General features: G+C 50.0%; 18 protein-coding genes, 3 long non-coding RNA genes and 1 other non-coding gene across 35 annotated transcripts; 10 read left to right on the top strand and 12 right to left on the bottom strand.

Moving 5' to 3' along the window:
* Positions 1 to 10,523: 10,523 nt before the first annotated feature.
* On the bottom strand, positions 10,524 to 17,716 carry MDH2 (malate dehydrogenase 2). Its single transcript, XM_069873823.1, has 9 exons — positions 17,587 to 17,716; positions 15,975 to 16,143; positions 15,115 to 15,198; positions 14,383 to 14,492; positions 13,749 to 13,874; positions 13,003 to 13,080; positions 12,534 to 12,633; positions 11,936 to 12,087; positions 10,524 to 10,826 (listed from the first exon to the last, which is right to left on the bottom strand). Exons 1-9 carry the CDS (start codon positions 17,641 to 17,643, stop codon positions 10,695 to 10,697), a joined length of 1,008 nt encoding a protein of 335 aa, XP_069729924.1. The 5' UTR covers positions 17,644 to 17,716; the 3' UTR covers positions 10,524 to 10,694.
* Positions 17,717 to 17,868: 152 nt separating this feature from the next.
* On the top strand, positions 17,869 to 27,270 carry STYXL1 (serine/threonine/tyrosine interacting like 1). Its single transcript, XM_069874190.1, has 8 exons — positions 17,869 to 17,989; positions 18,648 to 18,709; positions 19,181 to 19,307; positions 20,760 to 20,905; positions 22,394 to 22,539; positions 23,602 to 23,696; positions 24,685 to 24,794; positions 26,927 to 27,270. The coding sequence occupies exons 1-8, from the start codon at positions 17,887 to 17,889 to the stop codon at positions 27,056 to 27,058; spliced, it is 921 nt and encodes a 306-aa protein (XP_069730291.1). The 5' UTR covers positions 17,869 to 17,886; the 3' UTR covers positions 27,059 to 27,270.
* A 172-nt stretch (positions 27,271 to 27,442) lies between these two features.
* On the top strand, positions 27,443 to 33,867 carry TMEM120A (transmembrane protein 120A). The gene is made up of 12 exons (XM_069874189.1): positions 27,443 to 27,546; positions 28,364 to 28,482; positions 28,978 to 29,094; positions 29,502 to 29,561; positions 30,203 to 30,298; positions 30,570 to 30,659; positions 31,006 to 31,071; positions 31,384 to 31,445; positions 31,591 to 31,683; positions 32,349 to 32,413; positions 33,003 to 33,071; positions 33,157 to 33,867. The coding sequence occupies exons 1-12, from the start codon at positions 27,481 to 27,483 to the stop codon at positions 33,268 to 33,270; spliced, it is 1,017 nt and encodes a 338-aa protein (XP_069730290.1). The 5' UTR covers positions 27,443 to 27,480; the 3' UTR covers positions 33,271 to 33,867.
* Positions 33,868 to 34,213: 346 nt separating this feature from the next.
* POR (cytochrome p450 oxidoreductase) lies at positions 34,214 to 59,988 on the bottom strand. 2 transcript variants are annotated; one of them, XM_069874187.1, is made up of 17 exons: positions 59,916 to 59,988; positions 58,477 to 58,612; positions 49,854 to 50,046; positions 43,577 to 43,625; positions 42,656 to 42,784; positions 41,937 to 42,086; positions 41,205 to 41,329; positions 40,266 to 40,355; positions 39,865 to 39,963; positions 39,128 to 39,244; positions 38,524 to 38,642; positions 37,253 to 37,434; positions 36,951 to 37,100; positions 36,127 to 36,394; positions 35,600 to 35,745; positions 35,305 to 35,390; positions 34,214 to 35,118 (listed from the first exon to the last, which is right to left on the bottom strand). In XM_069874187.1, the coding sequence occupies exons 3-17, from the start codon at positions 50,030 to 50,032 to the stop codon at positions 34,974 to 34,976; spliced, it is 2,034 nt and encodes a 677-aa protein (XP_069730288.1). In that variant the 5' UTR covers positions 50,033 to 50,046; positions 58,477 to 58,612; positions 59,916 to 59,988; the 3' UTR covers positions 34,214 to 34,973. The 2 variants fall into 2 exon arrangements, with proteins under 2 accessions (XP_069730288.1, XP_069730289.1); XM_069874188.1 differs by lacking the exon at positions 58,477 to 58,612 and having other exon boundaries at positions 59,916 to 59,982.
* Positions 59,989 to 61,492: 1,504 nt separating this feature from the next.
* On the bottom strand, positions 61,493 to 66,651 carry RHBDD2 (rhomboid domain containing 2). 2 transcript variants are annotated; one of them, XR_011338939.1, is made up of 5 exons: positions 66,495 to 66,651; positions 65,524 to 65,925; positions 65,006 to 65,156; positions 62,174 to 63,291; positions 61,493 to 61,661 (listed from the first exon to the last, which is right to left on the bottom strand). XR_011338939.1 is itself a non-coding variant. In XM_069874157.1 (4 exons), the coding sequence occupies exons 1-4, from the start codon at positions 66,628 to 66,630 to the stop codon at positions 62,859 to 62,861; spliced, it is 1,122 nt and encodes a 373-aa protein (XP_069730258.1). In that variant the 5' UTR covers positions 66,631 to 66,651; the 3' UTR covers positions 61,677 to 62,858. The 2 variants fall into 2 exon arrangements, 1 of the variants encoding a protein (XP_069730258.1); XM_069874157.1 differs by lacking the exon at positions 61,493 to 61,661 and having other exon boundaries at positions 61,677 to 63,291.
* Positions 66,652 to 66,965: 314 nt separating this feature from the next.
* Positions 66,966 to 83,096, top strand: TAF15 (TATA-box binding protein associated factor 15). The gene is made up of 16 exons (XM_069874156.1): positions 66,966 to 67,056; positions 69,994 to 70,030; positions 70,523 to 70,571; positions 70,767 to 70,857; positions 70,935 to 71,052; positions 71,797 to 72,080; positions 72,909 to 73,023; positions 78,382 to 78,416; positions 78,996 to 79,028; positions 79,609 to 79,718; positions 80,249 to 80,378; positions 80,766 to 80,855; positions 81,972 to 82,056; positions 82,156 to 82,241; positions 82,340 to 82,442; positions 82,738 to 83,096. The coding sequence occupies exons 1-16, from the start codon at positions 67,047 to 67,049 to the stop codon at positions 82,775 to 82,777; spliced, it is 1,416 nt and encodes a 471-aa protein (XP_069730257.1). The 5' UTR covers positions 66,966 to 67,046; the 3' UTR covers positions 82,778 to 83,096.
* Positions 83,097 to 88,215: 5,119 nt separating this feature from the next.
* MMP28 (matrix metallopeptidase 28) lies at positions 88,216 to 100,572 on the top strand. Of its 2 annotated transcripts, none has more exons than XM_069873906.1 (8): positions 88,216 to 88,294; positions 92,785 to 92,864; positions 93,478 to 93,641; positions 95,326 to 95,547; positions 96,148 to 96,393; positions 96,837 to 96,986; positions 97,499 to 97,666; positions 98,654 to 100,572. In XM_069873906.1, exons 3-8 carry the CDS (start codon positions 93,542 to 93,544, stop codon positions 99,046 to 99,048), a joined length of 1,281 nt encoding a protein of 426 aa, XP_069730007.1. In that variant the 5' UTR covers positions 88,216 to 88,294; positions 92,785 to 92,864; positions 93,478 to 93,541; the 3' UTR covers positions 99,049 to 100,572. The 2 variants fall into 2 exon arrangements, with proteins under 2 accessions (XP_069730007.1, XP_069730006.1); XM_069873905.1 differs by lacking the exon at positions 88,216 to 88,294 and adding an exon at positions 88,568 to 88,654.
* A 1,082-nt stretch (positions 100,573 to 101,654) lies between these two features.
* GAS2L2 (growth arrest specific 2 like 2) lies at positions 101,655 to 106,069 on the top strand. Its single transcript, XM_069874385.1, has 7 exons — positions 101,655 to 101,660; positions 102,136 to 102,505; positions 102,623 to 102,861; positions 102,974 to 103,081; positions 103,542 to 103,638; positions 103,916 to 104,144; positions 104,307 to 106,069. The coding sequence occupies exons 1-7, from the start codon at positions 101,655 to 101,657 to the stop codon at positions 105,490 to 105,492; spliced, it is 2,235 nt and encodes a 744-aa protein (XP_069730486.1). The 3' UTR covers positions 105,493 to 106,069.
* Positions 106,070 to 106,412: 343 nt separating this feature from the next.
* On the bottom strand, positions 106,413 to 114,030 carry RASL10B (RAS like family 10 member B). The gene is made up of 4 exons (XM_069874035.1): positions 113,707 to 114,030; positions 111,287 to 111,619; positions 109,711 to 109,835; positions 106,413 to 109,331 (listed from the first exon to the last, which is right to left on the bottom strand). Exons 2-4 carry the CDS (start codon positions 111,500 to 111,502, stop codon positions 109,061 to 109,063), a joined length of 612 nt encoding a protein of 203 aa, XP_069730136.1. The 5' UTR covers positions 111,503 to 111,619; positions 113,707 to 114,030; the 3' UTR covers positions 106,413 to 109,060.
* A 1,740-nt stretch (positions 114,031 to 115,770) lies between these two features.
* On the bottom strand, positions 115,771 to 187,093 carry AP2B1 (adaptor related protein complex 2 subunit beta 1). 2 transcript variants are annotated; one of them, XM_069874137.1, is made up of 22 exons: positions 187,065 to 187,093; positions 183,227 to 183,284; positions 181,292 to 181,397; positions 179,906 to 180,041; positions 178,764 to 179,009; positions 169,895 to 170,085; positions 167,558 to 167,779; positions 166,535 to 166,655; positions 164,249 to 164,344; positions 160,913 to 161,028; positions 159,662 to 159,827; positions 159,048 to 159,146; positions 155,809 to 156,068; positions 152,377 to 152,569; positions 142,347 to 142,388; positions 140,329 to 140,475; positions 138,917 to 139,062; positions 136,293 to 136,422; positions 127,952 to 128,036; positions 127,166 to 127,252; positions 119,179 to 119,333; positions 115,771 to 118,065 (listed from the first exon to the last, which is right to left on the bottom strand). In XM_069874137.1, exons 2-22 carry the CDS (start codon positions 183,261 to 183,263, stop codon positions 117,991 to 117,993), a joined length of 2,856 nt encoding a protein of 951 aa, XP_069730238.1. In that variant the 5' UTR covers positions 183,264 to 183,284; positions 187,065 to 187,093; the 3' UTR covers positions 115,771 to 117,990. The 2 variants fall into 2 exon arrangements, with proteins under 2 accessions (XP_069730238.1, XP_069730239.1); XM_069874138.1 differs by lacking the exon at positions 142,347 to 142,388 and having other exon boundaries at positions 187,065 to 187,092.
* On the bottom strand, positions 119,344 to 123,378 carry LOC138729699 (uncharacterized). The gene is made up of 3 exons (XR_011338936.1): positions 122,288 to 123,378; positions 120,719 to 120,762; positions 119,344 to 119,859 (listed from the first exon to the last, which is right to left on the bottom strand). It is a non-coding gene; the product is annotated as an uncharacterized lncRNA (long non-coding RNA).
* Positions 187,094 to 187,352: 259 nt separating the features above from the next.
* PEX12 (peroxisomal biogenesis factor 12) lies at positions 187,353 to 190,106 on the top strand. The gene is made up of 3 exons (XM_069874034.1): positions 187,353 to 187,507; positions 187,742 to 188,283; positions 188,891 to 190,106. Exons 1-3 carry the CDS (start codon positions 187,382 to 187,384, stop codon positions 189,288 to 189,290), a joined length of 1,068 nt encoding a protein of 355 aa, XP_069730135.1. The 5' UTR covers positions 187,353 to 187,381; the 3' UTR covers positions 189,291 to 190,106.
* Positions 190,107 to 190,617: 511 nt separating this feature from the next.
* Positions 190,618 to 192,640, bottom strand: LOC138729641 (uncharacterized). Of its 2 annotated transcripts, none has more exons than XR_011338922.1 (3): positions 192,320 to 192,640; positions 191,972 to 192,221; positions 190,618 to 191,099 (listed from the first exon to the last, which is right to left on the bottom strand). It is a non-coding gene; the product is annotated as an uncharacterized lncRNA (long non-coding RNA). The 2 variants fall into 2 exon arrangements; XR_011338923.1 differs by lacking the exon at positions 190,618 to 191,099 and adding an exon at positions 191,460 to 191,768.
* LOC138729843 (Z30 small nucleolar RNA) lies at positions 191,622 to 191,719 on the bottom strand. The gene has a single exon (XR_011338964.1). It is a non-coding gene; the product is annotated as a Z30 small nucleolar RNA (small nucleolar RNA).
* Positions 192,641 to 193,688: 1,048 nt separating the features above from the next.
* UNC45B (unc-45 myosin chaperone B) lies at positions 193,689 to 205,107 on the bottom strand. The gene is made up of 20 exons (XM_069874073.1): positions 205,088 to 205,107; positions 204,783 to 204,952; positions 204,352 to 204,388; positions 203,858 to 204,033; positions 203,384 to 203,473; positions 202,746 to 202,913; positions 202,195 to 202,363; positions 201,735 to 201,905; positions 200,737 to 200,908; positions 200,095 to 200,395; positions 199,601 to 199,695; positions 198,798 to 198,939; positions 198,219 to 198,359; positions 197,908 to 198,035; positions 197,382 to 197,448; positions 196,620 to 196,733; positions 196,394 to 196,509; positions 195,920 to 196,037; positions 195,653 to 195,808; positions 193,689 to 194,742 (listed from the first exon to the last, which is right to left on the bottom strand). Exons 2-20 carry the CDS (start codon positions 204,942 to 204,944, stop codon positions 194,476 to 194,478), a joined length of 2,790 nt encoding a protein of 929 aa, XP_069730174.1. The 5' UTR covers positions 204,945 to 204,952; positions 205,088 to 205,107; the 3' UTR covers positions 193,689 to 194,475.
* A 1,280-nt stretch (positions 205,108 to 206,387) lies between these two features.
* RAD51D (RAD51 paralog D) lies at positions 206,388 to 213,096 on the top strand. 5 transcript variants are annotated; one of them, XM_069874080.1, is made up of 12 exons: positions 206,388 to 206,441; positions 206,830 to 206,939; positions 207,918 to 207,979; positions 208,134 to 208,252; positions 208,536 to 208,617; positions 208,731 to 208,865; positions 209,281 to 209,376; positions 209,563 to 209,653; positions 209,932 to 210,002; positions 211,026 to 211,193; positions 211,859 to 211,991; positions 212,125 to 213,096. In XM_069874080.1, the coding sequence occupies exons 2-11, from the start codon at positions 206,858 to 206,860 to the stop codon at positions 211,940 to 211,942; spliced, it is 990 nt and encodes a 329-aa protein (XP_069730181.1). In that variant the 5' UTR covers positions 206,388 to 206,441; positions 206,830 to 206,857; the 3' UTR covers positions 211,943 to 211,991; positions 212,125 to 213,096. The 5 variants fall into 5 exon arrangements, with proteins under 5 accessions (XP_069730181.1, XP_069730182.1, XP_069730183.1 ...); XM_069874081.1 differs by having other exon boundaries at positions 212,128 to 213,096; XM_069874082.1 differs by having other exon boundaries at positions 212,188 to 213,096.
* RFFL (ring finger and FYVE like domain containing E3 ubiquitin protein ligase) lies at positions 211,866 to 237,966 on the top strand. 5 transcript variants are annotated; one of them, XM_069874076.1, is made up of 8 exons: positions 217,664 to 217,703; positions 219,583 to 219,681; positions 228,225 to 228,415; positions 231,813 to 232,217; positions 234,085 to 234,168; positions 234,540 to 234,747; positions 235,232 to 235,255; positions 235,978 to 237,966. In XM_069874076.1, the coding sequence occupies exons 3-8, from the start codon at positions 228,230 to 228,232 to the stop codon at positions 236,157 to 236,159; spliced, it is 1,089 nt and encodes a 362-aa protein (XP_069730177.1). In that variant the 5' UTR covers positions 217,664 to 217,703; positions 219,583 to 219,681; positions 228,225 to 228,229; the 3' UTR covers positions 236,160 to 237,966. The 5 variants fall into 5 exon arrangements, with proteins under 5 accessions (XP_069730178.1, XP_069730179.1, XP_069730176.1 ...); XM_069874077.1 differs by lacking the exons at positions 217,664 to 217,703; positions 219,583 to 219,681 and adding an exon at positions 211,866 to 211,991; XM_069874078.1 differs by lacking the exons at positions 217,664 to 217,703; positions 219,583 to 219,681 and adding an exon at positions 214,312 to 214,333.
* Positions 237,967 to 238,828: 862 nt separating this feature from the next.
* On the bottom strand, positions 238,829 to 252,004 carry LIG3 (DNA ligase 3). The gene is made up of 20 exons (XM_069874072.1): positions 251,997 to 252,004; positions 251,416 to 251,828; positions 250,806 to 250,943; positions 250,468 to 250,665; positions 249,870 to 250,021; positions 248,795 to 248,961; positions 248,055 to 248,132; positions 247,773 to 247,941; positions 246,990 to 247,145; positions 246,447 to 246,578; positions 245,617 to 245,696; positions 245,107 to 245,194; positions 244,060 to 244,137; positions 243,652 to 243,775; positions 243,146 to 243,288; positions 242,264 to 242,338; positions 241,596 to 241,742; positions 240,567 to 240,741; positions 240,042 to 240,133; positions 238,829 to 239,260 (listed from the first exon to the last, which is right to left on the bottom strand). Exons 2-20 carry the CDS (start codon positions 251,822 to 251,824, stop codon positions 239,027 to 239,029), a joined length of 2,835 nt encoding a protein of 944 aa, XP_069730173.1. The 5' UTR covers positions 251,825 to 251,828; positions 251,997 to 252,004; the 3' UTR covers positions 238,829 to 239,026.
* A 210,906-nt stretch (positions 252,005 to 462,910) lies between these two features.
* On the top strand, positions 462,911 to 468,810 carry LOC138729550 (uncharacterized). The gene is made up of 4 exons (XR_011338906.1): positions 462,911 to 463,929; positions 464,274 to 464,404; positions 467,395 to 467,514; positions 468,396 to 468,810. It is a non-coding gene; the product is annotated as an uncharacterized lncRNA (long non-coding RNA).
* Positions 468,811 to 496,645: 27,835 nt separating this feature from the next.
* TMEM132E (transmembrane protein 132E) lies at positions 496,646 to 522,515 on the bottom strand. The gene is made up of 9 exons (XM_069874071.1): positions 522,367 to 522,515; positions 508,540 to 509,437; positions 507,362 to 507,502; positions 503,663 to 503,855; positions 503,275 to 503,418; positions 499,268 to 499,473; positions 498,406 to 498,685; positions 498,133 to 498,324; positions 496,646 to 497,699 (listed from the first exon to the last, which is right to left on the bottom strand). The coding sequence occupies exons 1-9, from the start codon at positions 522,437 to 522,439 to the stop codon at positions 496,671 to 496,673; spliced, it is 3,156 nt and encodes a 1,051-aa protein (XP_069730172.1). The 5' UTR covers positions 522,440 to 522,515; the 3' UTR covers positions 496,646 to 496,670.
* A 20,563-nt stretch (positions 522,516 to 543,078) lies between these two features.
* CCL13 (C-C motif chemokine ligand 13) lies at positions 543,079 to 544,381 on the top strand. The gene is made up of 3 exons (XM_069874181.1): positions 543,079 to 543,196; positions 543,630 to 543,747; positions 544,140 to 544,381. Exons 1-3 carry the CDS (start codon positions 543,124 to 543,126, stop codon positions 544,237 to 544,239), a joined length of 291 nt encoding a protein of 96 aa, XP_069730282.1. The 5' UTR covers positions 543,079 to 543,123; the 3' UTR covers positions 544,240 to 544,381.
* On the bottom strand, positions 544,378 to 548,470 carry LOC138729800 (PHD finger protein 7-like). The gene is given in 12 exon segments (XM_069874353.1): positions 544,378 to 544,428; positions 544,895 to 544,966; positions 545,482 to 545,539; positions 545,981 to 546,152; positions 546,318 to 546,442; positions 546,686 to 546,799; positions 546,910 to 547,020; positions 547,146 to 547,304; positions 547,387 to 547,511; positions 547,811 to 547,912; positions 548,033 to 548,124; positions 548,317 to 548,470. Coding segments are annotated over 12 exon segments (1,320 nt in total). The 5' UTR covers positions 548,456 to 548,470.
* Between the last annotated feature and the right edge of the window lie 11,745 nt (positions 548,471 to 560,215).

Here is a 560,215-nt window from a genome sequence, read left to right on the forward strand (position 1 = left end):
GGCTCGGGAAAGGAGAGAGGGAAGGATGCTCTCCACAGCCTCCGCTTGTTTCTCCCCAGAGGGAATTAATTTCAACCTAAGCCCGGCAGTGGATAAATTCATTGCTGAGGAGCCTTGGGAGCGTGTGTGACACACACACGGGCAGGTAAACGGAGGAGCACCTGAGAGAAACCGGCAGCAGGACAGGTACCTGTTGGGTATGGGCTGTGTGGTGAGGAAGGCGTGCAGATCCCGCCAGGAATCGCTCCCATCTCCATAGAAAGGATGAGGTTGGAGATATTCCCCCTCGCACCCAGGGCTGGGCAGCAGAGCTGGCCTGGGGATGGACACTGTGCCGTGTCCCAGTGTCCCCTCAGCCGTGAGCGATGCCCGTGGCGAGAGCTGACACCAGCCGCCCTGCCTCAGCCACGGCGCAGCGGAGACAAAGGAGAAAACCCACCCGCAGCCCCTCTGGCTGCCAGCAGCAACGATGGGACATGGGAAAAAGCCGTGAGTGGGAAACAGAGCCAGTCTAGCCTCCCTGGGGACAATGGGGACAAGGCAGTGGTGCAGAAGGAGCCTTTGTCCCCCAGACTGGATCCCTGTCCCCAGAGGTGTCCTGCACAGGGACACAGGGTGTCCATCACCACCACAGTCCCCTTCAATCAACACCACGCAGGGGCCTCTCAGCTCTGCAGCTCATGCCAGCACCCAACCCTGCGCTAAACCCACCAGCGAAGGCAGCGCAGCCCTGCCCCAGAGGCTTCCCACCAGCCTCAGTGACCCCCCGATAATTAAGATGATGGTTAAATATTTCATTATCTGCAGTAATTACCCACAAATCCTCAAGCACTGGCAGCTGCTGCCCAACCGCCTCACCAGGAGGGAGAGGAGGTGCCTTGGGATGAGTGCCATTCCGTGTCCCCATGGACTTCTAAAGGCGGCTGGGGACAGACGGTGCCAACCGTCCCCATCACCCACATCCCTTAGTGCCACCCAGGAGGGCCCAAAGCCCACGGCACCACTGGCCAGATCTGCTGAGGAAAGTCTCGAGTCAATTCCTCTTTTCCCATTTTTCTGAGCCATTCATCCACGTGTTTTGGGATCCTGATCTTCCCCGCTGTGCTCCACGTGCCACCACAGGGACTGGGGAGATCAAAACAGCTTTGCAGTTTACAGGCGCTTTCTGCTGCTGGGATTAGAGCTTTTGGAAATGTTCAGAGCTGCCTCATCCCCATCCTTCATCTCCATCCTCTATCCTCCTCCCTATTCACCATCCCCAACCTCCATCCTCCACTCTATTCTTCGTCCTCCTCATCCACATCCTCCATCTCCATCCTGATCCTTATTTTTCATCTCCAACCTCCATCTTCGTCCCTATTCCCCATTCTCCCCCTCCTCCTCCTCATTCTTCATCCTCCTCATCCATCATCCATCTTCAGCCCTACACTCCATCCTCCTCATCATCCATCTCACCCCTGTCCCACCCCAGGCCTTACCCCCACACAGGGACGAGCGCCCTCTCCGGCTCCCTCGCTCCCCTCTTAGCCCTGCAGAATGGCGCTCAGGGTGGAGGACCAGCCTCGCCATCCTGCTGGGTGCTGGTTTCCAGCTCAGCCCCCTCCCTGTGGGCTGGGACCCCTGGGCACCAGGTGGGGTGGCCCTGGGACGCGGCTGTCCCCATGTACCAGCCCCAGGGGTGTCGTAGTATCATGGAATGGTTTGGTTTGGAAGGGACCTCAAAGCCCATCCAGTCCCACCCCTGCCATGGGCAGGGACACCTCCCACTGGATCAGGGGCTCCAAGCCCCATCCAACCTGGCCTTAAACCCCTCCAGGGATGGGGCAGCCACCCCTGCTCTGGGCAGCTGGGCCAGGGCCTCCCCACCCTCATTGCCAAGAATTTCTCCCTGATGTCCAGTCTACATCTCCCCCTCTCCAATTTCAAGCCAGCCTTGAAGAGAAGCTTAGAGGGGAAGAAGAACACAAGGAAAACGAGCAAACAGTTACTCCACCAAACTGCTTCTGCCTTTTTGTTTTCCAGCCCAGACACAAACCCTTTCCTACGACCCAGCTCGTGCGGCGGGTGCCGGGGGTGCCCGCAGCGCCCTGGGCGCGGGGCTGTGCCAGAGGCAGCCGCCGCAGGGCCTGCCGCGCCGTACTGCGGATGGAGCCGCTTTCCCGGAGGGAGCGGGGCTGGCAGCGCCTGGATGCTCTCCCGGCATCTCCCCCTCGACAGAAAAAGGCAGCAGCGGTGTCTGGGCATCCTCCCCCCAGCCTCGGCGCTAATTAAAGCCGCCTCCGGCCAGCGCTCAATTAATTCTCACCACATCCAGCTGCACCAGCCAGGGCGCCGGCGAGCATCCATGTGCCGGGGAAGCGGGCACGGGATGCGGGCAGCAAGCCCGGCACGGTGGCTCCTGAACCACTCGTGCACTGAGCGTGCCAGAGCTCAGCCCCAGCAGCAGGGGACAACGCAGACGCAGGCAGGGACCCCGCGGATCCCCCACCCGGGGTCCCACCAGGGCACACCAACACCCACCCAGACCAGAACCCTAAAGCAGTCTCAGCCCCGGCCTCGGCTGCTCCCGGCCTGCGCCACGGGAACCGCTGGGACGGAGGATATTTTGACCACACAAAACATGCCGGAACATCGCAGCCAGGCTGTTCCGAACACCGGGGCAGAACCAGCGAGGAGAAGCCAAGGGCTGCTGCCGTTAATTGGGCTGACCTTCTCCGGAGCCGCCTTCCACCACCCCCGAGTGCCAAAAACCATGAGTCAGACCTCTGAGGAGCAGGAAAAAAAGGCAAAATTGGCTTTTAGAGCTCAGCCGGTTTGGGGCCCCTTAGCGCTGCCTCCAGTGCTGACCCAGCAGGGATCCTGGGAAGGGGCAGCGGGAAGGGGTTGGATACACCCATCCCAGCCCCTCCATCCCCATTTTCCCTACCCCAGGCCCAGAGCATCCCTTACTCAAGCTGTGTGACCAAACATGATGTCCTGCAGAGTTTAAAGGAATTAACAGAGGATACGGGGCTGGGGGGCAGGAGCTGGGTGAGGGCTGGATGCAGCTCATGTGAACCCACCTCTGGGCAGAGGCAGACAGAGAGATTTTTAATAGATGAGGAGGCTGGTGGAGAAGCTAAACAGTTGCTAAGCAACCGGGATCCTTCCCAGCCTGGGGATGCAGGGATGGGGGAGCGGGAGGGGGGCAGCAGTGTCCCCCGCTGGACGGGCACCGCAGGGGGGTGCGGGCAGCAGAGATCCATCACCTGCTCCAGGGAAAAGGGACGGATGGAGGATGAGGAGCCAGGCTGCGCTCGGGTCCCCAAAACACCGTGGTCGAAGCCCCCCCCAGCCCGAACCCCTTGGGCTGCTGGGGAAACCGAGCCAGCCCCACTCCCAGCTGATTGGGGGGGTCACACGGTGACCCCGAGCAGCCCCGGGGGGGCCCTAGAGCCCCCCCATTCCCGAGCCAGAGAGGAGTGAGAGGAGCAGAAATGTCCAAGCGACAGCAGCAACCTTCCCACGCTGAGCAGAAAGGACGCAGGCGATGGGGACCCCCACGGCCATTTGTGGCCACCAACAGTGGCTCTGCGGTAGCCCCGGGCCCGCAGGCAGCCCCACGGGCAGGGCTGGGGCACTTACTGCCCTGTCAGACTTTCCCTGTCCTGGGGGGCTTAAATAACAGCATCTCTGGGCAAGGATAGAGGGGGGCAACCGGCAGCCCCCGGGTTTGCCATCCCTGGGGCCACTTCTTGGCTGGGCGAGGAGCCGGGGGAGGCACAGGCCACCAACACTTATGGGGGGGGGGAATATAATAACAATAAAAGCAATTATTGAGCACACGGAGGGATGTTGGTGACAACGGGGTCACCTTCCCCCACGGGGACACGATCCCAGCCGGTGTCCCCGGTGCTGTGGGTCCGGGGGGTCACGGCCGGCGCTGGGGACCCCCCCTCCACGGCTGCTGTGCGGTTGTGTAACGGGAGGAGCTATTCCGGGGTTTGAGCACATTATATAAGCCACGGGCCACCTGGCCGGGAAAACGGGAGCTGGGAGGAGGAGGAGGAGGAGGAAATGCTGAGGGATCGGGGACCCTCCCTGCCAGAAAACCCCAACAGCCGGGGCTGAGCCCCCCCGCACCGGGACCCCTTGGCCTGGGGGAACACCACTGCCCTGGCACCAGCACAAACCCGGCCAAGCAGGAGCCCCCGCGCTCCCTGCACGTGGGGCCAGGATGAACCCCTGGGGAGCAGGGAGGAAGGAGGGATGCAGGGATGGAGCAAGCGGGTTGCGAGGGGAAGCGAGGAGGATGCGGGGGCGAGGCAGGTGGCGTGCAGAGGGGATGCGAGGGGGAAGCAGATGAAATACGGGGAGGAAGCGGAGGGGAAGCAAAGGGGAAGGAGGGGGTGGCATCACACGAGGCCACGCTGGCCACGCAGCGAGGATGCTGTGTGTTTGGACACAAGCACCACGCGCTCCTGCCCCCAGAGTCCCTGTGGGGGTGTCCCCGTGCTCCTGCCAGAGCCGAACCCCCACTCCAGGGACAGCAGCCGGGGCACAAGTGCCTGCACCCCATAGACCACGCTCAGCCTCTGCCACCAGCCCAGGACCCCCTGAGCCGCTGCGGCCCACGGCGATGCCCCCACAGCAGCAGGAGCACAGGCGAGCCAGGAAACACCCACAGTCAGAATTCTCCCCTGCTCCAGAGGGGATCAATGAACCCCCATGCCTGAAACCCCCCGTGGCACAGCCTGGCCATCCCCAGGGCCAAATCCCCCGCATGTGGGAAGGGGAAAACGGCCCCAGAAGCCAAGGCAGCCCCTCCCCCCTGCTCAACACGCACAGGATCTGAAATCCCACCGGCTCAACCCGGAGCTGCGGGACCCCTTCCCAGCACGGCGAGGGGCTTCGGGGCCAGGATCTCAGTCCCGTACCCACCTGCACCCACCTGGCACCAGCATGTGGGATTCACTGACTCCCATCCCCTCCAGCCCCGCAGTGAGAGACAAAACCCCACGGCCAGGGGGTCATTGACCACCCCCATCCCATCCCATCCCATCCCATCCCATCCCATCCCATCCCATCCCATCCCATCCCATCCCATCCCATCATTGCCCCACAGCACAGGGGAGAGCGCTGAGCATCCCCCCAGCCCCCACCCCCCGGCACCCGCAGCGCCCAGCACATCCACGTCCCCAGAAGCAACCCCTGTACCCCAAAAAGTATCTCACCTGCAGGCTCCTCGCCCCCCAAGACCCCCAGACCCCGGCGGCGCCCCCACCCCCTCAGCCCCGCCCCCTCATCCCTTTGGGGACCCCAATTTCGTGCCCCCCGGAGCCCCACAGCCCCTTCTCAGCCCCCCGCCCTGGGCACTGGGGATCCAGGAGCACCACAAGCCCCTCAGCTACACCCCCCGGAGGGCTCCTCACCCCCCCCGGCCCCCGGGGAGCGCCCCCTGCTCCTGTCCCCGCCGCCCCGGAGGGCTCCCGGTACTCGCCCCCCCCGTCCCTCGGGGGTCCAGGAGCGCCACAGCCCCGTCACCCCCATCGCAGGCGGGTTCTCAGCCCCCTGCCCCCAGGCGGCCCCGCGGCCCCCGCACCCCCCCGGGGTCCCGGCCCCTCGCAGCCCCCGCCGCTCACCTCCCGGCGCCGCCGACCCGCGGGCCCGGCCCCTCCCGGCGCCGCGCGGCCCCTCCTGAAGTGCTGGACAGCTCCGCACCGACCGCCGCGCGCTGCACAGCGCCCCCTGCCGGGCGGAGGCCGCGCCGCACAGCGCCCCCGCATCCGGGACCGGCAGCACCCCGCACCGCCCCCCCCGGGACCCCGCAGCGCCCCCCAGCCGGGACGCCCCCACACGGCACCCGCAGCATCCCACGCACACAAACAGCACCCCAGATCTCGCCTAGAATCAAGCCCCGCCAGGTTCCCAGCCCCCCTGAGCACCCCACAGCCCCTCCAGCATCCTGCAGCCCCCCGGGTCCTGCAGAGCCGCCTCCCCCCAGCATCTCCGCGCCCCTCCCAGGGTCCCACAGAGCCCCCTGCTCCTCCACAGGGACCCTGCGTGCCCCCCTGTCCCCCCAGCACCTTGTAGCTCTCCCCAGTGACGCCCACCTTCCTCCCCCAGCTCCCCAAAGCCACCTGCAGGACCCCAAAGCTTCACCGTGGGCTGCAGCTGCAACACTGAGCATCCTGAGCGGCTCACGGCTGGGGGGGCGACTGCCAGACACCCCCTGAGCTGCACCCACCCTGCGCCCCGTATCATCCTGTGCTGTAACCCACCCATCCTGTGCTATAACCAACCCATCCTGTGCCCCATCCCGCCCCTGGGAGCTGCAGGGCAGCCCAGCACCGATCCGGCACCAGCACCAACACAGCCAGAACCGGGGCTGGAGCAGGAGGGGGAACCGCAACAGCCACCCCGGAGAGAAAAACGGAGAGGAGCTGCGAGAGAAATCTGCCACAGAGGCTGGGGGGGCAGCCGGGGAGGCAGGAGGGGATGAGCTGGAGGAGAACAAAGGCAGAGAGGGAAGCAGTGTGGGGAGAGGGGGGAAATAATGACTTGAAAGAAGGAGGATTTGGGATGGGGAAAGAAAAAAAAAAACCGTGATAAATAATTAAAGGAGATCAAACGAGGCAGGCAGCAGAACAGGCCTAATTGCAAGGATTCTCACTGAGGTTCGACATCTCCGCAGCCGCCTCCAGACGCAGAAGAAAGGGCGGCCGGGAGCAGCTCTGCCACGTGGGGAGCGCAGCGCAGGCGAGAGCCCCTGATCAAAGCCTGGTGCTGAGCTTCTTGATGCTCAGCAAACCCACTTGATGGGGAGGAGGCGAAACACCAGCAAATAGGGGGGGGCAACGCAAAGGCAGGTAGAGCACCATCATCCTGCGAGAGCCCAGGGGCCATGGGGCGTCTGAGCAGCCCCACACACACCAGGGGGACCTTGGTCCAGTCGATCATGGCCCAGAGGCTCGTGGCTCTCATCAGTCTGGATTTAGCCCCACTTAGTGCTTGAGGGATTACTGAGCCTTCTCCTACTGCCCCAGGGCTCCCAAAGCCTCCCAAGCCCCCCGCGGGGTGTTTTTCCCCCTGCATTCCCCCACCACTCTTTGAAGCCCTGGGAAGCACTTTGCACGCTCAGAGCATCACAGCAAGGAGCCCCCGTGTCCTGGCACCTGCTTCCCTCTGATCCTTCAGGAGCTGCTGTTGCTGCCTTGATACCTCCCAACTTGGACAAGAAACAAGTACGGGAGGACAAAATGAGCCTGAAGGGACCTTGGGGCAGTTGGTCACCACCAGCACCAGCCTTTGCTGTGACAAACCCAAAGGGCAGGAGGGGCAGAGCCCCTCTGCTCAGCCCCTCTCCCCAGGACCAGCTCCCACCGCCACGTCCCGGGGAGCCGCGGGTGCCAGGCGCGGGCAGAGCGGTGGCAGCGCTCAGTTCGAGGCGCTGACCTCTGCGAGGGCAATCGCATCCCCGCCCCGGCAGGAGTCCCTGTGTATTAATTGCGCTGCGTTCCTCGCCATCTGCTACCAGCGCCAGGGAAAGAGCAGTCCCTCCGCTCTCCTTTATTAATGGGTTTCCCTGTAAATGCAAACAAGCCCTCGCGACGCGCTCCAGCTCTGTTTTGAGGCACCTGCGAGGGAGGCGAGAGCACTGTGCCTGCAGAACAAAGCACAAAGCCTCCAAACGGGGATCTCCTATCACCAAAACACCAGTGAGGGTCCCCGGGCTCGTGGCCCCGCGGGTCTACCTGCCCTGCCCAGAGGCTGCTGCTGCAGCTCCCATCGCGCGGAGCCCTCCTGGGCAAGATGGGGCTTGGGGTGGCAGGTCTGTGCCCCCACCCTGAAGCACCAGGCCTTAAACAGAGCCAGGAAGGAAAAAAGCATTTTACCAGGAATGAAGGACACATGGCTGCCTGCCTGTACCCCCCTCCCACCTGAAGCCCCCAATGACACCGAAGCCAACCACAAGGAAAGACCCAAGCTGTAACATTCCCTATTTGCTTTTCTCCTTGTTTTCTCCTCTCTGCCTGTCACCGCGTTGCCCCAGCAGCAGGGGAGCGGCTGGCAGGATGGAGTGACCTGACATCCAGCCATCTGGAGCACCGTTATTTATTGCTCTTCACACACAGCTCCTCTGCCCTCTCACACCTGGGCTCCAGCGTGGAGCTGAGCAGGCGGCACAAACCATGCTACAACAAACGGTATCAGATGCCCAAAGACCATGGAGACAGAAGTCTGCTCAGCAAGCCGGGTGAAACCCAAGAGCTGTGAACAGGGCAGGCTTTCACCTCCCCTCAGACCCAGTCACAGCAGCCTGGTTACTCTCCAGGTAAGGATCGAAGGCTGCCGGCACCGGAGCTGGCGCCGTGACTCAGCAAGGCGGCCACGCCGCAGCAGCCTGCGGGACAGAGGATGAAGGTCGCGTGTCTCATTATAGACACAGTGACAGGAAAAGTCTTCCAGGGCAAAGCATCGGCTTATCAAGGTGCACCCAGCTAATTCCGGCTTCTCTGGAGAGAGAGAGAGACGCCCCGGCTCCTGTCCTCCTCTAGGAATCTGTTCAGAGGGAAGGGAAGGGGTGGGTTGTCTAGCACTCACCTCTGCAAACCATCTTCAGACTTCATAGCTATGACATCATCCGCCACAACCGCGTTCGGCCAGGGAGACAGCGCCTCTGGCCAACTGGAAGACACCTGCAGGAGTTCATTTCTCACCTACATCCCACATCATCCTGGTCCTTCACCACGGAGAGCCATGAGGCAGCCATCTCATTTCTGTACTCAAAATGAGAGCAGGTTTTCAGGCACAGGGAACAGCTGCAACTCCAAGCACGAGGCACAGGACTGGGGGAAACAAACCCAAACAGTGCCAAAGGGGAACGGACACTGTTATCATTAAGGAGAGGTGAAGAGGACCCCAAAGAATCTACAAGTCAGCAGGTGCTAGGAAATAATTCTTTCCCACCTCAGCTCCACGTACTCACCCTGTCCGAATCTCCCTGGCAGTGTAAGCAGAGCTTTCTGCTCATCCTGGAGCTCCCCAGACTGCACTGGATTTGGACTGCTGACACAAGAGTGAACCACCTGAGCCACACTAACGAGCCCCAGGTTCTAAAGATCTCCAGTCCCCAGAGATTTGCTCTGGCTTCTGTATTTAAAATAGTGGGACTGGAACAAGGGAGCGTTACTTCCCTCCTGTTATAAGGGATGGCTTTCCCCACAGCTGGGCAGCTTCGTGCTGTGGTGTCCTGGGCACACGTGCTGGGGAGCAGAGCGCAGCTCTGGCAGGACACACACTCTGGTGTTAAATACACCTCTGCTGCTCATTTTGGGGTACGAACTGCAGGGGCCTCATCGCAGGGGCTGCCACACACCTCCCCCTTCTCATTTGGGACACACTAGCCAAGCACCAGGCCTGGGCAGTCGCTCCTCCTCCCCTGTCCCCTCCAACACCATCCTTAATTCTCCAGTCTTTAATTCTATTAATGCTGCCTAATAATTACTTTCTTCCAAGCCTGCTGAGTAATGACTGCCAACGCTTCCATTCCATTCCTATTTCTGTCAGGGAACCAAGCTTCCCCACGCTGGGTTTTGCAGAGCAGTGACAAGAACTGCACCTGCTGTCCCTGCAGCCAACACAGGGCAGGGGAAGAGCCAAGCACGTTACTCTCAAGGTATCTTCAACTGTGTCACAATTTTGTGATCCGGTTCAGAGTGACAAACTATTTAAAGCACAAAACCCCAGTTCAGGTAGCTCAGGAGAGAGTTAGAATGCAACAAGCAGGAGAACAAAGGCAGTGACCAAACAGCATCTCCTGCTGTTGGGCATCTTCCCTAAGAGCAGCTTCCACACCAGGTTCTCTTGCCCCAATCAACACCCGCCTCAGATCCCCCGAGGCGCTGGGCTCCGGCATTCCCTTCATCTCGGCAAAGCCTGCTCAGCTTCGAAATCAACCTATGTGGATCAGAGGGATTCAAAGGGTAGGGTAAGCAGCCCACAGAGCATGGGTAAGAGAAATTAATAGCTTCCTTCATTAGGGCTCACCTTCAAAGAAGGCAGCAACAGAACTCGTCACCACCATTCCCTGCAGACGTTTATTTCTATATTCACACAAGGATGAATGTAAAAGCAATTTATGTAGGTGCTAAATCAAGGCTTTTGTTCCTAACTCGGAAGAAGTCACTCTCAGCATTTTAATTACTTTCTTGGAGCAGGACTGACGCTACAGACACCACGCTTCTACTGATTCTTCTAAAACCAACTTACGTAAGAGATTACGGCAGCACAAGATAGCACATAGAGGCAATGCCACCCCGCGAAAACCCGCTGCTTGGATCCCTTCACTCTTATCTCTTTCACAAACCTCTTCATCCCACCTGATCTTATTTGATCGTGCCTGGATTCCCAGCTGCTGCACCCAAGCCAAAACCCAAGCAGCAGCAGAACCGAGCAATCATTTCACCCACTCTAAGAGACCATGTCCCCCCCCAAACCGATCACCTCTCTGAGACCTTCCAAAGAGGAGCAGCTCCAGAGGGTACGCTGAAAAAATGAGGCCGTTTTATTGATGATTAGACTGCACTGGCAACAATCATTAAGCTGATACAGACTGACTTCAACCAAAGCACAAGCTTGGACTCAGAAGTCATAAAGTGACATGATGCCTTAATAAATTAAGGAAGTTGTCATTCCTCTCCATCATCAACTCTTCACTTGAAGTTCTTTGCAAATTCCTCTCCTTTCTTAATGGAAGCCTTCAGCTCAGCCATGGCCTCGGCCACCATCTTCTCTTCAAAAGGAGAAATCTTGCCAATACCTAGGTTCTTCTCAATTCCATTTTTCTGAGGGAAAGAGGATTTAAGGATTAGCCATTCATCGAATGACCTAGGGAGTAACTTCACAGCTCTGATGAAGTATTATCCAGCTGAGACGGAGACCCAGCCCAGGACCTCTTGTCATCTTTAGTCCGCCAACCCCATGCTTCGTGGCAAGGCTCAGGAGCCTCTCATTATCCATATTGATTTCTACAGCCTTCACAAACTTCCCCCTCCCCATCTATGCTGAGGTGAGAAGCTTGAAGCCAGACCCTCAGCTCCTTCAAGAGCAGACTGATACCAACTGCTCCTTCATGCCTTTCTCCATCTCCAAACCCAGCGTCTGGCAAGAGAATCTCTCTCCTTAGTGCACGCTCTCCACTTGCCACTGGCTCACAGTTTGAAACTGCTTCACAGTCACTCTTTGGTTTTGGAGATCTCATGCCTATGTCCAAACCCTTTCCTCTCAACATCCCTTAGGTTCTGTTTCCCCACCAGCCAGCACATGAGGCAGCATACACCATCCTTTGCATCCCAGCGTCCAAGGCAGCGCTGCAGCATCTTTGTCTTTCACTCCACCCCCAGGGCAAGTGACAAAATGAACACTTCCTTCAGAGCTCAGTAGAGGCCCTGCAAGCAATCTGTTAATCCTAATCCGTGTTGTAGCTCCCTATGTGCCTCAATTTGAGGGATTTGCTTGCAGCAGATCAAGCTGGAGACAGGATTGCTGATGCTGGCTGATTATGTGAAAGCCCTTTGCTAACAGGCACTGACTCAAGGCAAGCGTGACCTCTTATGACCAGTCTGAGTCCCTGGTCACTCAGCAGCCGGCAGTCTGAGATGAGATAAAGGCCGCAGCCTCCCTGTTGAGCAGGTGGTACCTGCCCAAGTATCACATCCCAATATTCAGGGCTTCTAACAGGTACATGCAGCTGTTAACAGTGACACCCAGCAGTACTCAACTGAAATCTCCAAGTAAATTATAGAATCATAGATTCACTAGGTTGGAAAAGACTAAAGCTGTAGCTGCTGTTTGTATCATTTAAAGCACAGAATCACTAGGTTGGAAAAGACCCCCAGGACCATCGGGTCCAACCATTCCTATCAACCACTAAACCATGCCCCTCAAAACATACTCCCAGTAGCAGAGGTGTAGAGAAGTATGGGCTCTCCGTCTCTTCCGATCGAACAAAGGCGCATTCAATAACCCCTTCCTTTCCATTCATAGCATCCACCAGAGAGAACACAAACCGGGCACCAGCATAGGCCATGGACAAAGTGGCAGATCCTGTAGAAAATAAAATCACTTTTAGATCACATCACACTGACATTTGATATTTTCTTCAGCATCAAAGGCTTCCATATCAATCGATACGTTTCCAGAGCTGCAGTGATACCAACTTCAGCCTTAACAGCCACTTGAATAAAGCAGCAGCTTTTGCCTGGCTATGTGCTATTTAGCTGACCAGATGTACAGGAAGAAACAACTTCATTTGACAGAGAATGTTCTTATTAAAGCCATACATGGCATGGGACCAGATAATGTTTAATCTTACCTACGTACCAAACTGCTTCTAGTACCACGGTTCAGGCAGTCGCTGACATGGCAGAGCAACTACATTTGCAATCAGCAGTTCCTAATTCTGCACCACAGTCGTAAGATTAAACAGAAGAGGACTGCATCCGTTCAGCTGGCCAACAAGAATTACATGGAAGCTGTAGTCAAGAACCAACCTGCTCCTGCTTTAGCTTTGACAACTTCAGTGCCAGCTTCTTGAATTCTCCCTGTAAGCTTTTCCAGCTGATCTTGGGGGAAGTCCACTTTTGGCGTGCACTAGACAGGAAAGAAGAAGCGACTATCAAATGCCAGGATCCCTCCAGATCCAGCACAAGGCCACCCACGCAATGCTTTTTGTACCACTGTAGTTGTTACCAGCAGTTCTCAATGGGGAAAACCAGTTGCCCCAGCTCACAAATGGCACAACAAACTGACCAGCTCAAAGGACAAACTGACCAGATGCAAGTATTCACCAAGGCTGCTGGTTACTGCATAGACGGCAGAGACACACAGCCATGCCTCGCTCGATCGAGGGTAAACCACAGCTAAACAGCAGAACCAGGACTCTGACACACACCAGCTTGAAAGTACCGATGAGGAACACCACACACTGTAAAGCCGCACACCACAGTAACTACAACTCACCTGAGAAATCAGAGGGATGATCGTCTTCCCAGCATGGCCACCAATAACTGGTACACTAACTCGAGCTGGATCTAATCCCTAAGGGAAACAAGGAACTTCACAGCTTCTGAAGCACATAGACAAGAAAAACATCTAAAACCACCACACTTCATTTTCTGCCCTGGGTACTTGGACACATCTCTAATCCAGTGCTATGCAAGGTATGAGTTTCAGAGGCAGCAACACTCCAGGGACAAAGCTGGATCTGTAGCACCGAACTCCAGGCTGCTCCAATAACTTCAGACCCACAGGACATTACTCCGGCAAGCTGAGATATACAGCAGCACAAGGAGGGACTCTGCCAGGGCTATTAAGAGCAGCAACCCATTACAGCTCCTGGTACTTTGCATGATATCCTGTAACACACAGCACAGGCAGTAACTTGCACACACGCTATAGTTCAATCCCCTCCTCTGGTTGCACCGGCATGGGTGAAAATGCCAACAGAATTAAGGCGAGCGCGTCAGTCACTCACAGGGGACCAGCTATGAAAGGAAAGGTCAGTGTCTCTAGAACCACATCTTGTAAGAAACCCTATCCCCAGGCTCCTCTAGAGAATGGAAACAGGGAATCATTGCCTTTCCCTCTTAGCTCCACAGAAATCTGAGCTCTTTTGGCTTTCTGCAGTGATTTTAAAAGCATTTTTGACAGTCCTAATGAACAGAGTGCACCGTTATCCCTCCCCAGCACCCGTCACTATGACCTACCTTCAGTTCAGCCACAAAGGTATTGGCTCTGACGATGTCCAGCGTTGTAACACCAAAGATCCTGTTGGGATTATACACACCATGCTTCTTGAAGACCTCTGAAGTTATTGGGATGGTTGAATTGACCTATAAACAGGAACAGGCAAGCATTCATTAAAACCAGTGTAATAATGAAGCCAACACATGAGCTGAACAGGCCAGTGAACAACTCAGGTGTATGTCCAACCTGAAGTCAACTGCAGCCAATTATTTTAATTCCTAAATTGAATAGCAATTCAGAGTCAGGCTGGAATAAAAATCTTCTATTATAAATAACCATTAAGACAATAAATGTTTACATTCACATTACAAAGGCTCCTCCCTTAGGGAGCCAAGATTCTCCTCCAGCTGATGCTCCAGCACGTGCTATAACTGCAGGCACATGATGTTGAGATGTTAAGCACATTTATATCCCAGTTTCTTCTGACTTAAATACAGCTCAATAAAAATGGCTGAGTAGAACCAGGCTCTTAGTTCTTTTCTGCAAACACCCTGCAGATCTTAAAGATACTGACCAAAACTAACAGGAACTCAGATTAGGATTCTCGGTCTGCACCGTCTCTCTACATTTTCAATGTCTCCAGACAATGCTTACTGGGTTAGAGATGATACAGATCATGGCTTCAGGACAGTGCTTCGCACAGGCGGATGTCAAAGTAGCAACAATACTGGCGTTGGTGTTGAAGAGGTCATCACGGGTCATACCTAAAACACACCCAGTACAACACTTTAAGTTACCCATAGTCTACTCATTCACAGGCAAACAGCTCAATCAAAAATCATCCTGCTCTGGATAGAGAGATATCAACTTCAGCTCCTGGTTCCTTCTATCATGAGAAAACTCTCCAGTAATGAACTGGCTCCAAAGGCAGCTTTTCTTGCTAAGAAAAGATTCCTGCTCAGCCCCACTGTCAGAACGTGTTTCTCCTAGGAATGGTACGACCACATTGATCCAGTCCAATGACACCCAAGAGCAGAACAACTGCTCCTGAGGTGAATTCTCTTCTCCCTGACAGCACCTCCACAGCTACAGCTGAAAACACTGAAGTACTGAACATGGGAGCTTCAGGACTGTTTGCACAAGAATGCTTTGCCCCTCACCCCTGCACAGAACTCCAGGAGTCATTCCTGCCTGTTTTACACGGGACAATCCACAACAGAGGCTCAATGAGGTGCTGATAGCCAACCAGCTCTAGGTCAGTCATTCCTAGATCCCTCGCCTCCCAAGCCAGCTATGCCATAAGGCACCAGAAACAGCTCTGTGTGAACAACAGTCCTGCAGAGACACACCTCAACAAACCCCAAAGTTTTTCAACACAGAACGTACCCGGTTTTCTGGGGACTCCCGCAGGAATCACGACAACATCACAGCCCTTGAGACATTCTGGCAGCTGCTCAGGTCCCAGGAAGCCTGAAATGGAAGACATTTGGGCATTAAGTTTTTGCCAGTTATTAAATATCTGACACTGAAGTATGAAATTATGCCTAGAGGAACCCAATTCCTTTGTTTAACTTAGCCTTTGATTCAGACTTATGCTGAAAGGCAAAGGCATACAGCTGTGGATGGACCCTATTTGATATTTTTTTCTCGTTTCAAAACTTAGAGAATGAGAGTGGCAGGAACCTGATGTTCATCAGTTTCAAAAACCCTCAGCTCCTCCTTGTCACTCCTTACTCCCCAAAATCCCAGCTTGGCACTAAAGTCAATGCCTCCAGGGAATCCCGCAGAGACACTTGCAAGTAAAATGTAACTTTTCAGCAATCTTCAAATAAAATGCAAATCAGCAGGTTAATTTTCCATGATTCATCAGAACCTGGCAGCTGTCCTTTCATAAAAGCAGCACACAGAATAAATCTGGACTCCTAGAGAGCATAGAGTCTATTTGTAGTCAAACTTTTAAACTCAACACTCAGGCTTTTCTCCAACATGATTTTACTCTTCCTGACAGTTATTAGGAATTCCCCTTCCACACTGCAACCCTGCCCATTCTTAACTCCACACGTATCAATCTAATTAGCTAAACCTCAATTAGTCATGCGCTGCTTGAGAAAGAGCTACTTAAATTGATCCTAGGCTTCCAGATCGTGTGAAACTCCCCTTCTCCAACACAGCAACAGGCATCTCCAAGCATCAGACACCCAGAGGGCCCCTCTAGCACATGGATTGTTCACAGCAGCTCGCGGTACCTTTAACATTCGCTCGTGTCTCAATGTGGCTGAGGTCGGCCGCAACACCAGGAGTGTGAGCGATATCGTAGAGGCTGAGCCTGCTCACCAGAGGGCTGTTCTTCAGAAGAAGGGAGAGGGGCTGGCCGATGCCCCCTGAGGCGCCCAGCACCGCGACCTTGGCATTGTGCTTGGGAGAAAACATGGCAAAAACATGTCAGAGGTGTTTCAGTAGTTACTGCAGCAGCGACCTTGGGGGTTTCACCACGCTTTCTTTACTTTTAGTTCTATTTCTCAATTTCCTTATCAAGTACAATGCAAACTCAATTGCCTAAGCTCAGGGAAAGCAATCACCACCGTAGACTCCCAAAGATCCCTGAGGTTTTGTGATAGGACAAGTTAGAGGAAAACATTCTTCTGCGATCTGAGGCTCAAAAGGGAAGTTGAGGCAAAGGAACTAAAAGGATCATCCTCCTTCAGATGGAAATGTCTGCCTGAGACTGATACCTGCTACCCTGGGAATCTAGGTCTGACCAACAGCAATCTGGTATATGGTTTCTCTAGTTTGCATCGTATCAAACACACATGCCTGAGCTCCTCTTTGTGGGGGAAGTGTTGCTCAATGAGAGGAAAGCTGCTTTAAACATCCAGAGCACTCTTGCAAGGCAACACTGCCAAGTGACGGAGAACCAGGGGGCTACTGCAAAGATGGAAAGTGGTAATGCAATTATTGCTGATAAGGACGTTCTCTATTGCTGTCTTAACAGATAAAGCTGTAAAAGCTCCAAGTCCCTGCCTAAACAGCTTAGTAATTAAGTTATGACAAGAAATAACCTACCCAGAAGCATGATTATCTATAAGCTCTGCTCAGTTTTCCTGCTACTGCAGCAGATGTAATTTAGCACACAGCTCTCCGCAGGGAAACAAAGTCGAATGTTACTCCCTGCTATCCCTCGCACTGATGGCTGAGCTGATATCATGAGGTCAAAATCTCATTGCTAATAAGCACAACTCCTATCAAAATAATTATGCAACCCTCTCTTGTAAAGCCTATCTTCACAGCTGAGATAACCACTTTGTCACAGACCACTGGGAACTTCCCGTTGGAGAGCGGTGCTCGGTCTCTTGCTGCCCACGCTGCAGCAGGACCAGCCTCTCCCGGCACCATCACCCACACCGGGTGTCAGCAGGGGGGAACGCTGGCAGCCCCAGCCGCAACTCTGAGCTCATTCTGGAGGCAGGGGCATATTTCAGCAGAGAAAAGCAGAAGCAAACAGCTCCACGCACCCGTTACAATTGGGAAGAGAAGCTCACCCTGAACAAACCAAGCAGAACTCTTGGCTGAGGGGGTGACCAAGCAGAGACAGCTCACCACCCCAGCCCCCCCGCGCCCCACAGCCGCCGAGCTGTGCCCCTCATCCTCCCCACAGCCTCCTCCCCACCAAATCCTCACAGGCCCACGGTCCCTTCACATCACACGACCCCCATGCCTCTGCAGAGCCCTCCCCAGACCAACAGGCCCCGCAGGCCCCCAACCTCCACGAGGCCCCCTGCAGGCCTCGCTGCCCCCCCAGGCCCCCAACCTCCACGAGGCCCCCTGCAGGCCTCGCTGCCCCCCCAGGCCCCTCGGTACCGCGGCGGAGGTGGCGAGGCCGCGGCTGAGCGCGGGCCGGGCGAGGCGGGACAGCATGGCGAGAGCCGCAGCTCCGGTGACTCCAACGACCTCCAGGCGCCGCGCCCCCTGCGCCCGCAGCTCTCGCGAGACTTCCCTCCCCCCGCCTCCGCCCCCTCAAATCTCGCGGGGCTTCCCGCCACACCCGGCACCCGCCAAGCCTCGCGAGATTTCGCGCCGCTCCCGTCCCTCCAAGTCTCGCGCGATCTGGGTGACGTCACCCCTAGCGACCGCCGGCGTCCCTGGCAACCGCGCGGCGGGATGGCGGGTGTGCGGCTCTGCGGGCCGCGCCGCCTCTACAACCTCCTCAACCAGCAGCGGCGGCTCCCGCGGCTGGCGGAGCCCGGCTACCTGTGCCTGCTGGGTGAGCGGCCCGGGCAGCCCGAGGCGGGGCCAGGCTGCCCAGAGCAGGGGTGGCTGCCGCATCCCTGGAGGGGTTCAAGGCCAGGCTGGATGGAGCTTGAAGCCCCTGATCCAGTGGGAGGTGTCCCTGCCCATGGCAGGGGTGGGACTGGATGGGCCTTGAGGTCCCTCCTGACCCAAACCATTCCTTGATTCTATGATTCTACAATGTTGATACCCCCAGAAGATTGTCTGATGTTGCAGTGTTATTAAATGCTTTGCTGAGGGAGCCAGCCCCCTGGGGAACGGAGCTGGGGTGTCTCCGGAGCCCTTGTCCACACCTCTGGGGCAGCACGGAGGCAGAGGTGCTGGGCACAGAGCAGGCCCAGTGAGCAGGTGCCAGGCTACACCTCAGGGCAGAGCAGAACAGAGCATTGGCGCTGTGAGCACTGCGGTAACACACCCGGGTTGGGGCTAAAGCTGCCAGCATCACTCGGTTTTACGTATGGACTCACATCACTATCAGTGTTCATGACATCCGCTTCAGAAAGTCTTAGCTTCTGAGAAACCAAATCTCTTTATCTGGTTGATGTTGGTGCCTGAATTCCCATTGCCTGCTTTAGGAACAGAATTCCATCTTGAAAGCATCAAATAAGCCCACTGTCTTGGTTGTTTTTCAGACACCCGTACTCAGCGTGAATATGACGAGAGCCACATTATTACAGCACGCAGGATCAAACAGGTGGGGGGAGATTACTGTTTGTGTGAACCATCCCTGGATTTAGCAATTAGCAGTAAGCCGAAATTGGCTTAAAACCCACGGTATTTGTTCCAGCCTCCTCCCTGCCCGTTCCAGCCATGTTCCATTTCTGCCACTGGAGGGGTGTATTCTGTCACAGAGCAAAGGTGGATTCGGTAGCCCAAGGGACTGGCGCAGCAGCTGTGCATCAGGAAGGATATTGCACAAGAACGAGCAGATTGTAGCCTTGCCTTGCAAAGGGCAGCACTGGCATCCGTCCTGCTGCGGCCGATGAGGCAATCTGGCGGTGTTTGCGTAATTTCTTGATTCTGACTGGGTCTGTTAGAGTCACATACAGACGTAGCCCCAAACTCAGCATAGCAACAGAACCGTAACTTGCAAGATGTCTGTAGTGTCAATGCCACAAAAGTGTGAAGCTCTGCTCCTGATTAAATTAATCTGTGATTTTGGTAGAGTCCTTCTGGGGATTATCTGATACCGGATTCCGAGGAGCTGAGGTGTGTCAGGTACTGCGTTGTGTACGACTGCAAGACCAGCTCCCTGGATTGCTGTGACTGTGAGGAAGAGGAGAGAGAAAAAGGTACCTGTGACCTACATCAGTCTAGACCTCACTGCTAGATATCTTCCCATTCCTCATTTAATTTTAGGAGCTCTTCCAATGAGAAGAGATGCAAATTTACCCATTTTTATTTGAAAAAATAACATCCACGCTCTGCCTCTGGGTTTTCTCTGTGTCGCACATCATAGTATCATGGAATGGTTTGGGTTGGAAGGGACCTCAAACTCCATCCAGTTCCAACCTTCTGCTGTGGGCAAGGACACCTCCCACTGGATCAGGAACTCAAAGCCTCATCCAGCCTGGCCTTGAACACCCCTGAGGATGGGCAGCCATGACTTCTCTGGGCAATCTGGGCCACTGCCTCCCCACCTTCACAGGGAAACACTTCTTCCCAATATGTTCTTAAGCTTCAAAAATCTAGATGTTATTCCAAGGCTTCCCGGTAGGACTGATCCTCCCAAAGTTCCTCCTTGCATACGAGGAATGGATTCTGTTTTTTTCACATTTCACTGAGTTTTGGCTTTTTCAACGAGGCTTCAGAGGCTGCAAACGCTGATGTGAGTTCCGTATGTTCGCCGAATGACTATTTCCTCCTTTGAGGGTTTCAAAAGACTTCCACATAGTCACATTTAAGAAGACTTGGCTTGAATGGGAGTGTTGACTTGATGGGGTTCATGGAGAAATGTGAGGAGCTGGAAACTTTTCCATGTCATTGCTCAGTCTCCCTTGAACCATGGAAATGTTTGGCTTTCACATATCCTTTGACAAGGATGCTGTGTGCAGAACCACTTCTGTCTGTTTGTTTGGCTCCTGTTCCCTCTATAAAGGAGTTCTAGCAAAGATTTACATAATTTTTTAAAGAAAAAAGTCTGGGCGTGTAAGGGGAATAAACACAGGAAGCACATTCAGAGCGGTGGGTGGTGAGGTATTGGCAAGGGAGGGCGTGAGGAATCAGAAGCGTGTTTCTGTGGTGCTGATCCATCTGTAATGCAGACATAGCTAGAGGTGAGCAGGATGGATCCCTCAGGAGAAGGGGAGGGGGAAGCTGTGTCAAATAATTTGCTTTACTGAGGGGAGTGTTTAAAATACGGGTGAAGAATTTATTCAGCATACCTGCCCCTTTGCCTAAAACAGACTAAAAGAAAGGGTCTCCATAAAAACAAGGTTATTAGGTATAAATTAATACTCCCCTATTGTGGGGACTTATTAAAAGCATTTCCCAAAGAATAATGGGGAGGGGAAAAACCCTTCATCTAGACCTAAAAAAAGAAACTGGGACAAAGGATCAGGACAAAAGGTGAAAAGCAACTTCAACTGCAGCAGCAGTTAGAGAACAAGTCTAGCCTTTAACAAGGCTTTCTGTCAGATAAAATAAAAAGGAGTTCGTGCTGGCATTGGCGAGACAGAGGTAACTTCAGTGCTGATGGAGGCACTCCAAACGCATCCTGGCAAACGACTTTTTGATCTCATTAGATGCTGGGGAAGGAACTGCTGTCCGATATGCCAGAAGCCTCGAGCAGTTCACCCGCCATCCTGTGCTCGTCCTGACGGGAGGATACAAGCGTTTTTCAGCTTGCTATCATTTCCTGAGGACTCAGAAGATCTTGTGGATGCCTCAGGTGAGAAAAGACTAATTTGCAAGTAGAAGACATTAGCATTCATATTCAGCTGATGATAGGTAATGAATTCAAGTTAAGCAGTGTTGTAAACCTGACATCAGAGTAACTTCAAACAAAGGAATTAAATGTAATTGGAGTTATTGTGCTTGCCCTGAGTCTCACCACTAATTCTGTTACAGCCACGCTTTGCTTTCTTCCCTCTTCTATTGAGTGAGAGAAAGATCGTGGAAATTGCTCATGGAAACAACCTGGAAAGGTTTCTCTGATAACCCCGAAACTGGAGAGTACAGATAACTGAACAAACAGTGGCAAACGATGACAAGCCGCAGGTTCCCCTCTCACATGTGGTTATCTGGGATGGTGCAAAGTAAAGGCTTTCTGACGGAAGTACCGTTCCTATCAAGCTCTGTGCTCCATGTCTGCAAAGGTTTCCATCGGGAAGGACCACAGAGCAAGTGCTGCTGCACTGTTTCAACAGGCCCAGAAAGTAAATAGCCACACACTGGAACGCTGTTATCCTAACTGTTTGGTTTTACCTACAAACACTGATCTGTTTAGCTTATAAAAAACAACTTCCCTTTTTTCACATTTAGGACTGGACTTGAAGCAGGGCAGATTCAGAGGGCACTGGGCAGCAGAGAGTATCTCATTGCACCATGTCTTTTGTTCTTGTTGTTCCTATTCACTTCTGGGTCACATTTGCTCAGGGACGTGGTTTTAGTGGCAGATAGGAATGTCTGAACTCGATGATCCAAGAGGTCTTTTCCTACCTGGTGATTCTATGATTCTATGAAACAGCCCATGGCATGGTGCTAACCGTGATGCTACAGAGCAGGAGAGAAAACTAGTTCCTTCTCTGCTGCTTTGTGAAGGGTAGCAAACTGCTGAGCTTCCCCATCCAACTCCATGGATCCAGAGTGCCTCCTGGCCTCTCAATTCAAGCTGTTGTTCTCTGTGGCATTAAATTGTGAGGCTACTGGTTTGTTCTGCTGCAGCATTTGCTGACTGTCGGTGAGGGGTGTAGAAGCACTGTCGGTTACATGTGTATTTTTGTCCTCAGTCTTCCTGCTGCACACACCAGACACAGCTGTGGACTCATGCTGTGCCATTCCCAGGCACCTGCAGCTCCAGAGGTGGCAGATGGTTTTGTTTTGTCTCACGAACAGGAACTGGGGAGGACATCAAATGAACCTGTTGTGCTGCAGTCCCTCCCGACAATGTAAAGAATACATACTGCCTCCTGTTTAGTTAGGATTTGTGTCAAGTAATGCCACAATGACAGCAATGCTGCCAATTATTCTCAGTAAATCTAGCAAAGACTCCAATACAGACAGGCCAGGTGATTGAATGAATTCTTGCTCTAGAATGCGTCATGGGCTGTTGACTAAATGTGTGTTCAGTGCTTCGCATGACTTCGGTTTAAGAGTGTACCAAGCTAATAGGAGCAAATGCGTTCTCTAAATGGAGCCTCTGGTTTCTCTCCGGCAGGAGCTAGACAACTTCCAGCCATACCCTGTGGAAATACTGCCTGCAAAGTTATACATGGGGAATTTCAAGCAGGCCTGTGACCAACAAATTCAGAAAGATCTGAAGATCAAAGCACAAGTCAACATCTCCGAACAGCCTGCAATGCTGTAAGTGAAACAATTCAAGGTTTACCTTCACCAGTGTCTGTGCCTGTGAAAAAAGTGAGGTGGCATGGCAGCAGAGACTGTGGACTTACAAGGAAACCTCTGCTGTTCACTGCAAATTCAAGGGCTACTTCATCTCATTTTACCAGTCTCTGCTCCAGAGTTAGCACAGCAGCAATGCTGTCCTGCAGCCCTTGACCATGGCGTGGGTGGACTGGGTGAGGGGAGGACTGGGAGGCCCTTAGCATTTCAAGTCTATCACACACCACCATCCTCTGGGAAGCACCTACAGCTCTGAGTAGCTCTCAGAGCAAAATCTTACACGTGCATCAGGGTAAAAGCAAAATCATCAACGTTTCACATTGTTGGTCTTCCTTCCAAGCATCTGTCCACGACCACTCAGCTCAGTCAGTGGGCTGTGCTGGATATACCATTTCACACAGGGAAAAGCGAGTGGCATTCCTCCCGGTGGTAACAAAAACCAAAGAAGTAACAAATCCTGTTACCTACCCCAGCGTCTGCCTACCAGCAGACTCTTCTCAGGCCTTTGGCTCCATAGGAAAACACTGAAACATCTCCACACCATAGGGAATCTTGCAATGCCCTCTGCATGAGGTGCTTCCATGTTGCAGACATTCCTAAACGATGTTTTGCGCCACTCGTTTTCTGAGTTGAGTTGTCCAAGCCCATGGAAGGAGGAGAACGCTGTCACAGAAAGCCAAATGAGGTGAACTGGGGTGTGTGTTCACATTCTGCCAACAAGTGTGCCATGAAGCACTCCTGCTTGCAGTTCATGTTTTCATTTAGCTCCCAGATAAAGGAAGCTGTAGGTTGTTAAGACATCAATGCCAATACCATGTGGAATGGAAGATCAGTAATTAAACTGGTTCTCTATTACAAGCATCTTGGTGTCTTACCATAACAAATCCCTTATCATAATGTTAATGATGATGATGAAAAACTCACATGTGTAACAGCAAACAAAATTATCAGCTTGCCTCCAGCAAACATGTTTTTTCAAAGCTGCTCCTCTGGTCTGTGTCATACCATGTGCTCTTCTTCCAGTTTTACAGAAAAAGGCAAACTCCTCCATGTATCTGTCCCAGATTCACTTGAAGCAGACCTTTTTTCTTCCTTTGCCACGATTTGTGATTTCATAGGTGAGTTGTTCCTGGTCTGGAATTCCTGAGACCTTGCTCGCTCTAGGGCAGTAGGTGGGAGTGACTGCAATGCACTCAAACAGGAAGCTCAAACAGGAGGGTCGTAATCTTTCAGGATCAGTATACTCCCAAGCAAGCCCACACCCCAATGGATACCAGACTAACTAACTAACTGACTGCCTTACTAACTATCCTGATGGACAGGGAGGAGATTTTACAGGGCAGCTGACTCTGATGTTCCTACTGCCTTTAAAGAAACACCCAACTCTGAGAATAGTGAGTTTTCCACTCAGTCTGAGAAGGCTTTGCTCTAGGATGTCTATCAGGGCTTCATAGGATTCCCTGCTATTCCTTTCTTCTTCAGTATGACCCTCTGACTCTTACCAGCACAAATCTTCAACCAGCAGAGCTTTATTCAATTGAGAATGTGACGCGCACTGGAGAAGTTACCACATGATGCTGCCGATTGTTGTGATCTTCAGTGCAGATGTGCCGTAGAGCTAAGAGAGGCTCTCAGGTTGGATGGTGTAAACCTGTCCTCAGCTGCCTACATCAGAGAGGGCAAGAAGAACCCCCCTCTGCAGCTCAGTGCCTGCAGCAGCACAGCAAACACAGCTCCTGCAGCTCCATCCTGCAGTGGCATCCAGCTGCGTCTTGATCTTTTATCACACTTAGTAGCTGATGCAATGCTGACCAACAGGTCATGGAAGGCACTTTTCTTCAGGTATCTGATGCAAAGGTGACACTGATGTGTAATGAGGCTTTGACTGGTCATTGTTGTTTGGTTCTGGTCTTCAAAGCCACGTTTTAACTCAGTGAGTTTTTAAGAAAGGCAAATGTTTATAGGAATGGGAGCTGGCAATGCCCATCTGCTGCTGTCAGGGTTCATGAGGGTTCCCATCGCTCAGGCCGCTGGCCTGTCAGCTGCCACTGAATTAGAGCTTGATTTCCCAGATTGCTAATTTGTGACTGGCGTTTCTTTCCTCAGACGCTCAGCTGGATAGTGGAGCGGTGCTGGTGTTCTCCAGCCTGGGGATAAGCCGGAGCAGCACAGCGACCATGGCCTATCTTATGCATTCCTGTCAGTTTTCCCTGAAGGTACAGCACTGTCAGATCTCCTGCAGACTCTGCCTGAATCTGCAGTTTATTTCTGTTTCTGTAGTAATGAGAAAGGCATTAGCTGTGCTTCCCTGCACACTGCCCTCCTGATAATGTAACATATTCAGTTATAGCAGACTGTGTCTTTGTACCATGAAGGAGGTGCCTCAGGTGCGACTTTAGATCTGTGACTCCTTACACCAGCACTTCTGACATTCTTGCATTTCCTTACTCAACCACAGGGCTGTAAAATAAAGCTGCGTTTACAGAACTTGGTATTTCTGCTCCCTTAGATCAGAAAAAGAGAGTATCTGGAAGCTACTTAATACTACAGGGTTACTGGGAAATTCAGCACCTAGTGTTCGCAGGGCTGTGATTCACCACTGGGCTCAACAGCACTGGCTTCTTCCAAACCCCTTCTGTTTCTCCAGAAGCAATCCTGTCCCACAGGTGGTACTGTAGGCAGATCTGGAATGGGATAACACTAGCACTGGGGAGGATGTACAGGCTAAATGGCCAGAACACGCTGTTCCAGAGGTCTAAATGATGTAAGAAAAATAACAAGTGACATCAGAGAATGACCCATGTGATGACAGAGAATGTCCAACAGCCTGACAGCCTCTTCTGAGGTGCCTGGCCCTTGGCTTCTTTGCATCTCATGGTGCCTGCTTAGCATGGAGTAGGCTGGTTCCCAGCGTCTCTTTAAAATCTTATCCTTGTTTGGAAAGTGTTTCTTCCTCTAGGAGCTTGAAAGGATTGATCCAGGCTCCACTGGAACTGGGCCTGTATCTAATCATTTAATTGATTTTGTGCAAACACTTGTAACCTAAAAGGAAATCTCTGACCATCACTACGTGCCAGCAGGTAATTTCAGGTGGAGCGAGCCAGCGGAGCTGCAGGCGCTGCTTCATCTCTGCTACTCATGCTGAGTGGGATTGCTCTGGCACACTGATAACCATGCCCTTGCACACTAAATTGCTGGAGGTGCTTGCAACAGCAGTGCAAAAGTCAAAGGCTGATCCTTGCAGTTTCTCTCAGTCAGTATCAGTAGGTCGGTCTCAGCATTTTCTGAAGTGACCAAGAAAGGAAGAAGGAAAGGTTGGCAGGGCGGTGGCACTTGCCCTCTGTTTGCTTTCCTGGGGGACTGCTCTGGCAGACAAGCTTGTTTCTTGCGGACAACAGCAGCGCAACAGATTCCTGTGTGATCCTTCACCCAGTGTAGGCAAAGATGTGGGCATTGCAAAAGAAAGGCAGATCCGGGGTGACATGACCCCCCTTATTCTATGAGTAGTAGATATGTGAGTAGATCTGTTGAGCTCAGGGGAGATACAGACATCCACACGGCAAACCCAGGGGAGTAAATACTGGAAGATTGGGCTCGGAGCCTGTGGAATCACTGGGATTAGGAAAGCAAACCAATGGAGCACTTTCTGCTAACCTTTGGTCTCATTACACTTAAGCAACCCTCGGAGCGCAGGGGGCAGTCTGTTGTAAAAGCAGGGAGAAGAGCACTGCTGGAAACCCCAGGAGTAAAGTACAGTAACACTGATGGATCCACCCTGTGTGTAGCAGAGTTCCTTGCTGATTAGTTGCAACTAACAAATAATTAAGCTGGCTGTAATTAATGCAGTGGGATAACTAGAGTGTCATAACTGCTCTGCCACATCAGGTCACACCAATACAGAAACACGATAACCTTTGCTGCTTATCTGTGAACAGCTGGTATTTCACTGCCTTGATTATCATCCAGGGAAGAAGCAGCTTTTTAGTGCACGACACCTATGGTCGCTTTTCTCTGTTGGTGTGAAATAACATAAGCCAGGCAGTGAGAGCAGCCCGAGCTGTCCCCGTGTCCAAGGAGCAGAGCAGGAAGGTGAGAGGCTGCTCTGAAGTTCACGCTTGCATCCAGCCTGGCCCAGCTTTGGCAGCGGAGTCTGAGCTGCAGGTTCATGGAATGGTTGGACTTGATGATCCGGTGGGTCTCTTCCAACCTGGTTATTCTATGATTCTATGATTCTTACTGTCCAACGCGGGGAGCAGATACAAAGATGCGTGTTCCATAGCTGCTTTGTATGGATATGCCAGATTCAGTTTGAATTCCCAACACTTCTTTGCTTTCCTTCTCTTTACAGAGAGCTTGGGACTACGTTCTGGAATGCAAAACCAACATGAGACCACACCGGGGCTTTGTGGAGCAGCTCTCAGCCTGGGAGACCCTAATCCTAGGAGCCGTAATCACCGACATCTCTGAACCTAATTACTGATGGCTGGTGCAGAGAGCACCCAGCAGGGAGAGGTGCATCCCTCTGCGAGCCTCTCTTTCAGCAGAAAGCTCCTGGAACTCGGAAAACAGATCTTGATGTGCTGGAAAGCCTTTCCTCTTCAGCTCCGTGTTATCTGGGGACAGGATCCAGAGCCATGAGGGGCCCTCAGCTGTGATTCCATGATTCCAACCCCGTTATCCCAGGGCCCAACGCTGGATGGGGGCGGGGGGTCTCGGGGAGGGGGCGGGGCCTGTACGGGCCCGTACGGGCCCGTACAGGCCCCGCCCCCTCCCCGAGACCACGCCCCATTTCCGCTTAGGCCACGCCCATTTCCGCTTAGGCCACGCCCCCCATTTCTCCTTAGGTCACGCCCCCTTTCCCTTAGGCCACGCCCCCCGGAAGCGCGCGCGCTCGCGGCCGCCATGGCGGCTCTGGGCGAGTGCTTGAAGGAGTGGGGCGAGCTGCAGGACGGCTACCAGCGCATCCAGGTACGGGCCCCGGTCCTCTGCCGCGGGGTGGGGGTGGGGGGGGAGCTATCGGGGCTCGGTTACCGAAGGGGCAGCTCGAGATCGTGGGGATAAAACGTTAGGTTTAAAGCCGGGAGGTGCCTACCGAGGGGTCCAGCCCCAGGCTTGGTGGGGCTGGAGGCCCCTGAGGGAAGGGAGGCTGGTTTCCAGCTGACCCGCACGAGGAGCGGCCTTGAGCCAGCCCTGCGTGCTCCTTCCTTTCTAAATAGAGCGGGGAATGGCATCCAGCCTTGCCCAGGTGCGGCTGCCTTACCCGACACAGGGACCTGGGCCTCGCCCGCTGCCCTTGCTCGCAGCAGGACTCCCTCCAGCTTCCCCGGAGCTCGGGATGGAGCCCCAGAGCGCAGAGCGAGCCACTCGTCCCGTCCCAGCAGCTCCCTGGCGGCTGCAGCCCTTGCCCCAGCAGCAGTTTCCCGAGCGTTTCCCATCCCTGCGCTGCAGTCGATGGTTTCTCAGCCGTGGGAGCATCCTCAGAGGGAGATGGTGCTGCCAGCTGGACTTTCACGCTTCCCCGTGCGAGGGCACAACCAGGCTGAGCCCACACAGACCTCCCTTGGGATGGGGGTGGACATCCCAGTGGCTGCTTCTGCCTCTGCGGGAACCGGGACGGCTGCAGGCTATCCCCAGACACACCTGGCCTTCTGCCTGTGTTTTCCACACCCCTGTGCAGGTGAAGCTGGAGACCATTCTAGCAGCTGCATCGACAGATGCGCCCGTGCGGCTCCTGGGCCAGGGCCGGCTGGGCGGCCTGTGACACACACTGCTCTCTCCTTCCCAGGATAATCACAAGCTGTACAAGCAGAAACTCGAGGAGCTGACCAAGCTCCAGGATGGGATCTCCAGCTCCATCGCACGGCAGAAGAAGCAGCTGAAGGAGCTGTCCTTGTCCCTCAAAAAGTGAGTTGGTGTCCTGCGACAGCACAGGGTGAGAGAGGAGAGCACGAATGGGGCCGTAGAGCTCATCTCCCAGCTCTGCCTTCAATGCAAATGTTACCAAGGCCTCATGGCAGCAAAGTGCTGCGGAGGGCTGGGCTCACCCACCTCACCTTCCTTCTCCTCTCCTTGATTTGAGCTTATTTGCAGTTCAGAGCCTGCAAGGAATTTGCAGGCAGCTTGAGCTGCCCTGCTCCCGCACAAAGCTCTCCGTCCTTCCCGGAGGGCGAGGAGACCCCTCTGGCCTCCCCTCACTCTCATTCCTGCTTTCTTTCTCGAGCAACATCCCAGCCAGATGCAGAGGAGCTCACCCTGCAGATGGAGTCATGGACTTGCTTCCAGCTCATCCTCCCTGTCCTTGTGGTGTCCTTGTCTGAGATGGTCACGTTTGGAGTGCCAGCACGTGCCGGTTGTGTTCCAGAAGCTGTCCTGATGCCAGGATCTCTGTTTCCTCCCCAGATGCAAAGCCCATGCGAGTCCCGAACAGGAATCGTTCATCAAAGAAACCCAGAGCCTGATAAAAGAGAGGCAGAATGTTTTCTTTGAGATGGAGGCCTACCTGCCAAAGAAGAATGGGTAAGCAGCCCCTTGTTGCTGGGTGAAACACCGACTCCTCCCTCTCCTCCCTTCAAAGCACAAACCCGCTGTCCCCCACTCCCCGCCCTGCCCCGTCGGGCTCTGGGGGACGCGGAGCCCCTCCAGCGCTGCCCCTGTCCCCCTTTGCTCCCCGGCCTGCGTGGGGCCTTCGCCTGCCCTGGGGCTGTGGCTGCGTGCAGGGGGAGACCTGGCGAGGGGGGAGCCTGTTCCCGTGCCCTTGGGAGGAGACGCCAGAGCACTTGTGCCAGTCACGCTGCCTGGCAGCTCCGAGTGGAAAACAGCTGGGGGCTCGTTCCCAGCCTGCGGTGCCAGGGGAGGGGAAGGTTGGCCTCACCCCCGTGGCGGCACTGCCAGCTCCCGTCCTAACGGCTCTGCTCTCTCCCCAGGTTGTATCTGAGTCTGGTGCTCGGGAATGTGAATGTCACGCTGCTCAGCAAGCAGGCCAAGTACGGCCCTCACGTTGCTACAGCCGCGCACCTCGCCTGGCATGGGATCCCCTTGGCCCCAGGACACAGCAGCTCCTCCCGGGCTGCGCTGCCACACGTGCAGACACGTGGCTGCTTGGCCCGCCTGGAGCAGATTCCCTTCCTTTCCTGGAATCAGCCGAGTCCTCAGCTCCCCCTTTTGCTCCTGCCTGCGGGACCATTACCCTGGCAAGCTGAACAGGCTCCTGGCCCAAAGCTGTGTGGGGTTTCCTCTGCGTCAGGGACTCGTGGGGGAGGCAGGGTCAGGCCTGTGCAGCCACGGGCGAGCCCCCTCCCCGTCCCCTGGGACAATGCAGACGGCCTGGCTTGGCCTGCGAGAGCTGGGATGCCAAGCCAGAGGTGCCCAGCCAGCATGTCCCCTCTCTCCATTCCCCAGGCCTCATCTTGAAGAGCAGAGCCACCTGCTGGGCTGGCGTGGTTGGGGGTGACTTGGAGTTGTCTCACCTGTGTGAAAGCAGCCAGGTGTGCTCTTAGGCCATGGCTTGTTCTTGAGCGTCCCGCAGGGTCCCAACAGAGCATAGTTTTGTCCAGCCAGGTGGGATGGGAGGGCAGAGACTTCCGCCAGCCACCCTGCTCCAAACCTGTCCTTGTCTTTGCTGCAGGTTTGCGTATAAAGATGAGTATGAGAAGTTCAAGCTCTACCTCACCATCATCTTGCTCATCGTGTCCTTCTCCTGTCGGTTCCTCCTCAACTCCAGGTGAGTCTGGCTTGGATGCCGAGCAGAGATCTCCTCTTAGGGCCCCTGCGTCCTCCTGTCCCATCCTGAAAGGTCCAGAGCTGAACAGGAGATGCTGATAAAGGCTGTGGCCGCTGCCCTGCATGGGGAGTGGTTTTGGTGGCTGCTGCAGCCTTGCCGTGGCCGTGGTGGGTGGTAGAGAAGCGGGGGGTAGGCATCATCCTGCAGCGATGGCTGCGTTGGTGCCCGTGTCCCTGCTGCTGCCTTTACACCCGGCTGTGTTTGACACCAGGGTGACAGATGCCGTCTTTAACTTCCTCCTGGTGTGGTACTACTGCACCCTCACCATCCGAGAGAGCATCTTGATCAACAACGGATCCAAGTGAGTTGTGTGGGGAGGGGTGTGTGCAGTGAACTCATCCTTCTCTGCACGGCAGGGGAGTTGGTGCAGCTTCGTGCTCCCCAGGGGAGCAGCTCCCTCCTACTCAGGGTGTGTGGCTGGGGATGAGCTGGGGGGCAGTGGGAACTCCCCATGCGGAGGTGGGAGGGAAGGTGGAGCAGTGGTTAGAAGGGCCCCAGCCCTGGGTCCTGCTCCACGCGCAGCCGTGTCGTAACCAGCCCTGCTCCTTGCTTTGCCATGGGAGCTGGTGGGTGGCTGTGTTGGGTGGGTGCTGCTCTCCTGCTCTGTGTCAAGACCTGACAATCCCTGCTCTGCGTCTGCCTTCCAGAATCAAAGGCTGGTGGGTTTTCCATCACTATGTCTCCACCTTCCTCTCAGGTGTCATGCTGACGTGGTGAGTCTGCATCCCCTTGGCTCTTGGTTAGAGACCCCAGCCAGCTCCAAGGGGCCCTCCCTGCCCTCACCCATGGCCTCACCTCACTCCCTAACAGTCAGTGCTACGCGTCTCTCTCCTGGCCCAAGCACCCCAAACAAAAGCAGCAGGCAGTGTCCCTGGGGTGGGCAGCGCCGTCCCCTGCGTTACAGGCCTGGGGAGGGCTCCAGTCCCTGCTGTGGTGGGAGCAGGGACGAGACAGCCGTGGGGCCAGCAGGGCTGGCTGCATCCCCTCATGGCCCCGTGCCCCCAGCCAGCATCGTCTCTCCGCAGGCCAGACGGGCTCATGTACCAGATGTTCAGGAACCAATTCCTCTCCTTCTCCATGTACCAGAGTAAGCGCTGCCGCACGTGCCGGGGCAGGGGCTGGGGTGCTGAGCGTGCCTGCCTGGCTCTGCTGCGCCTGGAGAGCCGGCTGTAGCTGCTCACGGCTCTGCTCACCTGGTATTTTCCTCAGCCTCTTTCCACCCCTCCTTGCAGGCTTTGTGCAGTTTCTGCAGTACCACTATCAGAGCGGCTGCCTGTACCGGCTCCGAGCGCTGGGCGAGAGACACAACATGGATCTGACCGTGGGTAAGTCTGACTCCTCCCTCTCTGGTCATCCCAGTCGAGCTGGACGTGCTGTGGCCTCTGCTGTGGGGCCCGTCCCTGCTTGCAGCCTCCTCCCAGCACCAGACCAGTGCTCAGCGAGCTGGTGCCTCTGTTCAGGGTGGTGGGTTCAAGGTTGGCTTGACTGCAGTTTATCTGTGGCAGAAAGGGTAAAAGCTACAAATGAAGCCAAAGCTCTGAGATCTCCCACAGGGTCGCAGCATCCCCTAGGCTGGATGCCCCCATCCTCCTGCTCCTCTGGGGCCACCAGCCCTTGGTAGCTCCCTCGGGGTGCAAAGTAGCAACAGATGTGGCTCCCAGCACCCAAGCTTTCCCCAGGAAGCTCCTTCAGCTGTGAAACATCCCCCCAGCACCCCACGTCCTTGTGGGCTGCCACCTCCCCAGCCTCTGCCACACCGAGCACTCGCAAGGGCAGCTCCTCGGGAGGCCACGTTAGCTTCGCACGGGCCGTCCCTGCCCTGGTCCTCCCTGCGAGTGCAGGCGCCCGCGGCCAAGCAGCCTCAGCCTGGCAGGACCCTCTCAGCCAGGCACGGGGTGGCCACTGGATCTCCATGGCCTCGGGGCCGGGATCCATCCTCCCCGCTGCAGCCGCGTCCCCAGGTCCCTGTGCAAACCTTCATCCTTTGCAGAGGGCTTCCAGTCCTGGATGTGGAGAGGCCTCACGTTCCTGCTTCCCTTCCTCTTCTTTGGGCAGGTGAGTGCGTGCGGATCGGATCAGCGTGGGGGCTCCAGGAGGCCAGGGCACAGGCGGGAGCGCATCATGCCGTATTCCAGCAGCGCTTGGCACCCTGGGCATCGCGCAGGTCCCTGCAGCTGCACGATACGGATGCCAGGGGCAGGGAAATGCTTTGAGCAGTGCTGAACCTTTTCTGCTCCTCCAAACCAGCCACCACCTCCCTGGCTCAGCGTGGTGGGAGGACCTGGGGTTGCTGGTAGCTCTGCCAGGTGCCCCGGGGAGGTGCAGAGTGCAGTGAAGTGCTGGCTTCAAGCACCCTTCCAAACCCCTTCTGAGCTGCAGCTCCAAGCTGCTGCTAAGGTTCAGTTCCTCCTTGGTCCGAGCATTTAGGCTGGTGGCCAAAAGCTGCTCTGAGGCCTCCTGGTGGCTGTTGGGCTCCAGGCGGTGGAACATCCCCCTGGAGCTCCTCTGGCCCTGCGCCTCGCTGGGGTTTTGCCACAAGCTGGGGCAGGGCTGGCCTCACGTGAGGTTTGTGAGGAGCTGGAGAAACAGCACAGCTTGGAACCTTTGAAAGCAGGAGCTCCCCTAAACCTCCTCTTTTCCATAGTTCTGGCAGCTCTACAACGCCGTCACCCTCTTCCGCATGATCCAGCACCCTGAGTGCAAGGAGTGGCAGGTAAGGGGGTCCCAGGTGGCTGCCCCGGGGCAGAGGAGGCCCAGGCAGGGCCCTCCTGCTGACTCGCCCCCTGTGGCTCCCGCAGGTCCTCATGTGCGGCCTCCCCTTCTTCATCCTCTTCCTGGGGAACTTCTTCACCACCCTCCGTGTCGTCCACCAGAAGTTTCAGAACAAGAAGACAGACACGAAGCGGAATTGAAGGGGCGCAGCATGGGGGCCAGGACAGTTTCTCCCCACTGGCTCCATCCCCTCGATGCCATCCGGACTCTGGCGTCTCACCTCGTTCCTTGGAAGCCTGGGTGTGGGACAGCTCAGGGCCTGCTCAGAATGAGCCAGGTGCTGGATCCATGCTCAAGTCACTCACCTGGAGTCCAGAGGGCCCCGCGGCTCCCGTCCCGCCAGCCTCCCTGCCCCGGTGAGCCTGGTGCCTGGGACAGCTGCTCCCCATCCCTCTGCCCTCACCGTGTTCCCTGGACAGTTCTGGGCAGAGCCCGGATTCCCACCGTGCTGCTGGCTGCCTCTGCGCAGCTCCTGGGGTGCTCTGGGCCCACCTTCTCTCCACATTTCCCGGGTGGTTGGGGTAAAGGGGCCCTCGCACCTCAACAGCAGAGCAATCGCTGCCCCGGCCGCATCGTGCTGAGGGGACGGAGCTGTGGCCCGGGGGGCATGGCAGCAGCACAGCCGGTACCTGGCTCTGCCGGAGCTGTGCAAGCAGCGCCCGGGCCTGGCGTCTGGAGCAGGGGAACATGACAATAAAGGGAAGGAGCTGCCTTGGGTCTCCTGGGCAGCCTCAGAACAGCTCTGTGCTCTGGCTCACCTGCTGGGGGCAGGGGAGGGGGGAGAAGCCCCAGGATGCAGTGGGGCCAGGACGCTGCGAGCTGCTCCCCAGGCTGAGGGCAGCTTTGGCTGCCCGGGGGCGCAGCGGGACCTCGCGGGGAAGGGAATCCTGAGGCTGCTGTTAGAAATGCTGAAGTGTTGGGAAGCAAAGTGCGCTCCTCAGCCCCGAGCCACTCCCACTGCCACCCCCTGCCCTGCCAGGGCTCAGCTCCAGCAGCCGTCCTTTCTCCTGCCTCTTCCCACGTGGAGGGAGGGCAGGAAGCACACAACAGAAAGTGGTTTTATTCCAAGGGCAAATGTATTTAAATAATTTACAGCCATTGGACAGCCTGAAAGCTTTTTTTCCATGATTAAATCACAAAGATGTTAAAATAAAAACAGTATTTAAAAAATGACAGCACGAGGGAGGGGCTGGGCTGCAGGAGGGAGCAGGGCCCCTGCAGACCCAGCACCCCAGGACCGTGTCTCTTCCCGAGGAGAGGAGCCGCTCCCTCCCTGCTGTGTGCAGGAGGGCAGCGGGGACAGGAGTGGGGGTGCCTGTGGGTGCCAGGGGCACGGGGCAGCTCTGGGCGCAGAGAGCCGGCTGCCAGCCCCACAGCCGCGATGGCCAGAGGGAAGCAAGGACAGATCGTTAGCCCACGCCTGCCCTCGCACCAAACCTGCCATCCCCAGGCTGCCTGTGCCACAGCCCAGGGTGGGATCCAGCCCTGGGGGATAAGGCAATGCCACGAGTTCAGGGAAGGACGCCAGAGTTCCCCTGGCCCCTCTGTCCCTTGTGCCCCACAGCAGCTGCAAACGCTGGTGCCATGACGTGCTCCCTGGGGTGCTGGGGGCACCACAGCTCCTGGGCTAATACCTCCCTGCCCCTCTCAACCCCTTCTGCCCCACCGGTTACAGACAACGTCAGGGCTGCTGTGCCCAGGAGGGGTTGGGAGTGACACTGGGGCAGCCGTGGGCTGGGGACGATGCTGTCACCCACAGCAGCAGTTGGCGAGCAGGCACTTTCACCTCCCAGGGGCCCACACCTGAGGACCTGTTCTCTCCCCGGCCCCACCAGCCCCACTCTTAGCTCCAGACGTCCAGAGAGTAGCGGCCCTTCGTCATCAATTTCTTTACATAGTCCACGGCCTGGGGCTGGCTCATGTTCCCGAACTCGGCCACGATCTCGTAGAAGGTGTTCTGCACATCCCGGGCCATGTTGCGAGCATCGCTGGAGTAAGGGGAGGGGAGCAAGGTGGTTACGTGTCAGAGCCTGGTGGTCCTGAACACTCACACTGATGGTTTGCTCACCCTCCCTCCCAGAGCTTGAAACGCGCAAGTGGGTAACCTGAGTCACGGTCATTTTCCCAAGAATAGGAACACATTCCCAAAGTCCCTTCTCTGCCTGTGGACTTACCCGCACACGTAGATATGAGCATTCCCCTCGTTAATCAGCTTCCAGACATTTTCCTTGTTCTTCTTCAGCAGGTGCTGAACATAAACCTGGCAGAAGCAAGGTGGGGGTGAGGCGAAAGGGGCAGAGCCCCCACGTAGCCAAGGAGGGGAACCAAGCGGCGGAGGAGCTGGGTGCTCCTAGGACTGCCAGGCCCCAGGCTGGAGTCCCCAGCCCTTGGCACCTTTTCTTCCCCCAGCGGCACAGCTGGGAGCAATGCTGGGCAGCACGAGGAAGCAGCTGGGGACTGGAGTGGTACCTTCTCAGCCTGGTCCCTCGAGAAGGCGACGTTGAGCTGGGTGAGGACTCCCTCCTGCCGGAAGCGGGCCAGCTCCTCGCGGTACAGGTAATCCTCACGCTCATGGCGACAGCCGTAGTAAAGCACCGTCTCGCCCACCTCTTTGCCTGCAGCCACACGACACCCATCAGCCAGACCCCTGCTGCCCCAGCCCCCCAAACCCGGCCCTCCCCACCAACCCAGGGGACACAGCAGTGTCACCACCTCTGTCTGTAAAAGGGGAAGCACGAGACACTGATCCCCAGGAACGAGTCTGACTGACCCAGCTGCAGTATTTGGAGACGTGGTGGCAGAGGTCAGAGAAGGCTCAGGTCTATCTGCCCCCTCAAACATCCTCTGCAGCCAAGAAAGGAGGACAGAGCATCCTCGCGCTGGACAAAAACACTTGGCTGCTGTTCACCCTGCTCTGCCACCTCCGCTTGGTGCAGCGACGTGAAGCAGCAAAAGGCCCCAGCAAGCATCACCTGCAGAAGCTCCCATGCCCTCACCTTGCTGCTTCAGCCACACGCGCTCCTGGATGAAGCCAATGAAGGGGGCTATGCCGGTGCCCGGGCCGATCATGATGACAGGCGTGCTGGGTTTGAAGGGCAGGCGGAACTGTGACTTCCTGACGTACATGGGCACCAGGGAGTTGCTCCCATTCTCGTTAGGCACCTTGTTCTTGAGCCAGTTGGTGGCCACCCCTTTGTTCAGGCGCCCCGTCTTGGTCTCGTACTCCACCGTCACAGCACAGATGTGGATGGCGTTGGGGTGAACCTGCAGGGAAGGGATGTCAGCGCCCAACAGAGAGGGAGCCCAGCAACCCCACAGCTCGGTCCCTCGTGCTTAGGGATGGGGAGAAGTTTAAACATGTTAATGCTGGGATAGCTGCTCCCTCCCTGGCAGGCCAGCCCTCCCAAACATGCGCCATATGGGACTTCAGTCTTGTGCTCAACTTGCTGTGTCCTGCTGTGCTGCCGTCAGTATTGCCAGCAACCCCAGGGCTTCAGGCACAAAGTAAAGAGTGAATCTTGACCAACCCCTAAAACGCCACCTTGCTTCCAGGCCCTGAAAGCAAGGCCTATGGGTGAAAAGAAGCAGGGTTGCAGGGGGGGTGGTGGCACCAGGGCACAGCTCACTGCAGTGTGGGACCCTCCGCAAGCTGGGATAACCCCTTGTCTCAAGCAGGGCGATAACTAAGCTGTCACCTGCACAGAAAGTGTCACCAGGGCAAGCCCCTGTGTCCATCTCAGCTGAGGGGAACCGTGGCACAGCAGAGCTGCAGCAGAAGTGGCCTCTCAGCAGCTGCAGTCCCTGCTGGAAGCACACTCACCTTGGAGGAGGAGGCGATGGAGTAGTAGCGGGCCTGCAGGCGGGGCAGGAGCTCACACAAGTGGTCGATGGGCGGGCGCAGCGAGGGCATGTCCTGCAGGATGGCCAGGATGTTCCTCCGGGCCTCCACCACCCAGCTGAGGTAGAGAGCCTGTGGGCAAGTAGGGCACACAGGTGAGGACTTCCCCATGCAGCTGGCAAACCTTCCCTCAGCTCTCTGCATATGGTGCCTGGATCCCTTGTGGGGATCCCCCAGCACCCAGTTCAACCCAGCAGCTCTGTTGGGAAGGCCACAACTCCCACCTTCCCCTCAGCAGCAGACGATGCCATTTTGCGGAGGCGCTCCTGCTCGCCAGCGTCTGTGGCGTACTGGGCCAGCTCATAGAGGACGTTGGTGCGGGGCGGGTTGGTGATGTCCAGGTAGTAGGTCAGGGCTGTGCGGTAGGACGTGGGGCAGGGGAAGGGATGTTTCTTATTTGATTCCTCTGGACGACAATAGAGGAACAGGAAAAAAAAATTAACAATCAGCAACAGAGATTTTGTACCAGCAGGTACATGCAGCGTATGAGAGCTGGAGACAGAGCTGAGCTTCAGGGACGAGAGCAGCCCATTGGCCAGAGCCCCCATCCCAACTGAAGCAGCTCCTGTCAAGGGCAGCTCCCTCTCCAGGCCACTATGACTCCCAGGAGCCTATTCTGTGTTTCACAGGTGACAGCTTATCAGCAACGTCCCCCCATGCTTCCCAGTGGCACTCTGCCCAGAGATATCCATGCACAGAGACACCCGGCAAACTCTCAGGCCACACGTACCCACACCTCCCTCAGGTCTGACCTGCCGACTGCCCTCAGCCTCCACCAGGCAGGGACAGCTGCATTCACAGCCCCCTTGGGAGGGTGAGCACTGGGAGCCGAGGACAGAGCTATTCGAGAGCACTGAGGGACAGGAATGGTAGTGTGAGGCCAGAGACCCTGGGACACCGCACCGGGGTCTGCCAGCTCCAGCAGTGCAGCAAAGCCTCCTGAAACCAGAAGCCAGCTCTTGGGCTCCTGGGCCAGCACCTCTGGCACCTCAGGCTGGGCTGCACCACTTGAGGACAGAGACAGCAGCTGCTGTCTCCCTCCTGCCAGAGGCCGGCTCTGCCAGCAACACTGACCCGGAACAGCTCTTTGTGTCAGCGTACGTGCTCCCTCCTGAGAGCTCAGCCCTTGGGCCTGCGCCTCCTCCAAGGACTGAACAACAGCATCTCAGAGGCAACAGCCCCTGTGGAGCTCGGGGCTGCTGCGGCACAGGGATGTTCTGGCAGGCTCATGCTCCATAATTAGGAGCGTGTGGTTACATAATCTGTTGTTGAATGGGCATACCAAGTGCATCTCTCAACTGACCCACTTCAGCTGGCTCTCAGCAAGCGGGCTCTGTGCCATGCTGCTAAAACGGCACGGCCTTCGCAGCGGCCCCAGGCACTCTGCTCTCTTGGAGGTGCCCTGTGGCACCTGAAGGTGACCAGCTTCTGCTCTGGTGGAAGGACAGAGGGCACAGCTGAAGAACTGTTGACGTTCAGGGTGATCCATACTCACCGTCCAGATTGTTTAAAGACATGATCGTGTCCAGGTCTGTGCCCAGGATCTCACCAATCTGATTGACCAGAGAGGAATCGTTGGCTGGGTACACGGCCACATGGTCCCCAGACTCATACCTGGCAGCAGAGCAGGAGAGCAGATGGAACACCAGCACCAACTCCTGGGTCCACCCCAGGCCTGAGCTGCTCAGCTAGAAGACAAGTGGGCTGGTGCCAGGGGAAGTGGACAACACTGAGATCTGAGTTGCTATGAAGCACCTGCACAACCAGGAACCCTGCAGAGCTAGCAGTCTCAGCAGAAAGGGCCTCTGTGGAATGATGGTTTTAACAATCAGGTCATTTACAAGGGACCTCCAGCCAGGACAGGTACGGAGGGACCCGGAGCAGCCAGCTGGCACGGCCAGGCACAGCACAGGAGCTGGGAGACAGCGCTGACGTGGGGTACCTGATACGTGGTACAGAAACCCAGGGGGCAGGGTTAAGTAATGAGACAAGGTTCCCCTCTGGAGTGCTGGGTTAGGCCAGTGCCATATCTGTGTTCTTTGTTCCTGGAGCAGCCTGCTCCTGCCCAAAGAGAGGAACAGCCTCCCAAAGGAAAATACCTGATTTTGGAACTGGAGATATCCAGCTCCAGGTGCATAAGGTGTCGCTCCCCACCCTCGTTCAGCTTGCGGTTCTCGGTAACCCGGGCCAGGAAGGGGTTCTTGGCATCAAACGGTCTGGAAGGAAAGACAAAGAACCCCCTGGGTTACCCTCAGGAAGGCTCACAGAGCTGTTCGTACGCAGGCACATTCCCTCTGCCTCCAGACCACACTCCTGTGATTGCAGCACAGGGCTGTCCTGGTCCATGTTTCAAAGCACACCACACCGAAACCAAATCACGATCCTGCTGCTGCCCACACTGGCACAGAAAACATATCATTTTCCTTCTGAGCACAGCCCAGTAGTTCCATTAAGAACAAGTGATGCAAAAGCAGATTGGAGGCTGTGTCCTGTCTCAAAGGGATATTTCAGGTTGGAATTAATTTACACAGTTGGTCTCCCCACAACAATGCTGCGAGCTACTCTGGGCAAGGAAAAGCTCTGGGTGACCTCAGGACAGATGCTGCAAATGTACCAGGCAAACGGCACAGCAATCGTCCCACCACTAATGATTCGTTAATTGGGGTATCTGAGTCCCAGTGGAGATCTGAGCCCATTTCTCTCGGGCAGAGACCTGCCACAAGGCTGCACTGCAGAAACAACCCTGCCCACGTAGCGGGTGTTGTTAGAAACACCAAGGACCCATCAGTCAAAGCACAGCCTACATACACCCCGCTCAGGGAGGTTTGGCACTTACGGCTTCTGGTTCTCGTAGCTCTTGAGTCGTCCCATCTCTCCGGTGTAGACTTTGTTCATGTTCACATCTGTGTGCACCACCAGCTCATACTGGCGGATGCTGGTGAGGAGAGAGGAGAGAAAAGAGAAAAATGTCAAACTGGAAATCACAAGGAACAGCTGGGGCCACTGCCTGCTTTGCTGGATTCACTGCAGTTCAAAACCAAACATAACTTCCACCCCCTCGCCCCTCTAGAGACATGAGGGATCATGCAGACCACACAAAAGGCCCAAACCAAGAGGAAACACCAGTTTCACTGGGAGCATCACAAGCCAGAAAAGCTATCTGCAAAGGAAACAAACCCCCGCAGTCAGCGCTGGCCAGTCCCTCCAGCACCCAGAAGAATCTGCTCCCATGCCCACCTGGACTCTTCTCCTGTAGCCTCCACCCCGAAGTGCTCACACACCGCTGGCCAGAACTGCTCTCTCCAGGTGATGAAGTCTTCTTCCAGACTAGTCAAGGTAAGAGAGAAATTCAATAACCCTGCCCAACAAGGAGCAAAGACATTCCCAGAGAAGCCATTTGAGATCTCTATGGACTTCCTCCCTTCACTGTGGGAAAAGGTATTTGCTCTTAGACGCAGGCAGTGTTGGTACCTCCCCAAGCCCACAGATCACCAGGAAAGCACCTTCAAAGCACTGAGTGAAAGGAGGGGACTGCTGTCGTGCCAGCAAGCTCTCCCTTCAATAGGTCTGTTACTCAGTCTCACTCTTTAACCAGCTTTGCTCCCCCTTGCCCATTCCTGGCATAAGGTCACCTTCCTAAAGGCAAATTCTACAGTTCTTATTTTCCTAGGCTCAGAGCGTCCCTCACATGGCACATCCCTCTCATCAGATCTTGCAGTCCCTACAGGCAAAGCCACCACAGGTTGATGTGACACCCAGGCAAAGCCGCTACCAGCAGGGTGCTCAGGTGAGCACAGAAAAAAAGCATTGTCCAAGTTGAAAAATTGCTGCCTTCCAACATAAAACAAACAGTTCACAAGGAGTCAGTTTGTCTTCTCCCCAGGGATGAGCGAGCCCATCCAGGCAGGGTTAGCAATGGAGCCTGCAGCAGGGCAGAGGCTGCAAAACCTCCCCAAGTACAAAACTACAGTCATTTAAAGCTGGTGTGGAATTCCGCTAGGCACAGGATCCCCTAGGATGCTCTAAGTTATAGGGATCTGCTTGTGGGAGAGAGGACAGACACAAAGACACATCCTACGGAGTTCACTTCTGTCTCTGTAGCAGAGCCAACTCTGCTAAGGCCCCTTCCACGATGCTTTAGCCAGCATGGATCAACCTTCAAGCCAAGCTACTCACTTGCCATCGTCATCTCCGAGCCCAAGTTCAAAGATGCGTTGGGCACCAAGCTCTTCCAGTCTCTTGTCCACGTACTTTCCCATGGCATTGAAGTGCTCGTAAGTCTTGTTCCCCAGCCCAAACACCTGGAAGGGAACACTGATTAGGTGTGGAGAAGCAAGGGATGCATTCTTCCCGTTTGACCAGCAGCTCTGGCCAGTAGCACCCAGCAAAGGATGTGGAAGAAAAGGCACAGCAGACAGACAACAAGGCCTCTCCCCGTTCCCCATCAGCTATTTGTGGGCCTTCCGAGTAAGAACCCACCACTGGAGAGCATTTGGTCAGCAGGCATCACCACCTCCCTGGAGCCCAGTCTCAGGAATGTCCTGTCTGTGCTGTCTCCTCAAAGGACCAGCAAGAGCTTGGACTGCCTGTAGAACAATTGCTCACCCTTGCCTCTCACAAACCACACAGCAAATGTTTGCTCACTGCTTTATATAGAGCAGCTCAACATCTCCTGCAGTGGATTTTCTCATTTGCAATTACTCTGCCTAAGGAATCTGGCCAGGGTTTACGTGAAGCGGCTGCATCTCAGCCAATTACTCAGCACAGGAAAAGAGCTACACACTCCTCCAAGTGATTTAATTTGCAGGAGAATATCTGGTGTGCCTTTCCCCAAGCCATGTGCAGTCACGGTGGAGACCTTGGACTTTCCTGCCCAGCTGCACCATAAAATTGAACTGAGCCACTTACCGCAAAGCGGAGACCCGAGAGGTCAGTGTCCGCCTCCTGCAGCCAGTCGTAGAAGTCTTGGGCATTGTCCGTGGGATCACCCTCACCGTAAGTGGCCATGCAGAACACTGCTAAGGACTTGTCGATCTCAGAGAGGCGGCTCAGGTCCGACTACAACCAAAGGAAAGAGCAAACCCTCAAGGATCCCACAACGCGGTTATCAGGCAAGCCTGTTCCTACAGCGTAGATACCTCTGGTGTGCAGAGCAGCACCACGTAATGTCAAATGGCTGATTACAGAAGGGCTTGGAAAAGGCCAAACCTACCCAAAATGTCAGGGGAAGTAAAGCAAACCACCCTCACAAGCCTGCAAAGGGACCAGGATCATTGTTCACACTGGAGAGCAAGACAGTGTCAGTGCCTCTGTGCCAGACTGCAGCAGTATGGGTTTCAAACCGGCTACACAAGGAATACGGAGCAAGTTTCATGCTGCCAATAGATGACTCTCGGCTCCCAAACACTCCAGCCTACCTTCCTCTTTCAGTCATGCTGCAGTGTTCACCCCAAACCCAGAGACTGGCAAGGACCAAGTGCAGCTCTGTACCTCAGGCCAATCCACTTTCCTTTTCTCCCCTAAATGACACTACTAAAAGCGCCACTGTCCTTGGCTAGGTCCTTCCTGGTTGTTAGGGGACACTACAAGGACATTGTCTATTCCAAGGCTGTTCCTGGCTAAATTACCAAGTCATACTCCTCTGGATCCGCTGCCATGCCCCGGAGTCCATAGCGATGAGCATCTTTGGAGAGGCGATTGGCAAACTCCTCTGCTGTGCCCGTCTGAGAACCATAGAAAACCACGATGTTTCGCCCCTGGGAAGAGAGAGAAATCCCTATTAAATGGCGATTACTCATTTGGAATGAACGGAGGAGGCACATCTTGTCACAGACAGAGGAAATGCCTGGGGTCAGGAATGCTGGACTGCAACCTAAAGGCACTTGGAGTCCTCACTTGTTCAGGACTCTATGCCGGGTCTGCAGCAGAGAACAACGCTAAGCCGTTAATGAGCACAGGACTCCTGTCCATCTCAGAGGGGCAACTCAGGTCAGACTAATACCCAAGGCAAAGAACAAACCCTTACGATTTATCCTGAGTGTGAAGGCTGCAGTGTGACTCCTGGAAACAGGAAACTCCCTGGATGAGAAAGCAGACCGGCCTATGTTTTGGGAAAGTGCCCAAGCACCAGAGCTCCTGCTCTGCTGCAAGCCAGCCACTCTGAAGTAAAACAGAAAACATATCCAGCCCTTGCTTCTTCCTCTCGCATCCAGTCCAGTACAGTCAAAAAGCTGCCAGTTTTAGGTACAATTGCCATTACAGAGTGAGCCAGACTGGAATCAACTACACAGATGAACATCTGCCAGCCAATGACTTTAAAGCCTCTGCCATTTCCCTTCTGACTTTAATCCATATTACACTTCTTTTTGCCTCAATTTTTTTTTTTTTCTCCAAGAACAACTCTCGGGCACAGACTGAGTGTGCTGTTCCTGCCCACACTGCCTTCCTCTGGACGCTCTCTGCAGCAGATGGGTCTGTATCAAGGCAGCATCCAGCAGAAATGGGAAGGCTATGTGCTCCCCTCCCCTGCCTTCCCAGCACAAGCTTACCGTCTTCTTCATCTTCTCAATGAAGCTGCTGTCTCTCACCGGAGCTGCTCTGAAAGACAGAAGGAACCTCCTTTCAGGTGGGCACATTCATTCATTAAGGTCAGGAATAAGCAAGTGGGGAAAATGTGGCCTTCAAACCACAGGAGATCTCAGGGGCTGTCCAAAAGCAGTGAGAGTCCCCATTAGCCACTCCCAATTACTGTGTCCCAGGATGTCCACTGCTCAGCTGCAGGGCTTCTTCCCTGCAAGCAGCCATGGATCAGGGACACTCAGAGCACAGGGGAATAGCTGACACCCGGCCTTACCTCCATCCATAAATTCTCCCACAGAAAAAGCCCAGGCACCATCCCTAGGTGTTGGGAAACCCTCAACTCTACCACCTGCTCTGAGGGGTTTCACAGCTGAGCAAGTAACAAGTATCTCATAGAGCTACAATGTAAGAGTAGGCCTTCAGATAAATCTCAGGGGCCAAGCCATGGTGGGAGAGAAGGCAATGGAGATATTCCTATTTCTTCCCACCGCAGTGGACTGGCAGGGCATGGGACCTGAGCCATGACCCCCAGGACAACTTCCCCAAGCCTGAAGTCAGACAGGGCTAAAACTCAGCTGTTCCAACCTCAAAGAGTATGCTAGACCTCAGTCCCAGAGCCAGAGAGCCCTGCAGAGCTGAGACACTGCTGCTCAGATCCCACCAGCAAGGGGACCACTGCCCACTGAGGTCCCACAGGGCTCCCTTCCACACTGGGCTTTCCATCCCCAGCACGGATCAACAGCACAGAGCATGTTTGCATTACTGCATGGAGGTGGCTTTCTTTAGCTCAGAAGGACAAACCACAGCAGCACTGGAGATGCTGAGACAGGGATCCACTCCACTACGGCAAGCAGCCAGAAGAGCTCTGCTATCCTAAGCACTGCCGCAGGCTTTCAGTGTCAGAGGGTGAAAGCTGCCCAGCCCTGGAGGCCCGTGAGCAGAGGTGGCTCTGGCTACAGCCAGATTAGATGCTGGGGTCTTTTCAAGGCAGGAGGACAAGTGCCAGCAGCTCACCCACTGCCTGCCCCACTGGAGCTCCGGCAGCGGGTTGGAGGAACGTGGGACCCGTTCCTATTTCTCTTTCACAATGGAGGAATGCAAGGCTCGGTCTCCTGTGGGAAGAGAGAAGCCTCCAGGCAAAAAACAAATGGTTTTGGCTGTGGCCCATGTGAGAATGTGCAGAGCTCACTAACAGTTTCCTAAACTCTGCAGCCCAGAGGGAGGGATCTCTTTGGATGTGCTGAGACATTTGCAGAGCACACACTCACAGAGCAGCAGGCTGGGGGGCATTCAGTAAAGCCTGCAAACACCCCTTTCTACCTAAAGGTATCTAGCAGCTCCGTAACCAGGCCAACAGCTCCCAGCACCAACACAGCCCTGCACAGCATGCACTGAAAACAAGTGAGCCATACCCAAAAGAGCCCCCCGAGGCAGCTGTGCTCCCAGGACAGAGTTTCTTCACGCCCTGCACTTCACTCTCTCAGCAGTTAACAGCCTCCCTGCATCATCACAAGTCCCCTGGTAGGAACAGAGATATCCCAAGCATCTCTGAGCGCAGCTCAAACGCTGCCCATGCCACTGCCACGACTGGGGCTCAGCAGAGCTGCCCCCAGCCTGCTCACAGAGCTCAGCTCTCGCTTTGCTTTTGGCTCCCTGATGAACAAACCTCTTTGGTTTGCTGCCCTCTGCAAATGAGATCCAATTAAAATAGCTGTTGGGTCAACTGCTGAACAAAACATTTTTAAAGAAGTTTAAAAAAAGGGGTTAGATCCTTTCAGCTAGCTCCCTTTGGAAAAGAAAAGGGTGCAGCACATGGAGCTCGTCCATTTTCAAAGGAGGCAACTCTGCTCTGAAGTGCTGTGGTGGAGCATAGTCTGTGGCTCAGACACAGCAGAAATAATGAGTCTAGCTTTTGAGAAAAGGCTGCACAACCCCCTAAAATTGCTTCATCAGGGTGGCTTGAAAATCTGAGCTGCAAAAATGCACTGACGCTGAAGACCAAAATGACAACTCATTTCCACCGCTCAGCCAGGAAAACTCCGAAGAGAAAGTGTATTTTCAGCAAAAACCACTCTTACAGCTTAGACGGCTCAGGTTAGAGACTAAGGGAGTCCAAAGAAGTGATAGGTGGTCAAAAGGGGATTAACTCCATTGTAAGAGAGAGTCTATAGCTTGTACAGACTGCCTGCCCTTGGTGAGAGCCCACAGCGCAAAAGACTCCCAGGGCACTCCATTACTTAGATTTCAGGAGGGAAAAAGGAGAAGGGAGGAAGACAGCTCAGCAAGGACATCAATGTCTCCATCTCAGCCGAACTCCCCTCCTTCAGAAAGCTCCCCCACTGTGGCTGTTCTCCCAACAGCACATGCACCTCCAGAAATGTGAATGCAGCCTGGATGCCGCACAGAAACCGAGCACTGACACCAGGGTCTCCTCAGGAGCTGCCTGCCTTTGAGCAGAGCCTCTCCCCTTCCTCCTCCTCCTGCCCCAGCAGGGAGAGGCACCCCACCCGGCTCCACCCGGCCTTGGGGCGGCGGGAGCGACCCTCTAAGTCCCAGTGATCCCACCTGCCCCTTGGGCAGAGCAACTCACCTCGCCACGGCCACTTCTTCGCGCGGGGCCGAGTAGATGCAGCCCATGGTCGGGCAGGGCAGAGGCAGACAAAGAGTCACAGGGCAGCCGTGCCTGTCTGCGAGGGGAGGTGTGGGGGACGGAGCTAACTTAGCTCTGGAGCAACGCAAACACAGGCCTTTCCATTCTGCTCCTCCTGGGCACTAAAGCCAAGCGTCAGCCTTTTGTTAAGGAGGAGAGAGCCGGCACAAAAGGTCCCAGCACGGGTCATAGCAGGAGTGGTGCTGCCCGCTTGGATCCTCGTGCCAGGGCTCTGGAAGTTACTGAGTGGATCCACACAGTCCTGAGAAATTGCAACATCTGGCAGCAGTGGCAGAAAGGAATTAGGAGTGGAGAATGAAACCTCCCAGGATCCTCCGCAGACCACGTCCCTCTCCCATCCGTGTGGAGCAAAGGGATGGGACACAAAACCCTCCCCCAGCCTTGTTACCGTGGAAACTGTTTATATCACAGCTGCTTTTATAGATATTCTGCTTTTTTATAAAAAAAAAGTCAACACTGTAGCTGAATGAAACGATTCCAGACAGTTCGTGAGCAGCGCGGCGCGTAACTATGGCAGTGCCATTACGGAGGCAGCTCAAAGGAGTTTGTTCTCTTCAGGAGCCTATTAAATTAAATTAGAGATGGTTTCTCCCTCTGTTTAACACAAGGAGCAAAGAAAGCTGATCAGGCTGAGAAGTAGGAGCAATTCCTGCCACAGGAAGCCCTACAAGCAACAGAGAACGGATTTCTCTATAGCTGCAGAACAGAGATAAGCCAATTTCTGCCCCAAACAATGTTAAAGCTGGGGGAGAAGGGAGGGGGTGACACCCAGCGTACCAATCGATGTCTCGCCTGCCTCTCTGCAGGGCGCCAGCCTGCACGACTCCGAAGCAGGGACACCAGAAAGGAAAGCAATCTGCGATTGAGAAACAAGGAGGGGAAGCACAGCCAAAGAATAAAAACGGATTCATGCATTCCCCAGCAATGCCACTGTGAGGAAGCAGAGCGGCTGTGGCTGCGTGGCGATTGCAAGCTGCTCTCCCTAACAACATCTGCAAAGCAGGCTGCACGGAAGGCTGCTCTGGTGGTTTCAATTAAGTCTGAAAATGGTCAAAACACAAGCAGTCCTCACTTGGCAGCATCCCAGCCTGTCCCACACATGTCTTATTCAGCCAGCCTCTGCTCCTTCTCCAGGGGCTTTGGGCAGGAGCACAAGTCTGCTGGGCTAGGAGGGTATGGGATCAGCCAGTGCCTGAGCTGTAGCTGAGCCCTGGGTGCTTGCTTCGCTAGGGCAAGATCACAACCCTTCCCTGGCCACACCAGCTGCTAGAGCCACACAGAGTGAGCCCAGCCCAGATGCCACCCTGAACCACACATCTGTTCTGCCACAAGGGCATTAAGGTGTTGCACAGTGTGTTCAGGTTGGAGACCCTGCCTGCACTCTCCCATGCTGCAAACAAACCCAGAAAACCAGCAGCCACTGTGAAGTGTACAAATCACCATTCAGCACTTTCACCCTCCAGTCACCCGAGGCTGAAGCTGAAGTTGGGGGCTAGAGTGACACAACAGAAACATCACCTGATACTAAAGCAGTTCAGGACTGTCCGGTGACTCAAGACAGAGCTGCAGGGAATGTGCTGCAGAAAAGCAACCCCTCTTAAGGTCAAGGCTCTCTACTTCAGCCAGAGAGAGCCCCACCAAAGGCTCTCTGCCTCCACGGGTCCAGGACAGCTTCCTCACCTGCAGACAAGCTGGCCTCTGTGTGCCCACGGAGCCGCTGCCCAACCAGCCACAGTCAGCAGCTGACAGCGTGACCCTGTATTGTGCAGATTTGCCTGTTTATTGTAAAGGAAACTCCACCCCACACTCAAGGATGGGAGCACGGAAGGAAAGATGAGGCTGCACAAGTTTGTTTTCCTCGCTCATTTCCCTCCCAGGAAAGTACCATAAAATGATGCTGCAGAAGTTGCAGAAGCTGTTGCCTCCATCCCAGAGGGTGGACATGCCACCAGCCACAGCCTCACTTATGGGTCCAGGATGCCCTCAGATCAGCTTGTGACAATGACCGCAGCAGGGCTGCGGCAGGCAATGTCAGGATCAGGTTTAATGCACGAGGAAAAGCTCCTTCCAAGCCTCTGCTTGCTCTTTACCTGCCTTGCAGTCGCATTTCCAAAGCACAGTTGTGTCAGACAAGGTCTGGAGCATCCTCACCTCTTCCGCTATCAGTAGCAGAAGCAGCTGCTCCTCGCAGCTCTGGGATGGAGCGTTTGCACAGCGGCCCTGCCAGCCAGCTCCCACGGAGAGGGAGAAGGCAGCACGGACCCCACACAGGCAGCACAGGCCAAAGACCCGTGAGTCAGCCCAGCGCCACAACCCCAGCCAGTCTTGGGTGGAAGCCCACATGCTGAGGTCCTGCAGCAGGCAAGGGGAAACGCACACCCAGTGCGGGCCTGCAAGCCCCTCTGTCACAAGAGCCTCTGGGAGAGCAGCATGTTATAGGTGGTGGTGGAAACAGTCACAAGGACAGTGAGCACGGGAGCTCTCCCAGCTGATCTGCACCATGTCAGGATCTAATTTCAGATGGACAGGGCTGTTTCTCCAACCAGCTCAGCTCTCGGCACAACACAGCTGTCCTCCTTACAGTCTCCAGGGGCAACCAGACACAGCAATACACACAGCCCTCTCCTGCCGGCACGAGGGAAAGCACTGATCAATTCAACAAAGCATATTCCCAAGAGAAGGCCAAGCAGGCACAGACCAGGCTGCTACCAGCCTCACACGCAGCAGGAGCTCTGCCACAGCTCTGCACAGCCAGGGACACTTCTTCCTTTTAAACCCCTCTCACCCAGAAAATTCTTTCCATCCCCCGGCAACCCCAGTGCACGCAGCCTGCCTAAGGGTTTGCTCTGAGCTGTGCACTGCTCTTGCCATTCCCCACGGATTTCACAGCAGACTGGCATCCCAGGCTCTATCCATCTGCTCTTACCAACACTTCAGAAGGAAACAGAATGAATGAGCTCAAAAGCCCAGCAGAAAACTGATGCTAAATTTGGAATGTGACTGAGACAAGGAACTAAATGCACCCCGATCTGTACCAAGGCAGCTCTATCCTGGCCCTTGCAGAAAGCAGTGTTGAACAAGAATCCTCTCCCACTCCAAATCCAGTCTCCTGCTGTGGTGGTAACCTGGCATCAAAGCCAAGCGAATTCCTCAAGAGCTGCCAAGCAGCTTGTGCCCAGGAACTGCTCATCTCCCAGCTCCCCAGGACTATTTATTCTCTTCATAGCTAAGAGGAGATAAGATTTCTGATAGGAAACCTGCTGAAGAGAAATCCCTTCCAGATTTATCTAAACACTATTCTTATCAGAAAACATGAAGAACAGCCAAAGCAACCCTTAAGAGTTTTGAAGCACAGCCAGGGGCTTTTCTGCCTTGCTTGGGAAAGGAAGTTTCTGACTGGGCACCGTGGTCAGGCGAGGCAGAGCTGCAGCCTGGCTCCTTCACCAGGATTTCTGCATTGTGAGGTGAACATGGAGCTGAGAAGCAGCGTGAGGGGAGAGAAACACACTTCAGTACCAAATCCCCTCGCCTGGACCCAAGAAGCCCCACTCAGCCCACACCACCTGGTTACTTACACTGAAGGCATTTTGGGGAGGTCTGGGACTTCCTCCTTTTTCTTGCGGAAGAAGAACCAGTAGGTGAAAAGCCCGGTGATGAGCGAGATAAGAACCACATCTGTCATGCTGAAGAGAGAGTCCTGCTGCACTGCGCTGTCGGGAGGGGAGATATTCGGTTCCACGCCAGCATCCCCCATGATGGTGACAGGCACTGTAGGCAAGGAAAAACACACACCAGCAGTCACACAGAGCCACAGGAGACCAGGAAAACATTAAGGGCTATTCAGGGCACAGTTTTCCACTTTTGTTTAGTCCTAGGAACACAAGCAGCCCAAAAGCTCTTTGGAGAGAGGCTTTGCCCCACCATACTGTGAGTTCCTTTTGCGTCCCTAGGTATCTACCTCACTGTCTCACCCAGCTTTTTCATTCCTGTTACAGCCCTGCTGATCCAGCCCCTGCCAGTAACATCAGAACAGCCCCACATTCCAGCCAGGGAGCCCCATCTGGCTCTTCCTCACATCCCAGCACAACTCAGCGGGGACTCACGGCCATCCTTTACTGAAGCCCTTGCCCACCACAGAGCCCACAAGGTTTAAGTGGGAAGGTCCCGCTCTCTCAGTCACCCTACAGAGATGAGGTTTCCTCCCTCCTTTCCACAAGCCAACGTGATGCCCCACACCGACTGCTGTGCCCACAGATGCGGAGCAGGACTGTGGTGTGGTATTCCTGTGAGCACTCCCACATTGGGTCGTTACAACACAAACGATGAACATTCCTGATTTACTGTCCGCATCCACATGTGGATTGGATTTACTGTCCGCCTCTTCCTGGGCCTCTGACTTCCCAGTCCCCTCCACCCTCTTCCCCAGCTTAACTTCCATCTCCTTAAATCACTCCTTCTGACCTGCCAAGGAGAAAGTTAAGTGACCTGTGCCTCAACCCTGGCCATACCCAGCGTTTGCAGTAGCACGAGGACAAGCACCTGGCCCTCACATCCCCAACCAAGCCCTGTGACCCTTGTCCTCGCCCTGGGAGCCACCTGCTGCTTCCTCCCTCCCTCCCTCCCTCCGTCCCACTGCTCTGCCAAAGCTCTGAACTTCCCCGATCCTAGTCCCAATCGCAAGATTATCTTCCCAACACACGAGGATGCACTCTGTCCAAGCAAACATATAATTAACTCAAATCTTGATTTGTAAGGGCAAAGTGACTCTCTTCTTGTACTTGGGCATCCTGCCAGTCCAGGAGACCATGGACGTTTAACCTTGTACACAGAGAAGTGACTCAGGACCATGAGGTGCCACAGGAGAGAAGGGACGTCTCTTGCAGCTCAGCCACAGAACGAGAGCTAACCTGCCACAGCTGCAAGTGGATTCTCAGGTATTTTATAGCCCCAACAGCTCCCAGCCTCAAAAGAAGTTTAATTCAGCAGAGAACTTGGCAAGCTACCGTACTACAAAGGCCACAAAAACACAAGGGCGAAGCTCCCCATCAGATTCCCTAAGACGACACTAAGCAGGCAGTAGAACTGCAGACAAGCAAATTGCCGATTCCTCTCCACCAGGCAGGTCACCCTGATCTCTCTCGCAGACAGGCTTTCCATCGCTGCATCTCTGAGCCAAGCACGGGCTCGGTGTTATTTCTGTATGACGGTAGACTAAACTGAGAAGTTAAAGCCCCCACAACTGGAGTTTAGCTGCCAACAGTGCACAGCTCCCAGCAGGGTCCCTCTCCTTCTCCATATTGGGTTTCAGTGAATCAGTGAGGAGCAGGTCCACCAACTGACACCAAGGAAACACAAAAGGGGAAAAATACAGCTGGTTTATTGCCCTCACAAGCCCCTTCCCACGGCACATGAGGCCACGACAAATCTTTGCCCAGAGGAAGCCATAAAAACCCAAGGTTGATGGAGACTCCACTGAGCTGGTTCTGGGGAGGAGCTGCACCCCTTTCCCTGCTGAACACCAAATCCAGCACTTGCAGCAGCCAAGCCCTAGGAAAGACTTCCTGCTCAGAGCATCCCTTGCAACAAACCACATGTGGAGGAGAGTTTCAAGCTTGACACATCCTCAATGAGCAGGGTGGAACACATACGGGCTGCAAACACCTATCCCCATAGCAATTCCCTTCCCAGCACCAGGGAGTGCAGATGGGGATGTTTGTCAGCTGCCCTCACACAGGAATGAGCTCCTGGGCTGATCAGCCAGGCAAGGGCTACGTCTCCAGCCACAAGTCCTTGCTGCACCCAAAGCAGCAGCACTTCTGGCCTCCCAGAGCAGCAGGGACATCAGCAGCAGCAAGACATTTTGCTTTTTTAAGACTCCAGAAGTGATCTCTTCTCCCAAGCAGTGATGCCTTGGGAAGAGGCGTCCTCGGTAAGGACGCTCTAGGAATGCGGCACAGACAGACATGGGGGAGGAAGCCGTGCTATTTCCTGGCCTTCACCATGCTGAGCTCTCCAGCGCTTCAAAAGGGAACCCTCCAGCTGCAGCCAGACCACCCGCTCACTCCCCACACCCCAAGCACTATTTAACACACCTCACCCAGCACAAGAAGGTTCTTTTTCCTCTTTTTTGTTTTCAAGTCATAGCTCCAGTTTGTGGATCCTTGTTTACGCAGACAGTACGTGGTGGAATGCAATCAGTGCCAGGTGAGATCAGAGACACCTGCACCACACAGAGAAGTCACAACATTTTGAAAGGCTACAATCAGACAGCACTGTAACTCAGCACAGCTCTCCAGCTCCTGCACACAGCTTCTAAACCTGGGAACTGGCTTGCAATGCAGCAGTGTGCAATCATTCAAATCACCAGGGACACCCTCTACGCATCGCCGTGCTGCCAGACAGACACTCCCTGCTCATACTGAAAAATGAATCCGTGATGCTTACATCTCAAGCAAAGGACCAGACACGTTGTCAGTGCCAGGCATCTTCACATCCACCGTGATTCCCATATGGGGTAAAAGCGCAAATGTTACAGCATTAAAAATACTCAAATATAAGTAAAAATAGCATTACAACAGACAAGACTGAAAGAGTGGGTGCCCTAAAAGCCAAATGGTCAGCAACACAAAGAGATCTCTTCTCCCCCTTCTCTCACACACGGCCAATGGGGGCATCTGCTGCACCATCTCCAAACGATGCCTAAAGCAGGCGGGGGCCCTCAGCACCAACCAGCAGGCACAGCACCACAGCCATGAAACACAGCTGGGAGGGTCCCCACCTGCCAAACAGGGGACGTCTCTGCCAGCCACACTGTGGTATCGTCTAGTGACCAAAAAGCCTCACCTCTGAAGCCGAGTTGGTGCGAAGTTTGCTCCTTGAGTCTTTTTTGTTTATACAATGCTAGTGACAAGTTTCAAGTATCTCAGGACAATTAGGCTTCCCAGTCCCAGAGTAGAACTGCAGCCTGCAACTCTTGCTCCACAAACAAGTGACCAAGCCCCATGCCACTGCAATCACACAGCGACCCGCAGTGTCAGCCCTCCTCACGTGAGGTGGAAAGGAGAAGGAAGAGTGCTGACCACACACAGCCCTGGGGCTGCTCACTTTTCCCTGCTCCAAAAAGACAACCCAGGCTCCAGGCGATCACAGACTGTGGCATCAAGAACCCCAGGTTCAACTCCACACAGCAAACAGGGCTCCCCACGATGCCCGCACATCCACACAGCAATAAGTGCAAGTCCTGCTGTGCCCTAGGGAACCTGCCTGCCCTGGCACGGGGCAGCACAAGGGCTGCACCCCCATCTCCCATGCCCCCGCACTTATCAACACAGTCAAGTTTCCCCAATAGGAACCAGGCAGCAGCAGCGCCCTTTGGACACCCGCAGATAAACACAGGAGCTGCAGGCAGAAGCTCTTTTGTAATATGTGCATGCAAAAATCTGTGACAACTGAGTCACAGGAGCAACCAAGTGACAGACGCACACGATGCCAACAGTCACCGTCCACCTGACCCTCAGAGCAGAGCCAGGCTCCAAGGGGAACCCAGCTGGGCGCAGGCAGCTGAATCTCCCCAGCCGCAGCCAGGTCCCAGCTAACTGCCAGCACTGACACCAGGCTGAAGCCAAACCATGCCAGCAGGAACAAGCTCGCTACACATCTGGCAGCAACAACACCCATCACACTGCCAGCACAAGCTCTGGAGTGCCCAGCTCCTCCACGTCTCCTGTTCACATCCAGCAGGGACACTTAGCGAAGGACGGCTTTCTGGTTGCTTGTGAACAGGAACCCACACACATCACCACCACCACCTCTAACAGCAGCACACACCCACAGCCACTGGCTGTGTCAGGGCGGCTTTCTCAGTTCTGACACGAGCTGGGAAGGGGACACAGGGGCAGCGCTGGCAGCACTGACTCGGCAGAGCTCCTCACTTGCTCTCACAGCCACATGACTGCAACCCTCATGTCCCTGACTCAGCACACATGTTGCATTGGTGAAGAAAGCAGAAGCACAGCTGTCAGGATCCTCAGTGCTGGAAGCTCTGCACAGCTGGGAACGTCAGCATCACCGGCACAGACCAAAAGACAGTGTCAGGACTGAGGGGAGACAGTGTGGAAATGGGCAGCCAAAGACAATGGAAACTCCTCCTCGTTGTACAGCACTGACCTGCAGCCCAAGTGTTAGGAACAGAAGCAGACAGGACGACTGCAAATAGAAATTAATTTAAATCTCAACTAAAACATCTGGGAGGAAAAAAATGAAAACTACTCAGCAGCCCTCACAGGTCCCTATTCCCACAGGATCCGCAAAGCCTGTCAGGAGTGCGCAGACAGCAGCACCAAAAGGAATCTGCAGCAAGCCCCCAGTCCTCTGGAGGTCATGGCAGTGGAGAAAGAAGAAGCTTTCTTACAAACAGCAATGCACCCTTGTGACCAGCAAAGGGTCATCTTCTCCCCCCCACTAGACATACAAGTCAGACATTACTTCTGTGTGTCAGCAGAGGAGCCCCACAGACCTGAGCACAGGAGGAAGAGGAGGGTCGGCAGCAGAAAGAGCAGGGCTGCAGTAGAGGTGGCATTTCGGCCCAGACTCCTGTGCCTGATCTCTTCCGAATCCCACTGCAGTGACGTCTTTCCCGCGCGTCAGTGTGTGGCATTAGGCCAGAAGACCCTTGGGGCAAAACCAGACCTTCTCTTATTCCTCTGCGAGTGTGAATGCAACCAAAGAAGAAATTCTGTTTACATCAGCCTGTGCCAGTTACTGGCCTCAGCGAGTCTCAAATTAGCTCTTTTTCCCTTCTTTTTTAGTAAAAGCAGACCTGGCAAGAAAAGCGATCCTTTCCAAAAGAAAAGCAGATCATTGAAGCTGCTGCTCAGACCCCAGTTATTTAACATTGCCCTCAACAGCCCTTGGCTCAGCCCCTGCTCCATTGCTCTGCCACAGAGATTGTATTTCTCTCACTAAAAGCCTTTTCCTCTGGTCACACAAGCGCAGCTGCTCAGTCTGGTCTGCACAGGCTCCCTGCTCCCAGTGGGCTCATCCCACAGGGAAAATCCAGGGGGCTGTGCTGGGGAAGGAGGGCATGGTGAAAAACCTCTTGGCTTTCTTGCCCCATCAGCTCAGCTCGAACACCCATGCTGCTGCTCGCGGTGGAGCAGGGCGGCCGCTGCACACAGAGAGCCAGGGGCGCGTGCTCCTCCCTGCAATGGTGACGAGAGGTGCTCCCGGGCAGACCTGCACCAGCAAAAATGAGGTCTGGCTCCCACTGTATCCAGCACTTCTGCACCACTTCTTCCCATGCATTTAAAAGAAATCCCAGCATATCCCACAGCTTCCTAGTAACCACCAACAGCTCCGTAAAGAAGGCTGGGAAGCAGTCAAATCCCATAATACTGGGGAAGCGACTTTCCCTGGGCTGCTCAGTGCTTCCAGCGACTCGGACAAACCCAACTGAAACAAAGCGCTTGGCTGCAGCAGCACCACAAACAGGAGTGAGAAACACAAACCCACCTCAAAAAGCTGGTTTTTGGTGAAACAGAACAGATCACTCTCATTGTGCAAGGTCTCTGCTAACCAGACCTTGACACCTGGGCACAGACGTCAGCAAAACTTCTATTTTAGGCTTGGAACAGACGTGAATTGCACACCAGTCAGTGTGGAGCTTGAAATACTGCATATTTGAGCTATCACTGTCACACTTGGATTTTTCCTCTGGCCAATAGGTCTCATTCAAGGACAGCAGAGTAGCTGTGAAAGCAAGGAAGAGTACACAAAACAAGAGGAATGGTTTCACTGAGGCAGAAGGTAACTTTGCCCTATGGATACACCAAGGTGGGGCTTTGAGTAAGCCCAGTGAACCGAGCTGAAGGACTTAAAGCTTTATCCAACATAGAAATTAATTCAGACTTGCCAAGCTGCCTTAAAATAAAAAGCAACCCACAATTACTGGATTTGCACACATCCTTTCACCAGATAAAAGTCCAGATTTCAACCTTTAAATGCCTCACCAGCTCAGGCACCTGAACACTTTCCTCCACGTGGTTTAACATGAGACAGCACAGAAAAACAAGTATTCAGGATTACAGGATAAACAAAACCCGAGAGCAGCAGGTAAACGGAAGCAAAATCCAAGCAGCAACCTCCTCACGCATGTACTTTGCATGGTTCAGGTCCTGCTGAAGGTGCTTTTTAAGACTGAGAGGGGAATGTGGTATTTTTCAGCAGCCTCTTCTGCAAGCATTGAGCCCAATGCTGCCACGAGTGGAAGCTCAGTAGAAACCAGCCTCAACCAGTTTGGTAGCCACTGACTTTGACCTCTTCCACTGGAAAGAGTTTGGGCATCAAAGCACTCCCAATGCTGTTCTTGTTCAGAGGTTTACGTGGCAAGTAACAGCTGGAAGAGGCAAGTGGTTAAATACATCCTGCAAAGCTTTTAGAACTGTAAACAACTCCAATTGGAACAGTATCTTTGGGGATTTAAAGAAAATAAGCACCGTTTCTATGGAACGAGACGTTTTGTATTGATAAGGTAGCTTTCTTCTCAGGATGCAAGAGCTTTTCAGACACTGCATCCCTGTCTCCTGTATGGGAAGGAGGAGTTACTGCACAGTCCTTAGGGCACACGGTAACTCAGCAAGAGCCGTCCTGGCCCCAGACCTCCCTTCAACCCTGGCTGCCCCCTTAGAAGGGTGTGCAGTCACCCCATGAACCCGTCTGCTGCAGGCAAGGCAATCTGAGGAGGTTGTCACTTGTTGAACGCTGAGGAAACACAGAGACTGCCCAGCCCTCTGCAGCCACACACAACTGAGTGCACCAGCAGACCCCAGAACATCAACCCGGACCCACAGCAGGTATCCCTGTGCCAAAAAGGGATGCAAGGCAGGCAGAGGATAAGTGGGGTCACAGCTGATCCCGAGTTGTACAAACTCAGCTCTCCTACTCTGCACTCCCACCCCCCTGGCATGAACACAAACAGAAGACACTTGACACGGTGTTTTGTTCTCCCTTCCTAACATGAGTTGTCCCTCCATCCTCCAGCAGTTATGCATGCAGCCTTGTTACACAACCAGGGCTTGCACAATCCTTGCAGGCATCTTATCAACTTGCTCTCCCAAAGCCTGAAGTAAGCTAGAGCTAAGAAGTGCTACCAATGACCCATGAATGCCAGTCAATAGATGCATTTCACAAGCAGACATGCAACAAGATCCTGCACACCTGCCAGTGCCACAGACCTACCAGTTCTCCACGCTGGTTACCAAATCTTCCTGGCACATTTGACCTCCCACAGCCAGAGCCAGATTTTCCAGGGAGAAAAATACAATCCCACCTTTAACTCTGAGCCTTCCCATCTCCTATTCCATACAGCAACAACAGAAAGGAAAGCTAGTCAATAATTCTATGTTATTCCTTGTAAAGGAAAACTGGTGGCCCAGAAGCGGCTGATACCTAAGCAAGGATGCTACAATAATCTGCCACTGCAGGCTAAATTCAGCCACTCTTTGGCCTTGCAGCCCTAGAGAATTCACTGGAGATAAGAGTCCTCCTCTTCCACTCTTACTGGATTCTGTGGGTGATCAGTAGCACAATTGACTCAAATGTTTACTCGAGGAGAAGCAGCAAGAGATTACAAGTAGCCTGTAATTATTTGTTCTGCTAAATGAAATTTCAGACTCTATAAAACCAACCTTGGCAGAGCTAGCCCTGCCACTGCAGGGCAGGTGACTCACCCAACAATAGTGTGTATAAAGCAATCTCTCCTCTCGGATCAAATAATCACATTGGGAAAGCAACTTATGCAAGTTCTGCGAATTGTGTTGTAGAGGTAGGAGAGCCCACGTCAGGGAACAGGACAAAGTCCAGTGTCAACAGAGGTGACTGCCCGGTAACTTTCTTTTATACCAGAGGGAAGGGATTGGGAGGAGATGGCAGAAGTGCAGACCTGAGTAGTTTCCCTAGTCCTTCCAGACTGAGCAAACATGTTACCTTGTCTGCATCACAACAGCCAAAGGAGAGAGTAAAGATCAAATGAGATTTCAGTCCAGACATGGTTCCAGGTGCCACTTTTGCTGCAGGTGAGCTGGGCAAAGAACCCGTTGCTCCCAGCTCCCCGCCCGTCCAGTCTCGCTGCCAGCACACACCCCCAAACCCAGCTGCACCCACAGATGCTCCACAACCTGCAGTGCTCAAAGACAATGTTACCTTGTACCAACCGCTCTGCAAGCAAGCTCTGATGGGGCCTGTGAGCTCCAGCACGACAAGCAGTGAGCCACAGGGAAAGCCTCTCTCAGGACAAGACCAGGAGCTTCAGTCAGACAGCCTTGGCAAACTCCTCCAGCTGCCTAGGGAGAAACAAAGCAGAAGCTGTAGAAGGTACACACTTGCTCAACCTTGGGTCCCAGAAGGCACCACCCCAGAGATTACTGATTGAACAGGAGGCAACTGCAAAGTGATGACAAAGTGGGAGGTTTTATTCTATCACAATTAGAGCAGGACTAATGAGCCCACTGTGCGACACCGCCTCCTCCTTCCTGCCTGCAGCACATTATTCCACAAGTTTCCTTTGCGTGTGCACAACAGCCCATCAGGATTCCTCCAAGAGCTACAAACACTGTAGGAATGCGCGTTCCCTTCTGCCCAGTGAAAGGCTGCGTGTGGAAGGGCACCCAGCAGGCACAACTCTGCACTAACCACACCACCACAACCTGACCACAAAATGCAGAGCCCCAAGGAAGGATGCGTGTCCCCAGTAACAGTTTCATTCCCAGAATTTACAAACAGGGACTCAGAACTTCCTTATACCTTTACAGCTCCTCAATCTGATACATTTCTGCTGTTTAAAAAGAGCGGCAAGAGCACAAACCACTTGGCCGAAGCACACTCCAAGCTCGCCAGACATGCTTACTCCTCCAAACTTCTTAAGAACCAGTTCCACTTTCGTGACTAATTCCCAGCACCACAACCCAGTTTTCTTCGCCCCCTCCAGCCTTAACATTCCCAAATAGAGGGTTTCCCACCATTTCCTTCAACAAGCACATTTCCTAAGGGGAAAACTTCTCTCCAAAACAATTCCATCAGGGAAAGAAAGGGATCGACAGTCCGCAAAAGAGAAATAGGTGGAAGGGTAGCAAACCAGACAAGCGAGCAGCAGCAGTTGGATGCCAGGAATAGCTTTTTCTGCAGAAGCGCCAGAGAGGGAAGTTCACTGAAGGGTTTCACCCGGCGACAGGGCGAGCAGATGCGGCCCCGCAGCCGCTGCGGAGGCCGGGCGAGCAGACACTCCCGAGGCCCCCCGAGACCCCCCTCCTCAGCCCCACAGCGGCCAAGCACAAGGGGACACCCCCTCCCAAACACCCGGAGGCTGCGGCCTTCCCAGCCCCCACAGACAAGAGGGACCCCAGCCGCCTCCCCCCAGATAACAGGCGGACCCCCCACACCAGCCCCCCCAGACAGGGAGCGCCTCCTCACAGCCCCGCGTACCGGGGGAGCCGGCCCTCCCCCCGGCACGGAGCACCGGGCGCCTGAGCTTGCCCCCCGCCAGCCCCAGGGACCCTTAGATCCTACCCCCGCCCGGCCCCGGGGACCCTCGGATCCTGCCCCTCAGCCCCAGGACCCCGCGGCCGCCCCGGCCCCTCACGCACCGCCCGCCCCGCGCCGCTGCGGCCTCGCGGCCCCGGCGCAGCCGGCACGTAGCGCGGGCCGCACCACTCGGGCTCCAGGGTGAGGGGGGGAAAACGCTCCGCCCCCGCTGCCCGCCAATGGGCTGAGAGCGCGCTCGCTGGGGGGAACCCCCCCCCCGCGACCGCGCGGGTGGTGCGGCCCCGGCCCGGCAGCGCTTAAAGGGGCAGCGCGGAGGGGCGGGGTCACTGCGGCCCGGCGGAGCCCGGAGGGGAGGGTCCCGGAGTGCTGGGGAGCGTTTCCCGTAAGGGCCGTGCTGCCAACAGCCCGGAGTTACACAAGCAGCTCCCCATCCCTGGAGGCGATTCAAACAGCCCCGGCAGTGCCCGCAGGAGAGGTCTCGCAGCCCAGACCCCAAGGGGCTGGTGCTGCCGTCTCCCCTTCTTGTACCACGCAGGTCTTGCTCTAAGCGTTGCCAAGGCCCGGGGCAGCGCTGGCCCCGCGGGCCGCCCCCGCCAGGCCACGGCCCTGCCCCCGGCACCGTGTGGGCGCTCCCCGCAGAGTCATTAAACCCTCAGGAAGGAGCAAAGTCCACACCGAGAGCCAGCAGGGACCCCAGGGCCAGGAGGTGCACGAGAAGGGGTGTGAGGAGTGGGCTCCCACCCGAAGGCACAATTTCGGGGGCAGCAAAGCCTGCAGGGACACCCCCTTCACGACGGACCCAAGCAGAGGACGCCAGGGTACGGGGCTGCCTGCGTCAGCTCGGTGATCGATCCCGCACAAGCTCCCGGGGTGGATCCAACAGGGCAAATGGCCACAGGTCAGTGATGGCAGCACCCAGGACGCACCCAACATCAGTGCCTCCTGCCAGGCCTCCCCCGGCTGCAGGACCCCACTCACGCCCAGCCAGGAAGGTGATTTAGCTCAGACCTAGTTCTGCTTCCCCATGTACCCTCTGCTTTTCCCTTGCAGGTGTGGAAGTGCAGAGAAGAAGCTGGGCTCTCTCAGAGCAGCCATCCCATGGCAGGGCTGCTGCCCTGAGCACAGGCGAATGGTCAGGCTCCCAGCACAAAACAACACGTTCAGGGGCAGCCCGCTCCCCACGAACAGCCATCCCAGGCCAAACTGGGGCTTTACTGGCTTTTTTCCTTTTCTTTTCCTGCCCCCTTCGTTAGGAACTTCAATTTTCTGTCTCCCCTGCAAGGAAACACGCTGGTATTGCAGCATGAGATCAGTAAAAAGCTGCTGTGAGCTTCTGTAGGCAAATGCCAAAGCCCTGAGAGCTCAGGATTTTTTACTTCCCTGTCTTACTGAGGAGCTGAAAGGAGTAATTCCTCCTTTCAGCTTCCAGACACAACTGCAATTGTCTCACCTCGACCCTTTCTCTCTCTTCCAGCAATTTCCCTTCCCCAGGTGAGGAGTTCGGGGTTTGCCACCAGCCCTGGGGACCTGGGACTCGCTTGGACGAGGCTGGACGAGGCTTGGACGAGGCTTGCCTCTCTGCTGGAGAGGCAGAAGATCCTTGGCTGATTTATATGGCAGCATTTCACTGTGAAATGACTGCCCTTGGGGAAGGCAGGGAACAAACTTCACTCTAAAAAAACCTTTATCTTTGCAAGTGTCCATCTGCAGGCCACTGCCCACCATGCAGTACGTTGCAAGTGACAGGCAGGTGCTGTGGCAGCCGCGCAGCCAGACTCGAACAGCCCCGCGGTCCCCACTGCCGCGGCCAATGGCCACCGCCCCGAGGGGCACGCTCTGCTCCCCACCTGAAACCAAACCAGGAGATGCAGTTGTTTGCCTTTCAGACTGTGTTTCAAGTTTACAATTGGGAGGTAAACAACATTTGTAATTGCTGTGAGTCCCCAACAGCCTTCTGCACATTTCTAGAAAAAGAGCAGTTGATTCCAAGGTATACAGGCAAGGACCTCACAGGGAGGAAATTCAAGGCACTAATGAGAGTGGAGTATCCACATTTCAGTGTTATCTCTACATTTCATTCCTGGAATTAGAAACTTGCTTTCAAGTTCCAAGCAAGCACCTTATCCTGCTCTCACCCCACACTAAACACATAACAATGCAACTGCTATCAGCAGGCCAGGAAAACAGGACCATGAAGCCAAGATCAAGACTGTTCCACAGAGGAATGAAACAATCACGGAGGAGATGAAGTAGGCCACCAACTCCAGGCACCCCATCAGCTCCAGGCTGGTTTCCAGACAGCTGCATCCTCCTCCAGAATTCCCTACCCAGGGGTATTCCCTGCCTCAGAGCTGCTTACCTGTGTGCCTGAGGTCTAAGGCTTCCGCACCCACTCTGATCTTCCCCAAGCACACTCCAGCAAGGCCTCAGTGAACTGCGGCAGCCATCCCAGAAGCGCTGCTGGAGGAGCGAGCAGCTGTACAGCAACACCAGGCACCTTCAGACACTGCTGGAGGGGAAAGGAATAGCACAAAGGTGCTTTGGAGCTCCCGGCTGCCAACGTTGCCTGTGACCCTAGCTCACTGACAGCCCTTGGAAGAGCCCTGAGGCTGTCGTGGTTTCTCAGGACAGTTTAGGGATGCAGGACCATCTCCAAGAGCAGTCATGGCACATAGCACTTTTTCTTATGAGTGCAACAAAACACTCAGCTGATTTACAGACACAGAGACAGAAGGTTCCTTCTGGAAACGGCTCAGTAAAGCAGCTACACAGCTGGAAATACATCTTGAGTCCCACCAACTCAACCAAACTCCTCCATTACAGCCACAGGCACTGAGTGCTACATCTTGCTTTGCAGTCCCCACCCCCAGAAGTATCAAAAAGTATAAAAAATTGTAAAGGAAATGCCAGGGCACGTGGCAATAACCTTCATGGGAACTACCCACCCATTCCACCCCAGGTACAGCAGACGCTAGCAGCACACAGCTTTGTGAGCATCACACAACGTTCCTGCCACAGCACGAGTCCCCATGTCTCCTGGAGGATCAGTACAGCTGCACCCTGGAAATCTCAGCTGAAACAGGAGCCACCATGGCCACTGGATACCTTGACGCTTGCTGAACCCCAGCCACAGGCCCCACACCTGCGGGTGTTTGTGGAACATCCAGGCACGCATGCTGCGGGAGAGGGAACATGCCTGGCTGGCAGCACTGTCCTGGCGAGGCTCCAGCGTGGGCCTGCGTGTAACACTCTCCGAAGGCAGCTCTGGCTTGGCAGGAGGAAGGAGGGAGGCTGTGTCCTGCAGCATGGCCATGCTGAGGTCCCTCGTGTCCCAGAGTGTGGCCACGTCCCGGAACACAGCTGTGTTGAAACCCTTGGCTCTGGGCACCGGGGTGCTGCATTTGGAAAGCAGGAAGCACCGGAGGAAAAGAGCAGGCGTAGCTTTGGGTGGGGTAGGTGCCTGGCACAGGGCTAATCCTGGGCAGGAAGAAAAGAGAAGGTTACACCATGCTTAGAACTGGCATTGCCCAATTAGCCTGGAAGCGCCCTGGAGGCAGGTTTCCTCCTGACCCGTGCTCAGAAAGGTCACTGCAATGGTCAGAGATTCACTGACCAGGGCAGCTCTTCTTACAACACTTGAGTCTGTGTGGGTTCACTGACCTCCCAGGAGAGCAGCTCCCACTTCCAGCCCACACCAATTCCACGTCCACAAAACAAGCGCAGTTCTGGGCCCTGAGTCTCTTTGTGCAAGGAATATGCAAGCCAAACCACAATGTGCTTTAAGATTTGGGGTTTGTGGTTGCATTTTTTTGGTTTGCAGATACAAACGTGACCTCGAAGCCCTGGCCCTCCTAGAAATGTCTGCTCTGATGGCAAGGTGATGCCCAAAATCTTAGGAAAACTCAAAAAACTCAAAAAAACTCAAAAAACTCAAAAACTCAAAAAAACTCAAAAAACTCAAAAAATTATCAAGAGCTCCTACCTGGGAATAAGACTCAAACCCATAACAACTAAGCCCCAGAAGCACATACAGAATTCATGTCTAAGGCACGGAGACATGCAAATTTAGCCACAGAAATGGAAACATCCTGGAAACACCTTCCCACGCCCTGCTCGACAGTCAAACGTTCACGTTAATACCTTTGAGCCAGAGCAGTCTATTTATGTCATCACACCTAAAGAAACTGAGGTTAGACACAGAGCTTAGACGTTGCACACCGCAGCTATTAGCTGTGGCACTGGATCGATGCAGCAGGTTGGGGCGGATCCCTCCTCCCAAAAGCACAACTTACAGGAAAGAACAGAGTCAAAGCACAACCGCTGCTGATCTGCCCTGCAAGCACTCACACCTCTGAGTGCCCTCATGGATCCAGGCTGTGCTCCCACTGTAGGCAGGGGGTTGTTGTACGGCTTCCAGAGGCTGAGGGCAGATGTGAACCCTTGGGAATGCTTTTGTTTCAAAGAACGCCTCACAGCAAGCTGTGGGTTTTAACTGTATAGAATTTAACCTCTCCTAGGAAACCAACCTTCCTCTGTGAAACTGAAATGACATCTTAGAACAGGAAAATCTTTACCTACATTTCCAAGACCTTTAGAATACAAGTGAGTTCTCTTGGCTTGCAACATCCACAAATGTAGAACCATTCCTGAACGTCAGCCACAGGCCCCAGGGTTTCTTTCTGGTAACACAATCCTAGCTTGACACTGGAAACATGCATCAAAAGGGCTGCATTGAATTTTGTAACTGACATCTTCATTTTACAACACTCCGCTCACACAGAGATTTGGACAGGACTCACTTCTCGGCATTCCTGGGAGATGAGGTGTGGCAAAGATAAAGATCACACCCCAGTGAGCCATGAACAAATGCGCTAAGTCCTAAAGTTAGGGCAGAACAGCACAACTCAGCTCTCACAGCAGCCAGACTGCAACACCCTCGCACGTGCACACACTGCCCCTGCAGCAACGAGAGGGCTTTCACTGCAGTTCAGCTTTCTCTGAAAGACCAGGCTGAGCTCATGTGTGGTAACGTGTAAGTTGCAGCCACGTCAATCACGTAGCGTCAGTGGGTCAGCGCGTTCCCCTCCACATCCAGGGTATGAACACAAGCACAACACAGCTTTTAAAGGCTATTTAATGCTTCCACATTTCTCTAGAGCAGAAGCTCTTTCATAGGAACCCCTGTACTTACTTGCTGCTTTTGAAGGCTCTTCTTTCTGCTAGGGACCCTGGGACGTATCTCAGCCCTGGAATCCGCTTTAGCAGGCTGAAAGGGAACACCCGGTCCAGCTTAGAGCCCACTGACTCTGGAAAATCCAAGTGGAAACAGTAGCCAAAACCATCTGAATTCAGTAGCACATTAAGGACTGCAGACAAACACACTCGTTTCTAACGCAGATACACGTGATCCCCTCTGACCCCAAGCCGCTCTCCCTGGGGAATTCTCCCAGGGCCATCTCCACAGACCATGGTCCTCCCCGGCCCCACATTCTCCAAAGCCACAGGGGAAATGGAAGTGTGAGGTAAAAAACAAATGCAGAACTGGGTGTGATAAGGACCAGCAAGGCCAGGGAGAGCTTAATGCAGAGCGAATGCCCAGGAAAACACCATAAACCCAGTGTAATTCAGCAAGGAGAGCCACAGCACATCCTCCCCATCCTGAATCAGCGACCCTATTCCAGTTCAGGGCTCTGCACTCAGAAAGGATACAGGCTTCCCCAACTAGGAGCCCACACAGGTTACACAGGAGAGAGGAGTGGGGGATAAACCACGCTCCGCAGAGCATAAACCACGGCACCAGCACCACTGGGACTCTAACCCCAAAAACCAGAGTCCTCTTTATCCGTGAGCGTGTGGTGGAGACTCCCAACGTAGCAAAAGCTACTGGCATGAACCCTTTGGCATCTTCCACCTCTGATACCCTCGAGACAACGCTCCCAAGTAAGAGGTACAGGAGAGCGGAAAGGATGGCAAAGGCGATGGTGAGGAAGCAGTGCTTCACGGTACCAACGTTCCTCTCAAAGCTGCCAGCAAAGTACCAGATGATCACGGCACCGCAGACCAGGGATACCAGGTCTTCGTAGATAAAGATGTAGGTGACCAACCTGAGAACTGAGCACGCCAGCACATTACAACAGCAGCAGAAATGAAATGTTTTAACCGACTACAATGAGGTGCTTGAGCAGAGGGAGAGTGAGCTCACAAGACTAATCAATAGCTTTAACTTCTGTTCTAGTGTAGAAGAAAATGAACTTGAGGCCTTTAATACCAGGTGTGAATAACCCAATGGAGTTAAACCAAGGGCTATCTTGGGTATCACAGACACAGATTGACTCCTGCTGCTTCCTGGGAAGCTGCCTGGAAAAAAGCAGGAGCATCTGCAGTGAATTTCAGTCCCATTGTAAGAGAAGCCAAGAGACAGAAAAGCATCTCTTAACTATGATTCGGTTTGAAGATAAACACTCCTGAAACTGCCAGAGAGCTGATGTATCTCACAAGAAGTGCCTGGAGGAGCCCCGAGAAGTGCTCCTGGGTGCTTGGTAAGGACAGCGGCAGTCCTCCACCGCCCTCACATCAGCTCAGTCCCACAGCAGGAAAACGCAGCTGAGAGTGCAACTGCGTGCAACCCCGCCGCCCCGGGACACGGCGGCCGAGGGGGCCCAGGCGGCGGCCCCGCTCACCTTCCCCCGCGCGGAGGGCGCCGGGCCGCAGCGAGGCGGGGGGCGCTGCTCGCAGCACGGCGGGAGCGGAGGCGCCGAGCGACAGCAGCAGCGTCAGCGCCGCGGCGGCCGGCACAGAGCAGCCCCGCGCCGCCATGCTGCCCCGCGCTTCCGCTTCCGGCCCCACGAGCCCCCGCTTCCGGACACAGCACCTCCCGCTTCCGGCCGCCGCCGGAAGGCCTGGTTCGCGCAGGGAGCGGCCGGGGGGGGGGGGGCGCGGTTTGAATTCCCTCTCGGCACCATAAACGTGTCCCGCATTAATTAAACCAGTTTAGTTAATTTAGATTGATTTAAGATTTTAATCGATTCCTGGCCGCCCTGCACAGCCCAATGCGCTTGCGCGGTTATTAATTACGCTCATTTACCGATTTCTGCGGGGGACGCCACCCCCGCCCCCCTGTATCTTGGTTCGGCCCCGCCCCCCTGGCCCCGCCCCCCGCGCCCATTGGCCGCCGCGCCCCGCAGTCCGCGCCCCTGCGGGTGCCCGGGTCGCTCCGCGCCGCCGCCGCCGCCATGGCCTCGGGTAGGCACCGCGGGGCCGGCCCCGGCCCTTCCCCGCTTTCCCCTTTTCATTTCCCCCTTCCCCGTTTGCTCCTTTCCGCTTCTCTTCCCTTCCCTTTCCTTTTCCGCCCCTGCACCTCCCCCTCTCCTTCCATTTTCCCCCCACTTCGCTTCCCTTCTCCCCCCTTTCCCTCTCTGTTTCCTCTTCTTCCCATCCCTTTCCTCCCCCTTCCCCCGCTTCCATTCCTTTTTCCCTCTTTTACTTGCCCGCCCTTTGCCTTCCCTTTCCCCCCTTTCCTCCTTCTCCCCTTCCTTTCCCTCCTACCCCATCCCCTCCCCCTCCCTTTTCTCTCTCCGCCTTCCCTCGGCCTGTTTTCCCCTCCCCTCGCCCCTGTCCCCCCCGTCGCGGTCCCGGTCCCGCCCCCGGTGCCGCAGGGGGCCGGCTCCCCCCGGGTTCGTGCCGCCCCCTTTCCGCTCGCACCTCCCGGTTCAGCCCCCCCCGACCCCTGTGCCCCCTCCGTGGGATGCCAGCCCCCATTGTGGCCGATGGCTCCCGTTGTGGCCCCCGCTTTGGGCTGTGTGCCCCCTTCTCGGATCCAGGCCCTGTCCCTGGGGGTTGGGTGCCCCCCACCCCATGCGGGACTCGCCTTCCCCCCTCGCTCAGGTCACACCCCCGTGGGACCCACCTTTGTGTCCCAGTACCAGCCGCATCTGCCCCCCTCTAGGACCCCCGAGGGCCCCAGGCAGCTCTTCCCAGCAGAGCCCTGGGTTGGGTGTTGGGGGGGGCGGGCAGCCCAGCTTCCTCTGGGGCTTCTGCGGGTGCCTTGTGTTGCTGTGTCCCCTTTGAGGGGAAAATGCTTCATCCCGCAGCTCTGGCTGAGTGAAGCTGCCCTAGGCTGGAATCCCAGGGCTGGAAGTGCTTGCTGGAGGGAGCCCTGTTTGTCAGGGTTGTCTCACCTTACTGGTACAAGTGACGGAGTAAAAACAGAGCGAAGCCTGTTAAAGCTGTTCTTCAATGCAAGGGCAGCCCCTTGCTGTGAAGAGAAAACATGGCTGAGGCTGCTGTATAACGACTTCAGACCTTTATGTCTTCTGCTAAGGACTAAAGTTGGGCAGTAAACTAAACTAGAAACCCGTGTGTCCCAGGCCTCAGCTACTCACCTGTCAAGCTCTGTTCTCGCTCCACAGAGATGCTCAGATGTGAGGTGGTTTTTCTATTGAGAACGCTACAGGAGCACTGCTGCTGTCTGAGGTTGCTCGGGATGAGATCCTCAGCTTTCAGACGTTGGCAGCAGATATTTCTGTCTTGAGAGGAACGCACTTCGCAGGTAGCACAGGGCAGTTCATCCGCCGTGCCTGCTTGGCTCACAGGGAATCCTCCCGTGAGCTTGTCGGACATTCAGAACAAACGCCTGCGCACCCAGGAATTTCCAGACTAAACTCTTGGTTATTTCCAAAAATGCTTTGAGTCTGGTCCCCATTGGGCCCACCAAATACTCCGATCTGAGTCTGTAGGCTCAGCAGTCCAGTAGGGGATGTAGAAAAATAAAGGAAATTCCTTGGATTCTAGGTATTAATTTTTTACAAACTTCTTATCTGGTTGCTTTCAAACTTCTCCAGAATGTTGTGGTTTGGCAGAAGTTTGAATGGGAGAAGTTAAGGAGAATTAAATGTAGCTGTTCGGTTTTATAGCTAATTACAGCCTTGCTCAAGAAGACTTTCTCATGCAGCCATTTATATTCTTTGTTATAATTAGCAGCATTAGTGGCATATAAATTCTGTTGCAAAATCGTCATTGTAAAATGCCATTACCTGTTTATTAATAATCTTTATGGTCATTTAAATGGAAATAATGTAAGAAAATTACCTTCATCTCATTAAAAACAATAAATGTGTTTGAGCTATACTTTTTCAATGCTTTTCGTTATGAAAAGGCAATGGAATATTTGTGAGCAGAGGAAAAGGAGGAGAATGTTTTACATGTGATAGAACCTGAATTGAAATATTTCATCTCATCTTGGCTTTTGGGAAATGTTACCTTTGCATAATTTAAAATGTGATGCTTTTTTATTGCTTTGAGGAGGTACTTTACCATTAAAACTGCTGCTCAATGCGATGTTATTGCCTTTTGTTTAAGAACACGTGTAGGTACTGGCAGAGCTGGGCTTGGAGTAACTTGAGGTGCATTTGGATTGGGAAGTAGTTTTAATTGTTGGAAGTTTATGGCACTTGCCTGCATCTCATTCATTCTGTTTCAGCTTTTCAATAACTTCTAGGTGTAGAAGTTGAGGAGAGTGAGGGGGAAAGGCTGGAATTGTGGAGGAAACAGCAGCTTTTGGGAGTTTTTATTGGGCCACAGCATCCCAATATTTGTACAAGTTCTTGAAGTGGTTTGAAGGAACAGGGAGGTTGCGGGGCTGTTATCCAGGGCGACGTTAGGCAGGCAGAGGAGGGAAGAAGGTGGTAATGCTGTGGTTCCTCCATCTTCGATTCTACATCTCCAGCTTGTGTCTGGGTCTGTGCCCTCTCTGCTAGGCAGAGTTTCCCTGCGGCTCTAAAAAAGGATTCCCTAGGGCTGACCTACTTAGCTTTGCCTGATTAATTAAGCTGCTGCATTCTGTTCATTGATGAGGGCATTGTATTTGATAGCCATTAGAGGGGGTTGTGCACTCCCAAGTATTTGAGGAGGCGCCTCGAAAATGGAATTCCGATCCTTCAAAAGGCAAGTTTAACGTGGGTGTAGCTGTGCCGGGCCCTGGGCTTCTGTGCTCCTCATCTCCTGGCCTCAGCATTGTCTCCTGTTTTAATACAGAGGAAGCTGCCTGGTTCTGCAGGGAAAGGAGCTCTTATCCAGTGTTCTTGAACCTTTCTCCCTCTCCCCACATTTCTCCCTCTTATAGCAAGCAGAGGAAAACAATGTTAATTGAAGGTTCTCAACATGACTTACTTCTTTTTCTAGATTCTGGAAGTTACGGCCAGTCTGGGGGCCAGCAGAGGTACGTGCAGGGATTTCTGCTCTGAGCAATTAAATCTGCAAAGTAAAAGGCTGATTAGGATTCCCAGCTTGTTTCAATCTGTGAGCATGATACAGTGTTGGTACATTTTTGGAGTTACAGGTGCAGAAACCTTATGGTTCTTATAAAGAGGAAGACAATTAATATTCCTGAAGGGAAGACAATAAGCAGGTATAAATTGGCGTGACATTGTTTAATAGTAAGAGCTGATGAAATGTCATGGATATAGGGAAATGTTTTCACCTGAGTGAATTTACACTTGAAACAGAGCAGAAATTAAAAGAAGCTGTCCTGGCTTCTGATAGTCCACTACCATTCCTATATGGATGTGGTTCTCATATGCCTGCAGCTGCAGTACTTGTATTAAACACCAGTTTTTGAATTAAAAGGAACTTTAACACCAGAAATATCTCTGCTTTCCAACACAGGTGGAGGGCACAGTAAGCATTTACTAAGTGCATTTTTCTCTTACAGCTATTCGTCCTACGGCAACCAGGGCAGCCAAAATTACGGACAAGCACAGGTAAGGTGACAAAAATGTGGTTTTCAAAGCAGACGTTCCTTGAGTATAAGTAATTGTTCCTGGGTGATCATATCAGAGCCAGGAAAAAATTCATTCATAGTTGTGCTTAACGTTTGTAGTCGTGTCCAGCAAAGGAAAGCTGCAGTGACCTGCTGTGGAAGTTACACTTACCTGGGTACATTCTTTAAATTCCAGGGATATTCTGGTTATGGGCAGAGTGGAGACAATTCCTCCTATGGACAGAACTACGGAAGCTATCATGGGAGCTATGGACAAAATCAAACAGGTTTGACTAGCTCGTTATATTCATTGCCAGCAATTAACAAGTAAATATTTGCTAAATATTTCTTCCTTGGTTTCCAGGTTATGGACAAGATTCCCAGGGATATGATGATGAATCCAGTTATGAAAATCAGAATGAGAGTTCATACAACCAGCAGTCTTATGGCAGTCAGGGCCAGCAGAAAGGATCGTCTAGAGGGTAAGGCAGGTGCTGTTAACAGTAGCTGTTTAAAAGTGCTGTCTAGTGGTTGTAGTTCTTAACTAGAACTGTAACAGATTGCTTGCTATCATTGCTAAAAAAAGATAAACATCTGAAAATCCACATTCTTAAGACAGGCTTCGCGTGTGCACCCCAAGGTTACAGTTCGTGTTAGGCCTTTATTGAGGACCACACAACCTCTTTAAAATACTCGACTGTGTCCTAAACCTCATTCCTGTGTCTGAGGTCCAGGTATTTCTGTATTTTTTTGCAAGCTGATAAAACAATCTGGACTTAGGAAACCTGTACTTGTTTTCTGGTTTTGTAGTTACTGCTACAAAACATCTTAATATACACAAGCAAGGTCTTAATCTGACAGCAGTAAATGCTGCTGCTCAGTATCCTTTTCACATTCCCGAGGAAGGTGATCTTCGCAGTCTCTTGGTCACTGGGATTAGTTAAGTTAAGCCTAAGATCTAGGCTAGGCCTGGGAGGGAGCAGATTAGGTAGTGTTTACGTGGAGGGTGTCTTTGATGGTAAGACACAGTTTCATGCCTTGCTTTTATTGGAAGCCAGATATATCCCAACAGAGATGAAACAGAATATTTTCATATCCGTATGCCAGGAATGACTGGGAGGTGACTGTGACCAGGAAATTTTAGCAGTGTCATGAACTTTCAGCCGTTATTTTGCTCTCTGTTCTGTGAACATTTAGCTATTAATACAAATTCTGTTTATTTTAAGTGGAAGAGGCTCTTATGAACAAAAGTCAAACTATGGTCAGCACCAAAGCTCTTATGACCAGCAGTCAAGCTATGGACAAAACCAGGACTCTTATGACCAACAGTCAAGCTCATACGACCAGCAGTCGGGCTACGGCCACCAGGGATCATATGACCAGCAGTCGAGCTATGGCCACCAGAGCTCGTATGACCAAAAGTCAGGCTATAACCAGCACCAGAGCTCATATGGCCACTCCCAGCAGTCCTACCAGTCTCAGAAGGGAGGCTATAGCCACAACAGCCAAGGTAAAATTCACAGGTTGGATTCAATATTGGCTAACTGAATGGAGCAGAAACACTATGCGGTAGTTGAATTTCCTTCCACAGCTGATGTGATGCATAGTTGAAGCTCTGTTTCCACGTTGCTGTTCTTGGGGAGTGTTTTATTTGTTGGCTTTCAAAACGTTACACAGAGCCAAAAAATTGTTGGGGGCCCAAAACCGTTGCATCTGCATTTGTTGGAGGCAGCCTTGCAAATCCATGTCCCCAGGTCCTGCAATTTCAGATGGAATTTTCTTCTCAGCTATTTTGAACCATCTTCCTGCAGGAGGGTGACGTGTCTTGATCAGTGGTGAAGAGCTTTTGCACTTCACATCCAGCTTTACGCTGTGTAGGTGAATTCTGAGACAGGAGAAAATTAGAAGTTTGAGATCAACCCTTTTTTTTTGCAGTAGATTCATCCAGGCAGCACAACCCACACTCTTTATCCTTGTTCTGTCTTCTGTGATGCCTTTTGCCAACTGGGAAGTTAATGGGGAAGTAGAATGAGCAGTTTACTGTAGACAATAGGTGCTTAATGTTTGGAGGATGGAGTGTAATTCCATAATGAAGTACAGGGTGTTTATGTTCTGAGATACCTCATGACCCTGGAAGGCAAGGGAGAAAGCTGGAATGAAAACAGATTTTGCTCCATTACTTTGTAGCATAGATAATGTAGAAGGGGTTTCAGAGTGGATGATTTCCATTTAAATAGCAGACTTGAGGGGAAAGGAGTGACAGGGTGGGAATTTTCACTGCCGTGAAGTTAGCACTGCAATTTACTCATGTGTTGTTCTGTTTTACTCCTTCTTTCAGACGATCGTCGAGAAAAGAGTAGGTATGGAGAAGATAATAGAGGATATGGCGGGTCTCAGGGAGGAGGTAGAGGGGGATATGACATGGATGGAAGAGGTCGTATGTCTGGATACAGGTAAGTGTTGTCATCTCAGTGCCAGCAGTTTCTTGCTGTTGTTTCTTATTATTTAGCAGCTTTTAATTTTTGTTTGCTAGGTGCCTGTCCCTAATGTTCAGATTTAGATTTCCAGTAGAGGAAGGTTTCTAAAATAAAACCTTTTTGCACCACACAGAAATGCGTTTTGCCTAGGAAAAGCTTTAGGTTCAGATAGATCGAGACCAAGTGTTTGATTGTTGTGACACACAGTGGCATTTTATTTACATGAGTTACAATACAAGACCTGGCTGTGCCTGTCCTTTGAAATGAGGCATTCTAAAGCCTGTAAAAATTAATTTTCAGTTGCTAGAAAACAAACAGCCAGGGGTTCAGAAGGTTTTATAAAATCCTGAGCTGAGGGAGCTCAGGGAATTATTTTAGCTGTGCAGTGACAGATCATTACACTAATGTTGGCTGATTATCTTTCTGCTTCCTGAAGAATACAAGAGTAATTTAATAATGACATCACTTGTTCTTTACTGTTTTTTTTCAATTTTGAACTTCCATTAAAATACAGCTTCCATTATGGGTTTTAGCTGACAGTCTAAACAGGTTTATTTTAGGTAGATGTTAAATACTGATGGTACTGTCACCCCTTCTGCTGTTGCCCTGGGCCCTGTTTCTCAAGAAGATACAGGCACGTATTTTGTGCTTGCAGCTGATTTCATGCACAGGTCTGAGAGACTGGGGCCTTGGCTTTAAATCCTATTGAATCAGGGCAGATTACATCATTATTTCTTAATGAACTACCACAACTGGCTGCACGCTGTGCACCTCGAGGAGGTGGTTGGGGTGTGGAGTGCTCTGACACCAAGGGAGAGTGCAGAAGGTTCCCATGCCCAGCACCACTGGTCCTGTAATAGGCTGCACAGGTCTGGGTTATCGCTAGAGTTCCAGGTGAAGAGCTCTAATTGCATGGTGCTGTTTGTTAGAACTCATCCTTTTTAAATAAAATAATCCGACAGTGCATTAAGGCTTGGTGACTTTTAAAGCATTTCTTTTTAAACTCTATTTAAAATTTGCCTGTTCGCAAGCTCTGGCTCGCTGCTGTCCTGCACTTATGGTACAGCAGCTTTGGCTGCAATGTCCCTTCTCCTACAACGTTCTTGTGAGTTGCCCTGGCCTGGATGGAATCCCTGCGTGCAGGAGCTCGGAGCAGGCTGCAAGTGCAAAAAATTATTCCAGAATACTTGGGGCAAAATTGAATTAGCATTTGCAAATGTGGAGAGCAGCCTTTCTAGAAGTACTTCCAGGATCTACTGGTAGCGCTAAGGCATGAATTGTTATTCCGAAAAGTGGAATGACTTGAACCTCTGCTGTAATAAATGCTTTCATCACGCTTTTTCCTTTGTGCCTGCAAAGCCAGGCAGCACTGATGAGAAAATCTCTTTGGAGCAAATACTGTTCCATTTCCCTGGCTGATTGGAGGATGACAGAAAACAGTCCTTTTCTTATGTCAGATGTTCCCTTTTTAATCTTAGTAACTTCGGGTTACAAAATTATTCTTCAGCTTGTATTTTAGTGGCCTGGAATTATATCTTTAGGAATTTTAGTAGAACTTTTTCCCCCTTTCATTTTGAAGCTTGAAAAATTTATGATCTCAGTAATCTGTATTGCGGCTAAGAACTTTCTTTAAAATCTGCAGTAGAAGAGGCTCCTCTCTGAGCTCTTTTGGTTAGAAAGCAGGCACATCAGGTCTGGAGAATGCAGAATTTTGCTCTAAGTTATTCTTCCAAGTTTCCTTGTAAAGTAAATCAACTTTCTGTTAGAGCCCTCCTCGGAAAGGTAAGGAATTAATTGCTCATTGTGGTGGGGCTGAATTGATGTGGTTAAGCAGTCAGTGGGCAGTACAGCAGCGACACAAGGCAGGTTTGTTTTCTTTGGCCTTGGGAAAAGCCATTCAGGCAGTCAGCAGCTGTACCTGTGACAATGCCCTTCCTTTGGAGTCTGGATTAATGGGGTGAAGCTTTGCCTTTGGCAGCCTGTTTGTTGGTGGATCTACACAAGTGCAGGTCAGAAAAGGATTTACCTCTGGGTTAGGGTTTCTCCTGGGAATCCTTACTTTGCTTAGCGTAGATGGTTTGAGTTTGTTTTCCTCTTGTGCAGAGTTGATGTTGATGAAGGTAAACAAAAGTTGCCTCTGCACCTTAATTCCTGTATTAGCTGTTATGAGTGGAAATTTGCATATCGTGATGTAAAGAAACTATAACACAGTTTATAACTCAGTGCAAGCACTTTTACAGCAGTGCGGTGTGTATTCGGAATTAGTATTTTGGTTTGTAAAGTATAAGCTTGAGCTTAGCCGTATATAGACTGGAAAAACATGAACAGAGGCAATAAATATAGGCAGTAAAAAAAAAAACCAAGCCATCTGGCAGTGACTGTATTGATGCCCTGAGCATTCCTTTCTTGTTTGCAAAAATACGCTCTTGTAACTCCCACACGCTTGGTGAGACATAGCCGTGTGCTGGAGGCTGAAATTTGGTTCCTGAATTCTTAGTGCCCCATCTGCCAATATCTGATCACTTTAAGTATATTCCTTGTACCCATAGTGTTGAGGTCTCTGTGTAATTGTGCCTTTAATTTAAAGAGTTATTCCTGGCTGGGGTGGGCAATGCTCAGATGAACTCCATTTACGCTCACGTAGGTGATGTTTAAATACGTGCCTGAATACAGGGAGAAGAGAACATCTGGAGGTGTTTCCTTCATGGCAGTAAGTTTGTCACTATAAATGGTATGGCTGAATTTTAGCTTCCTGTGGGTGATTCAAACACCAAACTCCACCCAGTCACCCATCTCTTTGGTGTGTGTGCAAGGCCAGCAAAGCGATAGCCTGTAACACTGCAGTTACATTTTCTATGGATTCTGTGACAACAGTGTAGGAACCAGTTCAGTCGCTGAGATGGAGACTTGAATTCTGGGTCTCGGTGTGGGGTAAATCTTGGACCGTGGCATCAGCTGCCTGCAGCCAGTTTCTGTGTTTGGCTGCACTCGCTGCAGCGTATCCCCTCCCCGTGCCTCCTGGGGATCTTGGGGAGCTTTGACCAGCTGTGTCAGGAAGGTAACACACTGTAGCTTTATAAATCTCATGTGAAATGGTACTGAAAAGTGGAAGAAAGCATTAATCCATCACCAAAGGTGTCTGTTGCTGCACTGGTGCAGGTTTGGTTGAGCTGATCACGTCTGCCTAAGCAGAAGAGGACATGCTTGAAGCATACTTTGGGCAAAACAGTTTTATACAGACACTAATTAAAAAAAACAGATTAAAAAGTTTGTTTTGTACTTGTTAGTGGGGGTGCAGCATCGCAAAGTTGGAAATCGGGTATTTGACTATGACTTCACTTACATTTGCCATCTCTGCCATCCCTCAGAGTCATGGTGCGTGCACACTTTCACCCCAGCATCTTAGCAGAGTCCCCCCCTTCCTGTAAAATCCTGGCTGTGTTGTCGCAAACTCTTTTTCTGTATGTTTGTGAGTTGATGCTTTTTTTTCTCGTTTCTGTCTCTGCTGCTGTGTACTTTGAAATCAGATACCATGCATGTTGTGGGTAACACCATCCTGACAAATTGGGACCATAATCTGGGGTTCTAAATCTGATAGCATTTCCATGGTTGGTGTATTCCCTCTTGTTATTTCTGAGTTAGGATCCTAGAAAAGGAGGCATCTACTGGAAATTATGGTGTCAGAATGAGGGGGTTTTAGCTGAAGTGAATTGGAGGTAGCAAAAAGATCTTGAACAGTAAATTCTTTTATGATCACCATTGTGTTTTTATCATCAGCCAGCCTTGAATAAATACCAGTTCTGATGTTGCATGTAAAATTTACTCATTTTACCTCTTTAATTTGCAGAAGACATTAGTTAAGAGTAAAAGACACTGCAGTTTAGTATGTGGATGTTTTCTGTGGAGATGCGATTTAAAATCTGCAGCAACAATTTATTTTCAGAAAAGCCCCAGTAAAAGCACAGGTCCGTGCGCCAAACCTGTAATACTCATCCTGTCAGTGTCAGCCACCGTGCACAGAATGCCTCTAAGTCCAAGTTTGATGTATCTGTTGAAACCTTATTTCTGTTTTGCCACTCCTTATGGACAGTTTTCTCACACATGTGTTAAGGCAGCAGCGCCTCCCACTCATGATGCTGCGTTGCTGTAACAGAACTCAGGCTGCCAAAGAAGCTGCTCCTGAGCTGTGTCCCATTGCCTTTGGCCGGAGTGCTCGTGTCCCGTGCTTGGACCCCCGTGTGCTGGCAGGTGGATTGAGTTAAAACCCAGAGTGACTTCTGGCTTGAAGTGCACTGGTGCAGAGGCTGCTCATGCTGGCACGGCAGTTCACGAGCCCGGGCAGAGCCCTTGGCATCGGTCTCAGCTCATGCTTCTCTTGGCTGCTGAGGGGAAAGCTGCCGGGATCAGGTGGACCTGCCTCACCTTCAGGTGGCAGCTCTGTCCCCGGTGTGAAGGAGGGCGAGCGGGCAGCTGCACAAGACAGTCCAGTCTTTCTGACACTTGTTATTGACTTCTGTTGAGAAAAAATCCAGGGATTGTATTTTTCCTGAAGGTTTTGAATATTGATTGTTTTGTGCTTGTGACATGGATGCAATTAAAAATGCTGTTGTGAAAAATCCTACAGGCGCAGACATTCACACTGAAAATAGCGAGGGTTTATTTTCATGTACGTACTTGGAGGCATAACATCCTGTTTAAAATCCTCTCTAACCTTTGAAAATTGATGTGTGTAATCTCTTAACTTGGTCTACATTTTGTGCCACAGGTTTCAGAATGAATGAAATAAAACTTCACGGCCTCTGCTTTTGAAGCTCACATGCACACACTGCTCTGGTGCCCAGGGCTAGGAGATCAGTAGGTCCCCAGAGCCCGCTGATCTGTCCCCATACAGAAATGCATAACGATGGAGGTTAATTAACTTCAGCTCTTCTTACTTCTAGGAAAATACCAAAGTACTAATTATTCCAAAGTAGCAATTAGATCTACAATTAAAGCCCATTAACCTTCATGAAAATAATGTTTCTGTTGTAACCCCCAGTTTTAGTAGCAGTCATTTTGGCTCATGGGATGGGAGAAAGTATTGAAACAAAGACCTGTGTGTGGGTTGGTGTAAAATACTCCTTAGGGCTTCGCTTCTCCAGAGCAGCACCACGTGTGATAGTTCACGTGGGTGTAATATAACCTTTGCCCACAAGTGAGTAGTGATGATAGTGCAGAGTGCAGTAGCTGCCATGCAGTAACTCTCAGCTTTGATCAGTTGACTGTAGATTGAGCCTTGCGCTCAGCTCTTAGTGATGTAAGGAAGAAATCATTTCTTCAATTTTTCCTCTGCAGTGGTGGTGACCGTGGTGGCTTCAAAAATTACGGTGGTAAGTGCCGAGTATCAAAAAACTGTTTCAGTGGAAATTCTTTATAAATCTAAAAGCCACCAATACCCTGTTGCTATCTCCTAGAAACGTTTTGGTGAGGCTGGTGTGTTCATGAGTTTTAACAGCCAAACCGCTAGCAATAAACTGGATTTCTGCTTTGTCCAATTGCATGAAAGAATTTGTGGAGACGGTGACGTTCACCGGAATTTTTTCTTTTCTTTTTTAAATTTTTGTTACAAATGCTCCTTGGAAAGGTGCTAGAGGTAAAAAAAAAAAAGTGGTAAAGTGCTTGGTGACCTGGCAACCAGCATTTGCAAGGTAACACCAGCGTAGCATCAGTGCGGCAATGCCACGTGCTGCAAGTTAACGAACACCTAACGTCCTACAGACACCTTCTGTTGAACGTTCTAGTCTAAATGTCCTCTAAATCTCTGGTTAATGTTTTAGATCGTAGATGCATTACATACATACTGTAAGTGTTTTCTTGTCTTTAAAAGAGCAACTTGAAAATATTTCGCTAAAAATAGTCTTTGTCTTTTTTTTTTTTTAAAAAAAAAAAAAACCCACCACATTTCGTAGGTCAGAGGGATTATGGACCGCGATCAGATGCTGGTAAGAAAACCCAATGGGTGGGCATGGGTTGTAGCTTGGGTCATTGCTTTGAAAATCTGTCTGGAAAGGTGGATGTGGCTGCAATTCCTGTGGCTCAAAAGAAATGTAGCTGAAGCTTTTCTTCCTTGGAAGAACTGTATTTTATTAAAGTGCAGCTGACATTTTAGATGTCTTTTCACACAGACAGTAAGAATTTGCTGATGAATTCTGAATCTGCTTGAGCCAAGCAGCTGCTTTCCCTGCCAGAACGCTCCTGTTATCCCTGTGTTCTTTAGAACACACCCTGCATGGAGGGGCGTGGGTGTCCGAGCCGCACAGGCAAGCTGAGCGTGGGGCAGACAATGGCTCAGCTGCTGAGCATGCTCGGTCGCTGATGTACTGTGGCATCCGATGGTGCTGTCTGTGCATTTTTGAAGCTGATGGTATTAACTTCAAAATTATGCTCTCTGCTCATCTTTTATTTCATGCCAGATGCCTGGGATTTAAGGGCCTGCTACCAGGCAGTATCAGCCTGAGCTTAGAGTATTGCTTCTGCTGCTACCACAGAAATGCATGGTAACTGTCGCGGTTTTTTTCATAGATTCAGAGTCTGACAACTCTGATAACAACACTATCTTCGTGCAAGGACTTGGAGAGGATGTTTCAACAGATCAAGTTGCAGACTATTTCAAACAAATTGGTATTATAAAGGTATGTGAAAAGAGAAATCATTGGTAAAGGAGGAAGAGAGCTTACAGAGCTGATGAGTTGGAAATGCATGAGTGTCAATCCAGGCAGATGCTTGTGCTGACTCCCCAGCAGCTGTGGATAATATTTTTATCTGGATTCCCAGATGACAGCTCATTTGTAGGCTAGCAGCACGAGCAGCTTTTTTTCTAGTGACATTTAGATTGCTTTGTATCTTTTCTTTAGTCTTTCTAACCCTTAACACTGACACTCTATTCATTGCACTACCCTCACTCTGCTGCTGTGTTCTGTGGCTGTTTCTTCTCTTCCTGCAGTTCTAAATTAGGGCCTCCTGCACTTGACCTCAATTTTTGTGAAAACTAGGCTTGTCACTACCTCATGGAGAACAGCCCGTCAGTCTCCTTCAAGCAAACGCATCTGTTCTGCAGGCCAGCTTCCAGAGAATCCTAATGTCACTTAGCTGTTACAGTTGATGGTGTGAACTGGCTTTGCCAGTGTCTCTCCTATGCCAAGTGTACAACCTTTATTTTCAGACCAACAAAAAGACTGGCAAACCTATGATAAATCTTTATACGGATAAGGATACTGGCAAACCGAAAGGAGAAGCAACGGTATCTTTTGATGACCCTCCTTCTGCGAAAGCAGCAATTGACTGGTTTGATGGTGAGTGAGCGCATCTGTTCTTATTGCTGTTTATGGACGTAACGAGCAGTGGAAGAAACAAATCAATAACCTTATTGGGGAACCCACGCTACAGATTTTCCTCCCACTAAGATTTCTTGGTTTTACCTTTTCTTACATATTTAGTTAAACTGCAACTTAAGAGATCGCACTGGAATTGAGAGAGATACCTGCAGGTTTATGGAGAACCCATTGAGTAACTCAGTGTTTGCCATCTTGCATTTGGACCAGTGTTTTCAGACATGAGAGATTTCAGGCACAGGGATTCCGGAATAAATGTCTTTATGTGCAAATCACTTCTGTCCTGGGCTTGCTGCTGTGTTGTTGGGAGCTGTATTGATCTTTTTCTCACTTTCTGTCTTCCCCCAGGAAAAGAATTCAATGGCAATGTTATCAAAGTTACTTTTGCAACCAGAAGACCTGAATTCATGAGAGGAGGTGGAGGCGGCGGACGTCGAGGTGGGACTTAAATTTTTAGGATCTTTGGTTTTGCAGAGTTAAACGCCTTTTAACTGTTACTGGCTTATAAAAGGGAAGTTGACACTGAAACAGTGATTCGTCAAAATATCTGGGCCTTTGGGATTCTGCCATGGAAGGGAGTAACAAGGATTGAACCAAGTTAAGTGAACTGGAATCTGTAATCTCCTGCACAGCACAGAATTTGTGCTTGCCTCGAACTGGAAAGTGTACGGATCACGTCTCAGCATTGCTTTTAAAGAGAAGGTATAACATTGATGCTGAGGCTGTTCAGGTTCCACATCCATAGGTGTGAATTCTCAATGAGTGTTTGCTTATTACAGCAAAGCCTTGAGATGCTCTGAGGTGTCCAGATGGGATTAAGCAGGGAAAATTAGTCAACTGCTACTTGGCTTAGAGCAGCAGCTGGATGTCTGACTCCTTTAATTACATGGACGTTAATCTTCTAGATTTTCTGCATAATACAGCCTTGTCAGTAGTCCACTGGGTATTAATTACCATTTTACAGGAAGCAGGCTTGGTGCGGTAGCTCTTGACCGATTCCAGTTCTTAAATCAGGCAGATTTGTAGGCAATTCAAGCAGTTCGAGTTTCCTTTTATTGCTGAAAAAGAATGTATAAAGAGATACGTGGTGGAGCAAATCTTTCTGACCACCACATGCTGTCCTTGCTTCTTGTTTTTCCCCATCTACCTAAGCTATAAATCTCTCCATATGAACATGTGTATTCCAGCCTTGCAGAGACAGTAACTTCAGGACATATAATGCTGTTGAGATTTGGTGGTGGTGGAAGCTTCTGTTGCTATTTGCCCAAGCCTCCTTGCTCTTGTAGCTGGCAGTAAACCAGTAGGTGCTGAATTCTGTGCTGGTTCAATGTTTTTGTCGCTGGCTGTACCTGCTGCTTTCAGAGTTCCTTCCTCACATTGTTTCAGAGGCTTGCCTGTAGGGGTTATTTATATTGAATGCTTACTCTTTCTTCTGCCTGAAAAGTCTGTCTGTCACTTGGGTTCTGAAGCCAGTGACAGTCCTTGCTAAATATTTCTCGTGCATAGCTCATAGGCTCTTCCCCTCCTTTATTCTCATTATAATTTTGTCTACAGGTTCACGAGGTGGATATGGAAGAGGTGGGGGCTTCCAGGGTAGAAGTGGGGAACCCAAAAATGGTGATTGGGTTTGTCCTAACCCGTAAGTGTCATTTCAGTCGGACAGTGGTGTTTTGGTGATTTGTGTATACTCTCTTAAGTTTCTTGGCAGCTAAGTCTGGGGAATCCTTGTCTTTTCTAGGGGCTGCGGTAATATGAACTTTGCTCGCAGGAATTCCTGCAACCAGTGTGGTGAGCCCAGGCCAGAGGATTCGCGCCCGCCAGGAGGTGCGTAAAAACAACCATGTCTCTTTGGAAGAGTTGGAAGTATTGGCGACATCTTTTGGAAAGACCTGGCTGATGTGTTGGTTTGCGTTTTCCTCCAGATTTTCGTGGGAGAGGTGGCTACGGAGGAGAGAGAGGCTATCGAGGGCGCGGTGGCAGAGGCGGCGATCGGGGAGGTGGCTATGGTGGTAAAATGGGAGGAAGGTAAGTGGTTCCTTTTCCCTTGCTCAGTTGTGTAACTTAGACATTGTAGGATTGACAGGGGCTGTGGGGAAAGTGGTATTCACATGTGCACACACAACTGCACTGTGAGAATATGAAGTACAGATGGGAGCTTCCAGAGAAAAAAAGTCACTTTACCTGTTGAGTGTTTGGTGAGCATTTTTGGATAAGTCTTTCTCAACGTAGAACACAGAGAAGTCAGCGTAGAGAGGTTTGACTGAAGGGGCTATTTGTTATTTCCTTAAGGATTCCTTATGGCTTTTTACTTCCCTTTCAGAAATGATTTCAGAAATGATCAACGCAACAGACCCTACTGAAGACCACTGTGAATGTTTTGTTTGTCTTCTTGATGAGTTTGATGGTGAAATTGCCAGAGTTTTGCCTGCCGCTTCACCCATGGCCTCTCTCGGTAGTGGAATTGAGTGAAACTAGATTTTTATTTTGGTGGGAGGGACTGGGTTGGGTTTTTTTAAGCAAGACATTGAAATTTAATCTTGATTTCAACATTCTCCTCTCTTCTTCCCCCCATACCTTTTCAAGAGGCCCTAAGAAGGAAAAGGATGAACTGTAAAATATTGCCAAAATACGAAGTGTTTTGTAATACAACAATAAATGCTGATTGTTTTATTTGTGAAATCCTGCTGTTTCACAATTACTTCAGCTCCATGTGTTTCCTTACGTATTCCCTACCTTCCTGTGGTATGAACCAAGTAGTAAATAGGGTCTGGTTTGAAATAGTGCTATGGCTTTGGCCCCAGTTCTGCTGTTGGTGAGCCTGCTTGCTCTCCATGCCCTCTGTCCTAGGCTCACAGGCTTGTTCTCTGCTCCTTTCTTGCTTCCCTCGAGACTTCCGTGTGTTGCCTGTGTTTGCGCTGCGCATGCTTTGGTGCACCCTGCAGCCTTCTCAAGGAGCAGGCAGATGGCAGTGTGTTCCCCTGCCAAGGAGCGTGGTGCGTCCAGGCCGGGATAGCTCCAAAATCAAGGTGGGTGGCACCTAGGCAGGCGCTGTCTCACCGGTCTGCTCCCACAGTCTCCCTGGTGGGAATCACCTTTTGCCTCTTGGGGAAAGGAATGGGAGTTGAAAAAGCTGGTACTTGCAACAGTTCTGGCTCCCTTTAATGCTGACTCTGCTTCCAGGTCCACTTTCTTCCCCAGGCCGAGAGCACTTCTGTCCCCAAACAGTGTCTGCCTGGCTGGGTTACTCAGGAGAGCCACGGAACTGCTGGGGCTGTCACCCTGTCACAGTTTTTCCAGCCTGGCAGCGATGCTGATCCTCTGTTTTGTTTATGTTCTGTACTGCACAGGCCAAAGCACAACCTGTGTTCGTTGTGTGTTTTAGGACAGTGCAGGCATCTTAAGCAGCCACCTGGTCTTACAGAAAACTCGCAGCTCAGGGAAGGGTTATGCTGGTTTGATGGCACATGGTTTTAGTTGCTTTTGGTTTAGAGAGTTAAGTGACTTCAGAGGGGCGTGGGAAGTGATGGTTTGTAAAAGACTAAACCCAGATGACAGTTTCAACTTTCTTGTGGCCCTCCAACTGTTCCTAAGTCCTTTAGCACTGCGTATTTTCCAGCGACTGCCTGAAGTTCCGCAGGATGAGCTTTAATGAGATGAAAAGAAAAGTAAAAAAAAAAATAATCACTAGCTATTAGATCAGGGTTGAATGACTTTTAGCTCCTCCTGCCACGGTAATGTTTCCTGCAGACTGCTTGCCTTCTGGTTAAGCAGACGACTCTTTAGATGCAGGGCCTTGTGGTCATGCTGGGGCTGCCTTGAGGACATGCGCTTCTGCCTTTGACGCCCTGACAGGCTGCAGTTTCCGTCAGCTGGTGCTGTGGCTGCTGCTTCTGTTTCTGGGGACCTGTTTATAGAAATAGGCAAATAAACGGCTGTACTGATGGTCAGCACTGCTTGTGACACAGGGTGTCACAGGTACTGGGATTGCTGCTTTTATTTTGTTTAAACAGGTGAGGAAGGTGTCTGTGGGCAAGTCATCCTGTTCTTTTAACAGACCACCTACTTAATCAAAAAAGGCACATCTCGCGAATCCTGCTTTGAATTTGTCCTCGGGAGGGGCTCTGTCAGAAGTTGGTAGAACTTTGTATGGTAAAAGTGCAGACTAAGGAGGAGCAGGACTGCAGATCTGTCAGGAGGTGGAAACCCAAACAGGGCTGTCCTGGCAGAAGGCATTTGGGTTGTCTGAGAGGGAACAGCTATGCTCTGCTTCCTTCATCTCTTGTTTATGATCTGTCCTCCAATACGTGTTCTAAGCAGCAGGGTTTTAGTTCTGCAACTCAGTCCTGCATGGAATGCTGGTGGTTTATTTATAAAAACAGAGCCAGCACTTGCCAAGCTCAGCAGTGACTTTTTGGAGAAAAGCATAGCAGAGGGATGCCAGTGCAGAAGAGGCATGTGATGATTACAGGGCTGAAATGCAACCAGAATAGCTAAACAATTTAAGAGGCAGCCAAATAATTTCTGTGCTGGCTCTCTGCAGCCAAACCCACCTCACCCCAAGAAGCAATGTGACTTAATGAGTCGCTCAAATACCACAGTCTTAGAGAGAGATGGGAGCAGCTCGAGTCTTTGGGGTCTTGAGGCCAGGACTCTGCCTGCACTGCTTTGCCTAATCTAGAAATGATAATTCCTATTTCCAGGGTAACGAATCACAGAATCACAGAATAACCAGGTTGGAAGAGACCCACCGGATCACCGAGTCCAACCGTTCCTACCAAACACTAAACCATATCCCTCAGCACCTCGTCCACCCGTGCCTTAAACGCCTCCAGGGAAGGTGACTCAACCACCTCCCTGGGCAGCCTGTTCCAGAGCCCAATGACCCTTTCTGTAAAGAACTTTTTCCTAACGTCTAGCCTAAACCTCCCCTGGCGGAGCTTGAGGCCATAAGAGCTCGTGTGACATTGTCCCTGGTCAATGATGTTGCTAATGCTGCTGTAGCAATAGAACGGCTGTCGGAATGTACCCAAAACTGCACAGGGGCTGAAAAGTCCCCTTCTCATACTAAGATGATGACTCTCCTGGAACTCGGGGGACACCCTGATCCTAGAAGGTGGAGTGCATGGGTTTAGCTGTCCACTGAGCCCATAACAGTGCGATGCAGTCAAACTGCACTAGCAAATGCAGCCCGGCTTGTGCTGATGTGTTTGTAGGAGGGCTCCTGAGCTGAGTGCAGTCTCTCCTGACCTTGGTGGCTTCCCAGGAGCTCTGCAAAAGAGGTGAAGCCAAGAAAAGTACATATGGATTGTGCATTTTCTGTTTTTTCCTAAACACTGTCTGATAAGTGCCTGTTCCTGTGCTGTTGAAGACAGGATACCAGACTAGGCAGACCTGTTGTCTAACAGGACACCGTCAGAACTCACGGTGCACAAATGAAGCACCGGAGAAGACTCTTGTCTACACAGAAGAGCTTTACCCTTGGTGCAGCAAGAGCCAGGGGAAGGTAAGCTGCTTGGGCTTTGTAAAGAATGTGACTTTTGCAGGCTGGGGTTGCTGCCTAGGCCAGAGGGGGCAGGGGGAAAACTGGTTCTATAACTGTACTCATCTGGTGGGAACTGAAGGGTTTGTGGTTTTGTCATTGACTGATTTGGAACCAGTGAGCCGTCTGACTGCTCTCCAGGTCCTGCAGCTGGTGTTGAGCAGCAAACATCTGAAGAATGACTCTTCTCCCGAGGTGGGGTCTCGAGTGGATGGAATGGAACAGCTTGAATATGTTCTTAGTGCGTAGCCCTGGGGATTGGCAGGTCTTGAGCAGCACATCCATCCTGGGGAGAAGCTGCCAGGAAGGAATAATGGTGTTGCTATTTGCTTATCAGTTGTGGTAAACATTAAAAGTGGCTCTGAGAAATTTCATGTCACTAAAGCACAGTTTCATAACGTTGGTTCATGACCCCTCTTGGAGCTCACTTCTGCAGGCAGCAGGCAGGGATTCGCTGCTTCAGCTCTCTGCTCTGCAAGCCAGCAGCACCAATGGGTGCTCTACTCTGCACCCGTGTCGACAGACAAGCCCTGCGATTCCTGACTGCGTGTAACAGCATTTATTCCTCTCTGATGCTTTCAGGTCAGTAGGCGAATGTTGTTAAACTGGGAACCCTCTGGAGCCCCAAGTTCAAGCTGTGGAGGCATCTTAGGAAAGGCTTTAGAAATCAAGTGAGCTGATCACATTGAGACCTTCTGCGTTAAATTTGAGGGAGAGGGGATTTTGTCTGGAAATCCAAGAAATCCGGAAGGTTTCAGCAGCCAGAGCTTGGATGGATCCATTTATCGTGCTCTTCCACAAATGTTTTCCAGTAAATCTCAGCTATTTGCCTTAGGAGTCTCAGGTTTCAGTTTGGGGGTAGGGAGTTACAAAGGTTCAAACTCTACCTTTTGCCCCACTTCATGGTGAAAAAGCTGGCAATCTGTTCATCTTCCCACAAGACAGCTTCTCTCTTCCTGATACCATTCCGATTACAACAGCTGGATAAAGATGTTTATGCTCTGGGCCAAAAGCCTGCAGAGAACTGTGATTTGGCACCTCCAAGACTGGGCTGAATTCTTCTCCATCTATATGCCAGAAACCCTAAGGACTAACACAGCCGCCCTGGGAAATGCCAGGTCGGAAAGCTGGCCGCTCCGGGGCTGCAGGTGCCCTCCCAGCTGCTTCCCTGCATTGCGAAGTGCAGAGGAGGGAGTTTCCTGCTGCAACCCAGGCCAGCGCTTTCTTATCATCCACATTCTTAAGTGGAAGAGCAGATGGATCAGTTGCTTCCTCGATACGACCCAAACACGGATGCGTCTGCAGACAGAGCTGCTCTTGTTTTGAAGGGAAGCGTATTGACCTGCGCGAGGAGCGGCCGCCCTCGGTCTCTGGGGCCCGGGCGAGCGTTCCCCGACGCCGGCTCCGTGTGGCCAGTGCTCGCCCGTCGCCCAGCTCTTGCTGGCCCAGCCACCACCTTCTTCATTTCTCTGTATCTCTATTTGTTTCCCTGTGGCTCAGAGACTTCCTTATTTTGCCGTGTTATGTGGATCCCTTTCTCTCCTTCGAATACCACTTGCTTCTCTACGTGCCAATCCCTGTCCAGCTGAAAAACAACGTGCTACAGATCCTTGTGGATCTCTTCAAGCCGCACTCGACAGATGCTCCTGTAACTTCACACCTTGGCGTGACTGAAAAGCAAAGGAAGAGGCCCGTGTGCTCCAAAATGCGTGTGTGGCTGAAGCTGGCACGGAAACAAAGGCAGAGAGAAGTCCTTATTTTCCCCTAAACCAATGCTGAATGAAAACATCCTTTTTCTTAAGTCAAATTAAAACAAACCAGTCAAACAAAATACTGCAGGGAGTAAACAGAGCTGCTGCCTTGTCCCTGGGAGCCACGGGAGCGTCGGCCGAGTCCCGTTGCGGGAGAGCTGCGGAGCCGTGGGGCCTTGGGAGGTGAAATCTTGGCTGTTACCCACGAGTGACCCCGTCCCTCGCCCAGGAGGAACCTTAAGCACAAAGAGCACAAACCAACAGCCCTGCGTGGGGGTTTGTTTCGTAAAGTTTGAGGCGCGGGGTGGTTTTTACCTGACCCCGAGGAGGGGAGGCCTTGCTTGTCCAGCTCCTGGGGCTGGCGCTGGCCGCGGTCAGCGGGACCCCTGCTCCCACCTGCTCCGGGCCGCAGCCGAGCACAGGTTTAGAAAAACTGGACTCGCTTTCTCTTCTTTCCCTCAGCTTCGAATGGGGCAGAGCCCGAGCGTGGCGACCGCGGGCACCCCGCTCTGCGCCCACCCGGGGGGACGAGGGCTCCGTGGCCACTGCCGGCGCCGCTCCGGGATGGACGGGGCGAGGGATGAAGGGTAAGGGATGAGGGGAGAGGGGATGAGGGGTTGGGGATGAGGGGAGAGGGGATGAGGGGTTGGGGATGAAGAGTAAGGGATGAGGGAAAGGAGGATGAAGGGTAAGGGGTGGGGGGCTGGGTGTGAGGGGCTGGGGCGGAGGGGCAGCGGCGCTGCTCAGCGCAGCCAAGCGCCGCGGCTCGGCAGCGCCCGGCCCCCCGCCCAGCTCTCCCGCTGCCCTCGGTGCCCGGTTCCCGGTTCGCGGTTCCCGGGGCGGGGCCGGGCGGGGCCGCGATGGCCGCGCTGCGGGCGGCGCTGGCGCTGGCGCTGCTGGCGGGGACCGAGCCCCGAGCCGCCGCCCCGGGGCGCCGGGAGGCCGAGGTAGGAACCGAGGGACCGAGGGAGCGAGGGAGCGGGGCCGGCGGGGCGACAGCGGGGACCGAGCTGCCGGCGTGTGGCTGAGCGGAGGGGGCGCCCGGTCTGGGGGGGGGGGGGTGTTTGAGCTATAGGGGTCTGCGCCTGAGCCATAGGGGATGCCCAGTCCATAGGGGGATGTTTGAGCTATAGGGGATGCCAAATCTATAGGTGCGCAGTCTATAGGTGTGCATGTGCCTGAGCCACAGGGGATGCCCAATCTATAATCATAGAATCATAGAATAACCAGGTTGGAAGAGACCCACCGGATCATCGAGTCCATAAGTGTGTCTTTGAGCTATGGGGGTTGCACCCAAGCTGTAGGGGGGTGCCCAGTCTGTAGGAGTGTGTGTGCTTGGGCTATAGGGGGGCACCCAGCCTATAGGGGTGCATGTGCCCGAGCTCTAGGGGTGTGTGTGCCCACCTGCCCTTGTTGCCTCACGCCCAGGTGTGTGCCCGCGGTGCCCTCCTCCCGCGCTGTAGCTCCGCTGTGGATGCCGATGTGTGCACAGGGCAGCCACGGGTCTGCTGTGCTGGGGAGAAAAGCAGGTTAGAAATTTGAGAAAAAAGCAGGAATGGAAACGGAGAGTTGTGACGGTAACGGGGATGTGGCGGGCAGCCCCAAGGCACCCACGGTCCCTGAGCTGATTCACATCCCCTGAGTCACCCCAGTGTGAGCAGCCCCTGTTCTTCCCGGCTCCCCAAACAATCCCCACTTGTTACGGCCAATACCGGCTGCCGGGCTGGGCCGGTGGCGCGGGGAGCGGGCACGTCGCCTTCGCCCCAGTTCCCACCCTGATGGGGCCGCGCATCTTGCCTCCTTTCTCTCCCTAGATGAGCAACTGGTCTGCATGACCAAACTTGCTTGTCCGTTGCTGTGGTGGTTGCAGGGGAAGGTTTGCCCAGGCATGATGCTTCCCCCCATCTTCCCCAAGCGCGTTGGGTTGCGTTCAGAGGCTTCGGTGCTGCTGGAGCTGGGCACTGGTGTGAGGGAGCTGTGAGCTGGTTTCAAAGGCAAGGCTGGGCTGTAGTCGTTGCTGGTGAGTTATTCCTGTGTCTGACACACGAGCAAGCAGAGACAGCACCCAGCCCAGCACATTTCACAGCATTTGTTTCCTTTCGGGTGGTGCAGTGTTTACTGCTCCTGTCCCATCGCATCCCCGCTGTCTGGGCAGGCAGGGAGCTGCTCCGCGCCTGGGAGGTTTGGGTTTCTGAAGCAGGAGGGGTTCAGCCGGACCCGCTGTGGTCCCGGCCTCTGCCCCTGCTTCCCAGCTCTGCAAGATCCAGTGTGAAAGTTAAAGGAGCTTAAAAGATGTTGGGCGCTGTATTTCCCCAGCTCCACATTTCCAGTGGCGAGTAGATAAGTTGTTGCTAAAGCAGATTTTCCAGAAGAGTGGCTGGGAGAGGAGATTCCCTCAGGATCAGATTAGGCATAGCAGGGGAGCAACACAGCCAAGAGATGGGTTTGGGGTTTTGATCAGCCTCCATCGTTAGCACGCAGAATTAGCTGAGGTTTTGCTGCCTTTTCAGCAGGATGACAACTGAGCTCTGTGCTTGCTAATTGCCCTTCTTGTGTGTCTCTCTCTATATAATATTTATATAGATACTTATACAGACACTTAAACAAAAGAGGCACAAGGACTCTGGCTAAGGGTTTGCAGCTGCAGGTGGGAGTGCAGCTCGGGAGACTGAAAAGAAAAACGGTTTTCAATGTCTTGACCTCTCCCAAAGACAGCGCTCCAGGGGCAGTGACCCGTGCACAGCAGGGGCTGCCTCTCCTCCTGCATCCCTGCCGAAACGTGCTTGTCCCAGGGGTCAGCTCCCCTGGAGTCTGTGCTGTGGGGGAAACTGAGGCTGGAAAGCAGCAGCTGCACCTTCCCCCGTGTCTATCGTGGCAATGAACGGATGCGGGATGGAGCCTGGGACTGCTGGGCGCCAGGGCCAAGGACCCACCTGGGCTGGCTCACCATTTGCTGTCATCTCCTGCTTAAAAACAAAAAGACCTTTGAGGTGCAGCTTGCGGCTGGCATCCCAGAATGCCTGCCCCTTCAGCAGCGTGGGGTCGCTTCCCTCTACTGCTGGGGGATGGAGCCGAGGGATGGGGGTTGTGTCCAGGCAGGGCAGGAGGCACCACAGTCAACGGGATCTGAGGCTTCTCTGATCCTTAACTGGTGGAAAGATGCCAGAAGGTGAGTGTCTGGAGGGGAGGGCAGGCGGGACCAGAGCTGCTGTCTCTGCACTCCTGTCATCCCAGTTTCCAGGGAGGGAGTTCTGATTGTATTTGCTGTTGTCTGTCTTCCGCTTGGGATGCCTGCGGTCAAGGGCAAAGTGTTCCCTTGGCTTTACCTCTCAGCAGAGGTGATTTCCAGACTTGTGACCAGCTCCTCATCAGAGTTCTGTGATGGGACGAGTCCCTCTCTCTCCCCTAAGCCATCCTCCTGCTCCCCCTGCTCCAGCCCCAAAAGCTTCTCTGACTCCCAGGCAGCCAGACCTTTCCTCTTCTCCCTCCCCTGTGCAGAGGGGGAGCCGGGCATATTTCATATTAATGCTTAGCTTTTGGTTTCCTGCTGTTTTTCTCTTCCCATTGTCTGGAGAAGAGCATTTCGCTGTCTGGGGCAGGAGGGAGGTGTCTTTCCCAGCTCTGCCAGGCTCTGCCCTGCAGCCTCTGGAGAGGTTTAGTGGGCTGGGGCCAGCTCCAACCCAGCCTCACCTGAGCCCACCTGGTCCCGGGAGGGGTGCAGGGCACGGGCAGCGCTGGAGAGGATCTCAAGCACTGGTTTGGGCACAGGACACCGTGCCACGGGGCTCTTGGGTTCCCCTGCAGCCCTGAAAAGTCTCTGGTGCAGGGGACTCTGTGTGCTCTGCTGTCTGATAGGTGCCTCGCACAGTGGAGGGGAAGCTCGTGTAAATGACTGTTCAGGTGTGAGGAGGGTTGGGCATGAAGAGCGAAGGCAGAAGCCGTGGTGCAGCCTGGCCGTACCATATCCACAAACCGTCCCGCTCCCTGCCAGGCACCCGGCGAAGCGTGTCCTGCTGGTGTCCGGGACGGACGCTGCCGCCTCTGTGATCCCCACGGTGGGGACCGAGGCACCTGCCAGAGGTGGATGGTCAGGAGCAGCATCAAGGGCAAGTTAACACCACCCTCCTTCTCTCCCTGCCCTGAGACAAGCGGGCAGGGAAGGTGCTTGGGAAGCGCGTAGTTTTCCAGCAGCCAGGCTGACCCGGAGCAGGACATGGTGCTCCTGGTGCTCAGCCTTTCTCTCCTTCGGGATGCAGGAAAGGAAGCAGCCACTTTCACTCTTAATTCCTCATTAATTTGACTCCGCTTCTGTAGCACTAACAGGATGCTGTGTGGCTTTTTTTTCTCCTGCAGACATCCCTGGAGGCGGGGAGGGTGGGTGTGGAGCGTTCCTGCCACCCTGGCTCTCGGTGTCTCCACAAGCTGGGGCACAGGCTGGGCAGAGGGAAGCTGTTTATTTTCTTTAACCTGCAATGTGTGTGTTGGAGCAAATTCAGAGCGACAATCTCTGTCCATGTACATGGGCGATAAGAAGAAGAATGGTTTGGCAGAGCAGATTGCCCCCAGAGTCCTTCTCCTTTACCTCAGCACATCCTGCACGGGGCTGGCTGCAGCCTGACCCCTTCTCACCCCCTCCAACTCGTGTCCACAGCACTTTAGTCTTTATTTTCATCCTTGCCTTGATCCATCTGAGGAGATCAGAACGGGTTCGGTAGCCTCTGGCTGCAGACGACATGGCAGCAGGGGTTTTTGATCTGTTGATAGCAACGTTTCTTCCTACACCTCCATTGTGTTGTGGCCAAAAACCCCAAAGCCATAAAAAATGATGGGCTTAGTTAAGCTTTTCCCAAGTCCTGTAGTGCAAATATATGGACCAGGTTGGCTTGGCGCCCATGGGAGGTGCAGCTTCTTGGGGTGCTGAGATCTCAGGATGAAAATAACTGGGCATTTCTGCACAACCTGGCTTTGCTGTGATGTTTCCCGTCACAGCTCCTTCTTTCCCACCCCCTCCCAAGCCAACACGTGCGAATGCCTGCCCGTGCTCTGAGCTGCGCCTCTCCCTTGTCTCTCCTTGCAGCTGTTCCTGGAGAAATACGGATACATCAGCGAGCCAGGGGCCGGCACACACAGCCCCACTGAGTTCACGGAGGCGGTGAGGTATGAGCTTTTTATTTAAAACACTGCAGAAAAGTAGCAGCTCCAGCTGCTGGGGAGCTGTCGGTGTCTGGGGTCTTTCTGCAGCCAGGGGCTCTCTCTCATGGTTCAATTATAAAGCACAACTGGTGCTTTTTGGGAGTGCTGGTCCTTGCCCAGCTCCCGCAGTTGGATGCTGGCTGTTGGCAGCCTGTGCCTCGCTGAGCTGCTTTATTTGCCTTTTATGGCCCGGTGCTGCCCTTACAATAAGATCTGCAGTGAGGCCAAAGTTGGGGGTGTCTGGGAGATGTCAGGGGGCTGAGCTGACAGCCCCTGCTTGGACTTCTCTATGCAGATCACATTGGCTCTGGGAGCATCCCTGGCCTGATCCAGGGCAACAACTGGGGTTAAAAACTGGAAAAGGTGTTTTTTAGGCTCCCTTGTCTAGTTTTGCCCTTCTCAGAGATGGCTCACTGACCACATGTGGTTGCAGAGGCAAATCCTTGCTTTATCACCTGGATACATTCCTGGAGATGGGACATGAAGCTTGCTGGCTCAGGTCAAATGCCCAGCATGAACATAACTGAAATCCCCAGGGGTCCAGGTCCGGGTGCTGACATCTCCCTTACTTTTCCAGGGACTTTCAGTGGGTGACCCACCTCCCGCTCAGTGGGGTGCTGGATGCTCCCACACTCCATCAGATGGCTCTGCCGCGCTGTGGCACGGGCGATGGGGAGAGCCGCGCTGTGTGGGCACGCCGAGGACCTGCCGCCCCGCGCCGCCGGCGCGCCACGCAGCACGGTGAGCATCGACGCTGGCCATCCCAGTGGGGTGTGGGTTTCTGGGATGCTGGGAGTTCATCTCTTCCGTCCGGGCTCCTGGAGATGCTGCCATGTCTGGGAGGTGCAGCTCTGCCAGCACAGCATCCATCCCAGGAACCGCCTGAGCTCTGCACCACTTTATTTTTAAATGTCTTTATTTTCAGTTGTTCTGCATGGCTCGATGTCAGCAACAATTAGATACAGCTTCCACTCGTGGTGAAACTCAGTTCTCTGAGGTGGTTTTACTGCTGTCGAGGGAGCCTGGACAACTCCGAGGGAGCTCTTGGGTCCCTGTGGCCCCAGGCATAGCTGTGGTGGCACGATCTGGAGGGCAGGGGCTGGCATGCAGCGAGGCTCTACCGGGCTTTGAGGGTCCAGCGTGTGGCAGTCACCCAGCAACAGCCTCAAAACCTGCTGGTGCTGGGCTCCCTGGCTACGGCGAGTGGTTTCACCCACATTACGGGGTTTAACTCTGCTCCAGGCAACCTTCCTTCCTCCTTTTTATCCGGGATTGGGCCTCACAAGCTGTCTCATGGGCTTGTGGATGAGTAACTGGATTCCTAGAGAGCAAGAGGGCTGGGGCCAGCTGTGCTTAGGACATGGGAAAAATGAAGGCAAGATGAAGGGCGGGCTGCGTGCCATGTCAGGCTGCCTCTGCGTCTGGCAGGGCTGGAGATGGACACCCCCAGGAGACAGCCCCGCGGCCGCCTCCTGCCTCCAGCTTCCCTCCAGGCCCCGGTCCTGCCGGCAGCGCTGCGGGGAGAGGGGCTGCTGTGCCGGGGCAGGAGGGGGCAGAGCTGGGAAGGACGCGCAGCAGGAGCAGCCTGTGCTCTGCTGCTCATGGGCTCCCTTTTGGCGATCATGGACCATGGGTGGCAGGAGATGCCCTGAACCCAGGCAGGGACGGGCTCTGTGTGGCACCGGTTATTGCTGCAGTGGTCTGGTGCCAGCAGGTCCCTCATGGCAGCAGGAATGGGAGCAACGCCGGATCAGTGCCCACGCGGCTGGTGGCACTGGCCAGGAAGGCCGGCGGCTTTGTGCTAATTTGGCTGTTTATCCTGCTTGAAGCAGGAAGCTGCCGCAGCTGAGCCAGCAAGTGCTTTGTTATCCACCCCTCTCCCAGCAGGATCCTTGCCGGGCAGCTGCCGTGTCCATCATCCCACCAGCTGCAGGCAACACTCACACCCCGGTGCGTGGGCAAAAAACAACCCCGGTTGAGCTTCGTCTCCCAGCTGGGTTACCAGCCCAGATGGAGATTAGGTCCCAGCGCAGGAAGGTGTCTGGCACATCCACCTCTCTCTGCGCCTCAAAACTGTCACCCCTGAAAGGACCAGGTGTTCAAGGAAGCCATGGGCAGTAAGATCCGTGGTGATGGTAAAATGTTGCTTTTAAAACGAATGGTGAGCAGTAGTTTGTCCTCACTGGGATATTCCCAGGGCAGGCAACAACTTCTACAGGTAGAAGTGGTCAGGGTCACCTTAAAACCAGTAAAAAACATAGTCCAGTTCCCAGTGCAGGGTGCCGAGGCTGCTGGTGAGACAGCTGGGTTGACTTTCAGCTTTGGAAAGCCATGGCATTTCCCAGCACCTGGAAGCTTTCCTCCACCGAAGACCCCTGGGTGGAGGAGCAGCAGGGTCATCACGCTGTGCTGGCCTCTCTTGCAGGTGGGAGGTGGTACAAGCGGCACCTGACCTACCGTGTGGTGAACTGGCCGTCCTACCTGCCGCAGCGCGAGGTGCGCCTGGCCGTGAAAGCTGCCTTCGAGCTCTGGAGCAACGTGTCCTCGCTGGTGTTTTGGGAGGCACAGGACGGCCCTGCTGACATCCGCCTGACCTTCTTCCACGGGGACCACAACGATGGACTCAACAACGCCTTCGATGGGCCAGGTGCTGGTCGCTTCCCCCTTGTAAGCTTCTCTTTTACAACGTGGGCTGTTCCCCAGCAAGGAGGAGGGCTGTGGTGGCGATGGGCTGGGGGTGGTGGAGGTGAGGCTCTGCCCCACCAATCCCTCTAACAAAGAATTTAGGGTCCTCATTCTGCAGCTGGAGTCTGTCAGCAAGCGGTTGAGATGCTTCTGGGATTATGCTGATGGCCTTCAGGAACCCCTCCCCACCCTGACTGCATCCTCCAGCCCTGAGCTCATTCCTCCCAGATGAGCTTTCCTGCACAGCTATCAGACACTCTCAGGCTTTCTCTCTCCTTGAGCCTTTGCCCACTGGGTCACTGCGGTGGCTTCAGTCCCCCACCTGAGCCTGGGGCAAGAAACCAAACTCATAAACCAGAGAGCAGACAAACCCTGCTGCGCTCAGGAGCAAAGGCAGAACTGGTTTGGGTTGCACCCACTGGGGGTCATGGGAAGCTGCTGTTCTTTCTCCTCAAGAGCTGAAATTGCAGCATGTTTTAGCACAGCAGAACTGCACACAGCCCCCTCGGCTTGCAGCTGTCCTCTTCTGCCCTGCGGTCCCTGATGGCTCTTGTGTCCCCAGGAGGTGCCCTGGCTCATGCCTTCTTCCCCCGGCGCGGAGAAGCCCACTTCGACAGCGCTGAGCGCTGGTCCCTGCGCAGCGGCAAGGGGCGCAATCTCTTCATCGTGGTGGCACACGAGGTCGGTCACACGCTGGGGCTGGAGCACTCCTCCGTCAAGAGTGCCCTGATGTCTCCCTACTACAAGAAGCTCAGCAAGGATTTTGTCCTCAGCTGGGATGACATCTTGGCTGTCCAGAACTTGTATGGTGAGCCTGGCGTCCCTGAGCATCCCTTGGTTCCTCTGGGGCTGTTCCCTGGGATGGAGAGTAGGAAGCAAGGATGGGAGCAGTTCCCTGCAAGGGGACAGGACTACATGGAAGGTGCTCAGTGGGGACAGGCCCCATCCCTTTGTGACTGGGGAGGAAGATTGGGTAGGGCGTGTGGGATGGGTACCGGGTGTTCCAGGGCAGGGAAGCTCGGACTTACTGCCTGCTCATTTGCAAACAGGGAAAAGCTGGTGCATGTTTTTTTATGAGGTACCAAGGGGTCTTTGCCAGAGCCATGTAGAGGGGAACAGGAAGCAGACAGTGGGACAAGGAAGCCTTTGGAGCCCTGGGGTGGCTTCCCAACTCTGCGCTTTTGAAGTGCTTTGAGGAAAGCCATTTCCCTGCCTCTTCTCCACAACCAACTGCTCCCTGCTCCATCCCAGGGAAACCCTCCAAGGGCTTGGCTGTCCAGCTCCCAGGAAAGGTCTTCACGCACTTCCAGGACTGGAGCACAGACCTTTATGATGGGGACCAGCAGCAGAAGAGCCTCAGTGCCTATTACTGCCACTCATTCTTCGACACCATAACTGCAGGTGGGTGTTCCCCAGTGCAACCTTTTCCCAAAACACACACCCCTACCCCTTGCCCCAGCAGCAGCTCGTTCCTGCTCCAAGAAGTTCACTGGTGGGAAGGGTGGGTTTAGCTGGTCCACAGCCTTGTACATGTTCCTGGGGCTGGTGGCATCGCTGATGCACATCACTGCTGCAGCGCAGAGTGCATCTTGAGGATGCAGCGATGGCTCGGTGTGTTAGGAGGAGGGTAACTTCCTAAACAGGGGGCATGGCAAGGCTTATTTGCTGCAAGAGCTCAGCTGTGGAAAGTGAGCTTTTAGTGGGAGCTGTGGTCAGCTTTTATGCTCTCCAGGCTGGAGTGGAGGCAATTAATTGTGAAAACTGAGAGGGTGGCTGGAAAGGCAGGAGGGAGCATCCAAACCCGAGCAGCCCCAAAGCACTGCAGAGCTGCACTGGGGAAACAGGGAGCAGTGGCTGGGAGGTGGGATGAGGTTTCTTACCCAGGACCCCTCACCCCTCCCTCTGCCTCACAGATGCGGATCAGAACCTCTACATCTTCAAGGGCAGCCACTACTGGGTGGTGCCGGCAAGCGGTAACGCCAGTGACCCGCAGCCTCTGCAGACGCGCTGGCCTGGCCTCCCCGCTGGCATCGACGCCTGCACCTGGTCCCCGCTCAGTGGCAAGTTTTACTTCTTCAAAGGTAGGTGAGGCACAGGCGGGAAAGCTCCCCTCTGGGTGCTGCAGCTCCTGCCCGTGTTCCCTGTCCCCCAAGTGCAGAGCTGGAGCATCGCTGTCTTCCAGCTGTGCAAAATCCCACAGGAGCCCTGGGCTTGGCACCTGCCACAGATTGTCCCCACGGCATTGGCCATATCGCCCTGGCAAGCAGCACCACTCCCTCGTGCCTCAGTTTCCCCATAAACCCAGATCCATCAAGCCCTCTGGGGTCACAGGGAGAAAATGCTCCCCAAAGATGTGTGGCCACTGGGGAGCTGGGAAGAGCGCGGTGCTTTTGTGGTGCCCGTGGAACCCTGCGCTGTGCCCGGGACTGAGCTGCCCGGGGAAGCTGAAATGCCATTTGCAGGCTGCCCGGCGGTGCCCTGCGGACGGATGGGGAGAGGGAGGTCAAACCAGGCAGCCTGGATGTCAGGGTCAGCCCTAACTTTTAATGGAAACCGGTTGCTGTCTCATCAGAAAGGGGGCTTTGTTGCTGCAGCTGGGTGAGAGCCAAAAGCCCCTCTCCCTCCCCAGCCTCAGCCGCTCCCTGCCCTCCCCGGGGCTGGGTCAGGCCAGGGCTTGTGAGCAGAAAGGGGCTTTTGTCTGCCTGCTGTGTGGGGACAGGGCTCTGCGGGGATGGCTGAGCGCTTGGCCCCAATCCTGGTCTCAGTTGTCCCAGCCCTGGAGGGGTCTGGGTCCATCTGTCCTGTGCACTTTGCATGAACAGGAGGGAGGTTTGCAAGGAAGCAGCACAGGGAAGCAAGGTGGCCTTACTCTGTCCCTGGCCGTCCCTTTCCATGCCTTCTAGCTCCTGAGTTCCTGTGCCTCAGTTTCCCCAGGCCTGATCCATGGGGCAGCCCTGTGGTGGGGCCAGTTCTGTCACCAGTGGGATGGATGTCACGGTTGGTCACCTGCGGCTGCAAGGCTGGCCCTGTAGCTGAGCCCTCTAACCCCTCTCCCCTGCTCTTCCCAGGAGGCCGGTGCTGGCGCTACGCAGGCTCCACCTTGGAGGCAGGTTTCCCCCAGAAATGCAGCGCCCGCGGCCTCCCACGGCACCCCGACACCGCGCTCTACTTCCAGCAGCTCCGGCGCCTGGTCCTCTTCAAGGGACCCAAGTACTTTGTGGTGAGCGAGGAGACCCTCAGTGTGGAGCCCTACTACCCCCGCAGCCTGCGGGACTGGGAGGGCTTGCCCCCCGGCACGGCAGGCGCCCTCACCCACCGCGACGGCTTCGTCTACTTCTTTCGGGATGACCAGTACTGGCAATTCGACCGGGCAAAGCTGCAAGTGGTGGCCACCGGCAAGTGGGCCACCCAGCTGCCCTGGATGGGCTGCTGGGATGCAAACGCTGGTCAGGTTCTCTTCTAAGCTGAGCGCGCCAGGACGAACTGGGGTGGCTGAATCCCACCTCGCTCACCACTGCCGAGATCTGTCTTGATGTGACTCAGAATTCCTGTTGGGGACAGTTGTGCAGGGACCCACAGGCTGCGTGTGGGCGCCGCGGTTGGTGCAGCGACGCCCCAGACAGCGGGATGGGGCCGACAGCCCAGGCGGGGCTGCTGCATGCTTTGGGAGACAATGTGGGTTATTTTATTAAGAAGACCACAAAAAAATGGAAAAAGCCATCGAGACTGCAAACAGACCCATTTTGTTAACATTCAGGATATCGTTGTGCATTTTTTTTTTCAAAGCAGGACTAGGTCTGTTGATACTTCAGCTGCTATTCTGTGATCAGGCGGAGCAGCGCCTCACCCTGGCTCGGGCTGGGGCTTGGGTGGGCTTGAGTGAAAGACTGAAAATGTTTCCTGAATAAAGGGAAAAAAAAAGGGGTGTTTGGACAAAACCAGGGGCCCGTGTTGCAGTTTTCCCTGCTGTGCACACAGAGCCCCTGTGCGTGCTTTGCTGGGCTGGGGCCACATCCCAGCTCCCTGGTGAGGCACCTGCTGGGGCCACCAACACTGTGGGAATGTTGGGGAGAAAGCAGAGGGGTTTGGTGCAGAAACCTCTTTGGGGCGAAAGGGGCAAGGTGTGGCTGCTCTGCTGCCTATGTCACCGAGGGATGGTGCAGGAGCATTGCAGCTTGGCTTTCTGGTTGGCTGAGTGGGTTCTCTGGTGTCTGATAAGGGTTGTGCTCAGCTGGCAGCCTTTCTTGTCTACAAAGCATCTGTCCTTTGCTCTGTCTCTGCAAGTGATGGGATCAATGTATTTCTGAGACCTGCAGTTGGATCAACAGGGTTGAAAAATCACTGAGGGAGGAGGCGAAGAGAGGGTGAGCAGGACAGACATGTCCGTGCATGCAGGTTCACAGGGACAGCTCGGCTGCATATTCCTCATTCCTTTCCCAAAGCATGCTCCCCACCTTGAAACACTGCGGGCTCCTGGGCACTGAGTCACGGGTCACGTCTGCAAAGGTGGGGGAGCGCTGGACCCCCGAGGCTTGGATTCCTGCTGTGTGGGGGTGCTGCTTTGGGTGCCCTCCTGATGCCAGCAGCTTCGAGGACTCTTTCCGTCAGTGCATGTCCTCCTGTCACCCTCTCCCACCCTTGACTTTCCTCGCAGAGGAGGCAGGAGCCGGGCTTGGGCAGGGCTGGTGCTTCCTGAGGGCGTTTGGTGCTGTGAGATGCCAGCTGAGATGTGGGTTTAGCCTGTTGGGGAGACAACAGGAGCCGTTCTGTCCGTTTGTTGTGTTATTTCTGAGCAAGCCCTTCCTGCACAGACATGGACAAGGGACTTCATCAGCCCACAGCCTAAAATCTCAGGGGATTTTTGATGTTGCCAAAGAGGCAGGTCTGCGTCATTTTTGGTTTGAGTTGGATGATAATAAGGCTTGCAGGGAGTCCCAGGGGCTTGGAGACTTGACAGCAAATAAAGCAAACCTCTGGATATGCAGTGTTGGGATTTCTGCTTGTTTTCATGTCACACTTCTGGGGTTTGGGTTTTTGTTTGGTTTTTTTTTTTTTTTTTAAAGCCGATCTCCTGTTTGCTGAACGGACTGTGTTTGAGAAGTGTGTGCACCTTTGGATAGGAGTGGGTGTTGCTGAGTTTGGCCTCAGCTTTCATGCCTGCTGGATTGCACAGGTAGGATGAATCCCACTGAACGCTCGCTGACGGTGGTGATGCTGATGGTGAAAGTGAAACATTCTTCCCTGCTTCATCCCAAATTACTGAGGTTTCCTCCACACCTTGGGATGTGTTAATAGTTTGGGGTTTTTTTCCTAGCTGAAGGCTGCATTCATGTGATGGAGTCCCTCCAGGTCTCCACCTTCGCCCCAGCCCATCATGGTGCAGCAAGGCAGGTCCTCGCCTTCCACAGGACAGGGAGCACCCTGAAACCTTCCCTGCTGCTCCTGTTTGCTTTGCTTCATGTTGCAGTGTGCCAGGAGATGCTGCCGACTGAGGGACCTGGGGGGCCGTGAGCGATGTTGCTGGGCTTGGGGCTGAGTATGGTGTTGCTGGCAGAGATGGGGGTGATCGCACAGCATCCCTGGCCCCCTGCAGGTCTGGGGGTGGCCAGCAGGGATGGATTTGCACCCTGAGCCACGCAACCAGCCCCACTGGGTGCTGTGGCTGAAAACTCTGCATCACAAGGGTCCTTTTCTCCTGCTGGGCTCCCTGGCAGGGCATGCCAGGCGCAGACTCCTCCAGCCAGCCTGCCACGCATTCCCCAGCCCGGAGAATAGCTGGAATTCTTGCATTTCCTCCCCCAAAATGACACCGGCTGATCCAGCCGTGATTTGCAGTGAGCATCAGCAGCTGGCTCCAGAGAGAGGACGGGCTTCCCTGGCACAGCAAGAAGCCCCCCAACCTCACGAGAGACTCCTTTTCAGTCCCAAGAGGTAAGCACATCCCGGGTAGATTTGGGTTTTCTTTGAGCCTGTAAAATGGGAGTAAAACTGTGGCTGCCTTAGGGCTGTCAGTTCAAGGGTACCAAGCCCTGAAGTTGCACCTTGTAGGGCTGGGTCACCCCACCTGCGATGGAGGTGGGTGCAAGGAACGCAGGGAGGAGCAAATTACCCCTCTTTTTCGGTTGTGAGCAGCTTGGGATGCTGAAGAGTGGCTCTCTAACCTCCTCCTGCACCAGAGCCAGGGACCCCTGGGGCAGCTGGGGAAGAAGGAGCAGGGTTGCAGTGGAGGAGCAGGTGCTGAAGAGTTAACAGGGAGTGTTTGCAGCCTGTCCCTTGTCACCAAGGAGAAGGGAACAGCACTTGGGAAGGAAACAAAACACCCACTGCCCAGGAGGGTGATTTCCTTTCCCCACACTGCATTACAGCCCTTGGACCCCAAGAAGGGCTCCTGGCAGGGGGACGACAGTGTCACCATCCTGGGTGGCAGGAAGCAAGTGGCACTGGGTGAGTGTGGCTGCAGGGGACGTGAGCTGGGGACACAGCCTGAGGCAGCTCCTCATGTCCCAAACGCCCCTGTTCCCATCTCCCCTTTTGCTTTTTCTCCTCCCAGTCTTATGGCAGAATGTGGGGAACAGCGGGAGCTGCGGTGCGGAGCATCCGCCCCTACGGGTCCAGCGAGCAGTACCTCTATGCCATGAAGGAGGACTTGGCCGAGTGGCTGAAGGAGCTGTATGACCTGGACATCGAGGTGGGCACCTTCATGGAGGTGCTGGAGACGGGGGCTGTGCTCTGCTCCCACGCCAACAATGTCACCCACGTGGCCGAGGAGTTCGCCCACGCCTGCCCCGATGTGGCTCGCCACCTCCGCCTGCCCGCTGCTGGCGTCGCCTGCAACCTCGCAGCACAGCCAGGCACCTTCCAGGCCAGGGACAACATCTCCAACTTCATCCAGTGGTGCAGGAAGGAGATGGATATTAAAGGTAAGGCACCAGGCTCCGGCCGCCCCGCATCCCTCTGGGTGGGGTTTGGCTCCATCTATGCCCCCCATCCCTTTTGTCCCTGTCCCCACGTGCCAGCCCACCCTCGCACTGCCCTAGATGTCCTGATGTTCGAGACGGAGGACCTGGTGCTGAGGAAGAATGAGAAGAACTTTGTGCTGTGCCTGCTGGAGCTGGCACGTCGTGCCGCCCGCTTTGGCATGCGCGCCCCGACCCTCGTGCAGATGGAGGAGGAGATCGAGGAAGAGCTCCGCCAGGAGATGGACCTGCCACCTGCAGATACCCCTCTGCCCCGGTCCCCCAGGAAACCACGGGACCTTCGTAACCTTGATCAGATGGTACGGACAGCCATGGAGCAGGATAGAGACAGGGATGGGGATGAAGATGGGGTGGCCACCCCATGACCCTTCCCTGGAGCGCTGGTTAAGGACCCCTCCCTGCTGCTCACAGGTCCAGCATCTGGTGAGCCGCTGTACTTGCCCGGTCCAGTTCCCCATGATCAAGGTATCTGAAGGGAAATACCGCGTGGGCGACTCCGACACCCTCATCTTTGTCCGGGTAAGTCCACTTCACCCCCCGCTTTTGGGGCACAAGCACCAGGAATCCTGCTCTGCTCCCACAAAGCCTCTTCCATACGTCCGTCCCCAAAATAAGCCCAGTTTGGGGCTTGTGACCATCATTCCTGGAGCAGTGATGCTCGACACTGCAATGCTCTGTCCCTGCCCGGATCCATCCCTGAGCCAGGCCCTCCCGAAGGGCTCGGCACATGGTGGTGGAGAGTTTTCCAAAGGATCCCCACTCGCCTTGGGGTGATGAAAGGTGCCTGTCAGGATGGCAGTGGGAGCGAAGCCTCCCTGCCGAGGTGGCACTGAGCCCGGGATGAAGCTGGCCTTGGGGAGATGTGTGGCTCTTGAGGACGTGTGGATGAAGCCCGGCCAAGGGTGCTGGAGAGGAGGGGAGGGTCCCTTGGTGCATGGCAGGCCCTGTCCCAGCCTCACGGCACCGGCGTCCCGTGCAGATCCTGCGGGAGCACATCATGGTGCGGGTCGGGGGCGGCTGGGACACGCTGGAGCACTACCTGGACAAGCACGACCCGTGCCGCTGCACCTCGCTCTGTGAGTGTCCCCAGGCCCTGGAGGCGGTGAGGGAGGGTCCGGCATGGGTCTGGCTGCTGCTGGGGCTGTTTGCAGCAGCGGGGAGCTCCCTCACCATAATGACCCCCTGCTTTCCTGGGGAATGTTGGGGTTCGGGGACTCTCCGGCTTTGGTGGCCTCTAGAGGTCACGGCAGACCCTTGGATGGAGCTGGACCCCGAGCCCCCAGTGCAAGGAGTGCAGGTTTGCACCAGCACCCCCAGGCTCCCCGGGATGCTGAGCCCCCCGTCTCCCCTCAGCTCACAAACGAGCCTCGAAATCCAGGACCCCCCAGCAGCAGGTGCAGCACGAGGTGCGGCTGTGCCCGGCCTCGAAGGCGGCTGCCCATGGCCACCCCCAGCCCACGCTGCTGGTCAGCCGCTCGCAGAGCCCCCTGCCCCCCGTCACCTGGGGGTCCCGGGGTCCCTCGGAAGGCTCGGGCCACCCTCGCCGGCAGCCAGCGCAGCCCCGGAGGGCCCCTTCGGGCAGGTAAGCGGCACAGAGCAGCCTCGTGCCCCAAACTGCCTGCATTCAGAGCGGTTTTTCTCCCACCCTGGACTATTTCCCCCTCCATTCTGGAGCTGCCCAGCGCCCAGCTGGATGGAGCGGGGATGCAGTGGCCGCTGGCCCCTCTTCCCTCTCTCCTTGCAGGGCACGGGAACCCTTCGTCACTCCTTCGGGGAGGCAGCCGCCACCATCCAGGTCTCTGACGCGACCCAGCTCCCCCAGCCTCGATGTTGGGGTGTCGCGCCGGGCACTCACCCCCTCCCGGCTTGGCCCCGGCCCGCGGAGCAGCGTGGGGGTCCCCAACGTGCTGCATGGGAGCACCCCGAGGAATAACGCCATGGCACCCAGAACCCGCCTGACACCGGCACCTCCGCAAAGCACCCAGCAGGGAGGAAAAGTGACCGTGGCAGCTGCCAGGGTGCAGGGAAAAGGGCTCCCCACCGCGGCAGCTCCCCGTGCCCCGAGCCCCACCAAGGTCCGTGCCCCCTCGCCGCAGCCACACACCCGGGGCGACTCACAGAGCTGGAAAAGCCTGCAGGAAGGGAACCGGGGAGCCCTTGGACGGGGATCCCACCTGCCCTCAGCCCGGAATTCCTCCAACCAGCCTCCGAAACAGGACAGCAGCGTCAAACCCCCGGCCAAAGCCAGCGCGGCCGCCTGCCAGCCCCCCGGCACCCCAGGACACCCTGCAAACGGGTGTGAGGGCTGTGCTAATGCAGAGGGGACCCCAAGGTGCTGCTCGGCCACCAGCCCGCAGGCTGGGGGTGCTGGGGCGGCCGGGGGCTCAGCACACGGACCGGGGGGAGCCTGTGGCCCTGGTGGGGGGAACGAGGGGCTCCGGGGGTGCTGGGGGCAGGCGCAGCCCCCAGGTTACAGCAGGGTGGTGGAGGAGCTCTCGCGCGGGCGGCAGCCGCTGCGCCCTGTGGGGCTGGGCAGCTGGGTCCCCAGAACCACCCCGCGAGCCAACCCCCAGGCCACCCCGATCCCGGCCGTGGGGGAGGCAGGGGGACCAGGAGCGGGGGGCCAGGCCTCCCAGGCGGCCAGGGGCAACAGCATCACCAAGCCCCGCCGGTGCCTGAAGAAACCCAAGCGCATTCCCTCCATCTACAAGCTGAAGCTGAGACCCAAGGCGCGTCCCAGGCAGGACCACAGGCCAGGCAAGCGCCCCTCACGTATCCCCACGCCCCTGGGGCAGCGTCCCACAGCCCCCCGGGGCCAGCATCGCCCCCCGGGGCCCCCTCAGCCCAGCCACACGCACCCCAGCACCGAGGCCTCGCCGGCCGACAGCGGCGCCTGGCTGACCGAGGACGATGAGGAGTCGTGGGTCTGACCCCTCACCCAAGTTCCCGCAGGGACGGACCCCTCGCTCCTCTGAAGGTGCGAGTGATGCTGAAGCCGGAGCTGCAGGCAGCACAATGGGTTTGCTCCCAGGTGACCTTGGGGCCCTCCCCTTGCTCTTTGGATTTGCGTCCCCTCCAACTCAGAGGGGTTTTGCACTGGTATCTCGCCTCCTAAACAGGCACTCCTGTAAGAGTTTGGGTGGAAAATCCAGCCCCAAATCAAGGGAATGGGGCACGTCCTGCAGGGAAGGTGCAGCACCTGCCACGCACCTGGCAGCCAGGTATGCAAACCGTCTCATACCTCAATCTTCCCCAGCTCTACAACGGGACTAACGATCCTCGAGTCTTACAGTAGCACCAGGAGCCTCGATGAGCACTGGGGTCACTCAGGGCAGGCAAAGGAGGTGACCCCTGAGCCCCACGGGTGAAGGTGCGAGACCGGGTTGGTCGTGGTCACTCAGCAGCGATGGTCGGGGTGACGCCTGTCCCCGAGGCTGCTGCAGTCACTGCTGCCCTCCCGCAGCCGCAGACCTGGCAATATTGTTTGTGCAATAGAGATGTACCACAGCTCCTCTGTTTTGGCTTCGTTTCTGTGTGGGTGGTGAGAGGGAGAGGATAATCCTGCTGGGGTCACGGCTGGTGAAGGGCACTCGCGCTGCCGGGCCGCTGCCTGCGTGCTCCCCGCGAGCCCCGTTGTCCAGGAGAGGATGAAGCCGGACCCACACCCCTGCAGAGCAGCAAGGGTGAGGGCCGGGGCCCCGTGGATGCAAAACCTGCTTGCAAAAATACTCCTTTTGGAAGGAGAAACAAATTCCATCCCCCACCCCGAATCATTGCTTCCCGCAGAAGGGCTGTGGGAGCGGCACTGGGGCGAGCAATTCGGCACCACGGGAAAGAGCAGCGAGGCAGGTACAGAACAAGGGGGGACAGACCTGATTTTAATTTGATTTCAAAGAAGGGGGTGCAGAGTGTTACAGGTGGTGTAGACATCTTGGGAATCTCCAACAAGTCCAGGAGGGGAAGGAAAGCCAAGTCCAGGCAAATGGGATGCTCACCAGGGCAGGAGAAAGAGGACCAGAGGGAAGCATCCTTGCCAGGGCTGGACCGAACCTCGGCATCGCCTCCTGCGGCACCGTGCGCATGGGGAGAGAAACTTGCACTGCCCTGGGGACAGCGGTGGGGACACCCTCAGTGTCTCCCTGGCTCAGGAGCAGGATATTTTCAGCAGGACTGGGATAGTGCTGGGTGAGTGGTAACACTTTGTACTAAGGGTGTGAGCAGGGGCAAGGCACAGGGCACTTGTAGCTGCTGCTGTGCTCCTGGCTGCTCCAGCCCCTGCGAGCCTGGCTGCGCACCGGGTCCCCCTGCCCCGGTTTCCCTGCCTGCACCCGGTGGGTCCCACACCACCTACCCCCACCTGGGTCTTGGGGAAGTAGCTCTTTGTAGCCCTCGTGTTCCTGGGAGCTGGGAAACGCTGTCAAACCAGTGAGAGTTATCATTACCGATATAACTGCCACTGTCTATAAAGCACAATAGAATATAACAATTATATTTATAACCTTTTTTTTTCCAAAGTACTAAATAGATGCTATAAAAACCTGTAACTAATTGTGCTATAAACTGCAGGCTACAGGGTTATAACAAACAATGTATTGGCTTAGTTGTTGATATGTGTACATCAGAGCACTTTATAAATGCTTTATTATTAGCATTTACCAGGGAATTTCCTTCTCAAACAATTTGGAGGGATAAAGCCAGCCAGAGACCGAGAACATGGACTTAGATGTGTTAAATCCTGATGAGACGAGGTGGGGGCAGGCTGGTAGATCTGCCATGAAGGCGAGGGATGGTGCTGAGTGCCACTGCCCTGGCCCGGCCGGGTCCTCCCTTGTCTTTTCTCTTTTAATTCCTTGTTTCTTTACTGGGGGGAGAACAAGTGGAATGGAGTTTGGTTCCCAAAGGGGCTGCTGGGGTGGGAAGGGAGGAGCCGGGTGACGAGGCAGTGAAACGCACCGTGCCAGAGCTCTGCTGGACCCACTCTTAATGGAAAGTGTTACCGAGCACAGCGGTGCTGCCGTCGGGTGGAAGAGATGGGGCTGGGGTCCTTTCGCTTTACACGCTGCACACCTGCATCCCTGTGTTACACCAGGAATCACTGGGATGGTTTTGCCAGGGGGTGGCCCGGCCCCAGATCCTGCCTCAGGGGGTGAGGACAGTGTTTCCCCCTGTCCTACAGGGAGCAGAACACACGACCCCCTCGGCTTCTCGCTTATCCATCACCAACATCACGTCCCCCCGACACTGGTAACGCAGACTGCACTTTGCCACCCGCCCCGCAGGACAAGGTGCAGGTGAAGTGCAAATCTGGGTTAAAAGCAAGACAAAACATTAAAAAATAATAAAAAGAAATATGGGGGCTCACTTTCCTATTAGGGATGTACACAGAAATAATAAAAACAAAGGAAAGCAACTGGAAACGCAACTCCAGCTCCCTATTGCTTTGAGGCTGCCTTCCCGCGGCTGGAGGCGAGCGATGCTGGGGAACGCGTGGCACGGGTGGCCCTGCCGGCGGGGTGCGATGGCACAAGGGGAATCGCCTGCCTGCCCCCAGGGTGCTGGGGTTTGGGTTGGAGCTGTGCAATGCCGGTCGCCCCCTGAGCCCGGGATACGAGGTAGCAGAGGGGTGACCTGCCCGGCAAGGAGCGCTCCCAGAGTATTTGGTGTGTGACAGGCTGGTGGGAGAGAAGCCTTCCTTCCCTGGCTGAACCCGAGCAGAAGGGGGGCTCAAGCCCTGGGGAAGCAGCACCCGGCATGCTGCTTAGATGTAAGAGGTGGGATTTGCGCTTTATTATTTTTTCCCACCTCTTCTTGCTTTCATCTGGAAATCTGACCCAACCGAGCCAAAAGAGAGCCCGTATAACCTGGCATCTTGCCGGAGGCTGCTCTGCCCTCCAAGGAGAGATGCCTCAGCTCCAAGGGAAGAAACCTCAGCTCTGGGAGAAGGAAAATAGGAATCCTATCTCCTCCGTGCCTCAGGGACAGAGCCACCGTCCTGTATCGGCCAGAGGCGCTGAGCAGGTTCCTTTCAGGAGGCCAATGATGGCAAGTGTTGCCCCTGCGATGCCAGGGCAGGAGCCAGCAAGGACAGACCCAAGATCCAGGCACTGTCTGAGGCGTTTCCTCTGCCTCCTGGTGCCACACAGTGTTTGAGATGCAGCAGTGACACAGCCCCCGGGATGGCTTTGGCACCAAGTGCCGGAGGCTCAGGGAGGGCGCAGAGGTTTGGCCAAGGTCCTCCCTCCCTCCTTGCTGCCTTCAGGCAGCCTGGCCACCCACTCGCAGGTGCCACTGCGTCACCCTACCCAGCACCACCCAAGGTCCCCACATGTCACAAAGGGTCAGCGCCGGTGTCAGAGCAAACCCTGAGGTACCTCTGGCACAGCTCCCAAGGCAGCATCACCCTGCAGAGAGTGGTGACATCAGCGCTTGCCGGGAGGCACAGTCCTGGAGGGTGGGCGGCCACGGGGGCACGGCCGGGGGTCCCTCGGGGCAGGGGGCTCACATGATGGTGCATCGGTTCCTGCGCAGGGCACCCTGGAAGCGGATGGTGGTGTGGACGTGCTTGCAGCGGGCGCAGCCCACGCTCTTCAGGAGCTCGCTGAAGAGCAGCACGATGTGCCAGTTGTACTTAGCTGAGCACTCAATGTAGCCACACTTCCACGTCTTCTTCACCAGGTTAGAAACGTTCCAGCGTGGGATCACCCGGCCCCGCTGCAGGTCCCGCTTGTTGCCCACAATAATGATGGGTGTCTCTGAAGTGCCGATGACCCTGGGGAGGGCGGGTGGTGAGGGAGGACAGGGCACAGCATGATGACAAAGTGGCCTGTGGACCCCAGCTCATCCCAAACTGGCACTTGGCTTTGGCTTGCCAAGAGGGATGTCTCCCATGGCCAGACACCCGATGCAACCAGCTTGAGCCTCTTCCCCAAGGACGGCTGCCCTCGCCTGCAGGAGATACCTGCCCAGGGGTGCTGCTCCTGACCTAAGGAGCAGTTTTGCTCTTGCTTTTGGCGTCCCAGTCCTGTAAAAGGGGCTTTACCCAGTCTCGAATATCTCAACTCTGATGTCAAAGGCAGCAGAGCACAAGGGGGAGCCACACCACCCTGACAGAGCCCCGCGAATTGCACCCATGGTGAAGTGGTCCCTACCTTGTCTCCAGGATCTGCTGGCGGATGGTTTTGATGTACTCGAAGCTGTCAAAGCAACAGATGTCATAGACCAGGATGTAGGCATGGACACTCCGGAGCCCCCTGCAACACACGTCCGCCCACTCCTGCAAGGTGCAGAGAGGGATCAATCCTGGCTCGGCCCCACTGCTGTCCCCGGGATGCCCTGCACCGCTTCGGGGCTGGCACACCAAGGAGGCCGCTGCACCGGCAGCACGGGGGCTGCGTGCTCTCCACCCCGGCACCCAGCACTCGACTCGCCTCTGCTCTGCCCTGACCCATCCCCTGCGACTTTCCTTGCAGGGGACACATTTCCCAGGATGCTGAAGAGGGCTGCACTGTGCATCCTCCCTGGCCCCACACAGGAGCAGGACACCAGGGAGCCGCTGGCCCCCGCTCCTCTCCCAGGACATCGCTGCGGGGATGCTGCTCTGGGGCCCGAAGGAGAGCCTGGTGATGCTTCCCAGCACAGCACCGTATCCCCACCACCATCCTCTCCTTTCCCCTCGGCGCCAGCCCTCTGCCCATCCTCTCTTCCCTGCAAACCTCCATCTGTTCCCACCGGCCACCTCCTCCTGAGCGCAGCGAGGCAGGGAGTTAATGGAGTGTGCTAGCGTCGCTGCCGTGTCAATAAATTACCCTTTGCTGGTCCGGGCTGTCTGTCACGCTGACCTTTCCTTCCCTGCGCATGTCCATTAATTTTTAAACCTCCTTGCCCTCAAAGCGCTCACTTCACCTCCTCAATGGCACAGGGGAAACGGAGCCCTACAAGGCCCCTCTATCCCTGTCCCTCTTGCACGCAGGACCAGTATAATTATACTGATTAAAAACAGAGGAGAGTCCAGGTCCCGCAGAGGTGCCAACACCAGTGCTATCGCCCTCCAGCACGGCTGGACGCCTCCAGCTCCTTGTCCTGCAGCGGTGGCACAACTTGTGCCCCTGGGACAGAGATTAAAATCCCCTTTTTCCTCATTAATCCCCCAGGGTGGTCAGCACTGGTGTCGAGGCGTCCCAGCGCCCTGCGGCCTTTCTGGGCTGTTTCGGCAGTGCCGCAGCTCGGCCCTGAAGACCCCGGGGTGGCAGCAGCGCGGGAGGGACGGGCAGCCCCGCTCCGCCTGCCTCGGGCAGCGTGTGCCTGGCTCTCCAGCAACCCCAGGTTTTCACCCAAAAGCTTTGGCCCTTTGCTGGCCTCGGCCAGTGATGGAACTGGATACCAGTGCTCTGGGACCCACCTCCGGCTAGAGAGAGGGACTGACCCGACAGGGCTGTGGGCACTGCAGGAGCCACAGTCCCTGGAGCGGGACAGAGTCCGTCCCTCCTGATTTTTCATTTTAGGTCAAAAAAACTGCAAAAGGCTCTATCCTAGGCCCGCTCAGCCCATAGCCATGAGGATGCGATCCATCACATCAGCTTTTAGGAAGCAAATCTCCACATGGAGGAAGAAGCATCCACAAAGAGGAGAAACCAAGATCTCAGAGGACAGTGGGAAAACCCAACCCCGTTTCCCAAGACCCCTCAGCGTGGGGATCCCATCGCACGAAGCCGGGTGCACCCGTACCTGTAGGGTGTTGACGGGGAAGGCAGTGATGGGCGGAAAGTCCATGATCTGCAGGTCGTGGACGTGGCCGTTCATGACGACGGCGGGCAGGTAGACGCGGCGAGCCGTGGTGGGCACGCAGACCTCGCTGAACTCGTTGTAGAGGAACTGTCGGACTATGGCGCTCTTGCCCACGCCCTGGGCTCCCAGCACGGCAATCTTGAAGGTTGCCACCATGCCGCCGCGTGCCAGGTGCTGCCCTGGTGCTGCCCCCGCGGCACCGAGGCTGCATATTCCCGCGCAGGGGGCCTCAGCCCCAGTCAGGATGCATTTCCCCTCCGGGACAGTCCGTCACTGCAAGGCCAAGGAGAAGTTAGGCAGATGCTGGAGACACCTGGCAGACCCCACTATTGCTTTAAGCAATATTTTTCCAAGCAGGAACCCATGGAAAACCCTGTCGATGGGGAGCGGAGACATCCCCAAGGCTGGGTGATGTCCTCAGTGGAGACCTTGGCACTGCAAGGCCCCAGGGTGCCTCCGCAGAGGCTCCTGTCCCACAGAGCCAGGATTTGAGTGAACTTCGTCCTATAGAATCATAGAATCATAGAATAACCAGGTTGGAAGAGAAAGTTTTCATGAGCACATTCAGCCTTTTTGGTACCAGAGGATGAAACCTGTGGGAAAAGGAGCATCTGCAGGTTGGGTTTGTGCCCGGCCCAGCAGCAGCAGGGTCCTGGGTGGCGCTGGGGACTCGTCCCACAACACCCACAGGGATCGTCACCGGTTGCTCCATCCTGGTGCCACCCTGATCCGGGGAATCCATCTTCCCTGTGTTTGGACAGCCAGAACTGCCTTTTGCTGGGGCAGGAGGGAGATTGTTCCATGCCTCTGAATGACAGCTTTAATGTTTAATTTCAGGCTGTGAGCGGTTTGGCAATTAACTTGATGGAGGCTAATTTCCGAGCCAGCTGACAGGGGAGCCCACAAGCTGCTGGCACACGTGGCGAGGCTCGAGGGGCCCTGGGGGAGGCTCGAGGGGACACGTGTGCGGGGACACAGGGCGACGACCCGCGCACCGGGACGCAGGAGCTGAGCCCAGGGACCCAAACACACCCTGGCACCTGAGCAGGACCCGCGATGGAACCAGCAAAAGCGAGGGGCTGGGTCCCACTTTCGTTTGTCCCCATGACTAGGTATCAGCTTGTTCTCTATACCAGTGTGGATGCTTTTAGGGATTCGCTCCAGCCTGTTTTCCCTAAAAACCAGCCCTGAAGCGCCGGGCAGCGGCCCCTGAGCCGGCGGCAGCGCAGACCCCGCTGCCCTGCCCGGTCGGCAGGTTCTCCGCCCGGGGAGAGCGCGGCTGGGGGGGTCGCGGCTGCTGGAGAGCGGAGCCCCCCGGGGCCTCGTGGTGGTCCCAGCTCGCACCATCCTCCTCCTCCTCCCGGGGGGCCGGGGGCCTCCAGCAGGGCCTGATCAGCCCGGGGGTTGTGGGGGACACGAGCCCCGTTCCCGGCTCGGTCGGGGCCTCTCCCAGCCTGCAGAAAGCAGCGTCACTGCGGGTCCCGGGGGCCCCGCTAGGCAGGGACCCCCCGCTCCCCGCCGCCCGCAGCAGCCGCAGCTCCTCCGCGGGGCCGGGGGGGACGGAGCGGGGCTGACGGAGACCCGGCACCCGCGGGGCGCCCCGACGAGCGCTGATTCCCCCGGGGCCACCCGGGACCCCCGGCCGCACGCGGGACACGCGGGGTGGGGGGAAGCTGCTCCCGGAGCACCGGGGAAACTGAGGCACGGCGGGGCCGGGCGGGGGCTCCCGGGAACGATGCCCGGACCCCGGGGCGACCTTGGGCACCAACGGGGCGGCCGGAGGAGCCAGCGCGGCAGCGGCAGCGGCCGCACCCGGCGTCCCGCACCCCGCGTCCCGCACCCCCCCCGGCGGGTCCCCGCGTCCGGGCTCCGGGGACCCGGCCCCGCGCCCCCCGCGCCCCGTTACCTGCCGGCGGGGCCGCTGCGGAGCCCCGGCCCGCTCCCCGCCCGCCGCCGGAGCCCCGGGGAGCCGCGGGGCCGGGCCGGGGCCGCCCGGAGGGGCGCGGGGAGGGAGGCGGCGCCCGGGGAAGGACGCGGGGAGCGCCCGGACCGAGCCGCAGGAAGCCGGGAGGGACGCCGGCTTCTCCCGGGGCTCCGGGGAGGTGCCGATGGGAAAAGACCCTCCCATGTTCCCCCCGCAGTGCGCCGGGAGCCACGCCGCCACCTCTCGCCGCCGGCCCCTGCGCCCTCCCCACCCCGGGACCCGCGGGGCAGGAGCCTCCCGGCCGCCCTCCCCTCCCGCCGCCGCTCAGGGCGCTCCCGGGGCTCCTCTGGGCTCCTCCGGGCTCGGGGAGCGCCAGCGCTGCCCGGGAGGGTCGCTCCTGTCGCGGTGTCCGGGTTCCGGGACCCCCCGCGTTTACCTGCGCGCTGGGTGGCGAGGAAGCCGCCGGGCGCCCCTCGGCCGCGCTCCCCGCAGCCTCCCCGGCACCTCCGGCCGCGAAAATCATCGTCCCCCGGGGCTGCTCCCCGGGCCGGGGAGGGCGTGTGGGTGCAAACACGTTTCCGTATCCTCCCGGGGGAAAAGGGGACAGGAGGCGGCCCCGCGGCGCGGGGGGGACGGGGGCAGGACGTGGCTCAGCCTCTGCGCCCCCGAGGAACGGGGCCCCGACCCCCCCCGGGCCTCACATCGCCCCCAGGCGCGTTTCCCCGCGGGGCTGCCCGGTGCTCGCGGCCGGGGGAAGGTCCAAGCGTCCCCGGGGTTGTCACCGGCCTCAGCTGCTGCTCCGCTCCCACAGCCCTCCCTGCCCCCATCGCCGCCTCCCCACGTCACCACCGAGCAGCCCCGACACGTTCCTGGGAGAGGGCAGGGATCCTGCCGGCACACGAACTCTCCCACACAATTCAGGCTCCAGCCTCGCGGCTATTTTTAGCAGTTCCCTCCAAGATGCTCTTCGCTTGCAGTTTTATTTGTGAAATTTAATACTGGGGGGGGGCGGTGGGGTGGGGACGGGACAGGGAGGAGCGGGGAACAGGGCTGCATCCCGGCTCATCCCAGCCCCAGCGACAGGAGCCCGACACAAACCTCAAATCCTTCGTGAAATCCTGTGCCCTGAGCGCAGCCAGCAGGGGACAGGCTGGGCTGCTGGCTGGGGGGCTCAGGTCAGCCTCCAAAACCTCCACACGAGTCCCTGTCTCTGCTCCCGCATCGTGGGACCCGCCGTCAGCTGATGCTGCCCCAGGGCTTGGCCCCATCCCCAGCCGGGGAGGTCCCGGCCCCACGGCTCCAGGACAGGGAAGGCTGCAGGGACCATCCGACCCGCAGCAGCTCCCAGCCGGGAGCATCACCTCCGTCCCCGCAGCTCCCAGCACTGGAGGCTAACGATGCAAACAAAGCAAACCCAGGTTGGGAGGTTCAGCACAGCCCCGGGTCGGTGTGTCCTCATTTACGGGCATGAGCGTGCCTGCAAATTCAGAGCAGCAGGAAAGACCAATTTCTCCCCAAGGAGCCCTTGGCAGAAGCGGGATAAACCTTTCCCTTTGCCACAAGACTTGAAGGAGACAGTGGCTGATGCAGCCCAGCCCCGAGCATCTCACAGCAGCTTTTGTTTCTGCTGCACCGAACACCGGCCCAGGCTCCACCACGCTGGGAGTAAAAGGACCCCAGCAGGAACCAACAACCCCATCCCACCCCAGGACGGCACGAAGGGTGCACAACAGCAGCACCAGTGACCCCACACCAGCTGCCGCTGTTGTTACTGGACACGCACCGGGGGTTCTAACGCAAAAACAACCCTGTGCCTGCCAGCCTCAGAGGTCAAACCTTGCCCAGCCTCCGAGGGGCTCTAAGCCAGAGCTGGGGAGGAAAGAAGAGTCCTCCACCTGAGTGCAGCACCTCCCACCCTGCTGCATGGTGCTCTATCTCTGGCCACTGAGGGCTGAGTTTGGGGCTGTCTGAGCTTGGCTCTGGCCCAGTACAGAGATTTTGCAGCCCAACTCCTCCTGCTCAAGACAGGTCCAGCAAGGGTAAAACCCTCTGGAAGATGGAGCACTGGTCCAGAGCAATCCAAACGCATCACCGATTCCCATCCCTTTACCATTGAGCAGATCATGTTACACACAGTCCATCCAGGGCCCAGAGAGGGTGCAGCCACCTTCCTCCTGCTCCTCCTCAGAGGTGTCAGGGCCTCCTGTAACCCAGGGCCTTTTCCTACTTCCCTTCAAAAGGGGAAGAGGGCCGCAACTGGAGGCAGAGGATCACGGATACTTTATACCTCTTCACCATGCATGCCCTAGAGGCTGTTCTCCGGGACCCTCTGCTGTAGAAGAGAAGAGGCTGGTAAAAATAGGGCTAAAGGCTCCCAGAAAGCGAACAGCCTCCTTCTCACCAAACCCAGCCCTCAGCCCTGCCTGCTCTGCTGGACACAGCCAAAAGCAGGGGAATCAGATCCTGTCGCCAGCCCCACAGAGCCACACACAGCTGCAGCATCGTGGAAATGAGTTTATTGACACAGATGGTAGGTAGAGCCTGAAGAGCAACACAACTACGCGGCAAACACTCAAATGAGCGGCGCAGCAGGAAAGGAGGGCAAAATGCCACTGATTGAGCCCAGGCTCTGCCCTTCTACGCAGACATCCACATGCCCGAAAAGCTGGGGAGAAATTTGGCAAGAGAAGAGGGTGCTCAGCATCCCCTCCCTGCATCAAAGCTACCCCAGCTGCTCAGTGAGGAAGGCTTACATGTTTGTTCCTGACCCTCTGCCATCTCCTCCCTGCCCTGACACAGCATCACAGTGTCACTGGTGCTCCATTAATTGCTCTACTAATGATCTTTGTAGTGCACTAACAGGGCTTGAAGCAAAACACCTCCCAACACACGTGGGCACAGCTCAAGGGCTGGATCGCTCCAGCTCTGCTCCACTTTTTCCCATCCAGAGCACAGGGGTTCCTACAGAGGGGGACCACCTTCCTCGAGCTCCTGCAGCTCCCATGCTCTGCTGGAGACTTCCTGGGCACTGTGACCTTTTCCCAGGACTTCTCCCTGGCTGCAGACAGTGCTGAAGCCCTGACAAACTGTCTCCCACCATAAAACATTGATTGACTTTAAATGTGGCATCTAAGAAGACAACATGGGGGTTGCGATGCGTAAGAACTTTGCTCGCTGGGGAGGAGATGGCATCAAAGCATGCTGGGGAGGGCAAAGCCGATCACGTCAGTGGCTTGATTAAAGCAGGACAAGCTATGGATGGAGCAAGAACATGCAAGAGGCTTTGCTTTCGCTGCTGGTGCCGCAGCGCTTAGTGGTTGCAATGTGGTGAGTCCACAGTCAGAGTGGAAAGAGAAGCGGTCCTGGCCCTAAGGACAGCTAGGAAAATAGAGGCCAGTACATGGAGATGCTCAGGACGGGGCACGAGAGAAAACCTGACAGCCCCTTGTTACCGTGTGCCTCTGGGCACAAAAAGCCAAGCTGAAAACAGCAGCAATGCTCCCGCGATCTGCTCAACTCCCAGCCCTGCCAAGACCTGAAGCTCCCAGGCAGGTGCGGTGCAAACGCTGCTGAGCCCGACCCTGTGGTGCCCCAGCTGGGCTTTGGGGGATGGCACGGGAATGGGGAGCCGCTCCACTCTCCGCAGGCCCTGGGACACTGCCAGCAGCGGCCGCTCACCACAGGGCCCGCCTGATGCCTGCAGCCCTGGCACAAAGCAGCACCACCACGCTTGGCTCTACTATCACGAGCCTCAGGGATTGGTGGGGGCCAGCACAGCGCTGGGGAACGTGGCATAGCTCAGGGGGAGTCTGAGAAGGCAGCTGGGCCATCTCAGGCATGGAAAGAACAAGAAGAGGGGCTGCAGATGGGTGAAGATGCAGAGACCATACCTGGAGCTCTGGCAAGAGCCTTTTGCCCTAAAAGTGGGCTCGTTTCCTTTGTGGCATCTGCTACTGTCCAGTCACCAATCTAGGTCCACAGCTCCACACAAGAGCAGCCTCGCTTCTCACATCAGCAGCTGAGCCAGGGACATGACTGGAGTGAAAACACCATCAAAAGCAGAGCAGTCTGCCAGCACAAGTGTAACAAACCACCCCTCTCTTTAGGGTTCCATCACCTCCACTGACTGAACTGATGGCTCTGTTCCTGGTTCCCCAAGGCTGTGCTTACTCTGCTAGAGCCTGACATCCCACAGGCTTCCCAATATTTCCTTGGAATCACCTTTCCTTTAAGCCAATTACAATAGAAAAACTCAAAAAAAAGTATAAAAATATAAAATAAAGTGCAGTGTACATTTTTGACACTTTTTGCCTTCTTTTAATGAGCTGATGTGTGGGTTTTGCTTGTTGTTTTTCAAGGAGTAGTATTTTACAAAATTGTTAACTATGCCTAAAGCCATTTAGAAAACACGGAACATTGGCACAAAATGGGGAAGCCCACGAGAACAAATGAGTGAGGGGCGAGGGGCATGTGGGAGTCAAAGCAGTGGTTACAAACTCCATGGACGCTAAAAATACCAAAGGGGTGTGTTCCCTATCATCATTAGCACGTGGATACTAATTGCTACCTTTTTTAATCAGTGCCTTTGACTGAAATCCTACACATGAATACAGCTGCTTCCAGTTAAGGGTGCTTTTTCCTGCCCAGTGGTGAAGGAGGGTCTGGGGACCACTTTCTCCTCCCCCTACTTCGGCAGGGTGAGGCACAGGCTGATCTCTCGTTAGTTCTTCAGGATGGCATCGTAGGCCTGGTAGATGTACTGGGACACTTCAGGAGCTCGGCATTTCAGGGAAAGCTGCGAAGAGGAGGAGAGGAGACATTAGTGGTGTTGCAAGGGAAGGCAAGAGCTTACCACCATCTCCACGAAGGCAGCTGGAAAAGTCTGACCTACAGTACGGCTGGGACAGACCATGGAGGTGGATGATGGCAGCCACCCAGAATGTTTCTCTTGAGTATTGCTTTCTTTGTCACCAACACTGAACTGCCTTTTCAGAGCTTGCCACAAGCAGGAGGTGGTATGTGGAAGCAAACTCCCACTGCGGGGTTCCCAAATCCCTTAACAAACGCAGGTGCCTCTGCAGGCATGAACAAACGGGGCTTGAACTGGATGACCTTTAAGGTCCCTTCCAACCCAAACCATTCTACAATTCTATTACGGGGACACCGCCCCAAACCCCGAGATGAGGGACTTGCTTGCCCTCACACTGTAAATTGAAGCACTAAGCCTGGGGGCTTCTAACAATTTGCTGCTGAGCCCTGACAGACACAAACTTGGCTGGCACTGCTCTCTAAAGCGAGGATCAAGCCAAGACCAGGCTTGTGGCACCAGACCTTGTGCAAACACTTGAAATCACCTTCCAGTGCTTGTTTTCACCCTGCAGTTCTCCAGACCACAGATGTATCTTAAACCACCTAAAACAGCTTCCAACAAGAGATGAATCCTCTCTACCGGGATGCTCAGACACATAGGTCCTCAGAAGGGGAGTGAAGGCAAAGGGAAGAGCTATACGGGTGCATGGCAGACCGCACCTTTGTACCAGCCACAGGCTGATGCCAGCATGAGGCCAAAGAGCCTCTGACATCCAGACAGTCAGTTTCCGCTGCAGGAACACGACAGGGCATAAATTTCTCCTTGTTTATGAGAGGGGGAAGGGTGTCCTGGCAATCCGTCCTCGCTAATGTCTCTTGGCTTTATCTCTGGGTAACCTTGGCAAGTGAGTGCTCATCGCTGAGCGGGCACTATCCCAGCTCACTGGAAACAGAACAGTCCAGTTCTGTTGTTTCTTACTTTTCTCCAGTTCAGTGGGCATTCCAACCCCCTCTGCCCTGGGCCAAATTAACACGACCTCCCCCGAAACAAGGACATCAGGTAAAGCAGGGAGAAATCGCTCCACATCTGATGCCTCACCGTGTAGTTCGGGTTCCCTGGCTGAATGCGAAGCTCTGCCAAGATCCAGATGCCATTGGTGAGCTTCAGAGACTGATAGAGCATGTCCTGGCCCTCCACATTCCTCTTGGCAATGGTGTAGACGTTGTTGTTCTGCAGCTTGCTGGAGACGGTGTCTTCAGAGAGAAGGAAGAAAAACACATCTGTTAATTCAGATTCATCATCTGCAGAGACAGGAGAGCCCAGAGGAGCATTCCCAGGATGCAAATGCACACGGAAGCGCTGACTTCTGTCCCAGAGCTTCCTCTGGGAGCAGACGCGACGCAAGGAGAAAAAAAATCTCCCGTTTGCCACCATGGACCCACCTCATTCCTTTAGGGCTGTGATCCCATTTCAAATGGGCTGTGCCCATTTCAAAAGGCTTTCTTTCCCTCACTGCTCTTGGTCACCTAGGACTCACTGACTGTATCAAGGTGAGAGCCAGCAGCTCAGAGGGCAGGAGGGCTCCTGCTTTATCTGTAACCCTCAACAAGCCCCAGGCAGGCTAACCCAGAGGCAGCCAAAGCCAGAAGATAAAGGAGAACAAAGATCCCTGCCTGAGGCTCGCTTGAGTGCCTGGTTCTGAGGTCCCTTTCCAACCACAACAGCGCCCTCCTGCTTCCCCTCATCCCATGCACAGGCACCTTTGGCCAAACAGGCGTCCTACAGAGAAGAAAAAAAATCCTTGTTTTTTTTTTTAAAACAATTGCTTGAAAGGGTAAAACCCCACAGATGTGTCTGTAGACATCACAGCGCCGTGGGACAGCTTTAACACTGCAGGACCTCAGTGCTCGCAGATGTGATTTCAACTGCAGACCTGTATGGATATAACCATGATGCTTTATTTCCAAGGGACCTTTCAGAGAAACAAGAACGGAAGCAAATTGGCAGAGCAAAGCCCCAAACCAGCAGCCTCTGCACACCAAGGGGTTTCTCAGCACAGCCCATAGTGGTAAAGGGGCACAATCACACTCTGAGTGGAGGGCTCAGGGGGGAGGAAACCACATCTGGACAAGCACCACTGGGAAATTCCCATTCCTGGTGCCCAACAGGAAAAATTTAATCCCTTCAAGCTCTCGGCAGAGGCTGGGAGGAATGTCCTGTCTGTGCTGGCTACTATCAGTGCGTTGGGCACTTTTGACAGAAAGCAAGGGAGAGAAGTGGCCTTAATCCAATTTGCACTGAAAGCCAAGAGACTGGGAATGTGGGATCAGTTCTGAGGAGTATGAAGAGCAGGACACTGGCAGAGAAGTGGCACAAACTGACCAAGCGGCTCTAATCCATCCCCGCACCCACAAACATCGCGACCCACCAGCATTAGTGAGAATGGACACAAGTCTGTGCTGGTGCAGGGACTGATTAGAGGGGACAGCAGAGTCTGTTCATGCATGAGGGAATACAGAAGCAGGAAAGAAAGGGCCTCACAAATCCACAACACCAATGCAGAGACCTGGAGTCTCCCCAGGGCAGTGTTGATGATCACAGCTGTTGAGTGGCTTCACGGGCAGCCTGGGCCCTTTACCTGTGGCTGGGCTGATCCCCTTCACTCCCCAGGCTTCAGAGTGGCTGCGTGCAGGTTGAGGAGGGTTTAGGCATCCAGTTACTTAGGCGCACTCTCTTTGCCAGTTACTATGGAAACTGGCAGATATAACTAACTAACGAGATCATTTGCTTAAAAGCCCTCATTCCCTCTGTCTCCTCCTCCCACCTCTACTCCTCCTCTATACAACAAACTCATCCAGCTTACGGAAATGGGTAATGCAGAGCAGTCCCCTCCTCGCTGGGAGACACCTGTGCTGGAGAGACATCACCCACTCAGGATAAAGCCCTAACTCTCACCTCCTTGTGCCCCCCCAGCCAGTGGCAGCAGCCTCTGGGCACAGTGTGCAGCACGAGCACTGGCTCACAGCATGCACCCTTGTTTGCAAGGAGTGTTGGTATTAAACATGATTTTTTTTTGCCCCATTTTAACAAGCTGTGGTTAAACCTCACTAGTTTGAAGCCCGCCTGGACACATATCATGGAGATGGAACTGCTGCCGAGGGTTTGAGGCTTTCTCCAGCAATTCTTACACTTGTGGGCAGCAGTGTCCCCTCTGCTGGGGATGCTGTCAGAGCAAAGGCATTCCCCAGGGAGTGTGGGTGCAGGGTCAGAAGGAAGGCTGCAAGCAGGAAGATGTAATTTTGGCAGCTGTGGGGCTGCTACCCCCCCCACAGTGTGACTGCAGAGGAGCAGAGCACTCCTGCTGCCTGGGGAGCTGCACCCTGGGGGCACCGTGGGTGAGATGGGGCTGCAGAGCAGCTGCTCTTATGCCAAAGCTTTCAGCAGTGCGATGGCACCTCTTGCACTTCAAACAGCCACTGCCTCTGCAGATTTCCGAGCAGGGACGTGCTTGTAGGAGGGTGCAGGGAGGGAAATTGAGGCAGGACAACTCCTAGGAAAGCCCATTTTCCACCTCCCTGTCTGACCTTAGTCACCTGCTGGGCAGGGCAAGAAACCCTACCCAGTCGTAGCCCGTGTCTCAGTCAGGCACCCAGCACAATCATGCGCAGGCTGGAGCGCGGATGCTGCGCCCAGTTCCTCCTGCCCACCCCTCAGCACAGATCTGGGGACTGGCGACTGCCTACCCCTCTCCCCCCAGGTAGCAGCCCCCATCCCTCCTGTGCTCCCAAGTGTCAGGATTTGGGATTTCGGAGACGGCTCGGAGTTGCTAAGCAACAGTGCCAGGCTGTGCCTGGCTGAAAGCAGGGCCGCTAATGCCATGTGACAGCACAGCCCTCAAAACAGGAATTCAAAAAGGCAGATATTTGCTGGGAGCAAAGAGCTGAGCCCTGCTCCCAACAGGGCTGCTGGTTTCCGAGTGAGAGCACAGCACCCACCAAAGCCCTGGGCAGAGCCCAGGCAGGAGGGGGCCGGAGCTGTGCTGCCCGGGCACTCGCGGGGTCTGGTGACTCCGCACACCGGAGCCACATGAGCCCTCCTGCAAGATGGCACGGTCTGCGTCCAACCTTGTAAGCGACTTTATACAGGGCTGCTTCTTTTGGCTCAACATTTATTCTCAAAACCCTCTTGAAGCACAACATAAGGATACAGAACGATTTCCACATCCCAAGGCCAGGGAAGCCTCTGAGATCTGTCCATCTCTCAGTGTTGGTGGTTTTCCTGTTCATGAACATCTGTTTGTTTTCCTTCTGTTTTGCTTTTTAAAAAGAATTCTTTACCCTACCTCAGTCCAACTACTAAACAGCAAACACGGAAACACACACACACAGAGAAAAGCAGCTGGACAGTCTCCTCCTTTGCACTGAAGCAATCCAATTCTCTTTTACAGGACTCTCCTCCTGGGTAAAGTGAAGGACGTGCTTAAATCTTCCACCCATATTGCTTCAGAATCACACTGCCAAACTCAGAGCCAAGACAAACAATTGGCAACAACGGGACTTCTCACAGAGGACACGCACAACTCAGAACAGACACTGACAACACAGCTTTTCTGAACTCAGACCCACACGGCATTTTGCAACAAGTCCTGTGTATCAGGAAGTAAAATTCAAGCCCCCTATTTTGTGCTGCTGTAGCCGAAAGCATCCTCATGCCGTTTCTAGTTACACCAGAATGGTCCCGAGCATTCAGCCAAGAACTGCACTCAAAGGCCAAATGCACCTGCAGACCTGGGTGCAGATGGGAGGCACTGTGGTCAGTGTTATTACAGTGCCTCCAACTCCAAGTCATGCCACGGGCACGGGTTCTATAACTTATTAAATTATCAGGATACAGAAAAAAAAAAAATGCTAGGGAAGCTTGAATATGATTGTGTCCCAGGTTGTTCCAGCAAGAAAATCCAATTTTTCTTTGTTCCAACATTAGCAAATTACTTGGGAAGGGGGTGAAGAAACCAAAGTATCCACTGCATACCAATAAGGCTACAAGCAACTCCAAACACTAAAGCTGTTGTTTCACACCAAATTGCAAACCAGCAATAAAAAGCAAAACCAAAGCTCCTGGAATGGCTGAACAGCACAGCAACTAATTGCCTTCTGTTTAACAGTGTTCCATCTCCCCGCGCATGTCAGCCTGTCCTCTTCCACTCCGTGGCTTTGGGAAAGCAGAATTTAAAAAAAGAAAACACTTAGCTAATCTGATTTGCATTCTTAGCTTAATGTAATGGCCCTTTAAAATTTAATCAAAAACTTAGCATGTTGACAACACACTGTAAACAAGGCAAACCGAGCTCTAGCACACGCCCAGTGGCAGGGGAACCTCAGCTAGTAAAGGCTGCACCAACAGCACCCCGATTCTGTGAGCTCTTAACAGTCTGTGAATCTGCTTTCATGTACTAGATTCTTACATTTTCATTAAAAATAACCACAAGTCATTAATTTAGTGGTGGATTCATAAGAGATGAGAATGCTGGGACGTAGCCACGACCTTGTGTTTTCATTACAGGTTGCATTTCTCAATGTTTTGTTCTCCGTGACACTATCACAATCTCTTCCCAAGAGGCAGATGCATGAAATGGAGCTCTAATTAATTCAAGATGTGCAGCACATCCCAAGTACGCTTGGCCCCACGGTACAACTCCAGAGAGCCAGGCTCCTTCACGGCCACATGGCTCCAGCCCTAAAGAACAGCCTCTGGCCAGTGCCAGCTCTCACTGCTGGGAACCTGAGGCCCAGATCTCCTGGCCAGAATTAAGCCCTCGTCTCACCGAGTCACTGGGAACTGTGGGAATACCTTCAAGGGTCCAGGACTTGGGTTTTTTTGGATCTGGGAGCAGATTCATACAGAAGCACCTCCACTGTTGGACTGTGTTTATCTCCAACTTGTTTGAAGGAATAAAAGAAATAACCTAAGGAAACACCTGCAGTTTAGACAGGAGTTGCTGTAAGGCGACTTGCACAGTGACAGACACAGCCCTGCATGAGCAAGAAATACACAGATTGCTGTCTTGACAGATAAAATCCCAGCCCCTTAGGAACCCCCATTCCAAGCCCATTTCACTTTAGTTTTAAGAAAAAGAAATTCAAATTTCAGCTTCTCCATTGAAGAATATCGGCATCATCTGTTTAACTGCTCAGCAGGGGTTTCTGCATGTCTGCACATAACTTCATCCCTGCTCCTCACATGGTGCAGAGACCGTGCAGATCTGAGCACCCGGGAAAGGAAAGGCTCTTTGCAGCTCAGAGAAGAAAAGCCAGGCACCGAGGAGACAGGGACAATGCTCTGACCTGCTCCCTGTCCATCAGCAGCCACACGCTGCTCGGCATGTTCCGCTCCATCCGTCCCACATCTGTTCAGTCCTGGGGCTCTGAGCCGGCAGTGCCTGCGACTGGGGCACATCATCTTGAGCAAAGGTATTTTTAGCTCACAGCTAAATCCGCGTCATTGGGCTGAAATCGGTTAGACAAGCATGAATGGTGCGGTACATCCCAGAGCCTCAGTGGCGACTCGCCACCAAGTGGGTGGGCTCACACTAAGCATGAATTACTGATCTGAGTGGCTGCGAGAGGAGGGATAATGATGCATACAGTGGCTACACAACTCTCTGGAGCCAGCGGTGCTTAGAAGCTTTTTGTCTGCACTGAAGGGTTGCAAAACCCAGCACCTCCTAAGTTTTAGTTAGAAGCCATAGGAATCTGCAGACTTTGTTCTGCGCTGCCCTGGCAGCTCCTATGTGCCTTATTTTATGCAGCAGCATGAAAGCTGCATGCGGTGGCATTTCATCAGTGAACAATGGACCTGCCAATAGCCCAGGTCGGGAGCTTTATTCTGCTCAGGGCTTTTGCACATGAACTAGTGCAAAAAGTTCCCGAAGATTTTATACCCAACACAGAGTTGCTATTGTAGAAAGAAAGGAGATGCCTTAAAACAAGGCTATTTGCATTGAACTTGAGTGATTCAGACTGTGAATCTTGCAAGACTATTGCCCTGCTGCAGCATGTGGCCAGACGCGCACCCCTGCTCTGGTACAAACTGGCAGCAAGATGGATTCTGCTGGCATCAGAGCCCATCCAGTTCATTCTGCCTCTGCCCTGGTGTCACCAACAGCCACTTGCCACACTGTGAGAAGCCTCCACCCCTGAAGATGCTGAAAGGCCAACCCTCTATGGGGCCTGGGATCCAGCTGATACTTGTACAGACAGGTTTTTTGCTCCTAGGATGGTCTGTGCTAGAGGAGATTACTGCTTAGATGAAATCAAGCTGAGCAGCAGAGCGAGTCAGGGTTGCTCTGGCAGTTAAAACACAAGGGGCTGAAACAAGCACACAACATTTCCCTAGTTTTCCCTCCTGCAAGCTATGGGCCTGCTCCTTGCTGAAGCCCAAGTGGTTAAAGAAGGAAAGTGCCTGTAGAGTCACAAGAGAGAGGAGGTGTCAGCAGCAGAAATACAAACCCAGAAGCTTCAGCGGATGGAAGTGTTTGAAATCTGTTTATGAGCCATGACCCACTTTCTCCCACACATAAGCCAAAGAGGCTGGCAGATCCTGCATAGCCCCGAGCATCCCGAGCGATGGATTGTACACAGGAGAGGCACTGCGTCCAGGTCTCTAGCTGAAGCATCACAAGAAGCCTCTTTCCACCTGAGCCCTGGCTGCACACACCACTACACAGAAACTGCCTGGCACTCCTGTGGTCTCCCTGTGAGCTAGAAACACAATCTCCACCAAGAATCAGCCATCCAAGCAGGCCTGGGCAAGCAGGCTGGTCCTAAGCCGGCAAACCTTTCCTGACTGGGGAGTGATTTCTAACACTTTCTTCTGAAGGCAGCAGGACCACCAGTGCTCACCCTCCCAGCTACACTCCCTCCCCCTCTCCCTCCCAGCACCGTGACACCCCAGCACCAAACATGAGAAGTTCCCTGCGTTTCTGATCTGAGCTGCAGAGTGCTCGGGACGGCACGGTTAGGGCAGGGCCAAGGCAGAAGGTACCTGCAGCAGCTCTGCAGTACAGGGGCAGAGGCGATGCCAAGCTTGGCTGAGAGCAGAGGGCAGGCTGGGGGAGGCACAGAGGTTGTTCTCATTTGAAACCCAAGTCATAAGGTCCAACAGCTGCTACTTCCCCGCTCTGCCTTGTGTGCTCCATCTTTTATATTCCAAAATAGTAATAATTATGAGTACAAAGAGATCCATGGTTTGTCTGCAATTAAAGCACGAGGGTATTCGTTGTGTAACAGCAGACATTAGTGAATAGAAAGGTTACAGGGTTTGTAATCAATCGGAACACTTCTCTTCCTCTGTGAAACATAACGCGTTTTGGTAGAATGACCTGGCTCCTGTCCAGAACCTCTTGAACAGGAGCAAAGCTGCTACGCTGGCCCCATTCCACTTTTTTATACTCCTTCATCCTTGAGCATCATTAAGGTCACACGCACAAGTAGGATGCCCATCGAGGCGACAAGCTGGCTAAACAGGACACTGATTGGGACAGAGCATGATCAATGCATCAGTGTATGAGCTAACAGCCCAGAACACCTCTCATCTGGCCTGTCCTCCACAGATGTCAGAACATCCTATAGTGTACAGAGAGTTACTCTTTCACAAAAGAAAGAAGCAAGCAGAGGCTGAAAGGGATTGGCCCAGGATTATGCAGTAGGTTAAAGTCAGGGCTGGAACCCCTTGCCTGGAACACACAGTAGCAGGACAGGATTGCTGAACAGCCCAACACCACACTCAGCTCTATTTAACAGAGCAGCTTTGCAGAGAGGCAAAGTAGAACAGAGAAAAAAAGAATACGAAGTCCAGAATGAAATGCACAAACAGATGAGTAAACTCTAAGATCTGGGATTTTAGGTGTGCTTTTATGGGGACCCAGCTAAAGTTTCTGACTGAGACAAGCCCCAGGATCCAAGGCTGTTCTGTTCATAAGCGCAATACCCACCTGTCATTAGCCATAGACAACGCTATTAATAAGTTGATGTCTAGTGACCACACTTCAAAAGTGCTCTCAGCACAGTAGAATTGAGCTACTCACCGGCATTCAGGTGACAGTCTTTAATCTGGAACTGAAGCTCGTTTTCATTTGGAATATCTTTCCATGTTGCAAGGAAGACCTGGCGCTCTAGAAACAAGAAAGACAATCAGCACTCCTGGATCCTCACAGGACCAGAGCATTAACTCACCGCAGAATGATACGAGGTAGAGACACAAAAGACCTTTTGGTTACGTTTTCCCCCACCATGGCCAGACCCAGGATTTGCTCCTAGAACAACCTCCACCTCACCAGAAAAGCAGCATGGCTTTGATGGATTTTGGAGCCCCTAGACTGGTCTTTACCGTATGAGCTTCTTACAAATGAAGGACAGGCGGGATTTGCCAAGAAGAAAGACGACCCACACATTTAGGATTATGTTAGTGAAAGCTGCTTTTCAAGCAACTTCCCAGCCAATTCAAACAACAGTTCAAGGAAGGTAACCAGGAACACATGAATCACAGTGAAAGTGGTACGGGGGCAAATCCAACACCTATCTCAGTGAAATAAGCCCTCCAAAAAACCATCTTCAAAGAAAACAGATCCACTCCCCTTGTTTGTCAGAGAGAATCAGAGGAAAAGACTTGTGTTCTGGTAACTCCTGGCGTTGCGAGACAACGGTGCCAGGCTATTATCCCATTACAGATCAGTTTAGGCTGCTGAGATGCACTGGCATGAAGGTCAGGGCCGAGCCCAAGTGAATCTCAGCCATGGGACATCTGCATCCTGCTGGGCGCTGCTCACGTGCTCTGGCTGAGGGAGGCTGACCACAGACCTGAAAGCACTCACCCATTTTGCCATCCTCTACGAAAAGCACGTTGAGAGGAATTAGGCAGCTGAAGTAAAAGACATCAATGTTGTTTTTCACAGCCACCTGTTATAGAAGAAACAGGGGTGGTTAAAGTTCCTTCATCAGCTGAAGTCCAAAGGGATACCAAGATTTTGGGCAGTCTCATTGCCTGTCTGTGCACCCTGGAGTGCTCTCTCTGAGCAGAGGGCAGCTCTGAACATGACACTACCTGGAGAGAAGCTGCCAAGCTTCTGGGTAATTTCAGACAAGGATGAGTCTCGACTCTCTGTTCTCACTCCATTTTCACTAAAAGCTGCTCAATCTTCTCCTATGAGCATTTCACCATGCCGCTTCAGAGCCAACTGCACTGAGAAGGTCACAGGCAGCATTCTTGTTCTTCCCTACTCTCTTTTCAGCCTCTCCCTCCCCTAGCTGCTTCCATCTCCGAAGTACATTCACATCTCTTGGCTGCACACAGCTACTATTACATCTATCCTATTGCATATAAGCTTCTCCATCACCCTCTTTGCCATCTCACACTTGTAAATTCCCCAGCTCCAAACCCCTTTATTTTTGCCCCAGTTCTCAGTCATGTCTGAACATGCAGACTCCTTGATCAGTTGTATCTCAGCCCACACACTTTCCAAAAAGCCTGAAGTGGGTCCATCGCATGCACCTCCTAGGTCTCCTGCCTTTACCTTAGTGAAAGCTACACAGCGAACACATGCTGGGTGTTGACTCCTGGAAGAAGAAAGTTCTGCTACAGAGCAATCAAGACAGGTAAGGAAAGATCACTGGACAAAAGACTTAATTCTCAGTGCCATTAAACTCTGCTAGACAGGAGGATGCACTGGATTGCCTTGTATCACACATGCTTGCCATGCGACTGACTAACCCCTGCAAGAAACCTCATTTTCAGTTCTCCCCAGGCTGAGAGCTGATGGTACAGGAGGGAGCACGCTGGAGGTCTGAGGACACGCACTGTCATAATATAGCTCAGAAAAGGGTAGCTCTGGGCTTTATTTCTATGCTTCTCATGCTCTCCTCGCACCATCCTGCCCAGCGACAGCCTGTCACGGGAGTACAGCATTACTTGCAATGAAGGAAACTCAGCCTTTAAGAGATGTAGAATCAAGGTCGTGTGGGGAGCCCGGAATTTCAGGAGCCATTTGAGCTCCTACTTCCTTTGAGAAATCCCAGAAAGAGCTCTCTAATTCATCACCCAGCTGAAATACAAAGCAGACCATGCTAAATGCTGAGCCAAGGAAATAAATTTGCTGCTATAAAGATTTATGCCAAGACAAACTCCATTCACATTAGTAATCACATATGTTAGTGTTCCACTGACAAAATCTATGCTCTCACAGTGACAGATTTAGAATGACGTCCCTAGATGTCAGTAAAACCAGCTGCAGATAGACAAGGGAGGGGAATAAACCAAAGAACTCAAGCATAAGTCAGTTGATTAGACAAGTGTGCAAACCAGAGTACAAGCGATACGAGATCAAGCTCCTGAATGAACTCTTCTAGCAATTGGGAAGGTCCCAGAAGTGCACAGAATAGCAGAAAGGCAGATGTGAGAGCCTGTGGGGTTTCTACTTTCAGCCATCACTAAAGGTAGCAGCTTATACTTAACTCCCACAGTGCAAACCAGCTTAAGAAGAGATTAAAGTCCACTAAAACCACGTAAATGATGGTGCAGCCTATGAAAAAACTGGAAATGCTCCTGTGTAACAGGGAGCTGTCACAGGCTCCAACTGCTGGCATCATCCTCGCCAGTCAGAGTCTCATGTGTGAGCTGGAGGCACCAAAGCCAGAGGGGTAAAAGCATATTGGTGGATGGACTTGAGTGATTCACCTCTGCAAAATGAGACAGAGCAGACAGAGTGAGCAGCCAAAAATGTATCTCTGAGTCTAGGAGGGGAGAGCTGAGTGGGACAGCACTGTAGCCATTCCCAGTGCCAGGCTTGGATACAACAGTCATGGAGATGAGCTAAAAGAGGGAACATTTTAGGCTAAATGTCTGGGAAAACTTTATAGAGAAAATTACCATGCAGCACAAAACTCTCCTGAAGAAGAGAGAGGCTCCTGCGCTTGCAGCATTTAAAGTCAGCCTTGACAATTCTCTCAATAAGAGAAACTGTAGCAAAAGAGGAAAGCATAGCAGGGACTACGCTGCATGACTTAAGATCTTTTCCAACTCTCATTTAATGATTAATTGCTTTCCCTTAGAACACAAGAGATTACTTAGCTTTTGTAGCTAATTGCTCTTGCCACACAACCGCAGCTTCCTACAAGAGAGGCTGGAAAGGAATGCCTTCTCTCCACCACAGTTCCAGAGGCGCGCTTCGAATTAATATGCTAACCCTGTCCCTGCAGTTATGAGAATGCTATAAAAAGGTATCTGCTGACCTGCTTCTCAACTCCACAGAAACACACTGAGTAAGCTGCTTTGGGTGTACTCTAGAGAGCTACCCAATGAAGATGCTCTGAAGTGCAAAGGAAAGCTAGGCACATGCCAGCTTTCCTCCCAAATTGCATCACTGGGTCAGTAATGACATCACGTGTCACCTTGCAAGTGTCTGTAATGATGCAGAAATCAGCTGTAACAAATCACTTCTGCAAACAAGAACAGAAAAGGCTATGGTCTTCTTAAACCTACAGCTCTGGGACAAGACTGCTAAGCTTTTCAAGACTAGCTTCCATCACAACACCATGTACTTTGCCTAAACAGCCAGGCATGCACTGTCACCACAGCAGTCCCCAAGACCTGGTCTGTGAAAAGGCACCTGCATGTGCCTGGATGTGGAAACCTGCATCAAGAAGAGGCTAAGAGGCCCTGCCAGTTGATAACAACTTTCCAAGGTCATGCTTCAACCTCTGCACTGCCACATCAGGAGCAACCAATGCCAGCTGACAAGCTACAAAAGCAACCGCAGGCAGAACGCAGATCCTCGTCAGCGCCTCTGAGAAAACGAGCAGCTAATAACAGCCACTTGCCAAAACAATCCAGTGCTCCTTGGGTGGGAATGCGGACCCCATACAATCGATGACATCTACAGTAATACCAGCAGTTGAGAAGTCTCTCCAGGTTTGACATGCTTGAAAGAAATCTCTACTTGAATTCAATAAATCCTCCAGTCCAGACTGACTTTGCCTGTGGCTCTGCAGCTTTAATCTGCTGGCCTGGACATGAACGATCAAATCTTCAATAAGATCTTCAGCCCCAGACATTTGAAACAAAAGCATTTAAAATAAAAATGGCTTTCTATCTGTGATCTTTCTGAAAGGAGGGAAAACCCCAATATTACTACCTTGTGAATTTAGTCAAGCAGAGCACAAAATTTCTGGGGGATAAAAGTCAAAAGATGCCAGATTTTCATGCGATGCTTCACTGCTGAAAAGATCTGAACCCCCTGAAAACTGGCACAGGCTTCCCAATCACTTACATCTTGTTCACAGTCTAACTAGAGAATGCAGCACCTCTCAAAATAACCCTGGGACATATTTGCTCACCTTGCAGCACAAGCACCATTCTGATGCCCTTCATTGCCAGTGCAACCCTCTAGCAGCCCACACAAAGTATTTTGGGGAAGAAGTACCAGAGGAGAACAATGCTAAGCTCTGTTCTTCAATAGTGCAAGTTTCTGATGCTTTAAATCCCAGACCTGAACATGAGAACCGACTTTCAAAGGCAAGTCTGAAAGCAACACAGATGCTTTCCATCAGCAGCAAGTACGCCACATACCCACTTGGAATCCCATTAGCACCTATACTAAATTAAGGATTTACTTCAAGTTCAGTTTTGCTTTAGTCTGGTAACAGCCAAACCGTTAAGGCAAGATTGCTCCTCTCCTCTGCAGTGTTTTACCTCTACCAGCACAAGGTCATGGCTCGCTCTGTGACAGCCTGCTGCTCTGGCTGTCAGATGCCCCCAGGGAGCGCTGGCTACTTCACTTCATCTTGTTTGACAGGTAGGGCTCTCAGGATCCTACAGGCTCATGACAACCACTGCCAGCTGGATGATCTACTGATGGGCACAAGCCTCGAGCGCGGGCAGTGGAGCTGCACGCAGACAGCAAGGCTGGGTGTTGTGCCCCTGGCTGCAGCTGTCATCTCTGGGCACGCCGCTGACGTCAGCAGGCAGGGAACAGCAAGTTCCTTGGGAGGGTTACGTTCTCGTGTGTGCCTGGCTGCACTTGAAGTTCAAAATGTGCATTTTATCAAATGTACTGTACCATGTGCAGACCTGCCCGGCATCGGCAAGGCAACAGCTTTCCGCAGCTGAGCTGGAAACTGGCCGCAGATACCAAACTGTGATCCGAGTCCGTAATTCAGGGAGCTCTCGGGTGGGGGGTGTTTTTTGCTGGAATAAGACCCTCCCTAGGAGAGGCTGTTAAGAAAATAACCAAGGCAACAAAGTCAAGAAAGCACCTTCCACACGTAGCCACCCCAAGGTGTTGTGTGGTGGCCGGTCCAGTAACTTTGAGGCAGCTCACACGCAGGCAGACATTGTGCCATTTATTAAGCAGGCTCTGAAGGGAGAACATCTGCTGGCTGGACTTGCTGCTTGCGCCAAATCTCAGCCTTGTTTTTATGGAAAGCTGCACGGAAAGCTGTTTCCAAGAACCAAGAGCTCTGTATTTCTGACCTGAGACACAAACACTTGTGACGAATGAGAGCTCCAGCAGTTCTGCATCGTGAGTGAGAGACTGAGGAGTGGAGGAGCAATGGCTACGAGTTACAGCAGAACCCAGTGGGGAAGGACAAACGTGATCATGTGTATTAGCAAGACTGATCTTCTCTCAATAAAGAAGCTCTGCCTTCATAGGAATGTTCTGTCAAACTCACTGGAAGAAACAGAACTGTCCTGCACCTCACACTGCTAACTGCAAGAGAGAGGTCTGAGCTTCTGAGTGTCACTTTTTGGGAAGAAATGCAGCTGGCAAATTCTTCCCTTTCAATTCTCACATCATTTTAGAGGCATTTTGGAAAGACGAAGCTTCTTTCAGTTGCCTGCTCAGTAGCTGCAAAGAGCCCTGGCAGCTGCCAGCAAGGTGACACTGGGTAACACAACACATTGATCATCAATTGTGAGCACAGATCTCAAGGGAATGGCAATGCCCCAGGCTCAGGCATGTTTGCTGCTGCACCGGGAGTCCCCATAGCCTGTTTTCAATTGTATCATGTCCTGCAAGTGGTTACCATCTTACAGAAGAGATTATCTTAGTTGTATCATGAGAGGCCAGGCCTGAGAAACAAAACTCTTGCAGCCGGCTGGCTCCACTGCACCCATGTGCAGGGTGAGTGGAGCAACCCTCCTGAACTCAAAAGGACAAACCGCGTATTCACATGTCACAGCCCTCAGAAGGCCATTTATTAGGAACAGTCGTTCTCTTTAGCATAGAAAGGCTCTCATCCCAGGCATTTCCTTATTCCAAATTTGACTTGAAGCACTATCTGGGAGGAGTTATTATAATACCCCTCACCAATGCAAATCCTTCAGAATCCATTCTCGTCTTTGAGAGTTTAAGGTCTCTCATTCACCCCATCTCCTCCACCAGGTACAAGCCCGACAGCCTACACATTAACAGAGGGGTGTCACTGCTTTACCAGCGAAAAGGCAACCAGAGGACCCAGGTAAGGCTGCACACCTACCAGAGCCACCTCCCTGGCTGGCAAACAAGCCATGGCTACCAAACACTTGTGAGGTTCCGCACAGCCTCTCACACGTCTTTGGGTAAGAGCTTACTATTGCTTGCGAGCGCTGTGCCACGCAGGGGCTCCTCTGCGAGGGGGACCACATGACCCACAAGTGCTGAAAGGCTGACGAGGCCCTGCCGGTGGGTCCCCAGCACACACAAGGTCAGATCAGCAGTCAAATTATCATCCCTGCTTTGGGATGGGAGGGAGAAGCCTGCTATTCATTATCACAAGACACAAAGTGACTGAAAAACAGAAGACTCCTCAGCTGGCAGCCATAGCTGTACTTCACCCAGGTAAGCCTCTGAATATATTTCAGTCTCCCTCATCTTCTTGTGCAAAATGGCTTTTTTGTTAACTTGTCAAATACTTTGGTTTCTTTCCGTGATTACAAATGTTAAGATTAAACCAACTATTTGGTGAAAGATTAGAAATGGTAATAAAAATAACCCGAACAAGAACTCAAATTCATTACTTCTGAAATAGCTGCCTAAGGAACATACAACCAGGCTTTGAAGTTTCTAATTAACATGACAAAAAGTTGAAAGCTATCAGTTTGGTTACTTCAGGACTTATTTTTCTTGTTACTAAAACAAAAAAAACCCACCAGAACAGTAGATGAACATAAGGTCCTCAGGTTCAAACCAGCCCTGCATCTGCTTCAATGTTCCCCAGCTCAGAAAAACCACATTAAGCAAATTCAACTTGATGAGTGTTTTGGTTCTTCAATGAATACAGGAACATTTGTATTCTCTACTCCTATATTATGCTATAAATTGTTCCCTAAGTAGGTCAGCAAAATCATTTCTGAATGTTTCAAGACAGATAATTTCTATATCAACTCACAAAACAAAACCAGAGCCTTGGCTGTCAGGGCAGTGACAGATCCCCATCAAACCCACTGCTGTCAAAAAAGTAAGGGGAGTGCTCTTTTTAACTTGGCATCTGCTATCGTGATTCAACTCTTTGCAGAGAAATATACTATTACTCCATATGGCAGCTTCCCTAGTTGTAAAAGGGCAGCCAACTTCTATGGCAATGAGCGAGCTAGCAAATTAGCAGCTAAGTCTGGCACTAATGAATGCTCTGCTGTCTCAATACAAGGTAGATGGAGGTTTCCTCCCATGTTTTCTCTTTGCTTTGTTCTAGCAGAAGATGCTACAAGAAACAAACTGTGTTCCAATTTCTTTAGAGGTTTAATAACCCAAATACTTCACTTCCTTCCTGATCAAAGGAAGCAGCAACTTTAGAATGCCTTGTTGAGAGAGTCCCTGATGCTCCGGAGGCAGATCAGGACCATCACCTCCAAGCGACTTCCAAACCTCCTTCAGAGCAGGACTTTACCACAGCTGACCCAAATTCACTGATCCTTGCAACCTAGATGCAGAGGGAATCCAGGTTTCCCACAAGCTGTAAGGGCCCTCTGTGGAAGACAAGAACATGTAATTCATTCTCTGCCTGCATGTTTCCCCGTCGCATGACTGAGCTCAGAGATGGAGTGTAGGACTGCTCGTTTGAGTGCCAGAGAAGCTATTTCGAGCTGTTTGCCCAAAGACTCATCAATAAGTCATAAGTCCCAGAATGGAAGTCAAAAGGGAAAAAAACAGTTGCTCAGGCAGAATAAATAGTAACTTCCATCGCATTCTGTTAATCTAAAAAGAGAATAAGCTGCTTCAAAATATTACCCTTTATGGGCTGCTACACTACAGGAACGCAACTGCATTCCACCTCCTGGAGACCTGAGGCAAGCGACATACCACAGTGCAAGTTAACTGCATCTTTGGGATGCTGGAAAAATCATCCTGGAGGACCTAGCTACACAGAGCAGAGGCAGGAGGCACTCTGAGCTCCGCTCCACAGAGTGGATGCAAAGGGCAGCAAGAGGGAAGAGCCTCCCTGGTGAGCACTGTAAGACCAGTGCCCCTGTGGTGCACCAGGGCTGATGGAGAGCCTCTGATCCCAGTCAGGGACAAACCACTGACAGTCCAGTTGGATAAAAATCCCCTTCTAGGGAATGCTGTCCCCCCCACAACACCAACAGCCTCATTAATGAAACATCAGCTGCTCACATCACTTCTCTGCTTCTCCTGGACACATCTTGTCTGCCTTGGAATAAGCTGTCTGGGGCAGGGATGTGCCAATGCCTCATAAAGCATCCTGGAAGTCAAGAGCACTAGAGAAATATTAATCACTGTAGTTGCCACCTTTCCCACAATTCCTTTAATTGCCGCAATTCCTGTGACACCACTTGCTGCCGGCTCTGCCATAGTCACGCACCCTCCCTGTTCAGAGCAGCTCCAGTTTGTAAGCCCAACCAAACCTTGCGCCCAGCTGACAGAACAGCATTACTGGAGCAAAGACTTTAATCTACACAGATGCAAGCAGTGGGTTTGAAACGTCTGAAAAGGCTAACTCACAAAATTCAAGAAGCATCTACTTCAGTCCTCTTGGAAGAGACTGAAAAAAGGAATAGGAAGAAGTTTTGGCTAGACTCCTGGCCTGCATCCATGAGCTCTGCCTGTTTTTTCCCATAAACACAGTATTTATTACTAGAGTCTTATCACATTGTGTTGAGCCGAACAAACTGGGCTAAGCACCTGCCGACCAACTTCCTGCCCAGAACAAGACAATCCTTACCTGGAGGTTGTTCAGAGGCTCCATTTTCATGACTGGTCCCAGAGTGTTGAGGGGCAGGGAGACATCAATGCTTTGGTTTGGCATCAGAGGGGTATGAATGGCCAGTGGGGTGCTTGGGATGACCCCAAAGCTGGGCAAGAGAAAAACAGAGGTGATGAGCACAAAATTGCATCACTCAATATCTATTTCTATTCTGCCAAGCATGAACTGGCTCATCTGCCCAATTCCTCCTGAGCTAGCCCTACTACTACTCCAGGGGATGAACACTGCTCAAAAAGTGCATCACAACCAACACTCAGAGTAGGACAAAGCACAGGGAATCCACTAGGTTGGTCTCGCTGACAACAGGAACCATCCTGCCCAGGGGACCAGCACCTGGGAATTCTTCCTTTACCTGCCTGGTATTGTGCTGTGTGCTGAGCAACAGCAAGCAGCAGCACCTGGACTCAGACTTAGGTCTCCTGGTACTCTCTTACAGAGCTGCAGAGCACTGCAAGTAGAGCCTATCACATACAGCATGGCTGTTCTGTCACTGGGAGCCATGGAACAAGGAACTGGAGCCAACACAGAACAAACAGGTAGCCAAGGAGGATTATGTGGTTTGCAACGGAGCACTGTAGAACAGATGAATCAACACTGCCAGCTGTCCGGTCCTGAATGACAGTGCCTGGCTCTGCCTGGTTTGAGACTCCTCCAGATGGGGATGTTACCAGTAAAGCCAGTGTTTACTTGGCCCTTCAGTCCAAGAGATGTTTCATTCCACAGGCACCTCTCCTTAGTGTGGAGAAGCGGAAAAGCAGCTAACATTTAACATACACCTCTGAGCCATGTATCAGCTTCTTTTTGAAAGCAGATGGAAGTGCAGATGCGTAAGATGGTTTTGGTGTCCACTCCTGACTACATTTCCCTTTAAGCAGAGTTAACATTAGCTCAGAGGTGACAGAGCATTTACAGCAACAAAGACGAATAGGTGTGTGTTTTTATGCCATGCACTAAAAAGTGGATATTGTTAGCTACCGTCTCACATGTACCAGGTATGTCGCTCTCAAAGCAGCAGATGCCCCATTCTTTGTTCTCCTTAGTTTTCAGCTCTAGGGAGCTGGAATAAGAATATCCTCAGCAAGGGCCTACCATGTGATTCGCCTTCTGCAGCCATTTCACCTTGGGGAACACTAGCCTGAGCGTTTTCCCTCAGATGGAAAAGAAAACGCACTGTGCTATGGAGCAGCTGCGGTCTTACACCAGAGCCCCAGATTGCTTTTGGTTTTTTTAACACTTTATCCCAAGACTGCAGTGAATGCAATTGGTAGCAGCAGGAGATGGGGAAAAGCAAGAGAAACTTCCCAATCACAAACCTTAAATGTAAACCCAAACAGCCAGCTCACTGCAGCTCCTTCCAATGCACCAGCCACAGCAGAAAGCTGTGACAGGAGAATGGCATTTGGAGGAGAGTAAACAGTAGTAACCATACTAGGAGCATGTGCCGATACGCTGCAAAAGGAGAAACTACTGGTTTACAGTACAGGATTTAAACTTCTTACATCCTTGAGAAGTACCATGTAGGTGCAGCCAGAATGCAGCCTGATGTATGGGGGAAAATCACAAGCAAAGCAGGTTTTTTTCAGGCCAATTTGCGTCACACATTTGCATATAGCAGCTTAGCAAAACTCTCCAGAAAATATAGCAATCCAGGGAGAACATTTACCAAGACTTACTTAGCATAATGTCTTTTGTAAGTAAATATTATTCATCCCAAGAAATCTTAAATTTGCAATGCTAACAGTGATATTAAAGAGATGGTTTCAGAGGATCTTTAGTACAGAGAACCCTTTCCAGTGAAGGGATATTAGGAACTACAGGGAACATTTCAGTCACAAGATATCCTTCACAGCCTTGATAAGAACTAGCCTGGTCCTTGCTCAGGATAACGTACAGCAAAAGCACAAGACAAGCTCTCTGACTGGGAAGGCGTTTGCAGGAAGGCACCATGGCTGTACTGCCATGTCATGTCTTCTGGCCAATATGTGTTTCCGAGAACAATCTGTATGCTCCAAACATTCAAGCGGCTGCTCCTCCTGACAAAATCGTTCTGCTTCTAATTACCGGGAAAATGTGTGCCACGGGCTCTCACCATGCAACTTCTTCATTGACAAACAGCTTTACTAATGAGCCCCATACTTCCAGACAGACTGAAGGACAGCACAGCAATTAAGCCAGGAGGTAGAGATATTACAGATTGATACTTGTACAGCTCAAATATTTGCTTGTTTACGCTCTCACTTTGTCCCCAGGGCACTTACTGGCTATAAAACCACTAACCCGCCTAAAAACTCACGAGGCTGCTTTAAAACTGCAGAGATTAAATGGGGCAGATGCTGTTCCAGAGCTAGGAAAGCAACAGGACCGTCTGCCGCCTGTTTCCTCACAGATTCATCAGTCTGTACTTTCAGCCCTTTCACACAACTGTGGTGTGATGGAGAGTTCAGGCTGTATCACCCAGCTGTTTCCATGACTGCATCGCACACCTACATACAAGTCCTCCCCAGATCTCGCAATGTTGGCAGAGACTCCTTTCATAGGAGCGTGAAAATGTTCTAACACAGTAAAGTGTGTTGGTTTCTTACCTGTTCTTATTGAACTGAATGGCAAAGTCGGTCATGTGCTGCAGAGCCTTATTGGTAAAGTTCATCTCCATGTAGATGTGCCCCTGCCTATGACTGAACGTGCCCGAGATCTCCAGTCCTTTAGCCTTCACTGCAGGCAACCAGACCTGGAACACAAGAGATGTCATTCAGCATGAGAAGTCTGTCCTGAGGATCATGAAACAAACAGTTTTCCAAACAACAGAAAAGCCCTGAGTTCAGAAATCCAGCTACATTGGCACAATAAGCCCACAAATGCTAGAGAAACTATAGGGAAGACACAACATGGACTGTAGAAAGGATCAAGCTCACCGATAAGAAATAAGCTTGCTGCTTATTTGTATCCGTGTTTGCTCAAGCACTCACTTACGAATTCAAATATACTACAGCATTGGTACACACAAGGAACAGTGAAAGGTTGTGTCCACCACACTAATGCAAGACTGATGAAGTCTCCTGATGGACAGGCTTCTCCAGGGACTTGTAGGTCAATACTAAAGTCTGAGCCAAATCAAACCACAGGTTTGTTTAGGTTCTGGATTCCCAAATCATCTTTGTGGAAAAAAACCAGACACAAATTGGAGTGGTGCAGACTGAAGGATTGCTTAGTTCAAAATGACCATGTTCTTTTGTACTTGGTCTTGTGTCTGGGGTTAACGCTTGCAAGCAGCAAAGAACCAAAGGCTTTGAGAGCATGCTCTGCAGTGCCTTGAGAGCCTAGATTTTATAGGACAACTAAAGTTTATTCATCAATTGACTATTTAATAAAACTGATAGTTTTTGTTTATTTCCTTTCAAGCATAAAAGGCTGGCCCTGAGCTCCCTGTGGCTACTCCACAGCCCTTCCCAGAACCATGTTCTGTATCTCGCAAACCCTCCAGACTAAGCACGCCTCAGTCAGCACATCTGCGGTCTCTGCCACTAACAAAGCGTTTATCCGCATTACACTGCAGCATGCTCATCTCAATCACATCATTTTATGTTCACTGTCACGTTGAATTCCTCCAAATAAACGAATCTTCCATGAAAGTCATAGCAAACTGTATCCTGCCCTCAGTTTCCTGGGGAAACTTGCTAAGAAGTCAGTCTCCAGGAAAGCTTCTCTGACAAAACTGGAATTCTCACATCTTACATAAGCCAATCTTTATGGAAATATTGTTACAGGCAAAATGAAGAAACTGCTTAAAAAAATAGAAGTCTGTAACTAACACCACTATCTCCAACACAGTTACTCTAACTGGGAAAAGTCCAGGGCATCCCTAACAGGACCAAGTTGAATTAAGATGATCTGATAGCACCAGAGACCGGCAGTAAAGGGGACAGGTGAGCAACTTCAGACTTTTTGCATCCTAAGGTAAGGCAACATACTGAGGACATTCTTTTTCCTTACGTACAGACTTCGGTGCCACATATCCTCCAGGAGCCATGCCTATACCAGATGAAAGCTCGAAAAGATCATTGAGTCCACTGCTCACCACCGCTGGGGTGGGTGAAGGGGCAAAGGTGGCTGGCACGGAGGATGGAATGTAGGTCTGCCCCACCTGGAGGAGTCAGAAAAAACAGGCAGCGATTAATATCACACATGAAGAACACTACTTATTAAATAAAGCATGAACTCAGGCAATATCCTAAATATTTTAAAGCCACTTGCAGCTTCCCCAATGAATTACCAATAGTGCTAAATAATGCACATGAATTCCAAAGCTGTTGGCAACTAATCCCTGCGCTTGGCTATCACCTCAACCGTGCAATAGCTTTCACAACAATTTTTATTGCTTCAGTTATCTATTCCCACTGTAGAGGAATCTCTTCCCCATCTCTCCTTCTCATAAAGACAATATGCTTTGTGGATCTACCCTACATAAACCCAGCAAACAGAAAAAAATAGCCAAACAGCAAATAGCCACAGCAATGACAGCCTTCAGGAATCTGCAAGATTCTGCATACCCAGAGACAGCGAGGGAGTCATGACCGTATAGTGTACTCCCACCCAAAAGCTGAGCTCCGGGTTTGCAGCACTGTGTCCCAGGAGGTTCATTACAAGAAGCAGAACTAGTTGTCTACACCTGCCAGAGGACAACCTTTCTTCGAAAGGGGTGATCCTCCCCTCTCAGGACTTAAATAAGGGCACCACACCTGGAATATTAACCTTTACATGCCCAGCTCCAGGAGGGACAGTCGCACTCAGGTTAGACTCCTAAATTCTCTTTACTGTGAGCAGGAAGAATTACATGCTTGAGAACGGGATTCACCAGTCAGTAGCCCAGAAACAGGCAGAACTACAGCAGGCAGGAGGAAACACAGACGACAGGTGCGGGTCTGAAGTCTCACTGCTGTTCTGTGCTCAAGAACCCACATGAGATGTGGGGTTTCAGTCAGCCCTGAAGACAGGGAGGACTGGTGGATTTTAGGTAACTGCTTAGTGGGTTTCTGCTGCCCCAGGAAGGCAGAGACCTGGCTTGGTAGGTATGGTCTCTACAGAGTAAGTACCTCCCTCGTCCTGGTGTGCACTGCCTGGGGGCTACAGGCACACTGCACCACCGGCCCTCCTCTGCCCTCTGAAGTTAGACAGGAATGCAAGATTGACATGGAAAGGAGGAGAGAGAATGACTGCAGCCATAACAAGGGGCTCTGAAAAGCTCTCACTCCAGAACTGAGTATACTTTCCTCACTGAATTACCAGCTACACAATCCTAGGAAGGGGGACTGGAGCTTTCTCCAGAGACTGTTTGTGGCTGTGGGTTGGAGACATGCTCCCTCCTGCCCACAACATCTCCAAGTCATCTTGCATCCTTTTCCCAAAGAAGCTGGTATGCATGTGAAGCCAAGGGTGCTTTGTAAGTAGCCTGAAAACCTTCCATGTTCTGGCAAGTGCTCTAGGCACTAGGACACTCAGAAAGCACAGGCACAGAAAAGGAGGCCGGTGGCAGGCAGAGTTCAGCATTGACCATACACAGTAGGAAAGCTCAGAGTACCTGATCCTGATGTCCAGGAAGAGTCTTTTATGTTTGGGAAGAGAAAAGCATCGCATTCAAACAAGCCCATGGTGACATTGGGTTAGGTTTGCAAACAGAACAGGCTTTGTGAGGAGAAGAGGCAAGCATCTTTGGCCTTTCGGCTGCCAAAGCAGTTGCACAAGGACGGAGTACTGCCACTGTTAACACTGGTGCTCAAATTAACAGCTTGGAGAAAGAGCAGCTAAGCAGATGGATTCAACAGCTCTGACTCTGGCTGCTCTTAGGAAAGCCCAGGTTACAGTTGGATGCAAAGCAACATAGGTGGGGACCCATGTGCTTCAGTTGCATTTGTCCATTTTTGAACATCTCCCAGCACGTAATGGGTGAGGTTATATTCAAACCCCTGAGCTTTGAGCAGCTTTTTAAATTGGGGAAAAAAATGGAATGGCACTTACTGCCGGGCTTCCTCCAATGCCCCCGCCAAGGTCACTGCCAAGCTGAAAGAGAGAAGGAGAGAGAGGAGAGAAAGACCGAGTTCATTTAAGCCAAGTGTCAGATGGCCGGAGTGGAGCTCAGCTGACCGCACTGCCACGAGCACATCTCACTCACTTGCTGCATACAGGACAGACAGAAACACGATGATGGGTAAGCACAGGGAACAGAGGGGCTTTTTAGCTGCTGTGTGAGCAGAGTTATTTGCAGGACTACCCCCACACCTACTGTGGACAGGAGTGCTTTGCAGGTTAATAAGAACAAAACCTCATCCCCTCTTGTGCTTGTCATCTGCACCAAGAACTCTGTGCAATTCATGTTTCATGCATCAGTGCTTTCCCTTCAACCCAACATGCTGGCTGCCAGCAGCCCTGAGCAGCTCCACAAACCCAGTGGGGTAACTGTGAAATGGAGTAAAAATAAAACCGACAGGAAGCTCACTTCCTGAAAGCCTTCGTTTTCTAGGGAACAGCTACAAATGATGGGAAAACACAATGCGTCTTGGCTACGTTCCTCTGACATGCGGCTCTTCTCAACAAGGAAGAAAGAAAACAAGATGTGTGCCCACTACCACAACAGCTCAGACAGGTGGGTTTTGCCTTCCCTTTGAAGATGCTCCCCTCCCTCAGACAGGAAGAAACCAGCCTCATGATCTGATAGGCCACTCAAATAGCAAGGAGACCTGACGCTGCGCTAGGGTGTTTCAGTGTCAATCTCTTCCAAACCATACAGCCACAGTTTGAAGTGACTGACACAGGCACTCAGTGCCACACACACAATCCTCCATGAACACCAAATCCCCTCTGGAGCCCTTCTGCTACACCACCCTGCAGCCTGCCCAAAGCTGTCCTACCCTATCCTGCCTTTACAGAGCATCCAGACCACCTCCCTGGTGACAAAGCCCATTTTTAACATCCACATTGTTCTACATGCTTGAGAGAATTCAGTGATTTGGACAGACCCCAAAGCTGTGAGTACCTTGTCATCTGGTGAACATCCATAAAGAACCCAGCAGATGACTGTTAGCCAGGAGGAAACAAGCCCAGATCTGTGGCAGTTATTCACTGCAGAGGCATCTCCAGGTTTACCTGTGTCCTAGGCTTATGTTCAGAAGACCATGGTTGGTTTTTGCCTAGTGCAGGGCATTTTTGGTCACATTCAGACAACGATCACGCCCTAATAACGTACAGACAATGAAGCAAGTTCAGAGGCAAGGTGGGAGCCAGTCCCATGGGGAAAAGGCTAGACTGGCAGACCACAACAACACAGCCTGCCTTGTAGATGGCTTTGCTCTTCCATTTGCTTAGGGTTTGGGGAGCTTGTTTACTTTAAAAAAACATTTGGCAAACTGGGTCAACAGAGACTCTAGGTATGTTGTTCAAATATACAGTAATGTCTTGAGATATTGAAAAAAATCATACCACACAGCTGAAGCAGAAGCTGCCAGGAGTGCCCAATGCTCAGTGCCAGAAAGGCTCCAACCTTTTCCCTCCACACAAAACACTTGAAAACACAACTTCGCTCTGGTCTCCACTAGCTTGGTCCCTGGGAGACCTTATGGCAAATGTATGTTATGCTGGTCAAAAGACACCATAAAGCTTTATACCACCTCCTTCAGAGCACAGATAAAAAAAGATAAACACCTTGAGAACAGCAGCAAAGTTGCAAGATAGTGCCTTACTAGATCACTAGCCTCCAAAAAACCTGCAAAACTGGACAAACCCCTGTGGTATCCTGGATCCCCCTTCCATCCTCTGGTCCCCACAGGAGCCCTCTGATTCAACACTGGCTACTGTAAGGAGCTGCTGGGGAAGTACAAATCGCACCCCATTTGCCACTTGTTAAGAAGCATTAAGAGCTTTTTTTCCTGTGTGAGACTCAGTTTATCCCTACAGGAGGTCATGGCAGAAATGTACAGGAAATCCCCCACCTTCTGCAGCAGCCACCTCTTCACACACGGCTTCCCACGGCAGTTCGGCTTTTCCTAACTTACTTAAGAGATCATTGATAAAAGTGAGTGATTCCAAAGATCAGTCACAGACCAAAAGGAAGCCAGCCAGAGGATGCAAATCCAATTAATATTGAGTTTATAAAATAAGGCTTATTACAGCGTCTGCCTCCACTGAAACCGCCTGGCAGAGCAGAGCTCTGCTCTACAGATTGCTCTTCCAGCCAAGTCACGTTTGAGATTAACATATCCGATCACTTACATCTTGTTACTGGCTCACTGAGGAGTAATAAATGCAACTATTACACCTCATCCCTATTCATAGCCTTGCACGCAGATGAACTTCACACTTCATACTGACAGGCAGCGAAGTCCAGAGGAAAAGAACAAACATCAGGAATCCAGTTTGTTTCCAGATATTATTGTATGCGCAGAGGATTGCTGCTGCTGCTGTTGTCTGAACTAGGAGAGAGACTGGTTCATCAAGCAGCAAGCATTTTACAAAGGGTATTATGGAAATGACTGAATAATTTTGCATAATCAAGCCAGATGTTAACTAGTCCACCATGTCCTACTACACTCAACAGAAGAGGCTGCAGGCTAGGAATCCAGCCTCGAAGGAACCCACACCCTGGTAATCTGTGCATGCACATGGTGAAGCAGGGAGGAAGGATATATTGAGGGTTCTTTAGTTATCCACAAGTCTCCTGCTTTCCCTCACTGGCAGGCCTCGAGGAAAAGCAGAGTTGGGATTTGTTTGTCTCAAGTCAAGACTCCAGCTCTCACCCCCTACGAGGTAGAGGAAAAACCTCGCTGGCTCAGAATTTACCAACATATAGAGCTTCCCAAGATATCCAGACTGCATCCAACATCTCTGCTTTGTGGGAGACAAAGCCCTGCAGGGAGGGGTCTGCACTGCTGCTCTCTGCGCTTGGGTCAAGTGCTTTAGATGGGTGCTACAAAGCCACCAAGCAAGTGCCGGAGTGCTATAAAGCCACCAAGCAGCTTCTCCAGGTCCTCACAGGTAGGGCCAGCTCTACCAATAAAGTGCGAAGTGACTTCAACAGAAATTAAAGGAGGCAGTTAATCAAGAAAAAGCTGTTCCAGTCAGGCCTGGGGTGCAATCACTGTTGTGGCACCACAGAAGGCCTTTTCTCTATTTTCCTGCCTGTCACCTGCCCACAGCACCAACACTTTCCCCCTCTGAAAACCACTTTACCCAATCCTCCTGCGAGATGCCCAAGACCTAACTTTATTTCCAACTGAAATGATGGAAGAAACTGTAACAGTGCCATGCGTAAGAGAGGAGGAAGAGCGAGGGAACAGGAACCAATTACCCACAGCGTGTCCTCTCCCATCTGGAGTGACAGGCAGAGTGCAGAAGGAAAGACCAGATATTATTTAGGCATGAAGTACTGCTGAACCAGTTCCCCAGGGCTGGCATCTCTCATTAACCGTTTCCATTCATTCCATGGGTGGGAAGACACTTGTGAACCTGCCTTCATGGGAGCAGGCGACAGTCCTGCAGAGGAGAGGACCAGGTTCATGCAGCTGCTGGCCTTGCCCAGGCCAAAACACTCGCTGTAACGCAGCATGGAGAAAGGCTGCCACTCACTCTCGGGATGGTCAAGGAGAACTTTTGTCTGGGAACTTGGAGCACCGCAAACCCCTGATCCTGAGCCCAAAGCTGGCAGGTTTGCCTCTTGCTGAAGAGCACAAAGCCTCTGTCCAGCATGAAGAGCTACCAGCTTCAGAAGATGAGCAGGGGACAAACAGGGAGCCTCGGTCACAGAACACAATGATCTTCAAACAGGAATTCTATTCCCTCCAAACCCATCCTGCCACAACAGAACCCAAGCAGCCACATGGGTTTAAAGACTCTGAGCCTAACCCTACATCAACAAAACAGTACTAGCACCTCTTCCCAAGCGGCATCAGCATCTTTACTTTGCATTACTTGGCTCGGATGGTGTTGCGGCTGCTCTGCAGTTGAAGAGCATTTGCTCTGTAATTTGAGCTCTGTGTATGCAGTTATGCTGACTTATGAAGTGCAGCAGTGCTGGAGTTACAGCATTAGGAGGGTTTATTTGCATCTTAACAGGAGCTTGTAATGAAGTGAATCTGCTGAAGTATTCATGTGATCTGGAGGGGTTACAATCACTTCTGCAACATGACGCGAGGCATTTGGAGCTCCAAGAAATAACAGGGAGGGTGGAGCCAGGGATAGAAGCTGCAACAACCACTGCTCAGCAGCCACTTTGCCTTGCATCCATAGCACAGCCAAGGCTTTCCGAGCAGCTCTGCACTTTATGGAGTCATGATTCATGGGTTAACAGGGGAAAATTGCGGCCTCCTCCCTCTCTCACACCCTAAATCAAGAGTTAAACATCACAGCTCAAGGAGCTAAATGAGAGATGCACCCAGTAACACCGGCAAGTAACACAAGGTGTTTACTGAACAAGAATCACGCGATGGGACTGACTGAAATGCTGAGAGCACAGTTACCAACAAGCCACTTGATCTGGGCTAATCATGTTAGAGACTTCTGAACTGCAGGACAGAGCATGCATGCATGGTCTGCACCTCCTGATGGCTGGGGTTTCTCACGGCAGGCTCTGCTGTGGCTCACAGAGAGGTACTTTCAGCACCTTGCTTGCTGTTTTGTGTGTCTGGTTTTTGGTGCCAAGCCAGGCTTCAGCTCAGAGGGGGCGCTCCAAACCAGGGCCACCTGTGCCAAAGGTGGAAGAGGACAGGTCACGCTGCCAATACCGTGGCCGCCAGTACCAGTAGCACTTACTGGTAATGCTTTGCCATGTTGAATGATTTCCATCAGTAAGGGAAACTTAAGTACTAACCGATTTTATTTTCTAAAGTGTAAAAAAGCAGCTCTACAAGGCTCTAGCTGGCCTGTTACCATCACAGCAACATCATCCTCAAATCATACCTACCAGAAGAATGACTTTTCCATACCAGCACTGCTCCAGCAAGGGACACGCACCCTTTGCCAGGAATCCCCACAGATTTCCTTGTAGCTCATCACACCAGAAGAGCCCAGATGAAAGGAAATGCTCAGCTACTTGTTGGAGGCTGGAGGAACGCCCTGAGGAAGCATCACAGCCACATCAACTGCATAAATCGATGCTGGGGCTGACCCAGCACAGACACTCTCACACTGCAGATCCAGGAAAAGGTAAATGCAGTAACTCCCCTAAGACTCCACACAGCAAGTCACTAGAAGAGCCAGGAGAGGAATCCGGCATCCAGGGCAGGAAGGCCTTTTGGGCTTTCATAACTATGTGAGGCTTCCTACTCCGAGTATATAAAATAACAGTAGAAGGTGACTTTTAGGAAACATTGGAGAGTACCTAATCAATGAGCCACGGTGCTGCCTCATAAACGCAGACTTTGAACTCTTCACTTGGAAGCAGTCATATGGGGAGGGAGTGACACCAGCAGCCCCTGTTCACCAGCCTTCTGGAGCGGGCAGGCACTCAGGACTGCTGGCGTCGGCATTTCTTCCCAGACTGCCAAGTCTTCAGTGTCCTGAAGCCCAGGACACCACATGGGACAGGGTGAGTTAGCGCTTGGATCCCAGCTCTCCATCACATCTCAGAGCAAGCACAGTGGTGGGACATGGCCATGAACCATGCAGAAGGGATGCCTGGAGTCAAATCCCCAGTATCCAGCATGATATCAAGGGGCACGACTCCACCTGGAACAGCCCAAACCAGCCCAGGTGTTACAGAACACTGTGGATATCCAGAGTTTACCAAACAGCTTTACAATTCAGGTCACAAATCAGTTTGACCAGCTCCCAGCCTTGAATCAATAATATTCTTGTGGATGAGTGGCTAGTGTATTAAATAAAATCCTTACATAACACAAAATCCAAGCCTGTCCATTCCTATGGATTTACTACTCTGCCTCTGGGTTTAAAGCCAGCCTCCCTGGCTCCTGGCCACAGCGCCCCGCTCCTGCTAAACACACAGGCTAACAAAGAGCTGCATGATGTGCTGGGCGACATGGAGCTCTCATGCCCGATGGATTTTCAGGGCAAAGGCATAATGACCCTGGCTCATTACAGTACAGACAGACATCCTACGAAGTGCAGCATCAACAGCAATCCAGGAGCTGGAGGGCTGCCCATAATCCACACAAAATTTAGCCACTTAGAGCCAGCTTTAAGATGAGGGGATAAAACATCAAACTTCAGCTCTCAGCATGCACAACTCCACATCCGCCAAGTTGCTGTCCAATCAGATTTTGCTTCTTCCACGCTAGTGACTACTATCACCACTTCACACTGCAGAGCTGAAGATCGCAAACAGCTTTGGAACAGTGGGCTTGGTCACTGTCTTAATAGAAAGGAAAGCAAAGCAGAGAAGAATAAGATTTGTACCCAAACAGGGACACAACCTGGAGCAGATTCAGCACTGGCTCTTCTCAACAGAGAATGGCTTTCCATAAGAAAAGCATACCTTGTTCTGGGAGTAAAGTCCCTTTTCCTCCCTTCCCCTCATTCCCCAAAACTGTTAACACACTCTCAGCATCCATGGATGCACAATACGCCTGCTGCATTTAATACCAATCACAGGACTCACTATGGAGACAAAATAAGAGTTACTCACTAAAGAAATGAACCTATTGAGCAGCTGGAGTCTTGTGGTCATAGGGATAAATAGCTGGCAGTGCTGAGAAAGCGTCAAGTACACAGTGTTAATTTGGTGTTTATCCAGCTTCACACCATACAGTCTCTGTTTAAATGCCTAGAAGAAGAGAACCCCACAGCTCTAGAAACAGCCATGCAGAAGGACATTTGCTGTGGAAGTTAATGCTTCTGCAGATTGTTCTGGGTTAGTCCTGTGGGACTTTCACTGCAAGAGCATCCCTCTGAAAACACCTCCTTAAAAAGAAAAGGAGTGGCAACACTCCCCACAGTTGAGGGGATCAACCCAGGACATGGAGTGGATATGACAAGTGGCTGAGACCCTGCCAGCAGCTTCTTCCAGACCTTCAGCTGCATTTGAGACACTTGCAGTATCAATGCAGTCTCGCCATCCCAGCAACAGACTGATTTCATGCATTAACTCAGGCACATCCCAAACTATTTACTTCCACTGTAACAGAGGCTTATTTAGGCTTTTTAACATATCTAACAGTTGTGTGGAAAATAAAAGTGGGGTTTAGTGTTGCTGTACTGTGGCAGTATTGTAACTTATGTCCCTGCTCACACTGAGAGACAACGCCAGAGGCACACCACAGAGGGTACACCGTGTTCAAATATCTCATGTTCCCCTGTCTCCTCCCAGGTTACCTAAGATCCAAAGGGAATCTGCTAGTGATGAGCAGAAAATAGGGATCCACAGTAGAGGTGGTGCAAACTCCACCACTGGGAATCTCAAAAAAATGACACTTGACAAACTCATTTTGGGAAAAGGGATATCCCTCCTTCCTTTGATCAGCCCAAAGCCATGCCTGGTTCCAGTGCTCTTAATTAAGACAACAGGAAGGGTGAGAAAAGAAAGACCAAAGCGGTCCACGCAGAAGACAGCTACATTCACAAGCACATGGGGTTACTATCCAGCAGCACAAAGGTCAAAGTGAAGTAAACTCTGAGGGATCGCTCACCATCCATGCTCCAAGCAAGAGAATGGGAGCCTCAGCCTTTCCAACAAAGCAGGGGGAGAAATGCACTTAAAAAGACTTTAGGAATAATGGAGAAGGAAAGTTCAAAGCAGAGCAAATCAGGCAACAATATGACATACAGAGAGTGTGTGTGTGAGGTATCTGGAGGAGAAAGAGGAAGGGATTGCTCCACTGACAGCCAGGACGCCTCCTGTCACACTGACAGGTATACAATGACAAAGACAAAGGAAGATTTTATTTCAGCCTCCAGCCCCACTAAGTGACTCAGGAACAGCCCAAACAAGCACCATTTGGGATCTCCGGTGAAGGGTTAAGAGCTCAGCCCTTCTTCAAGGGGCACCTTGGGTCTCTTCTCTCCTCACCACATGCAGAAATAGGGCATGTGCGTACCCGTGGTTTGAGACCATGTTCCGCGACTGTGCAACGATGGCTTGATCTGAGCCCAAGACCCCAATGCCCATCCCCTCGCCATACAGCAAGGAGACATTGCCTAGCAATTTAGCTAATATCAGCTTAGGGTTAGCAGCTCAATACTTGTTGAACATGCCACAACAATAAACACACACTAATTAGGCTGATCAGGGAAACAAAAGCCAGAGAAATAGAGATTTACCAGGAAAAGAGTTTCTTTTATTATATACCGGAGGGATCAAGAGAAGACGGGTCATTTGATGTAACAGCCTTTCAAGAGAAAGCACACCAGGGGAAAAATCCATCACAGCTCAGATATTTTATCCCGCCCTCACCCCATTCAGAAACTCAGCTGAGACAGTGTGAGCCCCAGGCACAGCCACTCCCCGACCAGACACGATCACTTTGTCTAGTCACACTCCATAGGCCCATGGATTTACTTAAGGCTTGAGAAAAACATTAACAGCCTAGCTCCACATCAACTCACAGCTCTACTGCCAATGCCGCTCACAACATCAAGCCCCTTAATGCCGACTGTGAGACAAACCTCTTCCCCAAATCAAGTTTTAGCCCTCCTGCTCTGCCCATTTATCTGTCTGTGACACTAAAGAGAAGCAAACGGTTACTACAAGCAACCTGGAAGACAGCATAGACAGAGGAATTTAACTGCACCATTTTGAGCCGCCACAGAAAGCACTGTTTTCTGCAAAGCTTTAAAACAATTAAAAATTCCAGTTTTAGCGGCACATCTTGCAATGTGAGGCAAAGGCTGCACAGGTCACTGCTCTGGGCTTACTGCTTGCTTTCCCAGCTTAAACCCTCACCTTAATCTCCCATCTCCCCAGTGTAAAAACAGTCTCCTTGCTACATAAGCCAACTGCTATTTAGATAGTATAGACTGAAGCACATCTCACCTCCCTGAACGTCAGTGCCATTAAGGGTTAGATTGTTCTCAGTTCATTACCTGGAGCTAGAAATGTGTTTAATACCTGCTTCAATAAGATGATGGCATCTTAAGAAAAAAGTCTTTGACAAATAAGGAATTGTTGCATTGGGGTTCATCTGGCTGCCCCCCTACCTCTGTTACTAAGGGCTGGACTCGGAACTGAAAGCGCATCTAAACCACACACAGATAGCCCAGCTCCCTACCACCCAAACCTCAAACCAAGCAAGACAAACCCACTGCAGGTCTGACAGCCACCCAGCTGTGGTCACTGGGGTAATCTTACTCTGGTTCCATGAGCAATACACCCAGATCGCTTGTGATCTAGGCTGGTGATCGCATTCACTAGTTCTCAGTGCCTCGCAGCCTCAGTGTAAGTGCACAGCACTGAGCTCTCTCCGCTGCCGCAGTCTTCTTGCTCAGCGATTCTCTCATTGCGGTTCATGCCTTGCTTGCCTCAGAGCAGACGCAACGTGTGATTATTCACACTCCAGAGCTTGACCCTGTCAGTACTACCCCACCTCACAGGAGCAGCTGCGGCACGGGGAGGATACACAGAGCACTGCCCTCTTGACCTAACTGCAATTAAAATATCACTGATATTAAAACTTGGCAAACCCTGGAGAATGCACAAATGAGATGACACGGGGCTACAGCCTGTGACCCCGAGAGCTTTGCACTAAAATTCAGTGGGTTGGGAACCACGCGGAACAAACATCATGTCGAAAGGGAGCCTGAAACAATAGCAATGCAGTGGGACACTTCACATCCTTAAAACAACTACTTCGTTTTCTTCTGTAGACAGAAAAGCCATGAAACAAACACACTGACCATGGGGATTCTACAGCATGCAGCAACGTTTGTTTTATAGCAGCAAAAACCTGCCAAAAGTTAGCACCATAGCACTGGCTAAATCCTCCTGGAGGACTCAGCACTGGGAGCTCAGTGATCCAAGTGTCACAGGCACAAACGATCAAGGCTTTGCAGAGATAAGCACAGTGCCAATTATTTTGCATCAGCTGAAGCTAAAGAGGATGCTGCTTACCAAGCTGTCCAGCCCTCCTCCCAGGAGGTCCACAGCGCCCATCTGCATGGAGGACACTTGGGGAACATTCACTGGTGGTCCCAGGTCCAGGTTCAGAAGGTCACCCAGAAGGTCACCCTGTGATGGAATGACCTGCGGCTGCTCCAGGTTTGTAGTGGCCGTCGTGCCCACAGGGCTATCGCCTGCGTCAGTGCTACAGGTGGGAGGAACAAGAAACAGAAACATTAGTAATCTTCAGTCCCTAGCTTCAGATACCCAGCAAGAGGTGGCTCATGAGCAGAAGTTAGTCCAAAGCTTATCCCAGCAGCTGATCTGACCTCTGCCACCTACACAGCAGTGTGGTGGTACCAGTGGCTCTCCAACACCTGGCACTTTGAGCACAAAGACTTTCCATGCATTGTGCACAGTTTTCAATTCAGAAAAGGGAATCTTCACCTGCCCACCTTTAGAATCACAGATCCCTCCTCCAAGAGAGTTACCTGTGAGTACTAGATGGACTACAGCACTAAAAGTAATTATTTCCCAGCTCAGAAGAAATCTGCAGAGATGACTGTCAGCCCACTGGGCCTGAAGAACACATGAACATTAAAAAAGTCCAGATTTGCTCAGAGACTCAACACCTTGGGCCCTTGCTCCAACTGCTGCAAATTCAGCCACCTCACAGGTCTGGATAAACCACCCTCTGCTGACCAGCACCAACCACCACAACTCCCTTCTAATTAAAGGCCTCAATCCAGAACCAATATCTGCCTTCCACCAATCAGTTCCCTTTTTCCGTGTTAGCAGGCACAGAAATGCACATTGTACAGCTTCCAAAGTTTCCCATCCTATGCATGCTGACTGCCTTTCATACTCACATGCCACTGAATTTTACAACAAAAGGGGGGAAGTAAGATCAACTGCAGCTCCTGAAGGTCTCATTACAATGTATTTATTCTTCAAATCCAGAGATGCTAATATTTTAGAAAACCAAAGCTCTGTTTTGTGTGCTGTTGCCAGCAGTAACTGACAACGCTATTCCCAGCTACCATTACTACAGAGGCAGCCAACAGGTAACTGCACACAAATGCCACAGGAATCACGTCCTCACAAGGTGTTCAACACGGGGGCTCTTTTGTATGGACTGCAGCTCCTGATTTTGAGTAGCCATGATCCCCTGCCTTATCCATATCCAGTTACTGAAGGGAAAGCTTTAGCAAGAGAATGTAAGCTGCTCCTAGCTCCAGGGCCAAGAGGAAAAGATGTGGCATAAGGACTGCAGAATGAATTAGTTACCAGGCAGAGGCAGAAAAGGCTGAAAGCTTCCTCGCATTTAAAAGCTCTAGACCCCTAATAGTACTAATATTACTCGTCCTTTCTGCTTCTGCCTTCAGCAGGGAGACTTCAGAGTATGTTGAAGAGCTAACTAAAACATTTTTGAAGAGCTAACTAAAACATTTTTGAAGAGCAAGTGGTTACCGTGATCCACTCCCACTCCCAGCCTCGGAACAGGGAGGAACAGCGTGTCTGAGCAGAGGCACATTACAAGCCGGTAGTGCACACACTTGGTTCACTCCCAGCTTATAATCCCTTTAACACTACACCTCTTCAACACTTACTCATCCTGCTTCTGATGGAGATAAAGCAATCCTCCAAGGTCTTGTGTAACTGCAGTTGCCCCAAAGCCCAACAAGAAATTAAGAAAGGACAAAGCTAAGTCAGTTTACACTAAAAAACAAAACAACAAGCACTCCATTTCCTGTACAGAATGCGCCTCTTGAAAGAGATTTGCATAAACAACTTTGCCTTTCTTTGAATTAAAAAAATGAATAAAGAATACATGGGTTTTAAAGGGGAAAGAGACTTGTTAAGAGCTTTCTCCCTCATAGTCTTCAGCCATGGCTAGCAGCTGGGTTTGCCCATACGAGCAGGAGATGTCACCCTCCTATGAGTTCAGCCTCTAGCACTTCCAAGACGCTGGGTGTCACAAGGGATGCACAGCCTGAGCCAGAATCAAAAATTCCCTGCAGGCACCTGCGTGGGCACAGGGACTCCTGCCAGAGTCTAACCAGACTCCTCCTCTCCCAGGGGCCCTGTAAACATCTCCCCAAGTCTTCCAGCCGCATTATAGCTGAGCAGGGGTGGTGGGAGCCACCACATAGGGAAACACTGCCAAACCATCAGGAGATTTCTCCCCCACCTTTAGGATTCATCTGCAACTCCAAGACACTTGGGCTGACTGAAGAGGCAGGAACATCTCGCCATCTGTGAGCTGTTCAACGAGTCTCCTCATCAGCTGAGAGCCAAAAAGAACCTGTCCTACACTGCTCTGAATGAAAGTGAAATGAATCAAAATGCAATGCAGTGTATTCTGCCAACCATAACTCCTCCTGGGCTTATACCCAGGGAAGCCCTGGAATACCCATGGACAAAACAACTCTACTTCCCAAAGCCAGTCATTACAGAAATAGCTTCAGTTGCTAAGAATAGCAGAGAAGCGGTGTCAGAAAATAGAAAAGGAGCAGCACAGCACACTGATATATCAGTGCAACAGCAAAAAATAGCACTTCAAATGTCACTTTGGGAATATTATTAAGAGTTAAGCCTGGATTTGCTGCCTCCTGCAGTACAGCACACTTACATCGGTAATTAATACCATTAGTGCAAGAAGTACTGCTTACCTGAACGAGGAACCATGGGAACAGGCTCGAGAGCAGCACTGCCACCCAGGACTACCGTACTGCCTGCGCTCACAAGTCCAACCCACAGTCAGGACTGCGATCACGGGAAAGCGTTAAAGCTCCCAACAATGTGCCAAACATTCCCCCCTATCCCAGGGGTCACACTGAACAATATCAATCCAGCCATCTTCCTTTAATCCCAGACAGTTTCCAGTGATGGGGCTTAGATGGCTTTTACACTCCTCCTCTTTAGAGTCACCAAGTGAACGTGGAAGGTTGGCCAGTCCTTCTCCATTCCAAGGGTAAAGGATCCCTGTGCTCGCCTGTTACAGGCAACTGGTATTATTCTACATAAGTAAGGCTTGTAAAGCTGTGCTGTTGCTGAATCAAAGCTCTTACAGAAGGATATGCTTTGGTTTTGTAAGACACTTTTTTACCACAGTTGCCCTCCACCTGGAAGTTACCCAAAGCTGCTGCTGCTGCTTTTTGATTCAGGCTCTCACGTCAAGAGGCTTAGAGCCAGTAACTTTCCAAAAACCATTACAGCTTTTCCTCACTCAAGAACTTTGATACTTCCTCTGTCCCTGACCCACAGCCTCAGACACTACACACCTAGGATTAAATCTTGCAACAAAACAGCTCCTTAACAACCTGCAAGCTGCTACACAACTGACAAAACCGCTAGAGTGTTATGAGTCCTGCATCTTTTGGGTTGTTTGCTAGAAGGAAACAACAAATCCTGCCCATCACCACCACGGTTGCCTCAGCTTACCTTCCATGGTGAATTGGCAAGTGTTTGCGGTGGATCCCATGGCTCCCTTCCACAAATGCATTGGGTGGTTTGTGGTACACAGAAGCCAGAGACCCAATATGGCAGATCAACTCATCCAGCAGAGTCGGCTCAATCAGATCGGTCTCTTCTGAAATAAGTGGCTTTTCTGAGAGCACCACTTCTTTGGCGGTCACTGGGTCCGTGGAAAGAAGGCGCCAGTAGATGTAGCCACGATCCCTCAGATCTGGGTTGTCAGAATCCTGCAACAAAACAATACATCAGCCACAGGTCTGAGGCAGACCGACACCTGCGATGACTTAATTTTTCTGGCAGTGATTCTGCTGTATTGAAAGCCCAACCACCCAGTAGCGACAGTCACCAATTTCAGGACAATGTTACAAGCTGCTTGTTGCCATGAACATCCCAAAATTAAAAATGAGAACCAAAGTATTAGTGCCTAGCTTCCCGGAAAAAAAAAAAAAAAAAAAAAAAAATCCCAGGATTTACATCCCACAATTGCCCCAATCCACAGAGCTATGAACTGCTTTCTAAACTCCCCTGTCACATGACATGACAGCATTAGGAGAACCCCTACGGGGCACAGCCAGGAGAAAAGACCATGAGAGTAGAGGACCCTGTCACATCCTAAGAGCAGACTGCATATTGTAACAGAACAACTCAAGATTCCTGAAAATACATGGCTTACTCAAGGGCACTGCTAGACAAAACGATGCTGCAGAGCTACAGGATGGATCTTAACAAGCCACATTCTTCATACCAAAAGAGATTTTATTTATCCTGCCTTTTAGTTAACTAATGGAGCATGGAAAGATGCTAGTGATACAGAGTTAGGACACGTCATCAGTTCTCCAGCTGTCAATAATACCCTCGCTTTATCACAGATACTTCTGCTTTTGTATGAAGTGCTAATTACTTCCCTCCTTTCCGAGCAGCTCGGCCCAGAGCAAAATGGGTGGTGATAAGTCTGCACCTAATATTCTGCGGAGAGGGAGGTGGTGTGGTTTTATATGTTGTAGTGCAACGTATGAACTGCTTACAGAAACAAGAGCTGGGATTTTTAATCCCCACATCAGCAGAGTTACAGGGAACATGTTTCTGAATTTTCTCCCCATAAAATTCTAGCAGCATATTCTATACATCACTAGCCTCCCCACCGGCATTTCCTTTCCTCTTCTGTGATCTCATTCATGCTGCTGCTGACCTGCTGTAACCTGCCTCTCTGCCCCCTGTTTCCAGATATCCCTCAGGCACACAGCAAAACCTCTATTTGTAACAAGACTGAGCTTGCTAAGTTTGTTTTGCTCATAAGGATCTAGCTATAACGTCTGGGTCAACTGAGATTTCTCTGCAGTGCTGTTTTTCAGTTTGATGGTGGAGTTGTGGACTCTGTACACCCATCAACCTTCACAGTTCCTACAAGACTCTCCACATGCTGCCTCCAGCAGGCAGTTCAAGATCAGGCAGCGCTTCTGCAAGGGCGAACATGAAAGATCATGTGCTCCTTTCAGCTTGGAGGCACATACAGAGTCAAGACGACCTACTGTTTCTTCCCAAAGCCAAATAAAAAGACTTGAAACTTTAGCAAATCTCCTGGAAGAGGCTCAGACCTTCCCTTTCCACACTTCTCCCAGTTCTCTGCTCTACAGGGCCCACATGCACACCCATCGTACATACCAATGAGCCTGTACCAGCTCGGTTACCCACCCATGCCAGACAGATATTAGCAATGAAGATGTAGAGACACTGCGCCATCCATAAGGTTACGGGCTTGCAGGGACCTTGATCGCTGCTGCACATCTGTGTCCCTCCCAGCCCCACCTGCTCCACTGCTATTTTTGCCAGTGTTGCCTGGATTAAGCTGGCTTTGCTACAGCCACACCTGCAGTGAGCTGCGCAGACATACCCTAAGAGACACTCAAAATGCAACAATACCTAAGCCGGGAAAAGAAACACACATGCAATTACTCTCCCACTCAAGTGTAAAACAGTATCTCTACCTAAAAATCAGACCTTGAAGTGTAAAGCTCTGTAGTGTTTTACAGCCAGTTACCCTACGCTGACTTATTATTCATATAAAATACAAGAAGCCAGATTGAATCAACATTTGTGACAAACAGAAAAAACAGATGCCTATTATATTCCTAGGGTGCCATTAAGTGTTTCGTGACTCAGCATAGTGGGCTTTAACACTTAGTATCTTTCTTCTGTTGGCTCAGACAAATGGTACAGCATGCCCTTGGCCCACCCCTCTCTGGAAAGGAGCTGAGAGCCTGCCTAAGAGCAGAGTTTGAAGCAAGAAATGCATGCCACAGATTTCCTGCCGCTGACCAATGTGATACCCTCAAAGGGATGAATAATAAAAGTTTTAAGTACTACTAAGTCCACAGCCATTACTTCTTGCAGCCAAGAGGAGCACAAAGGCAAGCCAATGATCGACCGCAGGTTTTCTGCTCAGAAACCATCGCAGCCCATTCCAAACAACCAGGAGACTATTCTCTTCACTTGACCCAGCAGGTCTGGGGAGGAGCTGCTCTTTTTGGATTACGTCATCACACATTTCCCCGGTCATTACAGACAGGGAATGCAGGAGGACTGGCTGGGGTCTCATTCATTCCTGCCACTAGTACATCTCTACTTCTGTCCTCCAGAACCACAGCACTGCCGTCTGCCAGCTCACACCCAGCCCCCCCTGCAGTGATCTGAGCTCATAACTCAGCACCTCATACGAGATGAATCTGAGATATTTACCCACGGTTACAGCCTCCAGCAAAGCTGCCACACTGGTTGACAGCGTCCAACTAGAAAGGAAAACTATCCAAACCTCAGTTCTTTCTTTTTCCTTGCACTGCTTAAGCCTTACTGTTCACAAACAAAGTCTTTGCCAGCCCCTTTCCCTCTGTCATCGCTCCAGATGCTTCAACTGAGAGAGACCTACAAGGAGAAAGCATTCTGGTGTCCCCATAACTCTACCCTGTCCCAAACTTCTCATTTGCTGGGGGAACAGGGAAGAAATTAGCATTAAGCAAGAGCGAAGGAGGAGAGAGCAGATGCCAGACAGCATAGCAACAGGCACAGAGCAGCTCCAAAATGGAGTCTTTTTGGGAGAGAGGGAAACACACTTGAATCCTACCCACTGCAAAGCTGAGTGGCCTGGCAGTGGGGGAAACACCAGGCCAACAGTGTTGGAGGCCTCTGGTTCACTGGGTATCCTGGCTTACCTGTGTGGCCAGGCTGAGGACCTGCTGAACCAGCTCCTGTGTCTCAGAAGGCTTTTTTAAGAACAGCTTCACTATAGCAGTCAACAGGGTGAGCTGCACCTGAGGGAAGGGGAACAGCAGAGATTAGAAAATTCACCGTGCTTTAGCAATGTCTCCCAAATCTCAGCATCCTTTACTGTTATGGAACTCAAGTCCTATGCTTTGTAACAGCATTACATTATTCTCTGCCAGTAAAACCCAATACAGTAAGACTCAGACTCTTGCCTGTTGCAAAACACTTCCCCAGACCAGTCCCTGATCAGCACACTGACATTTCTGTCACACTCATCCATCTCACCACTCTTCTTCTCTACGTTCTGGTTCCTAGCAGGGCTGTGCCCCAGGAAGTGTACAACCTCTAGAAATCCCTCCTGCTCTGTCTTATCCTTCCAAGAAGGGAAGCCTGGGAGATGTGGACAATTGAGCAAGTCCATAGACTCCCAAGAGCTTTATTTTATCCAAATACTGATGTTTTCATTGGGTGGTATGTTCTGACCACTCCAATAATATTTACCATCCACCCCATACGTACTTTGCATGAAACACTAAGCATAAGATGCACCGCACAATTTTACCTGAGTACTTTCATCATGGAAGCCCTCCAAAAAACTCTCCAACAGCTCATCTGCATTGTCAATTCTTTCTGCATATTCGCCCACTATCCAGATCATGGCAGCTCTGGCATCTGGTTCATCCAGGGAATCTAGGTTCTCGCACAGAGTGGCGATGATGCTTTCATACCTGAGTTGTCAGAGCACAGGTGGGTTACTGGGTTGAATGCAACTTGTGTTACTCCATCTCTGCCCACATCATTCTGCAGACAATCCTGCACTGAATTAAAATGTCTGGTATTTCTACACAACAAGCAGAATTTTCACTCAACTACAGCAGATATTCCCAGGCTTTTTCCTTCTCCAAGCAGAACACTAAGATCTCACAGTGTCCTCAGGAGCTCTGCAGTTTGGTTAGTTAGCAAGATTACCCAGATGTGGAATTCAAGACAAAGCTGCTTCCCTCGCTGTTCTGTTGAACAGTATACATGATCCAGCAGTTCAAATTGTGAATCTATATCAGATCCTGCAGCCTTGCTGGCATCTTCAGACCAGCAACTCTAAACTGGATATTACACTTCCCCAAAGGCTTTGCTGTAAAAAACAGACATTACCCCACACTTATTATTTAGCTTCCCCTATACCCATGTGTAGGTATCCCTGCCACAGGCAGGCAATCTATCTTGTAACTGACAGCAGAAATTGCCAGAGAGGCTCATAGGCATCACTTATTACTTTTTAGGTGATCATGAAGTCTCTACTGAAAGACACTGCTGCTGTTCTGCAGCTGAAGAGACAAAACCTTGCTGCAGAAACAGCTTAAAAGCAGCCAAGCGCTGCTCAAGCCAGAGAGAACACTTGGTAGAGAAAGTCAGCACCCTGCTGTTCAGAACAATCTGACTAGGACCTCAGACCACAAGAGCCATGAATTTTCATGGCCTTCCGGAATTCATGAGCAAAGCCAGAGCCTAACGCTGTAAAACTTGGTCAAATTTTCCTTCCAGCATTCTCAGTAAGAGCTTTCCTAGCTTTTGATTAAGGCTTACAGTCAGCATCAATATGGAGTGGTGTGGAAGGTAAAGCTTTCAATCCAAACTAACAACGTGTCAGGCTGATGCCTCATCTAGAGCCAACATCGGAATCCTGCCACACTAGAGTCAGAAGGGAAACCTTTGCTTCAGAGCCCTGGTAAGCTATGCTGAGTGACTGTTACATTGCTCTCCTCCGACACTGTCAGATAAGGGCTTCCATAAAACTTAAAATACTTTCACGTACTTGTTGGGGTACTTGCGGAAGATGTCTCTGATGACGACAATGGCCTCCTGGACCACATAGTTCACCTTGGTCTGGATGAGGTCTAGCAGTGTGCTCACACAGCGCTCTGCAGATTGCTGGAGAGAACAGAACAATATGATTAAAACAAGCTGAAGCAACACTCCTTCCCAGCCCAGAGCACATGCTGAGGAACGAGGCATGCATATGAGAAAAGACCCAGAGGGAGGAACAAAAAGGACGACAGCTACCAACTCAATACACGTGTCCAGAAAAAGCCTACAGGCTGACAGGGTCTTGCGCGTTACAGTGGAGATATCAGCTCACTTCAGCTCCTGCAAGAATTACCTGATGAAGCAAACATGCCAGTAGACAGCTGGATCATCACATAGGAGACCTTAAGAACATTGCCTGCATTACTACTTATACCACACAGTTGAAAGAAGGCACCAAATGAGCTCTCTTGGACTTGCCCAAGCTGTGGCAGACAGAGATGGGAGAGTCTTGCCAGGGACTGCTGGAAGGCATCTGGGGATGCCGGGGGCAGGAGAAAACCATGCTGTCAGTCACGCTGCAAGAACAGCAGCAAAAAGCAGCTCACACCAGCAAGAGGTCCGGTATCCTGAGGGTGAGGGCACTAGCAAGATCTCAAGACACAGCTATAAACAGAAATGCAGCTTTTGCTAATGCAGCTTTCACATTAATTAGTTCAAAATTCCCAGCCACAGGCACTGTAAGGTAACAAGGCCTGGACACTGACGTGCTCCAGGAACCAGAACAGGGGTTAGAGGCAAATAATTCAGGGAGGTCTATTCCCGAATAGCACGGAGAGGCAGGACATCACAGGAGCATCAAACTCCAGCACTGGAGAGTTTCAAATAAGGATAGCAATTTTGCTATTAGCAGAGTACATACGAAGCCTCATTACACAGCTGGTGATTAATGTGAGCAGCAGACTGCTCACGACACCGCCGAGGCAGTCACCATCAGAACATTCATAAAACAGTCAGGATCGAGACAAACAGCACAGGGCACAAATAACAGCAACGTAGGTGGATTTCTGGATTCAAGTGAGCCAATAGCCCCTGTGCTCTCAGAGCGCTCGAAGGCTGGGCAGGAGGAGGAGGGATGGAATGGCATTTAACTCACAGGAATAATTTTTTTGAGAATGGGCAACAGTCTCCAGGACAAGCATCAGTCGCTGTTCCTAACAAACAGTCCAGCCTTGTCAGAGCCCAGAACCAACAAAGCTTTAAGAGCCACAGAATTCAAGAAAAAGCAAATTAAGGTTTATTGTTCTTTTCTTTATAGACATTTCGAAGCATGATTTTTCCAGGAAGAGCACAACATCCACTTTGAAATCTGCAGTACTGATTTTCTGCCCAAGAGTCCCATAGAAACTGAGCAGTCCTTCGGGCACATGTACAGCAGAGCAGCACCTCTAAAAAAGCCTCCCTGTAACGTACATCTCTGCTCACCCTACCCATTGCAAACACTTTGCTATTTGAAAGTGGACATCCCTGGAGACTGCAGTGCTGCAAACTGATGAAAGAGTGCCCCAACCAGAACAGCTCTCAAGTTAGAGAAAGGAAGGATGACCAGCCAACATCAAAATTGCTTTGTTTTTCTGCAGAAACCAAATGAAAGCCCACAGGATGACTGAAGTAGCACATACCACACTCGGCCGTAAGCATCAATGATTTCTAAGAACCAGGCTGCTGGCAGAATCTCCTGGAATTGAGACAAATCCCCCTCTAATATGGCTCCTTCTGCTCCTCCTTTGCTCCAGAGGAATCACTATTCTTACTGCATCTACTTCATTTCATTCTCCCTTAGGAGTGGTGCTTTGCTTCCCTACAATCCCCTTCCCCATCAACGACTACTTCGTATAGCACTGTCAATGGAGTAAACCAATGCACAAGATAGATATCTTCACCTCGTGCTGTCACGTTCAGCTACACCACAGGGTTTGCTGTAGACATCCTCAAGATAACTCTGAGCCCAGCCAGTCCATCCATGCAAGATGATGTTCAGACATCCCCCAAACCAATGCAACTATTTAAGCCTGAGGAAAACCCATCAGCTTTGCTATTCAGCATGGGTATTGCTTGCATTTCCAAAACGAGCGCTACCTCTGCTGTTAGAACCATGCACTGCTGCACAGCAAAGGTAATGTCACACTTGCTCTATGGCACACGCCACAGCAGACCAATTTATTTACTGTCTTACTTTGGGAGAGACAATTAGACAAAAGGTGGCATCCTTGAAGGCGGAGGTGAGGTTCCTTGTGAATACTCATTCATCATCAGCTCCCGCTGGCTGTGCCCTATGTCAAAAAGCAGATTTCTAAGCCTTGGGAACTTGGACACTGATGGCTTTAAGAACGTTCTTCCATTAGTCATAACTTGCAGTGTAAACAGGCTCTAGTAAACACAGATGCACTGGGGATAGGGAATAACCTGGAGATGAGGACACTGTAATGAGTTGCTCTGTATTTGCCCTCTTTAAATCTTGCTCATCAGAGGAGCAAACAGACTTCATTGTTAGCAGCAGTGTATCCAAAGATGCGTTGCTAAAACCCAAGGTTAACACTATGTATTGAGAGACATAGAGGTCACTGCATGTTTGCAGGGACGTTATCCTTAGCCCTTTACATACTGAATGTGACTGTCATTGTAGCAAGGATGAGAGAAAAGGGAGTGCAGGGGATGAGGGCAGAAAAGGATAAAAATTTCTAAAACCACCTTGATACTGCAAGGAATTTACTGCCTTTAATGGGAAACCAGGACAGAAACAGCCAGGTCCTAGTGAGAAAGATCCAGCTGAGAACTAAAGTGAGATTCCACCCCCAGCACCACTACAGAAAGGGTTGCCGTCAACTTTTTACTCCTCAGGAGCCCTCTCCCAAGCTTGGGAGCTGTGGCTTCCGCCAGCCTCCTGCCCACATGCAATGTGGAAGGAGCACTCCTGTGTTTTGAACTGAGTTCCTCTAAACAATCTCCTCTCCAAGAGGTCAAGCCACAGCTATTAAAGGAGATCCCCATGAGTAAATGGTCATTGTTCCATTGAAGCCAGTACAGTAAAATACTGCTTCAAGGACGACTGAGCCACCTGTAAGCCGAGGTCCGAGAGGGCCACATCGCCCTCCTGCGACAAACTCAGCTGGAGCACACAAGCCCTGCTGCTCAGCTGTGGTTTTGCCCATGAGCATGATCCATCCAGGTCACTTGGCTGCCAACATCAGAGCAAAGAAAATCTGTGTAACAAAGGAGACGGCGAAGCCCATTGCTTTTTATGAAGACAGCGAGATACAAACCCCCTCAAGTTTCAGATACTTGCCTCAACCTTGATGGCACAGCGCCCAATGGCTCGGACAGCCTTGCGCACGAAGTCAACATCCACCTCGGTCGCGTATTCCTTGAGCTCTGCCAGGACCTGCAGGAAAAGCAAACCCATGTGAGGCCCTGGGGTCACACAGAGAGCATATCCCACTCCAATAAGCGATGCTACTCAAATATCAGCACACGATCAGGATGGATTCTTCCACAGCCACACCCTCCCAAAGCTAACATCGACAGCAGAGTCTGACTATCTCCATCTCAAACCCACCGGCTCTGGTTAGGCAGCAATGCTTGGTTCAAGGTGTCCAAAGCCAAAAAAGATGGCTCGGTCTGGATTATTTTCAAATTCCCCTGAACGAAAGCCAGGGGCAAATTCAGCCCTGCCAAACTTCAACATGCTTTTCCTTCTCACACTGAGAATACAGTGAAGTTGGGCTCATGTCCATACACAGAATTTTGCAGTTTATTGTACTTATTGTTCTACATTCACTGTATGCAAAGCTCTGAGCTACAACCATTTTTGATGTCTCATCTTTTGTGCAGAGATGAACCTCTGGATCCCAAAGGAGGACGAAGAGGAGATCTGAAGACACCCTGGCACATCTACACAGAGATTAATAACAGGGTGAAGACTTTTTGCCCCTCTCAAGAATAAGATTTAGTCTTTTGTCTCAGGTTTTCTTGCTGATGGAAACCAAACAAGGGCTTAAACAAAGACCTGCTGGGATCTTACAGACCAGTAACTAAAAAGCCACTTAATCTTAAACAAACCACTTCGCTTAGAAAAAAAATATTTAAAAAAAAAGACCTTATGCAATTTATATTCCCTGAAAATCTCATTTGTTTCAGTTTCTCATGTCAAAGGTGACATTAGGGATTTCATCTTTATGTCACAAGTAGATGGCAAGGGAGAGGTGAACACTACCAAGCGAGACAGTTGTTTGAAAAATAACCAGTCAATACCAATTGCTCAGAATGATGACAAGATAAAGAGGACTTGAAGGGCCAGACTGCAGACAAATAAATCTGCAAGGAGGAGGCAGGACATCTGTGTTTTGAAGTTTTATTATTTCCTTGGATGATCTATGTTGTACAGTGCTTGGAGCACCCTGGTTCAGCAGCTCATGCTCTGCAAACACTGCCTGAGTCCGAGTACCTCGGATTCAACCAGTCTGCTGCCTTGGTCTGGAATAGGCATGGAGACTCGGAGCCTTGACGAGGTGCACAGAGAGGACGCGAGCAGCGCCCTGCTCTCCTCTGGTCTCATTTCAGGGTGCATTTCTGACAGAGCCTAGGTTATTTTTAGGAATGCCTCCTCAGAATCAGGGAGATTCATTCGTTAGTCTGCAGATCCCAGCCCCAGGCTCTGCCCTCCAGACACCACTGCTTTTCATCCAAACCACCTGCATTATCTAGACATTATGCATTAAAACTGGGATGGAACCTACCAAGAGTAAATGGAAATCTCTGAATATATTCTCATGGAAACTGATTTTTAAGATGTTTTCCATGTCCTCAGCACAAAAGGGGCATGAATTACCTTGCTCTGCTCAAAAAAAAAATATCAAGGGAGAGAGCTGAAGAGAGCTGCTTAAAACCATCACATTAAATGAAATTGCTTTGTGACAACTAGGATAGGACAATAATAGCACCAACCAGAGGTATTAATCAGTCTGCATTAGCGTTAGGTCTTGTGGCCAGGATGGCACTCAAGAACACTTTAAGAACAGAATTTGGATTAAAACTATATCAAATCCAAGGAGAATGTACTCTGTAAAGCAGTCTCAATTCAGTTCAGCTTTAGCTTTGTGCGATTTCCACTCTGGAAGCAAGTTAAGAAAAACAAAGGTTATTTTAGCTCTGAAAAGTGCCTATGCAAGGTTTTAACAATTCAACTAATACACCTGAAATTCACACTTGGGTAATGTTTGGCCTTTCTGAATGCCTCCATTACAGGCACACCTCTCACATGAAACAAGTCTCTCGCACTTGCAGTGACTCATCTGACAGGAGACACCAGCTATCCTCCTGGAACTGTAATCTGTAAAACAAGACCTACCTAAAGGTCACAATGCAAGGCAGATCATGCTGTTAACATCCACACTGTGGAGACAACTCCAACACCTCCCGTTAAGCAGCTGCACAGAGCACTGTACCAGGGCCTGTGATGCCTAATGGCTAGGACAACACTGGCAGCAGTTGCAGGCAGCCTCATGCAAGGACCATGAGAGGGCTTTTCATGCCCAGAACGTGGGCAGAACACATCAGAAGGTCCCCAGCTGACCTGGGCAATATTTGCTTGAGAAGCCAGGCGGATCATGATGTCCAGTTTCTCCAGTTTGACATAGATGGGGTCATTGTACTTCACAAAGAACACCTTGATTTCCTGCTTCAGGATTTCAGGCCTGGAGGGAAAGCAATGTTGTTTCACTCAAAACTGTGACAAACAATGGGCTCTACTCTTAACCTAAGGTATCTTTTGTGTAGAATTCTACCCAAACATTCATTGAGAAACAGAACGGTGGCATTTTGTGTCCAGGACTTGCAAACAATCGTATAAGAACAAAAATTCTAAGAGAGCTAGAAGACTGGAGAAAAAGACTGTTTAAATACAAAATGCAGAATTCAAGTCTCTCTAACCATGCCCACACCTCCACCTCCTCCACTTGAACCGCTGAGCCAACCACTGCAGACAGGCAGTGGCTGCCCATGTTTTCAGTGAACAAATCATAGTCTCATCCCAATGCAAAACCCACCTACAAACTCATTTTCTGCCTTTCCCTGCAAGATGCCAGTGCACCGTAACTCTGCCCTTAACACAAACGCAAAGTGCTGTCCAACCTATCTCACCTTCCCAGCAAGGAATAGCAGTATATAAACACACACATGGGAGTAAAACAGTGGAAAAACCCACCTACTGTACCTCAGTGTCACTATCCCGGGGGTTCCATGCAAAAGAGAACAGCATCAGCACACTGAGCTTCTGTAGGTCACTACTAATTTGCACAGTTACACCCTCCTCCCTATCTGCAATCTGATTTACAGCCTAACAAGAGGGCAGTTCTTACTGCTCTTAAAAAGGCAATGAAGAGAGAGGCAGGGAAAGAGATACCATACGATACCAATACCACAAATATGCCATGAAGAACATCAATTCAGGCTGCCAGAGTCGTGAGACCCTTTCATTCATCCCTCGAGGGACGTGAACCTGGATAAAATGAAGTTCTGTGCCCATGGAAACATCTAGAGGTCTGAGATAACCAGATACCCTTTGGCAACCCCAGGATAACACCTCCTGAGGCTTTACCTTTTCTGCACTATCAAGTTGATGTTCCTCAGAGCAACATACTGAACTTCAGGCTCTCCAGAGAGCAGGGTCACCAGTGGAGGGGCAAGCTTTTTCAGCAGCATGTTGTAATAGTCCGAGTCCTTGGGAAGCAGTTCCAGGAACTTCATCAAGACTTTCACCGCTGACAGCACCACTGCCGAGTTGGCGTGAGAGAGCCGAGGGGTCACCCGTTCACAAATACTGGAGACAGAGGAGCAAGAAAGGACTCACATTTAACTCAGAACATCAGATATTTCAGAACTTGTATGAATTTAGGAGATCACACATGGCTTCCCCAGACACCTCTTTGCATTGGTTTTGTTCACAAAGAAAAGGCAAAGTCCCAGTCTCCTGAACACAGCAGGAAGCAAACCGCAATAACTTCTCTCACAGCTTTAAGCTTCTTTCCTGCCACAGTTGCTCAGGGACCTTCCAAGCCCTCAGCATTACAGTCCCAATGCATGTTCAGTTATCAGTGCTTCCTGCCTTCACCTGGTGGCGTTCTCTATTTCTGTGATCTCGTCTGTCACTGACAAACACAACTTTAACAACACAGCTATCAGAACAACTCTTTAGCACCCACGTAATCACTTGGAGGTGATGTGCGCTTCTGGCTTGCTCAGGGGGTGCTGCCACTTCAACCATGTGTTTCTGCAAAAAATGGGTTTTGTTACTCTGAAGATATAGCGAAAGAGTGACCTAAACCTCCTCCCGAGCCTCAACCTCCCCACTTGCCTCAGCAGATCCTATAATCAGCAGCATCCTCAACAACCCACCCCAAGCGGAAAGGAAGTTTGGGTTCAGATCGTCTTTCTTACAGCATCTGTCAAGTTTCTTCCCACTCCCTCCTGCAGATTGCTAACCCACAACAATATGATTCCCATCTGCGCCTCAAAGTTTCTTCCCCTGAAAGCTCTGTTTCTGGCCTCCCCCCTACAATGGAAGCAGCAGGGCTAAAGGAGAAGCAGAGGAGTCTTGCAAGTCAGAGCTGGGGGGCAGTCCCCAGCTGCCCGAGGCACACAGTGGCCAAAGCTGCTCTATCTCCCCGTGCCTCAGTTTCTTTATGCACAGGGGTAACAGCGCTAGCCTTGCTGAAAAGGAAAATGCTGGATAAAACCAGGTGCCGTCATTCTCCTATCTGAAATCAGACAGGCTCCGAGAGTTAAGCTCCACACAAAGGAGTAAAAGCAGTGACTGCCCATCCAGTTTCACACACTACTCTGAAGAGGAGTTACAGATGAGGAATTGGGATGAGTTCACGGTTGTTCAGACCAGCAGTCCCTGCCTGACAAAGCCAGGATAATATTGGCCTGACACCCTGGGGATCTCCGCAGGTTTCTAGCACTCATTAAGAGCTGTTTCTGGCACAGAAACAGAACACAAGGGGGAGGGAAAAAAAAAAAATCAGTAAGAGTACTGGCAACCTTCTTACAAAAATGTATTACATATTGTAACTCAAAACCAGTCACTGAGGAAACCCATCAAGTCCAAAAGGCCTGCCATGGGGTTTCCATGTGGGCTTGTGTGCCTTCCTCACCTCCACACTCCACATCATCTACAGCAAATATATCAAGTCTGAGAATTCTCAAGTTCCATGTCATTTTTCTTCTTCGTTCGTTGTTCTCTTGGGTACAGAATCTGACTTCTTCTGATTCTGGATGCAGATGAGGAAGCAGCTTGAATCACATGAAGTAACACCCCACTACCTAAATCCTAGGGTCTTTGTATTTCAGTTTAGTCACTGCAGCTTAAAGTAAAAGCACAAGGGTGAATTTGGAGTGATGAGAAAAAAATAATTTCTCGCCTCTATTTTCAGTTCTGTTGTATCACAGAAGAGTTCTTAGTTGGAAAAAAACATTCCAGTCTCAGACCTGCAGTACTTCAGAGACCCTCAAAGCTATAAGGGCTTCTTGCCTCTCCAAGAGGCAAAACCAGATTTGAAAGCTCTGCTTTAAAACGGAAACCCCTCCAAACATGTTTCTGGGTGGGTCAGTCACCGTTTGGCCTTGGCCTGATCCTGTCTCAGCAGTGCTGGTTTCCACAAAAACTGCCCTTTGAAATGGGAAAAAGAGAAAAAAAGCTAATGATAAACAGAGAAAGTCGTTCTGCACAGGGAAGGGACTGGTTTCCAGCATCAGCCCAAACTACCAGAAGCTGCCATCCTTTTAAACCTCTTTTACTTCCTCTTCCTCATGCTGCTGCATACATGAACAGACTCTTGCTACCCTTCAGAGCTGTGACACTGCCAGGAGTCTGCAAATGCCCTGCTACTGAATAACCCCAAGTGGCCCATGCAAAGAGCAGGAACAGCTGTACCTCTGAGCTTCACGATCATCCTTGGGGTTGTAGTTGGACAGGCAGTCCAGGATGAAGATCTGGCCCCACTCTGTGCACTCATTTAAAGCTGTCAGCAGCTTGTTGATGTTCTGTGGGTTCAAATCCAGCAGGTTGCTGTTGGGATGCGATTCGCTGATTTCTGACAGGGCAGCCACAGCATTCGCTACAACCTGGGGGAAGAGACAGAAGAGCGTTCTTTGCTAGCGAGCCATCAGTGGCTTGGCAGGGGTCACATATGGGAAACAAACACCGAGATGCCAGTGTGCGCTCTCAGCTGTTCAGCAGCAGCCACACTTCAGTCATCCAAGCCTTCAGGGACCGAGTGCACCCTCACAAACAACAGAGTCCAAAGCTTGGCTGTAACCTTGCTCTTTGCCAAAATTTAAAGAGTCCCTTGGGGATAACATGAAAGAACAGCAGCACAGAAAGAGGGGAGTGCCAACGCACCCAGGACACACAAAAAACTTGCAGCATATACCTGCTAAAATGAAGATTTATAGCATTGTTTTCTACGGGATTAGGCAAAGAAACATCTCTAAAGTCATCTGATGCTTTGATGCAGCACACAGAAAACAGGAACAGCAGGACCAGAAAATTCGCTGCATTGTACCCATTACTGCTTGTCATCAGACCAACACACTCCAAAGTCACTGCACAAGCACAGTAATGTTGACTGTTCACACCTAAAGGTCAGAGATAGGATTTCAATTCAAGATTTTATGAATTTCATTAGCTGAATGAGCTTTCTGTCACCAAACTCATTAGCAATCAAAACTGCTTTAATCAGTATCCTATTACAATATGTTGCTTATTCTTACCATTATTTAATTTGCCGGATTCCTGAATGGTTAATATGACAGCATAAAACTGAAATAAAAGACAGTTCTAATGTCATTATGTTTTTGAAGTTTGTAAGTGAACAGAAATTATAAGAGCAACCGAGGTGTTCCAAACCATTCTGAAAAAGCCCTTACAACATGAAATGAGGACTTGGGAAAGAAATTTGAATCAATTAAATAGTGGCAGAGCCAAAGTACGGCAGAAAGGTGCCTGTCAGTTGTCCTACAGAATTGGGCTGAGCTTTGGCAAACGTACAGGCTCTACCTCAGCAGCAACAACTGAGCCATGCAGACCCTATACCCTAGTGCAGGCACAAGCCAAAGCAGCCGCACTGAGGTGTCTTTCCTTGCACAGTGAGTGAAGCCTGTCACTGGGCCTGCCATGGGCAAAAGATATGCAGGAACTCTGCTGCCATGGGCTGCCTGGGCCACAGCAGCTGCAGCCCAGAACCTGACTGACAATGAGGTCTGATTTTTAGGATCTGTTTTACTTTCAGGAACAGTGTGGCAGCATGAATGCAAGAGTCCAAATTGAAGCTGAGGACAGGACACTACATAGCAACCCACCAGACGTCCGACATCTATTAAAAGCATCCATGAGAGTGTTAGGTGGCCAGAGGCACTTAGGAGTATGGGCCGTGGTCCCCTTGGGTGTCACGAAAACAGGGCTGGAAGGGGCTGTGGAACATTTGGAAGCAGCTCAGTTCTGCCAGCAGGGTGGGATACACAATCTCATCATCCACAATTGCAGTTGGTCCTCACTGGCTCCCTCAGCAGAACAGTGCTGCTGTGAGCTGGGAGACAGGGAGAGAAAGAAAGCAAAAGGGGACAACGGAAGGGAGGGGGAATATCTTCAAACTTTAAGCATCATTTATTAAAAAAAAGTACTTGCTGGCGATTAGTACTGAACATATTGATGTGTTATAGTATGCCAACTAAAATAATTAGCATCTTCCAGGCGTTTTACACAGCCACAGCACAGTTGAAATGAAAACAGATTTCAGGAACCAGTCCAACATAAACACTGGTTCAAGTACACACGCTCACCTCTCCACTGGTGCTGCCACCAGCCTTGTTACGAGACAGGAACACAGAGCAGCACAAGCCAGCACAACATGGTTTCATTCCAGTACACAGACTTCTACTTTGCTGACAGCTCTCACTAAGTGATGGCTCAGGCAACACATAAACAAAGCCTGAAGCATTGTCCACATTTCGGGATACTCACAGTTATCACTTAGGGATGGAAAGAAGTCCATTAAGAACCAGTCAACACCAATGCAAGTATCACATCACCAGGTAACCTAGTATGTACCTTGTCAGTCACAGTGTCACTGGAGATGTTTAGAAAGATGTTTTGGCCAAAGAAAATCTACAACATCAGAGCTGAATTATAAATCTTCAGCTCTGCTGAGGCCCCTCTCTACTTTGCTTCCCTAGAAATGGTCTAGGAACCATTAAAACAGCCCAAGCAGACAAGCTGGAAAGCCTGTACGAACCTCTCACATCGTTAATGCATGTAAAGTGTATGGCTTAAATTAAAACCCTGGGAGACGAATGCATCCCCAGCTTGCAAACAGCCCTGGAAAGTACCAGTTCACCTGCACAGCCTTAATTGTGACAGATGCCAGGGCTCTGGGCAAGACATTCATCTTCTGCTAATTCCACTGCAGGAGGCTGTACTTTAGTGCCTAAAAGGCTGGAACGGCGCTACTGGACACATGGCCAGGAACTGATCACATCCTGAAAACTGCCTGCGTGGGGAAGACCTCCTGCTGGCTTTGTGCAAGGGGGATGTATTGTCCCAAAGGTGGCAGTGAAGTGAAGTCCAAGCGCTATGCTTTCCGTGGCAGGCTGGCCCCAACTAGCTGTCACACCTCCCTGCTCCTCCACTGCAAAAAAACCCACCCCTTTGACATCCGACAACACTGCTCCTGCTCTCTGGTCATTGCAAAATCTGATGTGTTAGCAGTAAAACAGGAAACCACCTTCCCCAGTGTTGAATCTCTGAAGGTAGGTGGGCAAGAAGCTGTTTAGGATGGTTCCAACACAAAGGGTTTCTTCCTTGCTGAGCCCCCAGTGAAGGAAATGGAGCCCTGGGGTGAGCCAGCGAGGGTCTGCCACCCGTTACGCTTCTTCCAGAGAGCACCACGGTCTGATCCGAGCCTGGATCAGGCACCTGGCACACACCAGGAAGGAGCCTTTTCAGGTGCTTTTGTAAGGCCCTTTGCAGCTTTCCTTGTGGACGTTCTCACTGGCACCATCCAGTGGCAGGCAGGGCTGACTGGGACCCAGGCACCCAGTGAGAGGAAAGGCACCGGCAATTACGCAGCCCTGAAAAGGGGGTGCAGAATTGCAGACCAGCACCACCACAGTGCTTTTTGATAAATGATGCTTGTCAATGGCCAGATCGAAAATGCAACATCTAAGCACACCAACAACATTCCCCAGCTCCTTGACTGATAGGAGAGATCCTGGAATAATCTATTCAGCAAGACTAACACTTTGGAAATTAGACACATACCGATAGCAGTAACTGGAAGGAGACGGGTCTCTGATAGATGAATTTGTCAATAAGGCTTTATAAATGAGGGGCCTGGGAGGACAGACTGTGGAGTCATGGAAATTCATGCGTTACATACAGACTCGTTGCATCTCTCTGCCAGAGTGCTAGCATTCAAAGTGCAGGGAAAAGCACAGGCTCTATGGAAAGTGGTCAGGACCAGCACCCCTCACTCCCCAGCCTTCTGCAAACAAACAACAAATCAGGTCCCACATACAGGCTTGACATTCCCTCAGACCCATGTAAGATGACAACCCACTGCTGCTCAGGACAGCAGGCTCCTGCATTCCTCTGGAGAAGCAGCTCAGCCCAAAGACTGTCCCACAGGCAGTTTGAGTGGGGTCAGAGTGGCTAACCAGCAGCAAAGCCCTACAAGAAGCCCCAGCATGAAGCCTCAACTCTTTATCAGCACAACAGTCTTGTTCACTGTAACATATCCAACACCCAGTACACAAACCCCACCCAACGATGCCTACAAATGCCATCAAATGTCTTCCAGAAGGAAATATTACCTCCACTTGCAGCACAAACAGGTGAAAAAAACCCACAAACCACACACAGGATCCACACAGACATGGCTGGAGGACTTTAAGATACAGCTCCACTCTGCAACACCAAGGCTGAAAAGGAGGAAAATGTTTCATGCTGTCAGGGCAGCCAGGGTATCTTGGAGGCAGCCCCAGAATGATGATGTGCTGCTCAGGCACGGCCCACAGCTCCAGGCAATGTTAGGCTCTGTACTAGGATGTGAATTTTCAAGTTCCTACAAACCTTCATGAGCAGGAATCATTAACCCCTCCAGGAATGGTGGTTCACTCCTTGTTCTTGGTAAAACATCATCTGCAGAGGGGAAAAAGTATAGCTCCTCCCATAAGGAACAAGAGCTTTTCTGTGCCCATGAATGGGGCATTCCACCCCTGAAGAACAAGAGGAGTATCACATCCCAGACACAGTGCACAACAGTGCTTCTCCCAATAAACTGCAACATGTAGATGGTGTAAAATATGACCTATTATTGGAGAGCACAGAAGTGCTGTGTCTAAACAGACCACAGAAACACAGGAGCAGAACAGCCACACCTGCAAAAGCTTTGATCCAATGCATCACAGCAGCAAAGCAGAATATGAGGAAGAAGAAATGCTACCAGAAGGAATTAAAAACCCAACAGCACCAGAAAAGAACTGGGCAAAGTTGACGTCAACCTAACTGAAGCGATACAGATAACAAGTAGATTGTCAAGAAATTATTCCATGGGTTAAGAGTTACCCCAGAAGGCTGAGGACTGAAAGTATTTGTAGAAAGAAGCTTTGTCCCAGTCAAATATTAGAAGACCAGTAAGACTTAACATGGATTTCCTTGTATGTTTTTCTGCTAATATTTACATTCCTGCAGAGAACCAAGAAGTGCAGTGATAAAAGCCAGGAGGGACTAGTTACAAAACAAGGTGTCTAACAACCAACAGCCTTAGTTCATCTTGAAACTGCTGCCATCTCGTGGGCTTGCTCTTCACCACCAGGGCTCAGCACTCACAACGCTTTGCCAGGAGCTGTCATTGGGTCTGATTCATGAGTGTCAGAACAAGACAGGATCAGGAAAAAGGGGAAAAAAACCCCAGTTTGTTCAAGACTTCTGTGTGGCTCTGGCCACCAGCAGGCAGAAAAGACCCTCCTCTTGCACCTCCCCATACCCACTGCTGCTGCTGGGTGTGGACAGTGCTCTGCAGTCACCTCCCGTCCCGTGTACGAGCAGGAGTGCACAACCCCAGGATATCACGCAAACTATGTTTTGTTAGAACACGAGGCTGACGGGAGAAGGTGCCTTCTGAGTTGCACTACAGTAAAGTTACCAGCAAGAAGGGCTCCAAGGGCTGAGTCCTGCAGCAGCAAACCAACAGCCCAAAGCAGCCAGGCACCAGCTTTGTATCCACCCTGACCTGACTCTGCTGAGCCCCACAAAAGGAAATGCACAGCGAAGAATGACAAGGGTTTGCCTTAGGACAGCTCTGGGAAGAAATGAGGGCTCCCTCTACGCAGAGAAGCTCTTCAGCAGGATCCCAAGGGACAAAGGGCAACCACGAGCACTTTAGGCCCATCTGTAAAATGAGATTAAAGACTGTCCACAATCAAACTTCCACAGCAGTAACTGAACCATGCCCCTGCATGTGTTACTGCCCCATTGCCTGCACAGGGTAAGACACCTTCTATAACTCAGTTGAAATGCAGGAAGCCACCAACCCATTCGGTAACTCGCTATATATATATATATATATCTATATCTCCCTATCGATACATACACAATCAGAAGCTACTGATTCACCCAGAAGATACTGCAAAGCTTTCATAAGCAGCCTGTGCACTGCCAGCCTCAGGAGTCAGTCCTGTAGGCACAGCTACAGCCAGCACGTCTGGAATGCTGCATCCTACACCTGCCCAAAGATCACTGTATCGCCGCAGCCGAACAACAGCCAGATTTTGCAACACCAAAAGCCCAGATAAAGGGAGAAAGCACCGTGGCTGTGCTTCTGCAGCACCTCAACAGGACTTCAGAGCAATGCCCTGCATATCCCTATCTCTGTTTGCATGGTTCTACAATAAAACTATTAGTCCAAAACTATGAAGCAAACACAAACCCAAAACATCTCTGACAAGGTCACCTCCAACTTAGACATCCTTATGATGAGGGTGATTTCAGCTGACAGATGTGCACCCTGGACTCCGCACAGTTACAAGGCAATTAGTGAGTACCACAAATGGAGTTGTTACTCTGCTGAGCAGCCAGCTAGAGAGCTTAGTGCTTGCTCATGTTTTGGATACAGCCAATTCCAAAATCACAATAAAACTCTTCTTGAAGATTATTTTTCAACCAAAGTTTTTTAGCTCCTGCTCAAACCCCTCATTTCTCAGTAGACAGAACAAAGTTCTGCCTCATTAAGCGTCTAACATTGCCTATTTCCACAAGTCCTTAAAAGAGGAGAAGCATTCATCATATGAGTGAGTATAGATAAGAGATTGCAATGCTTGAGATGCACCATTTACAGAGGAAAAGGTCACAAGGACAGATCCACCTGTACTACTCTTTTCAGTTATCTTTGTTGGTGATGCTGATACATACCTTTCACTTAAAAAGCGCTTCCAGGCAGGGCTGCATTTCACCTGATCACAGAGAAGTATCTTAATAAATACCAGACTGCACATAAATATAATTTATCCAGCAAACGCAACTTCTGTCCATCAAGAACCCCCACTGATCTCACATGGAGAAAACAGCAATGAGCTGGATGATTTGACTGGAGAGATGAACCTTAATTAGGGGTGGAGGGCTCCTGTACCTTTGAGGGAACCACTGTGCCACAAAGACAAATTGCAAAGGGCATCAAAGCAATAAACTTAACTAGAGTGAATGTCTCTATCTACTAAAAATTGCATCCAGATCAAATATGGTATTAAGTCAGCAGCTACAAGAGCCCCAAACCTGATGAAATCTCCCCCTACCCACCCTTAAAAACCAAGAATATAATGTCCTGCCTACAGTAAAAGCTGGGAAGCCAGTACACTGAACCCCAGCCAAAAGCCTACGGATCTGAACACACACCACAGGCCTCTTCTCTTCATCACTACCCCTCCTCCAAATTGCCCTCCCCTGCTGTGAATCCTGAGCCTCAGAAAGAGCAGGCGAGTACAACACAAGGCAGGCACTGGGATCCTGCACAGCTTCAGCAATGGCAGAACTGCAATCAACTGGAGCAGCTGCAAAGGCTTCACTGTCCCAGCCCATCCTCATTCCCACCAAGGAGCTCATTAGTTCCACTGATGTTTTATTAGGTATCCCTTTGCCACTTGTGGTGGTTTATTTAGCAAATGGACCATACACTGCCCTTTGGTTTTTCTCCCCTTCTCTCTGTTTATTCAAGTCAGTATTAAGTTAATGTACTTTTGAAATAAATATTGGTGCTCTCATAATAGCCAATGGCTCATTTGCCAAAACAATTAGTTCCATTGAGATAGAGCAGAAAGGGCAAGCAAAACTTCATTAATTTCTCCTGAAGCACCCTTTTCAGCCTCAACTCAACTCATATTAACGGGGCTGTAATGAGAGAAGAAAATTAAGTAGTTGGAACCAAGGCAAGGAGAAGTGTAGATTATCCCACTGTCCACAGCACACTCCACTGCGGCCTGCAAGCTAGGCAATGCCAGGGGCCAGTATTCAAGTGGAGCTAAAGCAGCCTCATCAAGTACTTCCACAAACTGCAAGGCACATCTCAGGATTCAATTAAAAGGGCAGGTGTTCACCTGTATGCCTCAGAATTGCCTAGGCAGAGAGAGCAGCTTCAAACAGTCACTAATATTAATGTAGAAACCTGGCATAAAAAAATCAGGCAAGCATACAAAAAGAACAGCTTGTAAAAGAGCTGGATATTAGAGACAATAGGTGCCTCCAATCTGCACCATCACTCACAGACCCGTGCCTGTGAGGGCCAGACACCTTTATTGTCTTTAGAAAGTCATAAGAAGAGCAATCAGCTGCCTTCACTCTCCCTAGTAAAGGGGCTGGAACCTTACCTCCTGCACTCGACTTCTCCAAACCTGCCCAAGGATAGCCATAACAGGAGAGCAGTTTGCTTTATGGGGTTTGATTTACACACCATAGAAGGAGTTGCCAGACAGGCCCTAATAACATGAAATGATGCCGTTAAGCAGAGTCAAATCAGATCTCTGCTCTAAAAGAGCTAAAAATGTAGCAGTCACACCCTTAAACCAAGAGTAAAACCAAGCTGCAGAAGTTGTCTTCCCTGCTAGGAACTACAACGATATTGGTTGGGTAACTCCATAGATCACAGGGAAAAAATACCGAATGAAAGGACTGTGCAGTGCATGCTCCGATCCATTGTCCACCCTCTTTTAGTTACAAGAGTGGAAGATACTTGGTATGGAAAAGGACCCTTTATCAACAGCGATTAAACAGTGATTTAGTAGTAATTTACCCCCATTAAGTTCTTGGTCTCAATCTCCGCCTCTGCTCTGAAGACTCATTTGCCTTTATTAAAAAGGTAAGCATCGATTTTCTCCACTGACTACAGGCCAGTGGATTTCTCTGCATTAGTGAATGAATTAAACCAGCATCATACTCCAGGTGGAGCCCAAGCCTGCAGGAAGGCAACAGCTACGAGCCGTCACCAAGGCAGCAAGCAGCATCAAGTATGTCTCTGACATACTGAGCTCTTCTGACTCATCTGACCAGGAAGTTAAACTGCTGCTGCAGCACTCTAGACAAGCAAAAGCTGAAATGGAGCTAAGATCAGACAGTATTCCCTGTTTTCTGAAGAAATAAGTGTTCTTTAACCAACACATTCATCACAGTGCATCAGCTACAATTAAAAAGCCTTTAGGTTCCTGATTACCCACCCATTTACAAACGCAAGCAATGTGCTAGGGGACACACACATTACCATGGGATTGGAGTCTGCAATCAGGTCACGCAGAGAATCCAGAAATCCTTGGTCCTCCACCATCTGGGCATTGATGTCATGCAGCTTCGCCACACAGACAGCTGCGGTCTTCCGCACGTAAGGGTCTTCATCCTTCAGACACTTGCGAAGAGGCTCACACAAGTACTCTGTGATCTTGTCCACCCTGATGCATCCCATCGTACGGACGGCCAAAGCACGGATAAGAGGGTTTGGGTCTTCACAGTCCTGCAAGGGGACAGAATAGGCAGTAAATAAACCTGTGCCACTAGCCACCAATATCTCCCCTGCAGCCAGAATCAGGCTGCTCTCATACCAAACAAAAAGCATTCTCTCTGATTACATGCTAAAAAAAGGCAATTATTTGAGATCAAGGTTAAAAGGTGGAACTTACTGGTTCACAGAAACATTCTACACCATCTCAAGGAGTTTTCAGGTTATGACAGCTTGTAAAACAGAAAAATCGTGATCTTGGCGCCCCTCGGTTCCGCCCAGGCAAAACTGCTTTCAACATGATCTAGTAGCCCAATCCAAAGTACAGCTAAGCTAGAGAGGCAGCTTTCATCACCCAAAAGCTGGCCACAGGCAACTTTCAGCAGAATAAAATACCGCTTCCCAGACTTACTGGTTTAAAGGAGAAAGGGAAGATAATGGGAAAAGTCAACAATTAACCACAATGCAAAAGTCATCAAGACCAGAGATAAAGGTTTTCCACACAGAGCACAGCTGAAACATTCAAGCAAGAATTCGATATCTGTATGACAGAGATACTGCAAAGGTTGGAATACAAACAATATAAAACCTCTTATCCAATACCAGAGGGTGGTCCTTAATGATCAGTAAAATGATAGAAGCAGCTTTTCCTGGAGCAGGCTCTCTCATAACCACTTACCAGGGCGTTTAAGTCCCCTCCTCTGCCATAACTACTAGCAGCAAGTGAAAGAGAGAGGACCTGGATCTGCTGGATTCAGTACACCAAGTCCTTGCTCCCCTACAAGCACCCCAGCCCAGAGACTCAAGTGCAACAGAGATAAACAGCAGCTCGCAAAGGTTAGCAGACAAAGGAGATGTGGTAACAGCTCCTGTGCAGGACTATTTTCTTAAGAGCCATGGGAGCCAATTACCTTCACAAAGCTGTTAACGGCCATAATGGCCATGTCCGGCTGGCTTTTGGCGTAGTTCATCAGGTACAGGTAGACCAGCTTCTTCAGCTCCAAGTTGTCAGTCTGCATGCAGTTCACAACATCAGGAAAGAGCGAGCTGGACAGACAATAAGAAGAATAGAGCAAGGTAAGCAACAATAGAGAAGCAGTTATGACTGCATGGCATGCAAAGTGAATGGTTACAATACCAAGGAAACCAGGAAAACCAGAGTTCCACTCTAGATACACTGCTGTCCAATGAAACATCAGCTTCCCTCTCAAAGAAGTTTACGATGGTTTTTATAATAGCTTAATCATTTAAACTCTTCTAGCACTTTAACATCGGTCAGCTCTAGAACAGGTGAATATTAATTTTCTAGAAGTGTTTTAACCAAGGAGTTCACAAAACAAGGAAACTTGACCACGTCAGGATGGAAATCAACCCGCAAGAAAAAAAAGGTTGTAAAAATGTTTTGGTGAGGCAGGACATTTACAGAGAATGTACCAAATTCCAGACTAGTTAACACTAGAGTGTTTAGGAGCTTTTACACTGACAAGCTGGATTTCACTCCAAGACCAAGCAGCAATCTGTGAACAGCACTGCAGAAGCTGCACAGGACACCTGCAGCTCTCTGTAGGGAGTTAATGGTGATGGGCAAGTGCTGCTGGCCAAAAAGACTATCTTTTCTTCCTTCCAGTATTTCTGTTCTTTCATTCTGTGATGAAGTCATGATGATGAATTTGAAACCTTATATTAATTTCCAGGGCAACAGATCGCACTGCCGTGAATCCAGGACTACTATGACTTACGGCAGACTCGGTAACAGAAGCTAGAAGGGAGAAAGCATTTCTTCAAGTAATTTTTTCTGGTTGCCTCAAAGACAGAAAAAAGTACTGGGGAGAGCATCGCAGAAGGTAAATGCCTGTGTTCTTTGGTTGCTGTAAGGCAAAGGTTCAATTTAAAAATCACTCCTTTTAAAATGTGCATTAAATTTATGCTGTGACGAGTAAGGCTAAGGAAAACACTTGGAATTACCTTTCTAACACTGAAACCCAGGCTGGCAAGCAGTGCGAATACGCCACTTAAAGTGACACATAAAAGGCTGAACTCTGGATGGGTTTTTAAATAAAAAGGGCTAACAGGCACTTAGTTAAACCAGCACTGAAAATGGCTGTTTCTTTTCCTTTCAGTAACAGGAAGGAGCTTGAGAAACCTATGACTTAGGGCACTGCACAGGGACACAAGCAGTCTCACTGCTCAGCCAAGATGACAACCACAGCTCTGCTCCATGGAGATGTGTGCCACTGCACCTGTCTGAGTCCCAGGAGAACCAGTACTGCCACAGGAGCAAGAAAAGTTGCTTTTACCTGACATCCTTCCCCACGGTCATGGCTGCAATAACCTTCTTTACAGCTTCTTTCCTCTTCTCTTTCTTTTCATTATTGAGTTCAGCCTTCAGTTCAAAAATCTCTCCTGGCAGAAGACAAAACAGATTGAGTCCCTTGGGAAAGGAAAAGGGTCTTGACTTTAGGGATAGTTCAAGAGTGACTGATTACTTTCCCAGCCTGTTATTCCTATCAAACCAGTACAGAACCACGTGGGAGCCGTAACACCTTACGGAGAACATTGTTCAATGAGAAGAGAGCTGCGACACTCAGAATATGGACTATACCTTGCTAACAAATGAGGAGCTAATCAGAACCATGCTGCATGCTGCAGCTCTCCCGCTTCCAGAACACTAAACCACATCCCTGCAGCATCTGTTTCTCAGAGGTGACTATTACACAACCAGAATGGAAAGATATCCGGAGGTGCCAGATTACCACCTGTGAAAAAAACTCACTTTGTCAGGAATTTTGCCTAGACTTTTTAACTTTTGCTCATCACTGCCTGCTTCCTGCGAGCGCAACGAGGAAAGAGCAGGCTGCAGCAAGTGCCGTGATGCACCATGGCAGGAACAGCAAAGCACAAATTTAGTCCGGTGGAATAAATTCCTTCCAAGCTATCACAGAAAGGCAAGAGCTGACAAAAACAGCAAGTAACGCTGCTTGTCTGGATTCTGAGGCTGTTGAAGCAGCCTTTTCCACGATACTAATTCTTCCAGACAGTACTGTATGGTGAGTCAGTTCAGGATGGATCACAAAAGTGGCAAAGCAAGTTTGCAAAATAAAACAACACATGGAAAAAACAGCTTATCAGGCTGGCTCCAGAAAGCACCAGCGGTCTGGGAAAGATAATGCTTCCAACTGAGACAGCTTCCCTGGGGGGACAGTGAGCAATACTCCCGCTGGAAGCTGCAGGATGAGGACACATTACAAATATCAAAATTTCTCTGACAAAACACATTCTGGCGCAGAATGGAGCTGGAAGCAGGGTGCTCACTAGAGCTCGGGCAGGACAGGCTGGCCAGGCTGAACTTACAGACAGAGGTGCTCCTTAGAGAGATGTGAGCTGCATTTGATTAATTTATGAGCTCATTCTAAAGCTTAATGAAACATAAATAAATCAACATTGGTCTTTTCACTGGCAAGCACTCATCAGAAACATTCAGCCACTCTGAAAAGGAGAGGTTAATGTGAACCATTTTCCATATCCACTGGAGAAGGATGAGCAGGATCAGGCTTAAACTGCAAGAGCTGGAATAAACACTGGTTTCTTTAAGAATGGGTTAGAAACAAAATTCTGCCTGGGACGGTTTCAGCAGAACAAGCCCTGCTCTGGGCCAGGTGAATGGGTAAAAAGTCCCCAGAGATCCTTTCCAGTCTTCCCATTTTTCAATGCTGCAGCTTGTCTCGAGACAAGGAGACCACCACACCCACAGTGCAGCCAAAGGAAAGTCAGACAGAGAACCACAGCTCTGGAAGAAATGGCAGAAGGACACCCCAGCCTCTTTGCAACAGCCTGAGGTAGAGATACACACCTATATCTTAAATATTAAATCTCTCTCAACCGACTTAATCCTATGATGCACAGCGGAACAACCATCCTTAGTCTTGGACTTGTCAGCCCATAACTAAAACTTTCTCTCAGACCAGATCTGCACTCAAGTCCTAACGTTTTGTTCTCTGATCCTTGAAAAAGCAACAATTTGGGTCATTTTGTGCATCACAAAACCATACAGTACATCAGTTTTGTCTTTTGACACCATATGACCTACTTCTGGAGTTTCTCCCTGGATGATTAAGACGAGAAACAGGGGCAGAGCTAACTGAAAAGCACAAGTTTGTCTGCATGCAGTTAAAAAAGCTGTATAAAAATAGCCACCCACCACCTCCAATCCACTGTACCAGCTCAACACTCACCTTTTTTATTGGTCGTGAAGTATTTGGAGTCCGTCATGGTTCCAGTTCCTTAAAACACCTGAGAATAATCATAAAAAAAGAACAAGCAGTCAGGCAGCATTGGGAGTTGGACACAGGTAGTTTGCAAGGCAGGAACTTGGAGAAGGGATGGTTGGCAAGTGTGCAATGTAAGGGAAGAAGTGAATGCCTTACATCCACAGGCACAAGTTTCACAATCTCCATCCTGCACTCACTGCTGATATGAGTTAGCAAACCCAGGGCTTTAAAGGGCTTAGACTACAGTGTGGGTGAAAACGCAACAGCCTGACGTGGCCACGCTGGGAAAGCTGTGGCCGCTCAGCACAGCTTTTGGAACTCTCAAAAGGAAAAGGCAGGTTTTAACTCCTTATAAACAGCAGATCTTGACATGTTCTGCAGCTGCCTTTCCCTAGGGTATACAATTTCATTTTCAATAAAACAGCACTGCACATTTAACATCTCTGAAAGCAGAAATCCCTGCCTCAGACAAAGGGAACTGTCAACTCACGATGAATCTCCACGGAAGGAACAATCCACCCTACTTGCTATACCTACCCCAGGCCCCTTCTTTTGTTCCCAGGAGATGCAAAGCAGGTTCTATTGAAAAGAAAAGCCATTACTTTTCAGTCCTCTCACGCCTGAAATTGAAATCTTTCTCTGCCAAGATCTGGCATCCCACCTCTGGCACACACCAGCTTCTTATTTCAGTGCCACACTGCATTTTTATGGACAGATCAAACACTGCAGCTGGGCCAGCAAGTGCTTAGCAGAGCCAAGAGGATGCTCTCACCAGCACTCTTCTTATTCCACAGAACTAAATTATTAATACCTTAGAAAGCAGGGATTGCCCAAGCACAAGTGGATCTCCATCACTTTATCCTTACAGTTGCCAGCTCTGTGACAATCATGACTCAAACAATTTTCAAGCACTGGCTGGGAAGTAAGCACAGGAGTGGGCAGCTTTACTGGTTTTGATATACAGCCCACATCAGTCCTAAGAACCTAGGTTTCCTACCTCCTTCCTCCTTTTTTCTTTTTTTTTGCCTGATTTCCCTTCTCTTGTACACACTTCCATGACCTTAAGAGCTACAGGGACAGCACCGAGTGACTGTTCCCTCAACGCTGCCTGTCTTACCTCTAAACCTCACAGGTTCTGCTGGCTCAGCAATAAAAGGACAAGCTCCACTTTGAACTTCTAAGACACTGCAAGCAGCGCAACCACCCTGCTGCTTCTTAACACCTTCCTTCCTCACCCCTTAACCACCCCTCTCTGGCCACTCCTTTTCCCCCTTCCCACCTTGATCAGTTTAATACCTCAGCAGTTAAATTCCCAGCAGGAGCAGCTGAAGGGCAATGCCACAACTTGGACCCCCTTCAGCACACCCTACAGCAATGCAGCACACTCATAATTTTGTCCAACTGCTAAGCATGCAGATAAGAAACAACTTGTTGCTTAGCCCCATTCCCCGGAGCTCCTGCCTGCCCGGGTGCCGCTTCACCCCAACTAGGCAGTGTCACCAAGTTCAGTTTGATTTCTCTCTCTTTCCCTCTTCGAGATCTGGAAGCGTTGATCTTCCTGCAGAAGAGGTTTGTCCTACCTCCAAAACAGCGGCTGGGCTAGGCGAGACACAGGAGCCACAACACTGCAATCGTTCCAGCAAAACAAATAATCACAGCATCCCCAAAGAAGCAGCTGCTGAGTCTTGTCCTCTCATGGAAAACCCAGGCCAAGCTCAGCTACCACAGCATTGCTAAAACCGTCCTTCCAATTGCAACCCAGCTTAAGAGAGGACTTAAACATTTTCCTTCATGAGAGCAGCTGGCAAGGTGCCATGCAAAAGGTACTGACCATAGTCCCACTGTTCTCCATGTCAGATGTGGGTTTGTCACCCTGGGTCTCACCTCCCAGCCAGGCCAGTCCAACGTGGTTTTACAGTGCCCAACACAGCAGATTATAGAGAAAACCCAGAAGAAAAACCCCAGCACCCACACCATCCCAGCTGCACAGAACGACACAGAGGAAGAATCCTTGCTCAGCTTCAGAGATGACCTTTAAACCCAAAAGCAGGACCTCTCCATGTTTTTCTAACATGGGGGACCATGAAGAACCCCAGAGAGGTTCAGGCTAAGACAAGTCTAAGTACAGCCTGTCTTTACAACCAGCTTCAACAGATGCAAACGAGATCTGACTCAAGGCAGTAAGTACACTGACATGTTCCAAGTGCACCACAGGAGAATGCCCTTTTTCTCATGAGTATGCAGATTTTTGCTTCATGTATGTGAGAGCTCGCTTTGTGCATTGTTCAGAGCAGCCTGAGCATTATCTCAGCCAGCACGCAAACTCAGCACAGCTTGTAGCAAGTCCCAGATGAAGCCAAAACAGCCCAGATATACAAATAGCAATGTTTTAAATAACTCAAGAGAATGCCAGCTTCTCTAACACAACTCTGAACCGAAGAGAGTCAGGATAAATCACAACACCATCACAAACACCCATGTATTTTTAGAACAAGATCCACGCCAGATCACCCCCTCCTCACTATCGCTGCATGCCCACCGCTCACTAAGGTGGATCAGGTAAGAGGTGTCCACACTTTTCCAACCCAAGCAAACCAGGGACAAAACAGAGGAGTTTCTCCAGAAGCCCTGGAAAAGCTGAATGTCATAAGCATAGGTTTGACATTTAAATGTAGGCCAAACCAAAAATATGATTAAATTAAGACAAAGCAACCATCATAACCAGAAATATAAGCTTCCTCAGCCCAAAACCACATAGAGAACTGCGAGCTGTGCATGACCAGGGCCTGTTTTGCGCCATGCACTCCGGCCACAGCCTGCCCAGCTCACCACTGATATCCCACAAGAGTAAACAGGAGGGTGCAGGTCTGTGGCCTCAGCATTGATCCATGCTCCCCAGCACTCAGTTGCACCCCTGAATCTCTAGTGTGATCCTGGTTTAACCTGGCTCACACTCCAGCTGAGATCACCACCTCTTCCCTGCACCCACATCACCTGCAAAGCGGCAGATAAAGGGGCTTCCATCCTGGGGGGCAAAGGCTCCTCTGGTGCTCTCACCCCATCAGCCAGCGCCCTGTGCTTCCCACCACCCCTTCACTCCCCAGACATGCTGTCCTCGCTGCACTGCCAGCCCCCAGTGTGCCACACGCCCCGGGCTCAGCCTGTGGCCCTCACAGCCCCCACCGGCCCTCGTCCAGGCACTTGGCCACTCAGACCCCTGCCCATCAGCCTTTCCCCGCAGCAGCAGCCCCTGCTCCCCGCTCAGTGCGCGCAGCTCCAGCAGCCCCTGCCCAGCGCCTGCCCACCTGCCCCGTCTCACCAATAGCTCCCTCCGCTCATCCCCTTCCCACTTCTCCTCCCCGGCGCTGCCACCCCCGCGTCCCCAGCCACTGCCTCGTCCCCACCCTGCCCAGCACCCGCTCCAGTGCCCCTCCCAGCCCCTCTGCACCCACCGGCCCAGTCCTCCCAGTGACCCCCAGCCCCTCCCAATACCTCCCCAGTGCCGCCCTCCACCCTTCCCCAGCGTCCCCCAGCGCTCCTCGCTCCCTCCCAGTGTGCTGCCAGCGCCCCTTCCCGCCCCGGCCCAGCTCCCCGGCCCAGCACCTCACTAATCACTCACCCCACCCCATCCCATCCCAGTATAACTCCCAGTGCCCCCTTCGCAGCGCTCGCAGCCCCTCGCCAGCTACCCTCGCCTCCCCACCCCATCCCAGAACAGCTCCCAGTGCCCCTCTCACGCTTGCGTCAGCCCCCTCCCCCGGTATCTAACCAGAGCCCCCTCCCGCGCCCCGTTCCCACTCACTCCGCCGGGTCTCTCACTCCGCTGCGGGGCCGGAACCGGAAGCGGGGCGGGGGCCGGGAGGACTCGCGAGAACCGCCCCCTCTTCCCCGCCCGGAGCGGCTGCTCTCCCGCCACCACAGAGCGGAGGGAGGGACAGAGCGCCGCCCGCTCGCGCTTCCGGGGGCCGCGAACAGAACGCGCTGCGCGGGCGCCCTCTGGCGGCGGCGGCCGGAGCCAGGAGAGGGGCGGGGCCGGGAAGGGGAGGGGCGGGGCCGGGAAGGGAAGGGGCGGGGGGAGCCGGGGGCGGGCGCCCCCTGTCGGCGCGGCGGGGCGGGCGCATGGCGGAGCGCGGCGCGCACCTGACGGCCGCCGCGGCCCCTGCCGGGCGGCCCTCGGCGTTCGAGGCCGTGGCCCAGGACAGCCTCGCGGCCGCGCTGAACCCCGCGCTGCGGCACCTGCTCCGCGTGAGGCCGGGGAACGCGGGGCTGCGCGGGGGCGGGGGGGCCGCAGAGGGGCGGGGGGGCGCAGCGGAGAGGAGCCCCCGAGGGGCTGCACAGCTCCGTCCCTCGCCAGGCTTCCCCCCGGCACCCCCTAGTTTTGTCCCCCCTCCTGGCGTTACGAGCCGGAGGCATCGTTCGAGGCGTCGTTAAGCACGTTCCTCCCCTTACAGGCCTTCTGCTTTGCGCCCCTTTCCGTAGGTGCTGGCCGAGTCCAACCCTGGCCGCTTCGGCTCCCTGTGGCACTGGTTCGATGAGGCCTACGTCCTTCTGGATCTGCTGCTCCAGCACCATTACCTGGGCAGCTGCAGCGCCTCCTTCTCCGAGAACTTCTACAGCCTGAAGCGGGTTCCCACGGCGGAGCGCGGGCCGCACGCCCCAGCCACCGCCGGCCTGCCCAGGAGGCACCACTGGAAATCTCTCATCTTGCTGGTTCTTGTTCCTTACCTGAAGGGAAAGCTGGAGAAACTGGTGTCCAGCCTGAGGGAGGAGGATGAGTACTCCATCCACCCTCCGTCATCATCCTGGAAGCGCTTTTACAGAGCCTTTCTAGCTGCCTACCCCTTTGTCAACATGGCCTGGGAGGGCTGGTTCCTTGTCCAGCAGCTGTGCTACATCCTGGGGAAGGCGCAGCACCACTCGCCCTTGCTGCGGCTCGCTGGCGTCCGCCTGGTCAGGCTGACAGCAGAGGACATCCAGGCCCTGGAGAAGAAAGTGGGAGCCACCTCGAGTCAAACACCTGGGTATGTCAGAATGTGGCTTAGCTGCTGCTTTCTAGAGGGTTCTGTGAGTGTTAATTTGGAGGTGATGCTGTAAAACTGTCCTGTTCTCCAGAAATTCTTCAAGCTAACCTCTGGCAAACTGTGCTCCAAAAGGATATTCCCTTAGTGTAAACAAGGGAACAGGTAACAGGGATTACTTTCACAAACCTTTGTGATAATAAGCTTGCCACAGTTGGGGTCTCTTGGCACTCCAGCCTTTATTCTGCAGCCTTGCCCTGCACTTTAACAAGGGGAGCAGACTGCAGAAATACTGCTGAAAGGATGGATACTGAGCTTCAAGGTCTGCAAAATGAGGATCCGTGAGTGACACACTCTGGGGTCCACGTCCCCTCGATCCAGGCTTTTCCAATTTAGACTTTGGAATAAAACAAGACTTGAAGCTTTTTTTAAAATACAAAGAAGCTGGGAGAAACATCCTAGCAGATTACAAACTTGGGATACGTTGAACAACTTACTTGGCATTAAGAACGAGTATAAAGCAGTGACTCCTCACATTCTGTTTGTCTTGGTTTGCAGAGGGATAAATATGCAATAGCAATGATTTCTCCATATCGTCTCTCTGTTACAGCATTAAAACACAAGTGCAGTCAGCAGTGAGGAAAGCGTTGGGTGGGATCGCCTTTTCCCTGTCCACCGGGCTGTCCGTCAGTGTGTTCTTCCTCCAGTTCCTGGACTGGTGGTACTCCTCAGAAAACCAGGAGACGATCAAATCTCTGACAGCACTCCCAACTCCTCCACCCCCTGTGCACCTCGACCACGAGGCTGGCTCAGCTCTCTTACCCAAACTGAAGACCGTGTGCCCTCTGTGCCGCAAAATCCGTGTCAATGCCACGGCCCTGTCCACCTCCGGCTTTGTCTTTTGCTACCGCTGCGTGTACAGTTATGTGAAGACTCACCAGCGCTGCCCGATCACTGGCTACGCCACAGAGCTGCAGCACCTTGTCAAGCTGTACTCTCCCGAGAGCTGAACGGCCAGCCTCGTGCTTTCAGAGATGTGTATCGCCAAGGCCAGCAGCCGGGCAGCCACAAGCCCAAACTCACCCTATCTTATGTCCCATAGAAGACTTTGGAGCACTACAGCTCATCAGTGAGCTCCTTTGAACTTGGTGCCTCAGAGTTTTGCTGCCTTTTGAATTCCAGTGAGGCTCTTCCCTTCATCTGTTAGCTGTTCAGCCCTCCTGTGAGCGCCTCAGAAGGATCGGACAGCCACAGCCTTTCAGCTGGCATGGAAAAGCCTTCAAAGACCAGCTGAAAGGAGAGGAATGTTGATATGGATAAGGAGAATGCAGATGCGAGGATCAGAGAGCATCACTGGTAAAAGTCCTGCCCAAGGGCACGAGCCAGCAAATTAAAGAGGTAGGGAAAAGTCTCCGGGCTTCCCTGAGCAGCTTCTCAGGCACTGCAGCTGCCCGGGGCGAGCACTGGCACCAGTGCTTAACAAAGAGGTAGAGCCATGCTTAAACCTCTCCTCTGATTATGCTTTGCTGGAGTCTCCCTGTGTTTCCAGGCTACTCACCTTTGAATTAAGAACATCGCACCGCTATTTCCCTCCATCAACAGTTCTAAATTAAGACTTCTGACTCTTTGAAGGAACAAGAGGCGATGTGTACACACGAAGGAACAGGAAGGAGATTACATTTTCTGCACAAGGGAGAATGACAAAACAAATGAAAGCAGCTACTGTGCCAAGTGATGAGAGTTCGGTTTTGTTAAATAAGCCTTTAAATCTGTTATTATCTGCTTTCTTAAAGCAAAATTCTTTGGTGATTGAGAACCTAACTTAATTATTTTCTGGTTATTGGAAAAACAGAGTTGGCTCCTCTAGGGGTTCTGATTGCATAGGGGAGACTGGGCTGAAGCTGCTTTCATCTTTGCAGTTGATAACGGATATTAGGTTATTATTTTATAGGCTTGGAATCTTTCTGTCTGGGCTGGATATGAATTCGCACTGCTTGCTGCATCAGGTTAGCTTTGTACAGATATCATCATCTCTCACAAACCGGTATCTGTGAAGCGCCACTGCTGCCAGCGCTTCTTCCTCTCCTTCTCCCGGAATTAATCCCTCTCTCCTGTCAGGCCCTGGCTGCCCTCCACTCCCTCTCCCCACGCTTTGCTGTCCCTGCCTAACATAGATTTGGCCACGGCCACAGCAGCCCCAGCCCTGCACAGACCACCCACCTCCAGCCTCACAGCCGGAACAGCTCTGATTACTCTTGAATGCTGAGGTCTCTTCGGCGCCTGCCTGACCAGCAGGCACCAAGCCCACACACACTGACAGGCCCAGAAGTTTCCTGGCACATTTTATTAGTGTTCCTGTGGGTTTTGAAAGACAGATCAAAGGGAATGTTTCTAACTGTATATATATTCTAACTAAAGATAGACGAGGGATGATTTTTCAAGGAAGATCAACTTTGTTAAACCAACCTTTGGACTTGCATGGTGGTACAGAATTCATAAATCTTAAGTGTGTTCAGGGTGCTTTGTTCTGTTTAATGCAATCACACAAACAGCAGCACTGGAGTCACTCTACATGTTACTGTCAGACCTTGACTTGCAAGTCTCTTAACACTTAGTGAACCCAGGCCAGACTTGAGACTCACCCAGACACTCTTAAAAGAGGGTGCGTTAGCAACGGAGTTGCTTTCCCTGCTTCCTTAATGGAAGCCGGGGAGCTGTTCAAAGAAAACCACCGTAACTGTGCTCCTAGGTTCAAGTTCCCCATAGAAGCTTCCTTCTCCACTGGTAGAGGGAAATGAAACCAAAGGTGTCACCAAGACCTGGAAGAGAATAAAAACTAGATTAGAGAGCAGCTCTGTATCTTTTCCTGTACTTGCCTGACGCACCCTGCCTTATGCTGCCTCCCCAAAGGGGCTGCGAGCAGAGCACCAGAGCCAGACGCGACACCACAACTCGCTTCCAAAAATACTCCTGCCTCCCTGCTGGCAATCCTGAAGTGAGAAAACAGCTGCTCCAACTGCTGATGAGGCATCTGCAGGACAGACAGTTCTGACTCTTTTGTAAAGCCTGCATCACATTTACAAGCAAAGCTGCAGCAGCAGAGCACCTGGAGTTCCATAAGCCATGTTCCTGGGCAGGAGGAAAACCAAGAAACCCCTCTCTGCAAACCCAGCACTAAACCCAGCGCAGCCAGATACACAAATCCAAACAAGTGTTTGCACTACTCACTTTTCAAATCAAGGGTTTGTTTTTATGTTGATAAAAGAAATTGCTAAAACCCCTACCTATATCTAAAATATATTTTATGGTGCCTCAGTTTCTAGCAGCAGCAAAGCCTAAATAAGCTCAGAGAGAAGATTACATGATCATGCCCTGGTCAGAGCAAAGACGCGAAGTCTCAGCAATACCAGTTCAGAACGTACTTCACTCATCATTGCTTTGGGGGAATCTATTTCCGTGCAATAAGGAGCTTGCTTCCAAGTCAGGAACTAAAACATAAAAAGGTTATTTTCCTGGAGAAAAGACAAACACACACTCCTCCTCCCTCCCAAGGAACATAGATTTTCAAGATTGCATTTTCTACAAGGCAGGGTTTACAGCAAGTTAAGTCTGACCCTTGGGAGATGAGGCAGGAGCAGCTGTAGGAGACTGAACTGAGCCCCGAGTTGCTGTTTCACCTTCCTGTACCCACCTGTATCCCACAGCAGCAGCAGGAGGGGGCACTTTTCACCATCAGTGCAGACAGTCTCTCCACGTGGAGCTTGTGTGTCCATTTGTGTGCATGAGAAAGCCTTGCTGGTAGAGTAACACAGGGAAGAGCTTCCCACTCTCATTCCCAAACACTGTAACCTCCCCTCCTCCTCCTGACACAACCTATACATGATGCCACCCCACGAGGCAGAAGAGACTCTTAACAGGCAATAATTAAAGCTTTGGCTGATCTGCAAGCACACAACAGAGAAAAGAAGCTAGTTTAAGATATATGTTTATCCATGAATGGAGGGTTTGTTTTCTTGTAACAGTAGAAGGTGATGGATACCGAGGGGGTGGGCAGAGGAGCGAGGCTGGAGCTGGGGAGGCCAGGTCACGCGTTGGGATCCCAGGCAGGTCAGGAGAGCCAGCGCCAGGCGAAAGAGAGAGGAAAAGTCCCGCCATACCTACAGGCGCGGCGGCCAGCGGCTCTCCCAGGGCCCAGGGGGCACGAGGGGGGTCCAGCCCTTCCCTCGTGCCACCCACCTGCACTCCGTTTCCCATTTCCCTCCCTGCATTCTCCCCCCAGGTGCCCGCGGCTCCTCTGCGCCCCAGCGCCCTGGGTGGGGTTCACCCCCCTCAGCCTCCCTGGCACCGGCCTCGCTTTCCCTTGCCCCAGCGCGCTCCCACCGACCCCTCCCTGCGCCCCCAGGTTCCCATCCTCAGGGACCCGGACCCCTCAACCTCCTCTCGCCCCGCCCCCCCGCTCTCGGCTCCCGCAGCCCCGGACACGCGGAGGTGGCGCTGGGCCGGCAGCCAATGGGCGCCCCCGGCGGGTCAGCGGGAGCCAATAGGAAGGCGCCTTAGGGGCGCGGGGCGGACGGGAGCCAATAGGAAGCGAGCGTCTGGGGCGCACGGGGCGGAGCTTCCGCTTCCCGCCTTTGGCGCGCGGGGCGTTTCCCGCCGCCGCCACTTCCGCCGCTGTTTCCGCTTCCGGCCGGGCCGCAGCAGGCGGGGAGAGAGCGGAATAAAGGTTTATTTTATAACAGTCCAGCGCTCGCTCGCGTTTCTTCCACACTAGGGGCTCGGGCGGGGCTGTCGGCCCTCTCGCTCTGGCCCCGCGCCCGGGGCCCCAGGGAGGGAGGGGACGCCAGGACGCTCCAAAGCTGCGGGGTTCGCGCCCGTGGGGATAAGTTCTAAGCCAGTTTTAACCCGTTACTTCAACTATTTCAGCTGGAAGTTGCGTATGGGCGTGATTTCAGCATGTTATTAGCTGCAGTATGATTTGTCAGTATAAAAAGGTAAGAAAATTAAATCTTGTTGCAAAAATTGCAAATGAAGAGAGCGGACTGTATCTTCTGTAGGGCGCTTTGAGGCTTGCCATCCTGCTCCCCCGCTGCCAGAGCTTGATCTCTGACTTTGCAACTCTAAAAGTTTCATGGAACACTGACCTTTCATACTGAACAAGTGCTGAATGCCCTACATAGAGGAAATTTCCCTAAGCAATTCTTTTTGAATTGTCTCTTCCCCTGGCCAAAGCCTATCAGAGGAAAAAGTGCCAGGGAGAGGGAAGTAATACCTCCAGAGGGCTGGGCTCCCAGCAAAAATCAGTTTTGAAGTTCAGCTAGAGCTAGAAAGATCCAGTGAGGGCTGTGGACACTAGTGCTTTGTCACAAAAAACAGAGGGAATGAAAACAAAACCAGCAGAGAAGAAGTGAAACAAGCAATGAAGCACTTTTGTTTCTCATAGATTTTAATAGCAGGAGGGGACCAGAGGAAAAAAAAGATAACACACTCCAGGTGCTTTGTGTACTATTTCTGCTGCACATTCTGGGACTTTAAGGATTTAAAAGTGATAGTTCAAATATTTATGTTTTAACCCTGAGCTAAGAAGAAGAGGTGGGGTAAGACCTTTTCTCTGTTATATTGGGGGAGTCTGAGATCTCCACAGTCAGCCAGGCTGTCCCGTGTCAGCAAGCTAGAGGGGGCCTTGTGCAACTGGATGGGAAAATTCTTCCAGCTAAATATTATCCCATACTACCACCCATGCTGGTTCAGTTGTACCATAAATGAACAAAGCACACAGCTAAAACCCAACCAGGACAGAAGGCATTTAACCTACCCGTCCCACCATTGCTAGAAATTCCAGAAGTACCAGGAGCTGCAGATGGTTGCACAGCAGATTTCAGGTCAGTTGAGTTTCTTTCCAGCAGCCTCTGGCACATTCCCAACACAAGCAACTCTTTTACAGTGGCACCCCTAAGATTTCATCATTATCAGCTGACTGGGGGCAAAGAAAGGATTTACACCATTGGACATGGACACTTCACAAACGTCCCAGGCAAATGTCTCCCTTTCCTTGTTTCTGATCCTCCAGAGTTGTGCCAAACGATTCTGTGCCTTGGCAATGGCACCACTACATTTTTCTCATGGCTCTCACCTTTCCACATGTCTGAGTAGCTTTTCCCCCCCCACATTCAGCCTTTTTTCGTGGTGTTCATTAACTTATGCCCGAGAGAGAGGTTTGATGAGCCCATAATCCATGCACCTTGTCAGGCAATCACGTGCTACATTAATGATGTGCTGCTTCTTGGGGTCGTCCTCCTGCTTGCCGATGTATGTCAGGATCTCCAGGAGCTCCGTCTCCACCAGCTTCTTCGCCAGCTCTTTGTCAGCACTGATTAAGTTGAAGGCGATGACCAGTCCTCGGTGCTGTACTTCCATGTTGTCATGCAAGCAGAGCCTCTGCAGGATTTCAAGCCACTGGGTGGTCTTCAGGAGAAAGAAAGATTGTTAGTATTGACCTGAAGAATACCTCGACCAAGAAGGTGAGCTTGGCAAGGTGTTCCTCAGCAGGAGGAAGCACAGGGACTCAGCTCTTCGTGTCAGGTATAGTTATTTGGTTCTTTAACTAAGGAAACCTAACTCCAAATTTTTGAATCCTGTTTTTGTTATGCTACAGTCAGAAGCTTTCATGGCACTAGAATCACACGAAGCACATTTCATGTTTAGGCGGCTGCATAGTCTCTGCGCAAAGACTGTGGTCAGAGTATTGCCACAGCTGACATGACCAGAAGCAGACCACCCACTCCCCACATTGATATTCCTGAGTCCCCTCCTTTGGCTTAATTAATCATTTTTACTCTAACAAGCCCCAGGGTCCAACACCAGCGTGTGTGCAACACAACAGCGTTCAAGAGCTCTCAACCCCACCTCTTCACAGATACTCAGCTTGCAGGCTCAGAGCTTCCAGGACCTACAGGTCTGTGCGGGAAAGGGAGATGTTTGAGGATCTGTAAAGCTCAGTAAATTACCTATTGAGCTCTTCTAATTTCTGAGTGAAACAAGGATTGTATTTCAGGTTATTTATCAGAAGCTTTAAGAGCCTATAGAATAATATTCTTGTTCCTAACCATGCTGACAGCTCACATCTGGGACTTCACTTGAGGAATGGTTATATAGAAACATTACGGCTCTGAGATGAAGTCAGGTATAAAGGCAGGCTGGTCTTCTCTGTGCAGGGATGGACCAGGAGCACACACACCATGCCTTAACTTCACCACCAAGTTCCTCACTATCAGACTGGTGGTCTACCCCTTCCTTTTGAGAGCCATTTCCATGACTGAGCTGCATCCCTCCACAGCTACATTTGCCCTGGTAAGAATGAGACTTAGGGTCTTACCACTTCAGTCATCTTAGAGCAGAGTTTCTTTTGTGCTGCTGTAAGCATGGCCAGGGCTCCTGCTGCTGCAACCTGGACTTTCTCATCATCCTCACCACACAGCAACACCACCAACTTCAGCCGGTCATTTCCATCAGCCACAAACCGCTCCTGAACCTGAAAAAACAGAATGTCATGATATCCATAGACAACCCATTCCAGACAGCCTCGCAGCAGGGACTCACAAACTGGTGCACGCAGACAAGTCTGAGATGCACAGCGAGTTACCTCCTTGTTGACCACCAGGTTGCACATGCACTCCGTGGCTGCCTGGCGAAGCTGATCATGGTTCTCAAACATATAATTTTCAATATCTGGCAGGGCCCTCTCTTTGATTATCTTCATCCTGAAGAGCAGTAAGATAAAATACATCATAGGACAAGGAATAATCAACTTATAAAATATTAACTGCAGATAGCGAAGGCCTTGAAACAATTCAGTGCCTGCAGCACTGGAGCTCATGGTGTGTGGTTTGTCCCCCGTCTAATGCAGATTAGGTTCATGTCTTTCCTCTTCCTAAAGGAAAACATGCCACTCTCCTCTTCCTGGCTATTTTTATTATCTTTTAGTTCTGAGACCTCTGTAGCTCTGCCAAAGGCAGTTCAAAATGACCAGTCTTCACAGGCCTACAAGAAAATTATTCAACTGAAAGTCACATTAACTCCTAGGGGAAAAAGAACATCAAAAAGCAGTTTAACTCACCGGAGTTTATCACTTCTTCCTGCAAAGTTAGTGAGACTTAACAGAGCCTCATAATTCTGGAGGCCATCTCTCTCAGTGTTCAGGAGACTGACAAGAGGCCTTACCACCTCGTACACCTAAGAGGAGAAGGCGTGTTACTGCTTTTCCAGCTCACAGATCTTGGCAATTTTCATTTGCTATGGGAATTACTAAGATATTTGGTTTGTTGTTTTTTTTTAAATCTTACCCTCTCCCCTGGGAATGCCATGTCAGGATTGGAGACAGCAGCAATTTTTGCCAGAGCATGAGATGCCTTTATCTTGCCAACTTCGGTGCCTTCCACAGCCAGAGGTATCAGGGCCTAGTGACACACGGAAAAGCATTCAATGCCTCTTGACAAGATTTAAAGGATGAGTTAAACACACTCTTTGAGCTCAAAACCATTCCTCCTCACCCTCTCTCTGCACTCCCTGATCAAGAGCCCCTCCCCAGCTTTCCTGGAGCCCCTTTTAGCACTGGAAGCTGCTCTAAGGTCTCCCTGGAACCTTCTCTTCTCCAGGCTGAACAACCCCAACTCTCTCAGCGTGTCCTTGTATGGGAACTGCTCCAGCCCTTGGATCATCTCCATGGCCTCCTCTGGACTCACTCCAACAGCTCTGTCCTTCCTGCGCTGAGGATTCCAGAACTGGATGCAGGGGCAGAATCCCCTCCCTCACCCTGCTGGTCCCATTGCTTTGGATGCAGCTCAGGACACGGTTTGGCCTTCTGGGCTGCAAAGAGCACGTTGCTGGCTCACATTGAGCTTCTCATCCCCCAGCACCTCAAGTACTTCTCAGGGCTGCTCCCAATCCATTCTCCATCAGCCTGTGTTTGTGCTTGGGATTGTCCTGACCATGGGTCTGAGACAGCTCACACCTTTCTGCCACTTTCCCTCAGTGTAGACGTGTTGCAGGCTTCAAACAGGCATTGACTGCACATTAGGTCAGGCTGCAAACCTAAAAGTAATCACCTTTCCACCGCCCTGAGCAACAATGGTCCCGCGGTCCTTGGGGTCTTCACACAAGGCAAGAAAAACCCTGCAGAAGCACAGCATCTATTAGCGAAACAGCCATGTGGGAAGGGAATAACCCACATCCCCCATGGAATGGGGCTAAGGTTTGCAGGGGTGCCAGATCCATGGGTAAATTCCAGGTGTTTAACCCAGTGGCCACAACTTTCAGGAGGAAGCAACAAATGGCACAGTAAAAAAATTCCAGGCCTGTAAGATGAACTCCTTTCCAACCCAAACCGGGACAGAGGACTAGAAATTCAAAATGCATCCTAGTAGGGCAGCCCTGTAAGCCAGCTTGAAGATTAGAATGTAGATTTTCATCTCACTGCTTAAGGAAAACTTTGGTTTTAAATCTTTTCTCCACTTTGCTTTCATCTTGCCCCCATGGGCAGAATGCAGCCCTCCCACTCCCGAGGCAGGGAGCCAGGTTGGTGGCACCCAGACTACCCAGCACCCCTGGCTCCCACAACAGCAAAGAAGGCACCTGGCAATAAGCTCCTTGCTCTGGTCTGTCAGGATGGCACTGTCCGCCTTCACCATGCACGCCAAGGCAGAGACGACACCAGCTTTCAGCAATCGCTTCACCCGCTTAACAACAAAATCCTTCTTGTCCTGAGGGGGAACATGGGAAGGGATCAGCCCCTTGACAGCTGCCATCCTGCTGACTACAACCATGCCTGGGTGGACGGCAAAGCAATTTCAGCCTCAGAGACAGGAGACCCGAGGTCTGTGACAATGGAGTCACCAAGGAAAGTCTTCAGATCCAAGCCAGCTCCCCAGCTGTAGACAACCTACCTTTGGATGCTCCTCAGGCACGTGCTGCTTGGAGAACTTTGCCAGTTGCACCAGTTCTGGGACCAGCTCCTTGGTATCATAGCTGTTGGTACAGTTCACCAATGCAGAAGCCACAGAGTACAGGATAGTCTTGTCGCTTGTCTGTACAGAAAAATAAAAGCTTGGGTGAGGGTGAGGAGAGCATGGCAAGGAAACAGGTCCCTTAGGACTGCCATCGGGGTGGTATGCACTAGCTGAAGTGTTCTTAGGCTTATCCCCAGCTTCACAGCCCACAGCAGAAAAAACTAAAAGTTTTTATGATCAAACAGGCTGTTTGATATCATCAGATGCTGCCAACACCTCAATGCCTCTGGCTTTCATGCAGCTGCTGACAGTAAAGGTAAAAGCAACCTTACTCAACCTTGGGAGAAGCGTAGGATAACAACCTTGAGGTCTCTCTGTGGCAAACTGCAGTTTTGCCAAACTAGAGGTGAGGGGTTGGGGTCAAAGCTCCTCCTACCTAGGAGACAGCACTGAGCTAGAGAGCTGAGAGAACTTGATGCTATCAGAGGAATGAGGGAACAAGGTAAGCAGGTGGACCTTGGCTAATTCAAACATAGCCTGCAGGGCTGGCTCATCTTCAACAAAGTCATCTTTCACATCTGCATCAAAGGTTAGATACGCCATCCCTTCCACAGCCCATTTCCTGGTGCGGGTATCAATGCTGGTGTTGCACAACCATCTGGAAGAGAGAATAACAGCCACATTTATCTCAGGAGCCAGGACTAACTTCTCTGGGAGAAGAGAGAGGAGAAACAGATATAGAGACTGTTTCCGGCCCGAACATGTCCGCAGGTTCTGCTTCTAAAGACTGTGGGTGCTTCCCTTAAGACATTATTCTCCTTCCATGGCCCAGCTTGAGGCATTTAAGCACTGCAGGGGAAGACAGCCCAGGACAGCTACTCAGCACTGCTTTGCCTTCACCATCACAGTAAACACCGACACGCTGCTATCCCCATGCCAGCAGCAAAAATCACCCACTCAAGTCACTTCCTAACTTCTTTGTTAGTCCACCTGGTACATTCACCTTCAGAAGCTCCTTGTGCATATTTTAGACATCAATTACAAGGCTGCCCCACTGTGGCCAAGAGGGAGGCACCACGTCTGCTGTCTCACATGGTGAGGGAGGGAGGAAGAAGGCTTATCTGTGCAGGCAGGAGTAACATATGGTTGCTTCAGGCACAGCTGAGCTTCAGCTCCCGGTGCAATCGCTCTGGGAGCACCATTGGCTGCCAGGCAGCCACGGTTTATGAAGGCAACGTGTGGGCAGGATCTCTTCAGAAAGGAACATACTGTATTTTGCAAGGTATAGGATGACAGAAGAAAAAAGTGAAATCACTCACTTCCGGCACTGCTTGGCTAACTTCTCAGTGGAGCCCTCAGCAAACTGCCGCAATCCGTAATCCGTACCTCCTGCTGAGCCCAGCTTGCAGAGACCCTGAGGAGGATGAAGAGAATACAGAATTGAGAAAGGTCCATTAACCCTCTAGTGTTGCTGCCCCAAACCAGCCTATTCCCATCTCTGAAGTCACCTCTAACAAAGAGGAAGCATTCTGACTCCCAGAAGATCATTCAACTCGTAGCAGAGCAAAGTGAGGTTTTGTGCTCTTATTGGATATCTTTAATGGAACATTAACCAGTTTTCCTATCAAAGTTAACTGTAATCCATATGCTTTCCTGTTCTGCCATCTCTCCCTTCCTTGTTGGGGGAAGCACTATAAACCATCCCCCAGCTGAGGTGAGTGAACCCAACGTGTTCCCAGGACCTCCCCCTTCCCAGGTCCAGGGTTAATCTGTGAGTGTGGCAGGTGACAGAGGCCCGGGCTGCCATCCTTACCACCAGGGCTCGGATTTTGATCTTCTCATTTTTTGTCTTCTTGTAGATCTCCTTCAGGAGTGTCACCCCATTGGAGATGATGAAGGTGGCCCGGCTCAGCTTGGTGGAGGCGTGGATGAGGGCTTCCACAGCCACCAGCTGGTCAATCTCCCTCTCAGACCCACACAGGGCAACCATCATCTCCATGACACCCTTCATGCCAAGTAGCTTGTTGCCCAAGTCAAAGGGTCCTTGCAGAACTCCAGACACTATCTGGATGGCATGGAGTGTCTTATCCATGTCTTGTGGGTCAATTTTGCTCCTGCATGGGATAGAGGAAGTCAGCATATGAAACAGCAGTTGCTTACAATTCTCAGTGTCCTCCCTCAGACTGGGAACTACACTCCACTGCTGAAACATAGAGGTATCTGGGACGGGACTGAGCCCAAGCCCATGCAGAGGCTGTGATCCTGCAGGTTGGAGCACAATGTGAGCATCTGAGGATCCCAGCTGAAGGATCCAACAGGATCTCAAGCAAATATTTATCTCCCAGGGCCTCAGTTCGGTTCCTAAAACAGATTGTGAGTGCCTCATCTCCTTCCCAAGATCTCCTGCTCCTGCGCCTTGGGCCAGCTCAGCCGCAGTCAGGCAGCCCCAACTCACTTGATGTACTCCTCGCAGATCACCCGGTAGTTGTCACGCTCTGGGTCACAGCGCAGGTCATCGTAGAGTTTATTTAGGAGGACGGAGGCAGTCAGCTGGGTGTTCTCTGTCAGCGGCAGACAGTCAGGCATCTCAGGAATCTGGCCCACCACTTTCAGTATCTTTTTTAAGCCTGGGAACAATAGAATGACATGGCTGCTAGAGGGGAGAGGTCTGTACAAAACTCCAGGTACTTTTCTGCAGGACACAGCCAGCCTGGGCAGCTTTCATTACTTTGCAGCCGAATCACATAAGACTTGAACAAAGGTGGCACTCAGATATTTACTGGGGAGGAGCTTCTGCTGGCGAGATTATGTGTTCACAGCGCCAGACTTTTACCCAGTGCTCAGAGTGAGATAAGCAAAACTGCACATCTGATCCATGGCTGGATCAGTTATTTTTGTCAGGAGGCGTTAAAACTCCTGAGCTCCAGGGCTGGAGGCTTTGAGAAAAAGCCAGTGATTTTCAAGTGATTCTGGATGTCTCAACCCTCCTTTTGCTTTGATGTAATTAAATAACTTCACCCAAAGTGATAACACACACACGCATTGGAATTAGCATGAGAACACACCCCACACAAATTCCTCACCACCTTCCAGTTTTAGGAATGACCAGTTTAAGGATCTGGCAAGCTCAGAAGTTGCTCATCTCATCCTAAGCTAGACAACCTATCCAAGCCAAATCCTCCTAACTTTACAAATACATTGGGACAAACCAACCAGAGATATTAAGTCAGTCCTTTAGAAATCAGAAAATCCTTCTTCTCATACACAGTTTTTATTCTCTTAATCTTAAAACTCTTTCCTGTTATTAAGTCTGGCTTTGCTTCAGGGCTGCATGCACCAAAAAAGCCAGAGAGGATTAATTTGCCAGAAAGGATCAGTTGAACAGGTGTTCTGGCAAGAATACAGAGTTCCACATCTCCCAAATCAGAACAAGCATGAAGGGGAAGGACTCACCATTGTCAATGACAAAGATGGTCCTGCTGTTGTCATGGTCTTTCAGGTCCTGCCTGGGTATATTCTTGTTGAGGAGGTTGAGAGCTCGGTCTCGCCCCTGTCCAGATACTTTCTTACTGACCAGCATATCCAGCAAGTGCATTGTGATCATCTTCAAGTCTTTTTTAGTATCTACACGGAAGCAAGGCAGTAGCAGCCAGTTACAAGAAATTATCTTTGAAAGCTGGTGAACTCAGCGAAAACCATTCAAAGCCATTGCATGGCTGGAACATGGGTACTAAAGTTAACACGATGAAGGTAAGAGCTGTGTGCAGGTTGTTATCCTGGACAGCTGAAGGGTAAAGTCTCCACCTCAACAAAGAAAAAGAAATAAGGTAGACATCCCAAGAGCAGAGCCCTCCCTGCTCACCCCACTTCTCTTCCAGTAAGACTTAAGGACCACTAAGTCACATGCTGTTACCTAGCACCACAGCCTCCTCCTTCCCGTGCTGCTCCTCCTTCCCCTGGCCCAGCAAGCAGTCAGTGATGGCCTGCAGGAGGTTGCAGACAGCCAGGGAGATTTCTTCATTGTCTACTGACATCCACATACAAATGTTGTCGATGCCCAGGTAATGGAGAATGGCAGTGGCCTGGCCCGGAGTCGAGAAAGCACGGCAGCATTAGCACAACATACAAGCTTTTCCCTTCAAGCACGCGTTAGAACAGCCAGCCTCAGTTTGCACAAAGAAAGGATTGTCCTGGGTGAATCCCCAGTCAGTACAAGGCAGAGTTTTGCTTTCCATACTTGTTTTCATTTAAGACAACTCCTAAAATCTAGATTTGCCAGTAACCCAACAGGCTGTTTCCAATGAAGATGCTAAGATGAGCATGGCTGGGTTTGGAAGAGGCCCTCATGCCTGACTGTTAGCAAAGACCCTATTTAGTGCACAGACTCCATCCTGGCTGTGATCAAACCCAGTGTCCCAGGCGCAAGGCAACAGCAGTGAAAGCCTCAAGCACCACATCACTTACCCGAGCCTTGTGTCCCGTACACATGCCTGAAAGTGTCCTCACAGCTGCCAGGATCAGCTCAGCATTTTTGGTTTCTATCAGCTGCAGCAGCAAGCTGACCCCGTTGTTCTGGAAAATCCTCTCGGCACCTGCTTCTTCCCGCCCCAGGACTATGAGGTTGTTGGCAGCCTAGGCGGAAGACAGGAGAACCAGGTCAGTGAAATGGCCTCCAAAACACCTCCATGCAGCTCCGGGATCTCCCAGTGGGAGCGGTGGGGTGGCCATCTGAGGTGCATGTGGTGGAGAGCTCTGACCCCACCAGACTGTTTCTCCAGGTACATCTGGGGGTCAGCTTTGCTCTGCCCAAGAGAAGTGATTCCCTGCTTGGAGAGAAACCTGGGGAAGGTGGCAGAAATCAGTCTGAGCAGGAGTCCAGTCTGATCTCACCTTTGGTATTTTGTGAGGTTGCTCCACCTTCCCACAACACAAGGGGTATTTCTCCTCTCAGTTGTGTCTCTGAGTGCAGTTCATCTCCCAGCTCCTCACCTTGCCCTCCGCCAGGGAGAGGTGGGGAAGAGAATGCAGTCTTCTGCTCCTCGGCATGGCCTCTAACATTAAACAACAGCAATTTGTCCTGCCAAGTCCAGGACAGCTCTCACCTTCTCTCGCTTTTCTTTCTCACTGTTTTCATCCAGCAGGATTTCAAACATCTTCTGCACCCTCGAGTCCGTGGAGAACTGAATGCGCAGCTGTGCCAACAGAGAGTGCATGGAGCATCAGAGGGAGAAAATTGAGAAGCAATTGTCCTTTACTGCTTCAAGGACATGACAGACAATCTAAGCTGAACAACAAAATGGGTGTCCCTTGTCAGAGAGCACTGACTACCCATATCAGACTCACTGGCCTGGGCAGAGCCAGCCCTGAGCTGTCATCTCTGAGACCTCACCGTACTTAGTGATGCAGGGACTTCTTCACAGCACCTGCACAAAGGTAACTAAGTCAATGTGGTGACTGTCAGACACAGACCAAAGCTGGTCCAGTTCCTTGCCAGGACAGTCAGGACCAGGCCAGACTCAGGAGTGAGCTGCCACGCTTTTTAATTTAGCCATTCAATCTGCTCCCCTAGTCTTTACCTTCTCCTGGATGTTTGCCCCCAGCCGCCTCAGGGTGTCCTGGAAGTTCTTGTTGCGGGGTTCAATAGTGGCACATTTCTGAGCATCTTTGAATGCCTGGTCCAATTTACCCAGTTTTTCCAGAGCTTGGCTGCGCCGATACAAGGCTTTGATATCCGAAGAATTGATGTCAATAGCTGGGAAAGTGAACCAAAACCAGGCATCAGTGCGTTTCTTGGAAATTTTCTGTGTAAACTGCGATTTGCTTTACGGTCACTACTGCTCCTTGAGACACAGCTAACATTGTGAGTGACTTGGTACCTGATCAGCACCAATGGCACCAACACATCAAACTGGCGCATCTTCTTTTGAACCTCCTCCAATTAAGTCCCTTGTGGCCTCAGCATTTGGATGTCAGTGGATATCAAGGAAGGAGATCACAGTGCCGCAAGAGCAGATGTGAAAGCAGCACCCAGAAACACAGCTCTCTCTACTCAAAACAGCCCCCTCCTTACCTCTAGACGCATCCGAGGCTGCCTTGGCATATTCTTCCTGTTAAACCAGAAGGGAGGGATGAGCCGTTAGCAGTGGGACAGCAGAGCATGTCCCCCTCATGCACACTGTGACCTCTGCATTCCAGTCTGCAGCTTACAGAGCTTTCCTGTAAGTGTGGAGCAGCCTGCCTGCCAAAAACTTTTGCTTCCAATTGATAAAGTGGGACCATCTCTAAGTTGAACGAGTGTGCTCAGCCCCATCAGGACTGAAGCAAGGAGGGAGCTTCACAGCTCACAGAGAAGCCCAGGACAAATAATTTCACACCAGTTTGCAAACACCCCATTCAATAAATGGACAAACCATGGCATCCACAGCTGGTGATCATCCTTGGCTGCCTCCCCACCCGTCTCCCCTTGAGCACTGCCCCAGGCAAGCTCAGAGCTCTTCTTACCTTTTTGAGGAAACAGGCTGCCCTGTTCCTGTACAGCACCGCCTGCAGCGCCTTGTCCTTGTTGAGCTTTATGGCTTGAGTGTAGCTTTGCACAGCTTTCTCATAGTCACTGGCCTGAAAATATTTATTGCCTTCCTCTTTCAGCTGGATGGGATCCTCCATCTGGGGAGCTTTAAGGAAAAACATAAATTTGTGTCCCATTCCCAGCTGTCTGTATCACTGGGGTTGCCCGCCTACCCCACTAAGTTGTGCTTCACCATGAGGCCAACGAGTAATTAACGCACACATTAATAAAAGCAGCTTACCGGGCTGAAGAATTTGGAAAATGAAGACCTAAATTGCTCCTCAAGGCTGTGGCTTCCCAGTAGTTTTTCCCACGGCTGTAGATCTTTAAGAGTCAATTAATAAGAGGTAAAAAAAACAACAACGAAAAAGGAATAATTAAAGAAGTCTGGCAGCACTGTGGAGGGGCTGTGTGGCACAGAAGAGGGCTCAGCTCCCACTCCAAGTTTGGGCAGGGCCTGGCAGCTCCTGCTGCCCATCAGCGTCACCTGTCACCGCAGGCTGTCCCCTCCTGTCCCCTGACACAGTCCCTGGGGAGAGCTGCAAGCCGGGGCCCCGGCAGCCGGCCTAGCTCGGGGGGCTCCTGCGGGCAGTGAGAGGGGATCCTCTCCCACCCACCAGGGCAGATCCCCGCTCCCCTCCGCCCACAGCGGCACAGGGGGCACGGAGCAGGAGCTGGGGGGGGTCACACCAGAACAGCCCACGGCTGGGACGCTGCCCCCGCCTCAGACCCTTTTCCCTTCCTATTTTGGGAAGCGTGAGACAGCTGAACCTGGGGGCAGGCGGCCCCACGCCAGCAGCTGCAGCAGCGCCCAGCACCTTCCAGAATGTGGGCTGGAAAGCTGACCTGCACCCAGCGCGGCCTCCTCCTCCTCGCCAGGCACCCGCGAGCCCACTCCCCTTGGAATCCCACTGAGAATCCCACCGTGCGGGGCAGCCGCCAGCACAGGTTGACACGAGGTCCTCGCTGCCCCACTGCTGTGACGAGTGCTCGGGTCTCAGTGCGTGCGACACCAGCAGACAGAGCAGCACCGAGCTCCTAAAGAGCTTCAACCGCTCCTGTTCCACAGGGCTCAGTCATGGAATCGCTCAGTTGGAAAAGGCCTTTGGGATCGCGGAGCCCAACCATCCTTGTCCGCTGCTAAACCAGATCCCCGAGCACCTCGCCTGCCCGGCTTCTGCTCCCCTCCAGGCATGGGGGCTCCACCGCCGCCCTGGGACCTTCTGCAGTGCCCGGGAACCCTTTCGGTGAAGGAGTTTTCCCCTATATCTCATGCGAGCCTGCCCTGGCGCGGCCTGAGGCCGTTCCCTCCCATCCCGCCCCTCGTTCCCGGGGAGCAGAGCCCGGCTCCCCTTCGCCACGACCTCCCTCGCGGGAGAGAGCGACGAGGCGCCCCCTCAACCTCCTCATCCCCAGAACGAACCCCCTCCATCCCCGCCCCAGTCCCGCTGGGGCCGGGCGGGGCCGCGCAGCCGCCGCGGGGCGCGGGGAGCCGGGGCTGAGGCGAGCGGGGAGCCGGGGCTGAGGCGAGCGGGGAGCCGGGGCTGAGGCGAGCGGGGAGCCGGGGCTGAGGCGAGCGGGGAGCCGGGGCTGAGGCGAGCGGGGAGCCGGGGCGGGGACGGAGCCGGGGCTGAGGCGAGCAGGGAGCCGGGGCTGAGCGGCGCGGGGAGCCGGGGCGGGGACGGAGCCGGGGCTGAGGCGAGCGGGGAGCCGGGGCGGGGACGGAGCCCGGTGCTGGAGGGGCGGGGCTGGGGATGGCGGGAAGGCGGACGGGGCTGGGGCTGGTGGAGGCCGTTGGGACGGGCGTGCTGGAAACAGGGACGGGGGTGTTTGAGGCAGCCGGGATCGGGATGCCCCTGGGCCGAGCTAGGGGTGGATTCAGGGCTGCTTGGCCCTGAAGGGCGGCTGCACGCTCGCCGTACCCACCCGTCCCAGGCGCAGCGTCTCCCTCTGGGTGGCCTGGCTGATCCCGTCTCCCCGCAGGTCTCTCCTCTCCCGGCGTGGCCGGGCCATGGTTGTCCTGCGGGCCGGGCTCTGCCCCGGCCTCACCGAGGAGATGCTCCAGCTGCTCAGGGCGAGCGGCATCAGGACAGGTAACGGGGCAGCCGCGGAGGCTCCGGCTGGGAAGGCCGGCCCGTGCCCCTCTGGGGTGGCACCGCTCTCCCCTCACAGTCCGCACTGTGAGAAACATCTCCCGTCGTTGGGGCGTTATCCGCGCCGTGTCCTCCCAGCTGGGCATCTCGGGGTCCCCCCGGGTGGATGTGCTGGGCCAGGACTTCTCCACAGGCCAGGAGAATGTTGGGGCATGGCAGGGGGCTCTCCAGAGGCCCTGTGAGGGATGACCAGTTGTGGCTTTTAGAAGGTGTTTCAGGAGACCTTGTGCATTTTTGCCTCTGAAAATTGCCTAGGCTCCTGCACTCTGCACCCTGGGCACTGCCTGCTCCTAGCGGGAAAGGAAAAGACTTCAGGTAGATTCTTTACTGGCTCTGCAAAACTGGATGAGGGCTGAGAAAAAACACTGTTTTATTCTTGTTAAATGGGATTTGTGAGATCCTGTGGGTGGTGAAGCTGTGGATGTTTTCATCCTTGTTTTCCCTATAAGAATTGTTTTTTACCATTTTATTTTTTAACTGATAACAGACATCTGTCTGAAAAAATGAATCTTGGAATGGATCCTGGGAGCGGAGCTCGGGCCACTGGTTCTGATTCCTTTGAGTTCCTGGCATGTGCAGGTCTCTCACATTGGGTCAGTCACTGGCCCCTTGGCTGGCCCCAGCTATTAAGTAACACTGGGGAGCTCTTCGGTAAAACAGGGAGAATTTTTACCAGCTGTTCTCCTTGATCTGTTTTGCAAGAGAGAATTTAGTTTGCAATGGGTGGCAAGAACAACTCCAATACTCCATTTTGGGGGGTGGGGGGTGCATCCTACTTGTCCAGCTGAAGCATTGTCAGAGGACACAGACATTTTGCCTGTTGATGGAGCCAGGTTTTGTCTGAGCTGGTCATCTCTTTGGTCTTCATGGTTTATCCAGGTTCGGCTTCTAATTTCTTGTACCTCATGTTATTTGCAGTGGTAGACTTCGTGTCATCAGACCTGGAGGACGTTGCGCAGAAGTGTTCCCTGTCTTACAAGGTAAAGGACGACTCCTAAGTCCTGATATGTTAACCAGGGATCTCGGAGCTGTTCAGCTCATGGCTTGGACGGGCTTGTCTGGGAGGATTTTCTGCAGGAGATGTTGGCCCTGGGCTTCCTCAGTCCCATTTCCCGACTTCTTTCTGCCCACCAGGCACTGGTTGCAGTGAGACGTGTACTCCTGGCCCAGTTCTCTGCCTTCCCTGCCAATGCAGCAGACCTCTATGAAGAGCTCAAGAACTCCACAGCCATCCTGCCCACTGGGAGCCCAAGGTGGGTGCATCGCCCAGGAAGCCAACAGGTCTGCCCTGGGTATTCCAACCTTGGTCCCAGCACCACAGCTCTTCTCCAGCTCAGGACTGTCCTCTTGTAGCACTCACACAGCAGATCTGCTGTTGTCTGCAGTGTGGGGAGGGAAGGAGCAGAGCCTGAGGCACTTGCCTGCATTTGGGAAGGGAGCTTTAGGGACAGATTTCTGGGAGACTTCTCCTTCCTGATGCCTCTGCCATAGTGGCTGAAGGATTGTTGATAATTCCACCTTGTGTTCACCCCATAGCCTGGACCAGCTGCTGGACTCCGGTCTGTACACGGGGGAAGTGACGGAGCTCATGGGGGCACCGGGAAGTGGAAAGACACAGGTGAGTGGGATGGAGGAGAGGGGAGTGGGCAGATAGGGTGAAGGTGTTCCTTCAGGCACATGAAACAGAGGGACCTGGGAGGGTTAGCTGACACCCAGTCCCTGCCTCTCCAGGTGTGCCTGGGCATTGCGGCCAGTGTCTCTCTCAGCCTCAAGCAGCACGTCCTGTTTCTTGACTCCACGGGAGGGTTCACTGCCTCCCGTCTCTACCAGATGCTTCAAGCCCAGACAGAGGATGAGGAAGAGCAGGCAAGTGCCCCTGAAACTCATCCTACTGCTGCTTCTCCACTTACGCTCAAACTGCCTTGGCTCTTGCCTGCAGACAGCCTCAGAGGTGGTTTTGTCTGTCTAGCTCTGCCTTTGTCCCCACAGGCTTTTCTGAGTCCAAACTCTTCCTCCTGTGGCTGGGTGGCTGCTGTGCTCAGAGGTGTAGGCACAGCACTTTGGTTTCTTTTGGGGAGGAGAAAGTTAGTTGCAGTTGCTTGTGCTGTTCCTCCCTGAGCTCCATCTACATTGCTTCCTCCACCAGTGCGATGGGGACAACTGTGTTCATGGGGTGGAGGAATACCTGGAACAAATAACAGTCCCTGTAGCAGCTGGGCAGGAGGAATATGGTGGCTCCTGAAGGAGATGAGGCTGTTTGTGACGATGCTTTGTGCTGCAGCTGGAGGCTCTGCAGCGGATCCAGGTGGTCCGAGTGTTTGATGTCTATGAAATGCTGAGTGCTTTGCAGGAGCTACGGGATCGCCTCTCCCAGCAGGTAGGAGCGAGACTCTGGGCCCTTCTTCCTTCCCTGGAGCTGCCATGAGGGCAGCAGGGCTTGTATGCCCAACAAGTGACACCAGATCACCTCATCCTGGGTACATTTGAGCCTCTGTGTAGCTCAGAACCTCCAAAATTGCTGGATTTGTGACTCCACATTGTACATGGTGCCTCCTTTTTTCAGGTCGTAATCTCCATGGGACCTCCCAAGATTGTGGTGATCGACTCGGTTTCAGCTGTGATTTACCCGCTCCTGGGCGGCAAGCAGTCAGAGGGTGAGCTGCCTTGTAGAATGTGCAATGAGGTTGTCGACCTCTCTGCTCAGCTCTGGACAACTTGGGGATTGGTGTGTCTGTGCCACATCCATGGGGCGGGGTTGCTCTGGAATGGGCAGGTGCAGTGGGTACACTGGGATTGGAAATGGGTTGAAGATGTCCATGAACACCAGCACTGGCACTAAATCTAGTGTTCGTGCCAATCCAGATGTCGCATGTCTCCAACGTGCACTTTGGGAGTTGATCTGCAAACACCCAAATGCTTTGTCCTCCTCCAGGCTTGGCCATCATGATGCAGCTGGCTGGGGAGCTGAAAACACTGGCGAGGGAGTTCAGCCTTGCTGTTGTGGTGAGTGTTGCTGTACCTTGTCCTTTTTGGGCCATGGCGAGGAGCCCTGGAGAGACTTTGGAGCTGTGGGGAGGGTGGATCCTGCTCTCAGCTAAGCAGGAGCAAGAAGCCTGTATCCCATGGCGGTCTGCACCCTGATGTAGCTCTGCTCCTCTGCGGCCCATAGATGTCTTGTTCTAGGTTGAGTCCTCATCCCTGGAGGGATTTAGAGGATGGGTACATACGGTGCTGAGGGCCATGGTTTAGTGGTGGAGTGGGCAGTGTTGGGTTAAGGGTTGGACTTGATGATGCAAGAGGCCTTTTCTAACCTAAACAATTTTATAATTCTATGCTTCTATGACTTGCTGCCTGCTTTTATTACTGTACTCGGCCAACAAGGACTGGGCAAGGTGGAGTTAAGTACAGGCAGTACAGATTGACAGGTTGGTTGTGTTGAGTTTTGATGTGCCGTCATTCATTGAAGGGGCTGGTCAGCTTACCCTGTAACCTTTTCCTTAGTTACCTGGGAGGGAGGGCATTGCATCATCCAGTAGGGGCTAGGGTCTGGAAGAGTCCTGCTCTGGTCTTCTCTGGCTCTTGGCCACACAACTACATTTACTTTGCTGCACCCAGAGAGGTCGCTGGGACCAGAGTTAATGTATTTGGATTGGAAAGGCCACGGCAGTAAATGTTGATGTCCTGAACCTGGCACTGGAAGGTGCTGAGGCAGTCCTGGCCTTTGTTCTGACTCTAGTGATTGGGTGACAGGGATGGGGTGCCTGGAAGAAGGCTTGGAGGCTCCAAGTTAAGCTTTGCAGGTGGCTCCAGCACCAGTCTGCAGATGTGAGGGAGCTCCTACCTGAGTATGTGTGGGACAGTTGTGTGAGCTACAACTGGAGGGCATGGCATGGGTGTGCCAGGAAGGAGAAGAAAGAAACTTCACAGAAGTAGCAGATTGGCCATTATCTCCTGATAATTTGCTATGTTTCATCACACCAGTGGCACTGCTTTTTCCTGGCACTGATAAGTCCGTTTGTGCTGCAGGTGACAAACCAGGTGACAAGGGACAGCAGCACCGGTCCACTGAAGCCAGCCCTCGGCCGCTCCTGGAGTTTTGTGCCCAGCACCCGGGTGCTGCTGGAGAGCAAAGAAGCCACCTGGGAGAAAGCCACCACGCAGCGCATCGCTTCCTTGGCAAAGTCACCCCGGCAGGTGAGGCTCCCTGGGCCAGCCCCTCTGGTGGTGGAGACGAAGCTGTGTGACTTGGACCTGTCTTTGGAGCAGAGGGAGGCTTCTGCTGGGAGCAAGGGCAGGATCAGGCCTTGCTGGATGGCCCATGGCAGTAGAAGAGGAGCAAATGCTGTGAAAGAGAAGAGCATCTGTTTCCAACAGCCTGAGCTTGTGTTTATAGGCATGTTGAATGAGTGGTGCCACTTCTAATCCAGGTCACCATGTTCCTTGTGCTTGTCTCACTCTCTTGATTGTGTATGGGCAGTGAGGATCCTGCGGAGCTGGCTCAGACACCTGCAGAAGTGACTTTGGCTTGAATCCTGCTTACGTACAGGGCAGTGTTTCCTCAGCCTCCTGGCTCCAATCCAAATGAGTCTGGATGTGGTGGTGTGCAGGGCAGTGGAACACCTCCTGGGTGTGCTAAATAATAGGATATCTGGGGATATCTCAGAGCAAGATGTTCTCTCTTCACTAAATTGTGTTCTCTGTTTGTGTGTGTTCAGCAGACCCAGTTAAAATGGAGGCACCAGCAGGAAGAAATCCTCAAGGGGATTTTTGGCTCTCTGTTAGGGGATGGGGCAGTGCATAGGTTTGCCTGTAGAGTCCCAGCAGCGTGGGATTAAGCTCCTCTCTGTTTCTTCTGGCAGCCGACGGGGATACAAGTGGAGCTGGATATTGGAAATGGTGATGCGCAGGAGCTGAGCCCAGCGACACCCACACAGCGGTTCTGATGCAGGTGGAAAAGCAGATGTCAAGGTCTGAGAGCTGCAAGCAAAGCAGGTGAGTACTCTGAAGGTTTTAGAACCTGCCTTGAGCCCTCCGGCCCTGGGAAGGACTAACGTGCAGAAGCTCTTGTTCTTCTGTGCTGGGGACAATATGAGTATGGGGTTCTGCAGAGATCTCCCTGCCTCAGCAGGTGCAGCCCGTGGTGCTGGGCTGCGCAGGCAGCATGGCAGCCAGGTCCTCTCTGCTGCAGGCTTGTCTTCAGCCAGCAGAGCCAGCCTGTCCGGAGGTGTTGGCTTGGGACCAGCTGGCGCATCCCTGCACAAACCCGTGACTCCTCATGGCTCCCAGGACTCTGCCCTCCAGTCCCGGAGCTCTAATCGTCCTTGGGCAGCACACAGTGGTCTTGGCTCAGAAATAAAAACAAGGTGTTGCACACTACTGTGTTTGTCGAGAGCTAGAATTCAAATAATGGCAACTGCTGTTAATTAAAATGTTGAGGTTTAGTCCCTAGCAGGTGGGGTGGGATGGGCTGTGATGAGCAGCGACATAATTGGATGCTTGGTCTGACCTCTCCAGGGTAACAGAGAAGTCTGATTTAGCCAGAACCTGGATGCTAATTTCTGCAGAGTAGACGTAACCCTGCACAGCCCTGTGTTCGTGTAGGGTAGGGGCAGCTAAAGGCAGGTGTGAATGCGTGTTTTGATTTCCCAAGAGACTGCCAGGTCTCAGTACAGGGGTTTTTTTTGTTTGCTTTGCATATCTGTAAGAGCTGTGCTTTCTGCAAAACTGAGTTCTCGGTGGTCCTGGGGCTGTGTCTCGCCTCCTCCACGGTGGCCACCCAGACGCTGGAGCGCTGTGTGCATGGCCATGGGAAAGGCCGTGCTCCCAGCACGTGCTGCCTGAGGAGGGGAGTGCACCAAACAAAAGGGAGCTGCACCACTGAACAGTTTTCAGTAAAAATAAATGTATTTTAAAGTGTGTTTATTTGCGTTTCTGAGCTTTCCCAGCTTGAGAGAGAAGGCTTGGCCCCAGGGATTGCAGCCTGGCTTGCTGGGGTGAGTCAGAGGATGGTTTCCCTGTCTGCTGGAGACAAGCAGAAAATTTAGCTCGTTATGCCTCTTGAAGCTATGAATAAAGAGTTGGTACACACAAATTTCAACCTAAACTGTATGCTACTATTTTATCTCTCTGCCTGAGGTCCTGTAGGGGAAGCAAAGCTCTTGCAGGGGAGCATGGAACAGGGGAAGAGCCACTCAGAAACCTCTTTGTATTTGAATCAAGGGGGCTTTCTCACTGTCTCCTTCCCCTAACTCGGGCAGATGAGAATGGGAACAGTTCACTTTGAACCCTGCCTCAGCTGCAGCATGAGGCCAGCCCCAGGAAATGACAGCAGAGACTCTGCTTGAGTGCTTTGTCACTATGGAGCAGTCATGGGATGGTGAGTCAATGGAGATTGTGCCAGTCGAGGGGGAAGACACCGAGGAAAGGTGACAACCCGTAGGCTCTGCTCCTCCAGACCTGCCCACTCCAGGCTTCTGGGCACAGCCATGACCTGGGGTTTTTCTCTCCCTGGCAGTCAGCTCATTACAGCTGCGGGAGTCGATGCCCCCTTGGGAAACAGCTGGATAGGTCGGGGTGTGGTATGGAGCACAGCTGACCAGCTGCTCTACTCCTGGGTTGGCCGCTGTGGTGGGCAGCGTGTGTGTGGTGTCTTGCCTTTCTGGTGGTGTTGCAGGGTGCTGGCTGTCACTCGGGGTGGGGACAGCAGGAGGGGTCAGGCTATGGGGATCTATTACCTGATCTGGAAAAACCTGACAGCTCGAGCTGTTTTGCCCTAAATTTGCATAGGAAAATTAGGCTGGAAAGAGTTTCTGACCTCAATACCCTAACCCAGCTGCTCAGATGGGTGCTCCTGTGCTGGGCTGTGGGGTGCACACCGCGGTGTCCCCTCTCCCTGCTCCTCCTGGTGCCTCATCCAGCCGGAAGACTGCGGGAAAGGCTTGGAGTGGGGGATGAAACCCATCTCAGGGCAGACAGGTTGTCCTCACCCCAAGCACTGAGGGTTTGCTGGCCCTTGATGCGTGTGAAACACAGAGGCCTGTATGTGTCTGTGTGGGGTGCACCAGTCTGCGTCCCGCGCCCCGTGCACCCCGCGGGGACCCCCGGAACACACGGGACCCCCGCCCCGCTGCCCGCGGGGGGTCTCGAACCCTGCACCCTCGGGCCCCACGCCCAGGCCGCCCGACGGCGCCGCTGAGGCCTCCGCGCCGCCAGGGGGCGCCGCCAGGGCCTGGCCAGCGCCGCTCTGCGCGGCCGCTCGGTGCCCGCCGCGCCGGGCAGTTGCCATAGCGCCGCGCGCAGCGGGGGCGGCCGGAGCGCGGGGCGCGCGAGCGGCGGTGAGGGCGGCGGCTGTGAGGGCTGTGAGGGCTGTGAGGGCTGTGGGGGCTGTGAGGGCTGTGGGGGCTGTGGGGGCTGTGGGGGCTGTGAGGGCTGTGAGGCAGCGAGGGGGCGGTGTGGGGTGCGGGGCAGCGGGGATGGGGCCGGTGGGGGGCTGCAGCCCCTGGCTTTGGGGCGATGGAGGGAAGAGGCTCCTTTCTGGGAGCGGTTGCGGGTTTCCCTGCTGGGCGGCTGGGACAAGGTGCGTCTTCTGTTCCACTCAGAAAGCGGTGTTCAGAAACTCTCTCGTTTCCCGAGTTATATGTTCCCAAAGGCACTCTGACGTTCTGGGTTTATTCTGCTCAAAATACTCTCAAGAGTTCTGGGTTAGCGGCAGCCTTCGCTGCAGCTCTTTGCCTCAGTTGCTGTCTCTTCGCATATTATCGTGCCCAGGGTGGTGATTTTGTTCATCTGGGTGGCAGCATACCCGCCGTGATGCTTCTGGGTGACAGGGACCCAAACCCTGCCCTGCCTCTAATCAGACTCGACACATGCAAAGCGAAAGCTGTACGAGTCCTTTGCCTCAGAAGGCAAAAGGAGTTCAGAAAATAAAAGTACTCAAGTGTTCTTCAGAACAGTGTGTTCCTGCGAAGGGGTCAAGGTGTTTCCTGTGGAGAAAGGGTTGACGTGTCATCAGATCAGCTCCTTACTGGTATTTCAGCGTGTGATTGCAGGTTAATAAATGTAAATTCTGTAGGCAGAGTGTGCTTGCAGTCCGATCAGAGCCCTTACAGATCAGGGACTAGGCAATCTGCTGAGGGTGAACGCGCTTGGCATTGTGACCCTGGGGTAAATAAGCGGTTGCGCTTGATCCCTTTTCATGTTTTCAAACGTGGCAGGGGTGGTAGGCTGACATAGTGACTACAGAGATAGGTGTACTATTAAGGCGTAGATAGGAATTGTTTGGTTTTATGGTTCTTTGATTAAGATATGTGCGGGGTAAAGTTTCACTTGCTGAGACATCAAGCTGTTTTGTTTGTGTTTTGTTTGAACTCACTTCCTCCTGGCTGACACATGGCGTATCTTCTGTGGGTGGCACAGGAGGCTGGGACACTGAGGAACTGTTTCACAGCACTGTGGGAACTTGTGGCAGTTTTTTGTTCTTTCTAACCTGATTATGGGATTGGTAAAGAACTTAGACTTACGAAGTGCTTCTTTAGTTCTGCATTTCACTGGGGTGGGAAATGACAAGTGTGTTGTAAGCTGACATTTTTTGTGTGTTTACAACGTACTGGGTTGTATTTCAGAGCCTTGAAGCTTATATTCTAAGATAAATGGTCATTAAGGCATATACATGATTACATGAAACAAACAAATGGAGCATTTACCCTTGGTCATAGTTTCCACTGTTACCTTGCTTTTCCAGAGCCAAGAAGTGGAACACAAAGCTGTAAACTTTCAATATTGGTTCTTGCAAACTCCAGATCCCTGCCTTTACCTACCGCTACCAGTCAGATTCTGTTACCTCTGTAACACATTTTGTGTTCACAGTGATGGGGAGGAGGACGTCTTGTGTTTGTTCCTTGTAAACATGATTGCTTTTGGTAGAACAATTTGGTCTAATGAAACAAAACAGTTCACTTTGGCTATTGTCGTGTTTTCCGTTGTTGGCAATTCCCTCTGCCTGTGTGAATGGTACAGTTCCTGGGATGCAGCACACTGTGGCTTGTGTGTCCACACAGCTGGTAGCAGCTGAACTGTTAACTCAAAGCTGGTTGCCTGGACATTGGTGTCTATGGGTTAATGCTTCATTGCTCGAGTTTTTGCTGAATTGGGCTCGTTTTAAAGCCATCATTTAGATATTGTGTTTAATTGTGGGGCAGAAAAAGCAGGCTGACTTGCCGTGAGGCTTAGTCTTTCTCATTGGTGAGTACACGTGATTGGTCTCTCAGGAGTCAGGATGAGTGCCAAATGCAATACTCTGCAATGAGAGTGCAAAGCAATAGCAGATACAAGTTCTACTCTGGGGTTGGTTGCTGGTTGGATATATCGCTGAAATCTGTCTTCTTTTTTTCAGGCCTTTAGCTTTCTCTTTGCTGTGATGGACTTCAGTATGGTTCCATGCTGTTTTGTTGTTTGTTTTTAATTGCATAATTTTCACTTGTTCTGCAGCTCGGTGCCAGGTTTGTTTGTAGCAACTTGGAGAGATTGTAAACTCTTCAATTGGACTAAAGTGTGGTTTGAGCCAAATTGCCAGTGCTATGTATAGGAGGGTTATTAAAACTTGTGTTTTAGACTTTGAACCAGCTTGTGTGTGGCGGAAAGGCATGCGCAGGCGTTCACGCAGCCCTCTGCCACGGGGGTGCCTGCTCTGACTCACCCAGGCACACACTGCAGGCAGGCTCAGAGCTGGATGGGCCATGCGGCAGGCCCAGTGCTGCAGCTTTGTGTTGACATGCCTAGCCAGGTAAAATGCTGTCCTCATCCAGTGTGCACTGGTTTCCTACATACAGGTAGGAGAAATGGTGTTTAGTTAGCTTTAGGCTACCTTCCCGTCTCTTGTCGGAAGAGTGCGTTTTCCTGTGTACACAGGATGTCTCGGAGCATCTCTTCTCCAAAGCTTTTGACCGGTCCTGAATGATACAGAGTCTGATCTGAAGATACGAGACTATAAAGTACATTGAACCAAGTAGTTGAGGCTTAATAAAACACTTCGCTGGCAGCAGGATAATGTGAGATGCATATAGTTGTCTGCACGTGTACCCTGTTTGGACAGAACTTGTGTGTTAACTGACCAGGGAAAGAGGACCTATAGGTGTGTGGCAGTGAAAACAGAGGGGACTTGGTGCCTCTCTGTAGTCTGAGCTTTCTACAAGCATAGCATGGCTTTAAGTCATCTGAGCGTTGCCAGCAGCCTGGTGTGGGATATACTCAAGTATCAATCTGATACTCATTGTTTGGGAAGGTCTGGTCACTGCTGCGGTGAGGTCTGTGCTGCTGCGATGACACTGCTGTTCCTCTGCCTGTGCTCTGTACTGACGTGTGTTCATGTGGCATAAGTGTTTCTCCAGCCCTACCCTGATCGCTTGCTTCCATTGCGAAACCCTGGCCAGCCTCTGGCTCCCCCCAGTAATTGCAGTCGTTAGTCTTGACAGTACCTATCTGTGTCTCCCTGTATCAAGTTTTTCCTCCACTTCCCAGGGACTGTCATTACAAGAAGCCAGAAATTAGTACTTTGAACTTCCCCCAGTGGCATTCAGGGAGCATAGACAGCTTTGCTGCGATGAGTAAGTGTAATGTCTGCTCCACAGATGGGAAGAATCGCATCGCTCCTGAATTGACGTCAGGAACAGAACTCGTCTGCATGTCAAGTCTGCTAACCACCTGATGGTATGTCCCTCTGAAGTCAGTTATTTGGTCCTCAAAGAACATTGCAGGGTTGAAAAATTACAATTTTCTTTAAGAAAGACTGTGACTGTCAATCAAGAATTGAAATATTGTATAGATTTCTCTCTTCTTTCTCTGCCAGTTTCCTCTGAATTGAGAGACTCTGTATTCCAACCCCTGAAAGCCCTCTTTGGCTTTTAAATTTTATGTTCCCATAAGGGACTGCCTTTAAAGAGATGTGTTGCATTCTGAGACACTTTTTATTCTTCTCACAGCCTATAAAATCGACAAATTGTTCACGTTAATTGCTCTCAAGCAAAATATTAATTAGACTTCTTTCTCCGATGCCCTCTGGCTTCTTTGCCAAGTAGTCTTGGAATAGGATTTTCTACATTGTGTTTCAGTGGAGACTAAAATATTAATTGAACATTGAGCTTTTTCTACGCTGCCACCTGCTTATTTATATTCAGGAGGTTATGGGTATGATCATAAGAATGTACTTAAGCAACATATGCTTTGAATCTTTTAATTTAACCTCTACACTGATGGTAAATGAGATTTTAAACAAGCAAATTTAAAATGCTCTCTTTTGGGAGTAGTTTGTTGCATAGTAACCTCTACTGCAGGAGGATGGTTCCCTTGGGCATTGCATATTCTATATGTACACATGGATAATTTCAAATTGCAATGGCACAGGTGGCATCATTGAATCTATGCCACTTACGGTGCACATGAACTCACATTGGTTTGGCTAGCTCCCCAAACAAGTCAGAAACCGTAATATTGCATCCCCTGGAAGCCTGGACTGCAACTGATATGACGCCACTTTTTGTTGTCAAAATACTTTCCTCTGAAAGCAATTGCTGCTGGCATCGGTGAATCGCTTCCATGTTTCACTCACCAGGTCCTGTAAGTTGTTAGCATTGCTTGGGTGAATAATCTATTCAGTGCTGTGTTTGAGGGCGTACTCCACGAGGCGGTGTTGTGCATTGATAAGTTTTCTTCCGTGAACACATTGGTGTTTCTTGGGACTCTGCCTGAGCCACGGTGATCTGGAAAATATCTATGCAGTGGTGTTCCCGGGGAAGGGATGGTTGTTGAGCAGCAAGCTACTCCTCTGCTGTGTTATGGTGTTAGAATAATCACAGCTGAGCTGGAACCGCAACTGGGCTGCTGTTCTGTATCAGTGAGAGAACCCTTCTCTGCAGGATTCGCTTTGAGTTAGTTTTACACGTATCTTAAAATGGAGCTTTTATTCATTTGGTGGAATAGGTTTCTATATAGATACTTGTATTTAATCATTTGAAGGATAAACAGGCCCATGGTTTCCTGAATAGGTTTTAAAAATGACAAAGTAATTATTAAAAGAAAAGAGTCTCTGTTTATATTAACAGAATAACTTGCTGAGTCCTTGAACCTCTTTCTATATTTGCCCCGTACTCTGGGCTAGCAGCAGAGATGGATAAAATGTCAAGCTTGATAGATTGTTGGAGCTGGTTTTTGGTAGTTAAACAATAATGGAACTGTTGCTTGCAGGGGAACAGTGCTCTCTGTGTGTGGACTTCGTCCTGCAGAAGGTTTCAGTTGTTCCAAAGAAAGGCGATTTCTTCGGTGCAGCTCCTGTGTCTGGTCCCACAGCTGTCAGAGCCATGGGCCGCCCTGAGGCTGTTGCACAAGCATTGCAAACGAGTTGGGAAACGGTTTATTTTTCAGATTCCAAACAAAGTGTGTATGTCAAAGTCCCTTTTGCCTGTATAATCAAAAAAAGTAGAAATGGAAGCTAGTGTTTATATAGAGACTGATTCATGCTCTTGGGGCTCAGAACGAAGGTTTCTTCCAGTCAGGGGTTGGAGCTTGCATAATTCATACCTTTATTTCACAGACTGAAAGGCATATAAGTTGTTGCATGAGATCACATATTTCCTGGTTGGCTTCATCAAATCTAGTCTGGTGTGGTGCGTCTTGTGCAAAGGGCTCTCAAGTAAGGGGAGTAAGATCTTGTCTTGTATGCAGAAGAGAAGCAAGGGAGTTGATGCAGGCATTTAATAAAAATAAAGCCCAAAACCTCAGCCTTTTTTGACAAACTTATTATTCTCTCTCTTTCTTTTGTTATTTATACCTCCTGCTTCTTGTTACTTGCTTCTCTAACTTGAAGACAGATTGCAGACTGATTTTTGCAATGGAAATAACTAAATCAAGAACATCATTCTAAGTGCAGCAGGGGATTCCTGAAAAGAACTGAAATATGTTGCTTGTGTTGCTGCTGGAGTCTCAGAAGCGAATTGCTGTGCCTACAAAGTGCGTGTAGAGTGCAGATGGAATTCAAAGCACTAGTAAATGGCTGCCTGTATATAGCAAAGTAACACCCTTAAAAACAAAGTACTTGCGGTGTTTAATTTTATTTGCTGACGCCTGCCTCTAGAGATATCATAAATCTGCAAACAGCTTTATCTGGTGGTCATGAATGGAGCTGATACCATCTCTGAACTCTTACCTGGGTGAAACACATTTAAAGGTTTACAAAATGTATATATTTTTGAGATCCTATATAGCGCATTTAATACAGTTTTACCATTTTACTTTGCTCATCTTTTGCTGTGCTAAATGCCATTTGTATCACATTTTCAAACAATGTGTTTGTGTATAATGAAGCCTTTTCGTACAACAGAATGTGGGCCAAACCTCAGCTGAATTCATGAAAGGCTTTACTTTATCTAAGTGAAGTAAGATGGTAGTTCTTGGAATGAGTCCTGTCTCTCTATCGGTGTTTTCCAAGTGGTGTTCCACTCAAAACCTCAGAAACTCTGTAAGATGCTGTTATGGAAGCCTACACTGTTTTTTCTGTTTCTGGATGTGGCTCAGTAATTCCAGCTGAGGCTTTCATTATTCTGCCTGAAACAACAGATGCAAGCTTAGATCTGTAATACAGAGTGGTATTTCCTAAAAATTCCCCTAATCAAAACAAATGTGAAGAAAAGGACATAAACTATTACTGTCTACTGCATACTTGACTGATCAGCGTTAATCCTTGGTTATGGAGGAAACAGGCTAAAAATATTTATGGACCCTTATGAACTTTTAAATAAAGGGGAACTTTTGCAACATACACAAAAGATTTGAAATCTAAAATACTAGCTGGTTTTCTAGCAGCAGTCTGATTGCGTGCTGCCTCTTCCAGACGTTATTCTTGTCTCAAAGTCCAAGAACGTCTGTCTCTTTTCTTGACATGGCCACATTTGTTAGTGACACCTTTTTTTTCTTTTTTTAGTTAAAATGCCCTATTCAGTAAAAACAAACTTTTAAAGTAGTATTTTATTCTGAAAATTATTACCATAATTTTCACTGGGAATTGGTGAAGAGTTAAAGGAAAAAAAAACAACCCTAACAAAAATAGACCAAAAAGCTAACAGGACTGGTGTTGTCTTTTGCACTTGTATGAAACAAAGTTGGTCTCAATCTTCTTGTCTTGTCCTTTCTTTTTATATTTATGTGTTTTGGTCCACCATTAAATTGTTAGGATACTCTGTGGAAGTGCAAGGAGGTTGTTCACTGTAAGCACTTCTTCCCAGAAGTGCTGTACTGCTGTGAGTATTTCTTTGCAAGTGTTTAATTCCATTATGAGCACAGTACTGCTTTGAAGAAATGAGAAGTATTGATTCCACTCCCTGGAGGTATTTTCTGTATGTTATGTATAGAAAACTGAAGCACAAAGTGGCCTAGAAGCACAGAGCATCTGCAACAGAGCTAGAAACTGAAACAAAAAATCCTCAGCCCCAGTCGTCCATGTTAATTTATCCCATTACTAATCTGAAAGTAATTACCCTATAGAATTCATTAAACTTCAGGTCTTTTTTTAAAGTAGGAATAGAAGGTGTGTGATTTTGTGTGTGTAATAAAAAATAGAGCAGTTTCTGCTGAACTATTGAACTGAGAAAGTTTGAACTCAAAATGGAGGGAAGTTCACATTGATGTTATCAGGTTATTGGTGGAAAAGATCAAGGCGCAGAGAGCTTCTTAGCAGCAGAAGGCGTGTGTGCTTGTGCTGCAATGCCAGAGAAATTAGTGTTTGTTTAGGATCTGAGAACAGAAGTGAAGATGTTTTGAGGTTTTCTTTGTTGTGAAAGGGCTTTGGGAAAGTACCAGACAGCACAGCATCTGTTCCCATCTTCCATGATTGCTGTCATCGTTATTTTCCTTAATGCCCCAATGCCAGGATTTAGTCTAATCTGAAAATCTTGTCTGTCATTGTACAAAGCAAACAAACCTGGCATGGAACAAAGCGCTCCTCTCAGTTACAGAGAGGCAAACTGAAAATGTGGTGATGCCTGTGTACTGCAGAGGCTGAGGAAAAGCCCCCAACAAACCCAAAGCAAATGAAAAAGCCAAATGAAATAGATTTATTGGTTTATGAAACCTAGTGATTCCTGGAGCACTGACTCATAGTGTCTGAATGCTTGAGCTTGCCAAAAGGCAAGAGCCGAAATGTGACCCTAGTTGGCCTGGGCCATATATGGGAAATGTCCTCTTCCTGACGAAGATAGGGATCCAGGAGATGCAAGTCCTTAAAGGCCGATCGATGCTTTCGTTACTCAGTCAGTATCCTCTCAGTCTGAATATCCTGGGGATGTCATACTTCCTTTGGCCACTTGGTGGCCGAAACTGCCGGACAAGGTGGTTCTTGGATTTGCTGCTGTTTCAGTTTGAATGAAGTACAGATTTTCATCTGCGTTGTTTTGGGGTTATTAGTTCCTTGTGCTCTGCAGAGACCGAGGCTGGAAGAAGAGGGGCATGGCAGTGGAACAAGGACAGTGCTAGAACAACCCATTTAGAGTCTTGCAGCCTGAGAAACAAAAACTGTAGGTGGTTGGAAATGGACTTGTTCAATCTGTCCCACCAATGTCATAAGCATCTGTGCTGGTCCTGCTGACAGATGCTGGGTGGTGAGGCCTGAACTCTCCCTCAGCTTTCAAGCTCTTTTTCGGGGCTGTGTATAAGCAGTTTTGAATTTCAAATGCTTCAGTGCTAAATGGTGATTGGCGCAAAAATGATAGTATTTATGGAAATGCTTTAAGAGTGCAACTTTAAAGTCTCTTAAACTTTCACCTGTGCTAACTTACTTCAAATGAGAGTGGGATGTTTTTCTTTGTCCATAGATGAGGTGACTAAGCCATAAATAAAACAACCTCCTTTTGATTCTGATAGCTTTTGTTCTTTCAGTAACAAAACCAGGATTCAGGTTTGTCATTTTTCATTGCTGTATTCAATATACCCGACCTTTCTTTAACTGCTGACAAACTCCTCAGCACTTCTGCAGCCTGAGAACACAGCCTTTCACACAGTTTCAAATGTGACCTGTGTGCTGGGCTCTGTATATGTCTACTGAAGGAGATTATACACAGCTGCATTTTATTCTATTTCAGCACCTAGTTTGGATTTGAATTCAGATTAATTTGGACTAGGCATAGCTTTGAAATGAGTCTGCATTGTTTGTTCTTGTTACGATGTGCCTCAGTTATAGATTCAGATCATTTCAGTCCAGCCAAATAAAAATGATCTTTTTTTCAGGCTGCAGTTGCATAAGTTGGATGCTGCCTAGCAGTCTGCACAGATCATTGTTGAATGCAGTTTTACTGCAGCGGCATCAGTCTGAATGTGTTTTTCCACATGTGAATTCCATGGGGTTCAGGTGGTTTTTTGACCAACAGCTCCTGAAATGAGAGGGCAGGGGGAAGAGTAGAGTCTGTGTGTGAGGAATTTTGAGGCAATCTTTGGATTTCTAGGGGGGGGGAAAGATAAAAAAAAAATAGATTTAGAAGCTTACAGGATTTCCAGCTGGTGGTGTAGCTTAGAAGCAAGTGTTCTGATTCCAGGTGTCTGGGAGACGGCGATAGCACAGTGTCTTTAGATAAAGTGTTAGTGCCAACTGCAATCCCAGTTTCAGACAAATTTACCGTAGTCCTTACTGGTCCTGTCCCTCCTCCAGCACGAGCTCGGCTGTTGGCAGAATAGCACTGTGAGGCTCCAGGCTGGTGATACCTGTCTGTTTTGGGAACAGCGGTTTTAGAGTGCTTCCTCTCTCTGAATCCTTGTGCACAGGGTCGGACGGGGAAGTTCTGTGCACATCTCTGCAGGTTGTGGTGAGACGCCTTCCATTTTTGGTGTCCCTGCCCTGCCTCTGTAGGTGCTTAGGGTACCTGCTTGATTTTTTCATGTATCTGAGAACTCTAATTCTTAATTCTGCTCTCTTGTAAGCAAATTTTCTAAGGGCTCACCTTGTAAAATTATTTACTCCACTGTAAACCAGGTTATAGCAGTATAAAAGGGTCTTTGTCTGCATGATGGTTTCCTTCCTACTGTATAAGGAGGAAGTTAGTTTGATACTTCTCTCAGAATCAGCAATAAATTAAGGCAATAGCGTTTCACTGAAGGTGTGTCTCTGGGCTGTCTCTGGGCTCAGTAGCTGTGGTCCCCGTTCCAGCTTTCCCTTGCACTGCTTTGCGCCCTGCCCCAGCAGGCTCTGATGTTTACTTTTTGCTGTGTGGTAAATGGATGCCACTTCCTTGATTAAAATGCTGGTGCACAGCCAAATTCTCTTCCTTGGGGCTTGCACGCTCAGAGAAGCAGTGCACCTAGTGAGTGCACACAGAGTTGAACCTGGTTGTTGCCACGCAACTTGATCTGGCTCCTGGCTGGACGTGTTGGGATGTGCTGCCTCTCCCGTGTTCTCAGGTGTGTGGTGCCCACACCTACAGGCTTTTGAAGGCATCTCCAAAGTGGAGAGGCACAGATGCAGATACAGCCATGTCACACTGTGTTAAGAGGGCCTGAAGATGCATTGCCATTAGGCACAAGCTGAGCTACTGACCATGTACTGCCCGCATCCAGCAGGGAAGGTCTAGGCTGTGTACTGGATGGAGTGCCAGTGTCGGCCTGCTCTGTCCATCAAAAGCAGCCAGTGGACCTGAGTATGCAGACACTGTTCAAGTACAACTGCTAGCCCTGATGTGCCTGATGGCATAGGCATTCTTGGATGTGCAGAAGCCTGACTGAGATACTGCAGAAACTAACCTGGATGCCTGGTTCCACTATGCTTGGCGCAGATTGACCCAAATACTCTGTCCTCTGCCAGCCTAGCTGGCCAGTTTTTTGCCTGAAAATTTTAGACTGATGTCCAAGTTGCCAATCAGACTGGTGAGCAATCACATATTTGTCTTTAACAATTATTGATATTGCATGCTTTGGTGATTAGGATTTGAAATGTCTCCAGACAATTTGAAAACACAGAAAATTGGTGTATACAGTGAATTAGATTTATGTGCTCTGTGACAGGTAGCCAGGGCTTCTCCCCACTCCTTGTTTCCTCCTGCTTTGTACTGGTTAAGATGCCATCTCTGCAAATGTCATGCTTGGACTGGCAGCCTGCCTCCTTCCCTTGTGTCTCGAGTGAGTGGCTCGTTTGCTGGCTTTTTCACCTGTCTTGACATATGGTCACTCCCCTTTATCACAATTCTAGTCTGTGTGCCTGTGGCACAGGCCAGTAACAATAATACTTTATGCATAGATGTTGCTTGAGCACATTATTCTATTGCTCTGTTATCAAGGAAATACTAATTTTTGACCAAGAAAGCTGTGAATTCAGTGTTTCCGTGGTAGGTTTAGTGGAACTAATTTTAGCCAGGCGTTTCTTATCAGTGCAGGTTTCCTGAAAAGAAAAAAAAAAAAAGTAAATTGAAACAATGAGCAAGCGTGCAGTGCTTTTAATGAGGCACAAGGATGGTTAACTCATCAAATATTGAAACTGTTTCATAACAGCGTTCATGGAAGTGGGATCTGATTAATTTTGCAGGGGATACAGCATGGGTTAATAATATGGAAGTAATATTTTTAAAAGTGCTTTAGCAAGACATGATTCTTTTAAAGCCCTGCTGCCCTTTTCTGGCTTCCACAATAGATTTCAGTGGTCTTCAAGCTATTAGAAATGGCAGAAACTACTGCTTTTGGAAATGGCGTTAATGCCAGTCCTGGTGTGTTGCCTTGAAAGTTATCTTACCCATGAGCAAATTCCCTGACAATGACAGAGAAATACAGCTCCAGCTGAATGCTGAGTTCTGTCTTATTTCATCCTGGTTTGTGCACTCTCTTATGTTTTTCTTCCCGGTATTTGACATATTGCAATGTTCCGGAGTGAATTTATGGTTGGACTCAATGATCCAGTGGGTCTCTTCCAACCTGGTTATTCTATGATTCTATGAATTAGAGGGCAGTAATAGAAAAACAAAGTTTTTGGGATGGGCAGTAGCATTTGTGTATTCAGTTATTGTGGGTGGCCTTCAGTTTGCAGGGGTCCATGAAACAGGAAACACAGTGACTGTGGACGCCGTTTTCCACTGCTGTGGAGGTTGTGAATACTTGTTTCACTGTGCAGCTTCCATGGTGTTTAGATTTGCAATTCCCAAGAACAAATTAAAGCAGCATGGTTTAAAATAGAAATAACTTCTGAGTGGGACTGATTGCTTGAAAATTAATGTGCTGAAAGAAAAAGAGTAATTGTGGTTTTTTTAATGTATGATACCTATGGAATGTGTTTTGATTGCAGTGCAGAGCTAAGACAAATGGGTGATAAATTATTTCTGCTCGTGATGCTTCTCCATATATTTATTAAGTGATAATAACCTGTGCTTGTACAGCATGGGCACTGTGGCATGTGAAGCTAAGCATTAGGCTGAGGCACTCCATTAATGATTCAAGCTTTGGATCCTGGTGTTGGTAAGAACTTGCACTGTCTTTTAATTGGTTCTTGTTTATGCTTATAAATTTAACAACTCCATTGCAGCTTGTCTTCTGACACCAGATTTTGTACACAGGAATGTAACACCGATTGGAGTTCTGATGGCCTGAAGGATCTCGTTGTTTTGCTGTGTGGGGACCCTCGAGTATTTTCTGTGCAAAACAAAGATGTTCCTGGCGAGGCAGTTTGCTGTCCGGAGCTGCTGGGACAGCACGGCAGCTCGCTTTGTTTGTCTGAAAGCAGCTCCAGATGAGGTGCGAGGAGGGTGGTAAAGGGCACCTCCAAAACTATGTAAGCACTCAGTGTGAGGATGGTAGGGCCTGGAGACCATAGTGATGCTGCTTTAGCGTTATGATTTTCAGTGTTTCATAGAATCAGCATTTGGTGTCTTTGATATCACAGATATCTGCAATAATAGTCCTGTGCCTTTCTCTCTGCCGTGCCTTTGTCCACCCCTGTTCTATCAGCAGGTTGCTGGGGCTCCCTTTTGGCTCTCACTGTTCTGTTATTAGAGATCTAGTTGCTGCTCTAACTGGAATTTACACTACAGCATTGTGCGTACCAGTTATACTGGGAATTGTTTATCATGTCATGGATCTGTCGATTTTCACTTAAATGTTACAGTCTGCTGAGCCTGCAGGGCAGAGTTTGTTGGTAAGCTCTCCATTGTGATTTTGAAAGGCATGTGTCCACGCAGGGACAGCAATGACTTTGATGAGCCAACTTCAGCTAGATTTTGAAAGGATTAAAGATGCCACTAAAGCTATGGATACTGGAACTGCACCAAACTGCAAAAGCTTCCCAGTGCAAGCACATCAACCCAAAAGACTTCACAGAGCTTATAAAAACCCCACAGGCATTAGTATATGACACTGAGCAACCTTTGGGCCTCCTAACAGCTCCCTTCCCTTGGGAATGTGGAGTTTGACAGCAGCAATACTTACTGAGGTGGAAGAAATGAATTGGTGTGTAGCTGAGAGAGGTTTTACTTCCAGAAATTTGTAAAATCGGTGATGGACCTGATTTTTAAGACATAGAAGAAACATAGTCCGTAGTATAGTGGGAACACAGAAATGCGGAGGAGGGATTTGTGTTCTGTTTACCAGTAAGTGCTGACATACAGTGTGTGCTCAAGAAACTGAGTGCCCAGATGAGTTCGGATTTCTTTGTAGCCTCCCGAACCCAAGTCTGTAGCAGTGTTTCTGGAATACTGCTGCATGGGCAGCCTTGGAGGAGCCAGAACTGTGCATTTTGCACTGGCCTGTTAGGAGTTTAGGTAAGTGTATATATATCGTTATTTAGGTTGTAAAAAAGAAAACCACCACACTGAGCTATTATGTGCTTCTGTTTACTTTTCCCAATGCACAAAACCCGAAGTCAGTGCATTGTGGCTTACATGGAATAGAGAGAGCCTGTTATAGCAAACTCAATTGTAGAGTCTCGTACAGCTAGCTAGAACAGAAATTCCATCATCTTTGCTCTAATCTCTTAACTCTAAGAAATTCAGTAATAACTATCCTGTACTTGGCGCTTTCTCACTAGAGGCACACTGTGCTGGACTGGGTGAGGAGATTGGCAGATGCTTGTAGGTTAAAGGAGAGATTAAAACTTACAAATGCACCATCAAAAGTGAATTGCTGGTGGGAAATGTAAACACGCATTTTATGCTCTGTTCTCACTTTATCTGACAGAGCGTTTCCCATGTCATTCCTAACGTGTCTCTTTCCCACTTGCAGGTACTATGTGGGCAAGCTGTTGCAATTGGTTTTGTCTGGATGGCTCACCTGAAGAGATGCAGCCGCAGCCACCAGCAGGAGCCAGAGCCCAAGCCTATTCCAACCCCGGGTACAGCTCCTACCCGTCTCCCACAGGCTCTGAGCACAACTGCAAAGCCTGTGGGCTGCACTTCGACAGCTCCTCCAGGAAAGTGAGTCACACACTCCTTCTCTGGCACCACTGGCTCAGGGCAGTGTTCAGTTTGACTGCAATCAGCTGTCTGACTTCCGTTTAATCATGAAAACCCAATTTGAAGAGAAATGGATGTGCATTAGGGCCTCTGATTTGAGGGCATACCATATGGGAAAAGGCAGCTTACCTTTGCTTCAGTGTCTTTAGTCATTCTTACACGATTAGCAGATGTAGTTAAAGATGACTGGAAATGTGGTAGTTAACCTTCGACAGGCTTGACTTTTCCAGGGTGCTGAAAGAGGGAAGCCAAACTGCTTGCAGTCATTTAAAGGAGCATTAACTTGAGTATGAATTTTTTAATTTGTTATTTAAAAACATGCACTTCAAAAAAAGTATGGCAAGAACTTTAGTAATCTGTGCTTTCAGTAAAGGAAGAACTGCATCTCTCTTTTCCAAACTGTTGTTGCTGAAACTAATACGCTGTGTCAGTCAGGCGTGTTGAACTGCTGAAATTCGATGCAAAAAACCTCAACCCCAAAATCCCAGCAAACAAGTGAAAACTGAGTCCATCCTATCTTGTTTGTGTGCTTTATTCATGAGCATATAGATGCCAAAAGAATTGTTGCCACAAGATTGTTAGTTAGGCAGCAAACCCTGTGTGACATGTTATTTGGGAATGGTGATTCCTATAATGCTGCTTGAAAAATGTTTTAGTGAGGAAAGTTGTTTAGAGGCCAAACTCTCTGACTTAAGAACTGTCTTACACATAGCATGTTACTGAACTTAGTAATGTGAGAACTTAGAAATTACAGTGAGTTTTGGCCACAGTCCTTTTAGCTTAGATGAGGAATAATAAATTTGTCTGTCTTGCACATTTTACCAATGGATGCTGGCACATAGCTGAGAAACGGTAAGAAAAAACGCCATACAACGGTAGCTGTAGTGAAAGCTTGAATGTTGGCATGTTTTCATTTTATCCTGTATGCAGAGAAGAGCCAAGTGTACCAGAGCCCCTTCCGGGTGTCTCTGAGCGATGAGCTGTTAAGAGCTTCCAACCAGGAACAGCTTCTGTTCTGGGCAGGCTTCAGATTTAAAGTGTTTCACTCTGACCATTCTGTGCTTGTGCTACCAGTTAGTAAAAGTCATTCAAAAGCAATCTGACCTCTTAGTAACAGGTTTTAATTTACAACATTTAAACAAATCATTCTGAAGAGACTGATGTCTTCAGCTATTGCCCGTTCAGTCAGAGTTCAGCAGAAGCATTGCAGCTGTGAAAGCTGCTCGATGCTGAGATGCAGCAGGCAGCTTCTGTGTGGCTTTAAATACCTAATGTTCAGATACAGGCTCAGGAATCGTGAGCTGATAGCCAGAGACATGCCTGCTTTTGTTTTGATTTCTCAACTGTATCATTTGAAAATTAAGGCAGACTCATGTTATTACTGTTAATTGCTTGCCAAAACTTGTTGGATAACACAGCCCTAGCACTATGCTCGCTTAGCTGATACCTAAACGTGCAAGTATTCAAGTTAGGGGTTCTGGGTGGAAAGTTCCTGGCCATGCAGTGGTTTCCTTTGGAGCCAGGCCAGCAGCCTGCAGAGCATGGGGGAGGCCTTCCCCTGCCAGAGGAAAGCAGAGCTGTTTCATGTTGGGGGTTTTCCCCTCAGTTCTTCTAGTTGCTCCCCTGTCAGAGACGGGTGATTGAGAGAGGGAAATGTCAGTGGGGTTATTTTCTGTTGCTCTGTCTTCATGGGGCGTTTCTTCTCCCACTGTGGACGCACACCTAGACAGTATTTGCTGCCTCTGCCGCGCAGATTTCCTGAGGAACTGGATTGCTCCTTCAATTGTAGGCTAAAACACTAAGTTACATACTAAAGTTTTTTATAATGGCCAAGTTAAGGAAGACATCTGAAAACTGGATGGTTTGTGGGAATTCCCCTTCCTGTCTTGCTTTTGAATTGCTGACAATCACTTTTGCCTGGCAGCGCCCCAAACAGCAATTCTGAGATGCAGTTTCAAGTTTCCATGACCAGAAATTCTCTCTGTCATAGAAATTTTCATGTCTTTAAATGCCTAGGCAGGAAGTGGGGATTCTTTCCACTGACTGTCACTATCAGTCTATTACAGGGTCTAAATGAGAAGTCTGTCATTTATGATTGTAAGAGGTGGCAAGGGGGCTGCCAGGCTATAAAGGGGATCGGAAGGAGCTTATGAAAGCAAGTACTATATTTACAGCTTTTACAACATGGAAAAACCTTCTTCTTTAAACGGTGAAGTTAAAAATGTTCTTTAATCACCAGATGCAATTAATAATATTTTTCTCTGAGTTTTATACATGTTGCTTCTCCAACCCTGCACCTGTATTTTTCCTTGCATAGCTCTGAAAGGTTAGAATGTCAGGATTTCAGAGATGCTTGTCATCTTGGAGACTGGGAATTAACATTTTCAACCAGCACTAAAACCAGTTCTTTCTTCCCTCAGGACTTTCTAAAGAGTGCATAATGTGGCTGTTCTGCTGCTATTCCTATTGGGAAATGTAGAATTTGAGTTTACAAAGTGCTGAACAGTCAAGTTTCTGCAGAATTCAACATGGACTGTGAGTGCTTGGAACTTCTGAAAATTGAGCCCTGAGTGATGAGACCAGAACAGTACAAAACATAAATGTTAAACAACAGAACTGAATCTTTATGGTTTTGAAACATCTGGGGCCTAACGTTTCCAAAACTTCCAACACTTTCTGTCTAGTGGGTGGACTGTTTTCAGAATAAACTGGCTATTTTTGCTCCAAAAATAAATGCCGGATTCTTTGATGTCTGTCAGACGCTGTAAGCCTTGCTGTTTCCTTTTCCTGTTATGGTGAAAAAAAGATTAATTTAGTGATTGCAACAAATTGTAGGAAATAAAAACGGGGTGGGGGGGAATCACTTGTAGCAAGTATTAAATGTATGGAATAGAGAAATGCTTGAAGTAATTCCCTGCAGTGCTAGAACTTCCTTAGTGCACAGAGCAATATTGAATTGTTTTATAAAGCAGTGCACAGCTGGCTGTAATTTGTTTTAAAGCCTGCTACCTTGTAAATATCTCCTGATTTGATGTCTAGTTTAAACTGGATGAACAGGTCTAGAATAAGGTGCAGAAACCTCCTGTCATTGCAGTGAATTGTTTAAGGATAGAGGATTTCATTCTGGATCAGTGGAGTGTTAACAGTGCTGCTTTGTGAGGAATCTAGAGATCTGCCCATGGAATCACTCTTATTCCTCACCGAGGAGCGTGAGTCACTTTCCTAAATCAGAAGGCTTTGACTATGCAGAGGCTGCCGCTTTGGCTTCCATATGGCAGGGGAACACTGCCTGTGGTGTGTGCGCCACTGTCTCAGGTCATGGTGAACCAATTTGAGTCTGTTCCCTTCTCTTTACCAGCACATCTGCTTGGACTGTAAGAAGAATTTTTGTACATCCTGCTCAAACCAGTCTGAAGGCAGTCCTCCTCTCTGCCATCTATGCCAGCGTTTCCGAGCCACAGCTTTTCAGCGGGAAGAGTTGATAAAGATGAAGGTGAAGGATCTGCGAGACTACCTGGCACTTCGTGAGATTTCCACAGAGTTGTGTCGTGAAAAGGAGGACCTGGTATTTCTGATTCTTGGCCAGCAGCCTGTAATTACCCAGGAAGATCAGATAAGAACAAATCCATTTAATACTAGTGCCTCTGGACAGCAAGACTTTGTGATTCTCCCACCAACCAGCCAAGCATCTTCTACCTCACATGACGTGTCTCCAGTGTCTGCAGATACCATCTCAAGTTCACTAGCTCAGGAACATCAGCAGGTACGGTCTCTAGCCAGAAGCAGCTCTTGTAAACTTATTCATCTCTGGTTTTGGATTAGATCTAAGGTTTTGCATGAGGTTTTCCGAGTAGATAATGTGCCAAAAAAGTTTTATGCTAAAGGTGCCTGCTTATAAAGCAAAGGGGCTTGTGTTCAGATGATAAAATACTTCAGTTGCATTTTATACCTGCTCTGCTCAGGTTTGGTTTTAACTTTGAAGGTAGAAGCCTGCACTTTCTTACAGAATAATTAGGAGAGTAAGCTGAATTATTTCACACTGCCTTGCTGTGTAGCACTGCCCAGCTATCAGCAGCATTGTGCTAGTCTCTTTACACACTAACGGAACTTCATTTGGTGAACAGTGCTGAATATATTGAACATTCACTCTGAGAACATCTCTACTTTGAGATGTGCTTTCTCTGGTGCTCTGGTTCACGCTTGCCATCGCCACTGGGTGCTGCAGTGACTGGTTCCTGTGGTACTGGATGTTGGTGCTGGCGCACAGATCTATCTTGTGCATGGATGCTGACAACTTTGACAAATGTACCTAGATGTTAGATGAAATGGTTATCATTCGTGTGCAAGACAGCAAGCACAGTTTAAAGCAGTTTTGAACTGAAACTGATAAGAAAGATGATTGTGAGATAGGCGAGTTGTTTGATGTCTTCTGTGCTTGGATCAATGCTCTTAAGTCTTCAGTTCGTGATGAACCCTGCAGTTCTGACGAACCTTGTCAGGGGCATTCGAGCTTAATTATGTTTTATTGACTTTGCTTTCTTTGTCTTTCTGCTATCTGGTATGGGATGTTTACTCAGTGTTTGACATCTGCTCCCAGTGCTATTACGCAGTGAATAGGTGTGTGTGTAGTTCCTGGGCACCAGAGCTGTGAAAGCATTGTCCCCTCTGCTTCCTCAGCAGATGTACGTGGTCCTGGAGAAGGTTTTTCCAGGGAGGTAATTTCTTAAAGGTCATTAAAAGACCTTTTAATTCTCTGTTTTTCTGGATATTGACATTCCATTTTTTGCCAGCACATTCATTTATGTGGTCTTCCCTTACTGTTCCATGACATGTTTCAGCTTCTTGTCTCTACTTGTGTGACATCCTACTGCAGTTTGACCTCTTTTATCATGATTGTTATTCTTTTGCTTTGTACGTATGAACAAGTCACCACATACATGAGTAGGAAGGTAACGTTACAGTGTCCTTTGTCAGCAGGGAAACGTCAGAGGGGAATGGCAGCTCCTGAGGGGAGGTTGGTTAGAATTACCCTGCAGTTCCCTTCATCTCACTCATAGCAACTTCCCCTTCTCGTTCTCCACCTTTGTTGCTGCTGGTCCTTCACTTAGCATCTCCTATTTGTCTAGTCCAGAATGGACTGGAGGAGGTGTTTGTGTCTGGTTACTTTGAAGATGACCTGTCGCCTGCGAGCTGTGTTAGAGGGGTCTTACACAGAGCTTTGCACTGAGAGCTGCTGTGATGTCAGAGCTGCGATATCACACCATGTCGCACTGCAACACATCAGTGGAGGATTGCATATATAGTCACCTGTATACATTTGGTCTTCTGATCCGGCCTCACAAGAGCATCCTGTGGAGTCTTACTGTACAAGTATTCTGTCAGGGTTTAAATAAAGCAGGGCTTTAAAGGGTCAGGTACTGCACTTAAGTTTAAAAAGTTTTACTTGTTTGAAGTTTCTTTGTTTTTACAAGTGCTGCACAAGAAATAATCTTCTGCAAACGTGCCTCACTTTTACCTTGTGCTGCAGTTCATTCTTCCAGTGGGGCATGGTTTGCAGTTCTGAACTGTTGAGATCATTGCCCTTTGGACACAGAGAGATGCTGTTAATGAAAGTTTATGTCCTCTTCTAGGCAAATGGTTACGTGCCTCCAAACCAAGTCGATATGACAGGAGTTGAGAATGCAGCAGAAGCACCGGCAGAGGAGGAGACACAGGTTTGTGTGTTGGAATGACAAGGAATACTCGGTTTTCTAGGCCTTACTTGACACCACAGAATCATTCCTGCAGAGAGATGGGTGGTGAAACAGTAATTCAGACTGACCCCTGGCAGGCTCAGTCAGCTCCTTTCTTTAGCATTATCTTGGCCTTCGCATACAGAAATACCTGGTGTCACTTGGACACTGTAATAAATACAAATTATTTATTTCTACTCTATGGTTTGTGTTTCTCATAGAGGAATTCACAAAGTAATCAGTCCTGTGTACATCCAAATAGGAGTTCCTGCTAGTGCATATGTTGAAGGTTGATTTAAGTTGTAGTGCTAGGTGTTCACAGCAAGTATAATTCTGTCTTTGTTCCCTTTTAGTCTACTGACTCAGAAGATAACCTGGTGCAGGGGAGGAAGGCTTCTCTCTCCGACCTGACAAGCATTGGAGACATAAATGCACTCTCTGTGCGACAGCTGAAGGAAATTCTTGCTCGCAACTTTGTCAACTACAAAGGCTGCTGTGAAAAGTGGGAGCTGATGGAGAGGGTGACTCGTCTTTATAAAGAGAAAGACCTTCAACATCTAGGTAAGAAGCAGGAAACATGCCCTGCTTTGGTTTTATGTTCTGCTTTCATTCTATCTTGTGCTTTTGATAGAATTTACCCTTTCTTTTAATTACTGCTGCCTGTGTGTGTCTCAGCTGTGCTCAGCAATATTGGTGAGGGGAACACCAAAGGAACTAGCACAAAGGGCTGCTGGAAGTGTAGTTCCAGGAAGCCAAACACTGTGTTGGTTCCAAGGCTGCCTTAAAGACAGAGGTCGCTTTAGATCATCCCTTATCTTTGTAGAGCGTTGGCTGTTGTGTAAGCCCAGCAAAAGAGAAAGTTTCTTGCCAGTGAACAACCTGTTCTGATCAGAGAATCATCTCGGCACTCTGTGTGGGGATCACCACAAAGTAGTTTGGGTTTAGGGACCTGCCTTCAAGGCATTTACCTGCGCAACAGCAGTGCTGTAGGAAGTTTTTTTCTAGCTTCTTATACGTGCCAAATAATTCTCTTCTTGTGTTGCAGTTTCTGACACTGATGATCAAACTGGTAAGTGACATTTTTCACATTGCGTCACACACCTCATTGCTAACAATCTCAGTGGTAGTTGTTTTCATCACACAGAAAATACTGTGCAAAAGCTGGAACTTTGTGCTCCTTGCCAGCTGGTGCAGCAGGCAGAGCCACACTGGGTTTGGCTGGAATAATTTTCTTCCTAGTAGCTGGTGTAGTGCTGTGTTTTGGATTTAGAATGAAAATGTTGATGACACAGTGATGTTTTAGTGCTTGCACTGGTCAAGGACTTGTCAGCTTCTTGCCCTGTGCCAGCAAGAAGCTGGGAGAGGGCACAGTCAGGAGAGCTGCCATGAACTGGAGTATTCCATAAGATCTGACGCTGTGCTCAGTGTCTGAACTGGGAGAGTGGGCTGGGCACCTGTCAGTGGGCACCGCGCATCACTTGTGCTGTACGCTCTTGTACAATTTGGTTATTGCTCTCGGCTGTCCCATTAAGCCATCTTTGTCTCAGCCCACGAGTTTTGCCTTCTTTCCCCAATTCTCTCCCCAATCCCGCTGCGGAGTAGCGAGCAAAGGGCTGTGGGGTTGTTCTGGCTGCCTGCTGGGTTAAACCACACTGCTAGTGTATACACAAGGGGGATTGTGTCAGACCTTCAGTGTGCAGAAATACATTAGGAAGCCCTTCAGTAAAGCCATCTCTTGGACTGTACGCAGAACCTTTCCTTGTCTCTTGCAAAGTGGTCTCATTTCTTCAGGTGGGGCCGGGCTCCCTCGCACGGAGGACAACCTCTGCAAGATCTGCATGGATGCAGCCATTGACTGTGTCCTGCTGGAATGCGGCCACATGGTCACTTGTACCAAGTGCGGGAAGCGGATGAGTGAATGCCCCATATGCAGGCAGTACGTGATAAGGGCTGTCCACGTCTTCAAGTCCTGAGCATGGGTAAGGAAGACTGGTGACGCCTTAAAGCCTCATCTACTGCTAAAGAAATGGTCAAATACCTATGGATAGGTAGGTCAGAGATGAGCATGTGGACCCCACTGGAAGTGAGGGAAGGAGGAAGTTGGGAGAGAATTGCTCTTACTCAAGCCTGGCTTGGCTGTGCTGCTCTTCCTGCTGTCGTGCTTTACACCACAGTGCCTAGACCCCTGGGAGCTTCTTGCCAGCAGCAGACACAGGTATCATTGATGCCCTGCATTCTAGAATAACCCGATCCACCAGTGTGGGGACAGATGGATGCTGGGCTTTCCACCACAAGGATCGGATTCAGAGGCTTTGCATTTTTCCCCGAATATTAAACTAATGTGGACTGGGGTCTCAATGTGACACTTGTTTTGCTGCTTAGGCTGTGCACCCAGCAACAACTTTATTTTCAAAGAGAAAAACTTTACTGTGCTTGTTAATTTGCAGGGGGTTTTTTTGTTTGTTCTTTTTAATTAAATGTTAAATTCTTATGCTTGCAGGACAGGCAGGCTGCCTCCAGTTTTCTTATTCAGATTAAGCATAATTCTAGCCTAGTGCCCTTGTGGAAAAATTATCACTTTACTTGAAGATGGACTTTGTATTATTGAAAATGGAAGGGGAGTGGGACTTTGAAACCTGCAGCCTTACCTTGCATGGTGGTGGCATTCTGTTTATGTGCCAGCCAGAGGGAGATTCCTGGTTTGACTGTTGCTGGTTCCTTTAACTTCACAACCTTCCTTATAGTACATGCCTGCAATTGTTTTAACACTGACTTGACTTCATTTGATTGAGGAGCTTGAATCTAAGGCTCAAGTCTTTTAGAGGGCTTAGTGAGAACACAGAGCTGAAAAGCAGTAAGGATGTCATTGCTTCACATTTCTATTAGAGTACAGGCAACATTCTTTTTAGAGGGGGTGTGGAAGAACACAAATTGGCTCCCTGGAGTCAGTAAGACAAGAACCACTGTTGCAGATGCTTCTGTTTACCCATCAGCTTACCCTCATCCTCCTCTTTGCTCTGTTTTACAGCCGTGTTACATTCAGGCTGCTAATCAAAAGCAATTTATGCTGTGCTCTTTCTGCTTGTGAGGCGGGACAGGAGATTCAGTGGGCTGACACGTGACAGCCACAAGCCCTTAGAGCTTTCCTCCCAGCCAGTGTGTTCATTTGGAAGCCTGGCTCGGGAAAATCCTAACTGGCCTGTTTTTCCCTTGGTGCCCTGCAAGTGCAAGAACACACATAGCATTGAACAGCCTCATTCATTAAATTCACTGTGAAAATCCATCTTGTCACCTTTTCCAATAAACTCAGGGCTGGGGAAATTTAGCAGGAAGAATATCATTCCCCTGTGGACAGAGGTTCTCTTGCGTGTAGAGGGTTATGCTTATTTTCCACAGCAGCTAATCAAGTTGCAGATGAATGCGTGACACTTTAGGAACGTGAAGACGTTCTCCCCAAGCCTGCAAAGTTGCTTTTTGAAGAGAGGAGACTTTTTACTTGTTTCCTCCTCCCCTGACTACAGTGTTTCCCTTGCAAAAGGAAAATCAGAATCTGGAGGAAACAGAATTATGATCCAAAGGAATATAATGATCTGAACTAATAAATGGAAATATTTATGTGCTTTCTCTACACTGTACATAGTTTAAATATTGTGAAAGTTAATATTATACTTGAAATGGCACATTATTCTCTATTAAATCTTCTTGGTACTACGATGGTTATGCTTACTAGTTTTGGTACAGAAGTTTGGTTTATAATTTTATAATAAAGTTGAACTGTGATTTAGTTAACCTTGTTTCTGACTGATGCCGACAAGCCAGGAGAAAGCTGAGATCCTACAGCTACTTCTTAACTTCCAGCTGGAAAATGGTTGGGACAGCAGATGCTTAAATATCATTACAGGCTGAAGGAAAAAAGTTAACTGAAAACACAACCTTTTTAGCAGTACAGTGGTAACTTTGTGAAGAAGGGGGGAGTGCATTCTGGCCCCCTGACATCAAGGGAATCAGTAACTGGTCAGCTCATGTTTTCTTTCACAGTGTCCACATGTACTTGGCCTCCTCCCAGCGTTCAACAAATGCACATCATTTGCAGAATAGTTAAAATGAATTCCCATTTCGAAAACTCATCTTCCTTATTTCATTAATACTCAAGTACTGACAACAGTTTTAAACAGCTTTGTCAAGAGCTCCTTCTTCAGCTTCTACTTGTTGAAACATGAGTGGCAGAACATGTGAGCAACACATCTGAGAGAAGCAAACACTCCAACAGGATGGATAATGCTACAGGAGTTGCTGTAACAGGAGTGTATTTGGTGTCCTCATATGAATATGACATCCCTGGCAGAGGTGTGAACTGGTGCTGGATACAAACCTGTGCTGAATGTTAAAAGATGAGGAAGAACAGTTGAGCCAGGAGAAGGACACAAACTGTAACGAGGCAGCAAAGTGTTCCTAGCAATACAGCCAGTAGTTTCATATATTTAGGGTCTGTTTTCCTGTCCAGGCAGAGAAGAACCTTTGGGAAATAAGTCCTGACAGCAGAGAAGAAACTGCTCCAGTTTTATTTCTTTTATCTATAAAAATACCCAAACTTTAAAAACCCAAGGGCCCTACGTTATGAGCAGAAAAACTGATTCAGTAATGACAGTTCCTCAGAGAGTTCTTTTAATTAATTCCATATGGTTGCTGTAGATCTTTATAACTGCCTCTGGTGGACTCAGGCTTCTTATTTCTCTTCAAGTCTCCACAGAGGAATCTCACCCTTTCTTCCACCTACCTAGTTCTCAGCTGTTGCCTTCAAGGAACTCTTGTGCCGGGAGTGGTCAGCTGCCCTGTAGTGCTAGCATGGGGCTACCAGTCTCCGTTTCCGGATGCATTTCCAGATCCAATTAGGAGACACGCGCTTAGCACCAGGGTTCTCATCAATGTTCCCTATAATATGCGTTGCTGAGGCTGCGTCAAACTCTGACACCAGATCACCATCATATGCAATGAAGTACCGCCGGATTTTGTCAAAGTCTTTCACAGAGGGTGAAAGGTACAGCTTCACCCCAGTGAAGATGTCCAGCAGCACCTGCATAACATGAGAGGAGAAGAAGTGTGGGTTGGGCTGCAAAGAACACTGGATTCTTTGAGGCATGAGTGCGTCATTTACAGTTGCGGAAGTTCTTGTTCTAATCCCATGCCAAATAACCATGCTCTTTGGACCTGCCATTAAACCATACATAATGCAGCCCCCATACAGCTCCTCTGAGAGCCACATGTTACAGCTGAAGTTATTACCCCGTGCCCCCTTAGTGCTGCTGCTGTGGGCCAGTAAACATGGTCTACTGTCTTTGTCTTTACATGCACAATCTTCTTAGGAAAAGTAGGAGTGTAAAACCCTAGGAGAGGACGGGCTGTTTGCATCACAATAGCTGCTTGAGCTTACTGGGAAATTAACAGCTCAGCAGTTCTTAGTGCCTCCTACAATCTGCTGCACATTGGGCTAGAAAGGACAGTTCCCTCCCTTCATAGCTCCCACCTCTTCTGTATGTTGCACTCGGAAGAGTAGCTGTTCAGCAATACAAGGCTTTGTGGAGCAGAACATTGCTGGTGGGTGAACAGAGTATACTGGCCTGTAGCATCACAAACCGAATTATGTCAGCTCTGCAGCCAGGAGAGAGCTGCAGCCGCCTATTTCCTTTATGAGGGGACTTGTTGCTGCTATTTCTGCCTTTACATTTCACTTTAATTTAGGGTGCTGCTGTTAGAAGAGCTCAAAGACTGTTCCAGATGGAAGGCAAGTGAACAGACCAATGAAACTGCCTCAGCTTCCTCCCACCCCTGAGTGGCTGCTGTCCAGCTGACCATACCTTTTTTTCATTGCCATCCATCTCAGATGCTTTTCTCTTCTCCCCTCGTTTCTCCTCTGATTTTTTGGGGGACTCAGTGACTGCTTTGCTCTCTAAAAATGAAAATGTCATTCGTGCTCTGTAGATACTGGTTGTGCATTAAAGTGGGGGGAGAAGGGAGTAAAAGGGAAAAGGCTGTTCCCCCCCTCAGCCTGGAAAATCCATGAATTAGCATGTAACTAGTAAGACACGTTTTTCAAATGTGAATGGTGTGGGGCATCCTCCTGCCCTCATCTCCAGAATGTTGCTGTGCAACTTCCCTCCTTGCTGTCACCACACCAGCTTTTTGAGACTGCTTAGACATTCCTACAAGTTCCTCCCCGGTGACAAAGCACTGGCTAAACCAAGGGTCCAAACAGCTCGGCTCATTACCCTGGCGTGCATGTGAAAGTATCCAGTACCTGACAGAAGGCAGAGACCCAAAGCCGGCCTGCACCAAATGCAGAGAACATCCCCAAGGCTCCCAGGCTCCTTGCCCCTTTTTACCTTCTGGCTTCTGGGCTTTCGCAGGTGACTTGCATGGGGGTGATTTAATAGCACTGTGTGGTGTAGAAGACCTGGAATTTCCCTCATTCTCTCCACTGCTGCCAGCCGTGGACTCCTCCTCTTCCCCAGCAACAACACTGAAGTCAGCCTTCTCTTTGGAGAGCTGGTACAGCTCCTGTCCCCCCAGAAACAAAGCACTGCCTTTAGCCGCAGCGAGACCTCCGGCATTAGATATGAGCTGGAACACATGGTTTCTTCTTTGTTTCCCTCTCAAAGTGTTTGCTGCTGTGCTTGTTCTTCCTGCACCTCTTTGTAGCCATGTTCCCATCAACTCCATTTCCACCCAAACTCTGTTTTTCACCCATCTGCCCTACATTATGGGAAGCCACACAGGGAGGCACCAAAAGCCACATTCACATCATCTGCTGCAGAGCAAGACAGACAAGCCCTTCAGAGCATGGGTTCCTAGCCTGAAGCATGAATGACACCCACTGCTTCCTCAGGGAACAGGCTGTCTGAGGACACTATTTCACCTTTGTCTCCCCTGCCTGCACAGGGAGCCAGAAAGACTGGGCAGTAGGTGGGCTGAGTCACTCTGTGCTTCAGTGGCACAAGTGCTCGTATCTGCTGCCAGCAGCCCTGCAGGGAGTGGGAAAACAGCCCCAACAAGAACAAGAGCTCATCCACAGCTGACTCGATGCTGTGGACGGCAGTGAGCAAAGGAGGCAAAGAAGCTGTGTGGGGTGTGTGCAGCCCCATGGTCCTGGCACAAAGCCATGTCTGTGCTCTGGAACCAGGCAGAGTGCGCTTCCCAGATGCTCCCCCAATCTCAGCAACTCATGGGAGACCAAATAGCCATAAACAAAAGAGAATAATGGGCACTCTTTCACTGTGATAGCTGTTACGAGAGCTGACGCAACCTGTTGCTAGCACAGACTTTCCTGTGCACCACACAGCAGCTTAAGGATCTTTTTGAAGAGACTGCTGTCAGAACTTCTCATGCACGGTGCACACATGGCATTAACTCACCTTCAGCTGCTGGAGGTTGGTGGCTGTCTTCCAGTCTTTGTCATCTCGAATACGAGTGCAGCGAGGGAAGCGAATGGAGATCCCATCTGCAGTGTGGGCTTCGGCTTTAGAGAATTCTGCCCCCGTGATCTCCCACACTGGGGCTTTCTAAATACAGGATCAAGGAAGTCATGTTACACTCTGTGTTCTCTCATGAACTAACTGATATACCTGTATTCCTGCACCTCTACAACAACCTCCCTTCCCACTCAGCAGACAGTTCCATATTCACAAGCTGACCTTCTCAGTCACCTACTTTTTTCAGTGAGTCAGACATCCTCAGCTGATATACAATGCCAAGTTCTAAATAACTCCTCTTCTACCAGCTATATGTGGCACAAAGCATACTGAATAATTTCAGGAAACAACAGCGACTGCTGGGTTATGGTTGTGCTTCAACTGTTTTAAGTCAGACTCTTCATGCCTCAAATTTAAAGCAAGTTCACTTCTGGAAGGGATTTAATGTGCAAAAATATTTCCAAGAAGCACTGCAGGTATGACTTCTTCATGAAGCTGTTGGCCCTAAAGCCACTAAAAGTTTCAGAGACAAAAACCTATGCTTAAATTGAAGTGCAGCAGATCGCTGTGTCAGGGCAGGAAAACAGTTAAATGACTATGACAGCACTTACCTTTGGGTCGGGGACAATGAAGTCTGGATAGTAGATTTTGTTAATCTTCAGCCACTTTGGAATTTTACTAGGATCCTATTAATTAAAAACACAAAACCAAAATGATAGCACTTATGACCATATATGAACCTATTCCTACAGAAGAGTTGCTGGAAGATGTAGATTAGTACATAGGCATTACTTTGCCTTTATGTGGGTGGAAACTGGCTTCAGCCTGCAGCACGGGGTACAGAGATCTGCAGCAGTTTCTCTGATCTAGAGCATCACAAGAGTTACCTGTAACACAGCTCCCAATTACTGCCATTCTATATGAAAAACTACAACACTCTTGCCCCAATTGTGACTCACATTGAACTACACATTTTTGAAGGTTCTGTAACCTCAATACAAATGGCCTTTAGGATGTCAAGTAAATATTGAAATTCAACTCTCCTCATTTGTCAAGTTCTGAAAAGTAAGATGCCTCACCTAAACAAGTCTCACTTCTTGTGAGAATTCCGACAAGTCAGATTATCCAGCCACAAGACAACTCTGACTGGAGACTCTCTCCCTTAGCCCCATCTAGCGACTGCCTTCCCCCATAGCACTGTGCCAGACATAGTGCTTGCTCTGCTCTTCCCATTAAAACTTAGTATTGTCAGGGAACAGATGGTGCCTGGCTTCCCACTCAGTGTCTCAGTAGAAGCCACCTCAGGAGCTGGCTGCACCTACATCTCACCTGTGTTAGAGCAGTGCCTCTCATTATTCCATGCAGAACACTTCAGTTCTGCGTTCTGCCAGCACCTCAGCTGCCGCTCAGCAGGAAGGTGGATTTTACCAAGTTCTTTGCTGAGCCTTTGGTTGATCACGCTCTGCCAGAGCCCCTCTCTGAGCCCCTCTCACCTTGCTGATCTTCACCATATCCAGCTCTGTTTGCAGACGTGCCAAGGTGGCATCGTCATGGCCACCTGAACACTTGGTCACTGTGCACCACTTCTCACTCTTAGGATCATAGCAGCCCATGAGGAAGATGGACATCATCCCACCTGCAGGACGGGAGAGCATGATGGGTCACATCTTCAACAGGACAAGCCACAGCTTTTCAAAAAAGCCAAGTAATGAACCAAGACACAGCAGATTTGGGGCTGTGATGGATTCAGTGCATCAGCTCCCATATATGAAGCTGAACAGCCTCTACACGCAGTAGGAGCCCAGCCCAAGGCCTAAGGCTTTGCTGTGCCAGCTAACCCACAGTGAGCTCACAGCCTGGCACCTGAGCTGCAGCAGTGACTGACTGCTGCGTCTCATTCTAGTAGGAGACTGAATGCTGCAGTGGGCCTGGAGAGGAAAAGCATTGTGAGTTTTCTCAACTGACAGATCTCCGACTTGAGTCAGCTCCAGGGACTTGCCTTTACTGCCTTGTCCATAGAAAGCTCCCAGCACCACCAGGTCTGCTGTGTCAGCCATCGCCCCCTCATTGAGGTAGTCCTTTTTCACTTTCAGCCAGTGTCGCTTCCCTGGTTCATAATGACTCTGTGCAAAATGAGGCAAGAAACCCCAAGTCAGAAATGAGATTGCCTGGTGGACAGCACTCTCCTCAAACAGCCCTTGCTTTTACCCTTTGCTTTTACCTTGCTTAGCAGTATAGGAGCACAGCTGTGCCCCGATATATGAGAAACAACTTAGGCTGGATGTCACCATCTACAAAATCTAGGCATTTCAAGGATGCTCAGCCCGGTGTGCTTCATCCACAGACCTCGTCATTAGTTACTCCCAGATTCCCAGCACACACCAGGAGAGCCTAAGTGTGAACTTGCCTTTATATCTTTCAACACCAGTCCCTCCAGTCCCTCACGGATAACTCGGGTGATCATATCTGCCAGATCTGAAGCTTTCTGAAAAAGAAAGGAGTTGCGGTAAGCTCAAGAGTGTCAAAGGGCAGCAGTCTTCAGGCCTTGCATTTGGAGAGGTGATGCATTAAACCCAGAGAAATTGCAGAGAGATGAACAGGTAATTTCATGAAACTTTTTCCAAGGAGAGTTCCACGCGCATTCTCCTTGCTGCACATCCAGGGACTAAGCTGCAAAGATGTCCCAAGAAGAGAAGCATTGGTTACTTAAAAAGTACTCTTCAGAAGTAAGGTAGCCACACTGACTGGTATCCCCAGGATGCCACGTACATGCAAAATCACATTTTCTTGGCTGTGCCTGCTTACTTCTCTATCCAACTGCCTGGGGAACTTTGCTCTTTTCTTCTTCCCAAAATGCTTTCTCTGCCCGAAAATGTCCATGCATTCTCCACTAAAACCAAGGTACTAAAGACATCAGTAGCAGTGGAGAAAAATAATGGGACATAGGGCTTGTGCATGACAATCAGAGGAAGAACTGAGCATGCTGCTGTCTAGATGCAGTTTTTAGCACTCAGGATGTGTCAGGGCTACAATACGGTGGCACTTGAAGTTGCTTGGTTACTGGAACCAGCCTAGCTCCTTTCAGTCCTCTGTCAGTCTTCTCTCACCAACAAAGCATTGCACAGCGCAGATCAGGTTAAAACAGGCTGTAGCTCCTCCCAATCACGTTAATGTCAGAATGCCTACAAAATCAGTAAGAAGCCAAAAAAGATGTGCAACTTCAGACTACACTGAAGTGGCTGCAGCAGAGACAAGATGGGAGCACAGGCACAGCCCCCTCTTGAACAATGCTGGCTCAAGAAGTCTCATGCACAGACCAGAAGTAGAACCACTCTGACAGGCAGGTCACTGCCAAATTTGCAGCCTTCATCATAAAAAGGGCCATGTGGTAAAGGAGAAGTGAAGTGCCCAGAGTGCAACCCACGGGATCACCACAGTCTAACACTGAACTCACCGTGACGTGCTTCATCTCAGAGAAGAGGATCCGGTTGGGGATTTCAACCATGTTATCGTGGAGAAACTTCCGACGTTCACAGAGAGGCCTGAAGCAGGGAATGGATAATTAAGGCCAAGCAAGCAATTTCAACATGAAGTACATTATGTGAACACTGAGAAAAGCCACTTAAGTGATTTATCCTACAAAGTTCCAGAAAGCACAATCAATTCTTACGTTCCTCCAGGGAGTAAGTTATAAAACAGAAATTTTGTGTTAAGAGTACATTTAATACCAGAGGACATAAGATGAGCTGGGTTCTGAATCACACCGAGTTCAGTTGAAACACAGTCATTCCCTGTATTTTGGAACCGCAGAGTGAGACAGAGCACCACAGCAGAACTCTTAAGTGCAGCGAGAGTTCTCCCATGCTATGATAACAGCTGGTGTGAGCTGGTTGCCCTATAGTGGCACGGCACGTTCACACCAGGAAACTGGTCAGGCTGCTCTCCCAAGGTGCAGGACACTTGCCTGTCCATCAGGCTGATGTCATTGAAATAGATGCAGTCGAACACAAACAAGCAAACGTTGGCATCTTGGAAAGCAGCTTTCTGAAAGACAGTTAAGATTGATTAAAAGAAACTTACAGTCATAGCAAGCAGCAATATGGAGTTTTAGAAGAATAATAGAAACAAAAGGGTGCATTTTAATCTCCATAACCTTTTAGAGTTCTAATAAGCTTAGGCTCTTCTAAAAGACAGGAACATTCCAAGAACTAAGGTTTAAACTGAATGTGTCAAAGCACCAACTAAGAAAATATACTAATTTTATAATGTTGGGAAAATAATGCCACAAATGTTAATGACTTTGGGCAACGTAATATCTATCACTTCAAACTAACAGCTACTTTAAGCTAAGGCACTTAATCTAATTTTCATTTTACTGGCCTCTTCCTCACTCCCATTTAGTCTGGACACAAGCACAACATAACATTCATATGGACTAAACATTCTTTGCAGCGCTGTGGTCTTCCAGTCCACCATACATTGCTCAAGTGGCAATAAGCAATGACAGAATCACAATGTTTTCTAAGGGTTTTTTAGTATTTATCTGAGGCTGAAGTTTACTTACTGCCCTGCTAGTGATCAGATTAATATCAAAACTATTGCATTAGAGCAGTGCTGTGTCATTAGTATCAGCCTTCTCTGGGATCTTCTCCCTTTCCCAAGTGCTCTAGGTAGCACCAGAGCTCCTAAATTACGCTGCGTTAACAGACTGCACAGTTGTGTGTTTGAGTCAGCAGAATAACCACCTCCAAGCACCACAAAGGATCTAGTTGTTTTTTTGGTTTTTTTTTTCACCTTGTGCACACCCAGAGTCCCAAAAGGAAGCGGTTTGCCAGTTTTGTTGTCAATCAGAAGAACTTCTGAATCCAGGATCATACTCTGCCCACCAGGGAAAGCCTGAGGGATGAAGTCCTTAAAATGGGCTACCTTGGGAAGAAAAGAAAAGAGATGTCTATTGGCTGAAGAGATAAGACTCACACCAGTGCAGATATTTCCTCCAGCAGTGTCCCAGGCCTGTGCCATAGCTTTATTTTCAACTATAGTACAGAGAGCACAGTCTTCAAATAGAAAAATGAGTCTCCAACAAATACAGCTAAGTCACCCAGCTGGCATCAAGCCTCCCCAAAAATTGTGCACAAGGAGGACTCTAAGGTTAGCTGTAGTTTCAAGCTCCTAGACTGCAATTCTATCAAGCGCTGGTTTTCCAGATTGCAATTAGCTACACAAATTACAAAAAGCCTAAAACAGAATCCTCCTTGCCTGCAGAAACTGCTTTGAAATTTGGCTGTGTTTATAGAAGAGCCGACATGACAGAAGAGAGAGTTTATAGGCACTTACTTTGTGAGGGAGGACGGGTTTGAGGCTTCTGCTGAAATAGCTGAAGTGATCTCCGTTTTTATGGACCTGCACCCGCTCACCATCATATTTGATTTCTGCGTACATGCCATTCGGGCACTTCTTCATGGCATACTCAATTGACTTGCAGGCTTCAGCCTTAGAAAGGTGGAGGGAGAAGTTTCAAACTCAGCCAATACATTTAAAAATAAAGCTACTTTCACCTAACTTCATGAACAAACTACCAATTCCTTTGTGGATCTTTCTTTACAGGGTCTTTGACAATCAGTTTGTCTTCCTTAGTTACTAATTTACTTAGAATGACCTGCATATGTCCAGATAATTACAGCTTCTCAGTGTTAACCTCCTCCAAATACTTCAACATATAAATACTGTGCCTTTTGTAGGAGGGTCTTTAGCCGTGAAGTAAATGTTTAACTCTGATTTATTCATATTTGCATCTCTAATCCAATATGCCTACACTATTTCCAGACAAAGGATCAACTAACAGCAAACTAAAAAGAAAGTCACTTCTGGACTAAAAGCAAGTCAGGATTTTAGCTCCTGCAAGTGCCACTGAAGCTGCAAGTACTGAGTCCATTCAATACTGGCCTCTTAGTAGGAAAGACTGTATAAAATGGTATAAACACAAAAATCAGCACTGCAGAATCTCTTATCCCATACTACACGCAGTTACTTATTGATCTACTGATTCTGAAAAGCGAGTGTGTCCGACAGTACGCAGGAGAATGGCTGAAGGTCACCCTACAGAGGAGCCAACGTTACCAGCATAGGCTGCACCGGCGTCATCAGGGAGGCCTGCACGCTGAGGGTTCGCTTCAGACCCGGTGTCTCCGCAGCCTCCTGCTGGTTCTTCAGGACTCGCTCTACCACATCCTGGAGGTTGCGTGATGCTTTGAATGCCTCATAAGCATTGGGATCCAAAGCATCCAACCTTTAACAAATTGAGGAAAGGAGGGAAACAGATCAACCCCAGGTCTGCTGCACCTGCCTTATGAAGCTAATGCCCACTTCTGGTTTTATCTCACAAGAAAAGGTAAGACTTACACATGCTTTGCTCCAGCATTCATTTTCAAGTCATGCTTAATTAGCCTGATGATGCATTTCAGGTCGTTGCCTGTACATCTGAAATGCGAGAGAAGATTCAGAAGTGGCAAACATTTACCTGAACTACTTTTGAGCACAAAACCAGAAACTGATCCAGGCCTCTCAACAAAAGCTCCTTCCCTTCTGTAAGGTTTAAACTCAAAAAGGACATGTTACTAGTGACATCGCAGAGGCACAAGAGAATATCCAAAAGGCTTTTTAGCATCTTTCTGTTTGAATGCCAGGATTAATTCTGCCTCAGTGCTGATGTACCTTCCAGAATTCAATGCATCAAGAGTAAGTGATAGTAACATCCTCAGCCTGAGATCAACACAAACTGAGCCAGACTAAGAATCTTCAACATGTCTAAATGCCCTGAAGGTTTTTCCCAACATACCCAAGACCAGCAATGTAATTAACAACTAAATACCATTAAGGTAGTTCTACAAGCCACTTCTTTACTGCTGACTGAACAGTATCACAACAGGCAAGGATGGTATTTTCCGGCAAGAACAGGAGCCATCAACGTGCTCCACTGCTGGTCAGCAGTCGATGTCTTAATCAAACCACCGAGTCTTATGGTGGTAAATTCAGTCTTCATGGCTTTTGACTAGATTGTCACCTGTTCCAGCTTGCGAAACATAGATAACTACTCCTAGTTTTAGGGTAAACCTTCAGAGGCCATTTACTACTTCCCTTACCTGCGAGTGATGTGTTGCAGCACACTTTGCTGGTCATCCTCCTTGGTAAGCTTTGATAGCTGGATTAGGAATTCATCCACCTCTTGGATGGTCAAGAGACTTTTGGCTGCTGGAGGACAAGACTTGCTCTGTTCAAAGAAGAGGCGTATGGTCTCGGAAACATCTCCCTGTCTCCAAAAGCAAAACAAGGGTGTGGATCAGAGCTATGGCTAGAGAACAGGGACACCACTGGGGATTCACCATGGTTCCAGTAAGTGAGGTGGAGCACAGGAATGATGCTGGGATTGCATGAAGGAATTGGAAACAAATGTTAGAAAATAGCTGCCATGATACAGAATAAAGCTTCTCAACTGTTTCATTTGCGGGGGGAAAAAAAAAATGTATGCGAGAGTACCAGTATCATCTCATTGCTCTATTTTTCACCACTGCAGAATCGCAGACCCTTTATTTCCTTAGGATTAATCCACTCATAAATCTAAGGATCTGAAACAGTCTAGTGACGTCACTAGAAGGCAGCATACACCAAGACAATAAACAGAGGTGAAAGAATCAGCCTCATTATCTAATTCACCCGTTTTCTCACTCTTGGAATGAATCAGAAGCATCTGTAATCAATTACCAACTCCTGTGCACAGGAATTAAATGCAATTGTATGAGTGCAACTTAATTGTATGAACTAACTTAAGCTCTCAGCAACAGAGCTGTTAATTGAATAGCAGGTTTTGATACATCATGTTACTAAAAAAGTAATATAAATCAGTTACACAGGAACATGCAAGACAAAGCAGTTTAGGCAAAGCAGATGCAACCCAACTTGCCTAAATATTTTAATCTTGCTGTCTAAAGTTTTGCAGGTGAATTCATATGAACTCATATCTTGCTTTCTGTTCAAGCATTATTTTCTAAATGTTCCAGATGGCAGAAAGTGATATAAAAACTGCTAAAGCAAAAAAAAAAAACCAACACCCACTCCAATAGTCAAGCTAACGATCTTTCAGATGAATTAAAAACCATTACAGAATTCCCTACCACGGGTCCAAACAGCAGGAATGAAGAGACTGCAGTCTGTTCTCACCTGTTCCAGGTCCCGGACCATTTCTTCTTGGCTGCAGTTAAAAATCCTGCTGAACAGCTTTACAATCTGCTTATCATTCAAGTTGTAAACAATTTTAATGACGCCTGGTAGCAGTAGCTTAATGGTCAGGTACATGTCACCATGAAAGCCATCTGGGAAGAAAGCACAGCCCATCAGCAACTGCCAAACTTTATTTTCCCTCAGAGGCTCTGGCTGTTGTGCCTGCTAGCAAGATCCCAAGACAAAAAAATCTGCAGCTGAGGCTTCCCCTTTCTGCCATGCTATCCTGCTTCCCATGAACGGAGAGTCCTCAGAGGAAACACCCACAACTGTCCTCCAAATGTGATCTCAGCCTTAAGTTTGGCGGGACCTACAAACCTCTTCCACAGTCCCAAACTGAGACATTTGTATCTGAATTGGTTATTTAGATAAACAGTTCACCTTGCAAATATTATCTCCATAGCCCAGAAATCATCACACCGTATAGCTTGGACTACACAGTGATCGATTTTTATTTCACTCTTGCTTTTGAAGTAATACTTTGAGGTTAATTTTGAGAGGGCTGCCACATGCTGAGAACACCAAGCAGGAACCATACCTCCTCCAGATCCCTTCTTCAGAAAATCCTGGATGATCTGCGTTTTCACATTATAGCTAGGCTTTTCAGCTACCATGGCACAGAGCTTTCTGAACTCCCGCAGCAAGCAGTCTTTGTGCTTCGGATCACATTTTTTTGCAGATAGGCTGGACTTGTGGGAAGAACTTGCAGAGCCATCTTCCAAATTCGTTGGCTTGGCTGCATAAAAGACACAAGTAGTTGCTTATTGGGCAAACCAGATTTTTAGAAGTAATTAAAACTAAACCACCTTCTATAGACAAAGATCTGAGCAGAGATAGTAAGAGAAAAGAACTTTCCAGAATCAGTTTAAATTCTACCTGTGAAGCCAGAGAACTTCTTTGGTGATGGAGTGATGAGAGCCAATGGATCTTTTGTGGTCAGTTGTCCTGTGGCGGTGAGCTTAGCTTGGACAATCACTTTTTTCTTCGGTGTACTTCCAGCCTTGGAATTCGCTTCTGTGAAAGAGCAAGGTTCAAACCAGAAGTCAGAAATCATCTCATACATCCCTCAACACATCATGTAAGATACACAGCAACAAATGAGTCTGAAAAGAACTTGGGACGGAGGAGAAAAAATGTAGGGGCATTTTTTTAAGATAGCAAAATACTACACAATGTAATAAAGATCATGAAGAAAACCTGAAAATGGAAAATAACTGACCATTCCTCCTGGGATCTATCTGGTTGTGTCTGCATGTGGATTAAACCACTTAGACCCTCTCCATAGTCAATTGTGACTAATTAATTGCTGTTGCACAAGGGACAACTACATCCCTTTCCTATGAAGCTGAGACACAGCCCCGAGCTGTGCCACCTGCTGTGTCACCAGGCCACGCGGCTGCACCAGCAAGGACTCTGTTCCAAGTGCGGCCACACCGTGGAAACAGGTAAAGTAAAAGAGTAACCCAGGCACTGCTTGGCGTCTCACCCGAGATGTGCTTGTTGATCAATTCCTTTTCCCCGTCTTGTAGCTCCTCCCATCCCTCCAGGTCCGTGATGTCTTCGATTTTCTTGGTGGTGGCGCGGGCCTTGTCCAGCTTCTCAAACATGCACTTGACGTGGTACCACTCCTTCATGTCCCCGCCGGACTCGGTGAAGGGGTTGGGCACGATCTTCCCGATGCGCACCATTCCCTTCACGATCTTCTCCTTGCACTTCTTGCAGCCGGCCGTGCCGCGCTTGGCGTAGTCCACGCAGTAGCGCTGCTCGGCCATGTCGGCGGCCCGGGACAGCGCGCGGGGCGGGGGCGGCGGGGGCGGCGGGGCGAGGGGCGACGCCGCCGAGCGACTCCCGAGCAGCCGCAACGCCTGCCAGAGCGCGCGGGCGCCCGCGGGCATCCGGCTGCGGAGGGACACGCTGAGCGACCGACAAACCCCCGCCCCGCGGCCCGCCGAGCCCCCCAGCCCCGGGGCCGCCCCCCGAGGCCCCCAACCCCGGGGCCGCCCCCCGCCCCGGCTCTGCCCCTCCCACCCCACCCCTCCCCTCCAGCCGGCCCCAGCGCGCGCTCACCGCGGTGCTCACGAGGCCGCCATCCCGCCCTCAGCCCGGGCCGCTCCAGGCCGCGGTGTCTGACCGATCGGCGCCTGCGCGCAACGCCCCTTCCGCCCGGCCGGCGGCGCGCGCGGCTCCCCCCCCGCCCCCGCGGCGCGCGCCGTTCCCGCCAGCGTCGCGCGCAGCTTCCCCCCCCACCGGCGGCGCGCGCCGTTCCCGCCAGCGTCGCGCGCGGCTCCCCCCGCCCCGCGGCGCGCGCCGTTCCCCCCCACCCAGCAACCCGCGGCGCGCGCCGTTCCCGCCACCGCCGCGCGCAGCTCCCCCCCCCCCCCCCGGCGGCGCGCGCCGTTCCCGCCAGCGTCGCGCGCGGCTCCCCCCGCCCCGCGGCGCGCGCCGTTCCCCCCCACCCAGCAACCCGCGGCGCGCGCAGTTCCCGCCACCGCCGCGCGCATGCGCCGCGCGCGCCTCCCCGCCTCGTGCGCGGCTGAGGCCGCTCCGGCCCCGTTCTCCCTCGCAGCTCGGGCTGAGGCGGCGTCGCGAGGGCCCGGCCCGTGGTGTCCCCGTTGGTGGCGGAGCTGAGGGGCCGAGAGGCAGGAGGGGCAGAGATGGCTTCACCGGGCGCGTCTGTCCCAGAGCGGCGGGCGGGTGCCCTCTTCTCAACGAGCTGAACACGAGCAACACGAGCCGCGCGTGAGCGCAACGGCCGCGTCTGGTCACAAAACCGGGGCGAAGGCCTCGAGGTGAGCGTTTCCGATCAGTAGGTCTGGCCGTGGAGCTGTCGGTCAGTGTCTGCAGTGCTGTGCTCAGCCCGCGGCAGAGTGATGCCTCCCTGCCCCGTGCAGCCCAGGAGCCGCGGGAACACCGAAACGAGAGAAAGAAACGGGCTCCCCCAGACGGATGCAACTGGGGCGTTGAGTCACGGAAGAGAAGTTGCTGCAGAATGATTAAGGGAGCTCATAAAGAACTTCTCCACTGCTGTAGACTTTACATAGAGGGCGTCCAGACAGCACTATGCTCCAGTTTTAAAATGCTGGACTGAAAGGCTCTGTGCGTTCAACCCCAAAACCACACCTTTGACAGGCTCAGATTAAAGGTACACGTGTGAGTTTAATGTTGTTAAAATTTTAATAATTCATATTGCTTTGGAAATGATGTACCACTGAGAAAATACAGACCCAGCAGTGTCTGGTGCGATGGTTCTGTTAACACGGACCTCTGACGGGGAGAAAAAGAGAGGAGGCTGCTTAGAGAGAGCCTGCAGGGAGCACAGAGCACAGGACAGCGTTCTCGGCATCCCCGTGGGTGGGAACGCTCATTCATTGCTTGAGCCTGCTGAAAAAGATGGAGAGGAAGGATGGACTCCAGGGCTGACGCTCCTAGCCGCGTGTCGTAAGGGAGCTGAGCGCCCTCTCGGCGGCAGGATTTGCCTCCCTGTTACCGTCGGAAAGTCAGCAACGTGATTTAAGCTCGGCTGTGTCTGTATTCAGTGGAAGAGCCTGCAGAGGGCATTTCAGAGGCTTGAGTCAGGCCGAGACGAATTGTCTTCTGGCTCTTTCCAGTCTGGAGGGGGTTTCGATGGTAGCCTGGCCAGGTAAGTGAAGTGGGAGGGCTCCCCTCAGAGGGTCGTGCTGAAGCTGGAGATGGATGGCCTGACTGGTGATGAAATGTAGCGTGCGCTGGCAGGTGGCAGAACGTGTTCAGATTAGTTTCTTCAGTGAGAAACAAACATGATGGATGTTTGGTTGCTTTTGAAAGGCCTGGGAGTAGCAGCAACAAAGCAGGGCTACTCCTAATTAATTCTAGCTCTCATTCTCTGGAGCGATGTAGCTGAAGACTCTTAAGCCTGGAGCACTAATTTTGCTGTCCTTCCACTGCGGCACTAAGGGAATGGGTGAAAAGTTGAAACTGCACCTTGTGGGCTTTTTCTGGCTAACAGATCTGAGATGACATTAGGAAGTGATAGGGAAATTTTACCTGGTGTGGAACTGAAGGCCCCTGATTTTGGCCAGGGCTCTTAGGCTTTCCACATAAGCACTTTATTCCCCTGAAGTTGCAGCGTGCATCTACTGTTATTACTTTGAGTGGGAAAGTATGTTTGCAGGGAGAGGAATTAAAATTACTTCAGGTCTTACTATCTTATTTGAGTAAACTCCTCCAGCTCCCACTTAGGCCGAAGAAGTACCTGTAAACTGCTGTGACTAGAGCTGTATATCCAGTGAGCATCTTTCCACAAAACTGCAGGACACTTGAGTTCACAGAAATCTGAGAGAAAACTAGGAGACAAATCACTGCTGTTTCTCAAAGGATCAGTGAGGAATCATTGCTGGTGTCTCTCTCAGTGGCTAATACTGGAATTGCTGAGCTGAGCCTCTTAACATAATGCCCTCTGTGTACAAGTCAGCAATGACAGGCTAGTCAAGAGGCCCTTGGAAAGCAGAACTCTGTTTTAAGTAGTTTATTCCACTAATACAGGGAGGATAATGCCCCAAAGTCAGATTTAAAGGTTTAAGTGCGTCCTTGCTTAAGCAAAGTGTCCATCAGGAGTCCTGGCAGGAGTTAAAACATGCATGAGAGTGAAATAATGGTCTTAGGTTTTGTTGTAGGTTTTTTTTCGGTGTTAAGAAGCAAAAACCAATTTTAGTTGCATCTTAAAAGAGTACCCAAAACGGTTCTTAAAAAAAAGGTTGCCCTTGTCCAGGTCTTCTGGGCATACCTTAAACTGATAGGGTTTTGAACTGAAATTAAAGTTCCGATGCAAGACTTCTTTCAGAGTTACATTCCAGTGAATCCAATCTTCTCGGTATTGAGGAAATGTCCAGAATCTCACTAAAATCAAATAAAAAGAGGGAGATGTTTAGAATTTTAATAACTGCAATGAACAAATCTCTCTCTGACTGCTAAAATGGATACTGCATCTGGACACGTGGTTTATTAAAATACAAGAGATAGGAGAAATGGAGATTATAGAAAACAGGCATACATACATGAGATATGTTTGAAAAAAAGGGAAGTGGTGTCAGCTAAATAACGGATCAAGAAGCCATGTAAGGGAGACTATTACTTGCTTGTTTGCATGTATATTTATTGGTAAGACTGACTTCGGGCTCTGAAAGGAAAAACTGCTAGAGGCTGGTGAAATCAAACACGGAGTAGGCCAGTCTGAAAGGATTGTGCATTTGGGTTGAGAAGCGGCTTACAAGGCTTGCTGGCTGCTCAGGGTGTGAAAAGTTGAAGCTGGATATAACAGGAATGACATTTCTTGCAAGCCTCTTTCTGGCCCTCAGTTCGGTGGGGAGAGGGGAGAACATTATCTGTTGTCAGTTGACAAATGGGTTTGCTTTTCTTTGGTTCGCATTCTCTCCATACGGGCAGGAAAGGTGTTCCCTGAAAACATGAGTGGGGGTAAACTGTGATCTAAAGTGTAGCGCTGAAGATGTGAAGCTCGAAAGAACAGCTATTCCCTCCTGTTGGACGAATGATCAAGTGTATGCTGTCCTTTTCCCTCCATGTTCCCACTCACCAGGGTGTTGCCCGTGATTCCGTGCACATGACACATGCAGCCGTGTAACTCCTTTGCATCCCTGTTTCCACCGCAGTGACGTGCTTGCGGGGGGAGTGACAAAAAAATGGCAATGAATCTGGTGGTATATACAGCCCTCTGCGGAAGAGATGGGATTGGAATGTGAACTTTGTCCTTTAATCTGAACAGAGCGAAAGTCTGTCTCTCCCCTTCTCCTTACTGCATCTCAGTTGTGTTTTGAGGGGAAAATCTTGGCATTTGGTACGTGGACATTATGCATATCTCAGTACAGGAAAACAAATGCAAAATTTGTCAATTCTGGTGTAGGTTGCTCCAAGAGTCATTGAACAGCCACAAGAAAATGTGTCAGAGATCTCCAAAGGCGTTGAGGAGACACTTATGCTCATTTGCTTTTAATGCTAATGAGAAGTGAGTGTCCAAATCACTTGGATGGGTTTTGGAAGGTCTTGGCTATATTCATGTCTTCCTGGAGGAAATTACATTTGACAGCAGACTTCTGATGTGGGGAAGATAAGGGCTTTGGGGGCCACTGTTTGAATTCATTGTATTTCGGTTCAGAAATCTGCCAAATGTGCAGTATAGACAGATACTGTTATCTATACTTCTATTCTCCTGTCAGCTAATGTAATATCCTTTATTTTTCTGCTTACTGCATATGCTGTTAAATTAGATAGACGTATTTGCAAGGTGAATGACAAGTGTAATTGGCTATAAATGCTCCATTTAGAGAGATTGCAAACTATGTTTAAGTTACACCCAAGTGCACCTGTACTTGAGATGCAAAGTCGTTCAGCTCCCGCAGCACCTTCATTATAACCATACTTCATCCTCCCACACAAATAGATTCCAAGGAAAATAATTTCTCCCCAAATGTACATCTGCTGCAAATTATAGCAGCATCACTACACGTGCAAGTACAGTGAACACAAATCTCACACTGTATGTTGGTGCTGATGGAAAGCTGACGCCTCTTTTTGGAAAACAAAGGAAAACTAAAATAAAAGCTTGATGATTTTTTGTTATTTGTTTCAGACCATTTCCCAAATTAATTTGTCATTTCTACATGCTTGGAGAAGATTTTTCTTTCAAAATTTTAATTGAAACCCTAACCTGCAAAGTAACACCTGTGACCAGAAAGAAAATGGTGCAATGTAATGGGTGCCTTCATTTCGTTGTCCCTGTCGGATCTGTGGCTGGACATGTTACAGGCTTAGGCATGCAAAGCACTGCTTATTATCTGTACAGCCAGGAATCTTATGGGTTTCAAGTCCCCCACTTCTCTTCTTTTTCTTCATTATACTAAGTGGCAGCTGTGTGCCAGTAGAGGCCAGAGAAGGCTGAGGCAGTTTTAACTTCTCTGTGTGTCTCAGGTAATCCGTGCTCCCTGCTTTCATGCAAAGCAGTCCCAGTGCTGCTGTGCACTTTGCTGTGTTCTTTCATGCCACATCTGTCAAATCTGCACGTGACAGCTGCTCTGTATGGGTGTCGTACATTCAAAGCAAAGACAGCTAAGTGAAAGAACCTCCTAAACAAATGCAGCATGGATTATGACCTGCTGCTTGCAATGTGGGGCTGAGGTATGCCTGCCTGCAGACCTGATCTCAGTCTGGTACTGGAGTAGTAATAGTGATAGCTGCTCCGTTTTGCCCTGCCTGAGGAGGCCATGGGCTGTATGAAGCTTATCACTGTATGAAGTCTTATCACTCGTCAGGCTTTCCACAGCTGAGACCATGTTTCAGAAGGCAGATGGAAATTCAGGTGCAGGATGAGTTCTGGAGAGCCCTACTCTTGGCCTCTGATGTTCAGCAAGTGTAGGAGTTGTTCTCTGTGGGCTTTGCCAGAGCCTCAGGATGCCACCTGCTAAGGAGGCTTAGATAAACTTCTGGTTGGAGGAACATTCTGCTGTTTAATGTTACAGGGAACTTTCTTACTTTAGTACTAAACAGGATGATTTCCATTTGAATCTCTCCCGGAGTAGTAAGCAGCTTTACTCATTGCTGTGCCGAGAGCTGTATGTGTAATTAGTGACTTGCATGACTCCCAAAAGCTGCAGTGTAAACCTTAATCCAACCTTCCTGTTGATCACCGTGCCACATCTCTCAGCTGCAGTTCTTAGAGTCAATTTCACATTGGAGCTGGCTTTCTTTAGGGAGACAGGATGTTAAAAAAAATGTTAAACTGATCCTCATTAGAAACTGGAGACATAAAAGTCTCGAGAGCCAGATTGTGACTGCCACCGCAGAGCTGTTTATGTGGAGAATAGCTCTCCAGGGATAGGCTATTTGCTGCCATTTCTGCTCCAGAGACCCTGCACCTAGATTCTGGTGCTGGATCCAGAGGGCTGGGTTCCTGCCTGAGCAGTATGAGTCCAAGTGACTGCTAAGTGCCTCCCTCCCTCTCCTGAGAGCAGGTGAGTTGTCAAGGTACCTCTGTCTCACTTGCAGTGAATGGGGCATAGGAAAGGGAGTGAAAAAAATGCAAAAGCAAATGCAAAACCTCTGACCTATCTGCAAATGTTGCTTTTGGGGCTGTTTGTTTTTGTGTATCCTCAGAGCACATTGGAGGATGCAGGTTTATTGCTGTCTGGGATATCTTATCCCTTCACTTTCAATGACATGTAACTCCTTTTTCTCTCTGAAAGGTTTTGGAAATAACTTTAGATGAACTGAGGAGCTGCTGTTTGGCTTCCATGTATCTCCAGCCAAATAACTACACATTCTCTTTGTGCTGTCAGAACCACCAGGTCTTTTTCTGCAGGGCTGCTGCCCAGAAAATCGGGTCCCAGCCTGCACTGATGCATGGGGACTAAGCTGCCCCAGACAAAGGGGCTTTGCTGAATGCTTGAGGATCTTGTTGGCTCCTTTCTCCAGACTGCTGAGGCCCCTCGGTAAAATCCAGCCTTAGCCTGTTCCTCTTCTCATCCCATTCCTTTCTGGCTCCTGCTTTTCCCCTTTTATTAGGAATCAAAGTGAAATAAACACGAGTGAGTGAGAACACCTACACATTGAAGCACATACTTTTAAAACAATATTTTAAAAGCTTCTCCATCTTAGAATCGTAGAATCACTAGGTTGGAAAGGACCCACAGGATCATCGAGTCCAACCATTCCTGTCAATCACTAAACGTTGCCCATCAGCACCTCATCCACCCGTCTTTTAAACATCTCCAGGGAAGGTGACTCAACCACCTCCCTGGGCAGCCTCTGCCGGTGCCCAATGACCCTTTCTGTGAAAAATTTTTTTCTGATGTCCAGCCTGAACCTCCCCTGGCGGAACTTGAGGCCATTCCCTCTTGTCCCGTCCCCTGTCCCAAAATGATCTTGGTTATCATTTGTTGTCAGTATTTTGGAGAAAGCCAGTCTGCTTGCAGTTACACTGTTACCTTTACACTCAAGGTCTCCTTGATTGTCTGAGCAGATGCCTACAGTGTTGGAAACACCCACCTGCTGCAGATGAAACCCAATTAACCGGCTTCATGCTGTTATAAAACCCCGAAGCAGCAGCTCTGCTGGTTCTTTGCCTGGGGGGAGAGAGAGATGTGTGGGCTGCGGTGAGGCTCAGAACTATGGGTTTTATCTCTCTTCTATCTTTCTGAAGGCTACTTCCCCTTATGATAGGAGATGCTGTGCTGCATAGCACGATTTGAGAACGATGTCTGTCTGATCAGTGGATTGTCTTTAAGCCAGGTCTAATTGCTTATTCTTTTTCTCCTCTCTCAGGAGTATTTTTAGACTAGTCAGTGAGTCTGTGATGTGACAGGACCCCTTAAAAGCTCTGGGGAGCTTGGCTTGTGGAGTCTAAAAGGAAGGGGTGTAGGATTTGCCTTGTAAAGAGGCTGATAGCTATTCTTAAGGTGTTTAGATCTAATCCTTACTAATGAGAGCTTCTTATGTAACTGAACTGCAGCATTTCTTAACTGCTGTCTTCTTTTGAAAACCTGTGTATTAAATTACTATGAGACAATAGTTTTAAAAGGTATTCTCCTAACCTTAGTTTCTTTGCTAAATCGGATGAATCTAGTGAAGTGTCTCTTGGAAACAAATCTTTTTTAAACCTGCACTCTATTCTTCTTAACCTCTCTGCCCTAAACAGTTTCTGAGACAAGATGAATACCAGCCTGTGAAGATCATAGCTACATATATTCTACTTAAGGATTCACTTGGCTGATAGCCTAGAATACGTCACTTTTGAGGGCTAAAAAGCTTCTGAGACTGTAGATGGGACCTCATTATGCAATGTGTGAGGAGAGTTGTTACTGTAAGCAAGTTGCTCAGGTGTAGTTGCTGTATTCACTAAATAGACAGTTCAGGCACTGAGTTTACCCTGCTGTCAAACCCTTTTACCTGAAAGCTGACACAACCAGGTTAACCTCCCTCCCATGGGAACCTTCTGCACTTTGCCCTGTTTTTTGCTAATTTAGGGTTCTCCCGTTTTGCTAGAAAATGTGGGAAAAGAAGGTTTCCGCCCCCTGTAAGGATCATGTCCTTGCTGTGTGATGCTTTGAGTTGCTGGTGCTAGCTTAGATATGGCCTGGGCTAACATCACTTGTGGAGCGGCAGACCAAGTTATTGGCAGAACTTAGAAATCAGGCACTTCCAACGTGACTGTTGGATGTCCCCATGGCTCCTGAGCACCGAAGGACAGCGTGCCTACACACACAAGGTGAATGATCCTGCCTTTGGGCTGCTGTGGAATAACTAGGAAGGCTGTTTCTCTGGATGTGTGTTGCTTAGAGTGAGCTCCCCCTCCCAGTGTGCTCTCCCGATACAGATGCGCCAGGTTGGGGAATTTTCTTCTCCTTTAGGAGTACTCTGAGCTGAAACTTTGTTTGGATTCTTCTTGACAGCTAAAACTCTGTTATGATCTGTCAACAAACGCTGATTTGAAAAGTAGTGGGAAGTAACAGGTCCAGGAAAATGAACCAAAAGCAATTGTTTCCTTCATTAATTAATTAATCTTACTAGAGTTTTTTTGCTGATAGGGTTTTTTGCTCTTACTCAAAAAGCTGTTTGGGCAGGAAGCCCTGTTGTGGTATAAGCAGAGCATTGAGCTTTTGTGGAGGAGGATGAGATGGGAATTTCTGTAATACAAGGAAGAATGAATTTTAGAGATTCTCCCTTACAAAGAAAGGGAATTGACTGAGATTTAGCAAATGTCAGGCAAGTAATTAAACTTGGAAAAGGTGGCTCAGGAAGTCAGATCTTTGAAGCAGTCTGCAGAAAGCAACTCTGCTGACAGATTTCAGTGAGCCTGCCTGAAACTTGAAGGAATGGTGGCTACTGAAATTCTGTAGGAAGCTAACTGCCTGTGCAAGAGTTTCGCGGTGTAGCAAGGAAAGCCAACTTCATAAAAGCTACACTATCAGGCACCTACTTTCATTTTCCACTGCTACAACTTTTCTGAAAGGGTTTTCACTAAAGCAGCGTAACAGGATTGTACGCACAGCATCACTTAACAGCTGTCTTTTCCCAGCTGCAAGCCTTTTTTTTGCGACCTGTCAGGTCATCAGAGTTTACTCTGCAAGGGCCGACACTGCATCTCAGTCATGTACCTGTCTGAAGTGCAGTGAGCTCCTGAAAAGTAGTTCTCATTAGGGCAGCCTGGCAAAATAACGTCCTCTTTAATCTCTCAGTGACTTATTAAATACAAGGTGTTGTTTCAGCTGCTCTCATATTGTCAATCTTGTTTGAAGTAAAGCGTGAAAAATGTGCTTTGCCTTGCTGTTGATGGGGCTGCTGGTTAGGAGAGGGAGATTTAGCAGCTCAACTCCCTACCTTCCATGTGTAATCTACCACTGGAAAAGCTGCTGGCAGTGCCAAGGTGGTTCTAGGCAATAAGTAATTTTTCTTCTGTGTGCTGTTGGTAGGAGATGCTTTTGCACAGACTGCCACTTTGACCTTCAGTTTGCAAGAACAGAAGTATCAGCCTTTATACAGGGAGGAAGAGGAACCTGCACTTTCCTTTCCGAGTATGAGAATGGGGGATGGCAAACAAGAAAGTAATAGGGAAGAAAGCATGGCTGTGGTCACCTCTTCCATGAGATCAGCTTCTTCTAAGCAGTAATGTGGTGTCAAAATAGTGAGCAACAAAGCATTAGGATGATGCATCTCAATTTGTTTCAGTCCTCTGGAATCTGGAAGGAAATCCCCTGCTACTAAAGGTCCCATAATGAAACAATGGCATTCATCCTCTTCTGCCTCCCTTTCTGCTCCCCTGGGGAGAGATCAAGTCATTTTAGATAACCAGTCTCCATTCATGTGGCATAATGACATTATAAGAGACAATATATTTAAAACAAGCAACAAACAGGCCTGGAATCAGAGTTTTAGCCTATTCTCTGTGTGGTTGACGGGAGGGGGAATATGGTTGCCTTCTGGGAGAACTGCTCCCTGTGCCATTTTTGCTACCTTTCCTACCAACTTCAGTTCCTTCATGGGCCATTATGTCCAGTTCGTTACATACTCCTTGGCTCCTGGCACCAAATGCCTGCTCTGTAAGCAAGGACTTTTGAATGACTGAAAAGTGGTGGAAGAGAGAGGGAAAGACAGTGTGATCAGGTGACCTGACAGGCTGCCAGCCAGTGTGGCTGTCAGAGAAGCCCACAGCTCGGTTCCTCATTGTGACCATTTTTTTCCGGACTCTTCCACCTGCTCACCAGCTGCAGTTTTCCACACGGTGCGATGCCCTTCTGTCTCAGGCAGCAGGTCAGAGATTCTGCTTCCTGTGAAAAGAGCCCTGTCATCCTGTGACATGGCCGGGCAAGGAAGGGCCGACTCTCTGGGTTTTTCAGGATGCCAGATGAGCGGTCTGTAGCCTGTAGTGCTCTGGGCAGGAACAAGTTGGTTTTGATTTTTTGATTAGAGCTGTGGTGTACTGGTAAACCGGCAGCCCATGAGAGACAGCTTGAAACATTCAGATCCTCTAGGACCAGATAAGCATAATTGCATACTTGGAATTAGCAAAACTGCAAGGATCAAAGCAATCTCCTGGATGGATTACTAGATCAAAGGAGAGACTTTAAAAGGAGAAAACATGGATGTTAAGTTCTCCATCTACCCGCTATAAATGCATGATGCCAGCGGTAAAGATGATATAGGAATAAAGGGAGCTTTTGCACATTTCTCAGCAGGAAATAATTTGATGTCTGACTACTATGATTTTAAACTATGATAAAATAACAGACACAAAACTCTGCACAAATGAGCTTCTTTTTAAAATTAGTTTATCTTAATCCTTATTAGGATATAGGATAAAATCATAACTTCTTCAAAAATTTACATGAAAGAGCAGTATCGTGTTCCTCTGCCTGAAGAACAGATGCTACCTGACTAAACGGCAAACTGCAGCGTATCCAAAAATCTCTCAAGAAAACACTGTCACTTGGTCTCACTGTAAATCTCCCCCTGAGGTTCAGACAGAATCAAAGAGTACAGATCTCTCTTTGAGCACAAGGGGCCCAGCAAAGCGTACAGCAGGTTGGAAACGTGACTGCTGCTTCTTGTGCATGCAGCTATTAAAAGTGTGTGGTATCCTCTATTAGAACTGGTACTGTTAATCTTTTCAGGCTTGCCCTGTCTTCTGAAGGGGGCAGATGCTTGATTTTTGGGGGCAGATGCTTGATTTTTGGTCAGTCTTCTCTTGAACAACCTGCAGATGTGGTTGTCCTGCTTGTTAATGGACCGTGATACTTTGACTGGGGTAGAACTGGCAGCCAATGGCACTGAGGTGAGAGCTGAGCTGCAAACTCGGAAGAGAACCATTTCCAGAGTCCATGTGTTGCAGTAGGAATTGTCATATCCTTGGGGATTGAACTCCCACGATGACCTGTGCATCCTGCTGCAAGTAACACTAATGAACAAATACTCCCCTGGTTAAATGAAATGTTTCAGAGGGTTATAAAAGCAGCTTTCTGGGAGTCAGAAAATAAACTGAGCAGTGGCTTATGCAAGAAGGAAGTGCAGATTGTTAATACCTGTGGACTTGGCCTGTCACCCTTACCTTGCTCCATGTTTATGGGTCTGGAGGTATTTCAGGGATTAGGCAGGCAGCTCTAACGTTCTTGATGTTGGGCCTGGCTTGGAGCTTGTTCACTGAAACCCTTTTGTGAATCTGATGCCTTAGGCCTATGCCATGACTTGGCAGTGAAAATATGGTAGCCTGGAGAAAATATCTGGGTCTTAGGAGTAAGATTGACTTGACTTTTGTGAAGGGGCGTTCAGTACATGGCAGCATTGATGTTACCTCTTGCTGCCAGTGAGTTTTCTGCCGGAAGCTTCCCCTAATTACACTTTGGATGGGAGACAGGAAAGAGAAACATCCAAAAGAACAGCCAACACTGCCGTGCCTGGCTCCTCTTCTGAGCAGATAATAAACCTGAGAGGAAAGAAAACACCCTTCATTGTATTCTGCTGTTTTTCCAGGTTCTGAGATGAGTTAACTGCCAAGCACTTTCTAATCTAACCAAATCAATTTGCAAAGTTTCATTAATACTATCAGGTAAAATGCAAGTGGTTTACCCCCTGCCTTATTGGAAGGGCCATTAATACACAGGATAATGGATACCTCAGGGCAGACAGACATTAAGTTAATAATTAACGATTACAAAGGCCTAGCGGCAACTGAGAACATTTACCTCTGTGAGGATATTGAAGTCGCGTTACTTCAGTTTCAGCTCTCTCCCTGCAGTTGGTACTTGGAGCTGCGTTGCAGCCTGGTTGTTCTCACCCTAAATTGCAGTGTTTGAAGTGTTCTTGAGAACTGCTGGGCTTGTCCGTGCTGTCCCGGTAGCTTGTGCTAGTGCTGGGGGAGGCATATGGAGCTAATTCCTCCTGACAGGCTCCCATGGTGCTCTGCTTGTACTGTCGGAGCCTTGCTGCGTGCCCCTTACGGGTGCTGAACGCAAGGTGGGTGGAAATGATGTGATGTGAAATGCTGATGCTTTTGCTCTCTTCTGAGGATGCTGCAAAAGAGCTGTACAGCCCCCAAAGAGGTTCTGTGTGCAGGAGGCATGGTGCAGTGTGGACCCTATGAGGGACACCCAACCCAAACACCAGCTCTGGTCTTCAGAAGCCAGGCAGGAAGTATTCACTGAAGAAGCCTCTCTTGGAAATGGTAACAGAGAGTCCAGCACAGCCTTAATCAGGATCCAGATCAGGGCATGGATGGATCAGGCTCTATCCATAAGCCTGAGAAACTGGGATTTTGGCAGGTCTTGGGGTGTGCTGTGGATACTTTATTTACACAGTTCACTGCTTGCACAGTCTGCATAAATTAATATCGTGTGTTAAGAATCTCAGCTTTTCCTAGCTTCATCTATGATGTTTCTTCCCTTCTTTCTGCACCGCCTGTAGTTTCATAGAGTACCCTCAGAAGCTCTGGGTTTGATTTGACCGGTACCTGGTGGACTTCCCTTGTTCTCGTGCCTCTGCTGGGACAGCACCAGGAAGCTGAGTTGGGTGTAAGACTGAGATTGGTGGCCCTCTGGGTGACGTTCACATTGTAAGCATAGTACCCACTCCCCTGTGTCTGGATAAATTTTTGCTGAATGTTTAAAATATCATTAGGCAGACCTTCCCCTTGATTTATAACCCTTCAGTTCTCAAGAGTCTGATTTGAAAGTGCGTTTAATTCTTACAACCATTGTTTTCCATTCAGAGCCTCTTCACTTTGGAAATGAGAGCAGCTACTCTGAACTCCTTGTCTTACATCCAGTCTCCTGGAGATAGGTCTTATCTGGCACTAAGGTGTAATTTGTTTGAAGCTGTCCTTCCTTACTCATCAATTTCAATGTTGTTAACGTAGTGCTTAAGGTACTTCTTTTATTAAGTTTCAGAGGTTTTGTATTCTGCAATCCAATTTTGCATTATTGATAAAGTCTCAAGCAGGGGATTACTTGAGACATGAGCTTTCTGGCTCATTAGTCATACCGGAGTTGTATTTTCAGAGGAAGCCAGTCTCCTATTTCGGCCAGTTACTTGCCTGTCAGGCTGCTGCTGTTCCTCTAGTGCTGGGGTTACTTACTCCAGGCATAACTGCAGGCTTGTCTTGTCAGGCAGGGAGCAGCCAGGGAGAATGAGCTGGGAGCCAGGGGTGACAGCAGGGTAAGTGGAGGCTATGGCCTTGCTGACAAGCGGTGCAATACCACAGCATCCCAGCAAGGAGAGCAAAGCGGGCCTGGTGACAACACCAGGTCAGCCACGGCCCAGAAATCACTAGCCAAGTCCATAGTGCCAAGGTGGGTCTGAGGTTGAGCTGGGAAATTAAGCCAGCAGGTCAGAATCTGGATCAGGAAGGTTCCTGGCCAAGCAGGGGCACTTGCTGGACAGTGTGTGCGGTGCTGTTCTTCGGGTAGTCGTACGCTGTGTGCCACAGGGGAGGATGTGCTCACAGCAGTCCCACTGGGTGCGGTGCTGCTGTCCCAGTACAGGCAGTCTTCCTAGCCCTTCAGGCTAGGAGAGATGGTGCTAGTTCAACACCATGCCAGAAAGCAGGATGTTTGAGACTGGCTGGAGCACTTCAGCAGAGAGCTCATCCATTTTCCATGTCTAAAATGGCTTGGAGAAAGGAGAGCAGGGTTGTGTTGCAGGAGCCTGCAGGGCCACAAGCTCCCTCTCTGGGCTGGCCATGGTCTCTGCCAAGGTTTGGAGGTCACTCTTGAGCTGTTGGGGAGGCTTAAGGGCATGTTTGGGGAAGATAGTAGAGCTTGTAGATGCAGTCAAGGCCCTGGCATGTGGCTTTTAGATTACATCTTTCCCTGTGGGTGGGCATGCTTTATACCCTTGGAATCACAATGATTTTCATGTACCACTTATTTGTAAGCCTAAGAAAATATTAAACCAAAATTCTGCCCCCACCCACAGACTTGAGCAAGATGATCTTCGAGACACTGAAAGTAGTGACAGCCCTACTTATTCTGTTAGCTAGCTTTTAGACATGCATATGTTGATTAAAAAACAGGCTGTGTGTAGCCTTCCACCTGCACAGCAGGGTAGAGTGCACCCTTGTTGAATCATCACCACGCAGCACAGATTTGCCATTATAGACTTGCTCACAAAATAGCATCAAACAGAAAATGCAAACCCAGTTAAGGCACTTGCTCTCTTAGTTGCAGAAGGAAGGAGACCTTTATTTTTGCAACAGGTTTATGTCTTGGGTTTTCAATGGCTAATTTATGTGGTTTTAAACCACTGTAGAGCTGCCAGAAACAAGATATTGACAGCCCCAGTGTTCAACTCAAAATAGACATGAAGCTAGTTGTGCAACAGTTCTCTTCTCTGAGGGTTCTTTAGTGTAGCCTGCAGAACTGTGCAGTGAAGTGTGACTTGTATGCAGTCTGGTTTTGCTTTCCTTGACTTGTTTATTATCACTTGGCTAGGACAGTGGTGATGGAGCGCTGGTACTCAAAGGACCTGCTCCTGCAGATGATGTTACAGGCAAATTTCAGTTGGTGCTCCCCATCCTGTTCAGGTTCCTTATCACACACTCATTGCTGCAGAGTCTCATTGCCTTCCAGATGCACCATAAGGGCTAGAATCAAAATGTCGTGTCTGTTTTTTCCTCAACCTCTCTCCTCTTATGTGGGTGGAGGGGGAGCAAGGAGATATGAAAGCCTTAAAATTGCATTCTTCTGTGAAGTGTCTTGATGGCTAGGATGAAGGTGCACAGCTTCCTTAGAGACACCATGGGGAAGTCTGTTGTTGGTGAGGCAGTAGACCTTCCCTCTCTGCTTGGGGTCTTCTGAGCTGATCACCACAGTTGTGCCCTATGGACTGAGTGCGTGTCCTGCATGTGTGTCGCATCCTCGCACTGGAATGTCACAGAGCTGTGAGTGGTGTCTGGTCCCACCTCAGAGCCTGCCCTGGCTGCCCAGGCTGGGTGGCTGGATCCCAGCTGCTCTACCTGTTCCCCACAAACCTCTGCGCTTGAAACTATTGCATATCCCTCAGTTTCCTCCACAGCTGAAGATTTGACAGGCTTACACTTCTGTTACAATTCACATGCTTTGAGGGCCTTAACTCCCCCCTCTCCTCACCCTAGCCTCTATTGTAGAGGGCTAGCTTTGTAAGCCTTATTAGAGTCTCATCTTGCAAAGCTCTTGGGGGCTATTTGGCTTGATAAAATACCATATTAATTGGAGTGGCTGTTGATTTTGGAGCCTTTCTTACGAGACGGTTGTGTTTCCAAATATGGATTTCCTTCTCTTACATGCACAACATGTTCTTTTTCTTTGCTAGATGGCTTAAAATGCCTGCCATGTGCTGATAAGCTCTGTGCTGGACCTTTTGTCTTCTCCTGGTGCATGTATACAGGACAAAGTGCGCAATGGAATAATCGACACAACTCCCCAAACCTGCTGCCAGTTGTATAAAGGCTGATAGAAGACGGCATTTGTTCTCCCCAGCAGCTGTGGGGATGTACAGAAAATTCAGTACTGAAGCTAGATGTTGGCTGGACGCTGCCGAATGTGGAATTACTTTGTAAGACAGCTTCATAAGGCTGAGAAGGTGGATGAACAGGGCAGTAGTGCTGGCGAGTGCAGATACCAGCTGGCTGTTAGTGGGCATGGTGTCTCCTTAGTCAGGGGCCTGGCCACAGGGAGGGATGCTTGCATGGGCTCCCACCAAGCCGGGTGCTCCTTTGCTTGAGGAACAGAAAGCAGGGTGTGGGAGCATGGGCTGTTTACGGTTTACAGGCCAGTATTGCCCTGGTCAGAAGTAAGAAGAGGATCATAATGATATGTATTTGTTAAACCTTTCTTTTCTTCTGTTCAAAAGGACTTCCATCATGAATTAGACATGCTTGTAGAAGAGCTGCAGAGTTTCCCCCATCCCCTTACCATGAAAGTTCATGACAGAAATAAGAAAGCCAGGCTTCTTAGCAGGTAGTATCTATTGGGATAACCTGGGCTCTGATTTGGGGGCCAAAAGTGATCTTTTATCTTCTAAAAGCCAGCTAGCTAAAACCGCCTGTGGAGCAGGCTTTGCCGATGCGTGCAGGCTTTTAAGGGCATGGGAGAGCTAGTAATTCTCTCATACATTTTTAAAAAGAGTAGGAGATAGAATTTACTCTGGAGTCCATAACATGCTCCAGCATACTTGTCCTCTGGTAGTGGCCTGTGCTAAAAGCATATCAATAAAATTGCTGATGCTGCTGTTAAGTAACAAGGTAATTACAAAAGATGGGAGGCGGACGTAACTGAAAATCTGAAAGAGTACTTAATGCCATTCCCATTAAGTTACCAGCCTTAAATACATGGCTGACTGCATCTCTAACTTTTAGTGCTATAAAATGGTACAAATTGCAGACTTAAGAGATCATTAGAATAATACACAATGGATTTATCTTCATGAATAAAAATGATGCAATACAGAGATTTTTCTTTTGTGGATAAGCAGATAAAAGTCAAGATGAGAAAGACTGTGTTCCCAGGTGGTGTTTCTTAAGAACAGCAGGTCTGACTGTGCTCCAGAGGTTGTGCTAGATGTGTGGTTAAGGCTGTGTCTTAACCTGCTTGATGTAAATAGTTCTTAAGATAAAAGATGAAGCTCTTCCGAGAATATTTTGCCATTCCCTGGTGACAAATCAAGGAAACGTTTTGTGCTGATTAAGTCACTGTCAGGGGTCAGCCATCTCAGTGAACTGATTGAGAAGCCTCTGAAGTAAATCACCCCTTCCTCTGCTCCTGGTCTGTTTCTCAGAACTGTACCTGCCCTGGTGGTACAAGGGGCCACATGCTGTCACCTCAGCTGTTGCTCTTCCCTCACTGCTGTGGAGGCTTGAGTAGCAGATACTTCATGTACTGGTGTCTGCCAGCTCCATTGCAGACCAGCTCCCGTTGTGCCCCATGTTTCTGTACAGAATGAAAGGGAAGATAATGTGTTCTCACAGCGAGGGTCAGGGAGCTGGTTATGTTAAATGTGGCTGTTCAGGTTTTAGACTGCATCCAGCTTTAAGATGCAGTGAAATGGTGCAGGTTCTCATTCCAGCATGGCTAGAAAATGCCCTGATTGCCCCAGAATGACATACTATCCCAAGCAAGTCTAGAACAGTGTGCCTCCCTTCTCTGCTTTATTTCGTATCTGGTAACGAGGGAATGTGCATCTGCCCCACTTCTGCTTAGCGAAATCGTCTAGAGGAGAGGTCTTTCAGGTTGCAATTTCAGTGGGATACTCTGGATCTGGGCACGAAAAAACCACTTAAACAGCCAAGTCAACAAGGCAGTCCAGCAGTGACTGAGCTGATGTCAGCCCTTGGCATGCTGTCTGGTGTCTCCCTCTGTCCTGTCATGCTGGTTTACCTTTGTACAGTGGGACTGCTGGTTCTGCCTTTTGCTTCCCCAGTCAGTTGTGACTCCCTGTGACGGTGCTCCTTAGGGGTGGAGCTCATTGCTCTGGCATTGTTGAACACCTGCTGGGAGTCCTAGGCTCTTGGGTGAACTCTTTCCAGCGCCTCACCACAGCACGGCACAAGACACTGGTGGTGCTGACGTGGGAGGCTGTTGTGCAGAGATGTGGTGCATCATGTCATCGGCCTTGTGCTGCTGCGCTGTTGCTCTCCTTTTCCTTGAGCTCCAGCAGGACAAGCACTCACACCCCAGTCTCCTTGGGTTTGTATTACAGTATGAACTGCAGATGCGTGTGGCACTCAGACCTCGATTGCCTCCCTGCCATCCCACATTAGGTAAAGCAAGCATTTTATCAGGAGCGCTCACAGTAAAACCCCAGTGGCTCATGCCAAAGGAAGCTCAGTGCTTCAATCTCAAGGCTAAGGAGGCCATACAGTCACATACAGTGACCCCAAACACTCCAGGAGAGGGGAGACTCTGCTGTTGTAGGGGCCTATGGGTTTTTATTACAAGATGTCAACCAAGCATAAATTCTGTTATCATCGTTACCGTTTTCAGTACAAAGCTGAACAGATCCAGGAGCTTTAGACCAGATCAGATTCTGTATCATCTGGCTATTACAGCTTTTGATACTGCGCCAACTTTAGCTTCTTACCAATCAGAGCTTTGGGTAGCAGGAATCTGAAAAGCTTTTGCTCTCTTTTCTAAGTGGAAGAGATGTATCACCAGTGCTCCAGCTTCTCTTTTCTCCCATTTCCCAAAACAATAAATATTTCTCATAGATGGACTTAATGGTTTAAGCACAACCTGGCAGTTCATGAAATATTTCCCTGCTTTAATCAGAATCCTGAAGCAAACAAGGAGGGAAATAAAAAGCCAATAATATGCTTGGTTGTGTGCACAAAAGTGGAATGAAATATATGAAGCTGGTAATGGCTGTGCTGTCACATCTTAAAAACATTTGCTTTGACTTGCATAAGTGTCAATTCAGTTTGTACTTGATACATTATACCCTGGATAAAGCTGCTGGCTTTTAAAATCAGGTCTCTTCCTCAGTGAACATAGAGACACTCTAAGTAGCTGCTCTGTATTGTTAGGTAATGATGTATAAGCAGAGAAAGCTTTTTTTCTTTAAAAGCTCAACTTTTAGGCTGCAATTTTTTCTGCTGCATCTCTGCATCAGGGAAGGAGCCCAGAAGCCCAGCTACACAGCATGATTAAAGGCATCTCTCTCTAGCCAAGGTTACAACAAGTGCAATCTCTTGGCTGTTTGCTGGGGAGGTTGCCGGCAAAGCCAGGCCTCGTGCTGTGCCAGTGCAGCTTTCCAGCTTCTAGGCAGCCTTGCTGGGAAGAGAGTGAAGGAGCTGGGGGCTCTGTGTGCAGCAAATCTCAGCCTCCATTTATTAAACCTTCTGTTCTGTTGAACATCTTTGTGGAGGCCCTCAATGAGGATGAGGCTTCTCTGCTGCTCTTTCTCCCTGGGAAACGCCTCGCCTCTGTCACGCTTGTGCCTGTCACAGTTACATCATTTTGCTGGGTTTGGAAGGACTGTGACTCCCAACTCATCTAGATCCCCTGTTACTTGCTAGCAGCGAATGCATGGCGAAAGCTATCCTGTTGTAGGCTTGATCTTATTTCTGTGTTTCGAGTGTTCAAGGCCACCCAGTTATTTCTGCCCTCTTTGCATTATCAGGACAACTGAAGTGCAGTGATTCTGGCACTCTGAATATTTATAGGCTATGTGGATCGTAGGACTTAGGGCAGAAGTATGCCAATGTCCTGCCTCCAGCCTGGCCACTCTCCTTACAGCACTGCATGCCTCGTAGTCCTTTTCTTTTGGTTTCTCACCTACACTTCTCATCTTTATTCTCTCCATCTTAACGTTCTTTTTTCAGAGGAAGAGTGCTGTACTGAATAGCAGGTGAGATCTCCTGACAAACAATTTCCACTCCCTGTCTCCAGCCCAGGTAAATTAAAGGCACAGAAAATAAAATGTCGCAACAAGAAGTGAAGAAATCTGCTACTCTTACCCATAAATACCTTTTAGTTTCTCCTCTGGGATTCAGAATTGACCAGTAGCCTACTGATGCCCAGAGAACTTTATTGATTCTTCCTTTCCGCTGCCCCTCTCCCCCCCGTTTTATTTCTTCTCTCTTTGTCCTCTGTCCTACCTGTCATCTTTACCATACTCCATCTGTGCTGCTTTTGTTCCTGAGCATACCACATTTGGTTTCTGTCATCAAACCTGATCGGTCTTTTCTCATGTTGAGGTCACATCTGTCACATGTGTTCATACTTTTGCACCAGACCCCTCCCTTTATCCTGAGAGTGTGTCGGAGGCCTCAGTTCCCTGTCTAGATGCAGCACTGATACTCCTCTAGCTGTGCTAATGCCTTGTCTCTGTGCTCTTCCTCCATTTCTGTGCTTGTAGATTTTTGCATTGTCCCTCCACTCAGCTGGAGTCCTTGCTGTACAAACAGTCCTCCTTCCAAAGATAACATCCCACCATTTTAACATCTCCCCAGACCTTCATTTTGGCACTCATCTTTGAGCAACCTATGCTTTCCTTCTCTCAGGGCTGGAGAAATCCCGCTAAGCGACTTGGCGCGCTCTTGTCCTTTGAGTGCCCTCCTCTCAGGGTGGCAGTGTCTGTTCCACATTGTTACTGGACTGTCCTGGAGATTAGGTAGCTCTTCCAAGCAAAAACTCTGGGTAGGGAGAAATGGCTTACAAAGGGCTGTAAGTTAATGCACTTTGCACCAGGCAAGACAGTTTACCTTACAACTGCTTCTCATGACTTTCCAGCCTCTAATTTTCTTGTCAGGCTGCTTCAAACTTTATTTACTCTGGAGACAATCGAGAAGATGGCTTTGAGTGTTTCTCAAACACGGAACAGCAAGAGCTGGGCTGGGATGTGTGAATTGCTGAGAGCCTTAAGTGACAGCTGCTGTACTTGTGACTCTTGGGTGAGGAAATTAGAGGCTGTGAGACCTCTGGAAGGGCTTTCTGCCACTTTATTTACTCCACCTGAAGCCCCTAAGGCTCACTTGGAGATGTGCTTCTGTGAACTGTTCAGTGCTTGCATGTTTACAGTGCAATGGAGTTAAAAGCTCTTGGGATTTGCCTTGCTGCTAGGAAAGCCATGTGGGAAGCCAGGCTGCCCAGAAGGCTTTTTAAATAGAATTAAAGCTTTCCTTATTCTGAGAATAGGAATTTTTGCTACAGCATTGTTCAGTCAGTGGGAAGGGGGATTCATACCAAGGATGAGCTGGTGTCCTGCTTGAGAGACAGCCTCACGACATGTGGGAGGAGAAAATCAGGACTTTTTCAATCCTGTTTTTCTCTGCAGGCAGTTTTAGGTTTTCCAGACTGAGCCCTCTCAATGTTTTTGTCCTGTCAGAGGGGGCAGCAGTCCCTAGGTAAAAAAGAGGGGCCTAGTTCAGAGAGGCAGTCTGCTGTAAACACATGCTTGCAGCTCAATTCCAGAACCAAAGCCCTTGAACAAAAAGAATCTGGCTGCTGCCGGATTTATAAGGGTAAAATCTGGAAGTCTGATTGCCTGCCCTGCCAGTGATTCTGTGGCCTTGGGTAGGTCCTGCTGAGATGAGGATTTGAGATGTTTTTATCCACAAAAAAAAAGCATATGTAGGCATAGAGAAAATAAATAAATAAACAATCTGGGAAATTTTATCATTTTTTTAATCTACCAGTACCTGGAAAAAAAATCTCAAGAAGACTTGGCTGAAGCCTTTATTCACTTAATTCTTTTCTCCTTGACAAGTGCTATGAATTCTCTGTGCTGGAGCATATTCTTCAAGAAAAGCCTGGATGTTAGTACATTAAGAGGCAATTTAATATTGAATGCACACTGAAGAAGCAGAGTTCTTGACTAGAAAGCAAACAGGACCAGAAAGGGGATACAAATAAATAAAGCAAGCACTTTTCCCAAGTCTCACCTTAAATTCCCTTTAAAAAAAACGTAAAACTGATACCATTTCCTGCTTGGGGAACTCCTGCCACTTTATCACTGTATAAATGTAAAACCAGCTGAACAATAGAATTGTCTTGTGGTGATCAGTTTTGTGGCTGACGGTCCTGTGGCTGCGGGTCCTTCCCCTCTGAATGCAAGCAAACACAGTACAAGGGGGCTTTTTGGCTGTCGTGCCTCAGGCAGGTTTTACCCACGTTTCCTGCTGCCAATTTCAGACTATCCTCTGATAGCAGGAGTTTCTTGTTTTACTTTAGAGCATCCATTTTCTGTGAGATAGTTGTCAGACAGATTGGAGCTGGGGGAGAGTTCACAGCACAGTGTGGAAGACAGATGTTATGGCTCCATCTTCCCTGTGTCAGCTTGAAAGGTAATGGAACGTCTTTGCATGTTGACATCGGTGAGCTCTGCCTGTTCCACCCTGCGCCTCTTGGTTACTTGTCATATCTGCAGATAGCAGCTGGATAAATAGAGCTCATATGCTAATGGGGGATTACTGTGTTATTATGCTCTGCTCTCAGCAGCATGAGTTGAAATTATAGCTGTTCCCTTCTCAAGGCTGAAGATCCACTCAGTTCAACAAGTAGTGGAAAGCTGGAAACTTGTGGTATAAAAACTTTCAGGTTGGCTGGGAAGAGTTCTGTATTTCAATACTTGTTAAAGTTCTTGCCTCAGCCCTGGCAGTTGTGCTAGAGCTGCCCACAAGGTTTCTCACCTCTGCTGCAGGCAGGTGGGTTCAGTGCTGTGGTGCCCAGTGCTGGGGTCGACACTGTTGGGTTCAGTGCAGTTTGGTCCCTCAACCTGAAGTGAGAGCAGAGTTGGGGAAAGGATTCTGCCCCTCTGCTCCGCTCTGGTAAGACCTCTCCCAGAGCCCTGTGTCCAATTCTGAAGTCCTCAGCACAGAAAGGACATGAAGGTGTTGAAGCGATTCCAGAGGAGGCCATGGAGATGATGCAAGGGCTGGAGCACCTCCCATATGAGGACAGACCGAGAGAGTTGGGGTTGTTCAGCCTGGAGAAGACTGCAGGGAAATCTTAGAGCAGCTTCCAGTACCGAAAGGGGCTCCAGGAAGGCTGTGGAGGGGCTCTTGATGAGGGAGTGCAGGGATAGGAAGAGGGGAATGGTTTTCAGCTGAAAGAGGGGAGATTGAGATGAAATTTTAGGGAGAAATGATTTCCTGTGAGGGTGGGGAGGCCCTGGTCCAGGTGCAAGTAACGCTGTAACAGAGAAAGAATTGAAAAGCTTGTGGAGACTGAATCAACCTCTACTTTCGTGGGAACAGGCAGAGAAATGGAACTGTCAGCCTGCTCCCTGGGCCTAGCCAGGGCAGGATCCCTTTAGTGCCAGAAAACTCTGAAGACAATGCTTTTCCCTTTCTCCTCCCATCTGTGAGCAGATACAAATTGTCCCACTGTGCGCTGTGGGTTTAACTTCATTACCAGAAGTGTCCCTGCTGAAAGCCAATGCCCTTCACAGGTGCTAAGGGAGAAAAATGTGTCTGAAATAGCCCATCTGCTATGTGTATTTCGATTACTTCACCCTTCCATCTCACTGCCCTTATTACTAAGAAGTGCCCAAATGCTGTTAACAGTCCATTCCCCTAATAACCGTGCTGCTTCATCAAGTGCAGCCTCCATTAGGGGAGAAAGTGAAACAGCTTTTTTCTTCCTAAGATGGGGAAGGAGGAAATTATGTTGGGAAACGGTGTTTGGATCCAGAGGATCACAGGGAAGAACAGCCCTAGGACAGTAGATAGTGGAGCTGCTGTTCTGTCAGTGTGATGGGCCTCAGATCCAGAGTGAGAAGTGCAGAAGAGCTGATGTAACACAATGGTGTTGGGTCATTCACATGCCAGAATTGTGTTGCATTATGCAGCAGCACCCAGATCAGCCCTTGCTGTTTTCTGCTCTTACAAGACCATAAAACTCCATGGTTGTTCAAGGGACATGCAGATGATTTCTGCCTCAGAAAAAGCAGTGCTGGACTTAAAAACCCCACGTATGTTTGTACCTCAAGCACTGGATGTTTGCGTGCCAGGTGGATGGGCCAGTGATGCTGAAACTAGCAGAAGAGAAGATACAACTTGGTGTTAGAGCTAGCTAGTTGAGCAGATGAGTTGCTTATGGAGTCCAAAGCCTTGCAAAACATTTATGCTGCAAAATGAGATGTCAGTTTAGTCACTGCTTTCTCTCATTGTGTTCCAAAATTTCTGGTTCTTCCTGCTCACTCCTCATGCTCCTGGCATGACCATATCATAACCCTTTGTCTTTACAGTTAAAACAAATCTCGACGTAGTGACCTATCATCTCTGGCCTCTCTCTTGGAACAATGAGTTATAGTGTCTGGACATGTGTGCTGAACAATGAATTTCTATATGGGGTTACAGAGAACTGCAGTGTACTTGAGTTTGTGAATCCTGAGGACATGTTTCTGTTTGTCTTCTCCTGATTTGCTGCTCTTCTTTACATCTCCTTGCCTGGCTTTTTGGTAATCAATGGGACTCTCTTCACTCTTCTGCCCTTTGTGAATTCTGCCTTGGTTGTCTGGGGTTTGGCCAGTGTTGCAAGGCCCAGCGTGCAACACAGGTGCTTTCTTCATGCAGGGTTAGTGCCTATTAAACAGTGCTGAAGAGGAGCAGCTATCCATCTCATATATGTCCAGCTGTGGACAGAGAGCCCAGCCCTAGCATGGGCAAGAGACAGCTTGGTAACTGCTGCCTGTGTGCTGCTGCCAGAAAATGGTTTGCTTCTGTGTTTAGCCTGTGCAGTAAGTGAAAATCTCTCAGGGTTCCCCCAAAAAGGCAAAGGCAAGGTTGAAGAGAGATGCTGGTTGGTGTGGACAACGAAGGAAGCAGTGGGAGGGGAAGATGCTGTGATATACTTGAGACGCGTCCTGGCACATTCAGCTCTTCACCCTTTACAGACCAGGCAGGGTGAAGGCACGGGAATACCACTGACAGGTATCTTGATGCATTCAGGGATACTGTCAAGGGATTTTCCTGAATTTCTTGCAGATGGGAAGCATTTCTGGCATTCTTTTCATGAGCATTGCTGGGCTGAGACAGATGCGCAGATAGCAAGAGGAAATCTGTTTGGAAGTAGCGTGATACCAGTACACAGTGGGCAGGTCAGCAGGAGAATGATGTCTGTGGATAGTAGCCTAGATATGCTGGAAAGGAGAGCAGAGCAAATATTGGAGAGATTTGTGCCTTAGCACAGCTTCTCAGGGAAGAGCTGGCACTTGCTTTGAGTACAGTGGGGTTCATCCCCAAAAAGCTTTATAAAGCTCACTGAAATCTTTGTTGTTCTGCCTTAGTAGTGATGTGCACTAGTGGCGTGGTGGAGCGGAGGCTATTTTACTAAACAAGAATAGCAGAGTTTATTCATTATCAAGATAATAAAACCAAGATGAGATTAGCTGGGACACGTGAAAATAGAAAAATTAGCCATTATCTTCTGAAGGAGCCTGTAAACTTGTTCCATGCATACATTCACACAAGTCTCCTTCAAAATATTCTGCTGAGATCCTTACCAGCTAAAAATCAGTAGAGCCACCAACTTACCAATGTAGAAAACTTGATCTGATTCCTGCCCTGCTTCCCACAGCTCCTGCTGTCCTGTACCCAGCACCAGCTCCTAGCCTTCCCCGGGCGGCTGATGTGCCATCGCAGAGCCACTGAGTGCTGCTTGCTGCCCTGGCTTCCCCCTGTTCCCTCCTGTCCCCCTCAGGCAGGGCTCTGGAGTTTCCCAGGAGGCTGCTGCTCCAAGGGGACTTGGCGTGCTGCAGTGAGGCTGACTGCCCTCTTTCAGTTCCTTGACCTTCACCAGCCAAACCATTGACTGGCATTTCCTACTCTCCCCTCTTCCCTGCCCTGCCAATAACTGTGGGTGCACATAAAAGCTTCGTGAATGCTAATCAGGATAAACATAATGGTGTTTCTAGCCCTGTGAACACTTGCTGTATGACTTCTGTGGGGTTTGGTTTCTTTGGTGGTTTTTGTTTTGTTAAAAAAATGTAAGTCCCACAGGGTTTTTGTTAGCATAATTGTGTTGAGCAAATCTGAAATATTTGAAAGCTTTTAAGTGCCTGTTCTCTATACATCTGAGGTTTGTCTTGGAACATACTAGGTTGCAATAGACATTTTCCAATTAAGTGAAACAGCAGTGAGGATAATGGGTTTATGGAAATGGAAGAGCCATGCTGGAGGGAAATGGGAAGCCAGAAAGCATTAATCCTAACAGGATCCTTTTTCTTCTTTTCTTTTTTTTTCCCCAGGTTTGCATTTCCTTTAAACTCTTTTAACATTTCCCTAGGCATGTCCCTGGTTCTGCAGTGGGGCATTCCATATCTAAGGAATCTATTCTCTTTTTTCCCCCTCATTTACTTCAAATTTCTCTCCTCTGTTTTATTTTTTGCTTGTCCTTTCTATCCATGAAATCGCCTATGCTATCCTTTCCACAGTGATGGAGGCTCATGTACACATACAGTCATCTGTCACTTTAACTGAGTGTGCGGTGTGGGAAATGGGGAATTCGCAGCCTTCTGCTCTGGAAGGCAGAGGAACCCTCCAAAGATCCAAACCCTCCCTCCCTCCCTCAGCATCTGGGAGAGGGAAACCTCTGGGAGAGGACTGGGCTCTGGTCCAGTTCTGCAGCCCAGACACCTTGGGCCCAGCTTCTCCCTTCTGTATGGCGAGTAAATATCTTTTCCAGGAGGCTTCTCAGGGAAATAAGCAGGATCTAGGGTGGAATCCGTGCCTAGGACTGGCATCTGGGTTTTTTTTCTACTTTAATGTTCACGTTGTGCCATGCCGGGTCAGTGCTGGCTGGAAAGCCTCCACGTACAGAAGCAGCTGGGGGCAATCAGCTTTGCCATGGGGAGCAGCCCTTCTCTGGGAGGAGACTCTTTGAACTGAAGGTGGGATCAATGGGGAGTTTAATACTCAAAACCAGAATTCGGGACTCAGACTGGCCAAATTTCCTGGGAGTAACTGGAGCTTGGTGAAATTTGGGAGCTTGTGGGTTGCACATGGCACACGATGCAGGGGGAGCACCGTGCCATCTCCCAGGAGGGATGCTGGGCTTACCCCACCACTTTCCTGTGCCTCTCACCTCTCCCGCCATGTCCAACCTGATCCGTGAAGCACTCCCGCTCCCAGCTCTCACTCCAGCTTCACGTTGGTTGTGTGACTTCTAGCACAGATCTCTGTGAGATGCTTAATTGGGCTACAGCTCTGTAGAAAAGATCACCTTGAGCCTGAGGAGGATTTTTTCAGTTCCCTTCCTGTCCGTGGCTGTATGAGTGGAGTGTGTTTCTTTAAATCCTTTCACTCCTTTGCAGTTGCTGTTTTGCAGGAAACAGGCTTCAATCTTTAATCTGAAAACAAAAGAGCTCGGGCTCCCATACTGTATTTATCTTTGCCCAAATCAGAAGGGTTGGAGGCTTAGACACTAGGAAGTCTCCCTGGAGGCAGGTGCATTTCAACAGTGGATGAAGGGATCTTTATATAACAGGTTAGACAGGCCTGTGCGTGGGAAGGGCCCCGCAGGTGCTACATAATTCCCCTCTGTTGAGGTTCTAATATGGCTCCTATTAGAGCGGGTCACTGGAGAGAGCATATCGATCCCATCTGTATACAGTTTACAGCATCCCCCACATTCTTTACATCCAATACATCAATCCTTGCCCAGTTTCCCCTCCTCTCCTCTAACAGCAGAATCTTTCATCCATAAGCCAAAGCAAAACAGCTTCACCCACTCTGATGTCCTCAGGAAATGTGCTGTGCTTCTGCCGTGAGTACAGAGACTACTTCCACACCCAGAAGCTTTCAGGCAGCAAGCAGGATTAAGACACACAGCCGTAGGCTTCTCTTTGACCTTTGAGTATTTAAACAGTCTTGGCCTGGCTTCATGAATGAGTAGACTTCGATCTGGTTTCCAAACCAGTGCTCCCTCTGCACCAAAATACTTGAAATAGAGGTTTTGAGTATGTTTTTAGATGGCTTTCTTGAAAAAGTAAAAAGTAACACTGTAAGTGATAACCAGACTTTATGCCTTTATTTCCCCTCGATATTATGGTTCCCTCTGTTTTCACACCCATTCTGTTTCTGTTTTATGCTCACTCAGTGCATTTTTGTTGAGCTCTAAAATCCTGCATTTTGTGTATGTAATCATTTTAAAGGCTTTCTCCAAGTCATTCTCCCACTAGAGGGTACTCCTGCTACATCAAAAATAGGCATTTAGAGCTTGACTTGGTTCTCCGTGGGTCCCTCTTCTTTCCAGGGAGGCTGTTCACTGACAGCACAACCTGGATGTGTTCAGTCGTGCTGCTTCCCTGCTTTAGCAGCTGTGCAGCTGCATTGTTGCTGGTTGTGCCGGGGCCCAGAGATGCCATAGTGCTGTTTTGGCCTCTCCCGTTTCCACACCATTGGCTACACAGTGCTCTGCTCCTCTGTAAGTGATCATTTGTTAGACTCACTGACCATCCACCTGGGGGCCTGAGGTTTGTGCTGGCTCTAGGGAGCGTGTGGAGAGCACCCGAGACACCACTAGGTCTTGATTTGAAAATGCTCTACTGGCTACATGATCCTGCATAAACAGGACTTCTACTGAGCTGAGGGGTAAAGTTGGGGTGCTCTTGTTTTTGGGACATGTTATCAGGGTCAGGAAACGGAAGTTTTACTGGCCATCTTTTCTTATGCAGGAGATCAGACCATGTGGTGTATTCTGGCCTTGAACTCTGCTGGTGTTGGCTGTTGATGGATGGGAGGCTCCCTTAAGAGCAAATTTATTTGGCTTTCATATTGCAAGACTGCAAAAGTAGCTTTGGGTATGGCTGGACTCCTTCCTTCCTCCTCCATGCCTGAATGACCCTATGTATTCATGGCAGGCAGGCTGCCTGTGGGCAGGCAGGCAGGCAGAATGCATGGCATGTGCTGTGGTTTATGTGACTCTAGGGGCTGTTCTTTCATTGCAGCATGGTTTCAGCTTGTGAAATAGCATGGCTAGTGGGGTGATGTTAGTGTTTCAGTTCTCATCCAAGGAAAAGCTCCAGGTTCCTTCCCTGTGGTCCATCGTATCAGAACTGCACCCTCAGTGTCTTGTTCCCCTGCCAGCATCTCCCCTTCACACCTTTCTGCTCTGTAGGGCCTCTGGGATTTCCACCACTGCCTGCTCCTTTCTTTTCTAAGCATGCTCGGGTTTCTGTCTATTCATGCTGATTAAATGAGTAGGCAGGAATTACAGTCAACCATCCATCTCTGTAGTCAGTGTTCCCTTGACCCAGTCAAGATGAAAGAGGTCAAAATTTTTCTTTCCCGGGCTGTTCCCAGCAGTGAAACAGCCAGCTATGGTTTTCTGGCAGTGCAGATCTGGAACTGTACTGGGGGCAGTTCTTCTTCCTAAGAGAAGCGCAAGTGGGCACTGTCACCAGCTACATAAAGTGATATCTTGGAGTCATGACTGAGTTGCAACTCAGTGCTGGTAGTTGTTTGAAAAGTCTTTTCTCAGGGTAACAAAACGTAGGTGGGTCAAACACAAGTGAGGAGATAATCCAAGACTGTAAAAGCACTGCTTGTGCATTTGCTCCTCTGGCTGAATCTGTAGGCTGTGGGATCTCGCAAGAAGCTTCAGCTATAACTGTTCCAGGAAGCATCAGTAGAACTGCCTCCTCCTCTGATATCTGTGTAGCTGCCACTGTGGGGTAAGAAATGCCATCCATGAAGCTGTAGAGGAAGTTACACCCTAAAAGCCATCAAAGCCTTCTCTCTTCCCCAGGGTGACACCACCGAGGCCATGGTGGAGGGCTGGGCTAGCACTCTCTGCTCCCCTGGAAGTTGAGGTGACAATCAACAAGGGCAAAAATGGAGAACAGAGCCTACAAAGGGGAGTAATTCACCCCTACGACTAACTGTTCCTCTGGGAAAACCTGAAGAAAGTAATCTAAGCAGCTCAGAATTACAGTAAATTACAGACCTGGCTTAGTCTGTCTGCTGAGTGCTCTCAGCCTCTATTGATTTCAGAACTGGACTATGAATTGCTGCCAGGCAATGAGCTGGCTGGTGGCTGAACCCTTGGACCCGATTTCTTCTCTTTCTCCCAGTTCCCATCAGTGGCTGCAGATGCTGTCAGTCAGTCCAGCTGAGTGGTGAACCCACTCCATATCCCCCCTGTGCAAATCCAGAGGAATTTCACAGATGCTGTAACAGCCCTTTCAAGCTTGCATCAGCGTAATGGAGTCCCTTTTTCTCTCAAGCACACGTGATTCCTGGTCTTTATCTGATATGTTTCTGAAGGCAGCAGGGGCATCTTGAAGCTCTGCTGGAAGGCGGAGTCTCTATTTCCTCCTGCCACACCCAGACACGCACACCAAGGGCAACTCACCGAGTGTCTGTGTGCCATGCACCTCTAGTTCCTTCCTAGCTGAGAACAGATCAGTCTGGGAGGTGGAGAAGAACATCCCACCGCACTTCGCTCACACAGAGTCGCTGGGGCTGCTCTGGAGAGCTGGTGTGCAAACAAATGTCTGTTTGTTTGCTTGTGCAGCCGTAGCAGTCCTGTCATCCTGAACTCTATTTTGCAATGCAGGAGCATGCAGCTCCTGAGGACAGTGGCCATTTTGAAACATTCCTGTCCAGCAGGCCTGTCTGTTGATGCTGACAGGTCTCTGACAAGCCACTGCTTGTCAAACAGAGGGGGACTCTATGAAAAGGTTGTGCGAGGGAGGATTAGACTTGCTAATGAGGAGGTGTCTGGTGTTGGGACAGCTTTATTCATAGGAGTGAGTCATGCGTACTCAGGTTAGCAGCCTTGGGGGTAGGCAAGTGTAAACAGAGAGAGGATTCTCCCTTAATAAGAGCTGCAGCCCTACAATCGGGGCAGCCCAGTCCATGAGATGTTCCCAGCCTCCAACTGTGCTTTTTTCAGCTAAAAACCTGCTGGATTTGCTTTGTTCTCCAGCTTTTCTTCTCTTATTCTCCCTTGATCTTTCCATATCATGCTGTGACATGCAGCCTTTCCTCTCCCCTGTTTTATGTGCCTTCGCTTAATCTGTGGTGCCTCTTTCATGGCCTTTGGTGTGACAATCTCTGAGTTGGGAGGCTTGTTGCTCTGTGTATCGAAGTTAATGATAAAACACACAGTGTGGGACAGAGCAAAACTAGCAGGGAACCCTAGTGAAAGAGCTGCTTTCCTGGATGATCAGACAGTGATGGATTCTGTATGTGTTCTCCAGGGCTCACAGAAGCTTGCAGACCAGTAGCGGGCGGCTGGGCTTTGCTGGAGGTGTGCACAAACTGCATTGGAGATCTGGAGTGGGAACACAGCTGGTGTTCAGGCTGGGGAGAGGGGCCAGCAAGGACAGATGGGAGGAGGGAGGGAGTCAGAATCATAGAATCATAGAATCATAGAATAACCAGGTTGGAAGAGACCCACCAGATCATCGAGTCCAACCAATGAATTCCAAGAATGAAGCCAAGCTATCACTTTCATGTTGGCCAGGGAGTCTTTCGACAGGGGACATGAAAGAATGTCTGTGGCTAGGGGAGAAGTGTGAAAGAGCAGCATTTTGGGGTCTAAATCCCAGAGGATGAGCCAGTATGTGAACATGTCACATAAGAAAATCCTCCTACCAGCCTAGCATGTCTGAGGAAGGGGAGATGAAACTAATGAAGATTGATGCTGTACCTGGGGGGATGTTTGCTCTTGTTTCCATTAGGGACTCAGACATATGAGAAGAGTGCATAGCCTCGAAGACCCAAAGTAACCTGGGGAGCTTTGTCAGGATGGGTGCCTGTGGTTGCCCCCACAGGAGCTGAGACAAATGAGGTGACTAATGATGGTTACACCTGATCACAATAAAACAGCTTAGAAATCGAGCACCTTTGAAAAAACAGAACTGTGAGTGTTTACTCCAGCGTATGCTGTCTGTTGCTGTGCCTGCTGAGCTGTTTGTTTGTCTGATGAAGGGAGGAAAATAATGTGAAGCTGCAGACAAAACTGCACTGAGAAAAGGCTATTGATTTTTTTTCAGTCTCAGCCTTTCCAGGTGGGTTCCAGTAGGTGCCAGTCTCACCTTATGGAGCAGGGGAGAATGGAAACTGCTGGCAGTTCATCATAGAAATACGAAAAAATACAGTACAAGCTGGGGTGGGGGGAAAAATGAAAGCCTATAGGAAAAACCTCTGTTCTGTAGGATGCTCATTTCATTTCTTTTTCCCCTACTCAGCAAACTTTATCTTGGGCTCGGCAGCACAGAGCAGTCTCTTCCCCGTGCTCTTTAATTAGCGAGTATTAAAGGAAGAAGGTGTTGGGGGAAGGAAAGGGATATGGGATATTGTGGTTTGATGCCCCAATGGGTAGAAAAATGCATGGTTTCCAAATTTGATAGTTAATGCTTAATCTGACAGACGGTCTCTTATCAACAGGCTGTATGTGACACCCCATTATGTGGTAATAGAATCCTAGATGAAGACCACAGGAGACCCGGTTCCATTCAGTTAACTCACAAACCAGCAAACCTCTTTGTCTTCTCTTTTCCCTACCTCTTTCTCTACTATTTTTTTACCCTGAGAAAATGAAAGAGTGAATATTTCTGTTTTGTTTTGCAGAGGATTAGTACCAACTAATAGGATTAATATCCCAAGTTGTGTGGCAGATGGAACATTGTTAATAGGGTGATTATTAGAGAATTATGTGGAGGGGCAAAAAATTTAAAGCAGTTGAAAGAAAAATGTCTCTGTGTTGGAGAGACTGCCATTTCTGTGTGATATTTCCAGCTACTGGCCTGCCCGTTCTGCCTTGTAATTCTTTATTTCTCAGGCTTGCTCTGCCTCTGGGATTGAGTTCAACATCAGCCCAGGGCAAAAAGGAATTTCAGAGGCTGGAAGCACTGGATGCAAAGAGCCGCTGTCTCTACTGGGGCTACCAGAACCCTAACAGTGAAAGGAAGGTAAAGGATTTACAAGTACCAGATTGTCAGTGTTTCACCTGGCATCCTGGTGATGCTTCCAGCCATCAACAGACTTCTACTCATGATAAATAACTCCATCTCTCCCTCCTGGCTCCTTCCTCTCTGGCTCGTTTGGCGGTGCCCGTAGGTTCTGACTGCAGTTGGGCAGCAGCAAGAATCTCAGTGTGTGTGTGAGTAGCCGTGTCCTCTGGGACTGTTTAGCACATGAACACAGGCATGCAGAACTTAGGTCTTTATGAGTTTATAGGGCCAAATTCAGCTGTCAAAAATCACATTGTGGCTGCATACTGTTGTGGGAAGGTGTAAGATATGTAACTTCTGCAAACAGTGGCTGGAAAGGACTGGAGCTCTGCTTCACAGCTAGGAAAGCACAGAGCTATCTGCTGTCCAGGGCTTGCCTAGGTAGTCCTGAGGAAATGAAAGGGCACTTATTTGATCCCCAGACCCTGCATGCATGCGTAGATCACATTCACCTACAAAGATGTGTGTGGGTGTGCAGCCCTCAGGAAGAGTTCTTGGGATGGAGATTCCAGCAGCAGCTGAGCACAGCTGATGCACAGAGAGTTTTTCTGACATCTGTGTGAGAGGGTATCCTTATGCACTGCATAAATCCGTCTGTCCTGGGCCCCAGACCAAAGCCATCCATGGCAGCAGTTGGTTACTGGGCAGAGGACTGGCACAGAGGCCTTTCTGCCTCAGGGGTATTATCTCAGCCTCTGTATTTCCAGGTCCCTAGAGGTATATGGGCCTAGGCCTCCCGAGGCGTTTGCTGTAAGAGGCTTTGTCTGAGCAACTGGTAGGGATTTGTTCCCCTGAACTGGATCTCTGTTACGCTGTGAGTCATTGCTATTTATATCAGCTGCTGATCTCTCCAGTGGCAGCTTTTTCTGGCCACCTGCCTTGTACTCGGTGGAGATTTAGCAATTTTTTAAAAAAACTGAACCTCCTTTTAGTTCTTTCTCAAACATTTTTATTTTAGTTTGTTTTTCAGCAGCTGATGAACTGTCTGGGAGTTGAGTTGCCCTCACCTGCTGCTTGTTGTTCGGCTGTAGATGGGATATCCAGTGCTGTTTTTCAGGAAGTTCAGATTTGTTGAAGAGTACTTTGCCGTGGAGTAAGTGTCATGCCATTTAGAAATGAAGGGCTACCACAACAAGCAAAGCATTTTACATCAAACAAGCACTTTAAACACTTTAGAACTGCAGTCCAAAGTAGAAGGTTCACTTTGTTTATAGCCCTTGTTACCCTAGGAACTCTGAAAGCAAACAGTAAATAATCCCTTCATGCAAGTAGATCAAAAAAGACTGACCCCATTTATTGAAATGAGAAAGGAAAAGGGCCTGTGAAGGGCTATGCCTCGGCTGTACTGATGAAAGAGGTAGCAGAGCTGAGAGTTGGACCAAAATCTCCTAAGGTGCATTTGGATGTTCTGCCCACAAGGCTGTGCTTTCTGCTGTAATCTGTTTTCCCTCCCTGATCTTCCTGTGCATGCTCAGAATTTCCAATCTGTCATAATCAGTTAAACAGAACACAGTCATTCTCTTGACTTTTATCAGCACCAGGAGTTTCCTTTTTCTCCCTGCATCTCAGGTAGCCAAGGCATGTCCCTGTAGCAGAGCAAAGACCTAGGCTGGAAGAAGTGTAGGAGGTGTGTGCACTTCCAGGAAGGAGGAGGTCTTCTGTGACGTGCCAGGATATTTCCGTAGCCTGGCAGATTCTCTGTGTTGCACGAGGTAGGGGCACAGTTATTGCCACATCTGCAGACTCTGTGTGAACAGCAAGTTACCCGTTTTAGAGCCAAGTCACTTGAGGGTAGTCACTGGGAAGTCAGGAGAGACCTGAGGGGCTCAACCTGTTGGATTGGCACCTTGACCCTCTCACAGAGAGGTCTGAGGAGCCACCTCTGGTCATGTGTGCAGCCAGCAGCCGTGACGCAGGATGCGTGGGATCAGCAGGACAGTGTTTTTCCTTCACCTCTGTGGAAGGTATAAGTCTGCATAATTTAAAGATCAGTTCCCTTATGCCAGGCTATGAAAAGAGTCTTCAGAACACCCTCAAGGTTTCCATTTAATTACCAATTGCAGCTGATTTCACAGAGCAATTTCTAAGCCTCCAGCAAGGCCTTGTGGCAGCTCTTTCATCTCTCAGGCTTATTGAGAAAAGCTGTATTAAACGTCTTTTAATCCTGCCTTGGATGCACTACCTTTGATCACCTACAATTTTATACATCTGTGTTCAGGCTCACGTTTCCATGTACGTGCTTCCCCATCCAAAATGCTTTAAACTGTATCTGTTGACTAGAAAGCCTTTCCTGACTGATATAAAACATCCTGCAAACTTGACTGAAATGCCCTGATAGCTAATGATGATGTAGGGGGTCTGGGTGATCCAGCCATAAGTCTTGGCGTTGCTGGATAGGCTGATGGATGTCAGTTCCTCATTTATGTTTTACTCCATGATTTCTTCATAGAGATCAAGTTTCTGCAGGAGGAAGAAAACAGTAAATGTCCTTGCAAGAGAATAGAGAGCAATAGCCCAGTCTGAGGCACTTTTACTTTTCTACCTGTCTGAAAAAGCAACCAAGCCGGGGCCTGGAGCTACCTGCATGTAACTGGGGATGTCTGTCCACACCAGCAGCTCTGAGTGACCACCTGGGCTTAGACTCACATCAGTGCTGTTTGAACACTTGCTTATTTCAGCTCCAACAAGAAAATGGAGTGTGAGGTCATGTTGTGGAGGCCTTGGTTTTGCTTACTGGAGCAGGAACAATCTTTTTCCCAGAAAGTCATTATCTTGATACTCAAAGAGAGAACAGCCAGAGAGGTTTGCGGTCTAAGCAGCCAATCTGAAAATAGTTCAGCTCTATTGGAAACACAGGGTCAACAGATGGGCCAACTCCAGCCCTATGCTCTGCCAAGACCAGGATAGTTTGCATGCTGCAGCTTTTACATGGGATCTTCAGGATGTGACGTTATCAGGTAGAAGCCCTTCTAATGTAGTGTGCCCACTAGACAACCGAGAGCCCATCTCTTTATAAGCATCGTGCTTGTAAGGAAAAAAATGGTAAGTTTTCTTCTGCTGCTGCTCTCCCCTCAATGTGAAGCCTTGAATATCTGCGTGCACAGTGGGATGTAATAAGGTCCTTCATAAACTCTTCTGTCTGCCCAGCAGATGAACCCATGGTTTTGTCAGGGAAGGGATGAACCAGTCTCATTTCCTTTCTCTTACTCTGTCAGAAAAGAGAGTGAATCCTAACGGAGTCTGATCCAAGCTTTAAACAAGAAGATCCAGTACTGGCACGCTTGCCAGGTCTGATGGAACTGTGATCTGATGTGTCAGATGCATTTTGGGGTCTCAGCGGTGTGACAGCTTGCTAATGGCTCCACGCTTCGGGAAGCTTTGACTGATCCCTCTGGGAGCTGGCAGAAAAAAACTGCAGGAGAACTTGTGTTTTTTTAAAAAAAATATTCTAGTCAAAATCAAAACATTGAATGGAAACTTGTCTCTCCCAGCATCATTTTGAACTGGAATGTGTCAAAACATATGCTTTTATTTTGATTGGAGTGAGACAATTGTAATTTTTACTTTAGACTGCAATAAGGAAACCACACATTTGACGTATTTTTATTTATGCCTCTGCATTTTGTATAATTATCAGGAATGAGGAACTGGATGCTTCCACAGAGAATTCTTGGCATTTCTATTCAGACATTCTCAATTTCTTGTTCATGATGAAGCAGATGTGGATGTTCAGCTGGAACTTCCTACCAGTGGAACTCTAGCAGTTCAGATCCTCACCATTGGCCCGGGCGTGTTGTCTTTAGCTGCAGGCTCATTGTGTGGAATTTTGGAGGGGCCACCTCAGTCTGTATTAGGCTGCTCAGTGTATTTAATAGTGGTGGAACTGGAACTAAAAGCGGAAGGTTATTATAAGTGGATAGTATTTGGTGATATTTAATTGTGTTCTGGACAGATAAAGACTTAAGCTGAAGATATAAGTGGTGAAGGCAGAGGAGTGCACTTCTGTCTGCAAAAAACGGTCAAGCAATGACCCTGGCATGTTGGTGTAACAGTTTCATCCTCTGGGTGATGGAGAACTGGGGCAGATCCCTTGGGATCACCCGTTCTTCCAAACAGCTCTGAGCACCAGTCCACAGCCTGGGTGTTCACTTCAGACACCCCATCTCTTTACAGACCAGGCTGACAATTTTTCTGCTTAGTTTGAAGTTCCCACCTGGAGCAAAGAGCAACAAAAGTGAAATGGTGGGAGGGGAAAGCAGGAAAGAGTGAAAGGAAACAAAAATATTATCTTCCCTCCAGCTGCTGAACAGCTGTTGGGCAAAGGCAGCAGTCAGCATGGTGCACCCCATGTCACTTGGGTCCCTGCTGACAGCAGCAGTATCAGCTGTGAAGATCAATTCCTGTTTCAGAAATCCTCTGGCCCCTCTGAGACAGTGCTGACACCTCTGTCTTCATGAACACTCCTTTCTGGCTGATGCCTCTGGGAGGTGAAGACATCTGATGAGCCTAGCAGAGGAAGGATGCCCTGCCATTTGCCTGCTTGTTTCGTGCTCTGCGTTCAGTCATTTTAAGCCCCAGAATTTCAATGTTGTGTAAATAAATCATGGTCCTGTCATGCATTGAACTGTGCTGCCCACAAAGAGCAGAGTATGACTGAGCTTGATCAAAATAAGCCAGTCCTTGTTTGTGTTCTTTGCATTGAACTGCTCTGCTTGGGGGACACAGACTCATCCTGGCTTCAGAAGGCAGGATGCTCTGGTGGCTGTGCCCCTGGGATTGGAGGTGGCACTTCCCCTCTTGTTTTCTTGCCTGCGGGCTGGAAGTGGACTCTGGGTTTTCTTTTTCATGCGTTAGCTCCTAGGCTAATGTTGATTCTTGATATAACTGCTTTTTAAAGCCTGCAAAGCTCCATGTCTACCCCAGATAGCACTGAGCTTTGTGAGGCACTTGTCATTTTCTCAAATACCTTTTCAATTAATTAGAGCACAGCACTCCATTTTCTAGAGCTATCCATCTTGGTAAGTTTCTTTTTTTCTGCTGGACAGGTGTTATCGTATTTTATCACTGGCAAAATCTGGTGAGTTAGTTTTCCATGGGCTTTGGGATTTGCACGGAAATGTTTCTTTGGTAGACAGAGAGCTGTTCACAAAAAGGTTGCTCAGGCTGGCTGCTGTGGGTTAAGGATGTGCTCGTCTGTTCAGGGAGGGCTTGTTGCAGGGCTTGGCAAGGAAAATGGGGTTTCTGTGATATAAGGGAATGAGGTTTGACACTACGTTAGGCTGTCTCTGTCCCTGAATTCTGCAAATCTGTGTGGGACAAAAAATAACAGTTTTTTCCAGTCAAAGTTAAGGACTTGAAATTTGGTTAAAAGGGTAAACTCACCCCTGTGAATTCGAGAACAGGCTGCTGTTCTGCTCCATCACAGGCACTTGCGATACTGGTGACCTCTTCTGCAGCACCTTTTGGCTTGACAGGCGCTTGGCTGCGATGTGCCGTCTCCAGTCTCCCTCCTCACTCTGGGATGCAGTGGTCAAGCACCCATCCTGCCCCAGCACACGCAGCATCGCTTTGAAAACCCAAAGCCAGATCACACTGTCAGAGAGATGAAGGTCAGCAGGGTGGCTGCGTAGAAATGACCCTTTCTTCCTCTGAAAGCAAACAGTGAGTGTCTGAGTCATATTTGCTTTGCTGGAGGAAAAAACATCGAGGCGGTTTTCACTATTTTTACCACTGTTCTCTCTGCAGAATCTGCTATGCTCTGGGAGGGTGCAGCAGTGAATCAACCACACTGTGAAATTCCTCCAAAATGGGGGCTGTCTGCATGTCCTCACTGACTTCGGCCCTATGCCTTGAGCTGCAGCTGTGTCATTCTTTTACAGAAGGGGATTGTGGAGGTGTTCACATGAGTAGTGTTTGGCCCAGGTAATCTTTATGGCTGGTGATAGTGACTGAACCAAAGAGAGTGACTTGTCTCCCTAAATGAGTTCATGGGCATTTTCTCTTGGCAGAGGGATAGGAGGAGTCATTTTTAACATGTGAATTGAGCAGACTTGTTGCTGACATTGAGCAAATTGAGGTGATGCCCTACAACAAAGCCTTTGGAAACACAGCCTGTAAAAACTCCCGAAGTGTGTGACAGCTCTGGGTTTTCTGGGCTTTCCTCTGCTGAATTAGCTTAAATTGATGGAGACAAAGGGGCTGTTTGCTTGGCTGGATGTTGCCCACTTCGTGATCAGGTGGGAACCGAGAGGTAGTGCCTGGTGAGCAGGGAAACCGCCAGCATGGAACCACACAGGAATCCAGAGATTTAAGTGCAAATGGTGCCAGCAGCCATGGAAGGAGCTGTAACTCCATATCCTGCTCTGGTGCAGAGCAGGGAGGTCAGTACACGCTTCCAGAGAGGGAGACTGACAGGGAGTCAGTATTATTGTCCCTGTGTTTTAAGATTGGAACCTGGAACTTTCTCAGTTAAAATGGGAAGTCGGTGTAAGACTTGCAGTCTGGGGAAGTATCTGCTTGGCTTTGAACATATCTGAAGGAATCTCTGGCCTCTGGGGTTCAGGTTGTTTTCATTTCTTGTTTGTGATTACCTAAGAGGAACTTACATGCTCAGCCTGGATGTGTCACACCGATGTTCTGGGACTCACCCAAAGGAAGGGTTTGCGTCTTTGAGGCATCTCTTTTGTCAAAGACAATTGGATCAGAGAAGTTCTGTTGAGTTTGGGGTTTGTTGTTTTGTTTTGTTTTGTTTTTGTCACAACAGTTTTGTCTTAAAAAATGTCATTTTGATGAAACAGAAATTGCTCAGGAAATCATACCGAGTTTGACAATTCTGCTTGGAAGGGTGCTGGGGAGGAACATCTTGAAAGTGCTGGAGCTCCCAGTGATGACATTCTCTGAATGGAAAGGAGTTTTGATATACCTCTTTTTCTCTTTTCAAAATGATGTTTCAAAATGTAATGTTTTGTGGGAAAAAGGGCTGGGTCTGAATGAAATGCCTGGAAAAAGGAAGTCAAATATTTTGACTGATACAAGGCAGTTCTTCAGCATTTCATTTTGCAGTTTCATTGGCTTCTCGGACAACAGGATGATTTAAAAATTGTTGATTGTTCATTACTGCTATCCATACTCACAGTTGTGTTTCTAGTGTTTCTAGGTTGAGCCGGGGATGTATGAACTGTGCTTTTTTTTTTGTGTGGTGATAAATGACTTGATTTCATAGCTGAAAAAAATGGTTTTAATCCATTAACTATAAAGAACAAATACTCCAAGTCTCTCGATTCATGGAACCATGCAAGGATCTTTCACTGTATGAATTATTCAGGAGCAGTCGTGAAAATGAACTACCCATTACATTTACACATATTCCACAAAGAGTTCAAGGCTGAGCAGGAACAGATCAGACAGCATTTATTGTAAAGCCTTGCTGAGCATTACTGTAGATGTAATTTCCTGTAGTAATTAACGTGGGATCTGCAGTCCAGCTTTGAAAAGGTGATTGAACCTTTCCCTGCGAATTTAGGAATTATCAACATTATTACATGGTGTAGGTGACTTGGAGCGTCCAGCCTTTGTCTAAAATTAGTCCTCAGTGTGGTTGATGATTAAAGAGGGATTGTTCCTTCGGGCTACTCGGGATTGATGTTTTCTATTAAAAAATGCATTGCTAAGAATTTGTGAAATATAGAGAACTTCTCGGGTTGCGTGTAACTTACTATGCAGATCTGCTTAAGCTATCAGATCAGTGATGAATGGTTTCTATAAGTTGGATGGGTAGCATGACCCCAGGGCAGGGGGGTTTATTATTTCTCTTCCCCTCTGAGAATCAGAGGGAGCCGTTTGTCAAGTCTCGCAAGTGCGGCACCCAGAGATCGTGTATCAAGACTGCTCTGTCTGGAGTGGGCACAGCTGAAGTTAATAACGCTGTGCCTCCTCAGACCTCTTTGTTTCTACTAAATTTCCCTGCCCTTTTGCTTGTTGTTAAACTCCGCTTTCTTCTGGTTTCTGATGGCGCAGCTGCCTCGGAGCACTGCCTGCCGGGAAGCCTGCCAGCAGTGCTGGGAAAGAGCGCAAGCACCAGGCAATGGTGTCTGGCCAACCTTCTCCCTACCCTGCACCAGTGCTGCGCTATGGACAATCAAGGACTAAAAGACAAATCATCCCTTCCTCTCCCATTCCTCTCAGAGCAGCCAGTGCTTTGTTTCTAACCATCTGTGTGTCCTAAGTGCCTCCAACCTGAGGCAAAAGCCACTGAGCAGGACTTCCTGAGGGCCGGCCGCTGTCCTGCCCTGAGCACAGCCCATGTGTCTCTACCCAGCACAGGCCGAGTTTGATCGGTGTAAGGTGCTGCCTGAAGGGGGAAGGCAGAGGCATGGGGTGGGGAGAACGTGGAGAGAGCCCTGTCCTTTGTGGGTTTCATACTGATGTCAGAGATGAGTGTAGATCTTTGCAATTTGCACTGAAGTTCTTTCTTCACAGCCACAGAAAGCAGGGTGCTGCTGGTGCCCTCGGACACAGTCAGGGCTGTCTGGGATGTGTGCAGTTGCATCATCTGTGTCATCACACAGGTTGCAATTGTATATTTCTGGTATTGACCTTGGGTTGGAGAAAACTTGCCCTGTTGGGCTGGGTTTTGAGGAATGAGATGCAGAGTTTGTTCTTGGTGGAGTTCAAACATCCCTGGTACCGTACCATCCTAAATCAGGAATTTAGAAAACAAGACTTTTTCTAATTACTTTCAGAACATTAATTCACTGCTGGAAATTGAGATTCTGTTGTGTTGAAGTCCATACGTAGACTAGAAGAGTCACTGGCTTGAAGAACTATCTGCTTAACAAAATAGAGTAGGGGAAAAGTAATTAGACCTGCTCCCACCTTTGAGATGTGTGAAGTCTTTTGAAATCAACATTTCAGCAGAAGAAAGGGTAAGTCTCTTGGAAAGATAGTTCTTACCTTTCAGTTAGCTCTGACTCCTTATCTCATTGGTGAGCAAATTGACAAGAGATAATCACTTCTCCAGGAACACTGGATTTGTCAGTGGAGCAAAGTGACGAGTCTGCAAAACTGACCCTTTTCTGTAGGAATGCATTTGACTGGGTGTTTACCTGGACCCTTTCTCTTTCATGTTGGAAAAATAATAATTAAATCACTTCCCAAGAGTTTTACTCTTTGAAAATGGCTTGTCTTTTATAATCTTGAACGATCTTAAACCAATTCAACCAAACAATTTAGCAGTATTTCCTCAGTAATAACAGACTTTATAGCAGCTACATGGACCTTTCCTTCACTCTGGTTGGCTCGAGCCCTTGTCAGGACTTTATATCTGAGGGCTTCCAGTTGAGCTAATTATGACTCATAAAAGAGAGGATTAGGAGCCCTAGGAGATGTTGATGTCATTGAGGCGGGGGGGATGTCTTACTCCACCTAGTACAACAGGGCTGTGATCCAGGCCACGGCACACTAGTACTGATATAAAATCCTTATTTGTGTATTTAACCTAGTCTTAGAATTGTAGTAGAGTTGGGATTGTATTTAGCTTGTCCAAGGACATTTTATTTTCCTAAACAGAATATGAATAGCCAGGATATGCTAAGAAGAGCAGGTCTAGGGATTTGAAAAAAAATGTGCTGGATTTGGGTAGCAGGAGATAATCCCCAGCCTGTACAAAGCAACTTTCATCTTGTTGTATTAGTTTTGCAGGCAGCAATCACTTTGCTGAAGCCTGAATTATGTGTGACAGCATCTCTGTGCCTTGCAACCTACTCCAGCAAGGGGTGCAACAGGTTTTTTAATTACTGTAATCCACTGTGCATGATACTGGTGTGTTACAGTGATGACTGCATCCGGCGGATAAAGCATCTTGGGAGAGAAGTGAGCTCTAGGTGTGAATAAGCCCTGCAGAAGTTCTGACACTGCCCACCCCAACGCAGTCCTGGCTTCAGGAGCAGCTCTCACCTCCATTCACAAGGGCTACTTTGTTCTGTGTTCACCAGGGACGGCATCTGCTTTTCTGGACGTCAGTAGCTTTGGCACTTCTCTGGCTAATGCTGAAGGACAAGGGGGTCTCTGCTGCCAGGGCTGATAGGAATATGTAATAATTTGTTTTTAATCAGTATTAACAGTGTTGAAATTACAAAGTCAGAGCTACTCATATAATGGTACCAGCGTAACAAGAAATGATCAGTGGTATGTTAGTTGAGTTCTTTCTTCCTAACAAAGCACATAGATCATTTGAGTATTGATCATAGATGCAGAATCAATGACAATGTGTGCAGCTTCTTTGGGAAACTCCTGTTCCAACGTGTCTGTCAACTCATCAAGGCTGAACACACCAGTCTCTGAAGGCTTGGAGCCCAGCATTTCATTTGTTTGCAGAGGAAGCTTTGGGCTTGTGAGTGTTGAAAATTTGCTTCCATTAAAAGAAAAAAAGCAACTAATAAAATGAGGCAACATGTTTTCTTAGCTCTGGCTGGTACCTATCTGATTGCACAGGTAGAGTCCCTGTTACTGTTTGTCCTCTAATGGCTTTGACAAGTTTCCAAATCAAATCAGGATAGAGAGGAATGCACAGCTTTGCCATTTGTCCTTCCTTCCCTCCTTCAGGCTCAGCAGTGGGGTATGGGCACTGCTCCAGCCTTACTCGTGAGCACAGATTTCCTGTGGGGTTTCCAGGTGCAAATTCGTTGTCCAGAGTCTGGCTATGAGTTTAGTCTCACAGTTTGGTGCCCATCTGGCTGTGCAGCTGTTTGGACAGTGATCGTGTCAGTTTTGTGGATTTCTTTCTTTCTTTGGGGTGAGAGGATGTGGCTGGGTACATGGATGGACAGCAGTGCTGTGATGGCAAGGGGACAGGGAACCTGCAGCCCTTTCTCCCGTGCTCTCTGCTCTTTGATAATCTTGGCAGGTGGAGCTAGCAGGGACATGCAGTTTGTTGGCCAGCACGAAGACGAATCTTGGCCCAAATCACCCAAGGCCTCTTACAGAGCACACAAAGGAGTGGGAGCTCAAGAAGACCCCTTAGAGGGACTTGGGTTGCTTTGTTCTTCCCTCTGTTTGTGGTTTCTCTGAAGAAGCGTGTGATGGCCACAGCTCTCCCTGCACATATGCCCTCTCTCTCAGCAGCTGGGGCTCTGGCTGCACTCTTCAATCAGTGGAAATAAATTGATGGTTTTGTGGGCCAGGAAAGGAGCTTGGACACCAAGCGTTTGGTCTTTGAAAACCTTTCCTCAATGCCTGTTCCTTTATCTGCAAAACAAAAGCAGACCAGCTGAGGAAACCTGGCCAGCTCGCCTCTCTGCATGCCCCGCTGTTGGTAGCCGTGCCCTCCGTCCGGGGCCAGTGCAATGGCCAGCTGGGTTCTTGGCAGGTCTGAAGGCCACTCACTGCCAGGGGGGCTGCAGCAGGTGTCTCTCCCTGGTGCGGGGCCCACTGTTAACCCAGGGCTGGCCCTGTGGCGAGGGCAGTGCTGCAATCTCTCCCCTTTTGTAGCCTTCTCAGAAGCTGCTGATTTTCCAGTTACCTGTGCTTTAAGCTGTGTGAGAGGTTGTGCTGTGGCCTGCTGAGTGCAGATCAGATCTCTGTTCCCTTCCTCACTTCCCTTGTGCTCGTTGCTACATTGAAAAACTGGCCTAGCTTTCACTCTTTTGCCCCAACAGTGGGGCAGCTTCCAGTGGATTTTGCTCCAGCGTTGGGTAATCAGGAAGAAGAGAACAGGCGTTCGTACTTCGGGCCCTCACAGCTTGCACTGTAAAAACACCCTTGTTGGAGAAATCCCGTCTTTCCCCATCTGTCCGTACATTTTTGGAATTTCACAGGCTGCTTTTCTTTTTTTTACTGCCAAATTCTGACTGGGTTTAACTAGGTTCTTTTGATAAAGAATGCAGTTTTCTTCCTGGGACTTGTCTGTCTTTCATTGGGAAAAATTCCTCGTTTACTGAGCAAGATTTTTTCGAAGGGCTGGCTCCAGCCATGGAGATGCTGCTGCTCTGTTGGACCATGGTGGTCTCAGCTCTCTCCCGTCCTGGCCCAGCTTGGGCTCCTCAGAAGTGGGGCCGGGCCCGGCCACTCTGTCCTCTAAGCAAGCAGTAAGGTATCTCAGCAAGGTATTGAAGTCAGTGCTGCATGTTCAGACTTAAATCCCTACCAATAATGCAGAGTTAAAGAAGGGGATTATAATGGTGCATAACAAATAACAAGGGTTTAAACTGTCTTAAGAACACTACTCAGAAAAACAGGGATTGTTTGGATGATGAAGCCCGCAGGTATGAAGAAAGGCTTTTATTTTATGTAGCTATGCACTTGCAATAAGAAACTCTGCTGTGTGATAGGGATTGTTATAATGAATTTATCCTGGATTTAGGTCTGTCTCTTGCTTTAATGCATACGGACTGTGATCAATTTATGCTTCCTTGAAAGCTGTTCGGTCCTGTTCAGGAGCAAAAATAAGAAGGATAAGCAGATACCAGGGACAAGAGGCAATGTGGAAACCTGCCCTTCCTTAGTTTCTTCCCATCCTTTCTCCATGGTTCATCCCCCAGGCAGGTGTCCCAAGCAGGCGCACCTCTTGTCATCTGCATGCCCCCTCACAGCATGTGGCCTGCTCCCCACTGAACCCCTCCTCCCCTCCTGCCTCCAGTGCAGGGGAAGGTCCCAACTGACCTGGTTGTGGTGAGCTGCCTCTGTACACCTCGTAGCTCTGTGAAAATCCATGCATCTTTGTGTCCCTTCATGCAGGGGACAGCCTGCATGGTTTGAATCTCGGTGTAAAACAAAACTGTCATATGGGAGACAGAAGTGAGGGTGTCAGAAGACGTTAGTGCTGCTTTGAGCACCTGCCTACCTCATAAATCCCCTTTCCCTCTGAAGTCCCACACAGAGCTTGGTTTGTACAAAGGGAACTGGGAACTGCAAATGTTATTTGTTTTGTGTAAACAAAGCTGCTTTTTTCCCTCATGTATTTGAGTAGTTGCCACACATGGCAAGACAAGACAGGGAGGAGGAATCTTGGTTTTGAAATAAGAAAACCGTCTTAAAAAAAAAAGATTAGTAGATCTGAGGCATCTAAGAGAAGTATTTATTTAAGCCAGTGTGTGATTTGTTTTGTGCATTCCCTTTTCATAAGCTAAAACATCTGGGTTAGTCTCATTTGCCAAATTAAAATGGCAGGCAGCAGAGGTGAGGGGGTTGCACACAGGTTTAAAACAGACCAGCTAAACAAACCAGTTGCTATTTAAGTTGCCATTTCAAAGACAAAGGTAGCCCTGCACCACCCATTGCTGTGGTGCAGACTCTGATACCAGCTGTCTTCTGCTGTAAAGCCAGGCTTGCTCCCCAGTTTCTGTGCGTCCTCTTTGGTGGAGTCTGGCTTTTCCTTGCCAGCTTCAAAGACAAGTGATTTTTTTGCCTCTTCTGGTGCCAAACAACTCCTGCAGGTCAATATCCTATTTTTAGGTGTATGTGCGTTGAGGTCTAGGTCAGCTCCTCTGTCATACGTTACATGTGCCTACTCATTCTGCTGGGCTGCCCCGTTACAGTGGTACCCACACGCTGCGGCTGTGGCACTGTCCCAGAGGCAACCAATTATGGATGAAAGCGGTCTAGCTGCCTGCATGGATTAGACAGGAGAAAAAATGATTTGCCATCCTTGTAGATCTTCTGACACAGTGTTCACAGAGGGCAGGGTGTCGAAATGTTTTCACTTGAAATGAGAGAAGAAAAAAGCTAGAAAATGTGTCATAATGAAAAGGACTGCAGTTAAGAGGGAAAATGTGTTAGAGATGCTGCAGAGTTCTGTGGTGCTCTGCTGGTTATTAGCCTGTCTTGTGGAAACTGAGAAGTTTCTACATACTCTAAAATACCGAAAGGGGTAACTTCTTTGTGTAATTCTACTTCTTGAAGTGTAACTATTTCCACTGAGTATAGAAATAATTTTTGTGCCCTGCACAGAGTGACAGGAGAGTTCCCAAGCATACTTCTGTACAGGAGCTACTGTTAGGCAGGACTCAAACTTGCCTTCCCATGTCCATGATGACTTTCTGTCCCAAGGAGATGCAAAACACATTGCGTACTACATGTAGAATGTGGGCACACAGTACAGTTGAAAAGCACCTGCCTCTGCGCAGAAGATGGCACAATGCATTGTACATTGGAGGTCTTCGCTGCAGGAGGAAGCTGAGCAGAGCAAAGCCCTGTCAGGACCTCCTAGGGCTCCATGTAGCATGGGAAGGTATTCAGGGACTTGGGAGGTGCTAGGGAATGCCTTATTTATGCCTTATAAGCTCAGACACGTTCATCATAAGTAATTTCCAAGAGTTGTTCACATCACATGACCACTTTGTCCTGGAAATGGAGATGCAGGATGAACAGAACTATAATCAATAAAGGGCCTGTCTCTATCTCTCTCTCTGATTTTCTCACTGTTGTGTAGGGCTGACAGGCTGCTGAGAGCTTCCAAGTTTCGAGTAACAGCTAACCTTGCCCATACAAGTGGTCATTTTGTGGGTTGCTGTTGAGTGGCCTATGTGCCAATCTCTAGCAGGCAATATAGGGGAAGGGAGGAGAGACTCCCTCAGCTAATTCTCCGGCTGCTTTACTCCCAGCCTTCCTTCCTGGTTAGGCTTCTCTTTTTTCCCTAAAGCTGTCCTTTTTCTTGCAGAAAATCCATTCAACTGGCAGAAGATCTCTCCAGGCATTCTGAGGATTGTCATCACTCTCTGTTCCACCCGGGGAGCTTTTGGCCATTGTTAGCTGGATTCACAGTTCAGCTCATTTTCATCTCCCTCCAAAACAGGGAGCTAAATACAGAAGTGCAGCTCCTCTATTAATATCCTCCGCACTGTGGTAGGACTGAACTGCCAGGTGCTGTGCTTTGTGAATAGGGAGGGGAGACTATTGTTCCGTTGAGCTTGAAGCGAAAGCACAGAGAGAAGCCAGATTACTTGGGAGAGCTGAAAAATCAGCTTTGGTTTCCTAAGCCTCAATCCCACCTTTGATCCATCAGGCTACATTGTCTGTTGGTTTGAAACTGCTCGTTTCCATGAGGGCTGAATCTACCCCCTGCAATAAAATGTGAAGCTCTTGATGTCTGACTCCAAACTTTGCCTCAGGCCTCTCCTCAGGGTGCTTTCTATTCTGGCAGCCAGAGCCACTGGTTTTTAATTTTGTGCACGCATTTTATATCTGTCAGAAGAATACGATTGCCTGCTGTCAGATTTATGCTCCAAGGGCAAATATCCTAATTGCTGCAGGGTTTCATGGAAGGGCAGGGCTTCATGGAAGTGTCTAAATCACGGATTTATTTGCTGATTACATGCCCAATCCTCTTCCTTACCTCCAGTGTTTGTATCTGACTGGATTTGGGTTGGTGAAAAATTCAGTGGCATCGTTCTGTTTCATGAAAAGGCAGCTGATAGGTAGCAGGTTCTCACTTGGCATGAATTACGCTGGATGTGGGCCTGGTTCACTCAGGGAGTGAGTGGCCACAGGTTTCCTGACTAATGCCCAGAACAAAGAATTGCCTTGGAGAAGCAGCACATAGTCATGGTGCCCTGAGCAGTAGCTCCTCTCATGGACTCCTAGTCTGTGGCACTGTAGGCTGGACTGTGTATTCCAGCAGCTACACTTTCCTTTACGGATGAGTTCATATCCCCAGGCAACACTGGGGCTCTGCCTTCTGACATGGCCAATGGATGCTCAGGCTGAATGGGCTTCTGCCACTAGCAGGAACTTTGATCTGTTGACTGCAGCTCATAGAGGTGTTGGAAAGGGATTAGAGAAGGCATCACTTGGAAAACAGAGGCCAGACTTAGTCCTTTATAGAAGGGTGAAGGTGATGTAGCCTCAAGAACATCTCCTGATGGCCTCCTATCAGCACAGTTTTGCTGAAAAAAACTGCCTTTTCCTTTGGTAGGTTTAGAATCAAACAAACAGAAGAACACCCCAAGCCTTAACAGTCATAATCCTGAATTCACTCTGGGAGCACACTCTGATTTGAGCACACTGGAATAATACTAGGACTTTTTTTAGGTTAATAATTAATAGCATGTTTTTAATTAGAAATTGCTGTTGCATCCACATAGGCTTCTAGCACATTGCATCTTATTAAAGCTGTAATTGGAATGTGTTATTTATTTGTTTCTTTTGTTAATGTTCATATTCCTGGCTCCTGAGGTCACTAGAGCTGCAAAAGAAACTTCTTTAAAATGAAATGCAGCAAACTCCCAACAGTAAAAGTTCTTGCATGGTAGTAATTGTTCTTGTTCCTCCGTGTTTGGGGTTGGTAGTTTGAGACGTGGGGAATATTTATGTGATATCTTTGCTCGTGGCTGAGCGTCTGAAGCGGCATAGATTCAGCTGCGTACTGGGTACTTCACAAGGCCATGGTTTGCCCTGCTTCTCTTGTGTGGAGACCTGGATGGGCTGTGCTGCACTGGTTATCAGATTGCAGCCTAAAACTAAGCGAGATGATGGATGATGTTTCCAGGGATGGAGGTATTTAAAGGACTCCCAGAAGCCCTTCCAACAGCAAACCTAGTCCTCTGCTGCAGCTGGGAGTGCTGTCTGATCTCAGCTGCTTCCTCACTTCCTGATCAGAGATGCTTAGACCTTACTCAGTCCTATAAACGCGGTGGGAAGATTTCCTGTGCTCATTAGCTCCACTGTTCCTTCTGGCCCTTCCGCATCCCCCTCCTTTTACTTAAGGAACTGGAGGTGAGCCCAGACAAATTTTGGAGACTCATTGCTGGGAAAGCTCCTTCATGACCAGTCCAGGCAATCCGAACAGCACTTGTGCTGGCTCCAGGGAGCTGGACAGACTGCAAAGAATGGCTTGTGTGGCTCAGAGCAACTGCTGAGGTCAGCCCTGAATATCAGGTAGACATAGCATGACACCTGTGCTAAGGAATGGAGCTGGAAACCACCATAGGCTTCATAAAACTTAGAGAAGTAAATCAGCATAAGCATAGCTGGAGAAGTCGCAGCTAAACAGAAGGTGAAGAGAAAATGAAGGCACTCCTAAAAATGGCAGGAGTGGTTAGTCCTAGAGTTGCCATTATAACTGCGGCCCCCTGAGGGCACTTGGCCTTTCTCGACATCATAGGACAGGATACAGCTGAGAAGTGAGAAGAGCTGTCAAGTTTCAGCAACCCAGCCAGAAATCCTGTTTTTCGCAGTGTCTGCAGGGCAGTGAATCCCAGGTATGAATCCTTGCTGCTTGGTGCAGAACAAAGCCTGTATGACGGGCTTTCTCTGTTGGAGGTCAGTTTCAGCTGGCAGAGGTTTAGATTCATTTTATGTGGCATCTTGGATCGGCTGCTGAGAGCAACACGAAGTCTGAGATGTCAAAGTCCAGGGTGTATTTCCTGTCTGAGTAGATTTCTTCCCTGTGAGGAATTAGTGCCCAAACAAGTCTGTGATTCTGCCGCAGGTGGAGGTGGATGTGATGGTGAGGATCCAGAGGAGGGCTCTGAGACAGTCTCAGTGAGGGGTAGCACGATCCTCCAGGTAGTGATGCGCTGGAACCATCTTTGGGTCAGTCCAATAAAGGCCTGCAGAAGAACTGACAGAGATCATCAGGAAGAGCAGGTGCATTTTGTTCCATTGGTTTCCTTATCTGCTGAGAGAATTAACTCAGAAATCCTTTGTTGTGTAAGAAAGAAATGGGAGAATCTGAGGACCCTTCGTAGCCTTCTAATCGAAAGTCTGCATGGAAGCTGACACCTAAAAGCTGCCCTCATTAGGACGGTTGAGAGATTCCCAGTTGCAGGCCACCTGATTTGCCTGTAAATATTCAAGAAGTTGAAGTAAACTCCACACATCTGAGAAGCCAGCATGTCAAAGCGACAGCAGAACCTTTGGCACACGTTCAAATAATCTCTCGAACACCAGTACTTGGGCTGATTAGAAGAGAAAACCAAAGCAGTTTTTTTAACAGTTGGGGTGGAGGGGAGAAAGAAGTAAATTCAGACAAGAAAAAGCAATTACAGGCTTAAAGGAAATAATAAGCATCAATTAGCAGCAAGTATCTCTGCCTACAATGAAAGCGTTTTCAAGTACATACACGGTGGAATAGAGAAAGAGAAAAGACGGCTCCGTCAATGAATTGCAGCAGGGAATCCAAGATAAAGGGGAGCAAATGCTGTGGAGATATTAAACAATAACTTAGCATCATGCTTTCAGAAATTAAAAAGGTGGGGGTTGCCCTGAGTTGAGGAGCTTTCTAAAGCGACTAGATAAGACTGTGAATATCAGTCGATAGTGCTGCCTGGCTGATTCTCTGCTGGGAGCCTATTGCATTTGGGCAAGCACCAGCTTTCCACAGAGTGCTGCAGAGGCGGTAGGGTGATAGCAGGGAGCTGAAGGACGTAGACTACTCAGGAGATGTGTAACCGAGTCCTTGCTCTGCACTGGCGTTGCTTGGCTGTGTGTCAGGTTGTGTACGATTGCCTCCTGTGGAAAGGGGGTGGGGGAAAGGTTCAGTTTTGTCCATCTGCTTCTTGCTGCTTGTTGTCCTTAGTGAATGATGGTGCTTCCTATTCCTCTAGCCAGGATTTTACACTCAGTTGTGCCTAGTGGGGAGCTAAGTGATGGACTGCTGTGCTGAGGAGTCCAAACTTGGCATCTGGTATTGAAAGGAGAGCGATGATAGGATGCAATTGGCTTCACTTCTTCTTAGCTGTGGCGGTGTTCCTAGAACAGGCCACTAATTGGATCATCAGTTACTCTGCGGAGCATAGCTAATCCTATTCTGTCTTTCTTCTTCTTACCTGCTCCAAAATAATAGAGAATGTGGATGGGCCCACGATTGCAAGAAGGTGTTTTGTGTCTGGGACACTGATTTTTTAGCCTTTGCTTAGGAAGATCTTGCCCACCCCCTTTTCTTGAATAGCACCAACTGGAAGAGATCAAGTACATTTTCCACTTTTATCCTGTCTCTTAGCAAAGGCACCTCAGGAGCCGAAGCACAGTGTACAGAGCAGGGATGCGGGAACTACTGCCAATTCAGTTTATTTTGGCAGCCCACCTGCAGTGTGCAGTTCTAGTCTTCTAATTTCTTGAAGGAACTAGGATAACTGGGACAGGTTCAGGGGAAACAGCAGTCTGCAATAGCCTCTGTGCAAGGGGTGAGAAGGAAGCCATGACAGACAATGAAAGCCAACACAGGTCTTCCTCTCCAGCACACCACAGTCACTTCTGTGACCTCCGTGCAGACATGGTCCTGCTAAACATTAAACGGAGTTGAAAAATATTGATATTACTGCTAAACAGGATCTATTTCAAGAGTGGGAACAAGTGAAGGAACACCACTGATACCTCAGTAGATGAGCAACATAACCCTTTGTTCCCTTCTTCCCCAAGATCCAGGGTATCTACAGCAATTCAGAATTAGGCCAAGAAAGCAATTAGCAACAGAGATTCTGCCTGCATTTTTCTGTAACTACCTGGAAAATTTGAAAAGTCATATTCTGAGCTGACTCATTGTGATGTGAACAGGGAGCAGCTCACTTGAAATCAGTAGCCTCACCCAGATTTGTGCCAGTTTGATTTGTAGCTGCTGGCATCTCTTGCCCATGTTTTCAGTAGGCATTTGCACTCTCCCTTCTGCAAACAGTCTGTAGCAGTACTGAAAGCAGTGTCAGAGTAGGTGTGAGGCTAGGTCTCATTAGGATCTTAGCAAATGCCACGTGAGCCATCCTGACAACGATTCTTTGCTTCGCCCCCCAGTCATCTAAAAGGCAAAGCCAGGGCAGAATGGGCAAACAGAAACGCTCACACCTTCTGTTGGAACTGTTCCTTTGCGAAGTATAGAGGGTCTGATCCTGCCTAATCCTGCAGAGGTGAAAATGCCTTAAAAGCAGGAAGTGCACGTTTTGTGGCGGGTGGAAGGGATTTACTCAAATGCCCTACATCTGCCCTACACCTGCTACTCCCTCTGGGGCAAGACCTGGGCAGGTTCATAGCTAGAGCGGGGTTTCTCTGGGAGCAACTGGGAGCAGCATCTGCGTTGACATCCAAGTGTGAATCCAGATCAACTTATCCATGCTAAAGGCTTGCTCTTGTGTTGTCAGTGTGCTGAGATGGCAGAAGGGGCTGGCAGGATGACAGAGTGCCTCTCTGGGGCAGAGGACGTTGGGGGAAGGAATGCTTCAGTCAACTAATTCAAAGCTATTTTATAATTAAAAAAAAAGAGTGAAGAGAGAATGAGATAAAAGTTAAAGACAAGAAAAATATGCTTAAGGCTGGACAGACCTATCATGCAAATAAGGATTTTAAGTGGAAAATTAAAAAAATTAGCAATAAAGAGAACAGAAGCAAAAAAGTAGCCAGCATAAAAACTAAGTTGCTGAGTCAGTCCTGGAAAGAGTTCAGAAGAGAGGGCTTCTCTTTTTTCCCCAGATAGATCTTCTCCTGTAAATAATAGATGAAATTGGAACCAATAACACAAACATACTGGAATTTGTGAATGCTGAGTGCGCTTTCCCTCATTAAAACTATTTTAGAAAAGACATTTATGGAGAAATCCCCCTGCCCCAGCAGCTGGAAGTTCCAGAGCACCTTGCAGGGAAAGGGATGGAACCAGGGAGGCTGAAGTCCTCGCACCTGGTGGCTGGCAAGGTTCCCTCTGAAGAAACAGGTAGTAGAGTCCAAGACTTAAGGATTCAGTAACTGACTGAGTTTCAGACTGCCAGGGGAGCGGGCCACTAACACAGGCGTCCACCCTGGCAGCTGAGGGGGGTAAAACGGATGAGCAAGCTGTTTACTTACCCTGCGAGAACAGAATTAGCTGGCTGGGAAGACAGAGCATATTAGAAGAGGGTGAAAGGTGGTGAGTGCTGCTCTTTCGTGTTGGTTAAATTCCTCCTCTATCACAGTGTTGTTTCGATGTAAGATTAGACCCATACCCACCCTAAGATAAAGTTAAGCACTGCCAGATGTCATCTCCCTATGCTCATGGCCAAAATTAGAGAGCAGGATCCAGAGTTGTCCGGACCTGCTGGATCTGGTGCTGTGCTCCTCTGCTTATGGCTTGGTTGCAGACAAATTGAAACTGATCAACTCTGTCACTAGGCAGGGCTTACAGGTCTGAGGGCTTAGAGATTTGTTTCAGGGGGCTCTAGCAGTTTGGTGGAGATGCTGGACTGCAGTTCTTCTAGTCAGGAGTTTGATGGGCAGGAGGGGGCTGCTCTGGTGCAATTCTCATCTGGCCTTGCTCCAGTAGCAGGAGAGCTGGGCAGATGCTGGGCTGGTCAGGCCTCCTGCAGCAACCCATAAAATGTCACCCTGGCAGCTGCAGTTGGAGTGCCTTCTCTCCACAAGGGTGTCCAGCCTTGATTTAAAGGCTGCAAGGAACAGCAAAACCAGCTCATGCTGATAGTAACTTCAACCAATTAACGTTTCCCACTGTTTCGCTCAGTGAATGCACCCAGCTACCACCCACAAGTGCCTGCCTAACTCGGCCACTTCAGCCTGAGCAGCCTGAACCTCTCACCAGCAGCCCACAAGACCTTGGCTCCCTTGGTCTTCTCCCAGAGACAGCCACTCTTCCTCCTCCAGGGAGTGATTTTTAAAGTGCTTGTCTCCTCTGCAGTGTGTGGGACTGGATGAAGCTTTTTCACTTCTCCTATGCTATGATATTAACCACCTCTTCTACAATGACTCCCTGGTTTGCTGCCCTGGTTTCAAGTATATGCCAGAGGCCATCGATCCAGATCATTTCATGGGCACAGGATTATCTAGAGGGATCAGGCGTGTTCAGTCTGTGTGTATTGTGTTTTCACTACCTGTAAACCTGGTGAATGTGACCTCCATTGAGACCTTGGCTTCAACGTGGAAAAAGCTGTGATATAGATTCAGCCTGTAACAAGTGGCTGGTCCTAAATTGGGGTAATCATTTAGTTAATAAACACCCATTAGAGGTTAGATTAAACTATGATCTCTTTCTTTGCTGATCTGTCATTGTTTCTTATGTAGTAGCTGCATTTGGGACTATTCACACATGATTGCTTATGATGTTTTAATTGTCTTTGAACTGTTGTTTCACAGCTAGTTTGAAACCTGGGTAAAGCATGTATATGGCGATCCTGAAAAGCAATGTGTTTAATTGGTATCTGGCTGCTTAGCTGTGATGCAGGCTTATCTGTTCTTCCTTTTGACCATTTAATTGCTGGTAATAGTCAAGCTTAGTTTTCTGCTTGCTGAGGCTGGAGTCCTTCATCTTGTTAGGAGCAACGAGGAATTACCATGAAAAAGCTCTGCCGTTAATGTCCAAGGAATATGGCTAACCGACTGCTATTAATCTTAATGCAAACCAGACATTCAGACATAAATCTTATCATCCTTAATGGAGTGATGCAGTTAAAGTAAGCATCAAGTGGCCCCAGGGCAAAGATGTTTCAGTTTCATTGAGCTGTTTTTGATCAGACAAGGGACACGTCTTTAGTTTGATAATTGTGAGTCTTGCAGAAAGTGATGCTGCAGGCGAACCTCGAGGAGTGGATTGGGGTTGCATGTGTGTGTTAGGGGTAGCTTGTATCCTGGGGAAGGGAACCATCTGGATTCTGCACAGAGTGCCCTGAGCACCCAGGGAGATCGCCCATTGCTGAATCAGGATTTCTGCTGTTGTGGGCCCTTCCCCTCGCTCCGTACAGAGGGCATCACAGCAACAGTAGCAGAAGTGATGGTTTTATGTGGTTCTTCACAGTCACTGTCATGCAGGGGTGTTTCTAGCCTTGATGCTTTGCTGAAGGACTTGGCATTCACTATTTTGCTCAGAACAGCTTGTCTGGTGTTCTCGTGCAAACAGGCCCCTTGACCCTGCAGGAGGGAAATCGCTAACTAGAGAAACAAGGGATCCCTCTGAGCGGACCTGGCTGCATGGGAGAAGAAAAACCAATCTGTGCAAATCCCAGCTGAAGCGTGGAAGAGAAGATCTAAATTTAGCAGCAGCCTGCCTGGGGCTCACGAGGTTTGTGGCTGCCGGGGCAGCTGCTCAGTGTTGTGTAGCTTAGAAGTTCAGTCTGCATCCAAAGGCTGCAGGCAGCACGGGAGAGCAACATACTTGGCTCTGTTGTTTTTGCAGGTTCCTCTCAAGTCTTTGGGGATCATGGATCCACACAGTGTGTTTGGTGGTTCTTTTAAAAAAAAGAAAAGCTGTTCTACATACCTGAGAAGAGTGAGACTGTGCCCCACAGGGCTGGCAGTTTGCATGGAAAGTCAAACAAGGGCCTGGGTGAACAAAGCTCTTCTTATCCTCGCTTCACAGCTGGGAAGTGGGAGTTCAGTGAGATGAAGTGATTTGCCCTTAATTTTATGGGAAGTGGGGACGCCAGGCACAGAGCTGTGTCGCGGGGGATCCAAGTTCAAAACCGGTTTCTTTCTGTAGTGCCAGACAAGCCGGGTGATTTTCAGTGACCTGTTGTTTTGCCGTTGGCATTCCTCAGCAGAAGAATCAGTGGGTTAGCATCTCTGCTGAAAACAGATGCACTATGGCCACTGCTTGTGACTGAGAAATGTCAGGTCTTTGTGAGAAAAAAATAAACTCACACTTCATTCAGACACTGCTTGTTACCTTTTCTCCATAGGCAGTTTGTAGTTGCTGCGTTTAGGGCTGGAAGCAAACTAGAAGCTATCGTATGTCTCACAACTGCAGATTGTAGGAGAACACGCTCACTGGCGCTGATAAAGCTTACTTGCACTCACATTTCTGAAAGCCAGCAGCACTGAAGATTGAGTTCCTGGAGAAGAGGAACGGGGTAGTCCTGACCAGAGGAAATTGCTCTTGCTCGGTGACAGTAGAATGGCTCTCACTGTGGACATGTAACCCTCGATTTGGTGCCAGACCCAGCACATTGCTCCCAGCACTAGGACTAAACTCCTGCCTATTGCATTCAGTTAGTGCAGAGCCTGCATGATGCAAAGCACTCGTACTCTCGGTGCTCAGAGCGCGGTTGAAAGGACTGGTCCAGAATGAGAGGCAGAAACAAAAAAGGACTGCGAGTGACCTACTTGCCTGTTAAATGTTCATTCTGGAAAGGGTCACTGGTCATGTTGCTGCTTCCCATCAAAACACACAGCCTGCTTGACAGGGAATTGGGCAGAAGCTGAAGAGATTACGGGGTGTTACAATATTTCACTTCTAAAAAGTTAATGTATTAGTAACATGCAAGTCTAGACACGTATTGCAAGACTGATTTAGGATCTTAAAGAGGATTCTGCCTTTCATTCTGGCTTTTATTAAAAGCTTTGTAGTACATCTTTAAAGAGCCACTAAAGCCACACTGAAAACGTAAAGGAGAGAAGAACAGAAGCGGGAAGGTTTTAAAATGGATTTCTTCTTCCTCTTTCTCTCTTGCCACTACCCAAAGTTTAAGGCTATCTGTATAAAAACATGATGGTCATTTTTTTCCCTCTAAAAATAAAACTACTCTTCCCCTTTACTTTCTTCCCTTGAAAGCTGTGGGCCAGTGGGTGAGGCTGATGTCTGACTGTGGAGGAGCAGAGTGCCTCAGATCTGGAATTGCGTCCAAACTTCACATAGCTGCAGGCTGGTTGAGATAGGAGCAAGCACATTTACACCGCTGGTGGCATTTGGGACAAGGTGACTAGTCCTCAGTAGGAGTTGGAGTAGCTTCAAAGAAATTGGGAAAGAGATGCTGGGCAAGGGAGCTGTGTAGATATATGGAGGATGTGGGTTTTACTGTGGGTTGGCATGCATATGCCAATACATACATAGTGGTTTCTGCAAAACCTTGGAGAATACAGCAGTTTGGGCAAATCCTACCAAGTACCTGCTGCATTTCATCTCTGATTTTGGAACGAAACATAGAGTGGCACACTGCTTTTGGAATACTTGTGGACTCCTTCTGCAAAGAACCGTCCTGAGCTTGCTGTGTGGTGGAAGAACATCCGCTGCTCACTTTAAATTATTTTTTCTCCTTGTCTTTAGCCTCTTATGTCCTTTCCACTCCCAGGCACCCTAAACGCTCTTAAGTAGGACTGTCTAACTTCAGGTGAGGAGGGAACAGCAGGGACAGATATCCTCAGCACCATGGTTGGATTCCGTGCAAATACAGCCTGGTGACAGAGAACAAGGAGGCAAACATTGCTGACAAAGGGTGTGGAATGGCAGCCAAGTGGAGCTGCTTTTTAATCAGAAGGGATTTTTTTTATAAGTACAGCGTAAGTCACTGATCAAAGCAGGAAGAAGTTGCAGCAGCTTCTGGTGGAGTGCAAATGCAGTGCTGTCATCAGGCACATTGTAACCATCTCACCTGCCCTCAAAGTGAAGGAGGAAGGCACCACAATTTGCATACAGATAAGGTTACGCTGTGTTCCTCTGTAGGCATCAGGGTGGGTTTGTTATGCTGTTTGTTCTTCATGAAGCTGTTCACCACATCACCCCTCTCTGACCATCTCCTGACAACCCAGTTTGTCCTTGGCTGGTGGACGGTTCTCCCAAAAGGTCTTCCATGTGGCAGTCTGCACAGCATCCTGCCCTGGCTCGCCACTTTGTCTCTCAGGAGAAAAGAGAAGGAGGCCCTTGAGCCTGGGATTCTGCTCTGGACCTCAGCCACACCAGGCTGAGGTGATGCTTCACTACTGGGGTTAGTGCTTTGTGGAGAGGGAATTTGAGGCATGATGTGAAAGATAAAGTGGCTACGTTCACAGAGTGGGGGCAGGGCTGACACCCACCTTTTGATGCAGAGAAGCTGGTCCTGATTTTCACTGTGGAAAACTTGCTTTACTGAACCCCAGCTGGAGGCCACGAAGCCACAGACTCTGAATCAAATGTAGTCTTTCTTCAGACATGCCTCAGTATATCTGTACGAGCTCTGATGACTTTGAAATGACTCCGACTTCACATCAGCAGAATCAGACCTGGATCGTGGAGCTGGATACAGTGCCAGTGGGTGAGGTGTTCTGTGCTTGACCCTCTGCAGGGGCCTTGGACCCAGAGGCATCAGGTGGGAACAGATCTGCTAAAAGCCAGTTAAACAACTCTGAGTGGTTTTCTGTCTCGCTTTCTTTGGAACAATCACCGAGCCATATCAAAATGCTCTGCTACAGCATTTCAGAGCATTTAGTGTTCAGAAATTTCAGGTGACTGTGCTTTGCTCTGAAAAATGCAGTAAGAGTGTGGGTGTCCCCCAAGTTATTTATAATAAAAGGGAGTTTGAAGCCAAAAGTCCTCAGATTTGTTTTGATTTTTACAAAATGCTTTCAATCAGCAGACTTCTCTTAAAGCATGGAATTTTTATCAAAATCAAGTTGGCTTGTTTTGATGGAATAGCATTTTCTGTCAGAAAAGGTGTTGCAGGAAAATTTAACTATAGCTAACACAACAGAAGCACTCACAGACACAGCAGGATTAGAACAGAAATGTGCAGAATGAGAGGGAATGCATTCAACCCCGCCTGCTGATGGCCACTCAACTTTGTGGCCCTTTAATTCACACCCTTCAAATGCTCTACATGCAGCAAACTACACACCAGTACAGCATCTCTGCATCCTGCCAGCACCAGAAGGCCTTGTGTTAGAGGGAAATAAAGCTGTGCCTGCAAAGTGTCTGCTCCTTTTAATAAAATATGGGCTTTCGTTTTAGCTTTTATCTCAGTACAAAGTGCTAAGTGTTGTAAACAGTTTTCAGCAAGGCATTTCAGGTGCTGAAAACTGACTACTTAGGTAACTGCAGTTGATAAAAATCAGATGTAAAAGCAGAAGCCTTTAAAGCCTCTTCTGACTACAGCTGACTGTGTGAGTGGGACTGCAGCTCTGACCTCTCTGTGAGTTTTGTCTGTGCGTTAAGAGCTGCCTCCGGAACATGCGTCCCAGGCACGGGCTCTGCTCCGCGTGCTCTGTCAGCCAGCTGAGCTTCGAAGAATTTCTTCTGCTCATCGTGGTATAACATGAGTTAATTCCATGTAGAGTTTCTGTAGATGATCAGTGTGGCTTGGGTTACTCAGGGTAACCCATTTTTTAAGTTTCTGTGTCTTGCATATCTAAACCCCATAGCACAATACAGGATTCGCTTCTGTTCCTTCATGGAAAGCTGTAGGGTTGTTCTCTGGCTCCTGTGCTTTCTTCTCTCTTATTGAAATGGTGTGAAATATAGAGGAGAAATCAGGGCCTGGCCTAGGTTTGGCTGCTCCGGCTGCAGCCAGTGTTTGCTGTATGTCTGCGGGAAGGCACAGGTTGGGCTGTTGATAGGAAGCAGCGGCCAGGGAGGTGAGTGCAGTGTCAGCGCTCTGCTGAGGGCTACTCTGTACAAACCGCCTCAGGTCCCCCTCAGGTTGTCCTGTGGGTAGACAGAAAACCCAGCTAGGCACTAGGGACCTGCCTCAGCAGTGTTGAGAGGCTTTCCAGAAATTGAGAGCGAGGCAGCAGAGTGTGGCCCTGCAGAGTCGTTCTCTGGGTGGCGTCAGTGCTGGGGCTCGCAGGTACTTTTCTTGACTGCTGTTTGTTACCCTCCTCACCTCATTGTCAAGTCATTCCCTCCCATTCTTTCCCTTGGTTTGACACACCTACCAGTCTTTTCCTTTCAGGGCTGTCCTGTTGGACTTGCAGTGCAGAGAAAGCTTTGGACCCATAGGGAAGCATTGATCAAAAAGAGGCAATGGCTGGTTCAAACCAACCAGGAGGAAATACTTTCTAGGCAATGTGGAATTTAAGCTGTGGTAGTCCTTGCTGTTGGGACACTGAGGTACAAAAAAGCCTTTCTGGATTTGAGGAGGAGTTGAACACAAGGAATAAAAATGTCTTGAGGGCAGTTAAAGACAGACACAAAGCTTTAATGTGGAAAGCTGTGTGGCAGATTGCTGGGAGCAGGGGGAATGTGCTGGAGAAGGGTTGCTGTGTGTTTGTCCTGGTCTAGTGCTGTTTCGTGGGTGTCTGTTGTCAGGCATTAAGTAGGGGACGGGCTTGACCTGTGGTCTGGCCCACTGTGTCACTCCTGTGCTGTCAGACCCTCAGGCTGTGTCTTTCCAGCAACCAGGATTCAGTAACGTCTCTATTCCTTGCTTCATTTTGCCTTTTGCCTCTGAGTCATTCCCAAACATCCCCTTCCACCTGATGAGAAAAAGAGGGAGCTGAGCTTACCTGTGCAGTCCCTTGGAAGCAATAAGACTGAGAGGCTGCCCTGAAACACATCCCTGGGCAACCTGCAGTGAGGGCATAGCCAGCGAGTGGGCGTGGAGTGGTTTCACAGCAGAGGCAGTGGGTAAAACGGGACTGATTCTCACCTTGGTGCTGGAGTGCTAAAACTACCTGCAAATACCTCAATAAACAGCAAGCTCATAAATAACTCACAACATTGCACTTTATAATAAACCAGTGACAAATGTTACGTCTTTCTGCAACGTGGATTAATGGTAATGGGGGTGGGAAAAAGGAGTGATGTTTGTGAGGTGGTATTAAAAATCACTCACATTTCACAGGTTCCCATAAAAAGGAGACTTGTGCGAAATAATTAATCATGCATTATAAATGCAGCTTCTATTAAAGACAAGCAAAAGCATAAATACAGTCAAGCCCTTAAGCACTTGTTCTTTGCAGTGATTAGAAAGCGTTTGGAAATACAGGCCAACACTTGGGATCCAGTTTAGCTCTGTTGTCAGTGCTAGAAGAAAAGCTGGGATGTGGTGGTGGTTTTGCTGCTTTGCTTTTGTCTTTCTTACAGTCTGACAAGGACTGCAGCGGGTATCCACACGTTTTCCCATACCTTGCAGTCCTTGAGGTCCAGGACCATCCCAGCTTGATCCATCTAAGGCCCTTGTCCCGGAGATGACCGGTGCAGAGCACAGCTATACTGCTGTCTGTGCTTCCCCTGCACAGGCTGGAGAACCCCCAGACAGAGAACACAAAAATTTTTGCCAAAGCTGGTTCAAAATAACCCTCACTGTCTCACCAAAGCAGCAGAGAGTTTTGAGAGGAGGGGTGGGAGCTGGTGTTCTCCTTGGAGAGCTGCCACAGCAACGTCCCTGTTGCATTAGGAAAAATGAGTTTGTTGATTAGAGTTGTGGTGCTGCTCTCCCAGATCCTGGACCTGAGGAAACCTTGAGGGGGCTCTTGGGTTAGATCTGATCTTTCAGGTTAAGTCTAAGTTTTTATAGGGAGAAGGTGGCAGAACTAGAAGGTGATGCAAGAAGAATATTAAGGGGAAGGGGGATTTTATGACAGCACAGTAAGAGAGATGATTTATTTTGTCCTTCAGGCACTTTCTCTCAAAGGCTTCCAAAGCCCATTAAAACTTCTGTCCGAAGCTGTGGTGAGATTAACTCCCTGGAAAGGACAGGGGTTTTACCATGGGGAGCCAGAAGTGGTGATGGCTCTGATTTAATTAGCAGAGCAGTTATCTGAGCTAAGAGTTTCTGCTAAATTAGCAGGGGCCTTTGCTGCAATTTAAGTGCCACTGTTTAGTAACCAAAGTCACTGTCATTTGTTCGATTTTTGAGGGTGAGCCAGCAAACCATACTCAGAGTCAGAGAGCTGTCAAACAGCAGGTGCCAGTGGGATTTCAGGAGATCATCATCTTCACAAATTCTCCCCAGTTCCACCTGTGCTGGTCCTTTCCCTGGGCATCTCCAATGTTCAGCACCTCGAGGTTCAACACTAGACGTATTCAACCTGCAGAGCACGTATGGTACAGAGTTAGGATGTGGTGTATAAGCAAGACCATTCCTTGCATGTACAAAGCAGTGGGTTTTCTTGCTTGTGCAGTGCAGCATTTCTTTGTGTGCAGGTTGGGGATTGGTTGCTATGCTGGCTCTTCTCTGTGACTTGCAGCCTCTGAATTGTTTGCCATGGTCCAGGACTGTATGAAGACAAAAATGATGTAATGAATATTGGGTAAGTCTTGCAAGAACCCCCTTTGTCAGCATAGTGTCAGCCCAGAAAATATTGAACATTCTGGAAAAGCAAAAATCTTGGTGTTGAAATTCTCCTGTTCTGCTCAGATCCATCCATTTGGGTGCCAGGTCCTGGTTCCTCCAACCTCAGAGACAGTGATTCCAGTTGTGCTCTGGAGGCCAGCCAGGTGTGCTGCTGACTCTCACTGCTGTTGCTTTGCTGGGTCTGCTGACTACTGCAAGGTTTACGGTGGCCTTCCAGCACCCCTTTTGACGCAGCGGCTATCCTGAGCTGTCACACAGCCTGTTAAATGTTTAATTCGTCCATGTCTTGAGGACCAGTCATGATGAAAGGGACAAAGTAGCTGCTGCTCAGTAGTGCTTGTTAATCAGAGCAGTTGTGATGAGCAGCTCTGGCAGGATTCTGAGAGTGGGTTTTTAAATTTCATTGGGGTGCTTGGTTCTGTCACCCTGGAAAGAGGATACCTGTCAGCTCACAGCTGAGCAGAGCATCCTCTTCTTTCTCTGTGTCCCTAAAGACCAGATCTCATCTAACCTAGCAGTGGGGATGCCACATCTGGTATGCCTTTTGTCTGGCTGCTGGAACTGGAGCTAAGCTTTGAAAACTGTGTTGTCTTTGAGTGGCCCCAGTGCAGAGGGATTGACAAGAAATTCCTTCATCATTCAAGCCTAAATGTGATGGTTCCCCCTTTCCTTTGGAGATAAGACATGATCTAGAATGAAAATACAACTCATGCTTTTTGCTATCACTTAATGTTCAAGAAAATTAATTTTCAGCAGCTTGTGAAACTGGATATTAGTTTTCCTGTTGTTCTCACTAAGTACAGGGACCACAGAATCACTCTCTTCTCTCTGTCTTTTCTGTGCCTTTGGGTCTGCAGTCAAATCTCGACTGTCCCATGTCTGTCTTCCCAGTCTGAAAACTGGCCTCTTCATACTGGACTATCTCCAAACATTGCCACTGCCTGAAGGATCCCCAGGCTCCAGCATCAAATCCAGCTCAAATTGCTTTTTCCTGGTCTTCTTCACACTGGAATGACAGAGGTCCAAGATGCTTTCCTGCCCATCTGTTTTCTCCACCCCCTTGGTGATGCTCTCTTCTTTGTTACTGTGCTGTTTGACATGTGTGAGGCTATGAGTGTCTGAACGGAATACAAGTCACTGGAGTTACAGCCTCTGGGACACACAGGGGTAGAACAGGAATGGTGCAGCAATCCCTCGTTCTCACTCTCTCTAGGTGGTGAGAGATCTTACATCTGTCACCTCTATTATTTCTTGCCCTAAATGATGATGAGGCTTCTCTTGCCTGTCAACTTGCTCTGCCAACATTGTAAATACTTTCCATTACCCGTTCAAACACCCCTCAGCCAGCTGTTCCTTGTATCTCTCTTGCTTATAAATCCTATCCTTAGTTCATCTGTTTATTTAGGGCAATTAGTTCTACAGCTCCAGATACTGCTTCTTAGGCCAGCCTGCATTAGCAGCACTTTTTGTCCTCTTCCCCCTTCTTTTCTTTTTGCAGTCCCTCTCCATGCTTTCTTGCCCAGTTTTATTTCTGACCTTTTTTACTACTGCTAAATTCAGAATCCTCTTTGTCCTGCCCCCTCAATTTCTCATGGAAATGCTGACTCCACTCCTCAACCCACCTTGAATCCTAGATGTTAACTGGCCTGTTTACTTCTTGATAACCTGCCTCCCAAAGCTGAACCTGAGGAATCCAAGCCATCCGCTTTTCCTCGTGGGATGCCCTGTGTGTCCTGGGCCTCTGCACTGACTGGGCTCCAGCTTCCTTTGCGAGTGCCTTGTGCGTTTCAGTTCTAAAAAGGCCTATGCCCACAACGAGTGGAGGCTCCCAGTTTGACTGTTGTCTTTTATACCTCTGGATCTTTTCCAGGTCTTGGAACACCATTCTGTAGGCTTCTAATTAAAATCTTCAAAGCAGCAGAGAGAATGTAGGGGGAGCTGAGATCAGCTGAGCGAACTCCAGATGTCTGTTCCCTGATGCCTTCTTTGTCCTCAGCTTCTGTAGCTGGGGTGTTTGTGGGATCGTCGGTTCTGATCACAGGAAGAACATTTCATACAACCACTGCTATGAGCGATAATGAAAATAAATGATACAATAATGAAATCTTATTATACGCTTTTCAACGAAGGCCTTTCATCTGAAAGATTTCCAAGTGCTTTACAGGCTGGTGAACACAGAAATCATTTTACTCACCAGGGAAATTCAGCCAGTACAGGATTGGCATGTGGGGAACTGTTGGAAAACATACATTGAGCATGCAGGACAGTTCAGTAGGGGGAGCAAACATACTGCATTCGAACAAAATTGCTGCCTAAATTTAGGGGAAGATGCAGGCTAGAACGCCTTTTACTTAAGAGTGTTAAACAGCCACCCCTCAGCTAATACCTGTTGCCGGTAGAGAGAGACAGGAGATTTCTTTGATCAAGGCTGGTATTTTCTTAAAGGACATCAGAAGACACTTGATAGTCATCTAGTCCTGGTCCCTAACTACCTTGGGTTCTTTTGAAGATGCCAGCCCACCCACAGGGGAGAAGGAACCTTCTGCAGCTGTGATTGCCTACTTAACACTGCCTGCAACGGGGATTCAGGGCTGGCTCAAAGGGAAGAGCATTCTTTGATAAAAAGCCAAGGCACAGGTTTTTCTCTTCCTTCTATCCTGTGGACTTGGTTTCCCTTGAGATCTTCTGCCCAGTTACAGACCAGTTCTAGACCCTGCTTAGTTTATGAGAGGTCAACAAGATGAAATCCATAGCAGAAAATTTCTTGAGCATTTTTATCTTATGTAAAGGAGGAGAAAAACAACACAAACCCCTAACCTCTAAGGACCTCAACTGCCTCCTGCGTATTAAATGGTCCTTTTTTCTGTTTATGGGAGTAGGTTGAATAGGGTTGACCTTCCCTGCCACACCAGATGATTAAAAATCCCACCGTGGATTGACTTGTTCTGCAGGAGACGCACTGTCGTCTACAGGGCTCTGGCAGCAGGTAGTGTTCTGAATGACAGGAGGAGGGCATGTAAGGGCAGTGTGGCAGCTCTGTTACCAGAGGTGTTAAAGAACAGATTAGATGCCTCTGACAAATGTGTAGGGTTTTAGACTCCTGCCTTGGAGCAAGTGCAATGGACAAGACGCCTCTCAATTCTTCCCAGCCCTGCCTGCCTGCTGCCTGTGATCAACACTACAGGAATGGGCACTTGTGCACCGAGGCCTTTACTCATCCTGCCAGAGAGCAGGATTCACCCAGGGCAACACATTAGTCAGGGTAATTTGTCTCCCAGAGAGAGTGGCACTTAGCTCTGAGGGTGATCCCACATCCACTGAGGGCCGTGTGCTGCTCCACAGGCTGTGTCGGTGGCACAGGTGGGCAAGCCGCAGCTGGAGCCATTACACAGACTGCTTTGTTGCTCTTCTCTGGACTCGCTCCAGAGCCTCAACATCCTTCTTGTGGTGAGGGGCCCAGAACTGAACACAGTATTCGAGGAGCAGTCTCACCAGTGCCGAGTACAGAGGGAGGATAACCTCCCTGGACCTGCTGGCCATGCCGTTTCTGACGCAAGCCAAGATGCCATTGGCCCCAAACACCCACTTCTGTTTCTTTCCAGACTTTCAGGGCCCAGGGAGGGAATGGTGATTAACATCCCTCATCGCCTCTATTTTCATACCAGACTTTATAGTTTGTACTTACTGGCGCTTCCAGGTGCTCCAGTTGCCAGCAGAGAGACCCCCATGTCTTGGATGCAAATGGCAGCACAGACCCTTCAGCCTGACTGGGGCTGATTTGCTTTCCTGGGGAGTAGGGGCACGGGGCAGGAGGTAGCTGGAAAGCAGCTTCATGAAGCAAAGGGCAGGGGAATCTGGGCATTGGTGTGTAAGTGTGCTGGGTCAACTACGCTAATTCATTTTGGCTGAATGAGAAGCATTTATTAAATGTCGAGGAGGGAGGGGGTGATGAATGGGGAGTCAGGTTTTCCCCTGTATTATTTCAGCTCTCTTGTCTGAGGGTGATATATTCAGTAGCGTTTATGGTGTTACTAGTCTAAAACTGAAGGGGAAATTTATTCAGCCCTTTGCCGTCTTCCTTTTTTTCCCCCTTCTGTTTTATCGTATTTCTGCCCTTTCTTTATTTTCCCCCTATTCTGTGACTTAAAGTCCTCATTGCTTTTTGGGTGGATGGGTCATGTTCCTGCACCAGGCAGCTGGCTATTCTGCTGTTCGGCAATCCCAAACCAGGGCAGCTTTTCCAGGGACTTCAAATGCCTCGCTGGGGTGATGGGCTCTTTGCTAAGTCCCATGTGCTACCAGATGAGCTGCTGTGTATCAGGCTTTTCTGGAAGGCTAGCCCCCCGGTGGTGAGCGCCTGAGCTTTTAGAAATCAAACCATATGCTCTTTGAAAATAAAACAAATACTCCAGCCTTTGTCACATAAAATCTGATCACAAAGCAGATGGGACAGTTTGGGGCTATTGGCTTGCGCCTGTTTTTGGTGTTTTAATCTCCTTTGACAGGAAAAAAACACTTCTCAGTATCCTAAAATAAGCATGGTTGTGTTTAACTACAGAGCTATGTACTAGGGGGCTGGAAAGGCTCGGGGGTTTCAGATACCTTTCCCACTGCTGCTCAGAGGTCACTGTGCGTTGCAGGACCCGCTTGTCTATGCAAGCTGGCGTAAAGTGCTGTGCAAATCAGTGTGGCTTCTCCAGTTTAATCTCAAAGGAAGGTCTGAACCTTTATTTGCAGGGCTGCAAATCACACAGGCATTCTTCGTGTCCCTCAGGCACAGCAGCCTCTGAAGGTGCCCACCGAATCGAACCGCAGAGTGATGCAGCGCCCATTTGCTGCATTGAGAGCAGTGTCTCCTTCTGTCACAGAAAACCTTGCTTCCCTTCATGCAGAGCCTGTAGGGGAGCATTATTCATGCCTTGCAGTTTATAAATTGTGCATGCTGGGTTCGATCTTCTGCTGTAATTGTAGTTGGGTTGGTGTGGCTGCCTGAGAGGAAGCGGTGCAGGATTAGACCCTACTCTGGAACCAGAAAAATTGGGGTGTAGGTGGCACTGGCCAGTCACAGAGACACGGTGCTTCTGCCTTCAAGTCAGAGCACACAGAAATTTGTGGAGGGAAGTTTGCTGCTGGTAGTAGGTTGGTTTTAAGTGGCACATAAACCTGCTGGCTCTTTATGGAGGCTGTTGGGCAATAAGGACATGGGAAATTATGACAGTGGAGGCATTGCACGATAGTGCTTTGCAGATGATGTCTCACAGGGGATGCGCTATTTATTTATCTAAAGGAGCGGGTTTGCAGTGCTTTTTCAGAAGAATGGCTTCCAGGCCAGGATGTCTCAGTGCCTGCATCCACTTCTTCATATTAGCTGTGACAGGCTCTAAATCTGGGGCTTGGGGTTGGGGTTGGAGGGGCAAGGAAGGGCCTCGGGAGAGCTCAGAAGGATATTGAGAGGAGCAGTTTCTCTCTGGAGACCTGTGGTATTTTGCAAAGAAAGCTGGGCTGCTTTTGCTGAGAGCTGCATTTTTTTTTGTCGCTATTGTTGTTTACAAACCAAGCTGTTCATTTAGGAGCGGATCGTTTAACTGCGGTTGGCTTTTCTCTGGCTTGTACAGGCTTGTACCAACCAGGGAAGGGGAGAGGGGGAAGGGCTGTAAAAAGAGAGAAAAATTAGTTTCCGTCTGGCTTTAACAATTGCGAAGGACTTTTACTGCCGCTGCAGCAGGAGATGTTCTTTCCTCGTGTCTGTCCTGTGCTCAGATGTGGGTGGCTCTGCCTGGCTGAGCAGCCACAGTGGGCTCCGTGGAGACTGCTGCGTGTCAGTGGTGAGAGGGCTCCTGCCTGCAGCCAGCGGGGCAGCGCTGGCCTGGACACGAGGGCCTCCAAGCATCCCTGTGGTGCTGGCGCAGCTCAGCCTTGGCCAAAGCCACACCTGTTTGAGGACACTTGCCTGTAATTGTAATTGCCAGAGCCCTGTGCCACTTGTAGAGAAAATCTCAGCCTGAGCTGGCAAGGCTGATTCTCATTTCCTGCTGGATGATGTGGCCGTTTCCGTAGCTCTTTCGTCTTGGAAAAAAATCATCCTTCTGTGCTCCTGAGTAGGAGCTGGTGAAACCCATCCAGTCTTCCAGGCAGCATGGGACAGAAAGACAAGGAGCGGGCTCTTGTAGCAGTGCTGCTGGGACAAGATGGGCATCTTCTCCTGATGATCTCCAGGGATGCCGTGGGAGGGGATGAGCAGAGTGCCGTGTCACAGGCTGGTACTTGGCGTGCTCTCCTCACCCTGGAGGGGGTCCCCAGCACGTTAGTGTTGCTTCTCTGGCATGGGGAAGGCGCAGCCCATGCCTTGGCAGAGAAGGCTCATGGGGCAAAGCAGCCTGAGCAGCCTCCTCTCAGGTTCTGGTAGGCAAGAGAGCTTGGGCAGTTCTTGAGCTCGTGGCAAGGGGTGAAAGACAAATACATTCACCACCTCCCTCATCAGTCCTATTCCGTGTATAATTTACAACGTACTGTGTTACATTTTTATTACTACACCGTTTCTCAGGCTCTTGGCTGGCGTGATTCCCAGAAGGTGATGCAGGAAGGCTTTTCTATTGAGACCTTAAACAGAAGCAGTGATTCCTCGTGAGCCTTTGTATCTACATGTGGATTTAACATGCAGTTCCTAAAAAAAGCTTTAATAAAATGTGATTTTGTGTGTTAATAATTTCTGAGGATTTTTTTTTCAATGGAATTGATACCGGAAGAAAAGGCTCAGAAGGAATCATAGAGGAAATGAGAGTAACCCAGTCATCTGCATATAATTGCTTCCAGTATAGACTGCAATTGTGTGTGAATTATAGGGCAATTAATCTGTCAGGCTGGTGAGTGTTATACAAGACCCCTGGAATTTCCTTGGAAGCTCTCAGCACCTCTTAGCCTTGAGATCCGGAGAGGTTTTAATATGAAAAGATGTGGTTCTAGGCTGTGCTAATGTCAGGTATTGGTCTAATGCTGACAGCAGACGTTGCAGGGCAGCTGACAAATCAGTGACATGTAAATACCGAAGCCCCAGGCACCCAGATGTGGGTGAGCCTTGTGCAGTGATAGAACCAGCCCTTCTCCACACAGGAGCCTCCCTTGCCATGGCATGTGCTGCGAACAAGTGTGCAGGAAGCCTCCCCTGGTTTCGAGGCAGGAGCCTGGTGCAGGACTGGATGGAGACCACTGTTTGTGAGTGCTCTCTGAAGTGTGGTAGGTGTCACACTAGAATACCTAAATTAACAAAATCTAGGAAGTTTTGGGGGAATGATAAATTTAATGCCTGGCCTCATTCTGACAGGAACAATAACACAAATGCTGACGCAGGTTAAAAATAGACAGCAGCTCCAACCAAGTTCAGGAGACCTGGAGCTGCGGGAAGAAAAATCCAGCACAGAAACAGACACTGAGGGCAAGGACCGAGATTATTTCTTTTCCAAAAATGGTTTTTCGTACCTTCTAGCATGTTTGTTTCAAAGAGGGACATCTAATGAGTCAATAGCAATGGATGAGTTTCATCTGAAAGTTTCCTCTTCTTGCTGATGGCCTGGCTTACATCCTGCTCGTGCCTGCGCATAGCCCTGCATGCACTGCTGGTGTGGATCATTCAGAGGTGCAGGATGCGCTTTGCAGCACCGAAGTGACCTTCCTGATTTTGGTGGTTTTGTGTGAGCCAATATAAATTGCCAGTTCTCGCTCACTACCTCTCTCCCCTGCTGCCTCTCAAAAGCAAGGCAGAAAGAAGTGTCTTCTCTGCTCTCAAGCAGTAATCACACTAGCAAAGGGAGTTCAACCTCCAGCCAGCAAACTCAAGGAAAGGCTGTCCCATATGCTGGCAGGTTCCCAGAGATTTGCCTTTGCCCGCTCCAAGATGTGTACATGCAGGTTTCTTTATAAGCATCCTGTTGCTGGCGATGCTCCTGTTCATTTTCTGCTCTGAGATTCACAAGGTCCTAGGCTTTACACAATATGAAGAGCTTTAGAGATAAGGGTAGGAGGGAGAGGAGAGAGAAATTCTGCGGCAGCCTTGAAGCCCAGCCACTGATGCTGCAATATCTCTGGGTTCCTCTGCCTCTGTTGGCTTTTCTCAGAAGGATATTTCCAGCCTTGACTCCTGGGGAGGGAGGTGCAGACTCTGAAAAATCTCAATTTAATGTGAGACAGAAATGTTCAGTAGATAAAGTGCTGCGGTTATTCCTCGTTTTCCTCTCTCTGCCTGGAATTGAAGCAGGTCCCTCTTTGCTCTGAACCAGTCTGAGCTTTCACATTGCTACTGTATGGATAGATCCCCTGTTTCTTCGTGCAGAAGTTTCCCTTAGGTAGTGAATTCTAAGAATCTTAGAACATCTGCAATGATTCTGCATGGATTTGTAGCATCCCTGGCTTTCTTCACAGGTTTTTGTAAGATACTGGTGTGCACCTCATTCTGTAGCAGATGATCACTCATGAAGCCATGTGTTTAGTTTGAGTTGTGAGGTTCTGCTCAATCTCTCCCTCCCTGCTGCCCTGACACTAAGTAGACTTTTCCTTGCTCTCTCCACTTTGCTCTCAAACTCTCATCCCACATTTGAGTGCAGGGATGAAGAAGACACCTTTCTCCACAACCTGGTGCTCTGTTTGCATTGTTTTTCCATTCCAGCTTGTGAATGAAAAGTCTTACTGCCTGTGAGGGTGTGCTTGTAGCTGGTAATTAACACCCGGCACATGCTGCCAACGCATCTCTTACTCACTTTACAGAAAGCCAGCGCTGGAACAGAAGCCACACGGAAAAACAATGTCTGCCAGTTGAGCTAAACCTTAAGTAAAATCCCCAGCCAAACGTCTGCAGAGTAAATCTAATGAGGATGCCGGCTTCTGCACTGAGCGCAGGAGGTGTTTTCCAGCTACAGGGCCCAGGAGATAACAAACGTTAAGCGCTAATGGGACTTGTACAGATACATATCCCCCTCTTGTAAGCTGTGTTCCAGCTGGGAGCGGATGCTTTATGGGGAGTTAACTCCTCCAAACTTGTAGTGGAAGTGCTGACAGAGCTGAGTTTTAAGCACTGCTAATGGAAGCATCTGTGTTCCAGATGAACTGGGGACCTGAGGTCAGACACAGAGTACACAGAGGCAGCGTCAGTCCTGCACTGACAAACGTGGTTTGAGCTTTCAAGTGAAGAACTAATCAGTACATCACATACGCCTGCTGGCCGCGTGGCCTGGATCCAGAATTATGGATTGCTCTCACCCACATGTTTTTTCCCCGCCTTTTGTCATCCCTTCTGAACATAAGCTTAACAGAAAGGCTGACACCCTTGTCCGAATGCCTCCCTAGCAAATAGGCCTAAACCCCAGCCAAAGTGGCTGTCAGAGCTGGGAGTGTGAATTTTCATTGCCCTGAACTCCTTACACTTTCTGGCATGTACAGACGGAGCTGGGGGAAGAGGAGTTCAATGGAGGTGATAGCGTGGAGAGCAGCCTTGCCCCCAGTGGCCAGATTGCCCTGTGCTGCTCTGATGTGACACCATTTCCACCAGGGATGTGATCTCCAAATATGTGGGATTTTCTGGCAGCTATAAATTAAATGCCAGTTTGCAAGGGGATAGAGCAGCTGGTTCGTTAACCCTCCCTGACAGCCACTGTCCTCACTGCTTATGCATGTGGGTGGGGGCTTGGTGTTGTTTCTCTCAGCTGAGGGCTGAAGAGGTTTGTTTGCCGTGTGGGAATTGTGGCAAAGGCAGTACCTGTGCCTTTCCCAAGGTTTTGTGAGAAGACAGTGGTAGAACATCCTCTTTCTTCCATTTTGTCACTCCCCAACACCAGCTCTCCCCTATGCCATTAGCACCAGGGCTGAAGGATCTCAGACTTACTTCTGCAGCTCCCCAGCTCTCTTTTTCCTGCTGAGTCTGCCCAGAGCAATCGTGCATGAACTTCAGGCCAATTCAAAGAAGTTTCTCTGGAATCCTTGTGCTCCCAGAAGGGGCAGCTCCAGGTGCAAGCTGCAAACTTGCTTCCGTTCTCCAGTTTGGCCCCCTCCACCTCTCCTTCCATCTCCTGGCTTTGTTCATCTGCTGTTTTCTTTTGATTTGCAGCCTTACTGAGCACTATGTTTGCAGCAGCTTGTGATTACCCTGTGTGGAGCCGCTCCCACTGACAGCATGATGAATGGAGACAGTGTTTGACGCATATACAATTTAAGCTAAGCAGGAGGCCAGTCCAACACCTCACTTGCCAATTAACCGAGTCGATATTGTGCACAGGATAATGTTTGTTGTTTGCCTGTGTTGCTAAAACACTTCCAGTGTGTTTAGAGCAATATAGCAATTTCCTCACCTCTCCCCTGTAGGGAGGCTCTTCAGCTGACCAGGACGCTGTTGCTCTGAGATTAACAGCCAGGGATGGGAAGAGGGGACTGTGAACCTCCATGGCTCTTTGGTCCCTCAGGGTTCGTGTGAATGCAGCTGCAGCTGCTACAGGCCTCTTCAGGGTGTAGGAAGACAAGAGTCTCTTCAGCTGATAAAGTAAGGGACCGAAATGAAAATTGCATCTGTGTAGATAGAAAAGGCCTTCAAGAAGATGTGAGGAAGTGGACAGACTATCTGCAAAGCAACCACATAGAAGAGTCTTGGGCGAATCTGGTTCCCACTGATATTCCTTGCTCTACACGTCACAGGAAACCATACCCCCTGATTTGCAATGGCTAGTGTCTGAGCTGTTCCACTGACAGCTCGAGGCAAAGGGAATCCAGCAGAGAGAAACTACAAGTGGATGCAGGCTTCTCCCATGTAGCAAGGACCCACTGTGGGAGCAAACCTGCTGCAGCCATGTGACCCTTGGGCAGCGTGGGAGCACTGCTGCTCATCCCCGAGGCAGCCGTGGTTGCCAGGGGAGGTGGGGCTTCTGCTGGCTTACTTCCCATTCCCTGAGGCTGAGCTCCCACTTCTTTCTGGGATCAGGTGGGATTTGGAGGCACTGGGGTCCGATCCCTGCCCAGCTCTCAGACTGCGCATGAGTGGAAATCACTCGTGCCTGCAGGGGAAGCAGAGACACCTTCTTGTCAAGGCTAACCTGATCTTCCGAGAGGTGCCTCAGGCAAATTGCTCTAGATTCTCTTAGGGCAAGGTTCTGCATGAGGTTCATTGCTTTTCCCGACAAGCACAGATCATGCTTTCCTGCCTCTCTGCAGTGATGTGATGATATGTGTCCATGAAGCACTTCCATACCCAAGCAAAGGTGGCCACAGCAGCATTTTGGTGCACAGGGCCATCAGCACTCAGACTGTGGAACGCACCAGCCCTCCACATGTGGTGGCAGTGGGGTGATGGCAGCACAAGGGAGGAGAAAGGGCCACACACTATTTTGCTTTGGTATTTGTACCCTTCACCCATCCTTATGAGTATTGTGCAACGTCAGTGTCCGCAGAGGCCTTGCCTGAGCTGAGAAGGGGCCTCTTATGATGGTTATGGACAAAAGAAGACATCATCCTTCCATTCCTCTAACAGGTCCCAAGTCTGTGCTTCCTGGTTGGTCTCTTACCATCCTTCACCCTGTGCCACATTCACTGAAAGCAGCTGGTGACCATAAGCACAGGATGCCCCCCTCCTTCCTTCTCTTCCTCTTTCCTGGGCTTCATCAGGAAGTATTTATTAAGTGTCAGGGTTATAAATGAAAAGTCATATTTTACTGTGAATTATTCCCACCCTGTAGTGGAGCCCAGATCTACAGCCTCAGAGTTATTAACTGCTCACCGCAGAGAGCTGTAAAATCCTCATAGTTCTCCCCAGTCTCTCTCTGTCAGGGTGAAGGAAAGAGAGCTGCATTATCACAAGGTGTCTGGAAAGTTGCTTCCAAAATTCCTCTTTGACTGGAGCCCAGTGTTGGCTGGGATGATTCCGTCAGGTCTCTTGAGAAACAGCTTTGCTGGGGCTGGTTCTTTCCAGCTCACTCTTCTTTTCAGGTTGCACTTCTCAAACCCCTATGAGACAGCACCTGAAACCTCTCACTGGTGGTGGAGGCTGTGTTTCTTCCCGTGGTGGTTTTTACTTGGAGGCACAAAAATAAACAAATGCCACTTGAATGTGCAGTTAGCGATGGCTTTTGAATTTTTCTCATTGTCATATTCCAGAGCCACCCCAGAGCTTTCCAGATAGGTAACAATGTTTGCGTGCCGTTGATTGCTGCACTTGGGACTTTGATATGTCAGGTCTGTCTGCTCCTTGCCCTGTCTGGAAAGCAAATTCCTGGTGCAGTTTCACCACTTCAAATGCCCGAATAGGAGCTGAGTTTCTGTTAACACTGATTGAATTAGGAAAGCACTCTTCACTTCTTTTACTTGGATGAGAAATATAGAATCATAGAATTATAGAATCATAGAATCACCAGGTTGGAAAAGACCCACCGGCTCATCAAGTTCAACCATTCCTATCAATCACTAAACCATGCCCCTCAGCACCTCGTCCACCCGTCCTTTAATCGACGAGGTCCATGCCTTAATCGCTACAGCACAATGGGAAAAATTCATGTTTAGAGCTTTACTTCTTAGCTGGAGATGCAACATCTTAAGCATCAGCATCATCTGGAGTGTGTCCAGAGAAAAGCAACGAAGCTAGTGAAGGGGCTGGAGAACAAGTCTTACGAGGAGCGGCTGAGGGAACTGGGGTTGTTTAGCCTGGAGACGAGGAGGCTAAGGGGAGACCTCATTGCTCTCTACAACTACCTGAAAGGAGGTTGTAGAGAGGAGGTTGCTGGCCTCTTCTCCCTAGTGACAGGGGACAGGACAAGAGGGAATGGCCTCAAGCTGCGCCAGAGGAGGTTCAGAATGGATATCAGAAAGAAATTTTTCACAGAAAGGGTCATTGGGCACTGGAACAGGCTGCCCAGGGAGGGGGTTGAGTCACCTTCCCTGGAGGTGTTTAAAAGATGGGTAGACAAGGTGCTCAGGGACATGGTTTAGTGGCAGATAAGAATGATTGGACTAGGTGATCCAAGAGGTCTTTTCCAACCTGGCAATTCTATGATTCTGTGATCTAGGTCATCCCAGTGCAACGGGAGCTTTATATGCTCCAAAACAGCAGCAGAGGGGAGTGAGGAGGAATTGTAACTCGGAGCCTGGTGGACTCTGGGGGCGCTTGACACATTGCTGCCTCCACTAAATGAAACTCCACTTCTAATTATATCCCATAATTATAGCCTTCAACCAGTGAGATTTGTAAGAGAGGGGCCATCAGTAGTGAGGTCGCTCTGAGATTGACTGTGCAATGGGTATCAGTAAACATCCTTGACTGCCCACCAGCGGCTGACAGAGATGTAGGGACTAATGTGGTGAGGCAGGGCACGCAGCTGGATTGATGGAGGCAGTGGTGTGGCCTCTGGCCCCTGAAGATATTACGTGACAAGGCAGTGAAAGCTGCAAACATGAGGGCAAACCATCTATTCAGCGTGACAGCATTAAACAGAGGTTAAGAATCTTGTGGACTGCTATCAGTGTCGATGAATGGTCTCCAGCAGGGATATGCATTAACGCATTGAGTGCCAGGCTCCCTCGTGTGTACAGCAGCTGTGTCAGACCAGATGTCCCCATGTCGAAAACAGAGCCCGTCACCCTGAAACTGTCACCCATGCAGCAGGGATGCTGTGTCCCCAGAAATGAGCTGCCCCCCTGAGGGAGTGGCTTGTGGAAGCTGGGCAGCCTGGGAGGGGTTCAGTTGCAGGTGAACTCTTCAGGAGCATGGGATGACACAGTTTTCTCCTGTTATCTGGAAACCCCTGTGATCAGACTGGTTGTGTTGCCATAAATGCTGTAGTTTCGGCTTGACTCTCATCGTGGGTCTCGTGCTTTTCTGCTGTGTGTAGTAGCCTCCGAGAGTGGTGCAGTCTCATCTGCTAGAGTTGGTCTTGTAGGTCATCCAGGCAGAAAGAACCTATGTGCTTCTCTGCTCTGGCCTCTGGCACACATGAAGCTTGGAAGAGCTCAGTGACTGACCTCTGCACTGAGTCTGCAATGAGTTATAGTTCCTCCTGTGCTCTTCTGGTTTGGATACAGGTGTTGGAGAATTAACACTTTTCTGTGGTCCATTCTTCCAGGGAATGGTTCCTCTCTCTGTTAGTGTTTGTGTTCCAGATGTCATTTAAATACTTCAGTCTCAGCTTACAGCCACAGGGTCCTTGGTGTATCAGGGCAGCTAAGACTATGGAGATAAAATGAAAATCAAAACCAGCTTGTCTTCTTATTTCCCTGGTGATATAATTCCCCCTGGACTTAAACTGTATGGGAAAGGGGCCAGAACTGTTTAGAGGACGTGAACTGATCTGCTGATTGAGATGGTGGAACTGGTTCGACTTTGCTCCAGCTGGATGGTTATTGAGTTTGATTTCCATGGAAAAGGGTTGTGCAGCTATGTGTGCTTTGACTTATTTAGCCGTGTTTGATGGAGGGGTAATGGTCTTTAAAGGGATGATGTCTGTACAAAGTGTCACAGAAGTAGGGATGAGGAAGAGGAAAGGGATTTTGTAAGGCTCAAAAGCTGCAGCTCCGGTGTGCCTCATGGGAGAGAGAGGTCCAGAATGTTGCCCCAATTGAAAAAGCTTCAGTAAGGTACTTCTCGTAGGTAGTAAACCATGAAATACAGTATCATTCAAAAATTTGATTTAACTGTGCCGGTGTTCAAAAATTTCCTCTTTATTCACCTTGACAGCAATATGGGATCCACTTGGCTAGGAAGTGTGCAGACATCTAATGAGAACACCGTCTCTGACCCCAGCATCCTATCGACGGAACAGGTAGGGTGGCCAATAGCTGTTTTATGGATGGGGAACTAAAGCAAAGAGAGATTAAATTGTGTTCTCTGAGTCTCACAGGGTGTCTGGTTGACTGTCAGCCAGTTCTCCCTTTCTTGTGTCTAATTCTGTTCTTCGATCAGAGGCTTTGGCTTTTGTTTCTATAACTCGTCCAACCTTCTTCTTGTTTTCCAGCAGCCTTGTTACAGATTTTAGCAGGCTCCACTGAGCTGGCACAAGCATTGTTGTTCTCTGCAGGATGGGATGTACATCTGAGTCATTCTTTGCATGAGTTGTCTTTGTCTTGGAGATGTTTCTCTGGTTTCTGTGATACGGAATAAATTGCAGTACATAGCTTATTAGAAAAACAACAAAAAAACCCAAACAAACCGTCAAAATCAGGGTGGTTCAAAGGCGCACCCAGTGGAGCCTGACATAAGCAAGTGGTGGGAATACAATTAGAAACTCTCACACTTGTTTCCAGGATAGACTTATCGACAGCCCTTGCTCCCTGGGTCATCAAATGCTGGAGGCTGGGTTTGCATTCATGTTCTCACCCTCTGAGCTGAACAGCAAAGGACATCCAGCCCTGCCAGGTATGGTCTGGGTCGGAATGCTCAGCTGTGAGACGCTTCCCACTGGTGCCCGTGGCCATATCCTGGGTCCTCTTGTGGACCAGCTGCATTCCTCTCGAGGAGAGGGAACCAGTGTGGATATGCTTCTCTGGGAGATGAGCACATCCCCTGGCGCCTGCCTGCTGAAGGGGCTGACATGCAGGGCCTCTGCTGCACCAGTGCAGCCACCGAGAGGCAGGATCTGGACACTGCACCAGTGTTAAAGCACCCAGCCATGAGTGAGTCAGACTCACACATAGAGGGATGAACTCCCTGCTGCCGAGAGAAATCCAGGCAAGCTCAGAGGGTTATTCTGGAAAGATTCCCCTGCTTTGCTACTTTTTGCTGTGCTCTACTGCCTCTGCGCACTGTGGAGGTTTGACAGCCTGGTGGAACATCTTCCATACCTGCAGACTTCCCATCCCTTGGCACTTGAAGTGGAAAGCACTTCTCTCTATGCCATGCTCTTTTTCCGTTTCTGGGGGGAAAAACAGCTTCCCCCTCTGTCCCTCTTAGTGATGCGGCTAAAATCATACCCAGATAAAAACCAGATTTACTAAAAATGTCTTTATTGATTTAGAGGGTTCACCTTTATGAACCACTCTGGTATTTCTCTTTGAGCAAAATGAAGCACTATTAAACACTCTAGCAATAAATCCAGGGCACCCTCTTCTCTCCAGGGCGTAAGGTTATCCAAATGCGTTCTCTTGTATTTGTCATTTACCAACAGGGCTGTTTAAACTGTGATACTTGACAGGAGCGATTGCGTCAGATGTGATGGAGTGTGTGTGTAGGAGGATAACAAGAGAGACTTTGCCTTTGTCCTTCAAACTTGTGGTTGATTTTTGCATGATTGGTACTTGAGAGATGACCTGCAGGACAAGATTGACGGGACAGTATCCAGTGTGGTCTGGTGACTGCGACCCAGCACTGCTTGACAGGCATGGGGAAGTGTTTCTCTCCAGCCTGGCAAAGCAACCGGTGGAAGAGGGAGGAACAGATGAGGCCATCGCTGTCACCCCATGGCAGCTTCCTTGCTGCTGTATTGAAGAAGATGTAGTTCTGGGCTGTGAGTGGTGGGGAAAGAAGGAAATATTGAAAATCAAGACGGGGAAAAAAGGACCAGGGCATTCAGGTGTTTCCCTGTTCCTCAGGTAACTCAGAGCTCAAGTGTCTTGCTCACAGCGGTGAGAAGACATTAGCTTTGTAAGCCCTTGTTTGCCAAAGTATGAACCTCTGCACGCTCAGCCGTTGAGCTGGGATCTTAAATGACTCTCATAATGTATTTACCAGTGCTGCGAAGTTCACCCTTTTATAGTAGATTGTGGTAATAATGCTATTGTGAAGCAGATGAAATTAGTTTTTCTACGCAGTTTTGTTTCATCTCGGCGGATAAATGTGTGAAATAAAAGGTGCAATTGGCAATATTTTCATGGGTAAGCCAGTTCCCTCCCACACCCACCCTGCAAACACAGATGCTTCCTCATATCCTGGGGACAAGCTTACTGCCAAGCAATGCATGAAGGGGCTGTGAGAAGCAAGAGCTTTTTTAAGATTTATATTTGCCATTAGGATAATTTTGGAGATTCATGATTTTTCAGATGATTGGGGACTGTTAAATGCATCTCACATGGGCTGACATCTAGCATGGCCTGTTGCAGCCCCCAGGGGATACTGGTGGCATGACTGCCTCTCTTCCCACTTGCACACACCATCAAAAAGCACCCTACAGGTAGATATAAAGACTTGTGTGCAGCACAAGAGACTCTCCTGTGCCTGTGCGTCCTCTTTAAACCAACCCAGCGTGGTCACCACAAGCTGCTTGCCTTGGGCTGAAACATCAGCATCCCTGCAGTGCTGGCAGCAGTTGTAGAACCTTGCCCAAGCACATGCTGAGTACGTTGGTGAGAGCTGTCCAAGCTCAATACATTGGAGAGAGCAGCACGCTGTGTAGGAGGGCAGCACCCATCCAGTGCTGGCCTGCACACCGATGCCTGAGCCTTCAATCCGAACAATGCGACACATGGATGAGGAGGAATGTTTGATGGACTTATTTGTTGATTTCTCAACCCTTTCTCCTGCAGACAGTGTTTGCAGGAGCTCTCTAACAAGAAGGCTGACCTCCTTCCCCATCCCTTTCTGAACCTGGAGTTTTCTGTGCAAAGATGCCAAACCCCATCAACAGAGAGGATGTCCCTCAGCAGCAGGTCGCATCTTGATTCCAAAAATCAACTGACAATAACCTGGCCACATATCTATCATTTTGTTTGGGAGATGCTGGTTTCCCCTGGCTTCCTTGTGCTGAGTGCTTGTTTGCACTTGTGAGAAGCATTCAGAGCGGTACAGACGTGAATCCAGCCTGAGCTGAACTGCAGCCACCTCAAGGGCTGAATGCAAAGGTGCCTCAACAGCTGAGACCTGACTGCTGACAACTGAAGAGGTGGATGTAGCCTTAGAAATCACAGGTTGGGAAGAGGCAAGCCTAAGTATCTTGCAGATACCTTACAAGCCCCTTCTACCGCCTTTGTGAAGAGCACTTACAAATGTCACCAGCGTAGCTGATGCAGCTGTGAGGAGTAGCGGCTGGTTTCTCCATAGCTGCCTGATGTGCCTGTAAGCTTGTTAGTTTTCTCAACAGGTTAATGAGAGAGACTGCGGCTGTCCCCACTCCTCACCTTGCTGGCACCCTCCGCCTCCCGCAAAATCAAGCCTTTAATCAGCTTAGGTGGATGGGGCCTTGCTTTTTCTGTTTCTACCAAGAAGTAGCACCTGCAGCCACACGCCCACCCTAATGGCACACACCGGAGCTGCTTCACCACATCCGGGAAAGGAAGAGTGATACCCACTGTGCTGCCAGCGCTGCATGGAGTCAGATAAACACCCTCCCACTTGTGAGATATGACAAAGTTATTACTGTGTGGTGATGGCAGAGAGGAACTGGCTGCATTGTGACAGCCAGCTTCCTTCACACCCGCAGTGAGAAGCACATCCCACCATGCGTGAAGAGGGTGTTCAGGGCATCTCACGAGACAATCAGCTGCCTGCTCCAGAATGAACCCCTCTCCTCTTGCATTCTGAGCTGCTGGTGGGTTTCAGATTAGCCCTGGTGTTCTAACAGGATGGGGGTGTACGTGGTTCTTCACTTCAATCTAGTTTTTGGCAATGATCATACGTAATTTTCATGTACTGAGTTGCATCTCAGCTTCATTCATCACCAGCATGATGGCCAATTAGTCATCTCTCACTATTAAGCAGTGCTAACAGCTACTTTAAATGCAAGCAGAGCCTTGATTTAGTTCTAACTCAGATGGACGGTGATACTTGTAATTAGGACATCAAACAGAGGAGGAACGTGATATGTTTACAGCTGAGGGAACTTTTGCATTGAACTGTTACAGTAATACTTACATTATCTTTATTAACATGGCCCAAGTTAGTAAATAGTGGGTCCTGCTTTTGCATTGGGGTGTTAAATATATGTATTTTTGATTCAGGCTAAATTCCAGATTTCAGTGCTGTCTGCTTTGCTGTGAGATGCTGCCTTGCCAGAGCATCTGTTGCAGGTGCAGGTTTGCTGGGAAAGGAACGTCAGGGCATACCCACATCCCTCCCCAAGGGGGTATGGATGCTAGGGCATGCAATGTTGCTGTGTGGTTCCTTCCCACCCACTTCAGGCCTTTCTGGAGCACCTTCCCAACACACCTGGATCTGACCTTGCCTTGATGTCACAGGCTGGGGATGCTCAGATACTGTGTGCTGGATGCACGCCCCTACCTGCTTAGACACGTTGTGCTGTTTGTGGATGGCGAGTAACAAGTGCAGCACCAGGTCCTGTTGGGGTGTGGGTGTGCGTCCCTCTCCAAGAGATGCAGATGCAGGGCAGAGCAGTGGTATTTGTAGCTGTAGCGTGCACCTCTCCAGCAACAGAAACTGTATTCCTCTTGGTCTTTCCTTTGCCCAACAGCGTACATGACTACGTCAGTGTTAAAGTGGTGCCATTCCCAGTGCTACCTGGCATGTCTTTTCCTTCTGCTCCAGGCCTGGCTGGGAGCACCAGGTGCTTTTTGCCAGCACCGCTGCTCCACTGGGCCAAACTGGGATGCTCTTAGTTAGCTAGAAGGCATCTTGGGTGCTGGTACCTAAGGGGCTCCCTTTCAACTCCCTTGTCACTGGTTCCTGTTACCAATCTGCGCTGCTCTGATTTGAGCCTGGGGTGGGTGCAGTGCTCGCAGTGGTGGGTAGAGCCGGGCAGAGTTTTTCCAGAGAGAAGAGCAAAGAAGTAAAGGATGAGGAGATCACTGCAATAATTGTGTACTGATATACGTCATGGCTCTGCCTCCTCAGTTGTGTTTTGGCCTAAGCAGTGTTTGTGACAGGAGTTGGATAAACACCCACCAGGTTTTGATCAGAAAACTTGAACTGATCGTTTCTGTCACTGGAGGAGCTGAGAACCTGTTTGCTCCCTCATTTTGAGATTAATAAAATGGAGAGAGGGGGAAAAGGAGAGAAGTTTTCAAAGCAGAAACTTTCTATTTAAAACAATAAACAGGAAAAGGATAAAAGATCAGTGTTAGAATTCATTGGGGGAGAAAGAAAAATATGGTAATGAGTTCAAACCAAATGTATATCTTTCTCTGGAGATGGTTCTCTGTTTCTCTGAAACTTATTAATCAGCCTGTGCCTGCCTCTCCTTTTAAAAGAGGCAAGGGGATGCAGAAACCTGGTGCATGAGGCTGTGGGAGGAAGGCTAGAGGACCACTCCACACATGTAACACTAGTGTTGCAGTTCTTTGATTCCAGTTTTAATCAACCTTCTTTTTTCCTAATGAGGCACTCAGAATTGTTTGCCTCTTGCAGTGAAGTGTTACACTTTCCTCCTGTTTCTTTTGCTGGAAATCCAAACTGGGGCTCTCACTGAAAGAATCCCTTATCCCCCAGTTTTTGCATCTGGGCTGACATCCCCAGGAGGCTCCTTGCTGACCATGGTTGGAAGAGCCTTGGCTGTGGCTGGGGTAAGAACTCTTTGAGAAACACAATTGATCCAATGCAGCGGCCCCTGTGAGGGTCCTGAAATCTAGGACAGCATCAGGCACATGGCTTCCACTGCACCCCTGAAGCCAGGTTAGAGGCAGCAGGTTAACAGTACCAAATTCCCTGATGCTCTTTCATACATCTTCCGTTTGACATTTGATGTGAGACTCCACATTTTCAGGGTCACCTCAACTGACTGCCTCTCCATATGGAAATCCTTCAGTGGTGCATGTAACAAATCAATAATGACTTCAGCGTGGTGCTCGCTCTGTTGGAAGGCACTAATGAACCATCGGGCAGAAGGCCCGCCTGATGTTCGTTAAGGCTGGGAAATGCCTTGCAGCACAGCAACAATTGCAACAGTAAAATAAAAGTGGAAAGACGAGGCAGGGTATCAATTCACTGGCGAACCATACCTCCAGTCAGCATCAACTGGCCTGCGTCCAAAAGCATTGCCAGATCAAGGATAGAATCTGGGCTGGAGGCAGCTTTTAAGGGGTGGAGAAAACCTGGGTGAACTGTTCACTTCTTCAAATCCTGAACTAGAATCCTCTAAAGGAAATGATAGAGAGTTCTTTCAGGGCCAGTCACTTTTAAGGAATAATAAAATAGGCAGAAGAAATTAAAGTTGATCTAAGGACGGACTTAGGTTGCCATCTTAGGTCTGTTTTAGGTCAAGGAAGGTCATTACCAATGTGTGTACAGCGTTGCAGTGGAAAGGGGCATCTGACCTGTTGAATCTACCCGTTCCTGTCCTGAGTCGCCCGTCAGACACAACTGCATGGCAGCAGGATGGGCCCCTGACTCTGCCGGGCCTCTCCCCTGCTGGCAGCTGCGCTAAGGGCTGCTCTTCGCCCAGGGTGCGCACAGGTACCTGGGATGTTGGAGGTCAGGCTGTTCTCTCCCAACCCAGTGCTCCCTCCTCCTCTTGCTCTTGCCGCTGTGCTCTTACAAACACAGATCTGCTCTCCTGGGCTCTTAAGACAATTATCTTGGCTGTGAAGAAGAAAACTTGTCCTTTCTTATGCTCGACACATCAGAACCGTGTATTTTGGGTGATTTGGCTTCTGCTTTTCATCCTGATCTCATTGCATTTGCTTTTACCTTTGCGGGAATGAATATCACATTTATCTCCATCTCCCCTTTTATTCAGTATTCCTTCTTCTGTACTTTCTTTTATTCCATCCCTCACTTCTTTTTCTGTTTACTGGCCCCTGCCCACCTGCTTTTTGGTGTTTCTTGCAGGGCTGCTTTATCACAGCCTTCCAGTGAGTGGATTAACTTTATTAGTTTCTTTTGTATGTGTCTAATTGACATGCAGTTTCAAAATCTGTTTCATTTCAGCAGAACTGACCTTTATTCCCTTGCAGGAAGACTTTTTTTCCTCCAGTCAATACCTTTGCTCCATTGCTGGAAAGGACAGAGAGGTGCAGCAGAGAGTGCGGAGTAGGACAGGGACAGGAGTCACACAGCAATTGGACTAGAGAACAGCTCCGAGCTTTCTACCCCATAGAACCATAAATGAGTGAGCTGAAGAGGGTTTAGTTTTCTTTCCACTTTTATTTCTAACAGAATCTCTATTCTATGAGAATGTCACTGCTGCAGGAGGAACAAAGCTATGTATGGGAGCACCTGAGCCTGGCCCAGTGGTGCAAGCTTTTTCTGGCGGCAGGAAGAGCAATCTGTGTCCAAGAAAACTCTCCTCTGTGAGGCTTTGGGGGCTGTCCTTGCTTCAGTTACCTGTCTGCCAGGGCCTGTGCTTGTTCTCAAGCACAAACCTTTCTCCCTTGTCTAAAACCCTAGGGCACTCTGGGTCTGAGGCACATGGCCAGGTCTGCTGGCCTCCTGGTGGCTTTGCTGGAGGGAAATCCAAGAAGAAATTGCCTGCTTGTTTCTGCTGTCCTGTTGGTCAGAAGGAAGTGAGACCATGCTTGAATGTTGGAGAACACTCCTCTTTTCTTTTAGCTCTTTTGTGGAAAAGAATCAGCCAGCCCCCAGGAGCCTTTATCTCCTTGGCCAGGGGCTCTGGCTGCAGAGCCATGGGCAGTTGGGCCCTGCTCTTGCAAGCACTGTCCCTACTTGGATATGACAACGCTTCTCTCTTCTCCTTGTTTCCTCACCCAGCAGAGCAGAAATGGCAGTTGACAGCCCTTTTTATAAGAGGTTTTCATTGTAATTTTATTGGGCTAATTTCTTTCCCGAATTGCCATAATTCAGATTTAATGAAACATGTCTTATAAAATTAAAAAAAAATACAATAATAAAGCGGAACGCCCCATTAAGCTGAAGAACAAGAAAATAACGTGTGTAGAAACCAAATCGCACTGACCCTGCCATCCCAGCGATGCCAGCAGCCATCATGCATGTGCTTTACATCATCTGCTTCCCACCAGATGATACGTAACAGGCTGGTAATAAATAAATAGAACTGGGAGGAGAACTGGCACCTCCTCTCTCTGTGCCTCTGTGCAGGAGCACTGTTCGGTCGTCATTGCTGGATGGCAGCAGCATCTCGATGGTCTTTTCTCTCTGTTGTCTGTGGCTCCTGCTGTGAGATCGCACGCTCTGTGTTCCCAGCAGCCAGTGGTCGTCCCCACAGGCCATGCCAAGGGGTCCTGATCCTGCTGCCTGCAGCACTTCCAGCAGCTCCTCTGGGACGGTCGGCTCACCACACATCAGCACTAAAGCCCTGAGGGGCAAAGGGTCCTTAGCTGCTTGATGCTAGCCAAGAATGATCTTTGCCCTCCTTAAGATCTGTATGTGTGAAGAGGTGGTTCTTAAGGCTGAGTAGTCTGTGATGGTCTCTTCTGAGTTCCATTAACCAGGAGCTCAGTGTGGTGGAGATGACAAAGGCTGGGATGTTTATGGACTGCTTTGTCTCCCATGGCTCCAGGCTGCCTTGTGTCCCACTAAGAGCAGAGAGTTGTGGTGTTGAGCAATTGCTTAGAGCCAGGAGCCAGGAGAGACCCAGCCATGCCCAGGCCTGAGTTGTCCCTGCTCAGTGATGCCACGTGCGGCCCTCCACGTGTCACAGCAGCCAATTCCACAGTGCTCACGGTGAAGCTGCTTGAAAGCACTGTTCCCTGTGAAGCCCAATGTAATAATGAGAAATTTGGGATTTTCAGCCTCAGTTGGTGGACAGCTTGCTCCGAAGCCTGTGAGATGTCTCCCAAGTGTCTATGCACCAGCATGGGACAGCACTTGTGTGCCAGTCAGGAGGCAGGTTTGGGTAGTGGTAACATTAGTGCTCCCATACCTGTACAATGTCTGCTTTGCGAGAATTCCTCTCTGAAAATGCTGACCTCCAGCCAAGAGCAAAAGCAATCGAGGGGTGAAATTTATTGTGATGCTGAGGCAACATGCGAGATTAATGCTTCCCTTTCATCTCATGAGCCTTCATCTCTGTGTTTCAAATCAAGTACCGTGTAAAATACAGCCCCTAGCGTGCTACCTGTGGAAAGAAATACCAAGGGAAATAAGCTGTTTGCAATTGAAGGGCTGCAAGTTGCATCAGGGAGTGGGGAGTTACCTTATTTTCCCTATCGCCTTTGCAGGTGTGTGGGTGGTCGTGCTGGGAGCCTAGAGGTGATTCCCAGAGCATCGTGGTCCGGAGAAGGGCTGTGTCCTGTGGTGGAGTTGGAGCTGTGTTCTTCACCACGGTGGTTCAATAGGGGCGAAGGGGCCTTCTGGGAAAGCTACAACATGCAATTGGGAAAGACAGAGTGAAAGAAAGGAGGGATGGTTCAGCTTTCTAACATGCTCAGCCAAACGTGGAAGTAGATGAGTTAGATAAAAGTAAAGCCAAGGAAGGGGGAAGAAATCTTTGCTCAAACTTTAACGAGGCACTTATTGCTGAGTAATTACGTACTAACAACTTATTTACAGGAGATGAAGGTTGCTGTAGTTCAGCTTACTTGTCTTTGTCAATTAGGTCCCATTTCTTGGGGATGAGCTAATTGAGCAGTGACATTCAGTGAGATAATGAAATAAATGTCATGTCATATAAAGAGTTAATTAATGATAAAGAAATGTTCCCCCATCTAGAGGCATTGGGGCTGGCATTGATGCAGTGTTTTGGATGCAGTGCTTGGCATAAGTGTGACTTGGCATAAATGTTGGTAGGAACACAACTATTGGGATGGAAATTTTGCTGGGAAGATTGATGAGGTCAGAGGGAGAAGAATGCAAGCTGTTCCCTGGGCTGTAGGGTGCCTCTTTTCCAATGCTGGTTTAGGCCGTGGCCATGGTCCCACTGTAAATGAAGACCTTGAAGAGCAGAAGTGGTTTCACCTCTCGTAGCTGTTGGTTGCGATGCCCTGTGCAGCTTTGCTGAGTGGTGTGGTTTGAACATCATGACTTTGTGACTCAAAACAGACAGGCTGGCTGTGCAAGGTTGTGAGGTCAGCACTGTGGCAACTGCTGATGCTTCTGTTTTTCTTTATGAATGCCACAGAAAATTGTCAGGAAACTGGTCAGGTGGCCCATGTGGGGCTTCTCTAAAGATGGTTACTGCACGAGTCTGGTGCAAACTCGTCTGCTCCAGAGGTTTTAATGGGCAGATTTCTGGCACCATCTGCTGCTCTCTCTGATCACCAATGCAAAGAGGGAGGAAGTCTTTTCCCTCTTTCAGCAAGAAGGGAATTATTAGTGCCTTAAATGCTCGTATCAAAGCAGTTCTGCATGCCCAGCAGCATCTGGCATTTCCTTTCCATCTTTCCCCATAAAAACTGGTGGAGGAAACCTAATTCAGGAGTGGAGCTCCCTGGCTGAGAGCTGTGTTAGGTGCTGGGAGCTACTGTTTGCCTTTGCTTTCCCGGGGAGCAGGTTGGGTGTCAGAGATCCAAGGCTGTTTCAGGAGGTTCTATCACCGGTCATCAGAGCTGACACTGCCTTGGCATGTGTGTTCCTTGCTGCAGTCGGCATGGGAGCCATGTGCTGGCAGACAGAGCAGGAGGCAGTGGAGGGCTCTCTCCGACCCTTTGTAGGAATGAGCTGGCTCTAGGGAGACCCTTCTGCCTCTGGGTTACTGTTACTGAGTCCCCCATGGGGAGGGTCAAGACCAGCCATGAGAGGGATGTAGCTCATGGGCTAGGGAGTGCCTGAGACAGCGATGAGATGGTTCAGCATCCACAGCACCCAGGAGGAGGAGATGCTCCATAAAACAGCATCTGCACAAGTTACAGGGAACAGCCACAGGCATCTGGGAAACCACATGGAGGTCAAGTGGACAAATGAAGGACCCATCTCCCCATGGCTAATCCTCAGCTTAGGTCTTGTTTTCTGTTTTCCAGCCCACCTGATTGCACGAAGCGTAGGAATCAGTGTCCACCTGGGAACAAAAGTCCAGTAGAGTTTTAAAAAGCTGCAGTAAAATTTAGTGCCAGCTGTCCTCTGAATGGGCTGTCATTTGTGGATGTCAAGCCATTTCTGGGCTACAAGCAGTGCACTGTAGGGGGAGCAGACGTGGGTAGAAATGTCACCTGCTATGTGGTGTGGGTTCAACACAACACGTAGTGTAACATGCGGGTGTCCTGGAGAGGGCTGTGACTCTGCAGAGTGGACGCATCCTGTTGTAGCGGCTCAGCATGGGAGGGGTCGCCAAAGCTCTTGAAGTACAAGAGCTGGGGAAGTGTATTCTGCTAAGTTGCCTCCTCTCTGTGATGCACTGGAGAGTGTAGTCATCTATATTAACCTAGTTCTCCAAGATAGTGATGGGAAGATATAGTGCAGCCGTTGAAAGGTTTTCTAGGAAAGTTGAGTGGAGTCCTGGGCTTACGGCAAGTCTTGGACCGCTGCCCAGTGTTGAGCAGCGCTGGGCAGTACAGATGGGTTCTCCCAGGGGTTTGTGCTGCTAGTGGCCGTGCTGCAGTGCTCACTGCTATGGTGGAACTGGCGGCAGTTGTGATAGGAGTCAGTTCCGAAGGTGACTGCATCGGGGCTGGGCCCCCCTCAGTGCAACATCACAGAGAGTTGTAGGGAATGGCAGTCGTTGCATGTGCAGGGCTGCCTCAAGGTGCCTCCTGAAGACTGTGGGGTAATAGGGAATGCAGGGCTGGTTGTGCCTTGTTTAACATTCGGGAGGCTGGCTGGTATTTACTAGTGGGCATGTCATCTGAAAGGTCAGTACGCACTCTTAGGGTTTCTCTGCACGTTTTCTTTGGGCCGGGAATGAGCTGTTGTTCTCTCTCATCCGTGGCAAGCAGTGAAACCATTTATCAGCAGCAAGTAGTTAAAATAAAGATGCTGAGCTGGTTGGAGAACTAAGCCCAGGCAGCAAAGGTGGGATCAAAGGAGCTGCTTCTGGTTTTGTACCTGGCTTGAAGTTTGCTTTTCCCTGTAGGGGTCAGCAGGCAATGGATAAAGATAACTGTGGGTATGGCTCTAATGGGGCTTAGTCAGGGAAAAGAGGAGCAAATAGGGGAAGAAAGGAAGGGCAGAGACCCAAGAGAGGTAAAAAACAGGGAGAAAAGACACAGGTATGAGATTTTACTGTGCCTTGCCATGAGTTTCTTCTGCATAACCTTCTTTGCTCTCTAATTCTTCCTCTCAGGAGGAAATTAATTAGGAGCAGCAGAACCTCCTAACCTCGAAGTGTCTGATTTGAATCAGGCAAAGCTGAACAGAGGCTGGAAGCGATGCTAAAAGAGCAGAGCGGGCAGGACTGAAGTATGTGAGCTATTCCTCACGAGTAATCAGCAGCTCTGACTCTCTGCTTGATAAGGTGCCTGTGCCCTCTGGAGAATGCTGTCCCCAAGATGTCTCCCTGATCTCCACACCCTCGTGAGACTGCAGGCAGCACAGATCTGGATTTGGTGTCAGAAACCACCCCTGAACTTTGTGCTCCCTTCAGGGCTGGTTATTGCTCCGAGGAGCTGAGAATTCCTAATTTCTGTGTGCCTTTGTCTAGGTGTCTGAAGTGGAGATCCCCACACTACCTCGTCTCAGGCAAGGCAGCTGAGAATTAAGGGAAGTTTTCATTCAAGGCTTCCTCAGAGTAACAGTAGGCAGCTGCTGCCTAATGAAGAACACGAGGAAAAGAAAATCAGAGATTTTTCCCTTAGTTGCCACCAACCAACCTTGTAGGTTTGAAATTCTATCAAAACACTGAAGTAGCGAAAAATACCATAATTTCAGTAAAATGTTTGGATTTATGTCAGATGCCCCAAATCATTCTTCTCAGAGTGGAATGGAAAGGAAACATCAGAAAAAAAACCCAAAAGCATCTGATATTTGTAAAGTGAAACATTTCCACTCATCGTTTTGGAATGATGTTGGTATTTAAAGTCTTGATAAATTTAACATCAAGAAAACCACACCTGGATCTTAAAATGTATTTCTGAAAAATAATAACTACTTTTGTTCTGGTTAAAGGAACCAGATTTTCTTTTGATAAGAAAAAGCAGAGGCAAAGGGTTTTAACTTTGTTAGAGGAGAAGTCATAGTCCAGCTGAAAAATACTGGCTTGCAGTGGCTTGCCTGAAACTCTGACAGCAGGGGTCTGCCTCTAAAATCCCCTTTCCCCGGAGTATTTTACCCAGCTGAGGCAGCCTGGGTTTCTGTGGTGCCCCTGGACAGTGAAGTGACGCATCCACTGGTATGGCTGACAGCGAGCCGGAACCGGCGGTTTGATGTACAGAAATGGTATCAAATCAATTGTGCTGCACTTCAACTAATTCTTGATCGCAGCGTTACACGGGTAAGAGAGGCCTGATGAGCTTTGCTACGTGTTCCTGGCACTCCCTTGCAGTAATCACATTGCAGCTGGCCACAGGTCACCAGAGAGTGAAGATCAGACAGCGATCCTGGACGTGAAATGTCATCTCACATTTAGTGCCATAACTGTGCTGCTTTCAGAGCTGGGGATGCCGCCTTTGCCGGGCACTCCAGCAGCGCTTGTGAAGAACAGATCCAGTTACAAGGGGTATCACAGACTGGGAAGCAGCCAAGAGGCTTCTTCTAACTGTGATTGCGCTTGACACTTGTAATGAAACCAAATTCAGATCACTGCAATAAATTTCCAAACTGTGAGTGTTCCAAAAAAAAGTGCTTAGCGTTTCCCACAAATTCAGTCTGCATAAGCTCCAAAATAAGTGTATTTTCTACCTTAAACTAATACTTGGCAGCAACTTTCAATTGTCTCATTTAATTAAGTTGGTGTGCAGATCCCATTTCAATGTTATTTAATGCTGCTAAAATGACAGGCGTGCTGATTGAGGGGTTGCGTTTCTGTATTTCTGTATTTTTTAACGTAGGCTCCCTCCAATTTCTTTTCATGCTGACAGCATCACTGTGGTGAGCACGCACCTCTAGGAGGGGATACAGAGCAGCACCCACAGCCTGGGGACAGAATGGAGCAGGGTGTGGAATGAGGGAGTTCAGTTAATGCAAGTTAATTAGGACATTTCATACCAGAGGGATCATCTGGATCAAGAAGGAGCAACACATGATGACACCTACTTAATGAACTTTCTCTGCTGCCCAGCACGAATTAAGAGGATTTGGTGGCTCCTCACACACTTCTGAAAGCGCTGGCCTATAAGCATGACAGCATCTGAGGCTGAGGTGGGCTGGGGCTCTGCCCAGCGGAAAGGTGGGTTTAAAATCAGCTTTATCTGCATGGGTGTCTGCTTGGCACACCCTGTTTGTGTCCTCTTGGAGGAAGGGCACCTTTGGAGTTAAACCATGTTATTAGACCCTGGAAAACTGACACAGGAGGAGCCACATGAAAGTAGGTTCAATGCTTTCTCCTGCCCCTCAGTTGATTTTTCTGTGTTGCTGCCATTCCTGAGGCTTCATCAGTCTTTCAGCTGCACTGAGCAGTCCCAGCTCGGTGGGGTTGGGCAGTGCTCGGTGCTGTACAGAGGTGGAACCAGACACAAGCCAAGAGGTGGTAGCTGTCTGCAGGCAGGCAGGGAACAGTCCCAGCTCTTGCTGCTTGGATAAACTGCCAGTTCACGTGGCAGCCGCTGGCTCCATGTCCTCTGCGCTGTCTCCACAGGCACAGGAGAGGGATTGGCACAATTGGTCTTGGGCAGGTGATGAGATGAATCCTGTTGCGGACCCTCATGTCGAGCTCTGCTCTGGAAGTGGTTAAAAATGGGTCGTTGTAAGTAATTGCAGTTGTAAGTAATTGGAAAGAGAATTCAGTGACAGCCTCTAGCTGTCAGCTCTGGGGATCCAGTGGCAAAGCAGAGGCTGCTTCTCCTGGCTCCAACTAACCTGGTATGATCTTGCGAATACATAGATATTTTATAAAAATTGGTCCTATCTGAGGGGAGAAATGTGTGACTGTTGTGTTACCAGTTCTTTTGCTCATTCTTGCTTTGTGTCAGAGCATCTTTTGATTTTACTGTGATTACTCGGAATGATTTTTGGTTATTTTCACCTGCCCATGGTCCATTTGCTTCAATCCTCTGTCCTCACAGAGATGATATTTTTTCCTTTCCTCGCTTTAAGCCTTGAAGTTAATTCCTCCCTCCTTCTCTGTGAGGATTAACTTCCTGAAGTTTTTGTGTGCGTGACTATTTCATCTTTCCTGAACACCACTTTGACATCATATGAACCACAAGGCTATTGGCTGGACTTGCTGCTCCTGTCCTCCTTTCACAGCCTGCAGGAAGTGGTGAATTACCCATAGCCCAGCAGTGCTGCAAAGAGGGTTTCCAGCTCAAGTCTGGTCTCTTCTTGACTGACACTTCTCTAAAGCCCCAGGAAGTGCGATGCTCTCAGATGGCAGAAGGAAAAGCTTCTCACAGTTTATGTTATGCTTTCATTTGCAAGTGGCTTATGGAAGATTAATAAATGATTAATAGGCATTATAGACACGAGTAGCATAATTGAGCAGGTGATTCTAAGCGTGTCAGGAGAAGGTCTTACAGAATATTATAAGCAACATATTGACAGACTGGGCTTTAGAGTAACCTGTAAGCATCGATTAGTCGTTCATTAAAACACCTATTAATCATTCACAAACCTTCTGTCACCTGTTTTGTCACTACTTGTCAGAAAACACAACTGGAAATAGTACATGTGGAAACGGTACTTTCTTCCCTATCAGTCCCGAGGGATTTCAGAGCCAGAGGTGCCAAAGTACAGCCCTAATCCCGACCAGACCTCTGTGGGGACCTCACTGTCCTGAACGCTGGCAGTGAGGTGCACGTAGGCGGGTTAAGGATCCCCACAGACCTTCCTCTCTGTTTGCTAGCGATGCTGGTTCTGCACATCTGTGTGGGACGGAGGACAGTGGGAGCTGATGCCTAGGCTGGTTTGCACTTCTCAGAGCATTTTTACACTGAAAATGAACAAGTAGGAAAAGACTTTTTCCCTTAGGCCTCTGTTTACTTTCTTGTCCAGATTTTCAGCTGTGAAACGAGCCAGTGCTGCCGTGAACTCACAGAGATGGGTGAAGCTGTTTTCTAGAGTGCAGCTTCCTCATCTCTGTCCCATCTTATTCTAAAGTTTGTCAACCAAAGTGAGTTGGGAGCAGTCAGGAGCTGCCTTTAATGAACCGTCACCCCTTTGTATAAATAGTGCATTTTGAAAAACTGAATTTGGCCATTTCAAGTGATTTTTTCCTCTCCTGGTTTGAGTTTTAGTTTCTTTTCTAAAAAGAGGTAAATATAAAAACAAGGACAAGTGTTTGCTTTGCTTTTCCTGGAGGAAAAAATCAGAAATGTCTTGGTCAAAGAGAAACAACGCAGAATTTGAGTGGCATTCTCTGCCTGGTGCTTTGAGAGGGCTGCGCGCTGCCCATTTCCCTCTGGACCTGCTTTCATCCTGGCCACTGTTTAGCATTCTGCATTCTGTTTGTGGCAGTGTCCCTCCCTTGTCTGTGGAGAGCTCATGTGCTGTACTTCCTCACCTCACCTAGGGACGTGAGCCCTCCTTCTGCACCACACTTTGAATGTGAAGGTAGTTCCCACCCCGAAGAGCTCAGTCTGGGATGAGAGGCAAGTCAACACATGGAACACAGGGACCTGCGTGTGGGAGCAGTGGTACTTGGTGTCTGATCGCTGTGATGAGCTCTGGTCCTGCTGCACCAGCTGCTCCGGCACTGCCGGTGCTTTATAGGCATTGCAGTGGCAGTAATTTTTAAGGAGTGTTGTGAAGGAAGAGGAGGGAGGCTTCATAGACCTGTGCAGAGGATTAACATAGGAGAAACTTTTCTCTCCTTGGTCTCTCCTGGCCTCTGACCAAAGGAAATCTGTCAGCCGTGTGTTTCCCTTGTAGCATGCATTCTGAGTGCTTTTCTCTGTCAGGACTTGCGTGGTTCAATTACTGGCTCCTTCCCTGTGGAATGCTGCCCCTTTGCATTTCTCACTTAATCGATTTGGGTGAAATCTCCCTGAAAATCCTATTTCTTTTCTTGCTCTTTTTTCACCTAATGCAGCCTGCTCTAATACCTCAGCAGCCCTCCTCCAGATCCCTGCATAGTCCATTAGTATGTTTGTGCTGTAAGATCCCCTTCCTTTCCCATAATGCAGAAGAAATAATTTCATGGTGTTTTTTCCCTTACTGGATATTGACAGAGATGCGGCTGAAAGCGTTCCTGCTTGTACCCATTCACACTTGTGCTCACACTCTTGTTATTTAGTGTTTAACGGTTCCCCCTTTCCTTGGATGAGTGCTAATTGGCTAAAATTAAGCAGAGAGATATGAAATATCCTTCACACCCCATACTCATGCTCCCAGCTTTTCAGTGTGCTGGTGCTTCACTTAATCCTGTTTGATGTGCTGGGCAGCTGCGCATAACTTCTGACCCGTCTGCAGAGTTTCAGGCTCTCATAGAGATGCTTTACCAACTCCCTGTCATTCTTGCTTAGTTAACATTCCCAAAATGCTGCCGTTTTTTCCTGCTCCTGGAGTGGTGTGATTTGGTCCTTGTTCCTCTGTTATTGTTGCTCCTGCTCAGGGCTGGATTTCTGGCTGTTCTCAGCAGGTCCTGTAAGTGCTCAGGGACATCCAGGGGCTTGGCTGGGGCTTGATCTGCGACTCTGGTTTGCATGGCTGGGAAATCTCAAGGTGTCCGTTTGTTTGGTGACCATACTGACTGTCCCACTGTGACGTGGTTTCCCAGGGCTGAGTGCAACCTACGTGGTAGCACTCAGTGAGAGGAACGCCCATAGGTATCTGCTGGCCAGCAGCCCTGTAAGGTGGGAGGAAGGTACCTGTGTCCTTTAAGGTCCCAGGTGACCCAGGCGTAACTACACAGGTGAGGAGGAATCGACTTTCCTCAATCTGCTCCCTCTCATCCTATATCTCAGCAAGAAGCATGGGTCTGTGGTCACTGGGCTGCCAGGCTGCCAGGCAGGGTAAGCTGGAAGAGAGCTGGAGAGACTGAAAGCCTGATGGACGCCATCTCTGCTGCACAGCAGGTTATTACAGTTGACACTGGTTAACGTGGAAGGGCTGAGGAAATACACCAGCTTTCCCGTGAATGTTTTCGAAGAAACGTCATGATAAGATGGCACTTCCTGATGATTCTCCAAATCTGTTGAGGACTGGGGAGTATGGGGCTATGAATGTTCCCTTGGAGAGACCTTACATCCTCAACTTCCACTGTGTACCCGAGCTTCCAGCAGGATGTGTTTGCAGATAAACTCATGCTGTCTGAGCTTTGCATCTGAATTGCTTCCTTTCTTACAGAAGGACTGTAAGCAAATAATCTGTGTGCAAAATGGGATCATGGGGGAATGCGGAGGTAGCTGCACTGAGTGATTTGGACAGTAAAGAGCCATAACCAAAGCCAATTTCTTGCCCTGACCCAGATTCCTCTGGGAACCATGTGCACATCCCATAGTTTTTCAGCTCCCAGCGTTAAACAGGCAAGAGAGTACTGAGGATATGTTCACTGCGGAGTGTCAGCCCTTTGGAGATCATGGTGATTCATCAGTGCCAATTAAGTACCAGACACATGTGGTACCTGGAATCATACTGAAGAGAACCACTGCCTTGCAGGCTGTGTAGTTCCACATTGGCTCAGCCCAGTCATCTCCATGCTGACCAGACTCTGAGAGACTGGGAGTCCTCCTTTGGTGCCCGAACATAACCGGGGAGCAATGTGTGGCACAGCTCGCTTCAGGCTTAGCTGGAAGCAGGTTTTGTCTTTTTTCATACACATTGTGAGCTCATCCAGCAGGGAGGACCATCCCTCACACAGATGATGGAACTGTCAGGCATGCCATGGACTGCTCCCTGTCTCGTATTTTACTCTTCTTGTTTGGCTGTGTTGCGTCAGGAAGAGTTGCTCTCTAAGCCATGCTGCTGGGAAGCCTTTTTTTTGCCTCTGTTGAGCAGTCAATAATCTACTAAAATCAGAACTATCCATTTACCTTGTTCCTATCAATATAACTCTGCTTTTATTGAATCTCTCTGTCGAGCTAGCTGGTGATTTGATCTTTGTCGCTGTAGCATCTGACTGTCACAGAAATATATATGGAGGACGTGGTCTCCTTGGCTTGAGAGATTTATCTGTCTCTGTTGAGCTGGCCAGTAGAGAAAGGGAAAAAAAGAATGCAGAAAGAAAAGAGACAGATGATATGAGGTAAAGAGAAACTGAAGAGGCAGATCAAAGATTGAGAGGGGGAGAAAGAAGAAGAGGGATGAATGAGAGAAACAGCTGGAGACAGTTCCAGTCCCAAGACTAATGGAGTCAGCGAGGCAGAAGGGCTGATGTCCCAGCAGTGACCAAATGCCCTGGTCAGGGTTGGGTCCCGATGAGCTGGACACCCCAGGGCGGTAAGGAGAGCCCTGCCCTACCCCGAGGAGCTCGTTTAGAGGAAGCAGGAAAAGAGGAATTTAAGATGCCATCAGATGGTGTCTGAGGGGACTGCTAACGAGATCACATGGGGTCAGAAAGAGTGTGTGCAGTTTAAACCAGCAGTTCCTGCGTAGGAAGCTGTTTAATCAAAAATATTGTATCTTGTCAGGAGCCAATGAAGCAAAGTTAAAATAGGCACGTTATTATGTAAATCCCTTTGCAACCTGCTGGGAGAAGACAGGCCCAAGAAAACCCAGGCTGGGGGTGCTGCTGCGTAGCTAACAAACACGAGAAGCTGCACCATCATTACCCCGTTCTGCAGTGCAGCAGGAGCACAAAGCCTCCTGCAGCCCCTCTCATCTCTCAGACCATGGAGCTTCCCACAGCACTAATCCTTCGCCTCGCGGACCTCCAGCCCCTTGACAGGCAGGGGCTTGACAACTCTTTTTGCCTCCATCAAAGCCAACCTGGCTTGGCTGTGTGTGAGCTGCGGAGGCTTTGGGAGTCCCTGAGGGAAGGTTGTCTTTCCACCTTCTGTTGTTAGCAAGTGACAGGTTCTACTAAGCCTTCTTCTCCTATCGTAGGTGCATTTGTCCTGTGGTGGTATCCGCATCCCTGTTCTACAGGCAGAGAATTGTTAGTGCCAGGAGTTGAACTTCGAGATTTCAGTCCCCTTTGAGGAGATCAGCCTCTGAATCATTCCTGCCCTTACATCTCTCAGCATCTTTTGTTTCTGACATGTCTTTGCACCCTTTTTCTTTCTTCCTTTGGGTGAAATCCTCAGCAATAGGCTTCCTTTCCCCTTCCAAAAGACTGTAGACTTGTTAGGTAATTTGTGGCTCAGTTTTTTTACATTTAAACTTTTTTCAGTCTGTCACTTTTCAGGTCGTGCCATCCTGTGGAAGAACAGCATGAATGCAATTAGCAGGCACATCTCAGCCTTTGTCACCTGCTCTGAGTCCTCTTGCTTGGCTGAACTGCTGAGATAAAGCGTTGTCAGCTCTGGTGCCTCTACAAAATCTCAACATTGAGCATCCACAGCAGGGATGAAAGACAGCGTCATTAGAAGGATGTAAATCACAGGGAAACTCAGGCAGCCCCAGCTTTGGTGCTTTCTGTCTGATCCTACATTCTAAAGCTGTTCCCATCGCAGAATTTCCAGGCCACCCTGAACCCTTCTACAGCCTTGGTCTGCTCTCAGCCAGAGGAGCTCTAGTCCTGGTGGCCTTTGTCAGACTGGCCCCGGGGGGGATGGAGGAGCAAGGGGTCTCGGAATTTTCTCAGCAGATGCCAACAGCATCCTAACGGGAAATCATGGCCAGGTCTTATTCAGCTGAAATCTCTCTCCCATCTCAATGAAAACAGGGGCTTCACATCAGATTTGATGGTTCTTGGCCCAAGCCTGCTCCTGTGTAGAGCAGTGGGTGGATTTTGCCCCATCACAGCACGAGAGAGGTTAACCCAGGCAGCAGCTACGGAGCAGCTGGGAAGAATCAAGGAAAAGCTCTTTGGTAGAGGGCAGTTTGAGTGCGAGGGGAGCTGAGGAGCCTGTTTTTCAAAGGAAATAGCTTTGGAAAGTCTTGGAAATTAGGCAGGACAGGTTTCCATAAACAGGTTCTCAGGAGGGAGCAAACTGAATGAGTTTCTTGGGCAATGCCAACACAGTAGCATACAGAGGAGCTAAACTTGCATGCAAAATCTCTGTGTGCCTTTCATTTCCTATCCTTGTATTTCCCTTTTCCTGCCAATTGGGTTCCGAGTTAATAACTTTGTCTGTATGATGAGTGGTTGGAGGGAAGTAGCAGGGCACTGAGCTGGCATAAAAGATCTCTGTCATCTTCAGCAGAGCCTTGGAGGACTTCTGAGCCAGGAGGTGATGAGAAGGGATCTGGTGGTTGCACAGGGGCAGAAATTTGATGTGCTACAGCTGCAGAGGAGGGACTGATGGCACTTCATGCACACAGCCAGGTATCAGACTCCTTTTCTCCATGAGACAGCTGTAATACTGCCTTCCATTGTGCACAGCTCATTATGAGATGGGTATTGACAAACTTGGGAAGTTCAAGAAAGAGCAACAGAATTATTAGGGGTAGGGAGAGTTCAGAGGGTCTGATTAACGAGGAAAGATTAAAAAAATCTAATTATGTGCAGCTTGGCAAAGTGTCAACTAGGAGGGACGTGATGAGCATCTGCACACTGAAATAAAATAAATACCACAGATGGGTAGTATTAATGTTCAGTGACTCGAGGGAAAGTTTTAATAAGAGGAGAAATCTCTGTGGTTATCAGGAAAATATTCTTACATCTGTTGCATTAGGCAGTCAGATAGTTTGCTTAGGGGAGAGGTGAAATCGGCTGGGAATTGTAGATCTGGCAAAGCTGCAGCAGCATAAAACATAACAAGGGAAACGGTCCCGAAGTGGCCGGCTGGAGGAGAGGGTGATGTGTATGTTCCCTTCTATCACTGCGTGCAATTGCTTAGCCATTAGGTTCAGTTTCAGAAACACAGTATGTGTGACAGGGGAGTTGGCTTCATGTCGGATTTCCACTGAATGTCAAACAACTCCATGGATTTATGCTAGTCAAGTATTTGTTCCTGTTCCTCCAACTTTTCTCCCTCAAATCCCCATGTGAATCCATCATTAAAACCATTTTAGCATGTTCCATGTTCGAGCAAGCTGGGAGGTTCGGTGGAGGTCCAGACTTTAATGTAACAGCACAGATTAATGAATCCCAGCACTAGAAATAGCCCAGGATGTTCTTCAAAGCTCTGGGCTCTCGAGGTACAGAAGAGCTTTCAAAGGGGCCTGGCCCAGGCTGTGTGTAATTGCAGGCAGTTTGGGACTGGCGGGAGCACGAGTGGTCTGTGTGTTACGGAGGCCATTAGGCCTGCTGGTCCTGCTCTCTGCTGGGCAAGAAGCGTTCGATTGCTGACAGGCTCTGTTCTTCCCATCCCTGTGGAGGAGGTTGATGGTTTAGCTACTGCTGGAGCACTTTGTGCCCTTCGCAGTGGAAGCCTCAGCCTTGGCTAAGATGGCATCTGTCATGCTTAGAAAGGAAAATAGCACTGGAACAACCCTACCATGGCTTTTCAGCTCCTGTAAAGAAGGCTTGGCAGGTGGAAACATGGAAGAAAAGCCATGTGAGCAGCCAGCGCTCCATGGAGCAGAGCAGGACTGCAGACCAGAATTTAGCACCAGCTGATCTGAAAGGCTGGGGACTACAGGCTTTTGTTCTGCTTTGCGTGGAAATTGGCAGCAGTGAATTTGGATTTCTGTCCCTCAGCTGCAGTGTAAGGGGTCTGTAGCCCATCTTGAAACTAATGGCAGGCAGGAAATCAAATCAGGGCTTTGCCAGCATAAAAGAACTTGGAATACAAAGTTAAGCTCAAAGACTAAGGGGCTAATTCTCATTCATCAAATATCCCCGCTGCTCACAGTCCCTAATGAAAACATGTGTAACCAGCCTGCAGGGTTAATTTTACAGGGGAAAAAAATTCCAGTAAAGCTCCATAAGATTTTCATGTTAAATTAATGTAATGGATGCTTAAAAGCCTTTCTAATTAGGCATTGTTATTAACAGGAATGTCAGGTGAATGAAGTCAACCCCTCAGCTGACATTTCACTCATATAAACTCTGAAGTTGGTGTTTAATCGCTAGCACATTGCAGCTGCATGGTAATGTCATCACAGGTTCCGTGTCGTAGCTGTCAAGGGCAGGTGTTTCTGAGGTACTTGAGTTATCTGTGCGTCTTTTGCCATCCCTTCCCTTCCTGCCACGATGCATTCACTGCTTTGTTAGCCTGTTGGTGGGAAAACGATGTAAATAAAGCAAAGCAAAACAGGAAAAAAGGTAGGGAGAGAAGTGGCAGATCTGGGAGCTGAGCTAAGCAGCGTGCGATTCCTTTGCTGGAGACGTGTCCTTAAGGGACGTCTCACAAGACGCGTGGCTGTGCTGTGTTGTGGTGGGTGGAATTGGTCTGGCTTCAGCTGGAAGTGTCTTCCAGAGCAAACAGGATTGCAGCTGAACGTGAATCAGCGGGCTTCCACACAGGCTGGGTTTGCTGCCGGAAAAGCACTCGCCCACACGAACACTGTAGGGAAGGAGAGATGAAATCACTGTCTCCTGTGCCATTGCAGCACATTTGGTGGCACAGATCTTTCAGGTGTAGCAATGCCTGTCTGCTTCGGTGTAGGGTCTGGAGACATCCTGGCATTGCGCATGTGCTGACTGAGAGAGAAAGTATGTGTGGTGTGAAAGGAAATTAATAGACTGAAGGGTAGGAGGAGTGCACTTGTATTGCATTAGAAGAAGAAACTGGGGCAAACACCTTATCCCAAGTCCTTCTTTTACCTGGTATCTGTGGGAGAACCAGGATTCTGCTTGGGATGTGCTGAGTCCCAAACTCACAAGGTTGCTCCTCCTCGCAGGCCTCTCTGGCTTTGTAGTGATGGGGCAGCACTGCTCAAGCTGTCTACAGGTCCATGAGGCATCTGCCCCAAACATCCCTACTTGGCCAGCCATGCACAAAACACACACTGTCTCCCTGCAGCCAATTTTATAAGCAGATGAGTATTCATACCTTCCTCCATCTCTCCCTACGGAGGAGCCGAATACCAGGAGAAGCTTTGCTGAACTCTCTTTTGTCTGGGAATCTTGTACCCTGGCCACTGACATCCTTGGATTTCAGTGCATTTTCTGCATTTACGGTTTTGCAGCTGCCCATGGTGCTCAGCTGCTTCTTGCCGTTCTTCACTGCTGTTTCACCACCACCGGATTCATCCCAACATGAGTTGATTTGGCGAACTGGTTGCCGTTACGCTTACATGGTGTGTTTCCACACCTCCCATCTGCATCTCACACCTTACATCCACAAGCTTTTTTTCCCCCACAGCAGTTGTTTGGAGCTAAATATTCTCTGAAGAGAGAAAAACAACAGTTATTTCTACTCATTGTTTGGGCCTTAATTTGTCTCATCTTCAAACTTCTTTCAATTAATGCCTGTAGGAATTTAATCTATCTACCTTATTGACACCTTGGGCTATCAGCTGCTGAAAGTAGCATTGAGACTTTTTATCGACTCTCAAACATGCATTTGACTTTATTTTGGCTGGGCTTCACACCTTTATTTTCCTAATGGCTTCTTTTAAGATTTTCAGATCTTTCCTTAGCCAGTTCGTTTGCAAGGTGAGCACTTTTGGTGCACGCCACTTCAATTTCCTTTAGTTTGAGTTACAGATAGATTATCCAGGCTAATTAGAGAGTGTGTCCTGCTCCTGGAGCCTCTTCCCTCTTGTCCCCAGGGATGTATTTCTGCTGCTCACTGTGGGTCAGATCGTACAACAACATGTGGGGCGCCCAGAGGGTTTCTGCTCTTTGTCCTGCCAGTTCCCCAAGGAATGCCTGCAGGCTCCCAGGATGCTGGTCTTGGCAGCCCCTTGTGGAAGCCCAAGGCAAAGAGCAGAGCTAGGGTGAGGGGATGCTGAACTGTTTCATGATCGGGGGGGAAAGGAGGCATGTGGGCATGAATTACTGTTTCTTTCCCAGACAAAGCTGGAGCATGTTGCCAGGGAGAAGAGGCACGAGTGCCTAATGGGTTTTCTAGAGAAAGAAGGCATTGAAATCTGTACGCACCGAGAAGTCCACACTTGTTTATCTCCCATTTTATGCTCCCGCACCCACACACCCATCTTTCCCTGCCCTGTGCACACCTCATGGTCCCTTTGCACCTTTTCTCAGTCCCTTCCAGCCTGTCTTTCCTCTGCCAGTCTCCATTCAGCTTTTCTCCAAGGAATTGCTGAGCTCAAGAGATTAAAGGCATTGAGTGCGCCCTTAGCAAGTTTGCAGACGACACTAAGCTGGGTGGAAGTGTCAATCTGGAGGGTGGGGAGGCTCTGCAAAGGGATCTAAACAGGCTGGACTGCTGGGCAGAGACCAATGGCTTGAGGTTTAACAAGGCCAGATGCCGGGTCCTGCACTTGGGGCACAACAACCCTGTGCAGTGCTACAGACTAGGAGAAGTCTGGCTGGAAAGCTGCCAGGAGGAGAAGGACCTGGGGGTGTTGGTTGACAGCGACTGGACATGAGCCAGCAGTGGCCCAGGTGGCCAAGAAGGCCAATGGCATCTTGGCTTGTATCAGAAACAGCATGACCAGCAGGTCCAGGGAGGTTCTTCTCCCTCTGTACTCGGCACTGGTGAGACCGCTCCTCGAATCCTGGTGTCAGTTCTGGGCCCCTCACCACAAGAAGGATGTTGAGGCTCTGGAGCGAGTCCAGAGAAGAGCAACGAAGCTGGTGAGGGGGCTGGAGAACAGGCCTGATGAGGAGCGGCTGAGAGAGCTGGGGTTGTTTAGCCTGGAGAAGAGGAGGCTGAGGGGAGACCTCATTGCTCTCTAGAACTACCTGAAAGGAGGTTGTGGAGAGGAGGGTGCTGGCCTCTTCTCCCAAGTGACAGGGGACGGGACAAGAGGGAATGGCCTCAAGCTCCACCAGGGGAGGTTCAGGCTCGACATAAGGAAAAAATTCTTCACTGAAAGGGTCATTAGGCAATGGAACGGTCTGCCCCCGGGAGGTGGGTGACTCGCCTTCCCTGGAGGTGTTTAAGGTGCGGGTGGATGAGGTACTGAGGGGCATGGTTTAGAGATTGGTGGGAATGGTTGGACTCGATGATCCGGTGGGTCTCTTCCAACCTGGTGATTCTATGATTCTATGAAAACAGAAGCCCCAGTGCTGCATGGTTTGGCGTTGGTAAGGGTTTTACCAGCAGCAACACAACACTGCGTCGCTTTGAATAGCATCCCTGTCCTTGTGTGTCTCTCAGAGCAGGGAGCCTGGCAGAGCCCATGGGCTTACAAGGTGGTTTTCACTTCACCTGGCGCTGTGGGAAGGTGGGCTCCCTGGTAAGGTGGGCTGTATGTTATGATGAATGTGCAGTATCTCCAGGAGCACACTGATTTCCACCAGCGGATGATGTGTCCTATGTCTCTCACACCTTTGCCGAGTCATTTGCAATGGAAAATGCCTATTAATTTGAATATACTCCCCTTGGGCACAAGGGCAGGAGAATTCCCTGCCTAGTCCTGTCTTCTTATTTTCTCATTTCATTTTTTGATGAGGTCTGCATGAGAAAATCGTTTTCAGAGCCAGCTGGCTTTTTGCTATGCACAAGCTATCGTATTGCTCAGAACCCACTGCTTTTCTTATTGAAGGTGTTCGTGAAGCTGTCGGCACACACCTAATAAAGTTCATTGCCGTTCTTAAATACAGCTTTTGAATAAGATACTGCTCTGTGCTGGGTCCAAAGGAAATTCAAGGCAAACACTTCACAGATCATCGACACTGAAAATCTCCCCTGACAAAGAAATAGTATTAGTTCCCCCAGTGGCCTCCTGCTCATGACTAACCAAGATTGTTAAATCTCTTTCTGCCCAAGTTTTGCAGCTTGAGAGATGGAAAATCTTCTCCTCCCAGCTTCACAGGGGTGTTAAGAAAACAAAAATTTAGGCTGCCTTACTACAGTCCTTGTTTTCTAAGGTACCTTAGCAATCTCTTTATTTCTCTCAAAATTGGAGAAGTGGTTTGGAAGAAATAGGATGCAATTTAACAGAGATTCTACATCTTAATAGAGATTCTGCATCTAGGCTGGAATAATGACATGTTCATGTGCCAGATGCAGAAATACAGAATTCAGTTGGCAGAAAAGACATGGGCTCAGTTTTGATCTCTGTGTGAATGAGAGTCAGAGATGTCAGATTGCTGTGAAAAATGACAAACAGGAGAGTCTAGATAGATACAAGCATCACCAGCAAGGCAGACAGACCAGTGTTTATGCTTTGCCCAGCATTACGAGATCTCAGCTGGATGCCGGGGTCCAGTTTTGGTCACAAGTCATCCAGAAACTTGCAAAGCAATAGCAGAAACTACAGAACAAAGAGGACTCACTGAAGACTAGCAGACATGATCTGCAGAGAAAGATTGAGTAAACTGGGATGGTTTAGTCCAAAGAAGAGGAACATAGGCAAGACAGGAATGGTTCTGAAATATGAAAAGGCTGATGCAAACAAGAATGGGAATAATCACTTTTCCATGTCCATGAGGAGCGGCACAGCTAACACTGAGCAGCTTGCAGTTCCAATTAAACACTTGGAGAAGCCTTCTTGGGAGTAAAGAACTCAAAATGTGACACAGTGCCTCAGGAGGGGTAGGGCCTGCGTTGGTGCAGACCAGCAAGAGCGGCCTAGTGAGACAGCAGGTAAAGGTGATGCAGTTGCATCAGTCCTGTATGGAGACAGCAGCCTGGGCTTGAGAACTTCTTGAGATCTTTTCCAGCCCTGTGATTCCAGGACCCTCAAAGTGTCACCATTCGGATCAGTGGCATCACTTCATGCTTGCTCAGCATCTGAGTTTTGCAGCAAGCAGTACCTTTGAGTTGTCTCACAAAGACATCACCATCAATTGGGAGCACTGCTGCTCTTACCTCCCTCCCTAGTCTGTGAGCCCAGGAAAGCAGTCATCTTCAGCGTCCACAGAATGCGCAGCGCCTGGAGGACATTGCCATGAAGAGCAGTAACTGTTTTGGCTTTATTGCAGGACGGCAGGCGGTGCGAGCCATGCTCCCAGCCTGCAGGGCTGTAGACCCATTAGGAATGTCTGTCAGCAGACGGTCCAGTGCTCCAGCAGCTGAGGAGAGAGGTTCCCCTCCAGTCCCTGGTGAGTGCAATCCAGTCGCCACTCACTCTGGCCACCTGCTTGTGTTTTGCAATATTCGATGATGATTTTCTTGGGTGATGTGTAAGGTGTTCCTGCATGGCCCCACCTGAGTGGCTAGGATTTAAACGCTCCTTTTCCTGGCTGTGTTGGCTGCAACTGAATAACCCATCACAGCCCTTGGAGAAGCAGTGCTGCAAACGGAGAACATTGCTGCATCTGCTTCAAGAACAAGCTTCTCTGCATCTTCCCCTTTAATGCCTGCTTTTCCCCTGTTTAACAGAACGAGTAATTAACGATGTTAATTTTAATCTCATTTGCTAATGGAGGCAGCCTAATTGCACAATAATTGGCAGCAGCTATAGCAGAAAACAGAAAATAAACCCTGCATATGTAATTCACTCTAACATCTTTCTAATTGCCTCTCCAATGGCTCTCCATCATCAATGGTGTCTTCAGGGGATTTTGGTAATGAAGAGGAGCATGGGATACAGAAGATGTTGTCACTAAAAGCAAGGAGCTGGCATTACAGGCCACTGCCTGCCTTTTCCCAGCCATCTGAGCTGGGAGGTGATGAATCTCTGGATGTGCCAGGTAGGGAGACAAGTTATAGCTGGTATAGCTGGATTCCCATGGACTGGGGGGACTATGGTTTGGCCAAAAGCTCACCTCAAGGATCTCTTGGGCTCCTTCTTTTCCCAGCTGTCTGTTGTGCTGCATGCCTTCCCAAGGTCCCAGACTCTGCAAGGAGACTTGTTCTTTTGGAGTCCATTTTGTCTGAACATCTCAAGATGTGTCTGAGTCTATTGCTAATCATTCCTGAACGCAAGCAGAAATTGCATCTGATTTTACAGAAAGGGAAGCTCCAGCCCAAGGGACAACACAGCTTGTCCTGGAGTTCCCAGGGCAGCTGGCTGGAAAGGCAGTCAGCCAATAGATCGGTACGTGTCTTGCCTCGCTGTCAGAGTTAAGAGGTGGCTCACAAACTGTTAGCTCACATGCATCCTTGGTTTTCCTCTCCCGACTGTGGGGCTTTGCTAGCAGCCACCTCACCAACCTGCACTTGAAGACCTTTCTCAGTGTGGTCTCTGGCTCTCCTGCATTGTCCTGTCCCATGCTGCAGAAATCCAAGTGTCTGGAGGACGGAGGAAATGCAGGGGGTCTGTCTGGCAAGTGGGAGACCTTGCTGGCTCTTCCTGGCCAAGGTCTCACGTGGGTAGAGAGGCAGGAGAGGAGATATCTGCCCATCATCAGTGGGCAGCCTGGAGAAATTACGCTGGCTGGTAAGTCCCAGTAGGTGCCTCACAAAGGTTCCTCTGATTCGCATCTCTCTTAGCCTGGTGGCCTTTGATTTAAAATTGTCTGATTAGTGGAACTCATGATCAGTGTCTCAGACTGCTGAAGATCTGGAATGGAGGCTGATTCCTGAACTTCTTAACAAGGTCTGAATTCAGGTGGTGTTAGTGGGGTTTCCGGAGATCTCCAAAGACGCGGGACTGTCATGGTGTCATCCTGAACCCCCTGAACCTGTTGGAAAGGATTGCCAAAGCACTCCTCTCCCACCAGTCCCGGCAGGATCTGCCCAAGCATCTCTCTGTTGCTGCAGAAAGTGAAGCCCACAAGGAACATCGTTATGGCATCACTGTCTCCATCAGTGAGTACTGCTGCCTTCCCTCTTGCTGGAGGTGATTCCCGACAGCCTGCTAAGCACAGGAGAACTCAAGATTGGCCATGCTGAGTTGATCCAAACCTAGCCTACAGGATCAACACCTTCCTGCAGGAGGGCTGTGAACCGGGAATCCCACCTCTGGCAGCGTCTGTGCTCTGCTTCAGGTTCTTCAGCTTGTTGCTCAAGCCAGAAGCAGCTTCCATCCGTCCCTACCCACCCACGTGCCCCAGGATGAGCAGAGCTAAAAGGAGAGCATAGGGACTCCAGCCTCACCTGGTGCTGGATTGCATTGGTGGCATCTCTCATCGGGCATCAACTCCCACATAACTGAGCAGATGCACAGAGCCTGATGCAAGTGCATCTGGAATGCCAAGCCTCCTCTGAGCAGCAGGATCTGTTCTCTCTCTGACTGGGCTGTAGCTCTCGCTGACATTTGTGGGCTGACATGTGAGAAGAAAGGCCAGGCAGCCGGCAGTGTCAGTGTCAGCAGATGCGAACTGGGAATGCCCTGAGGCCTGGACTTGTTTTCTTCTCCAGGGATTCTTCAGTGACAGCTTGCAGGCAGGGCAGGCAGAGGGACGGTCTGGGGCTCTTTGTCACTATCGGAAGGGGTCACTGCTGACAGATGTCCTCAGAGCTCTTAGAGCCTGCAAAGCTGCTAAACGCTAATTTTTTAAATGAAGTTGTCAACTGATCTGTGATTTGATTGCGCAATTGCAGCGTTCAGGATAAATCATGCAGAAAATCATCTAATTAAACTAATAAGGAGTCCAAGGCAGGAGATGTTCTCTGATTGTTGCTTTGGTCACAGAGGGAAGAGAAAAGGCCCCTTTGGACAAATTTTTCTTTAAGACAGGAATGGAAATGAGAGTGACGGATAGTTGTGCCTGGGTCTTGCTGCAGCCCCAGAGCCCCTGGTGCTGTGGCGTACGTGGATCTTTGAGCAGTGCAGAAACCGTGGGGTGATGTGGCTTTCCAGCTCTCACCACTGGGCATGTCCTATGGTGAGACCAGGAGAGGGTATCGCGAGGACAGGGAATGTTATTCTGAGGGCTTACCTGCCCAACTCAGTTGCTCTGATGGAGGAACTGGCATCCTCTGCATTGCACCACCTTTTCCCTGGACCATTTCCCCATGCTTTCCGTGCTAGGAGTGACCCTGCAACAAAGTGAGTGGTGGTGTGGGCAACTCATTACGTGTACTCAGCCTGCCCTGCTCGCCTCCTTAGGACATGGCTGGAGTTGTGTGTAAATGGTGCACAGGGCTCTGAGGCAGGATTTAAGCAGCAGCTAATTACCCAGCCCAGAATCTGGGCAGGATGGCAGATAGAACACTTCGACTCCTGTTAAAATGCAGCAGGAGCTTTACTGACCACAGCTGCTTGGGACCTTGGTTTCATGTTGCACATGAAAACAAGGCACCAGGAGCCCCGCACCAATGCTGCCCTGGGTGTCCTTGTTGGGTGCTCATGGAAAGAAATACCACTGCTTTCATGGGCATCTGAATTCCTGTTCCAGGAGCTGAGCTAATGGATTCCCAGAGCCGAACATCACCTGGTTCTGCTTCCATCCCAGTCTGCCCTCTGAGGGTCTGGCCTTTACAAAACTGCTGGGGAATGCAGGGGCATGTCTGAAGGGTGCTCAAGACCTATTGTTCACCAGAGTCCTAGGTGTCTCCCTTTAAATGACCCCATGAGCTGGGAGGTGATCCCTTTGGGGAGTTGTTTTTAAATCCTCTGGGAATTGTGATGTCCCAGCTCTGGGATGGGCTGCCCCAGGCGGGGTTCAGTGCAACGTGCATGGTGGCTTTGGCTAAGGAGCAGCAAGGGATGGGAGTGACGTGGAGAGCTGAACGGCTTGTGTCAGGGTTATGCGAGTCTGATTTTGTCCTGAGGTAACACCTTCCCACTGGTGCTGCTTTTAACAAGCACATAGAAATACTGGAGTGGGAGTCAGTAGCTGTTAAGTCACCCCAAACGACAACATTTTGGGTTTGCCTTACATAAAGCGGGTAGGGTGGTTCTCTTCTCCCTTTTTCTTGTCTTGATCATTTCTGGTTTGGTCACTGAACTGAAAAATTGGTCCTTTGCGCTCCTTTAAGTAGAATTCCATGTCAGAGGTTCTCTCAAGTAACAGTAACAGTGGGGATGTTGGCAGGAAAGGCGACAAGGACAGCACGGAGACCAGCTCTGTGCTTTGGGCCTGAGGGAGTCATTAACTCTCCATAACACCTTGGGGTATCATTGATTTTCAGAGTGACTGTCTTGTTTTCGATAACATGATTTTTACCCTCTCTGAGTCATTTTACTTTCTAATGGGAAGAAAAGTGAGGGGATGAGACTCCTCATAAATGAAGAAAGTGTCCTGTCTGTCCAGGTGTTTTTTGGCACTGGGAAGCGCATACTTGCGACAGCTGGGAGGGGATCCTGCACAACTGTTCTCATGCTTGCTAGCTTGTTAAGACCTTGGAATCTTTATTAATAAAGACCTGTGAGTTAATAACAAAGGAATGCACTAGACAGAAAACATGAAGATAAGGGGCACATCTGTGGAAAATAGGGGGTTGCACTCTATCGTTGTACTGCGGGATTCTCACAGGTGGAAATTTACTGGGGTAACTGTTACTGGATACAGAAGCACTATATAAGGTTTGCATCCTCTCAATAAAGTTGATCTTGCTTGTTGCCTCATCGACAGGGTTCATGCCTTAATCGCTACACACAATGACATGAGTTTGCGTGTTCTCCATGGGAATGGAGGCAGAAGCTTCTCCATCCTGCTCTGCAAGGCATGAGGGTGGTCACAAGGACTGAAAAACCTTAGTACCTTCTCAGAACAGCTTGTGTTGGCCTGAGTTATTCTTCCTTTAAGGACTTGAACTGTAACTCTCCAGTTATCAACTTCCCTAGCATTTACTTGAGGGTCTTGAGAGGAAAGGGAATTGGTGTGGATGGGGAGAGACCTTTGCCAGATGAGTTTCCAGCAGCTCATTATCTGCTGGGGGAGATTTCAATGTGTGCAAAATATGAAGCTGCTAATTTGTATTTTAATATTCCTCTTGTGTCCCATCCTCCTTATAAATTAAGTAAATTCAATGGAAGGCTATCCCTTATCTTCTGCATGTGCGTGCCTTTCTGGGGAGCTGGATCGGTTACTGAGCGGGAGAGGATGGGAATAGAAATCTGAGATCTCTCCCGATAAATCAGAGTCAGACAGTGGAAGAGCATTGATCGCAAGCAGAGAGACAACAGCCTGGGCAATAAAAGAAAAAGAGAAGACTAAAGAGGAGGAAGAAGCAGCAGACAGAACAATCTCCTTTGTCTTCCCTATCAGCATCCTGAGCTTTGAATTACAAGTGAATGAGAGCTGACTTATTCCTTTTCTGAGGGAGAAACGCACGCACAGGAGTCAGGGTGGCTGGAGTTATGGCTCCCCTGGCTATCATAGATTGGCCCCCCTGTGTGCGTGTAGTATTTTGTGTTACTGTTTATGGGGCTAACTTTAATGTCTTAATATATATGTGCCGAGTGCCAGAATTACAGCTGGAGGGGGAACCATAACTTTGAACTTCCTGACTTTTGTGCGTGTGAAACTTCAGCTGCAATGTTAATTTACTTGGGATTTTTTTCCGTTGTTGCTTTTGTCGTTAGTCAATCCCCACCCCGTTTCTTTATAGATACAAGAAGGACAAGAAAGGGAGGTGTCAGCATGCTTATCGGGTGCTGCGAATGACAGATCAGCACTGGTGGTTCCCAGCACTGCTGTGGCGGTTGGTGCTGGGGGGAGGTAGGAGGTTTTAGGCTGCACTGTGGTCAGAACAGCGAGGCCTGGAGCTATTGCAGTAGCAAGGTGTAACAGTGCTTGTGGGGAGCAGGATGGTTCGGGAGGGTTTGGTGTTGCTGTAACACTCAGGGTGAGGGTGTGGGAAGCAGCGCTGTGAAGGCGAGGGTCAGCTCATCTTCCTCACGGGACCAGGGAGGCAGAGCCTGGGAGGGAAGGCAAACGCTGGCAGCTCTTGTGCCACTCTTAATATCAAACCAAGGAGAAAAGTAAGGGAACTGTTCCCTTGAATGGTGGATCCAGATTCCTGCGTCTCTATCCTATGCTGTTCCCTAATGGCTTGGTCAGAGAAGGCGCACAGGGAGCCTCTCTCTTCTGCTCCAGCTGGGTCTCTTCACTCATTGGCGTCTCCAGGGCTGAAGGACTCTGATTCTGTGTAGAATGCACTTGAAATCAGCTCAAAAGCTTTGAGGGCGGGCGGGCAGACGGACTGACAGATGGACAAACTCATGCACTGAAACAGTTTGATTGCTGCAGAGTTATTTCCATCAGCAACCTGATTGGAAAATAAATTACAGCAAATAAGAATTTGAAGGGAAAAAGTCCTATGAACCAGTTTAAGGAAAGTTGAAGTGAAAAACTTAAGCCCTCCTGCAGATGTGTGTTTCCTTCTGACGGCAGAGCCTGTCTGTTGGAGAGTCACATCCCGCGGGCAGCGGAGGAGGCACGGAAAGAGCGGGTGCCTTGCAGGGCTGGTGGGGGAGCCTGGTGCACAGAGCTGGGCTGTCATTGCCTGCCAGGCACAGCTGGTCCTGTCAAACCAGGAACACACCCCTCAAACCAGAGCACTCGCGTGCTGCTATTGCTCCAGAGCCTGACAAGAACGTTGCTTCTCTCCTTTTCCTCCTAAACATGTTCCCACTCCCATCTTTGCCCAAATACCCTAAATAATCAATAGCACCAAAATCAATGAGACACAGAAGGAGTGACCCACTCTCCTGAGGACCCTTCTTTCCTCCCTTCTTGCTGTGCAGGGAAGGGGGAGGCTCGGAGGCACCTGCTCTGCCCTGGAGCCTTGCACTTCAGCAGTGCACAGCAAATCCTGCAGCCCTCCCAAGGATCTCAGTTTGTTTTCCCCAAGGCTGGTGTAGCATTAAGTTCTTATATCCGAAAGCAGCCTTTCAAACTGCTGCCTGGTGTGTTACATAAATCCTCACCAGGATCTGCAGAGACTGCAAGCAATTACACTAGGTGCTGAGGAAGCAAGCAAGAGCTCAAAGAAAGGTTAAAAGAAGGAGGAGAGAAAAAAAAAAAAAAAAAAAGAAACATCAAAAATCCCAGCACTGGTAGCAGCTTGGAGTGGGAGGGGAGGCCACATGTACAAGACAGAGCTGCGTGACTTGTGTGGGAATTGCTTCATCCTGGACCATTGCAGCCAGGGCCCAGGGGAATTTCACCCGTCTCTTAACCATGATGCTGTTTGGTGAAGATCTGGAACATTCGTTTAGGCCCTAAAACCAGAGCAGCAGTTGTCAGCAGAGCCCAGAGAGTCTGTAGGTGGTACCTAGATGTCAGTGCTTATGTAGGCATTGTCTGGATGCTCTGCAGTCAAGGACTATCTCCTCTTCTTTCTCCTCACTTATCTGGACATACCTGGGTGCTCTGGGCAGGCCATTCACACCATCTCACCTTGCTCTTCAGCAATAAATGGTGAACAGCTGAAGTCTGACTCCTTACAGCCCACAGACTGTGCAAGAGGTTTCTCTGGAGGGCAGTTCAAGGCTGAGGCTGGCCTTCTCCAGGCACGTGTTGGAGCCCTTCCAAGGTCTGTCTGCAACCTGAGATCAAGCGAGGAACCAGGACCCAGAGTCTGAGCTGAAAGACCTGAAATCCCCTGGGTTAGGTCCATAGTCAGATGTCATCTCCAGTTGTGGGCTGAGGTCCTCTGGGTGGGCTCCTCAGCTCTGCCAGTGCAGTGGGTTCACTCAGGTCTGGCTCAGTCAGAGCCAATGAGGGACTCTCCAGTGCCTTAAAATCAGCTGAAATGTAAGCTGTTACCTTCCTTGCCTTCCCGTCTCCCCTCAGGGCAATAATCTCCATTAGCGAACATCTCCAAAGTGCTTCCAGATCAGCGCATGGAGCCTGATGTCTCAAAAGCTTCCCCCGCACTTGATGCAGAAGTGCTGTTTTCCCAGAGCTGCCCTGTGCCTAATGCAAGCAGCAAGAAGCAAGCCTGCCTTCCGTAATGTTTTGCTCTCTGTTGGTCCCATAGTATTATCCCTCACGACCTGACGGCTCTAGTGCCTGGCCGACAGGCAACTTTTAGGGGAAGGGGGATTAGGGTTGCAGTGAGTGCATCACATAGATTTAACAGAGCTGCCTGGATTCATGGTGCTCATAACACATGCATTTCCCTAATAGACACAGGCATGGATTTCACTGCCAGGCAGCTGCATTAAGAAAATGGATTGCAGATCCTGGAGACATCTGAGCTCTGAGCGAAGGAGATTTAATCCAGGTACGCTGTTCTGGCAAATATGTCCCTCCCTGATTGGAGGATCCAATAATAACTATTGTTCTTAGCTATTCCCTGGCGGCAAGGCAGATCCAGATAACCAGCCTTTATGATAGGCGAAGGCAGAGGACAGAGAAGCTGGAGCAGCAAGTCAAATAGCAAGAAAAGAGCCTGTGTGCTTTCCCACCGCACATGGCCAGCTCTGTGGGACCCTGGAAGCGAGCACAGACAGCCTGTGGGCAACTGAGTTAGCAAAACGTCCAGACCCCTTCAAGAGAGGTGCCAGGAGCCACAGGACAAGTGGGTGATGCACAGCCATTGGTCAGTCAGAGAAGGGTGGCTGGTGTTCCCCAAGCATCCCACAAAGCAACACCCATCAGCACTGTGTTGCTGCTTTGTTCTCTCTGCAGGTGGAAACATGGCTTCAGAGCTGAGCCAAAACCCAGGTCTGGGACCTCCAGGTGGCATGCAGCCCCCTTCCCTTGGGCTGTGGCCCCAGGCCCAGCAGCACCTGTAAGGAACCTCAATTCCATCATCTTTTAATTGCTTCCCATTTCACGTCAGGCCCTTTCCCTATTCCTTTCCCAGGTGGATGTAGTCAGCAGAACTGCCGCGCTCCTCCTTAACACAAGCTGGCAGAGACAGGGAACTACAGAGGCTAAAGAAAATCTAAGAAAAGTAGGAAGAAAAGGAGGATCTGTGGGCCACTGACATCTTTCCTGGTATCTCCAAGTGTCTTTGAAAGACTTCTTTTGACAGAGCCAGCTAGCCCTTCATCTGGGAACTGCACGAGTCTCAGACAGCTTCAAAGCAGGATGGCTACATTCACATTCCCAGCTGCAGGCACTTTCAGAGTCTATATTTAGGCTTTTCTATAGGATAAGGGGCAGACAGCATGGCTTCTGCTGGAGAAAATTGTGTTTCTCCGACCCACTTAAATCCTTTGGATGAGCTCAGAGAGCAGTGGATGAAAGGGGATGTGAGAGTATATATACACATGCTCCTTTTGAATTCCCAAAGCCTTGTTTGATAAAGACCCTGATAGAGAGCTATCAAAGCTTGATGGTGACCAGGGGGTGCAAGTTAAAATCCCTGTGCTAGATTAATGCTGTTGGAGAGAATAGGAAGAAATGAGCAATTCTCGGCAGAGGAAATGGTGATTGTCGAGGGGTTCCTGCAGGTCAGCGTTAGATGGGGATGTTGCTCAGTCCATTTACTAGCAGTGGTGGCCGGGTCTCGCTAGGGAGATGGGCAAGTTTGATGATAACATGGTTTTGTATTTGTTTTCAAGACTGAAAGGAAGTGGAGAGTAACTTTAACCAAGCTGGGAGTCTGGTGTCCTGATACGCACCTCTGACTTAAGGTGGCACAGCTCTGCTACCAAGAAGTGCCTCTGGTTTGCACTCAAGGCCCTTTTGTTTGCAGGCAGTGAGGGAAGCAGACTGGGGAGGCTTCTGATGGAGCTGGACTGCTCATTCCCAGCTGCCAACAGTCTCTGACAAGCCGTGCTGCTTTGTCTGGCACATTCAGCTGCCATATGTCACCAATCTGAGGGCTGCGGCCGTGAGTGCCCAAGTCAGGACAGCTTCCCAGCATAGGAGAGGGGGTTCTAATTAGTCTGCAGCCCTGCCAGGTTGTTGTTAGAGGAAGTTAATTAGCAGAATCCCTTTGGACAGCTTCCCAGGGAGGCCGGATTTGTGCTTCATCTTTTACACCCGGCCTCTCTGTCTGTTCCCCTGTCCACCCATACCCATGCCCAGCCCTCGGCAGAGCTGGCTGTCTGTATCCATCCAACCATCCATCATCATTGTCCTGCTCTTCATCTCTTGTTCTTAGACAGATGTTAGTGCTCCTCCCATAGAGCACTGTTTGGGATCACACTTTTCTCTGCTTCCCAGGCTCTGCACATCAGGCAGGACCAGGCTGTGCTGGGTGTCCCCTTGCGAGCAGAGCTAAGCTCACAAGATCTTATTCTTCAGGCGATGCTGCCACAGCTCTTCTACCTTTGCTCCCTTCTCCAGCCCCTCACCCATGCTCTCTCCTCTATTCCCCCACAGGAACTGTAGCTAAATTGAATTAGAGTAATTAACTTCTGGTCTCACTTTCAATTGGATGCCCAGGAGGGAGAAAAAGGAAGGGAAGTTAATTGAGATGAAAGAAGGTGCCATCAAGCAACAAATTCCAGTTAATGTATGTTGATGAAGCCCAGGCAAGTGCTGCGGTGTTTGTAGTGGTCATGGGAAACCTCTGATGTCTTATTCATAGACCTTGTGTCAGACTGTGCTCTGGATCTAGTGATGGCAGGCATTCTCCTCTCCAGAAGGGACTGTCAGGATCACATTATCTTGTCATTCTTCCCCAAATTTTCTTTGCACCATGTTGATAATTCCAACAGTCCTTCTCTGCCACCACACCCAAAGGGAGGTGGATAGCAGGGCAAAAGCAGGGGAAGTGTGAAAAAGAAAGCTCTCTGAAGCCTGGTATTAGGCAGGGATTTGGGAAGGCTGGGAAGATGTAAAAAGAACTTGAGAGATGTGTTTTCTCTGGGATTAAGACCACAGAGTACATCTCACTGTGGCGTTCAGCTGCCTCGAGGCTGTGCAGCACAGCAGCTTCAAAGAGGAGAGCTGGAAGAACAGAAGACTAATGGGAATTCCTCTACCACCACCCCACCTGTCCCACTGCTCTCTGAAAGGGAGAACTTTGTGAAAACTCGGGATGAGCACTGAATTTTGGAGATATAGCCAGTTCAGAGGTCACCAGCAGCTTGGCTCCTGTTGGAGTGTTTGGGCTCCATGCAAGACCCTGAGCTGCTCAACCAGACTCATTGCAGACACTCCCTCCTATCCACATGCATTGTGCAGGTGTCCCCCATGCCTGCTCTTGTGTGAGCAAATACTAGGGGATAAAACCTTGCATACATGCTCAGAGCATCTTTTCGCCTTCTCCCTTTCTTGGCGTATCATTGCTGAACATCTCCTTCTTTAGAATGCAGTTAAACCCAATAAAATAATCATTATTGCTGCAATTATTTCCAAACAGATTAAATGTCTGCCATGTTCCCAGTTACGGTATAAACCAGGAGGAACTATAAACTATCTCGTGCATAGAAATGGAGCAGGGAGAAGGGAGGGATGACATTTCATCTGGCTTCCTCATGGGCCTGTGTAGTTACTGGGAACATTTGCATATTTTTAATGCAGTGCCTTTTTAATAAATTCCTCCCTCCAGATGCATTAAAAATGGTGCGCTTGCCTGAGCATCGCTGACGGGTAGGGAGTGTTAGCAACTTCCAACTTGTATTTCAGCTGCAGAACAAATGTGATGGGGTACATGTGTGGTATTTTGGCGGGGGGTGTGTGGGTGGGTGGGGAGTGCAGGTATGGAAGGAAGGCAGGTTGCTTTTTGCTTTGTCTACACCACCAGAGCACGACATCTGTTTAATTTGTGACCTTCTTGTTGTCTGACCTCCTTTGAACTTCACCAGAATTCTCCAGGGTAATATATTTTCCTTGCATTCAAGGGCAGGATTATTTGCTATTAAATTGGAATTCAGGAAAGAAGGAGACTTAAATTCTTCTCCTGACCCGTTAATCTTCCATGGAGTAAAAATATTGCCTGTAATTACAGGGTTTTCTTTTTTTTTTCCTTTTTTTCTTTTTTTTTCATTTTGGCTTGAGTTCAGGCCAGACCCCAAACTTGTACTTTAAGCCTCTTAAGGCAAATTCCTCTTTGCTGAGAGTGGGCTGTGCTGTTACGCTGCCCTGCCAGCACAGAGGCCCCGTGCCCCCTCCACTGCCACCAGCAATGCTGCTATGGGGCCAGTGAACACAAAAGGAAGGGGGCAAACCAGCCCTGGGCTTCCATGTCTGCTGGGACCAGGAGCTTGACAGCAGCTCCCACACAAGCCCAAGAAGGTTTGAATAATCCCAAGTCCATCAGGATGATGTTTAGGGTGTCTGCACACATAGTAAGGATGAGTATGCTCCCTTTGTCCTGCCACTGGCTCTCACTTAGACATCAGGAGGACATCCGCATCATACCTGCTTCCCTGCTGCCACCAATGCCTTTTTTCTTCTACCCTTTTATAGAATCATAGAATCACTAGATTGGAAAGGACCCACTGGATCATCGAGTCCAACCTTTCCCATCAGTCACTAAACCATGTCCCTCAGCACCTCATCCACCTTTAAAGTGTCTTTTAAACACCTCCAGGGAAGGTGACTCAACCCCCTCCCTGGGCAGCCTTATCTTCTTGTTCCCTTCTGCCCGCCCCTTGTTCACTTCTGCCCGCCCTGGGGCTGCTTGGGGAGATGTTCATGTCTATGTGAGGGTGGGCTGGCACACAGGGTCCACAGCCATAACAGACCATGCTCCTCTGCAGTTCCTGATTGGTGGGAATGGGTCACCTGAAACGGTGGTTTGTTCCTAGAAAATCTCTTGTTTCCTGAACATTGCCATCTCTGCCCAGAAAAGTTGCTTTCACATTTCTCCCAAGACACCTGAAAAGTGGAAGGTGTCCAGTCTACACCTGCCGTTATTCCAGCCAAATGGCACAATTTCTGTCTTGGTGGACTGACATGATGCTAGGCAAGACCCCTAATTTGGAGGCAATCGGTTCTTCATGTCCTCTTTGGGCCAGGGGATCCCAAGTAGGCTACCATCTCCAGTGATGCAGTTGCCATTTCTGGACTACTGAGGGTTGGGGAAGATTGCAGTATATCTCAAGAAAGGGTGCCCACCATGAACTTCGCCTCTTTTGGAGCATTACAGCATCCTCACAAAGCTTGAGGTTGGCTTGAAAACTGAGCGTTCTTATTGAGTTTTGTTCCCCACTCTTTTGTTGTCCCTGGTTCCTGGCCAGCTTAAACGCCACTATCAGAGAGATGTTAATAAATCAAGAGGGCTACATTCTAGGGTCCTTTATGCACTGTATGCGTAATGGGTCTAATTCTACCTGGGAGGCCGAAGGCACAGAGAAGGCGTATCGAATCAAGAATAAGAAGAGCTTTAGTTAATGCACTCCAGCAAGTTGCTTTCCAGTGCCCCTCAAACGACTAGTTTATCAGCAGAACAGAGCATAAGAGAAATTGTAGATGAAACAAATGCATAAAATACATTAAGAGAGTAAGTAATGAGATCTGGGTGAAATTGCATCTTATGAAAATGTAATCTGCAGCTCAGTGTGCAAGGAGGAGGAATTTGATGGAATAGTGGGACTCTCAAGAAAGGAATGAAGGAGCACATTATAAACAGAAAAAGACATCTGAGTGTGTTGTGCAACGCAGGAAATGGTTAAATTAGGATGTAACGGGAAAGGTTATTTTAATGTTCTCCTTTATGGCTATTCGTGTCAATGTTATCTCATGGAGGGAGAGTGAGGGAGGAGGAAAGAGGTAGGGGTGTTTGGGAAAAAAAAAAGGCAAATAAATTGTATCATGTGCAAATTCACAAGTCCTTTCATCAGGAAAAACAAAGATGCAAGTGGAAGATATTGCTACTGGTATTGTGGTAAGACACAGAGTCTCAGGGTTTGTGGCATTACCCGTGCGCACAGCAGCACAGCTGCACACACATGCTGGGTCGGCAGCTCCGGCTTAGGCTGGACTTGAAGGCAGCGAGGGAGTGTCCCATACAGCAGTCAGCCAGCAGACGGCCACTGGCATTAGAAAAGCCCAGCCGTTTTTTAGGCCTGATCTAGGAAGCTTTGGGAGGACATGCTTTTCAAAGGCCTTCCCTGAGAACCACGTCCTGAAGTACCACTCAGCAGCACAACCCTCATGTCAGCCTCTGCTTGGGAAAAAATAGTTTTTCCTTCCTCTCCAGGCTGTTCTGTGGCTTCCGCCTCTCCCAGACCCCACCTGCCTTCTGCTGTTTAGCAGATCGTGTCCTTTGGCTCCTTTTCCAGGGCACTTCGTGCGTGTCACAAAATCCACAAGATCCAAAGAAGGGAAGGAAAGGGAAAAATACAACTTAACAGCACAGGCAGCGAGTTTATTATTTATAATGCTCAGCTGTAAGCAATAAACACAGGCACCAAATGTAAATTCTGCCACTTCTCTTACCCTGTCTATGTAATTCCCTGGTAAATTCACATCAGTCACTGTCAGCCTTAATGTGTTTCTGTTTGTCTGAGCTGCAGATTTCTTTGTGTGATTTTTTTTCCTGAGGAAATAATCTCTCCATGGATAGTTCTCTTCTTCCATCCTCAGTCTTGTAAATTAAATTCATTTAAAATTCAAAGGGATGATATTCTGCTGAGATGATCTGTGTATCATTGCAGGTCATAGTGCCGGACCGTAAAATAAAAGCCTATAACTCATCATTCATGAGGCTTTCTTCTCCCAGGAGCCAGCAATGTGCTGGGCAGAATCATCAGAGGGTCTGGAAAGGTGAGATGCCCGTTTATTTATACCAGAGGGAGGTGGTCATACGTCCTGGCCTGTGGCATCCCAAAGGTGATCTAAGTGGTGTTTAAAAACCCAGCGTACCATTGTTTGCCCTTCCCAAGGCTTTAACTTTGCTCTGCAGTGCAGTGCTTTGGGAAGTTCAGGGAAATCCAGGAGTGGGAATCCCGCGGTTCCCTTGCTCCTGGTTGCCATCACTTGAACACTGTGGTCCCAAGTGGCAGCAAAGACAGGAGGAAAGACAGAAGATCTTTCTGTCATCTTTTCCTGTCATGGATCTGCTCGTCGGACTGCTGCATTCCAGGGGCACAAAACTTGATTTTTCTGGACGGGGGTGTGCGAAAAATTGTAATTTCAAACTTCCTCATATCTTTAAAACAGCAAAAACTTCTGTCAGAATCACCCAAGATAATTTTCTTCAATGTTTCATTTTCCTGTTTTCTATTAAAATGAAAGTAAAAGGAAAGATTGAGGAGAACAACTTCACTTAGCTTTGTAACGAGCTAGAAATATTACTGCTGTCGAAAAAGGCTCCACTCCCACAAAATCCGTTCAGCTGGGAAGACCAAGGAGTCCTTGGCTCCTGAGCTCCTGAGCACAAACATGCAGGTACAAAATCCACTCCAGGTTTTGCAAAGCATCTCTGGATTCTCCTGTCCTTGGCACTGGGCAATTCAGTAAACCAGAGGTGAGACGCCACCTCTGTTTTGTGGAGAGATTGTGGAGAAAAGACTGGGTTTCACCCAGGCCCCCTCTGCAGCGGGATGAGGTTTTCTGGCTGAAGAGCCGTGGGATTTGCAGCCATTCCAGGCGCTGTGGATGCTGCGTCCTGACGGGGAGGGAAGGCCAGTTCCCGCTGTTCAGCCAGTTCAGCTGCGGGCGGCAGCGTGACCAAGCAGCAGCAAAACATGGCTCTGATGCGGTGCGGTGTGACTGACTTTAAGGTTTCTTCACAGCATGACTGACCTGTAATGGTTTTGTTTCGGTTTCTTAATGAAGGCTGTTCACTCGTGCTCCTCATACATCATCTCTGCGATGGTTCCTTTGGTGTGGTTGGTGCTTCAGTGGTAATTTCATAATTTATGAGACTCTTAGTGGCTTAATTATGCTGTCAGCTCCATCTGTCACTTAACTGATATGAGGAATGATGGGATGCCATTAGTCAGCTAATAGTTGCTGTAAAGAGTATTGTTTTGTGCCGTTAAATAGCAAGAACATAAACAGGTTTTGTTCCCCTATATCCATGCTTGCTTTGGTAATGATATTTAAGGGGCCGGTCTTGACATCTGTCCTTCTGCCTAAAAAAGTGCAGGAGGAAATAAGAGGGAACTCGCAGCAACCGCTCTAATTAGATTTACCCATCAAGACAACGATCATTTGGCCTCATTTTTTCCTGTGGTGGTGGAACTTCTTATTTGAATCTTGGGGCCTTCCTTGCTTCTTATCTTGATCTCTCATCATCAAGGCAAGAATGTGGTATTTTCATCCTCATGAGGTCATTACTGGGCTTGCAAAACTTGCACCCAAGCCCCTCAGGTCCTTTAGCACCTGCCCTCTTTGCATGTCCATGAAGTATTGTTCATGTAATGGACAGAGAGCTGAGGACTAGGAAACTGTGAATTAGATCTGCTGGAGGACAGAGATGCTTGGTTTCCATTTTAGATGTCAAAGTTAAAAATTTAAAACCTATAAACTCCTCTCAGTTATTCTTTAACCCTGGAGCTACCTAATTTTCAGCACTAAAGATTCTCGGGCCCCAATATTCCTGCTCCTGAGCTCATCAAAGGTGGTTTCAGCCCTAGCAGGACTTGGCAGCTCTAAGCCTCACCTGAACTTCTGCACGGCTGGCAGCTTTGGCAGGATGCTTGATGCCAGTGGATGGTGGGCAGTTGTGGTGGGTGAAGGACTGGTAGGAGGGAACTGGAGCCACAGAAGAGTGTGCACATTCCTCAGTTCTGCTGTTTTAATCTCACACAGAGCTGTCCCACCCACCCTCGTGCTTCCGTTCCCGCTCATCCCACATTTGATTTGGTTTCTGCAAACCTCACCTTCACCCCACCTGACAGCATTTCCTGCACCAAGCCAGGAGAAACCCTCCTGGTTCAGCTGTGTGGTGTTTCCAGCTTTTTCATTTCCAAAAGGTGCTTAAGGAGTGCCCAGAACCAGAGGCACGAAACCTGGTGCCTGATGGGTTAAGGAGGAGCACCCCGCATGCGCAGTGATGCTCTGTGCAACGAGGCAGTGAGCCCCTTTCCCAGGATACATCAGGGCCTGGAAAGAGGCAAATTGCTGAGAACACACTGTTCAGTTCTTTTGGACGGTGCCCAGATTTCCATTAAACTGCCATGACTCTTTGGCATGACCTACATCCTCTTCCACAAGGGGTTAATGCACATTTGCTGCTGGTCACTCTGCCCAGGATAAGCAGCCATCAATCAGCAGGGATCTGCTGCAGTCACACAGTAATAAAACTAGAGAGATTATTTGCTACTGTGTCATTCATAATAAATGTATCCCAAAGTGCTTTGTAGAATTAATTAACAGGCAAAGGAGAGAGAAATTAAGAGATGGAGCCTAGGAATAAAAGCCAGGGCTTGAAGTGACATGTGGAAAGACCTCCTGGAGTCAATGTCTGCAGTGGGCGGCAGTGTGTGCCATGGCGTGGGGCTGCTCAGATCCCCCTAGGTGGCCAGGTGAGAAAAGCAGGTGAGGGTTTGGCAACAACGGAGGCTGCAGGTCAGTGCAGGCGTGCAGAGGAGGGTGTGGGTCCTCCTGACAGCCTCTTTCCTTCGTGGAACTGCTGCTTCCTACGTGCCCCAATTTCCTTCACAGCAGGCAGAGACTGCTGTGTTTTGCAGGACACCACGTGGCTTTGTTCATCAGTGGCTGTAAAGTACACAGCAGTATCCAGGTGAAAGCACTCCATAAACCCAGATTTTATGGGTTATTACTATTTATGGGAACATGCCACTTGGGGACTACCCCTCCATAAAAACGTTGTAATGCATCGGGGTCAGCCCAAGAACATGAGCTGCCCTTGGTCATGGCAAGCAGGGAGCCAACAGAGAAAGAAGGGAAGAATTTGCTGTGTTTCTAAGGAGTATCTGTTTGCCCCCAGTTCCCTCTGGCACGGTGCAGAAAGCCTTGGCAAGCCACCAGCATTTTCACGTTCTGCGCTGTTCATGGAAGTAGGAGGAGAAAGTGAGTGGTGTTAGCAGTGCTGCAAAGGAGCAGGCTGCATGCATGCTCAGCCTTATCAGGCACTGGAGAATCCACTTGGAAGCAAGGCATTTGATTGCCCTTAGTGGTAGGAAAGGCTCAGCAGCAGGAAATTCACTTCCGCCAGCTTTACCGCTCACCAAGTGAGTTACTGTGGCATGTGACACGCCCGGCCCTAGGGCAAGGGTTCTCGTTACTGGGAAAGACCAAGACTTGCCCTTCATTAGTGGTGGGTTCAGATCCACCTTATGCTGCAGCAGAGCCTGGAGCTGCTGCTGAGCCCGTGCTGGGCATAAGTTCCATGCCCAAAGCATGACCTTCTGCCCCAGGGTCCTGGTGGCCACCATTCCCCAAAGGTGGGGGATGTTGCTTGGGGCTGGGAACAGAATGAGTCCCATGCACCCCTGCTGAAGCAGCTGTGTGAGGAAGCATGGGTCCTCCAACCCTCATTCTCCCTTTGTTAAATCGCAGTGCTATAAAACAAAATGTCAGTTTTCTTTTTAAATGTCTTTTATGGCAGATTTGATGTGGCTTGGCAGATTGATAGCCCTGGTGACTGGCGGCTCTCATTTATCCTCACTACGCGGGTGTCGGGCTTGCAGGAATCCCTGGTGCAGGCACCCTGATGAGGAAGGAGAATTGGGAGGGGGCAACGGGCCAAGGAGGGGATTATGGCACTCTCAGTCAGCCCAGGCCTGTCCGCGTTGCTGCACTGCAGGGCTGGTTCGTGACGTCTGCATGCTATCAGGCTGACTTTCTTCACCCTGAGAGTGGTGAGGCACTGGCCCAGGTTGCCCAGGGAAGTTGTGGCTGCCCCATCCCTGGAGGTGTTCAAGGCCAGGCTAGATGGAGACTTGGGCAGCCTGATCTAGTGGGACATGTCCCTGCCCATGGCAGGGGGCTGGGACTAGATGATCATTAAGGTCCCTTCCAATGCATACTATTCTGTGATTCTGTGACTTGTCCCACACAGCATGAGCGCCATCCCTTGCAGTCAGCAGCTGGCTCTGAACGTACCCCTGCCACTGTGGCAGAGGTAGATCCTGGGCTAATTAAGAAGGCCCCTAATGAAGGTTGCAAGCAGACCACATCTCAGATTGTCCTTCCCTTAGACCCCACAAGCCCTGTCCTAACCCCTGCCCTTCTCTTTGTGAAGGCCTACATGCCTGCAAACTCTCCCTGATCTTCTGATGGAGTTGTGTCCCCTGATGAGATCCATCCAGCTTCCCCAACAGCTGAATGATGCCAGGCTTTGCGGGAGCAGTCAGGAATGTCTCACTGTCACAGGGCAGCAGAGCGGTGGGCAGAGCTGCACAAACACATCCATTGCCAGGCACATTGGTGTGGAGGGTTTTGCTGTGTCTATGTGGAGCGTTTCCGTGCAAGTGGGGGTCTTTATCCATTTTCGACCTCATGCAGCCTGCGGAGCTGACAGCCCAAACAGACCCCACGTCCTCCCGTTCCAACCCATCAGGGCACTAGACCAGCGAATGCTGCCTGTAGGGGCTGGGCAGTGCTGCAGCACTTGAACTGCCTCCCAGCCTTCTCTGGCATATGTGCACCTTCTTTTTGTTTCCTCCATTCATTTTTCCCCCTATGGGTTCAGAAGGAGAAGAAAGCAGGAAGCTGAAATAGCAGAGTCCGTGCAGTTGCAGGCTGTGGGTAGAGATGGCCCCGTCTGTTCTGCTGACTTGGTGCTTCCACTAGAGTGAGAAGGTACCCAGGAGCTGGCAGAAGGAAGGGTGGGAGCAGCCCTGCCATTTGTGCTGAACAGAATAATATTAGCATAACAAAGACTAAATTTTTCAGCATCCTGTAGGTAAGCTCAGAGATGCAGAAACAGCAAATGCAGCCCCAAGTAAATAGGCTCTTTTGTCTCTTTCCTCATCTGTTCTTTCCTCTTTTCTTCCCTAACTTTGTCACCAGGCTTCATAGCACCTCCAACACACACCAGCTGCCAGCAGTGTCCAAAATAATCCAAGCAGGTTTATCTGTGCTACTGTGTGCCCCCCTCCCTGAGAGGATGCCCATGGAAACACAGAGCTCCTCCGAGCAAGAGTGCCAGCTGGAGAGCCAAAACCCACCGTAGGGGGGAAGGAGGAGGAGAGGATGGTCACGCATTGGCCAGTGAGGATGCGATGAAGGCCATCCTGGCAAGGGGTCCCAGGTTGTTGGCCAGACTGGCCCACTCTTCAGCTGATACGGCACAGTGGGAGTCAAGGATGTGATGACTGCAAGACAGACTGCCAGTAGATAGCTTTGCACAGGGGTCGCCAGCCGATGGAGGAGCTGCTTCAAGCTGGGCAGTTGTGCACCCAGCAGTTCCTCGTCCCATCCGCCACAGCTATCTTTCATCAAAGTCCTTCCCTCAGAGGGTGAGCTATGAACAAGAGGTCAGATTCCGCTCCTTGCTGCGGAAAACACAGCCGTGTCAATTATTCATTTAACACATTCTTTGGCAGCAGTTGCTCAATTCACTGTGAAACAGGGTGAGAAAGCAGAAAACAAAGGAGCTGTTGTATAATTGAACTGCATCTCTTCAGTACAGCACGCTTTAAAAATGGCACTTTCTCTCCGAAAATTCTAACAGGATTATTTTTTCCAACAGCCTAATTAAAAAAACTCAAACCCCCAGCATCTTTCATTAAGTACTTACCAGCAGTGAACCCTCAAGTTTTAATTTCTTGACTTAAAAGTTTTTCTTAGGTGACTGGATGCGGTCAGCGTTTGACCTCAGACATCTCAGTCACAATGCTCTCAGGGTTTTGGAGGACGAGGCAATGCTTCCCAGGGCTGCAGACACTGCTGAAGCTTTGGTTTCATCTGCAGCCTGGCTCTGGAGAAGCTCTGTCATTAGGAAAGATTCACCTACGCTCCCCTATTGATACCAGGGACTCTCAGTGTTAATTTTAGTGCCTGTGCAGTGGGGGAGAGCAGCCAAGCTCTGTGGAGCCCATATCAAATGGACTCCAGTGGGTTTGCTCTTTTTTTTCTTTTTTTCCCCTAAAGCAAAGTATAAATACCAACCTTCACTGCCTCTTCAAAGGGGAGGAGGATTGGGCTGCCAGGTGAGCAAAACTACAGAAACAGTCTATTCCTTGTTGGGCCTTTAATGAAGCATTTACAAGATCAAATGGGAAGAGGTGCCCTCCCATGGCCTTCTTAAAGCTGTAATTAATTGCAAAGTAACTAGCATATAATTGCTTTCCCAAGAGCACCCTAGAGAGCAGGGTGATACCTTGACAAAGGTGCTAGAGCAAGGGAAAGTTAATTAACATTAAGAATTAAGTGGCTAATTGCATTGTTCTGACAGTACAGCTCACCCTCTAGGCGAGGTGATGTTGGGAGAGTTATCCTGGCACCGGCCTGGGGGCCGTTTCTGGCCACAACCTTCCATGTAGGCCAAGTCCACACGGACATGCTGAGTCAGGCAGTGCTGGTGGCATCACAGTGTCTGTGATGACCCAAAGGACGATCTTGCAAATGAGATTTCACCGTGGCAGGTAGGCTTGTCATCTTGTGTCCTGCTGTGTTTCGGTGGGTTGGCCCCAGTTCTTGATCCTCCACCACCACAGGGTATGCGGCAGAGTTGGTGCTGTGGCTGCTTCTCAGCCAGCAGCAACATTAACGCCAAACAATTGTGGTTAAAGTAGAGGACACACCAGTCACCTTCCCCTGCAATAACCCTTGTGACTCCCAATTTCCTTGTAAGCCTTCACCTATTCTAGGCGGTTGCAATGAGCCAGAGGGATCAGGAGCTCCAAAGTGTTAAAGGGCTCAGCTGCCTGCTCCTAACAAGACAGAGCTGCTTCAGCCTCCCCATCGCTGAGACAATGAGATGTGCGTGTGTGAGGACCCCAGATCCCAGGGCTTAGGGCGTTATAGGGAGATGGGTGTCGGTGCTGTACTGTTGGGAGCTATGAGGATGCTCAGAGCTTGAAACAGCTCTTGAGTTCCAGAAAGCATCTGCATGACCTTTGGAGAAAGGGCAAGGGTGCCCCCTCACATAACAGTGGCTCTGAGCATGGGCCTCTTGTGTGGAGGGATGACCTGGGGAATGCCAAGTGGGCTGGGGTGAGCTGTGGTCTCTGATCAGTCAAAGAGGAGCGTGGGTTTCAGCTGAGGATGTATTGCCTGCTTCCTCCCCTGCCGGTCCACTCAGCGGAATTTGCATGGAGCAGCTCTGTCCATGGCGTTGTCTCTTGATTTCCTAGATAAAACAAAAGCATGAGCTAGAAAATGCCTGTGCAGGCGGGAAGCTCTTGGTTAGGGGGTGGTGAAAAGGAAATTCATTCTAGTGCCAAGTGTGAATGGCAGCTCAGTCAGCTTCACACTGCAGACTGCTTTCCACTGTTTGATGTATAAGGATGTGGAGAGATGGCCTGCAGCTCCCTTCCAGTCTGTTTCATTCCCGTTCGTATTCAGGTCCCTTTGGAAGCAATAATATACTGAGCCCTGGTGCTTTTTATAGCTGGGACTTGCATTCCTGCTGCTGCAGGGGCCCCACGAAGGCCTGAGTGCAGTACTTCACCCTAGCAGCGCTATAGTTGCACGACATGGCTCATAGCCCACTCACAGCACTGCAGGGTCATAAACTGCAAGGAGAAACTGTGAAGGCTTCTTGGCTTTCCTCCTATCTGTGAGAGGCCAAGGCATCACCAGCTCTGTAGGATCCTGGCAAGGAGAGGATGGATGGCTCTGAGTCCTGCTGAGAGATGCAGACTTTTCTCACATAATATGGGTGTGTAGCAGTCAAGCAGTACACTCAGTGTGCGTTTCTTTGAAAGCCGCCTCCAGAACAAGTGGGGATGCCTTGCTGGACACTGGAAAGCTCTTCATCCAAACCTTGGAGTCTTGGTGGCTCTGGATCTGTGAGCAACACTGGGTTTATTTTACCTAAGATCATGTGTACCTGACTGAGCTTATCCTGCCCTCTGTTTCGGCTGCTGCTGCTCCCAACCAGACAATCCCCTCTCTGAAGGGCACATCATGCCTCAGCCAGCAAAAATGAAGGTTTTTCCAATACCATCTTCTTGAGCTGTTCAATTCTTCATCCTTTGTCTTCATTTTGGCCCTTCCTGTATTCCCCTAGTGTGTTCCCTGCATTTAGCTGCCTTCTGAACTGGGTGACACTCAGCTCAGAGATCCCACCTTTAGTCTAGTGGGCTCCCTTCTGTCCAGTCTTTGATCTCTCTTGCTGAGAGTTTACAGTCCAGCACTGTGTGCTAATGGCTGCCTCCTCTCCCTGTGACCAGGATGCCTGAAAGCTCTAATCTGTAGCTCAGTTTATCATGTTAAGCACTGTAGGGACAGAAAAACTGCTCAGGCCTTCAGGGACTGAATCTTAGCTCTGTCTGGGAATGCTTTTCATGAGACCAGACACGTTTTCATGTTCTGAGCATTAGCATCCATGAAGACAAAGGTGATGGGGGAAGCCTGGTTCTCCCCAGTACCTTGCACTCAGCCTGATGTGTGTTGAGGTGCTGCCATGGGGAGGAGAGACCACTGATCCCCTCTCAGGTACCAGGAGGGGTGTTGCCATCTAAGCACAAGTCATTTTCAGTGAAGAGGGTTTATGAGCCTATTTCTTAGATAACAGCACTTGCCTTAACCTTTCCCCTGACTCTTCTCCCTCTGTTACGTTACTGTTAATTCTGGGGATATTTCTTCATCTCATGACAGTCTGAACACAGCAGCGAAGATAATAAACACAACATTAGCTGTGCTTTGTCAGGGTGAATGAGTCTTCCCTGATAAAGAGGTGCTGGGACCCAGCGAGAGGAGTTGCTCTCCCGGGCAACATCTTCATCATGTACGGCTCCGAGTCATTCCCTCCTGCTCAGGAGCCACTTTTGCCACCCTAAGTTTGGGTGAAACGGTGATGGCCTCAGTCCCTGGTTTGCCATAGCAGGAGAAGAACAGACTGGTGCTGCGGCAGAGACTTTGTCTGGGTCTGGGGGAGGTGGAGATGGGAGTGGAAGAACAGGAGGAATCAGGTGTGATTCCCAGCAAGCCCAAGGGAGCCCTTAGTTGCTATAGCGATAGCTGGGATGCTCAAATTGGGCAGAGTTGGTCCTTAATGTGTGGGAAAAGGTGATGTGAGAGACTCCATCAGTCAAACTGAGGATTTGGTGGTGGTTTGTCTCTCAGGTTACGTTCCTTGTCTCCAAGGGGCATGTGGAGTTCAGGTCCCGGTGGATGGCTTTAAGGAGGTCCCTTTAGCCAGACCCCCAGAAAGGAGCGGTTGAGTCTATGCTGAGACAAGATACCTCCCCGCATTGCCAAGCCCTCACTCGCTTGCTGCCCTGACCCTGAGGTGGGCACAGCAGAGGGCCCAGGAGACAGCAGAGCATTAAGATCTGATTCACTGGTGGGAGAGCAAAAAGTCCGTGTTCCAGTTTCGCTCAAATGCGTCTGTGAACGCACACATGCCTGTGAGCTGGGGAGACAGGGCAGTTGGGCAGGGTGGCAGCTGCTGTGCTCCTCGCCACGTCCCCTGAGACAGAAAGCGGTGGGTGGGTGATGCAAACAAATCACCGTGTGGCACAATTCTCCTTGTGCCGCCAGAAACCATTGGCCTGCCCTTAGACTGAGACAAATTCCCTGTCCCTTGCCCTTCCTCTTCCAAAACATTCTCTCTGAACACCCTCCTGCCCTTGCTGTCTCCGAGTCACATCTCACCCACCACCAGTGAGTTAATGCTGAAACAGGGAGAATAAAGCATGTCAGGCTGGAGGGGAGGGGAGGCTGCTCTGTCATTTGGCCTCTTGCATTCCCATTGTGGATGTGAAATATCTGCCCAAAGGGGCTTAATGTAGTGGTGCACCAGAAATGCTTTCAGGCTGTTAGGTAGCTGCCCAACGTGGCATTACCCCAACAGCTAATTAAACTGGTGCCCATCCCAAAGTGATGAGCTTGCAGGGAGACTGCAGTTCTGAGAGTGATTGATTTTCTATGGCTTATCAATTTTCAATCTCAACACAGCATGATATTTATCAGGCTGCAGAGAACAAACACTTGTAATGTCTAAAGGGGGAAGATTTTAATGGAATCCATTGCAGATCACCAATTTCTGTTCCCCTGGGCTCATTCCTTTCCTCTGCTTTCAGTTGTTTTCTTTTTTTGAAGCTTATTTCCCATTTTTTAGCATATGGCGGTCAATGACAGAAAGAGGTTTTCATTTAAAATGCTGCTTCCATTCCCCCGCCCTCTTTCCCCCGCCCTCTTTCCCTTCCTAGAGGTTTATGCATTTATTTGGATAAAAGGTTTTAAACAATAAAGAACTGTCTGCAGTAATTTGTGGAGATAATAGATGGTCCTGGGAGGAGGCCTAGGCTGAAAAATTTCCTTCTGCAGAATTCAGTCGTTGTCATTTAGTTATTTTATTAGGAAAGAAAAAGAAGGAGGGCAAGAGAGTAGGAGAGAGAAGAATACAATTACTGGGCTGAATTATTTGCTGGAATAAATCCTCCCGGTTTTATTGAGCAGAATCTGAGTCTGGTCCATTCACACACTTGCCCTTAGGTCAAGGCCATGCAATCAGCGCTGAGGGCTGCCAGGTAATTTTACCAAAGTCACCTCAATGGGAAATAGCACAGTGGCTCCATCCCCGAGAAGGCAATTGGATATGGTCTTGGATGAAAAACACTCTGCAGCTTTCTCCAAGGGGGCCTGGAGAAAAATTGCCTGATGCACAGGAGCAGCCCCTGGCATGGGATCCAACGAGGACAAGCTGAAATGTGTCTGCAGTTCAGGGCTGGACCCAAGCTTGCCATTTAAAAACTGATTACAGGTCTGTTCCCCAGTGCTCATTAGTACGCGAGGAAGAGATATTGTAATGAGTGTGCTGGCTAAATCACTAATCAATAGCTAAAGGCTTAGCTGATTCTTCTCAGCCGCAGTGCGTGATGGCCTTCAACACCTTCACTGACGGCTCCGCTGAGCACACGCTGCTCCTGCCTGGAACACACGTCCGAGAGTGACTGATCACTGATAAACAGCGTGTAAATGAGGACTGCCTGAATAATTGCTTTTTCATTTCACTGCCTAACCAGAAAAAAATGCAAAGTGAGATTTCTTTTTTGGAATAGCTCAAAATAGAAAGTTTTTCAGCTTTTTCTTACCACAAAGAATCTTGCACACGTGACCCTCTCTGCCTTCACAAAGCCTTTGAGGTGAAGCGGAAGGATCTGTATAATCCAAAATAAATCAAATTCCTCCTGCTTTTGTTTTAGACTCATTTTCCTCACTTTGGAAAGCATTTTAAAAATTAAATTGAGGTGAATGAAATATTTGAGTAGTGTTTCGAATTGAAATGGTTTTATTTTCCTGTTCTGGGAGTAAAAGATTTTTTTGAAACGGCGTGCAAAAATCTTCTGGCACAGAGCAGAAAAAGCCCGTTCTATCAGTCATTAAAGCTGGCTGAGGGAATCTGAGATCACTGTGTTCTTCGAGCACACCTGTCATTCCTCCTACAGCTGTGTCACTAGAAAGATGATATGATTGTAACCTGCGTGTGAAGTCTGACCTCCAAGAATATTTACTTGTGGACAGTTCAGCATTTCCATGGGCTTTCTGGATTCATCAGGTTGGCTGCTGTCTCCTCCCACTGAAAGTTTCACCTCAGGAACTCAGAAAGTGGCGCACACTGAATGCAAACAGGATCTGTATCCACTTTATTTGCACTTGCTCAGATGTCTGTGTGGATATTTTATTCTTTTTTAATGGTAAATTTGGGTTCAGCTTATAAAACTAGGCCCTAACTGAACAGAAGAAATTCAAGAAGTTTCAAATACCCTAAACTAGACTAGCTCGCACCAGGCTTTAAGCCTATTTTGCATTAAATCAGGGTTTCTCCGTAAATGAGACCTTCACTGTAATTGCTCTGGAGCAGCTTATTCTAATTTCTGTGCCTCTTTGGTTCTGGCGGTTGCCTCCAGCGAAACACTGCACACAGGCACACCATGGCTGCAGCAGGGATGCTCAGCAGGACCAGTCTCACAGGCATGAGTTTTCTTCTCTTCTGCTCCCATCTCAGAGCTGACCAGCTCCTCACCTGCCTCAGTAGGACCCTGCATGGGAGGATTGTGTCCAGCCCAGTGTCTCTCCTGGCGAGTTATGAATCTCTCTCCTCAGTGTCAGGGCGGTTCTCTGTGTCTGCGAGCCTGGTGGATCAAGTGTCTGCAGCCACCGGTCCTTGCCAGAGTGACAGCAAACGGATGCAGGGCTGGAGGCTGGGCGAGCGAGATTGAAAAATGAGTGCTTTTTGATTCCAGTAGGTGAAAAAATCCTGTGTTATTAGCGGGGTGGATTTTGCACGTCCAGACAAACCCAGTCTCACCTTGTACACTGGGAATGGGTTTTCATGGCTCTTTATGCACATCAGGGCCGCCGCACCGCCGCACAGCATCTCTTGGCACGCTCTAGCCCTTGCTCTGAGCACCAAAACCCGCCCCTCTGTGTGGGAGTGCAATGTGTGAACCCAGCTCTGCGCACCCGGGCACATCTGGGCACACGCACATCAGGGCAGCTGCATCCCACTCCTAGTCTCATGCCCTCCTGAGGTCGGAGCACTCCTGGGACATGGGCCAGGCTGTGCATTCTCACGCCGTCTGCATCTTCTGCCTTACAACCACGATGGCTGCGGGGGGGAGAGATTAAACATGGTGTCTGCTGGAGGTATTCCCTGTTGCACAGAAAAGAAGAAGAGCAAATGCTGGTGATGCAGTAATCCGTGTGGTAAACAGCACCGGTAAACATCCTCAGCAGGAATGCGCTGGCAGGGTTTCTGCGACCAACCCATGAATGGTGCCTCTGGTGCAGGACTTGGGGTGGCAGCTGTGGTTCTACCCATATGTGCACCACATACAGACCCCCAGTTCATGTGATGGAGGCAACCTGTAATAATCCAGGAGGGCAAACCTCCTGGAGGCAGCGGAATAAATCAGCTAGTACAGCAACTTCCACCACAGTTTAGTGATCACAGCTGGTCTCTCAGAAGGAGTTCAGAGATAATTCCACCTCTGCATTGAAGACTTTCGATGACTGTTAATGAATTTAAATGATGGGGATTTTCTTTTCATGCTTCATTGCATATGCTCCTCACATTAAGATGCTAATTAAGAAAACTTCAGCCCAGGCTGGGAATGATGCAGACACTGAGCAAAGTGGAGCTGAGGCAGCGTCTTTAGGGCTGCTCAGTGGGACCTGTTATGGGGGTCTGATAAATTATTTGCTTCTGTAGGTCTGCTAGGCACAGGTCACAGAGTGAGTTAAGATTTGCTGTGGCTCTTGTGTCTTGATGTCTTCTTTGATCCCACTGGGATGTCTGAGGGCAGTGAGGGATGCTCAGGCAGTGGGGCGTGTTCTGGCAACTGGGCTGTCAGCACTGAGCAGGGATGTGTGCATGAGCAGGGCAGAGGAGTGGGCCCACCTCAGGGCACAGGACAAATCCCTCGAGGGCTGATGGATAAAAAAATCACCCTCACTGGCTGGGCAAGTCCCTGAGCTGCAGGTTGGTGGAATTTCTGAGATATTTTGTGCTTTTTGCTGTTTTTCCCATGTAGCAACTCTGGAGACGTGTGTTCTGGCCTGTGGTAGAGGTGATCTTTTTTCAGGGGATTCAGAGCAAGGTCTTGACTGGAGACAGCACACACTTTCTGTCCGGACGGTGCTTCCTAGCGGCCTGGGGCTGATACACCTCACCACCAAGCATGCCATTTGTAAGAAGGGTTTGGCACCGGGATGTCTTGATGTTCTGGGTGGGAAATCTCCCCTCCGATGTAGACAACCCTGCCGGGACATCGTGACAGTGGTGACTGAGAAGGTATGGCCTGAGCTAAAGTCTGCGATCACTTCTTAAAGGGAGGGTAAGAGAGAAGAAAAGGTTGATACATCATGAAACCTATTCATCTAATCCTAGAACAAATTTACAAATTCTAAAATGGATTTGTAGAGCCAGTGGAAAAAAAATTGATTTTGTTAATCTTAACAATGACTCCTCAGTGAAAAGCGTGGTGCTTTCCAGAGCAGCTTTGTGTTTGGGGCAGTTCAGTGGGAGATTGTTCCAGCAGGCTGCCCAGGGCCCATCTTAGAGAGGGTATTGCAAATGCTAGTTCTTCAGCTGGAGAACGGGAAGCTCTGCTGCTGTGCGAGGAGATGATTTCTTACATTTAACCACTTAACTGCTGCTCTACTTTCTAATGATACCATGGCAGAAAATAGCTGTAATTGCAGATGATTTCTGAAACACTGACAACACTCTTAATGGCAGTAATTGGCTTCCAGGCTTCATAACCAGCTCTCTATCCGCATGCACCGTGAGACTTCAGTTGAAAGAAGCAAAAAAATTAGTTTGCCTGAAAATGTGCAGGATTTGGAGATAGTCTCTCACAGCTGCTGGGAAAGGGCACAAGGAGATCCCAGGGGATCTGGGCTCAGGGAGGATGAGAGAGCCATGAGATGTGGGAGGGAACACAGCCACCAGCCCAGCAGTGCACTCACCCCCAGTTAATGTCTCCTGAAGGATACAGGGCAATGAAGTCACCGGGAGAGGGATTGAAGATCTGCCAATGTGGAGGGAGCAAACTAGGAGACAGAGAAGCAAGGAGGCGTGCAGCCGAAATCTCGGATCTGGCTCCAGGTCCCTGAGCCTCAGGAGAATATTGGAAGGAAATGGCATCTTCCCCAATTCACGTCCAAGTTTTGGGTACAGCTACAGTCTCAGGTTCGCTCCTACAAAGGAGAAAAGGCTTGTGCAGTCACTTCAGAGAAGCTTGTTAAAGGTTTTCAAATTATCTCTATTTTTGTGGCATCCATCAAAAAACTGGAACAGCAGAAAACAAGGCTGACCAGAGAAGTAAGAAGCGTGTTTTGCAGTGGAGACTCCCAGCTTATTAAACTTAGCAAAGTAGAAGTTGAGTGGGAACAGGATCACTCTATCTGTTTACATCACACTTAATAGCACCACGAAGGGAGAAGGACTTGGACACTTAAATAGAAAATTGGGACAGGAGGAAATGGGCATAAATACATTTCAGATGGAAATTTTAGAAGGATTCTGCTGTGAGAGGAGGGAGCTGGTTGTCTTTGGCCATGATGACCTACAGGAGAGATGTAGTATCTGTTCTGGGCTCCTGAGCAACATGTGGTACCATACGGTGCCAGAGACACAGACATCGACGGAAGGAAACATGTGGCACAGCAACATAGGCTTCTGGTGGGGAGACTGTTTATCTCTGTGGTGAAAATCCGGGACCCAGTTGGTGGCGGAGATATGGAGAGAATGTACACATGCAGCTGCACGTGTGACAAATCAAAAGGGACATGATAAATTAAGAAAGGGAAACATTTATTTTCTAGCTTTTGAATGTGCTTCGCACCCAGTTGAGTAGAAAATTAATTCATTCATTAAATCCAGTGGCTGCATCGGGCGGAGCAGCAGCCACGGATTGCAGGAGAGCTGCTGGCAGGCAGGAGCCAAGTGGGCCCACAGCCGTGGGCACGGCATGGCCACGTGATGAAAGCATGGGGGAAGCTGAGCTCCCAGCCAAGAATCCCAAGGGGGAAATTTGTCTAAATCAAAGATAAGTTTACACAGCTTTTTTTCCTCTTTGCTACAAAACTACACACGGTGTCTCAGATTTTTGGCTCCTGTGATGTCTGTATCAGCTTCCACCTTTTCCCTTCCTGTTTTCAGTCTCAAGAGAGACCACGCCGTGTGCTGGCTGCTCATGCCTGGGGGTTATTCCTTCTTCAAGGGAGGCTCTTCTAGTTGTGCTGGCACAGCAATGAGAAGTGCTTTCCCAGGGCTTTATGAACAACAGAGGTGCAGATGTTTGCCGGTCAAAGCGACAGAGTCGGAGCAAGGAGCTGTGCCCTCTACCTGGGCTTGGAACCGGCCATGTCCCCATGCGCCCTGTTCGGGAATGCAAGGAAGTCAACATGCACCGACATGGCCCGTCTCGCATTGGCAGAAACCACCAGGCTTTAGTGAGATTTCAGCACTCTAAATTATGCACTGGAGTTCTGAGCACACCTCTCCCAGCCTGAAAGACATGATGCTCACCAGCCCTGCTGGCTACCTCTCCTCCCTCCTGCAGCCCTGCTCCCAGCCCAGACAGGTCCCACATCCCTGGATCCACATGTCGCTGTGCGGCGAGCACAGCACTCACAGTGATCGCCAGGCAATCCAAGCTCCGTAGTGGATACATGCATCTTACTGGGCTTTACAGCTTTCTGGAGGTGAGGGATTGGGATTTACTGGTGCAGAGATTGCCCTGCGGCGTGTTGCATATTGTGTTTATTTGGAGAGTAATGAATTGCACAGATGCCGGAAAACCAGTATCTCGCATGTTATTCAAAGGCCACCTACAGTTCACAGCCAATGTCCCAGCCTCTTGGCAACTAGATCCAGGCCAGAGCATGGGCTGAAGCAGCTCGAGTGCCAGTGTCAGGTCCTGTCCCACTGTCAGGAGGTGGCCGGTGCTCACGTACATCCTTGTGCTTCATTCTGTATCGGACAGGATGGTGGTGCCTCACCTGGGAGGGGTGGCATGGGGCCAGGGCATGACACACGTATTCAGGATTGCACCGCCGTGGCAGTGAGCCTCCCTTACAGCCCCAGGCTCAGACCTTCATGCCCCTCTGTGAGCATAACATAAACCAGTCCAGCAAGAGGCCTTGAGGTTAGTGGGGTGCGAAGAGTGGCACAGCTTCCCGCTAGTCTGAGACTCTTGCTGACAGCAGCTGGGAGCTGCACAAGGCAGGGTGGCTGGATCTGCACAACACAGGGAAAAAAAGCACTTTGGAGAGTTTGCAGCTTCCACTGAGAAAGCCTCTTCTTGGTCAGAGGTTCACATCTACAAACAGTGACCTGTTTTTTTGCTGTACTTTGGATTCCTTTCACATAGGAATGACCATGAGTGATGTTTCCTGTCATCCTGAACTGGCAAGGAGATTTTGCCTCATCCTGGCAGATAACGACCTGGCTTAAGTTATTCATGACTTCATCACCCCTTGGCCAGGCTCCCGGGCGCAGCACCCGGAGCCAGTCCCACACTGAGCATCAACACTGAGCCTGATGGTTGTTCCTGCCGGTTGAACTCAATGATTTTAAAGGCCTTTTCCAACCTAGGCTATTCCGTGATTCTGCCCTTCAAGTGTCGAAATCTGCACAGGACACCCCCATCTGCAGAGCTCCCGATGCTGTGTGCAGCTGCAAGGAGGCAGTGCTTGTGCTGGACGTGAGCCAGGCTGAAGCAGGAAAATAAAGACTCCATCGCCGTTCAGAGCAGTGTGGATATTGTGGTTATTTCTGCACTGGGGCATGAAGCTGGTCTTGTGTTTCTCCATAATGAGAGTCTAGGGCCCACATGTGGGTGCATCAGGCCTTTTCCCTCTGTCTGCAGGTCTCACAGGGAGAGCAGAGCACTGTCCTAGAGCCACTGGAGACAACCAGGTACCTCCAGGACCTTCTTCACCTCCCTTCTTACTGCCATGGCTTGTTTGTGAGCCTGCTCCCTTTGCACCCAGGCACTTACCACTGCTGGCAGGCAGAGAAGTGGGAGCAGAAAGCAAGGGACTGACTCCTCCTCTCCAGCACCACTTGCTTATTCATTGCTGCTTCTCCCTTGGCTCCACAGGACATTTCACCCTTGAATCAGGAGAGTCATTGCACTCAGCAGCCTCAGAATGATCCTCAGCCACACTGTGAAGCAGCCACTGCTGGTTGTTTTGTTCTTGGCTTTGAATGTGTGCTTGGAGAGAAGGAAAGTGGACGGTCTGAGATGAGAAAGGGGCTGTGATTCTTCTGCTCCGTCTTCACCACTCTCCAGACAAGGTATAAGAGAAAACCAGTTTGTGCAGAAGAAACTGGAGCAAGGAGTTTCCTCATGTTTGTGGGGAACAAAACAAACTAGAAAATAAGGCTATTGAAAAAGTGCCAGTTTGGGAAGATGAGGCAGGGCGATTTATCAATGCATGTTGCTGGAGATTGCAGGGAGCAGACAGGGCCAGCTGCAAGGTCAGTTCAGGATCTTTGTGTTTTCATCCTTTAGGTGCAGGGTGTTTACTGAGTGAGGTCAGGGTGGCGTGCATGGGGGTGTGATGGCAGCTGGGCAGGAGAGGGTACAGTCAGTGTGCTCAGGCAGTGCTGAGGGTGTGATGTGTCCTTCTTGGGCCCTGAAATCCACCTTCCGCCAAGGGACAGCTGAAGTTCTGTGCTGAAGAAGACTGCTCTGAGCAGGTCTTTCCTGCTGACACACAGAAGGAGTCACATTTTGGGGATGAAAGTGGAGCCTTACTTCCTTCTCTTCTCTGTTTGGCCCGTGGTCTGGGAGCAAGACACCTGGTATGTGTGAGTCCCAGCAGAGGGAGAGGAAGGCATTGCTGTGTGACTGACACCTGGTTTTGCCTTATTGAGTAGACATTGATCCGCTGTCTCTGCCCATAGTGATGATAATGGAGTCAATGCTAATGAGTCCGTTTGTTTCCAGAGCTAGATGGGCAGGTGTATGAGTGTGTGCCAGTGAGGCTCATTTGGGCTGAGAAATTACAAATGGAAATGATGCATTAATTCAGCCGGTGCATTCCCTTGCAGTCCTTGGACACCCCATAATCATCCCCAGCTCGTGGCACACAGAGCCTTCCCGTGTCTCTGGGTTGCAGGGCAGGGAGAGGCAGCGAAGGCCTGGAAACAAGATGCAGATTTGAACTTGCAGCTTTTACCTTCTGTCCCAGTTTGTAGCCCAGATTCAGTGCCTTAAATTGAACCAGGGTTTTCTGATCCTGTAAGCGCAGAGCCACCAGCCCGCTCTGGAGGAATACAAACAAAATCTGTGCAGTGTGCACAAAATCTGTGCACCATGTGCTGTGGCCACAGTTATTTTCATTTATTGCTTCTGTTCCTTTTTCTCCATCTACAATTTGATTTATACACTTGCAGAGGAAGCATCCCTTCTTCCTCTTATTCCGCAGGGATGATGGCTGGTCCACTGTGAGAATGTGAGATAATCTTCTGTAGGTAAGTCACTGCCTTTATGCAGTCAGTGCCTGCTCACGCAGTCCTTCGCCAAAAGAGCTGGCTCTTTCCTGCACCGAGTGCAATGGGCTTCTGTTATCAGCAGCTTCTATCTACAAAGCAATTGTTAATAACAGATAATTAACAATGCATTTCAGCAGCCTCTGGCTGCCCTCCCTAGCTAAAATAAGAGCTTGTCAGTGTGAAGGGCCATAAGAAAACCTGTTTTTCTCAGCTGTGAAGTGCTGCTCCTGAGTCCTTTTTTCATTCCGTTCTGTGTCCACTTCATCTTTTGCTGTTCTTCAGGTCAGAGGCTGTATATTCTCCGGCTCTGCACTGTGGGATGCCAAATGCAGGCAGTTCGTTGTTATTTTTCCATGCTGTTTGCTTGGTTGCTGGATTGTGGGGCTGAACTGACATGTGGAGTCGATTGAAAAGCTCTGTTTCCACTCTTAAGTAACTCCCTGGGTAGATGGCCTTCTTCTGGAATGCGAATGGGATTTCCTGATTTAGCTAAATCCAATTCTAACCCCCTTCTTTGCCGGGAGTCAAGTTGTCTGTGAAGAGAGTTGTCACAGGACAGCTCACCCAGATGGCAGGTCCATGGAGCTCTGTCCTGAAATCCCAGCCTCCATCCCGCATTGTCTGTGCTCTGCAGAGGCTGGAGCTGACCACCCAGAGCTGAGTCTGGGCAGCAGTGAACAGAACGTCCCAGAAGGAACTAACCCTGGCTTCTCTTCTCCTCCTGCCCACCAGTGTTTGTGTGGCAGTTCAGGCTGTTTGTTTATCTGGTGTAGATGAACCCTGAGCAGTGGAAGTGGCTGGGATGAGGGTAAGGAGGCTGCAGAGCATCTCGCCAGAGACAGTGTCCTGTCTCCAAACTCCTGTTTCCGGGGTCTTTCTACCAGCCGTGCCACAGGTGCATGGTCACCCCTGGGCTCCAAGCCCTGGCTCCTTGGATGAGTCCCCGAAGAAACAAGATCCCCCAAAGACCATGCCCTCACCGCATAGCCACCTCTCCACCGGCGCAGGAGCCAGGTCTGCAGGATGCATGGAGCCACTGGGTGTCAGCAGCATCCCACTTCCCAGCCGCTCGTGGAGTGGAGGCAGGAGGATGAGGCTTCTCCATGGAGAGAAGAGCTCTCCCTGCACGCGTGCTCCAGAGAGCGGGTTGCACTGCATGCCCGCTCAGGGAAAGGCAGCTTGCTCCTGTCTTCAGGAAAAGGTGGTACCAGCCCTGTCCCACTGGAACTCCTGGTTGTGGGTTGGGTTTTCCAATGCTGTGGAGCCACAAGGAGGGATGTTACTGCTGCAGGAGATGCAGCAGTAGGCTCTGAGCCGCGGGATGCCCAAGCCAGAAGGAAAAAAAGTCCTGTGCCCTATCACAGCCAGTAAATCCATAATTCCGCCTTATTTGAGTGGTAGCTGTAGCTGCAGTCATCCTCATCTGCAGGCAGGATCTGACCCGCCATCTTCCATGTAATGCATGAAAACCTGACTAAAGAGCTTCCCCTGTTGCAGGTTGAGTCCTCACAGTTTCTCCTGGTAGAGATGTTCCACCTGACGTTAATAATTCAGCCTTTCTTGGATTGAAAGGAGGCCGTGTCCACAGTCTGTTGGTTCAGCTTTGCCAGCAAGATAAGATGCACTTGCTCACACAGCCCTCTCTCCCCACACAGCCCTATGGGTCTCACATCCCAGCTGCATCCACTGGTCTGTCCACGGATGGGAGATGTGTTTACTGGGGTCTTGAAGACCCCTTGGTTCTCAAAACATTGGGGAAAATGTCTGTTGTCTGGGAAATGATGATGACGTGGGACACCTGCCTGCTCCTGGCAGACTGGCTGGGCACCAGTTCTGCAGCCTGTTGGTTTCATTGACTTGCCTGGTCACAGATGGTGGGATTTCCATCCGTTCCCTGGGATGCATTTTTTTATCAGGCACGGACACACTGTAACTTGCCCAGACTCATGCAGGGCAGTAGTGTTCCTATGCAGCCCTCTGCTCATGCATGTGGGAGAGCAATGCCCCCCCATCTCCTCCTGTCAGCGGGTCTCTGATTTCCCCAGAGCACCTCGGGGTGGAAGTACCCATTTCTGTGTTCCCCTGCTTCCCAGTGATCGCTTTGTAATGCAGTTTCCAGGGCCATTATTTCTTGGCTGCCAATACCACTCTGGGCACTCAGCTTGGGGAGTTAATGGTGTAATCGGAGCCGTAGTGTGAGGCCATGAGGGAGACAAGCTCCATCAATCCTTTTCCATGTACACAGGCCCTTGATTAAAGGTTACAGGGTTAACTCGCTCTTGCTCACCATGCCGATGCAGGGAGAGTGGAAGGTGGAAGGAAGAGAACCAGCTAAAAGCCCTGGTTTGAGGTGACTGCTGGGCTGTAGGCACTCAGCCCTGACACACAGCTGTTCTCCACCATCCCACTCGCCCTCCAAACCCTCTCCACCTCATGAGAGCTGTTTGCGCCTCTCCATGCTGGGAGGAAAGGAGCTCTGTGAGAAGTCAGGGCAACAGAGGAAGAAGAGGCTGACTTTTTCCCCTCGTGGCTCCCTCTCCTTGCTCCTCCTCACACCCTGCACAGCAGGTTTTGGTCCGTCAGTTCATCCCTCCTGCACAGGGTCCCTGCCAGCCATTCAACGCTGGATTACGTACCCCTGGGAGAGGAGCTTCCCTAGTCCCAGATTGGGATGGAGGAAAGGCAGATGTGTCCAGTTCAGGAGGGGACACAACTGGCATCACCCTGCACAGGACAGGGAGAGGATGAGTCAGAGCAGCCCCAAGGCTGTTGTAGGTGATGCCGAGCCCTGGATGCACACTGACTGGTCCCAAGCTTCAGTCCTGTCCACTTGCTTTTGCTTGTGTGCGGTAGCAAAGCCTGGGCCAGTGGTTCAGGCTCAGCATGTGCCCTGCACAGCCTCAACTCTGCTTCAGCCTAGGGGGCACCGGCACCAATAATCCCAGAGATGCAAAGCCCAGCTCCCATCTCATGTGACATCAGATGCCAAACAAGGCTTACCCTGCACAGATAGGCACTGATCTGCCTTCACTTAGACTTGATTGATAGCTGTCTCATGCAGCAATCAGCAGGGAGATCTGTCATACCCATCCAAGGCCACAGGTTCTGCTGCCAGAGGATTTGATTTAAGATGGGCATGCTCAGCCGACGCGTTGTAGTGCTGCGGCCTATGGGGTCAGCCAGCTCCCGGCTTGCTGCTGGCAGCCGAGCATCTTCACATCTCCCTGGCCCCGGCCCACCTCGGCTGGAGATGAGCAGCGTGTTTTCCTGATGCTCTTTCTCTGGGCAAACAGGGGTTGCTTTTAGCCTGGCAAACATGATGTATCGGCCTGTGGGGAGCATGCGTCCCTGCGAGCCTCTGTCAAGGCAGAGTAGAGAGGAAGAAAATGGAGCAGCAGTGTCCCAGTACAAAAGAATGTTCTTCTCTTTCCCTTCAGAGGGATTGTCCTTCTTCTAGATGACAGGCTTGTGTAGAAGTATCTGCAGATATGAATTTATTTGGTAGCAGAATGTTGTGTTAAGATTAGAGAGGATTTAAATGTTCTCCAGTTCAGGCCAAGGGCTCATTGGCCCAGGGGCCTGGAGGCAATTTCAAGAGAAGTGTGCTGAGGCCATGAAACACCAGTCCAGTGCTGAGCTTGGGTGCTGCTTTGTTCAGAGACAGAGCCATGGTTTGATGCCGCTGGCCCCCACTGGCCTGGTGGAGAACACCGCAGGGAGCTAGCTGTTGCTGAAAGAAGAGCTCTCCTCATCACTTATCTCCTTATTTTTGTGCTTTGTACTATCCTTGTTTTCCTTTGTTTTCTTTACTTAAGCAGCTTCAACAACCAGCATTGTTAACACTTGGTGTTTGGGGTTTTTTTTTTCTTTTCTTCCTTCTGGCCCAGAATATTTCAAACTTTATTGTTTTTCTGGAAATAGCTGTTTATTTTCCTCTGCTGTTGTTTTCTGCTTTCATCTCTTCTGTTCAAGTCAGTAGTGCCCCTTCTTATGAATCTGTTTTCTCCTGAGACCTTCCTGATATTTTATCCCCTTTTCCATACTTTCTCCTGTCAGCTCAGTAGTTTTTAAGCCTTTCTCTCCTCATTTCCAGGCCTTTAAATTTATTTTTCATTACGTCCTCTCTTAAACCCTCCCCCACATCACTGCACAGCTTCTGCAAAGCAGCCCTCCATCCTGGAGAAGGGCAAGGAGCATATGTTGGAGGGCAGAGCCCGTATCAGCAGCCTCTGCCCTGCCTTTCCCACTTCGTGCAGGTACCCTGCACAGGGTGCCTCAGTGTCCCGCAGCCTCCATCAGCCCCAGGGGCCCGTGTGTTTTCCAGGGGGCAAACCCATAAAAAGGTTTGTAGCTGGTGCTTGAGCCCGAAATGCTCCTGTGAAATCTACAGAGCATCCAGGGTGTTTGTGTGTTGCTGCATCCCAGCCTGTCGCTGTCAGCGTGCTGCAGATGGTGTCTCCTGATACCCGTGGTGAGGCATCACAGGAATATGCAGAATCCCGTATGCTTTGAATGATGCTGTCGAGCCCCTGTGTTCAGGCTTACTGTCTTTGTAGCTGTGGAGCCTGGTTCTGAGGATGATCCTGATGCCATCCTCCATAGGCCTTTCAGATATAACCCTGGTGTGTCTGAGGATGAAGGCTGAACTGGGGGGACTGGAAGTCTTTCAGTGCCTGTACTGGTACATCTGGGTCATTGCTGCAGGTGGAGCTCTCCCAGTTGCATGGGAACATGCTTGCAGCCGTGTTCCCACACCGCCCTGCACATCCCAGGATAACATTTTACATGGGCTGCTCTGGGCTTCTTTCTCCGCTGTCCCTCTCCCCACAGCCTTGGGGCGCTGCTTCTCTGGCCTGGCCTTGGTGGCCGTCACACTTCCCAGGGCTCCTGCTGTCTCTCAGCCAGCAGCAGGCACAATGCAAGGATGGAGTCACCTAGGGTGGAGGGATGGAGTCACCCATCAGCCCACATGGGTTCTCAGGGAGGATTTGATCCCGGTATCCCTGGATCATAAGTCTCTAGGTGGTGGAGACACCCTCTTGAGCTCCTTTAAGTGTTTGCATTTCGTTTTCTTTTCACTCCTCTGATTTTTATTTGTGAATCTCCTTTCAGCGATTAACCTCAGGGCCTAAGAAAGATGCTCTCACTTCATTAAGAGATAATGGAAGCTGTCAGAGATTTGAAGGATTGCACTCATGATGGGAGCAGGAGGGGGAAGAAATATATTTGCAGCAAAGTTACATTTTCATGTAAATTGTTTAAAGATTTAAATGGTTTCTATTAGGAAGGGTCACTGGGGCTGTGCAGAGGGCTAAATTAGTCCTTCTGTGCAGAAGCATAATATTGTCTAGAAATGAAAAGGAATAAAGAAAGCTGTTAATTTTTTCCCTCTCTCTGATTTCATCGCTCCCTCTGCATCTCCAGGAGCCTTTGCTCTGCCTTTCTTCAGTTCTCAGGTCTTTGCTCCATTCTCATCTACAAACTGTACTTGGCCAGTGTGGTTTGGCTTGGCTCTGCCGAGCACTGACTTGTGTCCACACCAGCCCAGGTGTTGGTGTAGCAATCACCGCCACTGCAAATGCAAATCTGCTAGTTTGGGTTTTGAAGCAGACAGAGCCCCCACCAGGAGGGAGAGACCCTAGTGATCAGTTAATTTGTGAATGACTATCCCAAGTGGGTTGTTGGTTTGCCTGCTGACATGTTAGGTGGAGTCGCTGCTCTTTTTCTCTGCTCCAGGCTGGTTGGTAATTCATCCACAAACACATCTTCATATAAATAATCACAAGATAGTAATTTGCTCCAATATTCACAGATGAACATATTTTTGCACACACCATTGCTTGTCTAAATGTGATGACACCTGTGAGGAATAGGACTTCCCTCTGTGTACGGATCCCAGCCTTGCTCAGGATTCAGACTGCTTAAAAGGGGATCCAGCTGAGTAGGGAGAAGGTGATTTGTCTTCCCAGGAGAGCACTGGCTTCTTGGGCATCCTGATGAAACCCCCTCAGATATTCACTCTTAGGCGTCTGTCTCACCTTTTCAGGATCACTTAGAGGCAAACCTGCAGTCCCACGTGTATGTACAGGCCAGCAGAGATTTGCACAAGTGCTCCCATGCTGTGTTCATCCTTGAGACTTCGTGGCTTTCTGCAGAAGTGCAGGGGCCGTGTGTCTGCACTGGTGCATTGTTGAAATGGTTAATCTGTGCTGCAAAGAGCAGTCCTGTTCCGCACACCAGTACCTTGCTGGCATTCACATCAGTGACTGAAAAAGGCTAGAGGAATGAAACAGCTTTAGAGCAGCCAGTGATTTTCATTTCCAGGGCGCCGGACAGACATTCCTGGTGGAGGGCAGGAGCAGAGCACAAGGTGCAGGCACCAAGGCAGGGAAAGGTGTGTGCACATGTCCTGCACTGGTCCTTGGTAGGATGTCCTGATCTCCCTGGTGTACTGTAAAGCCTCCTAAACACCAAAGCATGTTTTATTCAGCGCCCTGGCTCGTCCCTCACATGCAGAACAGCAGAGATTAAATTAATCTCTCAGCTCCAAGGCTGAACTCCAATTATTGGAGGTGAGGCATTGATTGCTCTTCACGCACACACACAAGGCACCTGTGGAGACCTTAGGGGTGGGAGGTGTTTGGAGAATAGCAGGAGATAGAGGCTTTTGCATGCTGATGACTGGGAAGGGAGGAAAAGCAAAGGAAAACAGGAAGAAAGTTACAAATGCTGAGCAAATTCCAAGTCAGTCGGCAGAGCACAGGGGGAGACATGCACCCAAACACATGCATCAACATGACAGCATTACCAAAAATAACAGATCTTGCAACTGCAGGAGATGGAAAGAAATGGTGTGCTGGTTAGGATCTCCTGGTCATCAAGCTGAAATTCCCCTCAGTGAGAGATAGCAGCTCCATCCTCCCCTTCCTAAACAGATCTAGCTTCTTGCTCAGTTTCCACCTCGCCCCCCGGCTCCTCTGGATTGGAGGATGTCCCATATCTTTCCTCTTTTCATGGTTAAGGGTCCTCTAATTCCAGCTGAAATGCGTCCTTGGGCTTTTTATCACCCTCTCTTCTAGTGCCAACCTCAAATATCTCTTCATCCTGTCCCCCGGAATGGTCCTCTCTCAGCCTTTTGTCCAGGCTGCATCACCTCCATTTGGTGTCTACCTGTGCCAGGCTGAATGAGCCAAACTCTTGCAGTTCCTCAAGGAAGGATCTTCATCCCACCCATTTGTCCCACCCATCCTGGTTTTCATTATCTCTGCTGAACATGGTTGATTTGAGTCCTAACAGGACCTCAAACAAGACCTCCTCTGGGCTTTGTGCAATGACAGAAGCAGTCTCCTTTCCATAAAATGAATATCCCCCGTGACACCTTTGACTGTCATATTTGTGGTTTTTTCATAGCCACAATACGTCGGAGATCTGTCATTATCCCATGATTGGCAAATTCATCTCTGCCTTTCTCTCCCTCACTCATTTCCAATAGATGAGCTCCCAGCTTAGAGCAGAAGCTCCTTTTAAAGGAGATTTTGTGCAATTGTTGTTCCTCAAGGTCACCTGATTTCTCCCACAGGAGAAATAGATTCCTTTCAGCTTTGGGGAATCAGCAATCTTCCTAAATCCAACACGTCTTTCTGTGCCAAATTCATCAATGGAGATGCCAAGGAGATGAGTCCCTTGGCCACTTGTAGTCATTGAATCCATCTCCCGCTCTGCAGAGCCAGTGCAGATGTCTGTGTGGATAGATGTACCAGGCTTTTCGTGCCTAAAGGAATTAGTCCCCTTTTCAAAGAAGGGTTCCAGTTAGTGTCGGGCCCTCGTGGGTCAGCTCAAAGTCTGCCAGAGAAACCTCATTTTCATCACAGGAGCAGCAACAATGAGCGCCTGCCTGCCAAGGGCAGCACCTTGTGGAGGTGGGTTTTGCTCCTGGACTGCTCAGTGGAAGGAATTTTGGCTGTTGATATAGACTTGTATGTCATTTTTGGCTTGTTACTGGGATCCTGTTCACAGAGTGTGGCCTTGGGCGTGGATTGTGGCTATCGGGTGGTCTGTTTGCACAGCCAGCATGGCATGACCTGTCCTCCACAAAAGCACATTATGTACGACCCTGCTCACCTTCAAAATTATCTGGAGGTGAAAGCATATGATTAGGTCAGGATAAAGGCTCTTTAGCTGTCACAATTGCTCTTGCCCCATTTCCTTAAGCATAGGTACTGTGTTTGGTAAACTCCAGGCATATGGTTCCACTCCCTATTCATTACATGCAGTAAAGTTCTTTGTTGCCGTATTGGTAATTTCATATGCTAATTCATTGCTAATAGCCTCGCTACTGACCTGTTTTAATATCTCCTTCCATTTAATTTAAATGGCATCGACTTTCGATCACTGGGCTTATGTTTATTTTCTAGGTCAACCTCTTCTGTAATGTCTTTGCAGTCACTGAAATACTACTAAAATAGCCTCGTATCTTCCTGGATCAGTAACCATTTGGAGACAAAGTCTGTTTATTATTGTGTTCAGGAATAAGTGGTGCCTGCAATAAGCAACATTTGCTCTGCAATCTGTGCCTCAAAAATTAAAGCCTCCATGATGACTCAATCCCAGCCTGACTGGGGAGATCTAAACTCAGACTCCAGTATGACCTACAAACTCTTGCAGTGGCCTTCTCCCAGACAACTTTTATTTCAGTCAGCCTTGCCTACCCTTATCCTTTGGTCTATCCTTGCTGTCTGATTGCACTCCCTGTGCTGTTGAGGGAGGTATGGTTGTGACGTGATTCTCTCCTTCTGTCTCTGGTCCCTGTATTTGTTACAGCACTCTTCTGAGATCTGTCAGCTTTAACCTCATGCAACATCCAAACTGCACCAGGGGGAACGTACTTTCTGGAGACTGTTCTCCTCCCTTGAACAGCTCAGCATCCTCGAACTTTTCGTTCGGCATCAGCGTTTTGGTGGGCCTATGCGGCTTGCATCCACTTGGTGTGAGTGGCTGGCTGCAAGAGCAACCTCTGTCCATCATTCAAGCCTCTCTTCTTTGAAAACCTTGCAGTTTGGTGCTGGCATCTCCAATATATTCCTGTGGGATTCAGCCACTGCCACTGGCCCAAGGTAAAGGACCATCAACAGCTTCTAACTGAAACCCATAAGATCTCCCTGCCTCTTTGGCAGACAGCACAGCTTTCTGTTCTTTAGTCCCAAATCGGTGGTAGCTCATCATTTCTCCGTAACAAGCACCTGCACACAGATACCTGCCTATTTCCAAGGTTGTGCCGGTCTGTTTTTTTTTCCCATCTGTTTTTCATCCTGTTTTCTGATTACCCTCTGTTCCCTGAAATCCTCTGAGTAGCATCCTACCCCTTCTTAGGCTTCAAATGATTGTGTTCTCCATGGTCTCTTCCTCCTTTCTGCTCAGACTGGTTTTACATACCTGTTGAGGAAGTCCCTGTTTGTCTAAGGCCTTTCAAATGTAAACAGTTTCTTTCAGAAACACATCTAAGAGTAATACTTAAGCCCGAACTCCTGAATCGCATTACATTTGTTACCTTTTTCTTTGTGGGACATTTCTTCTAATTGTCACAATTTTCCCAGTCTCTAAACTTTAGCAGGGAACATCTCACATTCCCTCCTCAACACTCTCGCATGAGATTTCTTGTTTCCTCTCCTCTCCTCTCCTCTCCTCTCCTCTCCTCTCCTCTCCTCTCCTCTCCTCTCCTCTCCTCTCCTCTCCTCTCCTCTCCTCTCCTCTCCTCTCCTCTCCTCTCCTCTCCTCTCTGTCATGTTTTTTGTTTTTTCACAGTGTTTGATACTTGCTCTGCCATAGTCTGTGCTCCGCACTTTGTTCAGCAGCAGCTAGAGAGGTTTCTTGGTTGAGGGGCTTTGGGTGCCAGTACAGGAGATGCTGCTGGGCTTCAGGATATGGAGAAGGAAGTTCCTTTTTATTTCCAGCATGCTGGAGGGACTGAGTGAGAGAAATGGAGCCGGATGACTGTCCTTGTACAAACTGCCAGTCTCTAGGACTGCCAGTCTGCCACGGCACCTGGACCAGAAGGGGTATCCCGGGTAGACAGTATCGTACCTCTCCTTCCTCCCACTTACAAGCCCTCAGCTGCCAGTGAACCTGAGTTCACGCCGTGTCTTCAGTGACCTGGTAACATAAGGACACCAATATTTGTATATTTTTATTCAGAAGCTATCTCAGAGTCCATTCATGCTTTGTTACAAGGGGAGCACTCCAATGCCTGCCTCATCCTCCAGCCTTTCTTGTCTGCCCTTCGTGCTTTGGTGTCAGGCAGCTCTGTTAGCTCTTGGCTTGAGTTTTGAAGATGTATATCTGCCAGAGCCATGTCTGGCATGGCCTCCCCACACAGCTGCAGAAACACCGGCAGCCTTTTCTCCAGGCTCTTGGCTTGATTCTCAAGGTCCATGGGGAAGATAAAAAAGATGGCGAGGTAGTCGGGAAGGTGGGGGCAGGAGTCTGAAGGTGTGCTGGGTTTCTGTTTCACCTTGAGGTGGCAGGAGCCAGATCCTTTGTAGGCCTTGCAAGTGCCTGGAGCATCCAGGGTGTGAGATGGAGCGATGTTCTTGCAGCCATTGAGGAAGACGTATTTGATGTTGCGGGATGTGTGGGGGAGCTTGCGCTCAGAGAAGAGGAAGAGGCTCCTAGCTGCAAACTGGGAAGCTGGTGTCAATATCGTTGCAGGCCTTGCCTAGGGACAAAGCACGTGATAAGCAAGGTGATGGGGCTGGTCAGGAATTTTCTAAAAAAATGTTTTTCTCCCTAGAAAAATCTGAATTTCAGCCTGGAGAAGAGAAGGCTCTGAGTAGATCCTATAGCGACCTTCCAGTACCTGAAAGGAGCCTTCAAGAAAGCTGGAGAGGGACTATTCATAAAGGCTTGTGGTGTTAGGACAAGGGGGAATGAGTATAAACTGGAGAAGGGCAGATTTAGACTAGGCATTAGGAAGAATTTCTTCACCATGAGAGTGATGAGACACTGGAACAGGTTGCCAAGGGAAGTTGTGGATGCCCCATTCCTGGTGGTGTTTAAGGCCAGGTTGGATGGGGCCTTGGGCAGCCTGATCTAGTGGGATGTCCCTGCCCATGGCAGAGTTGTTGGAACTAGATGATCTTTAAGGTCCCTTCCAATCCTAACTATTCTATGATTCTAATTTCCTGAATCCTCTTCCGCTACCTTCTCCAAACAGTCTATCTTTGACTAAATTTATGTTAAGAACAGTAACACGGCTATGGCATGGACTTTCATGTCAAGATCAGAAGTAGATATCCACCAAAATTAAGACTTTATGGTTTGTTGTAGAGAAGAGGCCTGAATCTCAAGCTCCACTTCAGGGCTGTCTGCAGTTACCACCAGCTGGCTGTGGGAGGGTGCGACCAGAGACAGACAAGTCGTCTCTGCCATTCTTGGAGCTACCGTTCATTGCAGGAATGAATAACCACTGCATTGATTTAGGATCTGAAACTGCATCTTGGGGGAAAGGCTGACCCTGTGCACTCTTGAGAAGCCTTCTGTGTTCTTCCATCATGACTCACTGAATATTTAAGCTATCTCCCAGGTTTTGTACAGTGCTGTGTAAAATACAACTTCTTTAGGGGGGAAAAAAACCCGAACTGATGTGGCCTGCTCTGTGCTCTGATACCTGGCAGAAACCAACAGAGTTGACAGAAAGAGAAAGCAAGCAACCCAGTTCATGGATAATTAATCTCATGCATAACTCACGCCCACACATTTCATGGATAATTTAGGGTAAGGGCTTACAGGATCAGGATCTCACATGGAAGTGAAGGGTCTCTCATGAACAAAGCTGGTGGGAAACTCTAGCAGTGGGACAGAGAGTTTCTGGAAGTGGCAACGTGCCCATGTCTGGGAGAGCAGAAAGTGACATGGTTCCTTAAATGCTGTTGTCTCCCAGCCCGGCCAAACTCAAAACAAGTTCAGCCCAGTCTCCTCTCTCTGAGAATTGTCAAAAAGAGATTAAAGGAGATTTGAGCATCCAGACTCCACTGGAGTGTGTGGGAGCAGGAGGTCCGATGTCCTGGGGCTTGTCCAGAAATCCAGAAAAAGCACTTTCCTCCACAGTCCACATGCCCGGTTGTAGCAGAGAGGTGATGCTGCTGAAGGGACCTTCTGCTACCCCAGAGCTGTACACAGACCAGCATCTGCCACTACAGCGTGGTTTAACTGCAGCTGGTGGAGATCAACCTGAGGCCCCGGCAGCCCTGTCCATGCCAGTGTGCTCATGAGTATTGTCTGATTTCCATCCTCTTTTGCTGCAGCATTGGTTGGTAGCTCTAGTATGAGCAGATTGTAATTAAACATTTTTATCCTTCTTCATCATTACTACTTTTTCTTGTTTCTGCTTTTCCAAATGCAAACCAGAATGAGATGGTTGATATTTTTCTCATGTGTGAGAGTGACGGAGTTCTGTTTAGTGCAAAAAGAAATCTGTGCTGTCACTTAGACCCAGGCCATGCTGTGGTAACGTGTTTAAGCCACCGGTGAGGAAGACAGATAGCGCCCAACTGGAGTCCATCTTCTTGGATTTGTAGGAGGCCGGATCTTAAAGCTCAACTTGCAGGCATCAAACATTTAAACAGACCAGTCGAAGACTGAATTATTAAAAACACCCTATGTGAAATACTTATCTGCAAGAAGATGAGCACTCTCCTTCCCCGGTTCATTGTCTCTGAGGGGTGTCAGAAATGCTAAGACTCATTCTGCCTTTCCCATCCCCCTTGAGATACTCAGAACAACTGAAACACTCCCAGCTGCCAAGAAACATTGAATATTTATGAATCCACTTAATCACAGAGACAGGGACCACTCCAGCCAGTCTGGTTTGGCATGCTTTTGGCCTCGCCCTCTTCCATGGATCAGAGCTTGCTCCCAGAAGGTTTATTCACCACGTTGGAGCTAGTCAACACTTTGCAGTTCAGGAGGCAAACCCTAGCAGTGGCTTCTGGGACAGAGATACTTCATACCTGCTTCTGCATCTCCTTTTAGGGTAAGAAATACAACTGAAATACCTTGAGAGGTGCCTCCACAGCTTCAACCTTGCAAGCAGAGAAGCGGCAAACTGCAGAGAAAGTTTCCCAATTCCTTACCATTTTCTCACCATTGCTGTCCCGTGATTGCACTGCATAGGGTGTTTGTTTCCACTTCCAAAGGAAATTCAAGCCAAATACAGCCATGGAAGTGAAACAAGCAGTGATTTTTTTCTTGCTAGTTCTTCTGTATTTTCCCTTTCCCCAGCAAACAGCCACAGAGGGAACAGGGAGAATTAATCATGAGAAAAGAGGTTGTTGTTTGGTCAATATGAAATCCAACTGGGAAGAGCAAGGTTTTCTCTTTTATCTTCTGGTTTGTGTTCCAGCATGCAGAGAAATATTTTTTTAAAATCTCCGTAAGCGTTTGGTATAAAAGGAAAAGTCCTTGGGTTTTCAGGTTTGGGGACGGTTTTTTTCATTTTTAGTTAAACATGCTTTTCCTTCTTTCAATCCGCTCCATCACACAGGGTGTTCAGAGGCTCTGGTTGGAGGAAGCTTCTGAAACTGCATGTCTTTGGCTGATGCAAGCACTTGTGAGGACTCTTTGTGGGTGCTTGCAGCCTTACAGATAAGAGATTTGCCAAGGTAAAATGCAAGGTATTTCCAGTTGAGTTCACTGAGAAAACATCTGCCTTTTAAACAGATGTCTAGGTAGAAAACATAAGGCTTGTTCTCTGGTGGAAGGGCTGACAGAGCACTTCTGTGTGACCCATTGACCAGTTCTTTTGAGTGGGAGAGTAGCATGGGCTTTCACTGGATCTGGGGGTCTGTGCAGAAGGGACAGGGACAGCACTGTGTGTGCCTGTGAGTTATTCCCAGTGCTTACCAGCAAGGGACTAAGATCTCTTAAACCCAAACTGATGTAAGAGAAGCTGCAGTGAGAGTGGTTCTGATCACGTAGCAACTTGGATAACTCTCAACAAGGAATCTGTGTGCAGGAAGCTGAGATGGGTTGACGATAGCTGACTTGCAGCAGTCAGCTGTCTCACTGCTTTTCTGAGGCCATCTGGTTTTCTGGTGACTTCCCCACACTGGGCATTGGCCTCCCTTGACCCAGCAGGGGTGGGAAAGCTGCTCCATGTTTATTAAAAAATCTGATGTTTCGGAAGGCTCACTGAAATCTTCAAAAACACTTTTGCAAGGGGCTGGCTGCCGTCGTCCCTCGCCTTGGGGGGATTCTGGAGAGGGGTGTGCATTGCCATGGTGATGTCCTGTTGTCAAACTGGGTGGAATTCTGGGTGCCAGCTCACAAGGGACAGAGCTCTGACCTCATGTGGCACCAGGGCAAAAGCAGAGTACCTTCATCTCAGTTGAGATGCTGTGTGTGACCAGGACAGGAAGGATTTGAGGGCTGTTTCTATCGCGTGACTTCCCTCCACCTGACCGGAGTGTTCTCCGATTGAGATGTGGTATCTGTGGGTCCCCTGGGGAGCTTGTGTCTTACCCGATGTTGGAGGACCCGTGTGGTGTGGTCGCAGGAGGGATGTAGCTCACACGAAAGCTGTGATGGCACTGTTAGCTCAGCCCTGTTTCCTCCAGCACAGGGCCAGCAGTCACTGGCAGGGACACCTGTGTTCTGGGGACGCATCTGCTCCCATGTGGCTGTGCTTGCACATGGGGGATCAGGGATTTTGGGGAACTCTAGATATTTACTTTCCCCTGAACAGACTTTGCCTATCCCATTGATAGCTCTCTAGTGAGCGAAGGTCTCTATGATGCTGCTACTCAGCCAAGTGAAAAAAAAGAACAGCGCCTCATGTCATATCAGAGCTAGTAACTCCCTGTGCCGAAGGTAGAGCAGAGCCTGGTGCACTTCTGCAGGGTTCAGGATTCCTGTCCTAAAACATTCTTTGCAGCTGTTAAACAGCTTGCTGCATTAAAACTCATGAATGAATTGAAGCCATTCTTGTAAAGAAATAGGTTGCAGGATTTTTAGCACTCTGGGAATTGGGAGCAACACTGCTTTGTAAATTAGATCTATTAAATACTTAGTAATATCAAAGTTTCATGTGTACTTCTCTTCAAGGAAGCCTGAGGTGGCTCTGTTCATCAAGCAGTTTTCCCTTACCCTGGCCTGGCCTTTCAGAATCATAGAATCATAGAATCACTAGGTTGGAAAGGATCCACTGGATCATCGAGTCCAACCATTCCCATTCCCAGAGTCACCAGGGAGGCCATGTCTGATCCCAAGTTAATTCCTAGTGAGATTTTTTACTTCCCCGAGGTTTTCTGCTGATGTATACAGAAAGACAGACCAGACAAGAGCCTTTAATCCAGGCGTTTCTCAGCTTTGAAGAAGTTTCTGTGATACCAAGCATTGCCAATCACATCTTCCTCTAACAGGTCTGAATGGGATAGTTCTGGTCCTTGGGAACCATAAGCCTGGACCTGAGGGAAACGGTTGATTCCAGTAGGGAGTGATTCTCACTGCTGCATGTATTTTATTGGAGTTGTGTCTGGGATGGTCCCACTGCATTCTGGCTCAGTTCAATGCCTGGTGGGCAGTGCCTGCAGAGCTCCATCTGTGGCTGACAGGCCATGGGGTACCCAAACAAACAGCGTGAAATGATGACTTTGCCTCAGCACATCTTTGTCGTAAATGAGACCATGGCCTCTGAATATGAGTGCTGCTACTGGTGCCAGTGGTGTTTGCCGGTATTATCAGTCCATCCCAGGGCTCCCCGAGGCCACTTTAGCTGCAGATCTCACACAGTACAGCACACAGATCACCCTGGTCCCTGTGAAACAGAACTACTGTGGGATGGAGCTTTAGGAAGTATTTAGCAGTGCACAACAGATTTGTGAAGAAGGCAGCCCAGGTACTGGACTGCTGGAAATTCAGTTTCAAGATCTCTCCAACTGGAGATGTGCTGGTGGAGAGAGAAGCCCTCCTGCCTGGAGCTTACCTGACACAGGCCGAGTGTGGGGAGCCCACACACCGAACCCACCCAACCCCCCAAGCTGACAAATAGAGCCCTCCTCTTGCAGCTGCATCATTTCATAAGGTGCTTTTCTTCCTCTGCATGTATTTGTCTTGTTTATTCCTGCCATGCATTGATACAACAGGTCATACATTTGGAGAAGGCTGCCAAAGATAATACACATCCTGTCATAGTAACAAGATCATCAGAAGGAAAACTGAAGAGATAATAAACTGGCAGGAAAGCTGAAGAGTGAGAAACAGAAGAGGAACAGAGGAGAACTGACAATGTTATCTTTCTTTAATGCTCCTCTGAGTCACCATTAGTTAAGATACTCATCTGCTAGCTCCCAGCCCTGTCACGTTTGAGAGCCAAGGGGTAATGGTTTTTCCCATTGCCAAACAAGATGCTGTGGCCCAAAGGGAAAGGAAGCTTCCGTGAATGATGGATGCATTTTGTTACAGCTCACTTTGGAGGCTGGAGGGAGGCAATTTACCTTTTCATGGCATCATGGCGCACGGGCATTCTTCTGGGTATGAATGGTTCTGTGGTGGCTGGTCCACAGATGCCATAAGGGAAGGAGGGTAAGGATAAAGAGGACAACAACGCCCAGGAGATAAACCACCAGACTGTTCCTGTTGCTGGAAACCGGATGCTGCATGGATGAGACAGAGGGCTGGGAGCAACCTGGGTCACCTCCCCTTTGGAGAGGGGTTGTCACATGCTGGGGAAGAGCCCCAAATCAGCTGCTGCAGTTGCCCAAGGAGAGTGAGTGCAGGTCCGTCATAGGGTGACCACAGGCATCCAGGAGAAGTGATGCTGTGACAACTGAGTGGGCAACCAAAATGTTGTCATATAGAGCATCAAACCTGACCACTAGCCCCCCAGACCTGGACCAGGCAACATTTCTGAGTCATCGTTTCTGCCATCCCGCTTCTCCTTCACTCCCAAAGACAGATCTCTAAGCAAGGAGACCCAGGATCCATCTGTCCTGCTGCCCAATGAGGCTGCAGCACACCAGAGCACACGTGCAGACACAGGTGTCTGCGTGGTTGGGGAAGCACCTCTTCCCTCTACCTCTTGCTTTTCTCAGTTAGCCTCAGATCCAGGAGAGTAGCAAGAACATTTAAAGTAATATAGGGGCTCAAAATAGTCAAGGCAGGCTGAAGGTTTGCAGAGAGAGAAGAGGCACCTGGCAGGGACAAGTGTTGACGAGGAAAGGAAAGAAAGGAAACACAACTGGCTGCAGGCTTCCTTTGAGTTATGTCTAGGGCAGAGGAGAGGGCAAAAACTGTAACGGGAGGGTTGGGGAGCCTGGGCTGGGCAACTGCTTTCCTTGCAATGGGGCAGCTCTGCAGAGCACATTGGACAGGCCTTGGAGCAGCATCTCCCCCCAGAGCCCCCTCGGGATGCAGAGGCCTGCAAACTGGTGAGGCGTGGGATTAAATAAATTAATGATCTGAGGAAGGTGGATAGAAACCATCTCCTTGCTTGCAGAAAAAAAAACCAACACAAGAATTGAGAATTTATGGCAGAGGTCAAAGGCTTGTAGTCTGTTTCGGATCTAGGCTGGAATCTCCATTGGGTCCCTCGTCCCCGAGCAGCAGCACATTCACTGCTAGTATGAAGGAGCAGGACAAAAATTATTGCAATGAAATAATTAGCCACATAGCAGCCTGGAGGGCTGCACAAACAGATAATATGGCAAAACTGTTAAGCAGCAGATTTTAGCATTGGCAGGGGTTTCCTGCTGAAGCCAAGAGGAACAGGGGAGGCTCTGGGGCACCAGGTAGGGAACTCTTCATACAGCCCTGTTGTCAGTGGCCCATTTGGGCCGTGGGTAGCTCCGTTTGCACGCTTTGCCTGCTCTATAATCTGCTCTGTGGGGTCATCTTGGCACAAACCAATTCCAGCAGATGCTTGCCGGTGTCTTCTTTAAAACCTCGGATAATGAAGGATAAAACCCATGCTGGTCCTCAGAGCAGCCCGTGCCAGAGGTGCTGTGAGCAGGTTTCCTTGTGCTAATTTGGGCAAATCCCTGGGGACCCAGAGCACAGGGTTTGACGTGAGATAATGGAGCTGCCGTGCAGCATCGCTTTCCAGAAGGGAAAAAGCAATGCAAGAGCAGAACCATCCCTCCCATGGAGAGGATTTTATTGATGCCAGGAGACACCCCGTTGCTTGTCCTGGGCATGGGTGCAGCATGGTGCCAGGCAGCCCTCATCTCCTGCTCGAACAATGGGGTTAATGGGGTCTGCCCGCACAGACAGTGATCTGCAACATGGCTACTGTACTGGCCAGAACCCCCAGCCCACTGCACACATGCTATCAAACATCTGCTCGGCTGTAATGGCTCTCCTTCACTGCCAACCAGGGCCATATTCTAGGCAGTGACCTCGGGCTGGAAGGCACCGGAGCCCATCACCAATCTGCCGGACCAGCTGTCGGCTGCGTTAGCAAGCCACTGCAGGCAGAGCGGGGCCAGCCAAAAGCTTCCTTCAACTACACACGAGGCTCAAACCGAGGCCTCTGTGCTGGGAGCAACGTGGGTGCAGGTGGCTGTAAATATCACCCGTGTGGGCCAACAGCTGCCGGGGGTCTTTGGAAAAGGTATTGGAGACCTTGATGCTCTTGTCTAGCAAAGCCTCTACCTTGTTTGTAGTGGAAAGAACCAAACATAAAACCTGCAGTGTCCTCTGCTTTTGTTTTATGTGTTTATTTTATTTTGTGTATTTGTTTTCAAGGGGATTACTGATAAATTTAGTTTCAATACAGTTAATCCCATCTATATTTACTGAGGGCAATTAGCTGGCATTTATATTAAATATACAGGATAGAGAGTTGAATATATAGTTTATATAGTATAATTAGATATATATACACATATAAATAGATGCATAACTCTGTCTGCAGTGTGTACTGGTGAGGAAGGACCAGGGTAATGTGCCGTGACAATATTTATCTCATACCATATTTATACCCTGATAGCGAGTGGAGCACGGCAGGGCTACAGGAGCAGTGCTGGGAGCAGCCACAAGCAGTGTGGGTGCTGTATGGCAGACAGGCAGATGGGTGCCATGCCGGGGCAGTTCTGAGGGGAGTGAGGGGATCCAGAGAGCTGAGGAGGCAGCAGCAAGGGAAGACCAGGCAGAGCAGAGGGCCCAGACTGAGGGAAGGAGCTGCTGACCCTGGGCAGAGGCTCAGGAGCTGCCCTGGTGCACAGGGTGCAGGAGGTGCTGTGGGTACATCTCCCCACTTTAATCACAGGATCTCTGTGCGTTCTGCTGTAGTGGGGGCATTGCGAGTCCTGCATGTGAGCAGCATAGCCCCCACAGCATGGAGGGAAGCTTCTGCCCCAGGTTGGTGCAGGGCATCACATCGCTGCAGCATCAGCCCTGTGAGCAGACAGGAGAGGCCGGTTTGCTTTGGAACCAGGACAGGGCTGCACAAGCCCCACCCTGAGTCCAGGTGTGGGAGCAGATGCTGGAGGGAAAGCTGATCTCTGAAATGCAAAGGCTGCCAATCTCCTTTGGCTTTTTCTCCAGTGTTTTTTCCGGGGGTGAAACTCTCCTCGTTCCAGCTGGAGCCTCGCTGGCTGATGTGGAACTGGCTGGCTGTTTTCCCATTCCAACCTGGTAGCTGTGCTTGGCTTGGAGCGTCCACAGCCTTCCCAGAGTGGAGAGAGTGAGGGAGACCTGACATGCCATGGGTCTTGCAGGACTTTATCCCTCTGGAAACATGGGACAGCAGCTGAAAGTGGCAACCTGGGAGATTTTCCTTTACTTCCCACCCCTCCTTAAGAAGTCACATGTGAACTGGAGTCCACTGCCATCTCTAGACCTAATTCTGCCAGGAGGAGAGAGGACTTTGGAGGTGGTTGAAGACACAGATTTTTATACCCAGAGAAGTCTGCAGAAAAAATCACACACCCTGGCATTAAGGCTGGGTACAAGAGTTTTACCAGTGTGCCTCTTCCAGAAAGGCCATACATTACCTGAATGTAGCAAAACTTGCAAAGCATGCAAGATTTGCTAAACATGCAAATTAGCAGTTTATCACTAACAGTAATAAAGACAAACACTGTGGTTTCCTGTTCAACTGATCCAGCAGTCATTCCCGCTCCTTCTGGAACTGCATGGCTGAGCGATGGGGGCTGCTCATGCGTGTGCCTTCAACTGCATCATCCGAAACCCCTGCGAGAGCAAACAGCCTCCCTCTTTCTGCATCCAAAAGCTGTGGACCATCCTCAGGCAAACCATCCCAGAGCTCAGTGCACAGCTGAGTTATCCCAAGGCTAAATCTTAGTTTGCTTTAAAAAAAAAATGAATTTACTTCTTTGTGTGCCTTCTGCCTGCTCCTGGCAGGCACCAGCCTGGTTTTTAATCACATGCAGCTTTCACTCTGGATTGCATAGATGGTGTTAAACTCCTGCCTGGAGCTGCAGCTAAATGTGGTGTGATGCTGTGGTGCCTTTGGACTCTCAAAGCCCTCAGTGTCCCTCCACACCTATGGGCTTCTTCGGCCTTGGTCCAAAAATAAAGGCCCAGCCGAATTCTTGAAGTGCATTGCCTCTTGCCTCTCTTCAGCTCTGTCCCGCTCCTCCAGGGCAAAGTAAGCCAGACGACAGCGTAATTAAACCTTCTCCTCACTTAAAGTACTGTTCAGGGAATTTGATTCCCAACCACTATTTATGCCTATTGATTTCTGCACTTCTTATTACCACAGTAAGTGACCTGTAACCAGAGCGGCAGCTGGTGGGTTTATCAATCTCTTTCAGATAATTAGTAACACAGGAAGCTGGAGAAGGGAATAAATGATGCAGTTGAGAAAAGTTTACTTACCGCTCAAAGGGGGCTACTAGAGCTAGCAAAGAGGCAATGCAGGCTGCATGTCATCGTGTCCAGCCTGGAGGAGCCAGCCTCAGGGGTGATTCCCAGCACCTGCTTATGATTTGGGCAGTAGAGGGGACAGTGTCTGTCCTGGGTTCTTGTCCCATCAGAAGCAGATGCAAAGTCCTGCCTTACAAATGTCTCCTTGTCTTAGGTGAGCCTACCCTCTGTTGAAAATCCCTCTGCGCAGGAGCCCAGCCCAGGGGTAAAGGGATGGATGGGTCGAGCAAGCACGAGTATCTGTGTGACCATCGACGGGGCGAAAACACAATAACACCCTCTCAGGCAGAGCCCATGTGTTGTTCCCTGGAGACTAAACTAGGCTGCTGAGATGAGGGCTGGCTGGTTCTCTCGGAACCAGGGCCAGGGGAATAATTATCTTTTTGACCTCTTTCCTCCTGAAATGTAGGCTTCAATTAACTCCTACTAGAGGAGCCAAACAGATCGTGGCCCCTGCTCAGGCCCAGGCGGATCGACCCGTGGAGCAGGATGGGATGCAGGGTCTCCTGGGATGAGCCGAGGGGCTGCCCATGAGCAGGTGCGGGGCTTGGTTACTTTGATCTCACACTACTTGTCGTTACATTGCTGTAAGCAAACTTGGCAATTTGAAGATGATTAAATGAACCAGTCCTGCCAGAATAAACCCAGAGCTTTTATTAGCCAGTCAGGAGCAGCAGATTATCTGCAGGTACATTTGAAGCCCCTGTGATGCCCCTGTACCCTTCTGCACGGGGCGCTCTCCCTACCCATTAGAGCTGGGGACAAAGACATTTCAAGGGTGCCAAAGGTGGCTGGAAATTGAGAGTTAAAAATGAGAATTAAAGCCATGTCTCCTCAAGGTGGGGACAGGGTCTTACCCCTAAATAATCACTTTGCTGCTCCTAGCTGACCTTTTTCCCATGCAAATAGCTTTTCAGTGGAAGGCTAATTCATTCTCACAGCTAAAAATCATCATTGCTGTGAGAAAGTGTTCTGGGTGTGAATCCTTTTTTGCAGCAAATAGCAGCATTAACAGGTCCATTTTCTCCTAGCAATGCTATCAAAATCTCTTTAGGCTGCTTCCAGTGAGTACCACTAAAGCAAGCCTGAAAATGGGTGGGAGATGTGATTGCAGCTAGACCCCCCACCTCAGCCTCCCAAACCAGCTCAACCCCATGCCAAGCAGCATCCGTGCCTGACGACTTTGAGAGTCCATGCTCCCTCCTGAAGTGCCCTGGGACCACATACTAGAGACAGCTCCGTTTCTTAGGAAATGTGCAGGAGATGCCTTCCTGCCTGCAGCGGGACATGCAGGAGAACTGCTGGAGAGCTGAGTGGTTTCCCTGTGCATTAAAGCTTTGTGTGCCCCTGCCCCAGCTGACTCTGGTTTCTGGACATTGTGGTTTGTCTGCTTTCAGTTGCCACCTCCTGCTAACATGAGTGCTTTGCCCTACATTCCCCCAGGCAAACTGGCCCTTGGTTACTCTGTCTGTGTCCCCCAGCATTGGTGAAATCCTGGTGTAAGCCCTTATCACCTGGAGTTTTCCCAGAAGCTGAAGGAATAAATTAAAGCCCTGAAATCATCGGGAGGATTGTTGCCAGAACTGAGAAAGAGCTATTGATCCTGTGCTTTCTCCATCAAGCGAAGTGTGGCTCGCTGCCACAGTTGGGTGCTGGCGCTGTAACACAGGCACATGGACTGCTCCCACTCAGGTGCGGGATTTGGAGCCGTGTTACAGACTGTTGTACACTTGATTTGGGGCAAATTCCAGCGGCTTACTAGACTTCTTGTCCACAGGGAACATATTCCCAGGGACTCGGTGGCCTTTGTGCAATGCCTAATGCTAGCCCAGATCTTGAGGATCAAAGAATCAAGGAATGGTTTGGGTTGGAAGGGACATGGCGTAGTAGAGGTTTCTTCTGGCTCTGGAAGAAGCATGGAGGTACAGCTCTGACAGTCAGGTTTTGAAGCAAGAAGGACAACAGATCTGAGCAGCTTTTCACTGCAAGCAGCCACAGCACTGTGGGTTACAAAGCCCAGTGATGTGCTGAATGCAGCAGCTGGCTCTGAGCAATACTATCCAAAGGTCATCAACAATGCTCTGTTATCAAAAGAGCCCACACGCCTTCCCCATGACAACCTGTTACATGCTCCAAAGGAAAACAATATTGCTCTTTTTTTTGTTACTTACATTGAGACTGAATTGCCTCTCGAATCCATTGAAACTGCTGATGCCTCCTAAATCCCAGTTGTGACTCTTTGGGGTGATGCAAGTCAGTCCATCCACAGGCTGAACTGGTCATTTTTGTTGACCCTGTGGTGCTCTGGCAGCTGAGGAGAGCTGGCTGCATTTCCTTGGCATTGCTGGGCAATGGTCCATATAGCCCTCCTTGTGCTCCAGTTTTGTATCATAGTGATGCAAGCCTGGAGGAGCATGGCAAGGAGGCAGGAGCTGCAATTGTATGTGTGGGGGGAAAAAGAGTAAAAGAAGGTGCAGATTCCATCTCTGGAAAGGGGTAGCACTTAGAGGGTTCCAGGGAGCCCTGAAAATGACCTCATTTTGCCATGGCTGTGATTTTATTCATCCCCGTCTTTCCCTCTGCAATCCTTAGGACCTGGCTCTTCTGCCTTGCTCCCTTCTGAAAGGCATCCAAATGACATGTAAGTGTTCCCAGGCTGGTCTTGTTAAGCACTCTGCTCACTCGATAGATGGCTCAGTCACTTAGATGAATGGCCCTGTCCATTCCCTTCCTCTGAGGTGGTGGATGTATCTCTGCCCAGCAAGGTCCCAGGGCAGCTGTGCACCAGCCCCTCAGCAGGGAACGCATGAATCACCTGCTGCGGCCAAGCACGCCGGCTGCTCGATGGCACTGTGCAAAGAGCTGGGCAGTCCTGGGCTGCAGCAGGGACAGGGAGGGTTGGAACTCTTTGGAAATTCAGGATAACTCACAATGACCACAAAAAAAAACCAGAACTTGAGCCAGAACTGTGGCACAAAGGTTTTGAAGGGAGTTTGACAAAGATGTCACTGTCACCAATAGCATCCGCTTGGCATGAAAAGCAGCTCAGAGGTGGAGGAGAGGAGCTCAAGCACTGCACCAGCTTGGTGGTGCTGTGTGTGATGGTGCCCAAATCTGTACAGCACTGGATGTGGCCCCTGGGGCCAAGGGGACATTTAATTGCCCCAGTCCCAGGGGTAGGCTGACTCTAGAGCACAACAAAGAAGAAAGTGAACTCAAACCCCAGGTCTTATTCACATGCCCTGTCAACTACCTTGGGCAAATGGCTTAAGCTCTCTTAGCAGCAGAACAGCATTGACATTGCTGTCCTACTTTGCAGTGATGTTTTGAAGACAAATTTGTGTTTCCCTGGGGAGAGAGACTAGCGGAAAACCTGTTAACCAACCAAGCAGGGTTGAGCCAGCCTATTTGTTAATGGCAGGCTATGGAGCTGGAGTCCTGGGAGAGCCTTGCTTTTTTCCCCTCTTTTTTCCAATAGAAGAAAAATCATCAAGATAAATTCATGGATATAAATCAAAAGATCTTTGGTAACCTATGTGGCCATTAAGGAAATAAAAGGTAATAATGAGCACTGCAGTCTCACTCATCTCAGAAGATAAAAAAAAAGAAAATTCAGGCCAATTTCTTTTTGCTCGACAGCAGATGAGAGCCTGACCCAGATCAGCAGAGCTCGGTTCCCTCTGCAGCTTTGATTGTCTTGAGGGAGGCTTCATCCTGGCTGCCAGACCCCTGACCCCAGGGCCGCAAACCACAGGCAGAGCTGCCAGTTGCTTGCGCGCCCCGGTGGGCTGGTGGGGAGGATAGGGTGGAGGGCTTTGGGTTGGGTTTCCGACGGGGAGCACCACTCTTTGCTCTCCTGCCATCGATACCGCTGAATCTCTGCTGGTCTGCCCATCAGGCTCACAATGAGAACTGCTGGATTCTGAACACACAATCTGGCAATTTATTCAAGTGACTAAGTAAGAGGAAAGGGAAGAAAAATACCCTGCCTCAAGTTGTGAGCACTGAGCCCTTGGGAATCACAGCGTGGGGCACAGAGAAGTAGCAAATGTGTGCTGTGGAGAGGACAAGGTTTGTTCTGTTCCTCCTGCAGACATAATGCCCTTACATTAATTAGAGTTAGAAGTAATTTCTGCCAAACCTTACAGTTCAGTGTTATAAAAAGTTCCTTTTGTCACTTTTTCCCCTTTTATTCTGCACCACTTTGAAATGGCAAGTTAGATGGAATAGGCTGAAGTAATGTGATCTGATTGAATAATGAATAAAGATTAATGAATTTTTGCTAACGTAAATGATAACATGGTAATTGCTTTAATAATATAAAATTATTTTCTGCTACAAACTATGATTAATGATACCAACTGAGCATTTGAATCATGTGCCTTGTTTTTCGTAAGTTCAGTGATTAAATAACTGATAAAATAGTTTACTCTTGATTTTTCTATAGGCAGCGATCACTGGTTAATTGTTTTGGACACAAGGGTTGAGCAAATCTACAGTTTTATATATCAGAACTCTTAGTCACTTCTTGGCTCCTCAGCAGCAAAATTAAAGGAGCAATAGCTTCTTTTCCACATCGTGAACTTGTTCATTAGTGATGTTCCCAGGATAGTGGGTTGTTGTTGTGATCTGTAATGGTCCCCACAGAGAGCAGGGCTGCGTGGTGGGAGCAGAGTAGGGATCTGGTGTGAGGGTGAGATGGAGAAAGACTGAGACATGTCCCATCACAAAGCATGGAGGTCAAGGAAGGAAAGAAAGAAAAAGGGATTCCTGCCCCCTCATTTTGTGGGGAAGCAGTCCCCCTGTGCAGATGTTTTATGCTTACAGGACCTTCTGGGACAAGGGGGCCTCACTGCCCTGCAGCCTGGTTGCACTCGGCTTTTGGCATCCATCTCAACACCTCTGAACTATTTGTCTCTTGGGCGACAGAGAGAAATAAGCCATGGCCTCCTCCCCTTTGCAGGACGTTAATGAAGCGTTTAATCATTTGGTGTTTCTTTTGATTGGGCTTCTTTTTATTTTAGTTTGCAGGAATCAGAGAAACACTAGAGCGTGGAGAAAGGCAGCTATTGAACGTCTGGATCTGTTATTTGCCCCCATGATGGCGAATTAATTGCCTTTTGATTAATGAGCCCTTCTGAGCTGGGACTGAGTGAAAGGAGGAGAGAGAAGGGGGAGAAAATCAGCTGCTCTGCTCTAACCTTGATGTTTTCTGGAATGTCAAGAAGGGGTTAAAGAGCCAAAAGCCGATGCTGCCATGGGGTGGTGGTGATGGTTGGAAGGCAGAGAGGGAAATCATAGTTTTGGTGTGTGTCAGAGGAGAGAGAAATTCAAGCAGCAGTTTAATTTTATGAGTGCTTTCATGCCCCTTGAATGGAGAAGGGGAAAATGATTTAATTAAAAATATATTTACTTTTAATGCAACCATCAATATTTCCATCCGTGCTGATTGTTAAGAGGGTTTGTGTGTTTGCATGTTTAAATGCTTCCAGGCTCTGCCTCTCACTTACTCCTCCATCAGGATCCATGTGTGCATGCTCACCTGGATCCCATGTGTGCTCACCCATGCTGCTGCGCACGCTCATCCTGGCCCCAGTGTTTTTCAGCTTTGGGCTTGGGTAGTTCCTGGCAATTCCGCAGAAGAGGACTTTTAGCAGCCTCCTGTCTCCATATCCAGCTCTTGACTGCTCTGGATTTCAGGCCTCGTGTCCTTTGTCCGTGATCAGTGTGTTTTGCTGTGCACGACCTTGCTGGGGGGCTGGCTGGGGTGTCTGCAGCAGAAGGGGGCTGTGGGGCTGGCTGGGCGCTCTGCCCTGCCGAATGAAGGTGCTGCAGGTGCAGAGGCTGAGCAAGCAGGTAGGCATGAACATCCCCTAAAGATGGGAGCCAGGAGCTGCCCCTGTTGCAATTTCCTAGATAATTTAATCAATTGAAAATGACAGGATTCAGGGATTTTGGCAAAAACGTGCAAAGAGTTGGACAGTAAAGCTCCAGCAGCCTTTCTGATTTGTATTCCTTTCTAGCGTCAAAAAGCTTCCCAGTTACCCATTTGCCTTTCTTGTTCCTAGTCCACACGGATGGATTTAAAGGATTTCTCCACAATAGCCTTTAAATCTCCTTGCCAGGTGCTGCTGAATGGTGGCACAGTTTGATGCGGCTCTGGTGTCTTGGGCCCTCCCTACACTGCTTTGCAGCTGACCACATGAGGACAGGGGCTTTGTGTGAAATACAGCTGGAGGAAGGTGTGTTTGGGGAACAAAGTTTTCCTTTTGAGTGAAACAAATCACCCTTGTCAGTCTGACCTTGAAGCTCAGCCACCATGCCACCAGAAATGGCAGTGCTTACTGGGTTATCATCTTTCTTTCTCTCTCCAAAGAAGCCCTTGTCTCCCAAGACTGGCAGCATCATTCTTTATTTCTGAGGCTTGGACTGTATTGGTTTGGTTGATCTTATTGTGTTGTTTATTTATTGCTTTTTTAATATTTGCAAAGCCACCAGGATCAAGCCCTACTTTCCACAAGGCTGAGTAGGTCGGTCTGACAGTTTTCAGCCCTTTCTTACCTTTTCAGTGGTTATCATAGTCAGAGATGAGGCTCATGGTAGAGTTCACAGGGGTAATGATCCTCTTAGGTCTGAGCTATGGCACGAGGTCCTGTAGGACCCATGGAAGGTATTGCCGACGGGCTCCAAGCTCTCATCCTCTCCAGTGCCACAAAGCCAAAGCAGCAGCTCTGCCTCTCTTTACTGATGCAGCTCACAGCTTCATTTCCACTCTCATATTTCAAGTAGAAAATCTGGTGAAAACAAAAAATTAGCAGGACATTCTTAGTAGAGCAGCAACAAGCAGTATCATCTATTAGCAGCAGCTTTTTTTGTGCGTGCACAGTTATTGCTCGGCATGTGTTTACAACAGAGCTGCTAAAGGATAGAGCCGTCACTGAGATCTGAGAGACTGTGAATCTTCCTTCCGCTGGCAGGTTCCTGGTAGTAGCTCATTGCAGCACCCCATCACTCGATGTCTCCCTGAAGGAGATGGCTGTGCTGGAGCCTGTTTCCTCCCGTGAGACGCAAAGGCAATTTGCTGATTTTTCTGAAAATGGTATTGAAATGATATTAATCCCTGGCTCCATATGAAGGATCAAAACTGCTGGAGAGGCAGTGTCAGGCACGGAATGGAAATCATGCTCTACATAAAGAAGAGAGAGAACTGGAAACTTCCTGGAGGAAATACCCGTGTGTTTAAAGCAAACCCAGTGGCAGCCAACGTTGCGTTTGCTGGACACAAACCATTGAACAGAAACAAAGACAGAAAGCCACAAGGGGCTTCTGTACTTCACTCCCGTGTCCAGAGAAGGCTCTTTCTGAGCCATTTCTAAGATAATGCTGCAGTCAACCCTTTGCCTTTTATTGCCACAGTCTGCTCCACTTCTCATCAAATACAGCCCTGGATCTTTTTCTGCCAAGCTGCTGCCCAGCCCATTGCAGCCCATCTGGTGTTTGTGTGAGCAACTTGCCATTGAGCAGCAAGCTGGTCTTCCCTGAATTTCATCAGCTTTATAGGATATCTTAGGCCCTTTCTCCAATTTCCCATCACTGGGTCTCAAATCTGGTCTGAATTTGGTTTCGCATCCACCAAAGTGCTGGTAACCCTTCCTGGGATGAGCCCTGTGCAGATCTAATAATCATCGTGCCTCTTCCATCATCCAGGAGGTTAATTGAAATATTGAATCCTACCAGATCAAGACAGACCCCTGTTGGATGCATCCCTCCTTTCTGACAGGGGAACATTGATAACCCCTCTCTAGGTACCATCAAACTGCAACCCAGAGCCATTTCCCAGGCTGCTGATGAGAATGTCATGGGCGACAGCTGAAAAGCCTTCCTAAAGTAAAGATAGATGACATCTCCCTCATCTTCCCCCAGCACCAGCCCTGCCACCCTGTGATGGAAGGAAATTAGATTGGTATGACCCAATTTGGTCTTTACAAATTCATGTTGGCCATTATTCATTCTCCTGTGTTCTTCCAGGTGTTCATGAAGGCTTGAAAATTAGAGGTAAACTCATTCTCCTCCTTCTCTTTCAAACAGGCAGGTGTTGCCTCTGCCCTTTTCTACATTTTTGCATCATCATCTTCTCAAATATCACTGTGTTGGCTCCAAAATCATGTTTGCTGGTTCACAGTGCACCCAGAGATGGAACTGGTGCGGTGCAAATGACTCAAAAATGCTTGCCTTAGCTAAGTATGCTCAAAAGTGGTGTCCCTTCTGAGCTTGATATCTTACTCCTCAGTGTTAATCGTGTCAGACACCTACTCACAGCTGATCTGTTTAGTAAAGACTAAACTGAAAGAGGCTTTAGCCTTCTCAGCGTTGTCTGTCAATAGCTTTCCCTTTTCAGCCACTCTGACATTTTCAAATGGGACTTTTCTTTTTGCAATTCAAAGTGACTTTTTCTGCTGTTTTAAAATGTAAATGAATTTCTTCTAAAAAAATAGAAGCATTTTAAAAACAAGACTGCAAAGGTTGAAAATAATGCTTTCAAATAGCTGAAGCAAAATGTTTCTTGCTACTTGCAATTGATTATCTTTGGAATAAGTATAAATGGTTGGGCCAGAAATTGGGGGTTTTCTCCCCATTTAAGAAAGTGAAAAGATTCAAACCCCAAATTCCTCATAATGTTGTTTCTCAGTACTCAGAAACTCCGTACTCACCGTGCCATGCGCCAGCTCAACCAGAGCGTTCGGTGCCGCTGCAGTTATTTCCCTGTAAGATTTCTCTCAGCCGGAAAACTCTAGATTCTCACAGATCTCCATCTGTATCAACAGCAATCGGTGCTGCCAGCCTGAGTCCACCACAGGGAGAATTGGACGGGTATTGAGCAGAAATGTGTCTTATCCCACGCACAGCATCTGAAAGCTAGTTTTAAATGCAAATAGGATGGAGAAGACTATGGAAATTCAATAGCAAATGTTCCTTGAGTTTCGTTCTGTACAGCACGGATCGTTAGGCAGAGTTCTCACTGCCCAGAGACCTCTGACACAAAACAGAAATATGAAATCAGATCTCTGCCTCACTGAAGTCGAAGTCAGCACCATCACGTGTGATGCTGCACAAACTTACTCACCTGTGTCGTCTCCATCTTAGGAAATGGTAGCATTTCTTAGCTCCATCAAGGGATCATTCCAAGAGCCACCTGCTCATGTTAAAACCTTCTCCTGACTTCCAGCATGAATTAATTTGTGGCCTTGTTCCTCTTATTCAAACATTGTCCTTTAACTGAAGTAGCTCTTCTTTCCTTGTGCCTGGGTGATGGATTGAGTGAGAGCATGTTTGCCATTTCAGCTGTCTTTCACAACAGCTGGTACTTCAAGCAAGAGAAGGATAGCGGTTATCTATATAAACAGCTTTCTCTAATAAGTGATTGTTTCCAAAAAGCAACGATCAACTTTCTAAAATCAACGCTTACATGCTTTCAGTGAATTGGAGATTTTTACTGAAGAGCTGAGTCAGGAGTTTGGTGTAAAGAAAACAATATCTTTCTTCCATAAGGCAAAGTTCCCATTTTTTTTTCTGTCTTGACTTCTGGCTCAAAGATTATCTGAAACAGGAAAAATAGAATTGTTTCATTGTTTCAGGAGATATCTCCAGGCTGTGCCCCCTAGCTGAGATGTAAAACTCTGATTCGGGGTCTCAGGGTCAGTTCCTGCATCTACCATTGGGTTTGGTGGATGACTTGGAGCGAGTCCTTTGCCCCCAGGCTACATTTCCCCATCTGTAAAGCAGGAAAAGGGAATTCACCCAGTTCAGGAGAAGGGGGCTAAAAAAGGCTGAAAGGTTCTTTGAAGAGCTGTCAGAAAGCCAGAGAGGTGGGAACAACAGCCACGAGGAATCGTGTGCAGAGAAGAGGGACGAAAATGGAGTAGAAGAGCCTCAGTTCTGTTCAGGGCAGGTGATGGGAAGGTGTGGGGACTGTTGAACTGGGAACCTGGATGCCCTATCCCATAACTGCCACTGTTTTACCAGACTCAGATTTCACTGCAGCGGGTGTTAGGGCCAGTGAGTGTGGAGTTTTGCACTGGCAAACACAGTCACAGGAACTGATGTTCACAACTCTTCACCCACAGCTCTGCTTTACTCATGGGAAGGGCACGGTGCTGTTTTGGAGGTAAATGAAGTCCCACTGCTGCATCGTGCTGATGTACGGGAGAGGAGGAAGAGCAGGGGAAGGATGTGCTTTGCCTCACCCACTGCAGCATGGCCATTTCCCAAGAGCACCGAGAGAGCACAGTCTGTGGTGGAGGGTACTTAAATCAGTAATTAAAGCTGTTATCCTCTGGATGACACTAGTACAGCCTCTTCTGAGCCTGCATGGAGGCTAAGAGGGTGGAAGAGATGGATCATCAACTTGGTTTTCTGTCTTGTGCCTTTGCTTTTTTCCCTCATGCATGTTGCCTGGGAATTTGCTCCTTTATCCTGACACACATCTCATTAAACTCCCATGGTTTAAAATTAATATAGTATTGATTGGAAGGGTTTGGAGGAATTGCGGGTCATTTGCGTTCTCCCGTCCCTCTTCATTTCTTCCAGGCTGGTCTAGGGTAAGTTTGGCAGCTGGAGTGAAGGAGGTCTGGTTGCTATAGCTACCAGCTCTGCCTTCCTCCTGGAGAGGAGGAAGAGACCACAGGACTTCAGAGCAAAGCCCTTTTGCACAAACTTCTGCCTCTGAAAGTCAGACAGGGGCCCTGCGGCACCTGTGGGTCACTTTTCCTCTGCTCTCCTTTCCGATGGCAGCGCAGTGCTGGGAAGAAGGACCCAATGCCTGCTCCCCGTGGGCAAGCAGGACTGGGCTGGAAAGCTGGGGATGGGCAGCGTCTCTGAAAAAATCCTGCCTGTCCCATTTTTGACTGGGCACCTAATTCAGAGGCCAGTTATGTACTGCTGGAGGATGTATGGACCATGCTGAAGGACACGAGGGATAGTTCGCAGTACCTAGAGCCCTTCGGGACTCTATAGGGTGTCGCAGGCTCCTTCCTGGGGCTGGTGGGTCTGACCTCGCTCTCTGCAATTGCCAGGGATGCAGAGGGGTCGTGCAACATCTCAGATGGTATTGGACACCCAAGTGTGGGAGTCTGATCCATTTTTTGGCTTTTTCTGGTGCATCCCCTGAATCTGTAGAAAGAACTGAGCACTGCACTAACCCCCCTGTGCCCCAAAACCTGGGGTTTCATCTCCTTTTGTGCTGTGCAGGGTACAGGGCTCATGAGGAGGCATAGACTGAGTAGGTCTTGTATGACATGGACTCCCTTTGTTTGCAGGTTACTCTGGATTGTCTGTAGTTATGTCTAGGGATGCATGCCATGATAATTGTCGATTATTTGCAGCTCCTATGGGACTGCTTCATTGTGAAAGACAGGCAAAGAGCCTGCACGTAGCATAGACGAGAAATACAGATCAGCAGCGTATTTCTGGAACAGGCACAAGACCTGAATAAATACGTGAATAAATTAAATAAATAAAAGGTGTGTGGGAGCGAGTGAGATGGCCTTGCTGTGTCAAGATAACTGTACCTTGTCCCCCTGCTCTGCAAACTCTGTTGAGCAGATTTATTAGTTTTAATTAACAGGAAGGGGGGGGGGGGGAAAGGAGCTGGGAATACATCCAAATTCCACCTCACAAAATCACTGCTCCTTCCTCAAGATTGAGAGAGAAAGAGGGTGAATGACCAGAATAATAATCAGAAAAGAGATCTAGGTGCCAAGAAAACCACTTCGCTGCCCAGCCTTTGCGCTGGCTGCTGGGATGGGAAGGAACTTGTTCAAAGCTGAATGTAAAGTCCTGGCAAGGTCAGAGTTTAGGGCTGGAGCTTGCACAAAGTTTGGAGTGAGGTGCATTAAACCTCCTATTGAAATTTCTTTACTAGAAAACTGGAGCTGGGTTTAAGCTTCCATTAGTGTGTAAAGCACTGCTTTTCAGAGAAAATGTGATTTTTTTTCCTTTATTTATAAGTCTCCTCCCCGAGAATGAGAGGCTTGGGGTCAGCCAGTGGCTGACGTGCCCTCGGTGGGCAGGGCAGCATCCCCGGGCAGCGATGCTGTGCACACACACCCTCCTCTGGACCAGGCTCCCTACACAGCCACCAGCGCTCAGGGCACCAAAGCGACTTCTGCGGCGTTTCAGAACTTAGGTGTTTCCTGTTTTCCATCCTCCAGCCCTGGCTTGCAGGCAAACCCAGGAGCTTGGAGAGGCTGTTGTGGAGGTGCAGCCTGGCTGAGGGCTCGGTATCCCTGCTGGAGGCCCTGTGAGTGTCCAGCTCTCCCAGGACTGACCAGTGAGGTGGCAGGTACCTGCAGGGAGGATCCGGGTGTACAACATCCTGCTCTGCTGCTGCAGAGATTGGCATTGCTGGTGGTCCCTCTACATCCTGGTGACACCATGGCCAGCCCTCATCACAGGGATGTGTCCCTGTGGGCACTAGGGATGTGATCTTCATGCCCAAATGATATCAGCCCTGCTACCTAAGGGGTGCCCTCATGGATGCTGGTAGGAAGGTGTTTAACTGGGGTGTTGCTTAGTCCCAGTAGCAGTAGAGAGCTATAAATAATGAAAAGTCAACTTTCAGTCCAGAAGACGCTGACAGTTTAAACCATCTGGAAGAAAACAGTGCTTCCTTGTATTTATTAAGGGTTTTTTTTTCCTGTTAGCATCAAGTCAACATTTCCTGCCAAGGATTTGATAAGGGTGAAATACATTTTCTCCCTGTCAAAATGGTCTGTAAGGGAGTCCCAGTCTGTAAGTGTCTCCTCCCTCCCACACAGTGCGGCACCCCTGAGCAGCTGCTTGCTCCAGGACTAGCAAAAGTGCAGCCTTGTTAGCCTAGCACATATATCAACTCAGTAGCCTTGATGAGTACCAAGAGCTTAACTGCCCCTGGGCTTCTCCTGCAGACGGTATTGTTTCCTGGCATGGTAGGCCCTGATCCAGGGAACTTGCCTCTTGCCTGGTGCAGAAATTACCTTTATAGCCTCTGCACCATCAGCAGGGCTGAACCTCTTCATATGGCCCCATGAAGGTTCTGAGATCTGCAGAGCTGGAAGTCAGCCACAAAGCATAGACTGGAAAGGAAGACGGGCTTTGGTTTCTCTCCCACTTTGAAGCTGTTCCCTTTCAAGTATTTTTTCAGCCCATTAGGATCCATCTCAGAAGAAAAACTGCAAAGAATGGACTTGCATCTGGCTGCTGACATCACTGGGGTTCAGAGTTACTTGGACCACAGATCGTGCCACAGATCTCTGCCCTTTACAGATGTTCATTAAAGGAGTTTCACAAGAAAACACAGCATCACTCTCCAGGAAACAGCAGCTGCAACATTTTATCTTTGACTTTCGCAGCTTCCAACAAGTCCCTTGGGGAAGAGCACAAGTGAGTTTTATTAAAAATAAAAAACCCTCACGGACAGGACTAATGCTTTGTCTTAGGGATTTAGCTGGAGCTGCTAGAGACAGCAAAGACACTTCAGAAAGGCTCTTGGGGCAGAGCAGAACATAAATAAATGGTCCTAATAAAGGCTGGAGCAACCAGCACTGTGATGAATGCACAGGGGCCCTAAGGCCACAGCAAGGTTTGATCCGTCTTGTGTCCAAAACGCTGGAAACAGTAAGAGTCTCAGGGGGAAATACAGCATGATGTAACACAGCTGTGAAACTCCCCATGGTCCCACAAGGAGAAACTCCAACTGAAAACTCAGCACAGAGCCACATAATGGCCCTGGGATGAAGATCGATCACTTGGTTTATCCTCATTTCATTGAGTTGTCAAAGCTGGTCTGGCAGAGGATGCACGTGGCGAGCTATTGTGGCAAACACTGTCCCAGGCATGATTCCGTGGGTGGAGCAGGCAGAGCTCTTGGTGAGGGAAGAGAAGAGTGTTGTTCCTGCTCAAAGTATGTTTGAGCTCCACTGGCTGGCTTGCAGGCCAGGAAGGTGCAGAGTCCAACTGATGGCTGCTTGCCACCTGGGAAATGTTAAGGACTTTTGTCCACCTGGGATTCTTTTGTGCCTAATAAGAGCTACACCCCTACTACCGATCACCTTTTCTTCAGTTAGAAAACCAAATGTAATTGAATCTGGACTGTGATTTTTGAGAAGTTTGTCACAACTCAATTATCTCCAAGATCTCATCCCATCTGTGCTTCAAATCCATCCAGGTACGCCAGAGTCTGGTCATGGAAAGGTGATGAATAGACACAGACAAGGTGTGATTTTACAGCCTCATTTCTCCAAGGAAGCAGTCCAACAAAGGATACTGGAAAAGGTCAGATCTCGGGTCTGATGGCACATGTTCAGGCTACTTCATCAGAGACCTATTTGAAACATTTCCATGGATGCTGCTGGCAGAAAATTGTTCTTTTTTTTTAAACTAAACCATGTTGGGTTTTTTCCACTTGGGAAATGCTGACACTGTGTCAAAAAAAAAACAACCAAAAAACCAAACACAACGAAAAATACAGGCCAGCAACAAATGTTGAACAAATAGAGACATTTTCACTTTGGAACCAAAAATCAAAATACATCTGTTGAAAACAGAAATATTTTCATGCTAACAGTGCTGCTTGCAACTTATGCTCACATCAGTTGCTACTTACACGGCCAGTCCACTAGGAAAATGCTTGCCAGGTAGCTTTGGACCCAATCTCAAACAAGCGCTAAACCACGTTGCTGGCTTTGGACTCCCTCCACCTGCAGCATCCAGGTTTGTTCCATTACTGCACAAGATGGTTGCTGCTGTGTTCAGGAGCACAGCTGACCTTTCTGGACACCAGACTTAACAAGGTCTCCCCAGAGCCTTCTCTTCTCCAGGCTGAACAACCCCAGCTCTCTCAGCCTGTCCTCATATGGACGCAGTACTCCAGATGGGGTCTCACCAGAGCAGAGCAGAGGGGCAGAATCCTCTCCCTGGCCCTGCTGGTCCCATTGCTTTGGACACAGCCCAGGACACGGTCAGTTTCTGGGCTGCAAAGTGCACATTGCCAGCTCATGCTGAGCTTCTCCTCCTCCAGCACCCCAAGTCCTTCTCCTCAGGGCTGCTCCAAATCCATTCTCCACCCACTGGATTTCTGCTTGGGATTGCCCTGACCCACATGCAGGACCTTGCACTTGTCCTTGTTGAACCTCATGAGGTTCAGATCACATAGGCCCGCCTATTCAGTTCCCTCTGGATGTTTATGTTGCTCCTCTCTGTTGTCTGGCTCTGAAAGTCATGTTGGCCCCATGGTTGCTCAATGACCAGAGGGGATGCACATGCTTACATGTGTTACCGCACCTGGCACAGTATTTACTGGTTTGGGAGGGGCAGGACTCCTGCTTCTGGGTTCAGGGTTGGCCCAGGCTGGCAAGTTCAGCACCATGAGGCTCTTCCCCTCGATTTTCTCCTTGTTATTGCATTTTGGCAGATGGGCTTCTGGGAGGAGCAGACAAGGGATAGAAATGACTGCCTCACTGAGAGCGCTGGGGCAGCAGGGTCTTACTCCCTCCAGTGCCTTCTGCACCCAGAGCACAAAGTCAGCCAGGGAGAGATGAATTGTTTACACATAAACATTTTGGCTCCAAGCCACCTCCACGAGGGGAAGGGGGGAAAAACATCAAACTTGAAAGTACATGTAAAATTAATAGGGTTTTGGACTATTACCTTTTCCAGGCCTTACTTGGTTGTGGCTTTCAGTCCTCGATCACATTTCAATTGGACTGATTAATTTTCCAGAATACTTTGACTGGTGTGGGTGTGTGCTCTGTTCCTCTCCATGGGCTCCTGTTCCTGGGCTCCGTTCCTGTCCACGTGCCCCGTTCCTGTCCGCGCGGTCTGTTCCTGCCCCTGGGCTCCATTCCCATCCACACGCTCTGTTCCTGTCTGTGGCCTCCGTTGCTGTTTGTGGGAACAAAGCCAGGTGTGGAGCTGGGGTGCTCAGGCAGGGGCCAGGCTGACACCCACCCCTCACAGTGCCGCTTCCCCCAGTGCTGCCCCCAGTTCTGCATTGTGCTCAAGTGGGGATATGTCCCAAGCTGCATCAATGCTGCTGCGGCCGCCTCTGCGTGGTGCGTGCTCAGTGCCGTTGCTGTGTGCCTGTGCCTGCTGCTCCCAGCACTTCCTCCAGCCGTCTTCTTTCGCCCAGGCCCAGTTGCCCTGGCCGCTGCTGATGGCCCCGGGTTAAGGAGAGCGCTTTATTGTGCCTAACAAGGCGCTTTACCCATCCAGCTAGAGAGCAGCCGGCTCAGCTATGGATTGTCTTTCACTTTTTATTGCCCAGCGGGAGGAGCACAGGGAAGGTCTTTATGTGATTTTAGAGAAAGACAAAATGCCTTAATAGCAGCCAGTGCTGCCTCTCTGAGGCCCAGGGGACCCTGCAGCAGCCCATAATAATCATTGTAAATAAAAGGGGACGTATCTAGTGTGCAGTGTGGGCTGTTAAAACAAGCCCTAGGGTGGAAGGGATGTCTTAAAAACAAGTTTCAGAGGATGTTTCTCTGTGTTTCTCCCCTCATTGCCCCTCTAATTCTCCTTCCCCGCATGGCGGAGCAGTGGAATGCTGTCACAGCTCCTCTCTCTCCCAGCCTCAATTCACTTGACAAGCACACATATATATATATAAAAAACTTTATCTTTACTTTTCTGCTCATGTGGCCTTTGGGAGGGTCCTCCCGCATACTTAGGCTCATGCCTGTCTTTCTGGCCTAGTAAAGCCGAGTAAAGGGTCTACTTGGGCTTCTCCGTCCTCCTCCACTGAAAACAATCCAACGTTGTATCTTACAGCAGGTTTACCACAAATCCTTCTATAGGGTGGTTCTCCCAGGTGCATTTCTCTGGGTGTCCTGGGGCTCCATGGGCATCCCTGCCTTGAGCAGGACAAGAAGCCCAATTCCTAGCCCTGTGGTGGGAGGCAAAAAGTAGAAATGGTCAACCTGGACAAGAAAGAGAAGGAAAGGTGAATGGGGAACGATGCAGGTCCTTCTGTAGCAGTGATGTTCCAGGCAGCAGCATCGTTCCCAGGCTCCCAGTGCCGAGCAAGCAAGTAGTGTTTAAGTTGGAAACGTGTTTTTGCAGAAGAGTGTTTAGTAACCCTGGGAGAAATGCTGCACTGGGAACGGTGGGGCATCAGAGCAGAGCTTCTTGGGAGAGCAGCCCCTACCTAAGCCCACAGGGAGCAATGGATTGTGGCCTTAAAAAATCAGAACATGCTTCCAGAAGAGAGGAGGGCTGAGCCAGGCTTTCAGGGGCGCACAGGGAGGGTGGAATGAGTCTGGCATGGGCTGAAACAACCTTCTTTAATGGCTCAGAGCATGTTAGGGACAAGGGAGGCCTCAGGAGGGAGGGGCTTTTCAGCAGAGAGGATGCACAAAATCCTTTTCCTTTTTTATAATACATGCTCGTCTCTCTCAGGGTGCTTTTCATGGCTTTGCAAGCAACAGATTGGCAGCTAAAACTATTTTTTTCTCTTTTCTTTCATTTCTTTTCCCTCTGCAAATGTTTGGCAGAAAGGAGAAGCAGCAATAAAAAAAAAAAAGGCAAAAAAAAAGTTGATTAAAAGCCCCAACCTTAGCTGTGAAAATGTTTTGAAGCAACTGTAACTACCTTTATTTTCTACATCATTCTTCCATCCCATTGCATTCACACCCTTCACAGTTTTTGCACATGGATGTCTAGAACTCTGTTGTTGAGCTATCAGCAGTGGGAGCAGTGTTGTTCTGCACATGCAGGGAACTGCTGCACCAGGCTTTCCTTCAGGCCCCTTAAGGCTGTTAATGGCTGCAGGAGCTCTTCCAGAGTGGCTGGGAAGAACTCAGGGGGGCTTTGCCATGCAGGGAAGCGGTCTGGGGCACCCCTCCACCCCCTGATCTCCCAGCTGGCTGGAGTCGAGGTGTCCCTACCTCTATTGGCAGGGCTGATGTGAAGCCGGTGAGGGCTGTGAAGGTGAAGGCAGCTTTGGGCAGGGCTGACCATGTGCCCAGCCGCTGTGGCGTCATTCTCCATCCAGCATCCTTCAGCCTGGGCACTGGCTGCCAAATTTAGCTTACAGGGTGTGTGCTCCGTCCCAGGCTCTGCCTCTATTACCCTATGTGGTAAGCTTTCTTTTCTTTCTTGCACCTGACAGGACATCACCTTGTCCAGAACTTCATAGAACTCCTTGTGTTATCGTAATCAGGGTTGTTTGTGTTCACATAACCCCTATGGGTCTGTGGTTTGGAAAAGGAAGCCCAGCCTTGGTTGTCTTTGCTCACCCAACACACAGTAACTCCCCTGTGAGTCCTTGGAGACCCTCGTGCTTGGCTCGGGCGTGAAGGGCTGTCGTGGGTAACTGCAGAATTGCAGAGTGCAGGCGAGAGGCCTCATGTGCTTTTTCCCCTGCTGATGTCCCCTCCACAACACAAACTGTGTGGGGGCAAACACATCTCCTAAAGGACACGGCTGCTTCTACGCTGTAGGACAAGAGTTCAAGCAATTAACATCCTTCGCAATAAAAGCACTTTACTTCCTCCCGCTGCCTCCCCTATTAAGTCCTTCCCTCCCCCTGCAACAAACATTTTGATTTTGGAAGCATGGCCTCGCGTGGCCTCTTTGGGAGAACTTCAATGAGGGCTGGAGGCTGTGGGATTGCTGAGCCCCTCCCGATCGTCTGCCCAGCTTGCTGGAGGCAAAGCTTCAATGTCCTGCTCTTGGGGGTTGTATCCTGACCATATCCAGTAAATATACCTCCAAATAACACACCAGGAATTGCATTTAATGTCTGTGCTGGTCACTGAGCCATGCAGAGGGTGTATGAGGAAAGACAGGCTGGGCAGGAGGGGGCTGTCTGCCTTCGCAGAATAAATCAGGGGCTGTTCCGCTGCACCCAAAGAGCCCTGGGAAGATAGAGATAGCAGGAATCAGATCCCAGCTCACTCCTCAAGCAGGATGGGATGGCTCATGTTTACCCGCATCAAGAAACAGAAGGACAGAAGGATGGAAAGGAAGGGAGAGGGGAAGGAACAGGGAAGAAAGCATTTGAATGGGATGTGGATTCAGGATGAAACCTGCAGGCACTTCTGGACCTGCAGGAGCTGATGGGGTGGAGCTGGCAGTGGTGGTGTAGCAGGGTTGCTTCAGTGCTTGCCTTTATTAGCTTCCCAGGACTTAGGATCCCTGTGCTCCCCTCCTCTTCCTCTCCCTCCTCCTTCACCTGATTAATCTCCGCCTTGCCTTTTGCTTGGTAAGAACATAACTATAAAGGTGATCATACGGTTTATGGGCTGTGTAGATTTGCTGCTGTCGGCTAAATCACTAACTCACTTTGGGCATCAATGGCCCTTTTCTCCCTACTGTTCCCCTTGTGTCATCCATTGGTGGAATGAGTTGCATGTTCTCAGCTGCCATCAGCTTGATCCTCTCTGCTACCAAATTCAGGCCCCCAGCACCTTGTGAGTGCCTTGGAGGCAGGTAACAGCCCAAAAAGGTGGAGAGCAGATTTGAGCAGTTGGTGGGTGACCAGCCCTGCTCAACTGCTGAACTCTGCCCTTGCTTAGCCTAGGGGTAACCCACATCAAAAATTCCTCCTGGGAGGCACTGTAGTCCAGACCAGCCCAAGCTGAGCACCTCCCATGCTAGGCGTGCCCCAGGGCGTGAAGTGCATACCTGTGCTCTGCTGCAGCCCAGCTGTGGCCTCACATCAGAAACTTTCAGCTGAACACAAACCCCTCCAACAGTAATTTTGTGTTTGCAGCCCAAGGCACCTCAGGAGGCTGGGGAGCCCTGGGCCATGTGCTGCAGATGTGCTCCAGTCTATGTGTGCTACCAGGGCCATGCAGACACAGCCGGGAGCGGTGGCTCATCAGCAGGAGTAGTGATTTTAAAATTGGTGAACATGATACAGGAGCAAAGTACAGCAGGGAGAGGTATGGAAACCACGCTTGTTGTCATCCTTTAGCCCAGGGAAGGGCAACCCAGGATTCCCCTGCCCAGAAGCCTGCAAAGCCACAGACAGGTGTGTGCCCAGACTTTGGGACCTTTTTCCTTTTAATTTGCCCCCACCCGAGGTCAAAACGTCTGTCCCCAGACAAGATGCATTAATAAAACATGGCAACAGCTCCTTTGGCTGCTGTTGAACCTTAAAAGCAACACTAGGGGCCGGGGGTCAGCACCAGCAACAGCATTCCTGGCAGCATGGTTATATTGTCCCTGCCGCAAATTATTGCAGTCCTGTGTGTCAAGGTCATGGGGTGGTGAGTGCGAGGAAGGGGAGATGTCCAGGTTGAATTCTACCTGGTTTTAGTAACACAAAGTGCACAAAAATCTTTCTGAGCCCTTGCTCAGCCTTGCAGAGCCCTGGCCTGTCTCCATGCTCCTGCCCATGTAACTTGGTGACACGCGACAGCCACCGTCTAGGAAACAGGATGGGAGCGACCCCAGGGCCTCCGGCACTGAGCAGAACAAGCTGCTCCCAGTGAGCCTGGAGACCCAGAGCTGCTGCAGAGCGGCTGCGATGGATGTTCATGACACCGGCACTTGCACACAAGCTGGCTTTTCCATCGCCGGCAACATCTGTTTGTTTCCCGTGCTAAAATAAGCTTCATAGTAATTTCCAGTCTTGGGGTGGAACAAAAGCCTCCCCTTGCAACTGCAAACAGCCCGGCTACCTGCATTGATTCACACTGTACACTGCAGTCATACATGGAATCTCGGTGCTTCAGCTTTGGCTGGGGAAGGGCCTTTTTTCTAATGCCTGAAATTCATCCCGGTTCACAATAGACAGTCTTGCCTTCACATCAGCACTGCCACACTCATCTGGCTTTGCTTCTTTTGGGGCCAGATTTTTTGGGATGTAACATGTCATGAGGAAGCAGTCCAACCTTTCTCCTGCTGTGCTCCACCTGATGCAGAGCAAACCAGCCAAGAGCAGGAGCAGTCCTTTTGGGAGTATTTATAGCTATTTCACACCGTCAGAGTGGCCAAGGACCAGTAATGAATCTGGTCCCTTAGCGATCTCATCCAGAGCCAGACGCTCTTATCCAAACCTTTCTTCCTCAAAATTTCAGATTTTCAATTGCAATGCAACTCTTTATTTATTTTTTCCTTTCTCCTGGGGTAAGTCTGGAATTCCTAATGAGGAAATCACACTGATGCTTGTGCTCAGAATTCCCTGAGTGGTCACTCTTCTCCCAGCCGTGGATGCACAGCTGAGGTCCCCAGCACTGGATTAGCCACACGTCCTGCAGGTTAGAGGGGATTTACAGGAAGGTACCACACTCACTTTGGGATATAGAATCTTCCTGGCTTTCCTGGGAGCCATGGAAATGGTCCACACCACCAAGCCCCTGTGCCTCCCAGCACCCCAGCACTGGATCCGTGTATTTAAGCCTGCCTTTAATCTCCCAGTCCAAGCATCTCCACATTCAGCAAGGAGCAACACAGAGGTTTTTCAGCTGCTCTTTGCAGGCTGAAAGAGTCAGTGAGGTCAGTGAAGGAGCACAGGGAAGAGCACCTGGGAGCAGCCACTGAAAAGGGCAGAGTCCTGCCACAGCCACCTTGTAAAGTGGGCATGAGGAGTGAGGAGGCTCCAAATCCTAAAATCAATCCTACTAAAGAAAAAAATTTAAAAAATTAAAATAGCATTTATTTTAGTATTTGCACCTGAAGATTCTTCCCTCTCCCCACTGGTTGAGAGCCAGTGCCGAGTAGAGGTTTTACTGGCAAAGTTTGGTTTGTGCATCCTTGGAGTTGTGTTTCAGGAACAATGCTGAGCTGTTTTGGGACAAGGGCAGTGCAGGACAGTGACTTGGAAAGGGAATGGAGACGGGGCACCCTGGCCACAGAAACTTCCCCCTGTGGAATCGGCTCCAATGAACTCATTCCTGAAGCAGCTTTTGCTTGGCAGAAGTGTTTGGAGGATGACTGCAAATTAAAAACAAACACAAGAGAGCCAAGAATCATTTATTTAGAGAACATTTTGCAGGTTTTGTTTAGGGTCTGGTTTCAGCCTGGCACTTGTTGATTGTATTTGCACTAGAAATAAGATAAATGTGACACCTGCTCCATTTAATCTTTCTCTCTCTTTTCCTTTCCCCCTCTCCTTTTAAGGATTCACCAAAAGAGACTGAGAAAGAGTGAGACATGTTAGGTCGTGTGCCTGATTAATGATTCTCTGGGGGAAAAGAAATCATTTAACCACAATATAGAGCTCTTTTGATTGAAAAGAACTTTAAATTCCATGTTTAAGCCAGGAGCAAAAACTGGAATAGCAAACTAAGGAAAGCTCATGTCCACTGAGTTTATAACACTGGCCCAAGGGGCTTTGTATTACTATGAAAACAAGCAATCAAATGAATAAATCCACAAACGGGCTTGCAGATACAAAATCAAACAGGGAGATATGATGGAGAGCTGCTAATGAAGGCAGGATTCAAGGAGTGATAGAAGCTGGAGGTTGGATTTAGTACTGGTACATGTCAAGGTTTGACATGAGAATACCTTGGTCTCTGTTGTGTTTTGCTTCTTTCAAGCTTGCTGCTGGCTCAGGCTTGCTGCCAAATCACAGATATCCTCCTTCCCTGTCAGCGATGCAGGGGGCATCCCACACACCTTGGAGGTGCTGGTTCCACCAACACCCCTCCTCTGCGGCACAGGAGGGTTCAATGCCAGTGAGGAGCCGTTTCTCTGGGGCGAAGGGAGACCCTGGGTGTGTGCAGAGAGGCAAGGCTTGGGGGACGGAGACTGGGAAGAGAGGCTGGCCCTGAGCAAAGAGCCCAACGCAAAACCAAGCCCTACCCTGCTGGCCAGGGACAACTCTGAAATGAGTAATGCAAAACCTGAGATTGTTTTCCCCCCATCTTTTCACATGGCCTTTTAACATCCAGAGAAACTAGCAATCTGCAGTTTCCTCCATATAATCTGTAAAGAATAAGTGAAGGGAATATTGTCACAATCACGTTAATTTCATTGAGCGCATACTAATGAGCCATTACCCTGATCAGTGAATTCTCTGGTTGTTTCTCCCCACTCTCCTCCTCCTGACACCCTGATGCTGAAGTGCGAAGGACTCAGAGTGTGTGTGAACATGGGAAAGTAAAAGCAGAAAGGGAATGGGGTGTGCAGAATAAGCTGTTTGCCTTCCTCTGATTGTTTCTATTAATAAAACATTACATTAAATCAGTGCTGGAAGAATATAATTGGGATCATCCATCAAATTTCTAGAGGAGAAGGGCTCCCGTTCATCAGCTGAATGGAGTGGCCACCACTACCAAGGCAGCGAGTGTGGCCTCATGTCCCCATGTTTTGGGCCAATCCTCTCCCCATAATCAACACCAGTTGCCCCATTTTCTGTCTTTCTTTTGTGTGGGCAAAAGCAGGAACTAGGGGCAGGAGGAGGCACAGCTGGGGACCCTATGGCTGGACTGGAGACTGCTGGGATTTGGGGTTTGGGTTTGAGGGCAGTCACTGTCTGTGGCCAGCTCTTCCTCACTCTGTGCAGGGATGAAGGCTTCTCCGTCAATTCTGTCAGTAGAAACAGAGGGAAACACCTCTCAGATTCACACCAATAAACTCCCTTGCACTAGGGAGCGGAACAGTCTTAATTTCATACACTTTTCTGGGCAGCTGAAATCATTCAGTGAAGGAGTTGGCTAATACAACACGAACTGGAGATTTTTCCCAAGCCCAGTAATTTGTGCTGGGCTAATGCACCTCCTCACTAGTATCGTATAATATAAAGTGACAAATAACTCATCTGTGTGCTCCCAGCCAAGCACAGTGATGGGAATGGACTCAGTGCTGCTGTGCTGGCAGTGAGGAAACTCTCCTTACCTGCAGCTGCCCCCATCGCCCACTTGGCTCTGCGCTTCAGGGCTTGTGGAGAAAATCCTGTCAAGGGCTGCGGGGCTCCCACGTCTCCCAGAGTCGCACACACCAGATCAGCCCTTAGTCTGATCTCTGTTAAAACCCTGTGCTGGCAGCATCTGACCTGCAACATCTAGACTAAATTACCAGGTGGTAGTTTTGTTAAGTCTCATTTCTGTGAGATTTAATAAACCCTTTAATATTTCCTTCTGGTGAGGGTATTTGGCACTTTAACTTACAGCTCTTGATGTCTTTGATAAATCAAACCGGTCAAATCCTTTCTGTCTGTCACTGCACAGCATTTTCTCCAGATTTTTTCGTATAACTCTTTCTCGAATCCTCAGTATCTTCCTTCAGACAGGCTGGACATAACAGTGCCCCAGCAGCCTCGGCCAGGCAATTCATTAGAGGTGTTCTTTATTAAAAAAGTAGAATGTCCACTGATCATTCTCCCATATTCATGTTTTATTTTTCCATTCCTTGTTATACTAAGAACAGCAAATAAATGATGCCATATACATACATCAGACTTACAACAAGCACTAATGTTTCTACAGTAAAAGCAGAATGATAACTGGTAAGACAGAGATTAAGAAAAGTAAGATAAATGCATGTGGTAAAATATTTTTAAAACATGTCCCTAATTTCAGAGCATTAAGGCATGATCACAGCTAAAAATATGACAATCCATCAAAATCCTGTCACATGGAGAGTTTGGGACACATTTTAGACAATGAAGAGCTAAAAGAAATGCTGGGTTTCTTACAGTATTAATATGTAACTGAGCAATCCAGGAGGAGGATATTACATTAATGGCATAAATGGATCATAATAAAAGACCATTGTGACATGCCAATACTCTTACTCAGTTGTATTAGAGAAATCGGAAAGGAAAAAGGCTCTTTAATGAAGGCTGGCGCCCACATCTCTAATGCAGCCCACAGCAGCGCCGGCATGGGGAGCAGATCCAGCCGGTAGCGCTCTGGGCTGCCAGGGAACATTGCAGCTTGGCTCCCAGCTCTGCCTCAGGTTATTTTAACAGGAACTCTGCCTCAGTTTACCTCCCAGGTCAAAATTGCCTTTTCTTTGTCCACCTGCCCTCGTGTGCTTGCCGTGGTTTTGAGGGCTACTGCACTAGTAGGACCCGAGACACAACAAGTCCATCGCCATCCTGGCCGGGTGTCAGGGGACACCAACCTCCACTAGTGCAGCCCACGATCTTCCTCAGCAGCACCTTGCCAGCACCCCAAATACAGCACGCCTCCAGTGTCTCTCACTTGAATAATTGGTCATCTGAGCACCGAAAATTAATTACTGGCAATTAATCGCCTCAGAGAGCACTTAGCAAGCAGCGTGCATTGGTCTAGCTTTTGCAGTCGGCAAAAGCCAGGTATCCCACTCAGCCCTGCCAGCCCTGCTCCCTGCACTGGGAGCTGCTGGGCGCTGGGCAGCTTTCTGCGGTGCTACCAGGGTGCAGCCACGTCAGCACCTGCACCACGACCGCACCAGCCTGGCCTTGCAGCAAAGCTGTGACACCGTAAATCATTGCTCCATTGCACCGCATAGTGCCGCATCCCACCAGAGCACCACGCTGCCATGCCATGCAGCAGGAACTGGCCACAGAGGAAGACAATGGGCTCTTCTGGGCAGAGAGCGCTGAGTGTTTCTCTGTGGCTCCACTTCCACCTTATTATTATTGCCCACTCCACAATCAGTCTGTATTGTTTCTAGAAACCCAGCATGAGCAACGCAGATGCCAGAGGAGAAAGAGAGACTTTGTGTGCTGGAAGGTTTTCAACAATGTATTTTTGCTTTTGTTCAGTTTTGGGCAAAAGACAGCTCTTTCAAGCGATGGGAACTTTTTTTTTTCATGAGTTGGAGATTCAAAAGTTTGGGGAACAGAAGCCAAGGAGAGGTGAGAAAATGTGGTATGGAGCTGATCCTGCCACTTCAAAGTTTGTGATCACTTTGTGAAATGAAACCCACCCTAAATTGTGTCTGGTGTATCCTCCAAAGAGAGAAAAGTACCCATTTGCTTCGAGCTGAATGGGACTGAAGGGCTTTTCCCTCTTCCTTTAATTAAAAGAGATTCTCATTTGAAATAAAATAAAACCAAATAGAGATGCCAGAGGAAAATCTCCTATGGAGAGCAAGAAAAAAAAAAAGAATATATTACAAAACCAGGAACCATATAGAAAATGTTCATTTGGGGGAATATTTTGATGAAGAGAATGGTATTTTTCTTGTTTTCCATCCACACTTAGGAGACAGAGGGAAAAGTAAAGAGAAGAGATCAAAGTCCAAGCACATTTTCTAAGGGCTGAGCATCGCACCGGGCCACAGCCTTCTGAGTCCCTCCACTGCTCCCCTGCAGGCACCTTGGTGGGGATGAGTCAGTTGAAAGACGATGCCCAGTGTTGAGACCTGACGGCCCCCAGAGCATTTAACATCTTTTTCCCTTTCGTTTTCCAAGACCCAGCAATACTGCCCATTAGAGAGTTTCTCAAAGCACTGAGGAGCTCACAGTACTGCAAGCAAGGAGCATCAGGGGAGGATGGTTTCACCAGCATTAGGAAGGAGACAGGAAACAAAGGTGAGGGTCAAGAAGGAACTCTGGGAATTTCTCTAACCCCAAACATCTCCCACCATTTGTAGCCATTTCCCTGAAGGACAGCAAGACCCTGCAAGAAAACCTTCAATAACTTGCACTTGTGGGACTGTGATGCATTTCTGAAGACAGAACGTGTTTGTACCACAGAGTCCTCAATCAACAATAGCTTCTTACTGTAAACTGGGTACAGCACACACCTCAACTACCCCAGCAGTTGTGCTGAGCTCTGTAGGTGGCACCAGAAAGGACGTCCAGCTCATAAGCATCATCAACACTGTGCAAAAGCTCCTTTTCAGCATTCACACCACAGCCCTCCTCTGTTTTCCAGGAAATCTGCCCAGAGCATTTCTGTATCCAAGCCCAGCCTGTTGTCAGTGAGTTTGTTCTCCTTGACTAAAGATTAGCTCAGAGGGATCCTGCCAGTTCAAGTCACACTACAGACTAGACTCTGTCTGGGCAAAACCACCCCTTTCGTAGCTAAGCAACTTCCCCCACTCGAGCAAGTTGTGACTTCCACCAGATTCACCTCCCAGCACAGATGTCATCCATGCACTGTGTAATGTATGTGGGTTCAAAGGGTGATTAGGCAAATTAACTGAGAACAGGATTGTCATGGGTGGGAAAGCCCCAGAATGATGAGACTACTTCTGAGTTAGGATTTTCTTCCCCCTGAAAGCAAAAGAAGTAGAACCAGATTCCTTCCTCTTCTTGTGATCATCCCCAGGCATCTGCTCTGGGCCACTGTCACAGCCAGGATGCAAAGGATGATGGATTGGTGTGACCCAAATAAAGCCCTTTCCCACACACACAGCTGCCTGTGTGGGGACTCCCCGCCTTCCCTGTGAACTGTGGCACAGGCACAGTGGAGAAGACGTGGTTCTAGATTTTATACTTGCTGACCCAAACTCTTCCCCAGATTTCACTCCCTGTTTGAGAAATGGAAACATAAATGATCTGAGCAACTTCAGGCACCTTAGTCCAGCCCCCAGAGTACACAAGGCTTTAGTACAAATCTGGAAGGAAAGAGTCATTAAAAACTCAGAGCTAAATAGAAAATGACATGAAATGCAGTACAGGAGATGTCAGGCTTGTCTCATGTTAGGTGCCGGACAGGGGAAATGCTGTAGATCTCTTTTCTCCATGCCCCAGTAAGGTGTCTGATACAGTGCCTTGTGGGAAATTATTAATGAGGACAGGGATTAATGGGAGAATGGAAAGTGCATGAGGAACTTGCTAAAGAGGAGCTGACAGCTTGGTGTGCTGCATGCAGTGGTGACTGGCTTGCGGGAGATCAGTCCTGAGGACAACTGAGTAATTTGGTTCCTGACCTTAGCACAAATATTAGGAATGCATGAGTGACAGTGCAGGAAAGTGCCATCAGCGTAGAGAAGGGAGGACAAATGCCTCTGATTGAATCGCTGGTGGGATTTATCTGCAATACTCTTTACTCCTCTGATCTTCTCATGAAGTCAAATCCGGACAGGGATGGGGCAGGAGAGGACTCTGCTGCTGCTGTAGGGAGTGGAGGACCCATTTGATAAGAGGAGACACAGAGAATGGCTTCTCTGGCCTGTTAAAAAGAAAGTTTAAATTACATCAGGGAAGGAGAAGAGCTCTTTAGGTTAAAGCACTGTCTTTCCAGCAGAAAACTCACCAGAAACTAGGCAGTAATACATTTAAGCTCAAAATTAGGAGACATAAAGAAGGTTTAGGAATCAAAGAGAAAAGCAACATACACAGTTTTAAGACAGGTTGATACATTAATGCAAGACCTGATTGCCTTCAACTGCAGGCAACTGAATTGACACAAGACATGGTTTCTAAGAGGTAGTTGTGGTTGAGCCCTTTTGTGGTCCCTGTGACTCCCTGAGGTAGTCTCACAGGGAATCAAGCTAGATTGCAATTCAGTTTTGTTGCATGGTGCTCCAGTGGCAGCTCTCTGGCCACTTGTCCTGCTTTCCAGCATGCCTTCTTGACATAGGGCGCCTTGCGACAATCAGCCAAGCAAGATGCACCTTCCAGTCATGTAGAAGAAAACACAGCCTCCCCGAGTGTTCCCAGCAAGACATCCCCCGCCCCCCCAGCAGGGTCTGTCCACCCCACAGCAGCCTCACATGTACTAGGCTCAGGCGTATGAATAAAACATCTTACCAAGAACCTCCGTTTTCCACTGCCTGAGCCTAACCCCTAACAGCTGCCAACAGTTCCCCTCTTGTATCGTCAGCAAACTCCGCCAGAACAGAGTCAGAAACATTAAGCAGACCAAGGCTGCTTCCATCATTAAGGAAAAGAAACAAAACAGAGAGAGAGAGAGGAGAGGAGAGGAGAGAGGGAGAAAGGGGGGGGAGAGAGAGATAGAGAAAAAAAGAGAGAGAGAGAGAGAGACTGAGTTCACGTGTCCAACCCCGGCTTTCTCCTCCTCCTTTTACTTGAGTTTCTCTTCCTGCTGAGGAATTTATACTTGGGCTCCCACGGTCTGGCTTCTTGTTAGGAAAAACAAACCTACCATATCCCAATGGCTTCTTGGTGCTGCACAGAACATAAATAAGTAAAGCTTTTGATGTCAGGGAAAGTTGGGGAGCTCGGCAGCTCTGTTTGCACAGCTTTGAAGTGAGGCAAGGCTTTTGCCAAGGTGGGTAGGCAGAAGTCACTGCCGGTAGGATGAGAGAACAGCCAAGATTCAGTGTGCAAACGGGAGCTTGGTGGGTTGGGAGTGATAAGGGGGAAAGGGATCTTAGTGTTGTGTCTTGTCCTTGTTGACACCCAGCACTGAGGGGAGGAGAGGCTGGGAGGGTAACAGGGACTTGGCCAGGAGCCGAGGATCATCTTGGATATGGGAAAGTGCCTCTGCCCGTATCTGCCATCCCTAGAACGGAGTCGTGATCACTTGAGCTCCTTTCGAGACTCTCCTGGTGTCATTCCTGATTAGGAGTGACAAAGGCTGAAGTGAGATTCATGTGTATGTGGAGTGGAAGGATGCAGAAGGGTGGGCTTGTAGCAGTCTGGTTGACATTACGGATAGAGCCAGAGACACCAAAGTAGAAAATAAGAGAGAGAGAGAGAAGAAACAGAAGGGAAGGGTAAGTGCCCTCCCAGATCTTGGCCTGGCTTGTGGTCTACCTCTTGGTTTTGGGTCCCCTTTCTCACACCATGGAGAGAAATCACGATCTAGTTTTCATTCTGCTGAGAGTGCTGTCTCTCTCCATACCAGCTCTGGGCTGACCAGCATGCAGGACCTTCCATCAGGTTCCCCCTGCATCCAGCACCCATCAGTGGGGAGTGACAGGTCTTGGCTTGTGGCAATGGTGACTGCTTGCAAGGAAGCTTTAGGGGATCTGCACACATCCTCAGCCAGCACTGCCCTGAAAATGCTATGACGCCCTGTGGAAGTCAGGCTGCATGGGAATGCACTGTCAATTGATCCTGTCATCTCTGGAAAAGCCAAACTATATTAGGAAATACTTAAAAAAGCCATTTATGCCCAGGTAAGCAGCCACAATGCAGAAGGGAACAGAGGAGAGGAGGTCCATGCCACAGCAACTGCCATTTGGCTCAGCTTCCTGTTGTTGAATGTGGCAGCACCTCTTTATCAGGTTTTCCAGCTCCTGAGTATGTCACTCAGCATTTGACACCCCTGGGTATCTCTTAGGCACATAAACTACTGATGAGGAGCTGGCCCAGGGCAGGAGCTGCAGCCCATAACCAAGATGATTTTTGTTGTTTTGGGTTCTGAATCACATCCTTGATGAAAAGAAAAGCTTCAGCTGCTTCATAATTGTGGGTTAAAGGGGGTGATGGCTTTCAGCTGGGTATTAATCCTCATGGTGATAGCACTCCTCCTTCCACAGCTCATCATGCTGTCTGTTCAGTTGCCTGCTGTGGATGGGAGATGTGGGCGCAGGTCTGACTGCTGGAGAGGCCTCTGGAGGGGGAAACAGCCCAAGTACCTGCCTTGAGGGCATCTGAGGAAGATCTCGCAGACAGCTGCTGCAGGTAGGTTCACATGGTCTCCTTTGAAGCTGCTCTACTTAGTTTGAACAACTAAATTTTCTCTAGAGTTGGGATTTGAACCCAAATATAATCTGGAGCTGGGGAGCTCTTCCTTGCCTCTCCTCTTTTTTGATCCATGTTGTTTATATCTCCCTGTACCTCCCACAGGAAAGCCTGAGGCAGGGAGGGTAGCCTGAGAGCCCATCAGCCTCCCCTCTTTCTCCACTGCACAACTTCTCTTGAGAAGCTAATGTTGCTAAATGTACTCAGCACTCAGCCTTTCTGAGAAGGCCATACTCAGGCTGAGCAGAGCTAGTTCATGGTGCGCTTTTATTTGTAGCCCAGTGGTTTTAGATTGATCACTGAAGAGCTGCGCTTTTTTCTTTGTGATTTTTTTGGTTTCTTTCCAGGATGCTGCCTACCATCTTCCTGCATTTGCTATAGCTTTTGTGACCTTGAGGTATGAGGAGATAAAACCAGTCCTCGCTCTGGCACTGGAGCGAGGATGTGGCAGAGAAGGAATTGTTTGTCCCCGCAGCTGTGGCACCACAGCCATAGGCTGCTGTCCAAACCATGGGAATACGCACGACTGTAGCGGAAGCAGGGCTGCAGGACCGAACTTGACCTTTTGCTTGATGCAAATGGCAGCACTTGGTAATCCCATCTTCTTCTGGGCTGCATGAGGGCTGTGTGGGGCCAGTCACAGAGGGAGGTGAAGGAAGGCACCCATCTGTCCTGGCCGTGTGTAGGACCCCCCAGTTTGCAGAAGCAAGGTTTGATCTCAGCCCACTCACTGGTAGGTCAGTGGTACCAGTGACATCACTGCAAAGCCAGTGCCATCAAGCAGCTACAAGGCTGATCATCATTACCACCAAGGTGATGACCATGGGGGTCACCAACATCACATGGAGCCACCACAGATTGACCAAACAGCAATCTTAGCACTGGGACCTCTTCCTAAATGGGGGAGAATAAAGGTCCAGATAAATTTAAGCCTCACCTCATCCATCAGATGGTTTTGCATTAGATTGGGACGCTAATTGGGTGGAGAATAGCTCTTGGTGAGAGGCTCCAAGGCACCCTCAGCCACCAGCACCACTACAAGGATGACACATGACACAAGGGCTGCAGAGATAATACAGCCCCGTGCCAGAGGAGGGAGCTCGTTGGATGGGCAGTGGGGGGACCAGTCCTTGAGTCGGAGATCCCCTCTTGCAGGATTTGGTTGGCTGCCTCACTTTCACGGGAGAGGTCATAAAAAAAAAAGAGGGAAGGAGCTCACAGTTTTAGTGCAGGCTATTTGCAACAAGGCAGCCACAAAATCACCCCCAGTTTTGGTTGAGGAATTAAAGCCAAGAGACGAGTTGCAGCCCTGCATCTCCTGCTGAAGCGTGAAGTCTGAGGTCACCCAAGGGCTGCTGCAAACTCAGGTTTGGCTCCTACAGGGGGCTGAAAACTGGCGGGGGGAATATCAGCATCTCTGGCATGTGTGCCTGGTGGTGTCCGAGCCGCAGTCCAGCTGTCCAGCCGAGCAGCTGGACAGCTGCTCAATGGCTTCTCTGTGGTTTATTCACACAATAAAACCCTAAAGTGATTGTAGCTCATAGCAACGTTATGCAAACCTCCATTTGCATAATCATTATGCAAATTGAGATAGATAACCAGCTTTAACCAGTCTCGAGTTGCTTTCAAGTGCCTCTTTCTCAGCTGGTGTTTCAATCGCTTAAAGCACAAAAAAGAAACCACCACCAAAGCTGCTAACTTTCTTCTCTTGGTTAAGCGTTTCACTGGAGCAGGGAGGGAGGGAGGGAGAGGAGGTGGCAGTGCAGGCACTGCAGTACCTGGGTGGCCTGGTGGGGTCACTGATGGCTTTCATATCCAGAAGGACCGTCCATAGCTCGAGCCCTTACCCTGGATGGAGTTAGAGGAGCCCCATGCACGCTCTCCTGTGTCATGGCTTTCTGGAGACCTTTGGAAAGTATCTGGGCCTCCTTCATCTGAAAGTACTTCGTGGGATTGTGAGGAAGCTACATGGGAACAATGGGATATTCAGGTACTTTGTTAGTAGCTAGACTGCTCCTGCTGCATCGGAGTGGTTAAGAAGTTTAATTTCTTCCCCTGGAAGAGAAGGTGTATAATGGCATGGGGGAATGAAATGGGTATCTTGCTCGTGCTGTCCCTCCCTTCCTGATGCAGAGGGACCAGTCTTAGCATCCTATCTATCATGTTGTGGGGTGAAAGAAGTTGGACTGCAGTGTGTTTATCCCTTCCAGGAGGGCTGGCAGGGGCAAGTGCAAAGCATTGCACGCTTCCATCTCCAGTGGTACTCCTTTCTTCCCCTTCTTCTGTGAAGTGCTTCCAGTGCAGTAATGGTTCAGTGGCTGATGCTGGCAGCCCCTTTCTGGGGAGCCAGGGTTGTTAATTCATTGCTGGCCTTTGCTGCTGGAGCACTGCTGCAGTGTGAGCCGATATCTGCTATGTGACTCTGCTGCTCATGCTTGCCTTCCCCACCAGTCCTGTGCTGCTGTGGCTGCCCTTCTCACCACCACCTTCTTTCTCTCTGCTCTGCCTCCTGGTATTTGTGGCTTTTCGTGTTGGCTCATCTCAGATCCTTGCTTAGGATGCCTTCTGGGTGTGTAGCTGCTTTCCAGTTCTTGCAGCCTCTGTAACGAGATGGGAGCATTAATTTTGGATGCTTCTCATTATGGTCTTTGCAAGGAAGGTTGCAGTTATGGCCCTCATGGGGCACGCAAGAGCTGGCCTATCTGTGTTGGGTTCATGCTAGGCTGGGTCAGGAGCGTGAGTGACTTCTTGATCTGCAGATGGTATGACTCAGCCATGCAAAACTGCAGCTTTTCTCCCTTTCCAGACCCTGGGAGTTTTTGAATGGCTTCTTATGAAGCAACTGCGCTTATCTGCTGCATGATTAAGGGATATCACTTAAAGTCCCCAGAGAAAACAGATTAGGAAGAGCTTAGAGTGAGCTAGATAATGACTTCCAAGTGAAGAGGCACCAATACATTATGGAGGACATGAAGATGTCATACATGGATCTCAGTAGTGACAGCTGCCCGGGGCTTGGTGCAAGCCTGCGACCCACCCTGGATGTGTTTAAGTGTCTTCCAACCCAGCTGAAACAATGACTCGAGTGCCCTGTACCCACCTACAAACTCCCTGGTCTTGTAGCAAGGAGATGGAGCACAATTGACCTGTGGTCCTCAGGATAAGGGAGGTATATGGGGGTGAACAAATGCTGTGAGTACACACCTCTGCAGGGCAGCAATGGAGCGTAAATAGTGTGACAGTCCTCTTTGTGGGTCCTGTCTTAAATCTTCCCTGCTGCAGGTCCTAGTTCCGGCCTGCCATGTCTCTGACCCAGCTGACGTGCTGGTGTCTCAGCCTTTGTCTTGTATTAATATCTGAGTTAACTACAGGGGTGTTTATAGTAAGCAGGGCTGTCGATGTGCAGATATTAGCCCTTCACGAGGTCTGGACTCAGAAAGGAGGCATGCAAGGAGAACTTCAGTTGGCTTAAGTGAGGGCTAAGGTAATACAACGTCTGTAGCTCTTCATGACTGGCCACAAGAAGTGCTGATGGGTTAGAATTGGCTGAATGTCTCCTGTGGTTATCATTGTGTTAAAAGGAAGGGCTAATACCCTTCTTGTAGCAGCAAAACTAGAGGGGGTGGTGGTGAGGGACAAGGCCTTGGTTGGTGTGTGGAGGCACAGATGATGCTGACTTGCAGGAGGCTGAGGATCTAAAAAGCTGGAGAATGGGTAGGAGCCTGCTTAAACACTATGAGGTTTTGCTGGCAAACAGACTAAATTGCTGAACCATCTGTTTGTGAGCTTTAGGGAGGTGATTCAGGAGTCGGGGGAAGAAAGAGGGGCAACTTCAGGAACACTTTGTGACTTGAAGAACAAAACAGCCCTCAACTGAACAGAAATAATGGATAATTTCATAGTGCAGTGCCTGTACCCTCCACAGCCCAACCTGCTAACAAACTTCGTCCTCGCTTACAGAAGAACATTAATTGCTGACTGGGAAAAATTAGAAAACCCATGGTTTCCTGAGGTAGGAGTGGGCGTAATTTGATTACAACCTCTGCCTGCTGTGTGGGTCTGCCAGGACAGCAGGATGCGGCAGTAAGGAAGGTGTGTTATATTCCAAATATTGTGAAACTGGGCTGCTTTTGTTGCATCCTCAGTAGTGTGCATAGGTGTAGGGAGGAGGGAGAAAAAATTGTGTTGGTGAATGCTAAAAAAAAAAAGTATTACCTAAAAATACAGGTAGCATTTGGAAGAAATCAAAGGAACTAATGGACTATGAATGACCAGAAGGGTCAAAGACAATAAGAAAGTACTTAAATAGAGAAGGAAACATATTTCTTCATCAAAAATGGCTCTGTGGTTAGAGACAGATGGCAAAATTGTAAATAGCAGAGTGGAAAAGGTAGCAATGCTCCATAGATAGTCTAAATACATAAGAAAGGCAGGAGAATGTACTTGCCACAGACAGTGCTGTGGCTGGGGCATAAAATCTGCCATTTGTAGTACAGGAGGCTGTGCAGCAGCCTGGAGAACGTCTAATGTTTGTCAGCCTTAATATGGAACCCTGAAGTAGTCAGCTGGGCAGTTCACCAAATTGTTGCTTCTTCCACTCAGATCTTCAAAAGCTGGGAGGTTCTCTGGGGCTGGAGGGATCGCAGTGTCATTGCAACTCTCCGGGAAGTAATTGGGTCAGCATGAGGCAAAGTCATGGGGAAATAGATTAGAAAATCTCTTCAGTAAAGAAGCGAGCACTAGGAATAATCATAGAGTCATAGAATCTTTAAGGTTGGAAAAAACCTTTAAGATTGTTAAGTCTAACCATCAACACCACCACCATGCTGACTAAATTATGTCCTACAGCACCACATCTGTGCATTTTTTTAACTCCTCCAGGGATGGGGACTCCGCCACTGGGCAGCCTCAGCCAGTGTTTTGCCACTCTTCAGTGAAGAAATTTTTCCTAATATCCAGTCTAAACCTACCCTGGTGCAACTTGAGGCCATTTCCTGTTGTCCTGTCACCTCTTACTTAGGAGAAGAAACCAGCACCCACCTCACCACAACCTCTTTTTAGGTAGTTGTAGAGAGCAATAAGTTTGTCCCTCAGCCTCCTCTTCTCCAGGCTAAAGAACCCCAGTTTCCTCAGCTGCTTGTTATAAGACTTGTGCTTCAGACTTTTGCTGTCCAATAACTTTTCAAGTCGCTGTGGCTTGGTGATAGGGTCAAACTGAACTGTGGTCTTCATGGCAGGTCTCTGGTCTGAAGGCATCCGTGTGGCTGTGGGGCATTAAGATTTGAGTGTATTAAGATTCCGTCAGGATCTTTGGCTTAGTAACACACGGCCTCTTGTTTCCTTCAGTTGTATTGTAGAGAACTAAAAGAGCCCTAGTTTGCTGGGTGGGTCATTGATGGCTTTCATAATGTAGTTATTAAAGGATGATCACCCGTGGATTCTTTTCTTGGTTCAGTGTCATTTAATAACTTGATGAGGAAAAGGTAAAACTGCTGGTGTACTGTGAAGGAGGCACGGCGCGAGGGAGCAAATGTTGAGCAGAAAAAGTCTCGGTGTCAGTGATGGGATGAAATGATCCCACCATTCGATCAGACAGCTGCCATCTCGAGCTGCTGAGAACTGAGAAAAGCCAATTTATTTATATGTACATGCACAGGGCAAGATTGTCCTTTCAAACAGTGAGTAATCAAAGGGCTCTGGCGTCAGTGTGGATGCCTGCCCGTGGGCTGGAGCAAGCCAGGGAAGGACTGCTGGGGTGCCCACTGACCCCTCTCAGAACATTGGGTGCCCTGGGTCCACACTGCAGGGAGGTGTCCACGAAACCCTGTCTGTTAGCGGCAATCAGCACGATGTGTTATCAGCATCGTTATTATTGTGGCTAGTGGCACATTACCCAGTGCTAAGCAGGTCACGTGAGTCGTTCCAACAAGCTGTGAAGTCAGGCCTGGAGCTAGGTGTGAAGAGGGAGAGGTGAGAACAAGGGAGAAGATGGGCTGGTTCTGCTTTGTGATGTGTAAATGTGGAATTTGGGGAATTTTTGAGGTGGTTTCAGGAGGAAACCTGGCTCAGAGGACTGTCTTGACATGGCTACAGAGCCTTCACTCCATCTGCAATCCCTGTTTGGGCTCAAGGTGATGCATGGGTCTCATGCCAGCTCACTTTGGGTAACTCTTTATACTGGAAGGTGACTCATCCTTCAAACGAGCTGTTCCGTTCCTCTGGGTGCAAAGGGGCTGGTTCCCTTGTCACCTGTCACTCATCACAGCCATGGTTTGGGGCAACTGGATGGGGTGCTTACATGCATTATTCTTTTTTAAGATGAAAATAACTAAACCTTCTGAGCCCCTCTGCTCCCACACTGGAATCACGACTGGCCATGAATAATTTATCTGCAGATAATTAATTATTCAGCTCACTTCTTCATTAGCTGAAGAAACTGAACTCTGTTAGCTGCTTACCTCTACAAAAAATGCCTTTTTCTGAAGCAAATAAAATAAGAGCAGCTCTTCTCAAAAAGCCCCACCCCCTGGTGTGTTTCCCTGAACATCTTTCCAAGTGTGGTGTTCCCACACTGCAGTTCATGCATGGTGGGTTGAAATGGATCAAGGCTTCTCTGCTTTTGTAGGGACAGCCCCTAAAAATCAGATCTAAGCTGACTGGGATGGTGTTGACAGATCACTGGGGAATCTGGTTTAACCTTTCCCAGCCCAGCATCCACAGCTGCCTTATTTCAATTGCTGTACTCTCACATGGAGCAATGCTGCCTTCTCATGTCTTTAAAATATTGTGATTGTTAATCCTTGTGCCTTTTAAAATTTATTCTTCATGGTGAGCCTCACTCCTGTTCTATGTGCTATAGATGCAAACCCTGTGTGATCCTGCCTTCATGGCTGTGTTGGCAGAGCTGGGCGAGATGGGCTGGCACCAGGAAAGCCGACCCCCTTCCTTAGCTGGCGTTTCTCATAACTGGGGCTTAATAGGGTGGCTTCTGGAGGGAGAACTGGTGTGAACTGCTGACTATTGTGGCTGTTCTTTCCTTGCCCATTCTGCTGGTTCACTTTGTATGCCTGTAACTGCCCAAGTAGTGTGGACAGGGAGTCTCCTGGGTAATGCTCCTCACAGGATCTCTGTTCTTCCGTGGAACTGCTGGGTTTTGCTGATGGCTTGTACTTGGCAGCAGTTAACAGCACAGCCAGGGCTTCATGGAGTGGATCTGGAGAACCAATGTGTTTACCTGCTCTGGTTTGTCACTGCCGGGCCACTGGCCAGTCTGTAAGCCAGACCAGTGGCCTGTAAGTCATGCAGCTGCTCTATGTTATGTGTTGTCTTCCTTGGTGTCTGCTTGCTGGGATTAGTTCATTGGTAATGTTGCGCCTGGAGAGCAGTGTCATGATGTGACTCATTGTGATGCTGGTGAGCCTGTGCTCTGGTTGAAGTTGTTTTGGAGGAAAAAATAATGGCAATAATGAGCTGTGCACTGGTCATGGTTTCCTTGATGTCAAAGTGGTTCATCTGCCTGCTGTGGTCTCCCCTCCTGCATGGATCTTGTCTCTTCTCTCTGGTGCTTCATGCTTATGCAGACATCTCAACCCTATGTATTTATGCTTTCATTTTAAGAGCCAATAACCTTTCTGCCATACCACATCATGCTGAAAGTCTCTGCTGGTGTTTTATAGCTCCCAGCACTCTCAGCTGTGTTGTCCTTGGCCTTGCTCTTTCTTTCCTCCTCTGTTCAGTATCAATCCAGACTCTAGAATGAATCCTTTATCCCCTTTGTTCCACTGTCTCTCACAGCTGGAGGAGCCTGTCACTCGGGTTGTGCAATTCGACCTGATTGCTTTCTCTGAAGAAGTCTCTGCATAATTTACTACAGGGCTGGAGCACACATTTGCCTTCTCCCTCCTCCAACTGCTCCAAGGGTTTTTGCACCAGGCCTGCAATCCATTTCAGCTTTTAAGATCAGCTGTGGCAGACTTGGCAATGAAGAAGCTGGAGATGTGTCAGGGATGCATCCCTGGGGATGGTGATCTCTGATTTCAAATCTGTGTGTGCATCTGGGGTGAGGTCAGGCAAGAGAAACTCCAGACTGCAGAGGTGTTGAGTGGGCAGCTGGATGCACCTTTTGCTCCCATGGGAGAAGAAGCTTGGGGAGGGACCAGAGCTGGGACAAATTTGCCAGTTGTCTGATCAGTAATTCCTTCTCTTTGTGGCAGGTTTGGAAATGGTCTGTAGTCCATGGCTTGCAATAGCAGCTTCTCTCTGGCAGCCCCGAAGCTAGCCCAGTGGAGCCAGCCTTTTGGGAGCTGTAGGACACATTCAGTGACTTGTGGACTCTGGCAACAGTGAGCAGCTGCAGCTCAACCTTGACTGGGCAAGTTGCACTGGGATGCCCTTGGGCAGCTCCCATGCACCTGCTGGGTCCCTGTGTGCCACAGTTCCCAGTGTGCTGGTCACACCTGCTCCCTGGCATTCATCTCTTGCTGGGTCAGAAGTGAAGCTTCAGCTGACTTCTTGTTGGTTTGTTTCTTTAGATATCCTATGCCTCCAATCAGTCTCTTCCAGTGCAAGATGTCTTCATAGTTTCCCTGCTGCCGTCAGGGTTTCAGTCCATGTGAGCGATCCTGAAGCTTGCCAGCACAGTATTGTGGTTGTGCCTGCATGCTTATTGCTGTACCAAATCCTCCCTCCCCTGGTCACCAGAATTTAACCTTGCTTGCACTTTCTGCTGCCTGTGGTGGCAGATCTTTTTCTTTGCTTGTTCTGTTTGAGATGCAGTTTTGCTTGAACCTGCTTTGTCTGCTCTGCATTTCCCTGCCTTTATGCTGACCCAAGTAAGAGCTATGTGTGCTTTGTCACACTTTTATTTATTTGTTTGGGTTTTTTTGCCTTGTACCAGAACTAAACGGGCCTCAGATTTGATGTTGCTGGAAGTTCTGTAGTTGCATGTGCTGTACACACAGTAGCTTTGTGCATGCTCATGCAAAATTACTTTCTCTGTCCTACTTTGGGCGGTATTCCTGGCTGTCACCTAACTTCGCATGAAGCAACCCACACCTATTGCAAAGCCTTTGCTAGCTGTATGTGATTGTGTGTCTCAATCTTCTGGCCGTATCTTTGTTTTCTGTCATGCATATTGGTGGGTTGTAATGACTGCTTTTATCTGTTCTTTGGCAGTCTCAGATAGTCTGTTGCTTTGGACAGCTTTTGCAAATGCTAACTTCTCTTGTCTGTGTGATCTTCCTTCTTGTATTTCATCTCGTTGAGATTAGACTGTGTGCTGAAGGATATGCAACTTGCAGTTCCCTTCGTCATCAGCTTTAATGGGGTTACTCAGTGCTTGGTTCTTCCAGGGCCCTGCATTTTCTCATGGAGAACTTTTCTGTGCCTAGTGGACATGAGAACTCAGGGAGGTGGGTTGCCCTTTTGAGAACAGGGAAGGAGGAGGCAGAGGCAACAAAGGCGGTGATACACCCTGTCTCTAGCTGCCTGGGATGGAAAGGGAACCTGAAGCATCAGTAGGATTGATTCAGGGGGGCCATTGAAGGCATTACCAGACTGCATTGATGAGGTGGTGCATTGATGCAACTGCCTTCCTGCTGCCTGTGGAGGAACTGCTCCCAGGCCTGGGGAGGGATCAATGCCAGTCCCAGATGGACAGGGCATCACTGGAGAGGCACCACCATAGCACCTGTGGAAGCTGCTCACTCCATCTCCCAGGGTCTGGGACTGCTCTCCCAACACCTCCTTCCTTGCTTCAGCCCCTTCATGGGGAAAGCATCACTGCAAGCACCAAACCCACTCCAGGGTCCCTGTACCAGGGGTCAGCAACATGGTCCAGCTGGGTGTTTGTGTTGCCAAGCAACTTGTTTCCCACTGCTGGGTTTCCATAGCGATGGAGCAGGAGTGTGGAGTGGGGGTAGAAGCTGTTCAGCTTTTCACAGAGCTGCACCTCTGCTCAAAAGCTTTGCATGGGCCTGGGGCAAGGCAAGGGGTGCAGGAGGTTGCTCCTCTGCAGGCATGGGGAGGGTGCAGAGGTGCAGGTGGGTGCACATGGGTAAGCAAGAAGCAGATGACCTTGGTGGACCATCAGACCTGTGCATGAGGTGTTCAGGAAAGCCAACCTGAAGGCTCAGCACTTGACCAAACAATACTTGCCTTTGACATGTAGCAAGGAGTCACTGAAGGCTAAGACAGCAGAAGTCAGGCAGAGAAAGGACTGCAAGGTAGGCCCGTGTTTATTGCCCTCTTTGCTCTGTGCAGGACACAGACTGCTCAGGCTTTCCTCACCCCCTGATGCCAGTCTGAGTCTCTGTTCATAGTTACTGATCTGCTTGGTGTGCAGCATGCTCCTGGTCTCATGGGTGGATGCGCAGCAGCAAGTGCTGACCTCTGTCAGACAGACGTCCCAGGAAGGGTCAGCATGGGGGAGAAACACCTCCTGACTTGTTCTCCTCTACTTGGCTGAAGTCTCAGTGGCAGCATCCTATATCTGGAGTGCTGTTACTGTGGATGTGCTCCTTAACAGCCCCCACCACTGAGTAACTGCGGGTGTAGAACACAATCCAAAATTGCTCAGCATTTATGGGTGCTTTGGGCACTCTTTGGCTCCTCTGAAGACTGCTTTTCTCAGACCATGAAATCTATTTTGATGCAGGGCTGTTGGCAATGTGGCCTCATGGGAATCACGCCCTATGCCAGGAGTATTCAGCCTTGTTCACCAACAGTCACTGCTCTTTCTGGCCCAGGAAATGCTGGGTTTACACTTCTAATCCCTTCAGGAATGTTGGGGACTGGAGGGACAAGCGTGCAGCTTGTCTGCTGGGTCAAGGCTGTGAGCTTAGGGCCTGTGTGTTGGGGAGGCACCAGGGGGTTTTGCATGATGGCCAACTGTTCTTGCTGCCAAGCTCCCCTTCGCTTTGGGTAGTGTCTGCTACCCTAAATCTCAGTGACTGTTGACCCTTACCCTGCCTGGCCCATCTTCTCACTCTTTTTTCCCTAGATAAAAGTGCACAAAAATCTCGCCAGAGAGCAGATGATCTGGTTGGGTTTTGCATGCAGAACAACTGTGGATAACACTTCCAGTATTAGATGGTAATGGGTCCTCCTCCACCCTGAGACCAGAGGGTACTATAGAAGAAAGCTGGCACCTCTTGGAGATAGGAGCTCCTGAGCAAAGACTGGAGAGCAGCCTGGGACATATGCTTCAGTCCTTTGCTGTCATGGACATGGTATCTCCCAAGCCCCTCTGTGGGCTGGCTCCTAAGGCAAATCCTCTGCAATAACAATGGCAAAGCTGGATCATGGAAACGGCTGGGCGTTTTCTTCTACAATTATTCACAGCCGGTTTCTGCACAATTTGTCCTCATGTCAACATTGTCTTCTGTCTTCAACAGCTTTTCTCCCCTCTGTGTATTTAGATCCTGATGTTTTTATAGGTGATAATGATATTCCCTCTTGGCTTTCATTTTGCTAACAAAGGCTCCCTCCTCATGGTTTCCCTCTCTCCTGAATATTGGTGGCCAGATCCCAGGCTGTCTCTCTACAGCAGCATTACTCCTTACCCTACAGGTGGGATATGCGTCTCCCCTTTGTGTATCCAGACTATGCTAGGCTCATTCACAGCCATATGGCAGAGTTGAGATCCTCCTCAGATCAAACTGGCCCTCTTTCTGAGGGACTGGCAGAAATGCAAAGAACAATTGTAATCCAAGTACCTGGCCTTATACCTCATGCTGTCATGCTACAGTTTGATTCTACTTCTAGGGTACTCATATTTTGCAATACAATATCTCATCTTTCTATTTTGCAATGAATCTCATCTGAAGTTTCTCCTGGGGAATGAGGGTTCTGTTCAAAGTGCTCAGCAGGCTTGGTCTCACTGTATGCCTTAGGCAGATTAAGAGAATTCTATTTTAATGATCAAATAAGGAAGATTTCTACATGGAGGCAATGGTCCTCTGGTGCTGCTGTGGTCATGGAGTGGTTCCCCTCTGCAGATGTTCTGAAGCTGCTTTTGAGATGTCTGATGTCAGGTTGGTGAAGTTTCTTATCTTTTCTGCCTTGCTGTTACTGTCTCCCTGCTTTTCCTCTGTCCCAGCCCATGCGATTTCTTCTATGTATTCCTGTAGTAGTTGAATGAGAACAGCTGTTCCTGCAGACAAAGGAGATGTGGTAATCCACTTAGTCTGGTGTGATCTCCCCTTGCTAAACTCTCCTAATGTTGTTTACTTACTTTCAATTAGCCTTGCTGTCTGAATCTGCTGTGAAGTCTCATCCTCTACAGGATCAGATTAATGGGCTTGTGTCTCATATTTAAATACAGCCCCCACATGTGCTGTACGCCAAACCAATAATACTTTATCTTGATGTAATAAAAATAATTGCTAGCAGAAATCTTTCCCTTGTGCCTTTTCTTCACCACTCCAGGGAATTGCTTGCTCCTGTTTCCACTTCCTCATATGTCTCTTGCATCCACAGACAACCTCACCCTGGTTCAAAACAGAGGTCAGGTAGTGCCAATGTGTGCCCCAAGTTATCCTTTAATCTTTTCTTTACTCGCCTTGCATAACAACCCTTGTTCTTTCTCTCTTTAAGCCAGGAATCTTGTGAGGCTTTATTAACCAGCTATTTGTTTCAATACCTTTGTTTTGTAAGGTATGACTCTGACTTGATGCAATTTCCACTTTGAAGACTTGGTGGCCTCCATGACCGTCATTCCAGTACTCCTCTCTCCCAATCTGTGTAGGGTCCCTGCTTCTTCCTAACACCTCTCTTCAAGTGACTGCTCAGCTCATTACCTCATAAGCTCTTCCTTGCATGCTTTTTTTTTTTTTTTTTAGTTTCTCTTCCTCCTGCTTGGGTTTTTTTGCAGCTCTAATGCCTTTTGACTGGATGCAATTACAGGCATCCTGCATATTTGTGTCTGTGACCCCTCTCCTGGTCCAGGACTTCACTGCCCAATTCGTTTTGTTCCCCAATGTCCACTCTGCTTGAAATCAAGGTCCTCAGTTGCAGGCTTATTTTCATTTGTTGCTTCAATTAATCACAAATTGATTTAGGTTGAAGTATTTGATACAGAGCTTGTTTCTGCAGTCAGACCTTCTATAATACCTCCCTTTCTTGCCAAAACTAAGTCTGAATAGCCATTGCCTCACAGGTTCAGGTGAACATAAACCTGCCAGCTCTTGCATCCAGCTTTGTCTGCTCTGTGGCCCCAAGCAACATTTGCTTTCCAGACTCCCCTGTAGACCAGAGCTATTGAAGTGGCCCAGCCAGAACTGCTGCTTCATCTCCCAAAGAGGGGTTTGCTTCATGAAGAGGTCACAGCTTGATCTCCATATTCCCAGCAGTTCCTATAAGGATGATTGCCCCCACCTGGTTGCTCTGACCACTTTTTTTCTTCCTCTCACCCCTTTGGGTTATTCACCTATCCCCTATGCATACCTTCTTCCCAACACTGGTCTCCAGCACATCTTTGGAGAAGACCATCACTGCTTGCATTGTCCTACAACCCAGCATCATTGCCTGTGAGCAATGAAGGGGCTGGTCCTTAGGACTTGCCCTGAGCTGTATCTCATCTCCCCATTCAAACCCTATCTGCTTGTGCAGCGGTCCCCTTGCCAAAGCTGAGCTTGGCCTTAGGGGAGGCAATGTTAATTCTTCAGTTTCCAGGGCTGTTTATCTTGTGCAGAGCATGGAGGGGCTGGAGGTGGGCAGGAGGCCAGCAGGCACAGCCTAGGCAGGGAACTTGAATTAGGCACTGCTCTGTAATCCAGCAGAGGTGCCTCTGGTTCAAGTGGGGGCAGTGGAGATGTCTGGGCTGCACTCTGCAGATGGAAGCACCAGGGTGCTGTCTCTTAGAATGCTTGATGGTTTTCTGACTCAGCCTTTTTCTTGCCCCGAGGAACCACTGGTAAAATGAAGCACCTATGGGGAAGTTGTCCAGCAGGCTCTTGCTCTTGCAAAGCTTGATTGACTGGATCAATCTGACCTACTGGGTCAGTGTGATGTATGATAGAAATGGCCAAAAGAGCAAAATCGAGCTGGGAAGGCTGTCAAGAAGGCTAAAAAGGAAATCTTCTTGTGCTCAGCTTTTGGTTTCTTGTGAGATAAAGGGGAATTTTCAGCAGCTCAGGGCAAAATGTAATTTTCCGGTTGGCTTTACTTGCAGTCTACCTGACTGCTCTTTTCCTCTTTGTTGCTCTGTGTCAGAGGCACCCGCATCCCTGCTCCCACATCTGCCTTCCAGCTGCCATCCAGAGCCCTTGGAGGATCAGACCTGGGCCTGACAAGCAATCACCATACCACTATGGGACCAGGCACAGCTGGGACTCGGCTGTCAGCTGCCCCAGGAGCTGCCAGAGCCTGGCGCACCAGCACGTGGCAGAATGGGCTTGGCTGGAGAGGTGGGTATAAAGGAGGAGTGAGGAAATAGTGGCAAATAGGAGCTGACTGCCCAGTAATTGTGGACAACAAGGCTTTTCGGCAGGGCCATAAATCAATGGTGGATGGAGACACAATGGGTGGTGGTTATTGATTTATTTTTATTTATTTATTCGCCCCCTGCTTGCTGCCTGGCAGAGTGGAAAGGCTCTGGAGGCAGCACTGCAGGGGCCTTCTCTCTGCTCAGCATCTTGCCTGCCTTCCCTCCCCGCTCCAGGTGCGCAGTGCTTATGGGTGGCCAGCATCAATAACATCCATCCGTGGAGTCTCCTGTCTGCATTCTAGGAGCTGCATTTGAGCCTGTGGGGAAACTGAGGCCAGAGGCAAAGGTAGGGATGGTGTTAAAAATGGGCAAACCACAGTTCTGGCCAGAGTTCCCTCTTGGCGTGTCCAACAGGCCACCTCCACCTTGATACCATCCATCTCCAAGCCAGCAGCTTTCCCTGCTCCCTTGCTGATCAACTCTGACTTGTCATGTTTTGCTGATGAATGTATCAGTCCCTGTTTCTTCTGCTCATCTCTCCCTCCACCACTTGCAGTTCTTGGATGTGATTTAAGGACTGTGCCAAGTCTCTCTGTGGGGAACAGCTATGGAGAAAGACACAAACCTTGCACTGCTTGGGGACTGATCCAAGGGGTGTCCACCCTCGCAGTTACCAGAGGTGCTGGGGGAAGGACAGGGTGTGCCATGGACAAGAATGATGTTGGTAAAGGAAATCCAGCCCGTGGAAATGGGAAAATTCTTGGGTTTGTGACAGGACCAAAGTGCTAGGAAACAGGGCTTTACTCCTTGCTTAACCTTTTCTTAAGACCTTCCCTTCACCTCTTTTGCTCTTGGATGTCTCAGCTCTTCAGGGAGAGTATTTGTGCAATGTCTGTGCAGCACTTTGGGTAACAAGGGGCTCCCATGCCCTGAGCTTAGTTGTTACTTCTGGGCACTGCAGTAACAGTGAGGGCGTTGCTATCCTCTAGCTCATGAAAGCAATGTTATCTGCAGGGGGGAGAGGGGATGTCATTTTAGTAATAGCTTTCTTTCCAGGATGAAAAGCAATGTCATTAGAGCTGATCTGAGCAGTATTTTTTTTTCCCCTTCTCTTTTGTTCAGGGCTGTGCAGAGCACTTTGGAATTCATAAACTGGTAATTTATTGAACAAGTCTTTGGAGAAGGGAAGTAATGAAAACTGCCATATGAATTACAGGAGCATTTGGGATCCTATTGCTGGTGGGAGCATGGCAACTCTGTGGCCTCTAATAGAGCCTGTGTCTGTGTCAAGACACCCACTGAGGAGCAGATGCCTCACAAAGCCACACCAGAGGCAGGTGGAAATGGGACTGGGTTTGCAAAAGGCAAACCAGTAGCCATGCTGTGGGCAGGCAGAGTCGCCGCTGCTTCCAGACTCAACTGAGTCCTTCCTGGCGCATAACGTACAGTGATGGAGTGTGCTGGCTGCAATGCTCTTGGACTAAGGGGGGATTACAGAGCTTTTATGCATGCAGGAATCGGCAGGTGTGATATGAGAACTCACTCTCAGCCTGCTGCGCTCGGGCTGGTTTTGAACCTCCCTGGGCTGAAGCTCTGGGTTCAAAATGCCAGCCTGAGGCTGTGCCGCAGAGCTCTGCAGATCCTGCGGGCAAGGAGCGGATACACTGTGCTGGCAGGAGATGGTGTTCCTTCTGTGGGACACTGTGGCCAGGCTGTGATCTTACTGCTGCTCTGCGTCCATCTAGCAAGATGCAGGGGTGGTGGCCACACATGACAGCTTGTCCATGCAAGAATTTACTGCCAGTCTGGGAATGCAATGCACCACTGCAGCTCAGGTAACCCTGCTCAGCCTGCTCTAGGGAGGGTAGTAGGATCATTTGGTAGTAGAAGAGCTAGGTTTGGTTTCTGAAAGCCTGACCCTGCTAAACCCTCTATGCACATGTACTGTGGAGCGCAAACCTTTATTAGAGGTGGTTTTGGAGGAGCTAGGATGCAGGAAGACGTGAAGCATAGACTGTGCACAGGACCATGGTAAGTGAGGGGTGTGTGTGGGAAGGCAGCTGGGGGCTGGATTTGCATGCAGGCCAGGGTCACCTGACAGTGGTAAAATTATTACAAGCCACAGCATTTTTTGTGCTTCCAATTAATCAGGGTAATGGGCCCTTCATCTCCAGATCTTGGCTCTCGTTCAACAGTCTGTCCTTGCAAGGCCATCGTTGGATAGGGTCAAGGGGGGAATCAACTCACAGGTGGGACGGCAGTGCAGGCACTGCCTGAGGGTGCTCCTCAGACAGTAGGAATTTGATTGCTTTTTTTTATAGTTGTTGGAAGCTCTTGTCTAGTTCATCCAGCTTAAGGTGCTCTGTGGCCATAGATGCATGGACTTGCTCCACGTCAGCAGGGAGATCCCCAGTGAAAGGGAGCCAAAACGTTAATACAGGGTTGCCAGGGCTTTCCTCCCACCATGCAAAGGCAGAAGCCCCTTCTGTGGATCATCTGATGCAGAGTGCTGTTAGGAGGATTTATAATGTGACTTCTTCCCCACAGCTGTCAGAGGTGGTCACTGCTGAGCCCACCGTATGTGTTTCAGATCTGAATGTGTCTTTGATCTCAGGAAGGAGGAAGGTTTGGTTGAGTGCTTCCAAGCCAGAGGTCCTGGATGGCCTTATGTGATGCTGAGCAAAATTCTCACAGGGGAATGTGCCTAGATCCATGTGGAAACTGGTTTTGGGTTAAAAGCAGCATTTCAGTGAATCCTGGGAAAGTAGAGATGCGAGGTTAGTACCTGAGCAGCATAAATAAATGAATTAATGCATGGATTAAATGTAAATTGTGACAGCTTTAAAATGAAAGTCATAGTTTCCAAAAGTGCTTTTAACCGGTACTTATTTCTGCAGCAATATAACTGCCAGTAAAAGCTTAATTCATTATCACCAGAACAAAATGAAGACCCTGTAAATTTGAAGTCCAATTTAATTTCCCCAGAAAGAGTGGTTTTTCATTCTTCTCTCCCTTTCCTCTCTCCCTGCTCAACAAAGGAAGCTTTCCATCGCTAAGAGCTGTTGTGTGTCTCCTTGTGAATGGAATTTTCTCAGCGGCCTGGCTGTGGTCACCCGCTTGCTGGGTGCAAGGTGCTGGTCTGTGGTGAGTCCATGTGTTGGGTCATAGTGCTTGCTGTGTGTTGGCCATGCAAAAGGCTGGCATTGCTTTGGGGAGTTCACGCTGTACATCAGCACAGGACAGGAAGGGCAGTAGAGACTCAGAGGGAAGAAGGGGCTTGTCCTGGGTTGTCTTGGTTTTGTGGCAAAAGATCCATGACCTGAGTGAGTTTCAGGTCGTGGATCTTAACCTTAACCTGCCTGCGTCCTAAGCTACTGCCCAACCCCATGGCCATCAGTGTGGTTCCAAAAGGATTTGCAGGGGTGTTTGCCTCACATGCAGTCAAAGTCATCCAGATTTGGGGACCTGCTGCAGGAATCGGGCTTGCTGATTATGGCTTGCTGGTGGATACTCAGGGAAGACAGAGATCTGGCTGGGGTGGCCTATGGCCACCTCCAGCAGTGAATCTGGTTATGTTGGCAGGGATCCTGGGGTGGAGCAGCTGCCAGAGGCAGGGGTTGGGGTCCATCTATAAATCAGGCTTCAACTGTCCAGCCTTTCCCACCTGCCTCCTCCTGCTTCTTCTCGGCTCTGTTAACAGTACAAATGGCCTATATGCAGGTTGGTGTGTGCATGTATGTTCCTGCTTCCAGAACTATAGAAAGCCAGGAATAGCATGTGTCTGCCCTAAGATGTAATATAGAGCAAGCAAATGGGGCAAGGAGTCTGATGCAGCCAGAAAAGCACAATGAAGCCTGTGGTCTCCATGGAGTCTTTGTTTATACTCCTCTCATTTCCTTGTCAACTTTCTTTTTTTGGTCTTTTTTGTTTGTTTGCTTTTTGTTTTAAGGGAGCATTTTTATCTGGGAAAGAGCAGTGCACTGGCTCCCTGGGTGCAGGGCAGTTGGGAGCAGGTGACTTACAAGCTTTTTATGCTGTACTCCCTGTAAAAACACCTTGTCTTGAATCACCTTGGGTTACTGTGGTCTTGGGCTCCCCATCCTCATCCTCCTCCTCTGAGTCCAGACCTTCCCTGACTTGCTGGCACCATCCTTGACTCCTGGGGCAGCTCTCAGCTACGTGAGACTAGTAATGGTGTGCAAATGAGCACCTACTGCAGGTGGGTCAGATGCTTTCAGAGGAGGAATGGATGGGGCTGATGTGCAGGAGAGACATGGGGGCCCCTGGTCACCACTGTTCCCTTGCTCTTGCAGCTCTTCACCCTATACCCTACACCCAATAACCGTACAGCATGGGACATTTCAGATGCATTTCTGCTGGGACACCCTACCAAGGCTGGTGGCATTCTGAGCATCACGTTGTTTTGCTACCATAGTGATGGCTCCTGTCTCGGTGCTATGCCAGCAAACCTTGCTTGATCCCCAAAACCCTGGAGGTGAAGGGAATCCCTCTGGCTGTCGGAATGGAGCAGCCATCTCTGCTTAGCTCCTCAGTGCACTTTTGTTAGCCCACCCCATTGTGTTTAATTATTGATATTACATTCTATTCTCCTGCAAAGAATGACTCGTGGGGTGCTCCCAGAGTTCATTTCAAACATGAAATTACTGGTGCAGCTTTCATATGGGAAGAGTTGCTGCTGTGACCTGCGGGTAATTAACGAGACAGTGCATGGCCAGCAGCCCCAGAGTAATTAGCAGCAGCAATAGGAGTGTTCTCAATGGAGCCCAGCTTGCAGAGGCACGAATTTCTCTGCCATGGTGGCAGCCCTGTCATAATGCTGAGGCTGAATGTGGCTGCAGGGGCATTGTGGTGTTGAGAAAACAGGTCCACAGGACTTGATGGCTGCATGAGAGCTGCCAGGGTGAAAGCTCAATGCAGGAGCCCCAGGGAGCCACAGATCTGTTCTTCTCCAGCCCATTACATGAAAATACAGAAGGAAGGTGGAAAAACATGAATGAAATGGGGGCTGTTGGGAAATTGCACATTTGCTGGGATCTGCCTAGCATGAGCATGGCTGAAACATTCCCTTCCAACATTGGCTGTTCTGCCCTGTGAATCAAATATTCAGTATAATATTTAAATATAATTAATTCATGTAATTCCAGCTTTTATACTATAGTAAAATATTCATTTTCAGATAGTATAGAGGTTGAGACTGCATCCATCAAACATTCAGAAAGAATGATAAAGCCTGGAATAAAATGTTTTCTCCCCTGTATGACACTGGATGTTGGAGAGGTGAGACAGGGTAGTCAGTGATTTGCTGCAGTTTGCTCCTAGCGGTTAGCCCCTCTGCCAGCTGGCAAAGGACCAGCACAGCAGAGCTCCTTGTGCAGTGTTGCAGGAGAGCGAGGCCCCTCAGGAGGCACTTGGGTGTTCCCAGTGCTGGGAGAGGACCTTGGCAGCTCTGGGAACAAGCTGGGAAAAGAGAGCTCTTTTGTCTGTAGCCTGATCATCTCATATGCAAACATAGCTGGAACCAATTTAGCTTTTATTCACAAACAAATTAAAACAAGCTCTGAATAACACACCTTGCAAAACAGCCTAGAGGAGGCATTCCCCACTTCCATACCCTCCAGGCTAGAAAAAGCACTGGTTGTTTTTTGGGGTCATTCTGGAGGAAGCGGCGGGGGCAGGGGGCGGGAAGCTACTCCAGTAGCAGAAGTTTCTCCTGGTGGCCCTCTTCCCCAGGTGCAGAGTCAGGAGGATTTGAGTCCAAGACTTTCCCATCCCATAGGATTGCTGTAGTCTGGGGAAACAGGATACCCAGGAAAAATTACTCCCGTGCAACACTTCAGGTAGATATTGGTGAGGGAGGGCAGGATGGACAGACCATCCTGAATCTCTGCTGCCTTAGCTGGCACATGTCACTGTTCCTCTTCACTGCTTCCAGCCATGGGGATTTACTGGGGTTGTTTGGCCTATTGATTCCAATAGTCAGTGCAGGCTCACAGGGGCTTGAAAAGCAAGGGCCTAATTTTACCCATGAACCCATCCCAGCACCTTCTCTGATGGCTGGTCCCACCTCAGGCACAGTGGTACAGGCATGATTTAGGCGAGATGGGTGCTGGGACCATCGGCTGATCTCAATAGCACCATGCTGTGAGCTCCTGCTGGAAGATTTACATAGGGACACAGTCCTCTGGTCTGGCTTATAACTCCAAAAGCAATTGATGGAGGGAGATAGAGAGGGAAAAGTAATGATTTTGGCCCAAAGGGCAGTGCAAGCTGTCTCTGGACTGAACCTGGGACAATTAATGTCTACGATGGACTTAATGGATTGTTTGGGGTTTGGGGCTGTGAAGTACAGTCAAAAGCAAAATGTTTGACTATTGTTATAATTGTTAACAAGTTTCTTCTGAAGCCCCATGCAAAGAAATGGATGGACTTCAGCCATCGATAATATTGCTGGAGGAGAAAATTGAAGGGATATCTACCCAATTAAATAATCTACAGGGCTGGAATTGAGAATCAATGTGGCATGAACGATGAGGTATGGACTACCGACACTGAACACTAAATCCACTGCAGCCTCTGATTTAACAAAGAGAGAGGTATGGGGAGGAATGCTGCAGCTGTGATTTCCCTGGCTGCACACACCAACCTTGGCACGGCTGCTGCAAGAGACAGGAGGTGACTGTGGAATGGCTCAGTGTTGCTGTCCCGTGGACTGGGATGCACCGAAGGTATGACATCTTTGTGCTCAGGTGGGAGTATGGGCAGAGGCAGGGCTGGCAGTGCAGGCGGACACACATGGGGATAGATCTGCATCCCTAGGGAGCTCCCATGACTTGCTTGTGGATGGTAAGTGGAGACTGCTGGGAGGCTGATATATTCTCTTCTGGATATCTTCCTCCTCTCAGTTTAGGTCAGGCTGTACAAGACCTTGGGTGACCTGGGGAAGTAGAAGAGAGCTTGCTGCAGCAGGTTTGATTGTGTAAAGTGGATTTGTTGAAAATGAGTGCAGTGGCAAAGGGAATGGGGCAGGGCATCTACTGACTACAAGGGACTGGATGAAAAACATCAAATGTCCTATTTGCAGTGAAAAGGTATAGAATACAAAGATGATTTGGGGAAAGAACTGTGGATCTTCCCTCAGGCCCTTCCCTGAGGAATCCCAGGCACTGGTATCTGCATGCATTTTGCAGGACATACCCCTCGCTGGCAACACTGGGACAACCCTACCCAAGCACCACCAGAGCCACCACAGCAGAGTGGGCCTTCCGTCTGCATGGAAGTACAATCCTGTTGTCTGGGCCCTTTCCAGCAGGGATTAAGGGTAAGAAGCATCCACTTGCGTGGCTCATTCCTCTTGGTCCCATCTTCACCAGGACGTGCCCCACTGTGGCATGGACGTCGAGCTCCAGCTGTGGTCGGACAGTGGGTTGGGGCACAGCTGAATCCATGCTCTGCCCCTTTAATATTTTTTTAAAGGAGAAATTAATTTTGTCTTTGCCTAAGTACCTGTCACTTTAAATTAATGTCTCTGATAGTGAAAATGACAAAGCAGCCAGGTCATTAGGCAAATTTTAATTAGAGGTTCAGATGGCCTTTACTAATAAGATGCTTTCCCGATGTTCTCACTTTCTATCCACAAGATCTTTTCCACCCCACCTGAGGATGCATTTCCATATCATTCTTCTCAGTACCCACATTCAAGTCAGAGCTTGGGATGAGATGGGGGCTGTTTCTTGGTGCAAGGGATTCAGGAGACCCCATCTTCCTGGGACACATGATGCGTTGTCTCTGCTGTACAGGGAGCTAGTGTTTGCCGTAGCACTTACAGTGGCTGCAGTGGCTTAGCTGATGTCAAGGCATGGCAGCATCTCTCTTGGTGCCACAGGAAAGGTCTCTCCCACCCCAGCAACCCTTGGGGAACCCCAGCTGCTGCTGTGGCAGTATTGGGGGCTGCCAGGACAGGAACACCTCAGTGATGGACTGGCTGTATTTATCATTGCAATGAGCCTGTGCATTGTGTGTTACCTCAGGAGCCTTGCCAAGAGCAGCGAGAAGTTTATAAGACTGGTGCATTATGAAAGATTATTTATTAAGACTTTATGTAGAGCGTAAAGCTGCTCCCCAGTATGCATTCCTTCTCTCTATCCATTTTCAGTTGGTAAAAGGGGCAAGCAATGACTTAATGAACTGTCTGAATAGATGTGGCTTAGATCTAGAGGGAGCATCCCTGGGCTGGCTATAAATCCAGCATAGCAACAGGCTCAGTCTGTTCCTGGGTGAGCCAAACTGGTCTCCTGCTTCCTTATGGCTCAGCCAGGGAGGAGAATTACAGCCAGTGGGCTCTCCCCAGGCTGGCCCATGGTCCCCTTGCCACATAGAGGAGGAAAACAGGAGAGAGGAAAGGAACAGGCTTTTTTCTTCCTTTCTTTGCTAGTGACAGGATCCCATCTCCTCTCCTCCTAGTGTGACCAAGGTCCTGTGCCTTGCAGGTACACATGTTTTTGTGCTGGGTAATTTCACAAGTGAGATCCATCCATTAAGCTGCCAGTTCCAGTCACTCCACCCAGTACAAAATAACCAATGAACAGGGCTCTGACCTACATATATATATATTTTTTTTTTTCCCCCCCCACTGTTGGTGCAACATGACCAAGGCTGGGCAGGTTGTAAGGCAGGGATGCAGGAAGTCTGTGCCTGGATCCCGCTTCCTTGGGGCAGGGAGCAGAAGAGGAGGCAGCTGGACTCCTCCTCGCTGCTTGCACAGAGATAAAGCAGGTTCCCTGCAACTCCCTCATGCCAACCAAAATGCTGCAGAGAGTGAACCTGCTCTGTGAAGGGAGACTGATTCAGGACAAAAGCAAGAAAAAATATCCCCTTTCATAGCAGAACTTTCCAAGCTAGAGATGAATAATTTCCAGCAGCTGGGAGAGCATCTCTTTCAGCTCTGCGTCCTGGGGCTGCTCTGGGTGCTGCTGGTTGCTGTACTGGGCTCTCCAGTGCCAGCAGGGCTGGAGATACCCATCCCTTCTCTGCATACGATCATCTTGGGATATGGTTTTGTGACCACACATCCCTCTGCCACGTCACCTTTGTTGTTCCTGGCACTTGATTGTTCCCATGGATTTGCACACTGCTTGGAAATCCTTAGCAAAGAACAGTTTTATTGGCAGGAAAGGTGTGTTTCTCAGAATGAAAACTTCCTGCAAGGAAGTGGTGTTTTTAATCAATTGTTAGTTGGGAGGGTGAAGAGAAGGGAAAAATATGTCATGGAGCCTTTTGGTGAAGTGAAAACAGCCTTATTTCCACAGATTTGGAAGGGAAAGCTTTGTTTTTTCACTTCCAAATGATTTTCATGCTGACATGTCTGTTATTCCATATAGTCAGGTAGCTCTAAATATTAGTGTCTTGCTGCTAGAAGGAAACATTTTGAGTGATGTCTCCCAACTTTTCCCACCTCCTCTTTCCTTAGATATTTGGAAATAGTGGGATTTGTCTCAGGCACTATAGAAATTTCACTGCCTCCTTGCCTCCAGCGCAGGTGGTGGGCATTTTAAGCCTTCCTTGCATCCTGAAAGCCCACAAAACCTTCTCCTACTCCTCTTGCCCAGATGAGTGCTGCAGCAGAAATTGTGCTGAGCTGAACCCAGCTCTCAACCCCGTGGAAGTGCCAGCGTGGCCATTGGACATTTGGAAACTCGGTAGCGGTGACCAGCAGATAAGAAAAAGAAGATTTATAAAGAAAATTATGCAAAAGAAGTAGTGGCCCCTTTTTGCCCCATTTCTCCTCATCTTGTGCAAATTACCCTATTATTCTGCTCCCTTAGGATGCCTGAGTGTCCTTATTTCTTCTTTTGAGCCAAAGTCATCCATGCATTAAATTAGTTCTCTTTCCAGAAATAGCTTGATTACATTCTCCAAGCTGCAGTTAATGTGAGGCTTCTTGAGAGCTTCAAAATAAAAATGGGGCAAAAAGGGAAGAGAGGAGTGAATGGGAGGAGCAGGGGCACAATGCAGCCTCCTTTAGCCAGTAGAAGATTGATTTGCTGTGGTGTGGGAGAGGAGGCAGTGGCTGTGAGCTGTGTGGTGTGTCTCAGGGGTTGGTCCCCTGTCCCTGAGAGCAGTGACCTTTCATGAGGACATATGGTACAGCTGGGGCTGCACTCTGTGGCCTGTGCAGTTCTGTCCACCATCTCTTACCATTGTGTTGGGAATGGCATAACGATATTTATCCTACTGGCTTGCCTCAAATTGTATCTCAGATTTCTTATTTTTTCCGTGTTGGACTGTTGCTCTGTTGGACTCTAATCGAAGAGAAGGAGGGAAGCCTTGGCAGGACACCGCATCCCAGCATTGAGGATGGCTCAGTCAAGAAAACTGACAGCGTTCAGGAAGGCCCAGGATCCCTTGAGGTCCCAGATTTTCTTCACTTCTGTAAGTTAACACCCAGTGTAAGGCTCCCCTGCTCCCAGGGGGAGTCTTTGCCACAGAGGACAGCACATTGGAGTTGTTAAACCTCACTTCATGCATTTACTGTAATAACTTCCTAGACAGACTCAACTCTTTTGCCCCAGGTACAGGACCACAAAATGCAGTCCCACTTCCCTGAGCTCCTCTCCTTCTGCCTGCTGCACCTCTGATCCTGTTCTTGATTGCTGGGGAAAGCCAAGCTCCTCCGCTCAACTCTGCCCAGAAACCATGGCAAATTATCTCCCTGATATCCCTCCTTTTAGTTAGTGACCAGCAGGAAAGATGAACACTCAGCACTGCTCCCGTTTGTCTTCTTTGGCACCTCCGGGCAGGCACCGCACAATACCTGCAGCTCAGACTGACTCCAGGTTCCCCGCTGGGCATCAAGATCATATCTGACTTTCACTCCCTGCTGAAGTGCACTCTCTGTTCCCTTGTCAACCGTGGCTATTCTTTTCACCCTTGTTTCCTTTCTGTGGAGCTTTTCCAAGGAGGCGGCTGGGGCCAAGCCCATTGCCTATGAGGGGCTGTGAAGCTCAGATAATGTCCTTAGAAAATGTCCTGTGCTACTTTGTGATCGTTCCTTTGTATCACCTTGACATTTGTGCTAGATTTTGGGGTAGCTTATTCTTTTTTCCCCTTAATTCCCCTGACTGTTGGGCAGGGGTCTGCTTCCAGGTGTTTGCAGGACCCCCAGAAGTTGTTGCCTGAATTTCATCTGCTAATTCAAGGCCAATTTTTCCTCCTTTCCTGCTGTGCTTTGCTGTATCCTTTACAGAACTATATCTGCAGATGTAGGGTTTCATTCCTTTTTTTCTCCTTCCTAATTACTTTTCTTTCCACAGTCTCCTCCAAACCCCCTTTCACCTCTTTTACTGGCTGCTGGAAGTAATTTGAGGAGCATCAGCAAATCCACAGTGAACGTGTATGACTGCTGCCCTCTCTAAGACATGCATCACATCCCATTGATGCTCCTCCTCCTCTCTGGGAGCAGACCAGTTCTCCCAAGTAGCTGGGGAGTTGCTGGGCGGGGATCCCAGCATGCGACTCTTTCCATGTACAGCTGCTAAAGGAATAATTTGCGTTTTCCCAGAGCCCAGGCTGCCTGCCCAGTCCGGCTGGCATCCAAGCATTTAATTCCCATTCAGCATAGTGGCTTCCCTTCGTGCTCTCACAGACAGTGACAAATGGAGCACTGCATCAACTTGGATGGAGCAGAAAGCATCAGCAGGAGGAATAATTACCCATTTGCCAGATGAGATGGGAAGGCAGTTTTCCTGTCCCGCCTCCCAGGAGCTGGGCAACAGATAGCAGTTGAGTGCAGAAGCTCATCAGAGGAGAGAGTCCTCACTGCAGCCGCAGAACAGGTTCTGGTGGAGATGCATCCGCAAGCGATGGGACCCCTGATGCCAGCACATCTGCAGCGTGGCTGGAGAAAGGCTCACCAACCAGCAGTGAGAACAACGTAGCATTGTTGGAGTCCAAATAGTGGCTTTGCTGTCTTCCCAGCTTCCTGGGCAGTGATGCGATGAGCTTCCACTAAGCTCTCCGGATGTTTGGAGGGGACCAGGTGAGCCTGAGGTCTTCTCCAAGGTCTCTGTGAGGGAAGAACCACATTGGGAGCAGGATTTCGCACCATCTAGCCTGTCTTCTCTGTGTGAACTTGTACTTAGAGGATGTCTCTCCTGGAGTTAAATTTTACCCCCGGCTCGCTTAGACCAAGGCACAGAACTGCTCCTTACCGTGGATTAGGAGATGGGAAGATAAGCTCTCCAAACTGGGATGTGTTGGCACAGAAAATGTCCCTGGGCTGGTCCCAGCCCCTTCCTCAGTTGCTAGAAGAGAGTTAAACTGCTTCAAGCAAATCTTATCCCTACCAAGAGGTGGAATGATGCCTGCATGTCGCTACAGCTTTCCTTTTTTCTTCCTTTAATTAAAAAGAAAATGTCTCCCTCCAATGTCATTAATTACTAATGACACAATTAGAACCAGTAAAGAGGGATGGGAAGCATAGGATGAAAAGACAAAAAAAAGGGGGAGGGAGGGGCAAACCAAAACCCAAAAGAACCTCTGGCAATTTGAGACATTTGAAGCTTGAGAAAAATTAAGGAAATAATTGCTTGATTTAAACTTTATTCTCACTCCAGCTGGGGCCACACAAGATGGACAGTGTGGAAACCACCTTTCCAGCGCTCCTCCCTCCCATGAGAGGAAGTATGTCAATCTATGTCCTTTAATCTGATTTTCCTGCTTAGAGGCAGACCATAAGGCAGTGTTTTGCTTTGGAGTGGTTTTCTGCAGTCTGCCAGCTTCCCATGCAGGAAAACATGGATTTGGCACCATAATCCCCATAGTCACATTTTTCCACTTCTACACTGGCAGCACTGGCATCTCCCATGACCCCTTCTGTTGCTCCAGCTATCCAGTCCCTCCAGAGACTGTGGCAAGCAGGGATGGGGAGGGGAAAAAAATACTGATACGTTGTTTTGTCTTCAAACAATTATGTGAAAATGAGTTAATTGCAGGGTCACAGAAGCCATAACCATTAATTAATCCCCAATAGGAACTAAAATGATGACTTCTCTGCAGTAAACAAATGTGAGTAACCGCGTGGCAAGGACTCAAGCTCCCAGCAGATTACCACAGCCCATGCCAGCAGCTCCACCACAGCCCTGCAGGGTGGCCAATTTGCACCCCTGGACCTCAGGCCAGCCACTTGTGTCCCTGCCAAGCCCCAGCCCTTGAGGGTGAAGGCTTTCCTGCCAAATTGCTGCCTTTGGCTGGCCGTGAGGGAGGGAGCAGGGGAGTTGCCACAAATATAGATGTTTAGGCACTCCTGCAAACACAGGAAGGCAAAGGCATGTTCTTCTGCTTCCTCCTGGCGCTGTGAGCAGGGCTGGCATTCACACCACATGGAGTAGGAGTAGGAAAGTGGGCAGGTGACGATGTGGAATACTGGAGAGTATCCTAATCCATCCAGATTAGTTTTGATTATAAACTGATAAAACTCTGGTAGATTGTCTCAGCAACCTCCAGATGGATAAAGCCGGGAAGGTGTCTAGTGCTGCTGGTGAGTCTCCTGTGCCATCCCGACGGGGTGCACTGCCTGCAGGCTCTGTTCCTGTGCTGTTATACTGGGATAGGGAAAAAAGGACATGCAGGCAGGAGTGTGAGGATCTGTATTATCTATTTAATACCTGTTTTCACATCGTTGTCATTTTAATAGCTATCTGTTGTTGTATTTTGAACGTTTTTATAAAGATCCAGTTAAATCCCAAATGCAGATGGATCTAACACATCTAGTGAAATGCCTCAAAAAACAGCCCAGGAGAAATGAAACTTTATCTTAAATCCAGGCATCTCCCTGAAAACTAGCCTTTTCCAGTATTTTCCCCCATGAAGCAGTTTCTCTGGCCCTTTTGGAAAGGGTAGGAAACCTTCTGAAAATACATCCTGTAGCAAACTCTTTCTTTTTATTGGAACCACCCAGTTCAATAAAAATTATGATTTGCTTTAGGCTGTGCATGTTGGCTGCATGCACATGATTAAATTAGTTTAAACGCAACCTCTATTTATTTAGCTAAATGGAACAGCAATAATGCTAAAACCAAACTGAAATCATCCAGATTCCTTCTGGGCTGTCAGAGATTGTTCAGGGCAGGCATGAAACTCTTCTTGCTGTGTCTCATCACTTCTCTGCTTTGCGTTTCTTTATTAAGTCCCTGCTCTCCCTGGCACTGCGGTCTGCACATCGCAGGAGAGACAGAGCCTCGGTATCGTGACTGCAATCCTGATAAAGCAACTGGAGGAAGGCAGGAGGGACGTACCCTTCCAGGACACTGTAAAGGCTTTATCTGCCCCTGTTCACCGAGTGTTACCCAGACTTTGCAGGTAAGGACCAGCTGCTGAAGACTCTCCTTCTCTAGATGCTGCACTCAAGCATGGTTTCTCCTTCTCTCTCTAGTCATTCCTTGTCTTTCTTTATCTGGGGAGACCAGAACAGGACACAGGACTCCAGATGTGGCCTCATTAGGGTAGCGTAGAGGGTGGGGGGAACACCCCTCACCCTGCTGGCCACATGCTTTGCCCTAGGATACCATTGGCCTTCTTGACTATGAGTGCATAATGCTGGCTCATTGCCAACTTGTCTACCAAGACGCCCAGGTCCCTTCTGATCCCTTGTCTCCACATTTTCCTCTGGCTGCAGACCCTCTGGGTTCATGTTCTCATCCCCTGCTCTCTTTAGGTTGCTGTAGGTGTAAAGCTGAGCCCAGCTCATCCATGTTATTCATCTGGTGTCAACTCAAAAGAGTATTTCTGTGGTGTGGGGTGTATGGGAATAGATGAAAGGAAAAATATCATAAAGTGCACCACTTAAGGTCAGTGGAACACACATACAAAACATCACTTTAGGGCCTATTTGCTCTTTTTTATTTCAAAATCAGGCAGGTTTTATTAAATAAATATATATCGTAATGTTTCACTTTAAAATGATCCAAAGGCAGCTGAGTGTCCTGAAGTGAAATATCTTATTTCGAAAGCATCATAATGAAACATTTCAGCTCCTTCCAGACACCTTTCTGGGTATGTCCAGCCAGACCTTCTTGACCAAGCTTAACTCCCCTGATTGTCACTTTACTGGACATCCACCAGTTAATACTGGAATAATCAACTCACCCTTTGATACAAGTGTTTGCACTGATTTATCTGTCACTGGTTAACTACAGGTCATTGCTGCTGTTACCTCCTGAATGAGCTGTGCAGCAATAAGCACAAAGCCCCTACAACAACACCTGCCTGTTGGCAAAGCCCGAGGCCTGAGGCATATGCTCAAAACCCTACCAGCATTCACATTCAGAAAACAAAAATTAACTACAGACACTGACAGACATAAGGGAGCCCATTATAACATCCATCAAGCCTTGTTCTAAATCAGAAATTTCCAAGAAGCACGGATATTTTGCTGAAATTTCTCATCTCATTTCTTTGATAACTGACCTTTACATAATTTGCCAAATCTGGTGTGGCCTGAGTACCACTTGGCAGTGTTTATTCTCCTGCAGCCAGCTCCCTGCTCCTAATGATCAGTCTCTTCACAGCCATGCTAACCTTTGACAAGAGCACTTCAGGAGCGTTATTAGTTATTAGAGTTTTATGATGGCCCTGTAAGTAAATGGAGGGATCGGGATGAGAAAACTGTGTGAAATGGGGAGTCTTGCATAAGAGCCAGCTGTGGTGGTGGCTTGGATGTGAAGAGTTGGGTTGGAAGAAGCAGGGGAGGGTGGCTGGACTGGGGAAGGTGCTGGTGGCTTTTGGTGACTCATATAAATGACACTTGAGCCAGAATAACTCAGGTCCCCAACCCCATTGACCCATGCAGGGTGACTTATGCATTGACTAAAGGCTGTTGGTGCCACAGAGAATGAAATTCCGTCTTCGCTTGGGTAAAGGGTAAGGACAGGGATACCAAAACAGACAGAGGGCAATGTCTCTTTCCCAGGACTGTTGGGGTGGTACCTGGGAAACTGTAGGGTAATATTGAGGAGCAATGGTTGCATGTCTTGAAGCTCACAGGAAGGTTTGTGTGCCCCATTTGCCCTGTATCACCTCATCACCTCTTTCAAGTGTTTCAGCAAGAGTTTAAAAATCCATAGAGGTGGCAGCTCCAGGTCTGCTTGGAGCTGCTGCACCTGGGTGGAGAAGTCCGAGGACCATGAGGCCATTGAGGGAATCAGTCAAACAAAAAGGCTGGGATATATAAACGCTGCCTGCAGGAGAGCAGAAGGGAAGCCAGACAGCTCCCCTCTGAGAGAGAGAGAGAGAGAGAGAGAAAATGAGCCTTTGCAATATCCTCACCCATTTACACACATAAAACTTTCTAAATGCTAAGCCAAATAAAGTCGTCTTATCAGCATATTACCACTTAAGGCTCTTTCAGGCAGATTTAGAATGAATTAGTGCTTTTTTTAACTACAAATAGGAGCAAAGTGAAAAATCTTACTCCATCACCCTGTGTGGCTCCTGCCTTAACCCTTGGAGGAGATGATCCTGTGCTGGATGGTGTGTCCTTCCTGCAATCCTCCAGGCTACTTCTGGGAGGGGTGATTTGGGGACCTTGAAAACATTCAGGTCCTGTTGATCTCCTTCTCTACTTGGGCAGGGATTGGGACACGGCACAGGTTAGAGCTCTTAGCACACGTTGGTATCTTGATCTGTGCATGGAGACATGAGTCATGAGTAACTCAATCGCGGTGCCTTTCTCCTAGTCACAGCCTGGACAAGAAGAATGATGGAGCTGGACAAAGGCAGCAGGAAGTGGCTGGGAAGGGATATGCCATATGGCATAGGTGGCTTGGCTGGCATATACTTATAGGTGCTTTGTGTCCTCTCTGGTTTGGGAACTCAAGGGCCCAAGTTTATATCTTTACTCTGGAAAGTTGGAGTGTGTCTACCATGCCTGCACAGGATTGATGCAGTCAGGTTGCCTGGTGACTGTCCCCATGTCCAGCCAGGATACCCCACTGACTCCTCACATGATCCCTGGGGCAGAGCCAGGGGCTTTCCCAGCCCTGGGCATGCTGGACCTGCTCCCACACTGGGCAAAAGATCCCTGGGGCTTCCCAGACACACCAGAAATTTTCACCTTCGGTTTTCTGGGTTTTTTTGCCTTACAGGAGCTGATACAGCCCAGGTGGTCTTTCCTGGTCACTGTTCATATCTTCTTGTTACCTAATTTTGTCTCCTCATGTGATGCGGAGGTGATTTTTTTCCTCTGTACAGACCACTGAATGCCTGGGAGGCAGATCTGGTGGGAGGCCAACAGTTTTCTGGCCAAAGCCCCCTATAACTTATAGGTCTTCACATGAATGAATCTCAGCTCACCTCTCTGCTGGACTTTCTGGTCTCTGCAATAGCAGAAGACCTGCCCTGACTGCCAGCAGCCTGGGACCTCAACTGCAGAGATGGGGAGGAGCTCAGCTGGGGAGGGCTGACCCTGGGCTCCTGTGGCTGGAATCAGAGTCCCCCTCTGCTTCTCTCCTGCACGTGTTTCTCGGGAGTGCCTTTGCTTTTCTCACCTTGGAATGGGAGTAGTGAAATTGGGTGTCCTAGAGTTGGAGAAGTCTCTTCCAAGAGCTCAGGGCCAGAGAGTGAGCCCACTGTAGCGGGACAGGATGGATGAAGCACTCTGTGTGCTCAGGAGCCTTTTTTCCTTTTCTTTGCCCTAAAACCCAGGCTGTGTTTTCACAAAATTTTATTAAAGATCCCAGAGTTCTCCTCTATCTGTTTGAGCCCCGGCTCAGGCTGAACGGATGAGTGGTAACTGGAGCAGATGCTCTGGAGTCGGGGATATTTCTGTCTCATCTTGATTGCTCAGAAAACCCCGCAAAAAATGGTCTCCTGATTTATTTCCCTGCTGTTACTGCTTGTCCTCACTCCTCCAGGAGGAGATCCGAGGCTGAAGGCACAGACCATCAGTTTTTCCCAAAGCAGGGCTTCATTTTCCCAAAACCAAGGAGAGTTTCTCCTGTCCCCAAGCCAAGTACAAAGCCAGGGTATTCCCTAATTTAAAGGTAAAACCAAAATTGGTTGTTTAAATCACCTCATTCAAGAAGAAAAGCGGTTCTTTAAGTGTGATGCTGTGTTGAACTTCACCTGCAGCCTCTTGGGTGGTGGACTGGGGCAGGATCAGGTGCTCCTCAGCTGCCCAGATCTTTTTATAAAAGGAATTCCTGAGCACTTTGGTGGTGGGTGGTGCACTGGGTGGTGATGAGTATGTTTGGCACTGCAATAACAGGCTTATTTTTGTCAGCCTTCTGGCACTGCGAAGGGGATGGGCTTTTTCAGGGGATGCTGGGGATGCTTTGCTCTCATTGTAGATTGGAGCTGCCAATTACATGACTTGGGGTGGTTTAAGGAAAAGTGTAATAAAAATATGAGGGTGTTGTCTCCCACCTCTTGTCTCTCCTGCTGCCAGGGTTCATACAGCTGTTTCCTTCAGCTCAAAACTTAATGCTAAAAATACTTTTGAAAACTTGAGGGTGCTGGCATCATGGATTGTCTTATTCTGAGCTTTTTCAGTGCTTCCCCCCCGACCCTTTGCTTTCTTTCTCCCTGTACAAAGAGGCTGCCAGGTGCATCCCTGCTCTGTAACAGGTTTCTGGCAGTGGGGCATGCTGTTTGCTTGTTGCAGGAGATACAGGGAGACTGGTCAGAGGAGGAGGCTAGCAGGGATCAGTGGAGTCCAGCTGAATCACAGCAGGGGAAGTGACATTTGGGAGCAGCCAGATTTATACCAGCCCCAGGCTTTTCTGGGCCTAGTGGAGAAACAGTCCTTCCACTCAGCATCTCCTATTTGCTGGCTGTGATGCAAGAGTCATCCTGCTCTCTGCTCTTGCCCTGGGCAGCTGGGATATCACCTGTCCTGGTCTCTGTGATATGATCCTGGGTGGTGGGGAAAGGAATTGTGGGACCAGCATGATGCCCTCAGGCTGCATTTATGTTCCTTGTTGATGGGCATGATCGGAGGTCAGGTTTGGGAAAAGACTGGATTTTTGGGCTGACCCCATATTTTTTGACAGCTGTTCTGTCCATGCAAAGCAATAACAAAGAGTATTAGAAATGTGGTGGCCTTTCCTCCATGTCATCACTAGGAAAACTGAGGCAGCAGACAGGTTCCCTATGTGTTCATGTGCACCACCTCCTCTTGCTTCCCACAATGAAAAAGAGGGTCCAGGTGACTGTAGTGCAGAGAAAAAACATCAGGAATATCCACCCTGCCTGAGGATTTTGTTTTATTCTTTTTCCTCTCGCCTGGGACACTTCACTGTGGCACAGTGGGCTCTGAGCCCCACCTTGGGCAGGGAGTGGCCCATCTTTCTGCTCTTCAAAGGAGTTCCCCCAGCTGTGAGCAAAATGCTTTCTGGATGCTGAGAGATCCAGGTACTATCGGACTTTATCTGTTATCTGCCTCTGGGATGCCAATCCCCAGCTGAGCAAAGAATTACTCTGAGACACATTTCCTTTCAGATACTCCATTTTAACTTCCTCTTTCTTAATTTAATTCCATCATCCTTCCATTTCACCCCCGGGAAGCAATATTGCATCCTGATATCCAGAGAGAATTTGCTGTGCAGTCTTTAATTTGGCTCCGCTATTAAAAGGCGAAGAAGAGTCAGTGCTCGAGTTTGTTTGATGAGTTCTTCATTAGTCTCTCTCATTTTGTGCTTCCCAGAACCCCAAGTCCATGCTGGTGGCAGATTTGGGAGCTCCTGGTGCTGTGTGAGGGAGCAGCAGGATGTGGCCCTGTACCCCAGTCCTTATCCATCCCGCTTGGTCCCTGCACAGGGTCAGGCACTCCATCAGCTAATCCCTTAATGTGCTCTGCCACTATGCTTCTGCCAAGAGTTTTGCTCTTCCCCTGGAGCTATTTTTATGAGGCCTTTGTTACTTCCTAATTGTCCAAACCACTTTTCCACATTTCTCTTGATAAAGGCAGATTTTTAAAAGCAGTTCAGCATCTCAGCCATTTTAGAGTCATCATCTGCTTCATCCCTTTTATTGTTTAGCAAATGGCCTACTTTTGCAGGAGCATTTTTATTCCTCCCTGCTCCTCCCCCCGCTTTTTAGCAGCTTTCTTCTACCTCTTAAATAATTCCTCTTACATTGACTCTTTCTGCCGTTATTTTATTATTTTATTCTCACCCATTCCTCTGCTGGGCCAGGCTCTGCCTCTCTCTTGGTGCTGCGATGTGGGTTTGTTTATTTTATTTCCTTTTCCTTGCACACCTCTTGGGTTTGGAGGTTCATTGCATTTATTGAAGAAGGGGAGTGCTGGGTTTCATCTACCCTTGGTGATGTGCCAGGAGCGCAGCGGGGTGGTTGGTGTCACAGTGGCCCTACAAAGCGGGTTTTGGGGATTTTTAATTTTCCAGCCTGTTTTTTAGTCAAAAAATGTCACATATATCCACAGCTTCAGCCCTTCCCTGATGTTTTCCAAAGAAACCAGTGGTTGGAGGAAAATACCAATTGTCCTTCAGTCACTTAGCCTAGTAAAAGGGGAATTTGGCCCCAAAAGAGACTTTCAAGATGCCTGAGGACTGCCATCAGCCTCAGCAAATGGTTTCCTATCAGAGGGAAAGAAAAGGAAAGGAGACAAAATGTATTGCTCCAAACCAGTTTTGTTTGCAAATATTGAAATAGGGGCATGAAGGGAAGGGGGACTTTTAATCTTGGACATAAACGCTTTCCCTCTGGCTGATGCAGATGAGATTGCAGAAGAGAGGCAGCAGGCAGGACAACTTGTTACTGGTTTTTAAATGCTTTTTTAGCTCCTCACCAGCCTGCTGCACCCTGGGGCAGCCTCCTTTAGGTTCTAAGGATATAGAGCCCCATACATATGATGCTGAATCCCATCCTGGTCCAGCCTAGCCCCATATCAATGGCTTCAGTGGGACCCGCTTTGCTGTAAGCTTGACAGAAGCAGGAGCTTTTGTGTTTGCTGTTTAAAACAATTTTTTATAAGGAAAAAAGTGTCGAGAAGATTAAAGTTTAGGTTTGAAGCAAGCCTTTTATTAAACCTCCTGAGGATTCAAATTGGTGTTTCCATTGCAAGGTTTGAGCAAAGTCCTCTGCAATAGCAATATTCAGTTGGATTCCAGGAGTAACAAGTGATATTTTAAGATTAAAGATATGTACAGTGCATCCCTGTGCATGCGCAAAGCTAAGTGGAAATGGCAGGACAAGCATGTCCTTCCAGCAGGCATAGATGATCTCGGTGCTGGGGAAATGTAGGGCAGCACATACTGCAATGCCCTGATGGCGGGTGAGGTTGAAGGGAAGGATCCATCTGGTAAGGACTGATGAGGACCATGCATGTCCATGAGCTCCTTTTGTCTGGCTGAAGCTCCTTCCACCCTGTGCCATAGCCAAAGGTGAGTGGGCTTACCCCTGGTGACTGCTCTTAATTGTCTGTAGATTCTCTGGTGTTTAGTAAGGGGAACAATTACAAAGCAGCTTTTTCCTCTGTGGGACTGTTAATTGTGTCTTCCACTTTTCTGCCAGGCTGAAGATCCTCACCAAGCTTGTCAGAATGTAATTCTCTTCAGATTCTTATTGTTACTGTCAAATTTGGGTCAAATTTGGTTAGGCTGGAAAAGAGAAGGCTCCAAGGAGGTCTTATAGCGACCTTCCAGTACCTGAAAGGAGCCTACAAGAAAGCTGGAGAAGGACTATTCATAAAGGATTATGGTGATAGGACGAAGGTGAATGGGTATAAACTGGACAGTGGCGGATTTAGACTAGACATTAGGAAGAATTTCTTCACCATGAGAGTGGTGAGACACTGGAACAGGTTGCCAGGGAAGTTGTGGAGGTGTTCAAGGCCAGGTTGGATGGGGCCTTGGGCAGCCTGACCTAGTGAGATGTCCCTGCCCATGGCAGGGGGGTTGGAACTAGATGATCTTGAAGGTCCCTTCCGACCTTAACTACTTTATGATTCTGTGATTCTATGGAATTGCTTCATACGGTGTAAAATAACGAGGAAGGTGATAGGTCAGCCCCCAGGGATCATTCCCTCTGGGGATGCTCACATGCAGTCTCGGAGCACTGCCAAAAAATGCTGTGACCTGTCCTTGAGTCGCAGGAAAAGCTCCTGACCAAACCCAGCCCTGAGATGCCATCTGCCTTGGGATTTTACACTTTGAGTTAAATGGGTTTTAGCAATAGGATAATTCCTACTTTTTTTTTTTATCTTTTTTTCTTCTCTCCTCCAGATAACGTCTGTGGGGTGCAGAGCTCAGTGATTCCAGGGACTGGGAGCACCTCTATTTTGAGGACTTCCAAACGATTTAATGGGGTTTTTCCATTCCTTCCCTGGGATGTGCCAGTGTTCCTGCTTGTGTGTAGTTTGGCACACAAGCAGAAAAATTGCTCTCTAAGGTTAGTCCCTAACCCCAGGGGAAAGGCATCCATCCTTTGTCACCCTCTCATGTCTGAGTAAGTGCAGGGGAGGGCAAGCATGTCCAGACAGGTCCGGAGAAGGGATCCTGAGTGGTCACATCAAACTAGAAGAAGACGAACTGCAACAAACTAAAATGAAAGATTAAATGTTTTCTTTCTCCTTTTAGCGTGGTTTATGCTTTATTTATGACTCTTATTGAAGGCAGGGAGCAAGCACAGGAACATGAGCAGAATAATGCGCCAACTAAAAGTGGGGAAGAGGAATTACCAGGAAGAGTAACTTGTTGTAGTGAAGCCAGGGCTGTGCTTGGGATAGTGGTGTGCAGGAAGGGATCTATCCTGAGTGAGAAAGCATCCAAGCTCTGGGAGAAGCATAGCTTGGGAGTTATAATACAAAAGGTTTGAAGAGAAAACCGTGTTTTGGTGGTGGATGAGGACTGGGAGTTGGGTGTGGGCTAAGAGACAATGCAGGACCCCATGGGCAGCTGAGTCCCAAGGACAGAATGACCTTGATCAGGCTGTACATGGGGATGAGAGCATGAACTGGAGCATCCTGCAGGGTGCCTGAGCACCCCAGTGGGAAGGTGAAGAGTGGGGAGTGATGTGTGTTTACATGGCTAGGAGGACACCTCATACAGGCTGTGGAGGGACTAACAGAGGAACAGCAAGAAAAACTCCCTGACTGTGTAGAGGCTTCACTTTTCTCCGCCCGTCCTCGCTGCCTATTTGCAAGGCTGAAGCTGAGCAAATGGAGAAAGGAGATGGTTGGGATGCAGGTGTTGAGCTTCCCTCTGCTACATGAGGATCCATCTCTGAATCCAGCATGCAACAAACCTAAACCCTAGAAACTATTTTAAGGGAAAAGAAACCCAGGTCTGTCTTCCTTTCAGAGTGCTTCACAGCTTTGCTGAAGTTTTGTGCTTCCTCCAGTGTAAAGTAACTTTCCTTTCCTGGGGGAGGAAAGCAATGAAATTCAGCTCAAAAAAAAAAGATCATCAGAGTGTTAAGCAGTTTGATACCATGATGTGTGGTTGGTGAGTGTGAGGGAAGGCATGGTGCAGCAGTTTTGTGTGCATGAGTATTTGGATATTTCTCTGTGCCCAAAGTAGCTGTGGGTGAGTGTTGGGGTTGTCATAAACCCATGGTAAGGGACCTCACTTGGCTTTAAAATGCCAAGAGGTTAGAAGCACAGAAATGCTGGAAACTGGGCTACCAAGGTCCTGTTTGTGCAGCTGCTCTGTGCAGAAGCCTTGCAGACCCAGCTGGATGCCTCTGAGCAGATGTTGCTCCTCTCACTACACCAGCGCTCACCTGCTTCACAGATGTCCCTGATTAATGAGCAGCAACTGTGTATTATTTTTCCCCTTGTTTGTACTGTGGGTCATCCCAGGTCTGAGTGAGTCAGAAATATTCATGGACCATGTAGTCCAGTAAAAGTCAAAGGATTCTGATGTGATGTTGGGAAGCTCTGGTTGATAGTAAGGTGGGTTTGGGGAACTTTTTAAAGTGCCTTTTAAACCTGAGATGAAGCAGAAGAGTTGATGCATGGTATATCACTTGCTTTTCCTCCAGGAATCTCCATCTCGGGGCTTTGGATGCTGCAGCCACAAGGCTAACCTGTCACAGTGGGAGATCCATGCAGGAAATTATCTGAGCCCCCGGATTTGTTGCATGTGGGATGTTTTGGTACCAACAGCTGGTATTTTTCAGATGGGGACTTTAGGAGCGAATGAGCATCCTACCTCTGACATCTCCACTGAGCCGTATTATTAGCTTGGGCAATTAAATAGAAACCAGTTTGCAGGTGACAATGCTGTAAAATAAGTAGGTATCAGAACAGACATCGTGAAAATAAGGCAGGCGAACAGAGCTAAGGCAGTGTTTGTAATCCGTGGGGAAATAAGTGTGTGAATAATGAATGTGCACTAGAAAAATAAAATGTGTTATTGTGGTAAAGATAAATCTATTAAAGTCTTGCTACAGAGTCTGTGTGGGGATGCCTGTTAGATTAGAGTTCTATGCCTCCAGGTGCAGCTCTGCTTGGCCATGTGTCCCCACATGAGCAACCAGGCAGTGTGGGCTTGCTGGAAGCCCCCAGCTCACCAGGAACAGGCTCCTCAGAGCTTCTTGGCTTTCTCTGCTCCTCGCAAGCGCCCTGCAGTGGCTTCTGGCTGAATTAAGGGAATCACCCACCAATATGGGAGTTGGGTGCAGCTGGGAGTGCAGGATCCCAGGCCCCATCCCCTGGCACTGCAGGGCTCAGACCTTGAGTGTTGGTGGGATTTCTATTTAATCCCATTGCAGGCTTTACCCTCACCCATGCTCAGCCTCCTGGCTTGGGGATAGTATTGTCACAGGTTTCCTTTTGAATGGGAAAAACTTTCTGCTTAACCAAATCCAGAATTACCATGCTCAGCTGTGGGAGACAATGGGACTGCTTACTGTCTGGGCTGTCCTTGAGCTTCAAAGCTACCTCACCTGAGCAGGTGGGGCAGTGTGAGTAGCAAATGCTGTTTCTCTGCTCCACCAATCCCAGAGCAGCAACAGCTGAAGATGCAGTGTGCCTGGACCTTGCAGATGGCATCTGCAAGCAGGGCATGCAGGTGGCCAGCACAGCCCTGTCTCCAGCTCCAAGAAGAGTCTGTGTTGTTCTGCACTGACTCGAAACTATGTCAGCAGTCAGTTCAGCTGTGGTGGGAGACGATGTCTGCTCCCATTATGGCTTTCTTTTCTGATTTGAGCTTGGTTTTTTGGGTTTTTTGTTGGTTTTTTTTTTCCTCAAAGAAAAGGAGTTTTGTTCATGCTTCTGCTTCATCAAGAGGAGATTTTCCAAAGGAGCAGTCACTTTGAATCAAAATCTTTCCCTTTTTAATGGGCCGGTGTTGTCTGGGGAGATTTTGGCTACTTTATTTTTATTTTTTTTTTAGTTTTCCTTGGTAAAACTTTGGTGAAGTAGGGTGAAAAGGTGGGGAGGCCACTTCTGGGTGTCATCCCACTGTGGCAGATGAGACCATGCGGCAGCCAATAGTTCTGGGTTTTGAGGAAGGTATGTTTTTCTGTTTGATGCTTTTTTTTTTTTAATGCAAACACCTTCCCTAGCTAGTGGAAACCAGGAGGATTCATTGTTTCTCTTTGCCCAAATCCAGGACCCCAGTGCTGAAGCCACTACAGAGGACACCCACACCTGGAGTTTGTGGTCACTTTGGTCTTGGAAGACTATTTTGGATCTTGGTTCATGTTGTACAGCTTGGTTCCCATGCTGGCCCCGCAGCTCCATCACCCACCAAGAGGAGGGTGACCACAGCTTCAGGAAGGATGAAGGGCTGCACTAACTGCCAGCTCTCCCCAGGCTGTTATTTTTCACCATATGCATGAGCTGGGAATGAGCATGTGCTAGATGGTAGTGAATGCTCTGCTTTTGAAGGGTTTATGTGAAAATGAGAGGAAAAAACAGATTAGTGAGGGAATAAGTATTAATTATACATGGAAAACTTCATAGGGAAGGCACAAGGCATAAGGATTTACTGGGTATAGTGAAAAGGCATTTTTGATGCCTTCAGTTTTAAGATGTAATTGGAAAGTTAAAGGTTTGTAGATGGGTTCAGTTTGCTGTGGTTTATTTTTTCTTATTGGTTGGGGTTGTTTATTTTTCCTTCCAGTAGGATATTTTGAACCTGCCTTCTCTTTTTCCAAGCAGATAGCAACTGGGAACATTTTATTTATTCTTTAAAGCCTTTTGGAGGAAAAGGACAGGAGGGTGATGCCTGGGACAGCTCCTGTATGAAGGACACGAGCTTGGGCAGGTGGGTGTTTCTGAACTTCCTGAAAATCTGGGTAACAGGGCTCTTAAAAGCCCATTGCAGGAAGGTGGATGGAGATTTCCAAGCAGAAAAACCTATCCATCTGCTCCCTCCTATCAAGCCATTTATTTAGGCATTTCCTCCTCCTCAGCCTCTGCATTAGGTGAACATCTATAGATCCAAATGGCTAAAACCCTGAGGCTTTGGGAACGAAATTCCAGACCTGGTTACCTGTACCACTGGAGCAACCAGCTCGCTGCTGCTGGCATGCCCAGCCCACCCAACTGGTGCAAATCAGTATCGTGCCCAGGTAGCATCACCCACAGTGAGCTATGATTCTATGATCTGCTTTAAGATGGTCACATAACCTTCAGTGAAGGGCAAGATGGCATTTACTAGGCATGTAAGCACTGCTGAGCCTCATTTCCTTGCTCAGATCTGCATCAAAGTTGCTCAAGGATGTTGATACAGAATCATAGAACCATTTGGTTGGAAAACACCTTTGAGATCATTGAGTCAAACCATACCTAACCACAGCACTCGGTGCTGATTTGGTGTGTGTGTGTGGGGGTGTCGTTGAGAGAGGAGGGAGAAGCTTGAGTTTGCTTTGTCCCAGGGTGATGTTCACAGTCTTTATGGCAGAGCTGCAGCTTGCCCTTCTCGTCTGAGCTGCTATCCTCTAGGGAAGGCACTGGGAAGGTTTCTGCAGCAGAGAGGAAGGAGCAGCCCTGCTTTGGTGGTTGAAGAATAAGTTTGATGCACATTGTGTGATTTGGGGGAAGGGGGCTGGAAGAAATGGTATATAGGAATATTGGGGGTTAAATAACATCAGTAAAGAAAAGAGACTGAGAAGGAAATCAGCTAGAGCTGCCCCTGAGCTTGCTGATTTTTAAGATTCACTTTGAAAAACCTATTCTCCTTCAGGGGACACATGTGCCTGCCCTGCCAACAGCTGACCCCAGCACACGGCTTTGCAGTGGGCTGTGTTACACTCCCTGGAGGAGGCATCTGGGCAGGGTAGTGATTTCATGGGCTGCCAGTGTGTTTACAGCAAAGCAGACTTTTGCAGCACCAAATCACTAGGGGGAGAAGATCTGGGCTGGCAATTACTGTTCCTGAAGCCCCATCACACCTTGACAAATGGCGTGTGGGGCTGAGATTGCTTGGGGCTTTGTGCTGGGAGCCAGGAATATGGCCTGGGCAATGGCTCAAGGTGGTCACAGGGAAGATGCCACAGAAGTCCCGGGGTGAGGACTGGCCTCAGTGTGGGAATCCATGCACATCTCCCAAGAAGGGCTTCAAAGGCTCTCTCTCCTTGAATACTTTTCCTCCATATATCTTCTGCTCTGCATTTTCATTTTTCAAACACCTCATAATCACACTAATTAATACATTCTAAGATAATTCTTCCTGTCTTCCATCAAATTTGAATCTGCATTTATTTGCATATTGCTATGTCTATGTTGTTTGTAGAAGTCCAGCATAACCTTGTGCTTTGTTACAAACCCAGGAGCTGGTTCAGAACTGTAGAGCAGTGAGCTGAGATCCCAGATCACTAGATTCCTTTTGGTCATCACAGCAGCATCTTGCTAGCATCATGCCAGTATCGTGCCCACGTTCAGCTGCAGCCAACCAATTCATTGTTTGGTTTTTTTTTCCCCAGGCATTTCAGCAGAGCTGGATTTGGTGAGCACTGGATGGTCCTGCTCCCTGAGGCTGCTTTGCATTGTCTTCCTGGAGAGAACAAGTCATGGCATTATCATACCCTGGTGCCAGGGCTAGTCTCCCCTTCCCCAGCCACTTCCTTCTCTCTTGGAAGGTGACACCATAAGATAAGTAGAGATTGGCTAATGCTGTTTGAAATCACTCCTTTTGCCCTTTGCCCCTGCTCTCTTCTTGCTTTGCCTTGCCTTGCCTTCCTTTATGCTAGCGGGAGTGATGGAGTGAGCTGGAGATGGGACAGGATGGACACTTGGGTGGCTTTTAGTCCCCAAGCCCATCTATCAAAGCCAAGCACAAAGCAGCTCACACACCCTCCTGCTCTGTCCTCATCAAGGCCCAGGAGAAGGAGGGGGCCTGAAGGGGGTTAGCTCATGGCAGGGTCTGCCCTGGGGAAGGAATTTGGCATGGAAGTCCATCAAACATGGCAAATGAGGGTGCATCCTGCTCCCTCCTGCCTGTCATCTCTTATGAGGGGAAAGTGGAGGTTTTATCCCTTTGGCAGCCAGATTTCCATGGCTGGGGAGGTGAGAAGGTTTGAAAGTTTTACAGCAAAATTTCTCTAGATTTTGGCCTTTAGGTTTGGGGTCAAAAGCCCCCCACGCTGTCCTCTCCCTCCTACCCCTTGACAAGGACAGAGGAGGTGTAACGGGGGATAACTGAAAAGGCTTAAGGATCGTTTTTGGCACGTTTACTCATGTCCCCCAGTGAAATTCCCACTGCAGAGCAAAGCCAGCCTTCTCTCTCCTCCCTTCTCTCTCTCTTTCCTGCTCCAGGCAATAGCAATAGCTGCAGCCGCCATGATCGATTCTTGGTGTCAGCGGCAACCCCCACGCACCAGGGCAGGTCAGGCATCTGTGCCCCCAGCGCTGGCCAGGGTGCAGAGTAAAAGTCAACCAGATAACCATCACAGCCATTAATCATAATTAGAGGTGCCAGGGCAGGTCACAGTAAATATACCCAATCTCATCTCAGCTGTCGAATCAAGGTCCCACAGGGCTGAGCTCCTCTGTGCCCTGGGTCAGGCTGCTGCATGCAGGCTGGGGCTGGGGGAATGGGATGTAGACCCCTGGGAGGGGGCTGAGAGAAGACAGAAAGGCTGGAAATTAATGGGAAGATGTGCAGAAGTCTCCTTTTTTTAAAAGATAACACATATATGAGCCATGCCCTTGCTGGGACTGTTGTCTCTCCCTTTCTGTCCCAGCTGCAGCATCTCCAGGACCACCATCACTTTACACAACCTGTTGCAGAAGCCTCCAAAAGATGGCACAGGCTGCAGCACCACACCAAGGTTAACCCTATTCCTGTTTGGTTTTTTTTTCCAGCCACAGTTGTTTGCTTGGAAAACCTCAGAAACTTTTGGTTCTGGCTAATGCATTCCTCCCGTCGCTATACATCCTCCTGAAAACATTCTCAGAATATTTGTGAGGCTTTTTTCTCGCTGTCTGGCCAGTTAGAAGGGCAAAAATTCCAGTGGCTGTTCCATGTGTGAGTGTTATGTTGCTGCTTTAGTGGTATCAGCTTGGGAAATGTATCCTTCAATCAGTTTAAGCCCCTACGTTTGATGTAATTTTACTGCTGCCTTCTCGCTACATTTACAGGTACTATCTCTAAGTATTTACAGCTGCAGAGAGCAGGAAGGTGAGAAGAGAGTTTGCTCAGTTTGCCCCCAACATGGGCAGCAGCATGAGGGCTGGCAGATAGGGCTTTTCTGCTCACAATTCAGAGAGACCTGTAGTGGGACATGTCCTTCTCACTGCCATGGGCAAGCAGCCCGTCCTTGGCATGAATTGTGGCGTTTGCCAGTCTCTCAGTCTCCCCATCCTAGGTGTTCCTTTGGGGTGAGAATTGATTTTATTGTGGGTGCAGCTCCTCGCAAGGATGCCCTCTGATCTCTGCTGACTCTTCTGGACATCCAGTCCCTCCAAGTCCAGTATCAGGTTCCTGGAGGATAAAACTACTCTGGAGATGAGCAAAACTACAAACTGCGTTGTCATGCTGCATAAGGAGACGTGTGTACCCATGCTGAGATCTCCACATGCTTCTGCTGCATGAAAACCGCAGAGCTGGTCGCTTTCTATTGTCAGTTTATAACTGAGTTAGATTTTTACCTCTGTCACTGTTCATAATACAGGACAGGATTCTGAAGCTTTAAGTGTCAACAGAGCTATGTTTTTGGGTGACAGAGATAGGAAATGATCACAAAGAGCAACAGAAAAATTGTGATATTGTATGACTCTTTTCACCCCATCCCTGAAAGGCATGAACGTTCCCACCAAACTGATGTGTTTTCTGGCAGGCTGGGCATTGTGAATGGCATCATGTCTACAAAAAGCTCATGTATGCAACCCTCTATGCATCCCTCCACCCCTCTACCCATCCATCCCTCCCTCCACTGCACATCTGTCTTGTTTGGCCTGGGCTGTGGCAAGGCCAATTCTTGCCTTGACCATGTGGATGAATGTATGGTGGTTAATGCGGCAAATAAAATTCATTAATCAAGGAGAAAAGAAAAATCTGAAGGGAAGAACATTCATTCATCCACTTACTGACATGCCTAATAGTGCTTTTGTTTGTCTGCATCTTCATTTTGTCTCACCTTACAGACATGTAAGCAGAAATTTCAGGACTGAACAAAGTTAGAAATTCCAGCAGAAGAAAGACAAAATTCCCCATCACCACCTCCCTTCATATGCTCCAAACTGGAGAGGTTGCTAAGTGACAGTATTTCTGCTCTCACTAACTCCCTGTGAGAATCTGAGCACTTAAAAGCAAGGAAATGGCTATTTAAGGACATGATAACAAGCTGTTTGCTTGATTTTTTCACCCAGAAATTAAATTCGGAGAAGATGAGTAACAACTTTGGTGGGAACTTGGCCTTGTCTACACCTTGTCTGCAAACACATGCTAGGATGGGACTTGCACACACATGTGAGGGAATTTTAGCCCAGTTTGTGGCCACGGAGCCCAGTGGGCAAAGACCAGGGCATCCATGCACCCGTGCCTCAGCTTCCCTGTCTTGTGCAAGGAAGCTTGGGACCTAGGAACAGTTGCGTGCCATGTTTGAGAGCTCAGTACTGTGGATCCTGTCCCAGGTGTGATACTGAAGAGCTGATCCAAATTTTACTTGCATATTCAAGACAAAGGAGCAAGGGGAGCTCACTCAGAGCTCTGCAAGCTCATCCTCCACGTGGCCTTACCCAGTTAAGTTTCCAAGCAGATCAACAGCATACTGTATCCCGCTCTGGCAGCTCCGGTACCCGTCATTGGTTGTAGATCCTGAATGCAATCAGCCCTGCCACTTTGCCTCTCCTTGCTCCCAGTCAGCTCCATTTACTCAGCTTTAGTCCACTGTTGTTGGGATTGCTGTTCTGTGATCCCATTTTGTATCATTGATTTACCACAGAGTCTTCAATAAGCAGTCTGGAGCAATTGAAGCTGTTGTCTTGCTATAGACCACATGATACTGGGGGAAAGAAGGAAGGAGAGAGAAAAAGTGGCTGGAGCTTCCGCCACAGCCACAGTCTGGATCTGTCCTGTGTGGCATCACACGTCGCTGAGCCCCATGAAGGCTGAGTGGTGGTTTGTGTGTTACAGTCCAGGAAGGGGAAGAAGGTCCTTGCTCCCTTTATTAGGATTTAACCCAGATCTGCTTAAGAGCATGAGCTCAGGCTAGGACCCTGGGCATTTTCAGAGTGGACATGCATGGCATCGACAGAGCCTGCAGGATAGGGGAGGCCAAGGGCTGATCCTGAGGGTCAGAAACGTGGAAGGAGCTGGATTTTTCCACCATTGATCAGCAACAACTGCAATCATGGACATGAGCACTTGTGAGAAGTGTAGCACGGCCCCTGTGCACTGGCAGTATTAATTTCTTTTTCAGCTTGGGTTCAAGGGTTCCTCATCTCTCTGCAGGGGAGGAAGGTTTGTAGCCTGGGATGCCACCTGCTCTCCTGGCTGGCTTTGCCTCCTGTGTCTTATGTCATGTGCTTCAGAAAAATGCCTTTTTTTTAAACACTGAGTTTTTTCTGAGGAAAGGAAAAAGAAACTGCCACCTGGTTACAGGGGAAATTTGCCATCTCTGCATCAGTGAGCTGTGAAACAAAAATGTTCTCTGACTACATTAGGCAAATAGCATTTTACAGGCCCATCAAGATGAAGCATCCAGCACTGCCAGCTGGGGACTGTAGTTTTTTAGCAATAGGTTTCCAGTAATTTCATAACCCCCTAGAAGGGACCTCAGGTCTTCAGAGTTAGAGACGCAGCAGGCACAAAAGTACGAGGAGGGCAGGTTTTAAGATATCTGTATCTTTTCAAGCACAGCCATTAGCTGGGAATCAAATCGTAACAACCCAGGGAAGCTGAGAGACTTTGCTTCTACGCTAATGAATGGAGAGCTTTCCCCAATCATAACCCACAATGCAAAGCCTAAATACAAAATCGGGTAATAGAGGACCTGGCAGGTGTGTATGCTGCAGTGATTTGAAACATATTGTGAACATTTGAGTGTAGGGAGAAAATAAAGCAGTTATAAAACAGCCACCTGAAAGCCACAGTAAAGGTGGCTTTAAACCCACACTAATGAAATGATTCAGCTGCTTTCAATAGGCTTTGGGAGCTGCTGTGTAGGGCACACAGGTCCAGGAGGGTGCTTGTACCCTGGTTGCATTCACAGTGTGCAGACCCTTCATCTAGGCAAGGTGATGTCATCAGGTGTGGTAGGAACCAAAAAACTCAGAAACTATGTTCCTTGGTGAAATGGCACTAAATTGCTGCTACTCCTGGAAAGCCCAGGTGTGTTTCTCTCATTTCTCTCTTTCTAAGCTTATATGTTCTCCCTTGCCTAGCTGAAAGGGAGATAACTATGATGCCTCTTATGTGGGCTCAGACTCACCGAAATGCTGCCTGGACTTTGTGGTTACCCACACACAGTGTCCCATGCAATCCCAGCCAGCCAAGAGGAAGAATTGGAAATGTTGTTATGTGATGAGCCAGGGCAGGACATATTGCCTCACTATAACTTCAAGCCAGGCTGAAAGACTGAACTCTTGAAATCTCCCCCAGACAGGATTATTTCCATGCTGAAGGGTTTCATTCTGGCTTTGGGGAATGCTCCTCCATCCTCCCTCTGCAAAGCATCCCAGGCCCTGTTCCTGCACAACACCACCCCCACCCCAGCTCCCCTCCAGCTTTCATCAGAGGTATTTCACTATCTCCAGCTGTTGGTAGAGCTGAGCCAAAGCCAATGCCCCTGGAGACCTCTACACACTTAGTATCTCTTTCTCAGCTGTGCCAATAACAGATTTAGCTGGGGTTATTATTCTTCCCAGTTCTGGAGCAGTTTGGAAAATTAAAAAAAAAAAAAATCACCTTCCAGCGACATCATCTGTGCTTCTCCTTTTCCAGTCAAAAATCAGAAGGGCTTGGGTTGATTTCAAGGTTTTTAAGGTAAAAATAAATAAATAAATGCAATCAAAGGATATGTTGGAGGAAGAAACTTCCGATCAAAAGATTGAAGCAGCTTATTGGAAGCAAAGAAAACATGTCAAAAGGAAATATTTTTATTTTCTAATGTGTTTTTTCCTGTTCTTTTTCTCCTGCAGTGCCTTGGTGTTTTAGCCACGAAATTGGGAGCACTAATGAACAAAAAAAAACCAACAAACCTCACTGAATCTCAGCCTTAAGCCCATGAACTCACAGGCCTGGGACAGCCTGAGACATCACCATGGTCCCCCAATAATTAGTCCTCATTTTGTTTACCTGTGTGTGCAGGAAAGACTGGAAAGGTGGCATGTCTACGTACACCACACCACCCCACAACCTAAACCAGGACAATGTTTATTAGTCTGCTCAGTGGGATCCTGCCAAGCAAAACATATTTCACTGTTGAAACAGAATGAAATGGGCTCCCATGAACAGTAATATTATTTACATGGCATTGATCAGCACAGAGCTTTTGCTGGCTCAGCAACCTGAACCCCTGGTTTTCATCAGTGGAGTGCTTAACCCGTGGGTAATCGGATTTTGCCATCATCAGTGTGATCTATGCTGCCTCCAATTACTCTTTGCATGGCCCCAGCTGGGCACCTGCCACTTTCAACAGGGACAGGGATCAGAAAGACCTGCAAGGTCAGAGCAGGCAAAAGCATCCTGGCATGGTGGGACATCAGCACCCTGGTAAGTGATGCTGACAACGTTGGAGCTGGGGTTGGATGGAAGTTTGGGCTGAGGAAGGATTTTATTTTCTCTAAGGTGGGTGTAGTTTTCACTGTCCTAAATGGCATCTTGCAAAGAACAGAATTAGACCCTGTAAATCCAGGGGGGGTGACAGTGTGTGAAAATTGGCTGTGAATAATTAATTAGCAGTGAATTATTATTTCATTAATTATGCTGCATCTGAAACTGCAGCCCTGCGCCTACATAGTCACAGGCTTCCCAATGGGGTATGGATGTATTAGTGCCAAGGTAAACTGAGAGACAAATGGATTAAGCTATTTCGCAGAGCCACCCAGGGGAGCTTTGTGTGACCACGGTTTTGCATCCTGTCCCTGTCATATGGGATCGTGGTAGAGATGCTCTTTCCATCCCTTGTCTGGTCTTCCCAGTTGCATTCCCATTTAAGCCATTTTTTTCTTGAGGCTGAGCTAGTTTCTTCCACTATGAAGGTCCCCATCCTGTGGAGCATTTCCTTCTTTGAAATTCAAAGAAGAAACATAGTGACAGCAAAAAAAAGCTGTAAAACTCAGTTTTCAGGGAATGGGGATCCATAGTTTTTCTTGCATGGTAGAAGACTTGGTTATCCCATGGACTGGCAGCAAAAAAAACACTCAGTGTTTTGGCCTCAGAAGTGTGGCCGTCCCAGGTGCTTAGCTGCCACTCAAAAGCCAAAGTCCCCAGCAAGCCCTGAAAACCTCCTAGACAGACTCCAGTCCCACCATCCCTCCATGGAAAGTGCTGTGGAATCCTTAGAAAATGGGAATTCATAGCAAGATCTTTGACCTGAGAACTGTTGTCCCCGGATGTTTCTGGTTTTCATGGACCAAAAACCTTGCAGCCTCCCTGGTGCTCCCAAAGCGTTCTGGGGTTCTACGGCCTACTCTCCACTCCAGGGCTGCTGCCTGGAGCAGGGGCGGATCCAGCCACTCTGCTTTCACAGGCAGTCCTTTCCCAGAAAAATATCTTGGCAGCAGAAGTGACTCACAGCTGGCACAAGTGAAACAACTTCCCAGTGCAAAAGCGGAGACCCAGAAGTTCAGGACCTAATGAGCTCTTCCAATTCCCATTCCCTGCTGCCACTCAGGAAGCCTGTCTTCGGCTCCAGCTGGTCTGTAGAAGAGAGCATCTCTCCTCTTTTCCCAGAGATATCTTTGCTGAGATAGGCAAAAATACAGCCAAGAGCCCCCAGAAAGAATAGTGCAATTAACCAAAGTAATTATCCTGGCTGCTGTGCAAATCCTACCCAGTTAATGTTGGGGCGGGGGGTAGGGGGGGGTGTGGAATCACAGCTCGCAGGTCCTGCCTTAATTAAACTTCCGCTATCGGCAGGAGCTGGCTGCGGAGAAGTGCTTGCTGTTACTTGTAATCCCAGAAAATAAATCTCTGTTGGGAATATCCTTCCACACCTGTGATGTGGGGCAGCTCCACGTGCAGGACCAGAGGAGGTGGCTGTGGCATCATGGGGTGAGAGTGTGGATGGCGAAGCAGTTGACCCGCTACAGACCACTGGGGTTTGTGGTCCCTGTCCCCATCTCAGTAGTTCCATCACAGGGACAGAATTGCACGTGAAAGGGACGCGGCTAGAGCCATCTCAAAGGGAGCACAATGGGGATGTGCGGGGGTGGGACTGGGGAAGAAGGGCTCTGATAGCTGTTGCGAACAAGAGAAAAACTAAGGCATGAGAAAATGATTGGGGAGATAATGGGGAGGATGGGTGGAGGAGAAAAGGGGGAGAGGGGGAGCGACAAACGACACACAACACTGGGTCTGACCTCAGCAGAGGAAAATTCCTGTTTTTTCCACCCTCTCTCCCTGCTCTCTTCTGTGTTGCATGAAGGGGTTGGACGCTTTATGAGGTCTGATTTTTTTTTTTTATAAGTTCATATCATTTTTAAAGGGAACATTAGGTTCTTGGGAAGGTGGCGAGATTGGGAGGGGGCAAGCATCTGTCAGGGTGCAGAGGTGCTTGTCCCCTGCTCTGCCTCCTCCTCACAGGTGGTTTGTGCAGCCTCACAATGTTGCATTAAAATGCAAATTTGTCTCTGCCTGCAGGGAGCAGATAGCAAACCGCTAAACAGGAAAGAAGCAGCAGAGAATAAACACAGGGCAGCATGAGAGGGGAGCAGGAATAGCGGCTTCTTTTTAACTATTTTCTCCTCTTTCTTTTTTCCTTGAGTAAAATTGCACTATCTCCAACTGCTGCTCTCTTGTTTAATTCCACATCCCAGCTGGTCATACCTGATGGGAAAAACAATGTAATTGCAGTAGTAGGAGTGAAGAGGACCAGCTGGGAAGGGACAGGGCACCAACGGAGCCTTTACAGTGTTGCCATTTTCCTGGGGTTTGCCCCACCGTGTTTTGCCTGCTGCCTCCTGCTGAGTTTGTTGACAGGCTCAAAGGGCATCAGGAGCCCACATAAACTCTTGATGAGCTGCTTCCCTCCTGCTCCTAATGCCTAGGGAGGATGTTTGAGGGCCGAGATGGTGGGTGATGCTCAGGGGCAAGTGTGTGTGGAGGGCTGGGGAGTCTGTATGCGCCGTACACACACACATGTGCTCTTGCACCTGAACAAAGCCCTTTCCATCAATCCATACAGGGACTATATACATACATAATTTTATATATATATAAATATATATATACACACGCATACACATATATATGCACATATATACGTAGAAAGTATAAATCTATACGTATGTATGAAGTATAAATATATACATATTTATATATCAATAAATAGATAGCTATAGCACTATATATAAGGTTTTGCTCTTTTCATTCAGAAGCAAAGCTAACCTGATCAGGTCTCTTGCCCTCCTCATTACCCCCCACCCAGCACCTCACCATCACGGGGAGGTTGCATTGCTGGCAGAGCTGAGGTGGTAAGAGGTGGTAGAACACAAGCTCGGGATGCACAGGACTGGGAGCATCATCAGCCCGTGCAAATAACTCAGACTCCTCTGGTTCATGGGTGCTACCTTCCCAAGGGCTCTTGGAGATCCAACTCGGATCCATCGGCTGAAATGGGAAGTGATGGGCTGGAAAAACACTGCTGATGCTCTGTGTCAAACCTTGGGCCAGACTACAAGCCATCAAGCACTGGGAGGATGCAATGGGCGAGCAGCCAGTGCTGCTCAGGGCGCTGGCAGAAAGCAGCCTGAAGACCTGAGGGCTCATAACCTTGACCCCAATCTCTGTGGGTCGGCGTTCCTCCTCCACCCATTCTGCCTCTGCAGCCCCCAGGATATGCTCATGGACCAGGAGTCAGGCAGTGCCATGTCTTACAATTATAAAATTTTATTATACACTTTTCTTACCTTTCTCCACTCTTTTTTTTTTTTTAACAAATATTCATATATGTTAATTTAACGAGGAGCTTTGGCAGTTCCAAGCAGAGAAATTGGCTGTATTAATTTTACTGCTCAGAGCTGCTATCAGCTCAGTGGCTCTTTCAGCCAGACCTGGGTCCTTTAGATAACGGGGCACAGTAAAACCTAACTGCATCAGCTGCCTGGCCTTTGAGCACATCTCAATTCCTCCATATATATATATGTATATATAAAATCAGCATAGAGCTATCAGATAAGTTTTAAGGCCACTCAGGGGAGAAATTTTTCATAATCCAAAATTGACAAAACCTTTAAAGAGGCTTTCAAAACACAGCACACCACTGTGGGCTGCTGCTTGCTTGCCAGTGAAACTGAGGCACAGGGACAGTGAGTGATGGGGCTACAGCATCACCTGGTCCCTGACCACAGATCTTTGATCAGGCTGCACAAGAGGGGAGGATTTGGGAGAGAGGAGTCCCAAATCCACAGATTTGATCCTGAAGTGCTCAGAGCTTAGGTAGGGACCAAAGGCAAGCCATGCCCCAAGGACCCTGGCAGTGTGTCATCCCCACAGCAGACCCCACATCCACCAGGGCTGACCCCCCGCCCCCAACCATTGGGAGCACCACCTCAAGCACCTTGGCAGAGATACAGCCCATCACAGTGCTGCCATGCCTTTTGGTTTGAGCTTTTTGGTTTGTTGTTTTTTTTTTCTTTTCTAGTCTTTTATTTAATAATAATAAAAAGAAACACAGTGGTGGGTAACTTCCGATCCAGAAACAATCCACTGCCAGCCAGTTTCCCCCCTCCACCGGGTGATGCCAAGGGGGCCCTGCCCCCACACATGTACCAATGCACAGCCCAGGTCCCCCAGCGCACTAAACCTGGTACCTAGGTGATCCTCACAGGGTCAACCTGACTGAGGATGCTCAGGCTCAGCACTGGGCTGGGGAGCCTCTCAGGTAAGCCAAAGGGGCTGGGAGCTGCCACCAGCATGGGTTGACCCAGGGAGGCATTGTGTTATGGCAGTCGGAAGGCACTGCAGAGGCTAAACCTGGCTCTGGTCATCCCTACCGGGCTGGCAATGGGAGACCCAGGCAGGGTTCAGTTGTGGGTGTCCCCACAACACCTCCCAGTCCCAGAGTCGCATCCTAGTACTGGGGGGACAGAAACCACGCACTGGCCCTGGAGGCCCCACAGCAAGGCTGTTGTGTGGTGACCCAGTGCTGGCCCCACAGCTAAGAACAGAGGGAGAGGCAATGGCAAGCAAGTTCACAGGCAGCAAAACCTGAGCTGGCTGCCCTCAGACTGCCCCTGCCCAGGGGCTACAGGCCTTCCCAGGCATCAGGGGAGAAGAAGGGGACAGGTCAGCCATAGGCAGTTCCCAAGAGATGCTCCAGTGGCAAACATAACCATCACCATCCCACAGCTCCCACCCCAAAGGGAGTGAGGCAAGCCAGCATTTGTCTGGGATGCAGCAGGCAATGGGGACAGCACTGCCCCAGACCATGGTCATGGGGCAGCAGGCTCTAGGTCAGGGAGCCTCCCAACACCCCAACAGCTGTGGGGCTGCAAATCCCTGAACCAGCACTCACCTCCAAATTGTGCAACTGAGTGTAGCAAAGGCAGTGGGGTCCCTTCAGGAAGCAGCACTCCCACCACTTCCCCAAGGGGCTCTTGGGGCAAGCAGGACATAAGCCCTCTTCAACCCCCTGCACAGCAGGACTGACAGCATTGACTTGCCCTGTTCACCACTGGACACGCACACCGAGGTATTGACACCATCTGTCTCCTGTCCACCAGCTCATCTTCCTTGTTGCCCCCTTGCCACACACTGGCAGGTTGGGTGGCCACACATATGCTGATGGCTCCTCTGGAAAAACTGGACCGTAAAGGGCAATAAAAGAAAAAGGCTCCCAAGGATGTCTTCCAACGGGGTGAGGAGGACGCAAGATGTGCAGAACAGGAAATGCACAAGAGCGAGCCAAATTTGGGTCTCCAGCCCCGAGGAAGCAGCCAGCGTGCAGTGACATGGTGTGGCATTGGCACAGTGTGGCAGCCCCCTCCCTCCCTCCCCATCCCCTCTGCCCCTCCATTAAGCGATCTCTTTGATTCTGCGGATGTAGTTGTGAAGTTCTTCAGGGTCTTGCAGCCCCATGTCCTGGCAGACCCACTCCAAGTCCTCCTCATCGGCAATGGGGATGGAGTTGTAGGCCAGCTCATCTGAGGGCAGTGTTGCAAAGGTGGTGAACTTTACCCGTTTCCTTTTGGAGGTGGGCGAGTTGAGTGGGTCCTCGCTCTGGTCCCGTGTGGAGCCCCCCGAGGAACCGTCCCCGCGGCCATGCACCTGGCTCTGCACGCTGGTCTGTGAACTCCCGCTGCTGTGGTGATCCCCATGGCAGCAGGTCTGGACATTTTCCAAGGGGTTCCCAGGGCTCTCAGGCTGGGGAGAGAGGTCATTATGAGCCCGCAAAGGTTGCCCATTGCCCAGGAAGACCCAATGGTGGGAATGGTCCATGTTGGTCTGGCCTTCAGGTGGGATGCGTTTGTGCCTGTATTTCAGCACAAAGACAATGCAGTTGATGAGGAAGACAAGGATGGCCAGACAGAAGACACCCAGGAGGGCGTACATGCCTATCTCCAGGTCTGTCAGCCCCCTGGTCACCTGAACAAAGCCAGTGGGGATGGTGGGGAAGTCCTCAGTGGGTTGAGATGCACTGGACATCCTACTGTCCTCACTTGGCTCTGCTTTTCTCTCCACCTCTGCCCGCAGGGTGGTGCTCACCCCCGTCTCTGCCAGCCCTGGCTTGCTGGGCACATGATCATAGTCATAGGTTGGGTCCTCCTCAGATCCAAAGTGGACCCGCACACTGGCCAAAGCTGTGAAGAGCACACTCTTGCGCTTGGTCTTCTGGCAGCTCTCACAGATGACTAGTTCTGCCCGGAGCAGCTCTCCCGCACCCTCGCTCTCTGCCACCACCAAGGGGAATGCCCGGTCCTGGGTCACCGATACCACCTTCTCATCCAGGCTGCTCACCACCAGATTGTAGTCCTTGGGGTCGTAGAGGGAGAGAGGGGCTGTGGTGCCATCGCTGTAGGAAATCCACAGGCTCAGGAGTGCTTCCTGTGGGACCAACACAGGCATGGGTTACCCACCCTGATGCCAGTCCCACCTGCACCCACCCATCCCTCATCCTTTCCATTGCTCCATCCAATTTGCCCTTTATTCCTCCACCATCTTTCTTGCTCCTTCCAGCCTTCACATAGCTTTTCCATTTTGCTTGTTCTTACCTCAGTTCTCCTCGTGTCCTGAACCGTGTAGGATGTCTTCCAGACCCCTTTGTCTGCATGGTTGTGTCCTGTCCCCCAGGCTGGGCAGGGCTGGTTCATTGGTTTGCGTGAAGGTTTCAGGGTGTTTGGAGGACAGCAGGTGCTGTGGGGGTCTGGCATGAGCATGGGCAGGATTTGGGATGGTGGGTTTGCAGAGAGAGCCCTCACCCTACCATAAGTCCCCCACAAGGCCCCCACCAAGCCTGAGTACACATCCCTGGCCTCACCTGCTTGAAGAAGCTGAGGATCTGCTGCACGGATGTCCGGGCAATAATGGTGTGGCTATTGCCAGGGCTGGGGTGGAGGGACAGCGAGAGGCTGGAGACCACCTGGGCCTTCAGGTCTGTGATGCTGACCTTCTCCTCTGCCACAGTCACCAGCGTCTCACCCAGCACTGCCTCCACGAGCGGGGACACAACCTGCAGGGGATGAGGGTGCCCGTCACCACCTGCCATCCCCAGCCAAATTGATGGAGGGGTACGAAGGTTGCCAGGAGGTACCTTGAAGAGTGTAGTGCCTGGCTCCCTCCCGGCCAGCGTGAAGCTGTCCACCATGTGGGCCACCCGTGGGTCATCCACACGCATGAAATCGCTGACCAGGTCAGTAACCTCCACTAGCCAGTCAGGCTCCAGCATGGTGACCACCTGCCCCGTGCCCTCTGCCGCCGTGGTGTGGAACTGGGTGAAAACCTGTAGCGTGGCATGCTGGTACTGCAAGGCACAGCCCCGGCTCTGCTTCCGCTCCTCCTCATCTTCCTCATGCTCGCTGTCCCGCACTGACCTGAAGGATGGGGCAGTGGGTGAGTAGTGCTACCAAGCTCCTCCCTGCTGCAGCTCTTCAGCTCTCCCAGGAAAGACAGGAGCAGCCAGGCAGGGAGAAATGCAAGGCCACCTCACATATGGGAAAAAAAACCCCAATGGCTCCTGGCCAAAAAGATACCCATTGCCCATGAGGTCTCCAAGGGCTTTAGCAGCACCTGGAAAAAGTGGCCACTGGCACCTCGGCCCCCTAACCAGCCAAGGGGACAAGATATCTCAGGTTGAGATGGACACCTGTAGGTCTCTGAACCCCCAGAGTAGGCCTAACTTTACCATTGGCAAGGATAGATGTTCCCCACCAGTTCCAGCACCCACATTCCAGACCACCCGCATTGTGAAATTGTCTTCCTTCCATACAAACATGCAGCCTGTGTCCATAATCTCTCACCTTTTCACTGGGGAACCCTGAGATGACTCTGGCTCCACTATCTTCAAAATACCCTCAATAAGTAGCTGAACAAGGTAATTAGACACTCAAAACCACCTTCACTGTGCCTTCTCCAAGCTGGATAGACCCCAGGTTCACTGGCCCCAAAGCACGCACCTTCTATCCGATAGGATGGGCACCCTCCAGCCCTTCACTTGGCTCAGGCGAGTGTCTGACAGCTCAATGTGCAGTGGCAGTTTGGGCACCCACACCGTCATCTCTAGTGGGGCAGAGAGGTGCTCGTAGGTGAAGGTGACCCGGGCACTCATGGAGCCCCGTGACTCCTTCCCACTGACGAACACGTAGTCACAGCTGCTGGAGACCTGGGAAGAAGGGAGGATGCAGGATTGAAACATTCCTGCAGACACACTAGAGATCCTGGCAGGAGGCTACCTGGAGGATGCAAAGTGCTAGAGTAGCAGAATTTCACAAGGCATGTACCAGGCTAAAGGTGGCCCCAAGGCGTGGTGATGCTCTTTCCTCCCCAGTACCCCTGCTCAGAGGCATGACCTTACACACCCCACATCCGTAACATGTATTTCCCGCTGACCCAGTTCTTCTGACAGCCCTTGCAAGCACCTTCATTTGGTGCTTCAGCTTCTTTGGCCACCACACTGAACCATACCCCATTACTACACTCTAGCTAAAAGGATTCATGGATACTTCACAGAGGCTGCAAAGTGCTCATCTTCAGACTTGCCCAAAATGTCCTCCACCCACACCCAGAAGGCACAGGCAGTGAGCACGGACCAGCTGCATAACCTCATGCAGGTACTCAGTACTGCCTCATCCCCATCCCTCCTGCTAACCCCAGGAAAAGCTTCCTGGAGTCCATCTGAATCCTCACGCTCACCTTCTCTCTCTCTTTTAATTCAGATTTATGCAAATGCCATTAGTTAAATTTGCTATAAAACAAATACATCCTGCGGGGACCACTTATTACCAATGAATTCGAGTCAATTAAGGAGCTAAGAAGATACCACTGCAGCATCACCCATGTTTCAGCTTAGGCCATCAGAGTCAACAGCAGCTTCTCATTCCCAGCAAAGGTAGCAGGAGAAAACCAGGCTGGAGAGGCTCCAACCTCTCATCTGCAGTGGCCCTGTGGCCCAACCCCAACCTTCTTTCCCTGCTCCCACAGCATGAGAAATTGCATTTGCCACTGGGAAAAAATATAACCTGTTTGCTCAGCCAGCAGCACAGTTGCTCCCTGAGATGCACCAAGCATCTCAACCGCACAGAAAGACTGTTGCTTTCCAACAAGCAGCTCTCCCTCGTGTGTTCTCTGATGGCTAATAAGGAGTTGAGTCCATGCCGCATGGTAGCTGACAGCAGAAGCGATAGTATCACCATCTTTCTTCCCATCGTATTTTTGGGCGCCTGTGGTCATTCAGCTGCAGGAACTTTGTATTTCTGAGCCCACAAGCAGGGTGTAACTTCTAGAAAAGCTCCATGTTTTGGCCGCAGGAGCCAATTGTGAGGCACCTGTGGTCCTCGAGGCTGGTAGAGGAGGCAGAGGCAGGGACCTGGGCTCCTCCAGAAGTCCCTGCTCCCTAGGCATGGGAGGGAAGTGCCATGCAGCAGGGCTTGTTACTCGTCTTTGTATCAGAGATATCAGCTCAGCACACCTGAAAAGATAATCTCAACCCTTGTGGGGTGGTGTCTGAATAAAGATGAGCTCCTGGGCAAATCCTCCAGCAATGGAGTGCTCTGGATATTCTGCCATTTATCACAATAAACATGATGGGCTGCTGCTTGCATCGCCTTAGCTAATAAAGCCCCACAGCACCTTCTTCTGGGGACCACTTGCTTTGTAGCTGGGGCGTTAAAACTACAACAACAACAAATCCTAGCACATCAGGCCTGTTCTGATGATGGAGTGACTGCAAATGAGCTTTTAAATGAAGTGCATGCTTGTTTGGAGAAAATTCGCATTTTTACAGTAAGGCATTGGGAAGTGAGAGGCTGAGGTCTTTCCAGACTCTGAGCCAAGGCACCACTTGCTCCACTTCTGTGGCCAGGAGCTCCCTGCTTGGCATAGCCTCAGGCATGGGATCAAGGGGATGCATCTTCTCCAACGGCCTTGAGAGCAGGACAAGAGGTCTTGATGATGGCCATGGGTGATTAGGGTCCCTGAGGCTGCAGTCCTACTAAGCTGACTCGGTCCTGGTGGATCCTCAAGCAGATTTGAATGGTGGGCTCCCAAGAAAGGTACACATAGCAGGTGAGGTTCAGTATCTCCCACTGAGCATTGCTGGCAGCAGATGTAAGCCTTCCACTCCCTGCATGTCCCTCAATACATATGCAGTGCCCAAATTCACAATGAAAGCAGGGAAGGAGGATAATTTCTATGCTATTTCAAGTGGTGAGATCCTCCTCTTTGGGCTGAGCATGGGCAGTGCAATGACCTATGTCACTGCAGAAGGGGATGATGATGACAACTCCCACCATCTTTCATGGGTGGCTCTGGCATCTTCACAGATGTGTACACCAAGACATTTTCCCTACATGTTACACATGAGAGCAAGCACAATTGAGCCACAGGCAACATGGGGAGAAAGAGCTCACCAGCATTCCTTCATGTTAAATTATTTACAGTAACAGATAGTGCATCCCACTATGTAAGCTTTGATTTATGTAACAAGTTTATAGCCCTGACATTGTAATCATACTCCCCAATCTCAGCAGGTAACTGAAAGCTCCCTGGGAAACAAAGCTCCAGCACAAACACAAAATAACTCAGCAAGAAATTGCACAGGGCTCAAAGCGGTGAGCAGGAGGCAAACTGGGGCCGGAGGGCTGCTACATGCATTATTCATCCCAGCTTGTGTGCATGCGTCTGCTCCCCCCACCAGGTCTGGGGACAGTGTGTAAATAGATTTATGAGTACAAAGGCAGCACATTAAACAGTTTAAGTGTCTTGGAGTCCATCCTGAAGTGTATTATTGCTCCTGTGTTTTATCACACTGTGGAGGACCAGTCTCCATAAATTAAACCCAGTGCTGTAAATCGCACAGATGGGAATTTTAGTCAAGAACTTGGGTAAGCAGTTTGTGACACCAGCTGTCATCTGCCCACACACCCATGGACTGCGAGGGACAGTGAATCCCAGTGTGGCTGGGGCTCGGGGCAGTGGGACCAGGGCTCTGCCCACTACCCCTGGCTCGGCTGGGAGAGCGGCCGGCAGAGAGGCGAGAAAGGGCCATGACCCCTGGCATGGGAGACACAGGAGAACCCAGACCCCACATATGGCTCCTTGCCTCTTCCTGACACATCAGGGACATGAAGAGGGTGGGCTGGTTGGGTGCATGCAGGGAGAGGGGTGGGAGGGGTTTTGGAGTAGGTAACGATGTCTAGAGGCGGGGGTGGTGGAAGGAAGGAAGAAAACAGAATAAAATGGCAGATGCATAAAGACAGTGATAAAAAAAGGTATATGGATGAATGGGTCTGGTGATGGAAAAATCATGGCTGGATTTGAGAACAGACTGCTGCCTCGGTGGCTGTGGCGGATGCGTGGGCAATCACTACTGCTGCAACAGCCCACCTTTTGTTGATTCGTCTAATCATCTCTCCCATCCAGGCCATCTTGCGCCTCTCCCTCAGCCTTGCTTTACCCTCCATCACCCTCAACTGCCTGGCTTATCCTCCCGCACCTTGCTGGGGCCAGACTCGGGCCTCAGCCTGAGCTCAGCCCAGCATCTCATCCAAATGGGAGATAAATGTCACCCAGAGGTGTGAGTGAAGCTGCTGATGGGAATGTGCAGCTTACACTGTAAGGAGACAGTATTTCACCTTATCAGCACTAAGCGCCAGGATAGCCCATAGTTATTGCTGCTTCCTGGTGCTGGTCTGCACAGTGACAGAACACATGGCCTCTCCAGTGACAGCGACAAACTACCTTGTCATTCACCCAGATTACAGGATTCCAGGGAGAGGCACACATAGACTAAAGCCATTGAGAGGACGGTGCTTGACACGGGGTGGGCTTGTGTGGCCAGCTCAGCTGCAGCTCAGCCACCAGCCCCAGCTCATCCAGCTCCAGCCTACACTGTTGTTGAGGTCAGCACTCCTGGGGGAAACTCAGCCCCTTGCTAGGGTCACAAGAGCTCCCTCTCCACACCCACCTTGATGATGTCTTCATTGTTGGACCTGCATTCAACCATCGCTGAGATGTCCACAATGACACCACTCAGCTCAATGGCGATGACCTTCACAGGGATGGCAACTGTCCGCCCCGTCAAGATGGCAGTGTTGATGATTTCCGTGTCCTGAGGACACAAAAAGGACCATTAGGTTAGACGACAGAATGTCTCCTCAGGGCAAGATTCCAGCTGGCCCCTCTCCTGCTCCAGCCCTGGGGCAGAGAAGGACTTGGGGATGAGCAGGTGGGTGGGATATATGGCTGTATTGGTGCTATGGGGCAGATGGACCAGTGGGAGACCCCTCAGAGGGACCTAACCCATCCCCAACATTAAACCAGATATGTTAAGCAGAGGGCAGGGATCCACTCACCATTGCCAGGGGCACAATGGCCCGGATGTCCCTCTGGATGACTGTCAGTTCTGTCACCACCTTCTCCAGGTCAGGCGGGGGATTGCGGCCCCGGTAGTCAATATGCCACATGATGCGGCGTGTCACTGACTGGCTCGTGAAATTCTCCATCTCAAAATCCAGCTGCATGATCTCAGAGGAGGAGTCCCCGTCCCTGGACAGGGGGACAGGACGGGTACATGGTGAGCTGGACATCCTGGGTCCCACAGACACCCTAGGATCAGCATCAGGTGGATCCCTCTAGTGTTGCAAAACATCCCCAGCTGGTTCCTTCTCAGGGCCCTCATGCCTGTTGGGGAGACAATGCTGTGGGTGCTGCTGTGACATTTGTTCCCAAACACAGCAGCCTGGATCCTGCCCCCTACCAGGGGCTGCTGCAATGGGAACTTGCAGATTCCCATGGGAACATTTCCCGTAGGAGAGAGAAATGTATTTTACTGCCTCCCCACAGTGGGAGAAAAGGCTTGAGGGCTCAAATGGGTGCTGTCCCAAAGCCGTGGGTGATAAATTATTACAAGGTAAGCGTGCAGCGGCCATAGCCCTGGGCGATGGTGGGTGGCTGCAGGCGCTGCCCTCACCTCCCTGGCTCTGCCTTCCCAGCAATGCAGTCTGATTTACCATCCCAGGCTGCTCCTACCTGCACACTTGTCTCCTGTAAGTCAAACTCCAATTGCCCCACATCCAGAAGGGCAGTGTGCTTGGGATCAGCAAGAAAGTCTCTATAGAACAGCCCATCCCAACACCTTGCAAGGAGATCACAAGGTGAAACTCAAGCACAGGAGAAAGCAGCGCAATCACAGACAGCAGATGGAATAATACTGAGCCAGCACTCAGGGCAGGACTGTGCTTCAGTCTGCACAGGCAGCCGTGGAGATGGGGGAGACAGGCAGGACCTGCAGGGGATAATGGCCCCAAGACCATCAGCTCATTAAAACCTCACACATTTAATGCCACTGCTGAGGTCAGTGGGACCAAGAGCTAACAGACAGGGAGCGAATTCTGAGGCATCCCGGAGGCAGGATGGGATGGAGAGGCTGTACGCTGCCAAACCCAGCACACACAGTGCCAGCCTAAGAGGACTGGGGAACACAGCAGCTGGTGCCCCTTGTCCTGTGCATCATGGCTTGGACACAGTCTGACAGCACACATGTAATTCACTCTTACATCTCATCCCTACAAATAAACTTCCCCAGATGTGATCCTGCCCTCTCATCTGTTTCCAGTCTGCTTATACCTTGGGATACTCAGAGTTCAACCCCCATCTCTTCCCCAAGTCAACCTTCTCCAATGCTCCCCCAGAGTGTCCACAAACCAGAGCCAGCAAAAACCCTTCCAGAGCAGGAGGAGGAAGGGAAATGAGGAAAGATAAAATCCCTGTGGAAGGGGAAGCTGGGACTTGTCCTACTCTCAATGCACCACATAGCAGCCATTGAGAACCTCCCATCAATCGAGGGATGCAGGATACAGTTGTGTTTCTCTCTGATAAATATCTAATGACTGAAAGGGAGCAGAGGAAGAGGAGAACAAAAAACTGGAGCTGCTCCAGGCCACAGCAAGCCCTGCTCCTGCAGCAGGGACAACGGGCTGTGCAGCAGAGTGACCATGTGAGAGCTGGTGGGGTCCTGCTAAGACCTTGTGCCCCCAAGGTAGCTATGAGGGTGCAAGGGGAATTACCAAAAGCTACCCAGTCTGAAGAAGGGGATTTGGCTGCTCACTGCCTCTTCCAATTCAGAAGTCTTAACTACAGCTGCAAAGAACCAGGTTCAAAGATGAGCCAGAGCTGCAGTTTCATGCCAGAGGCAGTTTGGCACTGGGATTCCTTGCCATAGAGTGTCCCTAGGCACCCTAGGAGCCCTGTTAGGAGCATCTTCTGCCCTCCCTGAGCATCATCTGCTCTTAGCCATAGCAGAGACAGGAGACAGGCTGCCTAGGTTGGGGGAATAACTGAGGATGCAACATCTGGGGGGCAAAAAAAAATCCAAAATCAGCCATTACTACCCCAAAGCTCAGAGCCCTTGCAACCTCCCAGCACAGCCGGCACTGACAAAAGCGCTCAGAGACCCATCAAAACAAACTCCTCCGGCTGCACAGCCTGGAGGGCGACACGGCTTTGAGTCATTCTTACATTCCATTCCGTTAATATTTGATGGAGTTGTTTGTCTAAAAGGTGATTGTAATCACTTTAAATTCATCCTCCGACTCTAATTTTTCCAGGCTGATTTGTAGCAGTAGTGGCAGACAGGGAGAGGGGGAACAGGGAGAAGAGAGGATCTCACTGCCAGCAGGTCTGGCCACCGCATGCAGGGACACTGGGGTGGGATGATGGGGCTCATGTCCTGAGGAAACTCCAGTGCCAGCCATCTGGAAGCAATGGTGTGGGGCAAAATAGAGTCTGCTCTCCAGGTCAGCCCTTTGGAGGGGCTTTCTGCAGATAGCTTTTGAGCTCATGTTCAAAGCAGTCAGAGCAGAGATATACGAAGATTTCCAACCCAGAAGGCAGGAACAGCTCAAGCACATCAACTCACTTTAACCGAGCTCCTCAAGACATTTGTCTCATTTTTTCCAAAGACACAGTGATGGAGATATCACAGCTTGGGAACAACTGTTTTCCAGCACTTTAGAGTTTTTTCTGAATGTAGTTTTGATCCAGTGTCCATCCCCTGCCCTTGCTCATTGTGACTTGCACAAAAATTGACAGGAGCAAAGCCACTCCTTGTCCTTGCAGCCTCCATGCACATACAGGCCAGTCCCACATCTCCCCTTCTCCAGGTACAGTAGCCTCTGGGTTTTCAACTTGGCTTTGCAGGTTCTTGATCCTTCATGTTGTTTTCATTTCTATCTGCTAGACACTCCTCAACTGACCCAAGCCTTTCCTGGAGCCCCAGGAATAGGCATCATCCTCATGTCAAGCAGGGCAGAACTGTCTCTGCTCGTCTCAGGTGCTGCCTTCACTCGTGCTCCCCATCTGATGCTCAATCATCACCTTGGGGTCCAGATGGGACTTTACCTGGGAACTGCTCCCCTTCCTTCCCAGGAGTGACACCAGGATAGTTAGTGAAGAGCTGTTGCCCCTCATGGTATTAAAACTTTTTTAAAATCTAAATTACTTACACTCCAAAATATGGGATCCTTCATGGCTTCAGAATTCAGCCCCAAAATCCACCATGTACCCACCAGCATCCAACACAGCCAGGCGATCCCAGCTCAGAGTCAGAGATGCAGCCACAAAATGGTAACTATGACTTACGAGCACATTGCTTGAGCCCCAGCTTGGTCATCTGTGTTAAGCACAGAGCAGATCCCACCTGAATGCACCACCTCATACAGCCATCAGGCAGATGCCTGTCCACTTCAGGCCATGAAGCTCACCTTCACATGCCCTTTAGGCAGTTCCACAGTGCTGACCAAGGTTGCAAACATCACACAAAATCAAGCTCCTTCACTTGACAGTGGAGGATCTACCACAACTTTAGCTGGCCTGAGGGTTTGACCCTGTAATTTCTCATTCTCCTTCAGTGCCTCCAAGTCCCACAGTCCAGGCTGTGTACTACAATGCCTCAGTTTCCAGGGTAGGGGCAAACAGAGAGCTGTGCTGGGCCAAACCCCAGAAATTTCCTCAGCCCCCTAGGTGCTTGGGGTGGGTAGAGTGGAGCCCCTTACCTGGGCCCGGCGCCATCCATCCTGGCCACGTCGACAGTGGCGGTGGAGTGCTTGCCACCTGTTAGAAGCTCCGAGCTCACTAGCCACTGCCCACTCCTCGACTTGGTACTGAGCAGGTTTACACCTTTCTTGGCCTTCACCCTGTGGAAAGTAACGGTCAGGGCCAAATCCTCATCCCCAAGCACCCCTGGGCCCTGCCAGGCACTCTGCCATGGCACAGGGGGACCTTTTGCCCCTAATCCTTTCTGGCTGTCAGAATATCATTCTGGCTGACAGCAACAGCTAGTATACTTGAGCAAACCCCAGACCCTCTTTCATAGCGTTCTATCATCATCCCTCCTCCATCAGAAGTCCCCCAGCCCCAGTGCTGTCCCCTGGGACAGTGACATGGTGGTGAGGCTGGGCATCCCTGGAGAAAAGGAGAGGAGACACTCAGAATCACAGAATTAGAGGATCACTAGGTTGGAAAAGACCCACAAGATCATCGAATCCAACCATGAAGTCCAACCACTCAAGTGCCATGTCCCCTATACCAGGGAGTTTCTGCAGGTCCAGTGATCGCAGGGCCACTTGTAAATCCCCTTTGAAGAGATATGGCAGGGCTCATTCCCCCGTCCTTACAGACATGCAGCAGGGAGGGGTTTTCCCTGCACACCTCCTGGTACCGAGGTGCTCAACACCTCCTCTCCACTGCTCTATTCCGCTCCCACCCTGACTCTGGGGCAGGATGGGGGCACGTGTAGGGAGCCCCACTCACTCTGCAGCAGCCCCACGGCCATGGCACACATTGTCTCCAAAGTGGCTGTGAACAAACCTATATCTGCTAGCAGGACCCTAATCCTGGTACAGCTGGTAGAGCAAAGGCACTAAGCCATAGTGGCGATGCAGAGATAGGTGAATACCCTGGGTGGACAACCTCTCTCTTTGCTCCAACAAGCTCCCACTGCAAAACCCTATAACAGTGCAAAACAGCATGCTGCCTGCTCCTCTGTCTTTCCTTGTCTCCCCAAAGACCTGCCAAGACCCGGTCCAACTCCTGACAGGTTCCATAAATGCAACGTTCCTTCCTCATCCTCTCCTCCATTCCAGACCATGGATGCCTTCACACAGCCCAGTCAAAAGAATGACGTCCTCAGAAGATGGCTGATTCCGGAGTGGGAGCAGCCCTAGGACATTACCTGAGAGTGAAGTGCTCTACTGTGGAGTTGGACATCAGGTAGAGAAGGATGCTTAGCACCTCGCCTGGCTTGAGGGGCTTGTCCGGCATGCGGATGAAGATGTTGCCATCCAGCTGATGCTCCTGCATGGGCTGCCTGGCAGGGGGCTGAAGGAGGCTGATGCTGCCAATGCGCAGCAGTGGATGCTGTGTGGGACCCTCGGTCCTGGCCCCCCCAGCCCCACGGCGTGGGATCATCTCCCCAAGGCACTGGCCAGCTCCATCGGGGGCATGCAGGGTATAGTACAGCTCTGCTTGCTGGCTCTCACCCAGCACTTCCAGGCTCTCGGGACTCTTCCGCCTGCCGAGTGGCACAGCTGGGGGGCCAAACCACGCGTGGGGCAGCTCTGCCTGCACCAGGCACGTGGCCAGACTGCCCCGCAGGCGACACGAGCTCTTGATCTCACGGGTGTCACGGAAAGCATGGAGCTGCACACAGGGCAGCCGGTCAGTGACATCAAAGTCATCCCAATCCCGGCCAGCTATGTAGAAGAGCACTTGGACCACGGGCTGGTTGGCCACCAGCTGAGGCTGGATGATGAAGGCGCGCACTTTCCAGTTGACAGTGAGTCGATCAGGAATTTCCAGGGTGCTGGAGGGCTGCAGTTGCTCCTTGGGCAGCACCAGCCCAGTGCTGAAGGGCCCCAGGGTGACATTGAGGATGGGTAGCTCCTTGGTCTGGAAGACGACGAAGGGCTCAGCACGTTGCAGTGGAGTGCTGCCATTGCCCACTGGGCTGGCTCCCACCTCCTTGAGGAAAAAGGCCAAGCGGGTGTTGGACAGGCGGTAGTTCACAGGCAGTGTGATGGCGCTGCGGGGCTCAGCAGGCGGGGAGCTGGGGGCTGGTCCCTTGGTATGGGCTGCAAAGCGGATTAAGAGCATATATTAGTGCAGGGCATCCTCCCCAGAGCACCTCCCAAGCCCAAGAGCAGGGAGAGCAGAACCTGGCGGGAGCAGTCAAGCCCCAAGCAAGGAGGAGCTGGTGCTCCAGCCCCTGGGCCTCTTGCAAGGGCAAAAAGAGCCTGGCTGAGTTTCTCTCCTGAGAAGAAGAATGCAGAAGGCTTCCCTGGGGAAGTATCTGATTAGGTATCTGATTAGGAAGAATGAGCAGGGGCTGCCCAAGGCTGGATCAGGATGTGTTGAAGCTGCATCCAACCTCAATATTGCCTCTGGGAAGCCCAAAGTGCTGATCACCCACCCCAGCACCCATACCAAGGCACCAGCCAAAACAGCACAGACCCACTCACAGAAACAGGGCATAACTGGCTACATCCCTGCTTCCAAATCCATGGAGAAAAGGACGCTGAGTTTCTCCAGAGGCTCATTACCAAAACCTAGGCAGGTCCTGGTTGATTTTTGGCCGGCAGATGCCACCAAGTATCTATGATCATGGCTCTCCTCCTGCTTTTAGCTCCCAAATCACACAGGAAAGGTGGCTAAACCAGCACCTTCACTCCAGACCCGCTCCATCCCTGCAGGCTCCCTGTAAGAATGGTGTCACAGCTGGTCTGTCACCCATCACCTACCCAGGGGTGCCACCCACATGGTGCACCAGGGCTGGCTGAGTCCCTATTTTTCCAAGCACAGACACGACCTGGTGGAAAATTGATGACAATGATGTTGGTGCCACCCTGTGCAAACCTGAGCAGCAGGTTTTATAGTCCTTAAGGAAATATAGTCCTTCTGTCCCTCATTTTGACCATTTTCCATTAAAAAAAAAAAAAAAGAGAATAAACCCCATACAGGCAGAGCAGGCAGCTCCTGCACAGGCAGCGTGCACTGCCTGCTGGCCATGCGCTTCCTCAGGGGATGGAGCTGCCTGAGTCCCTCAGAAGTCAGCTACCCCCTGCTGTGGCCACCAAGTGGAAAGAAACCCCATGAAAACCTTTCTGCTAATGCAGATGCTGCGAAAGGCGGTCAGTGTGGAACCCAGCTGACAGCATGCACTGCACTGGCAGCTGCGGAGCCTGGAAGACATCTCAAGGTCTTTGCACCCACCAGTGGCTGCCAGGGACTCCCAAGAGGCCTGGGTTGTGTCCCTCCCCCCAATCCTGGCTCTCTGCCAGCTCCCTGCACCCCTATTCCTGGTGCTTATTGCAAACTCTCCCAAGTGGTTCCCAGACAGGGGAGTCCAAATTACCCATGTCAAGCAAACATCAGCAAAAGGTGTAGATGTGACAGCTCAGCTCCCAGGAACAGCTCAGCTCCCTCTTGAGAGGAAGGCTTTTCCCAGCATGGCCTTGGTCAAGTCCCGCAGGGCTGAAAAGGAAGCAGAACCCCACGGCCCACATGGGGAACTCTCTGCTGCAGGACACAGGGGAGTTAAGCAGCTTAGAGGGCTCATAAAAGGATTAGCACTCGATACGGGGATGGGCAGCATGCACAGCTATACCGCCTGGGATGAAACTTGTCCAAAAGACAGGCAGCAAATTTTCCAGGGCTGGGCAGACCCCAGAGACACATCACTGGGGAGGCCACCGTGCCAGCACCACCATTGTCACAGGTCTGGCTCCTACCAAACTAACCCTGTTTGCCACCAGCTTCTGAACCCTTCCTGTTCACTGGCTCAGTTTTCCCACCTCCTGGAGAGCCAGGTGTTGCAGGAAGGGTGTTGAGCCCCAGAAAGTAGCCACTCTACTCAGAAATAACCACCAGTAAGAGGCTTTCTGCTCCTCTGGCCCATGGAGATTGCTTTCTGAAGTGAAACGTGAAGGTTTGTACCCTCCCTGCATCCCAATTGACACAGTTATGGCTGCTTCTGCCAGACCCAGCTACCAGAAAAAGGGATTTTTTCCAAAGCACGGGATTACTTGTGGAAATGGATCCACCAGCTGGAGCAACATGAGCCTGACTGCTTGGGTGAGGTACCAGCAGGACCAAAGGAGGCACGGGCAGCCAGGGAAAGAGACTATGTTTAACTGACTCATTGAAATAGCATCAGTTTTTATCCCTTAAAAATCTCTGCGATTTGGTGAAGGATCAGGTCATTTTATGAAGAAAACATACTCAAAAAAACCCTGACTCAATGGCCAGCACAGCACCAAGGAAAATGCCTGATGTCACTGCCTGTCCTTTGGGTGGGGGCATGGGAAAGCCTCTGTACTGCCCCAGGGAGCACCCAGCCGCCTGCTGGAGAGGGGTACCCACTGCTTCCACTGCGTGAGAAAGGCAAAAGCAGCCAGTTTTTGTGTGCAATTTAGCACCCAGCCCCAGCATGTGGCAGCCCAAACCCCAGCAACTGGCTCTTTCTTCCTCCTTGCCATGAGGATTCTCTGAGGGCAAATAAAGGCTGTGCACTGCAGGAGGGAAGGTTGGGTGGGGAAGAAAAGCCCCTCTCCTCTCTGCAGCTAGGCAGGGCTCAGATGTGTGCTGGGGATCCTACACAACTCAGATAAGGCACCACAGTGCTAAGCTCTGCTGTGGTGGGGACACCTGGGGTGGCCCCAGCACTGAGCCCACGCACAGACCTGCACCCTGGTCATGCCGGCTGGGAGAAGAGAGTGGGGAGAAGCTGAGATGGAGATTAATGCAACAGTCATGATTAGTTCAGCACAGGCAGATTGCCGGCACCCAGAGAAGCTATTTCCTTCTGCAGACAAAATGCATTTAAATGATGCTATAATCTGTCGCCAGGAGGGGGACAGGACTGGCGTCTCAGTTCCTTGGCCATAAACTAGTCCTACACACATTCTTCCCAGGGTGAGTTACAGGAAGGTGGATCACAGCCCAGCCCAACTCAAGCCTCTGCTGTGGACAGACAGAGGGTGAGGAGAGGAGTAGGGAGAAAGAAGACGCATGAATGTACAGATGCATGGCTGCTGGCTAGTGAGCAAGGAAGAAAGGCAGGAAGACAACAGGCACAGCAAGCAAATAGCTCTAGAGAGAGGGAGAAGACATGATGGACAGTAGGACGGATGGACAGCACAATGATTCATGAGTTGGAAAGATGGGTGGAAGGAGAAAGATCGCACAACAGCTCAGAAGACTCCAGTCCCCATACCACTGTTGCCATCCCCTGCTCTGGTTTCCAGCAGCTCCGGGAAGGAAAGGTGGCTCTCATGCCCCCACACTTTTTGGGGGTTTGGGGGAGCAGAAGATAAGCCCTGGTCACTGGCTCTGCTCTGCGGCCCACTGTGGTTAACGGGTTTTGTAGCATTCCTGGGTTTATTAGGCCATCACAGAGGGGACCATATGGCCCTTCCACCCTCATAGCTTGCCACCGCAAGCAAAAAAGCAGACCTTTGTGCCTGGCCAGGCTCTTGACAGGCCCAGGGGCTGCCTAGACAGCCTCCCCCCTCAAAGGTAAGGACCCACCCTAGCCCCACAGTGGGATGGGGTGGGACTCCAATGTGCCTCCTTCTCCCCACGCACAGCAGCCTGCAGGGAGCTGGGATGACCTGCAACCCACAGCAGAGAGAGGAAGGAAAAGAGAAGGAAATACACAACTGTCAGCAACATCCTCGCTAACCCCCCACATCTGCCCAGCCAGATGTGCCCCACACTGGCCACAGACGTACAGCCAGATGGGCTGAGCTGCTCCCACCACCCACAAGGGCATGTGGGGACAGCAGCAGCACCTTCCAGGCCAAGGGATCTTGCTGCAGTAAAAAGCAGCATAAAAGGCCCCTGCTCGTACCCCTCCTTAGCGAGGATCCCACTGTAGGGTTTCAGTCAGCATCAGCCACCCTCCTGCTGTTCCCGCTGCTTGGAAATGCTGGGATCAGACAGACTGACAGACACATGGAAAAAAGAGTATGACAGACAAGACTGCACATAGCTATGGCTGGTGGGGGATGCTGTCTTTTTCACCTACCTTTCTTGCCCCAAATTCCCAGTAAACAGGGCGTGGAGCAAGTGTAGCTCAGCCCCTCCATCCTGCCCCCACTGCAGCTTTGCCAACCCTGTCCCTGCTCCCGCTTATTGTGCTGAAGCTGAAGAGCCTCCTCCTCTTCTTCCACTTATCCAGCAATTGCAGTGCTGAGCTCCAGCTTAGCCCCAGACAGCTGTCTGTCATAGGGATCACTTTAGCCACACTCCAGGGGGGATCTTTATCCCAGCTTAGCCTGTGGGATGTGGTGGGGGGCTCCCAGCACTTATATTCCCACTTAGCAGGGGAAGAACTTAGCAGGAAAAGCACTAGAGAAGAGAGAGGGGAAGTTTCAGATCATGTCAGGAGGGTAAATACCACTCCTGATGTTAACAGGTGGCACTGGGGGTTTGATGTATCAATAGACCAAACACACCTCTAAGGGACATGCCAAAATACCGGCACACAGCTGCCTAGTTTCCTGCCAGGCCACCACTACACGCCGTGGTCATAGCCCACACCAGCCCATCGCAGCTGGGTCCCCGTGGTGGTTCCACCTCACAGCAAACCATGAAAGCTGCCCATAAAGCAAAGACTTGAGCTGACATGGTGATAAAACTCTCACTCACTAAACACATGTGAAAGGCTGCGGGGAGGGATGGCATAAGGGTGGCAGGGAGCTATATTACTGCCCCTAGCAGAGGGCTTCACAATGCCTTAGGACACCTTTGGAGGGGTTCTAGTGGTCACCAATTGCTATGATTCAGCCACCAGTCTGGTTACAGGATGAAAAGACCCACAGGATTTCATCAGTGGTCCAAGAGGCTGGACACATGCCCTGGGACCCTGCAAACAGCAGCAGCCCAGGGCACAACTATCATCAGGTCTCTGCAAACGCAAGGAGGTGATGCTGCTTCTCCCAGCCACAGAGCTGCTGGCACTGCCCGCAATACTGGGACCACCAGTGCCCCCATTCTCCCCGATCGAGCTCCCATTCTCCCCAAATCCAGCCCCCATTTCAGGTTGACAAGGTGACAATCCTACCCCTGAATCAGGGAAATAAGGGCAGGACATGCCATTGCCTCAGTTTCCCCACAAGGGTCCAGCATCCAGCTGAAACAATGGGGTGAGCCATTCTGGTCCCCTGGCGGAGCTTGAGGCCATTCCCCCTTGTCCCATCTTCCCACCCATTACAGAAACAGGCATTGCTTCCACCCCTTTCCCTCCACACCCCATTGCACCAATTCCTGCCACAATACACTCTCACTGAATAGGGTCAGAATCTCTAAATACCCTAAAAATACAACAAAAAGGTGAAATGGAGGCCTCCATGCCTTCAGCTTCCACCCAAACCTGAGCCCCACTCTGCTCTGTGCTTCAATACAGTTAGGGGGAAAAAAAACCTAAGAAACCAGTAATAAAACACAAGCCCAAACTAGAAAACACAAGCAGGCCTTCCATGGAAACCTCTTAATGTGCTTCTCAGCAGCCAGAGCCTTGAAAATTGTTTTTGGTGACATAGAAGACAACTAGCTCTCCCTTCCCTCCAATGCGTGCATCTCCAGGCCCTGCTTATAGGAACTCAATTAAGTTAATAATTGTTACAAATGCAAAATTACCTTCCCCTGGCATGGGGCAGGGAGACACCACGGCTGCAGCCATGGGCAAGAAAAGGATGCAGACATTGAGCAATGGGGCTGGTTAAACTGGTACAGGCTTCCCAAAATCAGCCCAGAGTAGGAACTGAGAGAGTGCTGGCCAGGAAAAGTGAATGAAGCCTTCATGTGAGCAGCTGGCTCCGAGTGGATTCTCTAGCACCTAACAGTGTTCTGCTTCTGCATGGTGGACACCGCTATGTTCTCCTTCCTTTAGGTCCTCGAGATTTATCCTGCTCAAAAAAGTCCAGCCTGGCTTCACTGGCAGAAGCAATAAAATAAGAAATGCTGGTGGGACCCAGCTCTGGGCCAGCACACAGCCTGTATTTTGGAGCCAGCAGCACTAAGTAAGAGAACCATCCTAGCACCACATCAGGCTGTGGTGCTGAGGTCTGCATTTCCCCCAGGAAATTATTAAAACTGAGGGTGAAAAAAAAAAAAAGCAAGGAACCTAAAGGAATAAATAAATATGGCCTAAATGGGATGTGCTGTGCAGAAGCACAGCCTGCCATAAATTCTGAGAGCAGGAAAGGCTTTTACATGGCAGCTACTTTACAACAATTTCCACAAATCATGGCAAGGGATAGGCTGAGGGACAGGAGGAGAGGGCCTTTATAGAGGAGAAAGAAAAATGAAGAAATTAAAAGGGAGGGGAAAAAAAGAGAGGATGAGGAAGTGCCTGATCATGAGCATCTACAGGGATGCCTGGAGGCTCCAAAAGGCAATGAGGGTGGGGAGTAGCCCCAGGATAAAGCTGGCAGCCCTTGAGCCCCCAGTATGGTGGGTCCTAGACTGAGTTCCCTTCTATACTGAATTCCCCTCATGCCAGGAGCTGGGAGTAGTCCCCAGCAGCAGGTGGGCACAAATAGTTTCACTAATTAACCCCCTCCTGGGGAGGCAGAAGTGGGAGGACAGGCAGCAGGGGAGAGACATGAAGGGTGGGTCATGGAAGCAGGGACAGAGACAGCAGCTTCCAAGGGAGAAGCCCCTGGCATGACAGTGTTGGAGTGGAGGTAATGCAATGACCAGCCCTCCCACCCCCCACAAAGCCACATGTCTTGCTCCTGTCCCATCCCCAACCCCTCCCTCCACAGTCGGCAGCAGGAACATTCTCCCAGCACCAACTACACCTCCTGGCTGTGCTCCCCCACTGTCACAGCCATCCCAGGCTGTGCCGAGTGACACTTCTCAGACTGATTAGACACCGACTAATTTTTCCCCCCGGTGACATGTGTTAGGCTGCATTTGGAGCCAGATTCAATTACAGAGGCACTCAAGGAGCTGCACATAAACCCAGTCCACCCTCGTGGCTCCAAAAGCAGAGATAGGGACAGGCACAGGTCTGGGGATTTCACCAGTGCAGGACTTTACCAGCTAGCAAAGCTGCCACTACATCAAACACAGAGGGCTTGAATATACCCCCTTCCTTTTTAATTTAGCTGGTACTCAGAAACAAGTGCATCCAGCAGCCACAGTTAGCTGGCAGCAGCACGTATTGCATTTCCAATCTTATTTAAGAGGGAAAACACAGCTTTTCCTAAAAAAAAAAAATAATAATTCTCAAATTAATTCTTAACTTTTGCCTTTGCCAGTCCTGAGAAAGAGCCTAGCCCAGCTAAGCCCATTTAATCGTTGCAAAACCTGCCCAGTTAACTCTTGCAGGGGCTGGGAGGTAAGAGCACCTGGAAGGGAAGGGGGGCAGAAGAGGGTAGGGAAGGGGCAAAGCCACTCTGGTAGCACCCTCTCAGGCTGTTAGCAGAGCTATTGGCAAATCAAGGATGGCAAATACGTCCAAGCAATGGGATAATGCTTGCCAGCAGGAGACAGTGGCTCCATCAGAAGATCTTTAATTGTCTTGATTGTGGTATCCTCCCAGATTGCAAAAGCAGTCACCAATAGGCTCCACACCCAGGTGGTGGCAAGGAACATGTGCCCAGTGGGGATCTGCAATAGGTCTGGCAACAGCTTAAAAAAAAAAACAACAAACCAAGGAACCAGTCCCCAGAAAAGCCACATCCTGAGCAACAGCCTCTGCATTCCAAACACTGGAAATGCAGGGAAGAGGAGACAGCCTGTAAGTCCCCCTGCCCGGCCAGCTCCTGTGCCAGGGTGGGGATTGATGGGCCACCATCTAATGTCACTGGAGAACTCTGCACCTCCCAGTTTTCAGGGCAACAGTAAACTCCAATTTCCCCACGTCTTGGCAAGGAGCACCAGGACCTGCCTCACTGTGCACCATTGAACCATTTCTCTTTCTGGTGTTGCACGCAGACAAACTCCCTGGGAGGGACCCCATCCCCAAAGGCACTGCTGGAGTCCCTGGCCCATCACTGCACATCCCATTCCAGGAGCTGCCACCTCCCTCCCCGGGGGGCTGCTCATTAGCAGAGCCGTGTATTTAATAATAAAAGACTCTGATTAGATTAGCGAGAATGACCTTTTCCAGATGGATGGGATGCTCCTACGACAGCAGCGACAGGCGCCACGCAGGAGAACACACCACACCGCCAGCTTGTTGATTACTCCAGATGCCTACCGTGGGCTATTTTGTCCAGACAATAGCAGGAAGTGAAAAAAAAAAAATTAGGTTATTCTCTGTAAGCACCCCTTCTATCACCTATCATCTCCTTGCCACATCCCGATGCCCACCTCCTTGTTAGAGCATGGAGGACTACAGGAGGGGATGGTGATGGGATGTGCTGGTGCAACACTGAGGATGCCTTGCAGGGGCTCAGTCAGGTTGCTGTTTCCTTTCCTCTCTTCTTAAGGATGCAAAGAGTCTGAGTGAAGTGGGACCTCAGCAATCAGTCATGTTAGGGTGAAATAAATAGTAGCACTTAAAAAGACCCAAAACCCCAAAATATCCAGTTTCTAAAAACTGCTGATCAATTCCCCAGCTCGGGAAGGGGAGGTGGAGGGAGGAGGGGTGCGAGGAAAGGTAATTGCTGCCACCTGACATCCTGCCTCAGTTTTTGCCAGTGATGCATCAGGACCCTCATGTCTTTATCAATGACCTGGATGAGGGCATCGAGTGCACCCTTAGCAAGTTTGCGGACGACACTAAGCTGGGTGGAAGTCTCGATCTGCTGGAGGGTAGGGAGGCTCTGCAAAAGGAGCTGAACAGGCTGGACCGCTGGGCAGAGTCCAATGGCATGAGGTTTAACAAGGCCAGATGCCGGGTCCTGCACTTGGGGCACAACAACCCTATGCAGTGCTACAGACTAGGAGAAGTCTGTCTAGAAAGCTGCCTGGAGGAGAGGGACCTGGGGGTGTTGGTTTACAGTGACTGAACATGAGCCAGCAGTGGCCCAGGTGGCCAAGAAGGCCAATGGCATCTTGGCTTGGATCAGAAACGGCGTGACCAGCAGGTCCAGGGAGGTTATTCTCCCTCTGTAGTCGGCACTGGTGAGACCGCTCCTCGAATCCTGTGTTCAGTTCTGGGCCCCTCACCACAAGAAGGATGTTGAGGCTCTGCAGCGAGTCCAGAGAGGAGCAACAAAGCTGGTGAGGGGGCTGGAGAACAGGCCTTATGAGGAGCGGCTGAGAGAGCTGGGGTTGTTTAGCCTGGAGAAGAGGAGGCTGAGGGGAGACCTCATTGCTCTCTACAACTACCTGAAAGGAAGGTGGTGAGTTGAGGTGGTTGAGTCACCTTCCCTGGAGGTGTTTAAGGGACGGGTGGACAAGGTGCTAAGGGACATGGTTTAGTGTTTGATAGGAATGGTTGGACTCAATGATCCAGTGGGTCTCTTCCAACCTGGTGATTCTATGATTCTATGACTGACTCCAGAGTGCAACATCATGAACACACACAGACACACACATGCACAAGAAGACACGTCTGGATGAGGTTATCGAGGCACCTAACATGTCTTGAAATCCCCAGCGCCAAAACCATTGCTCAGAGGATTTCCATTATGCATTCCTCATCCTTTTATCTTTCCTCAAAAACGCTAAGAGGATAAAAAGGGTAGAAAAGGCAATTTCCTGGTGGGGTATCATGCTTCATGGCCCGAGTCCCAGTACAAGCATCCTGCTGGAATTTAAGGTATTGGAGTTGGAGGGAGATGGAGTAGACCCTGGGGTCATACAAGAGCACCAGGGAGGATGCTCTCACATCTTTTGACTTTTGGCTCCCAGGCATCCTTGCCTGACCCATTTTCTGCAGCATCGAAGGTAAAATTTGTGCCAGATTTATTCCAGCTCAGAGGCCGGATCCTGTCCTCTCACCTGCCTGCCAGGGTGAGGAAACCCCATTGCCTTTTCTCTGCTCTTGGCTGGAGCAAAGGATGCTCAAGTGCTTCAACCCCCATCGGCATGGCCAGCATGGGGGCTGTTAAATGTGTAAACACCGGGTGTATGTTCCCAGATTGGGTGTTAAATGAGCAAGCGCTGGGTATACTTTCCTGGTTGGACAGCAAGTTATTGCACATCTCCACCTGCTGGTCTGAAAATCCTCGAGCTTCGGAGTCAAAAGGGGATAGGGGAGTGGTCTATACCCTCCCTCCCCAGCTGATGCTGGGGTGCATTGGCTGGACCTCCCACCAGGGATGAAGCCATGGGCTAGAGCATTGCCCTTCACCCCCAACCACACACCTGGGATGTGCCTGTGATGGGAAGAACTGGTGGGAAATACAGGGAGAGCAGCACAGCCCCATCTCCTGTGGCAGTGAAATGGAGGCAGGGGGCTGTAGGGTCCAGCACAGGTCCCCAAACCTGCCCTGCATGCTGGGACAGATGCTGAGCAACCCCATCCTCTAGACGACTGCATCTGTGCAAGTGCTGCCCCCAGGAGAGGGGAAACTGAGGCACATTGTGGGGAAGAGGCTCAGCAGGCAGCAGAGAGAAGACACAAGAGTCTGGGTTCAACCTCACAAACAGCACACAGCACAAGTTATTTCACAAGCTGGTGGGTAAATCTCCCCCATGATGCATCCCAAAACGGCCCTTGCAGCCTCGCAGCACAGCCACGCTGAGCACACACCACTGGCATGCCCCACCACACCACAGCCCTTGGGTCCATCTTCCCATCCCTCCTGCAAACCCTGGGGCCACCCTGGGACCACCCCACCCAGGAGGTACCAACAAAAAAACCTTTCTGGAAGCAGCCAACCTGGGCCCGGCAGCCAAGTGGCTTCCAGAGTACAGCGGGGATGAAGCTGGCACTGAGGATTGCTCTTAAATAAAAAAAAAACAAAGGTAAAGGTAATAAAAAGCCTCAGGCAGAAAGGCAGGGCGCTGCTTTGCCACCAGCTTACCCATGTGGACAGCCCGAGTTATTTGTAAGAAAGGCTGGGAGAATTAGGAGCTCTCAGCCTCTTTTACCAGCTCTCTCCAAGACCTTAATTTATCTAGGAAAGGCCAAAGTGGTGGTGAGGGCAGCTATGCATACTGAAATAAGCCAGAAAACTCCCAGCAGAGGCTTCTCTCCCCACTGGCACAGACATCCTCCCACAGCAGAGTAGGGCGCAACCCCCTCCCTGTATCCACCACGGGCCACCCACACCTGCTTCATGCCAGCATGACTGCTGCCATGGGGACACCCATCCATCACATCTCCCAGCCTAGGCACTAAATCTAGCCCTGGGATAAACCAAAGGCTTAACCCACAGAGCCATTGGTGTCCCAGCAGAAAGAGCAGGGCTTGGAAATGCCGCGGAGAGGATGAAGAGCAGGGGCCTGCATTCAGCCCCTGCACCACAGGTGATTCCCGGTGGATCGCTTGCACAGGGTTATTTCCCATTGCCTGCCACAAAAGCCGACAGCCACCTTCAGCAGCACACTCACTGTGGAGAAGTGTGACCCAGACAGCTGAATCTCATCCAGGGGAGTAGAAGATGAGCAGAAGGAGATCATGCTTCTCTGCTGGCTGCCAGATCCCTGCCTGCAACCCCTCTGACCTGGTGGTCCCAAAGAGGAGAGCTCTGCTCAGCAAACCCTGCCCAGGCAGCACTCCAGGAAACACCCAGTCTCAGGGTACAGGGAGGCAGTGTCCAGTGCCTCAAAGGTTCGCTATGTAAAATTGTGGGTCTTGGCAGCCTGGAGCATCTCTGCTCCTGTGTTGGGGTCAGGGTTTTTTTAGGAGGGAACCCCTTGCCAGCTTTCCACAATGTTCAGAATGTACTCCCTCTTTCTTTTTTCACCATGAGTGAGCAGCTCAAAGAACCTCAGGGAGCTACAGATGCCCAAGAAAGTCGTGCCTGAACCCCAAAAGTGCCTTGGCCATGGGTTGCCTGTGCGAAATGGAACAGAGCACATTCCAGAGACCCTATTGGCTTCTAGGGGGGTCTTGTTTGAGTGGGGCAGCAGGGCCCCCAGCCCCTGGGACATGCCGAGCCCACGGCAGAGACAGGCTGGAAGAAGCAGTGTGAGTGGCTCCCCCTAAACTGCAAGTAGCCCCCCCGCCTTTCTGTTTGGCCAAGCCAGCTCCCAGGGGAAGGGGCTTCGGCTAGGGCATATGCAGGGCTTGGTTTTACACAGAAACCATCCAAAAAAAGCAACCATGGAAACTAGCCCCGTGTCCCTCAGGGTGCGTGACCTCCCTTTGGCTACGCTCACCAGAAAAGGCTCGCAGCAGCAGGTTCTGGTGTCCCCAGGGCTGTCGCCGGGGCAGGCTGGGATGTCATCGCAGCTTGGCTATGGCACGGCAATGATTTAGAGGCAACTCAGGGCATGTGAGCGCAGGCAGCGGGCCCCCCCCGCCCAGGCCGCAGACAGGAGTGCAGAGGGGGGAATCATAAATAAATAGAGGGATGGTAGCAGCTGCACCCCCATCGCCGCATCCCGAAATGATGCCTCCTCGACAGCTCTTGCACAGTAACTCAGCGCAGGCTAGGAAAGTGCTTGGGTATGGGTCTGGGGAATAAGCGAGCGGATAATAGCGGATAAAGCCTCTGATCTTCCAGCTAAAGCAGCTCTGTATTAAGGAGACAAGGGGGAGGCGGGGGGGGGGAGGAAGGGGGGGGAACACGGACAGAAGCCTCCTTGTCCATCTCCCTCCGTGCCCCCACCACGGCCGGGTTAACAGCCCTGTGTAAGCGCTCACAAGCACAAGCTGTCATCTTATTAAACCAGAAATAAAACTCTAATCTTTACCCATTTCGATGGGGGAGGAGGGGGGGGCACGCGCGACACACAGGACCAAGGGAGGTGGCAGCTGCAGGGGCGGGGAATAATCCCAGCTAGGCACAGTGGGGCTGGGGTTGCCATGGGGCGGGGGGGGTGTCAGATCGAGCTTAAAGGGGGAGATGGGCGAGACCCCCTGCACGACGCGGATATACACATAATCTACCTACCTATCGCCCTCCCCGCCCGGTGCCGCAGCACTTACCGGGAAGCAGCAGGGAGCAGAGGCAGCAGAGCAGAGCGGCCGGCCCGGGGTGCGTCTTCTCCGGAGAGGCCATTGTAAGGTGTGGGGCAGCCAGAAAACCGGGGGGTCGGGTGGGCCCCGAGCCACCCCCGTGGCATAAAAAAAAAAATCAATAAAAAGAATCCAAATCAAGCACCAAAAAAATGCAGAAATTCCCTAAATCCAACCACGTGCGAGCCGGGAGCAGCAGCCAACGGCGGAATTTGGGGGGCGGGGGGCCGGCTCAGGTTAGAGGGGTTAGGTTCTGCCTCCCGCAGCTCAGCGAGCAGAGTACCCCATCTCCGGCCCCCCACCCCTCCCCATCCGACACCCCAAACCTGTCGCACCCACACACACCCACCCCCGCCTATGCCTGGAGGGAGACAGACCGGGGAGCGCCCAGCCGGCGGGGGCGGGTCCCCCTCCTCTTCCTCCTTAAGAACCGAGGGCGGCGGGGAAGAGCACGTGTAACGCCCTCCCGGAAAAAAAAAAAAAAAAAAAAAGGAGATGTGTATGAAGGATGATGCAGGGCTAGCAGGTTGCCGGCCGCCCCATACACGAGAATGAAAATAAGATCTCCAAGCAAAAAAAAAAAAAAAAAAAACAAAAAGCTGAATTAAAGAGCTCCCCCAGGGAAAAAAATACAAACAAACAAACAAACAAAAAACCCCAAAACGGCAACAAAAAATGCAAAACCCAAAGGAGGTGAGTAAATAATTAATTCCAGGCAGATGTAATTAATCAGTGGCAGGAGCAGCTCGGTGGCAGAGTCCCCGCATCTGAGACAAAGTTTGGGGCGACGAGGCCGGGGAGCGGCCGCCCCCAAGCCCGGAGAGGACTGGGGCTCATCCGCTGCCCCCCTGCGAGGGCTGGAAGAGTGGGGACCCGGCCATGAGCATGCAAAGGAAGGGGGACCCCGCCTCCTCTGCCTCCCGCCCCGGATTAAAGAGAAGGATTGCACCCCCTCCTGCTCGCAAATAAAATTAGAGAAGGTGCAGGAGCCTTGGGAGTGGCAAGTTTGGGGGATTATGCCCCTCGTCTCCCTACGCCCCCTTCCCCCGTGCCGGGCGCTCCCGGAGCCGCTCGCCCGACCGGAGCCGCATCGGGCTCCGGGGGGTGCCAGCGCGGGGAGGGTGGCAGGGGGCGGTGCCTTCCTCGTCCTCCTCCTTCTCGCCCTCCTCTTCGGGGAGGAGGTGGAAGCGAGCGGAGCCTCGCTCTCTGCCAGCGCGGTGCGGTGCCCCCCGCCCCTCGCGTCCCGACACCCCCAGCAGGGTCCGCGCCGACCCCAGCGCTCCGGACGACCGGCGGGGCGGGGGCCGGCCCTGCCCTCCCCTGAGCGCCATTCACCGTCACCGCTGCAATGCAAGGAGTTAGTAATAAAAAATGGGGTTTGGGGAAACCCAGGGTGGGAGAACAGAGAGGTGGGGGGCACCGGCGGGCACATGCCTCATCACCCCCGGGATGGAGAGCCCCAGCTGAGTTCGGTTGCTTCTCTGCACCCTGCCGGGCTTGGGCTTCTCCTCCGCCCCTGCTGTGGCCAGCCCGCTCTGCCAGTGCCACCCAGGGAGGAAATCATCCATGTCACCCTGCTCCCTGCAGCACTGTGCACACAGGCAGGGCCTGGCTGCAGCCTCCACATGTGGCCGCAGGTGGCCTGGGACTCCCTGGGCCCACCTGGGGATGGAGGATTAACGGCTTCCTTGCCCCAGCCCCTCGCGGGCTGCCTCATCCCCCTCTGCACTACACACCCTGGGACCCTCTCCCACAAGGCGTGGAGATGCTCACAGCGTGGCTTGGGAAGGATTCTCCTCATCCCCGCTTGCTGCTGCCAGTACAGAGCCATAGGAAAGACAGAGTTTTGGGGAGCATTGCTACCTTTGCACCCTGGGAATGTCACACTACTTCCAACTGCACAGCGCTCAGGGGTTGTCAGCATTTGGGAACCAAGCCCCATTGCCACCATTCTCTACATGGTTCACACATCTCCTTTCCACATGCATACACCTCACGCAGTGCAGCTGACACAACCTGAGCATGGGTTTTCCTGCCTCCATTAGCTCCATGAGCATCCCAGGTGTCTTCACCCTTCTCACTGCTGTGTATTTCCCCATCTCCCTTTACCTAGAAATACTGGCCAGTGCGTTCTTCCTGGCAGCCTCATTTACAGTGGAAGTGCAGCAGATAACTCCATTAATGACAAAATAATTCATGGCAATTAATGGCATTGACCTTGGGCAGTGACAGGAGCTGGAGATGCCCCCAAGAAGCAGCAGACTGGCAGCACCAAAGAGGGAGCACAGTCCCTGGGCTGACCCTCCATGCATCCCCAGTGCCTTTGGGTGCTGCTAGGAGGTCTTCTCAAACAATGCTGGAGGATGGCAGAGGGACCAGGGCGAAGAAGAGGTGGGAGATGGAGTCTGTCCTGAAACCCATCACACAGAGCGCTGCAGGAAGGGCAGTGTATTGGTTTTGGTGACCAAAAAAGGTCTGGCCGATGCAGAGCAGCAGCATGCCACCACCCAGGTGACCACCACTTATTTTCATAAAACCCCATGATTTACAAGCCAACCTCCCGACTGTTCAGGACACACAGACCTGAATCCCTAGGGGTGGTGAAGCATCAGACAGAGTGAAGCAGTGGTCTGTCTGTGATTCACCCTTCCCCAGCCTGCCTGGAGGGTGATGCGCAGACTCTCAGTTTCCTCACTCCAAAGTAGGCCTCAGGGTCGAGAAACTGGGGATGATGCCATGACCATGCTGCATCCTCCCCCACCACGGGAGCCTTTTCCTGCTGATGGATGAGGGCTTTTAAAGCTGGGTGTTTGGGTGCCATCCCTCCTGCCTTCCCACAGCGCCTCTGGCAGGTTCTTGGCACTGCTGCTGGGATATTTTTCAGCTGTTACTGAAATAAGTATTTTTACTCCAGTTGGATTTTATTTATAGCTCTGGCTTTGGCAGGCAGAGGGACAGGGGTGGGCAAGAGCAGGTGGCTGTGATCTCTCCTTCTGGAGCAAGGACTGAAGCTGGGGTTGCCACTTGTACTGGGGAAATGCCGAGATACATCTGGTTGTTTTAGCAAGAGCCAAGGTAGGGAAGGTCAAAATGTGACTCCAGTGCAGGGTTCAGTCCATCTTCATGGGGACCCACTTGAGCATCTCCTGCTTTTTCGGATATATGAAGAACTGGAAAGCCCAAGGATGGATTTCCCAAGGAGTTATCCCAAAAAAGATGAATGGATGTCCAGGCAGGGCTGGATCTGTCTTTCCACATCATCCCCAGGCAGCCTGAGGACACCAGCTGGCACTAATGACCTCCCACCATGCATCACACTCAATCCCAGTGGCTTTGGCTTCACTCTTGATGGCATTGCATCCACCCTGATTGCAAAAACCCCCTTATGGTCATACATGGGGAAGGATTTTGGGGTGCAAACTCTATGGGCTGGAGGCACTTCGAAGCCACTGACCCCAGCTGTGGAAGCAACCCCCAGTCAAGAGTGCTTGTGCTGGATCGAGCAGAAAGTATCTGCAGTCCCAGGACAGCCCAATCTCTCCCCAGTAATCCCTGGCCTGCACTTCAGCTGCATGTAATCCCAGGACAACACTAATCGCTGAGATAACAGTGCCTGGGCGGTGCTAATCGCCAAATCCAGCCCCAATCCCTGTGGGAGCCACTGTGGAGTTGCTGTGGCAGAGCCGAGCCACCAATGAAGGCGGGCAACAGGCACAGGGGCTGCTGTGACGGGCAGTAGTGATGGGATGATGGGTGCAGGGTATTCCCCTTTCCCTTTGCGTGGAGAAACTGAGTCACCCACAGGTATGATGCCACTCATAGCACATCTGAGCTTCCCCCAGCTCTGCTGGTAATGCAAAGGCAGGGCCATGAAATGTGGCGGTGAGGACTCACAGGGTGTAACCCCTCTCCAGATTCAGCAGCATGGGGAAATGGAAGCACCAAACCTCACCTTGGGGGGGGAGGGATTTAAATATAAAGCCAAGAGCCAGGGCTGTGAGGGTTGCACAGGGAGGGACACCCTGGGCTGTTATCTTCCACCTTGCAACCCGCAAAGATCCTCCAAAGAGGATAAAGCACTTATAAATGAGAAAGAATTAAAAAAAAAAAAAAAAAAGCCCTGGGAATGCCTCAGGACAGTGAAACTGTCACCCGGACCTCTAGTTTTCTCATTATTTACCCATGAAGATTAACACAGGTGGGGAAGCTCTCTCACAGCTGCACGAAGCTCTCTCCAATGGTGGCTGCCTTGTTAGTGGCGGGAGTACTCGCACTCCGGCCTGACAGCTAATTCTGTGTGGGACTTGAATGGCTGATCCTGGAACATGATCAAAAATATATATCAATCCCCTCCCCTTCAAAGCATCACCCAAAATACATTTATATCATCTGCCTTTGCTTATATAGTTCTAATAATGACACAAAAATAGAAATCCTGTAATTGCCATAAATAAATTTTACGTTATTTCTAAGGCAAGGGAAAAAAAGGAAAAAAAAAAAAAAGCCTTTTTTTTTGTAACTAATTGTCCAGCTAGTTTCTTCTCAGGGTTTGTGGCTCATTATGTGAGCCCATGTCTCTACCCTGTTCTTTCTCCCTGTCTCTGCCCACTTGGGAACCATTCCCGTCACAACTCCAGGGCCACGGTATGAGTCTCCTTCCTCTGAGGTGATGCTGGTACAGGGAAATGGGTGTGAGAAGCAAGAAACAGGCTGAGATGTTTCACCACTGAGCTACTGCAGGTCCTGAACTCGCTCTGTGGTACCCATGGCCAGCAAATTGTTTTGACTTTTGGGTGCCCCAAACAGTGTAACAGTGCATTAGATATTGAATGCAATATTTATAATATAAAAATTAATATTTTAATAGTGTATAAAAGTAATGGAAGAGCAAATCAAAGCAGTAGCACCAAGCCCTTTCCTTCTTGTGAGATAAAAATGTTTCATTTGAATTTTTCTGTTTGGATTTGCCTTGCTTTGACTTTTACACTCTATTAAAATATTAATTTTGGGCTATGTAATATGCCTTTAACATTTTATCTGATATAACAAGTCAACATCATCAAAGTTGCTGGGGTTTATCATGGGGGAGTGAGGGGAATGGCATAGCCCTGCAAGTAGGAAACCCTGCAGACTCAGCAGTTCAGAAAGGAACATATCAATGGACCAGTAGTGATTTTTTCCCCCCTTTCCTTAAAAAACAATCTATCCCATTGAGAAATTTCTCCATTTCATTTTTTTTCCTGTATTTCCAAGGGAAAAAGAGGAGAGGCAAAGCTTTGTGCATTGTGTGCACATCAGAGCCTCCATCACACACTGAAACATCGTGTGTTGAAACAGAGCATCTCAGCATCCTCACAGAGAATTGACGAGCACTTGGGTTCTCCAGAGCCAGGGATTCAAGGCACCTCATTAAAGCAGCTCATTAGGAGGGAGAGGTTATCTTAGCAGCCAGGGAGGCCAGCAAGTGTTTCTTTCTTGCCTTGCTCCCCAACCAACTAAAAAAACCCATGGAGATTCAGGGGAAGATTGAGCCACTTGAACGAGTTAAAAAGTAGCTCCTCCGAAATCAGCAGTGGGCTGATGGCAGTACTGAGGCCATGGGCACCCAGTGCTGGGTGCTGTTAGACACAGTGAACAGCACAGCGAGAACCAGCTCATGTTATTTTGTTGTAATTTTGGAGGGGTTAAGGAGATTTGCAGCACCTAAATCAAATATCAAGGTCCTCAGTGGATGAGAGGTGAATGAGGCATTGGCAGACACAGGGAAATCAAAGGCAACATGCATCTTTTGCATCCTGACTGTGGGATCAGGACCTCACCGGATGCTGACCTGCAGCTCACCAAAGACCCTGTGGTGCCTGGGTGCGCTGACAGGAAAACTCAGAGCACCAGTGGATTTAATGCCTGAGACACAGGTCCTATAGCCCCTGTGGATATACAGCCACCTGGAGCCTGGCCTGTGGCAGGGCAGGCAGCAGGCTGGAGCAGACAGGGTGAACCCAGCCTAGCTCCCTCCCACAAGACTGATGGGTTTGCAGCTGGTTTCTCCTATGAGCCTGAAAGGGTGGCAGGAGTCTCACAGAGGAGAGGAGGGACGTTTCCCATCTGCAAATGGCTCCAGAACTGAAACTCTTTCTTTCCAGACCTTGAGCGGGCTGGAGGGCAGGGAGGAGGTAGGGAGAAGGCAGGGAGGGTGTTGGCGAGCCCCTAACAGCAAAGGGACCCCTCTTGGGGGAGTTAGTGCTAACATAGACTCAGATATCACATATATACACACGTGTATGTATATATATAAAATAAATGCAGAATCCCTAGTTTTCCACCCTCACTTCCCATATTGCGCTGTTCGGGACCTTGCAGGGATGCAGGAGTGCACATGCAGGCTGTGTTCCCAGGGTGGGTCCCTGTGTCAGCATCCTTGTGCTCTCACCACAGGACGCCTGACCGCTCTGGCTCTTCCGCTTATCCTGGTCTCCCTCCCTGCCGTAGCCAAGACAGAAAAATAGACAGGGAAAAGCACTTACGAGGAGAAGAAAAACCCATTTGCTTTGGTTTCCCAGTCACACCCTCTTGGCTCTTGTCTTACCTCAGGCAGTTTGATTTTTCAGAGGCTTTTAGGTCTCTCTCCCCCAGTCCCTAATCAGATAAGGGGCCGCAGGGAGGGATGGGAGAGAGAGAGGATTCAGGGCTGCACAGCTCTTAATGGTGCTGCAGGGAGGAGCTCACTGCATGGCACAGCCTCAGTGTGGTCCCGGTGTCCTCTCCATCATGCCAAATAGCTGCTGGACAAGCCCTCTCCAAACAATACATGCCTGGTGGGGCAGGATCTGAGCTGCTTTCTACCCCACACCTGTCTCCCTAGCTAGGATGCTCTGAGCTTGAGCCAGTCCTGGGCAATTTGTGGGCAATGAAGAGAATGGTTTGGAGCTGGGTTGATTTGTAGGATGAGGGGTAGGGTACAGGAGTATCCTGGGAGGCCCCAAACCAGACAAGTCATGCTCATTGATGTATACTGGCCTGTGGATTCTGAGCACCCTGCAGCTCCCTCCAAGGAGGGTTGGCCATCCCTGGGATTGTTTCAGTGGGGAATTGCATGAAAACGGTTGTCTGGCCAGTTCGTTCTCTCATGAGATGCTCAGTCCTGTAACCACCAAATCCCCCCACTCAACTCTCGCTAGATCCATCTGTCTCCAGCAATCCATCCCAGGGAAACACATTTGCCTGAAGCCAGCTGATGAGCACTGCAAAATGGGTCTCACTGGAGTGCAGTGAAGTCTGGCACTGTGAATTTATTCTGGTGATGGGTTTTCAGTGTAAACTGGGGAGAAGAAAGCATGAAACTGACAAAACCACGCAGACATCTCAGTCTCAAGAGGTCTCTCTTTGACACAAGAGCCACAGCAGGACTTGGAATGGGAGAAACACGGCAACAACAGCTTCTCCACCAAACCAGTCCCAGCATTGGAGCTGTGCATGCCCCATAGAATTGTTAGTGCAGGGGTAGAAAGAAAAAAGGCTCTTCAGAGAGGACAGAGGATTTGTATGCACCTTGCCATCTCCAGAGGACAGGGGGACCTGCCTGCCTAGGAGGGGACTGTCCACCAAGCACTGGCTTGGTAAGTATTGGGGCTGACGACTGGCAGCCTGGCAGTGACTGAGTAGGTTGAAATCCCACCAGCTCTCTGAGGATAGGGTACTTAGGAGGGGACTGTGAAAATGGCCGGTTCAGATGAGAGCAAAGGTCTGTTTAATTCTGGATCTGGTCACTGGGAGTCTGCCTCTACCTGTCCAACCAGCAGTCATCCCTCCCCACATGTCCTCTTTCTATCCCTCCATTTACCTACCCATCTATCCATGCATTCAGCCTTATGCACCTTCTCTTTGTCTACCTATCTGTCCATCCCTTTATATCCTCTACCTGCCCATCCACCTCTATCCCTCAATCTCTCACTCATCCCTTTATATCTCCAACCCTACCATCATCCACATCTCCATCACTTCCTCCCTCCTTTCCTTCATCCATCTACCCACCCATCTGTCCTTCCTTCTCTCCTGCTCTCCCCATGGCCACCACAACCTTTCTGGGTGAGGACTGCAATATCAGCAGCTCTGCATTCCCTGCAGCAGCTGCAGCAGGTGCCCTCCACTACCTGTCTTGCCACTGCATGGCCAGGGCCAAGGACCATTTGCCAGCCAAGAAGTGGGAGGCTTCAGCAGCAAGCAGGGTCTCCCTTTCCCGTTCGCTGGACCTGACACAACAGCACTGACCAGAGACAGAGATGGCAGTGGGGGGAGGTGCTGGCAGGAGGGCTGAGACCAGCTGAGCATCCCACAGCCTTTCTTGGTTTTGGAGGGTCTGCAGTGCATCAGGCTGAGTTTGCTCCTGGGTACAGGGTGGTGGAAGCTCAAGGGTCCCACCACCGTGCCCATCTCCTATGGGATACTCATTGCAGAGTGAGTGGACCCAAGCTGGGCACATTGCTGCATCCCAAAAAGCGCCCAAACATCTCCAGAATGTCAGACTCCAGTAGCAGGAGGGGGATTTCCCCCATACCTCCACCTTGCATCCTGTCATGGGGCGAGGTTCAACACCAGTGGATACTTCCGACAAGGAATTTCCTCCATGGCTGGCAACTAAGTGCTGGAGCAGCTAGTTACAAGCAAGGAGTCATTAAACACAGCCCTAATTCCCCCGGAGACTGTCAAGTGGCTGTTGAGGTTCCAGTGCAGGCAGATGTGGCACCTGCCCACCCTGACAAGCAGAAACCTCCCCTATCTGTTGGCCTCGTGAGGTGAAACCAGAGCCCGGCTTTTATCCTGGAATTTGGAGCCCCATCCCCAGCGCCTGTCCGCCTGGCAGGTCCGTGGGATGACAGCCGAGCAGCTGCTAATTTATCTGTGTCAGCCTCAGCACTGCCTAATTGCCACACTGGTAATGGCCGGGATGTCCTGGGGGTGTGGGGCTCCATTGGGAGTGGGGCCCAGTCAAGCCCTTTCCTACCTGCCATTAGCAGCTCCTAGCTGGGATTTGGTCTGCTCCCACCCCTTACGGGGGAGAAGAATCCCCTGAAAGACCATTTAGAACGATGAATTTTTCAGGAGCTCATTTAGCAGCAAACATTTTCCCATCTGGTTTTGCACAAAGTGGATTAACCCCTTCAACAGTCCCAAGAGGCAATGGAGAAGGCATTCCAGTGGGAGCGAGCTGCTGTTATTTTGGAGGGGGAGGTGCAGGGTGAAGGCAGGGGTAGGAGCAGGGGCTGGTTTCAGCTCCTTCCTTTGTTTTCTGGGGCCAACTGCAACCTGCTGCCTGCACTAGAAGGACTGGTGTCACAGCCGGTGCAGGCTCGAGCAGGCAGGGCGTGGACAGCAGCAGCCCTAGAGGCAGCAGAAATTGAGTCTCACCCAAAATGTACCTGAAACCACTAAGAAACCTCTCATTTTGCGCCTGGGAATTCACAGGGTGCAAAAACCTGCTGGAAAACCCACTGAAACAGCTTTGCCTGCACCCACATCACCTGTGCTGAGCTTTTGGGACCGCAGGTAATCCTGTATTTGATGGAAAGGAGCTGGCAGCCAGGGCTGGGAGACATTGGGGAAAATAACATTTGAATCACATGCATTGCTGGAGTCTGTGATAATTATAGCACCAAGTCAAAAGAGCCTCTTTTAACATCATTTTTCTGCTCAATATGCAGCAGCTATTTAAAATAAAATAAAGCCTGTGGAAAGTCCAGATGTGGAAGGGAAAGCTGGGGAATGGTCAGGAGAGAGGAAGGATTTTTCAGCAGGATAACTGCTGGGTTGTCTCGGAGTGGGCAGGGGAAGGATCATGTTTTTTTTGTAAGCAAAAGCTGGTATTTAAGACTTCTGGCAACAATTTCTATCAGAGCTCAGCGGTTTTTTGAACTAAACATTCCTGACCTTTATGGTGTCTGGCCAAAGATGATTCAGTATTTGGCTACAGGTGTTCACATCTCAATTAAAGGCTCTACCATCTTCAGTTATGAGTCTGATGCATCCTTTACATCAATTGCTAGCAGGGCTGGATGCAGTGATGGGTTTCTGACATCTGCAGCCATTTTTTTACCTCCTTAGGGGATCTGATGGATGATCGCATCCTTCCTTGACCTCATCTTCCTCTCCCAGTGCCAAGCATGGAGGATAAGGGTCCCCCATTAGCACGGGAGCTGTGAGGGAGTGAGCTACAATTCACCAGTCTGGGATTATGCTTTGCAAAGTCAAACAGCCTTTGAGTGCTCTGCAAGACCTAAGCAAAGGGACTGAGCCCCTGCCACTGCCTTGCAGTCACTGCCTTTGTCACTTCCCTCTTGCTCTCCCCTGTCCACAGTTCAAGATGGTTTTGCATTCTGGGTCCTTTCCAGAAGGGCATACAAGGGCAGCAAAGAGGGGGCTGTGTCCTGCCACTGCACCCCATGGGTCAGACAGCACAGCTGTGGGACCCATCACAGCCTGCCTATGGTTCCTCTGCCCCATGTGGCTTCTCCCTCTTCCACTTCCCTGCTCGCTCCTCTCAGCTCCAGTCTCAGCCCTGCCCAAAGGTGAATTTTGGGGAAGCAGCACTGATTTAGGTTGAGTTTTGTCATGCGCAAGGATTAATCTGCTGCCTGGCTTATAAACATCATTCCCTAGATACCCATCTAAGCACCAAAATACCTGCCTGGTACCTGGGAGTCACTGTGTCTCCAGGAGTTAACACTGGGGATGAAATCCTTCCCCTTTCTCCAGGATTTCTGGACCTGAATGACAGATCTGTTGACACCAAAGACATCTCCAAACTTGATTGAACTTTGCCAGCTTGCTCATAAAAGTAAATAAGGGGGAAGGAAATCTGAAGGTTTCTGTTTTGCATCAGCAGAGAGAAATGCTCTGCCTTGCAATCACTCATTCTCTTTGAAGTGGCCTTCAGGGGTGCTGGAAATACCCTGAAATCCAAGCAGACCACACCAAAGGGTTTCCTTTCAGCCCTCAAAAAGTTATCATTTAATTAAATCCAAAAGAAAATGCTTTGAATTGAGCCTGAGACAGAAGAGTCTCTTTTTAAAAAACCTTTCTATTAACAATAATACCACAAAAGCCATGGGGTGAGAGGCAGGTAGGATTTCCCACTGGGTTTCTGGGAGAACAGCAATGAAGCAGGCTCAGGGCTGGAGACAGTACCTGGCTAGGCATCATCCCTTGGAGGGAGATATAGAAGGGGTAAGTGAACTCCTCTCTGCCATATTATACATTTTACTAAATTTTGGTTATTTTTTGGCTGAAAAGATTTTTAAAAGCAGAGGATTCGGGTCTTATTACACCCATCCACCACCAGCAGCAGGGCTGATGACCCTCTGCTGGCAGACCCAATCATGCTGCCAGCAAACTGGGGCTGGAACAGACTGCCAAAAATGGCAGGGAGGGCAATTACTGCTCCACAAATTCTTCTTAGTACCTTTATTTCCCCCCCCCCCCCATCGATATGAGTTTTTTTCCTGGCTCATTTCAAGTCTGAATTCTTCAGACAGTCTCCGACATCTGCTAATATTCCTAAAACTGCAGCCCAAAGGGTCTGCAAGGCTTTTTAACCACAAATGATGCTATTTTCAGGCCGTGATGGGATCAGGAGGAGTTTTCCTCACCCTGGATGACAAGCTGGATGCTGGCAGCAGACCCATCAGATCCAGTGGTAGTGGGGCATTATCTGGAGGAGTTTTGCATCATTGTGTGCGTACAGGGACTGGGACATGAGCTGTGGCCTAAGGCAGGAGCCACTCCAAACCATGATGGATGTATTCAATGAACCTGGGCTGGTGTTTGCAGGCAGGAGAGAAACTCCTGAAAAAAAGGGTTAGGAAATGAAACTCTAATTGCCTCACATACCAGGGCTGGCCTATCCCAGAGGGTTGTCTAGGTCTCTCCATGCCTCAGGAGAGAGAGACACAGATGCTGGGGCAAAGATGAAGTGTCAGCAGCCGGCACATCTTACTGTGCCCAGCCCACAGGCATGTCACCTTCTCATCCTGCTAATTTCAATCATGGAAAACTCCATCTGGGTATAATAGGAAGCCAGCTTTTTTTTTTTTTTTTTTTACTTTTTTTTGGTGCATATTCAGTGTGTAGTGGATGTAAATTGTGTTATCTGGGTGGCTTTCTGGCTTAGCACGGCCTCCGTTTTACCATACTAATGACTTTTTACACTCCAGGTAAAATCAGAACAAGACAAGAAGGTTTTAGAAAGCTCGTTCTGACAAATTCCTCACTGTAATTACTGGAGCAGAAAGAACTCATCAGCAGTACATGCCGTTGCTCCGGGCGCTAAAAGTCTCGAGTGGTGAATGGCCCAGATATGGAAACTGCAGCCGCCGCTGCATTGCCGCTCAGCACATGGCCTGGCAGGTCTCTATACCAAGGCAGTGAGCAGAGCCCATCACAGTTTCCCCCGCCGATGGGCTCCTTGCTGGATGAGGAGCAATTTTATATACGAGTGATCTCTGTGTATAATCCCTGTCCTCCTGCGGCCAGGGACCACTGTGGGATGACAGCACTGCTACGGGGTGCGCGGGGATATTGGATCCCATGCTGTCTAGGCTCATCTTTGTTCATGATTCAAGACACCAGGCTGGAATTTGGGAAGCTGGTTTTATTTTCTGGGTACCCCTTGGGCTCTGCCTTCCTGCAGAGGGTGGGGAACCCCCATGCATGCTCCCAGACTGACTGGCTCCCACTGCTTGCTCAGGCTCCAGCTCTGTCCTGGCTGCTGCAGCAAGGAAAATAAGGTGTTGAGGGCTTTTAAATCGAAAACAAGACGGGAAAACAAACTGCCTTCCTGGCTGGTGAGAAAGTGTCTGGCAAAGTGGTTTGCTGGCAGCACACTGTCAGCAACTGTCAGCAGGCATGAAATACCCTCTCCCCTCCTTTTTGAAACATCCATGGCTCAGGAGACGCTCAAGGACAAGGTTAGCCACAAAACCCTGGCTGGGAGAATAAAGCCACCAGCATGTCTACGGCTACAAAAGGACATGGGCTGACATGGGCTGTGGGGACCAGTACTGGGACAGAGAGAAGGGACGAGACAGTGTGAGGCGTCCCATCACCATCCTAAACCCAGCCCTGCATTCCCACCTCCGAGACATGGTCCAAATCAAATTCCCAGATCTAGACACCCTCATGGTTGCACCCACGAAGCGCACAAGCAGTAGTTTGGCTAGGAAGAGGCTGGGAAGATCTTTTGAGGCGTTTTCGGGGCTGCAAACCCGCTGCAAATGTATGTCCCGCATCTCCCAGGTCCTCATCCTTGTGCCGGGCCCACCCGGGAAGGAAAATAGATCTCGTCTTGGCTTTTGGTGCCCTCTGCAGTCCCCCTCTAGCTAAGACAGCTCCCAGAGGGAAATGGGCTCAAAGCATAAGAGAGGGGGGCCAGAGCACAGCGCTGAGCAGTTGTGGGACCCCCCAGCGTTCCCCCCAGCTCCAGGAGTGGCCAAGGCGAGCTCCCCTCATCCTCTCTCAGCACCCACCCCGGTGCTGGGGACCACGGCGGCCCAGGACAAGCTTCCCGTGAAGGGCGAGAGCCGTGTGGTCGGGCTGGAGGCTGTGGGCTGCTGGGATGTCCCTTGATACAGGGGCTATGGGGACGTGTCTAGGAGGGGACTAGAGTGGCACTCGGGGTCCTCATCCCTTCCTCTCCTGCCATCCCCCTAGCAACTGCTGTCACCTAAAAGTATTAATCATTAGGAATTAATAGTGGATTAAAGACATAGGCACATATGGTTTAGATACAGAGTGCAAAGCATTAGCTTGTAGCTGAGCATTGCGGACAAGCGAGAGCAGTTCGAGGGGCAAGTTTAGGGGTGGGTGGGCACCTTTCTGCCTCAGTGGCTATAGCCAAGAGGCTGTGGGCTTCACAGGCACCAGGGCGAGAGGAGGATTTCAAGTCCAGAGGAGAGTAAGCAGGGACAAAAAAATGGATGGAGTCAGGGGAGGGGATTCCCCATACACACTCCCTGCATCCTGCAGTGCCAGGTTCTGTGCCCTGGCCCCACAGAGTGCCCCAGGCTAAGCAGCCTCCAGCAGCACTGCACTGCCCAAAAACTCATCCCAGCTTGGCCCTGTGCCTCCCCCGGGAAAGCTCGGACCCTGACCCACGCTTTGCAGAATCTTAGCTCTGTTTGCCAGCCTCAGTGGCCAGTTCATCAGAACATGGTGCACCCTGTGGTGCTGACAGGCAAATATGCTCTTTTTGGACCATCTTTACTCTCCAAAAAAACTTCTTTGCAGATTTTTGTCGGATGGCTGTTCTGTAGATGAATAGCCCAAATCATGCACGAGTTATCACTCCCCTCTCCTCCCCCAGCCCTACAGCAGGGAGCTAGGAAAGCAGAGCCTTTCCTTCTGGGGGCTCGTTCCCTCTCTTTGGGGTCCCTGCACCCAGTCTTGGCACCAAACCTTTCCGTAGGCAGTTGTGGTGCCTCCTACCACTGCTGTGAGCCCCTACATGCCCACAGAGCAGGGCTGGAGCACATGCAGAGGATGGATCCCTTTGCTCTTAATCTCTCTCTATCTGCTAATTAAATATTGATGGTAGTTAAATATTCATAGAATATTTTGACTCAGAGTTTTTATCTGTCTTCAGGCATACATGAGGTCTTTGATGTGTTATTTTTCTGATCACCCAAGGTCCCAGAAGTCGCCAGATATGTCAACACTCTTTTGAGGGGTTCCCCCCAAACCCTGCCTTTCCACATGTAGCTGGTAGAGTGGTTTGGTTCTCTTATTCCCAGTTTCTTTTCCCTTTGTATCCCCTTTCCTATTTCTTTTCCTCAGCATATGTGTCATCCTATTTAAAGCGGCAGCTGGGGAGAGCTCTTAGGAATCGCCAGCACAGCATCAGAGTGACATAAATCACTTAGGAGGAGAGTGTAAACAATATCTTACTAGAAAAGGTGCATGTCCTGAAACTCTGGATACAAACAGTCAACGACCCGTACGCGATAGCACACCAACAAGAAACCGTAAAAGCCGGTTACTGCAAACAATCCAAAACTTAGAAACACTGTCAATGCTGATAATCACCGACAACCTGCTTAGTGAAACCAAAACCATAAAAAAAGCCCAGTGTCGCCGGAGTCAAAACCAGAACCAAATTGCTCGCTACAGCCCGCTGCAGCCACACACGTTACCACGAAAAAAGAAGGGAAGAGAAGGGGATAGTTGATAAAAGACATACAAGGAAGGGAAGATAGTCACCACCTTCCAGGCTCTGCGTGTTGTAGCACGTGTTCCTCTCTCCTGCGGCCGGAGCAGACGGCAGATACCCCGAGGCTACAAGGCGGGGGGGTGGGGGGGAGGGGGTGGGTTGGGAGAGGGAGGAGGGGAGAGGTTTGGGGGCGGCGTGTTTAAACCTTCTGTGCCCACCTCTCACCTGGGTCAGGTGGCAGAGCAGGTCAAAGTCTGAGACATTGCCCATCAGCACCCGTCTCCTGGAACCCTGCCCACCATTTTAACCCCTACTATGCCAGGACCATACAGCATGTAGCAGCTCACCTCCCTCCAAGGGATGCAGGCCCTGGGAGATGGCTCTCCACCCCTTGCACATGGACTGGCACCATAGGGAGAGGGGGGAGGGTCAGTGGCAGAGATGGTGGTAGTGTGGGACGAAGGCTCAGGGCTGATCTCTCTCCCCTTACTTCCTCCTGGCTCCCAGGTTTATCCCCAGATGATTCACTTGGGACTGGAAGTGTTTTTGAGAGCCTCGTGGTGCCTTCAAAAGAGAAGGATCTGAGGCCATGGGGCTGGTCGAGTCCCGCTGTACTCGGTGCATCTCTGTCAGTCAGGAGAAGACCTGGTGGGTTCCTGCTGGCAGAGGATTCCACGCCCGGGCCCTGGTAGCACCCAGACGGGCCCCCAGACTTGGGACCTCAAGGAGGTGGAAAAAGAGCACCATGGACCGGACAGTCCCTGCAGTGGGAAAGCATAGGCGGCTGTTCCTTGGGCAGCACTGACACCTTGTGCCAAACGGAGGAAAAACATCAGCCAAGGCTTGGAGGGATGCAGAAACTCTTCTACTGCTGCTGTGCCCCATGCCAACACCCTAAAACCTGCTCTCCCCGCTCCTGCTCTGCTGGACAGAGTCAGGTCAGCCATCCGGCGGGACCAAAGGACTCCCATGAGCCAGCATCTTGCCTAGCCCATGGTTCAGACACTGCTGTGAGCCCTAATCAATCTCCAGGGTCCCCAAACCGGCAAGGGCCAGTGAGACCCGGCCCTCACCTCAGCCCTGCACAGCCAGGGATCTGGGGAGGATAGCATCTTACGTGCTCTCTGGGGGTTTCTTCTTTTTTTTTTAACACCATTGAATGATACTTCTTGACTTTTGAGTTGCTAGGAAATGTGTTGTGCAACCTGCCAGCTCTGCAGAAATCAGGGTGCAGGTAAGGAGGCAGAGAGTGTTTTGGGTTTTATTTTAGTTTTGAACTCTGGGTTTTCAAAGGTCATTGTTGAGCGGGGGGAAGAAACAGATCGCTCAGCTCAGCAGCCAAGCCCTGATTGTAATCTCAAGCAGAGAAGTTCGGTGTGAAATCAACTTTTCAACCAGGGCCTGTCCCTGTGCAGAGGCATCCAGGATGGGAGGGGCCGAAGGACACATGAAATTAGTCAGGCAGCTCACAGCTAGGGACACCAGTGAACGATGAGAGTTCAGCACAAGACGGCTGAAAGAGGAGAAATGTTGCGGGTTGAGCTGCCCAACAGCACAACATGTATACCGCAAAGACACTTCTCCCATCTGATGCAGGAAGAGACTGTCAGCCCAGGGGAAAGCTTTTTGCCTTGGGGATCAGCATTACCACAAGCACCCTGGGCTCCACTTTGTGTTGAAAAGCTTTCCCTTTGAGGCTGCTTTGTATCTCATGGGGCTGGCAGGGCATATCACGACTAACACCCAACTGGACAGCACTGGCACCTGGGAAAGAGGTGCTGTCCTGGCATAGCCACCAATCAGGAGCAGGGCACAGACTCTAAAATCAGGAGAGGTCTCCATAAACCACAGAGATCTACATCAAAGCCACACAATGCCATCCATTTTACTGGTTCCCTTTGCTTCTGCATGATTAATGTGTCTGAAATCAGAGCTTGGCCACGATTTTCCTGGTGAAATCTCCACTGGACAAGGATGGAAGCATCTGTAATTTCTATGCATTTGCATCTTCTGACAGCAGGAGACGGGCCCATATCCACAGCCTCAGGGCAGCCAGGTACTGGATGATGCCTCAGAGGCTGCACGACCCACTCCAACCCCAGTAAGCAGCTTTGGTGTGAGATGCTCATCTCCGTACAACCCACTCCCACCCAGTGAGCAGCTTTCGGTGTGAGATGCTTATCGCTGCATGGTTTTTCCATCTTTGGACAAAAGGAAAAAAAAACCAAAAGCCAAAGCTCAACTTCTTTTTAGGGAAGGTGATGGCATCTGGGCAGAAGCCAGACAGGTTCCACAGGGGTATGGGTGGTGGTAGAGAGGGAATGACTAGGAGTCACCTCTTCTAGGGGACAGGCTAGGGTGCCCACATCTCAATATAAATTGTCTCCACAAGCAGCTGGGGAAGTCCTGGATAGCCGGGGCTGGGCAAAGACCTTAAAAAAAGGAAACCGCATGTGTGGGTGTGAATTTAGTGGTTGTCTTCCCATCAGCCCCAGCAAGGTAGTGGAAAAGCTGATCTGACTTAGACAGATATTTAAAAGAGAGAAGTATAAATCAAACAAATCCTTTATAGAAAGCAGACTTGACCTGGAAAATCTGCTTTGATCACGTTCCTGACTTCGGCTGCCCCAGCGGCAGAAGCTGTCCCATCCTGCAGCCCTCCACAACTGAGTCGTCATGGCGGGGCTGCACTGCATCCCAGGGTGGCCAAAATGCTATCAGGGTGACATTGGCCTCCCCAGTCCTGCACAGCAGGATGTGGCTGCCTGCACAGCTGGTCTGACTGGGATGAACGTCTGCATCTCCCCGCTGGTTCCTACCATCGTCCAGATGCTGGCAGCAGGCATGCACCCTGGGATTTGCTAGGACTGGAGGAAGAGAGGGGTTTTTGGACAGCTGTGGTCAGATAAAATTCACTGGGAAAACCCCAGACTGGCCTCTGTCTTTCCTGGCTCAGCCAAAGGCAAGAACATGAGCTGATGCTTTGGTGTCATGGGGAGGGAAGCAGAGTCACCTGCACAGCCTCCCCTGGCCCTGATTGGCCTCAAACACTCCCCAAACCAGCGCAGAGCTTTGTACGTGCCTGCTGCATCCAAACAGAATCTGTTTCTCAATGGCTTGTTATAGGAGGGGATTGTTATTTGGTCCTTCGTCCCCTGGGCTGGGATGCAAAGCAATGAGATGCAAAACTCTGCAGTACAGGGAGATGACATGTTGGGAGCAGATGCTGAAATCAGCTAGGTGCTGATCCTGGCCTTAGCCCATCTAAGGAAGATCCCCAGACCCTTTTGCCCACCCTGTGGCTCCTGAGGGACGAGAGTGCGGAGCCAGACTTTGAGAGCAACCCAGCCACTGGTCCTAATGCTAGAAACAGGAGCTCAGGAAAAATCTCAAGCTCTTCAGGGGCCAAAATCACATTCCAAGAGCTTTTTCCTTTCCCAGGGCTGTGCTGTGAGTGGATGAGTTTTGCTCACTCTCTCTGTGCTTTGGGACTTGGTGGAGGGACCAGGTCCTCCCCCTGCCCACGCAACTGCTGGCCCTCAGAGAAGCCAGCCTCAATGCTCCCCCATAAAAGCAGCCCAGTAGCCCTGACTCTGGCAGAAGGCAGCTCTGCCCTGATGCCACTGAGCAGCTCTCTTGCAGCCCCACATAGCGAAGGTGGCTGGGGTGCTCTGTCCCTTATTCCTTCTCACAGCACTGTGTTGCTGCGAAAGCCTAGCTCAGTGAGCACTGCTGTTAGCTCTGTCCCCATGGGCCGTGGGATGGGAACAGACCCCACAGCTGTGGGGACAGGTTTTTTTCATGTGTTGTGTGCAGGGGGGCTCCCAGCAAAGAGACACCATGCCTACAGCGAGAGGGCTGAGAAAGGAGGTGGGGTTTTCCAGGCTGAGCTGAGCTTCTGCTGTCCCTCCAGGAGCCCTGGCCATGCTGGACAAGTGCTGCTTCAATTTCCAAGTGAGAAGGATCAAGATAGACAGCATTGTTGCCTGCTACCCCACCAGTCCGGAGCACCCATATCGGGCTGTGATGTAAGTAATCTAAGCCCAGCCATTGGTGATAAAGCCCTCCAGACCCTAACAGATTCCATGCCTTTCTTTGGTGCGTCCAATCCTGATTCTTCTGTGCCTCCAAGCACCTCAGAAACTCAGCACTGGGGTGCTTATACCACCTCCCTGCTAACCTCATCTTCTCTCTTCCAAGTCAGACCCTTCTCTGTCCCCAGCTAGCAAGGTGGCCAAAGACAGCACAAGGAATTCCCTCCATGGGAGGCAGGACACTGCAAAGGCAACTCCGTTGCAGAGATGGCTGTAGGGGCACCATGTTTGGATATAGCAGCGCATCAGAGATGTCCCCCCCATCATGCTGTGATGACCCTCATCACCTCCTTGAAGGGAAAGGGCATTCCATCAGGGTGGGGTGTGCTGGCCTCACAGGGTGCTGGGGTCCAGACCTGCTGGCACATGCTCTCAGTCCTGCTTCGCACAGAGGCAGCTGCCTGTACTCCTTGCAAGCAGCAGCAGCATGTCAGTAAGACTGCGCTCACCAGCCTGGCAGTAGCAGAAGGGCTAAGGAGGAGCAACTCCACAGTTACCTTTTGTAATGGGAATTAAATGTATTAAACATGAACTCATGCATACAAACACCTGGCTATGGAAGTGTCTTGGGAGCAGGCAGATCTTGCTGCTGGCTTTCCTACCCAGATATTGAAACACATCTATAAGTGTTGGAGTCACTATGGAGTCAGGAAATGCTGAAGTCCCAACGGTGTCTCTGCAAGGGTGTCTTGGGGGTGAATGGGAAGCCACCAGTGAGAGGGGCAAGAGGCAAGCACAGCTTGTGAGAAAGGAACTTCCCATGCTCCTCATCAGCTGTACTTATGAGTGGACATCCCTGGTCCAAATGCAATTAGAAACTTCCCCTTGGGAGTGCCTGGTCAGGCCCCACTAACAGCCCACGCTCCCAGGATGCCATGAGGAGATGTGATGGGCACAGCCACTGTGATAGGCACCATAATGGGCACAGTTGCTGTGATGGGCAGCCAGCAACGGGTCTCAGGGTGGGCTGGGGTAAGCCTGGCCACCACCAAGCCACTCACTCCGGTGCAAAATGGCAAGAGAGGCGTTGCGGCCAAACTGACGAGTGGATTTTGAAAATAAACTTGCCTGGGGCTTTGGCAAGCCTGAGCATCATCCTGTGTGGTTTGGTGGTGGTAACAACCGAACCCAAAATAAACTGCCAGCCCCGCTGCATCACCAGTGGCACAGAGCTGCTGGCTGCTTGCTACACTTTCCAGAAGCCTTTGGGTACCCCAGAGGCCAGAGGGGCTAGAAGAAGGAATTTCCATTCACTGGTTGCCCTTTATCAATATCTCTGTGTGGTTCTTTCCCCAGGGGAAGTCCAGAGTTGTCATGGAAAGCCTTCCCAGGGGGTATATCATACAGAGATGCAGGCAGGAGTGGCAGGTAGCTCTCAGTGGTCCTGAGTCAGCAAGAGCTACTGGCGGCTTGCGCTGACTGAGCCTCGGATTGGACATGAAGATCTTCTCTTTGGCCCTGCTCACCCTACTGCTGGCAGCTCTCTGGATTGGAAGCCAAGGTCTCTCCTGTGAGTACCGATATAGAGCCTTCCTCTATGGCTGTCCCTGTGCAGTCCCCACCTCCTCCCGCCGGAGTAGGCGCTGGGGATTGCACCAGGGGAGCAGGGGGAGAGCTTGACGTCCTGCTTCTGCCATGGGTTTGTGGGGGCTGAGGGACATTGCTGGCTAGTCTGTCTCAATCGTTTTCAAAAGGAGCAAAAATAGGCTTGGGGATGGCTTCAGCCCTGGCACCCTGGGTGGAGTGCTCAGTAATGTCCTCCTGCTGGCAGGGAAATGGGGCTTTCTACCCTGGGACAAAGCAGCACTGCCAGGCATGCAAGAGGGACCCCCTTGGTGGGGAAGCAGATGAGTTCCTGGGGGAGCACTCACACTCCTCAGGGCAGCATCCACACCTCTCATACGAGGTGTGGGAGAGCACCAATCCTTTTTGCCTCCTCTCAGTCCGCAGCCCCTACAGCAAATGCTGCTACAAGAAGATGTTCATCCGGCAGAAAATCCCTGCCTTCCTCATCAGGAGCTACCAGAAGACACCTTCCCACTGCTCCCGCAAGGCCGTGCTGTGAGTACCACCAGGTCCTACTCAGCCTTCCTCCCTGGCACCACACGCCTTGCCCTCACTCACCCACTTTCCCTACCAGTTGTTTTGCTTTAGTGGATCGCCCAAAACTAGTAATCTCCAAAGGATACATAGGTGGGGGTGCCCTACCCTGGCTCTTTGCACGCATATCCTTCCTCCCTTCTTTACCTCAAATAGCCACAAAATTCTGTATTTCACTTGCCAACCAGAAAAGGGGAAAGGAAACAAAGATTTCAGAGATTGCCTAAACCCAGCATTTTGGGGAGGTGTTGGGGCACAGGATGCTGCAGGCATCCCCAGACTGATAGGGGAACCCCAGGGCACAGCCAGATCCTGCACCCTTCCAGCTAAAACAGCCACTCTGTCCCCCTCAGTGTGGAGCTTCTGAAAGGGAAGAAGTTCTGTGTGGACCCAGAGGAGAGCTGGTTCCATCAGTACCAGCAGCAGCAGGAATCAACCAGCATCTCCACATGAAGTTGCCTTCTCCATAAGGTCTATTTGTTTGCATTCTGCAATTATCTGTACATTCTCATCTCATTAAATTATGCAGCTGGCTGCATCCCCCGACTCTGCTCTCACCCCACCCACACTACTGTGCATCCCTCAACAGATTTAATAAAACAACTTGTTCTGACCTGCAGCTGAAGTGAGACGATATAAATCCTGCAGGAGAAAACAGGGGTTGCATCAGGGCTTGGCATGCCCTCGAGGACCCAGGAATAGTCCAGGAGCCCCTTGGAGGGCCAGGAGACCCAAAGGTCCAGGGCTAATGCCCCCAGCCTCCCCACTAAGATGAAGTATCTGCTGGTGTGTCGTTTAAGGATGCCCTGGGCAGCTGCTCGCCTGCCCAGTGGGATGTGGATTGGGGCAGGGAAAAAGGCAGGCACAGGCTGGCGACGAGAAAAAGGTTGGGTTGGGGTCAGAGTGGGGGTCGGGGTGTTTTTTCTCGGATTAAGGGGGTTAAACGAGAGTGGCTGCAGACGGAAAGGTGCCTTCGTCATTGGCTAGGCCTCTGGAGATGGGCACCAGCTGAGGTGATGCTGCTTGTGCCGTAGCGCTCCAGGTGCCCAGTAATCACCTCATCTCATGAGGAAAATGTTTCTGCAGTCCCTAAAGCCTGTCTACCTACCACGGTGACAATGGAGATGGCAAAAGAAGGAAATTGGCCCATACCAGGCCTGTAACTGATTTCAATAATTTCCTTAAAGACAAGAAGAAATTGAAAACACAAATGCTTTCAAGGAGGTTTCCAGCAAGCACAGGGAGGCTAAAGCAGCCTTCCTCTGCCTGGTTCCCATTGGGGCTGTGGAGCTTCAGAGCTAAGTCTGTATCCCTGTTGTAACTGGTGGAACAGGGTGAGAAGTGGTATTTGTGGCAAAATTTGGGATAAGCTGGGATTTGAACCCCAGCAGTGATTTTCTGCCAGCAATAACAGCAGTGACCGGGGTGTCCACGCCATGGCACTTGAGTTGGGCTGGGCTTTCCATCTGCAGAGCAGCTCTGTGGCCCCCCAACATGGTGATGCCGCTTGGGCTGCTGCAAAGCAAATATCTGCCTGGAACTTGCAGGTGTTGCTTCAAAGCTGCCTGATTGGGATTTCAGTTGTGGCTTTGGCCATGGATTCCTTGGTCCCCACAGCAACATGAAGGTCCCTGCAGCCACTCTGGTCAGTCTCCTCCTCATGGCCACCTACTCCCCATCCAAGGCCCATCTCACTGAGTCTAGCGGTGCTGCATCCTCCACGGAACTGGGTGTGCCATCATTCCAGCAGCTGCTGGGGGCATCACGATTGGGTGTTGGTCATCAGCCAGCTGAATATGAGCCAGCAGTGTGCTCTGGTGGCCAAGAAGGCAAACAGCATTGTGGCTTGTATCAGAAATGGTGTGGCCAGCAGGAGCAGGGAAGGAGTTGTCCGCCTGAACTCAGTGCTGGTGACCTTAAAGATCTTTTCCAAGCTAAACAATTCCGTGATTCTGTATCAAATATCCCTTTTGCCACTTTGGGTCAGCTGCCCCAGATCTGTCCCCTCCCAGCTTCTTGTAAAAATTGACCCTATCACAGTCAAACAAGAACACAGTTAATGAAAAGTCAGGAATTTTGACACCTAAATAAAGTGCTTGTGCTATCAATGCCTTTGGATATATCTGAAGTCCCTGCTGGAGCACTGATATGGAAGAAGGGACCAACACAGACCCCCCCCTTCCCTTCTCCGTACTCTGGATTCACTGCTCCCCCAGTTTTTATTAGGGAGGATCTGCAAGGTTTCTGGGAAAGGGGTTGGGAAAGCAATTAGGTGTTGGGATGTCCTTTGAGGATCCTGGCCTCTTCTTCCTCAGCTGAAGTGTCAGGAGCTGGAGTGCTGTGTGAAGTTCTCTGTGCTGGGCGGACTGGAGGCAATGGAGGGCACTGCAAGGGGAAGGGAGCCAATGAGCACAAGCAGCTTGTGCCCCACTCCCTCCCTCCTCAGATCACAGCCCCACACTAGTCACTGGGTCCCAATGGCTGTGGTGGTCACATGGCCCTCAAGACCCTGTCCCTCCACCAAGCTGCACTCCTCACCGGTGTTGTGCCACTGCAGCCGCTGCACTCCCAGCAGTTGGCATCTTCCTCAACAGCAGAGCAGAGCTGGTGTGTCCCACAGGAGCCACAGGAGCTGCACAGCAGAAGTCTGCACGGCCTGGGGGAGGAATGGGACCCGCTGCCACCAAAGGCCCCTGAGCTGTGGGTTGACAGCCGTGGTGCTGTGCTGAGCCCACCTCCACCCCACTCCCTGACTGGCAGCCAAGTCTGAGCTGACGGTATGCACCCTGCACTCCACCTGGATCAGCATCCTAGCAAAACTCCATCCCTGCCCAACAGGACGAGATGAAGACATAGTCTCCTCGCTGAAGCTGTGGGGACCAGAACCACTGTCACTCACCCCTTCTCCTCTGCCTCCTCTCGTCCTTCAGGGCACAGGCACTGGCTGGCATCACAGGAGGTGTGCTGTTGGTAATGGTCTGCAAAGGCCCCGTCCTCCTCCCAGGCAGCATCCCTGTGGGAGCCAAGGAGCCTCAGAGCCGGGGGCATGGGGAATCCCCCACTTGGGGAAACAGTGAGGGATTGGCAAGAGCATTGGCAGGGTGGGAGAGAGGTAGCACTGACCTGTCAGGGATTTTGATGCCCAGGCGAAACATTTCCTTTTGAAAGGTGTCCACATCCTGACAGAGCGGGCAGCGGAAATGGTGCAGGGCAGAGCGCAGTGCCTGGCCCTGGGCCAGAGATGCCATCAGCACCAGTGGCAGGGAGGGGGGTGTCCCATTTACCTCCCCCCACTCCAAAGCTGTGTGATGGGGTGACAACAGAGGCGGTCTTGTCAAGGGGTGATGCTGCCTAGCTGGATGCAGCGCCGGTGGAACCAGGCGCTGGTGCAGGCAGGACAGACCAAGGTGTCATAGCATGGCCGCTCTGCCACCACCTCCTGGCAGATGAGGCAGAGTGTCTGGTCCTGCTGCACTGCCTGCACCCGCTGCACTGGCCGGTGCTTCCAGCAGAAGGACCTGTGCAACAAAGGTGACACTTCAGACCCAGACCTCCTCTGCCCCAGTCCTGGCCTCAGCCCTGCGGGGCACCTAGACTCACTTGAACTCCTTGAAGAACTGGGAGATACAGCCTCGATCGACCCCTCAGGGGAAGTGGAATGTTTGGGAGCAGCGCCGGCCTCGGCAAGTAACTGAGGCACCAGGCAACCGGCAGATGCAGCACCTCTGGGGACAGCAAGGAGGTGAATGGCATTAGTGCTGCACACCCTCAGGCAGCCCTATTTGCTCTTGCCCAGCGCAGACCCCCTATCTTTCTGTGGGCTGCCTGGCTGGTCACACTGTGCCACAGGTATAGCCACTCATCCTCTCCAAATGTCTAACTATTGCAGAAATATGCCTTTTTGGATCAAGTAGCATCTGTGGGGGTTGCTTGCTGCCAGAGCATCCCTGAGAGTTTGCTGGCCTGTGCAGCACCAGACACAAAGCATCAGGACTACGGTGGGGACACGAGACCCTGGCCTTACCTTATGTGCCACCCGCTTCAACTCCTGCCATATGTCAGGGAAGAGGAAACCATAGAAGCCATCTTCATCGGCACCTCTCTGGATCAGCCCGCTGGCATGGTACTGCAGGAAGGGAAAAGAGGGTGCATTCCAGGGACTACTGGATGTAGAGGGCTGGTAACTGCTGGGTGTCAGGGATCCAGGGGTGTCAGGGACCAAGGTTGTCAAGCCTCAGGGACTCACCAGGCAGTTCTCATGGATGGAAAGCCCATTGTGATGGCACAGCTGCCCAACAACCTCGGGGTCACAGTCTATCCTCTGGCATAGCCTGCACACTGCCAGGGGATAGTAGCACAGTGACACTGTCACCTCTAGCACTGTGCCTGTGTGTCAGTGGGGGTAGTGCCGTTAATAGGATGGGGGAGGGACTGAAGCACCTTCCCATGGCACAGGGGCGTCTGCCTGCACAGCCAGGCACCAGCCAACATCCCCTCTGGCAGGTACCCAGGGGCATACTGTGCACTCACCTTCCTCCTTGGGGACCTGATGTTTCCTTTCACATGGGGGAGAAGAACAGGAGGGTGCTGCTTGCTCCTCTGGCAGCCCTGCAGGTCTCTGGGTAGGGGGGGAATGTGGCCTTTTGCGGCGCCGCGACTTCAGTTCCATTGCTGCAAGTGGCTGTGCAAAGGAGATGGCTGGGCATGGGGATGGGAGTGTGGTTGAAAACTGTCTTGATCCTCCAGCATCTGTGGTAAATGTGCCACTGAGTTCAGAGTGGTTGCACAGGGGTATTGATTTTAGCCTGGAGAAGAGGAGGCTGAGGGGTGACCTCATTGCTCTCTACAACTACCTGAAAGGAGGTTGTAGAGAGGAGGGTGCTGGCCTCTTCTTCCAAGTGACAGGGGACAGGACAAGAAGGAATGGCCTCAAGCTCCGCCAGGGGAGGTTTAGGCTAGACGTTAGGAAAAAATTCTTTACAGAAAGGGTCATTGGGCACTGGAACAGGCTGCCCAGGGAGGTGGTTGAGTCACCTTCCCTGGAGGTGTTTAAGGGATGGGTGAATGAGGTGCTGAGGGATATGGTTTAGTGTTTGATGGGAACGGTTGGACTCGATGATCCGGTGGGTCTCTTCCAACCTGGTTATTCTGTGATTCTGTGATTCTGTGGTTTCTTAGCATGTGCAGTAGTTTAGCCAATAATATGTTAGTAATAGCCTTATGGACAGCTACCTTTAACCAATAATACACTGTGGATACCCTTGTGGGCACTCAGTTATGTAACCGAAAAGGGTTTATAAAGAAACAGCTAAGCTCAATAAAGTGAACACTCGCTGATCACATTGATCTCTGCGTTTTGATTCCATGCTCCCGTCAACACCTCACTAATAAAAGCTGGAACTTCACACATGAGCTTGCAGACGTGCTTAAGCACTGCAGGGCAAGAACCTCCGGAGTGGCCTCAACCCTCCTGTTGGCAACATGGTATCACCCTCGGATTAGAATCCATCATTGCTTTTTTTGGTAGACGGCAATGAAGTTGCAATTAGAAATCCAACGGCAACCTAAAGAAACTTCAGGACCTTGCCTTAAGGAATCAGGAGCAAGTAGTCAAGTAGCGTTCTCTATCCCTCCAGTTGCACAACAACGAGGAAAGAACCAGGAACACCCAGCAGATCAATAACTGGCTCCTAGACTGGCATCATTGGCAAAATGTGGGGGTTTTGACCATGGGTCCATCTACATGACACAAGCCTTGCTGGTGACAGATGGGGTACACCCTTTGCAAAAGGGGAAAAGAACATTTGCACGGGAGTTAGCAGGGCTCATTGAAATAGCTTTACACTAGCTTTGAAGTGGGACAGGGATACAGCCAGGCCTGAGATCAGTCACATAGTCATCACATGGCTCTGAGCGAGGATGATGTATATAATGCTGACTCCCAGTTTGGGAAGTTGCTTCTAGCTCCTTGATTTGTTTCTCTTTGAATGAGGGCTTGGTGTGATCCTTGTTCTTGGCCCGGCTTCTGTGACAGTGGCATAGTCATGTCATTGACTGCATCATCATTCATCATGCGTGGGGGTTTTGTCTGTTTTCATACTTAAGCTCTGATTGTCAACTGTAACTTGACAAATGACTTTGTTAGCATCGCGATGATACTGTGTTCAGTTCTGGGCCCCTCTCTACAACAAGGATGTTGAAGTTCTGGGCCCCTCTCTACAACAAAGATGTTGAAGCTCTGGAGCGTGTCCAGAGAAGAGCGACAAAGCTGGTGAAGGAGCTGGAGAACAAGTCTTATGAAGAGTGGCTGGGAGAATGGGGGTTGTTTAGCCTCGAGAAGAGGAGGCTGAGGGGAGACCTTATTGCTCTCTACAACTACCTGAAAGGAGGTTGTAAAGAGGAGGGTGCTGGCCTCTTCTCCCTAGTGACAGGGGGAAGACAGGGGACACCAACCTCCCAGGGACAGGACAAGGGGGAATGGCCTCAAGCTCCACCAGGGGAGGTTCAGGCTGGACATCAGAAAAAAAAAAATCACAGAAAGGGTCATTGTGCACTGGAACAAGCTGCCCAGGGAGGTGGTTGAGTCACTATCCCTGGAGGTGTTTAAAAGATGGGTGGATGAGGTGCTGAGGGGCGTGGTTTAATGGTTGATAGGAATGGTTGGACTCGATGATCCTGGAAGTCTTTTCCAACCTAGTGATTATGTGATATTCTGAGGTGGTGTTAAAAATTCCTAATGTATTGCGCACATCTCTCTTTCCTCACAGCCCAAAAGGCCAGTCTGGAGAATGTCCTTGTTGCAGAAAACCTGGCAAAAGTCTTGCAGAACAGCCCCGCTTTTTCAAAGCCTGCTATTCTTCTGTCTTCTGTCCCATCCTGAGGAATAACTGTGAGTGAGCTGGCGTGGCACGGGGGGAGGAGAATGAACTTTATCTGCTCTTCACTGACTAAACGAAAAGGCCTTGGTCTGGCTTCTGTGGGACTGTCTTCTTGCTGTTGCCTAGCAAGGCCTTGGGTTATTTCCCTTTAGCGTTCCTTTGTGCGTGTGTACTTGCTTGTGATGAGGTTCCTCAGAAACAGTTGGATCCCTGATGAGCCCATAGAGGCACTTCAGGGCCCTGCAAGGGTGAAATGCTCATGTTCAGGTTGCATGGAGATGGATGACAGTGTAACTAATGGGTTGCATGCTCTCAGTATCGCAGCTGGAGCTGTTGTGGGGTCATCCTGTGGGTCTGAAGTTCTTCAGCATAGAGGCTGTGTGCTGGGACCGCTGATCTGCTTGCTGAGCCAGAGGGACCAGCTCTAGGGGTGGAAAGGTAACACAGTGTCTGGTATCCTCACCAAATGAGAGCCGGTAGCACCAGGAGCCTCTGTAACGTGAGGGTATCTGCCACTGAGCTTCTTTTGCCTCTCTCTGCCTGAATTGGGCAGATCTCATTCTTAAAGCAAGTACAGAAGGCTCTGTATGCTCCTAGATCCCATAGAAAGTGAAGTTTGTGGATTCTCCAGCTGCAGTAACCCCTGCTCCCTGTTGATTGTGGCATTAAAGATGCCCTTTGCCTAGGGAGGGGGCATGTCAGAGACTGGTGACGTGCTGACCTAACCCTAACCCTGTGTTAAACTGGAGTTGTATGCAGTAAAGTGGCTTCTGTGAGCCAGCACTGTGGCTTCTGCGAGCAGGTCTGACCCTGGGAACAGAGGTGTGCCAGGAGCCTTCTGTGCCTCAAAAGAAGGATAAATAGCAGGGTGCCTGGGCTGCTTTTCTATGCTGGACTTTGATGTGGATGTGATTTAGAACATCTTAGTGTAATGTGTTTACACTGGGTAAGATTCAGTTTGGTTTTGCTTCTCTTTTTGATGAAGTACGTCTAACAGAATAACTATTTAAATAAATTGCGTTCTCTCTGGACTTTTCCGAAGCTTGGTCCAGTGACACTGCTTTCTGTCTCGCAAGTCCTCCCATTCCTTGCAGTTTCCTTTCAGGGGAACAAGTGAAAACTTTTGCCGTTATTTTGAAGGAGATTCTCTTCTCAGCTTTCTTTGGGTGGGCTGTAGCGTGGGGCACGGGGGTTGGAAGGCCAGTGAAGTAAACATGGATAAAGGAGGAAAGTGCTTTTGTCTCAAGGCCAAGGGCCGTCTCGTCTTGTCACCCTGACAATGTTCCTTTCTGTGTGTTCCCTCTCACAGGTCCATCATCTTCGTGCTGTGTGGGAAGCAAATTTCCCTCCTTCACCTGCCTCCACCCAGGCCAAAGGCATGGTCTTGCCTGGACCCTCTCTGGGTCATGTTGTTGCCACCTTTGCTGCGTGACCAGGAAGAGCGTGTCCATCTCCGAGGATCCTTTGGCCTGTTCTGCCCAGGCACTGGGAAGCCAGAGGAACCCCGTGTAAACCAGCACTTCCGCATTAAAGCTTTTGATCAGTTGCCGGTTGCTGTCTGCATTTTACTTTTTCACTGTTTGAAACGAAGAAAGAAGGCGGCAGAGGCTGTTTGGGGTGTGTGACGATCACACCGTGAGCCAGAGTCCGGCACAGGGAGTGCCACGCTGTACAGCGCAGGCTCCGAATTGTCAGCCCGCTTTGCTGTACGGGCAGCTGATTGACTTGGATGGGCTCGCTGGCATGCTGGGGGCGTGTGCCGGATCGTGATGGCGTGTGGATGTTTGGTCCTAGAAGGTCCTAAATGGGTCTCAGGGGGCTCTAGAGGGTTTCTGGGGGTCCGAGAATGGTCCTAGAAAGTCCTAAAGTGTCCCAGGGAGCTCTAGAGGGTTCCTAGGGTTCGTAGAAGGGTCCTAGAAGGTCCTAAAGGCGTCCCAGGGCATCCTAGCGGGTCCTTTTGGGGTCCTAGAAGGGTCCCAGAGGGCTCTAGAGGGCTCCTGGGGGTCCGAGAATGGTCCTAGAAGGTCCTAAATGCATCCCAGGGTGTTCTAGAGGGTCCCTGTTTGTCCAAGAAGGGTCCTAGAAGAACCAAAGTGGTCCCTGGAAGCTCTAGAGAGTTCCTGGGGTCCTAGAAGGGTCCTACAATGTACTAAATAGGTCCCAGGGGAGTCTAGAGGGTTCCTGGGATTCCAAGAAGGATCCTAGAAGGCCCTAAATGGGTTCCAGGGGGCTCTAGAGGGTTCCTGGGGGTCCAAGAAGGGTCCTAGAAGAACCTAAGTTGTCCCTGAAAACTCTAGAGAGTTCCTGGGGGTCCTAGAAAGCCATAAATGGGGCCCAGGAGGCTCTAGAGGGTTCCTGAGGGACCTAGAAGGGTCCTAGAAGGTCCTAAAGGGGTCCCAGGGGGCTCTAGAGGTTTCTTGAGGTTTTTGAAGGGTCTTAGAAGGTCCTAAAGGGGTCCCAGGGGACTCCAGAGGGTTCCTTGGGGTCCAAGAAGGGTCCTAGAAGGCCCTAAAGGGGTCCTGGGGGCTCTAGAAGATTCCTGGGGTTCCAAGAAGGGTCCTAGAAGGCCCTAAATGGGTCCTAGGGGTCTCTAGAGGGTTCCTGGGGGTCCAAGAAGGGTCCTAGAAGGTCCTAATGTGATCCCAGCTCTCTCTAGAGGGTTCTTGGGGTCCTAGAAGGCCCTAAAGGGGTTCCAGGGGGTTCTAGAGAGTTCCTGAGGGTTCGAGAAGGGTCCTAGAAGTCCCTAAAAGGGTCCCAGGGAGCTCTAGAGGGTTCTTGGTGGTCCTAGAAGGCCCTAAAGTGGTCCCAGGGAGGCTCTAGATTGTTCCTGGGTGTCTTAGGAGGGTCCTAGAAGGTCCTAAATCAATCCCAGGTAGATCTAGAGGGTTCCTAGGGGTACTAGAAAGCCCTAAAGGGGTCCCAGGGGGATCTAGAAGGTTCCTCTGGGTCCTAAAAGGCTCCTAGAAGGCCCTGAAGACTGAAAAGAAAAGAGTGAGAAAATAGAACAGAAAAATTAAAGAAAAGGGTTACAGGGATGCCAGAGAACAAAAATTGTACGGTAGCATGGTAAATGCTAAAAAGTCCAGCTCTAAAATGTTCGCTCCCTAGTCCCATCACTAGCACAACAAGCAATGTTGTAGTGAAAGCACTTCATTTCTTGTAAGGATCCTTTCAGGCATTCAGTGGTATGATTCTCACTGAGAACGTAAGTCAGAATTAATAAAACACAGCTGCTCCCCAGGCCCTATTTATAACTTTGAGGGGGTTGGCCCCGCATTGTTCACAGGTGGTGGGTGTGAAGGCCCAGGGGTTATATAAGCCACAGGCATTTCCTCAGGTGGCTATTTAGCTTTGGGTTTTCCTTGTGATCAGAGCTTTGCTGCTGTTTCATCTTGGTGCATCTTTTGAGGAGGATATGCTGGAATAGTAGGCTTTTTTTTTTTTTTTTATAGCGTGTAAAGCTGTAGTGACATTTTTTTTTTTTTGCATACAGGTGCATGTTTGGTTTCAGGTCAGTAATTTTTGATTGGGTGTTGGAGGGGGCAAGATGTTTTAACAGTTTTGTTTTGTTTTTTTTTTTCTCCTGGATGCTTTGTCTAGGGATTCTGCTTATGGAATGATTTGTTGCTGTTCCTTGTTCTGTGTGGGCTGATGCATTGGTCCTAGAGTCTCTGTAGTTAGTAGCAGGCGCCTCATGGGTGATAATAATCTGGAATTCAGTTTGTCAGCCTAGGGTGGGAAGTTGAGTCTGTGGGCTGGTAGAAGATAGAAGGGGCCAGGGGAACCCTAGGAAGGGCTCAGAAGCACAGCTCCTAAGCAACAGCAATACAGAAGGGTCAGGATGTTAAAATAGAGGGCAGGTTCTGTTAGGAAGGAGCAGGGTTCCTTCTCTGATTCTTCAGGGGTGAAAAAGGGCTTTAATGGTTTAGGACTGGGGAAAGCGAGATGGGTTCTTCAGTCTTTCTTGGGTCAATTTGGCAGTCAGATGCAAGTGCTATTGAGGTTTCTGTTGTTTTAGTCTTTCTATAGCCAATGGGAGGTCACCAGTAAAGGTTGTATTTCTTCGAGTTCTTTTTGTTCACTCCTGTGACTGAAGTCTGGTGACTTCCTAGAATTTGGATCCCCATGGCTCATCTTTCTTTTGTCCTGGGTATCGCCACTACTACATTCCTACAATGGGAGTGGTGGAGAGGAGAGGTAAGCAGACTGCATGGAATTTTGGGGCACAGGTGAGGTAGTCAGGATTATTCTCATCAAATTGGGGCTGATGGTGAGGAGGAAGTTAAGTGTGTCTTGAAGAGCAAAGTAGTATTTGGCAACTCAGTCTTTACTTTTGGTTTGGCAGGCACTGTGTGGGCCACCTTGGGAGTGGGAAGACCACTTGAGATGAGCTGGGTAGTTGGGAGAAGGAGCATGGGACACTTCTCACAAGCACGACAGTAATTCTTTTAAATTACTTACTGCAGATGATAACTGCTGCAGCATCTGACGTTAGGACTGCTGCAGAGCAAGTGGAACAACATGGCAGCTAGGCAGAGGAAGCTGTCCTGGGAAATGCTGACATGGGTCAGTGCTCTGCTCACTGTCCGCACTATTTTAGTTTTCCATATGGTTTTTTTGCAGATGGCAAAGAGGAACCTGGCAACTGTAGGATCAACCCAGTGAGCTGATGCCATTGGAGTTTTTTTCCTGCTAAGGATGACTCTTGCTGGTCTGAGAGTTAACTTGAGGGACCAGGGCTGGGGTAGGCTGTGGCAGAGGTGGGAGGCCGGGAATGGCAGGAAGGGGGGTTAAAAGTAGCGTAGGGGAGAGAGCTGTGCAGGGAGAGACCTCTTTCGGCAGGTGAAGGCAGAGGGGCCTACTTAGCAGCCCAAACCTAGCATGTGTCTGGCAGGGCAGTTCCAGCCTGTGTCTGTGGTTGTCTAGTCTGTAAAGTCTGTGTACGATGCCTGCAGGTCTTGATGTCCTCTTGCTTTAAAGGAATGTAGGATGTGCCTTGAGCAGCCTCTCTAGGGTCTTGAAATCTCATACTCATCAAGGCAGTGTTGATGGGGCACTGGGTTTCTTGCATTGTGCTCCTAAAGCCTGCATTGGTCTTGTGTTTTGGAAGGATCCGGTCAGTCGCCTTTTGCTGCACTCTTTGGGCAGGTGAAGGCAGTGGGGCCTACTTGTCAGCCCAAACCCTGCATGGGCAGGGCAGTTCCTGCCTGTATCTGTTGCTGTCTCGTCTGTCCAGTCACTGTGCCATGTCTGAAAATTTCTGCAGGTCTTGATGTCCTCTTCTGTGGTCGAGGCATGCCGGACACGCCTTGGGCACCCTGTCTAGGGTCCAGAATGCTCGTACTCCTCAAGGCAGCATCGACGGGGCACTGCTTTTCTTGCTTAGCGTTTCTGAAGCGTAGATCGCTCTTGTGTTTTGGAAGCATCCGGTCAGTCGACTTTTGCTGCGGCCCTGAAGCCCGCCTCGCTGTCTGGGATAGTTAGTCTTCCGTTTTCTTGGATCCCTGTTGTGGGACTCGTTCCGCGCATCCTCTGCTTCTTCAGGCCTTTAAAAGGGGCTTCTTGCCCGTTCATCTTCCCAGCTGCGGCCACATCTCTTTCGAACCATGCACGGTTCTTCGCTTTTCCGGGGCTGCCGTAGGTTCTCCCTCGGAGCCCTGTCCATTGCCTTGCCCATTGGCAAGCGTGGTCCCGGAGTCGTCCTTGTTGCCACGACCCTTCTTTTGTCCCCCGGTTCACGACGCTGGTCTCGTGCGTTGGTGTTGTGTGTGTATTTGTGTCTGGTTGGAGCTGCTCTGCCCGGTGCGTAGAGGAGGTGATAAGGGTCAGCCAAGGTAGAGTGGCCTGATTGGGTGCTTAACGTTTTGACATGACTAGACGTTGCGGTCTAGGGGCGTCCGTTGCTTTGCAGAACTAGCAGCCCTAGGTGCGGTGGGTGAGGAGGGTAGATTCTGCTCCTCTCTGGAGCCATGGAGGGGACGACCATAACTGCGTGGGAGAAGGCAGTGGGTGCGGTGGCGAAGGGGTTTGTACGTGAAGGGAGCGGCAATTCATGTTTGGGTTTGGTTGTGGACTAGCTTTGCTTGGCTGTAATGCCCAGTAGAGGCGGCCTCAGTAAAAGCAAGCGAGAGGCTTGGATTTCTTGGGGCGTTGCTGAGCGTCAGGGTGTGACTTCTTTGCTGTTGTGTTTTTCAGATGTAGAGGCCGGACCTGTGCGCCGAGGGGCACGGATGGAGATGCGTGCGGGTAGAGCGCCATAGCGAGGTGGGTCTGCTGCGGTGTCGGTGGGAAGATGTGGCCGGGGGCTCTGCGACTAGATAATGGGTTTTGGTTTTGCTTTGAAGGTACGGGGCCGTGGGCAGAGCAGTAGAGTGGCAGAGGAGCTGGCTTGGATGAGGAGAGCAACGGTGAGTTGCGTGAAGCAGCAGTTGTTGTTCCTGTGTCCTCGAGTCCGTGAAGGTACAGCCGTCCTTGACTGCTTGTGGATTCCAGGTGGAGCGCGTCCTCGACGTGGCAGCCCAAGGTGATGGAGGTTCGGTGGCCGAGCGGTGAAGGTAACGTAACGGGAGATGGGATTCGCTGGGAGCTGCCTGTCTATTTGGGTTGTGTCTAAGCAGGTCTCTTCTTGCAGGTTCAGCATGCGGCGTCAGAGGGGCCCAGCTTCGTGTCAGCAAACGGCGTGGGAAGGTGAGGTGGCTGTCTGAGGTGTTGTCTAAGAGCCAAGTGCTATGTAGCAACTCAGCTGAGCGTTTTTGGTTTTGGCAGGTGCTGTTCGGGGAGCCTCTGGACGAGGGTGAGCGCCTGAGGGGAGGCTGGGTCGTCGTGAGGAGGAGCGTGGGAGTGTAGATTTCTCATGGTCGCAAAAGCAGATTTTCCTCTTGGAACTGCAGGTGCCCCAGGCCGTGTCAGCTGCCGGTTCTGACGTTTGAGCGAGCAAGGGGCAGGTGAGCAGAATGCCCGGGCGGTTTTGCGATGGGTGACGGGGCGTAGCACAAGACGTTGGCGGCGAGCGGTGTGGTGCCGACGGCTGGCGCTGTGTTTTCCTCTTTGTTTTTTTTCTTGCAGATGCTGAAGAGGAACCCCGTGACTGCAGGATTATTTCCGTTAGCCGCTGTGATTAGAGCTGCTTTGGCCCAGGACAGCTTGAGTCGTGGCCCTCTGCAAGCTAAGTTGAGGGAGCAGAGCTGGGAAGCGGGAGGCGGGTTGGGGCTAGCAGGGAGGGGTTTTGAAGGTAGCCTAGGCTGTGCAAGGAGAGTCGTCTTTGGGCCGGTGAAGGCGGAGGGGCGTACTACTCAGTTCAAACCCTGCACGGGCAGGGCAGTTCCAGCCTGTATCTGTTGGGGTCTACTTTGTCTAGTCACCGTGCCGCGTCTGAACTGTTCTGCAGGTCTTGATGTCCTCTTTTGTGGTCAAGGCACGCCGGGCTTTTGCTGCGGCCTTGCAGCCCGCCTCGCCATCCGGAAGAGCTACTCTTCCGTTTTCTTGGATCCCTGTTGTGGGACTCGTTCCGCGCATCCTCTGCGTCTTTAGGCCTTTAAAAGGGGCTTCTTGCCCGTTCATCTAGCCAGTTGCGGCCACATCTCTTAGGAACCCTGCACGGTTTATGGCTTTTCCAGGGCTGCCGTAGGTTCTCCCTCGGAGCCCTGTCCATTGCCTTGCCCCTTGGCATGCGTGGTCCCGGAGTCCTCTTTGTCGCTGTGAGTCTTCTTTTGCCCCCGGTTCCCGACGTTGGTCTTGTGTGTTGGTGTTCTGTGTGTATTTGTGTCTGGTTGGAGCTGCTCTGCCTGGTGCGTAGAGGAATTGATAAGAGTCAGCCGAGGTAGAGTGGCCTGATTGCGTACTTAAGGTTTTGACGAGACTAGATGTTGCAGTCTAGGGGCGTCCATTACTTTGCAGTCTAGGGGCGTCCATTACTTTGCAGTCTAGGGGCGTCCATTACTTTGCAGTCTAGGGGCGTCCATTACTTTGACGAAGTAGTAGCCCTAGGTGTGGCAGGTGAGGAAGGTAGTTTCTGCTCCTCTCTGGAGCCACGGAGGGGACGACCATAACTGCGTGGGAGAAGGCAGTGGGTGCGGTGGCGAAGGGGTTTGTACGTGAAGGGAGCGGCAATTCATGTTTGGGTTTGGTTGTGGACTAGCTTTGCTTGGCTGTAATGCCCAGTAGAGGCGGCCTCAGTAAAAGCAAGCGAGAGGCTTGGATTTCTTGGGGCGTTGCTGAGCGTCAGGGTGATGTCTTTGCTGTTGTGTTTTTCAGATGTAGAGGCCGGACCTGTGCGCCGAGAGGCACGGATGGAGATGGGTGCGGGTCGAGTGCCATAGCGAGGTGGGTCTGCTGCGGTGTCGGTGGGAAGATGTGGCCGGGGGCTCTGCGACTAGATAATGGGTTTTGGTTTTGCTTTGAAGGTACGGGGCCGTGGGCAGAGCAGTAGAGTGGCAGAGGAGCTGGCTTGGATGAAGAGAGCAACGGTGAGTTGCGTGAAGCAGCAGTTGTTGTTCCTGTGTCCTCGAGTCCGTGAAGGTACAGCCGTCCTTGACTGCTTGTGGATTCCAGGTGGTGCGCGTCCTCGACGTGGCAGCCCAAGGTGATGGAGGTTCGGTGGCCGAGCGGTGAAGGTAACGTAACGGGAGATGGGATTCGCTGGGAGCTACCTGTCTATTTGGGTTGCGTCTAAGCAGGTCTCTTCTTGCAGGTTCAGCATGCGGCGTCAGAGGGGCCCAGCTTCGTGTCAGCAAACGGCGTGGGAAGGTGAGGTGGCTGTCTGAGGTGTTGTCTAAGAGCCAAGTGCTATGTAGCAACTCAGCTGAGCGTTTTTGGTTTTGGCAGGTGCTGTTCGGGGAGCCTCTGGACGAGGGTGAGCGCCTGAGGGGAGGCTGGGTCGTCGTGAGGAGGAGCGTGGGAGTGTAGATTTCTCATGGTCGCAAAAGCAGATTTTCCTCTTGGAACTGCAGGTGCCCCAGGCCGTGTCAGCTGCCGGTTCTGACGTTTGAGCGAGCAAGGGGCAGGTGAGCAGAATGCCCGGGCGGTTTTGCGATGGGTGACGGGGCGTAGCACAAGACGTTGGCGGCGAGCGGTGTGGTGCCGACGGCTGGCGCTGTGTTTTCCTCTTTGTTTTTTTCTTGCAGATGCTGAAGAGGAACCCCGTGACTGCAGGATTATTTCCGTTAGCCGCTGTGATTAGAGCTGCTTTGGCCCAGGACAGCTTGAGTCGTGGCCCTCTGCAAGCTAAGTTGAGGGAGCAGAGCTGGGAAGCGGGAGGCGGGTTGGGGCTAGCAGGGAGGGGTTTTGAAGGTAGCCTAGGCTGTGCAGGGAGAGTCGTCTTTGGGCGGGTGAAGGCGGAGGGGCGTACTACTCAGTTCAAACCCTGCACGGGCAGGGCAGTTCCAGCCTGTATCTGTTGGGGTCTACTTTGTCTAGTCACCGTGCCGCGTCTGAACTGTTCTGCAGGTCTTGATGTCCTCTTTTGTGGTCAAGGCACGCCGGGCTTTTGCTGCGGCCTTGCAGCCCGCCTCGCCATCCGGAAGAGCTACTCTTCCGTTTTCTTGGATCCCTGT

This window comes from Phaenicophaeus curvirostris, chromosome 21 (genome assembly GCF_032191515.1).
Source record: "Phaenicophaeus curvirostris isolate KB17595 chromosome 21, BPBGC_Pcur_1.0, whole genome shotgun sequence".
In the NCBI taxonomy this organism is placed as follows: Eukaryota; Metazoa; Chordata; class Aves; order Cuculiformes; family Cuculidae; genus Phaenicophaeus; species Phaenicophaeus curvirostris.

Bases quoted from the DNA above. Each gene is read 5' to 3' on its own strand.
- AP2B1 (XM_069874137.1), bottom strand. From the start codon at position 183,263: ATGACGGACTCCAAATACTTCACGACCAATAAAAAAG. The intron at 142,389-152,376 runs GTAAGCAGCATC...TCTCTCTTTCAG, and splicing joins GAGGAGGGCTGGACAGCTTG to CTTGGCAGTGACCTTGGCGG. The intron at 128,037-136,292 runs GTAAGGATTGTC...CTTCTATAACAG, and splicing joins AGCCTCTGAACAACCTCCAG to GTGGCTGTGAAAAACAACAT.
- LIG3 (XM_069874072.1), bottom strand. From the start codon at position 251,824: ATGCCCGCGGGCGCCCGCGCGCTCTGGCAGGCGTTGCGGCTGCTCGGG. The intron at 250,666-250,805 runs GTAGAATTTAAA...TCTTTTATGCAG, and splicing joins GAAGTTCTCTGGCTTCACAG to CCAAGCCAACGAATTTGGAA. The intron at 248,962-249,869 runs GTGAGAACAGAC...TTTTGGAGACAG, and splicing joins TGGTCCGGGACCTGGAACAG to GGAGATGTTTCCGAGACCAT.
- TMEM132E (XM_069874071.1), bottom strand. From the start codon at position 522,439: ATGGCCTCTCCGGAGAAGACGCACCCCGGGCCGGCCGCTCTGCTCTGC. The intron at 507,503-508,539 runs GTAATGTCCTAG...TACTTTCCACAG, and splicing joins GTAGAGCACTTCACTCTCAG to GGTGAAGGCCAAGAAAGGTG. The intron at 503,419-503,662 runs GTGAGTGGATCC...TTGTGTCCTCAG, and splicing joins CCATTGTGCCCCTGGCAATG to GACACGGAAATCATCAACAC.
- TMEM120A (XM_069874189.1), top strand. From the start codon at position 27,481: ATGGCGGCTCTGGGCGAGTGCTTGAAGGAGTGGGGCGAGCTGCAGGAC. The intron at 31,684-32,348 runs GTAAGTCTGACT...CATCCTTTGCAG, and splicing joins CAACATGGATCTGACCGTGG to AGGGCTTCCAGTCCTGGATG. The intron at 32,414-33,002 runs GTGAGTGCGTGC...TCTTTTCCATAG, and splicing joins CCTTCCTCTTCTTTGGGCAG to TTCTGGCAGCTCTACAACGC.
- RHBDD2 (XM_069874157.1), bottom strand. From the start codon at position 66,630: ATGGCGGCGCGGGGCTGCTCTGTGCCGGCCGCCGCGGCGCTGACGCTG. The intron at 65,926-66,494 runs GTGAGCGGGGCC...TGGCGTGCTCAG, and splicing joins CGCCCTCCGCGCGGGGGAAG to TTCTCAGGTTGGTCACCTAC. The intron at 63,292-65,005 runs GTAAGTACAGGG...CTTCCTGCCCAG, and splicing joins AGAGCCTTCAAAAGCAGCAA to GATTAGCCCTGTGCCAGGCA.
- UNC45B (XM_069874073.1), bottom strand. From the start codon at position 204,944: ATGGAGGATCCCATCCAGCTGAAAGAGGAAGGCAATAAATATTTTCAG. The intron at 200,909-201,734 runs GTGAGTCCTTCC...TATTGTTCCCAG, and splicing joins CATCTTTGTCATTGACAATG to GCTTAAAAAAGATACTGAAA. The intron at 196,734-197,381 runs GTGATTACTTTT...GTGTGTCACTAG, and splicing joins TTGCTCAGGGCGGTGGAAAG to GCCCTGATACCTCTGGCTGT.
- RAD51D (XM_069874079.1), top strand. From the start codon at position 206,858: ATGGTTGTCCTGCGGGCCGGGCTCTGCCCCGGCCTCACCGAGGAGATG. The intron at 206,940-207,917 runs GTAACGGGGCAG...TGTTATTTGCAG, and splicing joins GGCGAGCGGCATCAGGACAG to TGGTAGACTTCGTGTCATCA. The intron at 211,194-211,858 runs GTGAGGCTCCCT...TTCTTCTGGCAG, and splicing joins TGGCAAAGTCACCCCGGCAG to CCGACGGGGATACAAGTGGA.
- GAS2L2 (XM_069874385.1), top strand. The intron at 103,639-103,915 runs GTGAGTGTCCCC...GTCTCCCCTCAG, and splicing joins GTGCCGCTGCACCTCGCTCT to CTCACAAACGAGCCTCGAAA. The intron at 104,145-104,306 runs GTAAGCGGCACA...CTCTCCTTGCAG, and splicing joins CGGAGGGCCCCTTCGGGCAG to GGCACGGGAACCCTTCGTCA.
- STYXL1 (XM_069874190.1), top strand. From the start codon at position 17,887: ATGGCGGGTGTGCGGCTCTGCGGGCCGCGCCGCCTCTACAACCTCCTC. The intron at 17,990-18,647 runs GTGAGCGGCCCG...GTTGTTTTTCAG, and splicing joins CGGCTACCTGTGCCTGCTGG to ACACCCGTACTCAGCGTGAA. The intron at 23,697-24,684 runs GTGAGTTGTTCC...TTCTTTCCTCAG, and splicing joins CACGATTTGTGATTTCATAG to ACGCTCAGCTGGATAGTGGA.
- RASL10B (XM_069874035.1), bottom strand. From the start codon at position 111,502: ATGGTGGCAACCTTCAAGATTGCCGTGCTGGGAGCCCAGGGCGTGGGC. The intron at 109,836-111,286 runs GTACGGGTGCAC...TGCACCTTGCAG, and splicing joins TCCCCGTCAACACCCTACAG to GAGTGGGCGGACGTGTGTTG. The intron at 109,332-109,710 runs GTAGGGACCACT...CGCCCTCCCCAG, and splicing joins CAGCAGATCCTGGAGACAAG to GGTCATCGGCACTTCAGAGA.
- PEX12 (XM_069874034.1), top strand. From the start codon at position 187,382: ATGGCGGAGCGCGGCGCGCACCTGACGGCCGCCGCGGCCCCTGCCGGG. The intron at 187,508-187,741 runs GTGAGGCCGGGG...CCCTTTCCGTAG, and splicing joins CGCTGCGGCACCTGCTCCGC to GTGCTGGCCGAGTCCAACCC. The intron at 188,284-188,890 runs GTATGTCAGAAT...TCTCTGTTACAG, and splicing joins ACCTCGAGTCAAACACCTGG to CATTAAAACACAAGTGCAGT.
- TAF15 (XM_069874156.1), top strand. The intron at 70,572-70,766 runs GTAAGGTGACAA...TTTAAATTCCAG, and splicing joins AAAATTACGGACAAGCACAG to GGATATTCTGGTTATGGGCA. The intron at 82,443-82,737 runs GTAAGTGGTTCC...CTTCCCTTTCAG, and splicing joins GGTGGTAAAATGGGAGGAAG to AAATGATTTCAGAAATGATC.
- MMP28 (XM_069873905.1), top strand. From the start codon at position 88,568: ATGGCCGCGCTGCGGGCGGCGCTGGCGCTGGCGCTGCTGGCGGGGACC. The intron at 95,548-96,147 runs GTGCTGGTCGCT...TTGTGTCCCCAG, and splicing joins CAACGCCTTCGATGGGCCAG to GAGGTGCCCTGGCTCATGCC. The intron at 96,987-97,498 runs GTGGGTGTTCCC...TCTGCCTCACAG, and splicing joins CTTCGACACCATAACTGCAG to ATGCGGATCAGAACCTCTAC.
- RFFL (XM_069874074.1), top strand. From the start codon at position 225,799: ATGCTGAGTTCTGTCTTATTTCATCCTG. The intron at 225,827-228,224 runs GTTTGTGCACTC...TCCCACTTGCAG, and splicing joins TTCTGTCTTATTTCATCCTG to GTACTATGTGGGCAAGCTGT. The intron at 234,748-235,231 runs GTAAGAAGCAGG...CTTGTGTTGCAG, and splicing joins GAAAGACCTTCAACATCTAG to TTTCTGACACTGATGATCAA.
- MDH2 (XM_069873823.1), bottom strand. From the start codon at position 17,643: ATGCTGTCCCGCCTCGCCCGGCCCGCGCTCAGCCGCGGCCTCGCCACC. The intron at 13,875-14,382 runs GTAAGCATTGTC...TCCTGTTTATAG, and splicing joins TCTGTATCATCTCTAACCCA to GTCAATTCAACCATCCCAAT. The intron at 13,081-13,748 runs GTAGGTCATAGT...TGTTTCCCTTAG, and splicing joins CCTTTGTGGCTGAACTGAAG to GGATTAGATCCAGCTCGAGT.
- POR (XM_069874187.1), bottom strand. From the start codon at position 50,032: ATGGGGGATGCTGGCGTGGAACCGAATATCTCCCCTCCCGACAGCGCA. The intron at 42,087-42,655 runs GTAATTTAGCCA...CTTTGGTTGTAG, and splicing joins ATCCAGAGGAGTATGACTTG to TCGGACCTGAGCCGCCTCTC. The intron at 38,643-39,127 runs GTATTTTCCTTT...CTCTGCTGCCAG, and splicing joins ATCTCCAGTTCCAAAATCAG to GTATGAGTCTGGGGACCATG.
- CCL13 (XM_069874181.1), top strand. From the start codon at position 543,124: ATGAAGATCTTCTCTTTGGCCCTGCTCACCCTACTGCTGGCAGCTCTC. The intron at 543,197-543,629 runs GTGAGTACCGAT...GCCTCCTCTCAG, and splicing joins TGGAAGCCAAGGTCTCTCCT to TCCGCAGCCCCTACAGCAAA. The intron at 543,748-544,139 runs GTGAGTACCACC...TGTCCCCCTCAG, and splicing joins TGCTCCCGCAAGGCCGTGCT to TGTGGAGCTTCTGAAAGGGA.